We start from the raw sequence: 572,500 nt of genomic DNA, 5'->3' as shown, positions 1-572,500 counted from the left end.
GGTGCTTTTAAATCGCTAATATAATAGTGAAAGAAAAATAATGATAATGTTGCACACACAAATCACACACATGTGGGAAAGAATGATGCTTTTAAACAACACTAAACCGCCATTAGGTGTCGCCAGGCATCCATCTTAATAAGCGAGTCATTGATTCATTCGTTCAAACGATTCGTTCGAATGAGTCGATCATGATTAAGACAGATGTTTATGGATTGATCATTCAATCTTTGAGTTAACCGATTCGTTAAAAATGCTGAATCGTTCAGTTATGAGAAAACACGTGATGCGTGATGGTTCTGCCGTGATCTTTGTTTAACTATTTTCGCTGCTGAAACAGAACAAAAACAGTCAACATTGCATCTAAAATGTAAGTGACTTAATTGTAACTGTTTATTAACCTGTTGTATGAAATCTAGGGGTGGGAGAAAAAATTTATTCTTAGATGCATCGCGATGCGGACGTGGACGATTCTGAATCGATTCACAAATGTCAAAAAATCGATTCTCTAAAAAAATATTTTTCTAATAACGTAATATTGACGGAAGGCAAAAGGCGGAACTCTAAGCGGACGTGCGTGCAGTCTGTGGCGCGCACATAACAGAGAAGTTTCTTCTGCTCACCAAGGCTGCATTTATTTGATTAAAAATACAAACAAAAACAGTAATATTGTAAAATAGTATTCCAATTTAAAACAGCTGCTTTCTATTTTAATATATTTTAAACTGTTATTTATTCCTGTGATCAAAGCTGAGTTTTCAGCATCATTACTCCAGTCGTCACTGTCACATGATCCTTCAGAAATTATTCTAATATGATGATTGATACTCAAGAAACATTCATTATTATTTTAAACGTCGAAAACAGTTGTGTACAGTCTTTGATGAATAGAAAGTTCAAAAGAACAGCATTTATCTGAAATCTAAAGCTTTGGTAACGTTAAACACTACCGCTCAAAAGTTTGTGGTTAGTAATAATTAAAATTTTATTTTTGGGGGAAAGAAATAAAATAAATCAGTACTTTTATTTATGAAGGATGAGTTAAACTGATCAACAGTTACAGTAAAGACATTTATAATGTTAAAAATATATATATTTGAAATATATGCTGTTCTTTTGAACATTACATTCATCAAAGCATTTTGAAAAAAAAAAAAATCTGTACACAACTGTTTTCAACATTGAAAATAATAATGAATATTTATTGAGCATCAATCATCATATTAGTATGATTTCTGAAGGATCATGTGACACTGAAGACTGGAGTAATGATGCTGAAAACTCAACTTTGATCACAGAAATGAATTACTATGTAAAATATTTTAAAATTGAAAACAGCTGTTTTAAATTGGAATAATATTTCACAATATTACTGTTTTTGTTTGTATTTTTAATCAATAAATGCAGCCTTGGTGAGCAGAAGAGACTTATCCTAAAAACATTAAAAATCTTACTGACCCCAAACTTTTGAACAATAATATATATATATATATAAGGGATGTCCCGATCCGATCACGTGATCGGAAATCGGGCCCGATCACGTGTTTTCAGACTCGATCGGAATCGGACGTTACCTCCCGATCAAGACTCGGATATATATGTATATATATATTCTCATTATTTTTTAACACATCTATAGTTATGCGGTGGCACAGAGTTACGCCGGTTTCACACTGCACGTGCGTAAGCAGCGCAAGAGCAGTGCGTATGGTGAGCAGGAGCAGGACACGCGCGTTTTGCTTTCACACTGGCAGTGTTTGTCACGCGCCGCTGAACCGCGGGTTGTTTACAGACAGAGTACTCTATAATGGATAAGTTGGCATTGCTTTTTTTCGTTTTCAAATACATTTAAGAGAAAAGACTTGTTAAGAAGCTTATTTTATTAATAATTTCATTCATATAACTTTTGGTTCATCTTTGTTTTTATTGTTATGGCAACAAGTTTGTTTTTGGACATTTTTTTATTTTTTTTTACATTGCTGTTGGTCATTTGATTGACTGTTTAAAACACAATAGATATCATAAATGCACTTTTTGGATAAAACTGCGGTGTATTTTGGCCATGATCAATGTATTGTCACTTTATTTCAGCAAAAGCGGCGCAGCAAAATTAGACTCGGTGCCGAAACGATCGCAACACTCCTGCTCTGCTCAGCTATACGCACTGCCGCGCCACCTCTGCGCGCGGTGTGAATGCTGTAAAGACTAGTTTAATCTGTTAACATGGGCGGCGAAAAAAATACGCGCTGCACGCTCTGCTAACAGTGCAGTGTGAAACCGGCCTAAGAGTTAGGAGTGCAGTTCCTAAAAGCACATTACTGGCTTTGCAAACACTGAGGCACTTTTATTTTTTATTTGTTTACATGCCTACCAGGTATTTTAAGTTGAGGTGCTATTTGTTTTTATATTAGACTTTTTTATATTTACTGTTGCACTTAAGTCCAAAAGTGAAGAATTTATTTATTACTTGATTGTTCAAGCTACCTCACAGAAGTGCTCTGTTTGTTAACAGAGTTGTTGAATGTTAAAATAAGGTGAATTAAATAAAAAATAAGAAACATCCTGGATCTGTTTTTCGCTCTTCTTTATTCTTTTTTTATGTATTATAGAAGTATCGGATCGGGACTCGGTATCGGCAGATACTCAAAATCAAATGACTCGGACTCGGACTCGAGGGCAAAAAAACCTGATCGGGACATCCCTAAAATATATATATATATATATATATATATATATATATATATATATATATATATATATATATATATATATACACATATATACATATATATGTATGTGTGTGTATGTATGTATGTATGTATGTATATATATATATATATATATATAAATATAGCTGCGAGCAGCGATGGAGGGCCAAAGCCGGCGGTACCGCCACCCCGGTTGCGGTACCACCGGCTTGGGCCCCTAATCGCTGCTCGCAGCTATATTTATTATTATTATTATTATTATTATTATTTTGTCAACCTTTCGGCCACTTTTGGGGCCCTTAACATGCTCGAAAACTCTTGAAATTTTGCACACAGGTCAGAACCCGCGGCCATCAGGGCCGGACTGAAGCTGGTACCCGGGCGTGGCAGGGGGGCTCGACAGCGCCCCCTGGAACGGGATCCGAACACTTGTCCATAAATCAGACACGCTTGCATGTAATAATATGAAACTTGGTACACATATAGAACTCATCGGGCCGAACAACTTTCGTGCTCTAAGTTTTACGCCAGCCCAACAGGAAGTCGGCTATTTAGGGTTGTTTGGAAACGCATGCTGTGGAATTTAATGTACTCCTCCTAGGGAATTCATCGATTCGCCTCCAAACTCGGTGTGCATGAAGTCAAGACATTGAGGATGCTAAATTGCGGACGGATTTTTGATATCTCGAATGGTTTGGCCGTGGCGAGGAAACGAATTTATGGCGAAAAAATGAAACAGGAAGTGTGTTATAACTTCTGCATACATTAACTGATCTTGATGAAACTTCAGCAGTGTGTTCGTTGTAAGAGGCCGATCGCACAGATGTGACTATTGTGAGTCAAAGTTATAGCGCCACCAACAGGCAGCAGGAAGTACATCACTATTAAAATGCTTTGAAATCACTGTCTTATTTTTACCAGATTTGCTTCAAACTTTATGTGTACAATGTAGACACACGGCAGATTTAAACCTGTGAAAGGATTATTGATATCTTAGATACTGTTGCCGTGGCAACGCATCAAAATTTAATATTTTTTTTTATGCTTTTGAGACTCTTAACATACTTGAAATTGCATGAAACTCGACAGACACATCACATTTATTATCCAGTAGACATGTGCAAAGTTTCAGAAACGGGCGTGGTGAGGGGCTCAGTAGCGCCACCTTTAGTCATAAGTGGGGGGGTTAGTTTTATCAACAGCAACAAAACTTGGTATGTGTATTGTTCTCATCAAGACGGACAACTTTCTAATTTACATGAACCATCTCTGACCAACAGGAAGAGAGATATTTTGGTTTGAATGTGGATTTTCTGAAGAATTTTCTCTCCCTCTCTCTGTGTCTGTGTGTGTGTGAGGGGAGGGGGGGATTTGACTATTGCTTTTATATTGTTAATCAAGGTTTCAGGGGCTTTTGGGGTCCTTAACGTGCTCAAAAACTCTTGAAACTTTGCACACAGGTCAGAACCCACGGCCATCAGGGCCGGGCTGAAGCTGGTACCCGGGCGTGGCTGGGGGGCTCAACAGCGCCCCCTTGAACGGGGTTCTAAAACTTGATCCATATATCAAACAAGCTCGCATGAATTAATATGAAACTCGGTACACATATAGATCTCATCGGGCCGAACAACTTTACCCCGGTCAAGATTTACGCCAGCCCAACAGGAAGTCGGCTATTATGGGTTGTTTGGAAAACGCTTGCTGTGGAATGTGAAATACTCCTCTTAGAAAATTCACCGTGTCCCCTTCAAACTCGGTGTGCATGTAGTCAAGACATTGAGGATGCTAAATTGCGGACGGATTTTTGATATCTCGAACGGTTTGGCTGTGGCGAGGAATCGAATTTATGGCGAGAAAAGAGAAACACGGAAGTGGAATAACTTCTGCATACATTAACTGATCTTGATGAAACTTCAGCAGTGTGTTCGTGGTAAGAGGCCGATCAGATGGATGTAGCTATTGTGAGTCAAAGTTATAGCGCCACCAACTGGCAGTAGGAAGTGTGTCACTTTCAACATGCTTTTGACAAAAGTGGGGGGGTTAGTTTTAACTACAGTAAAGAAAAAATAGTTTGTATATTGTTCTCATCAAGCCGGACAACTTTCTAATTTACATTCAATAGCTCTGGCCATCAGGAAGTCAGATATTTTGGTCTGAATGTGGATTTTTTTGCAAAATCAGCCTCTGAATTTTTAGCCACTCCTCTTAAACTATTTATTTTATTCGTACCAAACTTTTTCAACATGATGAAACTACATTTAATATGCTAAATTGTGAATGGATAATAAATATCTCAAACGGTTTTGCTATGGCGAGGGATTAAATAATGTCCAAAAAGGAAACACTAAAAATCTTCTAAAAATGTAATTATATACCATTTATTTCTATATAAAAGTATACAAATATCACAATTAAACCCATTTTATTCTGTTTTTGCAATTCAAGAAGAATGAAAAAGTTAAAACAGGCTATTTAGTGCTATTTGGTTCAACAAAAAAGCAAACACAGGGCTATACTGCCCTCTTGTGTCCAAAAGGACATCAAAATAGTATATAAAACTTTTTACCAGGTAGGCCAATATTGTATTTAAATATACATGTATTAGGTATGTGTCTGAGGATATTTTCCCACCGGTTAATCGACGTGTGACACGAGTGGGTGCTTTTAAATCGCTAATATAATAGTGTAAGAAAAATAATGATAATGTTGCACACACAAATCACACACATGTGGGAAAGAATGATGCTTTTAAACAACACTAAACCGCCATTAGGTGTCGCCAGGCATCCATCTTAATAAGCGAGTCATTGATTCATTCGTTCAAACGATTTGTTCGAATGAGTCGATCATGATTAAGACAGATGTTTATGGATTGATCATTCAATCTTTGAGTCAACCGATTCGTTAAAAATGCTGAATCGTTCAGTTATGAGAAAACACGTGATGCGTGATGGTTCTGCCGTGATCTTTGTTTAACTATTTTCGCTGCTGAAACAGAACAAAAACAGTCAACATTGCATCTAAAATGTAAGTGACTTAATTGTAACTGTTTATTAACCTGTTGTATGAAATCTAGGGGTGGGAGAAAAAATTTATTCTAAGATGCATCGCGATGCGGACGTGGACGATTCTGAATCGATTCACAAATGTCAAAAAATCGATTCTCTAAAAAAATATTTTTCTGATAACGTAATATTGACGGAAGGCAAAAGGCGGAACTCTAAGCGGACGTGCGTGCAGTCTGTGGCGCGCACATAACAGAGAAGTTTCTTCTGCTCACCAAGGCTGCATTTATTTGATTAAAAATACAAACAAAAACAGTAATATTGTAAAATATTATTCCAATTTAAAACAGCTGCTTTCTATTTTAATATATTTTAAACTGTTATTTATTCCTGTGATCAAAGCTGAGTTTTCAGCATCATTACTCCAGTCGTCACTGTCACATGATCCTTCAGAAATTATTCTAATATGATGATTGATACTCAAGAAACATTCATTATTATTTTAAATGTCGAAAACAGTTGTGTACAGTCTTTGATGAATAGAAAGTTCAAAAGAACAGCATTTATCTGAAATCTAAAGCTTTTGTAACGTTAAACACTACCGCTCAAAAGTTTTGGGTTAGTAATAATTAAAATTTTATTTTTTGGGGAAATAAATAAAATAAATCAGTACTTTTATTTATGAAGGATGAGTTAAACTGATCAACAGTTACAGTAAAGACATTTATAATGTTAAAAATATATATATTTGAAATATATGCTGTTCTTTTGAACTTTACATTCATCAAAGCATTTTGAAAAAAAAAAAATCTGTACACAACTGTTTTCAACATTGAAAATAATAATGAATATTTATTGAGCATCAATCATCATATTAGTATGATTTCTGAAGGATCATGTGACACTGAAGACTGGAGTAATGATGCTGAAAACTCAACTTTGATCACAGAAATGAATTAATATGTAAAATATTTAAAAATTGAAAACAGCTGTTTTAAATTGGAATAATATTTCACAATATTACTGTTTTTGTTTGTATTTTTAATCAATAAATGCAGCCTTGGTGAGCAGAAGAGACTTCTCCTAAAAACATTAAAAATCTTACTGACCCCAAACTTTTGAACAATAATATATATATATATAAATATAGCTGCAAGCAGCGATGGAGGGCCAAAGCCAGCGGTACCGCCACCCCGGTGCCTTTAGGTAACTAAAGGCACCGGGGTTGCGGTGCCACCGGCTTGGGCCCGTAATCGCTGCTCGCAGCTATATTTTATTATTATTATTAGGGCCCAAGCCCTGAAAGGGCGAAGGCCCTATTGTTTTCGGTAGGATTATTATTATTAGGGCCCAAGCCCTGAAAGGGCGCAGAGCCCTATTGTTTTCGGTAGGATTATTATTATTATTATTATTATTATTATTATTTTGTCAAACTTTCGGGCACTTTTGGGGCCCTTAACATGCTCGAAAACTCTTGAAACTTTGCACACAGGTCAGAACCCGCGGCCATCAGGGCCGGGCTGAGGCTGGTACCCGGGCGTGGCAGGGGGGCTCGACAGCGCCCCCTGGAACGGGATCCAAACACTTGTCCATAAATCAAACACGCTTGCATGTAATAATATGAAACTCGGTACACATATAGATCTCATCGGGCCGAACAACTTTCGTGCTCTAAGTTTTACGCCAGCCCAACAGGAAGTCGGCTATTTAGGGTTGTTTGGAAACGCATGCTGTGGAATTTAATGTACTCCTCCTAGGGAATTCATCGATTCGCCTCCAAACTCGGTGTGCATGAAGTCAAGACATTGAGGATGCTAAATTGCGGACGGATTTTTGATATCTCGAACGGTTTGGCCGTGGCGAGGAAACGAATTTATGGCGAAAAAATGAAACAGGAAGTGTGTTATAACTTCTGCATACATTAACTGATCTTGATGAAACTTCAGCAGTGTGTTCGTTGTAAGAGGTCGATCGCACAGATGTGACTATTGTGAGTCAAAGTTATAGCGCCACCAACAGGCAGCAGGAAGTACATCACTATTAAAATGCTTTGAAATCACTGTCTTATTTTTACCAGATTTGCTTCAAACTTTATGTGTACAATGTAGACACACGGCAGATGTAAACCTGTGAAAGGATTATTGATATCTTAGATACTGTTGCCGTGGCAACGCATCAAACTTTAATATTCTTTTTTTATGCTTTTGAGACTCTTAACATACTTGAAATTGCATGAAACTCGACAGACACATCACATTTATTAGCCCGTAGACATGTGCAAAGTTTCAGAAATGGGCGTGGTGAGGGGCTCAGTAGCGCCACCTTTAGTCATAAGTGGGGGGGTTAGTTTTATCAACAGCAACAAAACTTGGTATGTGTATTGTTCTCATCAAGACGGACAACTTTCTAATTTACATGATCTATCTCCGACCAACAGGAAGAGAGATATTTTGGTTTGAATGTGGATTTTCTGAAGAATTTTCTCTCCCTCTCTCTGTGTCTCTGTGTGTGTGAGGGGAGGGGGGATTTGACTATTGCTTTTATATTGTTAATCAAGGTTTCAGGGGCTTTTGGGGTCCTTAACATGCTCAAAAACTCTTGAAACTTTGCACACAAGTCAGAACCCCCTGCCATCAGGGACGGGCTGAAGCTGGTACCCGGGCGTGGCAGGGGGGCTCAACAGCGCCCCCTTGAAAGGGGTCCCAAAACTTGGTCCATAGATCAAACACGCTTGCATGAATTAATATGAAACTCGGTACACATATAGATCTCATCGGGCCGAACAACTTTCCCCCGGTCAAGTTTTACGCCAGCCCAACAGGAAGTCGGCTATTATGGGTTGTTTGGAAAACGCTTGCTGTGTAATGCGAAGTACTCCTCCTAGAGAATTCATCCAATCCCCACCAAACTCGGTTTGCATGAAGTCAAGACATTGAGGATTCTAAATTGCGGACGGATTTTTGATATCTCGAACGGTTTGGCCGTGGCGAGGAAACGAAATTATGGCGAGAAAAGAGAAACACGAAGTGGTATAACTTCTGCATACATTAACTGATCTTCATGAAACTTCACCGGTGTGTTCATGGTAAGAGGCCGATCAGATGGATGTAACTATTGTGAGCCAAAGTTATAGCGCAACCAACTGGCAGCAGGAAGTGTGTCACTTTCAACATGCTTTTGACAAAAGTGGGGGGGTTAGTTTTACCAACAGTTCCAAAAATCAGTATATATATTGGGCTCATCGAGTCAGACAACTTTCTAATGTACAGTTATTAGCTCAGAGCAAAAGGAAGTCAGATATTTTGGTTTGAATGTGGATTTTTTGGATATTTCAGACACTGAGTTTTTAGCTACTCTTCCTAACTGGTTTATTTTATTCACACCAAACTTTTTCAAAATGATAAAGATACATTAAAGATGCTAAATTGTGAACGGATATTAAACATCTCAAACGGTTTTGCTAGAGTGAGGGACCAAAGTAAAGTAACCCTTAAAGCCTCATCTTCTAAAAATGTAATTAAACACCATTTATTTCTATATAAAAGTATAAAAATATCACAACTAAACCCATTTTATTCTTTTTTTTTTTCAATTTAATAAATATTTATAAGTTTAAAAATAGTAATTGTACTATTTAGTCCCATAAAAGTCAAGTCATACATAAGGCTATACTGCCCTCTTGTGTTCAAAATCAGGTAGGCCTATTGTATCTACATAAAAATATACTAGGTATGTGACGGTGAGAATATTTTACCACCGGTTAATCGACGTGTGACACCGCTGGGGGCTTTTGAATCGCCAACTTAAAAACGAAAGTAAAATATGTTCGTCCGCACTGACATTGATAGTGGTTGAGCGAGCGTTTCAAATTAATTCCTATGGAAGTAGGAATTAACTGAAAAACGTTCACTCTGTTCTGCTCGTTCCTCGCCGTGGATGCGCACCGTTATGAATGCCCGTGCAGCCATGAGCATTTTAGTTTAATTTTACAATTAGCGCCTTTCGGGGGGTGGATTGCTTGAAATTATTTTACAAAAGCACAATGTCGTGTTTTATTGCGACTGTACACACATATAAGTTAACACTTTGCAGTTTGAATGTCGTCCTGTATAATGACGGAGTATGTTTTTATGTGTCCACTCTTCAATCGCGCCCACGCCACACACACACACACACACACACACGGTTTACTATCTTTGTGGGGACTCTCCATAGACTTAATGGTTTTTATACTGTACAAACTGTATATTCTATCTCCTCACACTAACCCTACCCCTAAACCTACCTATCCCAGAAAACTTTCTGCATTTTCACATTTCCAAAAAAACTCATTCTGTATGATTTATAAGCTTGTTTACCCATGGGGACCTCTATTTAGGTCCCCACTGTGACACGAGTCCCCATGAGTCGGTGTGCATTCAGGTTGAAGTCCCCACGGGGATAGAAAAACATGAACACACATATACACACACACACACACACACACACACACACACACACACACACACACACACACACACACACACACACACACACACACAAACACACATTCCAGCATTGCAATCTTGACATCGCAGCCTGTTCATTATAGCCTTAATAAAATATAATAATAAAATAGTTAACCTAACATATAAAAATTACACTGCTCTAAATAGTCAGTAGTACAATTCGTACATTCACAGTAAGCACCGCTCCACTGTGATGTTTCAAGCACATTTTTGCGCGTGTGAAGAGGATGATTTTTTCCGTCGATATTGGAACACGAGTGAAGAACAAAGCCTATAATAAAGAATAGTTTAGCATCCAAATACATCGCAAATGCTGAAACATTTTGATTCTAATGAGAGGGTTACGTGAGCCCAACAGTGCTTACTTTCGTTTTTATTTTTACATTAAATTTAAAAGATTTGTTGTGGAATATTTTGAGTGTATCATAAAATCAGAATAAGGTAATAAGGTTTCTGTCTTTTATATATATATATATATATATATATATAAATATAGCTGCGAGCAGCGATGAAGGGCCAAAGCCGGTGGCACCGCCACCCCCGGTGCCTTTAGGTAACTAAAGGCACCAGGGTTGCGGTGCCACCGGCTTGGGCCCGTAATCGCTGCTCGCAGCTATATTTATATATATTTATTATTATTATTATTATTATTATTATTATTTTGTCAACCTTTCGGCCACTTTTGGGGCCCTTAACATGCTCGAAAACTCTTGAAATTTTGCACACAGGTCAGAACCCTGTGTTTTACGGCCATCAGGGCCGGACTGAAGCTGGTACCCGGGCGTGGCAGGGGGGCTCAACAGCGCCCCCTTGAACGGGGTTCTAAAACTTGATCCATATATCAAACACGCTCGCATGAATTAATATGAAACTCGGTACACATATAGATCTCATCGGGCCGAACAACTTTACCCCGGTCAAGTTTTACGCCAGCCCAACAGGAAGTCGGCTATTATGGGTTGTTTGGAAAACGCTTGCTGTGGAATGTGAAATACTCCTCCTAGAAAATTCACCGTGTCCCCTTCAAACTCGGTGTGCATGTAGTCAAGACTTTGAGGATGCTAAATTGCGGACGGATTTTTGATATCTCGAACGGTTTGGCTGTGGCGAGGAATCGAATTTATGGCGAGAAAAGAGAAACAGGAAGTGTGTTATAACTTCTGCATACATTAACTGATCTTGATGAAACTTCAGCAGTGTGTTCGTTGTAAGAGGCCGATCGCACAGATGTGACTATTGTGAGTCAAAGTTATAGCGCCACCAACAGGCAGCAGGAAGTACATCACTTTCAAAATGCTTTGAAATCACTGTCTTATTTTTACCAGATTTGCTTCAAACATTGTGTACAATGTAGACACACGGCAGATGTAGACCTGTGAAAGGATTATTGATATCTTAGATACTGTTGCCGTGGCAACGCATCAAACTTTAATATTCTTTTTTTATGCTTTTGAGACTCTTAACATACTTGAAATTGCATGAAACTCGACAGACACATCACATTTATTATCCAGTAGACATGTGCAAAGTTTCAGAAACGGGCGTGGTGAGGGGCTCAGTAGCGCCACCTTTAGTCATAAGTGGGGGGGTTAGTTTTATCAACAGCAACAAAACTTGGTATGTGTATTGTTCTCATCAAGACGGACAACTTTCTAATTTACATGAACCATCTCCGACCAACAGGAAGAGAGATATTTTGGTTTGAATGTGGATTTTCTGAAGAATTTTCTCTCCCTCTCTCTGTGTCTGTGTGTGTGTGAGGGGAGGGGGGGATTTGACTATTGCTTTTATATTGTTAATCAAGGTTTCAGGGGCTTTTGGGGTCCTTAACGTGCTCAAAAACTCTTGAAACTTTGCACACAGGTCAGAACCCACGGCCATCAGGGCCGGGCTGAAGCTGGTACCCGGGGCGTGGCTGGGGGGCTCAACAGCGCCCCCTTGAACGGGGTTCTAAAACTTGATCCATATATCAAACAGGCTCGCATGAATTAATATGAAACTCGGTACACATATAGATCTCATCGGGCCGAACAACTTTACCCCGGTCAAGTTTTACGCCAGCCCAACAGGAAGTCGGCTATTATGGGTTGTTTGGAAAACGCTTGCTGTGGAATGTGAAATACTCCTCCTAGAAAATTCACCGTGTCCCCTTCAAACTCGGTGTGCATGTAGTCAAGACTTTGAGGATGCTAAATTGCGGACGGATTTTTGATATCTCGAACGGTTTGGCTGTGGCGAGGAATCGAATTTATGGCGAGAAAAGAGAAACAGGAAGTGTGTTATAACTTCTGCATACATTAACTGATCTTGATGAAACTTCAGCAGTGTGTTCGTTGTAAGAGGCCGATCGCACAGATGTGACTATTGTGAGTCAAAGTTATAGCGCCACCAACAGGCAGCAGGAAGTACATCACTTTCAAAATGCTTTGAAATCACTGTCTTATTTTTACCAGATTTGCTTCAAACTTTGTGTACAATGTAGACACACGGCAGATGTAGACCTGTGAAAGGATTATTGATATCTTAGATAATGTTGCCGTGGCAACGCATCAAACTTTAATATTCTTTTTTTATGCTTTTGAGACTCTTAACATACTTGAAATTGCATGAAACTCGACAGACACATCACATTTATTATCCAGTAGACATGTGCAAAGTTTCAGAAACGGGCGTGGTGAGGGGCTCAGTAGCGCCACCTTTAGTCATAAGTGGGGGGGTTAGTTTTATCAACAGCAACAAAACTTGGTATGTGTATTGTTCTCATCAAGACGGACAACTTTCTAATTTACATGAACCATCTCCGACCAACAGGAAGAGAGATATTTTGGTTTGAATGTGGATTTTCTGAAGAATTTTCTCTCCCTCTCTCTGTGTCTGTGTGTGTGTGAGGGGAGGGGGGGATTTGACTATTGCTTTTATATTGTTAATCAAGGTTTCAGGGGCTTTTGGGGTCCTTAACGTGCTCAAAAACTCTTGAAACTTTGCACACAGGTCAGAACCCACGGCCATCAGGGCCGGGCTGAAGCTGGTACCCGGGCGTGGCTGGGGGGCTCAACAGCGCCCCCTTGAACGGGGTTCTAAAACTTGATCCATATATCAAACACGCTCGCATGAATTAATATGAAACTCGGTACACATATAGATCTCATCGGGCCGAACAACTTTACCCCGGTCAAGTTTTACGCCAGCCCAACAGGAAGTCGGCTATTATGGGTTGTTTGGAAAACGCTTGCTGTGGAATGTGAAATACTCCTCCTAGAAAATTCACCGTGTCCCCTTCAAACTCGGTGTGCATGTAGTCAAGACTTTGAGGATGCTAAATTGCGGACGGATTTTTGATATCTCGAACGGTTTGGCTGTGGCGAGGAATCGAATTTATGGCGAGAAAAGAGAAACACGGAAGTGGAATAACTTCTGCATACATTAACTGATCTTGATGAAACTTCAGCAGTGTGTTCGTGGTAAGAGGCCGATCAGATGGATGTAGCTATTGTGAGTCAAAGTTATAGCGCCACCAACTGGCAGCAGGAAGTGTGTCACTTTCAACATGCTTTTGACAAAAGTGGGGGGGTTAGTTTTAACTACAGTAAAGAAAAAATAGTTTGTATATTGTTCTCATCAAGCCGGACAACTTTCTAATTTACATTCAATAGCTCTGGCCATCAGGAAGTCAGATATTTTGGTCTGAATGTGATTTTTTTTGCAAAATCAGCCTCTGAATTTTTAGCCACTCCTCTTAAACTATTTATTTTATTCGTACCAAACTTTTTCAACATGATGAAACTACATTAAATATGCTAAATTGTGAATGGATAATAAATATCTCAAACGGTTTTGCTATGGCGAGGGATTAAATAATGTCCAAAAAGGAAACACTAAAAATCTTCTAAAAATGTAATTATATACCATTTATTTCTATATAAAAGTATACAAATATCACAACTAAACCCATTTTATTCTGTTTTTGCAATTCAAGAAGAATGAAAAAGTTAAAACAGGCTATTTAGTGCTATTTGGTTCAACAAAAAAAGCAAACATAGGGCTATACTGCCCTCTTGTGTCCAAAAGGACATCAAAATAGTATATAAAACTTTTTACCAGGTAGGCCAATATTGTATTTAAATATACATGTATTAGGTATGTGTCTGAGGATATTTTCCCACCGGTTAATCGACGTGTGACACGAGTGGGTGCTTTTAAATCGCTAATATAATAGTGTAAGAAAAATAATGATAATGTTGCACACACAAATCACACACATGTGGGAAAGAATGATGCTTTTAAACAACACTAAACCGCCATTAGGTGTCGCCAGGCATCCATCTTAATAAGCGAGTCATTGATTCATTCGTTCAAACGATTTGTTCGAATGAGTCGATCATGATTAAGACAGATGTTTATGGATTGATCATTCAATCTTTGAGTCAACCGATTCGTTAAAAATGCTGAATCGTTCAGTTATGAGAAAACACGTGATGGTTCTGCCGTGATCTTTGTTTAACTATTTTCGCTGCTGAAACAGAACAAAAACAGTCAACATTGCATCTAAAATGTAAGTGACTTAATTGTAACTGTTTATTAACCTGTTGTATGAAATCTAGGGGTGGGAGAAAAAATGTATTCTTAGATGCATCGCGATGCGGACGTGGACGATTCTGAATCGATTCACAAATGTCAAAAAATCGATTCTCTAAAAAAATATTTTTCTAATAACGTAATATTGACGGAAGGCAAAAGGCGGAACTCTAAGCGGACGTGCGTGCAGTCTGTGGCGCGCACATAACAGAGAAGTTTCTTCTGCTCACCAAGGCTGCATTTATTTGATTAAAAATACAAACAAAAACAGTAATATTGTAAAATATTATTCCAATTTAAAACAGCTGCTTTCTATTTTAATATATTTTAAACTGTTATTTATTCCTGTGATCAAAGCTGAGTTTTCAGCATCATTACTCCAGTCGTCACTGTCACATGATCCTTCAGAAATTATTCTAATATGACGATTGATACTCAAGAAACATTCATTATTATTTTAAATGTCGAAAACAGTTGTGTACAGTCTTTGATGAATAGAAAGTTCAAAAGAACAGCATTTATCTGAAATCTAAAGCTTTTGTAACGTTAAACACTACCGCTCAAAAGTTTTGGGTTAGTAATAATTAAAATTTTATTTTTTGGGGAAATAAATAAAATAAATCAGTACTTTTATTTATGAAGGATGAGTTAAACTGATCAACAGTTACAGTAAAGACATTTATAATGTTAAAAATATATATATTTGAAATATATGCTGTTCTTTTGAATTTTACATTCATCAAAGCATTTTGAAAAAAAAAAATCTGTACACAACTGTTTTCAACATTGAAAATAATAATGAATATTTATTGAGCATCAATCATCATATTAGTATGATTTCTGAAGGATCATGTGACACTGAAGACTGGAGTAATGATACTGAAAACTCAACTTTGATCACAGAAATGAATTACTATGTAAAATATTTAACAATTGAAAACAGCTGTTTTAAATTGGAATAATATTTCACAATATTACTGTTTTTGTTTGTATTTTTAATCAATAAATGCAGCCTTGGTGAGCAGAAGAGACTTCTCCTAAAAACATAAAAAATCTTACTGACCCCAAACTTTTGAACAATAATATATATATATATATATATATATATATATATATATATATATATATATATATATATATATATATATATATATATATATACATATATATGTATGTGTGTGTATGTATGTATATATATATATATATATATATATATATATATATATATATATATATATATATATATATATATATATATATATATATATATATATATATAGCTGCGAGCAGCGATGGAGGGCCAAAGCCGGCGGTACCGCCACCCCGGTGCCTTTAGGTAACTAAAGGCACCGGGGTTGCGGTGCCACCGGTTTGGGCCCGTAATCGCTGCTCGCAGCTATATTTATTAGGGCCCGAGCACCGATGGTGTGAGGACCCTCTTGGAATTGCTCTGTTTATTAGGGCCCGAGCACCGATGGTGTGAGGACCCTCTTGGAATTGCTCTGTTTATTATTATTATTATTATTAGGGCCCAAGCCCTGAAAGGGCGAAGGCCCTATTGTTTTCGGTAGGATTATTTATTATTATTATTTTTTTGTCAACCTTTCGGGCACTTTTGGGGCCCTTAACATGCTCGAAAACTCTTGAAACTTTGCACACGGGTCAGAACCCGCGGCCATCAGGGCCGGGCTGAAGCTGGTACCCGGGCGTGGCAGGGGGGCTCAACAGCGCCCCCTTGAACGAAGTCCGAAAACTTGGTCCATGAATCAGACACGCTTGCATGTAATAATATGAAACTCAGTACACATATAGATCTCATCGGGCGGAACAACTTTCGTACTTTTACTTTTTACGCCAGCCCAACAGGAAGTCGGCTATTATGGGTTGTTTGGAAACGCATGCTGTGGATTTTGATGTACTCCTTCTAGGAAATTCATCCATTCGCCTCCAATCTCGGTCAGCATGAAGTCAAGACATTGAGGATGCTAAATTGCGAACGGATTTTTGATATCTCGAACGGTTTGGCCGTGGCGAGGAAACGAATTTATGGCGAATAATGGAAACAGGAAGTGTGTTATAACTTCTGCATACATTAACTGATCTTGATGAAACTTCAGCAGTGTGTTCGTTGTAAGAGGCCGATCACATGGATGTGACTATTGTGAGTCAAAGTTATAGCGCCACCAACTGGCAGCAGGAAGTTTGTCACTTTCAAAATGCTTTGAAATCACTCTCTTATTTTTACCCGATTTGCTTCAAACTTTATGTGTATAATGTAGACACACGGCAGATGTAGACCTGTGAAAGGATTATTGATATCTTAGATACTGTTGCCGTGGCAATGCTTCAAACTTTAATATTCTTTTTTTAAGCTTTTGAGACTCTTAACATACTTGAAATTGCATGAAACTCGACAGACACATCACATTTATTATCCAGTAGACATGTGCAAAGTTTCAGAAATGGGCGTGGTGGAATGGCTCAGTAGCGCCACCTTTAGCCAAAAATGAGGGCTTAGTTTTTCCTAGAATCGCAAAACTTGGTACGTATATTGTTCTCATCAGGCCGGACAACTTTCTAATTTATTGTCATTAGCTCAGACCAACAGGAAGTCAGATATTTTGGTTTGAATGTGGATTTTCTGGAGAATTTTCTCTCTCTCTCTCTCTGTGTGTGTGTGTGTGTGTGGAGAGGGTGGGGGGGATTTGTCTATTCCATTTAATCTTTGTTTTTCAAGGTTTCAGGGGCTTTTGGGGCCCTTAACGTGCTCAAAAACTCTTGAAACTTTTCACACAGGTCAGAACCTGCGGCCATCAGGGCCGGACTGAAGCTGGTACCTGGGCGTGGCAGGGGGGCTCGACAGCGCCCCCTTGAACGGGGTCCGAAAACTTGGTCCATATTTCAAACACGCTTGCATGAATTAATATGAAACTCGGTACACATATAGATCTCATCAGGCCGAACAACTTCCGCACTCTAAGTTATTAGCTCCGCCCAACAGGAAGTCGGCTATTATGGGTTGTTTGAAAAACGCATGCTGTGGAATTTGATGTACTCCTCCTAGAGAATTCATCCAATCACCTCCAAACTCGGTCAGCATGAAGTCAAGACATTGAGGATGCTAAATTGCGGACGGATTTTTGATATCTCGAACGGTTTGGCCGTGGCGAGGACACGAATTTATGGCGAGAAAAGAGAAACACGAAGTGGTATAACTTCTGCACACATTAACTGATCTTGATGAAACTTCAGCAGTGTGTTCGTGGTAAGAGGCTGATCAGATGGATGTAACTATTGTGAGTCAAAGTTATAGCGCCACCAACTGGCAGCAGGAAGTGTGTCACTTTCAAAATGTTTTTGACAAAAGTGGGGGGGTTACTTTTACCCACAGTTACAAAAATCAGTACCTATATTGTTCTCATCAAGCCGGACAACTTTCTAATTTACAGTCATTAGCTCCGAGCAACAGGAAGTCAGATATTTTGGTCTGAATGTGGATTTTTTGGATATTTCAGACTCTGAGTTTTTAGCTACTCCTCCTAAGTGGTTTATTTTATTCACACCAAACTTTTTCAACATGATAAAAATACTTTAAAGATATATATAAATATATATATATATAAATATATATATCGCTGCTCGCAGCTATATTTATATATATATATATTTATATATATATATATATATATATATAATATATATATATATATATAATATATATATATATATATATATATAAATATATATATATATAAATATAGCTGCGAGCAGCGATGAAGGGCCTAAGCCGGGGGCACCGCTACCCCGGTGCCTTTAGGTAACTAAAGGCACCGGGGTTGCGGTGCCACCGGCTTGGGCCCGTAATCGCTGCTCGCAGCTATATTTAGGGCCCGAGCACCGATGGTGTGAGGACCCTCTTGGAATTGCTCTGTTTATTATTATTATTATTATTAGGGCCCGAGCACCGATGGTGTGAGGACCCTCTTGGAATTGCTCTGTTTATTATTATTATTATTATTATTATTATTAGGGCCCGAGCACCGATGGTGTGAGGACCCTCTTGGAATTGCTCTGTTTATTAGGGCCCGAGCACCGATGGTGTGAGGACCCTCTTGGAATTGCTTTGTTTATTATTATTATTATTATTATTCTTCTCCGCATTGAATTGCATTTTTGAGGGCCTAAACATGCTTGAAAACTCACGAAACTTTGCACACGCGTCAGAACTGGCGAAAATTTACATCTGATATAGGTTTCAGAATTGGACGGGGCAAAACGGCTCGATAGCGCCACCTATAAAAGTTCAACGGAGTGCGCCTCCCGCAACGTTCCACGTACGTGCACGAAATTCGGTACATACATGTAATGAACTAATACCTACAAAAAAGTCTCTTGGAGCATAGCCCTAAACACAACAGGAAGTCAGCCATTTTGAACTTCCTCTCAGATTTTTGTGCGGTTTTTGACATTTTCAGGCCTCGTACTTTAACGAACTCCTCCTACAGTTTTAATCTGATCATCTTCAAATTTGGTGAGTGTAATCTTAAGGCCTTTGCGACGTTAAATTGCGAAGATCTTGAGTTTTCGTCAAAGGGCGGGTCCTCGGCGGCCTGACAAATTTCGATGTTTCGCCATGAAACAGGAAGTTGCTGTAACTCAGGCATGGAATGTCCAATCTGCCCCAAACTTCACACTTTTGATAAGCGTTCTGTCCTGAACACATGACCATGCTCATATTCAGTTACAGTCATAGCGCCACCTGCTGGCAACAGGAAGTGACATGTTTAACACTGTTATGGACTCCTAATAACATATAAAAAAGTGCCAGCAAGTGCTAAACATGCTAACAACATACTAGAAGCATGCTAAAACATGCTAGCAAACTCTTAGCTAAGTGCTAAAGCATGCTAATATTGCAATTAAATAGGAATTTGCTGTAACTCAGGCATGGAATGTCCAATCTGCCCCAAACTTCACACTTTTGATAAGCGTTCTGTCCTGAACATATCTACATGAGAATATTCAGTTATAGTAATAGCGCCACCTACTGGTAACAGGAAGTGTCATGTTTAACACGTTGATGCCATTCTAGCAACATGTTAAAAATGCCATTGACTTCTAAACATGCTAGAAACATTTTTAAACATGCTAGCAATACTTAGCTAAGTGCTAAAGCATGCTAATTCAATGAAACAGGATGTTGTTGTTACTCAAGAAGGCAATGTCCAATCTGCGCCAAACTTCACACTTTTAATAAACGTTCTGTCCTGAACACATGACCATGCTCATATTCAGTTACAGTCATAGTGCCACCTGCTGGCAACAGGAAGTGACATGTTAAACACTGTTGTGGACATAAAAACATAAAAAAAGTGCCAGCAAGTGCTAAACATGCTAACAACATACTAGAAAAATGCTAAAACATGCTAGCAAACACTTAGCTAAGTGCTAAAGCATGCTATTGCTGCAATTAAATAGGAATTTGCTGTAACACAGGCAAGGAATGTCCAATCTGCCTCAAACTTCACACGTTTGATAAGAGTCATGGCCTGAACACATCTACATGAGAATATTCAGTTATAGTAATAGCGCCACCTGCTGTCAACAGGAAGTGACATGTTTAACACTGTTGTGGTCTCCTAATAACATATAAAAAAGAGCCAGCAAGTGCTAAACAGGTTAGTAACATACTAGAAACATGCTAGCAAACACTTAGCTAAGTGCTAAAGCATGCTATCACTGCAATTAAATAGGAATTTGCTGTAACCCAGGCATGGAATGTCCAATCTGCCCCAAACATCACACGTTTGATAAGAATCATGGCCTGAACACATGTCTATGCTCAAATTCAGTTATAGTAATAGCGCCACCTACTGGCAACAGGAAGTGACATGTTTAACACGTTGATGCCGTTCTAGCAACATGTTAAAAATGCCATTGAGTTCTAAACATGCTAGAAACATATTAAAACATGCTAGCAATACTTAGCTAAGTGCTAAAGCATGATAATTCAATGAAACAGGACTTTGTTGTTACTCAAGAAGGCAATGTACAATCTACCCCAAACTTCACACGTTTGATACGAGTTATCTCTTGAACACATGTCCATGCTCATATTTAGTTATAGTCATAGCGCCACCTGCTGGCAACAGGAAGTGACGTTTAACACTGTTCTTGACTCCTAATAACATATAAAAAAAATGCCAGTAGGTGCTAAACATCCTACCAACATACTAGAGACATGCTAAAACATACTAGCAAACACTTAGCTAAGTGCTAAAGAATGATATTACTGCAATTAAATATGAATTTGCTGTAACTCAGGCATGGAATGTCCAATCTGCCCCAAACTTCACACTTTTGATAAGCGTTCTGTCTTGAACACATGACCATGCTTATATTCAGTTACAGTCATAGCGCCACCTGCTGGCAACAGGAAGTGACATGTTTAACACTGTTATGGACTCCTAATAACATATAAAAAAGTGCCAGCAAGTGTTAAACATGCTAACAACATACTAGAAACATGCTAAAACATGCTAGCAAACTCTTAGCTAAGTGCTAAAGCATGCTATTATTGCAATTAAATAGGAATTTGCTGTAACTCAGGCATGGAATGTCCAATCTGCCCCAAACTTCACACTTTTGATAAGAGTCATGGCCTGAATACATCTACATGAGAATGTTCATTTTTAGTAATAGCGCCACCTACTGGCAACAGGAAGTGACATGTTTAACACGTTGATGCCGTTCTAGCAACATGTTAAAAATGCCATTGAGTTCTAAACATGCTAGAAACATGTTAAAACATGCTAACAATGCTTAGCTAAGTGCTAAAGAATGCTAATTCAATGAAACATGACTTTTTTGTTACTCAAGAAGGCAATTTCCAATTTGCACCAAACTTCACATGTTTGATAAGAGTTCTGTCCTGAACACACATCCATGCTCATATTCAGCTATAGTCATAACGCCACCTACTGGCAACAGAAACTGACATGGTTAACACAGTAATGCAGTACTAACCACATAATTATTGTGTACTAAGCATGCTAGAAAACGACTAAACATGCTAGCAACACTTAGCTGAGTCATGAAGCATGCTATTATCACCATTATACAAAACATTTTGTTACTAACTTTGACATACTCTTACTATATATACCTCCTTAAATGTACATTTCCCAACCATGCTCTGTCTTCCTAAAGCCACCGAGTGTTGATGGCACGGGTGCGAGGGCCCTTTCATCGCTGCTTGCAGCTTTAATTATTATTCTTCTTCTTCTTCTTCTCCGCATTGAATTGCATTTTTGAGGGCCTAAACATGCGCGAAAACTCACGAAACTTTGCACACGCGTCAGAACTGGCGACAATTTACATCTGATATAGGTTTCAGAATTGGACGGGGCAAAACGGCTCGATAGCGCCACCTATAAAAGTTCAACGGAGTGCGCCTCCCGCAACGTTCCACGTACGTGCACGAAATTCGGTACATACATGTAATGACCTAATACCTACAAAAAAGTCTCTTGGAGCATAGCCCTAAACCCAACAGGAAGTCAGCCATTTTGAACTTCCTCCCAGATTTTTGTGCAGTTTTTGACATTTTCAGGCCTCATACTTTAACGAACTCCTCCTACAGTTTTAATCTGATCATCTTCAAATTTGGTGAGTGTAATCTTAAGGCCTTTGCGACGTTAAATTGCGAAGATCTTGAGTTTTCGTCGAAGGGCGGGTCCTCGGCGGCCTGACAAATTTTGATGTTTCGCCATGAAACAGGAAGTTGCTGTAACTCAGGCATGGAATGTCCAATCTGCCCCAAACTTCATACGTTTGATAAGAGTTCTGTCCTGAACACATGACCATGCTCATATTCAGTTATAGTCATAGCGCCACCTGCTGGCAACAGGAAGTGACATGTTTAACACTGTTATGGACTCCTAATAACATATAAAAAAGTGCCAGCAAGTGCTAAACATGCTAACAACATACTAGAAGCATGCTAAAACATGCTAGCAAACTCTTAGCTAAGTGCTAAAGCATGCTATTATTGCAATTAAATAGGAATTTGCTGTAACTCAGGCATGGAATGTCCAATCTGCCCCAAACTTCACACTTTTGATAAGCGTTCTGTCCTGAACATATCTACATGAGAATATTCAGTTATAGTAATAGCGCCACCTACTGGTAACAGGAAGTGTCATGTTTAACACGTTGATGCCATTCTAGCAACATGTTAAAAATGCCATTGACTTCTAAACATGCTAGAAACATGTTAAAACATACTAGCAATACTTAGCTAAGTGCTAAAGCATGCTAATTCAATGAAACAGGATGTTGTTGTTACTCAAGAAGGCAATGTCCAATCTGCCCCAAACTTCACACGTTTGATAAGAGTTCTGTCCTGAACACATGACCATGCTCATATTCAGTTGTAGTCATAGCGCCACCTGCTGGCAACAGGAAGTGACATGTTTAACACTGTTATGGACTCCTAATAACATATAAAAAAGTGCCAGCAAGTGCTAAACATGCTAACAACATACTAGAAGCATGCTAAAACATGCTAGCAAACTCTTAGCTAAGTGCTAAAGCATGCTATTATTGCAATTAAATAGGAATTTGCTGTAACTCAGGCATGGAATGTCCAATCTTCCCCAAACTTCACACTTTTGATAAGCGTTCTGTCCTGAACACATCTACATGAGAATATTCAGTTATAGTAATAGCGCCACCTACTGGTAACAGGAAGTGTCATGTTTAACACGTTGATGCCATTCTAGCAACATGTTAAAAATGCCATTGACTTCTAAACATGCTAGAAACATGTTAAAACATGCTAGCAATACTTAGCTAAGTGCTAAAGCATGCTAATTCAATGAAACAGGATGTTGTTGTTACGCAAGAAGGCAATGTCCATTCTGCACCAAACTTCACACTTTTAATAAACGTTCTGTCCTGAACACATGACCATGCTCATATTCAGTTACAGTCATAGTGCCACCTGCTGGCAACAGGAAGTGACATGTTAAACACTGTTGTGGACATATAAAAACATATAAAAAAAGTGCCATCAAGTGCTAAACATGCTAACAACATACTAGAAACATGCTAAAACATGCTAGCAAACACTTAGCTAAGTGCTAAAGCATGCTATTGCTGCAATTAAATAGGAATTTGCTGTAACACAGGCATGGAATGTCCAATCTGCCCCAAACGTCACACGTTTGATAAGAGTCATGGCCTGAACACATCTACATGAGAATATTCAGTTATAGTAATAGCGCCACCTACTGGTAACAGGAAGTATCATGTTTAACACGTTGATGCCATTCTAGCAAGATGTTAAAAATGCCATTGACTTCTAAACATGCTAGAAACATGTTAAAACATACTAGCAAAACTTAGCTGAGTGCTAAAGCATGCTAATTCAATGAAACAGGATGTTGTTGTTACTCAAGAAGGCAATGTCCAATCTGCCCCAAACTTCACACTTTTGATAAGCGTTCTGTCCTGAACACATGACCATGCTCATATTCAGTTACAGTCATAGCGCCACCTGCTGGCAACAGGAAGTGAAATGTTAAACACTGTTGTGGACTCCTAATAACATATAAAAAAGTGCCAGCATGTGCTAAACATGCTAACAACATACTAGAAACATGCTAAAACATGCTATCAATCACTTAGATAAGTGCTAAATCATGATATTACTGCAATTAAATGGGAATTTGTTGTAACACAGGCATGGGATGTTCAATCTACCCCAAACTTAATATGTAACATGCAAGAAACATGCTAGCAACACTTAGCTAAGTTCTAAAGCATGCTATAAAAGCTCAAGGAAGTTGTTGTAACTTAAGCATAAAATGTCCAATCTACCCCAAACTTCACACGTTTGATAAGAGTTATCTTTTGAACACATGTCCATGCTCATATTCAGTTATAGTCATAGCGCCGCCTGCTGGCAAAAGGAAGTGACGTTTAACACTGTTCTGGACTCCTAATAACATATAAAAAATGCCAGTAGGTGCTAAATATCCTACCAACATACTAGAGACATGCTAAAACATACTAGCAAACACTTAGCTAAGTGCTAAAGCATGATATTACTGCAATTAAATATGAATTTGCTGTAACTCAGGAATGCAATGTCCAATCTACCCCAAAATTAATATGTAAAATGCTAGAAACATCATAAAACATGCTAGAAATGCTAAAGGAAGTTGTTGTAACTCAAGCATACAATGTCCAATCTGCCCCAAACTTCACATGTTTGATAAAAGTCCTGCACTGAACACATCTACATAGCAATATTCAGATATAGACATAGCCCCAACTACTGGCAACAGAAACTGACATGGTTAACACAGTTATGCAGTACTAACAACATAATTATTGTGTACTAAGCATGCTAGAAACATACTAAACATGCTAGCAACACTTAGCTGAGTCATGAAGCATGCTATTATCACCATTATACAAAACATTTTGTAACTGACTTTGACATACTCTTACTATATATACCTCCTTAAATGTACATTGCCCAACCATGCTCTGTCTTCCTAAAGCCACCGAGTGTTGATGGCACGGGTGCGAGGGCCCTTTCATCGCTGCTTGCAGCTTTAATTATTATTATTATTATTCTTCTCCGCATTGAATTGCATTTTTGAGGGCCTAAACATGCGCGAAAACTCACGAAACTTTGCACACGCGTCAGAACTGGCGAAAATTTACATCTGATATAGGTTTCAGAATTGGACGGGGCAAAACGGCTCGATAGCGCCACCTATAAAAGTTCAACGGAGTGCGCCTCCCGCAACGTTCCACGTACGTGCACGAAATTCGGTACATACATGTAATGACCTAATACCTACAAAAAAGTCTCTTGGAGCATAGCCCTAAACCCAACAGGAAGTCAGCCATTTTGAACTTCCTCCCAGATTTTTGTGCAGTTTTTGACATTTTCAGGCCTCATACTTTAACGAACTCCTCCTACAGTTTTAATCTGATCATCTTCAAATTTGGTGAGTGTAATCTTAAGGCCTTTGCGACGTTAAATTGCGAAGATCTTGAGTTTTCGTCGAAGGGCGGGTCCTCGGCGGCCTGACAAATTTTGATGTTTCGCCATGAAACAGGAAGTTGCTGTAACTCAGGCATGGAATGTCCAATCTGCCCCAAACTTCATACGTTTGATAAGAGTTCTGTCCTGAACACATGACCATGCTCATATTCAGTTATAGTCATAGCGCCACCTGCTGGCAACAGGAAGTGACATGTTTAACACTGTTATGGACTCCTAATAACATATAAAAAAGTGCCAGCAAGTGCTAAACATGCTAACAACATACTAGAAGCATGCTAAAACATGCTAGCAAACTCTTAGCTAAGTGCTAAAGCATGCTATTATTGCAATTAAATAGGAATTTGCTGTAACTCAGGCATGGAATGTCCAATCTGCCCCAAACTTCACACTTTTGATAAGCGTTCTGTCCTGAACATATCTACATGAGAATATTCAGTTATAGTAATAGCGCCACCTACTGCTAACAGGAAGTGTCATGTTTAACACGTTGATGCCATTCTAGCAACATGTTAAAAATGCCATTGACTTCTAAACATGCTAGAAACATGTTAAAACATACTAGCAATACTTAGCTAAGTGCTAAAGCATGCTAATTCAATGAAACAGGATGTTGTTGTTACTCAAGAAGGCAATGTCCAATCTGCGCCAAACTTCACACTTTTAATAAACGTTCTGTCCTGAACACATGACCATGCTCATATTCAGTTATAGTCATAGCGCCACCTGCTGGCAACAGGAAGTGACATGTTTAACACTGTTATGGACTCCTAATAACATATAAAAAAGTGCCAGCAAGTGCTAAACATGCTAACAACATACTAGAAGCATGCTAAAACATGCTAGCAAACTCTTAGCTAAGTGCTAAAGCATGCTATTATTGCAATTAAATAGGAATTTGCTGTAACTCAGGCATGGAATGTCCAATCTGCCCCAAACTTCACACTTTTGATAAGCGTTCTGTCCTGAACATATCTACATGAGAATATTCAGTTATAGTAATAGCGCCACCTACTGGTAACAGGAAGTGTCATGTTTAACACGTTGATGCCATTCTAGCAACATGTTAAAAATGCCATTGACTTCTAAACATGCTAGAAACATGTTAAAACATACTAGCAATACTTAGCTAAGTGCTAAAGCATGCTAATTCAATGAAACAGGACTTTGTTGTTACTCAAGAAGGCAATGTACAATCTACCCCAAACGTCACACGTTTGATAAGAGTTATCTCTTGAACACATGTCCATGCTCATATTTAGTTATAGTCATAGCGCCACCTGCTGGCAACAGGAAGTGACATGTTTAACACTGTTATGGACTCCTAATAACATATAAAAAAGTGCCAGCAAGTGCTAAACATGCTAACAACATACTAGAAGCATGCTAAAACATGCTAGCAAACTCTTAGCTAAGTGCTAAAGCATGCTATTATTGCAATTAAATAGGAATTTGCTGTAACTCAGGCATGGAATGTCCAATCTGCCCCAAACTTCACACTTTTGATAAGCGTTCTGTCCTGAACATATCTACATGAGAATATTCAGTTATAGTAATAGCGCCACCTACTGGTAACAGGAAGTGTCATGTTTAACACGTTGATGCCATTCTAGCAACATGTTAAAAATGCCATTGACTTCTAAACATGCTAGAAACATGTTAAAACATACTAGCAATACTTAGCTAAGTGCTAAAGCATGCTAATTCAATGAAACAGGACTTTGTTGTTACTCAAGAAGGCAATGTACAATCTACCCCAAACGTCACACGTTTGATAAGAGTTATCTCTTGAACACATGTCCATGCTCATATTTAGTTATAGTCATAGCGCCACCTGCTGGCAACAGGAAGTGACATGTTTAACACTGTTCTTGACTCCTAATAACATATAAAAAAATGCCAGTAGGTGCTAAACATCCTACCAACATACTATAGACATGCTAAAACATACTAGCAAACACTTAGCTAAGTGCTAAAGAATGATATTACTGCAATTAAATATGAATTTGCTGTAACTCAGACATGGAATGTCCAATCTGCCCCAAACTTCACACTTTTGATAAGCGTTCTGTCCTGAACACATGACCATGCTTATATTCAGTTACAGTCATAGCGCCACCTGCTGGCAACAGGAAGTGACATGTTTAACACTGTTATGGACTCCTAATAACATATAAAAAAGTGCCAGCAAGTGTTAAACATGCTAACAACATACTAGAAACATGCTAAAACATGCTAGCAAACTCTTAGCCAAGTGCTAAAGCATGCTATTATTGCAATTAAATAGGAATTTGCTGTAACTCAGGCATGGAATGTCCAATCTGCCCCAAACTTCACACTTTTGATAAGAGTCATGGCCTGAACACATCTACATGAGAATGTTCAATTATAGTAATAGCGCCACCAACTGGCAACAGGAAGTGACATGTTTAACACGTTGATGCCGTTCTAGCAACATGTTAAAAATGCCATTGAGTTCTAAACATGCTAGAAACATGTTAAAACATGATAACAATGCTTAGCTAAGTGCTAAAGCATGCTAATTCAATGAAACATGACTTTGTTGTTACTCAAGAAGGCAATGTCCAATTTGCACCAAACTTCACACGTTTGATAAGAGTTCTGTCCTGAACACACATCCAAGCTCATATTCAGTTATAGTCATAACGCCACCTACTGGCAACAGAAACTGACATGGTTAACACAGTAATGCAGTACTAACCACATAATTATTGTGTACTAAGCATGCTAGAAACACACTAAACATGCTAGCAACACTTAGCTGAGTCATGAAGCATGCTATTATCACCATTATACAAAACATTTTGTAACTGACTTTGACATACTCTTACTATATATACCTCCTTAAATGTACATTTCCCAACCATGCTCTGTCTTCCTAAAGCCACCGAGTGTTGATGGCACGGGTGCGAGGGCCCTTTCATCGCTGCTTGCAGCTTTAAATATTATTATTATTATTCTTCTCCGAATTTAATCGCATTTTTGAGGGCCTAAACATGCTCGAAAACTCACGAAACTTTGCACACGCATCAGAACTGGCGAAAATTTACATCTGATATAGGTTTCAGAATTGGGCGGGGCAAAATGGCTCGATAGCGCCACCTATAAAAGTTCAACGGACTGCGCCTCCCGCTATGTTCCACGTACGTGTACGAAATTCGGTACATACATGTAAGGACCTAATACCTACAAAAAAGTCTCTTGGAGCGTAGCCCTAAACACAACAGGAAGTCAGCCATTTTCAACTTCCTCTCAGATTTTTGTGCAGTTTTTGCCATTTTCATGCCTCGTACTTTAACGAACTCCTCCTACAGTTTTAATCTGATCATCTTCAAATTTGGTGAGTGTAATCTTAAGGCCTTTGCGACGTTAAATTGCGAAGATCTTGAGTTTTCGTCGAAGGGCGGGTCCTCGGCGGCCTGACAAATTTTGATGTTTCGCCATGAAACAGGAAGTTGCTGTAACTCAGGCATGGAATGTCCAATCTGCCCCAAACTTCACACTTTTGATAAGCGTTCTGTCCTGAACACATGACCATGCTCATATTCAGTTACAGTCATAGCGCCACCTGCTGGCAACAGGAAGTGACATGTTTAACACTGTTGTGAACTCCTGATAACATATAAAAAAGTGCCAGCAAGTGCTAAACATGCTAACAACATACTAGAAAAATGCTAAAACATGCTAGCAAACACTTAGCTTAGTGCTAAAGCATGCTATTACTGCAATTAAATAGTAATTTGCTGTAACTCAGGCACGGAATGTCCAATCTGCCCCAAACTTCACACGTTTGATAAGAGTCATGGCCTGAACACATCTACATGAGAATATTCAGTTATAGTAATAGCGCCACCTACTGGTAACAGGAAGTGTCATGTTTAACACGTTGATGCCGTTCTAGCAACATGTTAAAAATGCCATTGACTTCTAAACATGCTAGAAACATGTTAAAACATGCTAGCAAAACTTAGCTGAGTGCTAAAGCATGCTAATTCAATGAAACAGGATGTTGTTGTTACTCAAGAAGGCAATGTCCAATCTGCCCCAAACTTCACACTTTTGATAAGCGTTCTGTCCTGAACACATGACCATGCTCATATTCAGTTACAGTCATAGTGCCACCTGCTGGCAACAGGAAGTGACATGTTTAACACTGTTGTGAACTCCTGATAACATATAAAAAAGTGCCAGCAAGTGCTAAACATGCTAACAACATACTAGACACATGCTAAAACATGCTAGCAAACACTTAGCTTAGTGCTAAAGCATGCTATTACTGCAATTAAATAGGAATTTGCTGTAACTCAGGCACGGAATGTCCAATCTGCCCCAAACTTCACACGTTTGATAAGAGTCATGGCCTGAACACATCTACATGAGAATATTCAGTTATAGTAATAGCGCCACCTACTGCTAACAGGAAGTGTCATGTTTAACACGTTGATGCCGTTCTAGCAACATGTTAAAAATGCCATTGACTTCTAAACATGCTAGAAACATGTTAAAACATGCTAGCAAAACTTAGCTGAGTGCTAAAGCATGCTAATTCAATGAAACAGGATGTTGTTGTTACTAAAGAAGGCAATGTCCAATCTGCCCCAAACTTCACACTTTTGATAAGCGTTCTGTCCTGAACACATGACCATGCTCATATTCAGTTACAGTCATAGCGCCACCTGCTGGCAACAGGAAGTGACATGTTAAACACTGTTGTGAACTCCTAATAACATATAAAAAAGTGCCAGCATGTGCTAAACATGCTAACAACATACTAGAAACATGCTAAAACATGCTATCAATCACTTAGATAAGTGCTAAATCATGATATTGCTGCAATTAAATGGGAATTTGTTGTAACACAGGCATGGGATGTTCAATCTACCCCAAACTTAATATGTAACATGCAAGAAACATGCTAGCAACACTTAGCTAAGTTCTAAAGCATGCTATAAAAGCTCAAGGAAGTTGTTGTAACTTAAGCATAAAATGTCCAATCTACCCCAAACTTCACACGTTTGATAAGAGTTATCTTTTGAACACATGTCCATGCTCATATTCAGTTATAGTCATAGCGCCGCCTGCTGGCAAAAGGAAGTGACGTTTAACACTGTTCTGGACTCCTAATAACATATAAAAAAATGCCAGTAGGTGCTAAATATCCTACCAACATACTAGAGACATGCTAAAACATACTAGCAAACACTTAGCTAAGTGCTAAAGCATGATATTACTGCAATTAAATATGAATTTGCTGTAACTCAGGAATGCAATGTCCAATCTACCCCAAAATTAATATGTAAAATGCTAGAAACATCATAAAACATGCTAGAAATGCTAAAGGAAGTTGTTGTAACTCAAGCATACAATGTCCAATCTGCCCCAAACTTCACATGTTTGATAAAAGTCCTGCACTGAACACATCTACATAGCAATATTCAGATATAGACATAGCCCCAACTACTGGCAACAGAAACTGACATGGTTAACACAGTAATGCAGTACTAACAACATAATTATTGTGTACTAAGCATGCTAGAAACATACTAAACATGCTAGCAACACTTAGCTGAGTCATGAAGCATGCTATTATAACCATTATACAAAACATTTTGTAACTGACTTTGACATACTCTTACTATATATACCTCCTTAAATGTACATTGCCCAACCATGCTCTGTCTTCCTAAAGCCACCGAGTGTTGATGGCACGGGTGCGAGGGCCCTTTCATCGCTGCTTGCAGCTTTAATTATTATTATTATTCTTCTTCTCCGCATTGAATTGCATTTTTGAGGGCCTAAACATGCGCGAAAACTCACGAAACTTTGCACACGCGTCAGAACTGGCGAAAATTTACATCTGATATAGGTTTCAGAATTGGACGGGGCAAAACGGCTCGATAGCGCCACCTATAAAAGTTCAACGGAGTGCGCCTCCCGCAACGTTCCACGTACGTGCACGAAATTCGGTACATACATGTAATGACCTAATACCTACAAAAAAGTCTCTTGGAGCATAGCCCTAAACCCAACAGGAAGTCAGCCATTTTGAACTTCCTCCCAGATTTTTGTGCAGTTTTTGACATTTTCAGGCCTCATACTTTAACGAACTCCTCCTACAGTTTTAATCTGATCATCTTCAAATTTGGTGAGTGTAATCTTAAGGCCTTTGCGACGTTAAATTGCGAAGATCTTGAGTTTTCGTCGAAGGGCGGGTCCTCGGCGGCCTGACAAATTTTGATGTTTCGCCATGAAACAGGAAGTTGCTGTAACTCAGGCATGGAATGTCCAATCTGCCCCAAACTTCATACGTTTGATAAGAGTTCTGTCCTGAACACATGACCATGCTCATATTCAGTTATAGTCATAGCGCCACCTGCTGGCAACAGGAAGTGACATGTTTAACACTGTTATGGACTCCTAATAACATATAAAAAAGTGCCAGCAAGTGCTAAACATGCTAACAACATACTAGAAGCATGCTAAAACATGCTAGCAAACTCTTAGCTAAGTGCTAAAGCATGCTATTATTGCAATTAAATAGGAATTTGCTGTAACTCAGGCATGGAATGTCCAATCTGCCCCAAACTTCACACTTTTGATAAGCGTTCTGTCCTGAACATATCTACATGAGAATATTCAGTTATAGTAATAGCGCCACCTACTGGTAACAGGAAGTGTCATGTTTAACACCTTGATGCCATTCTAGCAACATGTTAAAAATGCCATTGACTTCTAAACATGCTAGAAACATGTTAAAACATACTAGCAATACTTAGCTAAGTGCTAAAGCATGCTAATTCAATGAAACAGGATGTTGTTGTTACTCAAGAAGGCAATGTCCAATCTGCGCCAAACTTCACACTTTTAATAAACGTTCTGTCCTGAACACATGACCATGCTCATATTCAGTTATAGTCATAGCGCCACCTGCTGGCAACAGGAAGTGACATGTTTAACACTGTTATGGACTCCTAATAACATATAAAAAAGTGCCAGCAAGTGCTAAACATGCTAACAACATACTAGAAGCATGCTAAAACATGCTAGCAAACTCTTAGCTAAGTGCTAAAGCATGCTATTATTGCAATTAAATAGGAATTTGCTGTAACTCAGGCATGGAATGTCCAATCTGCCCCAAACTTCACACTTTTGATAAGCGTTCTGTCCTGAACACATCTACATGAGAATATTCAGTTATAGTAATAGCGCCACCTACTGGCAACAGGAAGTGTCATGTTTAACACGTTGATGCCATTCTAGCAACATGTTAAAAATGCCATTGAGGTCTAAACATGCTAGAAACATGTTAAAACATGCTAGCTAATGTTAAAACATGCTAGCAATACTTAGCTAAGTGGTAAAGCATGCTAATTCAATGAAACAGGATGTTGTTGTTACGCAAGAAGGCAATGTCCAATATGCGCCAAACTTCACACTTTTAATAAACGTTCTGTCCTGAACACATGACCATGCTCATATTCAGTTACAGTCATAGTGCCACCTGCTGGCAACAGGAAGTGACATGTTAAACACTGTTGTGGACATATAAAAACATATAAAAAAGTGCCAGCAAGTGCTAAACATGCTAACAACATAGTAGAAACATGCTAAAACATGCTAGCAAACACTTAGCTAAGTGCTAAAGCATGCTATTGCTGCAATTAAATAGGAATTTGCTGTAACACAGGCATGGAATGTCCAATCTGCCCCAAACTTCACACGTTTGATAAGAGTCATGGCCTGAACACATCTACATGAGAATATTCAGTTATAGTAATAGCGCCACCTGCTGTCAACAGGAAGTGACATGTTTAACACTGTTGTGGTCTCCTAATAACATATATAAAAGAGCCAGCAAGTGCTAAACAGGTTAGCAACATACTAGAAACATGCTAGCAAACACTTAGCTAAGTGATAAAGCATGCTATTACTGCAATTAAATAGGAATTTGCTGTAACTCAGGCATGGAACGTCCAATCTGCCCCAAACTTCACATGTTTGATAAGAATCATGGCCTGAACGCATGCCTATGCTCAAATTCAGTTATAGTAATAGCGCCACCTACTGGCAACAGGAAGTGACATGTTTAACACGTTGATGCCGTTCTAGCAACATGTTAAAAATGCCATTGAGGTCTAAACATGCTAGAAACATATTAAAACATGCTAGCAATACTTAGCTAAGTGCTAAAGCATGCTAATTCAATGAAACAGGACTTTGTTGTTACTCAAGAAGGCAATGTACAATCTACCCCAAACGTCACACGTTTGATAAGAGTTATCTCTTGAACACATGTCCATGCTCATATTTAGTTATAGTCATAGCGCCACCTGCTGGCAACAGGAAGTGACGTTTAACACTGTTCTTGACTCCTAATAACATATAAAAAAATGCCAGTAGGTGCTAAACATCCTACCAACATACTAGAGACATGCTAAAACATAATAGCAAACACTTAGCTAAGTGCTAAAGAATGATATTACTGCAATTAAATATGAATTTGCTGTAACTCAGGCATGGAATGTCCAATCTGCCCCAAACTTCACACTTTTGATAAGCGTTCTGTCCTGAACACATGACCATGCTTATATTCAGTTATAGTCATAGCGCCACCTGCTGGCAACAGGAAGTGACATGTTTAACACTGTTGTGGACTCCTAATAACATATAAAAAAGTGCCAGCAAGTGTTAAACATGCTAACAACATACTAGAAACATGCTAAAACATGCTAGCAAACTCTTAGCCAAGTGCTAAAGCATGCTATTATTGCAATTAAATAGGAATTTGCTGTAACTCAGGCATGGAATGTCCAATCTGCCCCAAATTTCACACTTTTGATAAGAGTCATGGCCTGAACACATCTACATGAGAATGTTCAGTTATAGTAATAGCGCCACCAACTGGCAACAGGAAGTGACATGTTTAACACGTTGATGCCGTTCTAGCAACATGTTAAAACATGCTAACAATGCTTAGCTAAGTTCTAAAGAATGCTAATTCAATGAAACATGACTTTGTTGTTACTCAAGAAGGCAATGTCCAATTTGCACCAAACTTCACATGTTTGATAAGAGTTCTGTCCTGAACACACATCCATGCTCGTATTCAGTTATAGTCATAACGCCACCTACTGGCAACAGAAACTGACATGGTTAACACCGTGCAGTACTAACCACATAATTATTGTGTACTAAGCATGCTAGAAACAGACTCAACATGCTAGCAACACTTAGCTGAGTCATGAAGCATGCTATTATCACCATTATACAAAACATTTTGTAACTGACTTTGACATACTCTTACTATATATACCTCCTTAAATGTACATTTCCCAACCATGCTCTGCCTTCCTAAAGCCACCGAGTGTTGATGGCACGGGTGCGAGGGCCCTTTCATCGCTGCTTGCAGCTTTAATTATTATTATTATTCTTCTCCGCATTTAATTGCATTTTTGAGGGCCTAGTCATGCGCGAAAACTCACGAAACTTTGCACACGCGTCAGAACTGGCGAAAATTTACATCTGATATAGGTTTCAGAATTGGACGGGGCAAAATGGCTCGATAGCGCCACCTATAAAAGTTCAACGGAGTGCGCCTCCCGCAACGTTCCACGTACGTGCACAAAATTCGGTACATACATGTAATGACCTAATACCTACAAAAAAGTCTCTTGGAGCATAGCCCTAAACACAACAGGAAGTCAGCCATTTTCAACTTCCTCTCAGATTTTTGTGCAGTTTTTGCCATTTTCAGGCCTCGTACTTTAACGAACTCCTCCTACAGTTTTAATCTGATCATCTTCAAATTTGGTGAGTGTAATCTTAAGGCCTTTGCGACGTTAAATTGCGAAGATCTTGAGTTTTCGTCGAAGGGCGGGTCCTCGGCGGCCTGACAAATTTCGATGTTTCGCCATGAAACAGGAAGTTGCTGTAGCTCAGGCATGGAATGTCCAATCTGCCCCAAACTTCACACGTTTGATAAGAATCATGGCCTGAACACGTCTATGCTCAAATTCAGTTATAGTAATAGCGCCACCTACTGGCAACAGGAAGTGACATGTTTAACACGTTGATGCCGTTCTAGCAACATGTTAAAAATGCCATTGAGTTCTAAACATGCTAGAAACATATTAAAACATGCTAGCAATACTTAGCTAAGTGCTAAAGCATGCTAATTCAATGAAACAGGACTTTGTTGTTGCTCAAGAAGGCAATGTACAATCTACCCCAAACTTCACACGTTTGATAAGAGTTATCTCTTGAACACATGTCCATGCTCATATTTAGTTATAGTCATAGCGCCACCTGCTGGCAACAGGAATTGACGTTTAACACTGTTCTTGACTCCTAATAACATATAAAAAAATGCCAGTAGGTGCTAAACATCCTACCAACATACTAGAGACATGCTAAAACATACTAGCAAACACTTAGCTAAGTGCTAAAGAATGATATTACTGCAATTAAATATGAATTTGCTGTAACTCAGGCATGGAATGTCCAATCTGCCCCAAACTTCACACTTTTGATAAGCGTTCTGTCCTGAACACATGACCATGCTTATATTCAGTTACAGTCATAGCGCCACCTGCTGGCAACAGGAAGTGACATGTTTAACACTGTTATGGACTCCTAATAACATATAAAAAAGTGCCAGCAAGTGCTAAACATGCTAACAACATACTACAAACATGCTAAAACATGCTAGCAAACTCTTAGCTAAGTGCTAAAGCATGCTATTATTGCAATTAAATAGGAATTTGCTGTAACTCAGGCATGGAATGTCCAATCTGCCCCAAACTTCACACATTTGATAAGAATCATGGCCTGAACACGTCTATGCTCAAATTCAGTTATAGTAATAGCGCCACCTACTGGCAACAGGAAGTGACATGTTTAACACTTTGATGCCGTTCTAGCAACATGTTAAAAATGCCATTGAGTTCTAAACATGCTAGAAACATGTTAAAACATGCTAACAATGCTTAGCTAAGTGCTAAAGAATGCTAATTCAATGAAACATGACTTTGTTGTTACTCAAGAAGGCAATGTCCAATTTGCACCAAACTTCACACGTTTGATAAGAGTTCTGTCCTGAACACACATCCATGGTCATATTCAGTTATAGTCATAACGCCACCTACTGGCAACAGAAACTGACATGGTTAACACAGTAATGCAGTACTAACCACATAATTATTGTGTACTAAGCATGCTAGGAACAGACTAAACATGCTAGCAACACTTAGCTGAGTCATGAAGCATGCTATTATCACCATTATACAAAACATTTTGTAACTGACTTTGACATACTCTTACTAAATATACCTCCTTAAATGTACATTTCCCAACCATGCTCTGTCTTCCTAAAGCCACCGAGTGTTGATGGCACGGGTGCGAGGGCCCTTTCATCACTGCTTGCAGCTTTAATTAGGGCCCGAGCACCGATGGTGTGAGGACCCTCTTGGAATTGCTCTGTTTATTATTATTATTATTATTAGGGCCCGAGCACCGATGGTGTGAGGACCCTCTTGGAATTGCTCTGTTTATTATTATTATTATTATTCTTCTCCGCATTTAATTGCATTTTTGAGGGCCTAAACATGCTCGAAAACTCACGAAACTTTGCACACGCGTCAGAACTGGCGAAAATTTACATCTGATATAGGTTTCAGAATTGGGCGGGGCAAAATGGCTCGATAGCGCCACCTATAAAAGTTCAACGGAGTGCGCCTCCCGCTGTGTTCCACGTACGTGTACGAAATTCGGTACATATGTGTAAGGACCTAATACCTACAAAAAAGTCTCTTGGAGCGTAGCTCTAAACACAACAGGAAGTCAGCCATTTTCAACTTCCTCTCTGATTTTTGTGCACTTTTTGCCATTTTCAGGCCTCGTACTTTAACGAACTCCTCCTACAGTTTTAATCTGATCATCTTCAAATTTGGTGAGTGTAATCTTAAGGCCTTTGCGACGTTAAATTGCGAAGATCTTGAGTTTTCGTCGAAGGGCGGGCCCTCGGCGGCCTGACAAATTTTGATGTTTCGCCATGAAACAGGAAGTTGCTGTAACTTAGGCATGGAATGTCCAATCTGCCCCAAACTTCACACTTTTGATAAGCGTTCTGTCCTGAACACATGACCATGCTCATATTCAGTTACAGTCATAGCGCCATCTGCTGGCAACAGGAAGTGACATGTTTAACACTCTTGTGGACTCCTGATAACATATAAAAAAGTGCCAGCAAGTGCTAAACATGCTAACAACTTACTAGAAACATGCTAAAACATGCTAGCAAACACTTAGCTAAGTGCTAAAGCATGCTATTACTGCAATTAAATAGGAATTTGCTGTAACTCAGGCACGGAATGTCCAATCTGCCCCAAACTTCACACGTTTGATAAGAGTCATGGCCTGAACACATCTACATGAGAATATTCAGTTATAGTAATAGCGCCACCTACTGGTAACAGGAAGTGTCATGTTTAACACGTTGATGCCGTTCTAGCAACATGTTAAAAATGCCATTGACTTCTAAAAATGCTAGAAACATGTTAAAACATGCTAGCAATACTTAGCTAAGTGCTAAAGCATGCTAATTCAATGAAACAGGATGTTGTTGTCACTCAAGAAGGCAATGTCCAATCTGCGCCAAACTTCACACTTTTGATAAGCGTTCTGTCCTGAACACATGACCATGCTCATATTCAGTTACAATCATAGCGCCACCTGCTGGCAACAGGAAGTGACATGTTAAACACTGTTGTGGACTCCTGATAACATATAAAAAAGTGCCAGCAAGTGCTAAACATGCTAACAACATACTAGAAACATGTTAGCAAACACTTAGCTAAGTGCTAAAGCATGCTATTGCTGCAAATAAATAGGAAGTTGCTGTAACTAAGGCATGGAATGTCCAATCTGCCCCAAACTTCACACTTTTGATAAGCGTTCTGTCCTGAACACATGACCATGCTCATATTCAGTTATAGTCATAGCGCCACCTGCTGGCAACAGGAAGTGACATGTTTAACACTCTTGTGGACTCCTGATAACATATAAAAAAGTGCCAGCAAGTGCTAAACATGCTAACAACATACTAGAAACATGCTAAAACATGCTAGCAAACACTTAGCTAAGTGCTAAAGCATGCTATTACTGCAATTAAATAGAAATTTGTTGTAACTCAGGCACAGAATGTCCAATCTGCCCCAGACTTCACACGTTTGATAAGAGTCATGGCCTGAACACATCTACATGAGAATATTCAGTTATAGTAATAGCGCCACCTACTGGTAACAGGAAGTGTAATGTTTAACACGTTGATGCCGTTCTAGCAACATGTTAAAAATGCCATTGACTTCTAAAAATGCTAGAAACATGTTAAAACATGCTAGCAATACTTAGCTAATTCAATGAAACAGGATGTTGTTGTTACTCAAGAAGGCAATGTCCAATCTGCGCCAAACTTCACACTTTTGATAAGCGTTCTGTCCTGAACACATGACCATGCTCATTCAGTTACAGTCATAGCACCGCCTGCTGGCAACAGGAAGTGACATGTTTAACACTCTTGTGGACTCCTGATAACATATAAAAAAGTGCCAGCAAGTGTTAAACATGCTAACAACATACTAGAAACATATTAGCAAACACTTAGCTAAGTGCTAAAGCATGCTATTGCTGCAATTAAATATGAATTTGCTGTAACACAGGCATGGAATGTCCAATCTGCCCCAAACTTAATATGTAACATGCAAGAAACATGCTAGCAACACATAGCTAAGTTCTAAAGCATGCTAGAAATGCTAAAGGAAGTTGTTGTAACTTAGGCATACAATGTCCAATCTACCCCAAACTTCACACGTTTGATAATAGTTATCTCCTGAACACAAGTCCATGCTCATATTCAGATATAGTCATAGCGCCGCCTGCTGGCAACAGGAAGTGACGTTTAACACTATTCTGGACTCCTAATAACATATAAAAAAGTGTCACCAACTGCTAAACATGTTAGCAACATACTAGAAACATGCAATCAAATACTTAGCTAAGTGTTAAAGCATCCTATTACTGCAATTAAATATGAATTTGCTGTAACTCAGGCATTCAATGTCCAATCTACCCCAAAATTAATATGTAATATGCTAGAAACATCATAAAACATGCTAGAAATGCTAAAGGAAGTTGTTGTAACTCAAGCATACAATGTCCAATCTGCCCCAAACTCCACATGTTTGATAAAAGTCCTGCACTGAACACATCTACATAGCGATATTCAGATATAGACATAGCCCCACCTACTGGCAACAGAAACTGACATGGTTAACACAGTAATGCAGTACTAACCACATAACTATTGTGTACTAAGCATGCTAAAAACATACTAAACATGCTAGCAACTACTATATATACCTCCTTAAATGCACATTGTCCAACCATGCTCTGTCTTCCTAAAGCCACCGGGTGGCGGCGGCACGGGTGCGAGGGCCCTTTCATCGCTGCTTGCAGCTTTAATTATTATTATTAGGGCCCGAGCACCGATGGTGTGAGGACCCTCTTGGAATTGCTCTGTTTATTATTAGGGCCCGAGCACCGATGGTGTGAGGACCCTCTTGGAATTGCTCTGTTTATTATTATTATTATTATTATTCTTCTTCTTCTTCTTCTCCGCATTTAATTGCATTTTTGAGGGCCTAAACATGCTCGAAAACTCACGAAACTTTGCACACGCGTCAGAACTGGCGAAAATTTACATCTGATATAGGTTTCAGAATTGGACGGGGCAAAATGGCTCGATAGCGCCACCTATAAAAGTTCAACGGAGTGCGCCTCCCGCAACGTTCCACGTACGTGCACGAAATTCGGTACATACGTGTAATGACCTAATACCTACAAAAAAGTCTCTTGGAGCATAGCCCTAAACACAACAGGAAGTCAGCCATTTTGAACTTCCTCTCAGATTTTTGTGCAGTTTTTGCCATTTTCAGGCCTCGTACTTTAACGAACTCCTCCTACAGTTTTAATCTGATCATCTTCAAATTTGGTGAGTGTAATCTTAAGGCCTTTGCGACGTTAAATTGCGAAGATCTTGAGTTTTCGTCAAAGGGCGGGTCCTCGGCGGCCTGACAAATTTCGATGTTTCGCCATGAAACAGGAAGTTGCTGTAACTCAGGCATGGAATGTCCAATCTGCCCCAAACTTCACACTTTTGATAAGCGTTCTGTCCTGAACACATGACCATGCTCATATTCAGTTACAGTCATAGCGCCACCTGCTGGCAACAGGAAGTGACATGTTTAACACTGTTATGGACTCCTAATAACATATAAAAAAGTGCCAGCAAGTGCGAAACATGCTAACAACATAATAGAAGCATGCTAAAACATGCTAGCAAACTCTTAGCTAAGTGCTAAAGCATGCTATCATTGCAATTAAATAGGAATTTGCTGTAACTCAGGCATGGAATGTCCAATCTGCCCCAAACTTCACACTTTTGATAAGCGTTCTGTCCTGAACACATCTACATGAGAAAATTCAGTTATAGTAATAGCGCCACCTACTGGTAACAGGAAGTGTCATGTTTAACACGTTGATGCCATTCTAGCAACATGTTAAAAATGCCATTGACTTCTAAACATGCTAGAAACATGTTAAAACATGCTATCAATACTTAGCTAAGTGCTAAAGCATGCTAATTCAATGAAACAGGATGTTGTTGTTACTCAAGAAGGCAATGTCCAATCTGCGCCAAACTTCACACGTTTGATAAGAGTTATCTCTTGAACACATGTCCATGCTCATATTTAGTTATAGTCATAGCGCCACCTGCTGGCAACAGGAAGTGACGTTTAACACTGTTATGGACTCCTAATAACATATAAAAAAGTGCCAGCAAGTGTTAAACATGCTAACAACATACTAGAAACATGCTAAAACATGCTAGCAAACACTTAGCTAAGTGCTAAAGCATGCTATTGCTGCAATTAAATAGGAATTAGCTGTAACACAGGCATGGAATGTCCAATCTGCCTCAAACTTCACACGTTTGATAAGAGTCATGGCCTGAACACATCTACATGAGAATATTCAGTTATAGTAATAGCGCCACCTGCTGTCAACAGGAAGTGACATGTTTAACACTGTTGTGGTCTCCTAATAACATATAAAAAAGAGCCAGCAAGTGCTAAACAGGTTAGCAACATACTAGAAACATGCTAGCAAACACTTAGCTAAGTGCTAAAGCATGCTATCACTGCAATTAAATAGGAATTTGCTGTAACCCAGGCATGGAATGTCCAATCTGCCCCAAACTTCACACGTTTGATAAGAATCATGGCCTGAACACATGTCTATGCTCAAATTCAGTTATAGTAATAGCACCACCTACTGGCAACAGGAAGTGACGTTTAACACGTTGATGCCGTTCTAGCAACATGTTAAAAATGCCATTGACTTCTAAACATGCTAGAAACATGTTAAAACATGCTAGCAATACTTAGCTAAGTGCTAAAGCATGCTAATTCAATGAAACAGGACTTTGTTGTTACTCAAGAAGGCAATGTACAATCTACCCCAAACTTCACACGTTTGATAAGAGTTATCTCTTGAACACATGTCCATGCTCATATTTAGTTATAGTCATAGCGCCACCTGCTGGCAACAGGAAGTGACGTTTAACACTGTTCTTGACTCCTAATAACATATAAAAAAAAAATGCCAGTAGGTGCTAAACATCCTACCAACATACTAGAGACATGCTAAAACATACTAGCAAACACTTAGCTAAGTGCTAAAGAATGATATTACTGCAATTAAATATGAATTTGCTGTAACTCAGGCATGGAATGTCCAATCTGCCCCAAACTTCACACTTTTGATAAGCGTTCTGTCCTGAACACATGACCATGTTCATATTCAGTTACAGTCATAGCGCCACCTGCTGGCAACAGGAAGTGACATGTTTAACACTGTTATGGACTCCTAATAACATATAAAAAAGTGCCAGCAAGTGCTAAACATTGCTAACAACATACTAGAAACATTCTAAAACATGCTAGCAAACTCTTAGCTAGTGCTAAAGCATGCTATTATTGCAATTAAAAAGGAATTTGCTGTAACTCAGGCATGGAATGTCCAATCTGCCCCAAACTTCACACTTTTGATAAGAGTCATGGCCTGAACACATCTACATGAGAATGTTCAGTTATAGTAATAGCGCCACCTACTGGCAACAGGAAGTGACATGTTTAACACGTTGATGCCGTTCTAGCAACATGTTAAAAATGCCATTCAGTTCTAAACATGCTAGAAACATGTTAAAACATGCTAACAATGCTTAGCTAAGTGCTAAAGGATGCTAATTCAGTGAAACATGACTTTGTTGTTACTCAAGAAGGCAATGTCCAATTTGCACCAAACTTCACACGTTTGATAAGAGTTCTGTCATGAACACACATCCATGCTCATATTCAGTTATAGTCATAACGCCACCTACTGGCAACAGAAACTGACATGGTTAACACAGTAATGCAGTACTAACCACATAATTATTGTGTACTAAGCATGCTAGAAACAGACTAAACATGCTAGCAATACTTAGCTGAGTCATGAAGCATGCTATTATCACCATTATACAAAACATTTTGTAACTGACTTTGACATACTCTTACTATACATACCTCCTTAAATGTACATTTCCCAACCATGCTCTGTCTTCCTAAAGCCACCGAGTGTTGATGGCACGGGTGCGAGGGCCCTTTCATCGCTGCTTGCAGCTTTAATTATTATTATTATTATTATTATTATTCTTCTTCTCCGCATTGAATTGCATTTTTGAGGGCCTAAACATGCGCGAAAACTCACGAAACTTTGCACACGCGTCAGAACTGGCGAAAATTTACATCTGATATAGGTTTCAGAATTGGACGGGGCAAAACGGCTCGATAGCGCCACCTATAAAAGTTCAACGGAGTGCGCCTCCCGCAACGTTCCACGTACGTGCACGAAATTCGGTACATACATGTAATGACCTAATACCTACAAAAAAGTCTCTTGGAGCATAGCCCTAAACACAACAGGAAGTCAGCCATTTTCAACTTCCTCTCAGATTTTTGTGCAGTTTTTGCCATTTTCAGGCCTCGTACTTTAACGAACTCCTCCTACAGTTTTAATCTGATCATCTTCAAATTTGGTGAGTGTAATCTTAAGGCCTTTGCGACGTTAAATTGCGAAGATCTTGAGTTTTCGTCGAAGGGCGGGTCCTCGGCGGCCTGACAAATTTCGATGTTTCGCCATGAAACAGGAAGTTGCTGTAACTCAGGCATGGAATGTCCAATCTGCCCCAAACTTCACACGTTTGATAAGAGTTCTGTCCTGAACACATGACCATGCTCATATTCAGTTATAGTCATAGCGCCACCTGCTGGCAACAGGAAGCGACATGTTTAACACTGTTATGGACTCCTAATAACATATAAAAAAGTGCCAGCAAGTGCTAAACATGCTAACAACATACTAGAAGCATGCTAAAACATGCTAGCAAACTCTTAGCTAAGTGCTAAAGCATGCTATTATTGCAATTAAATAGGAATTTGCTGTAACTCAGGCATGGAATGTCCAATCTGCCCCAAACTTCACACTTTTGATAAGCGTTCTGTCCTGAACACATCTACATGAGAATATTCAGTTATAGTAATAGCGCCACCTACTTATAACAGGAAGTGTCATGTTTAACACGTTGATGCCATTCTAGCAACATGTTAAAAATGCCATTGACTTCTAAACATGCTAGAAACATGTTAAAACATGCTAGCAATACTTAGCTAAGTGCTAAAGCATGCTAATTCAATGAAACAGGATGTTGTTGTTACTCAAGAAGGCAATGTCCAATCTGCGCCAAACTTCACACTTTTAATAAACGTTCTGTCCTGAACACATGACCATGCTCATATTCAGTTACAGTCATAGTGCCACCTGCTGGCAACAGGAAGTGACATGTTAAACACTGTTGTGGACATATAAAAACATATAAAAAAGTGCCAGCAAGTGCTAAACATGCTAACAACATACTAGAAACATGCTAAAACATGCTAGCAAACACTTAGCTAAGTGCTAAAGCATGCTATTGCTGCAATTAAATAGGAATTTGCTGTAACACAGGCATGGAATGTCCAATCTGCCCCAAACTTCACACGTTTGATAAGAGTCATGGCCTGAACACATCTACATGAGAATATTCAGTTATAGTAATAGCGCCACCTGCTGTCAACAGGAAGTGACATGTTTAACACTGTTGTGGTCTCCTAATAACATATAAAAAAGAGCCAGCAAGTGCTAAACAGGTTAGCAACATACTAGAAACATGCTAGCAAACACTTAGCTAAGTGCTAAAGCATGCTATTACTGCAATTAAATAGGAATTTGCTGTAACTCAGGCATGGAATGTCCAATCTGCCCCAAACTTCACACGTTTGATAAGAATCATGGCCTAAACACGTCTATGCTCAAATTCAGTTATAGTAATAGCGCCACCTACTGGCAACAGGAAGTGACATGTTTAACACGTTGATGCCGTTCTAGCAACATGTTAAAAATGCCATTGAGTTCTAAACATGCTAGAAACATATTAAAACATGCTAGCAATACTTAGCTAAGTGCTAAAGCATGCTAATTCAATGAAACAGGACTTTATTGTTGCTCAAGAAGGCAATGTACAATCTACCCCAAACTTCACACGTTTGATGAGTTATCTCTTGAACACATGCCCATGCTCATATTTAGTTATAGTCATAGCGCCACCTGCTGGCAACAGGAAGTCACGTTTAACACTGTTCTTGACTCCTAATAACATATGAAAAAATGCCAGTAGGTGCTAAACATCCTACCAACATACTAGAGACATGCTAAAACATACTAGCATACACTTAGCTAAGTGCTAAAGAATGATATTACTGCCAATTAAATATGAATTTACTGTAACTCAGGCATGGAATGTCCAATCTGCCCCAAACTTCACACTTTTGATAAGCGTTCTGTCCTGAACACATGACCATGCTTATATTCAGTTACAGTCATAGCGCCACCTGCTGGCAACAGGAAGTGACATGTTTAACACTGTTATGGACTCCTAATAACATATAAAAAAGTGCCAGCAAGTGTTAAACATGCTAACAACATACTAGAAACATGCTAAAACATGCTAGCAAACTCTTAGCTAAGTGCTAAAGCATGCTATTATTGCAATTAAATAGGAATTTGTTGTAACTCAGGCATGGAATGTCCAATCTGCCCCAAACTTCACACTTTTGATAAGAGTCATGGCCTGAACACATCTACATGAGAATGTTCAGTTATAGTAATAGCGCCACCTACTGGCAACAGGAAGTGACATGTTTAACACGTTGATGCCGTTCTAGCAACATGTTAAAAATGCCATTGAGTTCTAAACATGCTAGAAACATGTTAAAACATGTTAACAATGCTTAGCTAAGTGCTAAAGAATGCTAATTCAATGAAACATGACTTTGTTGTTACTCAAGAAGGCAATGTCCAATTTGCACCAAACTTCACACGTTTGATAAGAGTTCTGTCCTGAACACACATCCATGCTCATATTCAGTTATAGTCATAACGCCACCTACTGGCAACAGAAACTGACATGGTTAACACAGTAATGCAGTACTAACCACATAATTATTGTGTACTAAGCATGCTAGGAACAGACTAAACATGCTAGCAACACTTAGCTGAGTCATGAAGCATGCTATTATCACCATTATACAAAACATTTTGTAAGTGACTTTGACATACTCTTACTATATATACCTCCTTAAATGTACATTTCCCAACCATGCTCTGTCTTCCTAAAGCCACCGAGTGTTGATGGCAGGGGTGCGAGGGCCCTTTCATCGCTGCTTGCAGCTTTAATTATTATTATTATTATTATTATTATTATTCTTCTCCGCATTGAATTGCATTTTTGAGGGCCTAAACATGCGCGAAAACTCACGAAACTTTGCACACGCGTCAGAACTGGCGAAAATTTACATCTGATATAGGTTTCAGAATTGGACGGGGCAAAATGGCTCGATAGCGCCACCTATAATAGTTCAACAGAGTGCGCCTCCCGCAAACTTCCACGTACGTGCACGAAATTCGGTACATACGTGTAATGACCTAATACCTACAAAAAAGTCTCTTGGAGCATAGCCCTAAACACAACAGGAAGTCAGCCATTTTGAACTTCCTCTCAGATTTTTGTGCAGTTTTTGCCATTTTCAGGCCTCGTACTTTAACGAACTCCTCCTACAGTTTTAATCTGATCATCTTCAAATTTGGTGAGTGTAATCTTAAGGCCTTTGCGACGTTAAATTGCGAAGATCTTGAGTTTTCGTCGAAGCGCGGGTCCTCGGCGGCCTTACAAATTTCGATGTTTCGCCATGAAACAGGAAGTTGCTGTAACTCAGGCATGGAATGTCCAATCTGCCCCAAACTTCACACGTTTGATAAGAGTTCTGTCCTGAACACATGGCCATGCTCATATTCAGTTATAGTCATAGCGCCACCTGCTGGCAACAGGAAGTGACATGTTTAACACTGTTATGGACTCCTAATAACATATAAAAAAGTGCCAGCAAGTGCTAAACATGCTAACAACATACTAGAAGCATGCTAAAACATGCTAGCAAACTCTTAGCTAAGTGCTAAAGCATGCTATTATTGCAATTAAATAGGAATTTGCTGTAACTCAGGCATGGAATGTCCAATCTGCCCCAAACTTCACACGTTTGATAAGAGTCATGGCCTGAACACATCTACATGAGAATATTCAGTTATAGTAATAGCGCCACCTGCTGTCAACAGGAAATGACATGTTTAACACTGTTGTGGTCTCCTAATAACATATAAAAAAGAGCCAGCAAGTGCTTAACAGGTTAGCTACATACTAGAAACATTCTAGCAAACACTTAGCTAAGTGCTAAAGCATGCTATTACTGCAATTAAATAGGAATTTGCTGTAACTCAGGCATGGAATGTCCAATCTGCCCCAAACTTCACATGTTTGATAAGCGTTCTGTCCTGAACACATGACCATGCTTATATTCAGTTACAGTCATAGCGCCACCTGCTGGCAACAGGAAGTGACATGTTTAACACTGTTATGGACTCCTAATAACATATAAAAAAGTGCCAGCAAGTGTTAAACATGCTAACAACATACTAGAAGCATGCTAAAACATGCTAGCAAACTCTTAGCTAAGTGCTAAAGCATGCTATTATTGCAATTAACCCTCTGAGGTCGACAAACGCGCCGGCGCGTTTTGCTGGATTTTCTCCACATTGTAGCACTTTAAACTTAAATTTCTCCGTCATTTATGGTCATACAGAAAAAATAAATATAAAAAAAGAATCTGTGGTATTTCTACTTTTGTATGTGTCCACTTCCAATCAAATCAAAACATTGTGCTTTTGTAAAATAAAGAAAATAAACAGTGTGTGCGTTCTGCCTCTCCGTCGCGGTGAACTTTTTTTTCTTGAGCACGTCTATAAACTGAAACAAAACTCAGCGAATACTTGTTACACATTTATGAGCCATACACCTTTATAAACATTTAAGTGTGTACTTTTAAATGATCGGATTCAAAACGAAAACAAATATTCTCTGTTTAAGTAATTTGTATAAAACCAACAAGATTTCCAGCTTCTCAAACGCTTCCTAATTATTTTTAATTCGGCCACGCCCACTCGCGCAAAAGATATTCACATGCAAATCTCCACATGGAACGCGATCGCCCTCATTACCTCAACAACAAAACAATTCACTTCACTTTTCGTCGAGTTTGAAAGACGTGCCTGAGCTTACATTGGATTTACATCAGAAGAAGAAGAACGATATTTGAAGACAAGAAAGATAAGGTAAGAAATTCTTACATATTAGTTTGCTATTGTTGCATAAATTTCACATTGCAGTTGAACTGTTGCTAGATATATGGTGAATATTATAATATTTAGACCCGTGTTTAATGTTACTGTGTTTGTGGATATCTGCTCAAACGTAGATAGGCTATGTATATGGTAGGCCTAACCATAATGTTTTATATTTGATCGCAATCGCGTTTTAATGTATCATATTTTTGATCGCGATCGCGTTTTAATGTATCATATTTTTGATCGCGATCGCGTTTGAATGTATCATATTTTGGAAAAGCAAAACGCTCCAAACGGCTTCATGTTTTTACTATTATCTCATTTCATATCATCATAACGAATGGAAACATTTGAAGTAACATGATAATCAATATATTTTTCTCTAGCTTAGTTGTTACTGAAATCTTTTTGAAAATATATATGTGACCCTGGATCACAAAACCAGTCTTATGTTGCACGGGTATATTTGTGGCAATAGCCAACAAAACATTGTATGGGTCAAAATTATAGATTTTTCTTTTATGTCAAAAATCATTAGGATATTAAGTAAAGATCATGTTCCATGAAGATATTTTGTAAATTTCCCACCTTAAATATATAAAACATTTATTTTTGTGAATGGATGCAGCACTATCGCCAATAGAAATGGACAACTTTAAAGGCGATTTTCTCAATATTCCGATTTTTTTGCACCCTCAGATTCCAGATTTTCAAATAGTTGTTTCTCGGACAAATATTGTCCTAACATAATAAACCATACATCAATGGAAAGATCGTGTATTCAGCTTTCAGATGATGTATAAATCTCAATTTTAGAAAAAATACACATAAGACTGGTTTTGTGGTCCAGGGTCACATATAGGCTGCTATATTGTTATTATTTTATGCAGCACTGCGCATAGCCTATACCTACAAGGCACAACAAACCTGGTGTTCATTATATATTGTTGGAAACATTTGTGTGAGTGTGTGTGTGTATTCTGTGAATTTTAAAAAGCAATTTTAACAAGAAAAATCTAAAATGTATTCCCAAAATCGTGCAGGCCTTTCTCTTGATATCAGTATGTTCACTTTTTTTTTCAGGGCCCAGATGCCACTGAGTCCTGCTGACTTCAACATTCACAGTGCATGTCTCTGTACATGAACATGGTAAAGTGAAAATCAAACACCTTAGAAAATGAAAGGTATGTACAATGTTTTTAGGAATGGCACAAAGGTCTCTTTCTTCAATAAGTGCTTTTTTGTTGTGTATCTTTAGATTATGTTGTGTTGTAAATAAATCCAAACAATTTTAAAAGCCATTCTTTTTTAAATCTCCTCATTCTTTGTGCAAGGTTGGTCAGAATGATGGGCCCTGATAAGCTCCTAATAGGGCCATTAGGGAGGTTCTTTGTCTTTCTCAGGTGTGGAAAGCTTTCATATTAATGAGGTGATCCGCCCCTGCGCATATTGCTTTCTAACACAAAACACGTCGTAAAAATTTTAAATCAATATATTGTCTTCTCTGAATGAGCAGTCAGGGTGATTCTCACATAGTTTTAGAGCAAATATTCTAGGCTACGTGATACAACTTTCAAAAGTCTTGTGAAGAAATAATCAGTATGGGTTTCATGACCTTATTTCAGTGAGAATTTATTTTTGTATTTTCACAAACCACGCATAAATGTCATTATCTCAAAACTACAAACTTTTACATACATGCTGCTGATATATTATTGTAGCAGAGTTTGTGCTGAATACAGTGTAATTAGACTTTAGCCATGAAAATGTCACAAGTAACAGAAATAACCACAAATGTCAGAGCATGTCAGAACACCTCCAGGGCCCAGAAAACAGCTCAGACCTCAGAGGGTTAAATAGGAATTTGCTGTAACTCAGGCATGGAATGTCCAATCTGCCCCAAACTTCACACTTTTGATAAGCGTTCTGTCCTGAACACATCTACATGAGAACATTCAGTTATAGTAATAGCGCCACCTACTGGTAACAGGAAGTGTCATGTTTAACACGTTGATGCCATTCTAGCAACATGTCAAAAATGCCATTGACTTCTAAACATGCTAGAAACATGTTAAAACATGCTAGCAATACTTAGCTAAGTGGTAAAGCATGCTAATTCAATGAAACAGGATGTCGTTGTTACTCAAGAAGGCAAAGTCCAATCTGCGCCAAACTTCACACTTTTAATAAACGTTCTGTCCTGAACACATGACCATGCTCATATTCAGTTACAGTCATAGTGCCACCTGCTGGCAACAGGAAGTGACATGTTAAACACTGTTGTGGACATATAAAAACATATAAAAAAAGTGCCAGCAAGTGCTAAACATGCTAACAACATACTAGAAACATGCTAAAACATGCTAGCAAACTCTTAGCTAAGTGCTAAAGCATGCTATTGCTGCAATTAAATAGGAATTTGCTGTAACACAGGCATGGAATGTCCAATCTGCCCCAAACTTCACACGTTTGATAAGAGTCATGGCCTGAACACATCTACATGAGAATATTCAGTTATAGTAATAGCGCCACCTGCTGTCAACAGGAAATGACATGTTTAACACTGTTGTGGTCTCCTAATAACATATAAAAAAGAGCCAGCAAGTGCTAAACAGGTTAGCAACATACTAGGAAACATGCTAGCAAACACTTAGCTAAGTGCTAAAGCATGCTATTACGGCAATTAAATAGGAATTTGCTGTAACTCAGGCATGGAATGTCCAATCTGCCCCAAACTTCACACGTTTGATAAGAATCATGGCGTGAACACATGTCTATGCTCAAATTCAGTTATAGTTATAGCGCCACCTACTGGCAACAGGAAGTGACATGTTTAACACGTTGATGCCGTTCTAGCAACATGTTAAAAATGCCATTGAGTTCTAAACATGCTAGAAACATGTTAAAACATGCTAGCAATACTTAGCTAAGTGCTAAAGCATGCTAATTCAATGAAACAGGACTTTGTTGTTACTCAAGAAGGCAATGTACAATCTACCCCAAACTTCACACGTTTGATAAGAGTTATCTCTTGAACACATGTCCATGCTCATATTTAGTTATAGTCATAGCGCCACCTGCTGGCAACAGGAAGTGACGTTTAACATTGTTCTTGACTCCTAATAACATATAAAAAAATGCCAGTAGGTGCTAAACATCCTACCAACATACTAGAGACATGCTAAAACATACTAGCAAACACTTAGCTAAGTGCTAAAGAATGATATTACTGTAATTAAATATGAATTTGCTGTAACTCAGGCATGGAATGTCCAATCTGCCCCAAACTTCACACTTTTGATAAGAGTTCTGTCCTGAACACATGACCATGCTCATATTCAGTTATAGTCATAGCGCCACCTGCTGGCAACAGGAAGTGACATGTTTAACACTGTTATGGACTCCTAATAACATATAAAAAAGTGCCAGCAAGTGCTAAACATGCTAACAACATACTAGAAGCATGCTAAAACATGCTAGCAAACTCTTAGCTAAGTGCTAAAGCATGCTATTATTGCAATTAAATAGGAATTTGCTGTAACTCAGGCATGGAATGTCCAATCTGCCCCAAACTTCCACTTTTGATAAGCGTTCTGTCCTGAACACATCTACATGAGAATATTCAGTTATAGTAATAGCGCCACCTACTGGTAACAGGAAGTGTCATGTTTAACACGTTGATGCCATTCTAGCAACATGTTAAAAATGCCATTGACTTCTAAACATGCTAGAAACATGTTAAAACATGCTAGCAATACTTAGCTAAGTGCTAAAGCATGCTAATTCAATGAAACAGGATGTTGTTGTTACTCAAAAAGGCAATGTCCAATCTGCCCCAAACTTCACACTTTTAATAAACTTTCTGTCCTAAACACATGACCATGCTCATATTCAGTTACAGTCATAGCGCCACCTGCTGGCAACAGGAAGTGACATGTTAAACACTGTTGTGGACATATAAAAACATATAAAAAAAGTGACAGCAAGTGCTAAACATGCTAACAACATACTAGAAACATGTTAAAACATGCTAGTAAACACTTAGCTAAGTGCTAAAGCATGCTATTGCTGCAATTAAATAGGAATTTGCTGTAACACAGGCATGGAATGTCCAATCGCCCCAAACTTCACACGTTTGATAAGAGTCATGGCCTGAACACATCTACATGAGAATATTCAGTTATAGTAATAGCGCCACCTGCTTTCAACAGGAAGTGACATGTTTAACACTCTTGTGGTCTCCTAATAACATATAAAAAAGAGCCAGCAAGTGCTAAACAGGTTAGCAACATACTAGAAACATGCTAGCAAACACTTAGCTAAGTGCTAAAGCATGCTATTACTGCAATTAAATAGGAATTTGCTGTAACTCAGGCATGGAATGTCCAATCTGCCCCAAACTTCACACATTTGATAAGAATCATGGCCTGAATACATGTCTATGCTCAAATTCAGTTATAGTAATAGCGCCACCTACTGGCAACAGGAAGTGACATGTTTAACACTTTGATGCCGTTCTAGCAACATGTTAAAAATGCCATTGAGTTCTATACATGCTAGAAACATGTTAAAACATGCTAGCAATACTTAGCTAAGTGCTAAAGCATGCTAATTCAATGAAACAGGACTTTGTTGTTACTCAAGAAGGCAATGTACAATCTACCCCAAACTTCACACGTTTGATAAGAGTTATCTCTTGAACACATGTCCATGCTCATATTTAGTTATAGTCATAGCGCCACCTGCTGGCAACAGGAATTGACGTTTAACACTGTTCTTGACTCCTAATTAGGGTTGGGTATCGGTTGGGTTTTATCCGATACCAGTACCTACTCGGTATTTTTCAAACGGTTCCGGTGCTTAAACGGTTCTTGAAACGGTACTTAACAAAACTAAACCGCACACACTTTATCAAAAAAATAATACCTCTGTGTGTGTGTGTGTGTGTGTGTGTGTGTGTGTTTGATTTTCTGAAAAAGATTTTCTGATTTCTGATTAAATGAAAAATTGTGCCGTTTAAAAGGCTACTGATGTAGCCGAAAACACTTGAGTTAACATCAAAATTTTGTCTTCTCATATTATGACTTTTACAAAACAGAGAAATATCTGACACTGAGCAGAAATATTTAACACACACAGTATAGACTCATATAAATATACTTGATATTGATATACTTCATACTTGATATGCAAGATTTGCAGTTGGCATTAAAATATTAGACTTATCCGAAGAGGAACACTGGCAGCTGAACTTGAACTTTAGTCAGGCGTGTCAGAGGTTTTGGGTTCTAATCCGCATTCGTAGTTTTTTTTTTTTTTTTTTACGATTATGCTCATCAGTGGTTGTATATCAAGCAGGGACACTTTGTGTCCATTATATTTTGTGATTTCACCAGAATGAATAGATAGGCGTCGTCTAGGGCTTAAAGGGATACTCCACTTTAAAATGAAAATTCTGTCATCATATACTCACCCTCATGTTGTTTCAAACCTGTATGAATTTCTTTCTTCTGCTGAACAGAAAGGAAGATATTTAGAATAATATCAGTAACCACAGTTTCTGGTCTCATTGACTTCCATAGGCTAGTAGGAAAAAAAAATACTATGGAAGTAAATGAGACCAGAACCTGTCTGGTTACTGATATTATTCTAAATATCTTCCTTTCTGTTCAGCAGAAGAAAGAAATTCATACAGAATTGAAACAACATGAGGGTGAGTATATGATGACAGAATTTTCATTTTAAAGTGGAGTATCCCTTTAAATCAAACTTCATTCACGCACATATGAAACCCTTGCATACAAATAGGCCTACTAAGTAGTCATACATGTATACTGCTGAATGCTCAAACTAATATGAAATGCTCAACATCACATCTAAAGTCGCTCACGCACAAACACGCAAACTCTACACACACGAGACGCGCGGAACTCTCTGCGCATACTCATCTGAGACGCGAGCACACACACACACACACACACACACACACACACACACACACACAAACTCTCCGCGCACATAATCATATAGACGGCGCCTCATAAATAGATCGATCTCCGCAACGAAGCGCGCGTCCGAGTGACAGTGCGGTGTGTCCCACAAGAGAAAACACTGTATCCGCGCCACTGATCGCAGAGGCAACGAGCACTTTGATCACTTGATTTAAAAAACGCATTTCAGCGCTAGATCGCCTCTTATTTAACAAACGAACTAAATTAATGCTCGCTCTGCTGGTTTACTGGAGATGTTTTATTATTGGATCATTCGTGCCGCGAGATGTTTTATAGGGGGCGGTAAAAAACGTCAGGCACCGAAATCAGGCACCGAAAGTTTCGTTCTTATTCGGTCTGGTTACTACCGTTTACGTCGGAACCGGTTCCCTATTGGAACCGGGTCTCGGTACCCAACCCTACTCCTAATAACATATAAAAAAATGCCAGTAGGTGCTAAACATCCTACCAACATACTAGAGACATGCTAAAACATACTAGCAAACACTTAGCTAAGTGCTAAAGAATGATATTACTGCAATTAAATATGAATTTGCTGTAACTCAGGCATGGAATGTCCAATCTGCCCCAAACTTCACACTTTTGATAAGCGTTCTGTCCTGAACACATGACCATGCTTATATTCAGTTACAGTCATAGCGCCACCTGCTGGCAACAGGAAGTGACATGTTTAACACTGTTATGGACTCCTAATAACATATAAAAAAGTGCCAGCAAGTGCTAAACATGCTAACAACATACTACAAACATGCTAAAACATGCTAGCAAACTCTTAGCTAAGTGCTAAAGCATGCTATTATTGCAATTAAATAGGAATTTGCTGTAACTCAGGCATGGAATGTCCAATCTGCCCCAAACTTCACACATTTGATAAGAATCATGGCCTGAACACATGTCTATGCTCAAATTCAGTTATAGTAATAGCGCCACCTACTGGCAACAGGAAGTGACATGTTTAACACTTTGATGCCGTTCTAGCAACATGTTAAAAATGCCATTGAGTTCTAAACATGCTAGAAACATGTTAAAACATGCTAACAATGCTTAGGTACGTGCTAAAGAATGCTAATTCAATGAAACATGACTTTGTTGTTACTCAAGAAGGCAATGTCCAATTTGCACCAAACTTCACACGTTTGATAAGAGTTCTGTCCTGAACACACATCCATGGTCATATTCAGTTATAGTCATAACGCCACCTACTGGCAACAGAAACTGACATGGTTAACACAGTAATGCAGTACTAACCACATAATTATTGTGTACTAAGCATGCTAGAAACAGACTAAACATGCTAGCAACACTTAGCTGAGTCATGAAGCATGCTATTATCACCATTATACAAAACATTTTGTAACTGACTTTGACATACTCTTACTATATATACCTCCTTAAATGTACATTTCCCAACCATGCTCTGTCTTCCTAAAGCCACCGAGTGTTGATGGCATGGGTGCGAGGGCCCTTTCATCGCTGCTTGCAGCTTTAATTATTATTATTAGGGCCCAAGCCCTGAAAGGGCGAAGGCCCTATTGTTTCCGGTAGGATTATTATTATTATTATTATTATTATTATTATTTTGTCAACCTTTCGGGCACTTTTGGGGCCCTTAACATGCTCGAAAACTCTTGAAATTTTGCACACACGTCAGAACCCGCGGCCATCAGGGCCGGACTGAAGCTGGTACCCGGGCGTGGCAGGGGGGCTCGACAGCGCCCCCTGGAACGGGATCCAAACACGTGTCCATAAATCAAACACGCTTGCATGTAATAATATGAAACTCGGTACACATATAGATCTCATCGGGCCGAACAACTTTCGTGCTCTAAGTTTTACGCCAGCCCAACAGGAAGTTGGCTATTTAGCGTTGTTTGGAAACGCATGCTGTAGAATTTAATGTACTCCTCCTAGGGAATTCATCGATTCGCCTCCAAACTCGGTGTGCATGAAGTCAAGACATTGAGGATGCTAAATTGCGGACGGATTTTTGATATCTCGAACGGTTTGGCCGTGGCGAGGAAACAAATTTATGGCGAAAAAAAGAAACAGGAAGTGTGTTATAACTTCTGCATACATTAACTGATCTTGATGAAACTTCAGCAGTGTGTTCGTTGTAAGAGGCCGATCACATGGATGTGACTATTGTGAGTCAAAGTTATAGCACCACCAACAGGCAGCAGGAAGTACATCACTTTCAAAATGCTTTGAAATCAGTGTCTTATTTTTACCCGATTTGCTTCAAACTTTATGTGTACAATGTAGACACACGGCAGATGTAAACCTGTGAAAGGATTATTGATATCTTAGATACTGTTGCCGTGGCAACGCATCAAACTTTAATATTATTTTTTGATGCTTTTGAGACTCTTAACATACTTGAAATTGCATGAAACTCAACAGACACATCACATTTATTAGCCCGTAGACATGTGCAAAGTTTCAGAAACGGGTGTGGTGGAATGGCTCAGTAGCGCCACCTTTAGTCAAAAATGGGGGCTTAGTTTTTCCTAGAATCACAAAACTTGGTATGTGTATTGTTCTCATCAAGACGGACAACTTTCTAATTTACATGAACCATCTCCGACCAACAGGAAGAGAGATATTTTGGTTTGAATGTGGATTTTCTGAAGAATTTTCTCTCCCTCTCTCTGTGTCTGTGTGTGTGTGAGGGGAGGGGGGGATTTGACTATTGCTTTTATATTGTTAATCAAGGTTTCAGGGGCTTTTGGGGTCCTTAACGTGCTCAAAAACTCTTGAAACTTTGCACACAGGTCAGAACCCACGGCCATCAGGGCCGGGCTGAAGCTGGTACCCGGGCGTGGCTGGGGGGCTCAACAGCGCCCCCTTGAACGGGGTTCTAAAACTTGATCCATATATCAAACACGCTCGCATGAATTAATATGAAACTCGGTACACATATAGATCTCATCGGGCCGAACAACTTTACCCCGGTCAAGTTTTACGCCAGCCCAACAGGAAGTCGGCTATTATGGGTTGTTTGGAAAACGCTTGCTGTGGAATGTGAAATACTCCTCCTAGAAAATTCACCGTGTCCCCTTCAAACTCGGTGTGCATGTAGTCAAGACTTTGAGGATGCTAAATTGCGGACGGATTTTTGATATCTCGAACGGTTTGGCTGTGGCGAGGAATCGAATTTATGGCGAGAAAAGAGAAACACGGAAGTGGAATAACTTCTGCATACATTAACTGATCTTGATGAAACTTCAGCAGTGTGTTCGTGGTAAGAGGCCGATCAGATGGATGTAGCTATTGTGAGTCAAAGTTATAGCGCCACCAACTGGCAGCAGGAAGTGTGTCACTTTCAACATGCTTTTGACAAAAGTGGGGGGGTTAGTTTTAACTACAGTAAAGAAAAAACAGTTTGTATATTGTTCTCATCAAGTCGGACAACTTTCTAATTTACATTCAATAGCTCTGGCCATCAGGAAGTCAGATATTTTGGTCTGAATGTGAATTTTTTTGCAAAATCAGCCTCTGAATTTTTAGCCACTCCTCTTAAACTATTTATTTTATTCGTACCAAACTTTTTCAACATGATGAAACTACATTATATATGCTAAATTGTGAATGGATAATAAATATCTCAAACGGTTTTGCAATGGCGAGGGATTAAAGTAATGTCCAAAAAGGAAACACTAAAAATCTTCTAAAAATGTAATTATATACCATTTATTTCTATATAAAAGAATACAAATATCACAACTAAACCCATTTTATTCTGTTTTTGCAATTCAAGAAGAATGAAAAAGTTAAAACAGGCTATTTAGTGCTATTTGGTTCAACAAAAAAGCAAACATAGGGCTATACTGCCCTCTTGTGTCCAAAAGGACATCAAAATAGTATATAAAACTTTTTACCAGGTAGGCCAATATTGTATTTAAATATACATGTATTAGGTATGTGTCTGAGGATATTTTCCCACCGGTTAATCGACGTGTGACACGAGTGGGTGCTTTTAAATCGCTAATATAATAGTGAAAGAAAAATAATGAAAATGTTGCACACACAAATCACACACATGTGGGAAAGAATGATGCTTTTAAACAACACTAAACCGCCATTAGGTGTCGCCAGGCATCCATCTTAATAAGCGAGTCATTGATTCATTCGTTCAAACGATTCGTTCGAATGAGTCGATCATGATTAAGACAGATGTTTATGGATTGATCATTCAATCTTTGAGTCAACCGATTCGTTAAAAATGCTGAATCGTTCAGTTATGAGAAAACACGTGATGCGTGATGGTTCTGAATCTGCCGTGATCTTTGTTTAACTATTTTCGCTGCTGAAACAGAACAAAAACAGTCAACATTGCATCTAAAATGTAAGTGACTTAATTGTAACTGTTTATTAACCTGTTGTATGAAATCTAGGGGTGGGAGAAAAAATGTATTCTTAGATGCATCGCGATGCGGACGTGGACGATTCTGAATCGATTCACAAATGTCAAAAAATCGATTCTCTAAAAAAATATTTTTCTAATAACGTAATATTGACGGAAGGCAAAAGGCGGAACTCTAAGCGGACGTGCGTGCAGTCTGTGGCGCGCACATAACAGAGAAGTTTCTTCTGCTCACCAAGGCTGCATTTATTTGATTAAAAATACAAACAAAAACAGTAATATTGTAAAATATTATTCCAATTTAAAACAGTTTAAAATATATTAAAATAGAAAGCAGCTGTTATTTATTCCTGTGATCAAAGCTGAGTTTTCAGCATCATTACTCCAGTCGTCACTGTCACATGATCCTTCAGAAATTATTCTAATATGATGATTGATACTCAAGAAACATTCATTATTATTTTAAATGTCGAAAACAGTTGTGTACAGTCTTTGATGAATAGAAAGTTCAAAAGAACAGCATTTATCTGAAATCTAAAGCTTTTGTAACGTTAAACAGTACCGCTCAAAAGTTTTGGGTTAGTAATAATTAAAATTTTATTTTTGGGGGAAATAAATAAAATAAATCAGTACTTTTATTTATGAAGGATGAGTTAAACTGATCAACAGTTACAGTAAAGACATTTATAATGTTAAAAATATATATATTTGAAATATATGCTGTTCTTTTGAACTTTACATTCATCAAAGCATTTTGAAAAAAAAAATCTGTACACAACTGTTTTCAACATTGAAAATAATAATGAATATTTATTGAGCATCAATCATCATATTAGTATGATTTCTGAAGGATCATGTGACACTGAAGACTGGAGTAATGATGCTGAAAACTCAACTTTGATCACAGAAATGAATTACTATGTAAAATATTTAAAAATTGAAAACAGCTGTTTTAAATTGGAATAATATTTCACAATATTACTGTTTTTGTTTGTACTTTTAATCAATAAATGCAGCCTTGGTGAGCAGAAGAGACTTCTCCTAAAAACATTAAAAATCTTACTGACCCCAAACTTTTGAACAATATATATATATATATATATATATATATATATATATATATATATATATATATATATATATATATATATATATATATATATATACATATATATGTATGTGTGTGTATGTATGTATGTATGTATGTATATATATATATATATATATATATATATATATATATATATATATATATATATATATAAATATAGCTGCGAGCAGCGATGGAGGGCCCAAGCCGGCGGTACCGCCACCGGCTTGGGCCCGTAATCGCTGCTCGCAGCTATATTTAGGGCCCGAGCACCGATGGTGTGAGGACCCTCTTGGAATTGCTCTGTTTATTAGGGCCCGAGCACCGATGGTGTGAGGACCCTCTTGGAATTGCTCTGTTTATTATTATTATTATTATTATTATTATTATTATTCTTCTTCTCCGCATTTAATTGCATTTTTGAGGGCCTAAACATGCTCGAAAACTCACGAAACTTTGCACACGCGTCAGAACTGGCGAAAATTTACATCTGATATAGGTTTCAGAATTGGACGGGGCAAAACGGCTCGATAGCGCCACCTATAAAAGTTCAACGGAGTGCGCCTCCCGCAACGTTCCACGTACGTGCACGAAATTCGGTACATACATGTAATGACCTAATACCTACAAAAAAGTCTCTTGGAGCATAGCCCTAAACACAACAGGAAGTCAGCCATTTTGAACTTCCTCTCAGATTTTTGTGCAGTTTTTGCCATTTTCAGGCCTCGTACTTTAACGAACTCCTCCTACAGTTTTAATCTGATCATCTTCAAATTTGGTGAGTGTAATCTTAAGGCCTTTGCGACGTTAAATTGCGAAGATCTTGAGTTTTCGTCAAAGGGCGGGTCCTTGGCGGCCTGACAAATTTCGATGTTTCGCCATGAAACAGGAAGTTGCTGTAACTCAGGCATGGAATGTCCAATCTGCCCCAAACTTCACACTTTTGATAAGCGTTCTGTCCTGAACACATGACCATGCTCATATTCAGTTACAGTCATAGCGCCACCTGCTGGCAACAGGAAGTGACATGTTTAACACTGTTATGGACTCCTAATAACATATAAAAAAGTGCCAGCAAGTGCTAAACATGCCAACAACATACTAGAAGCATGCTAAAACATGCTAGCAAACTCTTAGCTAAGTGCTAAAGCATGCTATTATTGCAATTAAATAGGAATTTGCTGTAACTCAGGCATGGAATGTCCAATCTGCCCCAAACTTCACACTTTTGATAAGCGTTCTGTCCTGAACACATCTACATGAGAACATTCAGTTATAGTAATAGCGCCACCTACTGGTAACAGGAAGTGACATGTTTAACACTCTTGTGGTCTCCTAATAACATATAAAAAAGAGCCAGCAAGTGCTAAACAGGTTAGCAACATACTAGAAACATGCTAGCAAACACTTAGCTAAGTGCTAAAGCATGCTATTACTGCAATTAAATAGGAATTTGCTGTAACTCAGGCATGTAATGTCCAATCTGCCCCAAACTTCACACATTTGATAAGAATCATGGCCTGAACACATGTCTATGCTCAAATTCAGTTATAGCAATAGCGCCACCTACTGGCAACAGGAAGTGACATGTTTAACACTTTGATGCCGTTCTAGCAACATGTTAAAAATGCCATTGAGTTCTATACATGCTAGAAACATGTTAAAACATGCTAGCAGTACGTAGCTAAGTGCTAAACCATGCTAATTCAATGAAACAGGACTTTGTTGCTACTCAAGAAGGCAATGTACAATCTACCCCAAACTTCACACGTTTGATAAGAGTTATCTCTTGAACACATATCCATGCTCATATTTAGTTATAGTCATAGCGCCACCTGCTGGCAAAAGGAAGTGACGTTTAACACTGTTCTTGACTCCTAATAACTTATAAAAAAATGCCAGTAGGTGCTAAACATCCTACCAACATACTAGAGACTTGCTAAAACATACTAGCAAACACTTAGCTAAGTGCTAAAGAATGATATTACTGCAATTAAATATGAATTTGCTGTAACTCAGGCAAGGAATGTCCAATCTGCCCCAAACTTCACACTTTTGATAAGCGTTCTGTCCTGAACACATGATCATGCTTACAGTCATAGCGCCACCTGCTGGCAGCAGGAAGTGACATGTTTAACACTGTTATGGACTCCTAATAACATATAAAAAAGTGCCAGCAAGTGCTAAACATGCTAACAACATACTAGAAACATGCTAAAACATGCTAGCAAACTCTTAGCTAAGTGCTAAAGCATGCTATTATTGCAATTAAATAGGAATTTGCTGTAATTCAGGCATGGAATGTCCAATCTGCCCCAAACTTCACACATTTGATAAGAATCATGGCCTGAACACATGTCTATGCTCAAATTCAGTTATAGTAATAGCGCCACCTACTGGCAACAGGAAGTGACATGTTTAACACTTTGATGCCGTTCTAGCAACATGTTAAAAATGCCATTGAGTTCTAAACATGCTAGAAACATGTTAAGACATGCTAACAATGCTTAGCTAAGTGCTAAATAATGTTAATTCAATGAAACATGACTTTGTTGTTACTCAAGAAGGCAATGTCCAATTTGCACCAAACTTCACACGTTTGATAAGAGTTCTGTCCTGAACACACATCCATGCTCATATTCAGTTATAGCCATAACGCCACCTACTGGCAACAGAAACTGACATGGTTAACACCGTAATGCAGTACTAACCACATAATTATTGTGTACTAAGCATGCTAGAAACAGACTAAACATGCTAGCAACACTTAGCTGAGTCATGAAGCATGCTATTATCACCATTATACAAAACATTTTGTAACTGACTTTGACATACTCTTACTATATATACCTCCTTAAATGTACATTTCCCAACCATGCTCTGTCTTCCTAAAGCCACCGAGTGTTGATGGCACGGGTGCGAGGGCCCTTTCATCGCTGCTTGCAGCTTTAATTATTATTATTATTATTATTCTTCTCCGCATTGAATTGCATTTTTGAGGGCCTAAACATGCTTGAAAACTCACGAAACTTTGCACACGCGTCAGAACTGGCGAAAATTTACATCTGATATAGGTTTCAGAATTGGACGGGGCAAAACGGCTCGATAGCGCCACCTATAAAAGTTCAACGGAGTGCGCCTCCCGCAACGTTCCACGTACGTGCACGAAATTCGGTACATACATGTAATGAACTAATACCTACAAAAAAGTCTCTTGGAGCATAGCCCTAAACACAACAGGAAGTCAGCCATTTTGAACTTCCTCTCAGATTTTTGTGCAGTTTTTGCCATTTTCAGGCCTCGTACTTTAACGAACTCCTCCTACAGTTTTAATCTGATCATCTTCAAATTTGGTGAGTGTAATCTTAAGGCCTTTGCGACGTTAAATTGCGAAGATCTTGAGTTTTCGTCAAAGGGCGGGTCCTCGGCGGCCTGACAAATTTCGATGTTTCGCCATGAAACAGGAAGTTGCTGTAACTCAGGCATGGAATGTCCAATCTGCCCCAAACTTCACACTTTTGATAAGCGTTCTGTCCTGAACACGTGACCATGCTCATATTCAGTTACAGTCATAGCGCCACCTGCTGGCAACAGGAAGTGACATGTTTAACACTGTTATGGACTCCTAATAACATATAAAAAAGTGCCAGCAAGTGCTAAACATGCTAACAACATACTAGAAGCATGCTAAAACATGCTAGCAAACTCTTAGCTAAGTGCTAAAGCATGCTATTATTGCAATTAAATAGGAATTTGCTGTAACTCAGGCATGGAATGTCCAATCTGCCCCAAACTTCACACTTTTGATAAGCGTTCTGTCCTGAACACATCTACATGAGAATATTCAGTTATAGTAATAGCGCCACCTACTGGTAACAGGAAGTGTCATGTTTAACACGTTGATGCCATTCTAGCAACATGTTAAAAATGCCATTGACTTCTAAACATGCTAGAAACATTTTAAAACATGCTAGCAATACTTAGCTAAGTGCTAAAGCATGCTAATTCAATGAAACAGGATGTTGTTGTTACTCAAGAAGGCAATGTCCAATCTGCGCCAAACTTCACACTTTTAATAAACGTTCTGTCCTGAACACATGACCATGCTCATATTCAGTTACAGTCATAGTGCCACCTGCTGGCAACAGGAAGTGACATGTTAAACACTGTTGTGGACATAAAAACATATAAAAAAAGTGCCAGCAAGTGCTAAACATGCTAACAACATACTAGAAAAATGCTAAAACATGCTAGCAAACACTTAGCTGAGTGCTAAAGCATGCTATTGCTGCAATTAAATAGGAATTTGCTGTAACACAGGCAAGGAATGTCCAATCTGCCTCAAACTTCACACGTTTGATAAGAGTCATGGCCTGAACACATCTACATGAGAATATTCAGTTATAGTAATAGCGCCACCTCCTGTCAACAGGAAGTGACATGTTTAACACTGTTGTGGTCTCCTAATAACATATAAAAAAGAGCCAGCAAGTGCTAAACAGGTTAGTAACATACTAGAAACATGCTAGCAAACACTTAGCTAAGTGCTAAAGCATGCTATCACTGCAATTAAATAGGAAATTGCTGTAACCCAGGCATGGAATGTCCAATCTGCCCCAAACATCACACGTTTGATAAGAATCATGGCCTGAACACATGTCTATGCTCAAATTCAGTTATAGTAATAGCGCCACCTAATGGCAACAGGAAGTGACATGTTTAACACGTTGATGCCGTTCTAGCAACATGTTAAAAATGCCATTGAGTTCTAAACATGCTAGAAACATATTAAAACATGCTAGCAATACTTAGCTAAGTGCTAAAGCATGATAATTCAATGAAACAGGACTTTGTTGTTACTCAAGAAGGCAATGTACAATCTACCCCAAACTTCACACGTTTGATAAGAGTTATCTCTTGAACACATGTCCATGCTCATATTTAGTTATAGTCATAGCGCCACCTGCTGGCAACAGGAAGTGACGTTTAACACTGTTCTTGACTCCTAATAACATATAAAAAAAATGCCAGTAGGTGCTAAACATCCTACCAACATACTAGAGACATGCTAAAACATACTAGCAAACACTTAGCTAAGTGCTAAAGAATGATATTACTGCAATTAAATATGAATTTGCTGTAACTCAGGCATGGAATGTCCAATCTGCCCCAAACTTCACACTTTTGATAAGCGTTCTGTCCTGAACACATGACCATGCTCATATTCAGTTACAGTCATAGCGCCACCTGCTGGCAACAGGAAGTGACATGTTTAACACTGTTATGGACTCCTAATAACATATAAAAAAGTGCCAGCAAGTGTTAAAAATGCTAACAACATACTAGAAACATGCTAAAACATGCTAGCAAACTCTTAGCTAAGTGTTAAAGCATGCTATTATTGCAATTAAATAGGAATTTGCTGTAACTCAGGCATGGAATGTCCAATCTGCCCCAAACTTCACACTTTTGATAAGCGTTCTGTCCTGAACACATCTACATGAGAACATTCAGTTATAGTAATAGCGCCACCTACTGGTAACAGGAAGTGTCATGTTTAACACGTTGATGCCATTCTAGCAACATGTTAAAAATGCCATTGACTTCTAAACATGCTAGAAACATGTTAAAACATGCTAGCAATACTTAGCTAAGTGCGAAAGCATGCTATCACTGCAATTAAATAGGAATTTGCTGTAACCCAGGCATGGAATGTCCAATCTGCCCCAAACTTCACACGTTTGATAAGAATCATGGCCTGAACACGTCTATGCTCAAATTCAGTTATAGTAATAGCGCCACCTACTGGCAACAGGAAGTGACATGTTTAACACGTTGATGCCGTTCTAGCAACATGTTAAAAATGCCATTGAGTTCTAAATATGCTAGAAACATATTAAAACATGCTAGCAAAATACTTAGCTAAGTGCTAAAGCATGCTAATTCAATGAAACAGAACTTTGTTGTTACTCAAGAAGGCAATGTACAATCTACCCCAAACTTCACACGTTTGATAAGAGTTATCTCTTGAACACATGTCCATGCTCATATTTAGTTATAGTCATAGCGCCACCTGCTGGCAAAAGGAAGTGACGTTTAACACTGTTCTTGACTCCTAATAACATATAAAAAAATGCCAGTAGGTGCTAAACATCCTACCAACATACTAGAGACATGCTAAAACATACTAGCAAACACTTAGCTAAGTGCTAAAGAATGATATTACTTCAATTAAATATGAATTTGCTGTAACTCAGGCATGGAATGTCCAATCTGCCCCAAACTTCACACTTTTGATAAGCGTTCTGTCCTGAACACATGACCATGCTTATATTCAGTTACAGTCATAGCGCCACCTGCTGGCAACAGGAAGTGACATGTTTAACACTGTTATGGACTCCTAATAACATATAAAAAGTGCCAGCAAGTGTTAAGCATGCTAACAACATACTAGAAAAACGTTTGATAAGAGTTCTGTCCTGAACACACATCCATGCTCATATTCAGTTATAGTCATAACGCCACCTACTGGCAACAGAAACTGACATGGTTAACACAGTAATGCAGTACTAACCACATAATTATTGTGTACTAAGCATGCTAGAAACAGACTAAACATGCTAGCAACACTTAGCTGAGTCATGAAGCATGCTATTATCACCATTATACAAAACATTTTGTAACTGACTTTGACATACTCTTACTATATATACCTCCTTAAATGTACATTTCCCAACCATGCTCTGTCTTCCTAAAGCCACCGAGTGTTGATGGCACGGGTGCGAGGGCCCTTTCATCGCTGCTTGCAGCTTTAATTATTATTATTATTATTATTCTCCGCATTGAATTGCATTTTTGAGGGCCTAAACATGCTCGAAAACTCACGAAACTTTGCACACGCGTCAGAACTGGCGAAAATTTACATCTGATATAGGTTTCAGAATTGGACGGGGCAAAATGGCTCGATAGCGCCACCTATAAAAGTTCAACGGAGTGCGCCTCCCGCAACGTTCCACGTACGTGCACGAAATTCGGTACATACATGTAATGACCTAATACCTACAAAAAAGTCTCTTGGAGCATAGCCCTAAACACAACAGGAAGTCAGCCATTTTGAACTTCCTCTCAGATTTTTGTGCAGTTTTTGCCATTTTCAGGCCTCGTACTTTAACGAACTCCTCCTACAGTTTTAATCTGATCATCTTCAAATTTGGTGAGTGTAATCTTAAGGCCTTTGCGACGTTAAATTGCGAAGATCTTGAGTTTTTGTCAAAGGGCGGGTCCTCGGCGGCCTTACAAATTTCGATGTTTCGCCATGAAACAGGAAGTTGCTGTAACTCAGGCATGGAATGTCCAATCTGCCCCAAACTTCACACGTTTGATAAGAGTTCTGCCCTGAACACATGGCCATGCTCATATTCAGTTATAGTCATAGCGCCACCTGCTGGCAACAGGAAGTGACATGTTTAACACTGTTATGGACTCCTAATAACATTTAAAAAAGTGCCAGCAAGTGCTAAACATGCTAACAACATACTAGAAGCATGCTAAAACATGCTAGCAAACTCTTAGCTAAGTGCTAAAGCATGCATATTATTGCAATTAAATAGGAATTTGCTGTAACTCAGGCATGGAATATCCAATCTGCCCCAAACTTCACACTTTTGATAAGCGTTCTGTCCTGAACACATCTACACTGTAAAAATAAAAGGTGCCTGGAGGAACCTTTTGGGGTTCTTCACTTTGCCACACCGGCGGAACCGTCTGTAGATCCTCTAGGCACCCTTTAAAAAGGGCCGGTTCTCTGAGGAACCACACAGGTTTCCTGAGGAACTCTTATATTGGGCACTGTGTGGAACCACTTTGGGTGCCTCCAGGAACCAAATTTCATTTTTTTTAAATATTTAATTTCATGTTGTTACTATGGTTACCTTTGACTTCTATTATAATAAACAAATTGAACCAAATACAAAATAAGAATTGTTTATAACATATTTGATATTCATTTTTATACATACACTTCCATGCACATGGGGAAAAAAGCTAACTACAAATTAATATCAATGACTACACAAAAAAATAGTGTAATACATAAGCAACATGAATAATCAACCATGTATATACAATCGATAAACAAGAAAAGACATCTCAACAAAATGCATGGAAACACATATGTTCCACTAAATAAATTAATGTAAAAAAATTACATTTGAACTAATTAAAAATATCCATCATACTTAACTTTAAAACATTTGTGTTTCAGTCCGATGGTTAGTCTGACATCACTGTTTCCAAGTCCAAAAGCTCTATCAGATGCCAAAAACAAACAACAGTGCTAATATACACTAATTGTGCTGTAACCTTTATCTCTATACTGAAATCTCTGATGGTTAGTTATTCAGCTATTTTGAATCATAAAATGTTTAAGTCTGGGATGCCGTTAGACTGGAGACTGTAATGTTCACTATGGCTTTTGAAAAGCTTAAATGTGTGACTTGAATCAACAGTGTTCATAAATGGTTGTTGAGTATTCTCATGAAACAAGATAGAGGAAGTAGAGGCTTCGACCTGGAAACAGAGTTAAGGTGCAGTAAAATGATCTGTTGTTCTGTGAATGTTCACTGGTGAATTCAGTCATTTCAATATGAATTCACACGATCAGCAATTTCGTTTGTGGTCAAAAATGTCACTATGGGACCAAGTTGGTGTGAGGTACTTGAAGAGTTAGAAAAGTGAAAAGGTACAGCAGATTTGTTTTCCGTTTGTTTTTCCTCTTTTCTGGTGGATGGTCCAGGCACTTCGATGATTTTCAGGTCTACAGGAGGATTTTTATTCTTGGTCAAACTTGTATTTCAGCTTACCGAGATCCCTGCAAAGTACAAAATTTACTGTTAGTAATGTTATTAAAGTGATAGTTGTGAAATTTAAATAATTTCCTCAGCCTTGTGACGTTCCAAATCTTTTTGACTTTCTGTCTGTGGAACCCAAAAGCAGATCTCAGGCATAATGCAACCCCAGTCACCGATCGCTGACACTGCATGAAACACAAGCAGAAAACAATTGTGCAAATCATTCATGAAACCATTCTTATGCACACTTGTCTAGTTCAATTCAATGCACCAATTTATGTAAAAATGGTTAAGCTCCAAAAATGTCCCAGAAAAGATCCTAAAAATAATCAATGAGTTCACAACTCATGTGTTATGGGTTGTGTTGCAAGTCTTCTGAAGCCTAATTGCTTTTTCCTATTTATTTATTTTTTTGTCGAAAAAGACTAAACTTGATGTTATAATTCAGAGTTAAAATGTCTATAGCATTTTTTGAGAATCAAACCTGTGATATTATTTTTCTGAGTAACATGAATGAGATTTGAGATCATGAGAAAAGATTTTCAGAGAGTAACTGATTAAAAAACACAAGTACACAGTCAAACAATACAATTGCACACAGAGAAAGTTCATAGTAATAAAGTACAGCATGTGGTGCAGGTAACTTACTGTAATTCAATGTTGCCACTGAAATGTTCAGATTATTTTAGAAATGTAATGGTTGTTCTGGGGAAACAAAAGAACAAAGCTGATTATTCACAACATAATATTTATTGACCAGTAAATGGCTTTAAAATGGTATTTGAGAGAATGAGGGCACCTGTAGTAAAGTTAGGCTAAACAAAAACAGAGCAAACTATAACCTGTTTTTGTTATTCATAACAAACGCCAAGAATCTGAGAATTTTCTAAATTAGTTAGGCTATATCAGCAATTTGAAGACACAGTTGTACAAAATATGTTGAATTGAATGACTAAATCAATCTAAGACAATAAGTCAATCATTTCCATTTGTTCATTAACAGTTAGATCAACGTAGTTAGCATCGCGGCTAAAACCTTCATACCAGATACTGTGCAATAAACGAGTGGTAAACACTGTAAAAACGTAGTAATGTATAATAAATTTAGTTTATATATATGTGTGTTTAAATATATAGTGAGTAGACTCTGTATTTATATTTATTTGGCGAGTTTACAAACCTTGTAATGGAGAGCCGAATAAACGGCGGAAGCTTTGATGAGGAGAGCCGTTACTTTCCTGATGACGATCAGCTGAGCTTTGTTGCGCGCGAGCAGCGCGAGGATCACTGAAGCGACGACAGCAGCAGTTTCGTGACAGAATAATACTTTTCTCCTCCTGCTTCTTCTTCTTCATATAATATTATTATTATTTAGTGTTGTTGTTTAAGGTTTAAATGACTTAATAAAATAGGCCTATACTAAATATATGTAAGCTACCCAAGTGAAAAAGACTATAGTTACTTTTAAATGTATTAAAAATGCATTAAAGTATATTTGTATTGTAGGTCTACTAAAAACACACTCAAGTACATTTTTAATACATTTAATAGTACGTCTTTTTCACCTGGGTATGTATACTGAATCAAACTTAAGTAGCCTATAATAATAATAATAATAGGATAATAATAATAATAATAATATAATAATAATCTAATTCGGGCCTCACTGAACCATTGGGTTCCTCCAGATGCTGGCTTTAACATAAGAGATCTTCCAGGAACCACTTAAATGTTAAAAGATCTTCCAATAACCCTTTTATCGCATTTAAGTTCCTCTATTTTCCCCCAAAGCACTTCGAGGTCTCATGGTAATGAAAAGGTGACTCCAGAACCTCTGAAGTAAATACAAAGTGCTTAAAGGATCCCATAAGTTCCAGCAAGAACCTCAAAGATTGTCAATGCTCCTCCAGTAACCCTACTATAGGAAAAAGAGCTTTGAGGCACCAAAATTACATTTTGAAGTTCCTTGAGTATCCGACAGGATACTTGAGGCTCCTTTAGTTTTTACAGTGTACATGAGAATATTCAGTTATAGTAAAAGCGCCACCTACTGGCAACAGGAAGTGTCATGTTGATGCCATTCTAGCAACATGTTAAAAATGCCATTGAGGTCTAAACATGCTAGAAACATGTTAAAACATGCTAGCTAATGTTAAAACATGCTAGCAATACTTAGCTAAGTGGTAAAGCATGCTAATTCAATGAAACAGGATGTTGTTGTTACTCAAGAAGGCAATGTCCAATCTGCGCCAAACTTCACACTTTTAATAAACGTTCTGTCCTGAACACATGACCATGCTCATATTCAGTTACAGTCATAGTGCCACCTGCTGGCAACAGGAAGTGACATGTTAAACACTGTTGTGGACATATAAAAACATAAAAAAAGTGCCAGCAAGTGCTAAACATGCTAACAACATACTAGAAACATGCTAAAACATGCTAGCAAACTCTTAGCTGAGTGCTAAAGCAGGCTATTGCTGCAATTAAATAGGAATTTGCTGTAACACAGGCATGGAATGTCCAATCTGCCCCAAACTTCACACGTTTGATAAGAGTCATGGCCTGAACACATCTACATGAGAATATTCAGTTATAGTAATAGCGCCACCTGCTGTCAACAGGAAATGACATGTTTAACACTGTTGTGGTCTCCTAATAACATATAAAAAAGAGCCAGCAAGTGCTAAACAGGTTAGCAACATACTAGAAACATGCTAGCAAACACTTAGCTAAGTGCTAAAGCATGCTATTACTGCAATTAAATAGGAATTTGCTGTTACTCAGGCATGGAATGTCCAATCTGCCCCAAACTTCACACGTTTGATAAGAATCATGGCGTGAACACATGTCTATGCTCAAATTCAGTTATAGTTATAGCGCCACCTACTGGCAACAGGAAGTGACATGTTTAACACGTTGATGCCGTTCTAGCAACATGTTTAAAATGCCATTGAGTTCTAAACATGCTAGAAACATGTTAAAACATGCTAGCAATACTTAGCTAAGTGCTAAAGCATGCTAATTCAATGAAACAGGACTTTGTTGTTACTCAAGAAGGCAATGTACAATCTACCCCAAACTTCACACGTTTGATAAGAGTTATCTCTTGAACACATGTCCATGTTCATATTTAGTTATAGTCATAGCGCCACCTGCTGGAAACAGGAAGTGAGGTTTAACATTGTTCTTGACTCCTAATAACATATAAAAAAATGCCAGTAGGTGCTAAACATCCTACCAATATACTAGAGACATGCTAAAACATACTAGCAAACACTTAGCTAAGTGCTAAAGAATGATATTACTGTAATTAAATATGAATTTGCTGTAACTCAGGCATGGAATGTCCAATCTGCCCCAAACTTCACACTTTTGATAAGAGTTCTGTCCTGAACACATGACCATGCTTATATTCAGTTACAGTCATAGCGCCACCTGCTGGCAACAGGAAGTGACATGTTTAACACTGTTATGGACTCCTAATAACATATAAAAAAGTGCCAGCAAGTGCTAAACATGCTAACAACATACTAGAAACATGCTAAAACATGCTAGCAAACTCTTAGCTAAGTGCTAAAGCATGCTATTATTGCAATTAAATAGGAATTTGCTGTAACTCAGGCATGGAATGTCCAATCTGCCCCAAACTTCACACTTTTGATAAGAGTCATGGCCTGAACACATCTACATGAGAATGTTCAGTTATTGTAATAGCGCCACCTACTGGCAACAGGAAGTGACATGTTTAACACGTTGATGCCGTTCTAGCAACATGTTAAAAATGCCATTGAGTTCTAAACATGCTAGAAACATGTTAAAACATACTAACAATGCTTAGCTAAGTGCTAAAGAATGCTAATTCAATGAAACATGACTTTGTTGTTACTCAAGAAGGCAATGTCCAATTTGCACCAAACTTCACACGTTTGATAAGAGTTCTGTCCTGAACACACATCCATGCTCATATTCAGTTATAGTGATAACGCCACCTACTGGCAACAGAAACTGACATGGTTAACACAGTAATGCAGTACTAACCACATAATTATTGTGTACTAAGCATGCTAGAAACAGACTAAACATGCTAGCAACACTTAGCTGAGTCATGAAGCATGCTATTATCACCATTATACAAAACATTTTGTAACTGACTTTGACATACTCTTACTATATATACCTCCTTAAATGTACATTTCCCAACCATGCTCTGTCTTCCTAAAGCCACCGAGTGTTGATGGCACGGGTGCGAGGGCCCTTTCATCGCTGCTTGCAGCTTTAATTCTTTTATTATTATTATTATTCAATTTAAGAATTATGTTTGAGTTTAAAAAAAGCCAGAATGTTTTAGTCCAAAAAATAAATAAATCATGCAATGGATTGCTTGAAATTAATTTTTTTTTATTATATTTATTTTTTCGTTTTGGCTTTGTTTATAGTTTATTTTTAATTTTTTATTCTTGTTCCGTTCTGAATATCATTACATTTAAAGGATTTGTTGTGGAATATTTTGAGTGTATCATAAAATCAGAATAATTCTCTCGATTTAGTGATCCCCTACTCATTATTTTATTTTATTTTTTTTCTTTGTTCTAATTAGGTCAGGCAAGTAAAATTATCTGTGTCTTGTCCCTTAAATTTATATATATATATATATATATATATATATATATATATATATATATATATATATATATATATATATGTATGTGTGTGTGTGTGTGTATATATATATATGTATATGTATGTGTGTGTGTGTATATATATATATATATATATATATATATACATATATATATATATAAATATAAATATAGCTGCGAGCAGCGATGGAGGGCCAAAGCCGCCGGCACCGCCACCCTGGCACCAGGATTGCGGTGCCACCGGCTTGGCCCGTAATCGCTGCTCGCAGCTATATTTATTATTATTATTATTATTTTGTCAACCTTTTGGGCACTTTTGGGGCCCTTAACATGCTCAAAAACTCTTGAAATTTTGCACACACATCAGAACCTGCGGCCATCAGGGCCGGACTGAAGCTGGTACCCGGGCGTGGCACGGGGGCTCGAGAGCGCCCCCTGGAATGGTGTCCGAAAACTTGGTCTATAAATCAAACACGCTTGCATATAATAATATGAAACTCAGAACACCTATAGATCTCATCGGGCCAAACAACTTTCGTGCTCTAAGTTTTACACCAGCCCAACAGGAAGTCAACTATTATGGGTTGTTTGAAAAACGCATCCTCTGGAATTTGAAATACTCCTCCTAGAATATTCGTCCAATCACAACCAAACTCGGTGTGCATGAAGTCAAGACATTGAGGATGCTAAATTGCGGACGGATTTTTGATATCTCGAACGGTTTGGCTGTGGCGAGGAAATATTTATGGCGAATAATGGGACACAGGAAGTGTGTTATAACTTCTGCATACATTAACTGATCTTGATGAAACTTTCGCAGTGTGTTTGTTGTAAGAGGCCGATCACAAGGATGTGACTATTGTGAGTCAAAGTTATAGCGCCACCAACTGGCAGCAGGAAGTGTGTCACTTTCAAAATGCTTTGAAGTCACCCTCTTAATTTTACCCGATTTGCTTCAAACTTTATGTGTATAATGTAAACACACGGCAGATGTAGACCTGTGAAAGGATTATTTATGTCTTAGATACTGTTGCCGTGGCAACGCATCAAATTTTAATATTCTTTTTGGATGCGTTTGAGACTCTTAACATGCTTGAAATTGGATGAAACTCGACAGACACATAACACTTATTAGCCAGTAGACATGTGAAAAGTTTCAGAAACGGGCGAGGCAGGGGGGCTCAACAGCGCCCTCTTGAACAGGGTCTGAAAACTTGGTCCATATATCAAACACGCTTGCATGAATTAATATGAAACTCGGTACACATATAGATTTCATGGGGCCGAACAACTTTCCCTCTGTCAAGTTTCACGCCAGCCCAACAGGAAGTCGGCTATTATGGGTTGTTTGGAAAACGCTTGCTGTGGAATGTGATGTACTCCTCCTAGAGAATTCATTCAATCACCTCCAAACTCAGTCAGCAGGAAGTAAAGACATTGAGGATGCTAAATTGAGGACGGATTTTTGATATCTTGAACGGTTTGGCCGTGGCGAGGAATCGAATTTATGCCGAGTAAAGAGAAACACGAAGTGAAATAACTTCTGCATACATTACCTGATCTTGATGAAACTTCAGCAGTTTATTCATGGTAAGAGGCCGATCAGATGGAGGTAACTATTGTGAGTCAAAGTTATAGCGCCACCAACTGGCAGCAGGAAGTGTGTCACTTTCAACATGCTTTTGACAAAAGTGGGGGGGTTAGTTTTAAATACAGTAAAAAAAAAAGGTTTTTATATTGTTCTCATCAAGCCGAACAACTTTCTAATTTACATTCATTAGCTCAGAGCAAAAGGAAGTCAGATATTTTGGTCTGAATGTGGATTTTTTTTGCAAAATCAGCCTCTGAATTTTTAGCCACTCCTCTTAAACTATTTATTTTATTCCCACCAAACTTTTTCAACATGATGAAAATACATTAAATATGCTAAATTGAGAACGGATAATAAATATCTCAAACGGTTTTGCTATGGCGAGGGATTAAAGTAATGTCCAAAAAAGAAAAACTAAAAGCCTCAAATTTTCTAAAAATGTAATTATATACCATTTATTTCTATATAAAAGTATACAAATATCACAACTAAACCCATTTTATTCTGTTTTTTTTTTTCAATTTAATAATTATAAGTTTAAAAATAGTAATTGTACTATTTAGTCCCATAAAAGTCAAGTCATACATAGGGATAATACTGCCCTCTTGTGTTCAAAATCAGGTAGGCCTATTGTATCTACATAAAATTTTACTAGGTATGTGACGGTGAGAATATTTTACCACCGGTTAATTGACGTGTGACACCGCTGGGGGCTTTTGAATCGCAAACTTAAAAACGAAAGTAAAATATGTTCGTCCGCACTGACATTGATAGTGGTTGAGCGAGCGTTTCAAATGAATTCCTATGGAAGTAGGAATTAACTGAAAAACATTCACTCTGTTCTGCTCGTTCCTCGCCGTGGACGCCGTGCACCGTTATGAATGACCGTGGCAGCCATGAGCATTTTAGTTTAATTTTAAAATTAGTGCCTTTCGGGGGGTGGATTGCTTGAAATTATTTTACAAAAGCACAATGTTGTGTTTTATTGCGACTGTACACAAATATAAGTTTACACTTTGCAGTTTGAATGTCGTCCTGTATAATGACGGAGTATGTTTTTTGTGTCCACTGTTCAAACGCGCCCACGCCACACACACACACACACACACACACACACACACACACACACACACACACACACGGTTTACTATCTTTGTGGGGACTCTCCATAGCCTTAATTTTTTTTATACTGCATAAACTGTATATGCTATCTCCTCACACTAACCCTACCCATAAACCTACCTATCGCAGAAAACTTTCTGCATTTTTACATTTCCAAAAAAACTCATTCTGTATGATTTATAAGCTTGTTTACCCATGGGGACCTCTATTTAGGTCCCCACTGTGACACGAGTCCCCATGAGTCTGTATGCATTCAGGTTGAAGTCCCCACCGGGATAGAAAAACATGAACACACACACACACACATTCCAGCATTGTAATCTTGACATCGCAGCCTGTTCATTATGGCCTTCATAAAATATAATAATAAAATAGTCAACCTAACATATAACAATCACACTGCTCTAAATAGTCAGTAGTACAATTCATACATTCACAGTAATCACCGCTCCACTGTGGTGTTTCCAAGCACATTTTTGCGTCGATATTGGAACACGAGTGAAGAACAAAGCCTATAATAAAGAATAGTTTAGCATCCAAATACATCGCAAATGTTGAAACATTTTGATTCTAATGAGAGGGTTACGTGAGCCCAACACTGCTTTCTTTCATTTTTATTTTTACATAAAATTTAAAGGATTTGTTGTGGAATATTTTGAGTGTATCATAAAATCAGAATAAGGTAAGTCAAGCAATATTTTTGGTCTTTTATATATATATATATATATATATATATATATAAATATAGCTGCGAGCAGCGATGAAGGGCCAAAGCAAGCGGTACTGCCACCCCCGGTGCCTTTAGGTGACTAAAGGCACCGGGGTTGCGGTGCCACCGGCTTGGGCCCGTAATCGCTGCTCGCAGCTATATTTATTATTATTATTATTATTGTTCTTCAAGGGTTCGGGGGCTTTTGGGGCCTTTAACGTGCTCAAAAACTCATGAAACTTTGCACGCAGGTCAGAACCCGCGGCCATTAGGGCCGGGCTGAAGATGGTACCCGGGCGTGGCAGGGGGGCTCAACAGCGCCCCCTGGAACGGAATCCGAACACTTGTCCATAAATCAAACACACTTGCATGTAATAATATGAAACTCGGAACACATATAGATCTCATCGGGCCGAACAACTTTCGTGCTCTAAGTTTTACGCCAGCCCAACAGGAAGTCGGCTATTATAGGTTGTTTGGAAACGCATGCTGTGGAATTTAATGTACTCCTCCTAGGGAATTCATCCAATCGCCTCCAAACTCGGTCAGCATGAAGTCAAGACATTGAGGATGCTAAACTGCGGACGGATTTTTGATATCTCGAACGGTTTGGCCGTGGCGAGGAAACGAATTTATGGGGAATATTATAACTTATATAATTATAACTTCTGCATACATTAACTGATCTTGATTAAACTTCAGCAGTGTGTTCGTTGTAAGAGGCCGGTCACATGGATGTGACTATTGTGAGTCAAAGTTATAGCGCCACCAACTGGCAGCAAAAAGTGTGTCCCTTTCAAAATGCTTTAAAATCACCCTCTTATTTTTACCCGATTTGCTTCAAACTTTATGTGTATAATGTAAACACACGGCAGATGTAGACCTGTGAAAGGATTTTTGATATCTTTAATAATGTTGCCATGGCGACGCTTCAAACTTTAATATTCTTTTTTGATGCTTTTGAGACTCTTAACATACTTGAAATTGCATGAAACTCGACAGACACATCACATTTATTAGCCCGTAGACATGTGCAAAGTTTCAGAAACGGGTGTGGTGGAATGGCTCAGTAGCGCCACCTTTAGTCAAAAATGGGGGCTTAGTTTTTCCTAGAATCACAAAACTTGGTATGTGTATTGTTCTCATCAAGACCGACAACTTTCTAATTTACATGAACCATCTCCGACCAACAGGAAGAGAGATATTTTGGTTTGAATATGGATTTTCTGAAGAATTTTCTCTCCCTCTCTTTGTGTCTGTGTGTGTGTGAGGGGAGGGGGGGATTTGACTATTGCTTTTATATTGTTAATCAAGGTTTTAGGGGCTTTTGGGGTCCCTAACGTGCTCAAAAACTCTTGAAACTTTGCACACAGGTCAGAACCCACGGCCATCAGGGCCGGGCTGAAGCTGGTACCCGGGCGTGGCTGGGGGGCTCAACAGCGCCCCCTTGAACGGGGTTCTAAAACTTGATCCATATATCAAACACGCTCGCATGAATTAATATGAAACTCGGTACACATATAGATCTCATCGGGCCGAAAAACTTTCCCCCGGTCAAGTTTTACGCCAGCCCAACAGGAAGTCGGCTATTATGGGTTGTTTGGAAAACGCTTGCTGTGGAATGCGAAGTACTCCTCCTAGAGAATTCGTCCAATCCCCACCAAACTCGGTGTGCATGAAGTCAAGACATTGAGGATTCTAAATTGCGGACGGATTTATGATATCTCGAACGGTTTGGCCGTGGCGAGGAAACGAATTTATGGTGAGAAAAGAGAAACACGAAGTGGTATAACTTCTGCACACATTAACTGATCTTGATGAAACTTCAGCAGTGTGTTCGTGGTAAGAGGCCGATCAGATGGATGTAACTATTGTGAGTCAAAGTTTTTGCGCCACCAACTGGCAGCAGGAAGTGTGTCACTTTCAACATGCTTTTGACAAAAGTGGGGGGGGGTTAGTTTTAACTACAGTAAAAAAAAATTTGTTTCTATATTGTTCTCATCAAGCCGGACAACTTTCTAATTTACATTCATCAGCTCCGGCCATCAGGAAGTCAGATATTTTGGTCTGAATGTGGATTTTTTTGCAAAATCAGCCTCTGAATTTTTAGCCACTCCTCTTAAACTATTTATTTTATTCCCACCAAACTTTTTCAACATGATGAAAATACATTAAATATGCTAAATTGTGAATGGATAATAAATATCTCAAACGGTTTTGCTATGGCAAGGGATTAAAGTAATGTCCAAAAAGGAAACACTAAAAATCTTCTAAAAATGTAATTATATACCACTTATTTCTATATAAAAGTATACAAATATCACAACTAAACCCATTTTATTCTGTTTTTGCAATTCAAGAAGAATGAAAAAACAGGCTATTTAGTGCTATTTGGTTAAACAAAAAAGCAAACATAGGGCTATACTGCCCTCTTGTGTCCAAAAGGACATCAGAATAGCATATAAAACTTTTTACCAGGTAGGCCAATATTGTATTTAAATATACATTTATTAGGTATGTGTCTGAGGATATTTTCCCACCGGTTAATCGACGTGTAACACCGCTGGGGGCTTTTGAATTGCCAACTTAAAAACGAAAGTAAAATATGTTTGTCCGCACTGACATTGATAGTGGTTGAGCGAGCGTTTCAAATGAATTCCTATGGAAGTAGGAATTAACTGAAAAACGTTCACTCTGTTCTGCTCGTTCCTCACCGTGGATGCGCACCGTTTTAAATCGCTAATATGAGCATTTTAGTTTAATTTTAAAATTAGCACCTTTTGGGGGGAGGATTGCTTGAAATAATTTTACAAAAGCACAATGTTCTGTTTTATTGCTACTGTACACAAATATAAGTTAACACTTTGCAGTTTGAACGTCGTCCTGTATAATGACGGAGTATGTTTTTATGTGTCCACTGTTCTATCGCACCCACACCACACACACACACACACACACACACACACGGTTTACTATCTTTGTTGGGACTCTCCATAGACTTAATGGTTTTATACTGTACAACCTGTATATTCTATCTCCTCACACTAACCCTAGCCCTAAACCTACCTATCACTGAAAACTTTCTGCATTTTTACTTTTCCAAAAAAACTCATTCTGTATGATTTATAAGCTTGTTTACCCATGGGAACCTCTATTTAGGTCCCCACTGTGACACGAGTCCCCATGAGTCTCTGTGCATTCAGGTTGAAGTCCCCACCGGGATAGAAAAACATGAACACACACACACACACACACACACACACACACACACACACAAACACACACACACACATTCCAGCATTGTAATCTTGACATCGCAGCCTGTTCATTATAGCCTTCGTAAAATATAATAATAAAATAGTCAACCTAACATATAAAAATTACACTGCTCTAAATAGTCAGTAGTACAATTCATACATTCACAGTAAGCACCGCTCCACTGTGATGTTTCCAAGCACATTTTTGCGCTTGTGAAGAGGATGATTTTTTCCGTCGATATTGGAACATGAGTGAAGAACAAAGCCTATAATAAAGAATAGTTTAGCATCCAAATACATCGCAAATGTTGAAACATTTTGATTCTAATGAGAGGGTTACGTGAGCCCAACACTGCTTTCTTTCATTTTTATTTTTACATTAAATTTAAAGGATTTGTTGTGGAATATTTTGAGTGTATCATAAAATCAGAATAAGGTAAGTCAAGTAATATTTTTGGTCTTTTATATATATATATATATATATATATAAATATAGCTGCGAGCAGCGATGAAGGGCCAAAGCCGGCGGTACCGCCACCCCGGTGCCTTTTAGGTAACTAAAGGCACCGGGGTTGCGGTGCCACCGGCTTGGGCCCGTAATCGCTGCTCGCAGCTATATTTAGGGCCCAAGCCCTGAAAGGACGAAGGCCCTATTGTTTTCGGTAGGATTATTTATTATTATTATTATTATTATTAGGGCCCAAGCCCTGAAAGGGCGAAGGCCCTATTGTTTCCGGTAGGATTATTAGGGCCCAAGCCCTGAAGGGGCGAAGGCCCTATTGTTTTCGGTAGGATTATTATTATTATTATTATTATTATTATTATTATTTTGTCAACCTTTCGGCCACTTTTGGGGCCCTTAACATGCTCGAAAACTCTTGAAATTTTGCACACAGGTCAGAACCCGCGGCCATCAGGGCCGGACTGAAGCTGGTACCCGGGCGTGGCAGGGGGGCTCGACAGCGCCCCCTGGAACGGGATCCGAACACTTGTCCATAAATCAGACACGCTTGCATGTAATAATATGAAACTCAATACACATATAGATCTCATCGGGCCGAACAACTTTCGTGCTCTAAGTTTTACGCCAGCCCAACAGGAAGTCGGCTATTTAGGGTTGTTTGGAAACGCATGCTGTGGAATTTAATGTACTCCTCCTATGGAATTCATCGATTCGCCTCCAAACTCGGTGTGCATGAAGTCAAGACATTGAGGATGCTAAATTGCGGACGGATTTTTGATATCTCGAACGGTTTGGCCGTGGCGAGGAAACGAATTTATGGCGAAAAAATGAAACAGGAAGTGTGTTATAACTTCTGCATACATTAACTGATCTTGATGAAACTTCAGCAGTGTGTTCGTTGTAAGAGGCCGATCGCACAGATGTGACTATTGTGAGTCAAAGTTATAGCGCCACCAACAGGCAGCAGGAAGTACATCACTATTAAAATGCTTTGAAATCACTGTCTTATTTTTACCAGATTTGCTTCAAACTTTATGTGTACAATGTAGACACACGGCAGATGTAAACCTGTGAAAGGATTATTGATATCTTAGATACTGTTGCCGTGGCAACGCATCAAACTTTAATATTCTTTTTTTATGCTTTTGAGACTCTTAACATACTTGAAATTGCATGAAACTCGACAGACACATCACATTTATTATCCAGTAGACATGTGCAAAGTTTCAGAAACGGGCGTGGTGAGGGGCTCAGTAGCGCCACCTTTAGTCATAAGTGGGGGGGTTAGTTTTATCAACAGCAACAAAACTTGGTATGTGTATTGTTCTCATCAAGACGGACAACTTTCTAATTTACATGAACCATCTCCGACCAACAGGAAGAGAGATATTTTGGTTTGAATGTGGATTTTCTGAAGAATTTTCTCTCCCTCTCTCTGTGTCTGTGTGTGTGTGAGGGGAGGGGGGGATTTGACTATTGCTTTATATTGTTAATCAAGGTTTCAGGGGCTTTTGGGGTCCTTAACGTGCTCAAAAACTCTTGAAACTTTGCACACAGGTCAGAACCCACGGCCATCAGGGCCGGGCTGAAGCTGGTACCCGGGCATGGCTGGGGGGCTCAACAGCGCCCCCTTGAACGGGGTTCTAAAACTTGATCCATATATCAAACACGCTCGCATGAATTAATATGAAACTCGGTACACATATAGATCTCATCGGGCCGAACAACTTTACCCCGGTCAAGTTTTACGCCAGCCCAACAGGAAGTCGGCTATTATGGGTTGTTTGGAAAACGCTTGCTGTGGAATGTGAAATACTCCTCCTAGAAAATTCACCGTGTCGCCTTCAAACTCGGTGTGCATGTAGTCAAGACTTTGAGGATGCTAAATTGTGGACGGATTTTTGATATCTCGAACGGTTTGGCTGTGGCGAGGAATCGAATTTATGGCGAGAAAAGAGAAACACGGAAGTGGAATAACTTCTGCATACATTAACTGATCTTGATGAAACTTCAGCAGTGTGTTCGTGGTAAGAGGCCGATCAGATGGATGTAGCTATTGTGAGTCAAAGTTATAGCGCCACCAACTGGCAGCAGGAAGTGTGTCACTTTCAACATGCTTTTGACAAAAGTGGGGGGGTTAGTTTTAACTACAGTAAAGAAAAAACAGTTTGTATATTGTTCTCATCAAGCCGGACAACTTTCTAATTTACATTCAATAGCTCTGGCCATCAGGAAGTCAGATATTTTGGTCTGAATGTGAATTTTTTTGCAAAATCAGCCTCTGAATTTTTAGCCACTCCTCTTAAACTATTTATTTTATTCGTACCAAACTTTTTCAACATGATGAAACTACATTAAATATGCTAAATTGTGAATGGATAATAAATATCTCAAATGGTTTTGCTATGGCGATGGATTAAAGTAATGTCCAAAAAGGAAACACTAAAAATCTTCTAAAAATGTAATTATATACCATTTATTTCTATATAAAAGAATACAAATATCACAACTAAACCCATTTTATTCTGTTTTTGCAATTCAAGAAGAATGAAAAAGTTAAAACAGGCTATTTAGTGCTATTTGGTTCAACAAAAAAGCAAACATAGGGCTATACTGCCCTCTTGTGTCCAAAAGGACATCAAAATAGTATATAAAACTTTTTACCAGGTAGGCCAATATTGTATTTAAATATACATTTATTAGGTATGTGTCTGAGGATATTTTCCCACCGGTTAATCGACGTGTGACACGAGTGGGTGCTTTTAAATCGCTAATATAATAGTGAAAGAAAAATAATGATAATGTTGCACACACAAATCACACACATGTGGGAAAGAATGATGCTTTTAAACAACACTAAACCGCCATTAGGTGTCGCCAGGCATCCATCTTAATAAGCGAGTCATTGATTCATTCGTTCAAACGATTCGTTCGAATGAGTCGATCATGATTAAGACAGATGTTTATGGATTGATCATTCAATCTTTGAGTCAACCGATTCGTTAAAAATGCTGAATCGTTTAGTTATGAGAAAACACGTGATGTGTGATGGTTCTGCCGTGATCTTTGTTTAACTATTTTCGCTGCTGAAACAGAACAAAAACAGTCAACATTGCATCTAAAATGTAAGTGACTTAATTGTAACTGTTTATTAACCTGTTGTATGAAATCTAGGGGTGGGAGAAAAAATTTATTCTTAGATGCATCGCGATGCGGACGTGGACGATTCTGAATCGATTCACAAATGTCAAAAAATCGATTCTCTAAAAAAATATTTTTCTAATAACGTAATATTGACGGAAGGCAAAAGGCGGAACTCTAAGCGGACGTTGCGTGCAGTCTGTGGCGCGCACATAACAGAGAAGTTTCTTCTGCTCACCAAGGCTGCATTTATTTGATTAAAAATACAAACAAAAACAGTAATATTGTAAAATATTATTCCAATTTAAAACAGTTTAAAATATATTAAAATAGAAAGCAGCTGTTATTTATTCCTGTGATCAAAGCTGAGTTTTCAGCATCATTACTCCAGTCGTCACTGTCACATGATCCTTCAGAAATTATTCTAATATGATGATTGATACTCAAGAAACATTCATTATTATTTTAAATGCCGAAAACAGTTGTGTACAGTCTTTGATGAATAGAAAGTTCAAAAGAACAGCATTTATCTGAAATCTAAAGCTTTTGTAACGTTAAACACTACCGCTCAAAAGTTTTGGGTTAGTAATAATTAAAATTTTATTTTTGGGGGAAATAAATAAAATAAATCAGTACTTTTATTTATGAAGGATGAGTTAAACTGATCAACAGTTACAGTAAAGACATTTATAATGTTAAAAATATATATATTTGAAATATATGCTGTTCTTTTGAACTTTACATTCATCAAAGCATTTTGAAAAAAAAAATCTGTACACAACTGTTTTCAACATTGAAAATAATAATGAATATTTATTGAGCATCAATCATCATATTAGTATGATTTCTGAAGGATCATGTGACACTGAAGACTGGAGTAATGATGCTGAAAACTCAACTTTGATCACAGAAATGAATTACTATGTAAAATATTTAAAAATTGAAAACAGCTGTTTTCACAATATTACTGTTTTTGTTTGTATTTTTAATCAATAAATGCAGCCTTGGTGAGCAGAAGAGACTTCTCCTAAAAACATTAAAAATCTTACTGACCCCAAACTTTTGAACAATAATATATATATATATATATATATATATATACATATATATATATATATATATACATATATATGTATGTGTGTGTATGTATGTATGTATGTATGTATGTATGTATGTATGTATATATATATATATATATATATATATATATATATATATATATATATATATATATATATATATATATATATATATATATATATATATAAATATAGCTGCGAGCAGCGATTACGGGCCCAAGCCGGCGGTACCGCCACCCCGGTGCCTTTAGGTAACTAAAGGCACCGGGGTTGCGGTACCACCGGCTTGGGCCCGTAATCGCTGCTCGCAGCTATATTTATATATATTTTTATTTGAATGTGGATTTTCTCCCTCTCTCTCTCTCTGACCCTGCGTCTCTGTGTGTGTGTGGGGTGGGGGTGGGGGGTGGGGGGGGTGTCTTTTGAGTTTAAATCTTTTTTTTCAAGGTTTCAGGGCCTTTTGGGGCCCTTAACGTGCTCGAAAACTCTTGAAACTTTGCACACAGGTCAGAACCCACGGCCATGAGGGCCGGGCTGAAGCTGGTACCCGGGCGTGGCCGGGGGGCTCAACAGCGCCCCCTTGAACGGGGTTCTAAAACTTGGTCCATATATCAAACACGCTTGCATGAAATTAATATGAAACTCGGTACACATATAGATCTCATCGTGCCGAACAACTTTCCCCGGTCAAGTTTTACGCCAGCCCAACAGGAAGTCGGCTATTATGGGTTGTTTGGAAAACGCTTGCTGTGGAATGTGAAATACTCCTCCTAGAAAATTCACCGTGTCCCCTCCAAACTCGGTGTGCATGTAGTCAAGACTTTGAGGATGCTAAATTGCAGACGGATTTTTGATATCTCGAACGGTTTGGCCATGGCAGGGAATCGAATTTATGGCAAGAAAAGAGAAACACGAAGTGGAATAACTTATGCATACATTAACTGATCTTGATGAAACTTCAGCAGTGTGTTCGTGGTAAGAGGCCGATCAGATGGATGTAACTATTGTTAGTCAAAGTTATAGTGCCACCAACTGGCAGCAGGAAGTGTGTCACTTTCAACATGCTTTTGACAAAAGTGGGGGGGGTTTAAATACAGTAAAAAAAAAAATTAGTTTGTATATTTTTCTCATCAAGCCGGACAACTTTCTAATTTACATTCATTAGCTCCAGCCATCAGGAAGTCAGATATTTTGGTCTGAATGTGGATTTTTTTGCAAAATCAGCCTCTGAATTTTTAGCCACTCCTCTTAAACTATTTATTTTATTCCCACCAAACTTTTTCAACATTATGAAAATACATTAAATATGCTAAATTGTGAACGGATAATAAATATCTCAAACGGTTTTGCTATGGCGAGGGATTAAAGTAATGTCCAAAAAGGAAACACTAAAAGCGCTAACGACGTAGAAATGCGCTAAGCCCCACCGACGTGATTTGATTGACATCTGGTTTTGGCATAGACCCCGTCCTCGGTGATCTGTGTACACCATCCTCCATTGTTTCAACGACAGCCGGTAATGTCTCCTAAGAAGTGTAGGTGTTCTGTTGTGGGATGTAAGAATGGACATACTAGTCTTCACTGACATCAGAGCCACTGAAAACGCAGCGGATGGATTTTATTTATGAAGAAAAGGCGCCACTTAAACTTCCTAAATACGAGATTAATTTTCTGACTGACTGTTTAGTGAACGAGGGTCAAAGTTAATCCTCAAGTGTGGAACTGAAACTTCACAAATGCATTCTGGGGACACCCAAGACCAATATTACATCTTCTAAAAAGGGGCATAATGGGTGCCCTTTAAAGTAATGTCAAAAAAGGACACACTAAAAGCCTCATATCTTCTAAAAATGTAATTATACACCATTTATTTCTATATAAAATTATACAAATATCAGAACTATACCCATTTTATTCTTTTTTTTTGTTTGTTTGTTTGTTTGTTTGTTTTCAATTTAAGAATTATGTTTGAGTTTAAAAACAACCACAATGTTTCAGTCCAAAAACTAGATAAATCATGTCATGTCATGGATTGCTTAAATGTATTTTTATTTTTTTATTTCGTTTTGGCTTGTTTGTAGTTATTTTTTTATTCTTGTTCCGTTCTGAATATCGTTACATTTAAAGGATTTGTTGTGGAATATTATGAGTGTATCATAAAATCAGAATAATTCTCTAGATTTAGCGATTCCCTAGTTATCTTTTTATTAGATTTTATTTTGTTGTTCTAATCAGCTCAGGCAAGTAAAATTCTCTGTGTCTTGTCCCTAAAATGTATATATATATACACACACACACACACAGTATATCAGAGGTGGGACAAAGTAAGTCACAAGTAAGTCTCAAGTCTTTGCCCTCGAGTCCCAAGTCAAGTCGAGTCAAAGATGAGGCAAGTCCCGAGTCGAGTCAAAAGTCAAAGCCAACAAGTCTCAAGTCGAGTCCAAAGTCCTACCATTTTAGTTTCGAGTCATTTCAAGTCGTCTTACCACAGAAATAAAATGCATACAAATCATGTATGTCTGTAAGATTTGTATTTATTTAAACCTCTTTTTATACAATGAAATTAATCAAATACAGTAAAAAACAGAAAATTTAATTTTCACAAAAAAATTCACATGAATTTATTTCTTCTGCTGAACAGGAAGGAAGGGGGGGCGGGAGATGGGTGCAACTAGGGGTGTGCCGGTTTCAGATTTGGTGATGACGGTTATGAAGTGAGTTAAATGTGACGGTTCGTAACATAACTGTCAGGGGGGGGGGGGGTTTGAATAAAAGTAATATTTGTGTAGTGTTCAATGTTGTTATCAATAGAGATACGCGGATGGTGTATTTCATCCGCAACCGCATCACAAAACTCATCATCCGCACCAACTTTTTTTGACCAGATTTCAAAGCCGCAAGAATGCCCTTGTCTGTTCTAGAAAGGATGCAGCAAATATATTTAATGCTAATGTATGAGGCCTCCGCTGAGTTTCATTCATTTACGATGAGATGCGCTCTAGTTCAGCTTCACAATGCAATGCAAGTGAACGCGGCGCATCGGAGCCTCAATGTCACGGTTATTTATTGTCTCCTATAGGTTTTAATTATTAAATACATGCAATAGGCTCTATGCACGAACGCTGCTAACGTATTTCCAGTAGGATCTCAGCCGGCGTCTTTACTTCCGCATAGCGCGTTCTATAGAGAGTAGAGCTGAAACAACTAATCGATTTAATCGATTAAAATCGATTATTAAAATAGTTGTCAACTAATTTAGTCATCGATTAGTTGCTAAATAACTTTTATTTGCCGTAAGCGGCTCATTTCGTGCATATTTTAAATCTGCGGTGACCAAAGTGTGGCAGTAATGATCCACCGGAGTTTTTACTCAGCCAGTACAGCAGGAGAAGTAGCGAATAGCCAATAGCTGGCCTTGTTTTATGTCACGTGCTTCCCGCACAGCGTCTCTGCAGCATTCAGCGAGATGGCAGCTCGAGAAAGAAAAAGAAAAAAGCGGAAGATGAAACTAATCGAACGAAGCAGCATTCGGCAGTTTAGGATATCGCACAAGAATTGTCAACAAAGAAAACATTTCATCACTGGAGAGGGTTTTTTTTTTTCCGACACCATCGTATCAATTGATTTTGATTAATATGCGCGAGGGAGAGAGAGAGAGCAAGACAGCGCTCGGGTGAGTGCGCGCGCGCGCGGCCGGGGCTCTCTGTTAAACTGACAGGACTTGTCACAAGCAAATGATACACTTTAACTCTATGATGGTTAAACTCTGCAATTCATTATTTTTACTCAGAACTAATGTTTTGGTAGGAACGAAAGTTTACCATAAATTTACCAAAAAAAGCTACTTTCAACTTTCTGATTGATTTCACAGCATAAGCTATAAAGCTGTTTCCCAGGTATAAGCTGTGTGTTTACAGGAAAAAATAAAATAAAATGCAATTTACTGCAACTGTATTCTTTATTCTTATTCTTCGTGAAAATATGTTCTGCAAGATTCCTTAATAAGCTTTGTTCGGGATGTTAAACTACTTTACTTTAGGAGCCCTAAGGACTGCCATGGTGAAAACATTTGAAATCTCCTTTGTGAAATTTGCTAGAGTACCTATGGGTCAGTGTTTTGATTGCAGAAGAGTTCGACAAAGGATTACTAACACATAATAAAACACAACTCCAAGTATGTTTTTGATGAGGATATGACAATGCAAAATGGTTAAAATCTCTAAAAAGTCTATGTTGAATGATAAAGACCCTTTGTTAATAATTTACTTGGGGAAAAAATGGCTAAAACTAAAATATAAGTACATAAACCGATTAATCGATTAATCGTAAAAATAATCGTCCGATTAATCGATTATCAAAATAATCGTTAGTTGCAGCCCTAATAGAGAGCCTAAGTCCCTCCCCTTCCGGTCGACCACCATGGGACCTTATTTCGGAAAAATATTGTATGGTAGTCAATGGCGAGAGACAACAAATATTTTGATCTCGTTTGAATTGTGCCCTGATTTACACATATGATGTTTGTCAATTTAAAAGATACATTTTAAAGTCAAGAAAGTCGCAGCTTGATGTAAAACTGATGAGGTATAAAGGCCTCATTATACTTCTGCGTCGGACCTACGCCGGAGCCTATACGCCGTAGGCAACGTGTTGGTTTTAATTTATACTTCTGTGTCGTTGTCCGCGTTGACGCGCACCTAGGGAGCATGTGAAACCCCGAGGGAGGGGTTCTGGCAGACCAATCACCGCGCTTGTGTCCGCGTAGAATTGACGCGTTGTTACATTTTTGGAGAGGTGCACGTCAGGGTACGCCGTAGGGTACGCGCGCTACACACAGCCTACGACGTAGCTACGGCGGCAGTTCGACGCAGAAGTATAAAACAGGCTTAAGACTGTGAAAATACGTAATTACAAAGACTACAAACCCAGAAGGCGCACATGTGACGTCATACCTTTTCTCTCAATGAATGAAGCTAACTTTACTGAAGCTAACGTCTGTCATTTTTTCTATAGTCTTACATTATAATTGTAACGTTACGCCGTCATGCCTGAGTGTTTTGAGCCAGAATACACACATACGAGCAACGGATTTTGTGACGTACATAGTGCGAGACGAGAGATGTAGTTCATTGAGCGATTTTCACATAAAACTAAACGTTACTCTTCTGTTTTATGACAAACTGCGACTTTCTTGACTTTCATAATTACCTTTTAAATTGACAAACATCATATGTGTAGTTCAGGGCACAGTTCAGACGGAATAAAAAGATAAGTTATCTCTCGCCATTGACTTCCATACATATTTTTTCCGAAGTAAGGTCCCATGAGCCGGAAGCGGAGGGGCGGGACTTAGGCTCTCTATAGGACAATTCACTTTAATAAAATTCATTTTCTCAGAAACGGAGACAACGATTTTAGAAACTGATTCGCTAGTCGAATTTTTTTGCGATATGAGAGAATACTCACCCTCAAAGTTGTTGATGTAGCTTGAAATTTATAATTTAAAGAACTTCTCTATCTTACTCATATGTGTGACAGTTAACTGCCTCACAATATTGTTAACATCATTCACGTTAACCGCAGGAAGTTTTTGTAAACAGCGAGTGTAATTTGCCATTATCTCCACCTAATGCAAAAACGGCTTCTGACGCAGCACCGGATGTAACTGGGCGGGCTGAGACAAAACGCGGAAGCGATCGTACATAGAGCCTATTGGTTGATGAAACATTTATTAAAATTAAGATACAATTTGTACAAAACAAACTTCGCTTTAAAGAAAGGATTTCTACAAAGCAAAACTTAATGAAGTGGTAAAAATCATGTCTGACGATTTACAAAACAAAACTTCATTAAGTGGTAAAAACCATGTCTCCCGATTGCAAATGTTCATTGCTAATGTTTATAATTGCAAATGTTTTTCATTTGTTTAATAAATCTCATAATGATGGCATATCATTATATCATAGCTTTTATTTCTAACTAAAATAATTGGGTCGGTCTGGGGGTACTTGGCAAAGAATCAAATACAGTTGGAAACGACGTAGACCATTAATAACACAGACTGTTAACAATTGTTTTTAATTAGTATTTAAACATTCTCTATGATGATAATTTTTTTTGTAAAAAATATTTTAATAACACGGTTTTGGCGGTTATATAGATCTAATGATGGTGTTCAACTATAACCGTCGGTCTCACGGTTATATACTAACCGTCACACCACTAGGTGCAACTGTGATGCAATTATTAATAATTGTAATTTTTGCATCACAATAAGTGTATTGTCAAAACATTTTAGTAACTAAACTGAATTTTATCAGGTTTAGTGACAACATGTTACAATGTTTACATGGTTCAATTTCTGGTAAGCTACGCTTTTTTATTATTTCAGTTCAATTCACTTATTATGATTTGATTTAATATTGACTCATTTGGATAAATATTAGGTAGGCTACACAAGATAGGCATTCATTTTTCTCAAGAAAAAAACAACTCACCTAATGCTGTAAACATACAGAGAGCCCTATCAGCTGGCAGTATTATTTAAGGTTAAAAATAACACGAATTAAATATAATGCATTTTTTTATTATAATAACAACTTTATTTAATGATATAAGTAAAAATATAATAAACATGCAATAGTACACATATTTAGCAAAATACTCTCTATAGCTCTTTTTTCTAGCCAACTAACGTGCCTATATTATGGTCATTAAATGCTTTCCTGAGGTAAATGTTATGTGACATAATTGTTCTCCAACTGTTTTATTGACCCCTTTGATTGATGGCTCGATATTATGTATGAGGAATATACATTTCGGTAAGCTGTACTGTATCTTTCAACAGTGTTCATTCGTGTTTAACGTTATTTACTATCAGCTAGAGATGATCGGTTCACGTGCAGCTAGGGATCTGTCGTGTCACATTTACAAGCGCCAAAACGGTATTTATTGTCTGAATTTCGTAATAAAAGTGACAGAATCTGAGAGCAGAGATTTTTTAATATCAACTAACCTGCTCTGTCAAGTCTGTCGGTCTCCGTGTCCTCTTTGCTTCGCGATTTTTCTGTGCGTGAGAAAAAAAATGGATGTGTGGCTACATCCAATAAGGTGCTTATCATTCGTTCAAATTCGTAGCATGCGTTGTGCTTGTTGCGCTTCATTGGTTGTCTTGCAATGTGCCTGCTTATGCTGTCGAATCAAAACAACGTGGGACTACAGTGATTGGATGTCGTGCAGGCAGCGCGCGCGCTCTCTGCATGCATACAGGTGGTGCACATTTTTTCACAGATGCAGATAAACAGAGCGGCGTGTGAACGTTTTTTCCCCAGTTTTCATGGGAAGTAGCAAGTCTTCTCGAGTCAAAAGGCGCAAGTCCAAGTGAAGTCACGAGTCATTGATGTTAAAGTCCAAGTCGAGTTGCAAGTCTTTGTACATTTTGTCGAGTCGAGTCTGAAGTCATCAAATTCATGACTCGAGTCTGACTCGAGTCCAAGTCACATGACTCGAGTCCACACCTCTGCAGTATATAATGTATATATATATATATATATATATATATATATATATATATATATATATATACACACATCATATACTATATATATATATATATATATATATATACACATCATATACTGTGTTTATATATATATATATATATATATATATATATATATATATATATATATATATATTAGGGCTGTCAATCGATTAAAATTTTTAATCGCGATTAATCGCATGGTTGTCATGAGTTAACTCGCGATTAATCGCATTTAATCGCACATTTTTTATTTGTTCTAAATATACCTTAAATTAATACTTTTCAAGTTTGTAATACTCTAATCAACGTGGGCATTGATAAATATAGATGCTTTATGCAAATGTATGTTTATTATTGAAACCATAGTCAATATAGCATGAAGACGAGACATGTTTCAAAGGTCATAGATGTTTTTCAAAGAACTTGTTCATGTCTATTAGACACATGTAGAAAGAAAAAAGAAATACCAGGTTCCCATTACTTCTCTTTCTTTGCACTGAGCAATTTACTAACACAAACATGTTTAGATTTTTGCATGACAGGGCAGCTCTTCTGAAAATGCTAAATGTACATTTAGCATTTATTATTACATTGTAGTTTGTCTCTCTCTGTGCCCATTTTGATGAAGCTAAATTCTCAATACATTCTCAATAAAACGTATATTTTACTGTTTCTGTTGTCAAACAACGGAATGAATTTGAAATGGTGACTGAAACGCGACCAAATAAACATAACCAGCTCTCCCTTCCAAGACGTTAATCTGCACAAAAATTCTGATAATCGAGCCGTCGTCTGGTGAAATCAAATACACATAAGCTAAAGACAATATCCGTGCTCTGATTTCGGCTATATTTGTAAAATTAGAGAAGCAACATAATATCTGTGTTTAACTGAATTAAAGCGCTGCTCCTCCGCGTGAGACGCAGAGAGAGAGAGAGAGAGAGAGAGAGAGAGAGCGAGAGAGAGAGAGGCGCGCGCGCGTGCTGGGAGAGCAGTACCGGCGGTACCGGTATATTCTCAGAAACTAAATAAGGTTTGGGCGCTTTGTTGAAGGGAAAAAAATCGCTAAAGGGGTCTGCAATGTGGCTAAGTTGCCAACACTGTGTATCTGCATTTCTCCAACTAGGTTTTGGGCCACGGGTCAAACAGAAAATACGCGCTGCGTTAATCGTCCGTTAAAAAAATTAGTGCCGTTAATATGATTTTGCGTTAACGCGTTATTAACGTGCTAAATTTGACAGCCCTAATATATATATATATATATATATATATATGTATATGTATAAGCCGGCGGGACCGCCACCCCGGTGCCTTTAGGTAACCGGCTTGGGCCCGTAATCGCTGCTCGCAGCTATATTTTATTATTAGGGCCCAAGCCCTGAAAGGGCGAAGGCCCTATTGTTTTCTTTAGGATTATTATTAGGGCCCAAGCTATATTTATTATTATTATTAGGGCCAAGCCCTGAAAGGGAGAAGGCCCTATTGTTTTCGTTAGGATTATTAGGGCCCAAGCCCTGAAAGGGCGAAGGCCCTATTGTTTTCGGTAGGATTATTATTATTATTATTATTAGGGCCCAAGCCCTGAAAGGGCGCAGAGCCCTATTGCTTTCGTTAGGATTATTAGGGCCCAAGCCCTGAAAGGGCGAAGGCCCTATTGTTTCCGGTAGGATTATTTATTATTATTATTATTAGGGCCCAAGCCCTGAAAGGGCGAAGAGCCCTATTGTTTTCGGTAGGATTATTAGGGCCCAAGCCCTGAAAGGGCGAAGGCCCTATTGTTTTCGGTAGGATTATTTATTAGGGCCCAAGCCCTGAAAGGGCGAAGGCCCTATTGTTTCCGGTAGGATTATTATTATTATTATTATTATTATTATTATTATTATTTTGTCAACCTTTCGGGCACTTTTGGGGCCCTTAACATGCTCGAAAACTCTTGAAATTTTGCACACACGTCAGAACCCGCGGCCATCAGGGCCGGACTGAAGCTGGTACCCGGGCGTGGCAGGGGGGCTCGACAGCGCCCCCTGGAACGGGATCCAAACACGTGTCCATAAATCAAACACGCTTGCATGTAATAATATGAAACTCAGTACACATATAGATCTCATCGGGCCGAACAACTTTCGTGCTCTAAGTTTTACGCCAGCCCAACAGGAAGTTGGCTATTTAGCGTTGTTTGGAAACGCATGCTGTGGAATTTAATGTACTCCTCCTAGGGAATTCATCGATTCGCCTCCAATCTCGGTGTGCATGAAGTCAAGACATTGAGGATGCTAAATTGCGGACGGATTTTTGATATCTCGAACGGTTTGGCCGTGGCGAGGAAACAAATGTATGGCGAAAAAAAGAAACAGGAAGTGTGTTATAACTTCTGCATACATTAACTGATCTTGATGAAACTTCAGCAGTGTGTTCGTTGTAAGAGGCCGATCACATGGATGTGACTATTGTGAGTCAAAGTTATAGCACCACGAACAGGCAGCAGGAAGTACATCACTTTCAAAATGCTTTGAAATCAGTGTCTTATTTTTACCCGATTTGCTTCAAACTTTATGTGTACAATGTAGACACACGGCAGATGTAAACCTGTGAAAGGATTATTGATATCTTAGATACTGTTGCCGTGGCAACGCATCAAACTTTAATATTATTTTTTGATGCTTTTGAGACTCTTAACATACTTGAAATTGCATGAAACTCAACAGACACATCACATTTATTAGCCCGTAGACATGTGCAAAGTTTCAGAAACGGGCGTGGTGGAATGGCTCAGTAGCGCCACCTTTAGTCAAAAATGGGGGCTTAGTTTTTCCTAGAATCACAAAACTTGGTATGTGTATTGTTCTCATCAAGACGGACAACTTTCTAATTTACATGAACCATCTCCGACCAACAGGAAGAGAGATATTTTGGTTTGAATGTGGATTTTCTGAAGAATTTTCTCTCCCTCTCTCTGTGTCTGTGTGTGTGTGAGGGGAGGGGGGGATTTGACTATTGCTTTTATATTGTTAATCAAGGTTTCAGGGGCTTTTGGGGTCCTTAACATGCTCAAAAACTCTTGAAACTTTGCACACAGGTCAGAACCCACGGCCATCAGGGCCGGGCTGAAGCTGGTACCCGGGCGTGGCTGGGGGGCTCAACAGCGCCCCCTTGAACGGGGTTCTAAAACTTGATCCATATATCAAACACGCTCGCATGAATTAATATGAAACTCGGTACACATATAGATCTCATCGGGCCGAACAACTTTACCCCGGTCAAGTTTTACGCCAGCCCAACAGGAAGTCGGCTATTATGGGTTGTTTGGAAAACGCTTGCTGTGGAATGTGAAATACTCCTCCTAGAAAATTCACCGTGTCCCCTTCAAACTCGGTGTGCATGTAGTCAAGACTTTGAGGATGCTAAATTGCGGACGGATTTTTGATATCTCGAACGGTTTGGCTGTGGCGAGGAATCGAATTTATGGCGAGAAAAGAGAAACACGGAAGTGGAATAACTTCTGCATACATTAACTGATCTTGATGAAACTTCAGCAGTGTGTTCGTGGTAAGAGGCCGATCAGATGGATGTAGCTATTGTGAGTCAAAGTTATAGCGCCACCAACTGGCAGCAGGAAGTGTGTCACTTTCAACATGCTTTTGACAAAAGTGGGGGGGTTAGTTTTAACTACAGTAAAGAAAAAACAGTTTGTATATTGTTCTCATCAAGTCGGACAACTTTCTAATTTACATTCAATAGCTCTGGCCATCAGGAAGTCAGATATTTTGGTCTGAATGTGAATTTTTTTGCAAAATCAGCCTCTGAATTTTTAGCCACTCCTCTTAAACTATTTATTTTATTCGTACCAAACTTTTTCAACATGATGAAACTACATTATATATGCTAAATTGTGAATGGATAATAAATATCTCAAACGGTTTTGCTATGGCGAGGGATTAAAGTAATGTCCAAAAAGGAAACACTAAAAATCTTCTAAAAATGTAATTATATACCATTTATTTCTATATAAAAGAATGCAAATATCACAACTAAACCCATTTTATTCTGTTTTTGCAATTCAAGAAGAATGAAAAAGTTAAAACAGGCTATTTAGTGCTATTTGGTTCAACAAAAAAGCAAACATAGGGCTATACTGCCCTCTTGTGTCCAAAAGGACATCAAAATAGTATATAAAACTTTTTACCAGGTAGGCCAATATTGTATTTAAATATACATTTATTAGGTATGTGTCTGAGGATATTTTCCCACCGGTTAATCGACGTGTGACACGAGTGGGTGCTTTTAAATCGCTAATATAATAGTGAAAGAAAAATAATGATAATGTTGCACACACAAATCACACACATGTGGGAAAGAATGATGCTTTTAAACAACACTAAACCGCCATTAGGTGTCGCCAGGCATCCATCTTAATAAGCGAGTCATTGATTCATTCGTTCAAACGATTCGTTCGAATGAGTCGATCATGATTAAGACAGATGTTTATGGATTGATCATTCAATCTTTGAGTCAACCGATTCGTTAAAAATGCTGAATCGTTCAGTTATGAGAAAACACGTGATGCGTGATGGTTTTGCCGTGATCTTTGTTTAACTATTTTCGCTGCTGAAACAGAACAAAAACAGTCAACATTGCATCTAAAATGTAAGTGACTTAATTGTAACTGTTTATTAACCTGTTGTATGAAATCTAGGGGTGGGAGAAAAAAATTATTCTTAGATGCATCGCGATGCGGACGTGGACGATTCTGAATCGATTCACAAATGTCAAAAAATTGATTCTCTAAAAAAATATTTTTCTAATAACGTAATATTGACGGAAGGCAAAAGGCGGAACTCTAAGCGGACGTGCGTGCAGTCTGTGGCGCGCACATAACAGAGAAGTTTCTTCTGCTCACCAAGGCTGCATTTATTTGATTAAAAATACAAACAAAAACAGTAATCGTTCGACTCAAAGATTGAATGATTTATTATTGATTTATTTAATGATTGATTTATTAATGATTTATTTAGTTTCAGCTTGTTTATAGTTCTTTTTTTATTCTTGTTCCGTTCTCAACATCGTTGAATTTAAAGAATTTGTTGTAGAATATTTTGACTCTATCATAAAATCAGATTAATTCACTCGTTTTAGTGATTCCCAAGTTATTTTTTCATTTAAGTTTTTTCATTGTTTTAATCAGGTCAGGCAAGTAAAATTATCTGTGTCTTGTCCCTTACATTTTTATATAATATATATACACTACTGTTCAAAAGTTTGGGGTCAGTAAGATTTTTAATGTTTTTAAGCAAAGTTTCTTCTGCTCACCAAGGCTGCATTTATTTGATTAAAAATACAAACAAAAACAGTAATATTGTAAAATAGTATTCCAATTTAAAACATCTGCTTTCTATTTTAATATATTTTAAACTGTTATTTATTCCTGTGATCAAAGCTGAGTTTTCAGCATCATTACTCCAGTCGTCACACATGATCCTTCAGAAATTATTCTAATATGATGATTGATGCTCAAGAAACATTCATGATTATTTTAAATGTCGAAAACAGTTGTGTACAGTCTTTGATGAATAGAAAGTTCAAAAGAACAGCATTTATCTGAAATCTAAAGCTTTTGTAACATTAAACACTACCGTTCAAAAGTTTGGGGTCAGTAATAATTTTAATTTTATTTTTTGGTGAAAGAAATAAAATAAATCAATACTTTTATTCATCGAGAAGGAGTTAAACTGATCAAAAGTTACAGTACAGACATTTATAATGTTAAAACAAATTATATTTTAAATAAATGCTGTTCTTTTGAACTTTACATTCATCAACGCATTTTGAAAAAAAATCTGTACACAACTGTTTTCAACATTGAAAATAATATTTATTGACCATCAATCATCATATTAGAATGATTTCTGAAGGATCATGTGACACTGAAGACGGGAGTAATGATGCTGAAAACTCAACTTTGATCACATAAATTAATTACAGTGTAAAATATTTTAAAATAGAAAACAGCTGTTTTAAATTGGAATAATATTTCACAATATTACTGTTTTTGTTTGTATTTTTAATCAAATAAATGCAGCCTTGGTGAGCAGAAGAGACTTCTCCTAAAAACACACACACACATATGTTCCGGCGGTACCGCCACCACCGGTGCCTGGGGTTGCGGTGCCACCGGCTTGGGCCCGTAATCGCTGCTCGCAGCTATATTTATTATTATTGTTCAAGGGTTCAGGGGCTTTTGGGGCCCTTAAGAGACTCAAAAACTCATGAAACTTTGCACACGGGTTTTATATATGTATATAAAAGACCAAAAATATTATTTGACTTACCTTATTCTGATTTTATGATACACTCAAAATATTCCACAACAAATCCTTTAAATTTAATGTAAAAATAAAAAAGAAAGAAAGCAGTGTTGGGCTCACGTAACCCTCTCATTAGAATCAAAATGTTTCAACATTTGCGATGTATTTGGATGCTAAACTATTCTTTATTATAGGCTTTGTTCTTCACCTGTGTTCCAATATCGATGGAAAAAAATCATCCTCTTCACAAGCGCAAAAATGTGCTTGGAAACATCACAGTGGAGCGGTGCTTACTGTGAATGTATGAATTGTACTACTGACTATTTAGAGCAGTGTAATTTTTATATGTTAGGTTGACTATTTTATTATTATATTTTATGAAGGCTATAATGAACAGGCTGCGATGTCAAGATTACAATGCTGGAATGTGTGTGTGTGTGTTCATGTTTTTTTTATCCCGGTGGGGACTTCAACCTGAATGCACACAGACTCATGGGGACTCGTGTCACAGTGGGGACCTAAATAGAGGTCCTCATGGGTAAACAAGCTTATAAATCATACAGAATGAGTTTTTTTGGAAATGTAAAAATGCAGAAAGTTTTCTGGGATAGGTAGGTTTAGGGCTAGGGTTAGTGTGAGGTAGGGCTTGCATAGACTAGTCGAGTAGTCGATAGATCGACTACTTCAACCACTATTCGACGCCGTCGGAAACAATCGACTACTCGAGCGTCCATTAACCATAAATGAATTAAAAATGGCGAACGTCACCAACAGACAACACACGTCAGATGTGTGGAAGTATTTCATCAAGCATGACAAAAATATAGTAATTGGCCAACTCTGCAAGAGGCCGTTCACATATTGCGTCTAAAAACGTGTGGAAAGCGCGGCCCTGCCGCTGTCTCCTACAAGCGCTTGCGCTCCCGCTCCCATGGCGTCTGCCGTTGCTATGCAACCAACCATGAACTGCGCTCTCCATGATGACGACGAAGAAGTATCAGCAAAGGATTAATTGATTTTTAGCCCTTGCATTAGCTTTACTACTATATATATTTCTGGAGATGAGAAGGAAAAACCCGCCTGGAAAAACTAGCGCACCACGTTGCTTCCATTATGAACGCGCTCGCCGCGCGCCTACATTTGAAATGTCGACCTTGAGCGCGAAAAAGATGCGATATGTGAACGGCCCCGTCTGAAATGAAAGGTAAGAACGGCTATTTATTTGGCTTTAGACTGTTACATGAAAATTTTAAAATGAAATGTCATAATTATAATGTTTTGAGAGTTTACTTATGTAATTGTTGCATTAGGCTATGAATTAATAATGTTTATTGATAAGATCTAGCCTAGCTATTTCATGTCTTTTCATTTACAGTAGCATGAACCACGAGTAGTCGAGTAACTCGAGTATTGTTTTGATAAGAAATCGACTAGCAGAAATCAGTAGTCGTGCAACCCCTAGTGTGAGGAGATAGAATATACAGTTTGTACAGTATAAAACCATTAAGTCTATGGAGAGTCCCAACAAAGATAGTAATCCGTGTGTGTGTGTGTGTGTGTGTGTGTGTGGCGTGGGTGCGATTGAACAGTGGACACATAAAAACATACTCCGTCATTATACAGGACGACATTCAAACTGCAAAGTGTTAACTTATATTTGTGTACAGTCGCAATAAAACACAACATTGTGCTTTTGTAAAATAATTTCAAGCAATCCTCCCCCCAAAAGGTGCTAATTTTAAAATTAAACTAAAATGCTCATATTAGCGATTTAAAACGGTGCGCATCCACGGTGAGGAACGAGCAGAACAGAGTGAACGTTTTTCAGTTAATTCTTACTTCCAAAGGAATTCATTTGAAACGCTCGCTCAACCACTATCAATGTCAGTACGGACGAACATATTTTACTTTTGTTTTTAAGTTGGCAATTCAAAAGCCCCCAGCGGTGTTACACGTCGATTAACCGGTGGGAAATTATCCTCAGACACATACCTAATAAATGTATATTTAAATACAATTTTGGCCTACCTGGTAAAAAGTTTTATAAACTATTTTGATGTCCTTTTGGACACAAGAGGGCAGTATAGCCCTATGTTTGCTTTTTATTTTTAACCAAATAGCACTAAATAGCCTGTTTTTAACTTTTTCATTCCTCTTCTCTTGAATTGCAAAAACAGAATAAAATGGGTTTAGTTGTGATATTTGTATACTTTTATATAGAAATAAATGGTATAAAATTACATTTTTAGAAGATTTTTAGTGTTTCCTTTTTGGACATTACTTTAATCCCTCGCCATAGCAAAACCATTTGAGATATTTATTATCCATTCACAATTTAGCATATTTAATGTTTTTTCATCATGTTGAAAAAGTTTGGTGGGAATAAAATAAATAGTTTAAGAGGAGTGGCTAAAAATTCAGAGGCTGATTTTGCAAAAAAATCCACATTCAGACCAAAATATCTGACTTCCTGATGGCCGGAGCTAATGAATATAAATTAGAAAGTTGTCCGGCTTGATGAGAACAATATACAAACAATTTTTTTTTTACTGTAGTTAAAACTAACCCCCCCACTTTTGTCAAAAGCATGTTGAAAGTGACACACTTCCTGCTGCCAGTTGGTGGCGCTATAACGTTGACTCACATTAGTTACATCCATCTGATCGGCCTCTTACCACGAACACACTGCTGAAGTTTCATCAAGATCAGTTAATGTATGCATAAGTTATTCCACTTCGTGTTTCTCTTTTCTCGCCATAAATTTGTTTCCTCGCCACGGCCAAACCGTTCGAGATATCAAAAATCCGTCCGCAATTTAGAATCCTCAATGTCTTGACTTCATGCACACTGAGTTTGGTGGGGATTGGATGAATTCTCTAGGAGGAGTACTTCGTATTCCACAGCAAGCGTTTTCCAAACAACCCATAATAGCCGACTTCCTGTTCGGCTGGTGTCAAACTTGACCGGGGCAAAGTTGTTTGGCCCGATGAGATCTATATGTGTACCGAGTTTCATATTAACTCATGCAAGCGTGTTTGATCTATGGACCAAGTTTTGGGACACCATTCAAGGGGGCGCTGTTGAGCCCCTGTGCCACGCCCGGGTACCAGCTTCAGCCCGTCCCTGATGGCAGGGGATTCTGACTTGTGTGGCCCTATTGTTTTCGGTAGGATTATTTATTAGGGCCCAAGCCCTGAAAGGGCGAAGGCCCTATTGTTTCCGGTAGGATTATTATTATTATTATTATTATTATTATTATTATTTTTCTGTCAACCTTTCGGGCACTTTTGGGGCCTTTAACATGCTCGAAAACTCTTGAAATTTTGCACACAGGTCAGAACCTGCGGCCATCAGGGCCGGGCTGAAGCTGGTACCCGGGCGTGGCAGGGGGGCTCAACAGCGCCCCCTTGAACGGGGTCCGAAAACTTGGTCCATAAATCAGACACGCTTGCATGTAATAATATGAAACTCAATACACATATAGATCTCATCGGGCCAAACAACATTCGTACTTTTACTTTTTACGCCAGCCCAACAGGAAGTCGGCTATTATGGGTTGTTTAGAAACACATGCTGTGGAATTTAAAGTACTCCTCCTAGGGAATTCATCCATTCGCCTCCAAACTCAGTCAGCATGAAGTCAAGACACTGAGGATGCTAAATTGCGGACGGATTTTTGATATCTCGAACGGTTTGGCCGTGGCGAGGACACGAATTTATGGCGAATAATGGAAACAGGAAGTGTGTTATAACTTCTGCATACATAAACTGATCTTGATTAAACTTCAGCAGTGTGTTCGTTGTAAGAGGCCGATCACATGGATGTGACTATTGTGAGTCAAAGTTATAGCGCCACCAACTGGCAGCAGGAAGTGTGTCCCTTTCAAAATGCTTTGAAATCACCCTCTTATTTTTACCCGATTTGCTTCAAACTTTATGTGTATAATGTAAACACACAGCAGATGTAGACCTGTGAAAGGATTTTTGATATCTTTAATACTGTTGCCATGGCAACGCTTCAAACTTTAATATTCTTTTTTGATGCTTTTGAGACTCTTAACATACTTGAAATTGGATGAAACTCGACAGACACATCACACTTATAAGCCCGTAGACTTGTGCAAAGTTTCAGAAACGGGCGTGGTGAGGGGCTCAGTAGCGCCACCTTTAGTCATAAGTGGGGGGGTTAGTTTTATCAACAGCAACAAAACTTGGTATGTGTATTGTTCTCATCAAGACGGACAACTTTCTAATTTACATTAATGATCTCCGACCAAAAGGAAGAGAGATATTTTGGTTTGAATGTGGATTTTCTGAAGAATTTTCTCTCCCTCTCTCTGTGTCTCAGTGTGTGTGAGGGGAGGGGGGGATTTGACTATTGCTTTTATATTGTTAATCAAGGTTTCAGGGGCTTTTGGGGTCCTTAACGTGCTCAAAAACTCTTGAAACTTTGTACACAAGTCAGAACCCCCTGCCATCAGGGACGGGCTGAAGCTGGTACCCGGGCGTGGCAGGGGGGCTCAACAGCGCCCCCTTGAATGGTGTCCCAAAACTTGGTCCATAGATCAAACATGCTTGCATGAATTAATATGAAACTCGGTACACATATAGATCTCATCGGGCCGAACAACTTTCCCCTGGTCAAGTTTTACACCAGCCCAACAGGAAGTCGGCTATTATGGGTTGTTTGGAAAACGCTTGCTGTGGAATGCAAAGTACTCCTCCTAGAGAATTCATCCAATCCCCACCAAACTCGGTGTGCATGAAGTCAAGACATTGAGGATTCTAAATTGCGGACGGATTTTTGATATCTCGAACGGTTTGGCCGTGGCGAGGAAAAGAATTTATGGCGAGAAAAGAGAAACACGAAGTGGAATAACTTATGCATACATTAACTGATCTTGATGAAACTTCAGCAGTGTGTTCGTGGTAAGAGGCCGATCAGATGGATGTAACTATTGTGAGTCAAAGTTATAGCGCCACCAACTGGCAGCAGGAAGTGTGTCACTTTCAACATGCATTAGTTTTAACTACAGTAAAAAAAAAATAGTTTGTATATTGTACTCATCAAGCCGGACAACTTTCTAATTTACATTCATTAGCCACGGCCATCTGGAAGTCAGATATTTTGGTCTGAATGTGGATTTTTTGGATATTTCAGACTCTGAGTTTTTAGTTACTCCTCCTTATACATAGGGCTATACTGCCCTCTTGTGTTCAAAATCAGGTAGGCCTATTGTATCTATATAAAAATATACTAGGTAATATGTGACTTTGAGAATATTTTACCACCGGTTAATCGACGTGTGACACCGCTGGGGGCTTTTGAATCGCCAACTTAAAAACGAAAGTAAAATATGTTCGTCCGCACTGACATTGATAGTGGTTGAGCAAGCATTTCAAATGAATTCCTATGGAAGTAGGAATTAACTGAAAAACATTCCTCGCTCGTTCCTCGCCGTGGACGCGCACCGTTATGAATGCCCGTGCAGCCGTGAGCATTTTAGTTTAATTTTAAAATTAGCGCCTTTCGGGGGGTGGATTGCTTGAAATTATTTTACAAAAGCACAATGTTGTGTTTTATTGCGACTGTACACAAATATAAGTTAACACTTTGCAGTTTGAATGTCGTCCTGTATAATGACGGAGTATGTTTTTATGTGTCCACTGTTCAAACGCGCCCACGCCACACACACACACACACGGTTTACTATCTTTGTGGGGACTCTCCATAGCCTTATTTTTTTTATACTGCATAAACTGTATATGCTATCTCCTCACACTAACCCTACCCCTAAACCTACCTATCACAGAAAACTTTCTGCATTTTTACATTTCCAAAAAAACTCATTCTGTATGATTTATAAGCTTGTTTACCCATGGGGACCTCTGGTTAGGTCCCCACTGTGACACGAGTCCCCATGAGTCTGTATGCATTCAGGTTGAAGTCCCCACTGGGATAGAAAAACATGAACACACTTACACACATTCCAGCATTGTAATCTTGACATCGCAGCCTGTTCATTATGGCCTTCATAAAATATAATAATAAAATAGTCAACCTAACATATAACAATTAAACTGCTCTAAATAGTCAGTAGTACAATTCATACATTCACAGTAAGCACCGCTCCACTGTGGTGTTTCCAAGCACATTTTTGCGCTTGTGAAGAGGATGATTTTTTCCATCGATATTGGAACACGAGTGAAGAACAAAGCCTATAATAAAGAATAGTTTAGCATCCAAATACATCGCAAATGTTGAAACATTTTGATTTGTGTATCATAAAATCAGAATAAGGTAAGTCAAGCAATATTTTTGGTCTTTTATAAATACATATACATATATATATATATATTAGGGCTGAACGATACATCGAATTTTCATCGTCTTCGCGATATGAACTCGCACGATGAACACATCGCAACAGACAGCCTGACACGATGAATAATGCCTGGTTCAGATTGCAAGATTTTTGTGTCTGTTATGATAGTCACGGTGTCCGATTACACGATTTTGACTCTTAAAATCTTGTCATGTTGTGGACAAGAAACATGTCAGACTACACTTTCCGACCAGTCATCGCGTGCCGCCACACGCACACATTCACTCGCAAACATTCACTCGCACACGCGCGCACACACACACACACACACACTCACTCGCTCACTCGCGCGCACACACACTCACTGTGCCTCGCTCACTCACTCACTCGCACTTACTCGCACACACACACACACACTCGCACACACACACACACACACACACACTCACACACTCACACACACACACACACAAAAACTCGCTCACTGGCGCACAAACTGTTGCTCGCACTCTCACTCACTCGCGCACACTCACTATTGCTCACATACTCAACCCATATTGGAGGACCGACCGTTAAAAATTAAACATAGTCTTTCTGTAGTAATGTTGTGAAGCATCGCAGACACGACGTAGGTTGTCGAGATGAAACAATCGAATCTTGCGTCCCGACGCCCGTTGTCGTTTACGAATCCCCACGACACCCACATCAAAGGGATCGTGCAAAAATCGTGTAATCTGAACCAGGCAGGTAAACGTTTGACCTATCACGCAAAGAACCTATTAAAGCACTAACATGGGAACAGTATAGCTAACATTTACATTTGAATATTTATCGCAAGTCATATCGTCATCGCAATAATAAACATATGTTATCGCACATCGCAGCTTTTCCTCATATCGTGCAGCCCTAATATATATATATATATATATATATATATATATAAATGTAGCTGCGAGCAGCGATGAAGGGCCAAAGCTGGGGGCACCGCCACCCCCGGTGCCTTTAGGTAACTAAAGGCACCGGGGTTGCGGTGCCACCGGCTTGGGCCCGTAATCGCTGCTCGCAGCTATATTTATTATTATTATTATTTTTCTGTCAACCTTTCGGGCACTTTTGAGACCCTTAACGTGCTCGAAAACTCTTGAAACTTTGCACACGGGTCAGAACCCGTGGCCATCAGGGCCGGGCTGAAGCTGGTACCCGGGCGTGGCAGGGTGGCTCGACAGCGCCCCCTTGAACGGGGTCAGAAAACTTGGTCCATAAATCAGACACGCTTGCATGTAATAATATGAAACTCGGTACACATATAGATCTCATCGGGCCGAACAACTTTCGTACTTTTACTTTTTACGCCAGCCCAACAGGAAGTCGGCTATTATGGGTTGTTTTGAAACGCATGCTGTGGAATTTAATGTACTCCTCCTAGAGAATTCATCCAATCGCCTCCAAACTCGGTCAGCATGAAGTCAAGACATTGAGGATGCTAAATTGCGGACAGATTTTTGATATCTCGAACGGTTTGGCCGTGGCAAGGAAACGAATTTATGGCGAATAAGGGACACAGGAAGTGTGTTATAACTTCAGCATACATTATCTGATATTGATGAAACTTCAGCAGTGTGTTCGTTGTAAGAGGCCGAACACAAGAATGTGATTATTGTGAGTCAAAGTTATAGCGCCACCAACTGGCAGCAGGAAGTGTGTCACTTTCAAAATGCTTTGAAATCACTCTCTTATTTTTACCTGATTTGCTTCAAACTTTATGTGTATGATGTAGACACACGGCAGATGTAGACCTGTGAAAGGATTATTGATATCTTAGATACTGTTGCCATGGCAACGCATCAAACTTTAATATTCTTTTTTGATGCTTTTGAGACTCTTAACATACTTGAAATTGCATGAAACTCGACAGACACATCACACTTATTATCCAGTAGACATGAGCAAAGTTTCTGAAACGGGCGTGGTGAGGGGCTCAGTAGCGCCACCTTTAGTCAAAAATGGGGGCTTAGTTTTACCTAGAATCACAAAACTTGGTATGTATATTGTTCTTATCGAGCCGGACAACTTTCTAATTTACACTTATTAGCTCAAAGCAACAGAAAGTCAGATATTTTGGTTTGAATGTGATTTTTTGGAGAAATTTCTCTCTCTCTCGGTCTCTGAGTGTGTGAGGGGTGGGGGTGATTTGTCAGTTGAGTGAGATTTACTTTTTCATTTGTTTTCAAGGTTTCTGGGGCTTTTGGGTCCCTAAACGTGCTCGAAAACTCTTGAAACTTTGCACACAGGTCAGAACCCGCGGCCATCAGGGCGGGGCTGAATCTGGTAGCCGGGCGTGGCAGGGGGGCTCAACAGCGCCCCCTTGAACGGGGTTCTAAAACTTGGTCCATATATCAAACACGCTTGCATGAATTAATTTGAAACTCGGTACACATATAGATCTCATCGGGCCGAACAACTTTCGTTTTCGGGCCGAACAACAAGTTTTACGCCAGCCCAACAGGAAGTCGGCTATTTAGGGTTGTTTGGAAACGCTTGCTGTGGAATTTAATGTACTCCTCCTAGGAAATACATCGATTCGCCTCCAAACTCGGTCAGCGTGAAGTCAAGACATTGAGGATGCTAAATTGCGGACGGATTTTTGATATCTCGAACGGTTTGGCTGTGGCGAGGAAACGAATTAATGGCGAGAAAAGAGAAAAACGAAGTGTTATAACTAATGCATACATTAACTGATCTTGATGAAACTTCAGCAGTTTGTTCATGGTAAGAGGCCGATCAGATGGATGTAACTATTGTGTGTCAAAGTTATAGCGCCACCAACTGGCAGCAGGAAATGTGTCACTTTCAAAATGCTTTTGACAAAAGTTGGGGGGGTTGTTTTACCTACAGTAGCACAACTCAGTACGTATGTTGATCTCATCGACCCGGACAACTTTCTAATTTAAAGTCATTAACTCCGACCATCAGGAAGTCAGATATTTTGGTTTGAATGTGGATTCTTTGCAAAATCAGCCTCCAAAAGGCACTAAAAGCCTCAAATCTTCTAAAAATGTAATTTTATACCATTTATTTCTATATAAAAGTATACAAATATCACAACTAAACCCATTTTATTCTGTTTTTAAAAAGAATTTTATTCTAATTTTATTCTAAATTTTAAAACAGTAAAGTAAAAAATAAAATTCAAGTCATACATAGGGCTATACTGCCCTCTTGTGTCCAAAAGGACATCAAAATAATATATAAAACTTTTTACCAGCTAGGCCAATAATGTATTTAAATATATGTAACGCACAGCAGATGGTCAGATCACCAGCTCTATCTCTCTATATGTTAATTTACCGAAATTAGCCTGTCTTCAAACCCCCTTTTGCTCTGAGACCTAATTAAATCACTGGTGTCCTAATCCACAAACACCTCTATTGTCTTAAGATCCTTCCTTCCTGGACCCCAGACCCAACGGCGCCTACAAATGACCTAAATCATTAACTGTCTATCTGAAAACAGAGATTCCTTTACTGCTGACCTCGGATTTATGGCTTGGCAAACGTCCGCTGACCAATGAGAGCAATCTCGGAGAACCCCAAGGATCCTCTCTCTGACATTTATTTACATTTAGACACTCATTTAACACGTTCCGAAAACAAAGAGCTCTGTCTGGCCAGATGCGCTGGCTGATAATCTCATCAAGACAACCCAGCACACACACATAAATCATTCCTCCGTGGCTCCAAGAGCAAAAGGTCAGCAGCAGGATGAACCTTCAGTGACTCTTCCAACACACACACACAGAAACACACACAGATCCTACATGTGTGAATCAAAATCATCTTGTGAAATGTTAAAATGTATTCTCGTGATGTATGCATGATCCCTCATCCCAAATATTATGCCCATTCATTGTAAAACACACATACATACATACATACTGGTCTCCCCCTCAGGAAAGAAAGGGGGACGCAGTTCACGCATCAGACACGAAGTTGTGAACATTTGGCATCCCCTCCACACACACAGAGGAGCTCAAATGCCCGGACATTGTGATCAAAAATCACCCTTTTCCAAATGTATTCTTGAAATGTATTTGTGTTATATGTCACGGTCCCTATAAATCAGACCGATATAATCTAGTTTTATGATATACTCAAAGAATGAAATGCTTGTTATAGTGAAAAATCTTATATCTTCATGACTTTAGACCATAGCATGGTCATTCGCGGTATTGTTCTCTTCCAAAAATCTCAACGGTGTTGAATCTTTGACCCAAAATCTCCGAAGACGCATTATTTTATTAATTCCAGTGTTATTAACGTTAGGAACAAATTTAGCTTCTCCATAACTATTAGGAAGGGGCGTGAGCCTCCGCAAAACGTCAGGAGGTAGTCACAATCGCCCTTCCAGGCGATTGGGTCATGCACCTAAAGAGGCTGGGCTTAACCCCTTCAAAATGCCGCGCTTCTCTGATCTCAGTGCACTTTTCGCCAGAGAGAGAGAAACGACACGCCTTCTTCCATCCTTGGAAGCCTCGTTCGCGTTTATTTTCATTTTTCTTCCAACTTTTATTTTCTTAAAACTACTTTTACTTCAGTTGATAGTCTCCTTCAACCAACCAACGAAATCAACTTAAAGCTAAAGTCATCTTGCTAAGTTTTCGCTCGTTTCCAGTCACCATAGCAACCAGACGCTGTGACCTCCGTTTCGGTGACCACGTGACCAGACGCTTTGTCTACTCCGACTCGACGCACGGACACACAAAGGCCGAGCTTCACCCCGAGTAACGTAGACTTTAAATTTACAATCTGACGTGCTGTTTAAAGTGTCTAACATTACTGTGTCTATTGGGGTTTCGTGTGAATGACTGAACTGTTCTACCTATCTCTAATTTCTCTTCACTCACACTTACACACTCTTTGACGCACACATCTGCACATACACACATACACGCCCACCTATTCACGTGTTCCTAGACAGAAACACACGGCCACGTGCTGCTAAAGGCGTGCTCCTACACACACACACACACACCTCTCCTTACCACGCTCTCAGCGTACACACACAAAACCCATTCTTAAAATTCTCTCTCTCTCTCTCTCTCTCTCTCTCTTATATTCTCCCTTTTCCTTCCCCTACTCTAACCTTTGATCTTACGTTTATTTTGTTATATTCCTTATTTGCGATCGTATATTGTTTTTGTTTATGCATATTTACTCCTGTGTGATTTAAAATTAGTAACCAGTAGCTCGTTTGAATAAACTTTGTTAAATCATTTGAATTAAGTTTGCCTGTTTGTTTCAATACTGAGTCCCTGAGTAGTGCAGATCTTTACCTCTTAACGCTCTACGATAAATTTTACTATTGAAAGAAATCTCAAATGGTCTAAAACACTAAGATAGTTATTTTCTGGTGGCCACAGAAAAGGAATTGTCTATCAGTGTTAAAAACGTGAGATTTCCGTTCAGATATTGTACATTTTGTGTGCTGGACATACAGTTCGTACAATAAATGAACATTCTTCAACTTATACCTAAAATTTCCCCAAATTGAACATATTCTACCCGTATATATCAGTGAGTACTACAAGTAATTGTGTAAGCTCTGATATAAGCCGAGGTTTTGACCAATTCCCTATTTGGGAATTCTTTAATTCATGTAAGCAACATATGCCTATTCACATTAAGGCTAATTTGAGCTAATTAATTCCCTAACATAAGTCATTGTTGTTACATATTTATTGGTGGAGAATGCGGGCACTCTCATACTCAGTTTGATACAGATTGTGCAAGTTTGTATTCATGTGTGATTTTTCAAAAGTTTAATGATTGTGTGCGCGTTTGAATCTTATAACGTTATTGAAAAGTACTAAGTCGACTCGAAAACTGATCAAAGGGTGAAAAGCCATAACCCGCCAGTAAGCCTGGTTATTGGGGAAACTGCAGTATTTACAGTGTTGTTGCGAGTCCAGAATTAGAGAAAAAAAAAATTCTCTTTTTATTGTGACCTTACATGTAATTCTGTTTTGAGACCTGTATGGGAACAGAGGAGTCCCTCAGGCATTATTACCGGTATTTCTGTAAATCCCGAGAGCAAGTAATTAGCTACTCCGGTCAGAAAGAATATATATTCTATTGTATGTCGTTGAGTAACGATAAAATACGGGTTAAAGCACTGGTCTAGCTAACCAGAAGGAAAAACCCAGTTTCAAGCGTCTATAAAGACCAGAAACAGTTCCGCCGCGAACTTTTGATTTGCAGTGTTGTTTTGTGTTTGCAAAGACCGGCCGTGGTCTTTAAAGAATTTATTTGAAGCGTTGTTTGGTGCGTGCGAAGGCCTGCACGTTTGCAAAGTGTAATTTCTGATACGTCTCAAATTACCGCCCCGGTGACGCGTTCCGCGTTAGCGTAACACTGCCACCGCGTGGTCAACCACAGGTAAAGACCTGTTGGTCGTTATTCCTTCCGCCCTGACTCGTGGTGATTCAAAATTCACGATCGTAAGTATCTAAGAAGTTGTTTAAATACCTATTTGTATTTACAGCACGCTAAGTTCGTTAAAACAACCCTGTTATTTTGGACTGAGACATTTTATTGTGAATATTAAATTCCCAGAAAGGGAACCGGAAATTATAGAGTGTCTCGATCCAAAAGCACTGATAGCTCACCCGGAAGCGAACAGCGCCCCTCGTGGCCACGCCCCTCCGGGTCAACTATCCCTCCTCCTCTCCTGGTCACTCTACTCTGCTGTTTCCATTTCTAAATCTGCCTCGATGATTCTGTTAGGGTTTATTTCCATCTAATAATCATTTAATAGCAAGTTCAATGTTATATTGATTATTTCCAGCTTTGGAAATCTTCCTATTTCAAAAAAAAAAACTTGTTTTATTACTTTCTTCCCTTTTCGCTCAGTGATTCTGGTTGGTTTTATTCCCATTCAATAATCATTTTAATAACAAATTCAATGTTATAGTAATTATTTTATTTGTTTTTTCTTTAGAAATCTTCCTATTTCTCTAAGACAACCAAGCTTTTCTCTCCAATGAAATTTAGATTTGAGGTGAAATTTAAACTTAATTTAATTTGGTTATTTCCAGTTTCACATTCCAGTCATCTTAAGCCCTGAGAAGGACACCGCCCTCTGGTGGCCGAGCCTTTCTCAAGCCAGCTATCTGCCTGCTACAAATTTATAGAGTTACTAAATTTAATAACTTCAGTTATTGTGATTATTATACGAAATCAATTCTAATTCACTTGTGACTCTTCCTCAGGCTTAGTTGGATGTGATCTTGAACCAATGTTGAATTGAGATTTTAAATTGTGTCAAACAATTAGGGTGCACCACAGAGAGACGCCCCCTTGAGGCCTAAGTAACCCACTGCAGCAGTCCACCACACCCTCTTCCAGGTTACTTTGATTTTCTTTCTCTCTTCAAAGTTTTCTTTATCATTTGTATTATTATTGTTTTCATTTACCCCTCGCAGGCCCATCTGACTTTTGTCCTATTTTCCACATAACTCAATTTGGTGTAAGCCAGAAATCTTAAATTCACTTTAAGCTACTCTGTTCACTCCATCTTGTGTGTCCTATAGGCAAAACTCTCAGCGCCTGCAGTGGACTGGGGGAGCCCCGAGCAGACCTCTGTGGGCAAGTTGGCCGACTGACGTTACCGACTCTGATCGTGCGGTGACTCTTGAGTTTCTCCTGTCTCTGCCACTGGCCGCGGCACGCAGTAGTGACATCAGCAATCCGGTGCCTCGGAGTGCCAGCCTCTACGCCAACGCAAAAGTTAATTGTTGGGACCACTGCACAAACCATCGACAGTCCCTGTCACTCTAGGCCTACGGCCTAGTGGGTTCTGGGTAGTACCCACCTTTACATTGCGTTTGGTTGGTTGGTACCTCCGGGACTACCAGGGTTGTGTTTACGGTCACTCTGTTTGAGTGGGCGTGGTCGTGAGCAGAGTAACGGAGAATCCAAAGTCACGGCGGCCAAGTGTTTGGAGCGCCAGGAAGGTTGAACGAGCTCAGCGGGGGCCGGCTGGGTTGACCTCCGTCCATTTCAGGTAAACTGAACTTTGATAATCAAACAAACAAAAAACAAAACAAACCCTTGTCTTTCTTATAAACCACATAATCGTAAATATTTTCCTCTGGGCACATCCCTCGTGCTATTAGTGTCCAAATTACAGTCCAGATCAAGTCACGGACCTTTTTGTTTAATTTTGTTTCTTCCTTCCTTTTCAATCCTCACCTACGCGTGCCTTGCATGTTCTGTTATAACCTGTTTTTCAGTGTATCAACGAGATCCCAACAGGCTAAGTAACACAGGGACAACTGAACAGTCTCTATTCCGGGTCCCAAACTGACCCGCCTAACTGTCTAAAGTCAGTTAGCCCAAAATTTATATAGACGGCACACCGTCCTATAGTTTATTAGTTTCACGACCCGGTTGCATTGGCCCTTCTTGTGTGTCTTGTGTGTTGTGTTTCTCTCGCCTACAGTGAGTCAAAATGTCACGTACATCCAGTCCTGCGGAACACTGGAACAGCCTGGAGGCGTGGTTATCCGCCATGACTTCGGGTTGTCTAGCCAAAGACTTCGGTGATCCAAAACTCCTGACCCAATATGAACTGGACAACAAAGTGGACCAGATCATGTCCCAGGACCCCACACAGGCCTACAGTTCAAAAGACTGGAGCCGCATCATCGGGAGTCTCTCTCACTATCTTGTGTCACAGGCACGACTACTGGAGGAGGACAAAGCCAAGCTGGAAAAGAACACCGCTGGACTAAAGACTCAGCTGGAGGAGGCCTGCAAACAAAAGGAACAAACACAGCAGAGTCTGGAGGAGCTACTTCTGGAGGATGAGGAGGACACACGTCCGGAACTACAACAGGAAGTGGAGAGACTACAACAGGCCCTGGAGGACCTGCGGCTGGACACAGACAGGACAGTGGAGGCGGAGAGACAGACCACTGCAGCTCTCAGTGACGATCTAACACGTGGAGAGGCTCAGCTAGAAAGAGCACTCACAGAATTAAAAGACAAAGACGCAAGAGTCAAGGCTTGTGAGACATTTTTGCAGAAAGCCCAAGCTGAAATTAACGAGCTCATCCAACAGAGACAGGATCTTAAGGACGAACTGGACATTGTCCACCGCGAACTCAAACATGCGTACGGACTGCAAGGTGGACTGGGGGGGGGGAACACACGCCACTTCGTCTCCCCTCACCAGCGAACCTGCACTTCACAGCCGAACCCTTACGACTAAAGGAGATGAGGCAAGCCCACGTCGTGACCCTATCGTAACTGCTGCCCCCGTCTCGGAGGAGCGAACCACCAGCCATCGCACAGCATCTAAAGAACTGGACAAGCTGGCAAGAAACATCCCCACATTCAACCCAAAGCCATCAGGGGGCAACGATGTGCACTCCTATTTAACCGATATTGAATTCCACTTACAAACTGTGGACAACGTCACTACTTGGGTTATAAGTTATATCTTCTTCGGACCACTTCTGGGCGTATTGTAAGAAGTTTCCTGGACAGACAGCCAGAATCAGTCAAAGCGAATTATTCACAATTACGACAAGCCCTGATCCGCGAATTCTCTGATCCAGAGTCGTACCAAGGCATCATTGCGGCCATGGACCTCAAACAAGCTCGCTTGGAAACACCACAAGCCTACTACGAACGGCTGCGACTCGCCTACTTCGGACCGCGGAATGAGGCACATATGGAAGAGGACGCTAATTTCAAAACCCTCTTCCTGCGGAATCTCCATCCAAGCCAAAGTTCGTATTTGGGCGTTCTCGTCTGTCCAAGGACCATGTCAATCCAGCAATTACGTGACCTGGCTCACAAAGCGTACGTAAAACAAAAGACAATGTCTGAAAAACCTGGGAAATACCCCACTGTTTGCCCTGTCACTGCACCCTTTCCAGAACTGAACTTAGAAGGTGCACAGCCTACCAACTACGGACCCGGCAACAGACAGCCACGACCGTTCCAAGCTGGCAGAGGACAGCGTGGGCGGGGGGGAGCCCGCCCAAAACCACAAAATGACCGTTTCAGGGGATCCTGGGACCGGCAGCACTTCTCCCACAACCAAAAGGGGGGAGGCAGCTGGGATGCCGACCGACACCCCAGGAGAGGCCGACCCCGATCTCCCCGAAACACAAGCCCAGAGAACCGGCAACGGGACCCCTCCCGACAAGACACCGGTAAGCTCAAGATAGAGCCCAAATCCAGCAGGAACAGTGCAGCCACGCCTGACACAACAGAACTTGTAAACATCCTGAAAGGGCTTCTCCAAAGGAAACCCCACAAGGAAGACAAAGATAAACCAGACACTGCATGACTAACCCACAGGCCTGGACCCAATGTTTCCCACACTACCAACTCCACTAACTCCATCCAGTTGACAGCACCACAAAACCCTGCTGTCAAACCACAGACTTTTGAACTTGCTGTTTCATTACCCAATGACAGCTCCACTCACTCCATTCAGCTGACAGCCCCACAAAACCCTGCTGTCAAACCACAGACTTTTGAACCTGCTGTTACAGCACCAAATGACCGCGACACTCACCACAGCCAGCTGACAACGCCACTCCCTGAACGGGACTGCAGCAGCTCTCACGATAAGGTCCCAGACAGTGCGGTCTTGTTGATCTGCACCCACAACGAGCCACCCAAGACTCACCCTCACTGCTTGTCAATCAATACACAAGATCCTACACCACAACTACTGGGTAACCTAATTGAGAGAGGAGTGGCACGAAAACTGTACTTAACAATTACCGTGGAAAAGGAAATGCGGATCGAAGCCCTGGTGGACACCGGCTCCGATCTAACGCTTATTTCTGCTCAACTGTTTGAAAAAATGAAGTTTGAAGCTCAAAGACAAAACAGAACTCTTAAATTCCACACGTGTGAGCTGAACGTACAGTCATACAGCCAGAATGACATCCAGCTAAAGAACGTAGCTCCCATTCACCTGACAATCGGTCCAATGAGCATTGTCCACCCTGTATATATTTCTCCAATGAATACTTATCAATTTCTCGTAGGCAAGGACCTGCTGGACCACTTTGAACCATTATTAGACCTCAAGCACCTCCAAGTTTGGGCGCAGGTGCGCGAACCGCACCCCCTTCAGCCACACGACTCCATCAAACCAGACTGTCAAGCCACAAGGTTCACGGAAGTTCCATCAGCCAGACACGAGGACAAAATCCTCACAGCTGATCAGGGTTCAAGTTCGCTACTCTGCACATTCAGAACAACGCCAGACTCTGATAATTACCACCCCCAAGTAAAAACTCCCCTGCAGTTGCAGGATGTGACCACAACAGACATTACCCTGGCACTATGGGCAGATAACTCAGCCATAAGTCTCTCCCTATTCAATGCAATCATTGAAAAGACTCCAGACCTGCCCTACACCTGCAAACGCACACGTTTCCCTTTGAACCCAGATCCATCCTCAATGACATCTGCCAAAGGGATCTGTGCTTTAAACTTGAACTGGAACCACCGGCAGTTGACCCATTACTTCCTGATCCTGGAGGACCCAGCCCACGACGTCTACATCGGAGCAGACATCTTGCTTCGCCTCAAGGCTCATGTGGACATAATAAATGAAGTTGTATGGGCTCCATTGACTTTACAGCCACCTGCTCCCATCAGTCATGACAATCTACTGTCAGGGCAGACCATCCCAGAAGTCTGCACTCTCATCAACGAACAGGGAACGGTGGTACCTGCTTACACAAAAGGGATCGCCGTGCGACTCAACCTGCGACAGGGCCAAACCCTAAACCACACACTGGCTTTCTTCCAACCGTCACCCGAGTGTGTGGAACTCAGACTCACCCTTGAAGCCACACCCCTCACTGAAGTCTCATCTCGGGTAGTCTACATTTTATTCAACAATTGCACAGCAACTGACATCAGCATCCCCAAAGCCTACCGGCTGGGATGGCTAATCAGTCACGCCTTCCATGACTTTGATCTGACATTACCCGTCATAGGGCCAATTCCACCTGCACTGATACCTGAAGGGCATACGGACAACACACTGCTCACAGCACCCTTCCAATTCATTGCCATCACATCTGTCATGTCAGCGGCCAAAGACCTTGTGTGCAGAACGGAGCTGACAGAGGACCAACAACTCGCAGTGTACACAGTCTCCCAACAGCCTGTCACTGAGACTGATACACCTGTCATGCCTGTCACAATCAACTCGACCGATGACAAGCCAACGGACGAACCCTATCCAGGTTTTGAATCTCAAGTGCAACAAATCCTACAAGATGCTGACGCACTTCAAGACGACGCAGACCGCCAAAAGCTGCGACAAGTCCTGTATAAATTCAAAGAAGACTTTGCTAAAGATTCGTTAGACTGTGGTCTCACCAACCTCCACACAGTGCGTATCCCCACGCACCCCGAGGCTCCTCCCACTTTTGTCAAGCAATACAAGATTCCAATCGCCTCACACGAGCCAGTGCAGGAAATCATCGAATCTATGCTTGAGAAAGGTGTGATACGAACTTGTAACAGTACCTACTCCGCCCCCATTTGGCCTGTGCTCAAGCCGAATGGAAAGTGGAGACCCACGATCGACTATCGCAAACTAAATCAGCAGGTGCCGTTGTCACGATGGCCCATGACACAACTGGAGCAAGAAATTCCCAGAATCAGGGGAGCCACCATCTTCTCTACACTCGATGTGGCCTCGGGATTCTGGACGATTCCAGTGCACCCAGACGACCAACACAAGTTGGCATTCACCTTCGGCAACCGCCAATACACCTTCAACAGGTGCCCGTTTAGGTACGCCAATTCACCAGCTGAGTTCAACATCTTCCTGAACAAAGCCTGCCCAGACGCCAGGGTGAGAGGTAACCTGATTTACGTCGACGATGTGCTCATGAAAAGCACGACGGTGGCCGACCACCTAAAAGAAATTGACTATGTCTTGAGCCAGTTATCTGATGCCGGCACCAAAATAGCCCTACACAAGGGGCAGTGGTGTCGCAAAAAGGTAAATTACGTGGGCCTGCTCATTGGACGCCATGGCATTGAACCACAATCAAACCGCATTCATGCCATCCAAAACATCAAGCCTCCCACCAACGTCTCTGAACTTCGTAGCTTTCTGGGAGTATGCAATTACTCCCGGCAATTCATCAAACACTATTCAGACATCGCCAGACCGCTCACAGCTTTGTTGAAGAAGGACTGCCCTTTCGTCTGGTCAGACGCTCAAGAACACGCCATGAAAGAACTTAAAAGACATTTGTGCTCAGCCCCTTGCCTTGCGTACCCTGATCCACAAAAAGAATTCCACCTCGACGCTGGGTTTTCAGACCAATGTCTCAGTGCTGGCCTATACCAACGGCATGACCAAGACAAAAAGGTGATCGCATATGCCAGCAAGACACTTCTCCCTCCAGAATGCAAATTCTCTGACTGTGAAAAAGCTTTGCTCTGTACGGTATGGGCCATTCAGCGCTTCTCCAACTACATTGGAGCACAGAAGGTCATCATTGAGACGTGCCACCAGCCCGTCATGTTCCTTAACAGCCAACGGATAAGAGACGGTGTGGTTACCAACTCACGCATAGCTACATGGCTAATGGCTCTCCAAGGACGAAACGTCGAAGCCAGATATGCACAAAACCACAAATCCGCTCTAGGTAACGGCTTGGCGGCATGTCAAGATTGCTCGGACAACGCACCTGCTGCAACGCTAAATACACCTGAGCCCCAGCAGCCACAACTGACCTGCCACAGGTACTTTGACAAGAATGCGTGCGAAGGTATGCCCACAGCTTATGTCGACGGATGTTCCTACAACAGCGAGGGCATCCTAAAAGCTGGCGCAGGGGTACTGTGGGTAAACGACCAACCATGCCCTCCCCAACACTTCAAGCTGGGCCCCCAGTCATCACAATACGCAGAAATAGCAGCAATTCTCATTACTCTGCAAATCGCAGCAGCCCATAACCTCAAAGAACTGCTCATCTGCACAGACTCGAACTATGCCAGACTCAGTTTTGTGTGCCATCTTCCAACCTGGAAACGAAATGGTTTCACAACTGCTAACAACAAGCCTGTCAAGCATCAACACCTTTTCCAAGAATGTGTCAACATCACAACAACACACGACATTACCGTGTACTGGAAGAAGGTGAAAGGACATTCTAAACTCCCAGGCCAAGACAAAGACCTCAACGACCACACTGACGCCCTCGCAAAAGCGGGCGCCCTACACGGGGAACCGTGGGTTTCCCCAAAAGCCCCACCCACCCCAGAAGTAGCAGTGCTAACCCGCAGCAAGCAAACCACACCTGCAACAGCACCTGCGTCAGAACTTCTGTCACTTACACCACAAATTTCCAACAACGACCTTGCAGACATGCAAGCATCAGACACTGCCATACAGGCAATTAAAACGCACCTCCTCGACCCCTCCACCTCCCCTCTCACACCTTCAAATCTCACTGATGACTCCGATCTCAGACATCTATACAACTCCAGACACATGTTACGTGTGCGGGACGACATTCTTTGGTTTGTCAACGATGACACCACTTCGCTCAAACTCGTGGTACCCCGCTGTCAAAGGGGGGAAATGATGAATCACGCCCACAACGCACCATATGCTGGGCACCACGGTACCAGAGCCACGTATGAGACACTTAGACAGGTGGCATACTGGCCATGTATGCAACAGGATGTGGCAGAATATGTGAGAAAATGCCTGGTCTGCTGTCAGTTTCACCCAACAAACCTGACTCACAGAGCCCCTTTGCAACGCAGAGGAATCACGTTCCCCTGGTCAGACCTTCAAATCGACTGGGTAGGACCCCTCCCCCGGTCATCAAGAGGCAATAAGTACTTTCTCACGGTAGTGTGCCAGATAACCAAATGGGTAGAGTGTCTGCCAGCACCCAACGACACTGCCCAAACAACGGCATATCTCCTGATGAACCACATCTTCTCCCGATTCGGCCTACCGCTCAGAGTCAACTCAGATCGAGGAACTCATGCAAAAGATCTGGAGAATCCTAGGGGTACAAGCCAAACTTCACATCAGCCACCATCCGATCTCATCCGGACAGGTAGAAAGGTCTAACCGAACGGTGGTCGCCATGTTGAGAAAATATGTGGCTTAACCAGAAAGACTGGGATGTGAAACTTCCCCTGGTGCTGATGGCCCTCAGAGCCACCCCGCAGGAATCAACACGAGTATCCCCATTTGAACTCATGACCGGGAGGCAGATGACCCTGCCATTACACCTGTTGTACCAATCAGGAGACCACAACCTCGTCACCGCCTATACCACGTCTCAGTACCTGGACGAGCTCCATAAACACTTGAGAACAACTTTCGCTTTCGCCCAGCAACACCTGAAAACCAGCGCTGACGGCCAGAAAGCATATTACGACCGAAAGGCATCACACCAAGAACTCAGCGTGGGCGACAAAGTCCTGTACTACAGTTTCGCCTTGCCACCCAAGCAACTGTCAAAAAAGTTTCTGCCTCACTGGACTGGCCCTCATGAAATTGTGAACAAACTCTCCTCCGTAGCGTACCAAATCCAGCTAAAACGGGGACCAAGAGAACCCGTCCTCAAATGGGTCCACCGCAATCAGATTAAAAGATATGTGGCTACTAGCAGGAACAGACAGGAAGGGCCCAATGCAAGCTAACCTCAACCGCCGTCGTTACAGGGAAAGAAGACTGGACCCAGAACTTGAAAAGCTAATTGCAGAAGGGGGGTCACAAATCGTCGACATAGCTCCCTTGGACTCAGCCCTTCAAGCCTTGTCTCGATTGCCCATCCTGAATACTTCACCTGTCATTCAAGCTTGGACCGCAGCTGATACTGCACTATGTGTTTCCACCATCATCGGACACACCCTCACCTTGGGCTTGGCCTACGTCCTGTACCGAAGAGTCAACGCAATCCGAACCTCTACAACCAAGCTCACAGAGGCAGTCTCCGTAGGCTTCAGGAGAAACCCTCGAAAGGACGACACCTCACCAGAAAATGCGGAAGACCTCATCGAACTAAGCCCCAGTTTTAACAACCCCTTGATAGCCGCCTCATCTCCCTGATCTGCCATCTGACCATTGTTACCGTGATGAGCCGACTAAGCCCTACACGCCCGTCAACTCATCAAGGGGGGAATGTAACGCACAGCAGATGGTCAGATCACCAGCTCTATCTCTCTATAAGTTAATTTACCGAAATTAGCCTGTCTTCAAACCCCCTTTTGCTCTGAGACCTAATTAAATCACTGGTGTCCTAATCCACAAACACCTCTATTGTCTTAAGATCCTTCCTTCCTGGACCCCAGACCCAACGGCGCCTACAAATGACCTAAATCATTAACTGTCTATCTGAAAACAGATATTCCTTTACTGCTGACCTCGGATTTATGGCTTGGCAAACGTCCGCTGACCAATGAGAGCAATCTCGGAGAACCCCAAGGATCCTCTCTCTGACATTTATTTACATTTAGACACTCATTTAACACGTTCCGAAAACAAAGAGCTCTGTCTGGCCAGATGCGCTGGCTGATAATCTCATCAAGACAACCCAGCACACACACATAAACCATTCCTCCGTGGCTCCAAGAGCAAAAGGTCAGCAGCAGGATGAACCTTCAGTGACTCTTCCAACACACACACACAGAAACACACACAGATCCTACATGTGTGAATCAAAATCATCTTGTGAAATGTTAAAATGTATTCTCGTGATGTATGCATGATCCCTCATCCCAAATATTATGCCCATTGATTGTAAAACACACATACATACATACATACTGGTCTCCCCCTCAGGAAAGAAAGGGGGACGCAGTTCACGCATCGGACACGAAGTTGTGAACATTTGGCATCCCCTCCACACACACAGAGGAGCTCAAATGCCCGGACATTGTGATCAAAAATCACCCTTTTCCAAATGTATTCTTGAAATGTATTTGTGTTATATGTCACGGTCCCTATAAATCAGACCGATATAATCTAGTTTTATGATATACTCAAAGAATGAAATGCTTGTTATAGTGAAAAATCTTATATCTTCATGACTTTAGACCATAGCATGGTCATTCGCGGTATTGTTCTCTTCCAAAAATCTCAACGGTGTTGAATCTTTGACCCAAAATCTCCGAAGACGCATTCTTTTATTAATTCCAGTGTTATTAACGTTAGGAACAAATTTAGCTTCTCCATAACTATTAGGAAGGGGCGTGAGCCTCCGCAAAACGTCAGGAGGTAGTCACAATCGCCCTTCCAGGCGATTGGGTCATGCACCTAAAGAGGCTGGGCTTAACCCCTTCAAAATGCCGCGCTTCTCTGATCTCAGTGCACCTTTCGCCAGAGAGAGAGAAACGACACGCCTTCTTCCATCCTTGGAAGCCTCGTTCGCGTTTATTTTCATTTTTCTTCCAAGTTTTATTTTCTTAAAACTACTTTTACTTCAGTTGATAGTCTCCTTCAACCAACCAACGAAATCAACTTAAAGCTAAAGTCATCTTGCTAAGTTTTCGCTCGTTTCCAGTCACCATAGCAACCAGACGCTGTGACCTCCGTTTCGGTGACCACGTGACCAGACGCTTTGTCTACTCCGACTCGACGCACGGACACACAAAGGCCGAGCTTCACCCCGAGTAACGTAGACTTTAAATTTACAATCTGACGTGCTGTTTAAAGTATCTAACATTACTGTGTCTATTGGGGTTTCGTGTGAATGACTGAACTGTTCTACCTATCTCTAATTTCTCTTCACTCACACTTACACACTCTTTGACGCACACATCTGCACATACACACATACACGCCCACCTATTCACGTGTTCCTAGACAGAAACACACGGCCACGTGCTGCTAAAGGCGTGCTCCTACACACACACACACACACACCTCTCCTCAGGGGCGTCGGACTGGGGGGATAAAGGGTACCGAGTACCCAGGGCCCGAGGCAGGGGGGGGGGCCCTTAGAAGTCAGTTTTCTATACATACATATACATGCACTAACATTTGTATAGCATTTATGTACAAATAAAACATTTCCTGTGCAAAACTAAACTTGTAGTTAGGCACTGGTTTGGTATAAAAAAGTCATTTTCATGCTGTGCAGGGCCCCACCACCCCTCTCGAATCAATGTAAATGATACGACCCGCAGGTCAGGTGCTTCTGCTACGGACCGCGGTTAATCAGTTGATGAGAGACAGGAGGAGCTGGAGTGATCCGTGATAGGAACTAGGAAGACAGGGGAAGAGACATGTCTTTCCTTAAGAAATGAAAATAAGGGGCTCAAAAACGAAAAGAAAAGAAGATTAAAGAGAGAAAGGCAAATGAGGGCAAGCAGTTGCTCACTCAGTTTTTTGAAAAGAAAGGTGAGCTCCAAATGCATCATCGAGCATTGACATTGTTTTAACATAAATATCTACTCCAGGTAGAATAGCATACATTTATGTTCATACTCTGTTTGAATAATATACCAATACTTTATAGTATCACACCCTACATACAGGGATGCAAACAGCGCGCTTTTCGGCGCCTCGCGCTTTTTTTCACGTCAGTTTGGGTGACAAAGTCATCTGAAGCCATTCCATAGCTTAATGTGAGGGACAGACGTCTATTTACATCATTAAAGTTTACGGAAACTCGTTTTCCCTCCTCTGCGGCTGTCAATCTCCATTCAGTAACAGCTAACTAACGTTATTCAAACAGCGCGCGCGCCTCTGCCGGTTACAGCAGGATGCACGGTAACTCTCTCCAATATGATATATTAACATTATAATGCTTGATCTGTAGAGAAAAGGCTGTGGATTTGCATAAAATGACTTATGCAAATGCAAATGTTTTTTTGCATAAAAACTCCAACTTTGTTGGAGTTTGTTGCTGTTTTTAAACGACTCGCTACCGTGTGCCTGTTAGATCACAAACAGCACAAGGACTATGAATCGGCATCAAACGCACAATAACTGGAATTTAAAACTGAAGAAACAAATGATCAATAAACTGTTGGACAGATAAACATTTGTATTTGTGCGCTCGACATGTCTTCGCTTTGTGCCGTGAACTTTTAAATGCACACTTGCTGTGACTCCATGTCGCTTTGAGCACATCATTCTGCGCCCGCGATGCGCATACGCTCTGTTTTGAAGCGTTTCATATTATCATGGTTTTGCGCACTGAAAGATTATTGAAAGCCTATATTTTTTGTACCTAGCCTGCTCAATGCATTTAAAATAAGCATAATTTAATTGTGTATTATTTCTGTGTAGTGTAGCGTAGGCTATATAAATACACTTCTAAATTCTTTACATTAATATATAAATATAAAATTGAGAAATGTATGATTGCCTAATTTAATTTTAGAAGAGTACTAATAGCAATTTGTAATAAAAATACATAATAGTACATTTATGTAATATTTAAAGGTCTAAATATAAAGCTCAATATCTAACACCCGCAAAAACACAGATCGCCTATTTTACCGCATTGCTATGCAAATTAGCTCGCGCACGCTCTTACATTAAGTACAGAATTGTTCTCAGTTGAATGCACATCTTAATGATTGAAAATGACTTATTTTAAAAACGTAATTCAAAGACTGAATGTCTAGTTTGGCGGTTAGTGTACCATGTGATTCTATAGTCTGCATTTATTTTAAACAGACAAATAATCATCAATTAACTTGTACTTTTGACAATAAAACAAAAATATATACACCTAAAATGTAAACAAAATAAGCCACACTCTGATTAATAATATTAATCAGAGTGTGGCTTATTTTGTTTACATTTTAGGTGTTTTTATGATAAAAATGCAATACCCCACCCATTGGTATCACTATGGTATTTGGTACGGGGGCCCAGCAAAATGGTTTGTACCCAGGGCCCAAAATTTGGTGCTACGCCCCTGCCTCTCCTTACCACGCTCTCAGCGTACACACACAAAACCCATTCTTAAAATTCTCTCTCTCTCTCTCTCTCTCTCTCTCTCTTATATTCTCCCTTTTCCTTCCCCTACTCTAACCTTTGATCTTACGTTTATTTTGTTATATTCCTTATTTGCGATCGTATATTGTTTTTGTTTATGCATATTTACTCCTGTGTGATTTAAAATTAGTAACCAGTAGCTCGTTTGAATAAACTTTGTTAAATCATTTGAATTAAGTTTGCCTGTTTGTTTCAATACTGAGTCCCTGAGTAGTGCAGATCTTTACCTCTTAACGCTCTACGATAAATTTTACTATTGAAAGAAATCTCAAATGGTCTTAAACACTAAGATAGTTATTTTCTGGTGGCCACAGAAAAGGAATTGTCTATCAGTGTTAAAGACGTGAGATTTCCGTTCAGATATTGTACATTTTGTGTGCTGGACATACAGTTCGTACAATAAATGAACATTCTTCAACTTATACCTAAAATTTCCCCAAATTGAACATATTCTACCCGTCTATATCAGTGAGTACTACAAGTAATTGTGTAAGCTCTGATATAAGCCGAGGTTTTATCCATAAACATAAACAGAAGTTTATGGATTGATCATTCAATCTTTGAGTCAACCAATTCGTTCTAAATGCTGAATCATTCAGTTATGAGAAAACACGTTCCTGTGAGATGCGTTCTTCTGTGATCTTTGTTTAACTATTTCCGCTGCTGAAACAGTCAATATTGCATCTAAAATGTAAATGACTTCATTTTAACTGTTAATAACCTGTTGTATGAAATCAATATCACAGTTTCAATAGTGATTGTAATCAGGAAAAGTTAGGTACGGAGAGCGAGCGATTTCAACGAAATCAGAACTAAACCCATTTTATTCTTTTATTATTATTATTATTCAATTTAATAATTATGTTTGAGTTTAAAAAAAGCCAGAATGTTTTAGTCCAAAAAATAAATAAATCATGCCATGGATTGCTTGAAATTAAATTTTTTTATTATATTTATTTTTTCGTTTTGGCTTTGTTTATAGTTTATTTTTAAGTCTGAATATCATTACATTTAAAGGATTTGTTGTGGAATATTTTGAGTGTATCATAAAATCAGAATAATTCTCTCGATTTAGTGATCCCCTACTTATTATTTTATTTTTTTCTTTGTTCTAATTAGGTCAGGCAAGTAAAATTATCTGTGTCTTGTCCCTTAAATTTATTTATTATATATATATATATATATATATATATATATATATATATATATATATATATATATATATATATGTGTGTGTGTGTGTGTGTGTGTGTATATATATATATATATATATATATATAAATAAATATAGCTGCGAGCAGCGATGGAGGGCCAAAGCCGCCGGCACCGCCACCCTGGCACCAGGATTGCGGTGCCACCGGCTTGGGCCCGTAATCGCTGCTCGCAGCTATATTTTATTATTATTATTATTATTATTATTATTATTTTGTCAACCTTTCGGGCACTTTTGGGGCCCTTAACATGCTCAAAAACTCTTGAAATTTTGCACACTCGTCAGAACCTGCGGCCATCAGGGCCGGACTGAAGCTGGTACCCGGGCGTGGCACGGGGGCTCGACAGCGCCCCCTGGAATGGTGTCTGAAAACTTGGTCCATAAATCAAACACGCCTGCATGTAATAATATGAAACTCAGTACACATATAGATCTCATCGGGCCGAACAACTTTCGTGCTCTAAGTTTTACACCGGCCCAACAGGAAGTCGGTTATTATACGTTGTTTGGAAAATGCATGCTGTGGAATTTGATGTACTCCTCCTAGGAAATTCATCCATTCGCCTCCAAACTCGGTGTGCATGAAGTCAAGACATTGAGGATAATAAATTGCGGACGGATTTTTGATATCTCGAACGGTTTGGTCGTGGCGAGGACACGAATTTATGGCGAGAAAAGAGAAACAAGAAGTGTGTTATAACTTCTGCATACATTAACTGATCTTGATGAAACTTCAGCAGTGTGTTCGTGGTAAGAGGCTGATCAGATGGATGTAACTATTGTGAGTCAAAGTTATAGCGCCACCAACTGGCAGCAGGAAGTGTGTCACTTTCAAAATGTTTTTGACAAAAGTGGGGGGGTTACTTTTACCAACAGTTACAAAAATCAGTACCTATATTGTTCTCATCAAGCCGGACAACTTTTGGATTTTGGATTTTTTGGATATTTCAGACTCTGAGTTTTTACCTACTCCTCCTAAGGAACACGAGTAAAGTACAAATTCTATAATAAAGAATAGTTTAGCATCCAAATACATCGCAAATGTTGAAACATTTTGATTTTAATGAGAGGATTACATGAGCGCAACACTGCTGACCTTCGTTTTTATTTTTACATTAAATTTAAAGGATTTGTTGTGGAATATTTTGAGTGTATCATAAAATCAGAATAAGGTAAGTAAAGTAATATTTTCTGTCTTTTATATATACTGTGTATATATATATATATATATATATATATATATATATATATATATATAAATATAGCTGCGAGCAGCGATGAAGGGCCAAAGCCGGCGGCACCGCTTGGGCCCGTGCTCGCAGCTATATTTATTATTATTTTTCTTACGACTATTCAGGCACTTTTGGGGCCCTGAACCCCCTGAGGTCGGCTGTCGCGCCGGCGCGACAGGCTCGTTTTTTTCCGTATTAGTGCAAAAAAAAAAAAAAAAAAAAAATTATTTTTTATCTTATATGCTTGTGTTATACATCAATCGATCCTGTTTAGTGTGTATTTTTTTTGTGTATGCTCATAATAAAAACAAAGTGTTGTGCTTTTCGCCAAATAAAGAAAAATAAACATGATGCAAGTTCTGCCTACTCTCCGTCAGTGAAGTCAATTCTGAAACGCGTCCGAAAATGAACTGTAACTCAGCGAATACTCAGTCAAACAGTCACACAGGCATGAAGCTTGAATTCTCTTCTTTAAAATGAAGTAATGTTTATAAAAAACAAATATTCACAGTTTATGTAATATGCATGCAAAGAGAGAGATGTCAGTCGTTCTCATCTCAGCTAATTAAGTTTTAATGTGCTCCGCCCACGGAGAGCGCGCGCTATTCAAACGCAAATGTGAGGCGATCCAAACAAACCTGTGAAACGCCCACATCAGCTGGATAACACACACCACGAGTTCACTTTCAGACTTATGTACTTTACGATGCTGTGAGGAATAATACTATCTTGATAATAATCCTGCAAAAATTTACCTCAGAAGTTCTGGAAGTATCATTTCGAGGAGCAAACGGATCCCGCTGAGGAATTAGGTCAGTTCTGTTTGCTTTGTTCTAATCTGAATGAATGAACGCAAAGATGCGTGCTGTTGTGGAGCTACTACAGCTGGCAAAAATACTGTTTAAATATTGATTGCGTTTCTGTGTATGAATGAATGAACGAACGAACGCACAGATGCGTGCTGTTGTGGAGCTACTACAGCTGGCAAAAATACTGTTTAAATATGAATCGCGTTTCTATGAATGAATGAAACAGCTCACAGATGCGCTTTGTTGTGGAGCTACTACAGCTGGACAAAATACTGTTTAAATATGAATCGCGAATACAAAGAAAGATTACACTGGAAATATTGTTACAATTTTAAATGTTGTTGTAATTGTATAACCTTAAAAAAAAAAACATATATATATATATTTATATAAGGATAGATGTAAACAAAATCTTAAAAGGTCATTATAAGCCTTCTCTTTAAATAATTTTATTATGCTTTATTAGTGACACATTTGGGAAGAGAATATATTCCAAATCTGAAAATACAGTATGAGAACAATTAACTGCACAATTTCTAGAAATGTTTACCTTGGATATTGTACAATTTGCAAGCAAAATTTGTGGAAAAAAACAACAAACCAGTTATATATCGTCCTTGCATTCTTGTGGCTGAGTCACACACCTGAATGAAAGGCTCATTACGTATGCAGCCTCATTATGCGGGCCCCATTGTCTCCGCAGGTGTGAATCACGCCCACCCGCATATGGCCTTTCCAAACAATAAGTGTTTTACAAGATTTAAATCAATGTATTGTGTTATGTGAATGATTAGGCAGGATGATTTTCACATAATTTTGAAGAAAAAATTCTAGGCAACGTCATCCATTAGTCAGAAGTCTTATTTACATATATTTAGAATATGTTTTATGGCCTTATTTCAGAAACTTTAGTTTTTTGTTTTTGAAAAAAACATGCATAAACATTATTCTATCAAAAATACAAACATGTACATGCAAGTTGTTCACATATTATGGTAGCCCTGTTTGTGCTAAATAGAGTGAATTTACACCTTTGCCATTAATATGTTTATAAGCAACTGAAAAAAGCACAAATGTCAGGGCATGTCAGAACATCTCAAGGACCCCAAAAACCCCTCAGACCCCAGAGGGTTAACATGCTCAAAAACTCAGAACCCGCGGCCATCAGGGCCGGGCTGAAGCTGGGACACAGGCATGGCAGGGGGGCTCGACAGCGCCCCCTGGAACGGGGTCCGAAAACTTGGTCAATAAATCAAACACGCTTGCATGTAATAATATGAAACTCGGTACACATAAAGATCTCATCGGGCCGAACAACTTTCAGGCTCTAAGTTTTACGCCAGCCCAAAAGGAAGTCGACTATTTAGGGTTGTTTGGAAACGCATGCTCAGGAATTTGAAACATTTCTCCTAGGGAATTCACCCGGTCGGCACGGTGCATGAAGTCAAGACATTGAGGATGAAAAATTGCCAGGGGATTTTTGATATCTCGAACGGTTTGGCCGTGGCGAGGAAACGAATTTATGGCGAATAATGGGACACAGGTCGTGAGCTTAGAATTATAAGGTTCTATCTCCGTTTAGGGTAGTTCCGAGATATTGAGCATCAAAGTTTTTACATCCCAGCTGGCACAACTGAGATGGAACCTTTTTATTTTATTAATAACTACTAACAAAATATTTTTTTACAAAAATAACACCACACAGGCATTAATAAACACCTAATGGATCAGATTATGTCAAAAACTCAATTTCGACCAAAAGTGGAGATAGAACCTTGTAATTCTAAGCTCACGAGGTAGTGTATTATAACTTCTGCATACATTAACTGATCTTGATGAAACTTTTGATGAAACTTCAGCAGTGTGTTCATTGTAAGAGGCCGATCACATGGATGTAACTATTGTGAGTCAAAGTTATAGCGCCACCAACTGGCAGCAGGAAGTGTGTCACCCTCTTATTTTTACCCGATTTGCTTCAAACTTTATGTGTATAATGTAAACACACGGCAGATGTAGAACTGTGAAAGGATTATTGATATCCTAGATACTGTTGCCGTGGCAACGCATCAAACTTTAATGTTCTTTTTTTATTCTTTTGAGACTCTTAGCATGCTTGAAATTGCATGAATCTCGACAGACACATCACATTTATTAGCCAGTAGACATGTGCAAAGTTTTAGAAACGGGCGTGGTGAAATGGCTCAGTAGCGCCACCTTTAGTCAAAAATGGGGGCTTAGTTTTTCCTAGAATCACAAAAATCGGTATGTATATTGTTCTCATCGAGCCGGACAACTTTCTAATTTAGAGTTATTAGCTCCGACCAACAGGAAGTCAAATATTTTGGTTTGAATGTGATTTTTTTGAGAATTCTCTCTCTCTCTCTCTCTCTCTCTGTATCTGTGTCTCTCTGTGTGTGTGTGGGGTGTGGGGGATTTGTCTGTTAGGAGAAAGTTGCTTTTATAATTGTTTTTCAAGGTTTCAGGGTCTTTTGGGGCCCTTGATCATGTGATCATCCAAGATGGCTGCTGTGAGTGATGTTTGTGAAGTATGAGAGGAGAAAAATAGATCTAACTTCAAATCCAGCAGGTTTTGTATTGTGACTGGAATTAAAAACTGACTGTCACGGGTTGTGGCACTTCAGCGGAATGGGCCCAAAAAAGAACACGCAGACAGAGGAAGTCGATGACATTAAAAAGTCTCTCGACTTCTTCACTGAGGAGATGATTACAGTGAAGACGCAGCAGAGCCGTCTTCTGGAAGTATTAGAGGAGGTTAAACAGCTGCGCCTTCAAAACATTGAAAAGGACAAACGGATCGTGGAGCTTGAACGGAGGGTGGACGATCTGGAGCAGTACTCCCGGCTGAACGACTTGCTCATCACTGGTATTCCTATCAAACCACGCTCGTACGCGCGCGCGGTAGCCGCGGACAGCGGAGATGAGCAGAGGGAGAGGGAAGTGCGCTCAGTGGAGCAACAAGTGGCAACCTTTCTCCAGAGCAAAGGAGTAGAGCTGGACCTGGATTGCATTGAAGCATGCCACCCTCTACCGAGAAGGATCAACAACGATAGACCAGCAGTCATTTTGAGATTTGTCAACAGGAAAAACAAGATGGCCCTGTTAAAACAAGGCCGCAAACTCAAAGGGACAAATGTATATATAAATGAACACTTAACAAAAAAGAATGCAGACATAGCCAGAAAAGCAAGACACCTCAAGAAACAAGAAAAAATTCAACACACATGGGTAACAAACGGTAAAATCTTCATCAAGTTAAATGGGTCTCCAGAGGAGGCCAAAATTCTCATAGTAAGAAACATGGAGGAGTTGGACAAGTATCAGTGATCATAATGCACATCAGCCATCTAATTAAGGTAACATCTGACTTACACTATCACAATGAGTACTGAGCCACACACGGGTGGTCAAAATGACAATTATATAGAGACAGACTTTTTGCAGAGAATTGAACAACTACGTCAATTGGATCTGGGTGCAACTGAATATACTGAGTATAATATGCATGATGTAGAGACTGATATTGATCCTGACAACAATTTCCTTTCTATTATTAACAACAACTGTAACTACTATACAAATGAACAATACAGCAATAATTGCATTACTGAGGATAAATTGACTATTATTCATTTTAACAGCAGAAGTTTGTATACAAATTTTAATGCAATAAGTGAATATCTACAAAATTTTGTTTATCCCTTCAGTGTGATAGCGATTTCTGAAACCTGGTTCAATCAAGAGAAAGGAATTGACTTTGAAATGGATGATTATGATCTGCATTACGTGAATAGACAGAATAAAACTGGAGGTGGGGTTGCGCTATATGTGCACAAAACTATAAAATATTCACTTCTAAGTAATATGTAATTTGTAGTTGATAATTTAATGGAATGTATAACAATAGAAATCAATAATGGAAAGAAAAAAAACATTATTATAAGTTGTGTTTATAGATCTCCTGGGTCAAGTATTGATACTTTCAATGAAGAGATGGAGAATCTGTTTTCAACAGTTAATAATAAGTCCTTATTTATTTGTGGGGACTTTAACATTGACCTCTTAAATCCAAACAAACATAAACTGACTGATGAATTCATTGAAAGAATGTACTCCATGTCCTTATTCCCAACAATAACAAAACCCAGTAGAATTACATCACACAGTGCAACCTTAATCGATAATATCTTTACAAATAACTTGACAAATAACATATTTAATGGTTTGCTCATTTGTGATATTACGGACCATTTACCTGTTTTTGTTGTATATGACTGTAATGTTTCAAAAACAAAAGAAATTTGTAATGTAAGCTGCAAAAGATTACTAACTCAAGAAGCAATTAATGCATTTAATGATGACCTGAGAGTACAAGACTGGAGTTCTGTTCATGGAGAGACCGACACAGACAGAGCCTATAATATTTTTTTTAGAAATGTTCACATATTCATATGATAAGTATTGCCCCATTTCAGTTTACAGTAAACACAATAAATATTTAAAATGTCCCTGGATGACTAAAGGTTTACAAAATGCATGCAAAAAGAAAAATAATCTCTATAAATTATTCATTAAACTGAAAACAAAAGAAGCGGAGAATAGATATAAGTTGTATAAAAATAAGTTAACTGATGTAATAAGAATAGCCAAGAAATTTTATTATAAGAAATTATTGATTGATAATAAATCTAATATAAAAGGAACTTGGGATGTATTAAATAACATTCTCAAAAAAGGCTTCAAAAAATGACTTACCCAGAATATTTTGTTGATGCACATGGTGAATATTGTACTAAGAATAGCGTAGTTAATAGTTTTAATAATTTTTTTGTAAACATCGGCTGTGACTTGACATCAAGAATCCCTGATGAACAAATAGAGCACAATATTGATAAAATTTAGAATAATTCAAACACCATCTTCCTTTCAGCAGTCAGTGAGCAAGAAGTAATGGATATTGTCCAAAAGTCCAAAAATAACTACTCTATGGACTGTTATTCCATCAATATGGCAATACTAAAAAAAAAAAAGTTATAAATAACATCAAATCACCTCTAACGCACATCTGTAATCAGTCACTTCTAAATGGTTGTGTTCCCAAGAAAATGAAAATTGCTAAAGTTATTCCACTATTCAAAAATGGAAATAAACATAATTTTACCAATTATAGACCAATCTCATTGCTTCCTCAGTTTTCAAAAATTCTAGAAAAAATATTCAATACTCTATTAGAAAAATTTGTTGAAAAATATAAACTGATAAATGAAAGTCAATATGGATTTAGAAGCAAAAGATCTACATCTATGGCTATAATTGATGCTACAGAAGAATTATCAAATGCATTGGACAATAAAAAATTTACTATTGGAATATTTATTGATTTGAAAAAAGCCTTCGACACTATCAATCATGTAATATTACTTAAGAAACTAGAAAGGTATGGGATACGAGGGGTGGCTGGAAACTGGGTAAAAAGCTATTTGAGTGACAGAATGCAATATGTGCAGATGGGTGAGTCCTCATCTGATTGTCGTGTAACTTCTTGTGGTGTCCCTCAAGGGTCAGTATTGGGCCCTAAACTATTCAACCTGTACATCAATGATATATTTCATGTTTCTAAATTACTCAAGTGTGTTTTGTTTGCAGATGATACCAACATTTTCTATTGTGATGACAACTATGATAAGGTTATTAATGTTGTAAATACGGAACTAAAGAATATAAAAAAATGGATGGATAGTAATAAATTATCCTTAAATTTAGATAAAACTAAAGCTATATTATTTGGTAATTATAAGAAAAAAACGGATAAGATGATTGAGATAGATGGGATACAAATTGAAAATGTCTCTGAAATAAAAAATTTAGGAATTACAATAGACAATAAACTAACTTGGAAAACTCACATCAGACACATAAAAACCAAAGTCTCCAAAAGCCTTGCGATAATAAATAAAGCCAAACAGGTACTTGATGAGAATTCACTCCGTATTTTGTATTGTTCCCTGATTCTACCGTACTTAACTTAATGTGTGTCAGGATATACACGAGGACAATAAGGTAAGTTGGATTCAGAAGGCTTTAATAGAAGAATTGCAGGTGATCGTCAGATGAACAGACAGATGCATGAATTGTTATTGTGATGATATCTTGCAGAGATATGCTTGAAAGTAGAAAGGATGTGCAAACCGGGATACACAGGGAAGGATCACAGGAGAATCGGGGAGTATTCAGGAGGAAACGCAGGGTCTTGGGTAGAGACACAGTAGGTAAGTCCTTGTGCTGGAATTCCGTAGAGTCACACTGGAACAGAAGAGTATACGAATCCAGGAATCACAGAGAGAATGCAAGCAGGTCGGTTCCTAGTTCAAGGTTCGACAGAGACTGGATGAGAAGTGTGCTCTTTTGTAGTGCTCAGTGGTGTGATTAGACGACAGGTGCAAGTGGTTAATACTCAGGTGATTGTGATCTTTGTGCAGTGGGTGTGAATGAACCTGATTGATCCCTGACACTACCCCCTCCTCCAGGGTCCGCGCCAGCGGAACGAGGACCCCGACGTCGTGGTGGTCTACCTCGAGGTCGTGGAGCCGGTCGCTGTGGATGCTGCTGGTGGAACTCAGTGAGAAGTGTTGGGTCAAGGATATCATCTCGTGGAATCCAAGATCTTTCCTCTGGTCCATATCCTTCCCAGTCGACCAGGTATTCTAGACGACCACCCCGACGTCGGGAGTCCAGGATGTCACGAACACTGTAGATGGGATCTTCCTCAATGGGGGGCATGTCAGGATCAGGTTCTGTGGAAGGAGGGAGAACAGCAGGATAGTGAGGTTTTAACAGTGATACATGGAACACAGGGTGAATCTTGAAGTGAGGAGGGAGTTGAAGCTTGTATGTGACCGGATTGACTTGGTGGAGAATTTTGAAAGGTCCGATGTATCGTGGGCTTAACTTTCGACATGGTTGGCGTAGACGAATGTCCCGTGTGGAAAGCCAGACAAGTTGACCAGGCTCATATGTAGGCGTTTCACTTCTTCGGGCGTCTGCGAACATCTTATGTCTGTTGACCGCTCGTTGAAGATGACAATGTGCTTCGTTCCAAACCCTTTCACTTTCTCGGAACCAGTAATTAACTGAGAGAACCTCGGATGGTTCACCAGACCATGGAAACAAAGGTGGCTGGAAACCCAGGAAACATTGAAAAGGTGTTAGTCCAGTAGTGCCTTGACGTAAAGAATTCTGGGCATATTCGGCCCATGCGAGGAACTGGCTCCATGTCTCGTGGTGGTTCTGGCAAAAGGTGCGGAGGAAACGGTTTATTTCTTGCACTTTTCTTTCAGTTTGCCCATTCGCCTGAGGATGGTAACCAGATGTTAGACTGATCGTGACCCCAAGGAGAGAGAAGAAAGCCTTCCAGACCCGAGATATAAACTGGGGACCACGATCGGATACAATATCCTCTGGGATGCCAAAATGACGGAACACCTGATTGAAAAGATTCTCTGCGGTTTCGAAAGCCGTGGGGAGTCCTGGTAATGGAATCAATTTACAAGCCTTAGAGAATCTGTCCACGATGATAATGATGCACGTGTTACCTCCAGATGATGGTAGATCGGTTATGAAATCTACCCCCAGATGTGACCAGGGTCTCTGAGGGACAGGGAGTGGTAAGAGTTTCCCGGATGGTAAGTGGCGTGGAACCTTGGATTTAGCACAGATTTGACATCCTTGGATGAAGCGTTTTACATCTCCCCTCATTTCTTGCCACCAGTACCGTGGTTGAAGGATATTAAACGTTTGCGTGGCTCCGGGATGTCCTGTACCCACGGAGGAATGTGCAGACTCAATAAGAGGTAGACGAAACTCATTTGGGACATAGGTAAGGTTGGCTGGGCACTCAGGTGGAGGTGGTTCCCGTCGTGTACCTCTGTGGATCTGGTCGTCAATATCCCAAAGGATCGGGCTGATGAATACCGATGTTGGTAAGATCGATTCAGGTTCTTCAATGAGATCTGGAGGAGCATGGAGTCTGGAAAGAGCGTCGGCGCGGATGTTCTTGGATCCTGGGCGGTAAGTTATGTGGAAATGGAAACGGGTGAAGAAAAGGGCCCAACGGGCTTGTCTCGGGTTCAGCCTCTTGGCTTCTTTTAGGTACTGCAGATTTTTATGGTCAGTAAGGACTGTGAATGGATGTAGAGCACCCTCGAGCCAATGTCTCCACTCCTCCAGAGCCAGCTTGATGGCGAGAAGCTCACGGTTTCCCACATCATAGTTTTGTTCTGCTGGAGATAACTTCTTGGAGAAAAATGCACAAGGGAGAGGTTTGATGGTATCTTCCTGCTGTTGAGATAGGATGGCACCGACTCCGGTCGTGGAGGCATCGACTTCTACAATGAAGGCGAGGTTTGGATCAGGATGGCGCAGAAGGGGTGCAGAGGTGAATTCCTGTTTCAAGACGTTGAATGCTGTGTCTGCCTCTGGAGTCCAGGTTAAGGACGTGGGTTTTCCCTTTAAGAGAGAGGTAAGTGAAGAGGTTATGGTACTATAGTTATTGATGAAACGTCGATAAAAATTTGCGAAGCCCAGGAATCGTTGGAGTTCTTTTATGGATTGAGGTGTTGGCCATGAGGTGACTGCTGTGACTTTCCCGTCATCCATCTTCACTCCATGTTTGCTGACAACATAACCGAGGAACGGAACAGCCTCTTGGTGGAATGTACACTTTTCTGCCTTGAGAAAAAGGGAATGATCTCGTAAACGTTGGAGAACTTTAAAGACATGGTGTCGATGGACAGTTTCGTTGGGAGAAAAGATGAGTATGTCGTCAATGTAGACAATCACAAATTTGTTCAGGAAGTCACGGAGTACCTCATTCATGAAATCTTGAAATACGGAAGGAGCATTGACCAATCCATATGGCATAACGAGGTACTCATAGTGGCCAGATGGGGTAATGAACGCAGTTTTCCATTCGTCCCCTTCGCGAATTCGAATAAGGTTATACGCACTTCTGAGATCTAACTTGGTAAAGATGTGTGCGCCTCTCAGTTGTTCAAGAGAGGTGGGAACCAGAGGAAGGGGATATTGGAACTTGACGGTTATTTTGTTCAGTGCGCGGTAATCGATACAGGGTCTCAATCCTCCGTCTTTCTTGGCGACAAAGAAGAAACTGGAGGCTGCTGGAGAGGTGGATGGGCGAATGTATCCCTGTTTCAAGGCTTCCTGTATGTACTCTTCCATGGCTCGCTGTTCAGGGATGGAAAGGGAGTAAATGTGACCTCGGGGTACCGATTCACCTGGCTCTAAGTCAATCGCACAATCCCAGGGTCGATGTGGTGGAAGATGGGAGGCTTTTTCGGGACTGAAGACATCGGCGAACGTGGAGTAACAGAAAGGAATGTCTGTAGATTGTTTTTCCCGAGGGCTTTCAATGGATGTCACAGCGATGGGAATATTCGTTGGAGGGGGAGAAACCGGCTTGGGAAGTTCAGGAAAACAAGCAGGGAAACATGTTGACCCCCATTGCAGAATTTCCCCCTTCCTCCAACAAACTACGGGATTGTGGTGTATGAGCCAGGGTCTGCCCAGAATTATTGCTGCCGTGGAGTTTTCAAGTATCAGGGGAGTAAATGATTCTTCGTGTAAACACCCGACTCGTAATGTGATGGGTTTGATTTGATATTTCACATACCCGGGATTCAGGGCTTTTCCAGTCACTGATTTTGCGGTGAACGGGGTTGGAGAGTGGGTCTTCGGGAGTTGAAGTTGCCTGCAGAGGTCGCTCGAGATGAAATTACCCGCTGACCCGGAGTCAATGAGGGCTGTAACTGAAATACTAGCGTCAGCAGTAATCAATGACACTGTAGTAGATAATGGAGCAACATTAAAGGTACTGGTGGACAACAAACTCACCAGGAGACGCGGTGGTCGGACAGGACAGACGCTGATATAATGGGTGTTGTCTCCACAATACAGGCAGAGATGATTCGACATCCGTCAGGCTCTTTCGGAAACAGTCAAACGGGTATTGTCAATCTGCATGGGTTCTGTATCGTTTGCCACAGGACTTTCCAATGATTAAACAGAAACAGGATGTACTGGTTGTCGATTCTCAGGATAACAGTTCTGAACACGTCGGGCCACTCGGATGGATAACTGGATGAATTTCTCTAAACCAACAATATCATCATATACTGCAAGTTGCAATCGAAGAGCGGGATTTAAACCTTGCCGGTAGGTAGTGATGAGTGCTTTCTCATTCCATCCGCTTGCCGCAGCCAAGGTTCTAAATTTCAAGGAATATTCAGTGATTGAACTTGTACCTTGTCGCAGATGATAGAGTTGTTCACAGGTGGATGAATCGTCTAGAGGACAGCCAAACACCTCTTTGAAATGGGATATGAAAGCCTGGAGGGTATCGGTGGCTGGACCGGCCTGATTCCAGATGGTTTCGGCCCATTGCAGTGCTCTGCCAGTGAGTAATGAAATAACAAAGGAGATTTTTGAGCGTTCAGTAGGGAAATTATATGGCTGTACCTCTAGCGCTAGGGAACATTGAAGGAGAAATCCGTTGCAATCCTCCTCCTTGCCTGAGAAGGGCGCCGGTTTTACCATGGGGCTTGCCACACACCACGGAAATGAAGCTGTAGATGCGGAAGCGGGACTGGCTGCCGCTCCGAGCTCGTCAAACACGGGCAGAGGAATTTCGGCTGGGTTTATCTGTGGAGCGGGATTTTCTGAATCCATGGCGGTTTTGCGGTCGAACCTTCTGTCAGGATATACACGAGGACAATAAGGTAAGTTGGATTCAGAAGGCTTTAATAGAAGAATTGCAGGTGATCGTCAGATGAACAGACAGATGCATGAATTGTTATTGTGATGATATCTTGCAGAGATATGCTTGAAAGTAGAAAGGATGTGCAAACCGGGATACACAGGGAAGGATCACAGGAGAATCGGGGAGTATTCAGGAGGAAACGCAGGGTCTTGGGTAGAGACACAGTAGGTAAGTCCTTGTGCTGGAATTCCGTAGAGTCACACTGGAACAGAAGAGTATACGAATCCAGGAATCACAGAGAGAATGCAAGCAGGTCGGTTCCTAGTTCAAGGTTCGACAGAGACTGGATGAGAAGTGTGCTCTTTTGTAGTGCTCAGTGGTGTGATTAGACGACAGGTGCAAGTGGTTAATACTCAGGTGATTGTGATCTTTGTGCAGTGGGTGTGAATGAACCTGATTGATCCCTGACACTGTGTTGAAGTATGGGGAAATAATTATAATATATAATCACTATTTATTTTACAAAAAAGGGCTTTACGTCTAGTGTAATATTCTCTAATTCAGGTGATATTTATTTTATTCATACTACTCAAAATACTGTGAATATGTTCATAATCTGTAAATGTTTATTCAGACTAAACCCAACTGTGACCCTACTTTTTTACTTTTATACTATTTTTATTTATTTTTTATATATTTTCATTCTTAGAATTTGTATTACTATGTTCTTGCTGTATTTGTATTTGTATATGTGCACTGGAAGCTTCAGTACCAAGAAAAATTCCTTGTGGGTGCAAGCACACTTGGCAATAAAGCTCTTTCTGATTCTGATTCTGATTCTGATTCTGTACCATACACAAGGCTGAATATCTTGAACACACAAATCCATTATTTCTTAAATCGAAATTATTAAAAATACAGGACCTAGTAGAATTTAATACAGCACAATTTTTATTTAAAACATTTCATAATCTATTACCTGCAAACATACAAAAAGTATTCACACAGAGAGAGCAGTTGTACAGTTTGAGGAGTTATGGGAACTTTTTAATACCAACGATCAGAACTACTAGGAGGAGTTTCTGTGTGTCTGTATGTGGGGTTAAACTATGGAATAGTCTGGGGCTGGAACTCAAACAAAGTCAAAGCATTCATCAATTTAAAGTACTCTATAAAAAGAAGGTCTTGTCACATTACAAGGAGGGCATGGTTTAATTATGTGGTGTTGTATTCATGTATTCATAATCTGTCTTATTTTACCTTGTAGGTATTCTGATTACCATTGTTGGTATTACTATAATAGTATTGATGTATGTATTCATAGTCTGTCTTATTTTACCTTGTAGGTATTTGATTACCATTGTTGGTATTATTATAACTGTTACTTGCGGAAATATATGGTGTGTATTTAAGATATGTTTGTGTTTGTTTTTGTACAATATACATTTAACTGAGTGTCATGATAATGTTAATAATTAAGGAAGCAATTGCCTTGTTTTTGTTTTTCCTGTTAATTGTAACCGGGGTGGGTTTAAATAAGTTTGACTTCTACCCACTCCGTTTCGAGCAATAGATGGAATTATGTTGTTAAAGTATGATGAATTTAACTTGTTGTATAGATGAATCAAAATGCTTCTTTATTGCCTTTGTTAGGTGTCATTATATATTGCTCAAAATAAATAAATAAATTCAATTCAATTCAATACAGGTCAGAACCTGCGGCCATCAGGGCCGGGCTGAAGCTGGTACCTGGGCGTGGCAGGGGGGCTCGACAGCGCCCCCTTGAACGGGGTCTGAAAACTTGGTTTATATATCAAACACGCTTGCATGAATTAATATGAAACTCGGTACACATATAGATCTCATCAGGCCGAACAACTTCCGCACTCTAAGTTATTAGCTCCGCCCAACAGGAAGTCGGCTATTATGGGTTGTTTGAAAAACGCATGCTGTGGAATTTGATGTACTCCTCCTAGAGAATTCATCCAATCACCTCCAAACTCGGTCAGCATGAAGTCAAGACATTGAGGATGCTAAATTGCGGACGGATTTTTGATATCTCGAACGGTTTGGCCGTGGTGAGGACACAAATTTATGGCGAGAAAAGAGAAACATGAAGTGGTATAACTTCTGCACACATTAACTATCTTATCTTGATGAAACTTCAGCAGTGTGTTCGTGGTAAGAGGCTGATCAGATGGATGTAACTATTGTGAGTCAAAGTTATAGCGCCACCAACTGGCAGCAGGAAGTGTGTCACTTTCAAAATGTTTTTGACTAAAGTGGGGGGGGTTACTTTTACCCACAGTTACAAAAATCAGTACCTATATTGTTCTCATCAAGCCGGACAACTTTCTAATTTACAGTCATTAGCTCCGACCAACAGGAAGTCAGATATTAAGGTCTAAATGTGGATTTTTTGGATATTTCAGACTCTGAGTTTTTACCTACTCCTCCTAAGGAACACGAGTAAAGTACAAATCCTATAATAAAGAATAGTTTAGCATCCAAATACATCGCAAATGTTGAAACATTTTGATTCTAATGAGAGGATTACATGAGCCCAACACTGCTAACCTTCGTTTTTATTTTTACATTAAATTTAAAGGATTTGTTGTGGAATATTTTGAGTGTATCATAAAATCAGAATAAGGTAAGTAAAGTAATATTATCTGTCTTTTATATATACTGTGCATATATATATATGTATATATATATATATATATATATATATATATATATATATATCGTCGCTGTCCGATGAAAACCGCGTATGTCCATTTTGCCGATTTTGAGATTTTTCGACGGATAGAATGTCCAGGTTAATTTCCGTATATGGGCCATTCTACAGAATTGGTGCAAACTGCTGTCCCTCATCCAAAAAACACATTTGAAAAGCATTTAATTATTAAAATCTTAGATGTTTACTAAGATCCTTCAATTATCTATTGAAACCCACAATAATATTTAAGATATCAGTAAGCTTTATATATATAAAATCATAATTTATGGGCTACTTTCAATTAGGAGGTGGCTGTCCCAAACCCTAACCCCTAAATTTCAACTTGTGAAAATGATATTGAATTATTTTTTACAAATTTTTCCATTCTTGTTTTAAAAAAAATATATATTTTTTTTAAATGAAGTTAAAAAAAATATTTATTTTATATTTTATTTTTAAATCATGAAACTTTATCTAAAAAAACATGTCCCGCATTTTCATGTCACTACCAAAACAGTGAATGTTGTAGTCCATTGGCTGAGACTGATTTTAACCACACTCCTACATTTTTGATCAGGAAATATTCCTGTGTCCCTCTCTCTCATGTGCTATATGGTGAGTAGATTGATCCCATCATTTTGAGGTAAATGTGTTCTAAAGTCTAAAAATCTGTGTGTAGCTTTAAGGAATGTCACTACCAAACTCATTTTTTCTGCTATTGAGAATTTTTTTTGGGATGTTATTCCATAAAATTTAGTTGTTATATGTGTTCAACTGTTTTGACCAGTGATGGCTAACCATGTGCTGATTAGCATCTTCGAGCTAGGCTCAAAAGTTATCTAAAATTGTCACTACCAAAACAGTCACAACCGAAACATTTTCTTGAAGTTTCGGTTGTGAAATTGTTTTGGTAGTGACAAAAGGGAACACATAATCCTTTATTTGGAGGAATAAACTACATTTTAGTACAGTTATGCAAATAATTACTACTGTAGTATGTTTTAGTAGTGTTTTAGTATGCAATATTCTGTTAAAATTCTGTAATGTGATGAGGTTACAATTACTTAAGGTTGCAGTCCATGATACTAGCTTAGGTGTAAGGTTGTTGTCAGTAATGTTAATTTCTATGATTAACTTGGCAAGGAGAATGACATAAAACACCAACATGCCTAAAAAAAAATAGAAAAACTACAACAGAGAGACAGAGAGAATACAAACAAAGGTTGAGGGAAGACCCAGTGAAGTACGAGGAATACTTAAGGAAAGAAAATGAAAGAAATAAGAAACGAAGGGAAGAAGGAAAGTTGAAGAGTATCAGTGAATTATCTGACAGGGAGCAAAGACATGTCAGAAAAGCATGGAGGAAAAGACAGAAAAGACACAGGATGATGGTGAAAAGACAAAAAGAGATGGAGACATTTTGCAGGGCTTCCACACCACCTAGCACTTCCAGTGAGGGTGATCAGACACCAGTACACACACACACACACACACACACACACACACACACACACACACACACACACACACACACACACACACACACACACAGTTCAGTGGTTCTGGAGATTTATCTGAATGAGGAAAATTATTCTGAAATTAATGTATTATGTAAACACACACACACACACACACACACAGAGTTCAGTGGTTCTGGAGATTTATCTGAATGACTCATAAACAAAATGTTGAAAATGTGAAAATAAAACAAAGTGGTTCTGAGTCTTCATTGTAAGTTGTTGTTTTTTTAGGGAGAAAAATCTATGAGCATACCTCTTCTCACTTGCACCTCAAGACCCAAAATATAGAATAGCTCTAGGTGTTCTTATAAGATATTTACTGTCAGATGTGTGTCTGCTCTATGTACTGACTGCATATGTGCATCATAGTTATTTATTTATATTAACATAAAATTTGGACAGTCTGATTCAGCCATGGCAAACTAATTATTGTGGTCACTACCAAAACATTACTGTCACTACCAAAAATGTGCAGTCACTACCGTAACATGGGATGTTTTGTCAAAAATAAAGTATATTGAATTATCAACTAAGATGTTATGATAGTGTTTGGTTCAATGCATATTAATACTAATGAATCCTTAACTTTGAAATCAGTACGATAAACTTTATGCCTTCTACAAAGAAAGATTGGGTTCAAAATACAACAAATCTCATAAATCACACTTAAAATATTATTAAAATTATAATCTTTATTGATTTAACCAGTAAAAATATTTTTTAAAAATAGAAAAAATATATATTTATAAGGTAGATGTAAACAAAATCTTAATAGGTCATTATAAGCCTTCTTAATAAATTATTTAATATTGTGTTTCGGTAGTGACAAATTTGGGGAGAAGGAAAATATTCCAGCATTTTTTGAAAATACAATATGAGAATTAACTGCACAATTACTAGAAAAGCATACCTTGGATATTATACAATTTGCATACATGCAAAATTTGTGAAAAAAAAAAAAAAAAAATTCAAGATGTTTCCAACTCTGACTTTGCACCAATTCTGTAGAATGGCCCATACAGTATGCTCAGCATTGGATAGCCGAATAACTCTGTGAGGTAAAGTATCAGCAAACGTTTGTTTTTGACAACTGTTCAAGTTTATTATATATTCGCAATATATTCACAACTGGTATATACCAGTAAATGGTCTAGACGAAGTAATTGTCACTGTTTATTGTGGAGATGTTAACGCACGGGTCTGTTAACTTAAGCAATACTTTTAAGGTAGTCTAATATTTTTTCTGACTAATAAATTACTGACACAGTAAAGGGTAGATTTAAATAAAGAATAACGAATTTTAAATAAAGAAAACAAAATTTAAATAAAAAAACTAAATTTAAAAAAAGAAAAATTAAATTTAAATAAAGAAAAAAACTAAATTTAAATAAAGAAAAATGACATTTAAATAAAGAAAAAACGAAAATTAAATAAAGAAAAAAACGAAATTTAAATAAAGAACAACGAAATTTAAATAAAGAAAAAATAAATTAAGTTAAATTAAAAACGAGATTAATTTAGATTGATAACGGGTAAAAAGGCTAATAGCCTACATGTTGGGTCCGTGTACTTTTTGGTCCATTCATTATTCTATTTAGGAATGAAAGATGAAATGTAAAAAAAAGGTGCAGCTTTTTTTTTATTTTATTTTTTTTTTAAAGAAAAAAACAGAAATGGCTGTATTTTTTTTGTACATAGCATAGCCTACTTTGTTATGATTTTAGTATCATAATGATTAATAAATGCACGCACAATTATCCGTGAACTTGATTTGAAGCCTTTCAACTTGTGTGTGCAAAATTCAGAATTAAATGAATGCGCAGCAGTTTGTACAAATAGAGTCTGTAGGTCTACTATGCTGTTGAAAGTATGAAAAGTGAACAGCACGAGTATGCACAATTTGAGACGGGTCAGACATGATTTTGACCACTTCATTAAGTTTTGTTTTGTATAAAACCTTTCTTTAAAGTGAATTTCGTTTTGTATAAATTGTATCTTAATTTTAATCAATTTTTCATCAACCAATTGCCTGGGGTGGATTTAATAAATAAGCAAATACCAGTGTATAGCAGACAATATAATCATTGAGGCGCCAGCGCGTTCACTTGCATTGCACGTAAACTGGAGCGCATCTCATTAACGAAACTCAGTGTATGCCTCACACAGACATGAGAAAGACATCAAATACACAAAGCTTGAAAAGTCTTTAAACAAAATAATTCAAAACGAAAAGAAAAGGGCAACTCTCTGATTATGATCATATAGCCTAGCCTATTTTGTGAATTGTTCATTCCCGGTTGGCACACATTTTGCTGCCCTTACAAAAGTGCCGCTCTAGGCAATTGCCTAGTTTGCCTATATGGACGCGCCGGCCCTGGGGTCAGCATGAGTGTATTGATTCATTGTCCCTTCATAGTTTGCAAGAGACATTTAATAAACTGAGCGTATTTAATAAACTGAGACGTAGGCTATTTAATAAACTGAGCGTATTCATCTGTCAATATGAAACGCGACTTGGCCATTCTAATTAATAATCGGAAGAACGCGTATCGACCACCGTTACTGTAAAATATGCACGTATGTCCATTTAAACTCGATTTTGGTCAAATGTGGATTATATCATTAGACTGGCAAGAATATGGCTACATTTAAAGATGCCGTACCAAGTATGACAACGCTATGTTCATATGCTTTTAAATTGCGGTGTTTTTTTCACTTCCTGAAAAGTAACCGTTTTGGACATATGTGATTTTCATCGGGCAGCGACTATATATATATATAGCTGCGAGCAACGATGAAGGGCCAAAGCCGGCGGCACCGCCACCCCGGTGCCTTTAAGTAACTAAAGGCACTGGGGTTGCGGTGCCACCGGCTTGGGCCCGTAATCGCTGCTCGCAGCTATATTTCTTCTTCTTCTTCTTCTCTAAAGTGAATCGCTTTTTAGAGGGCCTAAACATGCTCGAAAACTCATGAAACTTTGCACACGCTTCAGAAGTGGTGAAAATTTACGTGTGATGTGGGTTTCAGAATTGGGCGGGGCAAATTCGGTAAATTATTGCCCCCACATTTTGCCCCGGCTCCTGGATTCACGTACAGGTATGAAATTTAGTAAATACATGTAATGACCCAATACCTACAAAAAAAGTCTCTTGGAGCATAGCCCTAAACACAACAGGAAGTGAGCTATTTTGAACTTCCTCTCAGATTTTGGGCATTTTTTGCCATTTCCTGATGTTGTACTTTAACAAACTCCTCCTACAGTTTTGATCTGATCCTTTTCAAATTTTGTGATTGTAATCTTAAGACCTTTGCGACGTTAAATTGCGAAGATCTTGAGTTTTCATCGAAGGGTGTGCCCTCTGCGGCCTGACAAACGTTCACCCAATTTCGGCCTTTTGGTGATATATGCATGATCAGATAAGTCCTCTGTCAATGTTGCTTGCAGTTCTGATGTTGCTAGGCAACCACAAACAGCCTGCAGTAACTCAGGTATACGATGTCCAATTTGCCCCAAACTTCACATGTTTGATAAGAGTCCTGTCCTGAACACATGACCATGCTCATATGTGGTTATAGCAATAGCGCCACCTGCTGGTAGTAGGAAGTGTGGCAAATACAAAACGTGCTCGAAAAATCATGAAACTTTGCACACGCTTCAGAAGTGGTGAAAATTTACGTGTGATATGGTTTTCAAAATTGGGTGGGGCAAAATGGCTTAATTATTGCCCCTACATTTTGCCCCGGCTCGACGTTTCACGTACAGGTATGAAATTTGGTGCATACATGTAATGACCCAATACCTACAAAAAAGTCTCTTGGAGCGTAGCCCTAAACACAACAGGAAGTCAGCTATTTTGAACTTCCTCAGATTTTGTGCAGTTTTTGCCATTTCCTGATGTTGTACTTTAACAAACTCCTCCTACAGTTTTGATCTGATACTCTTCAAAATTGGTGAGTGTAATCTTAAGGCCTTTCCTAAAGGCGCCGGGTGGCGGTGGCAGGGATGCGAGAGCCCTTTTCATCGCTGCTTGCAGCTTTAATTTATCTTTAAGTTTGCTGATATTTTGTTCCTTGATTTATAAACTTACTGGTCCGGCAACAGAAAATACTTACCTTTTATTTATTTATTTTTTTGCCTAGGTGGAGGATAGTGGTCCATGGAGGCATAGATGGCTTCAACAGGATGATTATCTACCTAAAAGCTGCTTTGAAAAACAGTGCTTCTGTTGTGCTGCACAGTTTCATAGAAGCTGTAAATCGCTTTGGATTACCCTCCAGAGTGCGATCTGATAAGGGCCAGGAGAATGTTGATGTGGCCTACTTCATGGTGTCCAATCGAGGGGAAAACCGACACTCCCACATCACAGGGCGCAGTGTCCATATAACCAGTTTTTTTTTCACCTTTTTATTATTACCCAGAAAATCATATGCCATTAAGTGATTAAATCTCAGCATCTAAAATTAAGACTCTGTGGGTTTTCTTTCCCACTGTAAAGAAATGCACATGTGGATTGAAAAGTTTCTATAAATTTCAGCATGTTTGTAAGAAAAGCAGTAGTGCCAAGTATCTACGTTATCACAATATATCGGGCCTCTTGTCTGAGGTAGCATTTGTTATAATTACAGGATCGAGAGACTGTGGAGGGACGTTTACCGGCAAGTTTTGGACCTGTTCTCCTGTCTCTTCCTTGATCTGGAGGCAGATGGCACAATAAATCCCGACAATGAGGTGCATCTTTTTGCTCTTCATTGGGCCTATCTGCCACAGCTGCAAAGGCATCTCGGATTTTTCCAGGAGGCATGGAACAATCACAAAATCAGAACAGCAGGCAACCAGTCTCCACTGCAACTCTGGACAAGGTTCCAAGACATTCAAGATCCATACCAGGTTAGTAAATAAAAATTAAGTTAGTTACCTGCTAATCAAAAATCACAAATGTAAGTGGTGGATGACAAACAAGAAACTGAACTACAAAAATATTAAAAGGAAAAGTTGCAGGTTTGTTTTACGGTGCTTACAAATGTGCCCTTACACAATAAGGCTTTAAAAAGGTCTTAAATTGGAGCATAAAGTCTTCATAACATGACATTAAAAGTTGCATGTACTGCAAACATTTCTTCCCCAATTTTATCTGGTTTTCCAATACCAATATCTGAACATCCTTGATTAAAAATAGGTGATCAGAAGGCTGAGTAAAAGTGATATCTATACTGTAGTTGAGCTAGAATTTGTCAAATAAATTGAAAATATACAATGAATTAAATCTATTGAAGCAAGATTATTGAAACTATAAAATTATTTCATTAGTTACATAGATAAATTATTGAAACTTTTAATTATTTAAACTTATTAAAACTTTGTATTACAATGATAATTACTGACAAAAACACTGACTGAAAGTTGTATTTTGATTTGTTATAATTCATTGTGAAGCCATTTACATTCATAGAACCTATTGGCAATGTGTTCTCATTAATATGTTCCATCCATTGATCTTATGTTTACATTCATAAAAATGCAGAAATCATGAACAAACATGAATAGTCTGTCATCAGGTGGATGATGACTATGGTGTAGACTGGGAAGGACCACACTCGTGTGAGGAAGAGGGTGTGAACATCCCAGAGGTTCAACTACCAAGAGAACTCACCAATGAGGAAATTGCAAACTTGCTTCATCCTTATGTTCCATTTTTAAGTACTGTTCAAATTTACTATGAGACAGTCAGTGTGGTAAACCAGTGAATGTCATTGTAAGAGCCAATTTTATATTTCAATAGTTTGTATAGTATTGGTTGCTTGAAGTGTTGATTTTGCAAGCACTAACTAGGCATCATATTTGTATCTTTATTTGAGAGGACATTTCTGATATTTCCTGTGTTTATTTTTTTATGTATGTATTTCATTAATATTTTGTATGTATATACCTCTTACAATAACTTCATGTTCAACTCTGTACATCAATAAACAAATTGAATTCAAAAGTTCTCTCATATTGGCTGATAATTACATTGATTAAACTTACACATACAAATATTAAAGTACTAGAACATTGACCTTTTTTAGCATGAAAATACATCTTTAAGTTACAATGTACACAGTTGCTACAAGTAAACTGACATTGTCACGGGATAGATGATCATGAGACGAGGATACAGATGCAGAGGAAATTTATTAGTAACATGCAGACAAGATACAAAAACTCAAACTCAGGACTCCAGGAACGGGGAAACTCGGAAAACGAACCAGCACAAGACTACAAGCACAAGGAGGCTAAATAGGGGAACAAACAAAGGAGGGTAACGAGTCAGACAGGTGGGACAAATTAACCAATAATCAGATAACAAGATGGGAGGGGCTAGACAATAGACATGAGCACATGGCCCAAAATAACAAAACACCCATGTGCAGCACAAGACAGGACAGGCATGTGACATTACCCCCTCCCTATGGAGCGGCTACCAGACGCTCCCGGAACGGGAGGGACAGACCAGGGCGGGAAAAGGGGAACGGACAGTTCAGAAGGCCAGGGAGGCACACAAAGTTCGGGCGTCCAGGGCGGAGACGACAGTCCATCGGGCGGCCAGGGCGGAGACGACAGTCCATCGGGCGGCCAGGGCGGAGACGACAGTCCATCGGGCGGCCAGGGCGGAGACGACAGTCCATCGGGCGGCCAGGGCGGAGACGACAGTCCATCGGGCGGCCAGGGCGGAGACGACAGTCCATCGGGCGGCCAGGGCGGAGACGACAGTCCATCGGGCACCACCGGCTCAGGAACAGGCACCACCGGCTCGGGCATTGGAACTGGCACCACCGGCTCGGGCACTGGAACTGGCACCACCGGCTCAGGCACTGGAACTGGCACCACCGGCTCAGGCACTGGAACTGGCACCACCGGCTCAGGCACTGGAACTGGCACTGGAACTAGCACCACCGGCTCGGGCACTGGAACTGGCACTGGAACTGGCCCCAACGGCTCAGGCACTGGAACTGGCACCACCGGCTCGGCAGACGTGACGTGAACAGGCTCGGCAGCAACCATCTTGTCCGAAGACACTGGATCCGGCTCGGCAGCAGCCATCTTGTCCGAAGACACAGGCTCGGCAGACTTGACATGAACAGTTCTGGGAAACTCTAGGAGCTTGTATACTCTTTCAAAGTAATTCAACAAAGTCTCAGTTGCTCTGTCTACCTCAGACTGCACGGGGATCTCCGAGACTGGGACCACCGGAACTGGGACCACCGGACTCGGGATCACCGGAACTGGGACCACCGGACTCGGGATCACCGGAACTGGGACCACCGGACTCGGGATCACCGGAACTGGGACCACCGGAACAGGCATGGAGGAAATCTTCCTTCTCCGTTTCGCGGTCACCGGAACTGGGACCACCGGAACTGGGACCACCAAAGCCGGGTCCACCGGAACTGTCACGGAGGGGTTCTTCCCTCTCCTCCGTTTCGGAACCAGCGGTGAAGGCTTTCCTTTCCGCTGACTGCCATCTGCCGTGGTCCTCTCCTCCTCCATAGTCCTATGAGCGCACCTGGTGAAATACTCCAGCAAAGAAATAGAGGATTCTTTCTCCTCTCCTTGAGGAAAAATCTCACTCCACTGTATCCACATTTAGGGTGGTCCGTTCTGTCACGGGATAGATGATCATGAGACGAGGATGCAGAGGAAATTTATTAGTAACATGCAGACAAGATACAAAAACTCAGACAACGAACCAGCACAAGACTACAAACACAAGGAGGCTAAATAGGGGAACAAACAAAGGAGGGTAACGAGACAGACAGGTGGGACAAATTAACCAATAATCAGATAACAAGATGGGAGGGGCTAGACAATAGACACGAGCACATGGCCCAAAATAACAAAACACCTATGTGCAGCACAAGACAGGACAGGCATGTGACAGACATGAAATTATCAAATCATTTAATTTCATTTGAATTTATTTTTTTTCCTCAACTTTTTTTGTACTGGCTGGTAATTACATTTTGATTAAACTTACAAATACAAATATTAAAGTACTAGTATCAATTAAATTGTCAATTAAACTATCAATTAAAAGTCTGATGGCAGGGAAGCATACCGGCTAACAGTTGGGGACTGGCCTCTTCATTTAAAAAGCCCAGGAACTCACCATATGATTAAATTAATCCAAATCCACCTTCAATTGTGGACACTGCTGCTTTTATGTCTGCCTGGAAGTCCATATAATTAGTGTAGTGAGAAGGCAGATTTATTTTCTCTGTGTATGTGAATGCAGTGGGCATTTTAATGGAGTTAGACACCTCCACATAGAGATGTTGTGGGAGGATTGCCCAACCCACCCAAAATGTAACAAGCTGCTCAATATCCAATGCTGTTGCTGTAAAAAAGAAAAGAAAAAGTGGGTTCACAATTTACAAAGTTGTGCAATGAGCCAACTGACGTCTGAAACGAATGTGTGGTAACAAGACCCTTACCATTTTCAATGTACATCCTGAGGTACGATGCCATCTGGCATTTCAACTCCAGAGGAACCTCTTGATCATCCTCATCTTCATCCTCCTCGTCGTCCCCATTCTGCGTCATTGGCCATATAACTCTTTCTAAAACCATCTATGGACAAAAGAAATGGCATAAATGCTTTGGAAAAATGAAAAGTTTGGTTAACCCTCGTGTTATGTTGGAATTCTGTGCACTCCCCTTATGCTTATGGTCCGGGTCAAATTGACCCGCATTGGATTCAATACAATTCCTCAAAAATCACACTATGAAAAACAACAAAGATTCAGGTTCAAACTGTAAACTTTTAATATCAGCATTTGTCAAATATTCCAAAAAATATATATCTGAAGATATGATTTAATGAAAATGTTTTTTAACCATTTTTTAAAACTATTTAAAATTTGAATATACACTATATTTATATATATTTGCATATACAGTTTTTCAACTTTTTTTTTTTTTTTGCTTAGAACATCATAACTGAACAATTAATCAATTGATCTGAGCTAATTTTTCCTGCTGTCTATGTCGAAGTCTCAAGATATTTCAGATATCTTGAATATATAAATGAGAGCTTATTTTACTATTTGTGTCTGTCAAAGATTTTCATTTGTAATTTGCAATTAATTCTGAACACCATGATTTAGCTTTTTCAAGTGTGTTTGGTTTGGGTTAGAGCACTTTTAGATACACTTACACTTTAGAACTGGAGTTAATGCCCTGACATACATAAAATAAATGTTTTTATTTTGTGTCTGTACAGTTGCTTTTGAATAGCTGCCTATGATGGACATCACAGACGTAATAGTAATTTTGTTTGTATTTGTCAAAAAAAAAACACCAGTATGTTGAAACTTTGCATGCATGTTCATGATGATAAATGAGAAAAAGTCACAAAATATCAAGAAAAAAAAATGTTTAATATTATTTCAGGTAGCTTGAAAAAATAAATGATAGGTAATTTTTACCATCTGTGGCTGACAAAATATTTTTCTGCATTGAAATAAGTGTGGAAAACCTATTTTTTTAGCTTCATAATGTAGTAAAAAAAAATAAATAACAAAATATAACCAAGAAATGTTATTATTTTGGGTCCGTACAGTTGCCTTAGAGCGTTAAAATATGCGGGTCAAATTGACCCGCGAACATCACGAAAGGAACATTTATTTTGTTTGTATATGTCAAAAAACACCAGCATGTTGAAACTTTGCATGCATGTTCATGATGATAAATGAGAAAAAGTCACAAAATATCAAGAAAAAAATAAAAGGTTTAATGTTATTTCAGGTAGCTTGAAAAAATAAATGATAGGTAATTTTTACCATCTGTGGCTGACAAAATATTTTTCTGCATTGAAATAAGTGTGGAAAACTAAATTTTTTAGCTTCATAAGGTAGTAAAAAAATAAAATAACAAAATATAACAAAGAAATGTTATTATTTTGGGTCTGTACAGTTGCCTTAGAGCGTTAAAATATGCGGGTCAAATTGACCCGCGAACATCACGAAAGGAACAGTAATTTTGTTTGTATATGTCAAAAAACACCAGCATGTTGAAACTTTGCATGCATGTTCATGATGATAAATGAGAAAAAGTCACAAAATATCAAGAAAAAAAACATAGGTTAACCAGTATTTCCAACAACTAGAAAATCTAAACGGGTCAAATTGACCCGCAACATAACACAAGGGTTAAAGATTGCATGTTTTCAAAACCATAAATAATCCATTACTTCAGGAAGGATGATTTTGTCAACAGCTCTTGGGAACAGCACTGTGATGAGAGAAGGGCGTTCCTTTATCATGAGAAGGACCCCAGTGTCCTTCAGACCCCGTTTGATCTGTTTCATCTGCTTCTCTCTACGACCAATAACCCAAAGAATCAAGACACAATTTTGTAAGAATGGACATATTTGTGGATGATGTAATGTTAGCATTTTAATCAACAGCACATTTTTTGTTAACCTTTTATCATATGTCTTGGGAGTATCGCAATAATATCGTTTTGTGAGTTCAGTATCGTGATATGTATCAAATCGTGAAATTAGGGGATTGTTACACCCCTAGAATCATGTGACTGCAAACAAGCTATTCCTTCTTATTCAACATTCCGTTTCACACAGAAATACATCACAATACTGAATACCGCATGTTGAAGAATGGTTTCTGCAAGCCACTTCCGATTTTTTGTAGTTAATGGTGGCAAGTCCCAGCTAAAAGCAAGATCATTCACTTTGTATCGTTCCACATCTGTAAGATTCCGTGACTCTTCAAGCTATGAAAAAACAAGCAAATAGTTTACATTAAATATTGTTGTCATTTAAATTGCAAAATAAAAAGTATTGTGATGACTTAAAGGGATAGTTCACTTTGAAATTAAATTTTGGTATGTTTTAGCTTACCTCAAGGGCATCCAAGATGTACAGTGAGGAAAATAAGTATTTGAACACCCTGCTATTTTGCAAGTTCTCCCACTTGGAAATCATGGAGGGGTCTGAAATTGTCATCGTAGGTGCATGTCCACTGTGAGAGACATAATCTAAAAAAAAAAAAAAAATCCAGAAATCACAATATATGATTTTTTTAACTATTTATTTGTATGATACAGCTGCAAATAAGTATTTGAACACCTGTCTATCAGCTAGAATTCTGACCCTCAAAGACCTGTTAGTCTGCCTTTAAAATGTCCACCTCCACTCCATTTAATATCCTAAATTAGATGCACCTGTTTGAGGTCGTTAGCTGCATAAAGACACCTGTCCACCCCATAAAATCAGTAAGAATCCAACTACTAACATGGCCAAGACCAAAGAGCTGTCCAAAGACACTAGAGACAAAATTGTACACAAGGCTGGAAAGGGCTACGGGGAAATTGCCAAGCAGCTTGGTGAAAAAAGGTCCACTGTTGGAGCAATCATTAGAAAATGGAAGAAGCTAAACATGACTGTCAATCTCCCTCGGACTGGGGCTCCATACAAGATCTCACCTCGTGGGGTCTCAATGATCCTAAGAAAGGTGAGAAATCAGCCCAGAACTACACGGGAGGAGCTGGTCAATGACCTGAAAAGAGCTGGGACCACCGTTTCCAAGGTTACTGTTGGTAATACACTAAGACGTCATGGTTTGAAATCATGCATGGCACGGAAAGTTCTTCTGCTTAAACCAGCACATGTCAAGGCCCGTCTTAAGTTTGCCAATGGCCGTTTGGATGATCCAGAGGAGTCATGGGAGAAAGTCATGTGGTCAGATGAGACCAAAATAGAACTTTTTGGTCATAATTTCACTAAACGTGTTTGGAGGAAGAAGAATGATAAGTACCATCCCAAGAACACCATCCCTACTGTGAAGCATGGGGGTGGTAGCATCATGCTTTGGGGGTGTTTTTCTGCACATGGGACAGGGCGACTGCACTGTATTAAGGAGAGGATGACCGGGGCCATGTATTGCGAGATTTTGGGGAACAACCTCCTTCCCTCAGTTAGAGCATTGAAGATGGGTCGAGGCTGGGTCTTCCAACATGACAATGACCCGAAGCACACAGCCAGGTTAACCAAGGAGTGGCTCTGTAAGAAGCATATCAAGGTTCTGGTGTGGCCTAGCCAGTCTCCAGACCTAAACCCAATAGAGAATCTTTGGAGGGAGCTCAAACTCCGTGTTTCTTAGCGACAGCCCAGAAACCTGACTGATCTAGAGAAGATCTGTGTGGAGGAGTGGGCCAAAATCCCTCCTGCAGTGTGTGCAAACCTGGTGAAAAACTACAGGAAACGTTTGACCTCTGTAATTGCAAACAAAGGCTAGTGTACCAAATATTAACATTGATTTTCTCAGGTGTTCAAATACTTATTTGCAGCTGTATCATACAAATAAATAGTTAAAAAATCACACATTGTGATTTCTGGATTTTTTTTTTTTAGATTATGTCTCTCACAGTGGACATGCACCAACGATTTGCAATGTTTTGAAGTTTTTTTAAGCGTAAATGAAAACTCTGGAAGCGCATTTGTAAGTTCAGATCAGCAATTGAAATATGAGAAATAGTTAGCAAAACATGCAGTGTATTAAAAACGAAGTAAAAAAAATGGCCTGCAATTTATTCTTTTCAGTTTCAAAGATATTTTATTTAGTTTCAATTTATATTTTCATTAGTTTCTTGAAAAGCTACGTTCATTATTATTGGCACAAAAAAAAATTCCATAAACAATAGACTTGTGAAGAGCTTTTATTGTTTTTCACTCAAAACATTGAGAAGATCAGAAAAGCAATGAATGGAGGTAGCTGCACACTGGAAATTCTCCTTATCTTTTTTTAAATGTTTTACCTACAGAGTTCTAGCCTAACAGCTATAATTAACGGCTCCTTGATGAGTGGAGTAGTACCAAACAGTTTTATGAACATGCAGTTCTTCATCACTTGTTGAAAAAACCTCATTTGGATCATATAATAACTATAGACCTATTTCTAAACTGCCTTTTATCTCCAAGATTTTAGAGTAAGTGGTCTACTCACAGCTTTACTCACATTGGAATATTTTTTTCTTCATATTTTAGACACATTCCAGTCTGGCTTTAGGACCTGTTACTGCACCAAATCTGCATTGCTTAAGGTTACTAATGATACATCATTATCTCTGGACTCCGGCTCACATGTTGTTCTAGTTTTATTAGATCTAAGCGCTGCCTTTGATACGATTGACCATGAGATTCTTCTCAACCATCTGGAGTGTTGGGTTGGTGTACAACCCTTCAGTGGTTTGCCTTGTATTTAAAGGACGGGACAGGTGCTGTGAATCTAGAAGACTTTTCCTCACAGGCGTAACTATCGGTAAGCAGGGTAAGCGGTTGCTTACGGGCCCGGACCAATCAGGGGCCCGCCCGGGTTACTGGAAGATATTGATTGACAGCTGGGTACCCCTATCGCATTTTACTACATTTAGTCTGATCGCATTTTGAGTTCGGATCATTTTACTGACTCTCTCGTTCGATCTCGTTCATCAAAATGAACGAATCTTTATTTGAGTCATTCGTTCATTTAAGTGGCATTAAATGTTATACTTTTACAGCCAAATTCCCCGAAATCATCCACCTACGCAATCTCAATCATATTTTGAATGAAGAAATCATTATAATGCAGCCAACGATAATTTACAGGGAACATAAATATTTAATTTACCTTCCCAGATAGCACACGTACGTCGGGCCGACGTTGGCCCAACATCGAGCGTCGGCCTCCCTCCCTATAACATCGCAAAGGCGTCGGCCAGGCGTAGGCAGATCTCTTGTCAGTCAGTGCTCTATTTCCCAGCTCCGTTACGTCGGCTTTAGGTCGGCCCACTATACGGGAGGCCGATGTCGCGTTGTGCTTGTGAACTTTCAAGGCCCTGTCCCAAATGGCACACTCCGGACTTGTGGACTTCCTCAGAGTCCACACTTTGGTGACGTCATGTAGTGCAGACCTATAGGGCCCTTGGCGCGAGTCCACGAGGGTGCATTGAGAGGTATTTTTGGGACAGACTTGATCAGCACGCCGGAAATAACGGGCTGTTTTTTTTTTTTGTTGTTTTTTTTTTTTTTTGCATTACAATGAAAATACAAAACAATGAACATGTGGGGATACAGAGAAAATGAAAGTAAATAATAACAGTAAATAAAATATTTTTACAATTTATATAAAACTTGTTCTATAATACAGGATATTTTCAAAGCTCTTTTATTGGAGGGGATTTTTTGAAGTGAAGAATAACTGTAAATCATAAGCAAAAAATTTGCAACTAGGTTTGAATTTAAGGTATCTTGCTTTGTGAATATGATATTTACCCATCGTACAGAAAAAGTTTAATATATCATCTAGCTTTTTATTTTCAGAGAAATCAGAGTGAAAAATAACCTTACTGACAGAAATACAGGCCTGGTTGTTGTTGGACAGGAGAAATCACATTTTTTGCGCTCCAACGTCTTATCTCCATGTCAACTACACAGCCTAATTTTACAGTTCTATATTTTGATATTGTGCATATCACCTGGGCATTAGACAATAGATACACCATGCTTATTTAAATGATGTATACAGTTGTACATAATAATACATAATGTTCCATTTGAACTAAGATTGCAATTTTAAAACATAATGAAAATGTGCATGAGTTTCAGATGAATTTACAGGTTTCAATATTCATACTATGTTTACATATGACTCAGTAAAGCCCTGCCATTATTTATTTAATGAATCATAATGCGATCGTATTATTAAACGCGCTATTATTATGTTTGAGACATCAACCACTGGTCGATTACCATAATGTTTGTATAAACTGTAGGTAACCACTGATAAAATGTACATTTAGGTCATAAAAACCGTAATATTTCCTTCTCAGCCATAATGAAAATGTGCATGAGTTTCAGATGAATTTACAGGTTTCAATATTCATACTATGTTTACATATGACTCAGTAAAGCCCTGCCATTATTTATTTAATGAATCATAATGCGATCGTATTATTAAACGCGCTATTATTATGTTTGAGACATCAACCACTGGTCGATTACCATAATGTTTGTATAAACTGTAGGTAACCACTGATAAAATGTACATTTAGGTCATAAAAACCGTAATATTTTCTTCTCAGCCATGTCAACAATTATCCGCTAGTGAAATCTCCTCCCATCTGTTGTCTGATTGGCCTTTCGCAAGGATTCCTGGGTAGTTAAAGTGCGTGAAGCCTGCTTCTATGCGGGCTTCGCGGAAGACCGCTTCAAGGGCACAAAGGGGGCGCTGCTGAGCACACTTCAGAGCGGTAAAATGCTGAATGGGACAGCCTACGGACTCGTAGACTCAGCGAGCACGCGCAATTCAAGTCCACGAGACCGAAAGTCCGCATGAAGTGCGCCATTTGGGACAGGGCCCAAGTCGCTTTCAAACACTGGAGAGGCCGCGGCGCAGAGTTGCCATGGAAACGCCGCGGGACCACTGCGACTGGTAAGCAGGAAAACTCCCTCTCTCGCTGTTGTTTTCAAATTCACTGCTTTCAGGTGATATTAGTCTCTAAAATCACACGGATAATACACACAACTGTTCTTGACACTTCTCTTACTTGTAATTGATACGCTTATGGTGAATATTTACTTTTATATGGCTTTGTGTCTTCGGAAAAAGTCCGTTAGCATCTCAACTGTTTTCAGAAGAGGTAAGTTAAGCTAAGCTAAGTTAACGTTAACTCGGTTGAGCTTTTGTTTATGTAAGTTTGGGCTTTTAATCACCTCTTATGTGTATATGAGAGGTTTTATAAAGGTTTTACTTGGAAGTGAGCTAATTTATTTTACACAAACGTAAACATAAACGTATGTAATCGGTGACGTCACTTACATGGAGAACTTACACTTACGTTACATGGTTGAAACTAGCTCAATGGTAAACAAATATTGATTAAAAAAATGTTCTGTGATTTCAGCAGCAACAAAATAACCCATAACAGAGGGAAAGCTCCACGATTTCAACATTTCTGAAGAAAGCTACTGCCGGAGAAGTAGGAAATACAGGCAGGTAGGTAACGTTAACGTTAGGAAATCCAAAACTAAAGAATTAATGACTGATTTTAGGAAACAGAGTCCCCCTCTTCCCCTCACTATCATAACCTATTGAGATAATACAAGAATACAACCTTGGCACAATAATTGATAGTATATGTTTTGAATCACACACTGATGCTGTTTGTGCCAAAGCCCAGCAGCGAATGTATTTTTACCGTAGACAGGAATTTTAACATTGACCCCACTTTGATGAGAATGTTTTATTCTTGTTTTATTCAGTCTGTTTAACCTTCTGTTTTATCTGCTGGTTTGGTTCCTTGTCTACAAAAAAAGATTAGAGAGTATTGTTAGGACGTGTAGCAAGATTGCAGGCTTTAACTTTCCCCCTCTCTCACACATTTAGCAGCTACTCCAACAGAGTGGCAAAGAAGGCACTATCTATTGCAGCTGACCCTAGTCATCCTTTGTCCTGCCAGTTCAAGCTACTTCCCTCAGGCCGTAGGTACTCCATGCCCATATGCAGGTCAAATAGATTCAGAAACTCATCTCAGAAAAGCATTTCACCTCTGCTGTAGCTTATATATAATATAGCTTAGCTATAGCTTCTTACTTGTAATAAACCTGGCATTATATAATAATATTGTTGGCTCTGTGACAAATGGTTTGTTGTGTTCCTAGATCCTTCAATGTTGATGCCCTGGCCCTCCACCGTAGCAGAGTTGGGCGGATCATCATCTCTAAGGCGCTATGAACCATATGATTAGTAAGTAAAACTTCAAACATACACTAATGTCTAACATGCACTAATTGTGTTGGTAAAAAAATAATGTTTTGAAAGAAGTCTCTTATGTTCACCAAGACAGCATTAAAAACAATAATATCGTGAAATAATATAACAAATTTTAAATAACTGTTTTCTATGTGAATATATTGTAAAATGTAATTAATTCCTGTGATCAAAACTGAATTTTCAGCATCACAGCTTCATATGATCTTTCAGAAATCATTCTAATTTGATGATTTGACGCTCAAGAAAAATGTATGATTATTACCAGCTTTCATTTTCTCAAAGGCGTAGCAGGATACCCAGGGCTTGGTTTACACCTATCACAATTTCTAGCCACTGGGGGACCATAGGCAGGCTAGGGGAACTCATATTAATGTTAAAAAACCTCATAAAGTGACATTTTCATACCATGCAACCTTTAAGTGTTTTATACCAGTTTTCTATGTGAGGAAAACGCTTAACTGTACATAGTAGTCTATTTTTAATTAGTATGGTGTTTACAGAGTTATCATTTATTTATTTTAATATCACTGTCTATGCGTTAAGTCACGTTCTGCAAGTGCAAATCTCTAAATTCAACTTTGAACTTTGGTATTTTACAGGGGACAAGTTCTCAAATTCACATTTTTATGCTCTTGAGTTTTGCTACTCTTTTACTTTCATAAATAACCTTCCTGATAATGTTCGGGGCTCAGACACACTCTCCCAATTTAAATCTAGACTAAAGACACAACTCTTTAGCCAAGCATTCAATTAACACATCTCATAATCTTGTTTTACAGTTAATATGTGATGAAATAGTAAAAAGTGCACATGATCATCTTTTGCCTGAAATAATATGAACTGCAGCTATGCTAATCTTTCTCCTGTTGCTTCCCTGTTTCTATCTCAGGATGCTCAGCAAGTTCACTAGAGATTATAGCAGCTCCAGTTTGGACCCAGCCTCACTTGTGAAGACTTCAGATGATGGCAACTATAGATGGACATAAAAAAACTGCCAGATATTAAGGTGGGGTAAGCGATATTTCAAAAACGCTGTTGGACATAGTTGATATTTGGAATGAACCCAAACAAACACACCCCTCTCTTCAATGCTCCACCTCCAAAACTCACCAGATTGGCCAGCAGCCGCATCACCTTATTGGTGTAAATAACTAATTTATGTTATTGCATGACCTGCTCAATAAAAGCGCAACACTAAGAACGTTTCAGGAAACGCGTTTTAAATTATGATAAGGGCTGGATTTCCCGAAACCCTCTTAATGCTACGTCATTCCTAAGTTATACCTTAAGCTGTACCTTATCGTTAATACGTGTTTCCCGAAACGTTCTTAGTTAATTGTACCTTCTGTAAGTCATACGTTCGGATATTTCCCCACCAGTTAATCAAGTGTGACAACACCGGTAATACCATAATAGAAGTGATGCGCATGTGATGCAGCGTGCTCGTTTTTCCAGGCACGCATATGCCACAGCGAGATGAAAACATCTCAACTTTTCAGAATGCCACAAGCGCACCGCAGGTCATGTGACAAAAACTAACCGATCAGCTTTGGCCTTTCCGTAACAACATGGAAAACTCGGCCGAACAGCCGATCATAGCTGTACAGGGAGAGTTTTTATTTCTCATCTCCATAAATATATCTAGTAGTAAAGCTAATGCAAGGGCTAGAAATCAATTATTCCTTTGCTGATACTTCCTTGTCATCATGGAGAGCGCAGTTCATGGTTGCATAGCAACGACAGACGCCACGGGAGCGCAAGTGCTTGTAGAAAGGAGAGAGCGCTTTCCACACGTTTTTAGACGCGATATGTGAACGGCCCCTAATTCAGGATAAACTGAGAATCTATTTGGTTTAAAATCATTTTTGTTTTGTTTAAAATGGAGATCACGATAACATACATCAGAATAACATGTTTCAGTCTAATTAAAAAAAAGATACTCAATTGAATCATTAATTCAAACACTTTTAAAACCAATTAATTCAGTGTCTCATTCATAAACACCTGGGCTGAAGTCCCCGATAGCGTTGTCTCTTAGCGTGCTACGAAGACTCTTAAGGTATAACTTAACTAAAGGTATTCCATTTATAGGCGTGTTCCCCGAACCATAACTTAGAAAGCTGCTAAAGATATTCCTTCTTCCGTGTGACGTTACCCAGTGCTGCCCGTGGCGATGCTGATGAATCTGCTGATATTGATGGCTCGAGAATCAATTATTCACTCGTGCAGGGGCTGCTTCACTGCGTTAACTGAGAAAGCGGTGTTCTTTATAAAAGCAATTAAGAAATGTACGCGGGTTGGGTGAAAATAAACACTGACATTATGGATTCGGATGGCAATAAAATCACAGACTTACCCCTGTAAATGTTTAAAATACCATACGAACCCATGAGAAACAGTTAGCATCTACTTACAACTTAACTGACAGTATGCTTTCACTGGCCTTTGAAAGCGGTCTGTGGACGGCGCCGTCTTTTAGAACAACTATTCGCTGTATCGCTGCCATAGTTTGAGCAAACTCTCCACCACAATCATTCCCTTTAAATAGACTATTAAACCTATTAAACTATTAAATGGTTTGCCAGCTGATGTACCTTTGATTGTTGTTAGATTTTTAATTATATTATCCAGTGTAATGACAATTTTATTCTTAGCTTTAGTCCTAACTGCTTTTTCTCAATGTTTTTCACTCTGTTACAGGTTGCCAGGAAGAATCCTTCTCTACATTGTTGCTGTTCCTTTTTGATCCCTTTTCTCCTGGAGTTCTTTCTGGTGTCATTAAAATGTCTTAACTTGAATTGTGTCTGTTCATTATACTAGAGACAGTTACACACAAAATTAAGAAGATATTTTTCAATGTCAGTATAGCCTACTTTTTTCATATTGGATAATCAAGTAACTCCAGGGCTGTATATATGTACATAGATATTGAGGGGGACAAGTCCTACACTGCAAAACATGCTTTTCTTACTTAGTATTTTTGTGTTGTTTCCAGTCCAAATATCTAAAAATTCTTAAATCAAGAAGCATTTACTAGAGAAGTAAAATAACATAAGAAATTCTATTTTGTTTTCAAATAAACAGAGTAATTTAAGTAATTTTTGCTTAAAACAAGCTAAATTATCTGCCAGTGGGGTAAGAAAAAATAATCTTGATTCAATTGGAAAACAAGATTATTTTTTTTACCCCACTGGCAGATAATTTATCTTGTTTTAAGCAAAAATTACTTAAATTACTCTGTTTATCTGAAAACAAAATAGAATTTCTTATGTTATTCTACTTCTCTAGTAAATGCTTCTTGATTTAAGAATGTTTAGATATTTGGAATGGAAACAACACAAAAATACTAAGTAAGAAAAGCATTTTTTGCAGTGTATAATTATATGTCAATAATAACAATAGTATGTCAATAGTTAGAAATGGCCAAACTGGAAATTCAATATTGGAAATTCTTGCTCCACTCTGTTTTTAGGATGGCAAAAAGGTTTAAAAGTTACATTTTAGGCTGGTCTACCTTACAGAGACCATCCAAATAGATAGCCAATCAAATCATAGAAGGCGGGGTTTACTGTTCACAGAAGCAGAGCATGTGTTTCATCAGTTTAACGTTGAAAGAGTGCGAGGTAAGATGGAAGTGTAAAACTAGTTTTTTTTCTTGAATATGGCCATTTTGAGGGATGAAAGTTGCATGTGTTCAGTATCAAAGCTATTTTATCAATTTAAGTCTCGGGGCAATGTTGACTACAGTTTATGTGCTGCTGAGTGAGTGTTGCAGCGCGATCTCCGCTCTGTGTGTGTGTGTGTGTGTTCGTAAGTGCGTGCGTCAATGAAAGCAGCGCATGGTGTCTAATGTAAAGAGTAGCCCGAAAGGTCCGACCTATAAATAAAGGTCCTATAAAACCCATGCTGAGCAGCCAAAAGATTTACAGCTTTGCATCGTTCAAACATCGGCCGGATATCATTTGCGATCAAAGGCCGACGTCGAGGAGACATATTGCCGATGAGCAAACGATCTCTGAGCGACATCGTGACGATGGAACTTTGTACATCGGGCCAACGTCGGCCCGACGTACGTGTGCTATCTGGGTTGAGTCTTTGGTTCATTTGTCATGTGACGCACGCAATGAACGGATCGTTCGCGAACGACACATCACTGAATTTGAATACATAATGACAACAACGTTTGACTGATCATAAATGTTTGAAACGAACAATGATGAATTTGGTGTAATTTGTTTCTAATTGGGACTGGGGAATCCCCGGGTTAACATGCGCATTGCGTGCAAAACACTAAAAAACGTTGAACTTGAGACAGATATAATGGAGTCGTCAAATTTTAAACACAAAACGAAAAACGTTTTTTGATTTTGATAAATTTGATAAATGAATTAATAAATTACCAAAAATAGGAAGCTTCTTTAAAAAGATGACACATGGGGTCGGGAGATCGAGATTGAGATGGAGCAAGAGAGTGAAGCGAAAGCACCTGATGCGATTGAGAATGCCCGTGCGCAGAGGAAAGCCCGGAAAATGCATGTAAGTGAGCATCTTTTTTTGGACCTATGTGTATATAGCAGTGACAGTAACAGTAACAATGTGTTATTATGGTGCGCCGTCACCAGCAATTTTTTTTTTTTTTTTTTTTTTTTTTTTTTGGTGCGCGTAGCGTCATCACGTGTTGTAGTAGTAGTAGGGGGGCCCGCCTTGATAATCCTGCTTACGGGCCAGGTGTTGGCTCGTTACGCCACTGCTTTTCCTCCATACTTCTTTAGTATACACAAGTATAGTATTGTGTACCATTGTTATGCCGATGATCATCAGTTTTATTTTCCTGAGAGTTTAGATAAAACATGTTCTCTGTACAAAGTACATGAATGTTACAGTGACATTAAGCTTTGGCTTTCTTACAACTTTCTCCAATTAAATGAGAGGAAAACTGAGGTCCCCCACTGTAATTTTAAATCGAAAGGGACTGTGCTTTTTCCGTGGTAGGTCCCAAACTCTGGAAAAGTCTCCCATTCCATGTGAGGTCAGCTCCATCAATTGCCACCTTCAAGTCTTATTTAAAAACGTAATTATTTTCTTTAGCTTTTGAATAAGTCGTGTTTGCTATGTTGTATGCAATATTGTTGGTTTTAATGTCATCATTGTTGTAAAGCACTTTGGGGCAACGTCTGAAAATGTGCTATATAAATAAAGTTGCTTGCTTGCTTGCAATTATCGAGGTGATCTATGGCATACCAAGCTCAATGGCCGTTGGAGCCCTTTAATGTAGATGGGTTTGAACTGCCGGTTTGAAGCGCAGTAATTTTACTCCGTGGGCTTGCGGTGAGGGTGAGGGGTTAGACTTTTAATAGTAATAGTAACCCAAATAAAAACTGCAGACTTTGACAACACTGCAGCCCAGAAAGCTGTGTGAACACAAATACTAGCGACACAGCTTGATTTCACACGTTGTAAAATGTATCTGAATTTTCCATGTTTCCAAAAGGTATGGCTGTTACCATACTGTCATACAGTCTCATAATGTCAAAGTACTACATTTGAAGAAGAAGCACATTTGAAGAAGTTTGCAAACCAATAAAAAAGTGTTCTAATTCAGGGGTCTCCGACCCTGCTCCTGAAAAGTTACATCTAACCCCAATCAAACACCTCAAGGTGTTCAGGGTTACTGGAAAATGACAAAAAGTTGTTAGAGCAGGGTTGAAACTGAAGTCTGCAGGAAGATATACCAAATATAATAGTATATGCCAAATTAAAATAAAAATGGCTTGCGTGAAGACCAGTGAATATAACTGTGATCTACTGACATGTTGGTGCGCAGGTAGGATGTGCACTGTGTGTGTGTGTGTGTGTGTGTGTGTGTGTGTGCAGGTTTAGCTTTTTTTTTTAAATATATATATATCACCATTTATACAGACAAGCTGACCAATGTGCTTTACAAAGCAATAAAATACCACACAACAGACAGAGCAAGAAAAATTCAAATTCAAATTGTGTGTGTGTGTGTGTGTGTGTGCACAGGGGAGGAGGGCACCAATCCTTCCAAACTCCTATGCAAGCGCCTCCAACACCTAATCATTAAAACACACACACGCTCCACATCTCTACGGAAACTAAACTTACACTCAACACCGCGTCCATCACAACCTTGAAGCATCGGGCTTGAACATCAACATACACCGCGCGTGAGTATCTTTGAGCAGATGTGATGGATATATTGAGCAGATGTGATGGATATATCGGACCGCTAATGTCAATTGTTGCCCCTTTTGTTTAGGGACTCAAGCAGGGGGCCGTGTTGTGAGTCTATCAGATAGAAGGCACGGGAGTTTATTCATGAATTGTCATGAAATTGCTTAGCTGTTGGGTTCATAACCGTGACGAATACGTTTAGAGAGCCATTATTGTTTGTTACTGTTGTTTATTGGATTCATTGGTAGTAAAATTAACTTTTAGAGGTGAGAGGCCTGTGTGTTGTTTTATCAACAAAGCGGCTCGCGCACTAGCAGAGAAACAAGCACATTGAAGTCAGGCTTGTCATGTTATTTTATCGTGCAGTTGAATTCGCTATTCCCTTTCATAGCCTTTTTTATCAATTCAAAGACGCTATTTAAATATACATGTTTAAATAGAAATACATTAGACTTAAAACAAGCCCTCTCGTGCTGACTGTTAGCGACGTGCTAGCTGGCGAAGTCATGGGCCCTGTGATGCTAACAAACAACAGACAACCTCGATCAAATAAAAACATTGCTGAGACTAAATGTTTCAGTCTCAGAATCTCACAGCAAAATCCTTAAAAAGTAAAAGCAACCGCACCAGTGTTTAATTTTACATCTAACACAATGGCAAAATTTACCGCAGTCCATTATTAACGTGTTAGCCGTTAGCATCCTGCTATTCCCGTTCACTCTAAACATTCACATAGAAACGCGTGATTTCAGGTCTTTATTTAAACGCATTTAATGTAATATATATTTTAAAAGCTGCTTTTTAAAAAACTGAGGAAACAAGGTTTAGTTAGTGGCCACATTTATTAAGACTTAAGGGCAATATGGTGCGTCTTTGTTCTCCTGACAGTTTTTTTGTTTTATTTGTTTGTATTTGATTGTATAGCTTTGTTATTATGTGTGTGTTTACACAGTTTACACTCAGTGGTGGAAGTGGCCAAGATTCACTGGGGCACCCTAATTGGGGACAGATTTTATATTTTTAAACCATAGATTTAGAAAATCACACTATATTTAATTTATATGTAATTTATGATATTTGGATAGTATTTTTAGGTTTTTACGTGGATAAAAGATGGAAGTCTTCTACATTTTGAACTCCGCACCCCCTTCATGGACTCAGTCCCCTCAAAATAAAATCTTTTTTATTAGTTTTGTTTCACCGTGTTTCTGTATTCTGTACCGTGTTCCAAATAGTTCAAAATAATACATTTATCATTAATCTGGGCTAATCTAATTCCATGGAGGTAAAATCACTTTTAAATGGCATTAAACTTCCCTGCCCCTTTTTCTGAAGGTTTTTCCGTGGAATGAGCATTCCATGCAGCATCTTAGGTATGAATGACGTGGCCTGGCAGGAGACGCGAGGTGGGATGCTGCACACAAATGGTGCACCAGAGACCGGAGTGGTCCGAGTCCATGCGGTGGGTTCTCTGGCCACAGTAGGAGGTGCTGGGCAGGGACCTGGAGGAGCTCACCCTCTGCCAGGTATGGACCGGGTGGCCAACCCCAACTCCGGCACCCCTCAGCCTCCTCTAAGCGGTCGTTCCCAAGATGATGCCACTGTGGGCTATTTCTTTCAAAGGCAGCCTGGGGAGCAGTTGGGTGGCTGTACTGCAGGCAAACACCGCTGGCCCACTGGTGATGGAAACCATGTTGACCAGGTATGAATGAATCATACATTTGCAGAGTGACAATCTCTTGTTCGATACTTTCTAAGTTAAGGATGGCTAGAGCTCAGCTACCCAAACGTGAGGGAATGTGAACATGGACACAAAGACATAAGACACAAAGACATTTCTAATTAAACACCAACATACAAAAAAATAATCAACTGGTCTCTGGTGGCTGTTTGATGGATTTTGTTGTCACCTGCAAACTTATAAATGGGTCAATGACGTATAAGGATTTTCAACAGGCCAATTTTAAAATACGAAAATTAACAATATATATTGCAATTGTTCAATCATTAAGAATTTTGTGTACATATAAATTCAAATAAAAAATTTAAATTAAGTGATTTTAGTGTTTTTTCATCTAGATGAATTGTCCATAGGCTTAAAAAATGTCATGTGGGGCGACCGTGATTTATCTTAAAATTAATTAATTTCCTTAACATAAATGTAATATATATTTTTTTATATACATAAATAAACACAAAAAAATAAACATAATTTTTTTTACATGTTCTCTGTAATTAAAGTGTTTAAAAACAGAGTATTTGAATTTCTTTTGAGTTTTTGTATATAATGATCTCATATTTTCGTTCTGCAATTTCAGTTGCCTTCTAAAATGCAGTTAACAGACTTATTTTTCCTGTAAATCGCATAAAACTGATAGAAATGTTTTAAAAATATAATTTACTAAAGCATACTGTATCAGTGATTCATATTTCAGCCACAGAAATAAGATATTTTATTTTAAATTTAATACAGTGGTAGCTTTTATTGGTCGCACCACATAAGTGGTCGCTCCAAATGACACGAAAACCTTATATAGTTAAAAATCTATTTAAAGAGATCAATGAACAATACATTTTATACAATTTTTTTTATTTAAACCAGATTTTATACAAATTTCACAGAATTTTCCTGAACATCAAAATTTTATAAACTCACTTTTATAAAAAAAATCACTTCACAAACACAAGTGCACCATTTAATTTAACTCGACTTAGAATTTCTTTCTAACAAATAATAATGTTATAGATATAAATTATTTCATAAAAGTATTGTATACAGGTAACATTTGGGGTCAATAGTTTTTTAAAGTAATTAATACTTTATTAATCAAGGACACATTCAGTGTCACATTCAGGCGCAGGCTATAATGTTCCGAAAGATTGTATTTCAAATAAATGCTGTTCTTTTGAACTTTATATTCATCAAATAATCCTGACATATAAAATGTATCACAGTTTCCAAAAAAAATATGAACATTGATAATAATCAGAAATGTTTCTTGAGCAGCAAATCATTAGTGACCCTGGATCACAAAACCAGTCACAAGTCGCACAGGGTGTTTGTGGCAATAGCCAACAATTCATTGTATGGGTCAAAATTATCGATTTTTCTTTTATTCCAAAAAAATCATTAGGATATTAAATAAAGATCATGTTTTATATTTTGTAAATGTCCTACCATAAATTTATAAACATTTATTTTTGTGAGTGAATATAGCAATATTGCAAACATAAATGGACAACTTTAAAGGCGATTTTCTCAATGTTTCGATTTTGTAGCACCCTCAGATTCCAGATTTTCAGTTGTATCGGCCAAATATTGTTCTATCTTAACAAATCATACATCAATGGAAAGCTTATTTATTCAGCTCAATTTAAAAAAATGTACCCATGTGACATTGACCCATTGAGTGGTTTTGTGGTCTAGGGCAGGGCTATTCAATTAGTTTCATTTGAGGGCCGCATTATCAAATCGAAAAGTTGAGGTGGGCCGGTGGGTTGGTTTGGGGGTTTATCTTATTTATTGAAACATAACAGTTTCAATAAATAAGCTAAAGTAACCCTAAAGAAGTGTGGTACTTGGAAATGTGGTGCCCAACAGTATGCAAATATATAAAACCATAATAAATAAAAACTTGATAATTTACAGCTGTGTACAACTATTTTCCTTTGAACAAATAAATTATTTATACAAACTTATAGCTGTTGGTGAGAAATAATTATTTTATTTATAATTGTTATGCTTAAATGAAAATATTCTGACAGTGAGACCACAGGCTCCCACTGTATAAAAAATGCCTAAACACAAGTTAAAAACTATACGCACCTTTACAAAGAAACTGACATAATTTCATAACAAGCATTAAATATATATTCCTCTACCCACCTAATAAATCTAATGCAATATAAATCACTATATTTACTATTATTCTATATAATATTATAGTATATATTTACTATATTTATTTATTACTACATAGTATTCAACATAAATATTGCACATTTCTGCCCAACCATGGTAAATTACTACAGTAAATGTGGTAAATGTTTGTAAGGGTGATTAGGGCATTTAAAGTCTTCTAATTTCGTTCATGCCACAATGTTTCTCCTGCTTTCCTCATCAGTCTTGTTGGGAATGTTGAGGCTGTTTCATCCGATTTAATAGGCTACTAATTAAATCATCGAGTGATTTGTGGTTTGTAACAGAAATGTTTCTGTCGAACTGAAACGCTTCCACTGGTTGTCGCAACGCTGTTTAATATTAGTGTGTCCGGGACCGGGAGTAAACGCAACTCCGTGCTGGGCCGTGTTGAAACAACTAGTGAAACAACTGAAAACATCGCTATTTGTTGTAACTGTACTGAACGAGAAACCGCTTCAGATGATTCAGTGACGGAGCAGTCCGAATGAATCCGAATAGTTTTAGACCGTTATGCAAGCGCGTTTAGGAAGAATCGAACCAAAAGAATGATTCATTCACGAATGATTGGTAGCCTATTGCTGGTTCAGTCGACATAAATTCGGGACACATATAATAACTGCTGAAATATTCACACTTAAAACGTTTCTCAGGTCAATCGGAGCGAAAAGAGGAGGAGGGAGGTTGGTGCCGTCGGGCCGCATGGAGATGATTGGCGGGCCGCATGTGGCCGCCAATTGAATAGCCCTGGTCTAGGGTTACATATTAGAATTATTTCTGAAGGATCATGTGACACTGAAAACTGGAGTAACGATGCTGAAAATTCAGCTTTGATCATAGGAATAAATTACAGTTTACTATATATTCACATAGAAAACAGATATTTTAAACTGTAATAATATTTCACTCTTCTCCTATCAAGGTACTCTGCTCTTGCTGCAGGGTTAGAATTTTTTCGCTTGGCAGTGGCATCTGGTAAAATAGATTAAAATAGTTTTAAATAAATAAATAGGCAATAATAAATACACTACTAATAAATGCATTATTACTAAACTGAAATTACATACTCTATTTTTTTTGTTGCATTTTTCTCATATTGTACAAAGAGTAAACACAAACTGTCTGAAATCTATAAAAAAGATCCTAAATTGCATAAAAATCTATTCCAAATGATACTAAAGTACTTTTTTATATAAACCGTCAATTGAATATAAAAGCATAAAACTGCCAATCTAGGACATATATCTATCATGGAAAACAGTCTGCAGTGGTCGCACCACATGATATTTGGTCGCACCACATGATATTTTCAAATTCAGTCATAATTTACAGGCACAGAATTGGCCACCTAAACAAAACAAGCTAGCTTGCCAAAAAAGGTCACTATGAAATTTATAATAAAAATATATATTTGTAGAAATAACTTTAATATTAATTTTTTTTGAGGTCATACCACATGACATCCAAATGTGGCAACTACATACCAACCATTACAAAGGTTATTTTTTTTTTCCAATTTGAGAGAATTACAAACATGCTTGCTACTTCCATGGGTCCTTGGTAAATTGGTTTATGATGTAACTTTCTGTGTTTGAATAGTTTTCAACATATAAGTCCCAAAATGGTAGTTCCTTGATGGTCGCACCACATGATATTTCATAAAATGGACATCATCGGACAAAGTTTGTTTGTATATTATGATGGAAATATAAATACAAATGCTTTGAATTTTGTTAAAGGATTACAAAACATTTGGGAAATAATGCCAAATAGTGCAGAAAATAAATTTGAATAAATTCAGAGTAATTTCAAAGACGTTTTCAAAACAGAAGTTATGGCCGGACGGTCGCACCACATGATGTTTTGACACTTTAAATAACAAAAAAATAACAAATAAGTAGGCCTAAAGGTTTTTTAAAAGTTAAAGTGAGTACATACATGGGAGAGGTACTATAAATATACAGTATCTTTTTATGCATCTAAACTCATTTTTGCCTAAAAAAATGCAATCGGACAGAAAATGTAGGCGTCACGTCATTGACCCAAATATAACATTAAAAAAAAGAAAATCAGTGCAGATGCGATTGGTCAATCAACCAATTTCTGTGGTCAGATATTTTCGTAAAATAACCACTAAACGGCTGATTTTCTAATTAAATTTGGTAGTTTTGTTTTTCACATGACTTTGTTCTCTCTTTTAAATTTTTTTTTAGTAAGTAGCTAAACCATTTAATACATAACCTCACTTTCGTCAGGGTTTGTTTTGTGATGGTAAAGCTGTATTTTGTATTTATTTTAAACCTTCTAGTAATACTCCTTTTGATTTAAGGCTATGTTCAGACTGCCAGCGGAAATCAGATTTTCTTTTCTTTTGCATATCCAGATGGGTTTTTGAAATTCTGGACAGTAAAAAAACTTCACTTTTTTTTCATTTTTTTTTTTTCATCTGATTCAGACCACATTTGGAAGTGGTTTAAAATGTGATTCCAATTAGATTTTTACAAATGTGTCTTAGTCTGGATGCTCTGGCTGCTCAAAGCTGATTTCAAATAGTCTTTTGCGTGCCTCTTAACATGACATACAATGATAACGTCAAAACGTAATGCCAAAAGTATTCATACAGTATTCGAACGGTATGTCCAAACATTACAATATATACCTGTCTCTGCCGTTGCTGAGTTTTTCTTGTGCAACAGAGGAGGTCTTCTCCATGATTCGACAGGGCACTTATTTGGAGAACGAGATGATGTACCTGAGCAATTCCATGCAAATGTAAACATTACCAAACATTTTTTTTTGTTTTTACCACAAACCTATTTTGGTCTGTATGTTACTGCTGCTATAGAAATTTGAAGAAACTCACCATGTTTATCCACCACATGAGGTATGCACTAGTAAAATTACATTTGTTTCATTTTTTCAAAAGAGCGATCAAAGGCCACTTATTTTTTTAAATTTGTCTACAGTAAGCATTTTGTAGAAAGATGGAGACCTGTCTGAAAAAAATATATTCTGTTTTAACAGCGATGATTTTTGGATTTATAAGGACAAGATCTATGGAGTCATCATGCTTCAGTGCTGCATCATGTCCGTAACGTTTTAAATTGAAGTTATATCATATAATATTAATAATTAATACAATTAACCAGTATCTTTCTGCACAAAGCCAAGTTATGTCCATTTTTATTACTCATCTCCCTTCTTTGCTCTGAACAACCATAATAATGTGTTACGGATGTGACCGTTACAGACATTTTGTATTAAATCCTATGCCTAGCCTTAGCTATGACCGGCACATATGTATACCTATTGCAGATGACTGATACTGTGGCCTACTGTGATCTTTTTCAGTCTTATCATATCATAACATTTTAGAAATTTGATTATAATAACAAAATTTTAGAAATTACATTCTAGTATTAACGAGAACATCGTGGAGATTTAGCCTACAAATGTTCTTGCAGTATTTGAATAGCCTAAATGAGAACGGGAGATAAATTGCGAGAGCTTACCTGCATGTTTTTGGATTGTGTATGATAAACATTTTAATATATAGCTGCAGAAGATGTATCTCAGCGTAGTTTATATTAACGGGTGGAAAAATATTTAGATTGTCATTTGCTTTTCAACAGGCACAGGCCTGCAGGACAAATAGCCAAAACTTTTTTTAAAATGTCAGATAATGCTCATTTCAAGGACGCACTAATAGGTATTTTTTTTAGTTGAGACCGATTTTAACAAACCATTTTTGGCTGATTCCAATACCAATATTTGTCTCTTAATCTCTTATTTGAGCTTTTGTGATTAAAATAGATTAGCGTTTTGATTGTTTTAAATGAACAAAGTTCACAAACACATGCATTAAGGTATAGGCTACTAGCTAATTTATTGCTGCATCATCAAATAATTTCTAATGAACATTGGTTGGATTTAACAGGTCAGCATAAATACAACAGAACAAAGATCCATATGAAATAAAGTGCTTTTCAGGTAGGTCTAACACTAGTTTTCAGATACAGAAATAATCAAATGCAAAATATTTTCTTCATTGTATAAATAAAATATATAATATAGCTGCGAGCAGCGATGATGTGCCCAAGCCGGTGGCACCGCCACCCCGGTGCCTTTAGTTACCCTATATATATATATATATATATATATATATATATATATATATATATATATATATATATATATATATATAGTATTTTTTTATAATATTCTTTGTATATTTAATATTTAATATTTCTTGCTTTATTTATTTTTTACTAGGGAATCACTAAAACAAGAGAATTACTCTGATTTTATGATACACTCAAAATATTCCACAACTAATCCTTTAAATTTAATGACATTCAGAACAGAATAAGAATAAAAAATTAACTATAAACAAGCCAAAACTAAATAATGTAAAGTGAAAGTAAGCGGCGTTGGCTTCACATAGGCTAACTCTGTCATTAGAATCAAAATGTTTCAACATTGGCGATGTATTTGGATGCTAAACTATTCTTTATTATAGGCTTTGTACTTCACTCATGCTCCAATACTGACGTAGAAAAATCATTCTCTTTACATGCACAAAAATGTGCTTCGAAATAGTGCTGGGCGGTTTACCGGTTCATACCGAATACTGGTGTTTATTTTTGTTACGATATGAATTTTTAATATACCGCAATACCGGTGTATGTTGCTTTAATCGGAACGCGGCGCTGCACGACACAGTCTCACCCCTCATTTACAACACACGTCTGCGGCGCATTACAGCTGCCACAAGGTGTTATTCTGTCCTCCACGCGGTGCGCCAAAATAGACTAGGCGCCTATATTGAGCGAAGCGGCGCGGCGCGGCCTTCTGGGAAGCTTCGATCTGAAACACAAGCATTGACTAGAATGGGCACGAGACGTGTGGGGGTGAGAGTGTCTTTTTTCTCGCGGCGCGCGTTTTTATACTGTATTAACGTATCTGAAGTGAACTAACGGTCTTTAGAAAAGTTTCTTTGTTATTACGATTGAATCTTTCTTTATCTTTCCTGATAAAGCAGTGTTTATGAGCATTTCTGCTTTGTGTACAGCCGTTACCGGGGAAACCACTGTTTCTGCCGCTCCTAAAGCGCGTCCTGCTGGCACCTCTTTGTAAACAGCCTTGCAAACCTGTATTATTAATATTAGTGTGGATTTTTTCTATAATATTCACTCATGACAATAAAATACGGCATTATAAGTAAATCTACTGCAGTATTTCCTCTCGCACTCAGTAGAAAATGTGGTTAACACCCATCATGCTTAAAAAAAAACGGTAAAAACCGTGAAACCGGTATAATTTAGAAAAAAACCGTGATGTTGATTTTTGGTCAAACCGCCCAGCACTACTTGGAAACATCACAGTGGAGAGGTGCTAATGCTGAATAGTACGAATTGTCCTACTGACTATTCAAACAGAGCAGTGTAATTTTTATATGTTTGGTTGACTATTTTATTATTATATTTTATTAAGGCTATAATGAACAGGCTGCGATGTCAAGATTGCAATGCTGGAATGTGTGTGTGTGTGGGGCGCGGGCGTGATTAAACAGTGGACACATAAAAACATAGGCTACTCCGTCATTTTGTTCATACAGGACGACATTCAAACTGCAAATTGTTAAATTATATTTGTGTACAGTCGCAATAAAACACAACATTGTGCTTTTGTAAAATAATTTCAAGCAATCCGCCCCCCGAAAGGCGCTAATTTTAAAATTAAACTAAAATGCTCACTGCTGCACGGGCATTCATAACAGCGTCCACGGCGAGGAACGAGCAGAACAGAGTGAACGTTTTTTAGTTCATTCCTACTTCCATAGGAATTCATTTGAAACGCTCGCTCTGCTCTGCACTATTATCAATGTCCGTGCGGACGAACATGGTAAATGGACTGCATTTATATAGCGCTTTCACAGCCCTATGGCCACCAAAGCGCTGTACATATAGCCTCACATTCACCCATTCACTCACTCATTCATACACCGACGGTGGTAAACATATTTTACTTTAGTTTTTAAGTAAATTTTATTAAGTAAAATATTCTCACCGTCACATACCTAGTATATTTTTATATAGATACAATAGGCCTACCTGATTTTGAACACAAGAGGGCGGTATAGCTCTATGAATGACATGATTTATTTATTTTTTGGACTAAAAAAACATTCTGGCTGTTTTTAAATTTAAACAATTATTAAATTGAAAAAATTATATCTGTTTAGTTCTGATATTTGTATAATTTTATATAGAAATAAATGGTGTATAATTACATTTTTAGAAGATATGAGGTTTTTAGTGTTTCCTTTTTTGACATTACTTTAATCCCTCGCCATGGCAAAACCGTTTGAGATTTATTATCCGTTCACAAATTACCATCTTTAATGTATTTTCATCATGTTGAAAAAGTTTGGTGGGAATAAAATAAACCACTTAAGAGGAGTGGGTAAAAATTCAGAGGCTGATTTTGCAAATAAATCCACATTGAAACCAAAATATCTGACTTTGCTCGGCGCTAATGACTGTAAATTAGAAAGTTGTCCGGCTCGATGAGACCAAAATACATTCTGATTTTTGTAACTGTTGGTAAAACTAACCCCCCCCACTTTTGTCAAAAGCATTTTGAATAGGGCTGTAGTCAACCAAAGAAATGCTTAGTCGACCAAAGTCCTGTCCTGCACAACAATTAGTCGATGCGATGTTTTGCATTTTGATTGAACATTTATTAAAGGTGCTGTAAGTGATGCGACGTGTTTTTTAGGCCAAAACATTTTTTGTCACATATAGCAAACATCTCCTCACTATCCGCTAGCTGCCTGTCCCCTGCACACACTGTAAAAAAACGCGGTCTCTCTAGACACCACAGGCTCCACAAACGGCAACAAAAACAAACTGGGCTCACCCGCACCACGAAACATAATAAACAGAGTTCCAGCCAATAACCGACAAGAAGTATTGGAGGGTGGGGTTTGGGGAGTTAGTGCGCGTGCACATGAAGTGGGTGTGGAGCGTGTGGAGGAGAGAGAAGCATAAAGAGGGAAGTTTGAATTATGGCCGAAACACGACCAAAGAGACGACGTTCCGATGAATAAATTGCAAAGAAGAGGGACAAGGATAAGGAACGCACAAAGTCCCGAATTTACATCGGAAAAACCTTTAAAAGGTAGCGAGAACTCCGCCGGCAGAAGGGCTTCCAATCTGACATAGTTTTCTTTCTAAACTGACGTTCATGTTCGCTAAACCAACACAAGGATGTAATTAGTCAAGTCAAGTCAACTTTATTTATATAGCGCTTTTCACAATACAGATTGTATCAAAGCAGCTTCACAGTATTGAATAACATAGTACATCAGTGTTTGTTTCTGGTGTAAAACATCCACGTTTGGTAATGTAGATCAATAGCACTGTTGAATCGATTAATCAATTTAAGTATCCCCAACTGAGCAAGCCAAAGGCAACAGTGGCAAGGAACCGAAAAACTCCATCAGGTGACCTAATGGAGAAAAAAAAAAAACCTTGGGAGAACCCAGGCTCAGTCGGGGGCCAGTTCTCCTCTGGCGTTTATGAAGTAGAGACCGGATTTAACTGTAAGATTAAAATATTATATGAATGCCTGGCTGAAGAGATGCGTCTTTAATCTAGTTTTAAACTCGGAGAGCGAATCTGAGCAACGAACAGTATCAGGAAGGCTATTCCAGAGTTTTGGAGCTAAATGTGAAAATGCTCTTCCTCCTTTGGTGGATCTGGATATCCTAGGTATGACCAAAAGCCTCGAATTTAGTGATCTTAAAGAGCGCGATGGATTATAGGGCGATAGAAGATCCGTTAAATAAACTGGAGCTAAGCCGTTTAGGGCTTTATAAGTCAGTAGCAATACCTTGTAATTAATGCGGAACTTTATAGGTAACCAATGTAGTGATGATAAAATTGGTGTTATATGGTCAAACTTTCTTGATCTAGTAAGAACTCTAGCGGCGGCATTTTGGACTAACTGTAGCTTGTTTATTGAGGATGCAGGACAACCAGCTAATAAAGCATTACAGTAATCTAGTCTCGAGGTCATGAATGCATGAACTAACTTTTCTGCATCAGAAACTGATAGCATGTTACGTAACAGCAATATTTCTAAAGTGAAAAAAGGCTGTTTTTGTAACATATGAAATATGATTTTCAAAAGACAAGTTACAATCTAATATAACACCCAGGTCTTTTACTGTAGAGGATAAAGTAACAGGACACCCTACTATGTTAAAGTTGTATTGTAAGAGGTTTTGTGGGCGGTTTTTTGAACCGATAAGTATTACCTCTGTCTTATCTGGATTTAATAAAAGAAAATTGTGCGTCATCCAATCTTTTATATGTTTAACACACTCTGTCAATTTGGATAATTTAGCGTTTTCATCCGGCCGTGATGAAATATATAGTTGAGTTTCATCAGCATAACAATGGAAACTAATTTTAAGTTTCTAAGTTTCCTTATAATATTTCCAAGTGGCAGCATATATTGAGAATAATAGAGGGCCTTACACAGATCCTTGCGGCACTCCATAGTTTACTGGAGTTATGATTGATTTTTCTCCGTTTAAATAGACAAAATGGTAGCGGTCAGATAGGTATGATCTGAACCAGCTTAATGCTTGTCCTTGAACACCGGTATAGTTTTGTAGCCGATCTAAGAGTATTGTGTGATCTATAGTATCGAACGCAGCACTAAGATCAAGTAAAACTAGTATTGAGATACAGCCTTGGTCAGAAGCTAAGAGTAAATCATTTGTGATTTTAACAAGCGCAGTTTCAGTGCTATGATGCGGCCTGAACCCAGACTGAAACTTTTCATAGGTGTCATTTTCTTGCAAGAAAGAGCCCAGTTGGGCAGACACAACTTTTTCTAATATTTTGGACATAAAAGGAAGATTTAAAATGGGTATATAATTTGCTAGGTTATTTGGGTCTAATTGTGGTTTCTTAATGAGAGGTTTTATAACTGCCAGTTTAAATGTTCTTGGAACATAACCTAATGATAAAGAAGAGTTAATAATATTGAGGAGAGGCTCTTCCACTATAGGTAACACTTCTTTCAATAGTTTAGTTGGTATGGGATCTAATAAACATGTTGTTGTTTTAGAGGAAATGATAAGTTTATTTAACTCTTTTTGTTCTATAGTTGTAAAGCACTGTAATTGTTCTTGCGGGGTGATAATCGAGGCTGAATTATAAGGCACGATTGAAGATTGAACGTTTACAATTGTGGATCTGATGTTTTCTATTTTCTCAGTGAAAAAATTCATGAAATCATTACTACTAAACTTTAACGGAATATTTTGTTCAGGTGACGCTTGTTTATTTGTTAGTCTAGCCACGGTGTTAAATAAGAACCTAGGATTGTTTTGGTTATTTTCTATTAGTTTGCGGAGGTGCTCAGCCCTGGCCGCTTTTAGGGCCTTTTTATAGCGTGACGTACTGTCTTTCCAAGCGATTCTAAAAACCTCTAAATTAGTTTGTTTCCATTTACGCTCTAAATTACGGGTTTCTCTCTTTAGAACACGAGTAGTATTGTTGTACCATGGTGCTTTAATTTTCTCTCTGACCTTTTTTAGTCTCATAGGTGCAACAATATCCAATTTTCCAGAGAGAATGGTGCTCATAGTGCTGGTTAGTTCGTCTAGTTCATCTGTTTGTTTAGGTTCAGGCAGCAGCTGAGACAGATCCGATAAGCAATTTGAAAAATTATCTATGGTGGATGGAAGGATTGTTCTGCCTAATCGATAACGCGGCGCAGCATGATATATTACCGGGGTACGTAATATGCAAGTTACCATGTAATGGTCAGTTACATCATCACTTTGCGGAATGATATCTATTACCCCTTTTCCACCAAGGCAGAGCTGGTGCTGGTTCGGAGCCAGAGCCTAGTTTCAAATCGGTTCTTTGTTTTTCCACCGCCAAAGCACCAGCTCCGAACCAGTAAAACTGGTTCTTAAGTAGCACCAAATCATTGCAGGGTCTAGAACGGAGCCAAGAAAGAACCGCTTGCGTCAGGGGCTGGGGGCGGGGTTACCGTGACCAACAATACTGAAGAGAAACTTGTGACCGCCATTTTTAAATAGCAGCTAGTCGAGCTAATAGCAGCTCGATTATAATATCCGTCTATGTAAGTTACGGCGAGCTGCACGAACGCGTTGGATTCGCCGTGTTTGGATGCCGATTTATTTTCGCAAACCCATGAGCATCCATAGTAACGCAACGTCTATTATTGTTGATGCCTTGTTCGAGATGCATCGGAGCAGCGTGGACGAATCAGAGATTCGGGAGTGTTTGGAGATCATACGACTCCTTGTGCTTTTTGATCGCTTTCGCAGTGCTTTGATTTCATGTGCTGATCGTTCTGCGAGAAGCCGATGCATCTCGAACAAGTCTGGTGTGTTTGTGTTTGGCGCTGCCGCACTAGCGTTGCTGGGCAACATGATACGTATGCAGTGACGTAAGATATAGCTCTGTTGTGGCTCTCTGGCCGGTGGAAACGCAAACGGGTTCGTCAGTCGAACCAACTCCGAACTGGCAATAGCTCTAGCTCTGAACCAGCACCCGGTTCTTGTTGGTGGAAAAGGGGTATCTATCGGTTGGATCGGTTCCATGTGATATAATTAAATCAAGTGCATGATTAAAACGATGAGTTGGTCCGGTAACGTTTTGCTTAACCCCAAAGGAGTTTAATAAGTCTATAAACGCAGCCCCTAACATATCCTTTTGATTATCTACGTGTATGTTAAAATCTCCAACAATTAATATTTTATCGACATTGACCAATAGATCTGAGAGAAAATTTGCAAATTCTTTTAGGAAATCAGCGTAAGGCCCTGGTGGTCTATATACGGTAGCCAAGGCTAAAGATAATAGGGATGTTTTTCTATCATCTAAGAGCGTAACATTTAGTACAAGTACTTCAAATGAAATAAACTTATGACCCGTTTTCTGAGTAACATTGAGAATATCTCTATAGATAGTTGCAATACCGCCGCCACGACCAATCAGACGGGGCTCGTGCTTATAGGAGTATCCTGATGGAGTAGACTCATTTAGACCGAAATAATCATTTGGTTTAAGCCAGGTTTCAGTAAGGCAAAGTACATCGATGCTATTATCTGTGACTATTTAATTTACAATAACTGCCTTAGGTGTGAGTGATCTAATGTTTAAAAGACCTAGCTTTAGAAATTGTTTTTGTTTACTAATAGCAACATTTTCTGTTTTAATAACAATTAGATTTTTCCTAGATCCTGCAGTAGATTTATTATTTGATCGCACTAAACGAGGAATAGACACAGTTTCTATGCAGTGTTCTACACTAGTATTTATATCAGTTAATTTGGTGCAGCAGAGACTATGATTTGGACTTTTGGTTACTAGTCAAAAGGTATTTAACATTTTGGAGATGTTATCTGACAGAAGATTCGATCCGAATCTGTTTGGGTGTAAGCCATCAGCATGGTAAAGCCTAGGACGCTCCCAAAACAGATTCCAATTATTTACAAAGAGCAGTTTCTGCTCATTGCACCATGACGTTAACCATTCATTTAGCGCGAATAATCTACTAAACTTGTCATGTCCTAGACGGTACGTGGGAAGCGGTCCTGACACAATGATCGTTATATCAGGCGATGTGCTGCGTACCGTATCGATCAGATTCCTGAAGTCTTTCTTCAGAAATTCCGTCTGGCGCAGCCTGATGTCGTTCACTCCCGCGTGCAATACCAAAGTTCCGACGCGCTCGTTATCGTTCAGAATCTCGGGAACGCGAGCAGCGATTTCAGAAACACGAGCACCAGGAAAGCAGTGACTGTGCACCTTATTTTTACCTGATGTAGCATGGACGTGCCGAACAATGGAATCACCGATGATCACAGCATCGTGTTCTGTTTCGCAAAGAGCGGAGAAGCGGTTTTGTGTGGATAACTCGAAAACCGGGAGGGTCGGAGAGGGTCTTGGTCTAGACCTGACTCGCGTCTTCCGCTGCGGAAATATCCAGGCTTCGTGGTGGCGTGTTGGAGCCGGAGTGAACGAGACCATGGCTGATCGCGACCTTGGCGCTCGGGACCGATGCCGAGTAACGCACGGAGTAGACGAGGTCGGAATCAGCGGGTTAGTAACATTAATCTCTGATTTGTGAGCATCAGCGCGTGATGTTTCAAGAGCCAAACGCCGGTCTCTCAGCTCGGCCTGTCTCACTAAAAGGTCGTGGATCTGTTTCTCAACAGCTTCCAGCTCAGACTGTACCGCGTGCAGCTCAAATGTGTCCTCACCTGCACCAAAAGGTAGACTACTTACATCTGATATATTCGCCATTTTAACAGATGGACAGTAAGTTAGCACCGACACTACCAGTGATGCTATCAATTAATACTAATTTCTGACAAGCGTCTTAGATATAATCCGTCTTTTAAGTGGTACGGGTGTAGAGTAGACGCACGATAGGTGAAAAATGTTTGTAAGTGAGTGTTGAGAAGACGCGTTCAGCCGTGATCCCCGGGAGTAACCTATAAGAGTATCCAGCGTTGGATCACTAACAGGCTTAAGACACGTCTGCTCAACAGTCCGCGTTGTAACTATGAGGTTTGAGCAGTAGTGCTTCTCAGTGAGGAAAAGTAGAAAATGTTTGTTGTAAGTAAGTTTAAAGAGTAAAATCAAGAATTATAAATCAAATCGATAGAGCTCCAAAGACAACAACAGGAAGTCGAGCAAGAGAGAAGCAGCCGAGCCCTAATTAGCTAGATCTATGCAGTCAGCGTTAACTTTGGTGAATACAATATGTATGTTTCTAGCAGCGATCAATCTCTATTGTAAATCATCAAGCAAATTCACAGTAGGGCGACAATTTGTGTGAATGATTGTTTTCATCCACTGTTTGTTATGAATTTGAATGTTCATTTATAGGCTATTGACAACTTTGACTAAATTTGTTTACGCCACCGCCGTTGTTTATGCTCACTGGGAAACGCGAACGTTATCATGCTAATATTGCGTCCTTGTTTTGGAGCTATTTATAACCTCAGGTGGCGAGATGATTTTAAGATAATGTTTCTTTTTCTGCATTCTGTTCTGCAATATATAAAAGCATTTATCTAACTTGGCGACATTACTCATTGAATGAAGTATCAGTAAAACTTAACTTTGTTTGTAGTGACTATTGGACTTTCCTTTATGTCGGAAGGGAGGGGAGGAGGGAGGAGACGGGATGAGGAGGAGGGAGGGTCTAGCTAGCCTCCGTTTTGTTTGACAACAATTCGAATGTCAACAAGAAGTAACGTCTCCCGGGATCGCTTACAGCACCTTTAAACAATTGTCATTGAGCATTTATAAAACAACAACGAAAAAACGTTTTATTTTTTATTTTATTTTTATTGACACCTGGGATCCCCCGTGAAATGGTTCTCATTCGCGCTTGAATAAGGCCGGCGACACATTGGCTGCTGGCGTGAGAGTCTCAGCTGCGTTGGGTGTCTGTTTTTATTTCGGCTGCCATGTTTAACAGGTTGGAGTTTGCACACTGCCTGTGAGACACGCGTCTCAGGCGCGGCTCAAGCCTCGCGGAAAACGCGTGCATGCTAAAAAATAGAACCGACGCCTGAGTGTTCCAGCAACGGGAGTGTTCTCTGGCTAGAGCGCAGAACAGCGGAGTTTGTATGGACCGAAGTGCATGCCTGAGCTTGTATTGCTGCTGTTGCTTTGACATTGTGGAAAATAGAATAATAGAAACAAAAAGTATTAGACTTTTTACCCGTTAATATTATCAAATAGGCTACCTTAATTTCGTTTTTCCTTATTTAAATTTAGTTTTTTAGGGCCCGAGCACCGATGGTGTGAGGACCCTCTTGGAATTGCTCTGTTTATTAGGGCCCGAGCACCGATGGTGTGAGGACCCTCTTGGAATTGCTCTGTTTATTATTAGGGCCCAAGCCCTGAAAGGGCGGAGGCCCTATTGTTTTCGTAAGGATTATTTTTTTTTTTTTTCTTCATTATTTTTTTTTTTGCCTTTTTGCCACTTTTGGGGCCCTTAACATGCTCAAAAACTCTTGAAATTTTGCACACACGTCAGAACCCGCGGCCATCAGGGCCGGGCTGAAGCTGGTACCGGGGCGTGGCAGGGGGGCTCGACAGCGCCCCCTGGAATGGGGTCCGAAAACTTGGTCCATAAATCAAACACGCTTGCATGTAATAATATGAAACTCAGTACACATATAGATCTCATCGGGCCGAACAACTTTCGTGCTCTAAGTTTTACAAAAGCCCAACAGGAAGTCGGTTATTATACGTTGTTTGGAAAACGCATACAATGGAATGTGAAATACTCCTCCTAGGGATTTCATCCGATCGCCACCAAACTCGGTGAGAATAAAGTCAAGACATTGAGGATGAATTCTTGCGAACGGATTTTTGATATCTCAAACGGTTTGGCCGTGGCGAGGAAACAAATTTATGGCGAATAATGGGACACAGGAAGTGTGTTATAACTTCTGCATACATTAACTGATCTTGATGAAACTTCAGCAGTGTGTTTGTTGTAAGAGGCCGATCACATGGATGTGACTATTGTGAGTCAAAGTTATAGCGCCACCAACTGGCAGCAGGAAGTGTGTCACTTTCAAAATTCTTTGAATTCACCCTCTTAATTTTACCCGATTTGCTTCAAACTTTATGTGTATAATGTAGACACACGGCAGATGTAGACCTGTGAAAGAATTATTGATATCTTAGATACTGTTGCCGTGGCAACGCATCAAACTTTAATATTCTTTTCGGATGCGTTTGAGACTCTTAGCATGCTTGAAATTGGATGAAACTCGACAGATACATCACATTTATTAGCCAGTAGACATGTGAAAAGTTTCAGAAACGGGCGTGGCAGGGGGGCTCAACAGCGCCCCCTTGAACGGGGTCTGAAAACTTGGTCCATATATCAAACACGCTTGCATGAATTAATATGAAACTCGGTACACATATAGATCTCATCGGGCCGAACAACTTTCCCTCTGTCAAGTTTCACGCCAGCCCAACAGGAAGTCGGCTATTATGGGTTGTTTGGAAAACGCTTGCTGTGGAATGTGAACTACTCCTCCTAGAAAATTCATCCCATCCCCACCAAACTCGGTGTGCATGAAGTCAAGACATTGAGGATGCTAAATTGCGGACGGATTTTTGATATCTCAAACGGTTTGGCCGTGGCAAGGAAACGAATTTATGGCGAATAAGGGACACAGGAAGTGTGTTATAACTTCAGCATACATTATCTGATCTTGATGAAACTTCAGCAGTGTGTTCGTTGTAAGAGGCCGAACACAAGGATGTGACTATTGTGAGTCAAAGTTATAGCGCCACCAACTGGCAGCAGGAAGTGTGTCACTTTCAAAATGCTTTGAAATCACCCTCTTATTTTTACCCGATTTGCTTCAAACTTTATGTGTATAATGTAAACACACGGCAGATGTAGACCTGTGAAAGGATTTTTGATATCTTTAATACTGTTGTCGTGGCAACGCATCAAACTTTAATATTGTTTTTTGATGCTTTTGAGACTCTTAACATACTTGAAATTGAATGAAACTCGACAGACACATCACACTTATTAGCCCGTAGACTTGTGCAAAGTTTCAGAAACGGGCGTGGTGAGGGGCTCAGTAGCGCCACCTTTAGTCATAAATGGGGGGGGTTAGTTTTATCAACAGCAACAAAACTTGGTATGTGTATTGTTCTCATCAAGACGGACAACTTTCTAATTTACATTAACGATCTCTGACCAACAGGAAAAGAGATATTTTGGTTTGAATGTGGATTTTCTGAAGAATTTTCTCTCCCTCTCTCTGTGTCTCTGTGTGTGTGAGGGGAGGGGGGGATTTGACTATTGCTTTTATATTGTTAATCAAGGTTTCAGGGGCTTTTGGGGTCCTTAACGTGCTCAAAAACTCTTGAAACTTTACACACAGGTCAGAACCCACGGCCATCAGTGCCGGGCTGAAGCTGGTACCCGGGCGTGGCAGGGGGCTCAACAGCGCCCCCTTGAACACGGTCTGAAAACTTGGTCCATATGTCAAACACACTTGCATGAATTAATATGAAACTCGGTACACATATAGATCTCATCGGGCCGAACAACTTCCGCAGTCTAAGTTATTAGCTCCGCCCAACAGGAAGTCAGCTATTATGGGTTGTTTGGAAAACGCTTGCTGTGGAATGTGAACTACTCCTCCTAGAGAATTCATCCAATCGCCACCAAACTCGGTGTGCATGAAGTCAAGACATTGAGGATGCTAAATTGCGGACGGATTTTTGATATCTCGAACGGTTTGGCCGTGGCGAGGAAACAAATTTATGGCGAGAAAAGAGAAACACGAAGTGTTATAACTTCTGCATACATTAACTGATCTTGATGAAACTTCAGCAGTGTGTTCATGGTAAGAGGCCGGTCAGATGGATGTAACTATTGTGAGTCAAAGTTATAGCGCCACCAACTGGTAGCAGGAAGTGTGTCACTTTCAAAATGCTTTTATCAAAAGTGGGGGGGTTACTTTTACCCACAGTTACAAAAATCAGTACGCATATTGGTCTCATCGAGCCGGACAACTTTCTAATTTACAGTCATTAGCTCCGAGCAACAGGAAGTCAGATATTTTGGTTTGAATGTGGATTTTTTGGATATGTCAGACTCTGAGTTTTTAGTTACTCCTCCTAAGTGGTTTATTTTATTCACACCAAACTTTTTCAACATGATAAAAAATACATTCAAGATTATATATATATATATATATATATATATATAAATATAGCTGCGAGCAGCGATGAAGGGCCAAAGCCGGCGGCACCGCCACCCCGGTGCCTTTAGGTAACTAAAGGCATCGGGGTTGCGGTGCCACCGGCTTGGGCCCGTAATCGCTGCTCGCAGCTATATTTAGGGCCCGAGCACCGATGGTGTGAGGACCCTCTTGGAATTGCTCTGTTTATTATTATTATTATTATTATTATTATTATTCTTCTTCTCCGCATTGAATTGCATTTTTGAGGGCCTAAACATGCGCGAAAACTCACGAAACTTTGCACACGCGTCAGAACTGGCGAAAATTTACATCTGATATAGGTTTCAGAATTGGACGGGGCAAAACGGCTCGATAGCGCCACCTATAAAAGTTCAACGGAGTGCGCCTCCCGCAACGTTTCACGTACGTGCACGAAATTCGGTACATACATGTAATGACCTAATACCTACAAAAAAGTCTCTTGGAGCATAGCCCTAAACACAACAGGAAGTCAGCCATTTTCAACTTCCTCTCATATTTTTGTGCAGTTTTTGCCATTTTCAGGCCTCGTACTTTAACGAACTCCTCCTACAGTTTTAATCTGATCATCTTCAAATTTGGTGAGTGTAATCTTAAGGCCTTTGCGACGTTAAATTGCGAAGATCTTGAGTTTTCGTCGAAGGGCGGGTCCTCGGCGGCCTGACAAATTTCGATGTTTCGCCATGAAACAGGAAGTTGCTGTAACTCAGGCATGGAATGTCCAATCTGCCCCAAACTTCACACGTTTGATAAGAGTTCTGTCCTGAACACATGACCATGCTCATATTCAGTTATAGTCATAGCGCCACCTGCTGGCAACAGGAAGCGACATGTTTAACACTGTTATGGACTCCTAATAACATATAAAAAAGTGCCAGCAAGTGCTAAACATGCTAACAACATACTAGAAGCATGCTAAAACATGCTAGCAAACTCTTAGCTAAGTGCTAAAGCATGCTATTATTGCAATTAAATAGGAATTTGCTGTAACTCAGGCATGGAATGTCCAATCTGCCCCAAACTTCACACTTTTGATAAGCGTTCTGTCCTGAACACATCTACATGAGAATATTCAGTTATAGTAATAGCGCCACCTACTTATAACAGGAAGTGTCATGTTTAACACGTTGATGCCATTCTAGCAACATGTTAAAAATGCCATTGACTTCTAAACATGCTAGAAACATGTTAAAACATGCTAGCAATACTTAGCTAAGTGCTAAAGCATGCTAATTCAATGAAACAGGATGTTGTTGTTACTCAAGAAGGCAATGTCCAATCTGCGCCAAACTTCACACTTTTAATAAACGTTCTGTCCTGAACACATGACCATGCTCATATTCAGTTACAGTCATAGTGCCACCTGCTGGCAACAGGAAGTGACATGTTAAACACTGTTGTGGACATATAAAAACATATAAAAAAGTGCCAGCAAGTGCTAAACATGCTAACAACATACTAGAAACATGCTAAAACATGCTAGCAAACACTTAGCTAAGTGCTAAAGCATGCTATTGCTGCAATTAAATAGGAATTTGCTGTAACACAGGCATGGAATGTCCAATCTGCCCCAAACTTCACACGTTTGATAAGAGTCATGGCCTGAACACATCTACATGAGAATATTCAGTTATAGTAATAGCGCCACCTGCTGTCAACAGGAAGTGACATGTTTAACACTGTTGTGGTCTCCTAATAACATATAAAAAAGAGCCAGCAAGTGCTAAACAGGTTAGCAACATACTAGAAACATGCTAGCAAACACTTAGCTAAAGCATGCTATTACTGCAATTAAATAGGAATTTGCTGTAACTCAGGCATGGAATGTCCAATCTGCCCCAAACTTCACACGTTTGATAAGAATCATGGCCTGAACACGTCTATGCTCAAATTCAGTTATAGTAATAGCGCCACCTACTGGCAACAGGAAGTGACATGTTTAACACGTTGATGCCGTTCTAGCAACATGTTAAAAATGCCATTGAGTTCTAAACATGCTAGAAACATATTAAAACATGCTAGCAATACTTAGCTAAGTGCTAAAGCATGCTAATTCAATGAAACAGGACTTTGTTGTTGCTCAAGAAGGCAATGTACAATCTACCCCAAACTTCACACGTTTGATAAGAGTTATCTCTTGAACACATGCCCATGCTCATATTTAGTTATAGTCATAGCGCCACCTGCTGGCAACAGGAAGTGACGTTTAACACTGTTCTTGACTCCTAATAACATATAAAAAAATGCCAGTAGGTGCTAAACATCCTACCAACATACTAGAGACATGCTAAAACATACTAGCATACACTTAGCTAAGTGCTAAAGAATGATATTACTGCCAATTAAATATGAATTTGCTGTAACTCAGGCATGGAATGTCCAATCTGCCCCAAACTTCACACTTTTGATAAGCGTTCTGTCCTGAACACATGACCATGCTTATATTCAGTTACAGTCATAGCGCCACCTGCTGGCAACAGGAAGTGACATGTTTAACACTGTTATGGACTCCTAATAACATATAAAAAAGTGCCAGCAAGTGTTAAACATGCTAACAACATACTAGAAACATGCTAAAACATGCTAGCAAACTCTTAGCTAAGTGCTAAAGCATGCTATTATTGCAATTAAATAGGAATTTGTTGTAACTCAGGCATGGAATGTCCAATCTGCCCCAAACTTCACACTTTTGATAAGAGTCATGGCCTGAACACATCTACATGAGAATGTTCAGTTATAGTAATAGCGCCACCTACTGGCAACAGGAAGTGACATGTTTAACACGTTGATGCCGTTCTAGCAACATGTTAAAAATGCCATTGAGTTCTAAACATGCTAGAAACATGTTAAAACATGCTAACAATGCTTAGCTAAGTGCTAAAGAATGCTAATTCAATGAAACATGACTTTGTTGTTACTCAAGAAGGCAATGTCCAATTTGCACCAAACTTCACACGTTTGATAAGAGTTCTGTCCTGAACACACATCCATGCTCATATTCAGTTATAGTCATAACGCCACCTACTGGCAACAGAAACTGACATGGTTAACACAGTAATGCAGTACTAACCACATAATTATTGTGTACTAAGCATGCTAGGAACAGACTAAACATGCTAGCAACACTTAGCTGAGTCATGAAGCATGCTATTATCACCATTATACAAAACATTTTGTAAGTGACTTTGACATACTCTTACTATATATACCTCCTTAAATGTACATTTCCCAACCATGCTCTGTCTTCCTAAAGCCACCGAGTGTTGATGGCAGGGGTGCGAGGGCCCTTTCATCGCTGCTTGCAGCTTTAATTATTATTATTATTATTATTATTCTCCGCATTGAATTGCATTTTTGAGGGCCTAAACATGCGCGAAAACTCACGAAACTTTGCACACGCGTCAGAACTGGCAAAAATTTACATCTGATATAGGTTTCAGAATTGGACGTGGCAAAACGGCTCGATAGCGCCACCTATAAAAGTTCAACGGAGTGCGCCTCCCGCAACGTTCCACGTACGTGCACGAAATTCGGTACATACATGTAATGACCTAATACCTACAAAAAAGTCTCTTGGAGCATAGCCCTAAACCCAACAGGAAGTCAGCCATTTTGAACTTCCTCCCAGATTTTTGTGCAGTTTTTGACATTTTCAGGCCTCATACTTTAACGAACTCCTCCTACAGTTTTAATCTGATCATCTTCAAATTTGGTGAGTGTAATCTTAAGGCCTTTGCGACGTTAAATTGCGAAGATCTTGAGTTTTCGTCGAAGGGCGGGTCCTCGGCGGCCTGACAAATTTTGATGTTTCGCCATGAAACAGGAAGTTGCTGTAACTCAGGCATGGAATGTCCAATCTGCCCCAAACTTCATACGTTTGATAAGAGTTCTGTCCTGAACACATGACCATGCTCATATTCAGTTATAGTCATAGCGCCACCTGCTGGCAACAGGAAGTGACATGTTTAACACTGTTATGGACTCCTAATAACATATAAAAAAGTGCCAGCAAGTGCTAAACATGCTAACAACATACTAGAAGCATGCTAAAACATGCTAGCAAACTCTTAGCTAAGTGCTAAAGCATGCTATTATTGCAATTAAATAGGAATTTGCTGTAACTCAGGCATGGAATGTCCAATCTGCCCCAAACTTCACACTTTTGATAAGCGTTCTGTCCTGAACATATCTACATGAGAATATTCAGTTATAGTAATAGCGCCACCTACTGGTAACAGGAAGTGTCATGTTTAACACGTTGATGCCATTCTAGCAACATGTTAAAAATGCCATTGACTTCTAAACATGCTAGAAACATGTTAAAACATACTAGCAATACTTAGCTAAGTGCTAAAGCATGCTAATTCAATGAAACAGGATGTTGTTGTTACTCAAGAAGGCAATGTCCAATCTGCGCCAAACTTCACACTTTTAATAAACGTTCTGTCCTGAACACATGACCATGCTCATATTCAGTTATAGTCATAGCGCCACCTGCTGGCAACAGGAAGTGACATGTTTAACACTGTTATGGACTCCTAATAACATATAAAAAAGTGCCAGCAAGTGCTAAACATGCTAACAACATACTAGAAGCATGCTAAAACATGCTAGCAAACTCTTAGCTAAGTGCTAAAGCATGCTATTATTGCAATTAAATAGGAATTTGCTGTAACTCAGGCATGGAATGTCCAATCTGCCCCAAACTTCACACTTTTGATAAGCGTTCTGTCCTGAACATATCTACATGAGAATATTCAGTTATAGTAATAGCGCCACCTACTGGTAACAGGAAGTGTCATGTTTAACACGTTGATGCCATTCTAGCAACATGTTAAAAATGCCATTGACTTCTAAACATGCTAGAAACATGTTAAAACATACTAGCAATACTTAGCTAAGTGCTAAAGCATGCTAATTCAATGAAACAGGACTTTGTTGTTACTCAAGAAGGCAATGTACAATCTACCCCAAACGTCACACGTTTGATAAGAGTTATCTCTTGAACACATGTCCATGCTCATATTTAGTTATAGTCATAGCGCCACCTGCTGGCAACAGGAAGTGACGTTTAACACTGTTCTTGACTCCTAATAACATATAAAAAAATGCCAGTAGCTGCTAAACATCCTACCAACATACTATAGACATGCTAAAACATACTAGCAAACACTTAGCTAAGTGCTAAAGAATGATATTACTGCAATTAAATATGAATTTGCTGTAACTCAGGCATGGAATGTCCAATCTGCCCCAAACTTCACACTTTTGATAAGCGTTCTGTCCTGAACACATGACCATGCTTATATTCAGTTACAGTCATAGCGCCACCTGCTGGCAACAGGAAGTGACATGTTTAACACTGTTATGGACTCCTAATAACATATAAAAAAGTGCCAGCAAGTGTTAAACATGCTAACAACATACTAGAAACATGCTAAAACATGCTAGCAAACTCTTAGCCAAGTGCTAAAGCATGCTATTATTGCAATTAAATAGGAATTTGCTGTAACTCAGGCATGGAATGTCCAATCTGCCCCAAACTTCACACTTTTGATAAGAGTCATGGCCTGAACACATCTACATGAGAATGTTCAATTATAGTAATAGCGCCACCACCTGGCAACAGGAAGTGACATGTTTAACACGTTGATGCCGTTCTAGCAACATGTTAAAAATGCCATTGAGTTCTAAACATGCTAGAAACATGTTAAAACATGCTAACAATGCTTAGCTAAGTGCTAAAGCATGCTAATTCAATGAAACATGACTTTGTTGTTACTCAAGAAGGCAATGTCCAATTTGCACCAAACTTCACACGTTTGATAAGAGTTCTGTCCTGAACACACATCCAAGCTCATATTCAGTTATAGTCATAACGCCACCTACTGGCAACAGAAACTGACATGGTTAACACAGTAATGCAGTACTAACCACATAATTATTGTGTACTAAGCATGCTAGAAACACACTAAACATGCTAGCAACACTTAGCTGAGTCATGAAGCATGCTATTATCACCATTATACAAAACATTTTGTAACTGACTTTGACATACTCTTACTATATATACCTCCTTAAATGTACATTTCCCAACCATGCTCTGTCTTCCTAAAGCCACCGAGTGTTGATGGCACGGGTGCGAGGGCCCTTTCATCGCTGCTTGCAGCTTTAATTATTATTATTATTATTCTTCTCCGCATTGAATTGCATTTTTGAGGGCCTAAACATGCGCGAAAACTCACGAAACTTTGCACACGCGTCAGAACTGGCGAAAATTTACATCTGATATAGGTTTCAGAATTGGACGGGGCAAAACGGCTCGATAGCGCCACCTATAAAAGTTCAACGGAGTGCGCCTCCCGCAACGTTCCACGTACGTGCACGAAATTCGGTACATACATGTAATGACCTAATACCTACAAAAAAGTCTCTTGGAGCGTAGCCCTAAACCCAACAGGAAGTCAGCCATTTTGAACTTCCTCCCAGATTTTTGTGCAGTTTTTGACATTTTCAGGCCTCATACTTTAACGAACTCCTCCTACAGTTTTAATCTGATCATCTTCAAATTTGGTGAGTGTAATCTTAAGGCCTTTGCGACGTTAAATTGCGAAGATCTTGAGTTTTCGTCGAAGGGCGGGTCCTCGGCGGCCTGACAAATTTTGATGTTTCGCCATGAAACAGGAAGTTGCTGTAACTCAGGCATGGAATGTCCAATCTGCCCCAAACTTCATACGTTTGATAAGAGTTCTGTCCTGAACACATGACCATGCTCATATTCAGTTATAGTCATAGCGCCACCTGCTGGCAACAGGAAGTGACATGTTTAACACTGTTATGGACTCCTAATAACATATAAAAAAGTGCCAGCAAGTGCTAAACATGCTAACAACATACTAGAAGCATGCTAAAACATGCTAGCAAACTCTTAGCTAAGTGCTAAAGCATGCTATTATTGCAATTAAATAGGAATTTGCTGTAACTCAGGCATGGAATGTCCAATCTGCCCCAAACTTCACACTTTTGATAAGCGTTCTGTCCTGAACATATCTACATGAGAATATTCAGTTATAGTAATAGCGCCACCTACTGGTAACAGGAAGTGTCATGTTTAACACGTTGATGCCATTCTAGCAACATGTTAAAAATGCCATTGACTTCTAAACATGCTAGAAACATGTTAAAACATACTAGCAATACTTAGCTAAGTGCTAAAGCATGCTAATTCAATGAAACAAGATGTTGTTGTTACTCAAGAAGGCAATGTCCAATCTGCGCCAAACTTCACACTTTTAATAAACGTTCTGTCCTGAACACATGACCATGCTCATATTCAGTTACAGTCATAGCGCCACCTGCTGGCAACAGGAAGTGACATGTTTAACACTGTTATGGACTCCTAATAACATATAAAAAAGTGCCAGCAAGTGCTAAACATGCTAACAACATACTAGAAGCATGCTAAAACATGCTAGCAAACTCTTAGCTAAGTGCTAAAGCATGCTATTATTGCAATTAAATAGGAATTTGCTGTAACTCAGGCATGGAATGTCCAATCTGCCCCAAACTTCACACTTTTGATAAGCGTTCTGTCCTGAACATATCTACATGAGAATATTCAGTTATAGTAATAGCGCCACCTACTGGTAACAGGAAGTGTCATGTTTAACACGTTGATGCCATTCTAGCAACATGTTAAAAATGCCATTGACTTCTAAACATGCTAGAAACATGTTAAAACATACTAGCAATACTTAGCTAAGTGCTAAAGCATGCTAATTCAATGAAACAGGACTTTGTTGTTACTCAAGAAGGCAATGTACAATCTACCCCAAACGTCACACGTTTGATAAGAGTTATCTCTTGAACACATGTCCATGCTCATATTTAGTTATAGTCATAGCGCCACCTGCTGGCAACAGGAAGTGACGTTTAACACTGTTCTTGACTCCTAATAACATATAAAAAAATGCCAGTAGGTGCTAAACATCCTACCAACATACTATAGACATGCTAAAACATACTAGCAAACACTTAGCTAAGTGCTAAAGAATGATATTACTGCAATTAAATATGAATTTGCTGTAACTCAGGCATGGAATGTCCAATCTGCCCCAAACTTCACACTTTTGATAAGCGTTCTGTCCGGAACACATGACCATGCTTATATTCAGTTACAGTCATAGCGCCACCTGCTGGCAACAGGAAGTGACATGTTTAACACTGTTATGGACTCCTAATAACATATAAAAAAGTGCCAGCAAGTGTTAAACATGCTAACAACATACTAGAAACATGCTAAAACATGCTAGCAAACTCTTAGCCAAGTGCTAAAGCATGCTATTATTGCAATTAAATAGGAATTTGCTGTAACTCAGGCATGGAATGTCCAATCTGCCCCAAACTTCACACTTTTGATAAGAGTCATGGCCTGAACACATCTACATGAGAATGTTCAATTATAGTAATAGCGCCACCAACTGGCAACAGGAAGTGACATGTTTAACACGTTGATGCCGTTCTAGCAACATGTTAAAAATGCCATTGAGTTCTAAACATGCTAGAAACATGTTAAAACATGCTAACAATGCTTAGCTAAGTGCTAAAGCATGCTAATTCAATGAAACATGACTTTGTTGTTACTCAAGAAGGCAATGTCCAATTTGCACCAAACTTCACACGTTTGATAAGAGTTCTGTCCTGAACACACATCCAAGCTCATATTCAGTTATAGTCATAACGCCACCTACTGGCAACAGAAACTGACATGGTTAACACAGTAATGCAGTACTAACCACATAATTATTGTGTACTAAGCATGCTAGAAACACACTAAACATGCTAGCAACACTTAGCTGAGTCATGAAGCATGCTATTATCACCATTATACAAAACATTTTGTAACTGACTTTGACATACTCTTACTATATATACCTCCTTAAATGTACATTTCCCAACCATGCTCTGTCTTCCTAAAGCCACCGAGTGTTGATGGCACGGGTGCGAGGGCCCTTTCATCGCTGCTTGCAGCTTTAATTATTATTATTATTCTTCTCCGAATTTAATCGCATTTTTGAGGGACTAAACATGCTCGAAAACTCACGAAACTTTGCACACGCATCAGAACTGGCGAAAATTTACATCTGATATAGGTTTCAGAATTGGGCGGGGCAAAATGGCTCGATAGCGCCACCTATAAAAGTTCAACGGAGTGCGCCTCCCGCTATGTTCCACGTACGTGTACGAAATTCGGTACATACATGTAAGGACCTAATACCTACAAAAAAGTCTCTTGGAGCGTAGCCCTAAACACAACAGGAAGTCAGCCATTTTCAACTTCCTCTCAGATTTTTGTGCAGTTTTTGCCATTTTCATGCCTCGTACTTTAACGAACTCCTCCTACAGTTTTAATCTGATCATCTTCAAATTTGGTGAGTGTAATCTTAAGGCCTTTGCGATGTTAAATTGCGAAGATCTTGAGTTTTCGTCGAAGGGCGGGTCCTCGGCGGCCTGACAAATTTTGATGTTTCGCCATGAAACAGAAAGTTGCTGTAACTCAGGCATGGAATGTCCAATCTGCCCCAAACTTCACACTTTTGATAAGCGTTCTGTCCTGAACACATGACCATGCTCATATTCAGTTATAGTCATAGCGCCACCTGCTGGCAACAGGAAGTGACATGTTTAACACTGTTGTGAACTCCTGATAACATATAAAAAAGTGCCAGCAACTGCTAAACATGCTAACAACATACTAGACACATGCTAAAACATGTTAGCAAACACTTAGCTAAGTGCTAAAGCATGCTATTACTGCAATTAAATAGGAATTTGCTGTAACTCAGGCACGGAATGTCCAATCTGCCCCAAACTTCACACGTTTGATAAGAGTCATGGCCTGAACACATCTACATGAGAATATTCAGTTATAGTAATAGCGCCACCTACTGGTAACAGGAAGTGTCATGTTTAACACGTTGATGCCGTTCTAGCAACATGTTAAAAATGCCATTGACTTCTAAACATGCTAGAAACATGTTAAAACATGCTAGCAAAACTTAGCTGAGTGCTAAAGCATGCTAATTCAATGAAACAGGATGTTGTTGTTACTCAAGAAGGCAATGTCCAATCTGCCCCAAACTTCACACTTTTGATAAGCGTTCTGTCCTGAACACATGACCATGCTCATATTCAGTTACAGTCATAGCGCCACCTGCTGGCAACAGGAAGTGACATGTTAAACACTGTTGTGAACTCCTGATAACATATAAAAAAGTGCCAGCAAGTGCTAAACATGCTAACAACATACTAGAAACATGTTAGCAAACACTTAGCTAAGTGCTAAAGCATGCTATTGCTGCAAATAAATAGGAAGTTGCTGTAACTAAGGCATGGAATGTCCAATCTGCCCCAAACTTCACACTTTTGATAAGCGTTCTGTCCTGAACACATGACTATGCTCATATTCAGTTATAGTCATAGCGCCACCTGCTGACAACAGGAAGTGACATGTTTAACACTCTTGTGGACTCCTGATAACATATAAAAAAGTGCCAGCAAGTGCTAAACATGCTAACAACATACTAGAAACATGCTAAAACATGCTAGCAAACACTTAGCTAAGTGCTAAAGCATACTATTACTGCAATTAAATAGAAATTTGTTGTAACTCAGGCACAGAATGTCCAATCTGCCCCAGACTTCACACGTTTGATAAGAGTCATGGCCTGAACACATCTACATGAGAATATTCAGTTATAGTAATAGCGCCACCTACTGGTAACAGGAAGTGTCATGTTTAACACGTTGATGCCGTTCTAGCAACATGTTAAAAATGCCATTGACTTCTAAAAATGCTAGAAACATGTTAAAACATGCTAGCAATACTTAGCTAATTCAATGAAACAGGATGTTGTTGTTACTCAAGAAGGCAATGTCCAATCTGCGCCAAACTTCACACTTTTGATAAGCGTTCTGTCCTGAACACATGACCATGCTCATTCAGTTACAGTCATAGCACCGCCTGCTGGCAACAGGAAGTGATATGTTAAACACTGTTGTGGACTCCTGATAACATATAAAAAAGTGCCAGCAAGTGCTAAACATGCTAACAACATGCTAGAAACATATTAGCAAACACTTAGCTAAGTGCTAAAGCATGCTATTGCTGCAATTAAATATGAATTTGCTGTAACACAGGCATGGAATGTCCAATCTGCCCCAAACTTAATATGTAACATGCAAGAAACATGCTAGCAACACATAGCTAAGTTCTAAAGCATGCTAGAAATGCTAAAGGAAGTTGTTGTAACTTAGGCATACAATGTCCAATCTACCCCAAACTTCACACGTTTGATAATAGTTATCTCCTGAACACAAGTCCATGCTCATATTCAGATATAGTCATAGCGCCGCCTGCTGGCAACAGGAAGTGACGTTTAACACTATTCTGGACTCCTAATAACATATAAAAAAGTGTCACCAACTGTTAAACATGTTAGCAACATACTAGAAACATGCAATCAAATACTTAGCTAAGTGTTAAAGCATCCTATTACTGCAATTAAATATGAATTTGCTGTAACTCAGGCATTCAATGTCCAATCTACCCCAAAATTAATATGTAATATGCTAGAAACATCATAAAACATGCTAGAAATGCTAAAGGAAGTTGTTGTAACTCAAGCATACAATGTCCAATCTGCCCCAAACTCCACATGTTTGATAAAAGTCCTGCACTGAACACATCTACATAGCGATATTCAGATATAGACATAGCCCCACCTACTGGCAACAGAAACTGACATGGTTAACACAGTAATGCAGTACTAACCACATAACTATTGTGTACTAAGCATGCTAAAAACATACTAAACATGCTAGCAACTACTATATATACCTCCTTAAATGCACATTGTCCAACCATGCTCTGTCTTCCTAAAGCCACCGGGTGGCGGCGGCACGGGTGCGAGGGCCCTTTCATCGCTGCTTGCAGCTTTAATTCTTTATTTAAATTTCGTTTTTCTTTAGGCCTATTTAAATTTTGTTTTTCTTTATTTAAATTTCGTTTTTCTTTATTTAAATTTCGTTTTTCTTTATTTAAATTTAAATTTTTTCTTTATTTAAATTTTGTTTTTCTTTAGGCCTATTTAAATTTTGTTTTTCTTTATTTAAATTTCGTTTTTCTTTATTTAAATTAAATTTTTTCTGTATTTAAATTTCGTTTTTTTCTTTATTTAAATTTAGTTTTTCTTTATTTAAATTTAATTTTTTCTTTATTTAATTTTCGTTTTTCTTTATTTAAATTTTGTTTTTCTTTATTTAAATCTACCCTTTCAGGGCTCCAGACTGCGACCAAATGGTCGCATTTTGCGACCAAAATTTGAGAGTGTGCGACTAAATTTTACATCCAGTCGCACATGTGCGACCATTAAATTTCATCTCGTTCATAGTGGGCGACAACCGACATGGCGTCTGCGATGCTTTGTTTACGACATCACGACAAGAAGACTAGCATGTTTAATTTTTTAACGGTCCTCCATGAAGGGTTCCGAGTGAATGAGTGTGTGTGTGTGCGCGCGAGTGAATGAGTGTGTGTGTGTGTGTGTGTGCGCCCGCGCGCAAGTGAGTGAGTGAGTGTGTGCGTGCGTGCGTTAGTCTATGTGCGTGTATGTGATGTGAGTGAGTGCGTGTGTACATGTGCGAGTGAATATGTATGTGAGACGGCTCGAGATGACTGGTCGTAAAGCAATGTGTAGTCTGACAATGTTTCTTGTCCAGGACATGACAAGATTTTTAGGAGTCGAAATCGTGTAATCTGATACATTGACTATAGTAACAGACAAAAAAAATTGCATATTCTGAACCAGGCATAACTATAACTATGGTATACTGTGGTTATGAAAGTAGCCTACACATCTTTTTACAGCACTTCAAAACTATATCCTATTAAAATGTTTTTTTTTTAATGTGTCGACCAAAACATTTTTGTTCATCCTTTAAAGATTGTCTCTATTTATAAAACAAAGTTTCAAGAAGTAGGAAAACTCACACTTATTTTTTTTAAAAAAGAAGACTAAATTACCATTGTAAACAGCTGCTGAGGGTGCTTATTGGCTATTTTCACTCCCTAATATCTATTTTGTCACTCATTTTGCTTTTGAAATAATATTAAGACATTATGAAGGATAATAATTAAATTTAACTTTATCTATACACCTCAAATTTAGCTCAGTGCTTTGTCATCCCACAGTGCTACCAAATACTTTCTGTAGAACTTAGAGCCGCAGCCTTCAGATGTTAGTCTGGAGCCCTGTGATCTTAAAATAAAACTGCACCATAATTTCTGTACGCTTAATCTATTTATTATCAAAGCATTTGTCTGTAATAGTTATTTAGGGGGAAAATGTGAAGGTGTGCCCCTAAATTTTCTGCTTGCGCTCCTAAAATTTTAAGTCAGGGGCTACAGCGCTCCTAATAAAAAAAGTTAGTCTGGAGCCCTGCCTTTACTGTGTCAGTAATTTGTTAGTCAGAAAAATATTAGACTACCTTAAAAGTATTGCTTTAGTTAACAGACTGTGTGCGTTTTATATCACTAGTGCAGTGTCCGTTCTCGGAGAATATAGCCTAAGCCCTGCTCGCGTGAGGTGCACCGCTTCCCGCTCGCGCTGTTCTGTAGTTTACTATTAATTCTGAACGTGTCGCGTCTCGCGTGTCTGTCTATATTGCACCAAATGTGACACTGCACTCCCTTGTGAAGTCGATTGGATGAACGGTTCTCGAAATAATCAAAATGCAAACGGACAGACTGACACATAGAGATTACTACCTATATTACTGAGCGCGAAGCAGCAGTGCAGCCAGCCACAGGTAAGGTTCCCGAGTGTTCTACGTGGTGCGCTAAACTGTGGCGCTGTTACAAAATAGCCTAAATTAAAGCATTTAAAGTTGGGGATAAAACATAGACTAATTATATTTAGAATACAGTAATATATAACTGCTTATAAAGGAATAAATATCAAGGAGTAAATCAATGAAAATTTCTTTATTGGTGAAAAAAATAATTATGCGACTGTTCGACCAATGAGAATGTCAGTCGACCAAGACAGCATTGACCGATTAGTCGACTAAAGGACTAAAGTTGACAGCCCTAATTTTGAAAGTGACACATACCTGCTGCCAGTTGGTGGCACTATAACTTTGACTCACAATAGTTACATCCATCTGATCGGCCTCTTACCACAAACACACTGCTGAAGTTTCATCAAGATCAGTTAACCCTCTGAGGTCGGCAAACGCGCCGGAGCATTTTGCTGGATTTTCTTCACATTGTAGCACTATAAACTAGCACTATAAACTTAAATTACTCCGTCATTTATGGTCATACAGAAAAAAGAAATATAAAAAAAGAATCTGTGATATTTTTACTTTTGTATGTGTCCACTTATAATCAAATCAAAACATTGTGCTTTTGTAAAATAAAGAAAATAAACAGGGTGTGCGTTCTGCCTCTCCGTCGCGGTGAACTTTTTTTTCTTGAGCACGTCTATAAACTGAAACAAAACTCAGCGAATACTTGTCACACATTTATGAGCCATATACCTTTATAAACATTTATGTGTGTACTTTTAAATGATCGGATTCAAACTGAAAACAAATATTCTCTGTTTAAGTATTTTGTATAAAACCAACAAGATGTCCAGCTTCTCAAACTCTTCCTAATTATTTTTAATTTGAACACGCCCACTCGCGCAAAAGACATTCACATGCAAATCTCCACATGGAACGCGAACGCGCTCGTTACCTCAAAAACAAAGCACCAAAACACTTCACAAGTCTCTGCTTTTCGTCAAGTTTGAAAGACACGCCGTGAGCTTACATTGGATTTAGGCTACCTCAGAAGAAGAATGCGATTTGAAGACAAGAAAGATGTAAGGTAAGAAATTCTTACATATTAGTTTGTTATTGTTGCTTAAATTTCACATTGCAGTTGAACTGTTGCTAGATATATGGTGAATATTCTAATATTTAGACCCGTGTTTACTGTTACTGTGTTTGTGGATATCTGCTCAAATGTAGATATGTATATGGTAACCAGTTTTATATTTGAGCGCGATCACGTTTGAATGTATCATATTTTGGATCGCGATCGCGTTTGAAAAGCACCAAACGGCTTCATGTTTTTATTATCTCATTTCATATCATAACGAATGGAAACATTTGAAGTAACATGATAATCAATATATTTTTCTCTAGCTTAGTTGTTACTGAAATATTTTGGAAGATTTATAAGCTGCTATAGGTTATTGGTATTATTATTTTACTTTATGCAGCACTGCGCATAGCCTATGCCTACAAGGCACAACAAACCTGGTGTTCATTATATTCTATATTGTTGGAAACATTTATGTGTGTGTGTGTGTGCATTCTGTGAATTTTAAAAAGCAATTTTAACCAGAAAAATCTTAAATTTATTCCCAAAATCGTGCAGGCCTTTCTCTTGATATCAGTATGTTCACTTTTTTTTTTCTTTCAGGGCCCATATGCCACTCCTGCTGACTTCAACATTCACATGAGTCTCTGTACATGAACATGGTAAAGTGACAATCAAACACCTTGGAAATGAAAGGTATGTACAATGTTTTTAGGAATGGCACAAAGGTCTCTGTCTTTGGATAATTGTTTTCAATGAGTGCTTTTTTGTCATTTGTTGTGTATCTTTGGATTATGTTGTGTTGTAAATAAATCCAAAAAATCTAAAAGCCATTCTTTTTTAAATCTCCTCATTCTTTGTGCAAGGTTGCTCCGAATGATAGGGCCTGATAGCTCCTAATAGGGCTGTTAGGGGAGGGTCTTTGTCTTTCTCAGGTGTGAAAAGCTTACATATTAATGAGCTACATAAAGCCTTTTCACACAAAACACGTCGTAATTTTTTTAAATCAATATATTGTCTTATCTGAATGAGCAGTCAGGGTGATTTTCACATAGTTTTAGAACAAATATTCTAGGCTACGTCATAGGGCTGTGCAATTAATTGAATTTCGATTTCGATTTTGGCTCCCAACGATTACCAAAATAGTACAATCGAGTAAAAACGATTATTTTGCCATATTCTGTTTTGAAAGAACGCTCTAATTTTGTCTTGTGTTCTGAATGACGCGCACACGCGCACATCCGCCCCTCCTGAAGCCGTAAACTCTCTCAGCTCAAATGTTTAAACTGATAAGACTTAAAAGAAGTGAAAATGATAAACTTTATTTATGATGCAATGCTGGCCTGATTGTGCAACTGACAATTCCGTCATGTCCTGACTCCTGAACGCGAGAGTGTAGTTTCGACGCTTGCCTTGTCCAACACTCAGAGAGAGGGAGATAGAAGACGCAGCGCTGCTGAACACTCGCGCGGTTTGTGAAATTGCGTCTTGGAGAAAGTTTTAAAATGATTGATTTGATTTTATAATCTGTGTGGATTCATTTAGGATTAGGATTTAGGATTCATTCTACTCATACAAACTACAGGCTAAAGTGAGTCAATGTTTGCGGTGGAATTTCCCGCATCATAAGTGGTAGTTGAAGTATTATCTGTTATATTATTTATTTTAATAGTTCAAAAAGTACAATAAATGTTCAAATTTCGATTTTTTTAAGAATTGTTGAAAGGTGTCTTTGGTAACACTTTACAATAAGGTTCATTAATTAGCATTAGTTAACTACCTTAGTTAACATTAACTAATAATGAACAATACTTCTACAGCATTTATTAATCTTAGTTAATATTCATTTCACCATTTACTAATATGTTATTAAAATGAAAGGTTGTATTTGTTAACATTAATTAAAGGGTTAGTTCACCCAAAAATGAAAATTCTGTCAGTAATTACTCACCCTCATGTTGTTCCAACCGCGTAAGACCTTCGTTCATCTTCGGAACACAAATTAAGATATTTTTGATGAAATCAGAGCTATGTCTCACTCCTCCATAGGCTGCTATGTGACCGAAACTTGCTGGCCCAGAAAAGTCATTAAAGAGATCGTTAATATAGTCCAAGTGACTCCAGTGGCTCAATCTTAAGTATATCAAGCGACGAGAATACTTTTTGTGCGCAATAACAAATAAAAATAACGACTTTATTCCACTTTTCATTTCCTTCTCTCTGGGCCTCTAGTTGGTTCGCGTAGTCTTTTTGCGCACAATGCGTAGCGCGTCTGTGTTACACGTCACCACGTAGGCTCACTATTGGCCGACGCCGGTCATGTGTGTGATGCTTGATGACGTGCAACACAGACGCACAGCGCAAAAACACTACGAGGCCCAGAGAGAAGGAAATGAAAAGTGGAATAAAGTCGTTATTTTTGTTTTTTGTACCGAGTTTCATACTAATACGTTCTTGTATGTGTCCAAGATTTAAGATTTCATTTTTTATGTATTTTCATCATGTTGAAAAAGTTTGGTGGGAATAAAATAAACTAGTGATCGACCGATATATCAGTCGGCCGATAAATCGGGCCGATATTTGCGGGTTTGACATATATCGGCATCGGCCGATACGCGGCTGCTGCGTTTGCCGATAGTTTTTTCCCGGCATTATTTACAGACAGGCGTCCGCAGACAGCTCTGTGTTGCTGGAGACGCTGCAGTTCACGTGCAGCCCATGCACTGCCCCTCCCACACTAGCAGAGTGCTGGAAGCCTCTTCAAGACAACGGCAAGTTTTAAACTTTCAAAGCATATTTTAACTGTTTGACTTAGCTGAAATATTGCCATACACTTTAAAAGTGGAAACACGTTGCTCTATATGTGTGTGCAACTAAGCAAGTTTGTGGGTCCAAATGGAAAACGCGAATGCCTCATCTATAAAACTGCTTGTCATTGTATTTAGGGAGCTGCAAATAGCTAAGTTTGAGGCTATCCATATGCATACGGCAGCTGTTACGAACACTGGTCATAAGATTAAATAATGCCGACGTTGTTCCGTGATATTTGTGGGAGTTTTATTCAGCGACCACCTGGCTGAGGTTTGGACGTGTGCTCATAAAAGAAGCGGCGCGGTTGCGACACGCATGCGATGCAGCGCGCTCGTTTGTCCAGGCGCTCCTATGCCGTGGTGAGATGAAAACAAATAAAAATTTAGGGCCTGTTCACATATCGCGTCTTTTGCGCGCTCAAGTTCGTTATTTCAAATGTAGGCGCGCGGTATGCGTGCTCATAATGGAAGCAACGCGCTTGTTTTTTCCAAGCGCGTCCGCGCTGCATCGAGATAAAAACATCTCAACTTTTCAGAATGCCGCAAGCGTAGTGGAATAATACGACAGCATCGAAAACTCGGCCGAACAGCTGATCATAGCTGGACAGGGAGGGTTTTTATTTCTCATCTCCATAAATATATGTAGTCGTAAAGGGCAGGAAATAAATTAATCCTTCCTCCATGTCATCATGGAGAGCACAGTTCATGTTGCATAGCAAAGACAGACGTTTATTATGCTGCTTGCTTGTTGCTACTGTGTGCAATAGTGTAATTATTTTATTCATGCTTAAATATTTATTTTCAGAATTTACTTAAAGAATTTGAATTATGCTTAAATATTTATTTTCAGAATTTACTTAAAGAATTTGAATTATGCTTAAATATTTATTTTCAGTAATTTTAGCACTGAACTTTTTTTTACTTGTTCTACCTCACGTTTTTAATATTTGTCAAATATTGTTTGTTTTTTTAAGTTCAATAAATGTTCCTTTTTTAAATTGAGACTTATAACATTTGTTATCATCATTGTGTCGTTTTTATGATTTAAATTGAGTGAGCAAAAGCAGTATCGGCTCCAAATATCGGCCCTAGAAAATCGGCAGCCCGTATCGTTCATCGGCTAAGGCTGATGAAAAAAAATCGGTATCGGCATCGGCACTAAAAAATCCATATCGGTCGATCCCTAAAATAAACCACTTAAGAGGAGTGGGTAAAAATTCCGAGGCTGATTTTGCAAAGAAATCCACATTCAAACCAAAATATCTGACTTCCTGTTGGTCGGAGCTAATGACTGTAAATTAGAAAGTTGTCCGGCTCGATGTGACCAATATACGTACGGATTTTTGTAACTGTTGGTAAAACTAACCCCCCCCACTTTTGACTTTTTCTCTGCCGCGCGAGAAATTCAGGGTCGTCTTATAGTCGGGTATATACGGTATAATGCATTAAGAGCTCGCTCAAGTACTGCGGAGCTAAACCATTTAGTGCTTTGTAAGTGATCAGTAATATTTTAAAATCTATGCGATGTTTAATAGGGAGCCAATGCAGTTTTGACAGAACCGGGCTAATATGGTCATACTTCCTGGTTCTGGTAAGCACTCGAGCTGCTGCGTTTTGAACTAGCTGTAGTTTGTTTATTAAGCGTGCAGGGCAACCACCCAGTAGGGCATTACAATAATCTAGCCTTTAGGTCATGAACGCATGAACTAATTGTTCCGCATTTGTCAATGAGAGCATATGGCGTAATTTAGATATATTTTTAAGATGGAAAAATGCAGTTTTACAGATACTAGACACGTGACTTTCAAATGAAAGATTGGTATCAAAGAGCACACCCAGGTTCCTAACCGACGACGAAGACTTAACAGAGCAGCCATCAAGTGTTAGACAGTATTCTAGGTTTTTACGTGAGGAAGTTTTTTGTCCAATAATTAGAAACTGTTTTTTCAGAATTTAGAAGTAGGAAATTATGAGTCATCCAATTTTTTATATCCGCTATGCATTCCGTTAATTTTGTGAATTGATAAGTTTCGTTAGGTTTTGAAGAAATATAGAGCTGAGTATCATCGGCATAACAGTGAAAGCTAATGCCATGTTTCCTAATGATATCTCCTAATGATAGCATGTACAGAGTGAACAGCAGCGGTCCTAGCACTGAGCCTTGTGGTACGCCATACTGAACTTGTGATCGATGAGACATCTCATCATTTACTGCTACAAACTGATAACGGTCAGATAAGTATGATTTAAACCATGCTAGTGCATTTCCCGTAATGCCAACATAATGTTCTAATCTATTTAAAAGAACGTTGTGGTCAATGGTGTCAAATGCAGCACTAAGATCGAGTAACACTAATAGCGAGATACAACCACGATCGGATGATAAGAGCAGATCATTTGTGACTCTAACGAGAGCTGTCTCGGTACTATGGTACGGTCTAAATCCGGACTGGAAATCCTCGCAGATATCATTTCTTTCAAGAAAGGAACACAGTTGTGAAGATACTGCTTTTTCTAATATCTTTGACAGAAAAGGTAGATTCGAGATCGGCCTGTAATTGACTAATTCTGTAGGATCAAGTTGCGTTTTTTTTTCTTTGTTCACAACACAAACGTCCGTATCCTCGTCTGATTCAGACATGTCGTCCAGGAGAAATTGTCATTGTTGAAATTCTTTGTCGCAGACGGACTCTATCTCTGTGTTCGTAGTTGCTTCTTACAGTCTATGAGTTGCATAGTGAGATCACCGGCACCACCAGTCCGCCCTAACTCGAGCCAGTCCGGGCTCCTCGTCCGCGGCAGGCAGGTCTTCTGCCTCGGCTGCTCTTCGCTATAATGCGGCTTGTAAAGGTAGCCACAAACACCTGATTCAAGCATCAGACTTCCAAAATCATCATCTTCTATATCATATTGAGTACTCTCCTCCGCTATTGTCATAACTGTATATCTGTCTCCACAGCGTCTGTTAGCTTAGCTTCAAACAAGATGGAGGATATTGCTTTCAGTTTCATAGAGTAAAGTCCCACCCACTGATCTGAAATAGGTCTGTAGCGTGAGCGGGTCCCGCCCCCTGGGAAAGATGAGGAACTAGTGCTTGTAGTCTCAACAGAAATCCCCCTCTCTTACACTTCCTCCGACAATGATGCAAAATGACGATTTTTGCGTCATTGTGGGAGGAAGTGTAAGAGGTAAATAACGGATTTCTCCCGTCTCAGGGGAAAATGAGAGAGTGTTGCACGACCATTCAATAGTATGACTGGGTTTCTAACAATGCAAAGCTTAGTGCAAATGGGTGGAGTGTCCCTTTAATTGGTTTACTTAGAGAAAAAACATTGGATTATGCAACAGACACTAACTCAGTGCCTTCACACAGTTAATTAATAAACCATTGGTTTGCTATATTGCCCTTTTTCATACTATAGCCGATATGCCTATGGTTTTAAATAATAAAAAATCAGCCGATAAATATCGATGGCCGATGCCAGAGATAGGCACTTAAATGATTTGGACTCAAGTCACACTTGAGTCGCATTTTAATAGACTTCAGACTCGACCAAAAATTACTTCAGACTTGACTTGACAAAAAGGACTTGTGAACATAAACAATAAATTCTATTTTGAGGCTGTTTAATGTGGTGGTAATACTTGTTACTTGTTATCTGTTAGTATCTTTATTATTTAATGTATGTTTGAATAAATGTGTCATTAAAACAAGTTTTTATGACAGCCACCCATTTTAAATGATTTTGATTGGAGCGGCATCGGTCCGTTAGATCATTTAAATTTTTAGGTTACAACCGCATCTGTCTCTGATGTAGACTGGAGTAGATTTATATTAATGCGAGTCCCACACTGGTTACACTTGACAGCATGAAAGTTGGCATGAAAATGCTATAAATATTCCATTTCCATTTGCAGTACAATTTCAGTTTTAATTTGATTAACTGAGAGGTCAAAGTTTTTTTTTTTTAAATACTCACTAGATTTAAATACTTTTTAAATACTTTTAAAGGTTTTAAAGCATTATACGCCTTTCCATATTCGGTTGAATTCCACTTTCAGAACGGTCACGTACGTAACGGAGAGATGTCACATCTGTTACTGTTTTTTTTTTTCTCTGAGAAAATTGAAATAGATATGTTATGAGGAGAGCCAACCCTTCTCCATTCGATGTGTATTGTTGCTTCTGGTTTGTGCATTGTAATTCAAAAAATATAATAATTATCGCGATATAATTTTTCTCGATAAAACGATCAAGAGTTCGATAAATGTTCGATAATGTTTATGCGCCAAAAGCGGAACGAAACTCATTTGAACCGCGCGCCACACCGACCATTTATCCGCTCGGCTCAAAGTCCAAACGGCAGCGCAGGGCGAGCTCACTAGAGCCGATGCGTTTACTCTGATTGGTCTCGGTCACGAGATCCAGTGAGAAGTGCTTGAATTCAGCGAAGAACACAAATGTCTCAGTGATTTAAACTAGTTTAAAGGCAGATGAAACAGCGCTGACAAACAGGAGAAACACTGTGCGCAACGATACTGTCAGAAGGCTTTTCCGTCTACAAATCCCCATCATTTACCATGGATTTACTGTAGTGTTAGCCTAGTAATATTAACTGCACCATGAAATGTGGGATATACATATTGAATTGTATTATATTATTAATGTAGACCATTGTTTCCCAAACTTTTTTTCTGGGGACCCACATTTTAAAGTCGATAAATCCTTGTGACCCAATAAACATTAGGCCCATATAGTTCATATATCACGAAGAGAATTTATGCATTAACAAAATATGTATGACCATTTTTTAGGTCAGTTAAGCTTCCACTTAACTTTTTAAAAGAGATACAGATATTTGACAAAGCACAATTTTTTTTTTATTTACCTGTTGTTGACAATAAGTAAAATGCAGAGGTGAAATGAGAAAGGAAGAGTTGACAGGGCATCTCATTGTTTTCATATTCTCATCATTACAGTGTACACAATTTATACTTAATGAGACAAAGTCCCAAGGCGTCATATACTGACGCTTTTGACATTTCGTCCACATGCAACGCACATGGCACCCTTTAGCGTCAATATGAGATGCAGATAGATATGGGCCAGAAGGCGCCTCCTAGCGGTCTAACCCTACCCATAACCTGTGCGTCTCATATAGACGCTAAAAGGTGCCATGTGCGTTGCATGTGGACGAAATGTCAAAAGCGTCAGTATATGACGCCCTAGGATGAGAACGCGTTTATAGCACACTGAAAAATAGTAGGGCTGCAACTAACGATTATTTTGATAATCGATTAATCGGTCGATTATTTTTACGATTAATCGGTTAATCGGTTTGTGTACTTATATTTGAGTTTTGCCCATTTTTTCCAAAGTAAATTATTAACAAAGGGTCTTTATCATTCAACATAGACTTTTTAGAGATTTTAACAATTTTGCATTGTCATATCCTCATCAAAAACATACCTGGAGTTGTGTTTTATTATGTGTTAGTAATCCTTTGTTGGATTAAAACAATACAGTTGCAGTAAATTGCCATTTATTATTTTGTTTCCTGTAAACACACAGCTTATACCTGGGAAACAGCTTTATAGCTTATGCTGTGAAATCAATCATAAAGTTGAAAGTAGCTCAACTTTATGGTAATGAACTATGACGCGGTTCAGCGGCAAACGCCAGCAACCAATGGAAATATAGATGTCCTTCGCGCTGGCTGATTCCGGACAAATATACGATGTAAACTCTCGCTCCTACCAAAACATTAGTTCCGAGAAAAAATAATTAATTGCAGAGTTTAACCATCATAGAGTGAAAGCGTATCATTTGCATGTGTTTTTAAGTCCTGTCAGTTTAACAGGGCGCGCTTGACAGGAAGAACGAGCAGAGAGAGAGAGAGAGCCCCGGCTGCGCGCGCGCACTTACCCTCTGTCTTGTCTTGCTCTCTCTCTCCCTCGCGCATATTAATCAAAATCAATTGATTCGATGGTGTCGGAAAAAAAAGACATCTTTGGATGACTTCGTTCGATTAGTTTTATCTTCCGCTTTTTTCTTTTTCTTTCTCGAGCTTACTCCACTGTACCGCCTGCCTCCGCCATCTCGCTGAATGCTGCAGAGACGCTGTGCGGGAAGCATGTGACATAAAACGAGGCCAGCTATTGGCTATTCGCTGCTTCTCCTGCTGTACTGGCTGAGTAAAACCTCCGGTGGCTCATTACTGAGCCGCTTACGGCAAATAAAAGTTATTTAGCAACTAATCGATGACTAAATTAGTTGACAACTATTTTAATAATCGATTTTAATCGATTAAATCGATTAGTTGTTTCAGCTGTAAAAAATAGTGCTCGACTTGGCGACCCATACAAAATCTCCCACGACCCACTTGTGGACCCCACCTTTGGGAATAACTGATGTAGACGATGTATTAAAGGACTGATGGAATATAATTACAGTATTTAATAATGTATTTAGGCTACTGTTTTTCATACAAATACCATAAAAACCATAAAGTTACATTTTGCCATGAGTGAGGTTATCATGATCTAAATGCATGATACTGGATGACCAATGGTTAAGTTTAATAAAACTCAAACAGTCAGAATATTCAACTTTACCAAATAAAAATTAGCACATGCAGAAACTAAGAAATACATTTTTTAATAAAGATATTTATTTTGTTAAGGAAAAATGACAAATGTTGAATGTTCTACCTCAGATTTGTGAAATGTTCTCCTGTTTGGCAAGTGTTTGTCATGTTATGTTCTGACAATAAAGAGTAGTTTTTAAAACCACAATTAACGCTCTGGTTTCTTAAACTTTCACTTAGGAGCAAAAAACTGCCTTTAAACTTGCAAGAAATAAAGATTTGACTTTTATCGTGATAATTATCGATATCGACTGATAAAAAATATTGTGATATTTTTTTTGGCCATATCGCCCAGCCCTATTTCCTTGGCATGCCCACGACTAAAGATTTTTCTAGTCAACTTGTAATCATTCATTCAAGCCATTAGTCATCTAATCGCATGTTTATATTAATTTAATTACTTAAATATATGCTGGGGGGAATACTAAACCATAATGAGCCTGTAATATACATAAGCTTAACATATAGCCTATTCTACGCTCAAACGCAAGCATAAAGCTTGCCACAAAGCACCGGCAAAAGTAATGATTATGAATGTGTCGGGGAAAAAATAGCAAGGAGACAGTTTAATTGTTTATCAATAAACTAGTGTTTTCTGAGTCAGTGTCTGCTGCAAAGGTGAAGCTGACGATGCTGACTCGCCATCTCCATAGTATAGTGGGCACGCTATTAGAGAGAAATGCACCTTTCATATGGATTATGTAATCCTAGAGTTTTTCTATTCTAATTGTTTTTTCGTTTTTCAATTGGATTTGTTCACTGAGACCGAGACGACAAAGCGCATCCTGTTTGTTTTGCTTATTTTACAAAATAAAGTTTACACAAATAAAAGTAGGCCCTTTACAGTTTTGAATGATGCATTACTCTAATCTGTAAAATGGAGTAGTTTAAGTTGTTTCTGCTGTTATCAGAAAAAAATGCAAGTTATTGCACCAGCACCTCCATGTCATGCAGTAAACGCAAATACTTAAGCCTCCACACTGTGCACATACACTTGGATTTGCGCCTAATAATAGCACACACTTATCTACATTAACGTTAGAGTGATTGGCCAAGTAAAGTTGCTAAGACATGTTTCAAATAAGCCATATTTAAGGTCGATGGATGAATGTTTTGATTTCCTGCCCGTCATACTGTAATTACCACAAGGACCCGCCGTTAATGATCTGTCCCTCACGGACTGCGTGACTTCGCCACTTTCTGTTGAGTTATTTTTTTCTGCGACTAACCGACCAATACAATTTTGGTTGACTAAGCCTCTTCTTGTTGACTAACTTTTAGTCTACTATTAGGGGGCAGCCCTAGTATTTCACTCACGTGAAATGTGTTTATAGACCTGATATTTTTCTGATGTCTGAACTATTTTTGTCAAGGTAGAATTTAGAAAAAATATAAACAGATAGTTCAATATATTTGTAACAAATACTTTCTGAGAATTTATTTTTCAAGTTTTGACTGCAAATGTCACGCCCATAACGCTGGAATTGCTCAATTTTTTCTACATTCATTTTGAAAGCCTCGTCACACATGTGGCCCGTGGATACGCCTACGTTGTTTCCAAAGCAACCCATGCAGATAGGTTGGTTATGTCTGGGGCACACAAATCTTATTTGATCACTTGTGATTAATAATGTGGGCAGTCTGCCGGAAAAGATCTGTATTAAAGCAGCACTATGCAGCTTTGCCGATTTCTTCGCTGTTTTCTCGCTTTTTGCCCGCGGGTTTCTCTATAGAGCTCCCCCTACAGCTTCGGAATAGATATTTGACAACACTGTCGTCAAAACTCGTTGGCGACTCTCCCCCCTCCAATCTTCTCCCACTGCATTTGTTTTCAAAGAACCCGGTGAACGCACAGAGCCATGTCCACTGAGGTATGTATGATACACAGAAGGCTAGCAAATAAATGTTTAGATAGTGTATGTGTGCAGTGCTGTAAAGCAATTTATTACATCGTGAGACCTGATATCACGCAATACTTCCTGACGCTGAGGCCCGCCGGCCCAAAGTTGCAAGTGTGGTTTTTCGGCTCACAGGCGCTCGGGGGGTGCGAGACGACCACCATTCGACCCGAAAAATGTCATATAACCATTCCAATGACTCCGAAGCTGTTCAAATTAAGCTAAAAAAACTGCATAGTGCTGCTTTAAGAGAAAGTCTGGACATAGCCTAATTCTTAGACATGCATTTTCAGTCAATATAGGTGTTTACAAAGCAACTCTTAACAAAATTCTCTTAACTCTGAATAACTATTTTGTTGGTAAGAGTTTTGTTAAAAGGAAGCAGGACAATCAAATCCTGCAACATTTTATCTTGCCCTCAGCTCAAATTTCTCCACCTTTGTGTACATAAAAATGAAAGTCAAGTGAACTGCTGGCCACCCTCATAATGTATTAGCATATTGACCACATATCTTTCCATTTATACACTTTGAGTCAACAAAATGGCACTTTGCATGTTATTCTTGTTAGAAGCTTTTTTTTTTTCTTACCTGTGTTTTTCACTTCTTCTCCTACAATTTTTCACATCTTAAAGGAGTTTTGTGGCTTTTCAAGTCTGTCTTTAGTTTTGAGAATCATTTAATATATATTTCATCCCGGTAATACTTAATACCTACTTTTGACTTGCAATTGCAAGTAGCAAATCATGGTTCACTCTTAGTTGCACTCTTATGGGAGTATAGTTTTTGTATTAGATTAGACATTCTGGCTCTATCCTGGTGAAAATAAAATGTGCTTTATCTAGGTGCGTGCTGTGGATGAGATGAATTATGACTTTCAAGCCTTGGCTCTGGAGTCTCGTGGAATGGGTGAGGTATGTGATCAGAGTTTTTAAAAAGCCAGTTGTAATTCTGAGTCAAATAGTCATTTTGAATCTTTTTTTGACCAGTATCAAAAGTGTTGATTTCCTTGTAATCCTTTAACATATTTCAACTCCACTTGTTAGATTTTTTCCTGTTGTTGAATACTTTGCAAAAAGTGATTGCCACATTGACCCTTTTTGCAGCTACTTCCTGCAAAAAAATTGTGGGAATCGGATGAATTGGCAAAAGATGGACGTAAAGGGATGTTGCTGGGTGAAGAATGGAGAGAAAATGCCTGGGGTTCTTCCCGTAAGTTCTTCTGAAATGCTACATGCTACATAATTGTTTGATCATGAGATCATATTTGAGTTAAACATTCATACCAAAATGAAATTGGAGAAAATTGTTTAAAGCAAGGCTTACTATAGTTAATGCCAATGGTGTACTAAATATTTGTAACTTATAAATTGTAAAATATTTCTGTTATTTGCCTATAATTTAGATTCCCCAAATAGTTATTGATTGAAAAAAAAAATTATTTGAAAATGTGTACCTAGCCATTCTGGGTAGGGCTGCAACAAACGATTATTTTGATAATCGATTAATCTAACGATTATTAGAACGATTAACCGACTAATCATCGATTATTTCGCCGACTAATCAGTAAGTTTTGAACGATTATTCAGCTTTTTCAATTAGTTAAAACACTGAGTTATAAATATTCTAACTATAATAAAAAAAAGAAAGAAAATCACTTCAGCTTTTGAAATGTTTTTTTTAATGATCTTTGAGTCAACTAAACAGGTCATTCTCTTTAAGTTTTCAGATTTCTGTCCAACTCAAATCACACACAAATGCTCTAAGCATTAAAGCGTTAAATATTCTGTTCTCTTTCAATAGAAAAAAAATAATCAGCTGCATTACAGACAAACTTAAACTGCAAACAATTATTATAATAATAATAAAAAAAAAATGACATGACAATTGAGCTGACAGAGACATTCTCATTCAGCTTTTAATTTACAGTATAAAAAATTAACTGACATGATGTTCTTCATAACATCTCCTTTTGTAAGTCTTCATGAATATGGAACAAAATACAGGCAAGTGATAAGACCGTAATACCTAATAATAAAAACAGCCCAGACTCCTAAGCTCGATCAAGCTTTATTCTATGCAAAAATAAATCATCACATTACTGCAATTATATTATTATTGTTAATATTATTGCTATTATTAGTAGTATTGCATTCTCTAAAAAGAGATTTACTGCTAGTTATTTACGTTAGCTCCAGCAGGAGAACATCCACCTCTCACCGGCTCGTCTCGTACCGGGGTGTTTCCTCTTTAAGTGCTTTAACATTCATGTTGTGCTCCCGTGAAAAACAAGTTCCGCCTTGCATGTATTGCACACGAGTCGACAGTATTCTTGGTTTGAAGTTTTGTGAAACTTTCACACACCTTGCTAGTTCGGATTCGTTTGCACTCCGTCATAATTCGCACTGTTTTCGGGTTTTCTTCTACTGCAATACCATTATAACGGCTGCATTACACTCTAGCGCTACAGCGCCGTAGCGGTCAAATCGCGATATTGCAGGCCATTACATTAGGTCACGTGAGATCAAACGACTACTCGACAACAAAGATATTTGTCGACAATTTTTTATTGTCGACGTTGTCGACAACGTCGACTAATCGTTTCAGCCCTAATTCTGGGGAGGAGATAGATAACTATATTTATTTATAACACACCTCATGACAAGACCATTTTTATCTTATTTCCACTTTAAATAAAATGCACTTTTTTTTTTGGAAAGAAAACTCATTGGAAGCCTAATGTTATAGCAATGAATGCAACTTTAATTGCATGGAAGGGGCAATTAAATGCCACACAGAATGAATTTTCATTCCAGTGCGTTACTTTTCCATTGTTTTTAATGTAAACATCACCCTAGACCCTAGGGTTTGACTGTTGCACTCGCATCTCGCTTCCATACTTTTGGAAGTATCGTCTATGACGCTGATTTCTAAAATGTAGTACTCAAGTTAAAATAACTTTTAAAAATGCATCTTCTAGTCAGAATGTGAGTTGATACTGCTCCATTGGGCTGTGATTAAGGGGAAATGCCTCTGCACTCAATTGGATAGACCAATAACCAATCAGAGCAACGGAATAAGTGACGTATGCTCTTCATTCATCTTTCCGATCTACAAATGCCTTGATCGCGGTTCTCTGTTCCTCTTTTAAAATTAATGCACCGTCGATATTTTCTATAACAGATGGTGGAATCTACACATCTCAATTCTCCAGAGGCAGTCATCTTTGTTGTAAATGAATTCAACCCAAGCGCTCTTTGGTGACATGGATAATTACGTTACCGTTGATCATCTGTCCATCATCGTATAAAGTCCGCCCTGACAATTTGATTGGTCCGAACAGCTCTGGTTCGAGCATAGTTGCTCCACAACGGATCAAGTCCAGACCGAACTTCCCTACCTCAAATGTTGTGGGCGGGGCTAAGTTCGGCTGGCATCCAGGCTCGCGTTCTGTGTGAATGGCCCCTAACTGATTGAAAAATGAACAGCGCATTCTTATTTCAGCCCTCTTATCCAAGCAGTTTGCATCGTATATTCAGTTTAACAGCATTAACAACAATTAAACACTTACATTATATTCTTGCTTCATCCAATGCAATAAATGCACATTCAACACATTAAATGAGCGAGGTTTTCTAGCTAATTTCAACTTGATATGTATCGTAAATATAAAATGTACATCTGATTTTATTTTTAAGTAAATTAGATGCATATTCAAAAAGATACAACTCCTTGTAATTTACACCTTGATAGCACGCAAACATTTCTTCCCATTTTCGTGTGTTTGTCAGCCTCTGGTTTTCTGCTACAGACTGAAGCTCGAGAGTAGCCTCTTTCAGCTACTTTCAGCTAATAAATGAAATATTAATGCAATTTTTGTGGTTGTTTTGAGCATTCTACAGCCCTTCATCAAACCTTTAAACACAGAACCCCCCTCAGATTGATTTTAATCAATGCACAAATTGTGATAACAGATCAACACTATCCGTTCCTAAATTCTGATTGGGTGGGCTCAGCTCATGCCCATGCCTAGACAGCAAAAAAGACTTATTTAAATATGAAGTTTGCGTGTCTGTGAATGAATGGTGCGGTTTCGTCAACTACACACTGAAGTGCGCGCAATGCTTGGGTTTTCAGCGTTTGCCATCTCACTATATGAGGACATGAGCACATGAACTTTGTCTCTAGAGCTGCTCTGAGAGATCACTTCACAAGCATTTCACTATTTAGTTAGAGAAAAAGCTGTTACATATGTTATATATAAGCTGTTATATATACACACAGAAACTCAGAAGTACTAAATTTTTGTGACAGCCTGTCAGGAATAAAAGTTTGGTTTATCTTTATAAAGTTGTGATAGAACTATAATACTATTGTACAGTAGAATGTGCCTCTCAAAGTAATAATGATAATTATAAAATTGTTAACTTTTATCTCTTAACAAGCTGAAAATTATATAAACAAACTGAAATGGCTGCAGCTCTTGAACCCTTTGGGCTACAGGCATAATCCTGGTCTCGTTGAAAGCAGACACTTGATATTTACTTGTCAAATTATTGCTCATAGTAGCACAGGAACAGTTTAAGAGAAGCTCAAATAGAGTTAAAAGTGACTACCTTTTTTTAAAGATACACTTTCAAGAGAAATACTAGGATTTCGTTTTTTGTTTTAAAGTTTAGTTCATTTGTTTAACGGGGACCATCGTCTCTTCATGATTTCAAAAAAATCAAGTATATCCGGCACTCCTGCTTCAGTTCCCTTTTGTGCTGTCTTTTGGTGTGACACATTTTACACAAAAAGGCCCAAATGAAATAACTTTTCAGTCAATATTACCTTTAAAACTATATTGTCATATTGTAGTTAGCATGTTAGCATAAAAGCACACTGCTTAATGTCATGCTAAGTACATGAAACCTCATATGGTGTGACAGGGTTTTCTTGCCACACCATATGATTATTTTGTCACACTATATGATATGAACTGCATTTAAATACTTAAATAATGCTCTTAGATACATTTTATAGCTAATATTTAAGTTTATTAGGGCCTTAGCACCGATGGTGTGAGGACCCTCTTGGAATTGCTCTGTTTATTATTATTAGGGCCCGAGCACCGATGGTGTGAGGACCCTCTTGGAATTGCTCTGTTTATTATTATTATTAGGGCCCGAGCACCGATGGTGTGAGGACCCTCTTGGAATTGCTCTGTTTATTATTATTATTATTAGGGCCCGAGCACCGATGGTGTGAGGACCCTCTTGGAATTGCTCTGTTTATTATTATTATTAGGGCCCGAGCACCGATGGTGTGAGGACCCTCTTGGAATTGCTCTGTTTATTATTATTATTATTAGGGCCCGAGCACCGATGGTGTGAGGACCCTCTTGGAATTGCTCTGTTTATTATTATTATTATTATTATTATTATTCTTCTTCTCCGCATTGAATTGCATTTTTGAGGGCCTAAACATGCTCGAAAACTCACGAAACTTTGCACACGCGTCAGAACTGGCGAAAATTTACATCTGACAGGTTTCAGAATTGGACGGGGCAAAATGGCTCGATAGCGCCACCTATAAAAGTTCAACGGAGTGCGCCTCCCGCAACATTCCACGTACGTGCACGAAATTCGGTACATACATGTAATGACCTAATACCTACAAAAAAGTCTCTTGGAGCATAGCCCTAAACACAACAGGAAGTCAGCCATTTTGAACTTCCTCTCAGATTTTTGTGCAGTTTTTGCCATTTTCAGGCCTCGTACTTTAACGAACTCCTCCTACAGTTTTAATCTGATCATCTTCAAATTTGGTGAGTGTAATCTTAAGGCCTTTGCGACGTTAAATTGCGAAGATCTTGAGTTTTCGTCAAAGGGCGGGTCCTCGGCGGCCTTACAAATTTCGATGTTTCGCCATGAAACAGGAAGTTGCTGTAACTCAGGCATGGAATGTCCAATCTGCCCCAAACTTCACACGTTTGATAAGAGTTCTGCCCTGAACACATGGCCATGCTCATATTCAGTTATAGTCATAGCGCCACCTGCTGGCAACAGGAAGTGACATGTTTAACACTGTTATGGACTCCTAATAACATATAAAAAAGTGCCAGCAAGTGCTAAACATGCTAACAACATACTAGAAGCATGCTAAAACATGCTAGCAAACTCTTAGCTAAGTGCTAAAGCATGCATATTATTGCAATTAAATAGGAATTTGCTGTAACTCAGGAATGGAATATCCAATCTGCCCCAAACTTCACACTTTTGATAAGCGTTCTGTCCTGAACACATCTACATGAGAATATTCAGTTATAGTAATAGCGCCACCTACTGGCAACAGGAAGTGTCATGTTTAACACGTTGATGCCATTCTAGCAACATGTTAAAAATGCCATTGAGGTCTAAACATGCTAGAAACATGTTAAAACATGCTAGCTTATGTTAAAACATGCTAGCAATACTTAGCTAAGTGGTAAAGCATGCTAATTCAATGAAACAGGATGTTGTTGTTACTCAAGAAGGCAATGTCCAATCTGCGCCAAACTTCACACTTTTAATAAACGTTCTGTCCTGAACACATGACCATGCTCATATTCAGTTACAGTCATAGTGCCACCTGCTGGCAACAGGAAGTGACATGTTAAACACTGTTGTGGACATATAAAAACATATAAAAAAAGTGCCAGCAAGTGCTAAACATGCTAACAACATACTAGAAACATGCTAAAACATGCTAGCAAACTCTTAGCTAAGTGCTAAAGCAGGCTATTGCTGCAATTAAATAGGAATTTGCTGTTACACAGGCATGGAATGTCCAATCTGCCCCAAACTTCACACGTTTGATAAGAGTCATGGCCTGAACACATCTACATGAGAATATTCAGTTATAGTAATAGCGCCACCTGCTGTCAACAGGAAATGACATGTTTAACACTGTTGTGGTCTCCTAATAACATATAAAAAAGAGCCAGCAAGTGCTAAACAGGTTAGCAACATACTAGAAACATGCTAGCAAACACTTAGCTAAGTGCTAAAGCATGCTATTACTGCAATTAAATAGGAATTTGCTGTAACTCAGGCATGGAATGTCCAATCTGCCCCAAACTTCACACGTTTGATAAGAATCATGGCCTGAACACATGTCTATGCTCAAATTCAGTTATAGTTATAGCGCCACCTACTGGCAACAGGAAGTGACATGTTTAACACGTTGATGCCGTTCTAGCAACATGTTAAAAATGCCATTGAGTTCTAAACATGCTAGAAACATGTTAAAACATGCTAGCAATACTTAGCTAAGTGCTAAAGCATGCTAATTCAATGAAACAGGACTTTGTTGTTACTCAAGAAGGCAATGTACAATCTACCCCAAACTTCACACGTTTGATAAGAGTTATCTCTTGAACACATGTCCATGCTCATATTTAGTTATAGTCATAGCGCCACCTGCTGGCAACAGGAAGTGACGTTTAACATTGTTCTTGACTCCTAATAACATATAAAAAAATACCAGTAGGTGCTAAACATCCTACCAACATACTAGAGACATGCTAAAACATACTAGCAAACACTTAGCTAAGTGCTAAAGAATGATATTACTGTAATTAGGGCCCGAGCACCGATGGTGTGAGGACCCTCTTGGAATTGCTCTGTTTATTATTAGGGCCCGAGCACCGATGGTGTGAGGACCCTCTTGGAATTGCTCTGTTTATTAGGGCCCGAGCACCGATGGTGTGAGGACCCTCTTGGAATTGCTCTGTTTATTATTATTATTATTATTATTATTATTATTCTTCTTCTCCGCATTGAATTGCATTTTTGAGGGCCTAAACATGCGCGAAAACTCACGAAACTTTGCACACGCGTCAGAACTGGCGAAAATTTACATCTGATATAGGTTTCAGAATTGGACGGGGTAAAACGGCTCGATAGCGCCACCTATAAAAGTTCAACGGAGTGCGCCTCCCGCAACGTTCCACGTACGTGCACGAAATTCGGTACATACATGTAATGACCTAATACCTACAAAAAAGTCTCTTGGAGCATAGCCCTAAACCCAACAGGAAGTCAGCCATTTTGAACTTCCTCCCAGATTTTTGTGCAGTTTTTGACATTTTCAGGCCTCATACTTTAACGAACTCCTCCTACAGTTTTAATCTGATCATCTTCAAATTTGGTGAGTGTAATCTTAAGGCCTTTGCGACGTTAAATTGCGAAGATCTTGAGTTTTCGTCGAAGGGCGGGTCCTCGGCGGCCTGACAAATTTTGATGTTTCGCCATGAAACAGGAAGTTGCTGTAACTCAGGCATGGAATGTCCAATCTGCCCCAAACTTCATACGTTTGATAAGCGTTCTGTCCTGAACACATGACCATGCTCATATTCAGTTATAGTCATAGCGCCACCTGCTGGCAACAGGAAGTGACATGTTTAACACTGTTATGGACTCCTAATAACATATAAAAAAGTGCCAGCAAGTGCTAAACATGCTAACAACATACTAGAAGCATGCTAAAACATGCTAGCAAACTCTTAGCTAAGTGCTAAAGCATGCTATTATTGCAATTAAATAGGAATTTGCTGTAACTCAGGCATGGAATGTCCAATCTGCCCCAAACTTCACACTTTTGATAAGCGTTCTGTCCTGAACATATCTACATGAGAATATTCAGTTATAGTAATAGCGCCACCTACTGGTAACAGGAAGTGTCATGTTTAACACGTTGATGCCATTCTAGCAACATGTTAAAAATGCCATTGACTTCTAAACGTGCTAGAAACATGTTAAAACATACTAGCAATACTTAGCTAAGTGCTAAAGCATGCTAATTCAATGAAACAGGATGTTGTTGTTACTCAAGAAGGCAATGTCCAATCTGCGCCAAACTTCACACTTTTAATAAACGTTCTGTCCTGAACACATGACCATGCTCATATTCAGTTATAGTCATAGCGCCACCTGCTGGCAACAGGAAGTGACATGTTTAACACTGTTATGGACTCCTAATAACATATAAAAAAGTGCCAGCAAGTGCTAAACATGCTAACAACATACTAGAAGCATGCTAAAACATGCTAGCAAACTCTTAGCTAAGTGCTAAAGCATGCTATTATTGCAATTAAATAGGAATTTGCTGTAACTCAGGCATGGAATGTCCAATCTGCCCCAAACTTCACACTTTTGATAAGCGTTCTGTCCTGAACATATCTACATGAGAATATTCAGTTATAGTAATAGCGCCACCTACTGGTAACAGGAAGTGTCATGTTTAACACGTTGATGCCATTCTAGCAACATGTTAAAAATGCCATTGACTTCTAAACATGCTAGAAACATGTTAAAACATACTAGCAATACTTAGCTAAGTGCTAAAGCATGCTAATTCAATGAAACAGGACTTTGTTGTTACTCAAGAAGGCAATGTACAATCTACCCCAAACGTCACACGTTTGATAAGAGTTATCTCTTGAACACATGTCCATGCTCATATTTAGTTATAGTCATAGCGCCACCTGCTGGCAACAGGAAGTGACGTTTAACACTGTTCTTGACTCCTAATAACATATAAAAAAATGCCAGTAGGTGCTAAACATCCTACCAACATACTATAGACATGCTAAAACATACTAGCAAACACTTAGCTAAGTGCTAAAGAATGATATTACTGCAATTAAATATGAATTTGCTGTAACTCAGGCATGGAATGTCCAATCTGCCCCAAACTTCACACTTTTGATAAGCGTTCTGTCCTGAACACATGACCATGCTTATATTCAGTTACAGTCATAGCGCCACCTGCTGGCAACAGGAAGTGACATGTTTAACACTGTTATGGACTCCTAATAACATATAAAAAAGTGCCAGCAAGTGTTAAACATGCTAACAACATACTAGAAACATGCTAAAACATGCTAGCAAACTCTTAGCCAAGTGCTAAAGCATGCTATTATTGCAATTAAATAGGAATTTGCTGTAACTCAGGCATGGAATGTCCAATCTGCCCCAAACTTCACACGTTTGATAAGAGTCATGGCCTGAACACATCTACATGAGAATGTTCAGTTATAGTAATAGCGCCACCTACTGGCAACAGGAAGTGACATGTTTAACACGTTGATGCCGTTCTAGCAACATGTTAAAAATGCCATTGAGTTCTAAACATGCTAGAAACATGTTAAAACATGCTAACAATGCTTAGCTAAGTGCTAAAGCATGCTAATTCAATGAAACATGACTTTGTTGTTACTCAAGAAGGCAATGTCCAATTTGCACCAAACTTCACACGTTTGATAAGAGTTCTGTCCTGAACACACATCCAAGCTCATATTCAGTTATAGTCATAACGCCACCTACTGGCAACAGAAACTGACATGGTTAACACAGTAATGCAGTACTAACCACATAATTATTGTGTACTAAGCATGCTAGAAACACACTAAACATGCTAGCAACACTTAGCTGAGTCATGAAGCATGCTATTATCACCATTATACAAAACATTTTGTAACTGACTTTGACATACTCTTACTATATATACCTCCTTAAATGTACATTTCCCAACCATGCTCTGTCTTCCTAAAGCCACCGAGTGTTGATGGCACGGGTGCGAGGGCCCTTTCATCGCTGCTTGCAGCTTTAATTATTATTATTTTTATTCTTCTCCGCATTGAATTGCATTTTTGAGGGCCTAAACATGCGCGAAAACTCACGAAACTTTGCACACGCGTCAGAACTGGCGAAAATTTACATCTGATATAGGTTTCAGAATTGGACGGGGCAAAATGGCTCGATAGCGCCACCTATAAAAGTTCAACAGAGTGCGCCTCCCGCATCGTTCCATGTACGTGCACGAAATTCGGTACATACGTGTAATGACCTAATACCTACAAAAAAGTCTCTTGGAGCATAGCCCTAAACACAACAGGAAGTCAGCCATTTTGAACTTCCTCTCAGATTTTTGTGCAGTTTTTGCCATTTTCAGGCCTCGTACTTTAACGAACTCCTCCTACAGTTTTAATCTGATCATCTTCAAATTTGGTGAGTGTAATCTTAAGGCCTTTGCGACGTTAAATTGCGAAGATCTTGAGTTTTCGTCGAAGGGCGGGTCCTCGGCGGCCTTACAAATTTCGATGTTTCGCCATGAAACAGGAAGTTGCTGTAACTCAGGCATGGAATGTCCAATCTGCCCCAAACTTCACACGTTTGATAAGAGTTCTGTCCTGAACACATGGCCATGCTCATATTCAGTTACAGTCATAGCGCCACCTGCTGGCAACAGGAAGTGACATGTTTAACACTGTTATGGACTCCTAATAACATATAAAAAAGTGCCAGCAAGTGCTAAACATGCTAACAACATACTAGAAGCATGCTAAAACATGCTAGCAAACTCTTAGCTAAGTGCTAAAGCATGCTATTATTGCAATTAAATAGGAATTTGCTGTAACTCAGGCATGGAATGTCCAATCTGCCCCAAACTTCACACTTTTGATAAGCGTTCTGTCCTGAACACATCTACATGAGAATATTCAGTTATAGTAATAGCGCCACCTACTGGTAACAGGAAGTGTCATGTTTAACACGTTGATGCCATTCTAGCAACATGTTAAAAATGCCATTGACTTCTAAACATGCTAGAAACATGTTAAAACATACTAGCAATACTTAGCTAAGTGCTAAAGCATGCTAATTCAATGAAACAGGATGTTGTTGTTACTCAAGAAGGCAATGTCCAATCTGCACCAAACTTCACACTTTTGATAAGTGTTCTGTCCTGAACACATGACCATGCTTATATTCAGTTACAGTCATAGCGCCACCTGCTTGCAACAGGAAGTGACATGTTTAACACTGTTATGGACTCCTAATAACATATAAAAAAGTGCCAGCAAGTGTTAAACATGCTAACAACATACTACAAACATGCTAAAACATGCTAGCAAACTCTTAGCTAAGTGCTAAAGCATGCTATTATTGCAATTAAATAGGAATTTGCTGTAACTCAGGCATGGAATGTCCAATCTGCCCCAAACTTCACACGTTTGATAAGAATCATGGCCTGAACACATGTCTATGCTCAAATTTAGTTATAGTAATAGCGCCACCTACTGGCACCAGGAAGTGACATGTTTAACACGTTGATGCCGTTCTAGCAACATGTTAAAAATGCCATTGAGTTCTAAACATGCTAGAAACATGTTAAAACATGCTAGCAATACTTAGCTAAATGCTAAAGCATGCTAATTCAATGAAACAGGACTTTGTTGTTACTCAAGAAGGCAATGTACAATCTACCCCAAACTTCACACGTTTGATAAGAGTTATCTCTTGAACACATGTCCATGCTCATATTTAGTTATAGTCATAGCGCCACCTGCTGGCAACAGGAAGTGACGTTTAACACTGTTCTTGACTCCTAATAACATATACAAAAATGCCAGTAGATGCTAAACATCCTACCAACATACTAGAGACATGCTGAAACATACTAGCAAACACTTAGCTAAGTGCTAAAGAATGATATTACTGCAATTAAATATGAATTTGCTGTAACTCAGGCATGGAATGTCCAATCTGCCCCAAACTTCACACTTTTGATAAGCGTTCTGTCCTGAACACATGACCATGCTTATATTCAGTTACAGTCATAGCGCCACCTGCTGGCAACAGGAAGTGACATGTTTAACACTGTTATGGACTCCTAATAACATATAAAAAAGTGCCAGCAAGTGTTAAACATGCTAACAACATACTAGAAACATGCTAAAACATGCTAGCAAACTCTTAGCTAAGTGCTAACGCATGCTATTATTGCAATTAAATAGGAATTTGCTGTAACTCAGGCATGGAATGTCCAATCTGCCCCAAACTTCACACTTTTGATAAGAGTCATGGCCTGAACACATCTACATGAGAATGTTCAGTTATAGTAATAGCACCACCTACTGGCAACAGGAAGTGACATGTTTAACACGTTGATGCCGTTCTAGCAACATGTTAAAAATGCCATTGAGTTCTAAACATGCTAGAAACATGTTAAAACATGCTAACAATGCTTAGGTACGTGCTAAAGAATGCTAATTCAATGAAACATGACTTTGTTGTTACTCAAGAAGGCAATGTCCAATTTGCACCAAACTTCACACGTTTGATAAGAGTTCTGTCCTGAACACACATCCATGCTCATATTCAGTTATAGTCATAACGCAACCTACTGGCAACAGAAACTGACATGGTTAACACAGTAATGCAGTACTAACCACATAATAATTGTGTACTAAGCATGCTAGAAACAGACTAAACATGCTAGCAACACTTAGCTGAGTCATGAAGCATGCTATTATCACCATTATACAAAACATTTTGTAACTGACTTTGACATACTCTTACTATATATACCTCCTTAAATGTACATTTCCCAACCATGCTCTGTCTTCCTAAAGCCACCGAGTGTTAATGGCATGGGTGCGAGGGCCCTTTCATCGCTGCTTGCAGCTTTAATTATTATTATTATTATTATTATTATTCTTCTTCTCCGCATTGAATTGCATTTTTGAGGGCCTAAACATGCGCGAAAACTCACGAAACTTTGCACACGCGTCAGAACTGGCGAAAATTTACATCTGATATAGGTTTCAGAATTGGACGGGGCAAAACGGCTCGATAGCGCCACCTATAAAAGTTCAACGGAGTGCGCCTCCCGCAACGTTCCACGTACGTGCACGAAATTCGGTACATACATGTAATGACCTAATACCTACAAAAAAGTCTCTTGGAGCATAGCCCTAAACCCAACAGGAAGTCAGCCATTTTGAACTTCCTCCCAGATTTTTGTGCAGTTTTTGACATTTTCAGGCCTCATACTTTAACGAACTCCTCCTACAGTTTTAATCTGATCATCTTCAAATTTGGTGAGTGTAATCTTAAGGCCTTTGCGACGTTAAATTGCGAAGATCTTGAGTTTTCGTCGAAGGGCGGGTCCTCGGCGGCCTGACAAATTTTGATGTTTCGCCATGAAACAGGAAGTTGCTGTAACTCAGGCATGGAATGTCCAATCTGCCCCAAACTTCATACGTTTGATAAGAGTTCTGTCCTGAACACATGACCATGCTCATATTCAGTTATAGTCATAGCGCCACCTGCTGGCAACAGAAAGTGACATGTTTAACACTGTTATGGACTCCTAATAACATATAAAAAAGTGCCAGCAAGTGCTAAACATGCTAACAACATACTAGAAGCATGCTAAAACATGCTAGCAAACTCTTAGCTAAGTGCTAAAGCATGCTATTATTGCAATTAAATAGGAATTTGCTGTAACTCAGGCATGGAATGTCCAATCTGCCCCAAACTTCACACTTTTGATAAGCGTTCTGTCCTGAACATATCTACATGAGAATATTCAGTTATAGTAATAGCGCCACCTACTGGTAACAGGAAGTGTCATGTTTAACACGTTGATGCCATTCTAGCAACATGTTAAAAATGCCATTGACTTCTAAACATGCTAGAAACATGTTAAAACATACTAGCAATACTTAGCTAAGTGCTAAAGCATGCTAATTCAATGAAACAGGATGTTGTTGTTACTCAAGAAGGCAATGTCCAATCTGCGCCAAACTTCACACTTTTAATAAACGTTCTGTCCTGAACACATGACCATGCTCATATTCAGTTATAGTCATAGCGCCACCTGCTGGCAACAGGAAGTGACATGTTTAACACTGTTATGGACTCCTAATAACATATAAAAAAGTGCCAGCAAGTGCTAAACATGCTAACAACATACTAGAAGCATGCTAAAACATGCTAGCAAACTCTTAGCTAAGTGCTAAAGCATGCTATTATTGCAATTAAATAGGAATTTGCTGTAACTCAGGCATGGAATGTCCAATCTGCCCCAAACTTCACACTTTTGATAAGCGTTCTGTCCTGAACATATCTACATGAGAATATTCAGTTATAGTAATAGCGCCACCTACTGGTAACAGGAAGTGTCATGTTTAACACGTTGATGCCATTCTAGCAACATGTTAAAAATGCCATTGACTTCTAAACATGCTAGAAACATGTTAAAACATACTAGCAATACTTAGCTAAGTGCTAAAGCATGCTAATTCAATGAAACAGGATGTTGTTGTTACTCAAGAAGGCAATGTCCAATCTGCGCCAAACTTCACACTTTTAATAAACGTTCTGTCCTGAACACATGACCATGCTCATATTCAGTTATAGTCATAGCGCCACCTGCTGGCAACAGGAAGTGACATGTTTAACACTGTTATGGACTCCTAATAACATATAAAAAAGTGCCAGCAAGTGCTAAACATGCTAACAACATACTAGAAGCATGCTAAAACATGTTAGCAAACTCTTAGCTAAGTGCTAAAGCATGCTATTATTGCAATTAAATAGGAATTTGCTGTAACTCAGGCATGGAATGTCCAATCTGCCCCAAACTTCACACTTTTGATAAGCGTTCTGTCCTGAACATATCTACATGAGAATATTCAGTTATAGTAATAGCGCCACCTGCTGGCAACAGGAAGTGACGTTTAACACTGTTCTTGACTCCTAATAACATATAAAAAAATGCCAGTAGGTGCTAAACATCCTACCAACATACTATAGACATGCTAAAACATACTAGCAAACACTTAGCTAAGTGCTAAAGAATGATATTACTGCAATTAAATATGAATTTGCTGTAACTCAGGCATGGAATGTCCAATCTGCCCCAAACTTCACACTTTTGATAAGCGTTCTGTCCTGAACACATGACCATGCTTATATTCAGTTACAGTCATAGCGCCACCTGCTGGCAACAGGAAGTGACATGTTTAACACTGTTATGGACTCCTAATAACATATAAAAGAGTGCCAGCAAGTGTTAAACATGCTAACAACATACTAGAAACATGCTAAAACATGCTAGCAAACTCTTAGCCAAGTGCTAAAGCATGCTATTATTGCAATTAAATAGGAATTTGCTGTAACTCAGGCATGGAATGTCCAATCTGCCCCAAACTTCACACTTTTGATAAGAGTCATGGCCTGAACACATCTACATGAGAATGTTCAATTATAGTAATAGCGCCACCAACTGGCAACAGGAAGTGACATGTTTAACACGTTGATGCCGTTCTAGCAACATGTTAAAAATGCCATTGAGTTCTAAACATGCTAGAAACATGTTAAAACATGCTAACAATGCTTAGCTAAGTGCTAAAGCATGCTAATTCAATGAAACATGACTTTGTTGTTACTCAAGAAGGCAATGTCCAATTTGCACCAAACTTCACACGTTTGATAAGAGTTCTGTCCTGAACACACATCCAAGCTCATATTCAGTTATAGTCATAACGCCACCTACTGGCAACAGAAACTGACATGGTTAACACAGTAATGCAGTACTAACCACATAATTATTGTGTACTAAGCATGCTAGAAACACACTAAACATGCTAGCAACACTTAGCTGAGTCATGAAGCATGCTATTATCACCATTATACAAAACATTTTGTAACTGACTTTGACATACTCTTACTATATATACCTCCTTAAATGTACATTTCCCAACCATGCTCTGTCTTCCTAAAGCCACCGAGTGTTGATGGCACGGGTGCGAGGGCCCTTTCATCGCTGCTTGCAGCTTTAATTATTATTATTATTCTTCTTCTCCGCATTGAATTGCATTTTTGAGGGCCTAAACATGCGCGAAAACTCACGAAACTTTGCACACGCGTCAGAACTGGCGAAAATTTACATCTGATATAGGTTTCAGAATTGGACAGGGCAAAACGGCTCGATAGCGCCACCTATAAAAGTTCAACGGAGTGCGCCTCCCGCAACGTTCCACGTACGTGCACGAAATTCGGTACATACATGTAATGACCTAATACCTACAAAAAAGTCTCTTGGAGCATAGCCCTAAACCCAACAGGAAGTCAGCCATTTTGAACTTCCTCCCAGATTTTTGTGCAGTTTTTGACATTTTCAGGCCTCATACTTTAACGAACTCCTCCTACAGTTTTAATCTGATCATCTTCAAATTTGGTGAGTGTAATCTTAAGGCCTTTGCGACGTTAAATTGCGAAGATCTTGAGTTTTCGTCGAAGGGCGGGTCCTCGGCGGCCTGACAAATTTTGATGTTTCGCCATGAAACAGGAAGTTGCTGTAACTCAGGCATGGAATGTCCAATCTGCCCCAAACTTCATACGTTTGATAAGAGTTCTGTCCTGAACACATGACCATGCTCATATTCAGTTATAGTCATAGCGCCACCTGCTGGCAACAGGAAGTGACATGTTTAACACTGTTATGGACTCCTAATAACATATAAAAAAGTGCCAGCAAGTGCTAAACATGCTAACAACATACTAGAAGCATGCTAAAACATGCTAGCAAACTCTTAGCTAAGTGCTAAAGCATGCTATTATTGCAATTAAATAGGAATTTGCTGTAACTCAGGCATGGAATGTCCAATCTGCCCCAAACTTCACACTTTTGATAAGCGTTCTGTCCTGAACATATCTACATGAGAATATTCAGTTATAGTAATAGCGCCACCTACTGGTAACAGGAAGTGTCATGTTTAACACGTTGATGCCATTCTAGCAACATGTTAAAAATGCCATTGACTTCTAAACATGCTAGAAACATGTTAAAACATACTAGCAATACTTAGCTAAGTGCTAAAGCATGCTAATTCAATGAAACAGGATGTTGTTGTTACTCAAGAAGGCAATGTCCAATCTGCGCCAAACTTCACACTTTTAATAAACGTTCTGTCCTGAACACATGACCATGCTCATATTCAGTTATAGTCATAGCGCCACCTGCTGGCAACAGGAAGTGACATGTTTAACACTGTTATGGACTCCTAATAACATATAAAAAAGTGCCAGCAAGTGCTAAACATGCTAACAACATACTAGAAGCATGCTAAAACATGCTAGCAAACTCTTAGCTAAGTGCTAAAGCATGCTATTATTGCAATTAAATAGGAATTTGCTGTAACTCAGGCATGGAATGTCCAATCTGCCCCAAACTTCACACTTTTGATAAGCGTTCTGTCCTGAACATATCTACATGAGAATATTCAGTTATAGTAATAGCGCCACCTACTGGTAACAGGAAGTGTCATGTTTAACACGTTGATGCCATTCTAGCAACATGTTAAAAATGCCATTGACTTCTAAACATGCTAGAAACATGTTAAAACATACTAGCAATACTTAGCTAAGTGCTAAAGCATGCTAATTCAATGAAACAGGACTTTGTTGTTACTCAAGAAGGCAATGTACAATCTACCCCAAACGTCACACGTTTGATAAGAGTTATCTCTTGAACACATGTCCATGCTCATATTTAGTTATAGTCATAGCGCCACCTGCTGGCAACAGGAAGTGACGTTTAACACTGTTCTTGACTCCTAATAACATATAAAAAAAATGCCAGTAGGTGCTAAACATCCTACCAACATACTATAGACATGCTAAAACATACTAGCAAACACTTAGCTAAGTGCTAAAGAATGATATTACTGCAATTAAATATGAATTTGCTGTAACTCAGGCATGGAATGTCCAATCTGCCCCAAACTTCACACTTTTGATAAGCGTTCTGTCCTGAACACATGACCATGCTTATATTCAGTTACAGTCATAGCGCCACCTGCTGGCAACAGGAAGTGACATGTTTAACACTGTTATGGACTCCTAATAACATATAAAAAAAGTGCCAGCAAGTGTTAAACATGCTAACAACATACTAGAAACATGCTAAAACATGCTAGCAAACTCTTAGCCAAGTGCTAAAGCATGCTATTATTGCAATTAAATAGGAATTTGCTGTAACTCAGGCATGGAATGTCCAATCTGCCCCAAACTTCACACTTTTGATAAGCGTTCTGTCCTGAACACATCTACATGAGAATATTCAGTTATAGTAATAGCGCCACCTACTGGCAACAGGAAGTGTCATGTTTAACACGTTGATGCCATTCTAGCAACATGTTAAAAATGCCATTGAGGTCTAAACATGCTAGAAACATGTTAAAACATGCTAGCTAATGTTAAAACATGCTAGCAATACTTAGCTAAGTGGTAAAGCATGCTAATTCAATGAAACAGGATGTTGTTGTTACGCAAGAAGGCAATGTCCAATATGCGCCAAACTTCACACTTTTAATAAACGTTCTGTCCTGAACACATGACCATGCTCATATTCAGTTACAGTCATAGTGCCACCTGCTGGCAACAGGAAGTGACATGTTAAACACTGTTGTGGACATATAAAAACATATAAAAAAGTGCCAGCAAGTGCTAAACATGCTAACAACATAGTAGAAACATGCTAAAACATGCTAGCAAACACTTAGCTAAGTGCTAAAGCATGCTATTGCTGCAATTAAATAGGAATTTGCTGTAACACAGGCATGGAATGTCCAATCTGCCCCAAACTTCACACGTTTGATAAGAGTCATGGCCTGAACACATCTACATGAGAATATTCAGTTATAGTAATAGCGCCACCTGCTGTCAACAGGAAGTGACATGTTTAACACTGTTGTGGTCTCCTAATAACATATATAAAAGAGCCAGCAAGTGCTAAACAGGTTAGCAACATACTAGAAACATGCTAGCAAACACTTAGCTAAGTGATAAAGCATGCTATTACTGCAATTAAATAGGAATTTGCTGTAACTCAGGCATGGAACGTCCAATCTGCCCCAAACTTCACATGTTTGATAAGAATCATGGCCTGAACGCATGCCTATGCTCAAATTCAGTTATAGTAATAGCGCCACCTACTGGCAACAGGAAGTGACATGTTTAACACGTTGATGCCGTTCTAGCAACATGTTAAAAATGCCATTGAGTTCTAAACATGCTAGAAACATATTAAAACATGCTAGCAATACTTAGCTAAGTGCTAAAGCATGCTAATTCAATGAAACAGGACTTTGTTGTTACTCAAGAAGGCAATGTACAATCTACCCCAAACGTTACACGTTTGATAAGAGTTATCTCTTGAACACATGTCCATGCTCATATTTAGTTATAGTCATAGCGCCACCTGCTGGCAACAGGAAGTGACGTTTAACACTGTTCTTGACTCCTAATAACATATAAAAAAATGCCAGTAGGTGCTAAACATCCTACCAACATACTAGAGACATGCTAAAACATAATAGCAAACACTTAGCTAAGTGCTAAAGAATGATATTACTGCAATTAAATATGAATTTGCTGTAACTCAGGCATGGAATGTCCAATCTGCCCCAAACTTCACACTTTTGATAAGCGTTCTGTCCTGAACACATGACCATGCTTATATTCAGTTATAGTCATAGCGCCACCTGCTGGCAACAGGAAGTGACATGTTTAACACTGTTGTGGACTCCTAATAACATATAAAAAAGTGCCAGCAAGTGTTAAACATGCTAACAACATACTAGAAACATGCTAAAACATGCTAGCAAACTCTTAGCCAAGTGCTAAAGCATGCTATTATTGCAATTAAATAGGAATTTGCTGTAACTCAGGCATGGAATGTCCAATCTGCCCCAAATTTCACACTTTTGATAAGAGTCATGGCCTGAACACATCTACATGAGAATGTTCAGTTATAGTAATAGCGCCACCAACTGGCAACAGGAAGTGACATGTTTAACACGTTGATGCCGTTCTAGCAACATGTTAAAACATGCTAACAATGCTTAGCTAAGTTCTAAAGAATGCTAATTCAATGAAACATGACTTTGTTGTTACTCAAGAAGGCAATGTCCAATTTGCACCAAACTTCACATGTTTGATAAGAGTTCTGTCCTGAACACACATCCATGCTCATATTCAGTTATAGTCATAACGCCACCTACTGGCAACAGAAACTGACATGGTTAACACCGTGCAGTACTAACCACATAATTATTGTGTACTAAGCATGCTAGAAACAGACTGAACATGCTAGCAACACTTAGCTGAGTCATGAAGCATGCTATTATCACCATTATACAAAACATTTTGTAACTGACTTTGACATACTCTTACTATATATACCTCCTTAAATGTACATTTCCCAACCATGCTCTGCCTTCCTAAAGCCACCGAGTGTTGATGGCACGGGTGCGAGGGCCCTTTCATCGCTGCTTGCAGCTTTAATTATTATTATTATTATTCTTCTTCTCCGCATTGAATTGCATTTTTGAGGGCCTAAACATGCGCGAAAACTCACGAAACTTTGCACACGCGTCAGAACTGGCGAAAATTTACATCTGATATAGGTTTCAGAATTGGACGGGGTAAAACGGCTCGATAGCGCCACCTATAAAAGTTCAACGGAGTGCGCCTCCCGCAACGTTCCACGTACGTGCACGAAATTCGGTACATACATGTAATGACCTAATACCTACAAAAAAGTCTCTTGGAGCATAGCCCTAAACCCAACAGGAAGTCAGCCATTTTGAACTTCCTCCCAGATTTTTGTGCAGTTTTTGACATTTTCAGGCCTCATACTTTAACGAACTCCTCCTACAGTTTTAATCTGATCATCTTCAAATTTGGTGAGTGTAATCTTAAGGCCTTTGCGACGTTAAATTGCGAAGATCTTGAGTTTTCGTCGAAGGGCGGGTCCTCGGCGGCCTGACAAATTTTGATGTTTCGCCATGAAACAGGAAGTTGCTGTAACTCAGGCATGGAATGTCCAATCTGCCCCAAACTTCATACGTTTGATAAGCGTTCTGTCCTGAACACATGACCATGCTCATATTCAGTTATAGTCATAGCGCCACCTGCTGGCAACAGGAAGTGACATGTTTAACACTGTTATGGACTCCTAATAACATATAAAAAAGTGCCAGCAAGTGCTAAACATGCTAACAACATACTAGAAGCATGCTAAAACATGCTAGCAAACTCTTAGCTAAGTGCTAAAGCATGCTATTATTGCAATTAAATAGGAATTTGCTGTAACTCAGGCATGGAATGTCCAATCTGCCCCAAACTTCACACTTTTGATAAGCGTTCTGTCCTGAACATATCTACATGAGAATATTCAGTTATAGTAATAGCGCCACCTACTGGTAACAGGAAGTGTCATGTTTAACACGTTGATGCCATTCTAGCAACATGTTAAAAATGCCATTGACTTCTAAACATGCTAGAAACATGTTAAAACATACTAGCAATACTTAGCTAAGTGCTAAAGCATGCTAATTCAATGAAACAGGATGTTGTTGTTACTCAAGAAGGCAATGTCCAATCTGCGCCAAACTTCACACTTTTAATAAACGTTCTGTCCTGAACACATGACCATGCTCATATTCAGTTATAGTCATAGCGCCACCTGCTGGCAACAGGAAGTGACATGTTTAACACTGTTATGGACTCCTAATAACATATAAAAAAGTGCCAGCAAGTGCTAAACATGCTAACAACATACTAGAAGCATGCTAAAACATGCTAGCAAACTCTTAGCTAAGTGCTAAAGCATGCTATTATTGCAATTAAATAGGAATTTGCTGTAACTCAGGCATGGAATGTCCAATCTGCCCCAAACTTCACACTTTTGATAAGCGTTCTGTCCTGAACATATCTACATGAGAATATTCAGTTATAGTAATAGCGCCACCTACTGGTAACAGGAAGTGTCATGTTTAACACGTTGATGCCATTCTAGCAACATGTTAAAAATGCCATTGACTTCTAAACATGCTAGAAACATGTTAAAACATACTAGCAATACTTAGCTAAGTGCTAAAGCATGCTAATTCAATGAAACAGGACTTTGTTGTTACTCAAGAAGGCAATGTACAATCTACCCCAAACGTCACACGTTTGATAAGAGTTATCTCTTGAACACATGTCCATGCTCATATTTAGTTATAGTCATAGCGCCACCTGCTGGCAACAGGAAGTGACGTTTAACACTGTTCTTGACTCCTAATAACATATAAAAAAATGCCAGTAGGTGCTAAACATCCTACCAACATACTATAGACATGCTAAAACATACTAGCAAACACTTAGCTAAGTGCTAAAGAATGATATTACTGCAATTAAATATGAATTTGCTGTAACTCAGGCATGGAATGTCCAATCTGCCCCAAACTTCACACTTTTGATAAGCGTTCTGTCCTGAACACATGACCATGCTTATATTCAGTTACAGTCATAGCGCCACCTGCTGGCAACAGGAAGTGACATGTTTAACACTGTTATGGACTCCTAATAACATATAAAAAAGTGCCAGCAAGTGTTAAACATGCTAACAACATACTAGAAACATGCTAAAACATGCTAGCAAACTCTTAGCCAAGTGCTAAAGCATGCTATTATTGCAATTAAATAGGAATTTGCTGTAACTCAGGCATGGAATGTCCAATCTGCCCCAAACTTCACACTTTTGATAAGAGTCATGGCCTGAACACATCTACATGAGAATGTTCAATTATAGTAATAGCGCCACCAACTGGCAACAGGAAGTGACATGTTTAACACGTTGATGCCGTTCTAGCAACATGTTAAAAATGCCATTGAGTTCTAAACATGCTAGAAACATGTTAAAACATGCTAACAATGCTTAGCTAAGTGCTAAAGCATGCTAATTCAATGAAACATGACTTTGTTGTTACTCAAGAAGGCAATGTCCAATTTGCACCAAACTTCACACGTTTGATAAGAGTTCTGTCCTGAACACACATCCAAGCTCATATTCAGTTATAGTCATAACGCCACCTACTGGCAACAGAAACTGACATGGTTAACACAGTAATGCAGTACTAACCACATAATTATTGTGTACTAAGCATGCTAGAAACACACTAAACATGCTAGCAACACTTAGCTGAGTCATGAAGCATGCTATTATCACCATTATACAAAACATTTTGTAACTGACTTTGACATACTCTTACTATATATACCTCCTTAAATGTACATTTCCCAACCATGCTCTGTCTTCCTAAAGCCACCGAGTGTTGATGGCACGGGTGCGAGGGCCCTTTCATCGCTGCTTGCAGCTTTAATTAGGGCCCGAGCACCGATGGTGTGAGGACCCTCTTGGAATTGCTCTGTTTATTATTATTATTATTATTATTATTATTCTTCTTCTCCGCATTGAATTGCATTTTTGAGGGCCTAAACATGCTCGAAAACTCACGAAACTTTGCACACGCGTCAGAACTGGCGAAAATTTACATCTGATATAGGTTTCAGAATTGGACGGGGCAAAATGGCTCGATAGCGCCACCTATAAAAGTTCAACGGAGTGCGCCTCCCGCATCGTTCCACGTACGTGCACGAAATTCGGTACATACATGTAATTACCTAATACCTACAAAAAAGTCTCTTGGAGCGTAGCCCTAAACACAACAGGAAGTCAGCCATTTTGAACTTCCTCTCAGATTTTTGTGCAGTTTTTGCCATTTTCAGGCCTCGTACTTTAACGAACTCCTCCTACAGTTTTAATCTGATCATCTTCAAATTTGGTGAGTGTAATCTTCAGGCCTTTGCGACGTTAAATTGCGAAGATCTTGAGTTTTCGTCGAAGTGCGGGTCCTCGGCGGCCTGACAAATTTCGATGTTTCGCCATGAAACAGGAAGTTGCTGTAACTCAGGCATGGAATGTCCAATCTGCCCCAAACTTCACACTTTTGATAAGAGTTCTGTCCTGAACACATGACCATGCTCATATTCAGTTATAGTCATAGCGCCACCTGCTGGCAACAGGAAGTGACATGTTTAACACTGTTATGGACTCCTAATAACATATAAAAAAGTGCCAGCAAGTGCTAAACATGCTAACAACATACTAGAAGCATGCTAAAACATGCTAGCAAACTCTTAGCTAAGTGCTAAAGCATGCTATTATTGCAATTAAATAGGAATTTGCTGTAACTCAGGCATGGAATGTCCAATCTGCCCCAAACTTCACACTTTTGATAAGCGTTCTGTCCTGAACACATCTACATGAGAATATTCAGTTATAGTAATAGCGCCACCTACTGGTAACAGGAAGTGTCATGTTTAACACGTTGATGCCATTCTAGCAACATGTTAAAAATGCCATTGACTTCTAAACATGCTAGAAACATGTTAAAACATGCTAGCAATACTTAGCTAAGTGCTAAAGCATGCTAATTCAATGAAACAGGATGTTGTTGTTACTCAAGAAGGCAATGTCCAATCTGCACCAAACTTCACACTTTTGATAAGCGTTCTGTCCTGAACACATGACCATGCTTATATTCAGTTACAGTCATAGCGCCACCTGCTGGCAACAGGAAGTGACATGTTTAACACTGTTATGGACTCCTAATAACATATAAAAAAGTGCCAGCAAGTGTTAAACATGCTAACAACATACTACAAACATGCTAAAACATGCTAGCAAACTCTTAGCTAAGTGCTAAAGCATGCTATTATTGCAATTAAATAGGAATTTGCTGTAACTCAGGCATGGAATGTCCAATCTGCCCCAAACTTCACACGTTTGATAAGAATCATGGCCTGAACACATGTCTATGCTCAAATTTAGTTATAGTAATAGCGCCACCTACTGGCACCAGGAAGTGACATGTTTAACACGTTGATGCCGTTCTAGCAACATGTTAAAAATGCCATTGAGTTCTAAACATGCTAGAAACATGTTAAAACATGCTAGCAATACTTAGCTAAATGCTAAAGCATGCTAATTCAATGAAACAGGACTTTGTTGTTACTCAAGAAGGCAATGTACAATCTACCCCAAACTTCACACGTTTGATAAGAGTTATCTCTTGAACACATGTCCATGCTCATATTTAGTTATAGTCATAGCGCCACCTGCTGGCAACAGGAAGTGACGTTTAACACTGTTCTTGACTCCTAATAACATATAAAAAAATGCCAGTAGGTGCTAAACATCCTACCAACATACTAGAGACATGCTGAAACATACTAGCAAACACTTAGCTAAGTGCTAAAGAATGATATTACTGCAATTAAATATGAATTTGCTGTAACTCAGGCATGGAATGTCCAATCTGCCCCAAACTTCACACTTTTGATAAGCGTTCTGTCCTGAACACATGACCATGCTTATATTCAGTTACAGTCATAGCGCCACCTGCTGGCAACAGGAAGTGACATGTTTAACACTGTTATGGACTCCTAATAACATATAAAAAAGTGCCAGCAAGTGTTAAACATGCTAACAACATACTAGAAACATGCTAAAACATGCTAGCAAACTCTTAGCTAAGTGCTAACGCATGCTATTATTGCAATTAAATAGGAATTTGCTGTAACTCAGGCATGGAATGTCCAATCTGCCCCAAACTTCACACTTTTGATAAGAGTCATGGCCTGAACACATCTACATGAGAATGTTCAGTTATAGTAATAGCGCCACCTACTGGCAACAGGAAGTGACATGTTTAACACGTTGATGCCGTTCTAGCAACATGTTAAAAATGCCATTGAGTTCTAAACATGCTAGAAACATGTTAAAACATGCTAACAATGCTTAGGTACGTGCTAAAGAATGCTAATTCAATGAAACATGACTTTGTTGTTACTCAAGAAGGCAATGTCCAATTTGCACCAAACTTCACACGTTTGATAAGAGTTCTGTCCTGAACACACATCCATGCTCATATTCAGTTATAGTCATAACGCAACCTACTGGCAACAGAAACTGACATGGTTAACACAGTAATGCAGTACTAACCACATAATAATTGTGTACTAAGCATGCTAGAAACAGACTAAACATGCTAGCAACACTTAGCTGAGTCATGAAGCATGCTATTATCACCATTATACAAAACATTTTGTAACTGACTTTGACATACTCTTACTATATATACCTCCTTAAATGTACATTTCCCAACCATGCTCTGTCTTCCTAAAGCCACCGAGTGTTGATGGCATGGGTGCGAGGGCCCTTTCATCGCTGCTTGCAGCTTTAATTATTATTGTTATTCTTCTTCTCCGCATTGAATTGCATTTTTGAGGGCCTAAACATGCTCGAAAACTCACGAAACTTTGCACACGCGTCAGAACTGGCGAAAATTTACATCTGATATAGGTTTCAGAATTGGACGGGGCAAAATGGCTCGATAGCGCCACCTATAAAAGTTCAACGGAGTGCGCCTCCCGCATCGTTCCACGTACGTGCACGAAATTCGGTACATACATGTAATTACCTAATACCTACAAAAAAGTCTCTTGGAGCGTAGCCCTAAACACAACAGGAAGTCAGCCATTTTGAACTTCCTCTCAGATTTTTGTGCAGTTTTTGCCATTTTCAGGCCTCGTACTTTAACGAACTCCTCCTACAGTTTTAATCTGATCATCTTCAAATTTGGTGAGTGTAATCTTCAGGCCTTTGCGACGTTAAATTGCGAAGATCTTGAGTTTTCGTCGAAGTGCGGATCCTCGGCGGCCTGACAAATTTCGATGTTTCGCCATGAAACAGGAAGTTGCTGTAACTCAGGCATGGAATGTCCAATCTGCCCCAAACTTCACACTTTTGATAAGAGTTCTGTCCTGAACACATGACCATGCTCATATTCAGTTATAGTCATAGCGCCACCTGCTGGCAACAGGAAGTGACATGTTTAACACTGTTATGGACTCCTAATAACATATAAAAAAGTGCCAGCAAGTGCTAAACATGCTAACAACATACTAGAAGCATGCTAAAACATGCTAGCAAACTCTTAGCTAAGTGCTAAAGCATGCTATTATTGCAATTAAATAGGAATTTGCTGTAACTCAGGCATGGAATGTCCAATCTGCCCCAAACTTCACACTTTTGATAAGCGTTCTGTCCTGAACACATCTACATGAGAATATTCAGTTATAGTAATAGCGCCACCTACTGGTAACAGGAAGTGTCATGTTTAACACGTTGATGCCATTCTAGCAACATGTTAAAAATGCCATTGACTTCTAAACATGCTAGAAACATGTTAAAACATGCTAGCAATACTTAGCTAAGTGCTAAAGCATGCTAATTCAATGAAACAGGATGTTGTTGTTACTCAAGAAGGCAATGTCCAATCTGCACCAAACTTCACACTTTTGATAAGCGTTCTGTCCTGAACACATGACCATGCTTATATTCAGTTACAGTCATAGCGCCACCTGCTGGCAACAGGAAGTGACATGTTTAACACTGTTATGGACTCCTGATAACATATAAAAAAGTGCCAGCAAGTGCTAAACATGCTAACAACATGCTAGAAACATATTAGCAAACACTTAGCTAAGTGCTAAAGCATGCTATTGCTGCAATTAAATATGAATTTGCTGTAACACAGGCATGGAATGTCCAATCTGCCCCAAACTTAATATGTAACATGCAAGAAACATGCTAGCAACACATAGCTAAGTTCTAAAGCATGCTAGAAATGCTAAAGGAAGTTGTTGTAACTTAGGCATACAATGTCCAATCTACCCCAAACTTCACACGTTTGATAATAGTTATCTCCTGAACACAAGTCCATGCTCATATTCAGATATAGTCATAGCGCCGCCTGCTGGCAACAGGAAGTGACGTTTAACACTATTCTGGACTCCTAATAACATATAAAAAAATGCCAGTAGGTGCTAAACATCCTACCAACATACTAGAGACATGCTGAAACATACTAGCAAACACTTAGCTAAGTGCTAAAGAATGATATTACTGCAATTAAATATGAATTTGCTGTAACTCAGGCATGGAATGTCCAATCTGCCCCAAACTTCACACTTTTGATAAGCGTTCTGTCCTGAACACATGACCATGCTTATATTCAGTTACAGTCATAGCGCCACCTGCTGGCAACAGGAAGTGACATGTTTAACACTGTTATGGACTCCTAATAACATATAAAAAAGTGCCAGCAAGTGTTAAACATGCTAACAACATACTAGAAACATGCTAAAACATGCTAGCAAACTCTTAGCTAAGTGCTAACGCATGCTATTATTGCAATTAAATAGGAATTTGCTGTAACTCAGGCATGGAATGTCCAATCTGCCCCAAACTTCACACTTTTGATAAGAGTCATGGCCTGAACACATCTACATGAGAATGTTCAGTTATAGTAATAGCGCCACCTACTGGCAACAGGAAGTGACATGTTTAACACGTTGATGCCGTTCTAGCAACATGTTAAAAATGCCATTGAGTTCTAAACATGCTAGAAACATGTTAAAACATGCTAACAATGCTTAGGTACGTGCTAAAGAATGCTAATTCAATGAAACATGACTTTGTTGTTACTCAAGAAGGCAATGTCCAATTTGCACCAAACTTCACACGTTTGATAAGAGTTCTGTCCTGAACACACATCCATGCTCATATTCAGTTATAGTCATAACGCAACCTACTGGCAACAGAAACTGACATGGTTAACACAGTAATGCAGTACTAACCACATAATAATTGTGTACTAAGCATGCTAGAAACAGACTAAACATGCTAGCAACACTTAGCTGAGTCATGAAGCATGCTATTATCACCATTATACAAAACATTTTGTAACTGACTTTGACATACTCTTACTATATATACCTCCTTAAATGTACATTTCCCAACCATGCTCTGTCTTCCTAAAGCCACCGAGTGTTGATGGCATGGGTGCGAGGGCCCTTTCATCGCTGCTTGCAGCTTTAATTAGGGCCCGAGCACCGATGGTGTGAGGACCCTCTTGGAATTGCTCTGTTTATTAGGGCCCGAGCACCGATGGTGTGAGGACCCTCTTGGAATTGCTCTGTTTATTATTATTATTATTATTATTATTATTATTATTATTCTTCTCCGCATTGAATTGCATTTTTGAGGGCCTAAACATGCGCGAAAACTCACGAAACTTTGCACACGCGTCAGAACTGGCGAAAATTTACATCTGATATAGGTTTCAGAATTGGACGGGGCAAAACGGCTCGATAGCGCCACCTATAAAAGTTCAACGGAGTGCGCCTCCCGCAACGTTCCACGTACGTGCACGAAATTCGGTACATACATGTAATGACCTAATACCTACAAAAAAGTCTCTTGGAGCATAGCCCTAAACCCAACAGGAAGTCAGCCATTTTGAACTTCCTCCCAGATTTTTGTGCAGTTTTTGACATTTTCAGGCCTCATACTTTAACGAACTCCTCCTACAGTTTTAATCTGATCATCTTCAAATTTGGTGAGTGTAATCTTAAGGCCTTTGCGACGTTAAATTGCGAAGATCTTGAGTTTTCGTCGAAGGGCGGGTCCTCGGCGGCCTGACAAATTTTGATGTTTCGCCATGAAACAGGAAGTTGCTGTAACTCAGGCATGGAATGTCCAATCTGCCCCAAACTTCATACGTTTGATAAGAGTTCTGTCCTGAACACATGACCATGCTCATATTCAGTTATAGTCATAGCGCCACCTGCTGGCAACAGGAAGTGACATGTTTAACACTGTTATGGACTCCTAATAACATATAAAAAAGTGCCAGCAAGTGCTAAACATGCTAACAACATACTAGAAGCATGCTAAAACATGCTAGCAAACTCTTAGCTAAGTGCTAAAGCATGCTATTATTGCAATTAAATAGGAATTTGCTGTAACTCAGGCATGGAATGTCCAATCTGCCCCAAACTTCACACTTTTGATAAGCGTTCTGTCCTGAACATATCTACATGAGAATATTCAGTTATAGTAATAGCGCCACCTACTGGTAACAGGAAGTGTCATGTTTAACACGTTGATGCCATTCTAGCAACATGTTAAAAATGCCATTGACTTCTAAACATGCTAGAAACATGTTAAAACATACTAGCAATACTTAGCTAAGTGCTAAAGCATGCTAATTCAATGAAACAGGATGTTGTTGTTACTCAAGAAGGCAATGTCCAATCTGCGCCAAACTTCACACTTTTAATAAACGTTCTGTCCTGAACACATGACCATGCTCATATTCAGTTATAGTCATAGCGCCACCTGCTGGCAACAGGAAGTGACATGTTTAACACTGTTATGGACTCCTAATAACATATAAAAAAGTGCCAGCAAGTGCTAAACATGCTAACAACATACTAGAAGCATGCTAAAACATGCTAGCAAACTCTTAGCTAAGTGCTAAAGCATGCTATTATTGCAATTAAATAGGAATTTGCTGTAACTCAGGCATGGAATGTCCAATCTGCCCCAAACTTCACACTTTTGATAAGCGTTCTGTCCTGAACATATCTACATGAGAATATTCAGTTATAGTAATAGCGCCACCTACTGGTAACAGGAAGTGTCATGTTTAACACGTTGATGCCATTCTAGCAACATGTTAAAAATGCCATTGACTTCTAAACATGCTAGAAACATGTTAAAACATACTAGCAATACTTAGCTAAGTGCTAAAGCATGCTAATTCAATGAAACAGGACTTTGTTGTTACTCAAGAAGGCAATGTACAATCTACCCCAAACGTCACACGTTTGATAAGAGTTATCTCTTGAACACATGTCCATGCTCATATTTAGTTATAGTCATAGCGCCACCTGCTGGCAACAGGAAGTGACGTTTAACACTGTTCTTGACTCCTAATAACATATAAAAAAATGCCAGTAGGTGCTAAACATCCTACCAACATACTATAGACATGCTAAAACATACTAGCAAACACTTAGCTAAGTGCTAAAGAATGATATTACTGCAATTAAATATGAATTTGCTGTAACTCAGGCATGGAATGTCCAATCTGCCCCAAACTTCACACTTTTGATAAGCGTTCTGTCCTGAACACATGACCATGCTTATATTCAGTTACAGTCATAGCGCCACCTGCTGGCAACAGGAAGTGACATGTTTAACACTGTTATGGACTCCTAATAACATATAAAAAAGTGCCAGCAAGTGTTAAACATGCTAACAACATACTAGAAACATGCTAAAACATGCTAGCAAACTCTTAGCCAAGTGCTAAAGCATGCTATTATTGCAATTAAATAGGAATTTGCTGTAACTCAGGCATGGAATGTCCAATCTGCCCCAAACTTCACACTTTTGATAAGAGTCATGGCCTGAACACATCTACATGAGAATGTTCAATTATAGTAATAGCGCCACCAACTGGCAACAGGAAGTGACATGTTTAACACGTTGATGCCGTTCTAGCAACATGTTAAAAATGCCATTGAGTTCTAAACATGCTAGAAACATGTTAAAACATGCTAACAATGCTTAGCTAAGTGCTAAAGAATGCTAATTCACTGAAACAGGATGTTGTTGTTACTCAAGAAGGCAATGTCCAATCTGCGCCAAACTTCACACTTTTGATAAGCGTTCTGTCCTGAACACATGACCATGCTCATATTCAGTTACAGTCATAGTGCCACCTGCTGGCAACAGGAAGTGACATGTTAAAAACTGTTGTGGACATATAAAAACATATAAAAAAAGTGCCAGCAAGTGCTAAACATGCTAACAACATACTAGAAACATGTTAAAACATGCTAGCAAACACTTAGCTAAGTGCTAAAGCATGCTATTGCTGCAATTAAATTGGAATTTGCTGTAACTCAGGCATGGAATGTCCAATCTGCCCCAAACTTCACACGTTTGATAAGCGTTCTGTCCTGAACACATGACCATGCTCATATTCAGTTATAGTCATAGCGCCACCTGCTGGCAACAGGAAGTGACATGTTTAACACTGTTATGGACTCCTAATAACATATAAAAAAGTGCCAGCAAGTGCTAAACATGCTAACAACATACTAGAAGCATGCTAAAACATGCTAGCAAACTCTTAGCTAAGTGCTAAAGCATGCTATTATTGCAATTAAATAGGAACTTGCTGTAACTCAGGCATGGAATGTCCAATCTGCCCCAAACTTCACACGTTTGATAAGAGTCATGGCCTGAACACATCTACATGAGAATATTCAGTTATAGTAATAGCGCCACCTGCTGTCAACAGGAAGTGACATGTTTAACACTGTTGTGGTCTCCTAATAACATATAAAAAAAGAGCCAGCAAGTGTTAAACAGGTTAGCAACATACTAGAAACATGCTAGCAAACACTTAGCTAAGTGCTAAAGCATGCTATTACTGCAATTAAATAGGAATTTGCTGTAACTCAGGCATGGAATGTCCAATCTACCCCAAACTTCACACGTTTGATAAGAATCATGGCCTGAACACATGTCTATGCTCAAATTCAGTTATAGTAATAGCGCCACCTACTGGCAACAGGAAGTGACATGTTTAACACGTTGATGCCGTTCTAGCAACATGTTAAAAATGCCATTGAGTTCTAAACATGCTAGAAACATATTAAAACATGCTAGCAATACTTACCTAAGTGCTAAAGCATGCTAATTCAATGAAACAGGACTTTGTTGTTACTCAAGAAGGCAATGTACAATCTACCCCAAACTTCACACGTTTGATAAGAGTTATCTCTTGAACACATGTCCATGCTCATATTTAGTTATAGTCATAGCGCCACCTGCTGGCAACAGGAAGTGACGTTTAACACTGTTCATGACTCCTAATAACATATAAAAAAATGCCAGTAGGTGCTAAACATCCTACCAACATACTAGAGAAATGCTAAAACATACTAGCAAACACTTAACTAAGTGCTAAAGAATGATATTACTGCAATTAAATATGAATTTGCTGTAACTCAGGCATGGAATGTCCAATCTGCCCCAAACTTCACACTTTTGATAAGCGTTCTGTCCTGAACACATGACCATGCTTATATTCAGTTACAGTCATAGCGTCACCTGCTGGCAACAGGAAGTGACATGTTTAACACTGTTATGGACTCCCAATAACATATAAAAAAGTGCCAGCAAGTGTTAAACATGTTAACAACATACTAGAAACATGCTAAAACATGCTAGCAAACTCTTAGCTAAGTGCTAAAGCATGCTATTATTGCAATTAAATAGGAATTTGCTGTAACTCAGGCATGGAATGTCCAATCTGCCCCAAACTTCACACTTTTAATAAGAGTCATGGCCTGAACACATCTACATGAGAATGTTCAGTTATAGTAATAGCGCCACCTACTGGCAACAGGAAGTGACATGTTTAACACATTGATGCCGTTCTAGCAACATGTTAAAAATGCCATTGAGTTCTAAACATGCTAGAAACATGTTAAAACATGCTAACAATGCTTAGCTAAGTGCTAAAGAATGCTAATTCAATGAAACATGACTTTGTTGTTACTCAAGAAGGCAATGTCCAATTTGCACCAAACTTCACACGTTTGATAAGAGTTCTGTCCTGAACACACATCCATGCTCATATTCAGTTATAGTCATAACGCCACCTACTGGCAACAGAAACTGACATGGTTAACACAGTAATGCAGTACTAACCACATAATTATTGTGTACTAAGCATGCTAGAAACAGACTAAACATGCTAGCAACACTTAGCTGAGTCATGAAGCATGCTATTATCACCATTATACAAAACATTTTGTAACTTACTTTGACATACTCTTACTATATATACCTCCTTAAATGTACATTTCCCAACCATGCTCTGTCTTCCTAAAGCCATTGAGTGTTGATGGCACGGGTGCGAGGGCCCTTTCATCGCTGCTTGCAGCTTTAATTAGGGCCCGAGCACCGATGGTGTGAGGACCCTCTTGGAATTGCTCTGTTTATTATTATTATTATTATTATTATTATTCTTCTTCTCCGCATTGAATTGCATTTTTGAGGGCCTAAACATGCGCGAAAACTCACAAAACTTTGCACACGCGTCAGAACTGGCGAAAATTTACATCTGATATAGGTTTCAGAATTGGACGGGGCAAAACGGCTCGATAGCGCCACCTATAAAAGTTCAACGGAGTGCGCCTCCCGCAACGTTCCACGTACGTGCACGAAATTCGGTACATACATGTAATGACCTAATACCTACAAAAAAGTCTCTTGGAGCATAGCCCTAAACCCAACAGGAAGTCAGCCATTTTGAACTTCCTCCCAGATTTTTGTGCAGTTTTTGACATTTTCAGGCCTCATACTTTAACGAACTCCTCCTACAGTTTTAATCTGATCATCTTCAAATTTGGTGAGTGTAATCTTAAGGCCTTTGCGACGTTAAATTGCGAAGATCTTGAGTTTTCGTCGAAGGGCGGGTCCTCGGCGGCCTGACAAATTTTGATGTTTCGCCATGAAACAGGAAGTTGCTGTAACTCAGGCATGGAATGTCCAATCTGCCCCAAACTTCATACGTTTGATAAGCGTTCTGTCCTGAACACATGACCATGCTCATATTCAGTTATAGTCATAGCGCCACCTGCTGGCAACAGGAAGTGACATGTTTAACACTGTTATGGACTCCTAATAACATATAAAAAAGTGCCAGCAAGTGCTAAACATGCTAACAACTAGTGTTGCACGGTGTATCGATACTTCAAAAGTATCACGATACTCGGAAATTAAAAACATCACGATACCTACATTTTTCAGTATCGATACTTAAAAAAAAAAAAACCTCCCTATGGACCTCTGTGTTTTTTTCTTGACGCACGCAGCAAAGAACCTGCCGCTGTCAGTGCCATGTGACAAAACACTACAGCGAGATGACTGCATGTGCGAGCACAAGTGGTCCACGACTCGTAGACAAATATGACACAAGGAGTGACATATGGAAGTACGTTGCCTACCTTGCTCTGTTGCACGGTGCACCGATACCTCAAAACTAAACCGGAAATTAAAAACGTCACGATTCCTTAATTTATTAGTATCGATACTTCTAAGAATGACCGCGTTCCAGATTTGTAAGGCCGGTGACACACTGGCTGCGTGTCGTGTCCGTTTTTGTTTCTGCTCCCATGTTAACTGCCTGCGTGACACGCATCTGGGCGCAGCTCGAGACGCGCGGAAAACGCGCGCATGCTAGAAACAGAACTGACGCCTATTTTTCACGCGACACGCACGCGTGTTGGAAGCGTTTCCTGGCAAAACAGAATAGGAAAAGATGTTCATGTTTCTATGTAATTTTGACACGAATACTAATGAATGACATTTTGATATTTGAAAGTTTTGACATAAATACAATAAATGTAATAAAAAAAATGATCGATTTTCAAATATTGCACCTCTCAATACAGAACGAATTATTCTGTAGCCTATTTTGCCGTCAACACTGCCGACGTTGTCTTTGCTGCTATATATTTATGTTTAACATGAAGTATAGGCCTTCCACAACTCTCTCCCCACGTCAAATATATCACCAATGAGGCTTATCATATGTTACCAATATTAAACATTGTTTAATATAATCGCTGTTCATATTTTTATTCAAAGTTCAGAATCAAGATAAAGCTCAATGTTTCTTATGATAAATAAGATAATGCTGCTAAATTGATAAAATATTTCATATTTTGTTCAAATGTTTAATATATCTGCTGTTCATATGTTCATTTATTAGTGTGTTATATGATTAGATTGTTGTCCCGGTTTTAAAATAAAGCACAGCAATGATATTTGAGAGTGTTTCTCCCTTTTCAGGAAAAGTATCGAAAAAGTATCGAAATCGCAATACTTGACTTGGTATCGGTATCGAAACAATAATTTTGGTATCGTGACAACACTACTAACAACATACTAGAAGCATGCTAAAACATGCTAGCAAACTCTTAGCTAAGTGCTAAAGCATGCATATTATTGCAATTAAATAGGAATTTGCTGTAACTCAGGCATGGAATATCCAATCTGCCCCAAACTTCACACTTTTGATAAGCGTTCTGTCCTGAACACATCTACATGAGAATATTCAGTTATAGTAATAGCGCCACCTACTGGCAACAGGAAGTGTCATGTTTAACACGTTGATGCCATTCTAGCAACATGTTAAAAATGCCATTGAGGTCTAAACATGCTAGAAACATGTTAAAACATGCTAGCTAATGTTAAAACATGCTAGCAATACTTAGCTAAGTGGTAAAGCATGCTAATTCAATGAAACAGGATGTTGTTGTTACTCAAGAAGGCAATGTCCAATCTGCGCCAAACTTCACACTTTTAATAAACGTTCTGTCCTGAACACATGACCATGCTCATATTCAGTTACAGTCATAGTGCCACCTGCTGGCAACAGGAAGTGACATGTTAAACACTGTTGTGGACATATAAAAACATATAAAAAAAGTGCCAGCAAGTGCTAAACATGCTAACAACATACTAGAAACATGCTAAAACATGCTAGCAAACTCTTAGCTAAGTGCTAAAGCAGGCTATTGCTGCAATTAAATAGGAATTTGCTGTAACACAGGCATGGAATGTCCAATCTGCCCCAAACTTCACACGTTTGATAAGAGTCATGGCCTGAACACATCTACATGAGAATATTCAGTTATAGTAATAGCGCCACCTGCTGTCAACAGGAAATGACATGTTTAACACTGTTGTGGTCTCCTAATAACATATAAAAAAGAGCCAGCAAGTGCTAAACAGGTTAGCAACATAGTAGAAACATGCTAGCAAACACTTAGCTAAGTGCTAAAGCATGCTATTACTGCAATTAAATAGGAATTTGCTGTAACTCAGGCATGGAATGTCCAATCTGCCCCAAACTTCACACGTTTGATAAGAATCATGGCGTGAACACATGTCTATGCTCAAATTCAGTTATAGTTATAGCGCCACCTACTGGCAACAGGAAGTGACATGTTTAACACGTTGATGCCGTTCTAGCAACATGTTAAAAATGCCATTGAGTTCTAAACATGCTAGAAACATGTTAAAACATGCTAGCAATACTTAGCTAAGTGCTAAAGCATGCTAATTCAATGAAACAGGACTTTGTTGTTACTCAAGAAGGCAATGTACAATCTACCCCAAACTTCACACGTTTGATAAGAGTTATCTCTTGAACACATGTCCATGCTCATATTTAGTTATAGTCATAGCGCCACCTGCTGGCAACAGGAAGTGACGTTTAACATTGTTCTTGACTCCTAATAACATATAAAAAAATGCCAGTAGGTGCTAAACATCCTACCAACATACTAGAGACATGCTAAAACATACTAGCAAACACTTAGCTAAGTGCTAAAGAATGCTAATTCAATGAAACATGACTTTGTTGTTACTCAAGAAGGCAATGTCCAATTTGCACCAAACTTCACACGTTTGATAAGAGTTCTGTCCTGAACACACATCCATGCTCATATTCAGTTATAGTGATAACGCCACCAACTGGCAACAGAAACTGACATGGTTAACACAGTAATGCAGTACTAACCACATAATTATTGTGTACTAAGCATGCTAGAAACAGACTAAACATGCTAGCAACACTTAGCTGAGTCATGAAGCATGCTATTATCACCATTATACAAAACATTTTGTAACTGACTTTGACATACTCTTACTATATATACCTCCTTAAATGTACATTTCCCAACCATGCTCTGTCATCCTAAAGCCACCGAGTGTTGATGGCACGGGTGCGAGGGCCCTTTCATCGCTGCTTGCAGCTTTAATTGAATATTTCATCCTTTTAACACATTTTGATACTATATTATTTACACATTAAATTTATATACACCAACTCAATTTGGTGAATCCCCACTTCCCTACTATCCCATTTTCAAGCTGAATCCATGTTAAACTACAGCATTTTGTCACTCAAATGTTTCCCTTTATTTATTTATTTATACATTTTTTCAGTTTGAGGTAGATTTCAGTAGATGGCGAGTTATGGCGAATACAGAAAGAACAAGGAAATGATACATCATCAGCTTGCTGTTCGGTCATTGTTTTACTCATCCTCATTTTGAAATTAATTTATGCATTAAATAAAAAAAAAATTCAATGATTTACTAAAGATTATTAGAATTCATGTAGTTAATATTCAGCAGAATAAAATAAAAAGTGCAACATCAAATGAATACAGTAAGTGGATTAATGAATGTGTTATAAACATGATTCTTTGCTACTTTGAGTAGAACTCAGTGTTTTAAACATTTTTGTGATTTTTGCTGTAACTGAAACAATGATTCACTTGTCAAACAAAGTTTGGTTGTTTGTTAAATGCAGCTGTATACAGATTTTTGCATACAGATTGTTGTGTGGTGTGACATCATATGGCTTGACACCATGTCATTTGGTAGGACATTCAGAATTTCGAAAGAAATTAAGGCTTTTTGGTTATTAATCATAAAATCATCAATGTGACAGATGGGGAATAGTGCCAGGAAAGGTTACAAGCATTTTGGTACTTTTATAACAAGGTATTCCCAAATTAATTTGAAGTATATTGAAAGATTACGAGTAAACGTCTTTCTATGAGTGTTGATAAAGTAAAATAATGCAAAATGTAACATTTGCACATAAGAAATGCTATACTTTTTATATAGTAATGATAACAAATCAGAATAAATTGACTTACATTATCACATTATACCCCTTTTTAATTTAATGCACAATAACATTCATGTCACACCATTGACCATATGACAATTTTAGTCACTAAGACAGTAAACTATTTAATAAATGTAAATTTCAGAACAAAATCTACAAGACCACATATATGTTTGGAAATATAAGAGTTGGTAGAATATAACCCAATGAGTTCCATGACTTACATTTGAGATTAAAAAAAAAAAAAAACTTTTTTTAGCCAAATATGTCAACCACCCATCTGCGCTTTTGCGAGGCTTGAAACATATTTGAAACAAATATAAATATTCTGGTTCAAGTTTGAGTATGATTCTGACACAACTATTTTCTTCAAGCTTTTTTCATAAATTTAAATGTCTTTCCAAAAGGGCTCCCAAAATACAAACGATATAAAGTCAATTTAATTCATAACTATTGTGCACATCAAAGTGAACATTGACAACATTCCAGAACATGGTTTTCATTTTTAAAAAGATACTTTTAATTTTCATAATTCATAATGTATGAAAAGATGAAAGTCATATGGTTTTGGAATGACATGAGGGAGATTTAAATGATAGGATTTAAATTTTTGGGTGAACAACAATAATATTTGTAAAAAGCATCTAATTTATGTAGGAAACTGATATTTTTCTTTAATCGGGATTCTACTGAATTAACATTTTACTTCAAATAAAATGAGCTAACTAAACATTTAAGAGAAGAAAGCTTCATCCTTAATTCATGAGATCCATGTTTTACAGTTTTTCACAATTGCTAAGGCACATTTCTTGAAACCGACACCCATTATTTTTTTTGCAAAATCAAGTAGTCACCTTTATTTATATAGTGCTTTATACAATACAGATTGTTTTGTTAAGCTGTAAAGCAGCTCTAAAAAGAAAATGGGGGCTTTATCTGTAGTCAGTTCAGTGTTGATTCAGCTATGTTTATAATAACTGTGTAAAGTCCATCAAAGAATAAATGAATTCAATTCAGCTATAAAGCAGCTCTGCAGAAAACAGTGATGTCATCATCCAGCTCAGCATTCATTACACTACATCAAAAAATGGAGAACACTCCAGAGCATATAGTTACAGAATAAAATGTATACTGTATACAGTAAACATATTTTGAAATTACATGAAGTATTGTAATCGCAGCTTGGCAAGGTTAATAAATTGCATACTGTATGTACTGCAGGTATAGCAATGTATTGGATATTGTATTGTATTGTATTGTATTTTTGTATATTCAGCCCTTGCATTCTATAAAAATATAGTAGTCCTTCTACAAAAGCCCAAAAGTTTAATGAAAACTAAATGAATAGTATGTTACAGTGCAAAAAAGAAAAAAAAAAATAGCGAAACAAATTGTTTCTTGCTGGGTCTGGACTGAGGACTTTGTCCACATCACAGAAAATTATGTCTCTTGCCACGCAAAGGGAAAACCCTATGGTGTGCCAGATCCAGCCTTGACAACACTGTCCACACCTTTCTCTTTTTCGTTCTCATCCTCCTCGTTCACCACCTTTTACACATGCTCGTTCTCCTCTTCCTCTGTTTGTTTCCATTCATTGTTTGTATCAACATTCAGTGCATCTGTGCACTCTGAACTGGCTTATATTTTGTACAGTTGGTTTAATCATTAGAAATCAGTTGTGACTCTGAACAATTACAGCTGTGTTGTAGTTTACCGCTTTTGTTTACCTTTTTTAACACCAGCATCACAGTGCGAAGTGTTAGTGAGTGAGTGTTTTTTGCAAAACAAGTGCATGGGAATTGCAAATGGTTTTTAACTACCTGAACTTGTTTTAGATTTTGCCAAAAGAGTGAATTGACAAAAATGTTTAGGCCACTAATTTATTTTTTAACACTAGACCATGGGGGAAAGCTAAATCATGCACAGACTATACGTGATGAATAAGATGAATCTTATTTACAAAAACAATTCATCACATCTTTCTGAGTTTTATAGAGTTGGGGTACTCGGACTCGAGTCCGGTCTCGAGTCCAATTTTTAATGAACTCGGACTTGTCACGCACTCGGACGAATTTGTACTCGGACTTGACACGGACTCGGACATTTTAGACTCGGAAAATTTGCCGAGTACAGTCGAGTCCGGGCACTGGAGGACACAATATTATTCAAAAACGAAACGAAACGAAACTGCTTACATTGTGTTGTGTCAGTGTTGAGCATTGTAGCCAATCACATATGTATATTAAGCGCATGAACACAGTGGCCAATCAGAGGCGTTTTGAGTCACCATGCGGAGAAGTCGCTCAAAACGTATGTTCAGAATCAGCGCGAGTTTTATCCTTTCGCAAATCTCCTCATAAACAACAAAGTCTTGACGCGATATAAATAAGAGATTCGCTGTGCAGTGCGGACAACTTCAGTGTTTATGACGAGAGTTTCAGTGAGAGTGAAGAACGCGGTAAGTAAGTGATGGCTTAAAGTGAGCGCTATTGACAATCTAAATAATATATTTTTTTCATGCTTGTAGAGGACCAGTGGTTACGTTCACACTGTAAATTAAAAAGAGTGACAACTGCATTTAAATGTGGGAGAGAATCCGCAGAATTTTAGTCCTGTGAGTCATGAAATTGCGATGATTGACACAGTAACCATAGCAACATGAGAACGTGATAACAATAGCAACATTTTGGCGTCGAATAATGTTGATTTTTGTTACATTGATTTAGCCTACACTTTAGTCATAAGTTTACATACACCTTGCATAATCTCCAAAATGTAATATTTATTTATTTTTTAATGAGGATGATCATTAAAACATTGTTTCTATTTATTACTGCCCTGAAAAATCTTTTTCACGTAATGGATGTTTAATAGCCTAGTCCACAAGAAAAAATACAAACACAAAATACAAGACAAATTACATAGGCTTGATTTTAATATTGTGTTTCATTACCTGAATGATCCACAAGTTTTTTTTTTTTTTTACATGGTTGTTCATGAGGAAAAATCCTCCAGCTCCTGCACATTCTTTGCTTTTCCAGCATCTTCTGCATATTTGACTCCTTACTAGCAGTGACTATGATTGTGAGATCCATCTTGTCACACTGAAGACAACTGATGGACTCATACACAACTATTACAAACCCTGCAAACATTTAGTGATGCTCAAGAAGGAAGCATTAGGAGCCAGGGGGTGTACATTTTTTAACTGGATCATTGGTGTAAATTGCTCTTATTTTATTTATAAACTCATTAATTAATTTAGTCCTGCCATTTAGAGGCTAAATAAGATATTAGCATGTAAAACAAAATAAGATAATCAAAATAAATAAAAATGTAAAAATCGTCATCTTGCTCAAAAGTTTACTCCTGGCTCTTAATAATAATAATAATAATAATAATTCATTACATTTATATAGCGCTTTTCTCGACACTCAAAGCGCTTTACATAGAAGGGGGAAATCTCCTCAACCACCACTAATGTGCAGCATCCACCTGGATGATGCGACGGCAGCCATATTGCGCCAGAACGCCCACCACACACCAGCTTACTGGTGGAGAGGAGACAGTGATGAAGCCAATCAGTATGGGGAGGATTAGGAGGCCATGATGGACAGAGGCCACTGGGCAAATTTGGCCAGGATGCCGGGGTTACACCCCTACTCTTTCGAAAGACATCCTGGGATTTTTAATGACCACAGAGAGTCAGGACCTCGGTTTAACGTCTAATCCGAAGGACGGTGCTCTTTTGGCAGTATAGTTTCCCCGTCACTATACTGGGGCATTAGGACCCACACAGACCACAGGGTGAGCACCCCCTGCTGGCCTCACTAACACCTCTTCCAGCAGCAACCTGGTTTTCTCAGGAGGTCTCCCATCCAGGTACTAACCAGGCTCAGCCCTGCTTAGCTTTAGTGGGCAACCAGTCTTGGGCTACAGGGTGATATGGCTGCTGGTCGTGTTAATGCATCGTGTTATATTCTTGAGCATTACCTTGCAGAATCTGAAAGATGTACGATAGGTAAACATATGACTGTAACTATACATTGGAATCATTTTGTAAGGTTTAACATATTAATTTAAGAGCTCAGTGTTGAGACCTTTCACTGGAATTTGATTGACATGCGATCTGACCAATCATAATGCAGATACCTGCCATTTTTGTCCGACAAACAAACCAAACCAGATAGTAGATTAAAGTCATTGGACTTGAACTTGAAAAATGGTGTGTATTGAATTCTTTTTGCAGTTTTGATGTTCATTCATGTTTAATTCGTGCTATAACTAGAAGATATTATCAGTTCATATCAGGGATGGAAATTAGCACCCGCCACCAGCCAAATGCGGGTGATTTTGTGTTGTGGCGGGTAAACTCGCTTCACCTACCGGCCACCGTGGCGGGTAAATAAAAATAGCATACTGTTTTCACACGGACGGCGGACACTTTTAGAGGAGGCACACTTTCAAAAAAACATGTGGCGTTACATCGCAGGCGTTCTGCAGAGAAAACATCTCAGGAGGAGATATGGAATTAGACCATATCGCATATATCGATATAGTTCAAATTTGCGCTGTGATCCTTGCTCCAAGCAAGCTGCGTGCTGACCCGGAGCTCTCTGCACTGTCTGCTGGCCGCGCCCCCGCCACCGCCCCTCCTTTTCCACTCAGCGTGCGTGTTTAGAGTATGTTATGAGAGGCGAATCATGACTACTTCAGAAAACCCAACACAATAGGAACTACCAGGCAGTGACATAAGTGTACGCTGAAATAAAGCTTTTCTCCTCAGAAAAACGGACTTTCTTGTCCTGTCAGCCGTTATCCTGTACACTCAATTGCACGTGCAATTGCGGCGGCGCGCGCTAGTGTATCACCTCACTGTATATAAAGTGCAAAAGAAGCTACGAGCATGCAACGCCGTTACGTTCTAAACTACACAAAATAAAAGTAATGCAGGTATGATTTTCATTCTATTCACCAGGAGCAGTTTCCATGGTTCATTAACAGTTCTTGTTAGTATTGTGTATTCACCTTGGTAACTGTCGTTCCCATATTAACCCCAAAATGCCACTTTATTTTTCTTTGTGTTACTTTTTATATTTTTAAATGACTGTAGTGGCTCATACCAACATTGTATTAACAAAAACTAGTACTGCTATTTAATAGCTTTAGCATAGGCCTAATGTTTATTTATTAGTACTAGTCTTTACTATTAGTCATATTCTTACAATTTATGTTAAGTAAAGGGGGACAGTACTTGTGTGTGTGGAAATAGCCGGTTTCAATAAAACTACTTGTGATATGTCATATTTGGCTTTGACTTTGAACATTTTGCTCTCACTTTGCGGAAAAAATATCGGGATATATATCATATATCGATATTCAGCCTAAATATATTGGGATATGACTTTTGGTCGATATCGCCCAGCCCTAGTTTCATTGTTGGGACTAAAAACCTAAAACTGGAAGCCATAAAAGACCATGAATCATCCAAATGTCACATCTTGGTAAAAAAGAGAAATATATAAGAGAGAAAGAGAAAATGTCAGTATTTCATTGAGACTTGAGATTAAATAAACTGCTTAAGTATTGTAGATCTTGTAGTATTAATTTTCACATGCAGTTACACATTGTCGGTTAAAAACAAGAAAGTGGCTGGTAAAAACATTGAGTGGCTGGTAGATTTTGAAATCCACCAGCCACAGTGGCAGGTGGACAAAAAAGTTAATTTCCATCCCTGGTTCATATGCTGCTTGAGTTGAGGCCTATATTAAAGCACCACAAAATGGTGTGTATTGTTTTAATTTCATAAAAATTACAAAATTTGAAAGCTGAGACTTTATTTCATACCAGAAGTAGCCTTGTCTTGTCTGTTGGTGCATTGTCAGTGTCCTCTTTGCTCCGCAATATATATTTCACTGTGAGAGAACATGTGGAGTGAGAGCGGAATGGCTTGTCGGACGTAGTGACAGGAAGAGGGCCGGGTCTTTGTGAAAGGTCAATTTAAAACCATTTAAATCTTTGTGGACTCGGCCGGACTCGACTCGGACTCGGATGTTAACACTAGAAGTGCCAGAATTCCATAACTACTAGAACTGCCGCAAGCAGTCATTTTGACCGCTATATTCCAAACTCTATATCTTTAATGATAAATACCCAATTGAGAGATTAATGCATTTATTGTGTTAATATGTCTTAAAAAAACAAAACAACACCAAACTGTACATTTAAACAAGTTTAATTATACATTTATAAATAAATAATATCCGTAGATGTCCTGAACAAAATGACGGAGTAGCCCATATTTGTTTACACAGTTCGATCGCGTCCGCGTCCGCACCCGCCGACACACACACACACACACCAACCATATTCCAGTAGCCTATTGCATCTTGACATTGCAGCCTGTTCATTATAGCCACAATAAAATATAATAATGAAATAGTCAACCTAACATATAAAAATTCCACTGCTCTGTTTGTAGCCTATAGTAGGCTATACCTACAATTCGTACCATTTTGCGCATGTGAAGAGGATGATTTTTTCCGTCGATATTGGATCGTGAGTGAAGTACAAAGCCTATAATAAAGAAATAGTTTAAAATCCAAATACATCGCAAATGTTGAAACATTTTGATTCTAGTAATTAGAGAGTTACGTGAGCCTATAACGCCGCTTACTTTCACTTTCGCTTATAACGCATTTCATTTTGGCTTGTTTATAGTTATTTTTTTCATTCTTGTTCTGTTCTGAATATCATTACATTTAAATGATTTGTTGTTGAATATGTTTAGTGTATTTTTAACCACATTTTATTGTTGTGTATATTGGTTTAGCCTATAATAATACCGCGAAATTCCGTGCGGTCAATATGACCGTCTATGGCCGAAATAGGTAAATATGTTCATTTATTTTTTTTGCCTTATGTGTAATTTATATGAAAAACATTTTAAATGAAAATACAGACACTTTTAGGAAAAGTCAGGTACCAGCAGCATTGTATTTATTTTTTCAACAAAGTTATTGCAGATATAAAATTCAAAATGGTCAAAATGACCGCCATGGCCGTTCTAGTGTTAAGGACTCGGACTCAAGTGCGACTCGGCCCTCTTTGGACTCGGACTTGGACTCGGACTCGATTTTTAAGGACTTGGACTCGACTCGGACTCGACAATGGTGGACTCGTACCCAACACTAGAGTTTTATCTCAGTAGCATCATACAGTACTACATTCTCTTGAATGAATGATTCAATAAAATATAAAAAATTCTAAGTCACTTGTCGCCACCTAGTGGCGAAACAATGTAATTATTATGCATTATTTTAAGCACCAAGTTTCTATCAAAAGCTGTTTTACTCTATTTTGATTGCTACCGTAGACATCAGTGTGTATATTTGAACTTTAAACTTTCATCCCAGTACTTCAATGAAAATTTGAACTATTTTATCACAGAAATAATGTTGAAAATACTGTTTATGAAGCTGTTTCATGACAACTCTCTCTGGGTCAGCGGCAACACAGATTTGAATGTTGCAATATGATTTTGTCAAAGTTTAATAGACAGACGAATTGAAAGATCACGTGGGTGTTTGAATTGAGATCACAGTCTTTTAAAGATGAATCGTGCAGTTCTATTGTCTTATCTCTCTCTCAGCATATGAGTAGCACGAAGGCTTTTCAGTGCTTTCAGTCTCACGTCGCTTTCACGTGTCCACTTAGGATATTACGTCACTAAACTCTCATAGATAACGACACATTTCATCCTCTGTTGGAACAAAAGTGGCTAACTTCTGTCAACCTCGTCTATAAGCAAGGAAAAAAATAAAGCAATTTAATTTGTATTAATATCGATTCTGGATAAAAAAAATCAGTTTTAAAATCGTAAACAAAAAAATTGCGAGTCAAGTCATCTTCATTTATATAGCACTTTTAACAATGTGGGTTGTTCCAAAGCGGCTTTACATTGATAATAGGAAATTAAAGTAACAGATTGTTTTGGCTTTATAGCAGCTCTAGAATAAAGTTATTGTCCAGCTAAAGTTAGAACATTAGTTATTAACTTAGGGGCCACTAACACGACATCGCTTTAACAGAAAACTCTTAAGTTCTTTCTGCGCAAACTTCAAAAACGCGAACCGGTGAGAATGCAGATGGCGTACACATGCACATCACGAGTTCAGTCTATAGGTATGCGCGTAGTTGACATTTCAGGACTGTGCTGTCGTCGCGTCCAGGCGCAGGTCCTTCATCAGATCTGGATACAGCCTGGATCCGGCGGACTGCAGTAAACCTCGGGATAAACCGAGAGACTAATGTTAGCGTAGACGCCATTCTTCTTATGTAACGAGAACATCAGGATTTATGGGATGTGTTCCCGGTTCTGGCTGACCTAGTCTATGCAGCCTAAAATTGAATTATAAAAGTCTATAATGTGTTATGTGTATGCTAGGTCAAAGAGATGTAATTTTAGTCTAGCTTTGAACTGACAGAGTGTGTCTGCTTCTCGGACAATGTTAGGAAGACTGTTCCAAAGTTTTGGTGCTAAATAGAAAAAGGATCTACCACCAGCAGTCGATTTTGATATTCTAGGTATTATCAACTGGCCGGAATTTTGACATTGCAATAGACGTGAAGGACTATAATGCGTTAAGAGCTCGCTCAAGTACTGCGGAGCTAAACCATTTAGTGCTTTGTAATTAAGTATTATAAGAATTTGTAAGTATTATAAGGAAACACCAGTACTTTGTTTAGGCTTGGTTTGTAGGGAATTCCAAACCTGCGCACATATATTCAAACGCACATAACTATAGAACCAATTCTTAATGCGCATGTGACCGCCATCAGCGTTTCTCACAGGTTCGTGTTTAAAGTCTGTGTAGAGAGAATGGTGTCGTCTTAGCGGCCCCTAATTTAATAACAAATGATTGTTGCGATGGAAGCGAATAAATCAAAACTAACTTTAGCTGGAAAATAACTTTATTAAAGAACCGCTATGAAGCCAAAACAATCTCTGTTACCTTAAATTATACGTTTATCTCTGTAAAGCTGCTTTGAAACAATCTACATTGTTAAAAGCGCTACATAAATGAAGATGACTTGACTTGACTTGACTTAATCAGCAATATTTTACAATTTATACGATGTTTAATAGGGAGCCAATGCAGTGTTGACAGAACTGGGCTAATATGGTCATACTTCCTGGTTCTGGTAAGAACTCGAGCGGCTGCATTTTGGACCCGCTGTAGTTTGTTTATTAAGCGTGCAGGGCAACCACCCAAAATAGCATCTAGCCTTGATGTCAAGAACCCATGGACTAATTGTTCCGCATTTGTCAATGAGAGCATATGACATAATTTAGATATGTATTTTTGGATGGAAAAATGCGGTTTTACAGATACTAGACACGTGACTTTCAAATGAAAGATTGGTATGAAAGAGCACACCCAGTTTCCTAACCGACGACGAAGACTTGACAGAGCAGTCATCAAGTGTTAAACAGTATTCTAGATTATTACATGAGGACGTTTTTTGTCCAATAATTAGAATCTGTTTTTTCAGAATTTAGTAGGAAATTACTAGTCATCCAATTTTTTATATCACCAATGCATTCCGTTTATTTTGTGAATTGGTAAGTTTCGTCAGGGCGTGAATAAATATAGAGCTGAGTATCATCAGCATAACAGTGAAAACAAATTCCATGCTTCCTAATGATATCTCCCAAGGGTAGCATACAGAGTGAAAAGCAACGGTCCTAGTACTGAGCCTTGTGGTACGCCATACTGAACTTGTGGTTGATGAGACATCTCTTCATTTACTGCTACAAACTGATTACGGTCAGATAAGTATGATTTAAACCATGCTAATGCAATTCCACTAACACCAACATCATTTTCTATATATTTAAAAGAATGTTGTGGTATCAAATGCGGCACTAAGATCGAGTAACACTAAATAGAGAGATATAACCACGATCGGATGATAAGAGCAAATCATTCTCTAACTCTAATGAGAGCAGTCTCAGTACTATGGTACGGTCTAAATCCTGACTGAAAATCCTCGCAGATACCATGTCTTTCTAAAAAGGAACATAGTTGTGAAGATACTGCCTTTTCTAGTATCTTTGACAGAAAAGGTAGATCCGAGATCGGCCTGTAATTGACAAATTCTGTACGATCAAGTTGGGTTTTTTTAACAAGCGGTTTAATCATAGCCAGCTTAAATGTTTTTGGTATGTATCCTAATGACAAAGATGAATTAATGATATTAAAGGGTAACTAAACTCCTGGTCAGAGCTTGACTCCACCCACTGGCAATATTTGAAAAATGCTAGAAAAGTGGGCAGACCCCAGCGGAGATAGAGGGGACGAAATGTGAGCGGGGGGTGCGTGCACCTGAGAGACCTGCAGTCAGACTCTCTAAAATGGAGAGTGACTCGCAGGGTCGCAAGATGACGTAAAGTACATGCATCTGATGAGTTTTATCGAGTTGATGTCAATAGCGCGCACTCTATAGGCATATTCATATTTTGCCGCTATGTGAAAAAATCCAGCAAAATGCGCCGGCGCGTTTGTTGACCTCAGAGGATTAACTTTCGTCTAAACATAAATTGTGATTAAAATATATATGATCACTCACATCAAGACGCCGCTGCGGTGGTGGAGTCCATGCAGGAGGAGCAGCGTTTGGCACTGCGTCGCTTTTCAGCGCAAGCTGTGTGGAGAAGCCCATTTCCACCTCTATTGCGTTGGAAAAGCAAACCCGCGTAAAATGCTGGTTTTACTCTCACGGTCTTCCAGGCCAAGTGCATGCAACCACTGGCGCCTAATTTCCAAGTCTGCTGGAAAGCTATGCAGTTCCAGCAGCTACGTACCCTCCTGACAACTGTACTAAATACAGATAAATCTACGCTAGCTCATACCAAGGGCGTGGTGAGCTGGAACCTGCTTACGTCACGTAGTACTGTTTGCGTCACGTAGTACCGCAAACATCCAATAGGAAAATTCAACTGCAGTAGCAACCGTTCAACCTGAAGAGGGCAGCACTCAGACGTTTTTACACCATATATTTGTAGAATTAAAACACTTTATACCCAAATGTCAAAAAAGTTACTCGAATCAATGACCGGCACTAATAAAGCCCCATTCTTACAGATCATTAACTAAAAAAAGTTGGTTTAGGGTTTAGTTACCCTTTAAGAAGAGGATCTATGACCTCTGGAAGCATCTCTTTCAGTAGCTTAGTCGGTATAGGGTCTAACATACATTTTGTCGATTTAGATGATTTAACGAGTTTAACGAATTCTTCCTCTTCTATAGCAATGAATGAATCAAATTTTTCCCTAGGGAGACTACAATGCACTGCCTGATGCGATACTGTAGTAGACGGTTGCATAGTAATTATTTTCTCCCTGATGTTATCAATCTTATAAGTGAAGTTCATGAAGTTCATGAAGACATTACTGCTGTACTGCTTGGAAACTTCTGGGCTTGAAGCTTTATTTTTTGTTAGTTTAGCTACTGTTTCAAATAAATACCTAGGTTTTTTTTTTTTCTTATTTTCTATATAGCAATAGTAGGGTTGAAAAATAAGCAGATCTAGCAGCTTTTCTCTTTTAAGAGCTCTCTTTCCATGAAATGCGAAATACCTCTAGTTCTGTTTTCTTCTAGTTGCGCTCCATTTTTCTGGCTGCTCTCTTAAGGGCCCGAGTGTGCTCGTTGTACCACGGCGTTGGACTATTTTCTTTAGTCTTCAAGCGCAACGGAGCAACTTTGTCTAAAATGCTGGAAAAGAGAGTTCAAAGTTTCTGTAGCAATATCGAGTTCTTCTAAGCCATCTGGGACGCTGGGATGATGAAACTGATCAGGAAGTTTATTAACCCCTTAAACCCTAAGCGTCCCGCCGGCGGGACGGCACCCCATGAAAAAAATTCATAATCAAATTACTAAGCAACCACTGAATGATATGATACAAAATAGGTATCATTTTAAAGCTTAGAATCTCAGCTTTTCAATGCACCTATACATTTTATCCAACTATTAAAAGCTGCTGAGTTATTCCTTTAGAACGGATTATACCGCCGGAGGGTGCCCCCTAGCTATGGAAAAAATTAATTGTCATATTTTTCAAAACTACTGCATTGATCAACACAAAATAGGCATCATTTGAAAGCTTAGAGTCTAAACTTTACAATGAATGTAGCCATTATGATTATCTCCAAAGTAGTGCTGAGTTATTTGCTGATAAAATGATTTTTTTTTAATACATAATTTATGAGGAAGAGGAAATTATTATGTACTGCAATGTGTCAAAAACATCATACTGCTCAGATAGTCTTTTGTCATATGTCATTTGAAAGGTCTCAATGAGTAGAATACAACAAGCATAATTGTTTCAGGCTTTTACTAAACTTGAGCAAGGTTTTTGTAAAATAAGCCCCTCAAGAGACCCATGGGTAAACCATATATGGATGCTGAATTTTAGACACATTTCCGCTTGTAACTTCATGAAACATGCTCCGATTGTGGAAAATGACACATCATTATTTACAGCAGATGCTTACAATTAAAATGAGTCCAAACTCAACGTAATCCATCACTCAGAACTAAAGATATTCCTCATGGAGTTCTAATTCACAAAAAATACACAAACGCACGTAGCCAAGCGAGGTAGCTTAGACTTGGCCTTTTTACTCGTATCTTCATGAAACATACATCGATCATGAAAAATGACACATCGTTATTTACAGCAGGAGCTCATGATTAAGACGAGCCCAAACTCATCAGTCAGATCTAAAGATATTCTTCATGGCGTTCTAACACAGAAAATACCAAAGACGTACCTAGCCAAATATATACTCATGAAGCACTCGCGTTTGGTCTTTACTTATAACTTCACGAAGCATGCACATATCGTAGAAAAATGCACATCATTATTTTCAGCAGACTCTCACGATTAAAAAGAGCCCAAACTCAGCATAATCCATCACTCATATCTAAAGTTATGCCTCGTGGAGTTGTAACACAAATGCGCACATAGATCTTTATTATAGATGTAGCACTTATGTCGCGTTCTAACTCATAACTCAATGACGCATGCATCAATTGTGGAAAATGGCACATCATTATTTACAGCAGAATGTTACGATTAAAAAGAGCCCAAACACACCATAATCCATCACTCAGGTCTAAAGATATTCCTTATAGCGTTCTGACACAAAAAAATACCAGAGGCGCACCTATGAAGTAGCAATAGCAGTGATGCTATGTTGTTTTGATGTGACGTTTCAGCTCATAACTCAATGAAACATGCATAGATTGTGAAAATTCGAACATCTTTATTGACAACAGATTCTCACGATTACAAAGAGCCCACACACAACAGAATCCATTGCTTTGATCACGAGATATTCCTCACGAAGTAATGCATACTTGGCTAAAAAACAAGTCTCTCATCCTTCTGGGGAGCAAAGTGTTTTCCAATTTTCCCGGAACCGTCCGCGCTCGTTTTCAAACGTGGAATAACACAAAATATGTATCATTTTAAAGCTTAGAATCTCAGCTTTTTAAAGAATCTAACCACTTCGATCAACTCTGAACGAGTGCTGACTAGTCTCTCTAAACCGGAGTGTACCGCCCGTGTGCGCCACCCATGGCGCCCCCTAGCTGCGAAAATATTCATTATCATATTTTTCAAAAATATTGCCTTGATTCAAACAAAATTGGTGTCATTTGAAACCTTAGAGTCTGAACTTTACAGTGAATGTAGCCTATTTGAAAAACTCCAAAGTATTGCTGAGTTATTTGCTGATAAAGATATAAAAAAAAATTCATAATCTATAAAATACTTTTTTGTACTATGTACTGCAATGTGTCAAAAACATCATACATCTCACGAAACATTCAAAAATCGTTGAAAATGGCACTTCATTTTTTACAGCATATTCATACAATTAAAATGAGCCCAAAATTAACTTTATCTATTGCTTTTATGACAAGATATTCTTCATGGTGAAACACTATAAAAAATGCCCATGAGGGGGCGTCAAGGTCTCAACAAAAATGCTATCTTGGTTCCAAAGGCTGTAACGTTTGATTACTTTATCCAATCACCACAAAATTTGATCCAGATGCAGCTCATATGTAGAGGGACTTCCCCAAAAAAGAATTTTCCTCCTACCTTATTTCCTTCCTGAGTTATTCCATGTCAAATAAGAAAGATATGCATTATCATTATAAAAATTATATTTATTTTTTGTCTTTTATCAGCAGTTTCTCGGCAGAAGAATGTCCAAATGTAATTTAATTTATATTTTCAAAAAATGTGAAAAGTGTTCTTTCAAACGATACCTACCTTTTGACTCTCCTTGCTATAGTTTTGAAGTTATGAGTCTTTAGTTTTGTGTATGTCACTCAGAAAACTCTTTTTTTTTATTGCTTTCCTAATGTGTGAGGACTAAACAAAAAGGCTACCTTTGTTCCAAATGCTGTAACTTTTGAGTACTTTATGCGATCACCACAAAATTTGATTCAGATGCAGCTCACATTTAGGGGTACTTCCCCAAAAAAGAAAATTTGTGCTACCATATTTCCTCCCCGAGTTATTGCATGTCAAACAAGAGAGATATGCAAAATCATAAAAAAAATTATGTTTTTTTTTTGTATTTATCAGCAGTTTCTCGGCAGGAGAATATCCAAATGTAATGTAATTTATATTTTCAAAAAATTTGAAAAGAGTTCTATCAAACGATACCTACCTTTTGACTCTCCTTGTTATAGTTTTGAAGTTATGAGTCTTTACTTTTTTGTGTGTCACTCAGACAAAAAAACTCCAAAAATGGCTCAGGGTTTAAGGGGTTAATAAAGCAATCTTTAGTGGCAGAAGTGATAGGTCTAACATATTCGTAACACGGAGTTGGCTTTGCAGCCTTTGCTAAATGGTGAATCGATAGTCAGGTGAATCAATTTTTTTTCTTTTTTTTATATCGAAATTTAATTATTTGCTGGTGGCCATATTATAGCTTGTTTCCACTGAGCGGTACGGCACAGTACAGTACAGTATGGTATGGTATGGTTCAGTTCGGTAAACCATGAATCGGCTAGCATTCCCACTGCCAAGAGTACCCTTACTTGATAGGTGTGATGAAGCCTATGCCAGAAAGAAGATATCAACGTCATTTTCGCGCGAAGAAGAAAGCAACATAAACAACATTGGATGACATACAGAAGATCTTGTTCTTGCTTCTCGGCGTGTTTGTCACAAGAAGCCAAGCGCCGGCATTAGCCGTTTCTCAATAGCAAGTACGCAAAGTTCGGACTTGCCAAGTCCGACTCAGGAGAATGACTCCCGAGGACGCGAGTCCGATAATTCTGCTTCACTCAGCTCGCTCTGCTACTCCGGTTATCTCAGTCTGTATGTATATTTTAGGCAACAATAAAACAAAATGTTATAAAACAGTACACTGCCTCTTTTCGTTTTCATTTAAAGAAATCTTAAACATTATATCCACACAAATGTGGCTCAGGCAACGCGTATTGATTAGCCTATATTCACTGCATGTAACGTTAGCCTATTTATAACAAAACAAAATATAAAACACAACCCTACCTGTTTTCGTTTAAATATAATATAAAAATATTAAAGGGCACCTATTATGACTCTTTTCACAAGATGTAAAATAAGTCTCTGATGTCCCCAGAGTATGTATGTGAAGTTTTAGCTCAAAATACCCAACAGATCATTTTTTACGGCATGTTTAAATTGTAATTTTTTGGGGCTCAGAAAAACGCACTGTTTTAGTGTGTGCCCTTTAAATGCAACTGCTGCTGCACGGCACAGGGGGCGGAGCCTTACGAGCTCGCGCTTCAGTCAGGACAATCTCATCTGATAATATCAGAACAGAAACTCTGTTGCGGTGTTCATTTCGACTTGGAGTCTGACAATAATGCCCACAGAGCCAGAGAATATATGGTGTATGGACATAGAACAGGTATAGTTTAGTTTAATTATGGTTATAACTTATTTGTCATCTGCTTTTATCCATTAATACAAGCCTGCTGTAGCAAAACCCGTCCGAATGATGACCAAAATATACTGACGAGTTCAGTGAAGTTTATTGTACATCACACAAAAGATGAGCGTTAGTTTTACTCCAGAGAATCTCTGTAAGAGCTGAATAAACATAGTATAAGAAGTGCGCATTAAAGTCTTATCCATAAACTCTCTCTCTCTCTCTCTCTCTCTCCCTTTCATTATCAACAACATACACAGCGAAGTACACAAAACACTCGTTACAACTAACAGTAAACAAATATACACACCTTTTCAGTGGGTGCTAAATAAACTGGTAAACCTTATATCCGTAAAATGACTCGAAGAGCTGTCATAAAGAGCGCGCTCGCACTGTCATTTCTTCCGTGTCCAGTCACGTTAGGCCTGTTGCTACGGAGAGTGTAAGCTTGATCACAAACAGTACAGATCCATCCTTGAGTAACAACGGGAGTAAATGAAGAGTGCTATGTTCATTCTTACATCCATCAACAACACACCTCAATCGCTTAGGAGACATTCTTGTGTACAGCTGCTCAAGCGTCGAACAATGGCAGACTCTGTGTCCAGCTCACTCAGGGTGGGTCTGGGCTCAAACTGAAGTGTCACTCAACAGTCGTGGGAGGTGTTGAAAACTTTTTCTTCGTCGAAGCAAGAGACCAGGAGACGTTGGGGATCACGTTCAAACAAAGTTATTCTTTATTGAGGACTTCGCTGTACGTGGCTGCAGTTCTTCCCAAATCATTCTAACTAACATACTTCACATGGTTTCTTTATAGGCCTTTCAGTGGGCTGTCTTTAAAGGTGCTAAACATACACACAGCCTTAGAGGTAACCACTAAATCTAATCATCTAAAGACAATAGAGGTAATTGCCCCCAACTGACTTCCCCAAATGTTATAAACACAAATGGTCCCGAGAACTAAGACTATGTAACAGTCACACACAGTTCAGCTCTTAGTTGGAAGATCAAAGATGGTATAAACAACAAATGGTCACGAGACCTTAGACTAGGTAACATTCACACACAGTCCAACTCTTAGTTGGAAGATCAAAGACTATTACAATGTTTAGACAGCTGACTTAAAGCTGACTTCTGATCAGTAAATTGATGCCATCATGTTCACCTTGAATGCCCAATACAGTGTAATTCACCTTAGTTTTTCATGTGATGTTATGTAAGGAAGTAAGATCAGCAGATCTTAAACATATTCTTAAATTTGGATTCTTCAGTCCCCCGTTTGAGAGTTCTTAAAAACTCTCACAAAATACAAATTTAAACACATAAAGTTAATTCTTGTAACTGGTGTAAGTTACAGGCACATCACATATGTTCATTCTTGTAACTTGTGTAAGTTACAGGCACATATAACTTGCTCTGTGTTGTGTCCTTGATTTACATGAGTGTCATAGTTCTTCTCAAAACCATAACTGTTGACACCTGCGACGCAGGGTGTAAAATGTCACATGATTACACAGAAAACCATGTAGCATAAGAGTGGAAGTCTTGAAAGTCCATGGCGCCTGAATAGCTGTGAAGTCTGTTTCCTGTAGAGTCCATTTGTCATGTAGAGTCGCTCTGATGACTCATGGCATACATCATGGCATACACACATACCTGCAACACAATAAAACAAAGAAACGGCAGACCAGCAGTATTCATGCATGGACTTCATTCTTCCATAAGTCGCACATGTTCTGTGTTGATTTTCTGTAATTGCATGTTGACACAGAAACGAACATGCGATTAGGGTCCGTGGTGTCTCTGCGCTGTGTATTTTTCATTTTCTTTTATGGTTGGAACTAATTTTCTCGTGAACAAGTTTCTGAACCATGAAGAATTATCTTCAGTCATCTGGGGTGTCATTTTGTTGAAAGATCAAAATTGCTTGTTGGTTAACTTGACATTAACCCGGTGCAGCACTCAGATAATGGTGCAGGCTTGTAGTCTTGATCATATCGATGGATGACTGAAGGTTCTTTATCTCTGCGTTGTGTATTTTTTTCTTTTTCTTTTGTGATTGGCTCGTTCAGCAATGGGTGTAGTTGTCTTCTTGAGGTTGTGGCTTCATATGCAGGTGAGACGTCATTGCATATGGATTTTTGGAACAGCCATCAAGTGTTTATCTGCACAGAGGAAGAAAGAAAACAAAACAGAGCAGTATTTCTTCAAAACACTACGGTTGTAGCAGTTTAACCACTATGGTTCTATCGTTTTCAGAGTCTACTGTTGTCGTTTCATTCTTTCCCTATTTCTTAATTTATTTGACACCTATGGACCAGTGAGGTAAGGATGGACTAAATGGGGAAAGGCCTATGAGGTTGTCTTCACCCTGGATTGGCCCCTGACGCCTGTTGCGTCAGTTCTTTCCAGGGCCCTCACTGAACCGTGTCCTATTCTGTCCCTGTTGTGTGCACACTGTACAGTGTGTGAGAAAATTGACACATCTCCATTCTCCAGTGAAACATCAGTCCTAATAAACATCATTAACAGAGGATGGTTGTCTAACTGCAATATTCTGTGGTATAACATTTTAAGGCTGTGAGTTTTCTGAATGTCCCCCAAACAAAGACTGTGACAGTCACTTTCCTTTTGTTCTATTAAACAAAAATAAGTCTTTCATCTTTGTTGTAAGTTACTGGGGAGATTAAGCAATCACAGCCCAAATTGTTAACACCTCAAAAAGCTTACCCACGAGTCCAGTGACGAGGGGAGGGGTTGCTTCAAAGTTGCAAACAAATGTAGTAAGAGCTGCATAACATTGTTAACTTGTCTTAAGTTATTTTTATTTTTTCGACATTCTTTTCCAAAATGTCCGTGCTTGCCACAGTAAGAACAACTGGCTTCTCTAGGACTTTTGCGTTTCTTTGGCTTCTCTGAGTTAACCTTAAAGGATGCTGCTGCAATTTTTACTCTTGCCTTGACATCAAAGTCTCTTTCCCAAATAGCTAAACTGTCCAAGTTGTCTTGCAGGGTTCTATTTGACCATGTAAGATCTAAGAAAGGCAGTGCATTTCTATGTTCTGACAAAAGACCATCGGACCATGTGCGAACTAGAGGACCATTATGACCTAACACTTTCTCTGGAGTGTCGGCAATTCCGCTGTAAACGGCAGCGATCTGACAGAATCGTTCTGTGTACTCACAAACAGTTTCATCCTTCTTCTGTACACAATTAGTGAGCTTTGACCAGTCCACTTTCGGTCCAACAATGTTCTTTAACACTTTAACAACTTCCTCTCTTAATTCATCTTTACTGGCCTGTTGCAGTTCAGAATTATTTACAGCACTTTCAAAATCATTGAATTCTGACTCAGTCAAGATCTGTGATATTAGCTGGGTGACTTCAGCTAGAGTCATATCATAGAGCCGCATTTTGCTGATCAATGCTCTTCTAAACTTAGAAAAATTTCTTTGCACTGATGGCAAACTTTCAGCAATTCTCTCAATCTCTTTAGGACCTAAAGATGTTTTGATTGCTTGTGGCTGCAATATGGGGGTTGCACATGGAACTGTATCAACACCTTTTCCCTGAGGCTTTTGTCTGGCTACGCACACTTCAACTGCATTTACATCTGCATTGACATTGTCCTCTATACTATCAAAAGACTGTAAATCAGGATAGCTTTCATCTGACTGTTGGTCTTCTAAATCACATTTGGTTGAGGCTTTGTTATGGCCCACCTTTGTCTTGAGACAGGACATGTGAGTCTGCAATTGTTTGTTCTGATCGTTTAACGTAGCAATACAACGAGCTTGTTCTTGTGCAATGGATAAGCTAAATTCTCGGTAACAACAGATAATAGCTTTCATATCGTTCTTGCGAATACTTGCTCCTAGTACCTTCTTACAATCTTCAATTGACCAAACTTTGACTGCATCAATGCCAAATTTCTTTGTTAAATTCAATCTGACTTCCTCAGTCACGATTGAGTCCATGCATTCTCCTAACAAGGACTTAAACTCATTGTCTGTCCATAACGGGCTAGCTAATCCACCTTTCTCTGTCGTGGGTATCAGCCTAGCATTCCTTCTAACCATTTTGTGACTTCCTTTGTTACTTAATCACAAAACACTAAAAAAACTTCTCTCTACTGTCTTGCAAACAGAGGGTACAATCTTATTAGCACATGAGGCTAATCTAATTCTAAAGCTAATTCTCTAGCTTACAGATAGGTCTTCTCTAGCAAGAGCATACACACAATATTAACATGTAACTGTTAATCTTCCCTGTCAACAACAGAGGATCAATTTCATCTCTAAAAGAAAACTTTTTAGAGGCTTATCTTTAGTTAACCAAACTCTACAGCTGTTTGTTAACTACTTCTCTGAACGGCGCAGAGGAAAACATTTGTACTGGTCTGCATTGGTTCTTTTAATGGAGTGAAACTCACCGAGTCTTTCATTTGTAGAGAAAGATTCCGTCTGGAAAAATTCAGTCTTTGAGATTTTTTTGGAGCTTGAAGTTTCAAGATGCAGTCTGGGACTCAGTCACCTTTGTTAAGATCTTTGAGCTTGAAGTTTTCAAGGTTCCGTCTGGAAAGTTCATTCTTTGTTGAGTTTCAGTTTCTCCATCCGGGTCGCGGCAGCAAATTGTTGAAAACTTTTTCTTCGTCGAAGCAAGAGACCAGGAGACGTTGGGGATCACGTTCAAACAAAGTTATTCTTTATTGAGGACTTCGCTGTACGCGGCTGCAGTTCTTCCCAAATCATTCTAACTAACATACTTCACATGGTTTCTTTATAGGCCTTTCAGTGGGCTGTCTTTAAAGGTGCTAAACATACACACAGCCTTAGAGGTAACCACTAAATCTAATCATCTAAAGACAATAGAGGTAATTGCCCCCAACTGACTTCCCCAAATGTTATAAACACAAATGGTCCCGAGAACTAAGACTATGTAACAGTCACACACAGTTCAGCTCTTAGTTGGAAGATCAAAGATGGTATAAACAACAAATGGTCACGAGACCTTAGACTAGGTAACATTCACACACAGTCCAACTCTTAGTTGGAAGATCAAAGACTATTACAATGTTTAGACAGCTGACTTAAAGCTGACTTCTGATCAGTAAATTGATGCCATCATGTTCACCTTGAATGCCCAATACAGTGTAATTCACCTTAGTTTTTCATGTGATGTTATGTAAGGAAGTAAGATCAGCAGATCTTAAACATATTCTTAAATTTGGATTCTTCAGAGGGGCCTGCTCAATTCTACTTCACATTGCGCCGAATCTGAGAACAGCTCATTCTGAGACAGTGCTTATGATTTATTGAGATTGTAAAAAAAACCACTGGGTGGATTTTTATCATTCTAGGGTGGTTTTGCTCACACACTGCCAACACACATTTATGTTCAAACACCATGTAAAAGTGAATTTTGCATAATAGGTGCCCTTTAAACATTTTAATATGGTCCAGGCAATATGTGCATTTGTTCTAAACAACAGATGTTGCAGTAAACAACATTACAGTGATCATCTTCACTGTAATAAAATTTAAAATGACAAAACTCAACCGTCTCTTTTTGATACATTTTAGTTTTATCAATATTAGCCATTATAAAAGTATAAGTAAAAGGTACACGAGGCTATACAATAAGAAATAAAGCAAACAATTCATTCAGTTCAATGCAAACATACAAAGTCAGCGTTCTAGTCTAACCTTACAACGGTAAAGTTAAATAGCTTAAATATATAAAGTTAAGAAACTTCTCTTAGCCCTCAGCCAAAACATTGGCCAGGGAACAAATTATAGATTCACGAGACCAAATATCGCCCGTTAGATATACACAAGACGAATTATATCTCATGTTTAACCACTACAGAGACGTCAGAGTCAGCGGTAAACGTCAGAATGACTAGCCGAGGAAAGGCTGTTCCAGGCGGGGTACATGAGCGCCAAGCGCCCGGTTGATCGTCTGGATCTCACAACCTGGATCAAATTTTCATAAATCTCTGTCAACCAATAAACGTTCTGCAGTGAGTCTAGCTCCACCCTTTAGTACCGTACCACTGTGCTAGGTACCCCAACGGAAGGGTACCTAAAAAGTGGTACGGTACGGTTCGGCATTTTGGTACCATTCACAACTTTTGACAGTGGAAACGGAAATAATTGCGTACCGTACCGTACCGTACCGTACCGCTTAGTGGAAACGAGCCATTAGAGGATATGTACAGATGTGGCCTTTAAAAATGCGCGTCTCAGAGAGAAGAATGCTGCGAGCACTTTCGAAATTCTGCGGGATTCTGCAGAAGGGGGATTAGGTGTTGGACGCAGGAAATACTAAAACCTGTAGATGTCTAAAAAAAAAAATTCTTGTCGACTAGTAGGCTAGTTGTTCATTTAAGTCATCCGTGGACAAATCACCCCTTTATATTAATTTAATTACTTATATAGCCTAAAGGATAATGAGCGTTTACTATATAGCCGCACTCAAGCGCACGACCGCATGCATAAAGCTTGTCACAAAGAATCGGTAAAAGTAATGATTATGAATGCGTCTAAGTGTGTCTAAATACGCTGTGAATGTGAATGTGCATTATACGCTGAGTTTCGGTTCATTTATGAGACGAACTCCAGTTCACTCCCCGGCTCCTCCAATGTCGTGATTGTCTGCTATATTTCTTATTTATTAAATGCAGGCAATTGGTTCATGAAACACTGATTAAAATTAAGATATAATTAATACAAAACGAAATTCAATTTAAAGAAAGGCAGCTGTTCTGTTTGAGGTCTCTGTGAAAGTTTTAAAGCAGTCTTTTAGTGACGCTTTCAGAGCGCTCACGTCCGTAACCGAGAACTGACACGTTGTTTTTTCCCTCATAAATGCAAACACGAAAAATAAAATAAAATGAATATTATAATGTATTTTTGTTGGGTCAGACAATGATTACAAAATTTCTCTCTCATATTGCTCCTCATAACCACTGAAAACGGTAAAAAAAATCGAACCTAAAGTCAAATTAATATGGACTGAAGTTAAAAGTGGTGGGTACAAAATGACTCATGACGAAATCTGGTGGGTACGCGTACCCACTGTCCCCACCGAAATCGACGCCTATGTGTTTCATACCATGTAAAGGGAAACATGATAATATATAAAGTACTGTACAGTAATGCAGAAAAGCGCATTACAACCATGTTAAAGCTATTTAAAACGTTCAGATGCAAAAAGGAACTAAATGTAAAATTAGATAAACTAGTTAATGATATTGCGCAAATGCTCTAAATCGATGCTTATGCTTAGTACAATATCTTTGCTTCTGACAAGTGTCTGTAATAAATCCGTAAGTTAACAATATCTGAACTGTGCTCTTTTGCATACTTCTAATTTTCTCATGCACATTGTCTTGTATTTCTGCAATAGATTAATTGATCTGACCATATATGTGACCAGACTAACGTAATTTCTCTGTCATTTCTCTCTTTTTATCTTTTTAAAATATTGCCTACTTTTAGAAAAAAAATGACATAATTATGAATCAAATTATTATGAACAAACAATGAAACTCTGTCAAAATTCGACAACACAAAGAATTATCAAAAGGCGATATAACACAAATCTCAGGTTAAATTAATTATTTAAAAAACAGGGAACATTTTGTAAAAGCAAAACTGAACTAAATGCGTAATTAAAATAATTGTATAATGTTTTACCAAATAAATTAATACCACTTCCCCATAATGTTGTTATTAATTTTTAAAACAACATCTGTCAAACTGTCAATCAGATACCTCTTATCTGGTCATTTTTATTTTATTTTAGAAGTCATAACTGTTGATCACCCTTTATATGGATTTTGTGAATGTGAATATTTAAAAGATTTACAAACTGTCGGCAAGACCCCAAGCCAACCCCGGACATTCTGAGACTAACGTGGAAAAATCTTTATGCTTAGGCTAATGCATTAAGACAGTTCAATTAAAATATTTATTAATAATGTAATGGCAATCAGATGCACCCAAAATATAAATGCAACACGTTGTGCTGCAACATTACCTCACAAGAAATATCTGCACAAGAACAATCACACAAGAAATATCTGCACAACTTAAGAATCTGGGTAAGTCGCATTATTTAAGCCTTTCATTATGTTAGGATGATTTTGTGTAAAAAAAAAAAATAAAAAAATACTGCTGGGTTTTTACAGGCAGAGTCACGTGTATTATGCTCACACTAAATTCTCTGTTTCACTTAGTATAAATGCGCATTGCACGCACAATCATCTTAATAGTTGTACAAAAAAGTTATGCGCTGGCAAGAACGTCACTTTGCTGTTTTAATAAAAGCAATGTTAAATATTCTGCATGCACTCATCTCCTGGAAACCACAGCAATGACAAAGCATATATAAAAATTCGTAAACGTTGTCCAATACCCCTTCTTGTCTTAAGACAACTTTGAACCTTTTGGATTTACAAATATTTTCAAATGTCTGTATAATACAGTACAGTAAATATTTGTCTATTACTATTTATAATTTATATTTTATTGTGGATGTTTTCTCACAATCATGACGTAATGTGAAGTAAAATAAAAAATCTAATGTAAAGTTGTTTTTTATGCGCCATCCGGTGGATATTCTGAAGCGAAACACATTGAGGGAATTTGTAAGTAGGCTCCCCGAAAGCACTTGCAGAATTCTGCGAGACGAATTGCCGAATGCCGCGGGAGAAAACGCGCGTTTTTAAAGGCCACATCTGTATATACACTGCAGAAATAGTAGGGCTGGTAGCTACTGTTTCTGCCGTGTGTATATATACTAGAGTTGGGCATAGATTAATTTTTTTAATCTAGATTAATCTAGATTAATTTTGAAATTAATCTAGATTAATCTAGATTAAAATGGCTCATTTGAATTCTGCCGAAGGCATTCAGAATATGTGTGCTACCCAAATAATGACTATAAAAGTAGCCTAAGTCTTTGAGAACGGGTTTCTCAAGCCAGGTGGCGCATTAGACCAGGGGCTCATCTCCTGTTTCCAAAATGCATCACAAACTGCTTGATAAAGCTGTTCTACTCATAGACTGTAAAAGGTTACTTCTGGACTGTTACTGTCCATAGGCAACATAGGCCTATGTTATTATCAACTACTATAGGCTATCAATTAGGGATGGGCAATATGGCCTATAATCTATATTTTGATATACATTGCAGCCTCTTGCGATAACGATATACAGTATATTATAATAAAACCATTTCAGAACAGGTTACACAGACCCTGCTAAACAACTGCTAATTTTTTTTTAAAGGGTATATGTAGTTTTGAGAACATATATTGTGCAAAACTGTAAGTATACAACATAATTTTGCAGATAAATAAAATTTAAGTACACTAGCTGCAGAGATCTTAAGTAGGTCTAATGTTTATTATAGCTTTGAGCTTATGAAACCCCAAATTTAAAGTTATAATATTGTCTAACTGATGTCTTTTCAGTTAAAAAGAAACACAACAACGATTCTTAAAATCGGGCGTAGACAGAGATTATGTGTTAACGTTACACCACTAAAATATATTGGATTGAGAATAATAGTCATCATAGCAATAACTGTCATCATAGCTTGTGTAGTAGAGCCATCTCCCAACCCAACTTGGGGAATAGATTAACGGCGATATTTTTTTTATCGCGCGATAAGAGTCTCTGCGTTAACGCCGATAACTGCCCACCACTAATATATACATATTCTCTAATATGGCCACCAGCAGCTAATCAAATTTCGGGAGCTAATAACATCATATCTGGATGGCCTGCCGTTACAAAAATGTATATATTCATACATCATCTGTAAAAAAGGAATCCGTACCGTATTTTTGTGAAAATCGGCCACAAAGAGGTGCTACAATAATAAGCAACTTTGTTCTAGCTAATAACTCTACAATCATGTGACAGAATCAAAGTTCTTGTTTAATCTCAATCCTTGCTTTAATCCCATTCAAGAATGTCTGTTTTGATAATCTATATACTTTATTCACGTATTTATTTTTTATTATTTAGATAAAACTTGCCATGCATCATCCCCAGACCCTCATTAAGAAAAGTTATCAATTTTTGATTTGTCAAAGCATGGCAATCTTGCTTGTCATTGTTTTACAGATGTTTTCATTTGCCACACTTCTGATTTGGCTTGAAAAAAAAAAATCAATTTGAAAAAACAGTGCTTCCGGAAAGTATTCCAAGCACTTCGCTTTTTCCACATTTTATGTTACAGCCTTATTCCAAAATGGATTAAATTCATTATTTTCCTCAAAATTCTACAAATAATACCCCATGATGAAAACGTGAATGAAGTTTGTTCGAAATCTTTACAAAATTATTAAAAATAAAAATGAAATAATTAAAGCCCGACCGATATTATCGGCCGATATTAGGCATTTTCAAAACTATCGGTATCGGCATTTATAACGGCCGATAAATTTATATTTCAAAAACAAAATAAAAACGGTTGAAACCCTTCAACCATGTTATGAGGGTTGCCGTTGTATAGTTTGTCCACCAGAGGGCACTCTACACCGTCCCTGTTGGCAACACTCGTGTATAACGCGCCACACATTCAGCAACCTGTTGATCCAGCCAGAGTCGGGCAGAGAGAACCGCGAGTGAGATCATCGGTGAATTGTGTTCATGGTGAGTTGGTAACGACTCACAAGACATACATTGCTTGAATAACAATTAAAAGAACATCCCTGTCAGTTCTCTTAACTCAAATAAGGATGACAAAATTCGTGACTCATGTCCAGTTTTGCTGCGGTTAAATAAGCCGAGAGTGAAGCGGAACAACGCGACGTAGGCTATATTCATATAAAATGTTAACACTGCAGTTCACAAAAGTTCATAATGTGCATGTGCTTTAATGCTTTGTCGGTTAAAGGGGGGGTGAATTACTGTTTCATGCATACTGAGTTTTTTACACTGTTAAAGAGTTGGATTCCCATGCTAAACATGGTCAAAGTTTCAAAAGTTAAGTTGTACGTTTGAAGGAGTATTTTTGTTCCAAAAACTGTCCTTCCGGTTTGTCACAAGTTTCGGAAAGTTTTTTTTTCGAGTATGGCTCTGTCTGACGTAAGAGAGGGCGGAATTTCCTTATATGGGTCCTAAGGGCACTTCTCCGGTAAGATCGTGAGCGCGCGCGCACTCGTAAAACAGAGCAAGAGAGTGAAAGCAGTTCGCCATCAAAGCGCCCTGCCCGGCTTTTGGGAAGTCAATGTCACCAAAGAAGTGTGTTTTTAGTTGCCAGGGCAAGACAACCCTGCACAGATTCCCAAAGAACCCGGCGTTAAGGCACCCGTGGATGGAGTTTGTTTTCCTGAGCATAAACGTTGTGTAAGACTGTTGTTCCCTGCATTTCGACGATGATTGTTTTATAAACAAAGCCCAGATCGTCTAATGCTTAAGGATCGAGCAGGATCGAGCAGTCACAATGATAAAGGTTCGCGGTTGTGCATTGGAACGGTGAGTAAAACTGTTGAACAAATGTCTCTGTGTGTTGTTAGCTCGGCGCGTTAGCACAGCTTTAGCTTCGCCCACACGGCCCGCCCCCAGCCGCTCGTTTTTTTCCGGAAAGACTCGGTACAGCCAATCTTTCAATTAAAAATATAATAAAACAAAAGACTTTTTGGAGATATGAAGGATGCAATATTACTCTATAGGTACTCAAGATTAACAGGAGATTGAGTGAAAATGAGCATTTCACCCCCCCCTTTAAACATTTAATTTTAAATGCTGATGCGCTGTTCTAACGTGTGCGTTTCTCAGCGCGTACATTGTGAAGCTCACATGCACTAAAAGCCTTTCTAGTACCAGCGCCTGGATACTGGACTAAGTTATCTTTCGAGTATTATTGTGCTAATACTGTTAAATACACACAAGATTTACATAAACAATGTCGGTTGTCCGCTTGTCAAATGCGTGTACATTAGACGTGTCATGCTCAGCTCTTAAACAGACAGTAGCAATTGTAAACACATTGCCACTTGTCCTTAAAGGGATAGTTCACCCAATAATAAAAATGATCTCATTATTTACAGGCACTCTAATGTTGTTCCACCTGTATTAATTTCCTTCTAATATTTTTCTAATATTAATAGTTTGAAGAATGTGGGTAACCAAACAGTAGCTGGTCCCCATTGACTTCCAAAGGAGAAAAATATACTATGGAAGTCACTGGGGTACATCAACTGTTTGGTTACCCACATTCATCCAAATAACTTATTTTCAACAGAGGAAAAAAACAACTTGAGAGAGTAAATTATGACAATTTGAATTTGTTGTCAATTTGAATGTGAAATTGTTGTTTTTGTTCAAAGGACTAAACGTTTAGTCTTAAAAAAATCTTAAGTTTGTATTTTTATACATTTTATTTATCAGAACTTTAATATATTTTGATGTTCCTCTGTTCTGTTGTGACAATACAAGAAACAAGTTTCTTTTTAAAATGCATTATCATATTATTTTAGTTAAAACTCATAAATAACTACAAATAACTAATGTTAGGGAAATTTGTTAATGTTTTGTAGCAACTAAAAAAAAAAAAAAAAAAAATCGTCCGATATATCGGAATATCGGATTTTAAAACCAACAAATATTTGTACCGGTATCAGCCTTCAAAATCCTTTATCAGTCGGGCTCTAGTACCCATTAAAAGTTTGTACACACCAATTGTAAAGTGTGTCCAAACTTACTGTACTATAATACACATAAATAATATTGCTACTGTATTATAATATACACATAAATAATATCGGCCGATTGAGCTCACTCAAAATTGAGCTCAGGTGCATTCTCTTTCCAATGATCATCCTTGATGTTTCTAAAACTTGATCGGAGTCCACCTGTGGTAAGTTCAGTTGATTGGACATGATTTGGAAAAGCACACATCTGTCTATATAAGGTCCCACAGTTAACAGTGCATGTCAGAGCACAAACCAAGCCATGAAGTCCAAGGAATTTTCTGTAGACCTCCAAGACAGGATTATATCAAGGCACAGATCTGGGGAAGGTTACAGAAAAATTTCTGCTGCATTGAAGGTCCCAATGAGCACAGTAGCCTCCATCATCTGTGAAAGGAAGAAGTTTGGAACTACCAGGACTTTTCCTAGAGCTGGCCATCCGGTCAATCAGAGCAATCGGGGGAGAAGGCCTTAGTCAGGGAGGTGACCATAAACCTGATGGTCACTCTGACAGAGCTCCATCGTTTCTCTATGGAGAGAGGAGAACCTTCCAGAAGACCAACCATCTTTGCAGCACTCCACCAATCTGGTCTGTATGGTAGAGAGGCCAGTCGGAAGCCACTCCCCAGTAAAAGGCACATGACAGCCCACCTGGAGTTTGCTAAAAGGCACCTGAAGGACTCTCAGACCATGAAAAACAAAATTCTCTGGTCTGAAGAAACAAAGATTGAACCCTTTGGCCTTAATATATAGTGTCATGTCTGGAGGAAACTAGGCACCGCTCATCACCTGGCCAATGCCATCCCTACAGTGAAGCATGATGGTGGCAGGATCATGCTGGGGGGCATATTTTTCAGCGGCAGGAACTGGGATACTAGACAGGATTGAGGGAAAGATGAATGCAGCAATGTACAGAGACATCCTTTATGAAAACCTGCTCCAGAACACTCTGGGCCTCAGTCTAGGGCGACGGTTTATCTTCCAAAGGGACAATGACCCAAAGCACACAGCCAATATAACAAAGGAGTGGCTACGGGACAAGTCTGTGAATATCCTTGAGTGGCCCAGCCAGACCCCTGACTTGAACCCGATTAAACACCTCTGGAGAGATCTGAAAATGGCTGTGCACCGACGCTCCTCATCCAACCTGATGGAGCTTGAGAGGTTCTGCAAAGAAGAATGGGAGAAACTGCCCCAAAATAGGTGTGCCTATCTTGTAGCATCATACTCAAAAGGACTTGAGGCTGTAATTGGTGCCAAATGTGCTTCAACAAAGTATTGAGTAAAGGCTGTGAATACTGTGTACAATAATATGTACATGTGAAATTTATTTATTTATTTTTTAAATAAATTTGCAAAGATTTCAAACAAACTTTTCACATTGTTATTATGGGGTATTGTTTGTAGAATTTTGAGGAAATAATAAATTTAATCCATTTTGGAATAAGGCTGTAACATAACAAAATGTGGAAAAAGTGAAGCGCTGTGAATACTTTCCGGATGCACTGTACAAGGTCCAAGATCCCCAGGAAATGGAACACTCATCACCATAATGGTGACTTCAAAACAATTACAGTGATGAACAATAATTTTTGTTTACAGTTAGTGATGACTTTATGTGAATTCACAGTAAAACATGCAGTTCATTACTGTGATGGCTTAATTTTGCTGTTTGTTCACAGTAATTTTTAAAAAAATGTCCAGGCCTGCATTGATTTCACAGTAAATTTCTGATTACAGTAATTTAATTCGGTAAATTCTTACATGGTCGTGGCTAGCTTCACCACAGAACCTTTAATGATCCCATATTGTACGAGTGTATAACAGAATTTTGTGTCAAATTTGAGTGGATCAAGACACTTGCACTGTTTATCACTTGATAGCGGCGGAAGCATAGAGCAAGTTCATCAATATTGTGCTGGTGAGACAATCATGTTCTGCTGTTGCACTTGGCTAGCGGATGCACAGTGGAAAAAAAATACTTTAATTTCTGCTCTGATAGCTGCAAGGCCACACTGAATGCTGTGAGTGTGTTAGAAATCAGGAATGGTAAGAGAACACTGAGCTTGGTACGTTTTTCATCTTTCGTCTTGGTATGTTTTTCAAACCAAATTTGGGTCTTCAGCCAAGAGAGATCCCGTTTAAATCCCATCTGGCTAGAGTGCTTCCCATAATGTTTACGCATTAGGTCAGTAAGCAGAAAGTAGGCGGTCTTTTGTTGCATTTCAAATATATTCAATCACATTAGCATCTACACTACTAAAGCAATCCGGTCAAGTGCGTTTTTGACTGCCTCTGGAAGTGGTCAAAAGTGGACAAGCTCAGAACATTTTAGACTCTGTTTACACGTGTGTTTAGTGTCTTCGCTAACGCATCTTAATGCCAGGTGTAAACAGGGTCAGACTGTCTGAAATGGTTTGATCAAGGATTCAGTCTCTCTAAACCCCTTCTTTCTGAGAGCCTGCTCTGCTCTGATTGGTCAGATGGCCCAGTCTGTTGTGATTTGGTCTACCATTTACAGTGCGTGTCGGAAACGAAATTCGAAACACTGAATTTCATCTCCGGAGGCTTCCTCTGCACTTATACATGATGGCATCAGTTTTATCATATCAATTTGAGCTTGAGACCTCAACCTTTGGAAGTGCATGCAAAGTAGATTTGCTTTCGCAGCATGTGCAGCTACAACTGCAGTATTTGAGGGCAGGTCAAAGTAGTTGTGTTTGCATGCAGCCAATTACTAATGTTACTATCCTATATATGTACATGCAGGAAGTAAGACTGGAATTACTGACGGCTTGTTTCAGACAATTGGTTCTTTTTGGGAGACAATAACTCCGTTTGATGTGCACTTTGAAACCCAGAAAAAATTTAGTTGATCAGATCGGCTTTATGCATTAAAGCATATTTTTAATGAATTAGCTAATTAGGTAGTGGCTCCAGTTGAATAAAATGAAAGGGAAAAAAATCTCTGTATTGCCTACAAGAGGTTGTTAATTATTGCTTGAAATTTCATATTGCATGTTATTATGGGTAGTATTACCATGGTTTTCTTAATGCATGCTTAAATGTTTTATTTGTGCTCTAGTTGTCATTTTCATCATTATGTCATATTCATCATTGGTATTTTTTTTCCTCTGCTGTGTCTAGATCATTCTGTGTCTCAGCCCATTATGGTGCAAAGACGACCAGGCCAGGGCTACAATGGGAACGGAGATGCAAGCTCAGTGCTGTCCCCACGCTCAGAGGGGGGTGGTCTGGGTGTGAGTATGGTGGAGTATGTCCTCAGCTCTTCTCCTGGTGAAAAGATGGATGGTCGCTACAGAAACGGAGGCTATGTGAGTCAATGATTATTTTTATTTTATTATACTCTTTGGGTATCTTAATACATAACTCTAGACTTTTATTTCAGCATATGTGATCTAAAATCAGAACAGATTTTTTTAAAGGGAAATCTAAAAGAAACACCAGTAAATACATGCAGTTTTTAATTTTTGTTTTATTAAAAATAAAAAAGATTGGAAATGTCCTTTTTCCCAACAGAAATGAATAAGTAACTGTTGGGGTGAACAGTTACTTATTCATTTCTGTTGGGAAAAAGGACATTTCCAATCTTTTTTATTTTTCTCCCCCCCACCATGAGTGGGCGGGACGTCCTTGTTGACTTGACAGCTGTTTACTAGTGCTGGGCGGTGTGACCAAAAATCTGTATCGCTGTATTTAGGATTCTGGTGGTTTCACGGTATATCAAATTATTATAATTTTTTTTTTTTCACTGGACCTTTATTGTGGCTTATTTTACTGTCAGGAGTACAGAGAATATAAAAACATTGTAAGGACAAATACAAATTTACTTTAAAAACTTTATTATTTTTAGGGGTTCAAGCACGAAGTGCTAAAACCCTATTGTAATTGTACTGATTTTTATTATTATTATTAGGGGTTCAAGCACGAAGTGCTGAAACCCTATTGTAATTGTTCTGATTTTTATTATTATTATTATTAGGGGTTCAAGCACGAAGTGATTTTTAGGGGTTCAAGCACGAAGTGCTGAACACCTATTGTAATTGTCCTGATTTTTAGGGGTTCAAGCATGAAATGTTGAAACCCTATTGTAATTGTACTGATTTTTATTAGGGGTTCAAGCACGAAGTGCTGAAACCCTATTGTAATTGTACTGATTTTTATTATTATTAGGGGTTCAAGCACGAAGTGCTGAAACCCTATTGTAATTGTGCTGATTTTTATTAGGGGTTCAAGCACGAAGTGCTGAAACCCTATTGTAATTGTGCTGATTTTTAGGGGTTCAAGCACGAAGTGCTGAAACCCTATTGTAATTGTGCTGATTTTTAGGGGTTCAAGCACAAAGTGCTGAAACCCTATTGTAATTGTGCTGATTTTTATTATTAGGGGTTCAAGCACTTCAGTGCTGAACACCTATTGTAATTGTTAATTTTCCCATGATGCAACATTCAGACATAAAACTGATCGGGCAGACCAAACCGTAAGTCGTGGAGACTTGAAACTTTGGGGGCTGATAGTACTCACACCGCCTACAGCGTCACCAAGGCCCGCCCCGATCGGCCTGACGGGGGCGCTACAGCGGGCAAAAGTATGAAACGGCTCATAACTCATCAACCGTGAGGCGTAGGCTCAAGTGTCTTATATCGCTGGAATCCTTGGCTCGAGGCGGACCAGATGCATGCCTCGGATTTGCTCGCCCTTCGGCGCCAATTTTGAGTAAATTGAGGTTTTTTGAAAAACCTACTTTTGCGAACTACTCCTAGATTTTTCGCCCGATTGAAACCAAACCAATGCAGAAATATTCTCTGGACAGAGACTATCAATAATCATCCAAAAAATTCTTAATTTAAATTCACGGTCACTAAGGGAAATCAAAATGTTTGATGGCACCAGGGCCACTTTTACTAAAACAATTATAACTCGTGAACGGAAAGAGATATTTTCGCTAATCTTGGGAAACTTGTTTATGAGCTCAATCTGAGATTACTTGAAAAAAATCGCGACGATTGGCCACTTGGTGGCGCTACAACATGGAAAAAAAATTATGAAAATGGCTATAAACGCACCCAACCGTTAGTCGTTTGAAATCCTCAATCCTTCCCGAGTCCAACAATACCAAATATGCCAGGTTTCTCCTTATAGTTTGTGTATCATTGTCATTAAGCACTTAAAAAACTTTTTAACAATTATCTTCGAAACCGATCGAATTCTTGAAATTTGAAAACATAGATCAATAGCTAAACAATAACGCCCAAATGTCACAATTAAGATAGGAACTGACAAAAATAAATAAACAAATAAAATTTTTAAATCATTGTCACCCATGGATCATTTTTATTCTCTCATAAACAGAAGTGTCTAAACTTCAAAACAAAATGAGATATTTACAACAAATTTGACAGACATGCATGGGCACACTTTGAGGACACTTAACAAAAGTGGTGGAGATCAGGCAAGATGTGGTGCTATAACTGTCAAAAAAACTTTCCTCAGTAAATTGCCTGTATTGGCTGTAAATGGTATTTTCCATCAATGATTTATTTGGATCCCCATTAGCCTCTTTCTAGGCAGTGGCTACTCTTCCTGGGGTCCCAAAAAGTAAATCATACAAAACTACATTTAATCAACAACAATAAAAAGTCAAGTCAATGAAACGCACTAACCCATCATCCATTCCAAATATCAAAATCAACAATTTAACATATTTTGCCATTAAATATTCCTTTAAATATTTTTAGAACCTATCAAAGTATGACCCCGATTGGCCCATAGGTGGCGCTATAGCAACCAAAAGCGAGAAACTACTCATAACTCCTAGACGTTATGTCGTAGACTCAAGTGTCTTATATCATTGGAAAGATGGACACCTGAAGGTCAAAACGTATATCTCCGATTTCATTTACGCTATGCAAATTTTCCGCCATTTTGAATTATGTCAAAAACCTAATTTTGCAAACTAGTCCCTGGTTTTTTGTCCGATCGGAACCAAACCAGTGCAGAACTGTTCTCTGGAGTCTGATTATCAATAATTATCGAAAAAAAGTTGAAATTTCGATTCCTGGTCGCTAGGGGGTGATAAATTAATGTTGTGGGAGGAGCCTATTTTACTAAAATGGCTATAACTCGAGAAGTAAATAAGATCTCTTCCCCAAACTTGGTGCACATGTGTATGAGTTCAATCTGGGGTCACAGTAAAAAAATCGCGCCGATTGAACACTAGGTGGCGCTATAACATGAAAAAACATAAAAAGGGCTCTGACCACGTGACCGTTAGTCCGATTTACTTAAAAATTGGTATGCAGTGTCTTGGTCCAAGGTGCCATGTATGTCTATGAGGACATTGGCGTATCTCGAAAAACATGGCCGCCATCGACCAATGAATTTTGAGCACCTATTAGACAAGGTTAACAGAGGCCGATCAGAACGAAACTCGATGGGCATGTTCGAGTCATGGCCCTAGAGGTCTGTAAGAGTTTTGAAAGAAATCTGGCCACTAGTTGGCGCTAACGAGTTTTATGGCTCTGTAATCACGTGGTGTTACACTTATCATACCAAAATGCATATCATTTGATAGATCTGCTCATGCTGAACAACTTTGCCTCAAGAAGCATTGCTGTCAATCAAACCGTTTATTAAATATTCGTAATTATAATAAAAACCTACTTTTGCGAACTAGTCCCTGGTTTTTCGCCCGATCGGAACCAAACGAGTCTAGGACAATTCTCTGGACTCTCTAGATCAATAATTATCAAAAAAAGTTGCACTTTTGCATTTTTCTCATGGGTATAATTGGGTCATAAAGAAAATAGGCGTGGCAAAATGCAATCAAAAGCCTATAAATCCTAAACAAAAACTCAGAACATCACGAAAAATGGTGAGCATATGTGCCATAACATTCTAAACAAGCATGCAAAATTTTATGTAGATCGGATAATAGGTGGCACTATAACTGTTAAAAAGCAATGGTGAATTGCCTGTATTGGCTGTAAATGGACTTTTCAATCTATTATTTCAGTGGTTAAAAGCTTTCTAAATAAATCTTAATGTCTTAAATGCTTAAATGCTTGAACCCCGATAAATGCTGCTTGCAGCTTTAATTAGGGGTTCAAGCACGAAGTGCTGAAACCCTATTGTAATTGTGCTGATTTTTATTAGGGGTTCAAGCATGAAATGCTGAAACCCTATTGTAATTGTGCTGATTTTTATTAGGGGTTCAAGCATGAAATGCTGAAACCCTATTGTAATTGTAAGGATTCGTAAAACGCATCGCGCAGGACAAACCTTAAGGCCTAGAGACTTGAAACCTGGCCAGATGGTAGGCCTCAGTTTGGGGACAACCTATCAGAGTGTGACCCCGATTGGCCCATAGGTGGCGCTACAGCAACCAAAAGTTCAAAATCGCACATAACTCTTAGACCGTTTGTCCCAGGATCAAGTGTCTTATATCGTTGGAATCCTTGGCTCAAGGCGGACAAAATGGCTATCTCAGATTTGGATGTAGGCAGGGGAAATTTTCTGCTATGTTGAATTTTGTCCAAAACCTACTTTTGCGAACTAGTCCCTGGTTTTTCGCCCGATCGGAACCAAACCAGTCTAGGACAATTCTCTGGACTCTCTAGATCAATGATTATCAAAAAAAAGTTAAACTTTGGCATTTGCGTGGCTGTAACAGGGTCATTTAGAAAAGGGGCGTGGCAAAATACACTCAAAAGCCTATAAATCCCAAAGGAAAACTCAGAACTTCACCAAAATTGATGAGCATATGTGTCAGAACATGGCGAGGAAGCATGCAGAGTTTCATGGAGATCGGACGATAGGTGGCGCTGTAACTGGCAAAAAGCCTTCATTCTTATTAGGGGTTCAAGCATGAAATGCTGAAACCCTATTGTAATTGTAAGGATTCGTAAAATGCATCGCGCAGGACAAACCGTAAGGCCTAGAGACTTGAAACCTGGCCAGATGGTAGGCCTCAGTTTGGGGACAACCTATCAGAGTGTGACCCCGATTGGCCCATAGGTGGCGCTACAGCAACCAAAAGTTCAAAATCGCACATAACTCTTAGACCGTTTGTCCCAGGATCAAGTGTCTTATATCGTTGGAATCCTTGGCTCAAGGCGGACAAAATGGCTATCTCTGATTTGGATGTAGGCAGGGGAAATTTTCTGCTATGTTGAATTTTGTCCAAAACCTACTTTTGCGAACTAGTCCCTGGTTTTTCGCCCGATTGGAACCAAACCAGTCTAGGACAATTCTCTGGACTCTCTAGATCAATAATTATCAAAAAAAAGTTGAACTTTGGCATTTGCGTGGCTGCAACAGGGTCATTTAGAAAAGGGGCATGGCAAAATACACTCAAAAGCCTATAAATCCCAAAGGAAAACTCAGGACTTCACCAAAATTGATGAGCATATGTGTCAGAACATGGTGAGGAAGCATGCAGAGTTTCATGGAGATCGGACCATAGGTGGCGCTATAACTGGCAAAAAGCCTTCATTCTTATTAGGGGGTTCAAGCATGAAATGCTGAAACCCTATTGTAATTGTAAGGATTCGTAAAACGCATCGTGCAGGCCAAACCGTAAGGCCTAGAGACGTGAAACCTGGCCAGATGGTAGGCCTCAATTTGGGGACAACCTATCAGAGTATGACCCCGAATGGCCCATAGGTGGCGCTACAGCGACCAAAAGTACAAAATCGCCCATAACTCTTAGACCGTTTGTCCCAGGATCAAGTGTCTTATATCGTTGGAATCCTTGGCTCAAGGCGGACAAAATGGCTATCTCCGATTTGCTCGCCCTTTAGGCGCCAATTTCGAGTAAATTGCATTTTTTTGAAAAACCTATTTTTGCGAACTTCTCCTTGGTTTTTCGCCCAATTGGAACCAAACCACTGCAAGAATATTCTCTGGAGTCTGACAATCAATAATCATCCAAAAAATTCAAAATTTCAATTAACGGTCGATAAGGGGGACCAAAATCTTTGATGGCACAAGGGCCACTTTTACTAAAACGGTTATAAATTGTTAACAGAAAGAGACATTTTCGCAAAACTTGGGACACATGTTCATGAGCTCATTCTGAGGTCACGTGAAAAAAAATCATGACAATTGGCCACTTGGTGGCGCTATAAAATGGTTATAACTTGTGAACGGAATGAGATATTTTCACTAAACTTGGGATACATGTTCATAAGCTCAATCTGAGTTGACATGAAAAAAATCATGACAATTGGCCACTTGGTGGCACTATAACAGTGAAAAAAATCATGAAAATAGCTATAAGCGCACCCAACCGTTAGTCTACTGAAAATTGGCACGCAGTGTCTTTGTCCAGGGTGCCATGATAGTCTATGAGAACATTGGTGTATCTCAAAAAACTCAGTATACGTCATTGGCACAAAGCCTTGAAGGAGCCTTAAAAGTTTCAAGGAAGCCCGTGTTTTATTCACAGGAGTGACCTCCTAAGAATCCTTGCCGAGTCCAACAATACCAAACATGCCAGGTTTCGCCTTATGGTTTTTGTAAGTGTCATTTAGAGCTTTAAAAAATTGTGGTTATCTTCAAAGCCGTTAGTCTGATCTAGACAACAACAAAAAAACAAAGGAAATTTGAAAACATAGGTAAATAGCTAAACAATAACGCCAAAATGTTAAAATTATGATAGGAACTGACATAAATAAATTAAATCCAATCAATTTCACCCATGGATCATTTTGATGCTCTCACATGTTTGAAACGAACAATGATGGATTGTGATGAAATTTGTTTTGAATTGGGACTGGTGAATCCCCGTCCATACTGTCAATGACCGGTCGCAAAGACCCGCCCACTTTAGTTACTGTTGCTATGTCTGACAAGCGACGCCACTCTCACACCACACCAAGTTCTCACGCAGTGAAAAATACATTGCAGATCAGAAAAAAGACTGCGCGGTGACAGACAAGTACTTTTGATATGAAACAAAGTCTCACCTTTCAAATGTAGTCATTTTTTAGAGACATTTAAACAATAAATACCGTTTTGTGACTCTTTAATGTGTCTGACACATCGCTGTAGACTCGAGGCTCAGTTAAAGCTGCTTGTGAACCGATCATCTCTTCTTTCTAGTTAATTTAAAGCATTAAAATAAACATGAATGAACATAAAAGGAATGTTGTTTTAAAGTGCCAAGACGTCAGTACACTTTGTTTTTCAAATTTAAATCCTCCTATGTTAATCTACTAACTCTCCTGACTGCTTTGTTGGACAAAATGGCGGATTATGATTAGTCAGATCGCCTGTCAATCAAACTCCCTGCGAAGGGTCAATTGAGAATGCCTGTGCGCACAATCCTGATCTAATCGACAACTTTGCAGTTGCACATAGGAAAGCCCGGAAAATCCCGCTATAATATAAAAGAGCATCTTTTTCATGTATTTGGACTTAGGCCTAACAATGTTTTATAGTGCGCTGTCCCTATTGTTTTTTTTATGTTTTTTTGTTTTGTTTTTGGTGAGCGTAGGCTACTCCTGATTTTGTTAGTCATCTCATCTCTTATATGCTGTGTATGATCATATCCTGCCCTATTCATGGTAGCCTGCTCGCAAACATTGCGTCATCAATGTCATCAAATGCGTCATCAAGGGGCCCGCCTTGATAATCCTACTAAAGGGCCCGGTGGTGGCTCGTTACGCCACTGAATATAATTGTCTAAACTCCTTATCAAAATTAAATATTTACAACAAATCTGACACATATATATGGGCAAACTTTGAGTACTACTAATAAAAGTGGTGGAGATCAAGCAAGACTATAAGAAGACTAGGCAAAAGGTGCTATAACTGTAAAAACGCTTTAAAACCATATATTTCCTATGGTAAACTGCCTGTACTGGCTATAAATTGACTTTTTCATCTATGATGGCAGTTGTTAAATGCTTGCTAAATAAAACTTAATGTCTTTTGATGCTTGTGTGCTTAAAGGCCTTAAAGGCCTTAACTGCTTGAACCCCGATAAATGCTGCTTGCAGCTTTAATTATTAGGGGTTCAAGCACGAAGTGCTGAAACCCTATTGTAATTGTACTGATTTTTAGGGGTTCAAGCACGAAGTGCTGAAACCCTATTGTAATTGTGCTGATTTTTATTAGGGGTTCAAGCACGAAGTGCTGAAACCCTATTGTAATTGTGCTGATTTTTATTAGGGGTTCAAGCACGAAGTGCTGAAACCCTATTGTAATTGTACTGATTTTTATTATTAGGGGCCAAGCACCGAAGGTGCGGAAGCACCTATTGTTTTTGTTCCGGTTCTTATTAGGGGCCAAGCACCGAAGGTGCGGAGGCACCTATTGTTTTTGTTCCGGTTCTTATTATTAGGGGCCAAGCACCGAAGGTGCGGAGGCACCTATTGTTTTTGTTCCGGTTCTTATTATTATTATTAGGGGCCAAGCACCGAAGGTGCGGAGGCACCTATTGTATCCGTTCGCGTTCTTATTATTATTCTTCTTCTTCTTCTTCTTCCGCTCTGGGAGTCTATGGCAGCCCATAGAACCGATTGCGGGAAAGTTGTTTTGGTTTGACATTCTGATAGAGGACAGTCCCAACATTAAGTACACCAATTTTGGTGTGTCTAAGTCATTCCCTCTAGCGCCACCACCTGTCCAAAGTTTCACTTTTACTTTGCTAATAACTTTTGAACCGTAAGGCCAATCAGCGAAATCCTTTTTTCCTCTGATTCCTGAGCTCATGACGATTCGATTGCACCCTATATCGTCATTTTCCGTCATAAAAACATGGCCGCCATTTTGAATTTTCCTAAAAAGGTACTTTTTCAAACTCGTCCTAGACGGTTTGTCCGATTTGCACGAAAATTGAATCGGATCATCTTCAGGCAGTGGTGACAAAAAGTTATTAAAATCTTGTTGATTCGTCAAACCGTTTTCGATAAACGCTCGAACAAATTTTACGTAGCGCTTGCAAAAACAGTCGTAAGGCTGTATCTCCGCAACGCTTTATCGTATTCAGACCAAACTTGGTACATGTACTCACAAGCATGACCTGAGGCTACATGCTGCGTTTCGGCACAGCGCCACCTACAGGTCCGGAGATATGAAAAATGGCAATTTTTGCTTATAACTTCTGAACAGTTTGTCCAAAAATCATAAAATTGGTCTTGATAGATTCAGGGCGTCATGCCGAGTCGACTGATATCCAATTTTGCCATATCGGCCAATTTGACTGTCGGCCATTTTGAATTTTGTGCTAAAATGCTGTATTTTAACAACGCATGAACGGATTGTTACGAAACTTGGTATGGGTCATCAGCACGATGTCCTGAAGGAGTGTGAGAAGTTTCGAAACAGCGCCACCTAGTGGTGAATTTTTTTTTTCAAATGCTTATAACTTTGGGTGTGATCGACTTATTTTCACGAAACTCATCTCATTGGACTCCTGAATCGTTGCCGAGTCCAACGATACCAAACATGTTAGGTTTCGCCTAACGGTTTGTGTAGCATTGTGATTTAGCGCTTAAAAAACATTAGGCTATATCTTCGAAACCGTTTGTCCGATTGAGACGAAACCACCGTCAGAAGTTTGCAATCATAGCTTGTTAACTATACGCTAATACCCAAATGTGAAAATATTGATGTTTAGGGGTAGTAATATTCAATCAAAGTCATGTGTCAGCCATTTTTTACGTGTTTTTTCATATAAATGTCTATAACTCCGAAGCAAATTGAGATTTTTGCACCAAAATCGACACATATATGTATGGGCTCACTCTGATGACACATAAAAAAAATGGTGGGACTGAGCCTCTTGGTGGCGCTATAATAGAACAAAACATGAAATTCCCATTGATTTCAATAGAGTTTTGTGAAATAAAATGCTATACTAAACAAATGCATTGGTGTAATATTACGAAACTCAGAATGTGCCTTCAGCACCATCCCCTGAAGGTACTCAAAATATTTCGAAACAGCGCCACCTAGTGGTCAAAAGTTATAATAAAATTTCCAAAAAGGCTAATAACTTTTGAATAAATCTGTCTATTGAAATGCCACTGGTCTTAATAGATTCCTTGGGTCAAGCCGAGAACATAGATACCAAGTTTTCCTTATTTGGCCGAACTTCCTGTCCGCCATCTTGATGTTCAGTCAAAACCTACTTTTTCGAACTCCTCCTAGACCGTTTGTCCGATTTTCACCAAAATCGAATCGTATCATCTCCAGACCGTGCCGACTAAAAGTTATGGATTTCGTGTCGATAGACGAAACCGTTTTCGTATAGCGCAGCAGCAAAGTTGAGGCATGATGCTAATAGCACTATTCAGGCTTTATCTCTGCAATGCCTTGACATATTGACACCAAACTTTGTATGTGTCATTGTCACTTCACTCTGACCACATCACATCAGTTTTGTAACTGCGCCACCTATTGGTCGAAAGTGATAATCCATAAAATCATATTTTTAATTATTGTTTCTATGATTTTTCAGGCATTTTGCATAAAATCCTCTTTAAAGTCTATAATTGCTCATTGTTGCAGTTGGTCTGACACTTTCAGACATGTTGGCATGTCTTGTCGTCTTATTCTGCTTGGCCCCGGTAATTGCTGCTTGCAGCTATATTTATTATTATTCTTCTTCTTCTTCTTCCGCTCTGGGAGTCTATGGCAGCCCATAGAACCGCTTGCGGGAAAGTTATGAAATTTGGCACAATGATAGAGGACAGTCCAAAAAGTCACCATACCAAATTTGGTGTCTTAAAACCAATCCCTCTAGCGCCACCACCTGTCCAAAATTTCACTTTTATTTTGCTAATAACTTTTGAACCGTTTGGTCAATCAACAAAATTCCTTTTTCCTCTGATTCCTGAGCTCATGACGATTCGATTGCACCCTATCCCGTCATTTTCCGTCATTAAAATATGGCCGCCATTTTGAATTTTTCTAAAAACCTACTTTTTCGAACTCGTCCTAGACGGTTTGTCCGATTTGTACCAAAATTGAACCAGATCATCTTCAGGCAGTGCTGACCAAAAGTTATGGAATTGAAATTGATTCGTCAAACCGTTTTCGATAAACGCTCGAACAAATTTTACGTAGCGCCTGCAAAAACAGTCGTAGGGCGGTATCTCCGCAACGGTTTATCGTATTCGGACCAAACTTGGTACATGTCATCACAAGCATGACCTGAGGCTACATGCTGCGTTTCGGCGCAGCGCCACCTACTGGTCCGGAGATATGAAAAATGGCTATTTTTGCTTATAACTTCTGAACAGTTTGTCCAAAAATCATAAAATTGGTCTCGTTAGATTCAAGGCGACATGCCTTGTCGACTGATATCCAATTTTACCATATTGGCCATTTTGACTGTCGGCCATTTTGAATTATGTGCTAAAATGCTGTATTTTATGAACGCATGAACGGATTGTTACGAAACTTGGTGTGGGTCATCAGCACGATGCCCTGAAGGAGCCTGAGAAGTTTCGAAACAGCGCCACCTAGTGGTGAATTTTTTTTTTCAAATGCTTATAACTTTGGGTGTGGTTGACTTATTTTCAGGAGACTCATCTCTTTAGACTCCTGAATCCTTGCCGAGTCCAACAATACCAAACATGCTAGGTTTCGCCTTACGGTTTGTGTAGCGTTGTGATTTAGCACTTAGAAAACATTAGGCGATATCTTCGAAACCGTTTGTCCGATCGAGACGAAACCACCGTCAGAAGTTTGGAATCATAGCTTGTTAACTAAACGGCAAAGCCCAAATGCGAAAATATTGATGTCTAGAGGTAGTAAATTCCAATTAAAGTCATGTGTCAGTCATTTTTTCCGTGTTTTTTCATATAAATGTCTATAACTCCGAAGATAATTGAGATATTTTCACCAAAATCGACACACATATGTATGGGCTCACTCTGAGGACACATAAAAAAAATGGTTGGACTGAGCCTCTTGGTGGCGCTATAATAGAACAAAACATGAAATTCCCATTGACTTCAATACAGTTTTGTGAAATAAAATGCTATACTAAACAAATGCATTGGTGTAATATTACAAAACTCAGAATGTGCCATCTGCACCATCCCCTTAAGGTACCCAACATATTTAGAAACAGCGCCACCATTTTGAATTATGTGCTAAAATGCTGTATTTTAGGAACGCATGAACGGATTGTTACAAAACTTGGCATGGGTCATCAGCACGATGTCCTGAAGGAGCGTGAGAAGTTTCGAAACAGCGCCACCTAGTGGTGAAATTTTTTTTCAAACGCTTATAACTTTGGGTTTGGTCGACTTATTTTCACGAGACTCATCTAATTAGACTCCTGAAACCTTGCCGAGTCCTACGATACCAAACATGCTAGGTTTCGCCTTACGGTTTGTGTAGCGTTGTGATTTAGCACTTAAAAAACATTAGGCTATATCTTCGAAACCGTTTGTCCGATCGAGACGAAACCACCGTCAGAAGTTTGGAAACATAGGTCGATAGCTATACGCCAATGCCCAAATGTGAAAATATTGATGTTTAGGGGTACTAATTTCCAATCAAAGTCATGTGTCAGTCATTTTTTTCGTGTTTTTTCATATAAATGTCTATATTTCCGAAGCAAATTGAGATTTTTGCACCAAAATCGACACATATATGTATGGGCTCACTCTGAGGACACGTAAAAAAAAAATGGTGTGACTGAACCTCTTGGTGGCGCTATAATAGAACAAAACATGAAATTCCCATTGACTTCAATACAGTTTTGTGAAATAAAATGCTATTTTCATTCAAAACCTACTTTTTCGAACTCCTCCCACACCGTTTGTCCGATTTTCACCAAAATCAAATCATATCATCTCCAGACCGTGCCGACTAAAAGTTATGGATTTCGTGTCGATTGACGAAACCGTTTTCGTATAGCGCAGCAGCAAATTTGAGGCATGATGATAAAAGCACTATTCAGGCTTTATCTCTGCAATGCCTTGACATATTGACACCAAACTTTGTATGTGTCATTGTCTCCTCACTCTGACCACATCACATCAGTTTTGTAACTGTGCCACCTATTTGTCAAAGGTGATAATCAATTAAATCATATTTTTAATTGCTGTTTCTATGATTTTTCAGCCATTTCGTCTAAAATCCTCTTTAAATGTCTTTAATTGCTCATTGTTGCAGTTGGTCTGACACTTTCAGACATGTTGGCATGTCTTGTCGTCTTATTCTGCTTGGCCCCGGTAATTGCTGCTTGCAGCTATATTTCTTCTTCTTCTTCTTCTTCTTCTTCCGCTCTGGGAGTCTATGGCAGCCCATAGAACCGCTTGCGGGAAAGTTATGAAATTTGGCACAATGATAGAGGACAGTCCAAAAAGTCACCATACCAAATTTGGTGTCCTAAAACCAATCCCTCTAGCGCCACCAACTGTCCAAAATTTCACTTTTATTTTGCTAATAACTTTTGAACCGCAAGGCCAATCAACAAAATTCTTTTTTCCTCTGATTCCTGAGCTCATGACGATTCGATTGCACCCTATGACGTCATTTTCCCTCATAAAAATATGGCCGCCATTTTGAATTTTTCGATAAACCTACTTTTTCGAACTCGTCCTAGACGGTTTGTCCGATTTGCACGAAAATTGAACCAGATCATCTTCAGGCAGTGCTGACCAAAAGTTATGGAATTCAAATTGATTCGTCAAACCGTTTTCGATAAACGCACGAATACATTTTACGTAGCGCTAGCAAAAACAGTCGTAAGGCTGTATCTCCGCAACGGTTTATCGTATTCAGACCAAACCTGGTACATGTACTCACAAGCATGACCTGAGGCTACATGCTGCGTTTCGGCGCAGCGCCACCTACTGGTCCGGAGATATGAAAAATGGCTATTTTTGCTTATAACTTCTGAACAGTTTGTCCAAAAATCATAAAATTGGTCTCGTTAGATTCAGGGCAACATGCCGAGTCGACTGATATCCAATTTTACCATATCGGCCATTTTGACTGTCGGCCATTTTGAATTATGTGCTAAAATGCTGTATTTTATGAACGCATGAACGGATTGTTACGAAACTTGGTGTGGGTCATCAGCACGATGCCCTGAAGGAGCCTGAGAAGTTTCGAAACAGCGCCACCTAGTGGTGAATTTTTTTTTTCAAATGCTTATAACTTTGGGTGTGGTTGACTTATTTTCAGGAGACTCATCTCTTTAGACTCCTGAATCCTTGCCGAGTCCAACAATACCAAACATGCTAGGTTTCGCCTTACGGTTTGTGTAGCGTTGTGATTTAGCACTTAGAAAACATTAGGCGATATCTTCGAAACCGTTTGTCCGATCGAGACGAAACCACCGTCAGAAGTTTGGAATCATAGCTTGTTAACTAAACGTCAAAGCCCAAATGCGAAAATATTGATGTCTAGAGGTAGTAAATTCCAATTAAAGTCATGTGTCAGTCATTTTTTACGTGTTTTTTCATATAAATGTCTATAACTCCGAAGATAATTGAGATATTTTCACCAAAATCGACACACATATGTATGGAATCACTCTGAGGACACATACAAAAAATGGTTGGACTGAGCCTCTTGGTGGCGCTATAATAGAACAAAACATGAAATTCCCATTGACTTCAATACAGTTTTGTGAAATAAAATGCTATACTAAACAAATGCATTGGTGTAATATTACAAAACTCAGAATGTGCCATCTGCAACATCCCCTTAAGGTACCCAACATATTTAGAAACAGCGCCACCTAGTGGTCAAAAGTTATAACAAAATTTCCAAAATTGCTAATAACTTTTGAATAAATTGGCCTATTGTAATGCAACTCATCTTAGTAGATTCCTTGGGTCAAGCTGAGAACATAGATACCAAGTTTACCTTATTTGGCCTAACTTCCTGTCCGCCATCTTGATTTTCATTCAAAACCTACTTTTTCGAACTCCTCCTAGACCGTTTGTCCGATTTTCACCAAAATCGAATCGTATCATCTTCAGACCGTGCCGACTAAAAGTTATGGATTTCGTGTCGATTGACAAAACCGTTTTCGTATAGCGCAGCAGCAAAGTTGAGGCATGATGCTAATAGCACTATTCAGGCTTTATCTCTGCAATTCCTTGACATATTGACACCAAACTTTGTGTGTGTCATTGTCACTTCACTCTGACCACATCACATCAGTTTTGTAACTGCGCCACCTATTGGTCAAAAGTGATAATCCATTAAATCATATTTTTATTTACTGTTTCTCTGATTTTTCAGGCATTTTGCCTATAATCCTTTTTAAATGTCTTTAATTGCTCATTGTCGCAGTTGGTCTGACACTTTCAGCAATGTTGGCATGTCTTGTCATCTGATTGTGCTTGGCCCCGGTAATGGCTGCTTGCAGCTATATTTATTAGGGGTTCAAGCACAAAGTGCTGAAACCCTATTGTAATTGTGCTGATTTTTATTATTATTATTATTCTTCTCCGCTAAAACGCATCGTGCAGCCCAAACCGTAAGTGCTAGAGACTTGAAACTTGGCCAAAAGGTAGTACAAAAATCGAGGAGAGGTTCAGAGAATATGAGCTAGATTGGCCAATAGGTGGCGCTACAGTGCAAAAAACAAAAAAATTGCATATTTTTGCTTAAATCTCATTAACCGTTTGTCACAGACTCAAGTGTCTTATATCGTTGGAATCCTTGGATCAAGCCGAACAAAAAAACGAATCCTTGGCCTCAAGGATTTCATTTCCGGTATGCAAATTTTTCCGCCATTTTGGATTATGTCCAAAACCTACTTTTGCGAACTAGTCCCTGGTTTTTCGCCCGATCGGAACCAAACCAGTGCAGAAATGTTCTCTGGTGTCTGAATATCAATAATTATCGAAAAAAAGTTGAAATTTCGATCCACGGTTGCTAAGGGGCATCAAAACGTTTGCAGGAGGCGGAGATAATTTTACTAAAATGGTTATAACTCGTGAACAAAATGAGATATTTTCACCTAACCTCGGTACACATATGTACGGGCTCAATATGAGGTCACAGTAAAAAAATCGCGCCGATTGGCCACATGGTGGCGCTATAACATGAAAAAAACATAAAACAGGCTAGAACCACCTGACCGTTAGTCCGATTCACTTGAAAATTGGTATGCAGTGTCTTGGTCCAAGGTGCCATGTATGTCTATGAGGACATTGGCGTATCTCAAAAAACATAGCCGCCATTGGCCAATGAAATTTGAGCACCTATTAGACAAGGTTAACGGAGGCCGATCGGAACAAAACTCAATGGGCATGTTCGACTCATGGTCCTAGAGGTCTGTAAGAATTTTGAAAGAAATCGGCCACTAGTTGGCGCTAACGAGTTTTATGGCTCTGTAATCACGTGGTGTTACACTCATCCACACAAAATGCATATCAATTGATAGATCTGCTCATACCAAACAACTTTGCCTCAAGAACTACTAATGTCAATCAAACCGTTCATTAAATATTCATGAACATGTGAAAAACCTACTTTTGCGAACTAGTCCTAGGTTTTTCAACCGATCGGAACCAAACCAGTCTAGGACAATTCTCTGGACTCTCTAGATCAATAATTATCGAAAAAAAGTTGAACTTTTGCATTTGGGTGGCTGTAATAGGGTCATTTATAAAATGGGTGTGGCAAAATACATTAAAAAGCCTATAAATCCTAAATAAAAACTCAGAACTTCACAAAAATTGGTGAACTTATGTAAAATAACATCATTAACAAGCATGCCAAATTTTATGGAGATCGGACAATAGGTGGCGCTATAACTGTTAAAAGGCTTTAAAAGCATATATTTCCTATGGTAAATTGCATGTATTGGCTGTAAATTGACTTTTCAATCTATTATTTCAGTGGTTAAAAGCTTTCTAAATAAATCTTAATGTCTTAAATGCTTAAATGCCTTAAAGGCCTTAACTGCTTGAACCCCGATAAATGCTGCTTGCAGCTTTAATTAGGGGTTCAAGCACGAAGTGCTGAAACCCTATTGTAATTGTGCTGATTTTTAGGGGTTCAAGCACGAAGTGCTGAAACCCTATTGTAATTGTACTGATTTTTATTATTATTATTATTATTATTATTCTGCCGTAAAACGCATCGTGCAGCCCAAACCGTAAGGGCTAGAGCATTGAAACTTTGCCAGATGGTAGTACAAAAATCGAGGAGAGGTTCAGAGATTATGACCCCGATTGGCCCATAGGTGGCGCTATAGCAACCAAAAGCGCGAAACTGCTCATAACTCCTAGACCGTATGTCGCAGACTCAAGTGTCTTATATCATTGGAAAGCTGGACGCCTGACGAACAAAACGTATATCTCCGATTTCATTTCCGTCATGATAGATTTTCCGCCATTTTGAATTTTGTCGAAAATCTACTTTTGCGAACTAGTCCCTGGTTTTTTGCCCGATCGGAGCCAAACCAGTGCAGAAATGTTCTCTGGAGTCTGAAGATCAATAATTATCGAAAAAATGTTGAAATTTCGATTCATGGACGCTAGGGGGCGCAAAATAATCGTTGTGGGAGGAGCCTATTTTACTAAAATGGCTATAACTTAAAAAGTAAATAAGATAGCTTCACCAAACTCGGTACACATGTGTATGGGTTCATTCTGGGGTCACAGTAAAAAAATCGCGACGATTGAACACTAGGTGGCGCTATAACATGAAAAAACATGAAAAGGGCTATAACCACCTGACCGTTAGTCCGATTGACTTGAAAATTGGTATGCAGTGTCTTGGTCCAAGGTGCCATGTATGTCTATGAGGACATTGGCGTATCTCAAAAAACATGGCCGCCATTGGCCAATGAAGTTGAGCACCTATTAGACAAGGTTAACGGAGGCCGATCGGAACGAAACTCGATGGGCATGTTCGACTCATGGCCCTAAAGGTCTGTAAGAATTTTGAAAGAAATCGGCCACTAGTTGGCGCTAACGAGTTTTTTGGCTCTGTAATCACGTGGTGTTACACTTATCGTCACAAAAAGCATATCATTTGATATATCTGCTCATGCTGAACAACTTTGCCTCAAGAACCATTTCTGTCAATCAAACCGTTCATTAAATATTCATGAATATGTCTAAAACCTACTTTTGCGAACTAGTCCTAGGTTTTTTGCCCGATCGGAACCAGACCAGTCTAGGACAATTCTCTGGACTCTCTAGATCAATAATTATCAAAAAAAAGTTGAACTTTTGCATTTGGATGGCTGTAATAGGATCATTTATAAAATGGGCATGGAAAAATACATTAAAAAGCCTATAAATCCTAAATAAAAACCCAGAACTTCACAAAAATTGGTGAACTTATGTGACATAACATCATTAACAAGCATGCAAAATTTCATGGAGATCGGACGATAGGTGGCGCTATAACTGTTAAAAATCTTTAAAACCATATATTTCCTATGGTAAACTGCCTGTATTGACTGTAAATGGTCTTTTCCATCTCTGAATATATAATTTTCATATCATAATGTTAAAAACTAGTGCAATACAATTCTCTGGACTCACTAGAACAATAATTGTCAGAAAAAGTTGAACTACTTCATTTGGATAGCTATAATAGGTTCACTTCAAAATGTGGCCTTTACCAAGTGTCCCCGAAAGCCTATATCTCTTTAATGAATGTTCAAACCTTCTTAAAAACAAGTCAGAACATGTGAAATATCACTCTGAACATGCATGAAAATTTTCAGACAGATCTGACAAAATTTGCCTCTATAACAGTTAAAAAGGTGAAAATGATATGAATATAATGACATATTAAGCCAAGAAGTGGTATTTTACTGCCCCCTGCTGTTTAAAATAGTCATGTTGTCATATTGTTCTATAATTTATATTTAGACTTTATAAAATCACTATTTTAACATTTACAATTACATTTAGTCAAAAATCCATCTGTTAAATTATTAGTATTGACAGTTTGATCACATCATATATTTCAAATGTCTGTATCTACAATATAATGTGTGTGTGTAGTCTAAGGTTTCTGAATAAATTCTGAATGATCTGATTAATAGCTTACAAAGACTTTGTGAAATGTTTATAGACCATTCAAATATATTTTCATAATGACATATCCCAATAGCATTGAAAAAACAACATTTGTCTTGTGTGTGTGTGTGTGTGTGTGTGTGTTAACATGCATTATGGATTTAAAATGGAAAAACTGGTTTGCTTTAGTGCAGAAAAATGGTGAAAATCAAGAAGTTTAAAGTGAAAGTGAGCCAATATGTGGTCTTCTACTGCCCTCTGCTGGCCATTCTACTTATTAATGTCTACCCACATATGCTTTTGCATTCATTAGACACTAAAAATCACTTATATAACAATAAAACACTAAAAAATCACTTATATAACAATTACTATTGTAGCACAATCATATTTTGTCAGAGTTTATCACTTCATTTTTACTGATACTTCACATAATTGCTAGCAATGTGGTAAATCATGGTTAAATCACACTAAAAACATGGTAAATCAATAAATGATACTAGAATGTGGTGTATCAAGGTAAATCATACTACAATCCTGGTACATCATTCTAGAACATAGTATATCATGGTACATCATGCTAGAACATGGTAAATCATGGTAAACTATGCTAGAACAGGGTAAATCATGGTAAGCCATGATAAATCATAATAAACTATGGTAAATCATGTTAGAATGTGGTATATCATGGTAAATCATGCTAGAACATGGTAAATCATGGTAAACTATGCTAGAACAGGGTAAATCATGGTAAACTATGATAAATCATGATAAACTATGGTAATCCATGCTAGAATCACAGTAAACAATGGTAAATCATACTAGAATGTAGTATATCATGGTAAATTATGCTAGAATATGGCAAATCATGCTAGAATCATAGTAAATAATACTAGAATGTGCTAAATTGTTGTGGGAGGAGCCTATTTTACTAAAATGGCTATAACTCAAGAAGTAAATGAGATATCTTCACCAAACTCAGTACACATGTGTATGGGTTCAATTTGAGGTCACAGTAAACAATTCTATGGAGATCGGACCATAGGTGGCGCTATAACTGTTAAAAAGCTTTAAAACCATATATATCCCATGGTAAACTGCCTGTATTGGCTGTAAATGGTCTTTTCCATCTATTATGTCCGTGGTTACATGCTTGCTAAATAAATCTTAACTTTTGATGCTTTTGTGCTTAAATGCTTAAAAGGCTTTAACTGCTTGAACCCCGATAAATGCTGCTTGCAGCTTTAATTAGGGGTTCAAGCACGAAGTGCTGAAACCCTATTGTAATTGTACTGATTTTTATTATTATTATTATTTTTCTTCTCCGCTAAAACGCATCGTGCAGCCCAAACCGTAAGAGCTGGAGCTTTGAAACTTTGCCAGATGGTAGTACAAAAATCGAGGAGAGGTTATCAAATTATGAGCCCGATTGGCCCATAGGTGGCGCTATAGCGACCAAAAGCGCGAAACTGCTCATAACTCCTAGACCGTAAGTCATAGACTCAAGTGTCTTATATCATTGGAAAGCTGGACGCCTGACGAACAAAACGTATATCTCCGATTTTATTTCCGCCATGATAGATTTTCCGCCATTTTGAATTTTGTTGAAAACCTACTTTTACGAACTAGTCCCTGGTTTTTCGCCCGATCGGAACCAAACCAGTGCAGAATTGTTCTCTGGTGTCTGAAGATCAATAATTATCGAAAAAATGTTGAAATTTCGATTCACGGTCGCTAGGGGGTGCAAAATTAACGTTGTGGGAGGAGCCTATTTTACTAAAATGGCTATAACTCAAGAAGTAATTCAGTAAACTTCACCAAACTTGGTACACATGTGTAGGAGGTCAATTTGAGGTCACAGTAAAAAAATTGCGTCGATTGGCCACATGGTGGGGCTATAAAACAAAAAAAACATATAGACGCCTGACCGTTAGTCCGATTGACTTGAAATTTGGTACGCAGTGTCTTGGCCCAAGGGGCCATGTATGTCTAAAAGGATATTGGCGTATCTCAAAAAACATGGCCGCCATTGGCCAATGAAATTTGAGCAACTATTAGACAAGGTTAACGGAGGCCGATCGGAACGAAACTCGATGGGCATGTTCGACTCATGGCCCAATAGGTCTGTAAGAATTTTGAAAGAAATCGGCCACTAGTTGGCGCTAACGAGTTTTATGGCTCTGTAATCACGTGGTGTTACACTTATTGTCACAAAATGCATATCATTTGATAGATCTGCTCATGCTGAACAACTTTGCCTCAAGAACCATTGCTGTCAATCAAACCGTTCATTAAATATTCACGAATATGTCTAAAACCTACTTTTGCGAACTAGTCCTAGGTTTTTTGCCCGATTGGAACCAGACCAGTCTAGGACAATTCTCTGGACTCTCTAGATCAATAATTATCAAAAAAAAGTTTAACTTTTGCATTTGGATGGCTGTAATAGGGTCATTTATAAAATGGGCGTGGCAAAATACACTCAAAAGCCTATAAATCCTAAATGAAAACTCAGAACTTCACAAAAATTGGTCAGAATATGTGACATAACATCCTTAACAAGCATGCAAAATGTCATGGAGATCGGTCCATAGGTGGCGCTATAACTGTTAAAAAGCTTTAAAACCATAGATTTCCTATGGTACATTGTATGTATTGGCTGTAAATGGTCTTTTCCATCTATTATTTCAGTGGTTACATGCTTGCTAAATAAAACTTAATAACTTTTGATGCTTTTGTGCTTAAAGGCCTTAACTGCTTGAACCCCGATAAATGCTGCTTGCAGCTTTAATTATTATTATTATTATTATTATTATTCTGCCGTAAAACGCATCGTGCAGCCCAAACCGTAAGGGCTAGAGCTTTGAAACTTTGCCATATGGTAGTACAAAAATCGAGGAGAGGTTATCAAATTATGACCCCGATTGGCCCATAGGTGGCGCTATAGCAACCAAAAGCGCGAAACTGCTCATAACTCCTAGACCGTAAGTCATAGACTCAAGTGTCTTATATCATTGGAAAGCTGGACGCCTGACGAACAAAACGTATATCTCCGATTTTATTTCCGCCATGATAGATTTTCCGCCATTTTGAATTTTGTCGAAAATCTACTTTTGCGAACTAGTCCCTGGTTTTTTGCCCGATCGGAACCAAACCAGTGCAGAATTGTTCTCTGGAGTCTGAATATCAATAATTATCAAAAAAAAGTTGAAATTTCGATTCACGGTCGCTAGGGGGTGCAAAATTAACGTTGTGGGAGGAGCCTATTTTACTAAAATGGCTATAACTCCAGAAGTAAAAGAGGTATTTTAACCAAACCTGGTACACATGTGTAAGACGTCAATATGAGGTCACGGTAAAAAAATCGCGGCGATTGGTCACATGGTGGCGCTATAACATGAAAAAAACATAAAACAGGCTATAACCACCTGACCGTTAGTCCGATTGACTTGAAAATTGGTATGCAGTGTCTTGGTCCAAGGTGCCATGTATGTCTATGAGGACATTGGTGTATCTCAAAAAACATGGCCGCCATCGGCCAATGAAGTTTGAGCACCTATTAGACAAGGTTAACGGAGGCCTATCGGAACGAAACTCGGTGGGCATGTTCGACTCATGGCCCTAGAGGTCTGTAAGAATTTTAAAAGAAATCGGCCACTAGTTGGCGCTAACGAGTTTTATGGCTCTGTAATCACGTGGTGTTACACTTATTGTCACAAAATGCATACCATTTGATAGATCTCCTCTTGTTGAACAACTTTGCCTCAAGAACCATTGCTGTCAATCAAACCGTTCATTAAATATTCGTAATTATGTTAAAAACCTACTTTTGCGAACTAGTCCTAGGTTTTTCGCCCGATCAGAACCAAACGAGTCTAGGACAATTCTATGGACTCTCAAGATCAATAATTATCAAAAAAAAGTTGAACTTTTGCATTTTTCGCATGGGTATATTGGGTCATAAAGAAAATGGGCGTGGCAAAATGCACTCAAAAGCCTATAAATCCTAAACGAAAACTCAGAACTTCACGAAAATTGGTGAGCTTATGTGCCATAACATCATTAACAAGCATGCAAAATTTCATGGAGATCGGACTATAGATGGTGCTATAACTGTTAAAAAGCTTTAAAAAACACATATTTCCTATGGTAAATTGCCTGTATTGGCTGTAAATGGACTTTTCCATCTATTATTTCAGTGGTTAAAAGCTTTCTAAATAAATCTTAATGTCTTAAATGCTTATGTGCCTAAAGGCCTTAAATGCTTGAACCCCGATAAATGCTGCTTGCAGCTTTAATTATTATTATTATTCTGCCGTAAAACGCATCGTGCAGCCCAAACCGTAAGGGCTAGAGCATTGAAACTTTGCCAGATGGTAGTACAAAAATCGAGGAGAGGTTCAGAGATTATGACCCCGATTGGCCCATAGGTGGCGCTATAGCAACCAAAAGCGCGAAACTGCTCATAACTCCTAGACCGTATGTTGTAGACTCAAGTGTCTTATATCATTGGAAAGCTGGACGCCTGACGAACAAAACGTATATCTCCGATTTCATTTCCGTCATGATAGATTTTCCGCCATTTTGAATTTTGTCGAAAATCTACTTTTGCGAACTAGTCCCTGGATTTTTGCCCGATCGGAACCAAACCAGTGCAGAAATGTTCTCTGGAGTCTGAAGATCAATAATTATCAAAACAACGTTGATATTTCGATTCAAAGTCGCTAGGGGGCTCAAAATGAACGTTGTGGGAGGAGCCTATTTTACTAAAATGACTATAACTCAAAAAGTAAATGAGATAGCTTCACCAAACTTGGTACACATATGTAAGAGGTCACTCTGAGGTCACAGTAAAAATTTGTGGCGATTGAACACTACGTGGCGCTATAACATGAAAAAAACATAAAACAGGCTATAACCACCTGACCGTTTGTCCGATTGACTTGAAAATTGGTATGCAGTGTCTTGGCTCAAGGTGTCATGTATGTCTATGAGGACATTGGTGTATCTCAAAAAACATGGCTGCCATCGTCCAATGAAGTTTGAGCACCTATTAGACAAGGTTAACGGAGGCCTATAGTAACGAACCTCGATGGGCATGTTCGAGTCATGGCCCTAGAGGTCTGTAAGAATTAAGAAAGAAATCGGCCACTAGTTGGCGCTAACGAGTGTTATGGCTCTGTTATCACGTGGTGTTACACTTATCGTCACAAAATGCATATCATTTGATAGATCTGCACATGATGAACAATTTTGCCTCAAGAACTATTGCTGTCAATCAAACCGTTCATTAATTATTCGCGAATATGTTAAAAACCTACTTTTGCGAATTAGTCCTAGGTTTTTCGCCCGATCAGAACCAGACCAGTCTAGGACAATTCTATGGACTCTCTAGATCAATAATTATCAAAAAAAAGTTGAACTTTTGCATTTTGCGCATGGCTATAATAGGGTCATAAAGAAAATGGGGGTGGCAAAATGCACTAAAAAGCCTATAAATCATAAATGAAAACTCAGAACTTCACAAAAATTGGTGGGAATATGTGACATAACATCATTAACAAGCATGCAAAATTTTATGGAGATCGGACGATAGGTGGCGCTATAATTGTTAAAAAGCTTTAAAACCATATATTTCCTTTGGTACATTGCCTGTATTGACTGTAAATGGTCTTTTCCATCTATGATCATATAATTTTCATATAATAATGTTCAAAACTAGTGCAGTACAATTCTCTGGACTCTCTAGAGCAGTAATTATCAGAAAAAGTTGAACTACTTCATTTGATGGCTTCAAATGTGGCCTTGACCAAGTGTCCCCGAAAGCTTATATATTTTAAGATGCTCGGACCTTCTTAAAAACAAGTCAGAACATGTGAAATATCACTCTGAACATGCATGGACATTTTCAGACAGATCGGACTAAATTTGCCTCTATAACAGTTAAAAAGGTGAAAATGATAAGAATATAATGGCATATTAAGCCAATAAGTGGTATTTTACTGCCCCCTGCTTTTTAAAATAGTCATTTTGTCATATTGTTCTATAATTTATATTTAGACTTCACTATTTTAACATTTTCAATTACATTTAGTCAAAATCCATCTGTTAAAGTATTAGTATTGACAGTTTGATCACATCATATAGTTCAAATGTCTGTATCTACAACATAATGTGTGTGTGTAGTCTTAGGTTTCGGAATAAATTCTGAATCATCTGATTAATATCTTACGAAGACTTTGTGAAATGTTTATAGACCATTCACATATATTTTCATAATGACATCCCAATAGCATTGAAACATCAACAACAACAACAACATTTGTCTTTGTGTGTGTGTGTGTGTGTGTGTGTGTGTGTGTGTGTGTGTGTGTGTGTGTGTGTGTGTTTGTGTGTAAGCATGCATTATTAAGTTAACATGGAAAAACTGGTTTGCTTTAGTGCAGAAAACTGGTGAAAATAATGAAATTTAAAGTGAAACTGAGCCAATAAGTGGTCTTCTACTGCCCTCTGCTGGCCATTCTACTGATTAATGAAGTCTTTTCACATGTGCTCACATTCATACTTGGACACTAAAAAATCACTTATATAACAATAACTATTATAACAAAATCATATTTTGTCAGTGTTTTTTCACTTCATTTGCACTGACACTTCACATAATAGCTAGTAATGTGGTAAATCATGGTTAATCACGCTAGAAACATGGCAAATTATAGTAAATAATACTTAAATGTGGTGTATCAAGGTAAATCATTCTAGAACGTGGTATATCATAGTAAATCATGCTAGAACAGGGTAAATCATGGTAAACCATGGTAAATCATGATAAACTATGGTAAATCATGCTAGAATGTGGTATATCATGGTAAATCATGCTAGAACATGGTACATCAAGGTAAACTAAGATATATTCATGGTAAACCATGCTAGAACAAGGTAAATCATGGTAAAACATGGTAAATCATGATAAACTATGGTAAATCATGCTAGAATGTGGTATATCATGGTAAATCATGCTAGAACATGGTAAATCAAGGTAAACTAAGATATATTCATGGCAATCTATGCTAGAACAGGGTAAATCATGGTAAAACATGGTAAATCATGATAAACTATGGTAAATCATGCTAGAATGTGGTATATCATGGTAAATCATTCTAGAACATGGTAAATCAAGGTAAACTAAGATAAATTCATGGTCAACTATGCTAGAACAGGGTAAACCATGGTAAATCATGCTAAAATGTGGTATATCATGATAAATCATGCTAAAACATGGTATTTTCCATCTATGATGTCAGTGGTTACATGCTTGCTAAATAAAACGTAATGTCTTTTGATGTTTTTGTGCTTAAAGGCCTTTAAGGCCTTAACAGCTTGAACCCCGATAAATGCTGCTTGCAGCTTTAATTATTATTATTATTATTATTATTATTATTATTATTATTATTATTATTATTGTTGTTATTATCAGGGCTCCAGACTAACTTTTTTGTACTAGGAGCACTGTAGCCCCTTACTGAAAATATTTAGGAGCCCACGCAGAAAATTTAGGGACACACCTTAAATCAACCTGCAACGCCGTTATTCACATTTTCACTCTATTGCTGATAAATACCTTAGTAATAAATAGATTTAACATACAGAAATTACATTTTGCAGTTTTTATTTTAAGTTCACAGGGCTCCAGACTAATATTTGAGGGTAGCCGCACGGGAGACATTAAGTTTTACAGAAAGTATTTGGTAGCATTGCGGGGCTGACCATGAGTTGAGGTGTTAATAAAATTAAACTTCAATTATTATCATTCATAATGTCTTAATATGAATTCAAAAGCAAAACGAGTGAAAAAAAAATAGATATTAGGGAGTGGAAATAGCTAATAATCCAATAAGCGCTTGCATGTCAAACTATGTCAAATGTCAGAAATGTTTTTTGTCTCTTAGCAGTTTCTCGGCATGAGTAATGTCCTAATGTAATTTATATTTTCTAAAAATTTGAGAAGTGTTCTATCAAACTATACCTACCTTTTGACTCTCCTTGCTATAGTTTTGGAGTTATGAGTCTTTAGTTTTGTCTGTGTCACTCAGAAAAAAAAACAACTCTAAAAATGCCCTCAGGGCTTAAGGGGTTAATTTTTAACCCCCTGAGGTCGACGGTATCGCCGGCGATACCAGCTCGCTTTTTTTTTATCAGTGTAAAAGAAACTCATGAATACTCTGTTGACTTTGATTTTCCATAGGAGTTCCATACATCAATCGATTCTGTTAAATGTGTATTATTTTTGTGTATACTCACAATAAAAACATAGTGTTGTGCTTTTCGACAAATAAAGAAAAATTAACACGAAGCGAGTTCTGCCTTCTCTCTGTCCGTGTAGTCCATTCTGAAACGCGTCCGAAAATGAACCATAACTCAGTGAATACTTCTCACACATACAAGTGATATATGTCTTTATGAAGCTTGAAATCTCTTCTTTTAAATGAAGTAATTTATATAAAAAACAAATATTCTCATCTTGTGAAATCTGTATTAAAAGAGAGCGATTCCAGTCGACCTAATTAGAGCTAATTCAAATGTAATGTGACTCCGCCCACGGAGAGCGTGCGCTATTCAAACGCAAATGGCTGAGGTAATCCGCGCAATCCTGTGAACGCCCCCATCAGCTCGAGAAAACCAAAACACAAGTTTATTCAGAACATTACTTGCTTACACCGTCTTGCAGCGCTGTGAGGAATAATGAGGAATACGAGGAATACGAGCTGAGGAATACTAGTAAGTTTTTCCTTCTCGGGTTTCTGTTTATTGACGAATGAACGGCATGCGCTCTGTTTTTTCTCCATTATGGACGCGAGCTCTAAAAAAAAAAACACTAAAAGACTTTCAAACTTTCACAGAGACCTCAAAACAGAAAGTACAAATCCTTTCTTTAAAACGAATTTCGTTTTGTATCAATTGTATCTTAATTTTAATAATTTTTTCATTAACAACTTTCCTGGATTTAAAGTAAATAAGCCTATCGTCAACGAATGATGATGTTTTAGCAAACTGTATTGCTATACTGAGATGAGTAAAAATCGACTGAAATATGTTGAAATAAAATGTTGGCTATTTGTATAAGCAACGTAAACTGCAAATTAACATTTATATGCCCTAATATTTCATGAAAACAACTTTACAGTCAGGCGAAATATGAAAGACAACATTTTGTTTAGTAGATTTGGGTACAGTTTTTACTGTAGAATATACTGCCTCGTCAAATAAGCTTTTGTTTAGCAATTTCTATATATAAAATAGCCTAATATTTTTGTCAAAAATAAAGTCATCAACTAAGATGTTAGCTGTTCCAATGTTGGCTATATTCAAAGTAATGAATACATAGATAAAATGTAGGCCTATAATCTTTCTCTTTTTTTACAAAGAAAGAGTACACTTGAAATATTGTTGAAATTGTAATTATTGTTGTAATTGTAACCTTTTTAATAAAATAGCACAACATATGTACAAGATAGATGTAAGCAAAATCTTAAATGGTCAATATAAGTCTTCTTCTAAATATCTTTTGTCCAAGCATTGTGGCTCAGCCAGTTTCACACCTGTGTGAATGGCTCATCATTATGCAGAGTGGGTGGTAATTCAGGTGAAAACCACTCCTCGTTCACGCCCCCTCGCATATTGGCTTTCCAAGCAAAACCTGTTTTACATCAATTTAAATCAATGTATGGTTTTATTTGAACGATAAAGCAAGACTATTTTCACATAATTTTGAAGAAAAAACTATAGGCGACGACATCCATTGGTCAAAAGTCTTATTGACACATATTTACTATGTGTTTTGTGGCCTTAATTCAGAAATTTTAGTTTTTAGTTTTTTCAATATCCACGCATAAACATTATTCTCTCAAAAATTAAAACATGTACATACACGTGGCTCACATATTATGGTAGCCCTGTTTGTGCTTTATAGAGTGAATTTACACCTTTGCCATTAATATGTTTATAAGCAACTGAAAAAAGCACAAATGTAAGAGCATGTCAGAACATCTCAAGGGCCCAGAAAACCGCTCAGACTCCAGAGGGTTAAATAAGTGTCAGTTTTCCTACATCTTATCTTTTAGTTTTATAAATGGGGACAATCTTTGAAGGATGAACATATAATGTTTTGGTCATCACATTAAAAATAACATTTGAATATATGATAATATTAGAGTTTAAAGTACTGGAAAAAGATGTATAGTGTTTGTTAGTGTTTGACTATTTCAGCCTACAATTGATACTTTGCAGTCACGTGATATCTGGCGGGCAACAAACGCGGTTAGAGCATCCGATCGCACAACAACTATCTGACATGTTGTGTACACCTCAAAACACCAACTTTTGTATATTAAAACTGGCAACATCCTGGCAAGATCCTTGTTTAGTTTACTGGTTTTCGTTGCTAGACAATGACGTTCTTGCCCGCCAGCCAGTACAACTGATGTCACATGCAAAGTATCAATACCATTGTAACAGTTAGTTTTACTACATTCAATCAAATGTTGCTAATTTGTGCACTTAGAGTCTTCTATAACTTGTTAATTCATGGCAAAATGTTTCTCCTGGTTTCCACGTCAGCGCTGTTTGATCTGATATCCATGGTTTATAACAGAGAACTCGGCGCCGAATCTGAATGCCTCTCACTAGCCCTTGCAGCGATGTTATTAATTCTGTGGCAAATTCAATGGATTTCTTCACTGGATCTCCCAGCACTGTGTAGTAAAGGTGCACTACGCTGTCTATTATTCTGACTGATAAACAGTCTGTGAAGCACAATTGAGTAGCGCAGTTTTGTTATGCTTTCATTTTGTTTGCCATTTGATGTTGAGCAACATTGTTCGCTTTCTGCATATCAGAAATCATATGGCTCTCTGTGGTATTTGCAATATTAAAGAGAGTTCGTTTTGTGGGTTATTTATTGTTGTGTTTTAAAATTATACGTTATAATCATTAATAAGAAGGGTATGCAGTTAATAGAAGTCCCCTCTCAATTCACTCTACATAGCGTTCATTGTGGCCATTGAATAGATACAGCAATTGTTTGTAACGCACTGATGTGGCGGTATTTGAAAAACACATATCGTTTGCGAAATTGAAACCAGTATACCGGATGAACCGGTTTACCTCCCAGTACTACTGTTTATAATCAAATGCCCTTCAGAATAAAAGGAGAATTTGTAGATTATGATTATTATTATTATGCATGTAATGTCAGGATTTGAGACATTAGGCCTATGTACCAGTCTTGCCTGCACTGATACGTACTGGCTCGTTGTAAAGACATAAGCCAACATGACATTTAAAAGTAGATTATGACATTTTGATTAGACTAAAAATTGTGTATTCATTGATACATTGTTGACAATAAGACCAATAACATGCATTAAACGGTTAGTTCCCCCAAAAATTTAGTTTTGTAATTTTCTCTCTCATGTGGTTCTAAACCTGTATGCATTTCTTTAGTGTGTTGAATACAAAAGATATGTTTAGGTGGCCATTGAAAAACCTCAAAATATTATCTTTTATGTTCTACAGAAGAAAGTAATGCCGGTTTGGAATGATAGTTTGGAACTGTCCCTTTCAGGAAATAGGTTTTGATTTAATGAAAGCTTTAAGCCGTAAAGATGCATATCGCATGCGTTTTTTTTTTTGTATGTCAAATTTCTTCTCAGACTTTAGAAATGTTGCTGAGTCATCACCAAAAACTTCTTTTCTGATGAACCTGTAAGCGTTGACAATTTCATTTTACTAGATTAAGATGACTTAATGATTCAAACACAACCTAAAGTAAATTGGCCTCATTCTCTCAGGAATCCCTGTGTTTAACTTTGATTGATGGTGATTCCAGGGTGGAGCAGATGCAGATCCAGATGGCAGGGAAAAGAGCGATTCAAAAGAAAAGGCTTCTCCATTTGAGGAAGACAAAAGTCCTGAGATGAAAGTTGGAGATGAAGGGGATGCCTCAATAGCAAATGCCAGAGGATTGCTGAATGGGATGGACCGTGACTGTAAAGACTTCAAGTATGATAGTTCTTTTCCAAGCAGAGTTATACTTGGCAACTGTTAACATGAAAAAAAAAAAGTTTTTGTTTTTTTGTTTTTTTCCATACCTGCTTAGCCCTTAAAGACATGTAAAGTGACCAGTCTGTTTTTTTACTTGCTGTTGAGGCTGACACTAGCCCATTGTGGATCCAGTTAAAGGGTTTGTAACGAGGTTCAGATGTTACGGGAAGAAGGAGGCGGGAACCGGCGGACATTCAAACATATTTAATAAATAAATACACAAATACAAAAATGAAAGTAAAAGCCAGCAGCCCCTCACGGACGACTGCTGGCAACACAAACCAAAAACAAAACATCAACTAAAACACAGGCCTGTCCTCTCTCGCTCTTCACTGTCGTCGCTCCTCCTTTATGCTTCCGCTCCTCCGTGAGAGATGCGAGACCGGTGCGTCGCGCAGGTGTCGCTCATTTGCAATCACGCCACCGGCCTCGTGCCGTCCTCCCACGGCCCTCAACCTCGTCCTGCTCGCCACAGGGTTGTTCATCCAAAAATCTGCCATCAGATCTGTCATAATTTACTCACCATTTGTTGTTCCAAACCTGTATGAGTTTGTTTCTTCTGTTGAACACAAAAGAAGATATTTTGAAGAATGATGGTAGGTCATGATGGTGGGTGAGTAAATGATGACAGGATTTTCTTTTTTGGGTGAACTAACCCTTTAATGTTGCTGAATCATAAATGCCCCAGAGATGTCAGAGTTGTGGTAGCTATAACTTTGTGCTAAATAAAGCACAAAAAGAGTGGCACATTTATAGCACATTCTTTGCCAAGTAGTAATAAACTGACTGGTTTTGTACGTGTGGCTGATAATGCAAAATCTCCCTTAAAGCTTCAAATGTTGAGTATAATTCAATTTCTGATCGGCATCATAGCCAATGATGGAACAATTTGTGATAAAATGCTTAACAGGCTGAAATTTAAATGTGTAATTTTTTTTGTTTTAAAAATACTCTAATCTCTGCTTAATATGCCATTCATAGTTTAATCATCCTAAAATGTTAACACTGGATGTATGGAAGCATGAGCACTCTGAAACAGCAAGATTGTCTTAACTAATGATGTGAGGTTGGGGATGGGATTATCTGTCTGACCAATGTTAGTGGCATTAAAATTGATGCTTCTCCTTGAAATCCAGAACAAAACTATGTACGCCTTATTATAAAGCAATAAGCCCCTTGAAGCCGTGATTTACAGTGAATTTAGAAAAACCCCTTAGCTGTTCTAAATTCACTGTAAATAGGGCAGTGATTAGTGACCCTGCAACAATTTCTTTGCTTCATTATTTATATATGAAGTAAGTATACTTTGATTTAAAACTGATTTCCTTCAGCCCCACCCCAGGCAGTCGCCAGGCATCCCCCACAGAGGCAGTTGAACGACTGGGTCCCAGTCAGGCCGGTCTGGAAATGATGGTGCAGCATCACCCGCACGCTCTGCAGCCACCCAACGTCACAAACAAACCCCCCACCGAGGACTTCCAGAGCCAGGAAGCCCAGAGCATGGGCGGCATGGAGCAACAGGTGGGCATGGAGTCACTCCAATTTGACTATGCTGGAAATCAGATCCAGGTGGACTCATCTGGTGCTCCAGTCAACTTGTTTGACTACAACTCCCAACAGCAGGTACAGATACTCATTTAGGGCTTGGCGATATGATAAAATTCATATTTTAGGTATGAGCAGTTTTTATTTTTACGAGAACAATTTATTTCACGTGATAGTTATTTTTGTAATTAAATTTTTTGAGTAAAAGATAAAGCAAATTACAAACAATTGAACACATGACTGAAGGTGTATTTAACATGTAGTAAGGAAAATGAAATTGAATTAAATGTTAAAAATAAAACGCTTTACTGTATGAATTAAATTAAAATTTCTTATTAAAAATTAAAAAATTGTCAAGAGCAGGGAGTTTTTTTTTTAAAGGGGGGGTGAAATGCTCATTTTCACTCAATCTCCTGTTAATCTTGAGTACCTATAGAGTAGTATTGCATCCTTCATATCTCCAAAAAGTTAACCGAGCTAACCACACATAGAGACATGTAAATCAGTTACTCACCGCCTGCAACCGCGAACCTTTATCATTGTGACTGCTCGATCCTTAAGCATTAGACGATCTGCAAATCCGTCGATCTGGGCTTTGTTTATAAAACAAGCATCGTCGAAATGCAGGGAACAAACAGTCTTGCACAAAAACAAACAGTCTCTGAAAAAAACAAACTCCATCCACTGGTCCCTTAGCGCTGGGTTCTTTAGGAATCTGTGCAGGGTTGTCTTGCCCTGGCAACCAAAAACACACTTCTTTGGTGATATTGACTTCCAAAAGCTGAGCAGAGCGCTTTGATGAGGTAACGTACTGCTTTCGCTCTCTTCTCTCTCTGTCTGGTCTACGAGTGCGCATGCGCCCGCGGAGAAGTGCCCTTAGGACCCATATAAGGAAATTCCGCTCCAGCTGACGTCACGAAGACCCATACTCGTAAAAAACTTTCCAAAACTTGTGACAAACCGGAAGGACAATTTTTGGCACAGAAATACTCCTTCAAACGTACAATTTAATTTTTGAAACTTTGTCCATGTTTAGCATGGGAATCCAACTCTTTAACAGTGTAAAAAACTCAGTATGCATGAAATAGCATTTCACCCTCCCTTTAAATGTCATTTGTTGTTTGATTTAACATTGATAACAAACGGCAGCAAGTATATTAGGCTGCTGTCACTTAATGCACAGATCTAATATACTGACATCTGGTTTTTGCTCAACTGATCCCAAACATGAACAGTATTGTGAATTTTGAGTATTTCTGGTTGCTGCTTTATGCAGAAGAAAAAATGTGTTCATAAAAAGATGTAATAACTTGTTCTTGTTTTTGTTTTTTTAGTTGTTCCAGAGATCTGGTCATCTCACAGTTCAGCAGCTGACTGCAGCACAGCAGCAACAGTACGCCCTTGCTGCAGCCCAACAGCAACACCTCGGTAACACAACCTCTTACTGACATTTACTTTCATACAGACTCCCTTATCCCTTTTCCGCCACATGGTGCTGATCATACATGTTTTTGGGACATAGAATTCATAAACATGGTATTTTTAGCTAAATAATTTTATTTCAATTGGCTTGGGGAAATAAAGTGGCTGGAGTAGCTTTTCTTTTTTTGTTTTGTTTTGTTTTCTTTTCTTTTCTTTTCTTTTCTTTTCTTTTCTTTTCTTTTCTTTTCTTTTCTTTTCTTTTCTTTTCTTTGTAACAAATTCCCTTACACTATCAAAGCAAGGAAAAAGTACTGCACGCAAAACATAAGGTAACGGGCGGATCTGATACCTACTGATATAAATAAAGCCAGTAACAGCTTACTTTCGTTAAATAAACACTAAAGGAAAAATATATAGAATACAATTGACATGTATGTAGACTTGAATTAATTATATATTAACGAAAAAACAATGAAACACAAGTTCAACCAAGTGTATTGAGAGATATATTACATTATAATACCCAGACGGGCAGCAATATGCGCTTATTTCACAGCTGGAGGCACGGCCGCACTTCAACACAGCAAACAAACATTCTCAAATTACCCACACACATTTAACCCTCAACACCCCAATGTCCCAAGGTCCTGGCCAGCAGACCGAAAGTTCAAGCAACATAAATTGTCCGTACGGAACGACAATGTACTCCGCAAAAAGAAAAAGACACCAAACAAAAATGTAAGGCGAAGCGTGGCGAGAAGCCGCAGTCAATATATCCCCGTGGACTTACGCAATCTCGCCACAGTCTGTTTAGCCGATGGGAAGATGTAGTAGTCCAGAAAACAATTGTCACGTAATCCACAAAAATAGGGTATTAGTCCCTTTGATGAATTCTTCATGCAACTATTACACAGAGCCCGCTAAACACAGACCGCTTTCCCCGTTTGAACTCCGGAGTCCTCTCCCGACGTCACTTCCACTTCTCCTTAAAACCATATTGCGTGACATAACAATGAGGCGAGGACAAAACAAAAACAAATAAAAGTCCATATAATAGTCCGTGATTACACCACAGGCATCTGATACAACAGTTAGCTTTTTCCATGTGAAGAAAAAAAAACAATACAACAAAGCATGTTTATCATCACCTCAAAAAGCTGTACATAAAGGCAGAAATAGGTGACTATTACATCTTTTCTTTTCTTTTCTTTTCTTTTCTTTTCTTTTCTTTCCCCCGGTAGGCCTTGCACCTGCGTTTGTGCCAAACCCTTACATCATCAATGCTGGCCCTCCTGGAACAGACCCTTACACCGCTGCAGGATTGGCAGCAGCTGCAACACTTGCAGGTATACGCATGTACACACTTTATAAATATCAATCATAGCATAGACAATCCTGGGATCTTAAATATGGAGAGTCCTTAGAATGCAGATCATCATTTATTCCTGCAGGTCCAGCTGTAGTCCCTCCTCAGTACTATGGAGTCCCGTGGGGCGTGTATCCAGCCAACCTCTTCCAACAACAGACTGCAGCTGCTGCCAGTCATTCTGCCAACCAGCAGGCATCCAATCAGGGACCAGGACAACAGGTTAATGAAATATCAACATTTAAGCCTTTCATCAAGCTAATTTGTACTGAACCAAGGCTAACAACACCTGTGGCATAATGTTGTTTAACACAGTAAAAAAAAAGGGGGGAATTGCAGTGGGACATGCAGTGGGAGCACACAGGGTTATTTTAAAATGCAAACTGTTGTATAACATTTCACAGCTCTTCAAAGGTAAAAACCATAGTGGATCTGTACTTCACTTAGGGCCTGTTTACAACTGGTCACTTCATGTGTTTTTACTGATCAGATAGCTATCTGCTTTATCAAAATGATTCAATTTACACCTGGTCACATAAATGTGTTTTTTGCAAAACGGATATAAATCCGATTCCTGCGCTATATGCAGATTTAAATGAGTTCACGTCACCGAAAGCAACAGATATGAGCTGCATTTTATTGATCATCAGCTAATTTCAAAATCAGAGACCTCAATAAAAGAGAGCGACAACAGCACTGGTAAGATCATTTAGTTTCTTTACTTTTAATGAAGATTTTTGTGTAAGCGTCTGCAACATACTTTCACTTTGATTCGCGATAGTTTGCACAATAGCTTGATGAAGAGATACTCAGCTGCTCATCTGCGGCAGTAGCAGCAGTACAGCAGAAGCGCCGTCATATGGCATATGTGATGCGATCTGGGAAAACCCGTCGGATGTCGCGCTGGGCCGTTTTCAGTAAATTCCAAAATAGTTTGAATGTCAGTTTTTTTGTCATTTTTTTTTTCCATTAAATTATTATTCTATAACATCTTTTCTCTTCTCTGAAAATATCTTGGCAAAATTCCCTTGTTTAGTGCAGAAAAACAGCGATTTATAGTGTCAAGCTGAAAATACTCTTTTTCTCTAATGCATTCTATGCGACCATTAACGCCCGGCAGAGGTGAAAAAAAACAAAACAATCGCCGTATATCCCATACACCTGTCCGTCTCGTAATACTACAAAGATAGTTTACCTTTAAAATAAACCACATGCATGTACAGTGAATGTGTATAGTGCGCATTTCGCGCCAATCTATATAAACATAACTTCTGCTACCAACAAGCTATGATAAAAATAAAAACAGATTTGGAAAGGGCTTGATACCAGCATCCATATGATATCAAAACCTGTAATGGGTAAAATTTCACCATGTGGTGGGTTTTCCCAGATCGCATCACATATAGCATATAACACTCTCTCTCACGTTTTTTTTTTGGCATTGTTGGGAGGAGTAAATTTTACAGATGTGGTTTCAACAACCAGATGCATTTGATTTAAATCCGTCTCAAATGCGTTTCGGAGGGCATTTACACCTGGCCTTTTCACAATCGGACAGCTATCCGATCGCCGAAAACGGCCAGGTGTAAACAGCCTCTTAGATCTTCACTCAACCCGGTTTAAAATGGTTAATAATAGAATAAGACCAAATTTATGTAGTCTATTTGCTGTCATCGTCCTCCTGCCAAATACAGTCTTTGGTTGTGGTCGTGTGTGTGTGTGTATATGTATTAGTGCTGGATGGAAAACCGGTTCACCCGATATACCGGTTTCAATTTTGCGTACGATATGTATTTTTCTCTGTGTGAATGAGCGCCGCAGTTTCTTCTACACATTGAAGCTCGCGTGGTGTTCGTTTTGATTTAGTGTCTGCCATCTCACTTACTTTATCAGGGTATGGACACAAACTTCATCTACAGAGCTACTATCAGAGTCACTTCATGAGCATTTCACAATTTAATTTGATAAAACTATCATATCTATATACAAATAAACTCTAAGGTCTTCACTACAACCCGTCAAAATAAAAGTTTGCTACAACTGGAAGAAATTATAACAAATATATTACTATTGCATAGTAAAGGATACTTCAAGTAATAATACAGATTATTAAAACAGAAACTCAAATGTCTTCATTACAGACCGCCAAAATAAAAGTTTTGTCTAACTTGAAGTATGTATGTATGTGTGTATGGTATGCATGTATGTGGGTGTTTGTGGATAAACGGATGCACTCTGACCAGTGAGAGGACAGTTTTACTCTCATGTGACATGCATAGCCATTTTGGTTACATTTGAAATGTGAAAAGTGGTTCCTTGTGAAAGTGAACTGAAACAAGAAAGTGCAACATTGTTAAAAAAATCCTTGTTTCAGAAAACAAAACAAAGGTCTAAAAATCCCCTTAGACAGGTTTACAGTTCAAATAATAAATGGGTTCATACTGAAAAGTGAAAAACAAGTTTTTTTATTTTGCCTCAACCTCCCAAAGCGTAATCCTGATACCGTTTTGTTACTATAACTATGATTGTTTCTTTAAAAAAACATGAAGAATAAGTCAGTTATTTTCTTTAGTAATCAGCATTATGCCACTATGCTGTTGACAAAGATGAACTAGTATTGAACCAGCAACATTTATTTAACAAGCTTTCAAGACCAAAGAGCTCCTTAAATATTGAATGCTGTGACCTTAGCATTGTTTACATTAGGGCTGTTTTCGACTAAGGATTTTCATAGTCGAATCTGATTCGTTAGATTTTGCCGTAGTCGACTGATAGTCGAACCTTTTTTTTTTTTAGATGGCAGCTAGATTTTTTTCCATTTCAAACAAAAGAGCTAAAAAAAAAACAAAGAAAAACATGGTGTGTAACAAATACCTTTTATTCATTTAAAGCCAGATGAACAAAACATATCACACATATATCATAACATTTCATAAACATGAGGCGCAATATGAGAGAGAAATTTGGTGATCGTTGTTTAGGTACATTAAACCACGTAAAGATTTTTCACGCCCATGAGAACCGTGTTGAGTCAACCCACAACCGCTCCGCTGCCCTGCTGAAAATGTGAAGCAGAAACGCTTAATATTAGATAACGTCCACAATAATTGGACTCTGGGTTCGATTTTTTGACCAATTTCAGTGGTTATGAAGAGCAATATGAGAGGGAAATTTGGTAATCATTGTTTAGGTACATTAAACCACGTAAAGCTTTTTTCACGTTAGGACTTATAAAGCCCATGAGAACCGTGTGGAGTCAACCCACAGCCGCTCCGCAGCCCTGCTGAAAATGTGAAGCAGATTTTTGAATACATTTTTATTTATTTACATTAGTAAGCTACAGGACATCGTCTTTCAAAACATGATCTGCGTGAAAGCGAATTTTTTTTTTTCTTGTACCCAGCCCTGCTGAAAATGCGAACGCGTCTCTGTCCCCATCACATTTCAAACCAAACTGACGCCCATGTATTCGACTATGAGGTTCATAGTCGAATCAGACCTCTCCGAATCGAATCGTCGAATCCTCGACTATTAGAAGTCAGCCCTAGTTTACATGTTATAGTTTCTTGCTATAATGTATCTTTGCTTAACTCATTCCTCAATTAATAGTTTAAAGAGCTTGTGTCTTTAGCTTGAGCTTTCTGATCCCCTGCACAGTAGAATGCATTTCAATAAAGACTAATGTTATTGACCATGAATAGTCAATGATTAAAGAACCAATTTGCTTTAGAGGCTAGTGGTTTACTTTAGGCTATTTTGCAACTCTCCCCCCATCCAGGTGATGCGTGCGGGGAACAATCAGCGACCTTTGACCCCTGGCCAGAGCCAACAGAGTCAGCAGGAGTCCCTTGCCGCAAACCCAGCCCTGGCCTTTGCAGGCATGCCAGGTGAGTCATGCTCTGACCTCCTCTTCCTTTTACTCATGCAGGTATCTTGGATTGGGTAAACTTTATATCTTTGCTATGCTTCATTGATGTTAATTTACATAGTCTAGGAATCTAAGGTATCCTGTGTATGTAGCTGTTAACAGTTCCAGCAACTCATTTCCCGGTAGTGTTAATTTTGTCAGATATTTTTAAATGTAGTCTTAGTCCTGTCTCAAATGTACTTTTTAGTTTTTGTCATATTTAGTCTACCTTGTCCTGTTTTTGTTTAGTCAAGTTTTAGTTGACCAACCCCTGGTTTCACAGATGAGGCTTAAGCCTAGTCCCAGACTAAAATGCATGTTTTAACTGTTTTAACTAAAATCAACCTGCACTGACATATATCTTAAAATATGTCAGTGCAATTGTTTTGTCTCAAGATGCACACCAGTAATGTTTTTTTCTAAAGCCCTATTCAGACTCAATTAGTTAAACATGGAGAGGTGGGGTAAAGTAATTATTACCTGAGCTTCTCAGTGATTTTTGTCCTGTCCGAATGTGCCATCTCATTAATCCTTACGGACAATGTCAGTAAAGATTAAGGCGACTTTTACCTTCTGTAAAATGATCTGGAAAAATGTCCTTGGGTAATACTAATCCAGTGTGAATAGACCTGCTATAAATATGTACCTAAATATTCCGTAATCTCAGTTTAAAAAGTAGTTTTCCGTGGTTTTCAAGTATGGGGACACTTGAAGAAGCATGCAGTCGGGTTCCCTTACGAGAACGTTCTCTCGTACTGCGTTGAAAACGCTGTGGGAAAACTCCTCTTCTCGAGAATATTGAAGCCTTTATTTTAAAACGCATTGCTGCAGCACATGCGAGAGCTAGAAGCTCGCGTGAGCGTGCTGATTGGCTTGTGCAAAGCAACTGCACGAACCAATGGCGGAACAGCAGAGGAGCGCGAGCCAATCGGGGCGCTTGGCACTCTGCCAGAGTCAAGCGCGCGAAACTGCACGTGACAGAAGAGTATAAATACACAGAGAATCCGCCATTTGACAGATTTTATCTCCTTCAGCTTTCGACTCACCTCGTCGCTGATTCTCTCCGAGTGAAGCCGCTCGTCGTCGAACAGCCTTCCAGCGGAACTGCTTCGCATCTCGGCGTCTGCCAAGCTGAGCGTTTCCCTGTGGCATCCGACGAGTATCCTTTTTCTAACTCAAAAAAGAGCATTCTAAGAGAGCAAATCGCTGTTTTCACAGCGCGCGGCGTTGTTTCAAATGCCGCTCACCGTGTGTGACTCATGCGGGGTCTCCCTGCACGCCTCTGACACACACTCTCTGTGTGTTGCCTGCCTCGGCCCTGAGCACGCCGAGGCAGCGCTCACTAAAGGCGGCTGCCTCCACTGTGACGGAATGCCTGTTGCCACGCTCCGTGCCAGATCTTCCGCCGCCTCGCTGAGTGTTCCCGCCCACCTTCCATCTTCGGCGCCCCGTGAGCCCCGTAGGAAGAAGCGGCGCGACCAGAGGCCTCCTGAACGTGCTCATCTGGATGAATGCACGCCGGGTCTCTCCCCGCACGCTTCGCCGGCGCCTTCATCTCCAGTCCTGTTCTCCCAGAGCGACCAACGCCCCTCTTCTGAAGCGGCAGGTCTCGTCTCTTTCGGTTTGTCCGAAGAACTGGACGACGCTGTTTTCTATGGCGGCATCTGAAAGTGAGGAATGGTCGGGCTCCGCGGACCCCGCCCCCCTCTCTCAGCTGGATCCCATTGACACTCGAGCGAGCATCGACGCCGAACTCTTCCGTGTCATGTCTCGCGCTGTCGAAGAACTGGGACTCGACTGGCTTTCCCCAGCTGAGCCTACCAAAAGCCGCCTCGACGAATGGTACCTGCCGGGGCGCCAACAGGCCCCTCGTCAACGTGCCGCCCCCTTCATGCCCGAGGTTCATGATGAGCTCACTAAAAGCTGGCGCGCGCCCTTTTCAGCGCGAACGCGCTCTTCAGCTTCTTCAACGCTCTCCTCTGTCGACGGCGCTGAAGAGAAAGGGTATGTTTCTCTCCCTCCATTAGAGGAAGCGGTCGCTGCACACTTATGCCCTCCCACTGCTGGGAGTTGGAGGGCTAAAACCGTGCACCCCTCTAAGCCATGCAGGACCACTTCGGCTCTCGCCAGCCGCGCTTATGCTGCCGCCGGCCAAGCCGCCTCTGCACTCCACGCTATGGCGACCCTGCAGGTGTTTCAAGCTAAGCTCCTCCGCACTATGGACGAGTCTGGCCCGGACCCAGACACCTTCAAAGACCTCAGGAGTGCTACAGATTTGGCGCTGAGGGCCACAAAGACCACCGCGCAAGCACTGGGCCGCAACATGTCTAGCCTGGTTGTCTTAGAGCGCCACTTGTGGCTTACTTTAACAGAGATCAGGGACGCTGACAAAACCGCCTTCCTCGACTCTCCAGTCTCTCCATCCGGTCTCTTCAGCCCTTCTGTAAATGGCTTCGCTGATCGCTTCACGGAGGCTCAGAAAGCTTCAAGTGCTATGAGGCACTTCCTGCCCAAGCGCTCTAGCTCGGTCCAACGGCGCCCCAAGAGCATGCCGCGACCGGAAAAGCCCACATCTCAGGTTCTCCAGCCCCTCCCCGCGGCTGACACCACTCGACGCCTGAAGCCTGCTAAACGATTCCCGTTTCCCAGGCGCCAGGGCCCTCGACCGAAGCTGACGCTCGACCATGAGCCCAAGAAGCCGTCCTAACCGGCAGGAAAAGGGGTCTATGTCCCGCCGCGGCCGGACCAGCCCCGAAGATCGCTCGAGTGCTTCTCACAGCTCCCTCTTCAGTTCAGGCGGCTGGAGCAGTTGTGTATGCAGACAATGGGCCCGTCACGTGTTACGCACCCCTGCACCCAAACGCTGTTTTAACAGCGACCCACACAGAGCACAAAACGAGCAAAATTTCTCCCCTGACTTCATATCAGTTCGAGCCCCCGTCTCTGGGCGTTCCAGATATGATGATGCCTCTGGCTCTTCGGGCTCTAGCCTGGCAGGCTATCCCAGGAGTTTCAGAATGGGTGATAAACATCATAAAGCACGGCTACTCGCTTCAGTTTGCACGCAGACCCCCGCGCTTTCGCGCTGTGGTTCAAACCTCGGTCAGCAGCACATTACGTCATGTCCTCCGCACCGAAGTATTAAGTCTGCTAGCAAAAGGGGCTATCGAGAGGGTTCCCCCTTCTCTAAGCGAGTCAGGCTTTTACAGCCGTTACTTTCTCGTTCCGAAGAAAGATGGCGGCCTGAGGCCCATTTTAGATCTCAGACATCTGAACAAGGCTCTCATGTCACGGCCGTTCAGGATGCTCACGACAAGACATATACTGGCGCAAATTCGCCCAGGCGACTGGTTTTTCTCAGTAGATCTGAAAGACGCTTACTTTCACATTCAAGTGAATCCCCACCACAGGCCATTCTTAAGATTCGCCTTCGAGGGACAGACATACCAGTACACGGTTCTACCGTTTGGACTGGCTCTGGCACCTCGTACATTCACGAAGTGCATGGATGCAGCTCTCTCCCCCCTGAGACAGCGGGGAATGCGCATTCTAAACTACCTCGACGACTGGCTCATTCTGACTCAGTCAGAGGCGGAGTCACATACTCACTAAGCCTGGCTCCTCAGCCATCTAGAATGTCTAGGGCTCAGGGTGAATTTTTCAAAGAGTATTCTGTCACCCAGCCAACGTATCATGTTCCTGGGGACAGTATTCGACTCCGTTCTTATGAGAGCATGGCCCTCCCCGGCCCGTGCTCTAACGATTCAGCGGCTCGCCGCATCGTTCACGGAGGGCTCTCATGCACCCCTCAGAACGTTTCAGAGGATCCTTGGCCTTATGGCCTCAGCATCATCAGTACTCCAACTAGGCCTACTGCGCATGCGTCCTCTTCAGCTATGGCTAGCACCTCGGGTGCCACCCCGCGCCTGGCACTCAGGTCGATTGACTATCAAGGTGGATCAGCGCTGTGTTCAAGCCCTGGCCCCTTGGACGAACGCCAGCTGGTTTCAGCAGGGCGTGAGTATGGGGGTGGTCTCCAAGAGGAGGATGATTTCAACAGACGCTTCCAACTTAGGTTGGGGAGCCCTGTACGAGGGCAGGCCTGCCTCCGGCCTCTGGTCGAGCTCGGAGAAACGCCTACACATCAACTGCCTCGAAATGAGGGCAGTTTTTCTGGCCCTGAAAACCTTCCTCCCATACCTGGCTGGACACCACGTATTGGTCCGGACGGACAACATGTCAGTGGTATCTTACATAAATCGCCAGGGCTGCCTCAGGTCCCGCAACCTGCTTGCCATAGCCACCCAGCTACTGTTATGGGCTCACACCAATCTGCGCTCGCTCAGGGCAGCTCACGTGCCGGGCACGTTGAACACGGGAGCAGACATGCTCTCTCGGGGCAGGGTTCCCCCAGAGGAATGGTCTCTCCACCCTCAGACAATTCTCCTACTTTGGGAGGTCTTCGGGAAGGCAGAAGTAGATCTCTTCGTCTCAGAAGACAATCGTCACTGCCCAATCTTCTTTTCAAAGAGCAGGGATGCGTTGGCCCACGACTGGCCCAGCCTTCCCCTCTATGCTTTTCCTCCGGTCTCGATGCTCCCTCAGGTCATCGAACGGATCAGAGACACGAAATGCGCAGTGCTCCTGATAGCTCCTCTATGGCGAACCCAGTCTTGGTTTCCGGAGCTGATACGGCTGTCTGTGAAAGACCCTTGGCCAATCCCAGTGAGGCGCGACCTTCTGGCTCAGGCCAGCAGGACTATATGGCATCCCCGTCCCAATTTGTGGGCCCTACACGCTTGGCCACTCAACGGGTACCCCAGGACCTCCCAGAGGGCGTCCTGAACACGATCAGGGAAGCTAGAGCTCCGTCTACCAGACGCCTCTACCACCATAAATGGTCAGTGTTTTCCAGCTGGTGTTTAGCTCGAAACCTCGACCCACACACTTGTGAAATTTCAAGAGTGCTATCTTTTCTCCAGGAGATGCTGGATGCGGGTCGATCCCCCTCCACTCTCAAGGTATACGTAGCAGCCATTGCTGCACAGCATGTTTTGGAAGCCGGAGCCTCCTTAGGAAAATGCGACCTTATAGTTCGCTTCCTTAAGGGCGCCAGAAGGCTTAACCCGCCTCGGCCGCCATCTGTCCCAGCATAGGACCTTTCTTTGGTTCTGCGGGCTCTTAAGGGACCTCCCTTTGAACCACTTCGGTCAGCCGACCTAAAACCTCTCTCCCTGAAAACCGCCCTGCTGTTGGCACTGGCGTCAGTCAAGAGAGTGAGTGACTTACAGGCGCTCTCTACTAGCGCTTCCTGTCTGGAATTTGGCCCCAATGACTCTAAGGTCATCCTTAGGCCAAGACATGGATATATTCCTAAGGTGCTCTCAACTCCGTTCAGAGCCCAGGTTATTTCTCTGTCAGCTCTTCCCACCTCAGAAGAGTTCAGTGATGTTCTCACACTCTGCCCTGTCAGAGCTTTGAGGATTTATTTAGAGCGTTCAGCCTCTTTCAGACAGTCTGAACAGCTTTTTGTTTGCTTCGGGGGCCGAACCAAAGGTCTTCCTGTCACGAAGCTCACGCTGTCCAGGTGGATAGTGGATGCCATTGCTCTGGCCTTCACCTCACTGGGCCTTACATGTCCCATAGGTGTTAGAGCTCACTCCACGAGAGGCGTCGCCTCTTCGTGGGCCTGGTCAAGTGGTGTTCCTATCGAAGACATTTGTGCGGCGGCCGGATGGTCCGTCCCGTCCACATTTGTGAGATTTTACAACCTGGAAGTTCCTGCTCTGCAGGCACGAGTTCTCTCTATCTAAGCTCTGGCTCTGCGGACCCAGGCTGGTTTTGACATTCTTTCTGTCACACTTGTGCGACGACCGGCTAGTCTGTTTCGTCCACATTTGTGAAACGTTACAACCCAAAAGTCCCTGCTCCGCAGGTACGAATTCTCTCTAGCTAGGCCCTGGCTCTATGGATCCAGACTAGTTATGAAAATGTCTATGCAGGACGTTATGCGCTATATAACGTATGCGGCGGCCGGCTGGTCCGTTCCGTCCACATCTTAGACCTCTATGGTACCTGCCTTATAGGCATGAGTAGTATCTATCTAACGCTGGCTCTGTGGACCCAGACTAGTTTTTGACTCAGACACTGGTTGTCATCTCGTGTTGTGGGATTCTTAAGACTGGCCCTTGGCCCAGCTTTATCTGTTTGGATATCTAAGGGCCCGAAGATTCGGTCTCTTTATCCTAGGCTATTCTGTACTTCCTGGAGCTCTCGGTGAGTCAGATTGGCCAAAGACGACAAGCACGGCATTTTAAATAGTGTTCCCACAGCGTTTTCAACGCAGTACGAGAGAACGTTCTCGTAAGGGAACGTACTTGGTTACTTACGTAACCTCGGTTCCCTTAGAGATAAGGGAACGAGTACTGCGTTGCCTTGCCGTGCTATTGTCTCTTATGGCAGGTGTCTTTTCGCTTCAGTCGATTTAAACCTGTCAAATGGCGGATTCTCTGTGTATTTATACTCTTCTGTCACGTGCAGTTTCGCGCGCTTGACTCTGGCAGAGTGCCAAGCGCCCCGATTGGCTCGCGCTCCTCTGCTGTTCCGCCATTGGTTCGTGCAGTTGCTTTGCACAAGCCAATCAGCACGCTCACGCGAGCTTCTAGCTCTCGCATGTGCTGCAGCAATGCGTTTTAAAATAAAGGCTTCAATATTCTCGAGAAAAGGAGTTTTCCCACAGCGTTTTCAACGCAGTACTCGTTCCCTTATCTCTAAGGGAACCGAGGTTACGTAAGTAACCAAGTACGTTCTCATCTTTTTAACGAACAAGAATTGTAGTTTGCGGCTAAAGCTGCAAATTCCTCCTCGAAAGTCAGCTGCCTCCGTAATAATCTTCTGATGCGTGCAGCACAATCAAGTGAAAATCGGTGCGCGGCATAAATGATAAATCTATTAGGCAGTTAGAGCGAAAGCACTTTTCTTCCTGTTTTCAAAAGAAAAAAATGCATCGTAAATGACACAAGCGTGCTCTGGCCCTTTTTCTTATTATTTACTTTTTCTGATTATTAGGGCCCAAGCCCTGAAAGGGCGAAGGCCCTATTGTTTCCGTAAGGATGCATTTTTTTTTCACCTTTTTGCCACTTTTGGGGCCCTTAACATACTCAAAAACTCTTGAAATTTTGCACACACGTCAGAACCTGCGGCCATCAGGGCCGGACTGAAGCTGGTACCCAGCCGTGGCAGGGGGGCTCAACAGCGCCCCCTGGAATGGTGTCCGAAAACTTAGTCCATAAATTAAACACGCTTGCATGTAATAATATGAAACTCAGTACACATATTATATGTTGTTTGGAAAACGCATACAATGGAATGTGATATACTCCTCCTAGGGAATTCATCCGATCGCCACCAAACTTGGTGTGAATGAAGTTGAGGATGAATTCTTGCGAACGGATTTTTGATATCTCGAACGGTTTGGCCGTGGTGAGGAAACGAATTTATGGCAAATAATGGGGCACAGGAAGTGTGTTATAACTTCAGCATACATTAACTGATCTTGATGAAACTTCTGCAGTGTGTTCGTTGTAAGAGGCCGATCACATGGATGTGACTATTATGAGTCAAAGTTATAGCGCCACCAACTGGCAGCAGGAAGTTTGTCACTTTCAAAATGCTTTGAAATCACTCTTTTTTACCCGATTTGCTTCAGACTTTGTGTATAATGTAGACACACAGCAGATGTAGACCTGTGAAAGGATTATTGATATCTTAGATAGTGTTGCCATGGCAACTCATCGAACTTTATTTTTCTTTTTTGATGCTTTTGAGACTCTTAGCATGCTTGAAATTCGATGAAACTCGACAGACACATCACATTTATTAGCCAGTAGACGTGCAAAGTTTCAGAAATGGGCGTGGCAGAGGGGCTCAACAGCGCCCCCTTGAACGGGGTCTGAAAACTTGGTCCATAGATCAAACACGCTTGCATGAATTAATATGAAACTCGGTACACATATTGATCTCATCGGGCCGAACAACTTTCCTTCGGTCAAGTTTTACGCCAGCTCAACAGGAAGTCGGCTATTATGGGTTGTTTGGAAAACGCTTGCTGTGGAATTTGATGTCCTCCTCCTAGAGAATTCAGCCGATCCCCACCAAACTCGTTGTGCATGAAGCCAAGACATTGAGGATGCTAAATTATGAATTTTGATGGATTTTTTAATATCTCGAACGGTTTGGCCATGGCGAGGAAACGAATTTATGGCGAGAAAAGAGAAACAGGAAGTTGTATAACTTCTGCATACATTAACTGATCTTGATGAAACTTCAGCAGTGTGTTTGTGGTAAGAGGCCGATCAGATGGATGTAACTATTATGAGTCCAAGTTATAGCGCCACCAACTGGCAGCAGGAAGTGTATCACTTTCAAAATGCTTTTGAGAAAAGTGGGGGGTTACTTTTACCTATAGTTTAAAAAAATCAAGACGTATATTGGTCTCATCGAGCCGGACAACTTTCTAATTTACAGTCATTATCTCCGAGCAACAGGAAGTCAGATATTTTGGGTTGAATGTTGATTTCTTTGCAAAATCAGCCTCTGAATTTTTACCCACCCCTCTTAAATGGTTTATTTTATTCACACCAAACTTTTTCAACACGATGAAAATACATTAAAGATGCTAAATTATGAACGGATAATAAATATCTCAAACGCTTTTGCTATGGTGAGGGATTAAATAATGTCAAAAAAGGAAAAACTAAAAGCCTCATATCTTCTAAAAATGTAATTATACATTTTTTATTTCTATATAAAATTATACAAATATCAGAACTATACTCATTTTATTCTTTTTTTTTTCAAGTTAATAATTGTTTAAGTTTAAAAACAGCCAGAATGTTTTTTATTCCAAAAAATAAATAAATCATGTCATTGATAGTGCTATACTGTTCGTGGTAAGAGGCCGATCAGATGGATGTAACTATTGTGAGTCAAGGTTATAGCGCCACCAACTGGCAGCAGGAAATGTCACTTTCAAAATGCTTTGAAATCACTCTCTTATTTTTACCCGATTTGCTTCAAACTTTGTGTATAATGTAGACACACGGCAGATGTAGACCTGTGAAAGGATTATTGATATCTTAGATACTTTTGCCATGGCAACGCATCTAACTTTAATATTCTTTTTTGATGCTTTTGAGACTCTTAGCATGCTTGAAATTGGATGAATCTCGACAGACACATCACATTTATTATCCAGTAGACATGTGCAAAGTTTCAGAAACGGGCGTGGTGGAATGGCTCAGTAGCGCCACCTTTAGTCAAAAATGGGGGCTTAGTTTTTCCTAGAATCATAAAAATCGGTATGTATATTGTTCTCATCGAGCCGGACAACTTTCTAATTTAGAGTTATTAGCTCCGACCAACAGGAAGTCAGATATTTTGGTTTGAATGTGATTTTTTGGAGAATTCTCTCTCTCTCTCTCTCTGTATCTGTGTCTCTGTGTGTGTGTGTGGGGTGTGGGGGATTTGTCTGTTAGGAGAAAGTTGCTTTTATAATTGTTTTTCAAGGTTTCAGGGTCTTTTGGGGCCCTTAACGTGCTCGAAAACTCTTGAAACTTTGCACACAGGTCAGAACCTGCGGCCATCAGGGCCGGGCTGAAGCTGGTACCTGGGCGTGGCAGGGGGGCTCGACAGCGCCCCCTAGAACTGGGTCTGAAAACTTAGTCCATATATCAAACACGCTTGCATGAATTAATATGAAACTCGGTACACATATAGATCTTATCAGGCCGAACAACTTCCGCACTCTAAGTTATTAGCTCCGCCCAACAGGAAGTCGGCTATTATGGGTTGTTTGAAAAACGCATGCTGTGGAATTTGATGTACTCCTCCTAGAGAATTCATCCAATCACCTCCAAACTCAGTCAGCATGAAGTCAAGACATTGAGGATGCTAAATTGCGGAAGGATTTTTGATATCTCGAACGGTTTGGCCGTGGCGAGGACACGAATTTATGGCGAGAAAAGAGAAACACGAAGTGGTATAACTTCTGCACACATGAACTGATCTTGATGAAACTTCAGCAGTGTGTTCGTGATAAGAGGCTGATCAGATGGATGTAACTATAGAGAGCCTAAGTCCCGCCCCTCCGCTTCCGGCTCATGGGACCTTACTTCGGAAAAAATATGTATGGAAGTCAATGGCGAGAGATAACTTATCTTTTTATTCCATCTGAACTGTGCCCTGAACTACACATATGATGTTTGTCAATTTAACCCTCTGAGGTCTGAGCTGTTTTCTGGGCCCTGGAGGTGTTCTGACATGCTCTGACATTTGTGGTTATTTCTGTTACTTGTGACATTTTCATGGCTAAAGTCTAATTACACTGTATTCAGCACAAACTCTGCTACAATAATATATCAGCAGCATGTATGTAAAAGTTTGTAGTTTTGAGATAATGACATTTATGCGTGGTTTGTGAAAATACAAAAATAAATTCTCACTGAAATAAGGTCATGAAACCCATATTGATTATTTCTTCACAAGACTTTTGAAAATTGTATCACGTAGCCTAGAATATTTGCTCTAAAACTATGTGAGAATCACCCTGACTGCTCATTCAGAGAAGACAATATATTGATTTAAAAATTTTACGACGTGTTTTGTGTTAGAAAGCAATATGCGAAGGGGCGGATCACCTCATTAATATGAAAGCTTTCCACACCTGAGAAAGACAAAGAACCTCCCTAATGGCCCTATTAGGAGCTTATCAGGGCCCATCATTCTGACCAACCTTGCACAAAGAATGAGGAGATTTAAAAAAGAATGGCTTTTAAAATTGTTTGGATTTATTTACAACACAACATAATCCAAAGATACACAACAAAAAAGCACTTATTGAAGAAAGAGACCTTTGTGCCATTCCTAAAAACATTGTACATACCTTTCATTTTCTAAGGTGTTTGATTTTCACTTTACCATGTTCATGTACAGAGACATGTACTGTGAATGTTGAAGTCAGCAGGACTCAGTGGCATCTGGGCCCTGAAAAAAAAAAAAAGTGAACATACTGATATCAAGAGAAAGGCCTGCACGATTTTGGGAATACATTTTAGATTTTTCTTGTTAAAATTGCTTTTTAAAATTCACAGAATACACACACACACTCACACAAATGTTTCCAACAATATATAATGAACACCAGGTTTGTTGTGCCTTGTAGGTATAGGCTATGCGCAGTGCTGCATAAAATAATAACAATATAGCAGCCTATATATATTTTCAAAAAGATTTCAGTAACAACTAAGCTAGAGAAAAATATATTGATTATCATGTTACTTCAAATGTTTCCATTCGTTATGATGATATGAAATGAGATAATAGTAAAAACATGAAGCCGTTTGGAGCGTTTTGCTTTTCCAAAATATGATACATTCAAACGCGATCGCGATCAAAAATATGATACATTAAAACGCGATCGCGATCAAAAATATGATACATTAAAACGCGATTGCGATCAAATATAAAACATTATGGTTAGGCCTACCATATACATAGCCTATCTACGTTTGAGCAGATATCCACAAACACAGTAACAGTAAACACGGGTCTAAATATTATAATATTCACCATATATCTAGCAACAGTTCAACTGCAATGTGAAATTTATGCAACAATAGCAAACTAATATGTAAGAATTTCTTACCTTATCTTTCTTGTCTTCAAATATCGTTCTTCTTCTTCTGATGTAAATCCAATGTAAGCTCAGGCACGTCTTTCAAACTCGACGAAAAGTGAAGTGAAGTGTTTTGTTGTTGAGGTAATGAGGGCGATCGCGTTCCATGTGGAGATTTGCATGTGAATATCTTTTGCGCGAGTGGGCGTGGCCGAATTAAAAATAATTAGGAAGCGTTTGAGAAGCTGGAAATCTTGTTGGTTTTATACAAATTACTTAAACAGAGAATATTTGTTTTCGTTTTGAATCCGATCATTTAAAAGTACACACTTAAATGTTTATAAAGGTGTATGGCTCATAAATGTGTAACAAGTATTCGCTGAGTTTTGTTTCAGTTTATAGACGTGCTCAAGAAAAAAAAGTTCACCGCGACGGAGAGGCAGAACGCACACACTGTTTATTTTCTTTATTTTACAAAAGCACAATGTTTTGATTTGATTGGAAGTGGACACATACAAAAGTAGAAATACCACAGATTCTTTTTTTATATTTATTTTTTCTGTATGACCATAAATGACGGAGAAATTTAAGTTTAAAGTGCTACAATGTGGAGAAAATCCAGCAAAACGCGCCGGCGCGTTTGTCGACCTCAGAGGGTTAAAAGTTAATTATGAAAGTCAAGAAAGTCGCAGTTTGTCATAAAACAAGAGTAACGTTTAGTTTTATGTGAAAATCGCTCAATGAACTACATCTCTCGTCTCGCACTATGCACGTCACAAGATCCGTTGCTCGTATGTGTGTATTCTGGCTCAAAACACTCAGGCATGACGGCGTAACGTTACGATTATAACGTAAGACTATAGAAAAAATGACAGACGTTAGCTTCAGTAAAGTTAGCTTCATTCATTGAGAGAAAAGGCATGACGTCGCATGTGCTCCTTCTGGGTTTTCTAGTCTTTCTAATTACGTATTTTCACAGTCTTATACCTCAGCAGTTTTACATCAAGCTGCGACTTTCTTGACTTTAAAATGTATCTTTTAAATTGACAAACATCATATGTGTAAATCAGGGCACAATTCAAACGAGATCAAAATATTTGTTGTCTCTCGCCATTGACTACCATACAATATTTTTCCAAAATAAGGTCCCATGGTGGTCGACCGGAAGGGGAGGGACTTAGGCTCTCTATTGTGAGTCAAAGTTATAGCGCCACCAACTGGCAGCAGGAAGTGTCACTTTCAAAATGTTTTTGACAAAAGTGGGGGGGTTACTTTTACCCAGTTACAAAAATCAGTACCTATATTGTTCTCATCAAGCCGGACAACTTTCTAATTTACAGTCATTAGCTCCGACCAACAGGAAGTCAGATATTTAGGTCTGAATGTGGATTTTTTGGATATTTCAGACTCTGAGTTTTTACCTACTCCTCCTAAGGAACACGAGTAAAGTACAAATCCTGTAATAAAGAATAGTTTAGCATCCAAATACATCGCAAATGTTGAAACATTTTGATTCTAATGAGAGGATTACATGAGCCCAACACTGCTAACCTTCGTATTTAGTTTTACATTAAATTTAAAGGATTTGTTGTGGAATATTTTGAGTGTATCATAAAATCAGAATAAGGTAAGTAAAGTAATATTTTCTGTCTTTTATATATACTGTGTATATATATATATATATATATATATATATATATATATATAGCTGCGAGCAGCGATTACGGGCCAAAGCCGGCGGCACCGCCACCCCGGTGCCTTTAAGTAACTAAAGGCACTGGGGTTGCGGTGCCACCGGCTTGGGCCCGTAATCGCTGCTCGCAGCTATATTTATTAGGGCCCAAGCCCTGAAAGGGCGAAGGCCCTATTGTTTTCGGTAGGATTATTTATTAGGGCCCAAGCCCTGAAAGGGCGAAGGCCCTATTGTTTCCGGTAGGATTATTTATTAGGGCCCAAGCCCTGAAAGGGCGAAGGCCCTATTGTTTTCGGTAGGATTATTTATTATTAGGGGTTCAAGCACGAAGTGCTGAAACCCTATTGTAATTGTGCTGATTTTTATTATTATTCTTCTGCCGTAAAACGCATCGTGCAGCCCAAACCGTAAGAGCTGGAGCTTTGAAACTTTGGCATATGGTAGTACAAAAATCGAGGAGAGGTTATCAAATTATGACGCCGATTGGCCCATAGGTGGCGCTATAGCGACCAAAAGCGCAAAAGTGGTCATAACTCCTAGACCGTATGTCGTAGACACATTTGTTTTATATCATTGGAAAGCTGGACGTCTGACGAACAAAACGTATATCTCCGATTTCATTTCCGCCATGATAGATTTTCCGCCATTTTGAATTTTGTCGAAAACCTACTTTTGCGAACTAGTCCCTGGTTTTTTGACCGATCGGAACCAAACCAGTGCAGAATTGTTCACTGGAGTCTGAAGATTAATAATTATCGAAAAAAAGTTGAAATTTCGATTCATGGTTTCTAGGGGGTGCAAAATTAATGTTGTGGGAGGAGCCTATTTTACTAAAACGGCTATAACTCAAGAAGTAATTAAGTAAACTTCACCAAACTTGGTAGACATGTGTAGGAGGTCAATCTGAGGTCACGTTAAAAAAATGGCCTCGATTGGCCACATGGTGGCGCTATAAAACAAAAAAAACGTATAGACACCTGACCGTTTTTCCGAATGACTTGAAATTTGGTATGCAGTGTCTTGGCCCAAAGGGCCATGTGTGTCTAAAAGGATATTGGCGTATGTCAAAAAACATGGCCGCCATTGGCCAATGAGGTTTGAGCACCTATTAAACAAGGTTAACGAAGTCCGATCGGAACGAAACTCGGTGGGCATGTTCGGCTCAAGCCCCTGGAGGTCTGTAAGAATTTTGAAAGAAATCAGCCACTAGTTGGCGCTAACGAGTTTTATGGCTCTGTAATCACGTGGTGTTACACATATTGTCACAAAATGCATATCATTTGATAGATCTGCTCATGCTGAACAACTTTGCCTCTAGAACCATTGCTGTAAATCAAACAGTTCATTAAATATTCATGAATATGTTAAAAACCTACTTTTGCGAACTAGTCCCTGGTTTTTTGCCCGATCAGAACCAGACCAGTCTAGGACAATTCTCTGGACTCTCTAGATTAATAATTATCAAAAAAAAGTTGAACTTTTGCATTTGTATGGCTGTAATAGGGTCATTTATAAAATGCGCGTGGCAAAATACACTAAAAACCCTATAAATCCTAAATGAAAACTCAGAACTTCACAAAAATTGGTGAGCATATGTGACATAACATCATTAACAAGCACGCAAAAATTTATGGAGATTGGACCAAAGGTGGCGCTATAACTGTTAAAAGGCTTTAAAACCATATATTTCCTATGGTAAACTGCCTGTATTGGCTGTAAATGGTCATTTCCATCTCTGATCATAAAATTTTCATATCATAATGTTCAAAACTAGTGCAATACAATTCTCTGGACTCACTAGAACAATAATTGTCAGAAAAAGTTGAACTACTTCATTTGGATAGCTATAATAGGTTCAGTTCAAAATGTGGCCTTTACCAAGTGTCCCCGAAAGCCTATATCTCTTTAATGAATGTTCAGACCTTCTTAAAAACAAGTCAGAACGTGTGAAATATCACCCTGAACAAGCATGAAAATTTTCAGACAGATCGGACAAAATTTGCCTCTATAACAGTTAAAAAGGTGAAAATGATATGAATTAATGGCATGTTAAGCCAATAAGTGGTATTTTATTGCCCCCTGCTGTTTAAAATAGTCATTTTCTCATATTGGTATTGGTATCAGCCATGGTAAATCATGATAAATGATGGTGTGTGTGTGTGTGTGTGTGTGTGTGTGTGTGTGTGTGTGTGTGTGTGTGTGTGTGTGGTACAAATATAACAAAGGTTTTATTTTCCAACATGAAAACAAACATAACAGAGTGCTAGTGCACAAACAATAACCGACAATGATAATGGATGAGAGGGGAACTTAAATACACAGATCAAGACAAGGACAACAGGTGACTGTTATGATGATGAGGAGCAGGTGATGATGAGGAGGGTGATGAGGAGCAGGTGCAGGTGATGACAACAGATGGTGAATGTGATGAAGACAGAAGGTGAATGTGATGAAGGTGAATGTGACACCAATATCACTGAAACATTTGTGTGTGTGTGTGTGTGTGTGTGTGTGTGTGTGTGTAGCATTATTGTGTGTAGCATATGTAGCAAGTATGCATTATTGAGTTAACATGGAAACACTGGTTTGCTTTAGTGCAGAAACTGGTCAAAATCATGAGGTTTAAAGTGAAAGTGAGCCAATAAGTGGTCTTCTACTGCCCTCTGCTGGCCATTCTACTTATTAATTAAATTTTTCCACATGTGCTTGCATTTATACTTGAATACACACTAAAAATCACTTATATAGCAATAACTATTATAACACAATCATATTTTGTCAGTGTTAATCACTTTATTTGCACTGACACTTCAAATAATTGCTAGTAATGTGGTAAATCATGGTTAACTATGCTGTGTGTGTGTGTGTGTGTGTGTGTGTGTGTGTAAGCACGCATTGAGTTAACATGGATAAACTGGTTTGCTCTAGTGCAGAAAAACTGGTTTAAAGTGAAAGTGAGCCAATAAGTGGTCTTCTACTGCCCTCTGCTGGCCATTCTACTTATTAATGAAATATTTCAACATGTGCTTGCATTCATACTTGAATACACACTAAAAAATCACTTATATAGCAATAACTATTATAACACAATCATATTTTGTCAGTGTTAATCACTTTATTTGCACTGACACTTCAAATAATTGCTAGTAATGTGATAAATCAGGCTAGAAACATGGTAAATCAAAGTAAATAATACTAGATTGTCGTTTATCTCCTGGTAAATAATACTAGAACGTGGTATATCATGGTAAATCATGGTTAACTATGCTGTGTGTGTGTGTGTGTGTGTGTGTGTGTGTGTGTGTGTGTGTGTGTAAGCATGCATTGAGTTAACATGGAAAAACTGGTTTGCTTTAGTGCAGAAAACTGGTTTAAAATGAAAGTGAGCCAATAAGTGGTCTTCTAGTGCCCTCTGCTGGCCATTCTACTTAATAATGAAATATTTTACATGTGCTTTTGCATTCATACTTGGACACACACTAAAAATCACGTATATAACTAACTATTATAACACAATAATATTTTGTCAGTGTTCATCACCTCATTTGCACTGACACTTCACATAATTGCTAGTAATGTGATTAATCATGCTAGAAACATTGTAAATCATAGTAAATAATACTGAAATGAGGTGTATCAAGGTAAATCATGCTAGAATCCTAATAAATCATTCTGGAACATGGTATATGATAGTAAATCATGCTAGAATCATATTAAATAATTCTAGAATGTGGTAAATTGTTGTGGGAGGAGCCTATTTTACTAAAATGGCTATAACTCAAGAAGTAAATGAGATATCTTCACCAAACTCAGTACACATGTGTATGGGTTCAATTTGAGGTCACAATAAACAATTTTATGGAGATCGGACCATAGGTGGCGCTATAACTGTCAAAAAGCTTTAAAACCATATATATCCCATGGCAAATTGCCTGTATTGGCTGTAAATGTTTTTTTCCATCAATTATGTCAGTGGTTACATGCTTAAATAAATCTTAATAACTTTTGATGCTTTCGTACTTAAAGGCCTTAAAGGCCTTAAATGCTTGAACCCCGATAAATGCTGCTTGCAGCTTTAATTATTATTATTATTATTATTATTATTATTATTATTATTATTATTATTATTATTATTATTATTTTTCTGTCAACCTTTCGGGCACTTATGAGACCCTTAACATGCTCGAAAACTCTTGAAACTTTGCACACGGGTCAGAACCCGTGGCCATCAGGGCTGGGCTGAAGCTGGTACCCGGGCGTGGCCGGGTGGCTCGACAGCGCCCCCTTGAACGGGGTCCGAAAACTTGGTCCATAAATCAGACACGCTTGCATGTAATAATATGAAACTCGGTACACATATAGATCTCATCGGGCCGAACAACTTTCGTACTTTTACTTTTTACGCCAGCCCAACAGGAAGTCGCCTATTATGGGTTGTTTTGAAACGCATGCTGTGGAATTTAATGTACTCCTCCTAGAGAATTCATCCAATCGCCTCCAAACTCGGTCAGCATGAAGTCAAGACATTGAGGATGCTAAATTGCGGACGGATTTTTGATATCTTGAACGGTTTGGCCGTGGCGAGGAAACGAATTTATGGCGAAAAAATGAAACAGGAAGTGTGTTATAACTTCTGTATACATTAACTGATCTTGATGAAACTTCAGCAGTGTGTTCGTTGTAAGAGGCCGATCGCACAGATGTGACTATTGTGAGTCAAAGTTATAGCGCCACCAACAGGCAGCAGGAAGTACATCACTATTAAAATGCTTTGAAATCACTCTCTTATTTTTACCCGATATGCTTCAAACTTTATGTGTACAATGTAGACACACGGCAGATGTAAACCTGTGAAAGGATTATTGATATCTTAGATACTGTTGCCGTGGCAACGCATCAAACTTTAATATTATTTTTTGATGCTTTTGAGACTCTTAACATACTTGAAATTGCATGAAACTCAACAGACACATCACATTTATTAGCCCGTAGACATGTGCAAAGTTTCAGAAACGGGCATGGTGGAATGGCTCAGTAGCGCCACCTTTAGTCAAAAATGGGGGCTTAGTTTTTCCTAGAATCACAAAACTTGGTATGTGTATTGTTCTCATCAAGACGGACAACTTTCTAATTTACATGAACCATCTCCGACCAACAGGAAGAGAGATATTTTGGTTTGAATGTGGATTTTCTGAAGAATTTTCTCTCCCTCTCTCTGTGTCTGTGTGTGTGTGAGGGGAGGGGGGGATTTGACTATTGCTTTTATATTGTTAATCAAGGTTTCAGGGGCTTTTGGGGTCCTTAACGTGCTCAAAAACTCTTGAAACTTTGCACACAGGTCAGAACCCACGGCCATCAGGGCCGGGCTGAAGCTGGTACCCGGGCATGGCAGGGGGGCTCAACAGCGCCCCCTTGAACGGGGTTCTAAAACTTGATCCATATATCAAACACGCTCGCATGAATTAATATGAAACTCGGTACACATATAGATCTCATCGGGCCGAACAACTTTACCCCGGTCAAGTTTTACGCCAGCCCAACAGGAAGTCGGCTATTATGGGTTATTTGGAAAACGCTTGCTGTGGAATGTGAAATACTCCTCCTAGAAAATTCACCGTGTCCCCTTCAAACTCGGTGTGCATGTAGTCAAGACTTTGAGGATGCTAAATTGCGGACGGATTTTTGATATCTCGAACGGTTTGGCTGTGGCGAGGAATCGAATTTATGGCGAGAAAAGAGAAACACGGAAGTGGAATAACTTCTGCATACATTAACTGATCTTGATGAAACTTCAGCAGTGTGTTCGTGGTAAGAGGCCGATCAGATGGATGTAGCTATTGTGAGTCAAAGTTATAGCGCCACCAACTGGCAGCAGGAAGTGTGTCACTTTCAACATGCTTTTGACAAAAGTGGGGGGGTTAGTTTTAACTACAGTAAAGAAAAAATAGTTTGTATATTGTTCTCATCAAGCCGGACAACTTTCTAATTTACATTCAATTGCTCTGGCCATCAGGAAGTCAGATATTTTGGTCTGAATGTGAATTTTTTTGCAAAATCAGCCTCTGAATTTTTAGCCACTCCTCTTAAACTATTTATTTTATTCGTACCAAACTTTTTCAACATGATGAAACTATATTAAATATGCTAAATTGTGAATGGATAATAAATATCTCAAACGGTTTTGCTATGGCGAGGGATTAAAGTAATGTCCAAAAAGGAAACACTAAAAATCTTCTAAAAATGTAATTATATACCATTTATTTCTATATAAAAGAATACAAATATCACAACTAAACCCCATTTTATTCTGTTTTTGCAATTCAAGAAGAATGAAAAAGTTAAAACAGGCTATTTAGTGCTATTTGGTTCAACAAAAAAGCAAACATAGGGCTATACAGCCCTCTTGTGTCCAAAAGGACATCAAAATAGTATATAAAACTTTTTACCAGGTAGGCCAATATTGTATTTAAATATACATTTATTAGGTATGTGTCTGAGGATATTTTCCCACCGGTTAATCGACGTGTGACACGAGTGGGTGCTTTTAAATCGCTAATATAATAGTGAAAGAAAAATAATGATAATGTTGCACACACAAATCACACACATGTGGGAAAGAATGATGCTTTTAAACAACACTAAACCGCCATTAGATGTCGCCAGGCATCCATCTTAATAAGCGAGTCATTGATTCATTCGTTCAAACGATTCGTTCGAATGAGTCGATCATGATTAAGACAGATGTTTATGGATTGATCATTCAATCTTTGAGTCAACCGATTCGTTAAAAATGCTGAATCGTTCAGTTATGAGAAAACACGTGATGGTTCTGCCGTGATCGTTGTTTAACTATTTTCGCTGCTGAAACAGAACAAAAACAGTCAACATTGAATCTAAAATGTAGTGACTTAATTGTAACTGTTTATTAACCTGTTGTATGAAATCTAGGGGTGGGAGAAAAAATTTATTCTTAGATGCATCGCGATGCGGACGTGGACGATTCTGAATCGATTCACAAATGTCAAAAAATCGATTCTCTAAAAAAATATTTTTCTAATAACGTAATATTGACGGAAGGCAAAAGGCGGAACTCTAACTGTACGTTCACACCGCCGCCGGCGAGAGCGGCAAAATTCGCTCTCGCCGCCCTGTCACCGACGCCGTAGAAAGATTCGGGGACGCTCTGACGCTCTGACGTAGATTAGAATGCGTGATTTTATAAAAAACTTTATTTAAAGGGGCCGCAAAAACCGTTGCTGCAATTGGTCAAAATCATTATTATTTTGAGCAAATGAATTGCATTCCTGCTTAAAAAACAAGCGTTTTTAGTTCAAAGAAGTTCTAGCGCGAAAATGTTGCCTATAAATAGTGTTGCGCAGCTTTTTCTAATCAAACTGACAACACCATGGATGACAAGTCGTACAATAACGGGAAACCCGCAACAGAAATTATACATTTTTCCTCCATTTTGCTTAGGAACTAATGTGGTGGGAACCAAAGTTTACAGAATTGTGTTCTCTCGTATTCCCTCAGGCGGAGGACTTCTACATTCCGACTGGTTGCCGCCGTTGCCGCCGAACCGCGTCATAGCTTATTACCATAAAGTTGACTTGATTTCAACTCTTCTCGCCGCTCTCGCCGTCCAAGACGCGCCGCGCCGCCCTCGCCGGAGCTCGCCGCCGGCTCTCATTGAAAATGAATGGCTTCCGGCCACTTTGACGCTCTCGCCGCCGGCGGTGTGAACGCACAGTAAGCGGACGTGCGTGCAGTCTGTGGCGCGCACATAACAGAAGTTTCTTCTGCTCACCAAGGCTGCATTTATTTGATTAAAAATACAAACAAAAACAGTAATATTGTAAAATATTATTCCAATTTAAAACAGCTACTTTCTATTTTAATATATTTTAAACTGTTATTTATTCCTGTGATCAAAGCTGAGTTTTCAGCATCATTACTCCAGTCGTCACTGTCACATGATCCTTCAGAAATTATTCTAATATGATGATTAAAACTCAAGAAACATTCATTATTATTTTAAATGTCGAAAACAGTTGTGTACAGTCTTTGATGAATAGAAAGTTCAAAAGAACAGCATTTATCTGAAATCTAAAGCTTTTGTAACGTTAAACACTACCGCTCAAAAGTTTTGGGTTAGTAGGCTAATAATTAAAATTTTATTTTTGGGGGAAATAAATAAAATAAATCAGTACTTTTATTTATGAAGGATGAGTTAAACTGATCAACAGTTACAGTAAAGACATTTATAATGTTAAAAATATATATATTTGAAATATATGCTGTTCTTTTGAACTTTACATTCATCAAAGCATTTTGAAAAAAAAAATCTGCACACAACTGTTTTCAACATTGAAAATAATAATGAATATTTATTGAGCATCAATCATCATATTAGTATGATTTCTGAAGGATCATGTGACACTGAAGACTGGAGTAATGATGCTGAAAACTCAACTTTGATCACAGAAATGAATTACTATGTAAAATATTTAAAAATTGAAAACAGCTGTTTTAAATTGGAATAATATTTCACAATATTACTGTTTTTGTTTGTATTTTTAATCAATAAATGCAGCCTTGGTGAGCAGAAGAGACTTCTCCTAAAAACATTAAAAATCTTACTGACCCCAAACTTTTAAACAATAATATATATATATATATATATATATATATATATATGTATATATGTATATATGTATGTGTGTGTATGTATGTGTGTATATATATATATATATATATATATATATATATACATACATACATACATACACACACACACACACACACACACACACACACACATATATATATATATATATATATATATATTATATATATATATATATATATATATATATATATATATATATATATATAGCTGCGAGCAGCGATGGAGGGCCCAAGCCGGTGGTACTGCCACCCCGGTGCCTTTAGGTAACTAAAGGCACCGGGGTTGCGGTGCCACCGGCTTGGGCCCGTAATCGCTGCTCGCAGCTATATTTATTATTATTATTATTATTTTGTCAACCTTTCGGGCACTTTTGGGGCCCTTAACATGCTCAAAAACTCTTGAAATTTTGCACACACGTCAGAACCTGCGGCCATCAGGGCCGGACTGAAGCTGGTACCCGGGCGTGGCACGGGGGCTCGACAGCGCCCCCTGGAATGGTGTCTGAAAACTTGGTCCATAAATCAAACACGCTTGCATGTAATAATATGAAACTCAGTACACATATAGATCTCATCGGGCCGAACAACTTTCGTGCTCTAAGTTTTACACCAGCCCAACAGGAAGTCGGTTATTATACGTTGTTTGGAAAACGCATACAATGGAATGTGAAATACTCCTCCTAGGGATTTCATCCGATCGCCACCAAACTCGGTGTGAATGAAGTCAAGACATTGAGGATGCTAAATTGCGAACGGATTTTTTATATCTCGAACGGTTTGGCCGTGGCGAGGAAACGAATTTATGGCGAATAATGGGACACAGGAAGTGTGTTATAACTTCTGCATACATTAACTGATCTTGATGAAACTTCAGCAATGTGTTCGTGGTAAAAGGCCGATCAGATGGATGTAATTATTGTGAGTCAAAGTTATAGCGCCACCAACTGGCAGCAGGAAGTTTGTCACTTTCAAAATGCTTTGAAATCACCCTCTTAGTTTTACCCGATTTGCTTCAAACTTTGTGTATAATGTAGACACACGGCAGATGTAGACCTGTGAAAGGATTATTGATATCTTAGATACTGTTGCCGTGGCAACGCATCAAACTTTAATATTCTTTTCGGATGCGTTTGAGACTCTTAGCATGCTTGAAATTGGATGAAACTCGACAGACACATAACACTTATTAGCCAGTAGACATGTGAAAAGTTTCAGAAACGGGCGTGGCAGGGGGGCTCAACAGCGCCCCCTTGAACGGGGTCTGAAAACTTGGTCCATATATCAAACACGCTTGCATGAATTAATATGAAACTCGGTACACATATAGATTTCATCGGGCCGAACAACTTTCCCTCTGTCAAGTTTCACGCCAGCCCAACAGGAAGTCGGCTATTATGGGTTGTTTGGAAAACGCTTGCTGTGGAATGTGATGTACTCCTCCTAGAGAATTCATTCAATCACCTCCAAACTCAGTCAGCATGTAGTCAAGACTTTGAGGATGCTAAATTGCGGACGGATTTTTGATATCTCGAACGGTTTGGCCGTGGCGAGGAATCGAATTTATGGCGAGAAAAGAGAAACACGAAGTGGAATAACTTCTGCATACATTAACTGATCTTGATGAAACTTCAGCAGTGTGTTCGTGGTAAGAGGCCGATCAGATGGATGTAGCTATTGTGAGTCAAAGTTATAGCGCCACCAACTGGCAGCAGGAAGTGTGTCACTTTCAACATGCTTTTGACAAAAGTGGGGGGTTAGTTTTAACTACAGTAAAAAAAAAATTGTTTGTATATTGTTCTCATCAAGCCGGACAACTTTCTAATTTACATTCATTAGCTCCAGCCATCAGGAAGTCAGATATTTTGGTCTGAATGTGGATTTTTTTTGCTAAATCAGCCTCTGAATTTTTAGCCACTCCTCTTAAACTATTTATTTTATTCCCACCAAACTTTTTCAACATGATGAAAATACATTACATATGCTAAATTGTGAATGGATAATAAATATCTTAAACGGTTTTGCTATGGCGAGGGATTAAAGTAATGTCCAAAAAGGAAACACTAAAAATCTTCTAAAAATGTAATTATATACCATTTATTTCTATATAAAAGTAAACAAATATCACAACTAAACCCATTTTATTCTGTTTTTGCAATTCAAGAAGAATGAAAAAGTTAAAAACAGGCTATTTGGTTAAACAAAAAAGCAAACATAGGGCTATACTGCCCTCTTGTGTCCAAAAGGACATCAAAATAATATATAAAACTTTTTACCAGCTAGGCCAATAATGTATTTAAATATACATTTATTAGGTATGTGTCTGAGGATATTTTCCCACCGATTAATCGACGTGTGACACAGCTGGGGGCTTTTGAATTGCCAACTTAAAAACGAAAGTAAAATATGTTAGTCCGCACTGACATTGATAGTGGTTGAGCGAGCGTTTCAAATGCATTCCTATAGAAGTAGGAATTAACTGAAAAACGTTCACTCTGTTCTGCTCGTTCCTCACCGTGGATGCGCACCGTTTTAAATGGCTAATATGAGCATTTTAGTTTAATTTTAAAATTAGCACCTTTTGGGGGGAGGATTGCTTGAAATTATTTTACAAAAGCACAATGTTGTGTTTTATTGCAACTGTACACAAATATAAGTTAACACTTTGCAGTTTGAATGTCGTCCTGTATAATGACGGAGTATGTTTTTTTTTTCAATCGCACCCACGCCACACACACACACACACACACACACACGGTTTACTATCTTTGTTGGGACTCTCCATAGACTTAATGGTTTTATACTGTACAAATTGTATATTCTATCTCCTCACACTAACCCTAGCCCTAAACCTACCTATCCCAAAAAAACTTTCTGCATTTTTACATTTCCAAAAAAACTCATTCTGTATGATTTATAAGCTTGTTTACCCATGGGGACCTCTATTTAGGTCCCCACTGTGACACGAGTCCCCATGAGTCGGTGTGCATTCAGGTTGAAGTCCCCACCGGGATAGAAAAACATGAACACACACACACACACACACACACACACACACACACACACACACACACACACACACACACACTACAGCATTGTAATCTTGACATCGCAGCCTGTTCATTATAGCCTTCATAAAATATAATAATAAAATAGTCAACCTAACATATAAAAATTACACTGCTCTAAATAGTCAGTAGTACAATTCATACATTCACAGTAAGCACCGCTCCACTGGGATGTTTCCAAGCACATTTTTGCGCTTGTGAAGAGGATGATTTTTTCCATCGATATTGGAACATGAGTGAAGAACAAAGCCTATAATAAAGAATAGTTTAGCATCCAAATACATTGCAAATGTTGAAACAAGAGGGTTACGTGAGCCCAACACTGCTTTCTTTCATTTTTATTTTTACATTAAATTTAAAGGATTTGTTGTGGAATATTTTGAGTGTATCATAAAATCAGAATAAGGTAAGTCAAGTAATATTTTTGGTCTTTTATATATATATATATATAAATATAGCTGCGAGCAGTGATGAAGGGCCAAAGCCGGCGGTACCGCCACCCCGGTGCCTTTAGGTAACTAAAGGCACCGGGGTTGCGGTGCCACCGGCTTGGGCCCGTAATCGCTGCTCGCAGCTATATTTAGGGCCCGAGCACCGATGGTGTGAGGACCCTCTTGGAATTGCTCTGTTTATTATTATTATTATTATTATTATTCTCCGCATTGAATTGCATTTTTGAGGGCCTAAACATGCTCGAAAACTCACGAAACTTTGCACACGCGTCAGAACTGGCGAAAATTTACATCTGATATAGGTTTCAGAATTGGACGGGGCAAAATGGCTCGATAGCGCCACCTATAAAAGTTCAACGGAGTGCGCCTCCCGCAACGTTCCACGTACGTGCACGAAATTCGGTACATACATGTAATGTCCTAATACCTACAAAAAAGTGTCTTGGAGCATAGCCCTAAACACAACAGGAAGTCAGCCATTTTGAACTTCCTCCCAGATTTTTGTGCAGTTTTTGACATTTTCAGGCCTCGTACTTTAACGAACTCCTCCTACAGTTTTAATCTGATCATCTTCAAATTTGGTGAGTGTAATCTTAAGGCCTTTGCGACGTAAAAATTGCGAAGATCTTGAGTTTTCGTTAAAGGGCGGGTCCTCGGCGGCCTGACAAATTTTGATGTTTCGCCATGAAACAGGAAGTTGCTGTAACTCAGGCATGGAATGTCCAATCTGCCCCAAACTTCACACTTTTGATAAGCGTTCTGTCCTGAACATATCTACATGAGAATATTCAGTTATAGTAATAGCGCCACCTGCTGGCAACAGGAAGTGACATGTTTAACACTGTTATGGACTCCTAATAACATATAAAAAAGTGCCAGCAAGTGCTAAACATGCTAACAACATACTAGAAGCATGCTAAAACATGCTAGCGAACTCTTAGCTAAGTGCTAAAGCATGCTATTATTGCAATTAAATAGGAATTTGCTGTAACTCAGGCATGGAATGTCCAATCTGCCCCAAACTTCACACTTTTGATAAGCGTTCTGTCCTGAACATATCTACATGAGAATATTCAGTTATAGTAATAGCGCCACCTGCTGTCAACAGGAAGTGACATGTTTAACACTGTTGTGGTCTCCTAATAACATATATAAAAGAGCCAGCAAGTGCTAAACAGGTTAGCAACATACTAGAAACATGCTAGCAAACACTTAGCTAAGTGCTAAAGCATGCTATTACTGCGATTAAATAGGAATTTGCTGTAACTCAGGCATGGAATGTCCAATCTGCCCCAAACTTCACACGTTTGATAAGAATCATGGCCTGAACACATGTCTATGCTCAAATTCAGTTATAGTTATAGCGCCACCTACTGGCAACAGGAAGTGACATGTTTAACACTGTTGTGGTCTCCTAATAACATATATAAAAGAGCCAGCAAGTGCTAAACAGGTTAGCAACATACTAGAAACATGCTAGCAAACACTTAGCTAAGTGCTAAAGCATGCTATTACTGCGATTAAATAGGAATTTGCTGTAACTCAGGCATGGAATGTCCAATCTGCCCCAAACTTCACACTTTTGATAAGAGTCATGGCCTGAACACATCTACATGAGAATGTTCAGTTATAGTAATAGCGCCACCTACTGGCAACAGGAAGTGACATGTTTAACACGCTGATGCCGTTCTAGCAACATGTTAAAAATGCCATTGAGTTCTAAACATGCTAGAAACATGTTAAAACATACTAACAATGCTTAGCTAAGTGCTAAAGAATGCTAATTCAATGAAACATGACTTTGTTGTTACTCAAGAAGGCAATGTCCAATTTGCACCAAACTTCACACGTTTGATAAGAGTTCTGTCCTGAACACACATCCATGCTCATATTCAGTTATAGTGATAACGCCACCTACTGGCAACAGAAACTGACATTGTTAACACAGTAATGCAGTACTAACCACATAATTATTGTGTACTAAGCATGCTAGAAACAGACTAAACATGCTAGCAACACTTAGCTGAGTCATGAAGCATGCTATTATCACCATTATACAAAACATTTTGTAACTGACTTTGACATACTCTTACTATATATACCTCCTTAAATGTACATTTCCCAACCATGCTCTGTCTTCCTAAAGCCACCGAGTGTTGATGGCACGGGTGCGAGGGCCCTTTCATCGCTGCTTGCAGCTTTAATTAGGGCCCAAGCCCTGAAAGGGCGAAGGCCCTATTGTTTTCGGTAGGATTATTTATTATTATTATTTTTTTGTCAACCTTTCGGGCACTTTTGGGGCCCTTAACATGCTCGAAAACTCTTGAAACTTTGCACACGGGTCAGAACCCGCGGCCATCAGGGCTGAGCTGAAGCTGGTACCCGGGCGTGGCAGGGGGGCTCAACAGCGCCCCCTTGAACGAGGTCCGAAAACTTGGTCCATAAATCAGACACGCTTGCATGTAATAATAGGAAACTCAGTACACATATAGATCTCATCGGGCCGAACAACTTTCGTACTTTTACTTTTTACGCCAGCCCAACAGGAAGTCGGCTATTATGGGTTGTTTGGAAACGCATGCTGTGGAATTTGATGTACTCCTCCTAGGGAATTCATCCATTCACCTCCAAACTCGGTCAGCATGAAGTCAAGACATTGAGGATGCTAAATTGCGAACGGATTTTTGATATCTCGAACGGTTTGGCCGTGGCGAGGAAACGAATTTATGACGAATAATGGAAACAGGAAGTGTGTTATAACTTCTGCATACATTAACTGATCTTGATGAAACTTCAGCAGTGTGTTCGTTGTAAGAGGCCGATGACATGGATGTGACTATTGTGAGTCAAAGTTATAGCGCCACCAATTGGCAGCAGGAAGTTTGTCACTTTCAAAATGCTTTGAAATCACTCTCTTATTTTTACCCGATTTGCTTCAAACTTTATGTGTATAATGTAGACACACGGCAGATGTAGACCTGTGAAAGGATTATTGATATCTTAGATACTGTTGCCGTGGCAATGCTTCAAACTTTAATATTCTTTTTTTAAGCTTTTAAGACTCTTAACATACTTGAAATTGCATGAAACTCGACAGACACATCACATTTATTATCCAGTAGACATGTGCAAAGTTTCAGAAACGGGCGTGGTGGAATGGCTCAGTAGCGCCACCTTTAGCCAAAAATGGGGGCTTAGTTTTTCCTAGAATCACAAAACTTGGTATGTATATTGTTCTCATCAGGCCGGACAACTTTCTAATTTATTGTCATTAGCTCAGACCAACAGGAAGTCAGATATTTTGGTTTGAATGTGGATTTTCTGGAGAATTTTCTCTCTCTCTCTGTGTGTGTGTGTGTGTGTGTGTGTGTGAGTGGAGGGGGTGGGGGGATTTGTCTGTTCCATTTAATCTTTGTTTTTCAAGGTTTCAGGGGCTTTTGGGGCCCTTAACGTGCTCAAAAACTCTTGAAACTTTTCACACAGGTCAGAACCCACGGTCATCAGGGCCAGGCTGAAGCTGGTACCCGGGCGTGGCAGGGGGGCTCAACAGCGCCCCCTTGAACACGGTCTGAAAACTTGGTCCATATATCAAACACGCTTGCATGAATTAATATGAAACTCGGTACACATATAGATCTCATCGGGCCGAACAATTTCCGCACTCTAAGTTATTAGCTCCGCCCAACAGGAAGTCGGCTATTATGGGTTGTTTGAAAAACGCATGCTGTGGAATTTGATGTACTCATCCTAGAGAATTCATCCAATCGCCTCCAAACTCGGTCAGCGTGAAGTCAAGACATTGAGGATGCTAAATTGCGGACGGATTTTTGATATCTCGAACGGTTTGGCTGTGGCGAGGACACGAATTTATGGCGAGAAAAGAGAAACACGAAGTGTTATAACTTCTGCACACATTAACTGATCTTGATGGAACTTCACCAATGTGTTCGTGGTAAGAGGCCGATCAGATGAATGTAACTATTGTGAGTCAAAGTTATAGCGCCACCAACTGGTAGCAGGAAGTGTGTCACTTTCAAAATGCTTTTGACAAAAGTGGGGGGGGGTAGTTGTATATACAGTAACAAAAATCAGTACGTACATTGGTCTCATCGAGCCGGACAACTTTCTAATTTAAAGTAATTAGCTCCGACCAACAGAAAGTCAGATATTTAGGTCTGAATGTGGATTTTTGGGATATTTCAGACTCTGAGTTTTTAGCTACTCCTAACTGGTTTATTTTTTTCACACCAAACTTTTTCAACACGATGAAAATACATTAAAGATGCTAAATTGTGAACGGATATTAAATATTTCAAACGGTTTTGATATAGTGAGGGATTAAAGTAATGTACAAAAAGGAACCGCTAAAAGCCTCATCCTCTAATAATGTAATTATACACCATTTATTTCTATATAAAAGTATACAAATATCACAACTAAACCCATTTTATTCTTTTTTCTTTTTCAATTTAAGAATTACTTATACGTTTAAAAATAGCAATTGTACTCTTTAGTCCCATAAATGTCAAGTCATACATAGGGCTATACTGCCCTCTTGTGTTCAAAATCAGGTAGGCCTATTGTATCTAAATAAAAATATATACTAGGTATGTGACGGTGAGAATATTTTACCACCGGTTAATCGACGTGTGACACCGCTGGGGGCTTTCGAATCGCTAACTTAAAAAGGAAAGTAATATATGTTTGTCCGCACTGACATTGATAGTGGTTGAGCGAGCGTTTCAAATGAATTCCTATGGAAGTAGGAATTATCTGAAAAACGTTCACTCTGTTCTGCTCGTTCCTCGCCGTGGACGCGCACTTTTATGAATGCCTGTGCAGCCGTGAACATTTTAGTTTAATTTTAAAATTAGCGCCTTTCGGGGGGTGGATTGCTTGAAATTATTTTACAAAAGCTCAATGTTGTGTTTTATTGCGACTGTACACAAATATAAGTTAAAACTTTGCAGTTTGAATGTCGTCCTGTATAATGACGGAGTATGTTTTTATGTGTCCACTGTTCAATCGCGCCCACGCCACACACGGTTTACTATCTTTGTGGGGACTCTCCATAGACTTAATGGTTTTTATACTGTACAAACTGTATATTCTATCTCCTAACACCAACCCTACCCCTAAACCTACCCATCAAAGAAAACTTTCTGCATTTTTACATATCCAAAAAAACTCATTCTGTATGGTTTATAAGCTTGTTTACCCATGGGGACCTCTATTTAGGTCCCCACTGTGACACGAGTCCCCAGGAGTCTGTGTGCATTCAGGTTGAAGTCCCCACCGGGATAGAAAAACATGAACACACACACACACACACACACACACACACACACACACACACACTCCAGCATTGCAGTCTTGACATCGCAGTCTGTTCATAATAGCCTTAATAAAATATAATAATAAAATAGTCAACCTAACATATAAAAATTACACTGCTCTGTTTAAATAGTCAGTAGTACAATTCATACTATTCACAGTAATCACCGCTCCATTGTGATGTTTCCAAGCACATTTTTGCGCATGTGAAGAGGATAATTTTTCCCTTCAATAGTGGAACGTGAGTGAAGTACAAAGCCTTTAATACACAAATGTTTAGCATCCAAAAAATGTAATTATATATATATATATATAAATAAATATATATATATATATATATATATATATATATTTTTTTTTTTTTTAAAGTGTGTGTGTGTGTATATATATATATATATATATATATATATATATATATATATATATAAATATATATATAAATATAGCTTTTTGTACACCTTTATTTATTTTTTGAAGTGTGTGTGTATGTATATATATATATATATATATATATATATATATATATATATACATATACCGTATATATAAATATATATATATATATATATATATATAAATATAGCTGCGAGCAGCGATGGAGGGCCCAAGCCGGTGACACCGCCACCCCGGTGCCTTTAGTGTAACTAAAGGCACCAGGGTGGTGGTGCCACCGGCTTGGGCCCGCAATCGCTGCTCGCAGCTATATTTATTATTATTCTTATTTTTCTGTCAACCTTTCGGGCACTTTTGAGACCCTTAACGTGCTCGAAAACTCTTGAAACTTTGCACACGGGTCAGAACCCGCGGCCATCAGGGCCGGGCTGAAGCTGGTACCCGGGCTTGGCAGGGGGGCTCGACAGCGCCCCCTTGAACAGGGTCCGAAAACTTGGTCCATAAATCAGACACGCTTGCATGTAATAATATGAAACTCGGTACACATATAGATCTCATCGGGCCGAACAACTTTCGTACTTTTACTTTTTACGCCAGCCCAACAGGAAGTCGGCTATTATGGGTTGTTTTGAAACGCATGCTGTGGAATTTAATGTACTCCTCCTAGAGAATTCATCCAATCGCCTCCAAACTCGGTCAGCATGAAGTCAAGACATTGAGGATGCTAAATTGCGGGCAGATTTTTGATATCTCGAACGGTTTGGCCGTGGCGAGGAAACGAATTTATGGCGAATAAGGGACACAGGAAGTGTGTTATAACTTCAGCATACATTATCTGATCTTGATGAAACTTCAGCAGTGTGTTCGTTGTGAGAGGCCGAACACAAGGATGTGACTATTGTGAGTCAAAGTTATAGCGCCACCAACTGGCAGCAGGAAGTGTGTCACTTTCAAAATGCTTTGAAATCACTCTCTTATTTTTACCCGATTTGCTTCAAACTTTATGTGTATAATGTAGACACACGGCAGATGTAGACCTGTGAAAGGATTATTGATATCTTAGATACTGTTGCCATGGCAACGCATCAAACTTTAATATTCTTTTTTGATGCTTTTGAGACTCTTAACATACTTGAAATTGCATGAAACTCGACAGACACATCACACTTATTATCCAGTAGACATGGGCAAAGTTTCAGAAACGGGCGTGGTGAGGGGCTCAGTAGCGCCACCTTTAGTCAAAAATGGGGGCTTAGTTTTACCTAGAATCACAAAACTTGGTATGTATATTGTTCTTATCGAGCCGGACAACTTTCTAATTTACACTTATTAGCTCAAAGCAACAGAAAGTCAGATATTTTGGTTTGAATGTGATTTTTTGGAGAATTTTCTCTCTCTCTCTGTCTCTGTGTGTGAGGGGTGGGGGTGATTTGTCAGTTGAGTGAGATTTACTTTTTCATTTGTTTTTCAAGGTTTCTGGGGCTTTTGGGTCCCTAAACGTGCTCGAAAACTCTTGAAACTTTGCACACAGGTCAGAACCCGCGGCCATCAGGGCGGGGCTGAATCTGGTAGCCGGGCGTGGCAGGGGGGCTCAACAGCGCCCCCTTGAACGGGGTTCTAAAACTTGGTCCATATATCAAACACGCTTGCATGAATTCATTTGAAACTCGGTACACATATAGATCTCATCGGGCCGAACTACTTTCGTGCTCTAAGTTTTACGCCAGCCCAACAGGAAGTCGGCTATTTAGGGTTGTTTGGAAACGCTTGCTGTGGAATTTAATGTTGTACTCCTAGGAAATACATCGATTCGCCTCCAAACTCAGTCAGCGTGAAGTCAAGACATTGAGGATGCTAAATTGCGGACGGATTTTTGATATCTCGAACGGTTTGGCCGTGGCGAGGAAACGAATTAATGGCGAGAAAAGAGAAACACGAAGTGTTATAACTAATGCATACATTAACTGATCTTTATGAAACTTCAGCAGTTTGTTCATGGTAAGAGGCCGATCAGATGGATGTAACTATTGTGTGTCAAAGTTAAAGCGCCACCAACTGGCAGCAGGAAATGTGTCACTTTCAAAATGCTTTTGACAAAAGTGGGGGGGGGGTCGTTTTACCTACAGTAGCACAACTCAGTACGTATGTTGATCTCATCGACCCGGACAACTTTCTAATTTAACCCTCTGAGGTCTGAGCTGTTTTCTGGGCCCTGGAGGTGTTCTGACATGCTCTGACATTTGTGGTTATTTCTGTTACTTGTGACATTTTCATGGCTAAAGTCTAATTACACTGTATTCAGCACAAACTCTGCTACAATAATATATCAGCAGCATGTATGTAAAAGTTTGTAGTTTTGAGATAATGACATTTATGCGTGGTTTGTGAAAATACAAAAATAAATTCTCACTGAAATAAGGTCATGAAACCCATACTGATTATTTCTTCACAAGACTTTTGAAAATTGTATCACGTAGCCTAGAATATTTGCTCCAAAACGATGTGAGAATCACCCTGACTGCTCATTCAGAGAAGACAATATATTGATTTAAAAATTTTACGACGTGTTTTGTGTTAGAAAGCAATATGCGAAGGGGCGGATCACCTCATTAATATGAAAGCTTTCCACACCTGAGAAAGACAAAGAACCTCCCTAATGGCCCTATTAGGAGCTTATCAGGGCCCATCATTCTGACCAACCTTGCACAAAGAATGAGGAGATTTAAAAAAGAATGGCTTTTAAAATTGTTTGGATTTATTTACAACACAACATAATCTAAAGATACACAACAAAAAAGCACTTATTGAAGAAAGAGACCTTTGTGCCATTCCTAAAAACATTGTACATACCTTTCATTTTCTAAGGTGTTTGATTTTCACTTTACCATGTTCATGTACAGAGACATGTACTGTGAATGTTGAAGTCAGCAGGACTCAGTGGCATCTGGGCCCTGAAAAAAAAAAAGTGAACATACTGATATCAAGAGAAAGGCCTGCACGATTTTGGGAATACATTTTAGATTTTTCTTGTTAAAATTGCTTTTTAAAATTCACAGAATACACACACACACTCACACAAATGTTTCCAACAATATATAATGAACACCAGGTTTGTTGTGCCTTGTAGGTATAGGCTATGCGCAGTGCTGCATAAAATAATAACAATATAGCAGCCTATATATATTTTCAAAAAGATTTCAGTAACAACTAAGCTAGAGAAAAATATATTGATTATCATGTTACTTCAAATGTTTCCATTCGTTATGATGATATGAAATGAGATAATAGTAAAAACATGAAGCCGTTTGGAGCGTTTTGCTTTTCCAAAATATGATACATTCAAACGCGATCGCGATCAAAAATATGATACATTAAAACGCGATCGCGATCAAAAATATGATACATTAAAACGCGATTGCGATCAAATATAAAACATTATGGTTAGGCCTACCATATACATAGCCTATCTACGTTTGAGCAGATATCCACAAACACAGTAACAGTAAACACGGGTCTAAATATTATAATATTCACCATATATCTAGCAACAGTTCAACTGCAATGTGAAATTTATGCAACAATAGCAAACTAATATGTAAGAATTTCTTACCTTATCTTTCTTGTCTTCAAATATCGTTCTTCTTCTTCTGATGTAAATCCAATGTAAGCTCAGGCACGTCTTTCAAACTCGACGAAAAGTGAAGTGAAGTGTTTTGTTGTTGAGGTAATGAGGGCGATCGCGTTCCATGTGGAGATTTGCATGTGAATATCTTTTGCGCGAGTGGGCGTGGCCGAATTAAAAATAATTAGGAAGCGTTTGAGAAGCTGGAAATCTTGTTGGTTTTATACAAATTACTTAAACAGAGAATATTTGTTTTCGTTTTGAATCCGATCATTTAAAAGTACACACTTAAATGTTTATAAAGGTGTATGGCTCATAAATGTGTAACAAGTATTCGCTGAGTTTTGTTTCAGTTTATAGACGTGCTCAAGAAAAAAAAGTTCACCGCGACGGAGAGGCAGAACGCACACACTGTTTTTTTTCCTTATTTTACAAAAGCACAATGTTTTGATTGGAAGTGGACACATACAAAAGTAAAAATACCACAGATTCTTTTTTTATATTTATTTTTTCTGTATGACCATAAATGACGGAGAAATTTAAGTTTAAAGTGCTACAATGTGGAGAAAATCCAGCAAAACGCGCCGGCGCGTTTGTCGACCTCAGAGGGTTAAAGTCATTAGCTCCGACCATCAGGAAGTCAGATATTTTGGTTTGAATGTGGATTTTTTGCAAAATCAGCCTCCAAAAGGCACTAAAAGCCTCAAATCTTCTAAAAATGTAATTTTATACCATTTATTTCTATATAAAAGTATACAAATATCACAACTAAACCCATTTTATTCTGTTTTTAAAAAGAATTTTATTCTAATTTTATTCTAAATTTTAAAACAGTAAAGTAAAAAAAAAATTCAAGTCATACATAGGGCTATACTGCCCTCTTGTGTCCAAAAGGACATCAAAATAATATATAAAACTTTTTACCAGCTAGGCCAATAATGTATTTAAATATACATTTATTAGGTATGTGTCTGAGGATATTTTCCCACCGGTTAATCGACGTGTGTGACACGAGCGGGTGCTTTTAAAACGCTAATATAAAAGTGAAAGAAAAATACGGACGTCCGCACGGACATTTATAATGGTGCACACACAAATCACACACACGTTGGAAAGAATTATGCTTTTAAACAACACTAAACCGCCATTAGATGTCGCCAAGTGACCGTCTTAATGAGCGAGTCATTGATTAATTCGTTCAAACGATTCGAAATCCATAAACATATACAGATCCATAAACATGGATCCATAAACATCCAATCCATAAACATAAACAGATGTTTATGGATTGATCATTCAATCTTTGAGTCAACCAATTCGTTCAAAATGCTGAATCATTCAGTTATGAGAAAACACGTTCCTGTGAGATGCGTTCTTCTGTGATCTTTGTTTAACTATTTTCGCTGCTGAAACAGAACAAAAACAGTCAATATTGTATCTAAAATGTAAATGACTTCATTTTAACTGTTAATATCCTGTTGTATGAAATCAATGTCACAGTTTCAATTGTGATTGTATTCAGGAAAAGTTAGGTACGGAGAGCGAGCGATTTCAACGAAATCAGAACTAAACCCATTTTATTCTTTTATTATTATTATTATTCAATTTAAGAATTATGTTTGAGTTTAAAAAAAGCCAGAATGTTTTAGTCCAAAAAATAAATAAATCATGCCATGGATTGCTTGAAATTAATTTTTTTATTATATTTATTTTTTTCGTTTTGGCTTTGTTTATAGTTTATTTTTTATTCTTGTTCCGTTCGGAATATCATTACATTTAAAGGATTTGTTGTGGAATATTTTGAGTGTATCATAAAATCAGAATATTCTCTCGATTTAGTGATCCCCTACTTATTATTTTATTTTATTTTATTTTTTTCTTTGTTCTAATCAGGTCAGGCAAGTAAAATTATCTGTGTCTTGTCCCTTAAATTTATCTATATATATGTGTGTGTGTGTGTGTGTGTATATATATATATATATATTAGGGGTGGGCGATATGGCAAAAATATCATATCACGATTTTTTTCAGGAAAATCACAATTAACGATTTTATCACGATTCTTTTTATGTTGGTTTTACTATTTTGTGACTGAGAATTACAGCCAAACTAATATCCATATTTTAAAAACAAAGCTTTAGGTAACAAAATAAAAAATGGCAGACAGGGGCAAAGATAAAAATATTTGTCATTATTTTCTTTGTTATTAAATATTAAGATTAAAGATACACATTACATATACACAACTTAATATACAAATTAAAGGTTGTCTAAGCGATCCCGGGAGACGTTTCTTCTTGTTGACATTCGAATTATTGTCAAACAAATCGGAGGCTAGCTAGACCCTCCCTCCTCCTCATCCGCGCACTAACCCCCGAACCCCACCCCCACATCATTCTTGTCGGTTATTGGCTGGAACAGTTTGTTGTGTTTCGTGCTACGGGTCGCTCTGTTTGTTGCTCAGTTTGTTTTTGTTGCAGTTTGTGGAGCCTGTGGTGTCTACAGAGACCGCGTTTTTTTACAGTGTGTTCAGGGGACAGGCAGCTAGCAGATAGTGAGGAGATGTTTGCGGTATGTGACAAAAAATGTTTTGGCCTAAAAAACGCGTGACATGACTTAGAGCACCTTTAAATAGCAGGGATTAAAGTTCTCCGTCGCTACGACGGATTTCCGTTAATTGCAGCAAGTCTATGACGGATTTCCGTCATTGCGGATTCCAGTCTGTCCTTAAAGTCTTAAATTCACTTTTCATAATTTTTAAGGCCGTAAATAGGCTTTCATTTCTCAAATAGTGTAATAAATATCTTAATTTTAGTTTGAATAGGTCTTAAATTAAGGAAAGACGAGGTGTATTCACCCTGCTGAGGGGGATGTGATCAAAGCCTGGAGTGGAGCAAAAGCACGTTCCTCTTTCCACTCTAAGCACTCTGTAATCACTTCGCTCATGATCCACTCCGGGTTTTCAATTACCGCTCACGGAAAGTGCATGTCAGGCTACAGCTGAGCGCTGAGGTAGATCTATATATCGATATATTTTTTAAATGCGATATGGAATTAGACCATATCACATCGATATAGTTCAAATTTGCGCTGTGATCCTTGCTCCCCGCGCCTCCGCTCCTCCTTTTCCACACTGCGTGCGTGTTTAGAGCATGTTATGTTATGAGAGGCGAATCATGACTACTTCAGAAAACCCAGCACAATAGGAACTACCAGGCAGGCAGTGACATAAGTGTACGCTGAAATAAAGTTTTTCACCTCAGAAAAACGGACTTTCTTGTCCTGTCAGTCGTTATCCTGTTCTCGTAGCGCACACTCAATTGCACGCGCAAATTCAGCGGCGCGCGCTGTATTGCTTCACTGATCAAGTGCAAAAGAAACTACGAGCATGCAACGCCGTTACGTTGTAAATTACACGAAATAAAAGTAATGCAGGTATGATTCTCATTCTATTCACCAGTTTCCATGTTTCATTAACAGTTATTGTTAATATTGTGTATTCACCATGGTAACTGCCGTTTCCATATAACCCCAAAATGCCACTATTTTGCTTTGTTATTTTTTATATTTTTAAATGACTGTAGTGGCTCATACCAACATTGTATTAACAAAAACTAGTTTGGGACTGCTATTTAATAGCTTTAGCCTAGGTCTAATGTTTACAGTGCTATGCATAAGTTTAGACACCCATACTAAAGTTGACTAAAAAGAGGAATAAAAAATCATCTTTTGGAAACTGAACTTAATGCCTTAATTTGAAAAATTAGGAAAAATCCAACCTTAAAGGACACCAATTTTCTTTGTGAATAAATAATGTATCGTAAATAAATAAATGTTCTTCCTTAAAATACAGGGTGCATAAGTGATTACACCCCTATGTTAAATTCCCATAGAGGCAGGCAGATTTTTATTTTTAAAGGCCAGTTACTTCATGGATCCAGGATACTATGCATCCTGATAAAGTTCCCTTGGCCTTTGGAATTAAAATAGCCCCACATCATCACATAGCCTTCACCATACCTAGAGATTGGCATGGTTGTATTTCAGTAAGCCTAATAGCTAGTTTGATTTGCATTGAGAGATGATCTTATGGAAAGTATCTCTAGGTATGGTGAAGGTTATGTGATGATGTGGGGCTATTTTAATTCCAAAGGCCAAGGGAACTTTATCAGGATTCATAGTATCCTAAAAAATAAATAAAAAAAATACTTAAAAATAAAAATCTGCCTGCCTCTATGGGAATTTAACATAGGGGTGTCCAAACTTATGCACCCTGTATTTTAAGGAAGAACATTTATTTATTTACGATACATTATTCATTCACAAAGAAAATTGGTGTCCTTAAAGGTTGGATTTTTCCAAATTTTTTAAATTAAGGCATTAAAGGTATAGCGGAGGATCTTTTTACTTCCGGGTGGATACCCTATACTATTGGTCCTCCTAATTGTCAATCATTCTGGTGAATCAATCAAACTTTTCAAAAAGTGGAGAGGGCGGGACTTATCTAAAATTCGGAAAGATCCTCCGCTATACCTTTAAGTTCAATTTCCAAAAGATGATTTTTTATTCCTCTTTTTAGTCAACTTTAGCATGGGTGTCTAAACTTATGCATAGCACTGTATTTATTAGTACTAGTCTTTACTATTAGTCATATTCTTGTAATTTATGTTAAGTAAAGGGGAAAAGTAACTTACTTGTGTGTTAACAAATTTTGTGTAAACGTGTTATAATTTGCATATATATATATATATATATATAATATATGCAAATTATTAATTATATTAGTATGTTCCATGCCTGGTTTTCATAGATTAAAATATAGCTTTTAAAATACGCCTACTGGCAATATTAAAGCGGTTTAAAACGTCTCCCCTTAAAACGCTATTGGTCTCGACTATTTAAAAAGTTAAAGGAATATGACTTGGCCTAAAAAAAAATTCAGTCAGAAGAATTTTTTTCACTTTAATCCCTGTAAATAGGCTAAACAGTGCTTTATGTTTTCAGCTACAGTAGGTGTATTTAACAGTAGCATTGAAGTAATTAAATGAACAAATATGAAAATAAAACACAACAGACTTCACTGTATAAATTATACATTGATACTTATTAAAGCTACTATTAAAGTTATCAGTCAAGTGATTTGAGTGATTTTCTCTTTGCATTTTGTTGTTTTATTAACATTAAAGGGATAGTTCTCCTAAAAATTCAAATTATCATAATTTACTCTCTCAAGTTGTTTTAAACTTGAATAAGTTTCTTTCTTTTGTTGAAAATAAAAGTTATTTGGAAGAATGACCAACAGTTGATGTACCTCGGTGACTACCATAGTATATTTTTCTCTTATGGAAGTCAATGGGGACCAGCTACTGTTTGGATAGCCACATTCTTCAAAATATTAATATTAGAAAAATATTAGAAAATATTAGAAGGAAATTAATACAGGTTTGAAACAACATTAGAGTGCGTAAATGATGAGATATTTATTTTTATTTTTGGGTGAACTATCCCTTTAAGGACAAGCGGCAGCGTGTTTACTATTTGCTACTGTCTCTTTAAGAGCTGCGCGCGACGCGTCTAATATACATACACGCATTTGACAAGCAGATTTTCTCTCAATTTTCTCAAGTTTGCTTTCACTTTAGACATAACCGACTTTGTTTATGTAAACTTTGTGTGTATTTAACAGTATAAGCACAATAAGACTCGAAAGATAACTTAACGTAGTCCAGTATCAGGCACTGGTAGGCAGGCTTTTAGTGCATGTGAGCTTCACATGTAACTTAGGCTACGCGCTGAGAAACGCATACGTTAGAACAGCGCATCAGCACGCGAATTAAATGTTTAACCGACAAGGCATTAACGCACATGCAAATTATGAACTTTTGTGAACTGCAGTCTCCTGTTGCGCTGCGTTAACATTTTATGTGAATATACGTCGCGTTGTTCAGTATGTTGGGACAGAGGCGCCAGAACAGATAATGCACGATTCTACGATATTTCTTCAAAAGCAGATCGTGGAGACATTTTAATCGTCCACGATCAAAAATCGTCATATCGCACACCCCTAATATATATATATATGTATGTGTGTGTGTGTGTGTGTGTGTGTGTGTATATATATATAAATATAAATATAGCTGCGAGCAGCGATGGAGGGCCAAAGCCGGCGGTACCGCCACCCTGGCACCAGGATTGCGGTGCCACCGGCTTGGGCCCGTAATCGCTGCTCGCAGCTATATTTATTATTATTATTATTTTTTAATAAAATGAAATTATTTTTTTTCAGCTGAAGCTGGTCCCCGGGCGTGGCAGGGGGGCTCAACAGCGCCCCCTGGAACGGGGTCCGAAAACTTGGTCCATATATCAAACACGCTTATATGAAATAATATGAAACTCGGTACACATATAGATCTCATCGGGCCGAACAACTTCCACACTCTATGTTATTAGCTCCGCCCAACAAGAAGTCAGCTATTATGGGTTGTTTGAAAAATGCATCCTCTGGAATTTGAAATACTCCTCCTAGAGAATTCACCCGATAACCACCAAACTCGGTGTGCATGAAGTCAAGACATTGAGGATGAAAAATTGCCAGGGGATTTTTGATATCTCGAACGGTTTGGCCGTGGCGAGGAAACAAATTTACGGCGAGAAAAGAGAAACAGCAAGTGTGTTATAACTTCTGCATACATTGACTGATCTTGATGAAACTTCCGCAGTGTGTTCGATGTAAGATGCCGATCACATGGATGTGACTATTGTGAGTGAAAGTTATAGCGCCACCAACTGGCAGCAGGAAGTGTGTCACTTTCAAAATGCTTTGAAATCACCCTCTTATTTTTACCCGATTTGCTTCAAACTTTATGTGTATAATGTAGACACACGGCAGATGTAGACCTGTGAAAGGTTTATTGATATCTTAAATACTGTTGCCATGGCAACGCATCAAACTTTAATATTCTTTTCAGATGCTTTTGAGACTCTTAACATACTTGAAATTGGATGAAACTCGACAGACACATCACATTTATTAGCCAGTAGACATGTGCAAAGTTTCAGAAACGGGCGTGGTGAGGGGCTCAGTAGCGCCACCTTTAGTCAAAAATGGGGGCTCAGTTTTAAGTAGAGTCACAAAAATCGTTATGTATATTGTTCTCATCAAGCCGGACAACTTTCTAATTTATAGTCATAAGCTGTGAACAACAGGAAGTGAGATATTTTGGTTTGAATGTGATTTTTTGAAGAATTCTCTCCCTCTCTCTCTCTGCCTCTGCGTCTCTGTGTGTGTGAGGGGTGGGGGGATTTGTCTTTTGAGTGAGATTTGTTTAAAATTCCTGTTTTTCAAGGTTTCAGGGGCTTTTGGGGCCTTTAACGTGCTCGAAAACTCTTGAAACTTTGCACACAGGTCAGAAACCGCGGCCATCAGGGCCGGGCTGAAGCTGGTACCCGGGCGTGGCAGGGGGGCTCAACAGCGCCCCCTGGAACGGGATCCGAACACTTGTCCATAAATCAAACACACTTGCATGTAATGATATGAAACTCGGTACACATATAGATCTCATCGGGCCGAACAACTTTCGTGCTCTAAGTTTTACGCTAGCCCAAGAGGAAGTCGGCAATTATGGGTTGTTTGGAGAACGCTTGCTGTGGAATTTGAAACACTTCTCCTAGAGAATTAATTAAATCGCCACCAAACTCGGTGTGCATGAAGTCAAGACATTGAGGATGCTAAATTGCGGACGGATTTTTGATATCTCAAACGGTTTGGCCGTGGCGAGGACACGAATTTATGGCGAGAAAAGAGAAACACAAAGTGGAATAACTTCTGCATACATTAACTGATCTTGATGAAACTTCAGCAGTGTGTTCGTGGTAAGTGGCCGATTAGATGGATGTAACTATTGTGAGTCAAAGTTTATAGCGCCACCAACTGGCAGCAGGAAGTCTGTCACTTTCAACATGCTTTTGACAAAAGTGGGGGAGATAGTTTTAACTAAATTAAAAAAACTCAGTTCATATATTGATCTCATCGACCCGGACAACTTTCTAATTTAACCCTCAGAGGTCGGAGATCACGCCGGCGTGATCTGCTCGATTTTTTTCCTTATGAGTTGATTGAGACCCGAAATTCTCTTTTGACTTTGATTTTACAAAACAAGTTTCATACATCAATCGATTCTGTTAAATGTGTATTATTTTTGTGTATACTCACAATAAAAACAAAGTGTTGTGCTTTTTGCCAAATGAAGAAAAATAAACACGAAGCGAGTTCTGCCTTCTCTGTGTCCGTGTAGTCCATTCTAAAACGCGTCCGAAAATGAGCTGTAGCTCAGTGAATACTCAGTCAAACAGGCATTCAGACACACAGGCATGAACCTTGAATTCTCTTCTTTTTACTGAAGTAATTTATATAAAAAACAAATATTCTCATCTTGTGAAATCTGTATTAAAAGAGAGCGATTCCAGTCGACCTCATTAGAGCTAATTCAAATGTAATGTGACTCCGCCCACGGAGAGCGCGTGCTATTCAAACGCAAATGGCTGAGGTAATCCGCGCAATCCTGTGAACGCCCCCTGTATCAGCTCGAGACAACCAAAACACAAGTTTATTCAGAACATTACTTGTTTACAACACAGCGCTGTGAGGAATAATGAGGAATACGAGGAATACGAGCTGAGGAATACTAGTAAGTTTTTCCTTCTCGGGTTTCTGTTTATGAATGAATGAACGGCATAGATGCGCGCTGTTTACCACAGCTGGCAAAAAACAATATTACCTGACAGTTCTCCATTATGGACGCGAGCGCTCTAAAACTTTCACAGAGACCTCAAAACAGAAAGTACAAATCCTTTCTTTAAAACGAATTTCGTTTTGTATCAATTGTATCTTAATTTTAATAATTTTTTCATTAACAAATTTCCTGGATTTAAAGTAAATAGGCCTATAGGCAATCACAACATAAGGTGCTTGAACTGGAGATCATCATGAATCATGAGCCTACTCGCCTCACATGTCTAAAAAAATGTGAAATATATTTACAGAAAGCTGTTTCTAAACAAAACCATCCAAAACAAAAAAACTATAGCCTAATAAATGTGCATTTATCCGGTGCGTTCACTAGCCTACTGCAAAGATCGCGAGTCAAAAGCCTATCGTCAACGAATGATGATTTTTTTAGCAAACCGTATTGCTATACGGAGATGGGTAAAAATCGACTGAAATATGTTGAAATAAAATGTAGGCTATTTGTATAAGCAACGTAAACTGCAAATTAACATTTATATGCCCTAATATTTCATGAAAACAACGTTACATTCAGGCGAAATACGAAAGACAACATTTTGTTTAGTAGATTTGGGTACAGTTTTTACTGTAGAATATACTGCCTCGTCAAATAAGCTTTTGTTTAGCAATTTCTATATATAAAATAGCCTACTATTTTTGTCAAAAATAAAGTCATCAACTAAGATGTTAGCTGTAATGAATACATAGATAAAATGTAGGCCTATAATCTTTTTTTTTTTTTTTTTTTTACAAAGAAAGAGTACACTTGAAATATTGTTGAAATTGTATTGACCTGACCTGTATGTGCCCTCTTATCACGGCTTTAAACGACTCCCACAAAGTAGAATCAGAGACAGCGCCGTTGTCATTAGTGAGCATAAAATCAACAATTTTGGTTGATATATAGGCCCTGAACGTGTCATCCAGATATAGAGAAGGGTTGAATTTCCAGCTATATTGAGGGGCATAAAGTTTAAAGTCAATCACCAATGAAAGGGGCGCATGGTCGGAAATTAAGATACTGTGGTAAGTTGAGCTTATTACATTTGAAATAAGTCTGGAGTCAACCAGCATATAATCAATTCTAGTGAAACTGCCATGCACGGGGGAGAAAAAAGAAAATTTCTTTTCTAGGGTGTGCTGGTGTCTCCATATGTCAACCAAATCTAAAGAATTGGCAAGGTTATTGAGAACAGAGACCGATTTCAATAATGGGGCCACGGATGAGGAGGACCTATCCAATAGCGGATCAAAATAGCAATTAAAGTCGCCGCCGATAATTATGTTGAAATCATTGTATTCTGTGACAAGGTTGAATATTTTACAGAAAAAATCGGGGTTATCGAAATTTGGGGCATAAATGTTTAAGAGGACTAAAGGGACTAAGTTAACCGTACCCGTAACAAGTATGAACCTCCCACCTGGATCGGTAGTCTGGGATTTGAATACAAATGGGATGGTTCTGCGAACAAGAATGGCAACCCCCCTCGCCTTGGAGGAAAAGGTGGACTGGTACACCTGTGACACCCACGCAGATCTTAAGCGCCTCTGCTCTGAAGGCTGAATATGGGTCTCCTGTAAAAATACAATATCAGACGACAGGGACTTCAAATGTGAAAATACTTTACCTCGTTTAAGAGCCCTGCCCATACCCCTACAATTCCAAGTGGTAAAAGTGATGTGACTCATCCCTGATCTAAGTGAATAAATGACATATATCTATGTGGAGGGACATAGGATGAAGTTGGACACGTGACATTCAAAGGGCTGGCAAAACAAAACATAATAAAAAAAGACAGATAAAGAAAAACAAATAAAAACCCCAAAAGACCCAAACCCGCTAAAAGAACTAAGCGCTACATCCCACTAGCTAACAAGGAGGCAGCCGGGTAACAGAGCCCGCCAAATTACACACCAAAAAAAGCCCACTTACCACGGGGCCCCGTGCGCATCTCCAACACATTAACAAATGGTTAAATTGCACCCACAAACAGTACTCAGTAAGCGATATTCAGAACACACGCTTGGTGAGATGAAAATAACAAGAGGAAGGGTATAAACGGTGCAGCATAGAACATCAAACTTAAGAAAATAAGAAGAAAATACCACTGAGAAGTGTGTATATATGAAAAGATAAGCGCATAAATTAATAAACATAGATGGGAGTGTCAATCAGTAAAATCGAAGGTAAAAAAATAAAAATAAAATTATAGTAACAATATTAAAAAATATATATATCATAATAAAAAATAAAAAAAAGAATGAAATTGTCCCAGACTCCCAGATATAGATTTGTGTACCCGAAAAAGACACTGTGTGAAACGCTATTTAAATACATGACGTTACTACCGTATGCTGCATCAACGACCAACTGAAAGTAAAAGTTAAACCTGAACCTTTATCAAAACGTGGAATAAGAAAATATCCAGAGCGAGAAAAAATATATATGTGCATATAATCTATGTATAACAGGCTTGTGCAAAATTCTGAATTTCAGAATTGGCCTCCATTCAATTCATGAATTAGAATTTGAATTGAATTTACTCCGCCCCACAGAACATTGAATTGAATTTGAATTGGAATGACAGGAAGTGGAATTAAATTCATGGCAATTCAAAGAAATTCTACACAGTCACACAACAGAAAGAATGTGTTGAGTCTCGCATGCATGTTAGGAAGGTTACTTTGTAAATGTTATTGCTTACTGTTATTAGTTACCCATAAATGTGGTTTGGATTACTTTATTTGGATAACTTTATCAAAGCAAAGCAATTTCGTTTTAAGTTGATTAGTAACTAGTTGAATTAAACATTTTACCTCAGTAATACAACTAAATACAATTACTTTAATTTTGTAATTTAATAACAGAAATTTCATTTCACGTAACTATTTACTCCTCAACCCTGCATACATTTTGTTCTAAAATATATATTGATAAAATTCTTGAAATAAATTACCCCCTCAGTGTTGTTTAATTAGTTTTGCTCCAATGTAATTTTCATTTCAAAGTAATCACATAAACACAAAGTTGTTGTAAATGAAGTTATCATTTATTCCAATGCAAAAAAAAATAAAAATACTGAGCAACACTGTTGCATCTAATTCTCAATAGCTCCTCAACTCCTTTTCATTGAGTCTGCACAGTTCTGGTCTGAATATCTTTCCTGCAACACTAAAGATTCTCTCAACAGGTGCAGAGTGAAGTTGTAAGGGACTTCTGAAACTTAAAAAGTCCAGTGTTGCCCATCAAATTGTGCTTTCAAACAAATCTCCACCTCAAATTGTTTAGCAACCATTTTAAATACTTGGTTAAAGTAAAGCATTCTGGGAAATGGAGTCATGTTCCATCATGTTCCACAAAATTACAATTACAATAAATCAAACTTAATTATTTGTTCTGTGACTAAATGGTAAATGGACTGCATTTATATAGCACTTTCACAGACCTATGGCCACCAAAGCCTCACATTCACCCATTCATACACTAACGGCGTCAGCCATGCAAGGCGCCAACCAGCTTGTCGGGAGCAGCTGGGGTTAGGTGTCTTGCTCATGGAAAACCTCAACACTTGGTCAAGTAAAACCGGGGATTGAACCACCAACCTTTCGGTTTGTAGACAACCTACATGAACCACTGAGCCACCCCACATATTATAATGCAATCATATCTGACATATACTGTAAAGCTTCATTGTTAAACACTTAACTTAAAATATGTATATGAATTTCTTTGAATTTTTATTGAATTGCAATTCTGCTTCCTTTAATTCAAATTTGAATTGTAATTCTAGATCCTGTTTTTGACATCAATTCAAATTCAATTCAAATTCAAGAATTTAATTGGAATTAAGGAGTCATTCTCAATTCAATTCGGAATTGTGCACAAGCCTGATGTATAACGATAGATATACATATATACTATACACCAGGGCTATTCAATTAGTTTCATTCGAGGGCCGCATTATCAAATCGAAAAGTTGAGGTGGGCCGGTGGGTTGGTTTGGGGGTTTATCTTATTTATTGAAACATAACAGTTTCAATAAATAAGCTAAAGTAACCCTAAAGAAGTGTGGTATTTGGAAATGTGGTACCCAACAGTATGCAAATATATAAAACCATAATTAATAAAAACTTGATAATTTACAGCTGTGTACAACTATTTTCCTTGGAACAAATAAATCATTTATACAAACTTATAGCTGTTGGTGAGAAATAATTATTATTTTATTTATAATTGTTATGCTTAAATGAAAATATTCTGACAGTAAGACTTGTTAACCACAGGCTCCCACTGTATAAAAAATGCCTAAACACAAGTTAAAAACTATACGCACCTTTACAAAGAAACTGACATAATTTCATAACAAGCATTAAATATATATTCCTCTACCCACCTAATAAAACTAATGCAATATAAATCACTATATTTACTATTATACTATATAATATTGTAGTATATATTTACTATATTTATTTATTACTACATAGTATTCAATATAAATATTGCACATTTCTGCCCAACCATGGTAAATTACTACAGTACATTCATGGTAAATGTTTGTAAGGGTGATTAGGGGATTTAAAGTCTTCTAATTTCGTTCATGCCACAATGTTTCTCCTGCTTTCCTCATCAGTCTTGTTGGGAATGTTGAGGCTGTTTCATCCGATTTAATACTAATTAAATCATCGAGTGATTTGTGGTTTGTAACAGAAATGTTTCTGTCGAACTGAAACGCTTCCACTGGTTGTCGCAACGCTGTTTAATATTAGTGTGTCCGGGACCGGGAGTAAACGCAACTCCGCGCTGGGCCGTGTTGAAACAACTAGTGAAACAACTGAAAACATCGCTATTTGTTGTAACTGTACTGAACGAGCTATACACAATAATAATAGCCTATGATATATAGGATTTAAGAGTCATTCGCTGGGCCTAACGAGTTGGCAAACCGTTCAGCATCAGCAGGTGACACAAACATCTTCGTTGTGTTATTGTAGTCGACGTGGAGCTTGGCTGGAAAACGCAGGGAACATTTAGCACCAGCTTCGGTTAGCCGCTTCCTCACGCTTGTATAGGCTTGCCGCTGTGCCGAGACCTCCGCCGTGTAGTCAGGGAAAATAGAGACTCTCTCACCGTGATAGTACAGGGGTGCTTGTTGACGGCTGAGTCGCAGTATGTCGAGCACATCCCGATCGTTATGGACCTTGGCGATGATGATCCGTGGCCGCTCATTAGGTTGAGGCTTCGGTCTCAGGCTACGGTGGGCGCGGTCTATTTTTACAGGTCTGCCAAAGTTATCGTGACCGAGTAACTCTGGAATCAACTTAGAAACAAAGTCAGTAGGGCTGCCTTTCTCTTCCCCTTCTTTAATGCCCACAATCCTGACATTGAGTCTGCGGGAGCGGCCCTCCAATTCGTTCACTTTCGCCCTGAGGAGACCGTTAGCCACCTGTAGCTCGCTGCACGTAGCTTCCAGAGCTGTTATGCGGCTGTCACTGGCTGACAAGGCTTCGTCGAAATCATCAAAGCGGCGCTCGGTTTCCTGGGTTTTTTTCTGAAGCTATGATAGCGTTACTTCAATTGCGTCGAGACGGCCCTCCAGAGATTTCTTTAGGGCATCCATGAGAGAGGTGATTTTCGCGAGCTCAGCCCCATGGCTAGCAATACCAGCTAGTATCGCATCGTTGCTAGCGGCCGACGAGCTCGTCTTGGATGTATCCCTCTGACTATCGTCTTTCTTAGGCATGTCGGCATAAAACCACTCCCGACAGGTTACAGCAAAGTTTTAAGGGCAAATCAGCGTAAAATAGAGTTAAAGTGCAATAATATGAAAGTAAAATTAAGGAGATGTCACGGAGCACTCCGAAAACACGTCTACTCCATTACTGTGCACGAGCGCCCCCCCGTTGTGTTTCTTTTTAACTGAAAAGACATCAGTTAGACAATATTCTAATTTTAAATTTGGGGTTTCATAAGCTCCAAGCCATAATAAACAAGACCTACTTAAGTCTCTGCAGCTAGTGTACTTAAATCTTATTTATCTGCAAAATTATGTTGTATACTTACAGTTTTGCACAATATATGTTCTCAAAACTACATACACCCTTTCAAAAAAAAAAAATAATACATTTAGCAGTTGTTTAGCAGGGTCTGTGTAACCTGTTCTGAAATAGTTTTATTATAATATCGTTATCGCAAGAGGCTGCAATGTATATCACAATATGGATTTTAGGCCATATCGCCCATCCCTAATTGATAGCTTATAGTAGTTGATAATAACATAGGCCTACCTAATGTTACCTACGGACGGTAACAGTACAGTAGTAACCTTTTACAGTCTATGAGTAGAACAGCTTTCTCAAGCAGTTTGTGATGCATTTTGGAAACAGGAGATGAGCCCCTGGTCTAATGCGCCACCTGGCTTGAAGACTTACTTTTATAGTCATTATTTGGGTAGCACGCATATTCTGAATGCCTTCGGCAGAATTCAAATGAACCATTTTAATCTAGATTAATTTCAAAATTAATCTAGATTAATCTAGATTAAAAAAAATAATCTATGCCCACCTCTAATATATATATATATATATATATATATATATATATATATGTGTGTGTGTGTGAAGAGTTCAGATGCAAAAGCCTCTAAGTGCCATTTGAAATTTTCTTCTAGAATGATCATTTTTATCAAGCTTGTATATTTAAGTTAAGTAATTTCACTTAAATGACAATTAATAGGTAATTTGCATTGCCATTTAAGTGAAATTATTGAACATAAATATACAAGCTTGATGAAAATGATCATTCTGTAAGCAAATTTCAGATGGCACTTAGAGGCACACACGTCAGAACCCGCGGCCCTCAGGGCCGGACTGAAGCTGGTACCCGGGCGTGGCAGGGGGGCTCGACAGCGCCCCCTGGAATGGTGTCCGAAAACTTGGTCCATAAATCAAACACACTTGCATATAATAATATGAAACTTAGTACACATATAGATCTCATCGGGCCGAACAACTTTCGTGCCCTAAGTTTTACACCAGCCCAACAGGAAGTCGGTTATTATACGTTATTTGGAAAACGCATACAATGGAATACTCCTCCTAGGGAATTCATCCGATCGCCACCAAACTTGTGAATGAAGTCAAGACACTGAGGATGCTAAATTGCGAACGGATTTTTGATATCTCGAACGGTTTGGCCGTGGCGAGGAAACGAATTTATGGCGAATAATGGGACACAGGAAGTGTGTTATAACTTCTGCATACATTAACTGATCTTGATTAAACTTCAGAAGTGTGTTCGTTGTAAGAGGCCGATCACATTGATGTGACTATTGTGAGTCAAAGTTATAGCGCCACCAACTGGCAGCAGGAAGTTTGTCATTTTCAAAATGCTTTGAAATCACCCTCTTATTTTTACCCGATTTGCTTCAAACTTTATGTGTATAATGCAAATACATGGCAGATGTAGACCTGTGAAAGGATTATTGATATCTTAGATACTGTTGCCGCGGCAACACATCAAACTTTAATATTCTTTTCGGATGCTTTTGAGACTCTTTGCATGCTTGAAATTGGATGAAACTCGACAGACACATAACACTTATTAGCGAGTAGACATGTGAAAAGTTTCAGAAATGGGCGTGGCAGGTGGGCTCAACAGCGCCACCTTGAACAGGGTCTGAAAACTTGGTCCATATATCAAACACGCTTGCATGAATTAATATGAAACTCGGTACACATATAGATCTCATCGGGCCGAACAACTTTCCCTCAGTCAAGTTTCACGCCAGCCCAACAGGAAGTCGGCTAATATGGGTTGTTTGGAAAACGCTTGCTGTGGAATGTGAAATACTCCTCCTAGAAAATTCATCCCATCCCCACCAAACTCGGTGTGCATGAAGTCAAGACATTGAGGATGCTAAATTGCGGACGGATCTTTGATATCTCGAACGGTTTGGTCATGGCGAGGAAACGAATTTATGGCGAGAAAAGAGAAACACGTAGTGTTATAACTTCTGCATACATTAACTGATCTTGATGCAACTTCAGCAGTGTGTTCGTGGTAAGAGGCCGATCAGATGGATGTAACTATTGTGAGTCAAAGTTATAGCGCCACCAACTGGCAGCAGGAAGTGTCACTTTTTTAAAATGCTTTTGACAAAAGTGGAGGGGTTAGTTTTACCAACAGTTACAAAAATCAGTACGTATATTGGTCTCATCGAGCCGGACAAATTTCTAATTTACAGTCATAAGCTTTGACCAACAGGAAGTAAGATATTTTGGTTTGAATGTGGATTTCTTTGCAAAATCAGCCTCTGAATTTTTACCCACTCCTCTTAAGTGGTTTATTTTATCCCCACCAATTTTTTTCAACATGATGAAAATACATTAAAGATGCTAAATTGTGAACGGATAATACATATTTCAAACGGTTTTGCTATGGCGAAGGATTAAAGTAATGTCAAAAATGGAAACACTAAAAGCCTCATATCATCTTAAAATGTAATTATACACCATTTATTTCTATATAAAATTATACAAATATCAGAACTAAGGCCATTTTTTTTTTTTTTTTTTTTTTTTATAATTGTTTAATTTTTTGTCCAAAAAATAAATAAATCATGTCATTCATAGTGCTATACTGCCCTCTTGTCTTCAAAATCAGGTAGGCCTATTGTATCTATATAAAAATATACTAGGTATGTGACGGTGAGAATATTTTACCACCAGTTATGTGTGTGTATGTATACAGTATATATATATATATATATATATATATATAGCGATGAAGGGCCAAAGCCGGCGGCACCGCCACCCCGGTGACTTTAGGTAACTAAAGGCATCGGGGTTGTGGTGCCACCGGCTTGGGCCCGTAATCGCTGCTTGCAGCTATATTTAAAAGATATTTTCACAATGACGTATCCCAATAACATTGAAACAAATATTTGTGTGTGTGCAAGCATGCTTAATGGAGTAAACATGGAAAAATTGCCATGCTTTAGTGGCGATTACAATTACTGTTGGAAACTAACTAGTGGTCCTCTGCTGTCATCTGCTGGTTATAATTTTAATTGTCATTATTCTTACTAAAGTATTTTCACAGCTTTTGCTTTCATTCTACTTACTAATAAAGTCTTTCACATGTTTTGCTTTTGCATTCATATTTAGACATTATAAAATCGCTATTACAACACTCTATCATAACACAATTAAAATCACATTTTGTCAGTTTATCACTTCATTTGTACTGATCTCTCTGTTTTAACTATTGTGCCACACAATGATTAATGTGAAACCTGAAAATGGTGTTAATATAGAGGAGATTTGCAGTGAGCATTTTGTTAGCTATCATTTATTTTAAATATCTATATCTACAACGAAATGTGTAAGTGTTTATTAAGTCTTGTTGCACCAACAAGGATTAATCTTAAACCTAGATTAAATCAAGGTTTATCTAATAATTCTGTTGCACCATAACTTTAAACTTACATTTAAATCTCAATTAGGGATTAACTTTAAACTTGCAGGTGATGAGGTTTAAAATAATGTGCACCTACAAACCCTAGATTAGCTCTAAACTGTGCTTAATTTAATCCTTGTTGGTGCAACCCACCCTTATAGTTTTAAGCCTTTCATTCTTTCGTGTATGTGTTCTTCATCATGGATATTTTATGGTTTCGTCCCTACATTTCGGGTTGGCATAGAGCCTAACAGCATAGATGAAGACAAAACTGTCTGTGTTTGATTTGTAAATAATCTTCTCACTGAAGAAGTGCATGGAAACCTTCTACCATCTGTTACAAATTAGTCTGCGCAATGCCCTTGTGGTTCACTTTGGTTTACTGACAAATATCGGCATTGCAATCAGGGTTTGAAATTAATTTTTTCACTCACCAGTTACGATAAATCGATAAATCGAAATTAGGCTGCGATTATTTTATGTGCAGCTTGTCAGTGCAGCACAGCTCTGTGATCAGTAGTAAATGCTGCTCCATCTGAGAGCCAGAAGGCACAGAAACTCCAAATATGCCCTGCTGCAAAAGTTCAAATTCGGCCCGCCAGAGATTTCCATCCGGCCCCCAGAAAAATACTGAATTCAGGAATAGCCTAGTAAGAGGAAAAAGTATGTTTCTATATTTATTTATTTTTAAATCAAATGAAAAAAAAATCGCCTTCTGAAAAGTAGCTTTTGCCATAGCCTGCCTTCAATCAAAAATGACGATAAACACGTTGCTCTCATTGAGCATCTTTTTTTGTTTCACATGCTCATTTTTTCACAAATGTCAAAATTTTCCTCGTCTGGGATTTATAATAACAATCATCAACATCAGAAGAAAATGGTAATTGCAAGCCTCGCACCTCAGCAAATAGTTCTAATGACAAATAAAAGCGATAGGCCTCAGTTATTAGAAATGTTACTATTTACATAAAATTAAAGTAGCCTGTGATCCAACAAATAAAGTAAAACCAAAAAAATCTCAAGACTAAAATGCTCACGTTTGCGTAATGGGAGAAGTTTCATTTCCCCTTCGACACTATCTTTTTGACATTGGGCTTGACAGCTTGTCAGGCTTATGCGCAAGCAGTCCTCCAAAGACTGGTTTGACTGTCGGTTCCTCTCATGCGTTTTTATAGAGTTCATTTTTGAGAACACAGCTTCACAGGTGTATGTTGATCTGAACATGGTGAGCACATGTTCAGGCCAATGTCTTCAGTGTGTCATACTCTTGGGGACAAGCCACCCAAAAGGTGCTCAAGCTTTCAGCACCACGGAGAGCAGCCTTCATGTCACCAGCGGCTTGGATGTCAATCAGTTCACTTTGAATAGCCGCCTCGTCCAGCGGCATCACCTTCCTCGTGTTAGCGGAGAGGATACCTGGGCTGATAGTGAACGGGTCACGCACAATGACATCCCTGGAAATGGCAAAGTCATCAAATCTGGCAGAGTAATTTTCCCTCAGCTGTGTGATAAATGTCTTCATGTTCTCTGTGACTTTGCTGTGACCCACTGTCTTAAGTGTGCTAAAGTGTAGCAGCCTTCCCGACAACAAATCTTTGTGGAAAAGATCAAGTTTGTTTCCAAAGGCATCAAGTTTTTCCACCATATTCACCACGGGTTTTTCTTTCCCCTGTAGTTGTAGATCTAGTGCGTTCAAATGGGAAAATATGTCTGTTAAAAATGCAACGTTGCACATGTTTTCTGTGTCTTGCATGATGCGATCCCTGAGTTCAACGAAACGCTCCAGTGCTTTGCCCTTACTGAGCCAGCGCACGTCGTTGTGGAGTAAGAGGTTATCATGAGAGGCTTCAGATTCCTGCACAAATCCTGCACCTCCGTAAACTAATAGAAAATAACCAAAACAATCCTAGGTTCTTATTTAACACCGTGGATAGACTAACAAATAAACAAGCGTCACCTGAACAAAATATTCCGTTACAGTTTAGTAGTAATGATTTCATGAATTTTTTCACTGAGAAAATAGAAAACATCAGATCCACAATTGTAAACGTTCAATCTTCAATCGCGCCTTATAATTCAGCCTCGATTATCACCCCGCAAGAACAATTACAGTGCTTTACAACTATAGAACAAAAAGAGTTAAATAAACTTATCATTTCCTCTAAAACAACAACATGTTTATTAGATCCCATACCAACTAAACTATTGAAAGAAGTGTTACCTATAGTGGAAGAGCCTCTCCTCAATATTATTAACTCGTCTTTATCATTAGGTTATGTTCCAAGAACATTTAAACTGGCAGTTATAAAACCTCTCATTAAGAAACCACAATTAGACCCAAATAACCTAGCAAATTATAGACCCATTTCAAATCTTCCTTTTATGTCCAAAATATTAGAAAAAGTTGTGTCTGCCCAACTGGGCTCTTTCTTGCAAGAAAATGACAAGGATCCGCAAGGATCTGTGTTAGGCCCTCTATTATTCTCAATATATATGCTGCCACTTGGAAATATTATAAGGAAACATGGAATTAGTTTCCATTGTTATGCTGATGACACTCAACTATATATTTCATCACGGCCGGATGAAAACGCTAAATTATCCAAATTGACAGAGTGTGTTAAAGATATAAAAGATTGGATGACGCACAATTTTCTTTTATTAAATCCAGATAAGACAGAGGTAATACTTATCGGTTCAAAAAACCGCCCACAAAACCTCTTACAATACAACTTTAACATAGTAGGGTGTCCTGTTACTTTATCCTCTACAGTAAAAGACCTGGGTGTTGTATTAGATTGTAACTTGTCTTTTGAAAATCATATTTCATATGTTACAAAAACAGCCTTTTTTCACCTTAGAAATATTGCTAAGTTACGTAACATGCTATCAGTTTCTGATGCAGAAAAGTTAGTTCATGCATTCATGACCTCGAGACTAGATTACTGTAATGCTTTATTAGCTGGTTGTCCTGCATCCTCAATAAACAAGCTACAGTTAGTCCAAAATGCCGCCGCTAGAGTTCTTACTAGATCAAGAAAGTTTGACCATATAACACCAATTTTATCATCACTACATTGGTTACCTATAAAGTTCCGTATTAATTACAAGGTATTGCTACTGACTTATAAAGCCCTAAACGGCTTAGCTCCAGTTTATTTAACGGATCTTCTATCGTCCTATAATCCATCGCGCTCTTTAAGATCACTAAATTCGAGGCTTTTGGTTATACCTAGGATATCCAGATCCACCAAAGGAGGGAGAGCATTTTCACATTTAGCTCCAAAACTCTGGAATAGCCTTCCTGATACTGTTCGTTGCTCAGATTCGCTCTCCCAGTTTAAAACTAGATTAAAGACGCATCTCTTCAGCCAGGCATTCATATAATATTTTAATCTTACAGTTAAATCCGGTCTCTACTTCATAAACGCCAGAGGAGAACTGGCCCCCGACTGAGCCTGGGTTCTCCCAAGTTTTTTTTTTTTTTCTCCATTAGGTCACCTGATGGAGTTTTTCGGTTCCTTGCCACTGTTGCCTTTGGCTTGCTCAGTTGGGGATACTTAAATTGATTAATCGATTCAACAGTGCTATTGATCTGCATTACCAAACGTGGATGTTTTACACCAGAAACAAACACTGATGTACTATTTTATTCAATACTGTGAAGCTGCTTTGATACAATCTGTATTGTGAAAAGCGCTATATAAATAAAGTTGACTTGACTTGACTTGACAAATTTTCGCAATAAACGGTGCTGACGATCGCCACTTAATTTTGCGCACAGCACACTTTGGTGAATGAGACAGTGAAGTGCATTAATGCTGGGAGCGACAGCCTTAATTCTGCTCACTAGTCCCCTGTTTCTGCCAATCATGGCAGGAGCACCATCTGTGACAACCAGGTTGACTTTTTCAAATGACAGTCCATGCTTTTGAAATAGTTCCTCCAGCTTACCAAAGATAATAGCGCCAGTGGTCAGGCCCTCCAGTGGAATCAAGGCCAGCAGCTCCTTTTTGAAATCTTTGCCATCAAAATATCTGATGAAAACGCACATTTGGGAAATGTCTGTATTGTCGGTGGACTCATCAATAGCCAGCGATAGGTATCTGGCTTCTTTGATCTCATCAATTACAAGTCGCTGGACATCCTCTGCCAAAACATGGACACGGCGAACAGCAGTTTTAGCAGACACAGGTATATGCTTAACAGACGCAATTATCCTGTCCGTAGATTTGTCAGTGGCAAGTTCCTCCAGAACAGCCCCAATGCATTCCTTAAAAACCTCAGCATCGGTAAATGGCTTGTTATGCCTGGAGAGTACCCAGGCAGCCTGCAGAGACGCACTTGTTGCCCTCTCTTGCTCAGTTGAAGTTCAGTTAATAATTCTGCTGGCATGGGAGTACTGAGATTTCAAAGCAGCAACTTTTCTCTGACGGGCCTCTGACTGTTCAGGATAAGACTCCTTGAAGCTTGCATGCTTTGTGCTGTGGTGACGCCTCAGATTGTACTCTTTAGCGACAGTGACAGTTTTGTTGCAAAATGCAAGTGAGGCACACAGGTACAGCATTTCTAAAAGTAGGCACTATGAATACATACTTATCAGTCTATTCTTCATTAAAACTACGGTTCTCTGAATCAACTTTCCGCTTAAGGCTCTTTGAGAGTGCCTTTTTTCATTCAAATATATTCAGAAGGCCTTTCTTCTTCTAGTGTTCTCCACAAACTATGACCTGCATGTGACAGTGATGGACAGCTTGACAGCCTCACAAATATGATGCCTAAAATATCGCTATCGCCCCTGGTGGCTTGCTGCAGTACAGGTAATATGTACGGTGGCCGACAAGGGCAAACGGCAAAACGCTGCAAAAACGGGAATGTGCAAAACCAAAAACTTACAAACCCACAAAAAAAATGCCAAAGAAAAATGTTGCAAATACAAAAAACACACAAAACAACTCCAAAAGAGAAATGCTGCAAATGCTGCAAAACGGAAGTGCGCCAGGCCACTAGGGGGACCCGACCTGAGGGATGGACCAGTCCTGTGGGACCAGACCCGAAAGACATGAAGAAAAAGAAGAAAGTTGGCTAAGTTTTGGAGAGGAGAGTACAAATATACCATTTCCTTTTATGTCTTTTTTTAAACACTTGGCCTTAATATTTTATAATATTATAGAAGATAATAATAGTAAATAATATTATAATATTATAAAATGTAATATTATACACTGACAGAAGCTAAAAAATAACAGAAATTTGGAATGAGAATTAGTATATCACATAATAACACATTACTTAGGATACAATACTAATTTTATTTTATATTACGAGCATCTGGCCCTTACAGTGTCTGCAGAGAAAAATTCTGGCCCTTGGACAAATATAGTTGATGACCCCTGCCCTATAGGTATCATACTATCTGTAGCCGAATAAACAGAAGATTGAAATCTTTGATAAAACATGACTAATAAACATATGACTGCCTTATTCTGTGTAAGAAGCCATATCATCTTACAGAAGGATGCTCAATTGTCATTATGAAGTGAGTTTGGAGTAAAAGCATGTTATTGAATGTTTTCTTTAGGTGGACAAGAAGTTCATAAATTCTTCTCTTTGGAAAGATGTTTGACGTATGTTGCTTTTTCGAATGCATCTTATAAACGACTCAAACTCGCAGTGCTTTCAGATGGAGCAGCATTTACTACTGAACACAGAGCCGTACGTCACTGACAAGCTGTGCATAAAAAAAAAAAAATGCAGCCTTTGCGATTTCATAAACGCAAAAAGCCAAATCGGTTTATGCCCGATTTCATGTTGATTGCGATTAATCGTGCAGCCCTACCAGCCGTTACTGGCCAGAACGTCTGCTAATCATAATAAAAATATCAGAAATAAACCAGATTATCACAGTTTTAAATATATGTATTAAATCTGATTCTGAATCATTGAATGACTTTCAAAGATACTGTTTAACACTGTTTTTGGATACTATAAAAATGAAATAAAATGGAAATTCAAAACAAAATTCTCCATGACTTCTCTTATAAAATAGCATTTATTTTGTTGTAATTTCCAAGTATAGCTCGCTCTAAAATAGTTTAATTGTAAGCACAACAATTCATAAAGTGATCAGCTTTTTCCTCCCAAAACTTGAGCGAAAAAAAGTGAAGCTTTACCTTCATTAACATCCATTCACAAAAGCCAACCCATTCTCACTTCAAGGCATTTGATTATAATAAAATATCATGTCATGATGACAAAATTATATTTCTGCGCATTTCATGAACGATAATTGATTCAGACCCGATTTCAGTCTGTTATGTTTTAACAGCAGGTTACCAAGTTCTAGCACCGGCTGCTTACTATGATCAGACTGGAGCTCTGGTAATGGGTCCTGGAGCACGCACTGGCCTGGGTGGACCTGTCCGACTGGTCCAAACCCCTCTCCTTATCAACCCAGCAGCTGCACAAGCTGGTGAATATGCCTTTTTTACCTACTCTTTAAACAGACTATTTAAAATAATTCCTAAAAAGATTTTCAGTGTCTTTTTTTTCTACTGACCAGACTGATATTCTTTTTTATTGTATTACTTTCTTTTAATCTTCTTGTTGTTCTTTCTGTCCTCTGTCTAGCTGCCAATGCGTCAGGCTCTGGTAACAGCATGTCTGGTCCTGCTAACGGTCTGTACCGGTCCATGGGCTGCCAACAACCCCAGCAGCCTCAGCCTCAGCAGCAGCCGCCTCCCCCCTCCAGCGGTCTGCAGTCCAGCTCCTTCTATGGGTCTGGCTCAGTGGCGCCCAGCTCCCAGAGCAGCTCGCTGTTCTCCCATACAAGCGCGGCACCTCTACCTAGCACATCTCTGGGTTTCGGCAGCACTGGGGGATCTCTGGGTGTTGGGCTAGGCTCTGCCCTTGGTGCCTTTGGCTCCTCAGGTCTGTTTCACTATTTCGTTGTGTGCAGTAGTGATTAAGTTGCTGCCTGTGGAAAAAAAAGTCTCAAATCGACCCTTTATTAGGTTCTATTTTGATTTGGAATGCTGTTCAAATAGACATCCGCCTCTGTAGGCATTAGACCACGTGTCAAACTCAAGGCCCACCATCCAAAATCTCATTTCATGTGGCCTGTGAGATAGTTTCATTATACTGATTCCTTCATATTTCCACCTTATTTCATGTTGCCGGCAAGTTAATTTTTCAAATCAATCAGTTAGTAGTGCTTTGCTTGTGCACATTAACCCTTCACACGTATCACATCGGTGCAGTAAGATCATTCAGTTTGTAATGGTTAAATTCAAATCTTTTTTCGTGATCTGGCTGGCGACAGACTTTTTTCAGCACTTGTCATGTATCAGTATTTTCAATTTAATGTTTATTTTAGGTTTCAGATATTTAAATACATTCAAGTACTAGTAAAACATTTGTAGTTTGTTAAAATACACACTGATGTCTTTTGAAGTGACAATATAAAAAAAAAAACTAATTATATGCATTAAAATGCGTTTTTACTCATGTCAAACACACCTCATGTAGGTAACTATGTTTACTCTATTTTCCTAGTTGATTGGCCACTCACAGAAGTAAATGAATTTACGTTTTGTAAATCAAACAGGCTCTGACTGCATTGCTTTTACACAAACATGTTTGCTCACATAGCCTACTATATCTTATCAACTAGCATGATCATTAAAAAAGTTCATTCAAATCAATAAATCACAAAATACATTTACTTGCACATATGTGACCCTGGATCACAAAACCAGTCTTATATATATATATAAGGTATATTTGTGGCAATAGCCAACAAAACATTGTATGGGTCAAAATGATAGATTTTTCTTTTATGCCAAAAATCATTAAGATATTAAGTAAAGATCATGTTCCATGAAGATATTTTGTAAATTTCCCACCTTAAATATATAAAACATTTATTTTTGTGAATGGATGCAGCACTATCGCCAATAGGAATTGACAACTTTAAAGGTGATTTTCTCAATATTTAGATTTTTCTGTACCCTCAGATTCCAGATTTTCAAATAGTTGTATCTCGGCCAAATATTGTCCTATCCTAACAAACCATACACCAATGGAAAGATTATGTATTCAGCTTTCAGATGATGTATAAATCTCAATTTAAAAAAAATTACACATAAGACTGGTTTTGTGGTCCAGGGTCACATATATAAAAATTGCATTATCAAATTACACAATCTAGTTGGTTAAAAATATGAAATTTAAACTATTTTAAGAAAAAAAAAGTACATTTGCAATTTTAGCAAGGCCTGCAGTAAATAACTAATAAAATGATCTGCAGCACAAAATTAATGTTTGTTAAATAAATACATCCTCCCAAAATAACCAGAATTAAATGCTTTGGTGCTGTTGCAAAAAAATGTGTGTGTGTATATATATATATATATATATATATATATATATATAGAGAGAGAGAGAGAGAGAGAGAGAGAGAGAGAGAGAGAGAGAGAGAGAGAGAGAGAGAGAGAGAGAGAGAGAGAGAGAGAGAGAGAGATAGAGAGAGAGAGTGTGTATATATAGAGAGAGATAGAGATAGAGTGAAATTCTTTGGATGCATGTGGCCCAGTAAACTCTAGAAGATGTTAAGATGTTAAGGTCTATTTGAGGGTACACATAAGCTGATGTGGCCCGAGCTGAAAATAAGTTTGACACCCCTGCTTTTGATGAAGTTCCACTTCACTTCCGCGTTCTGTTCCGTACATACTAAGAAAATGTTTTGTGATGTTTTGTTTTCTAGAAAGATGTGCAATAATAGGTGGGTATAATTTATATCAGATTCGGGATAAAAGGGATGTGGATGGGCAAGCAATGTAATGCCAGATTAATGTAATGCTTACATTTGACAACAGTGTACTTGTCATCATTTCTCCCGACAAAGTCAGAGTAATATCAGTGTTTACATCTGCTGAATGTAAGCTCTTCCATATTCCAAGCTAGCTTGCTGCAATGGTGATGTCACATGCTTGTCTTGTTCTCTTCTTTGTCCTTCCCACTCTTGTACTCCTGCAGTGGCAAGTTCCACTAGCAGCAGCGCAACCCGTCGGGACTCCCTTTTGGCCAGCTCTGACCTGTATAAGCGTGGTGGTGGTAGCAGCCTGACTCCCATTGGCCAGTCTTTCTACAACAGCCTAGGATACTCCTCCTCCCCCAGCCCCATTGGACTAACACCTGGCCACTCACCTCTGACACCTCCACCCTCTCTGCCCTCCTCCCACGGGTCCTCATCCAGCCTCCATCTGGGTATGATCTCTTGGTTCTAACCGATTGATCCAAATTAGGGTTTGTTTCCAGGTTTGATTGGATTGCAAAACACTTTTCACACCAAGCAACCCAACCAAACTCAAATGGCCTCTGGTCCATTTCAAAAGCTTTGAAAAAATGCTCCCAGCCCTCTGACAGGTCTCTGAGCTTAGTATGGTTTGTTTTGCCCTTTATTACACCCCATTCTTTTAGTTTGGTGTATGAACAAACAAATATGTAATTTGATGTTCATGTCTTAATTTTTTTAATTGTGAATTTTTCGTCTTGAGTGAGCAACACAATCACTCCACAAGTGAAGAAAAAACTCAATCCTGTTTTCCTCTCTCTCCTGCTTTTCACAGGTGGTCTGCCCAATGGTAGTGGCCGTTATATTTCTGCTGCTCCGGGAGCAGAAGCCAAATACAGGAGCTCGGGCAGTACCTCCAGTCTTTTCAGCTCTAGCAGTCAGCTCTTTCCCCCGCCACGAGCCCGCTACAGCCGCTCAGATGTCATGCCTTCAGGACGCAGCCGCTTACTCGAGGACTTCAGGAATAACCGCTTTCCCAACCTGCAACTACGAGACCTGCCTGGACACATGGTGGAGTTCTCACAAGACCAGCATGGATCCAGGTTCCCACTCCTCCTCTTTTAAAAAAAAAAAATAGTTTTTCAGTAATGTTTTAGTAAATGCATTAGTGCTAGTAAATGCTATTACTAACTAGTGCATGTGTATGTTGGTCTTGCACAAATCACCATGTCTGACATCTGTTTCTATATCTACGTGTTAAATGTATTGTCAGCATTTCTCATAATACCAGATAAAAATGATTTTTTTTACACTGACACAGCTTTTGACACTATATTTTTTGATCATACATGTCTTTAAACAATGCAAAAAAAAAAAAAAACATTTGCATGCTACTATAATACATCCTTTTTTAACGTTGTTTTTTTGTCACGCGTCTCTGTGCTTAATGTAAAATATTTTTCTCAATGTCCAGGTTTATTCAGCAGAAGTTGGAGCGTGCAACTCCTGCAGAGAGGCAAATGGTGTTTGGGGAGATCTTACAGGCTGCTTACCAACTCATGACTGATGTCTTTGGGAACTACGTTATACAGAAATTCTTTGAGGTAATTAAATGAAAAATGTTTTGCTCAGAAATTGACCAAAATAGTTATATTTATATTTAAGGGCTGTCTATAAATAAAAAATGTAATCGTGATTAATTGCATACTTATCTTGAAATTAAGCATACATCATTTATCTTTTTTAACACGTTTATTTCGTCATCATTTGCTATGTCTATTTCTATATAAAAAAAGTAAAATATCAGATTAACCCTCTGAGGTCGGCAAACGCGCCCGCGCGTTTTGCTGGATTTTCTTCACATTGTAGCACAATAAACTTGCATTTCTCCGTCATTTATGGTCATACAGAAAAAAGAAATATAAAAAAAGAATCTGTGATATTTCTACTTTTGTATGTGTCCACTTACAATCAAATCAAAATATTGTGCTTTTGTAAAATAAAGAAAATAAACAGGGTGTGCGTTCTGCCTCTCCGTCGCGGTGAACTTTTTTTTCTTGAGCACGTCTATAAACTGAAACAAAACTCAGCGAATACTTGTCACACATTTATGAGCCATATACCTTTATAAACATTTAATTGTGTACTTTTAAATGATCGGATTCAAACTGAAAACAAATATTCTCTGTTCAAGTAATTTGTATAAAACCAACAAGATGTCCAGCTTCTCAAACGCTTCCTAATTACTTTTAATTTGAACACGCCCACTCGCGCAAAAGATATTCACATGCAAATCTCCACATGGGCGAACGCGCTCGTTACCTCAAAAACAAAACACCAAAACACTTCACAAGTCTCTGCTTTTCGTCGAGGTTGAAAGGCGCACCATGAGCTTACATTGGATTTAGGATTGGATTTACCTCAGAAGAAGAAGAATGCGATTTGAAGACAAGAAAGATACAGGTAAGAAATTCTTACATATTAGTTTGTTATTGTTGCATAAATTTCACATTGCAGTTGAACTGTTGCTAGATATATGGTGAATATTATAATATTTAGACCCGTGTTTACTGTTACTGTGTTTGTGGATATCTGCTCAAACGTAGATATGTATATGGTAACCATAATGTTTTATATTTGAGCGCGATCGCGTTTGAATGTATCATATTTGATACATTCGAAAAGCAAAACGCACCAAACGGCTTCATGTTTTTACTATTATCTCATTTCATATCATCATAACGAATGGAAACATTTGAAGTAACATGATAATCAATATATTTTTCTCTAGCTTAGTTGTTACTGAAATATTTTAGAAGATTTATAGGCTGCTATGGTTATTGTTATTATTATTTTATGCAGCACTGCGCATAGCCTATGCCTACAAGGCACAACAAACCTGGTGTTCATTATATTATTGTTGGAAACATTTGTGTGTGTGTGTGTGTGTGTGTGTGTGTGTGTGTGTGTGTATTCTGTGAATTTTAAAAAGCAATTTTAACCAGAAAAATCTAAAATGTATTCCCAAAATCGTGCAGGCCTTTCTCTTGATATCAGTATGTCACTTTTTTTTTTTTTTCAGGGCCCAGATGCCACTGAGTCTTGCTGATTTCAACATTCACACAAGTCTCTGTACATGAACCTGGTAAAGTGAAAATCAAACACCTTGGAAATGAAAGGTATGTACAATGTTTTTAGGAATGGCACAAAGGTCTCTGTCTTTGGATCATTGGTTATCTTTGAATTGTGTTGTGTTGTAAATAAATCAGACAATCTAAAAGAAATTCTTTTTTAAATCTCCTCATTCTTTGTGAACGGTTGCTCAGAATGATAGGGGCCTGATAGCTCCTAATAGGGCAGTTAGAGGAGGGTCTTTGTCTTACTCAGGTGAGAAAAGTCATATTAAAAGTCTTACTCATATTAATGAGCTCCCGCATAAAGCTTTGTGGCACAAAACACGTCGTAAATTTTTAAATCAATATATTGTCTTATCTGAATGAGCAGTCAGGGTGATTTTCACATCGTTTTAGAGCAAATATTCTAGGCTACGTCATACAATTTTAAAAAGTCTTGTGAAGAAATAATCAGTATGGGTTTCATGACCTTATTTCAGTGAGAATTTTTTTTTGTATTTTCACAAACCACGCATAAATGTCATTATCTCAAAACTACAAACTTTTACACACATGCTGCTGATATATTATTGTAGCAGAGTTTGTGCTGAATACAGTGTAATTAGACTTTAGCCATGAAAATGTCACAAGTAACAGAAATAAGCACAAATGTCAGAGCATGTCAAACACCTCCAGGGCCCAGAAAACAGCTCAGACCTCAGAGGGTTAAAGGATGGTTCTCACAAAACTGTGTTTTATGCAAGTCTTTCCAAAAAAGGACACTTGGAAACTCCAAAAGGACACCAAATAACCAACTGAAATAAAATATCCCTATAATCCATTTATGCACACCAAAGCACACATGAAAAAAATTACATTATTTTTAAAATTACATAACAAAATTTTTCAGAATTTAGTTAATAGTATGTGTACAGTGCAACAGCAAAGAGTTTGTTTGCAGGCCCACACTGGCCATCGGGAGCACCGGGAGATTTCCCGGTGGCCTGCCGACTAATTTGGCCTGCTGCCAGCCAGCGTTTTTATTTTTTTTTTTTTATATTATTAAAAATGTTTTATACTACTACCTTTACCAGTGTCCAGTGATCATTTTCGAATTCGTCATTCAATAAAATTATTATTATAAAATGAAATCATGAATCTGTTAGTCTTGCTACGATTCGACTTTAAGCCTCAGCCAAACGGTTAAACAGAAAATGCGAGCATCACCCGATGATGGAGAGAAAACGGCCAGGTGGAGCAGAGAGGGAAAGGAAACCGAAAAAGAAAGCACTCCAAGAACAAGCAGCAAAATGTTGCAAAATGAATGACCTGTTCAGGGCTTCAAGTGCAGGTCAGTTTCATCTGTAAATACTGTACTTTTTTCTTCGTTAACTTAGTATTGAAATGCTAGCAAATGTAAGCGGTAGCGCCCCTATTACTATCGTCACTCAAAATACTGAATGCTAAAGGAGATTAATATTATTTAATGTAAAGTTACATTAATAATTTAGCAGACAAATATTAACATGTATGTGCTACTGGGAGCAGGGAGACAGGAGTGATAGTGCAGACATCAATAAAAAATAATGTAATAACATTTTATTAGACAATTTAGAAAATTATGTCTGCCCATTTGTGAGGTTTAAAAGTTTTTCCTTTTTTTTTTTTTTTTTTTTTTTTATCAAATGAAGGTGGAGACAGTCAACCTAGCACTAGCTGTGGTGCAATGATCACACATTCAGCCAGGGAGTGAGATGACATGTAGAAGCAAAATAATATTATTATTTTTTTTAACATGTTGTATGAAATATAGTGTTGCTAAATGTTGGATATTTAAGTAATTTTAAGATGAAAACAACTTTTTGTCGTAAATATAATACTTTGATTTTTTTGCTAAAATAAATGTAGATTCTGGGCAAACAAATTATAATAAGGTGGTTGTTTTGCACAAAGGTGGAGACAGTTCTGTTTGTAACATGAGGCCAGAACAAGTGACAGGTGAAGAAGTGACAGGTGAAGAAGAGACATGTACAAGAAAAATACGCACACTTTATACATGCATACATATATACATATACATACAACACTAGTACTACACTTTAATTAGTGTATGAGGCTGATGATACTGTTGGAAGGGAGAGACAGAGATATTAGGGTAAATAAAGAGAAGGAAACGGGAAGTGAGGATACTGTTCAAGAGAAAGCCTTTAATTATTTTACACGGCCCCAGCATAAGAATTTAGACCAATAAATGTAATTTAGGAAAAAATAGGGTTGTCCGTGTTTCTAAATTTTATTTGGGTCCATGGGATGGCCTGGATGGGTGTGGGATTTCCCGGCCTGAAATTGTGTCCCAGTCCGGCCCTGTTTGTTTGGAAGAGTTTTTTTTTAGAGCTTGTTTACATTAGACATCAAGTTCCGATACTGAACATATGATTCCTTGACCTGACTGTATTATCTGCCTACACAGATCCATTCAGAATTACTAAACACAGCAACATACACATGACAGATAAAAACATTATCCTGAATGTGTGTGGAAACATGAATGTACTGAAATGTGTTATGTTGCGGGTCAATTTGACCCGTTTAGATTTTCTAGTTGTTGGAAATACTGGTTAACCTATGTTTTTTTTTCTTGATATTTTGTGACTTTTTCTCATTTATCATCATGAACATGCATGCAAAGTTTCAACATGCTGGTGTTTTTTGACATATACAAACAAAAGTACTGTTCCTTTCGTGATGTTCGCGGGTCAATTTGACCCGCATATTTTAACGCTCTAAGGCAACTGTACGGAACCAAAATAATAACATTTCTTGGTTATATTTTGTTATTTTATTTTTGATCATGAACATGCATGCAAATTTTCAACATACTGGTGTGTTTTTTTTTTTGACAAATACAAACAAAATTACTATTACGTTTGTGATGTCCATCATAGGCAGCTATTCAAAAGCAACTGTACAGACACAAAATAAAAACATTTATTTTATGTATGTCAGGGCATCAACTCCAGTTCTAAAGTGTAAGTGTATCTAAAAGTGCTCTAACCCAAACCAAACACACTTGAAAAAGCTAAATCATGGTGTTCAGAATTAATTGCAAATTACAAATGAAAATTTTTGACAGACACAGATAGTAAAATAAGCTCTCATTTATATATTCAAGCTATCTGAAATATCTTGAGACTTCGACATAGACAGCAGGAAAAATTAGCTCAGATTAATTAATTAATTGTTCAGTTATGATGTTCTAAGCAAAAAAAAAAAAAAAAAAAAGTAAAAAAAATGTATATGCAAATATATATAAATATAACGTATATTCAAATTTTAAATAGTTTTAAAAAATGGTTAAAAAACATTTTCATTAAATCATATCTTCAGATATATATTTTTTGGAATATTTGACAAATGCTGATATTAAAAGTTTACAGTTTGAAACTGAATCTTTGTTGTTTTTCATAGTGTGATTTTTGAGGAATTGTATTGAATCCAATGCGGGTCAATTTGACCCGGACCATAAGGGGAGTGCACAGAATTCCAACATAACACGAGGGTTAAATACAATGTGCGTCGAGAGCGCACATTGTGTTCAAAATAATAGCAGTGTGTTTAAAAAAATCCTAATAATAACTTTGATTTCAATACACAGAAAAATGTATCAAATTTATTACTTTATAGAAAGTGAAGAAAAGGGAATATTAGGCTGTTCAAAAAAATAGCAGTGTCTGCATTTTTCTTTACAAAGTCAAACATTTACTGTATAAACTGAAAAATGCTTGAAGATGTAGCTTTCTTGTGAATCACTGAACTATTATTTAGTTGTATAACCATGGTTTCTGAGAACTGCTTCACATCTGTGTTGCATGGAGTCGACCAACTTCTGGCACCTGTGAACAGGTATTCCAGCCCAGGACGATCGCACTACAGACCACAGTTCCTCTGCATTTCTTGGTTTTGCCTCAAAAACAGCATTTTTGATGTCACCCCACAGGTTTTCTATTGGATTAAGGTCCGGGGATTGGGCTGGCCACTCCATAACGTTAATCTTGTTGGTCTGGAACCAAGTTGCTGCCCGCTTACTGGTGTGTTTCGGGTCGTTGTCTTGTTGAAACACCCATTTCAAGGGCATTTCCTCTTCGGCATAAGGCACCATGACCTCTTTAAGTATTTTGATGTACTCAAACTGATCCATGATCCGTGGTATACGATAAATAGGCCCAACACCATGGTATGAGAAACATCCCCATATCATGATGCTTGTGCCACCATGCTTCAATCTTCACAGTGTACTGTGGCTTGAATTCAGTGTTTGGGGGTCGTCTGACAAAACTGTCTGCGGACAATCTTACTTTCATCAGTCCACAAAATATTGCGCCATTTCTCTTTAGGCCAGTCAATGTGTTCTTTGGCAAATTGTATCCTCTTTAGCATATGTCTTTTTTTCAACAATGGGACGCTGCGGGGGCTTCTTGCCGATAGCTTGGCTTCACATAGGCGTGGTTTGGTTGCCATTTTAAAGCATTTGATATCATTTTAGCTGAGCAGCCTATAATTTTCTGCACTTCTTTATAAGTTTTCCCCTCTCCAATCAACTTTTTAATCAAAGTATTCTGTTCTTCTGAACAATGTTTGGAACGCCCCATTTTATTCAGATCTTCAGAGAGAAATGCACTATAACCACCATGTACAATCCAGTACTGCCTTCGTCCTTAAATAAGGGCCACTTATTGGCACTAGTTTTTTCACAGAATGATTAACCTCCACCTGGAGTTCAAATTGAACTCCACACTGCTATTATTTTGAACACACCACTTTCAATGAATGATTCAGTTATACAGAATTAGCAGCATACATGTCATGACTGTTGGGTCTGTTGTTTTTCTATTACTCTACTACACCTACTAGTAAATTATTTGCCATGTAGAAATATAATTTCTACCAAAAATAGTGATTGATCTGGTTAGTGATGTTGGACTGCTATTATTTTGAACACAACTGTACATGGTTTGTTTGCACATCTATAATAACCGGCTCGTGTGCTCACTGCTTACTGTACGACTCCTATCCGTCATTGCGATCGTCTTTTCCTTTATTACAATTCGCATTCATCAAAACTTTACTTGCAAGAAGCTGGTTTGCTTTATCCAGCCGAGAAACGTAGTTTGCTTAAAATCTGGCCAGCTGTGGATGTTTTGATGTTCCGTTCAGTCTGTATTTAATGACAGAATTCGGGATGCTTTCATTGCAATGTATTCTTAGCTACAATCATACTATATTGAACCGTACCTTTGGATTGAGAGACTTCAGTGAGTCTGACTAACTAAGAATTGCTATCACTGGTTCAAAAAAAAAGCAGAGCAGAAAGAGAAGAGTGAGTGGCATTTTGCTCTCAAAATGGTAGCCAGGAAGGGGTTTCTGCTTGAACGATACTATGCTTAAGGCCAGAATCTGCGGATGGTGTCTTAAGGCTATTGCCAAAGGTTCTATGACAATGGCAAACAGCAGGGGTGAAAGTGGACATCCTTATTGCATGCTCCTATGCCAGGGTTCCTGCGGATCCTTAAAAAGTCTTAAAGTCTTAAATTAGATTTTTAATATTTAAGGCCATACAAAGTCTCATTTTTAGGTCTTAAATTTTAGATTACACTTTGACTTAGTTTTCATTTGGAAAGCATTTAGATCCGTCTATCAAATTAGCGTGTATTATTTTTTTATTATTCTATCTTTGTGGATTTGCTTGTTCACGTGACAATTTGCGCTGCAGCATATTACGCCTGTCTCCTGCATGCGAAAATGAGTAAATGTCAGGTTAATTGTAAGTTCATTCTTTATTTGCTTAGGAGTGTGCAATATTGTCTATGAACTATAATGATATCAGGCTTGTGCAAAATTCAGAATTTCAGAATTGGCCTCCATTCAATTCATGAATTGGAATTTGAATTGAATTTACTCCGCCCCACAGGACGTTGAATTGAATTTGAATTGGAATGACAGGAAGTGAAATTAAATTCATGGCAATTCAAAGAAATTCCACACAGTCACACAACAGAAATAATGTGTTGAGTCTCGCATGCATTCAGTGTTAGGAAGGTTACTTTGGAAATTGTATTGCTTACTGTTATTAGTTACCCATTATAAATGTGGTTTGGATTACTTTATTTGGATAACTTTATCAATGCAAAGCAATTTCGTTTTAAGTTGATTAGTAACTAATTGAATTAAACATTTTACCTCAGTAATACAACTAAATACAATTACATTAATTTTGTAATTTAATAACAGAAATTTCATTTCATGTAACTATTTACTCCTCAACCCTGCATACATTTTGTTCTAAAATAGATATTGATCAAATTCTTGAAATAAATTACCCCCTCAATGTTGTTTAATTAGTTTTGTTTTTAACATTGCTTTTAACATTCATTGCTGGGGGAAAACATATCCTTTTAATGTAATCTGTACAAGTAGTTCAAACTAATATTATTTATAATGCAATCATATCTGACATATACTGTAAAGTATTGTAAGTATTGTATTTATTTATTTGTAATATAAGTATTGTATATTATAAAGTATATTCATTGTTAAACACTTCACTTAAAATATGTATATGAATTTCTTTGAATTTTTATTGAATTGCAATTCTGCTTCCTTTAATTCAAATTTGAATTGTAATTCTAAATCCTGTTTTTGACATCAATTCAAATTCAAGAATTGAATTGGAATTAAGGAGTCATTCTCAATTAAATTCTGAATTGTGCACAAGCCTGAATGTGAATGATATTGTAAACATTGTTTCAATTATGTATGAGGCACTGCTGACATCGCATTTGTCTCTCGTGCTTTCACTGCGTGATGTGTCAGTGCAGTTATAGGTAGGCCTATGTCCCCATGAGTTTTTGTCTTATATTTATCATATTATGTTGTTATATTAGAATATCACATGAGCAAGAGTGCCGTTTTCCTGTGCACAATTGCAAATGTGCTATTTATTTTATACAACAGTTAAGTTAACAATAAAGTTAACATTGTGAATTACACAATATTGTCAATTGACAAGTACCCTTTAATTAAAACGTTAAAATTATAAATCATTTCATATTTAAATATTGAATAGCTTTATTTATGCAATTGTAAATGCCAGTTCTGATGCCGCTTCTGTCAACTCTGCACTGCAAGGATGGATTTTAATTTAATTATTCAATTTGACACTGGTACTGTGTTATTCTAATAGAATTTAATTTGAATGTTAGAATTTGACATAAAAGGTGATGCATACCTCTACGTTTAGAAAAAAAATTCCATATATAGGTGAAAATGCACCTGGAAATCAATTCAAGGAGGCAAAAAGAACCCCTTAATAAAAATGTTCATTTCTGTCACTGCTGTGAACTGACCACTGCATATAATATGAAAAATATGAATATCTTCGTGAGTCTGCTGTCAACAACAGGCCTAAACCAGCCATGGTACCAGTACAAAAACACAATCAGTAAAATCTTATCTAATTATTATCAACAAAACTTTGAAAATATCGTAAAATATAATTCCATTCAACTTTTTCAAAGCCATTTCTGTACCTAAAGTGATAATTGCTAATTCAGAGTATGATTTTTTGCAGTTGCGATTTAGAAAATGTCTTTTTTTTTTTTTTTTTTTACGGCATTAAAAAATCTTTTGGGGACAATGTCGACTTGGTTGGGGTCAAAAATAGTTAACACATTTGTTTTATCTAGCTGCCAAAATTTTAGTAAACACTTAAATCTGTGTTAAGAGCAATTGGATGAAAAGAACACTGTGTTGTGTTGGTTTCATTTTTCTGCTTAGAAGATAACTAAGCCTTTAAACCTTCTTTGTAAAAGCTTTACGAGGCATAGGGTGTTTCCATATATAGTTCATTTTAAAAGAACCAAACCCAGGTCACTTAAAGTAAATCAGAAAGGGAAGCAGCCTCAGTCCTTTTGGTGTTCTCAATATAGTGGACTCAAAAGAGAACCTGTTTTTTTGTTGTTGTTTTGTTTCTTTGGTCCTCTTCAGCATTGAAGTGATTTCAGACCCTTTCTTGTTCACATTACAACCTCAAAGTACTCCGATCCCAGCTTTTTGTGCATTTTGCATGTCCACACTTCCACATTAAACAACATCTGCAAGACAAGTGCTTGCACCCAAAATTTGATTCAGGTTGTCGTAGAAGGGACCGGAATCCCTAATTCCTGCGGACTCCCCACTTCCACGCATTTTGTCACGGGTGCTCATGTACTTCTGTCAAAAAAATGACAGATTTTTTCATTTTTATTTTTTTTACTTTTACGTGGCTTTGTAAAACTGTTCTGTTATAGCCGCATTTAGGGTTATAGGATTAAACGATTTTTAACGATTTTTTTTTTTTTCAGGAAAATCACTATTCATGATTTTATCATGTTTTTTCTATTTTGCAAGTGACTGTGCAGTGCAGCCAAAATAATTTCCATATTTTAAAAACGTAGCATTACAAGTGAACAAAATATAATATAAAAAATAAAAACAGACCATGTAGGCCATAGTGGGTAAATATAAAAATATTTTTTCAATTATTTTATCTTTGTCTTATTAAAAATAAGAAAAAAACGCCAACCCCAATTACTGTTGACAGCCCTAATATATAATCTCAATCTAAAAAAAACAAAACAATCGTTATTATGCTTCTGAAACTGTAAATTAAGTACTGTGAATGAAATCTAAATTTAACGCGTGTTATTATTCTGTCTTTGAAAGTAACGGCTTTCTTGTTTTTTTTTCTGCTGCAGTTCGGAAGTGCAGATCAGAAACTGGCTCTGGCGACTCGTATCCGTGGCCATGTGTTGCCGCTGGCTCTGCAGATGTATGGTTGTCGTGTGATCCAGAAAGCTCTGGAATCCATCTCCTCCGACCAGCAGGTAATTGTAAGTTGCCTTTTGTTTACTTTACACTTTACACATTGTTCATTCAAAAAAGTCGACAATTGTTTATTAATAAGAGTTTCAAAAACCTTTGACAGAATGCAAAGTTTAGAAATCTGCCATTTTTGTGAGATCTCCTCCTTTTAACAATGGCCCAGATCTTTGGAATTTCGTTTAAACAAAGTAAAAGAATAAAAATATGTCAAAGGAGCAGCTATAAAATCTGCAGCTAATTTTAAGAATAAACATTCTAATTGATCAGGGCCAGCTGACTTACTGTATTGTTTCGAATATAAGACAATGTTTTGTTTTGGAAATACGTCTGAAAAAATGGGTTCGTCTTATTTTCGGGGTCTAGACTTTTACATGTCAATAATGCACCCACAACAATACGGAGTGCCAAATACGTGTAAAGCGAGTGTTCCCCCCCAGGACTGATAAACGCAGCCGAGTCAAACAACTCTCATTAGAGCCCAAAAAGACAGTCTTAAAAATGCTAACAGTCAAAGAAAAGCTTACCATGGTCCTAAAAGCAGCCACTTCAAAGAAATTGACAGGCAAGTGTGTCAGTACATAGCCGAAAAAAGAAAGGAGGGGCTGCCGCTGCTCATAACCAGAGCCGTCGGAGCTGAAGGCACTGGAAATCGCCAAACAGCTGAACTTACCCACCATCAAGGCCCATCATTTCTAATTTCGGCCACGTACTGACGCACTTAACTGTCAATATCCTTTAAGCGATGGCTTTGATACGGCGTAATGGATTAGCACTTGCCCTCTGACTTCTTATATTCAGGGCTGTCTTATATTCGGAACAATACGGTATTTACATCCAATAATTTAAGAGCCTTTTTGAACCTGATAAATAGTAATATAAATGTTTAAAACTAAAATTAAGATAAAATAAATAAATAAATATTTATTTCAATTATTTTATCACTGTGTATATATATATATATATATATATAGTGAGGAAAATAAGTATTTGAACACCCTGCTATTTTGCAAGTTCTTCCACTTAGAAATCATGGAGGGGTCTGAAATTGTCATCGTAGGTGCATGTCCACTGTGAGAGACATAATCTAAAAAAAAAAATCCAGAAATCACAATGTATGATTTTTTTTTAACTATTTATTTGTATGATACAGCTGCAAATAAGTATTTGAACACCTGAGAAAATCAATGTTAACCCTCTGGGGTCTACGGTGTTTTTGGGGTCCTTGAGATGTTCTGACATGCCCTGACATTTGTGCTTTTTTCAGTTGCTTATAAACATATTAATGGCAAAAAAAATTACACACTATTTAGCACAAACAGGGCTACCATAATATGTGAGCAACAAGAATGTACATGTCTGCATTTTTGAGAGAATAATGTTTATGCGTGGTTATTGAAAAAACTAAAAACTAAAGTTTCTGAAATAAGGCCATAAAACACATTCTAAATTTGTGCCAATAAGACTTTTGTCTAATGGATGTCATCACCTAGTGTTTTTTCTTCAAAATGATGTGAAAATCACCCTGCCTTATCATTCACATAACACAATACATTGATTTGAATTTTGCAAAGCACTTTCTGTTTGGAAAGGCAATATGCGGAGTGGGCGTCAACGATCATGCATATTTAGTGGTTCACATCTGAAGAGACAATGGGGCCCGCATACTTAATTAGCCATTCATTCAGGTGAGTCACTGAGCCACAAGAATGCAAGAGCAACAGTTGGAAGCATCTCAATTCTTTTTTATTTTTCCACATATTGTGCTTGCAATTTGGCCTATAATATCCAAGGAAAACATGTCTAGTAATTGTGCAGTTAATTCTCATACTGTATTTTCAGTTTTGGAATATTTATCCTCTCCCCAAATTTGTCACTAATAAAACACAATAAAAATTATTTAAAGAAAATGCTTATATTTACCTTTTAATAGTTTTTTTACATCTACCTTGTAAATATATATATTTTATTAAAAAAGGTTACAATTACAACAACAATTCAAGTGTAACCTTTCTTTGTAAAAACTAAAGTATACATTTTATCATACATATTTCAAAGTTAAGGATTTGATTGATTATTTGATTACTTTATTTTTGACAAAACATACTATATTTAACATGAGCAAATATTGGCAAACAAAAGCTTATTTGAGGTGACAGATATTTTACAGTAAAAATGTATAATCTATCCAAAACTAATCAACAAAATGTTGTCTTTCATATGTCTGTAACATAGGTCTTTCATTTTTATTATAAGAAATATAAATGTTAATTTGCAGTTTAATACGTTGCTTATACAAATACATTTTATTTCAACATATTTCAGTCGATTTTTACTCAGTATAGCAATACAGTTTGCTAAAACCGAAACATTCATTCACAAACAGAAACGCCTGACTGTAACGTTGTTTTTATGAAATATTAGGGCATATTGTTAATTTTCAGTTTAATACGTTGCTTATACAAATAGCCTACATTTTATTTCAACATATTTCTGTCGATTTTTACTCATCTCAGTATAGCAATACAGTTTGCTAAAACATCATCATTCATTCACACACGCGATTTAAATTTAAACTGTCTTTGCCAGCTGTGGTAAACAGCGCGCATCTCTGCCGTTCATTCATTCATAAACAGAAACCCACGTGAAGAAATTCGTGAAGGAAAAAAACTTACTAGTATTCCTCAGCTAGCTCCTCGATATACCCGCACTTCTGAGGGATATTTTCCATTATTATTATTCCTCACAGCGCTGCAAGACGGTGTAAACAAGTAATGATCTGAATAAACTTGTGTGTTTTCTCGAGCTGATGTTTTGTTCACAGAATTGCGTGGATTGCCTCAGCCATTTGCGTTTGAATAGCGCACGCTCTCCGTGGGCGGAGTCACATTACATCTGAATCAGCTGTAATTAGGTTGACTGGAATCGCTCTCTTTTAATACAGATTTCACAAGATGAGAATATTTGTTTTTTATATAAATTACTTCATTTAAAAGAAGAGAATTCAAGCTTCATGCCTGTGTGTCTGTTTGACTGAGTATTCGCTGAGCTACAGTTCATTTTCGGACGCGTTTCAGAATGGACTTTACTGGCAGAGAGAAGGCAGAACTCGCTTCGTGTTTATTTTTCTTTATTTGGCAAAAAGTACAACACTTTGTTTTTATTGTGAGTATACACAACAATAATACACATTTAACAGAATCGATTGATGTATGAAACTCCTATGGAAAATCAAAGTCAACAGAGTATTTATGAGTTTCTTTTACACTGATAAAAAAAAAGCGAGCTGGTATCGCCGGCGATACCGTCGACCTCAGGGGGTTAATATTTGGTACAGTAGCCTTTGTTTGCAATTACAGAGGTCAAACGTTTCCTGTAGTTTTTCACCAGGTTTGCACACACTGCAGGAGGGATTTTGGCCCACTCCTCCACACAGATCTTCTCTAGATCAGTCAGGTTTCTGGGCTGTCGCTGAGAAACACGGAGTTTGAGCTCCCTCCAAAGATTCTCTATTGGGTTTAGGTCTGGAGACTGGCTAGGCCACGCCAGAACCTTGATATGCTTCTTACAGAGCCACTCCTTGGTTACCCTGGCTGTGTGCTTCGGGTCATTGTCATGTTGGAAGACCCAGCCTCGACCCATCTTCAGTGCTCTAACTGAGGGAAGGAGGTTGTTCCCCAAAATCTCGCAATACATGGCCCCGGTCATCCTCTCCTTAATACAGTGCAGTCGCCCTGTCCCATGTGTAGAAAAACACCCCCAAAGCATGATGCTACCACCCCCATGCTTCACAGTAGGGATGGTGTTCTTGGGATGGTACTCATCATTCTTCTTCCTCCAAACACGTTTAGTGGAATTATGACCAAAAAGTTCTATTTTGGTCTCATCTAACCACATGACTTTCTCCCATGACTCCTCTGGATCATCCAAATGGTCATTGGCAAACTTAAGACGGGCCTTGACATGTGCTGGTTTAAGCAGGGGAACCTTCCGTGCCATGCATGATTTCAAACCATGACGTCTTAGTGTATTACCAACAGTAACCTTGAAAACGGTGGTCCCAGCTCTTTTCAGGTCATTGACCAGCTCCTCCCGTGTAGTTCTGGGCTGATTTCTCACCTTTCTTAGGATCATTGAGACCCCACGAGGTGAGATCTTGCATGGAGCCCCAGTCCGAGGGAGATTGACAGTCATGTTTAGCTTCTTCCATTTTCTAATGATTGCTCCAACAGTGGACCTTTTTTCACCAAGCTGCAATTTCCCCGTAGCCCTTTCCAGCCTTGTGGAGGTGTACAATTTTGCCTCTAGTGTCTTTGGACAGCTCTTTGATCTTGGCCATGTTAGTAGTTGGATTCTTACTGATTGTATGGGGTGGACAGGTGTCTTTATGCAGCTAACGACCTCAAACAGGTGCATCTAATTTAGGACAATAAATGGAGTGCAGGTGGACATTTTAAAGGCAGACTAACAGGTCTTTGAGGGTCAGAATTCTAGCTGATAGACAGGTGTTCAAATACTTATTTGCAGCTGTATCATACAAATAAATAGTTAAAAAAATCATATATTGTGATTTCTGGATTTTTTTTTTTTTTTTTAGATTATGTCTCTCACAGTGGACATGCACCTACGATGACAATTTCAGACCCCTCCACGATTTCCAAGTGGGAGAACTTGCAAAATAGCAGGGTGTTATATATATATATATATATATATATATATATATATATATATATATATATATATATATATATATATATATATATATATATATATATATATATATATATATATATATAAAGCGTAATTTGCATCAAGTTTTTCAAACTCACTCTGCACTTCTATTGATAGAAATAAATGATGTGATGTTATTTCAATCAAGAGCTGCATCAATTTTTGGTCAAGATCTTATATTGACAATGATCTTGATGATTAGAAATGGTGGTAGTTCTCAGATTTTTTTTTCTTTTTCATGTGTCAGAGTGACATCGTACGGGAGTTGGATGGCCACGTCCTGAAGTGTGTGAAAGATCAGAACGGAAACCATGTGGTGCAGAAATGTATTGAGTGTGTCCAACCCCAAGCTCTTCAGTTCATCATTGATGCCTTCCAAGGCCAGGTATCTCCACAGACACTCATGCTTGTTATAAAGCCCAGAAACGGGATTTTCACACATGGTTGTGGTAGACAAAATATAGCTGAATATTACTGCATGTCTGTTAAGTTCCTTTAAGAACCTTTCTAGTCTCTAGTGTAGTCTCTTAAGAATGTGCTAATTAAATTAAAAGAAGGAAAATAGGTGAGATTTTGCTGTAACATTTAAACCTTTGTAAATACATTTTCTTGCTTTATAATATATCAATAGGTAGGACTGCTCTGTTATTTACACCTGAAGCCTGTTGCTTAAACTACTACTTCTAGTATTAATACTAGTACTACTAGTTTTAAAGGTTAGTCATCTAATTTTTAAGACATAACTAAGTTTTAAGCATAACTGACTTAAAAATAGATTACTCTAATTTGAGAATGTAAGAATAAGACTGATTATCCCTTATCTAACTGCTGCTAGTTGGTCAGATGAGTTTTTAAGGCACAGACTAATGCAAAAATGCAGAGTATCCTAAATAAGTAAAGATGAGTATTAACTTAGGATGAATTTAGCTCTACATAAGGTTCTAGCTAGTTAGTTGATTACATTTGTTATGTATTTTTAGTTTGATGTAAAATCCCCCCAAAAAAATGAAATAAAAAGGAAATTCTCATATTATGCCAAAAGATTTTTCACCGACCCTAGATGTTGGTAGTTAATAAAATCACAAATTTTGTTGCAGATGTGATCAATGTTGTAATCTTTTTTTATTGACCTAGGGATGCACCAGGATGTGTGTCAGTGTTTTATGTCCTTTTTTGGTGTGTAGGTGTTTGTTTTGTCCACTCATCCGTATGGCTGTCGGGTGATCCAGCGTATCCTGGAGCACTGTACCCAGGAGCAGACCCTACCCATCCTGGAAGAACTCCACCAGCACTCTGAGCAGCTGGGACAGGTATGACTTCCCCAACCTGTCATCCAAAAAGGAAACTCTGATGTGTACCACTCTTACTGCAGTTAGGTTCTTATTGTATGGCATCTTTTCATGTTTCAAAAAATAATTCTAGTAGGAAATGGCAAAATTTAAGTCATTAACCTATATTGGCAACGGTCTTCCAAAGGGCTGTTTACACAGAACTTGTTTTTGTTACATTGTGCTTCTTTTCCATAGCTTTTCTTTATAAACAGACGCTAGACAGACTTGCGCTTGCATATAGCACCTTTGGCTGCATCTAGTGCAAGACCCAACATTCTAAAAACATGGCTCTCATGTTAAATCTGTAAATGTAAAAATCTGTCTTTAGACCTTGTTTACTTCATTCCAGGCCCTGTGTCTTGCATTTTAAACACAAAAGCATTCTGTGTGAATGGCCCCTAAGGCTGCATCCTAACCTGTGACTGATTAGAAATGGACAACAGTGCTTACTCCAATATATGAGACTCAACTAATGCTCAGTTGATTCCAGTGCAGTCTGATGTCAGCATGTTGTTAATAACACAACTCTGCTTTTAGAGTTCCCGCAAAATTACAGTTCTATTTTCCTATTGAGAAATCGATGAGGGACATCAACTCAAAGACCTTTTTTAATGTCCAGTAGCTTTTAGTTTAATTAAATATTATTTACTACTAAAGTTGGTGGCAAGTGGTATGCCTTATTAAATGCATGCAATACTTCCATGTAGTCAAAATCAGGTAACTAAAAAGCCAGCATAACTTTTCACCCTAGACTTTGGAACAGTATGTCCCTATGATGCCTAAAAATGTTGTCTCATAGCAAACCAAGTGTAATACCTAATAAGTTGTGGGATTTTTGGCCTTTTGAAGATGACCCCATTGCAAAAATTATGTTTTGAGATTGTTCTCTTTATAGACAAATACACTGTTGTTCATCATACCTTGTGTGTGAATTGAAAGGAGGCCATGCAATGAGAACACTCAGGGTTGTAGTACTTTTTGGGGTAAGGTGGACGCGATTGCATGACATTTTTCTGCATGACCTGTTTGTTCATTTTATACCTTTTGCCTACTTTGATGTAGCATTCAGTTGCTATGAAGGATGTTCTTATATCCAGTTAGATGTGCTGATGGATTTTGATGATGCAAAACATTACCCACCCCTTGCTCCCCTCACTTATTTTATCTAGAAGTATCAAGGCGTTTCATTGGAGATGACCCCCAAAACATTTTATACAGTGTCCAGCGATGCACTGTTCAAGGTCAGAGTCACGCGCCTTCCTCCCACTCACAAGAACCTCCTGGCATATCCTCGTCTACTTCCTAACCAGCCTGTGTCTAACACCTAGATGCTTTTTCTCCAGTTGCTATTTGCTCTGCAGGGTTCCATTCACTCACACTTTTCCTTACACAACTTTCTTCCTTCCTGGCTGCCACCTGCCCTGTCTGCCTAAAATCCAATCCTGATGCTATTTAGGCCTTATTCATTACAAATACCTGTTTGTTAGACTATAACAAAGCTGTGAGATATAGAAGTATATAGTGGTGTCATGAGACCAACATTTTAATAGTTTGTACCAGTACTAGTAAAATTTATGAAACTTTGTTACCAATAACAATTTCGATACCATAAGGTATCATAAAAAAAAATCATTAAAAAAATTTGCACATGTTTTTTTTTTTTTTTTACTATTTAATTATTTTATTAAACTAATAGAGGCTTATTAAAGCTACTAAACATAAGCTTTTCTCTTCTAAATTACAAGTGTGAAACTCTCCTTTACCTGGGGTTAAAAACGCTGTTTAGAATGATGATAACTCAGGGTTAAACGCAGTATGAAAAGCCCTATACTCAGCCAACACTGATTTTTGTCAATGTTGCTGTGGCCAGGTCTATTATCAGTCTTTGTTTACACTGCAAGACATAATGCACACATCTGATTCTTTTTTCAGCGTATATGGTTATTACTATGTCAGTCATCACACTTTGGGGACTGTTTAATGTAACGATAATTTAGCGGATTCACTACTTTGCTCTGTGTACATGACTATTGGTCCTTATATTGAGCAAAAATGGCTCCCTTTTTAATCATTGAAGCTGTAACTCACTTCGATTACAAGTTCAGCAGAAGCTCACTGAGCTCACTTTGCAGAAATAACAGCTATAAAAATAAGCGCTATATAAAAGCTCTTATTTATATCATGTCTGCCCTTTGTTAGTTCTAATGAGACGATTCAGAGAGTTTGATGAACAGACATGCCTGTGATTGGCTACAGTTTATCACTGTAATTGACAGAGAGCAGCCTGACACAGTCCCACCCAAAACTCATGCCATTGCTTGAGCAATTGATGCTGTTTGTCCTGGCTAATGGCAGATAAAATATCTCACTAGTTATCATGAATGAATATGTCAACATGCTGTTCAGTCAACTAAAACCAAATTCTTAGGTTTTAAGGCACATGAATGTAAGAAAGAGACAACATAGCAGTAGCTTAGTAGGGGCAGTGGCAGTCCTATCAGTTGGCCCAGGGCCATCCAGCCATGCTTGAGTCCTAACATTTTCTTTGTACCCTCACAGCCTTGTTTGTTTTTGTCAAACTAAATTGTGATATTTCTCTTAAGGGGGGCGTACACGATGCGAGTTCGGACTCTCGGGAGGACGTGAGATATTGCACACGTTACGAGTCAGTTAACCTGATAATTGCGTCAAAGCAGCTGGTACACGGCACGACTGTCCTGCACAAATTTTATCCGGAGCCGTCGGCAATCACGTGAGCTTTCGCGCTAAATACAGAGACCGGAGCTGTCAATGTTGCAGGCAACTATAGCTTCAGATAGAAAAATGACAGAAATGTGTGTGCAAATGATTTGTTGAAAAGCAGAGAACAGTAGCCATTCCTTTCAACATAAATAGAGAGAGAGAGAGAGAGAGAGAGACAGACAGTGTATATAGCGCACACTGTCTGGTTGCTGCCACTGAGGTATAGCCCCATCGATCTAGCCTGTGACGTGGTTGTGTATGATTTGGCAATAGGGGACCAGCCTATACGCTGGTGAAAATCGGGCCAAATCCCCGAATTTTTTAAACATATTTAAAAATTATAGGGAGGTCAGAAGGTGCTCGTAACGTGCTCGGCTCGTAATTCCTCTCGCAAGCTGCGAGCTGTGACCATGCGAGCATCACCGATTTCCACGCGGTTTCTCCCGAGTGAAAAAAATAATCTGCAAGCTTGTAAAACAGCAAAAATCGCACCATGTACGCCCTTAGTATGCCATGTATGCCTTTAGTAAGGTCTATTTTTCTCTCTACATATGAATGAAACTTTTTTTGTTTTGTTAATCTCAGAAATTCTGTGTTTCTGGCACTTTCAATGGTTTTCTCTTTCTGCTCCACTCAGAGTACCTCAGACCAACAACTTTGATTTCTAGTGTGCATCCTTAATAGTTTAACTAATCTTGTGCAAATAAACCAACCCAAAACAAAGTAGTGACCACTCCTTCCAATTTGAGGGATTACTCTAGAGTTAGGAAAGACAGCGGGTTTAAACCAAATGCTACATCGTGATTGAGCTATTGACATTGACTTGCACTTTTATGCCACCTTCCAGTTAAATGTTGGTGTGTGTATTTGAGTGGGTGCTGTGTGGTTTCTTAAAGGGTTATTTGCCAAATGGCAATTATTAGGGTAAATCATTGCTTGGATAAAGTGGGAGTATTATTTCATCAATGGCCTATTATTGAAATGAGTTCAGTTGTTTTATTGTGAGGATGTGTTTAAAGCCTTGCTCAACCTTGTTGAACTAGTCTTTCATTTCTTGTTCTGTCTTAGGTTTATTTATTTATGAAGTGTTATGGTAATATTATACATGTTCTTTATTTCTCCTATCCACTCTCCTGTGCCTGTCTTCACCTACAGGATCAGTACGGTAACTATGTGATCCAGCATGTTTTGGAGCATGGGCGTCCAGAGGACAAGAGCAAGATAGTGGCAGAGGTCAGAGGGAAGGTTCTGGCTCTGAGTCAGCATAAATTTGCAAGGTCAGTCTCAAAAGGAAATTTGCAAGGTCAAAGTTTTTCTTTCTATAAAAATTATTTTAAAATATAACTAATACAATTTAAATAATTTATTTTTTAATTTATATTTCCTTAAAATGGGTTTTACAGCACTTCTTCCAATTTTCCAAAGTAATTGTTTTATGGTATTACAGTAAAAAAACAGTTTTTTTTTTAAACAATATCAAGAACAATTGATAGTAAAAAAAAAAAAATAATCCCATATTTAGATCTTTCAAAGACACTGTTTCCATCCAAAGCTGCAAGTTTAACTTGTGCACTAAATTGGAATATCGCATAAAACATTTGCTATTTACGAGATATTTTTCCTCCCATCTATTTTTTTTTTTTTTTTTCACATCACCATGTCTCTTTAGGGGCTCCATATTGTTTCTAGCACAGAAAGATGTTAATAACACACCTTGTAAACAATGTCATGTAATGTTTCTTTAAAAGAAGCAATTCAATGTAATTAAACTTGATTTAGCTAGAAAAAGGAACTATAGAGGAGCATTTTGCTAAATACTATTTTTTTATATATATATATATATATATATACACACACACACACACACATATACACATATACATATATATATATACATATATATATACATATATATATATATATATATATATATATATATATATATATAATGTATATATATATGTATATGTGTATATGTGTGTGTGTGTGTGTGTGTATATATATATATATATATATATATTATATATATATATATATATTAGGGCTGTCAAAGTTAGCGCGTTAATAACGCGTTAACGCAAAATCATATTAACGGCACTAATTTTTTTAACGCGCGATTAACGCAGCGCGTATTTTCTGTTTGACCCGTGGCCCAACCCCTAGTTGGAGAAATGGAGATACACAGTGTTGCCAACTTGGTGACATTGCAGACCCCTTTAGCGATTTTTTTTTCCCTTCAACAAAGCGCCCAAACCTTATTTAGTTTCTGAGAATCTACCGGTAATGCCGGTACTGCTCTCTTAGCACGCGCGCGCGCCTCTCTCTCTCTCTCTCTCGCTCTCTCTCTCTCTCTGCGTCTCGCGCGGAGGAGCAGCTCTTTAATTCACAGATATTATGTTGCTTCTCTAATTTTACAAGTATAGCCGAAATCAGAGCACAGATATTGTCTTTATCTTATGTGTATTTGATTTCACCAGACGACGGCTCGATTATCAGAATTTTTGTGCAGATTAACTTAACATCTTAGAAGGAAGAGCTGGTTATGTCTTAATGGGTCGCGTTTCAGTCACCATTTCAAATTCATTCCGTTGACAACAGAAACAGTAAAATATACCAATGAAAACATTTTTATTGAGAATTTAGCTTCATCAAAATGGGCACAGAGAGAGACAAACTACAATGTAATAATAAATAATTAATGTAGCCTACATTTAGCATTTTTAGAAGAGCTGGCACTGTCATGCAAAAATCTAATCATGTTTGTGTTAGTAAATTGCTCAGTGCAAAGAAAGAGAAGTAATGGTAACCTGGCATTTTTTTGTTCTTTCTACATGTCTAATAGACATGAACAAGTTCTTTGAAAAACATCTATGACCTTTGAAACATGTCTCCTCCTTATGCTCTATATTGACTATGGTTTCAATAATAAACATACATTTGCATAAAGCATCTATTTATCCATGCCCACGTTGATTAGAGTATTAGTATTAATTTAAGGTACATTTAGAACAAATAAAAAAACGTGCGATTAAATGCGATTAATCGCGAGTTAACTCATGACAATCATGCGATTAATCGCGATTAAAAATTTTAATCGATTGACAGCCCTAATATATATATATATATCCTCCCATCTATTTATTTTTTTTTCACATCACCATGTCTCTTTAGGGCAGGGGTGGGTAAACTACGGCCCGCGGGCCACATGCGGCCCGTTAGGCTGTTTAATCCGGCCCGCCGAGTATTTAAAAAAATTGTCTTAAGATCGCATTAATTTTGCCTTTTTTCTTGCAATACTTTGCGTTATATATATATATATATATATATATATATATATATATATATATATATATATATATATATATTGCGTTGCATATATTTGACAATCGGAATATCAGATATTGCATGCCATAGCTAACAAATGTAAAAAAGGAAAAATGACATAAAAGCAGATCATCATTCATTCAGCGCTGTTGTGGCTGCGGTGTGTCACGTAACAAGCAATGACGCGTCACCATGGAAACCAAACAGACAGCGACTTAAGTGCATAGACTTGTTGCACGTTAATGTTTTTTCCTTTTTTGGAAACTCAATGAGAAAAAAAATGTTTGGTAACCGCTTGCACACCTTAGTTTTTCCTTTGATTTGTCTGCTATTTAGTTTCTTTGCTCCTCTGGATTTGTGGATGTATCCTGCCCGATTCCGTTTACCGACCTTTATCGTCCGGCTTTCGACTACGCTCCCCTGTCTGCCATGTACAGAACCCGTTTTTTTTTCATTAAATGTTCTGATCTCCCTTTGCCTTTTATGTTTTATTTAATTATTCTTAAAATAAATTTGTATATTCGTTTATTTCCACAAATGTATGACTTTTGGAAGTGCAAATTGCCATTCAGTTTTAATAAAGTTGAATTAACGTAACCTGTAATTTTTACTCTTCTAAGTGTACACTTGCAGATGTTTTGTTTCTAATTTACTGTTAGGCCATTAAATAATAATAAGGATAAACAATATTTAAAAAGTATAGGCTATAATTATCTAACATCTTTAAAAATTAACATCAAAACATAACATGCTAAATGGGGGATATCTAGCATAAAAAAATTATTGTCAGAATGTCGTCTCTCAGTTGTTGAATTTCGCACAGACATTGCCACAACATTGTCTGTTTGCTCAGCCCGATCTTATGAAAGTGCGAATACCACGAATTGTATTTGTAGTGCATAATATGTTTTCGCGTGCATATGATATGCACTTTATGGCGTGTAATAGGCACGCACTCCACACCCCTAATCCTAACCAAGGGGTTTACAGTGTGTAGCATGCACGCAAAAAAAAAAAAAAAAAAAAAAAAAAAAAAAAACCTTTTTTGGCATATAAATGGCACGAGAAATAAAATGTGTGGTATAGATACGCACTTTCATGAGATCGTGCTTCATAATCTGCTACTGGGCCGGCCCTCTGTCAAATTTTTAAAACCCAGTGTGGCCCTTGAGCCAAAAAGTTTGCCCACCCCTGCTTTAGGGGCTCCATATTGTTTCTAGCACAGAAAGATGTTAATAACACACCTTGTAAACAATGTCATGTAATGTTTCCTTAAAAGAAGCAACTCAATGTAATTAAACTTGATTTAGCTAGAAAAAGGAACTATAGAGGAGCATTTTGCTAAATACTATTTTATATATATATATATATATATATATATATATATATATATATATATATATATATATTATATATATGTTTATATATATATATATATATATATATATATATATATCCTCCCATCTATTTTTTTTTTTTCACATCACCATGTCTCTTTAGGGGCTCCATATTGTTTCTAGCACAGAAAGATGTTAATAACACACCTTGTAAACAATGTCATGTAATGTTTCCTTAAAAGAAGCAATTCAATGTAATTAAACTTGATTTAGCTAGAAAAAGGAACTATAGAGGAGCATTTTGCTAAATACTATTTTATATATATATATATATATATATATATATATATTATGTTTATATATATATATATATATATTATGTTTATATATATATATATATATATATATATATATACACACACACACACATATACACATATACATGTATATATATATATATATATATATATATATATATATATATATATATATATATAAAAAATAGTATTTAGCAAAATGCTCCTCTATAGTTCCTTTTTCTAGCTAAATCAAGTTTAATATATATATATATATATATATATATATATATATATATATATATATATATATATATATATATATATATATATATATATATATATATATATATAATTATGTATTGCCTACAATGTAATACTATAATCAAGTTTTAGGAAAAAAAAGGATTAGGAAAATATAGCATCTTGAATCACCAGCTTGTCAAAAATAAGTTGTGTGTCAAATGATGGAAGGCTGTTGGAGTTTCCATTGCTGTCAGAAAGGTAAAATACACAAATAACATGTTACTTGAAGTTAACATTATAAAATACGTAGACCTACACCACAAAACTAGTTGAGGATAAATTCTTTCAAATTGGGCAATTCCAGCGTTATGGACGTGACAAAACTTGAAATATAAATTCTCAGAAAATGCATTTAATACCAATATATTGAAACGTCTGTTTATATCCATACTCCCTTAAAAAGAATCGAGGTTTATATCAAATCGTGGGTCAAAAATCGTGATACGAACCGAATCGTGGGTTTGGTGTATCGTTACAGCCCTATTTTATCTACAAGTGTCATGTTTGTGATTTTTGTAAGTACCATTTATTAATATCTCATATAATTTTATCTCAAACAAATGAGGAAAATAAAGCGTGTTAAATCCAAAAAGCCAATCCAAAAAGATTTGTCACAACTGCATCCGTCTCTGACAAAAACTATCAGCAGCTATTTTATGTATTTGATCGATTTTAATGTTATGAAGCAAATAATTTTTTTTGCTTTGAATGATCTGAGAATATGCGTTCTCGGCCACGTCAAACTACGACTGGCTTGCATGTTCCAGGGTAGCTTATGTTAAAGGTTGTTGCTATATGCAAAGACTGAACATTTTACTGTACCAATCTTTTTATGGACTCTAAAATTTTAAAAGGCCAATTGGAAGGAAACAGGCTGAAGACTTTTTTTGCAGTGAGCCCCACCCTTCTTTCCCCCATGTGGAATACATTTGCATAGTTAATGGATTTGGATGGTTTCTTGTGACACATCGTTGTTTCAGCCGACGCTGCTGCTGCATCCAAAAGGTCCTAATGAATTTTTATGGCGGTCTGGCATGAAACTGGGCCCTGGAATGGGCTTTCACTTTTTTAGGGTTGAAGGCCTCACCTTTCTTTGGCCAAACAAAAGCTACATCTATGTGGCTAAACAGTTTTGTTTTACCAGATCACATGACAGACTTCCAAAACTCATCCCCATCTTTTAAATATTAATGGGCAAACTCCAGTCTTGCTTTGTATTGCTGTGCGAGTAATGGAGTTTTTTTGTGCGTTGTATTTGAAGTTCTCTACGATGAAGATCCCACACAACAGTCTACCTTGTCATTTTAAGTCCAGAAGAGGGCAGTTTAGCAACTATATTTCCTGTCCAAAATTTAGGGCACTAAATCTTGCACTTGCAACCACACACAGGTTTATTTTTAACAACGTCTCTCTCTCTACTTTGCTATGATGGAAGGTAAAGCTGTTCTAGACACTGTGGGAACGCTTCAAATTTGCTGTATAGCTTATCCCCTTTAAGATGAACATCTGCCATCTTCTTTCTGAGGTTCAGATTTATTTCTTTGCTATTTGGCATGATGTAATTCTTTGTTACATAGAATGTAAGAGTGAAGCCTCAATCTTAACTTCAAATGCCACTAGCTCTGTTCATTGAAGTCTTTATAGAATTCAGTGCTGATGTTGTTTTAGACGTCTCCCGAATCAATTAATTGACCTCCCTGTTTTTTTTTGTATACATGTCCGTCTCTTACAGTAATGTTGTAGAGAAGTGTGTGATTCATTCGTCCCGTGCAGAGAGGGCCCTGCTCATCGATGAAGTCTGCTGTCAGAAGGACGGCCCTCACAGTGCCCTCTACACCATGATGAAGGACCAGTATGCAAATTATGTGGTGCAACGGATGATTGACATGGCTGAGCCCGCCCAGCGCAAGATCATAATGCACAAGGTATAAGCAGAGAATGCTTTCAGGGTTTTTCCTGGGTCAAAATTGGTCTTCGATGGTGGCTGACCGACATGGTCATCCACACACAGCAAAGAGTGCCCCAGTACCCACATGATCCGCAAGCCCAATATTGACAATAATGTTAAATTTAAAATAAATACAAAGAAACAGTTTGTGATTTTTTTCTTATCCTATTTATTCATGAAAAATCACTGTCAGGCTAGATAGTAAAAGAAAGCGATTACAACTTATTTTATATGTAAACATCATCGATACCAAAGTATATTTGAAATGTGATCTATTTGATTTGAAATTTATCTATGTACAAATATTTTCTTTTTTTTGGGGCCATCATTTTTTACCATATAAAATTAGCAGCTAGCTAGCAACAGCTTGATTTGTGCTTTGATCTAGTTTCATCTCACTCCAGTCTAACTTTAAACTAAATGATTTTATAGGTAATTTACTACACATTGTCATAGGCCTATACATACTGTGGATTATTAAGGCTAAATTTTACTTAACACTCTTGCTAAATGAGGTAAGCACACTTACTTTCTCATTTCAGATGTGTATGTTCTTCTAAGTAATGATTTGTTATACACCGATTCAGATACTGACGGGCAGACCAATTGCTTTAACCATTCATTATAATGAATCGGCTCAAAGGAGTCATTAGGTCGCGAATCTGACTTTAGCGGACGTGTTGTGTGGGAATCCTGGCTGTTAGGACATCACGAAAGATTTGTCAACACACAAAAAAAACACTTCAAACTGGATAATTATTTATTTTTATTTTTTTTTGCGTTTACTTAGTTATGTCATCAACTTTGTGACAAGTTGATGCTTGTCACAAGTTGTAAGAGAAGATAAGGCAACTTTTTTTTTACTGCAATTCACACCCAGCGCTAATTCAGCAAAAATATTCTCCGAATGCACCACGTGAAACATGGATTCGGTCTTCCGACCTTTAGGATCAGTTGATTTTGATGCGAGGGAGAGAGCAAAGACAGAACTGAAGACGGAGAGTGCCCGCGTGGGGGTGGGGCGCTGTGATCGTTCTCTCCGTCACTCCGTCAGTAGCCTGCTTCACTCACAAAACCCAATTACAGATCAAATAAGGCTTTGGCGGGACAAAAAATCGTTTTGGCGGCCGCCAAAAAATTTTCAATGTAGGAAAAACCCTTGCTTTGTCAAATCAGTATAAAAATTAAAAGAATGATTAATGCCTTTTAAACAATTCATGTTGTCAATTCCAGATCCGGCCCCATATTGCCACTCTCCGTAAATACACATATGGAAAACACATCCTGGCTAAGCTGGAGAAGTACTACATGAAGAGCGGATCAGACCTAGGCCCCATTGGGGGACCCACCAATGGCCTTATGTAGGGGCCTGACACCCAACCCTCGCCCCTTTTCCTCAAAACCACATATGTTATGGCATCTCCTCCACCGTGGAGTTCTCTGTCGTAGCCTTTAGGGGTTTTACCAAAAAATGAAAGGAAAATAACGCATCTGACCAGTCCCTGATGCAGTCTCCATTTTTACCCCCATTTTTAAGCTGTTTCCTGGGTAAAGCACAACACCCTCGTTTATGATGTAATTGATGTAACTGACTGTTTCTTTTTGTTTTCTAGTAAATATCTTGTACATTTTTTTTACCTTGTACATTCTCTGTAGAAAAAGAAAAGTTTGCTGAAAATTTACAGTTCTTACAATTTACACCAGCAAGTGACTTTATAAGGCCAAACTGAGTGATCCTTTTTAATGATTTTCCTATTCTATTTTTGTTTTTATATCCAGACCTCTTAATGGCACAGTTAAGAAGTGTGGTACGTTTAAGCCCTGTTTTAGCACTATGGTACACAAGCCAAAGCTGCTGATGAAAAATAATGAACCAGTCAGCTTGATCTTCACGTAACTTGCTTGTAGACGTCAAGTCTGCCATGCCATTGAGTTAGTTGGGTTAAGAAATCCACAACCAATCATAGAGCCTTGCTGCCTACAGTTTGCTGCCTTTAAATGGGAGTGGTATCATCCGGACGTGCTTTGACGTGGCTGCACATGCCATCTCTTTTCTTTCCCTCCCTCATTTTACTAACTGCTCCATCTTTGGTGTGAGTGTTTCTTTTCTTTTTTTAAAGAGCATGCGTGTGGCTGCAATATACTCTACATCCCACTGATCAAGTCTGTTCCACACATAGCTATTGTCTCGGTTTTTGTGTTTCGAATGACGTCTGAGGACACCAGAGCTCCTGCCATTTTATACAGCTATGAGACCAATACAATGTAGACAGATGAAACCTGGAAAAAAAATTATATTTTGGTGCATGGGAGATATTGTAAGACATGAAGGCGTGGGGAAATTTGGCATGCTGTGTCTGGATTTAATGTTTTAACGGAATGATTTTTCTTTGTCATGTTTGTTGAACATATTCGATCGAGTAGTTTTTTTGAACACTGCCCTAGAAACAGTATGGTTGTGTACTGATTATCATCTATTTACATTGTAATAGCTTAGGCAAAATGTATAGCTTCTTTATGTAAAAGTAAATATGAAATTGTTGCTGTTTTTCGGGTGTGGGGGGAGAGGGCATTAAGTTTTTAGATGAGCAAAATCTAGAGGTAGGTGGGCGACGTCCGTCTTTGGTGTCATCCCAGGATGTTTTGCTTCAGAACATGTAGAACAGAAATGATTTCATGAACGTGAGATGTTGTGGGGTCGGGTCAAATGTTCGGCGTTCAAATGTGTAAATTGAGCGCAGGAGAGTACTTTTTCAGAGAATGGACATGGGGCTGCCGTCTTCTGCACAATTTTTCTGTATGGCTAATATATTAATGGCTTTCGTTCTTTTGCTTCATATGAATAAATGTAGAATACATGTAGTATATGTGGAGTTAAATGTAAGTTTATTAGTTGAATAGAAGAAAAAAAAATCTAGTTGTTGGACAGGCTAAATTGCATAGTGATTTGCTTTTATTTTGTCTGTACAGTTGTACATTTGTAAACGTTAATGCTGTAAATGGAATGTCTTTTACACTTTTTGGGGAAGAAAAAATTAGCAAAATGTGCATTTTGATGTGTGAATATTCATCACTCCTTTCCCTTTGAATATAATGTATACAGTTTTCTTTGAACAAGCATTATTTAAAAAAAAAAATCTTTTTATGCATCACAATATCAAGAGGGTTTTGTTTTTAATCAGTTTTTGGTCAGCCTCTTTATGTACCTGGAGCAGTGACACCTTCTGTTGACATTGTCATTTTGACTTGTGGCAGTTGAATAAAATAATTAAAAATGAATGATTTAAAAAAAAAAACATGGGGCTGTCTTTGGTCCTACCTGCTACCATGGAAATTTCACACGACAAGAATTATTTTTGTATAAAGGAGTGCTGTATTTTGGAGCAGCCACTAACTTGTAAGCAAAATAATTGTAAGATATTGTCAATTATATAAATATGAACATATGAGTTTTGTCACACTGTCAAAGTCATGTACATTTTCAGGTGGCCTTATGTACATTTCCAGATGTTAGGTGAGGAAAACAGATTTTCTTTCTTTTTTCCGAAGCAGAATTGTGACTATGTATGATTAAACTGTTCTTCTAACATTTGATTTTGTTGTCTGAAGCTTTTATTGTTCACTCTGATTACACTATATTCACTGCACACTCATTGACCGCTGAAAAGAATTATTAAATAAATATTCATTAAATGTTTCGATTATCACACAAAGTATGTTAATGTTTTGATTATCACACAAAGTATATTAATGTTTGAATTCAGATTTCTAAATTTTTGCAACCCCTTTAGCCTCAAGTACCTTATTGCTTTTATAAACTGTTACCACACAATCACTGTAAAAAAAAAGAGTTGCTGCCTTGAACATTCAAGTTGATTGTACTTAAGTCATTTCAACTTAAATTACATTAAACTGACTTTAAATACGTTGTCTTGTATAACTTGAAACTTGTATAAGTTGAAAATTGCTTAACTTATTTTGATTAGTTAAATCAATGTTACAACATGTCAATCTACTAATCATATATGTTTTTACATTGTATACAAGACAAAAACACATGCATTTATGTTGCATTTGAAATGAAATCATCATGTTTCTAACATGCCACATCTGACTCATACCATGGAGTTTGAATGAAGACTAACCTTTTGCGCCCCCTTTTGTTTTTATGTGTTACTGCAATTGGGGAAACTTTCTTTGCCCCTGCATGGAGTTTTAAATTTTAAAACTATTTGTTCTTTCCTTCAAAAAGATGCTGTCACCATTTCAAACTGTACTGTTTGTTGGAATAGACTGGTGGAAGGTTTATTTTGGATGGCCATCTGGACTTTACCAAACAAACATTTATTAGTAAATAAAGTTAAGGAAATAACTTTCAAAATTTTACACAGATAAATCAATTTCTTGTTAAATTATATATATATATATATATATATATATATATATATATATATATATATATATATATATATTGTTTTGAACCTTTTACTTTTACATATTACTTTTTGTATTATGTTGGCTGAACTTTAGTTTATTTTGGCTATTTGCTCATGTAAGGAAATTTTGGAAAGATTTGACTAGATTTATAATTGATAACATCTGACCCCACTTTTTCTTTGTATTTAGAAAACGTTATATTTGGTTTTACTAATATTCCCTCAAATAAAAAGGAAATAATACTAGCCTATATTATACATTTTATTTTATTTTTGCTCAAATTCATATATAGGCTAAATCTAAGTACAGTAAAACCCAACCTGTTTTTTTTTTTGTTTTTTTGTTGAAAAAGAAATTCTAAAATATATCAAGACTATTTTTCATTCAGAAAGCAATTAAAACTTATGTGAGTCCTTTAATATAATTACATAATGTTTAGCTTGGCTGTAAGTTATTCTATGGAATTGCTTTTGTCGTTTTTATTCAATCAAACATAGGCCTGTGTTTGAGAGCAAAAATAATTATATTGTAATTAAAAAATGAAAGATTGCAAATAAAATGTCTTCTTAAAGTTGTTTTAATTATACAAAAAGTAATTGATAAAACTTTGCAGTGCGAGTATGTATGTTTTTGGGGGGGGTACAGTTTTCGTTACGCACTGCAGGCACAAATTAGTCATTCAGCGAGGAGGATCGAATGTAATTTGGGCCTGATGGGTGGAGCTAGAATATCCAACCACACCGACTACTATCTCTCCCTCCACCCCATGAGACGTCCAGAGAGGAGGAGCTGGACACCATTTGACTCATGAGTACCACTTGGTGGAGGGTCGCATCTTTTCACCCCTGATGAAAATTTGCTTCCCTCCAAACAAGCTAGTTATTGGCCTTTTGGCTTCATCTTCTAATAATGCAGTCAAAGCATTTCTTGCAGCGTGTAGTCAAACATGATATCAGAAACAATTGGATGTGTGAGTAAATTAGCTCATCCAGATATAATTTGATATAATTATATTATGTTCAAACCTGTTTTCACTGTTCAAACCGGGGCATCAAACATGATCTGTGTGTGTGTGTGTGTGTGTGTGTGTGTGTTTTTATTTGTTTTCCATTGTGGATGGAGGTGTTTTTTGTTTGTTTGTTTTTTAGACAAATTATGTAAGATGAGCAACTTGTGTAGTCTCACCTATTCTCTCTCTGTGTGTGTGTGTGTGTGTGTGTGTGTGTGTGTGTGTGTGTGTGTGTGTGTGTGTGTGTGTGTGTGTGTGTGTATGTATGTCTGTGTTTGTGGCCGGGAGTTCTTAAAATTCAAAATGGTGAAAAAAATGGAATAGATAGCTTTTTTTTTCTTTTTTTTTTTTTTTTTTTTACTGGTAATTATCCCAGAATGACTATCAATATTTTTTACTGTAGTGTTTATCCCACAGTGCTCTGTGTTTGGGTGACTCCTCTAATGAAATAGTTAAAAAACTTTCCCGACAACACTTGACTCATGTGGAAAGAGAGTGAAGTCAGAGGCATTCCCTCACACTGATTGGACTGCTATATTAGGAACTCAAAGAGTGCTTATAAAGTCTGACACTTCATGTTTAATGTTCAGAAACACTGCCGCCTATACAGTTTTACTAGTTATTCCGCTACTTTCAGTTCGTGTAACTCTTTATGGCGAACATTCGTAAAAAGCTGGTGGTGGTTGGGGACGGGGCATGTGGAAAGACTTGTCTTTTAATCGTTTTCAGCAAAGATGAATTTCCAGAGGTTTACGTGCCCACCGTTTTTGAAAACTACGTCGCGGACATTGAAGTGGACAATAAACGAGTCCAGCTGGCTTTATGGGACACGGCGGGACAGGAGGACTACGACCGCCTCAGACCCCTGTCCTATCCGGACACTGATGTCATTCTCATGTGCTTCTCAGTGGACAGCCCGGACTCTCTGGAAAACATCCCAGAAAAGTGGGTGCCAGAGGTGAAACATTTCTGTCCTAATGTGCCCATCATTTTGGTGGCGAATAAGAAAGACTTGCGAAGCGATCACAGTGTAAGGAGCGAGCTGTCGAGAATGAAACAGGAGCCCGTGAGAACAGAGGACGGGCACACAATGGCTGCACGCATCGGGGCCTGTGACTACATGGAGTGCTCTGCCAAAACCAAGGAGGGGGTTCGGGAGGTGTTTGAGACCGCTACTCGAGCCTCCTTACAGAGGAGAACAAGACCACCCACTGGCTGTTTGAACTGTTGCAGACTGATGTGAAAGACTTTATATCCGTTAAGTCACAGAACACGCTATGTATTGTGTCTAATTTTTCAAAGCAAGTAAAGTACAGTATGATCCACTGAAAATAAGAGATCAAGAGGCTACTGACCGTCTTTGAAATGTTGCTGATTGATGGAATGAGGAGTTTGAACCCACATTAAGTTTGTAGACTTTGCACAGGTTTGTTTTTGTAAGCATGCTCACTAAATAAATGGATTTGCTTTCAGAATATGCCTCACAAAACTGTTTATTATTGTTTTCTAAAGATACCCTGTCAAAGCTAAAGGATGTATCATAATTTGGATCATCTCTTAAACGATGTTGCCTTAGCTTTTGGCTTGCTTAGTTGGGGACATTTAATATTCAACAATATTATTGATCTGCCTTACTTAAGGTGGACGATGATGCAGTTTTCTTCTAGAAACAAACTTTGTTGTATTATTTTCATGTTATCACTGTGAAGCTGCTTTGATACAATCTGCATTGTAAAAAGCGCTATATAAATAAAGGTGACTTGACTTGACTTAAAAGGATCATATAATAATTTAAAAAAAATAATAACATCATAGGAAAATCCCTGTTAATAGACCTACCTGGTTTTTTTTTTTTTTTTTTTTTTTTTTTTTTTTTACCTTTGCCGTTCATCAGTGTCTGATTTGGTTTTTATTTGAGTAGAGGATTCTTATGTGGTTCTTTTACACAGCCTCTTAAACCATGGACCACATCATACTGGATGTGGTCTACACAGGCCCCTAGGCTCAGGGATTTCTTGAGGCCCCTAGGCCTCCCCCAAGACAACACACACGCACAATACAAACACAAAAAGTATGTTTCAAATGTTGCATCACAAATTATCATCATAAATATTAGAGATAAAATAAATATCACTAATAATGTTTTTTTGAGTGAGGTGATTCAGTCTCTGCTGGATTTTTTAAATGGGGTGGGACAGAGAGAACCAAGAACCAGTCAGGGGGACCAGGGAAAACAGACATAAATACTGGCTCCATAAGAGGATTTTATGGTATTTAATATTTAGCAGTAAATTATGCAATTTATCATCTGTATTACCATTGTGTAACCACTTTGGCTGTATAGCCAGCCTGATCTCACGGCAATTCATACGAATTCTACGAGGTGGCTAATTTGTACGATTTTTGCTAAATTGTACATATTTTACAAATTGCCCAATTCGTATGAATTCATACGAATGACCTACCCCTGACCCCGCCCCTAAACCTACCCATCACGTGGGTTTAGACAAATCGTACGAGTGAGGTCATACGAATTCGCCACTTTTTTATCACTCGTACGAATTGGTCGTGAGATAGCGTTGGTATAGCCCTATACATAAATATAAATATGGCTGTGTATTCCCTTGCTGGGAACATTGGATTCAGACATAGTGCATTTGGTTTTGTTTTGCATTTGGATATGTATATTTAGACATTATTAAGGACTACTTCTTTTGTCAAAGTTGAGATTGTTTTGTTGTTGTTGTTAATTTGTTAAGTTAGTTTGAAGTGTCAGTTTTTTAATTATTGTTACAGTCAAATTTGGACACAGAGAAAGCATTCCGTTACTGTCACGTAACTCCTCCGAGACTCGAAGGTGAGATCCAATTGCAGCTTTATTAAGGGGAAATCCAGACACGTAATCCAATAAACAGGCAATGGGTCAAAACACAGGTAGACAGTCCAAACAAAACAAAAACAAGACAGGCAGGGGTCAGAGGCAAGAGAGTAATCCAAGGAACAAGCAAGAAATCCGAAAACCAAGAAACAAGAAAACCAGGAAAACGCTCAGAGTTGCAGTGTGACACTAAACAAAACTTTGCAGTGATTGAAGGGGTGAACCAGGCTTATATGGGGTGAACTAAACAAGATAATGAGATACAGGTGAATGTGATAATGAGTGCTGATGAGTCCAGGCAGAGAATGATGGGAGATGTAGTCTGTGAGTGAACGTGAGAGTCTGGTGTGGAGTGCCCTCTGGTGGCTCTCAAGGGCACTCCAGCTGGTGACCGTTACAGTTACACATACAGTAGCCTATTAACTACATATAATCAGAATATGCGCGTGAGCAAGTATATAAAGTCATGTATAATATATTTGATAATTCCATTGTGCTGAACCTTAAGTTTTTTCCATTCCACGGCACAACTTTTCTATATTTTTTTCTAAGTAAACATGCTCTTGAGGAACGTGTTTGGCTGTTGAGCTCTGCTGTGTTTTTGCTCATGCTCATAAAGCTGCTTCGCCAAGTGCGCTCTTGCAGTGTTGCCATGTCCATTTATTAGGTATCTTTGGGATTGTTATTTTTCCATATTAAGAGGGGAAGTGACAACTAGTTCAGCTGGAGTGTGTACATGGCTATGGCTTTTGTGCCAGTGTCATAGTTCTTTGAATGGAGAAAAGTCATCTGTTAATGTGGTAAAAATGCTGGCTCAACAGGGCTGGCACTGGTCACACGTATAGCTACGTCCCTAATTTTTTGCTTTTATTCCTGTGAATTTGTTGCTTTCATGTATTTATGGGAAATTAGAATGCATAGGTAAAGCAATGTGAATACATGGCTTTGCTAGTAAATGACACTTATAAATACAGATGTATTTTAAAATAATGAGAGTGCCTGATAGAGACTTTTCCTATATGGTTCTTAGTTGTTCTTGCTTCAGTGTGACCAAAGTGGTGACCCAATTTAACATTTTAGTTCCTTGTATTTCCTTTTCCTTTTACATAATCAAAAGATGTGGAAAGCATTTTCACTTCCCTTAAAAGCTGATACAATTGCTTTGCATGGGACTGTTGAATGTTGAAATCATGTATATTTTTTTGTATTTTTCAGCAAGAAGAGAAAAGCGAGAATGGAAAGTGTTTCTTCTTTAGTTATGTTTGTATTTAGAACTGTTTCAATGATACTGAGTTGTTCAACAATACCATTGTGATGAAGAGTAGAGCTTTTGCTTGCTGAGAATGGGAACATGAAGAGTGTGGCTGAATTCAGAACCACATATTACTCTTACTTTTTGTACCATATCTTTCTATGACAGTAAAAGTAGTATTATGCAGTTTTGAATTAAGCAATGTCTTTGCTACCTTCCTTTTAAGGAGCAGACTTAGCATTTAGCATGCTAATAAGTGCTGTTCATTAGCTAACTATTATTCAGTGATGTGACAAATGACAAAATATATATATTCAAATATTATATAAATCACTTTGTTTTTAAGTGACCAAATTAAGTAGTCTCAATCTAATTCAATGATAATAAAGTTACATGAACAGATTACATTTGTGTGTTTGTGTTACTTCATTAATTGTGGAATTGATGTACTGTACATGATTTAATCATGCAAATCCAGTTTATGGTCTTTATAATAAATAATCTTGAATGTATTTTTTTTATCTTTGGGAACTTTTCTTATTAATATTAAATCAAAATGTAAGGATTGAGTCAAAACATTATTAGAGAAAAAAAATGTATTTTTTTTTTATTTAGTAACACTTTCTAAGAAGACCATGTTAATAATGAATTATAGCTAGCTCCATTTATACTTATTTATAAGGAAGTATTACTATTTTATAAATACATTTATAAAGACTCAATACCTATTCTGCATTATAAGAACAGTTATAGTCACATTTATATTATTTTTATAATTACTTATAAGTTATGCATTTGCTTTTTCAATGCGCATGCTCATAATCCATTATATACTGATTTATATAAGTATTAACTACTCAGTCGTATGGTTCCATGAATGTCTTTATGAAAATGCAACCTGCATTGCTATGATGTTATTATATTATAGTTGCAATGACTTTTTAGTAACTCAGATTTATTTCCTTCAAATAAGTGAATATATTGTGATTAATAGCCGTGTTGTGTTCTTATAAATACTTAAATGCAGTTTTCCTAAAGCAAAGAAATCATGAAGATGTGCTCATTATACATTTTAAGATATTTGTAAATGTAACTAATGAACAATAATTCCTGTATTAAAATAAAAAAATAAAAAAAAAACAGAAATCAATACTACAAACAGTTTTTTTATGTTACATACTAGCAAAACACTGCAACAATATTTTTTAAAGTATAATTCCAAACTGCTATAAGCAATACTATGCATATGGCTGAGGAAATATAGATAAAAAAAAAAATCAAAATTAGCATTCATCACCTCTAATGCAAACATTAGCCATTCATAATATATCATAATAATCATAATAATAATTATCATTATTATATATCATATCATAATTGATAACTAATTGGTAATTTTATCTGGAAGTCTTCTATATTTGATTATTTATAAATCAGTGATTAATGGATTATGAGCATGTGCATTGAAAAAGTAAATGCACGACCTATAAGTAATTATAAAAAATAATATAAATGTAACTATAATTATTCTTATGATGCAGTATAGGTCTTAATGCGTCTTTATAAATATACTTATAAATGGGGCTATAATTCATTATAAGCATGGTCTTCACAGAAACTGTTACCTTTTATTTTTCTGATATATATTTTTTTTCAGTCCATTTTTGGGTCAGAATCATGTTTAGAACCACTGACTTAGTCTTCAACTACATGTCAGAGACATTTGTGGATTTGGAACATTTAATTGGGACACCAATTACCACCCCCAGCAAATTACAAACTCATTTGTAGTGCTATTTTTAATGGGAAAGTGTGTCATTTGAATTAAACAAGTTGTGCCGCTTCCTCCTGGTACATTTGGAATACTTACAATGTTGTTAAATGTTTCACACAAGTTCCTAAATGAATTTGGATGGATTTTCAGTCTTTTATCAAACTTACATATTAGGGTTTATAATTTTGCTCTCAGCTGAAAAAACATTTAAACATTGTGTTAAACATCCCAGTCTGTATAAACATTATGGTCCACTATTAAAATTATAGTTTCGACACTGTAAAATCACTTTGAATGTATTGTCACTGCAAATTCTAAATTAAAAGTTTTCTGAATTACTAAAACACTAAATCCCACTCTCTGAACCAAATTCTCCATAGCCTAAACCAATTTGTCGAATAAATCACACAGAATTTCTGTAAAACATTAAACAGGTTCAGGTAGTTACTAAGACACCATTTGCAAATCTCATGCACTCTTTTTTCAAACCTCTAAACACATTCTCACTCACTAAAACACATTTTGCACTGTGATGCACTTATGTTTTAAAATGCTAAACACAGGCAGACAAAAGTTAAACACAACTACAACACAGTTGTCATCGTTTACACACAACGACTCAAAATTGTTCACACTTATTTCTAATGATGTGATCAAACCAACTGTACATAATACAAGTCAGAGTTCCAAAATTTACTCAAAATGTTGCACTGAATGTTGATACCAAAAATAGATGGAAACAATATACAGTAAGGGAGAGGAGGAAGAGTATGTGTACAAGGAGGAAGAGGACGAGGAAGGTGTGGAGAATGTTGTCAAGGCTGGATCCGCTTTAGGGTTTTTCCCTTTGCCTGCAGAGATTCACATTATCTGTGATGTGGAGAAATTCCTCCGGCCGGACCAACATGAAGACCTGATGATGAAACATGATGCTAAAACACTAAATCCCATTCTCTGAACCAAATTCTCAATAGCCTAAACCAATCTGTCGAATAAATCACTCTAACTGCCTGAACTTGTTTAAGCTTTTGCAGAAAGACACTGTTTGCAAATCTCATGCATGTTTTTTGCAAAACTCTAAACTCATAGTCACTCACTAAAACACAATTTGCAGTGCGATGAACTTGTTTTGCAAAACACTAAAACAGGAAAGCAAAAGTTAAGCACAACTGAAGCACAGCTGTCATCGTTTACACACAACAATTCAAAATTGTTCACACTTTTTTCTAATTATGTGATCAGAAGGAACAAAACATAAGCCAGTTCAAGGTGCACAGATGGCAACGGTGTATCCATCAACAATGGATAACAATATAAGAGGTGGTGGACAAAGAGGACGAGGAAGAGCAAGGCCAAGAATAGTAATTTCAGTTGAAATTAGAGCTACTGTGATTGTCATCGTCATTCCATGGACAAGAACATGGACTAAGAGTTCAACCTAATTTGAGCAGATTGTCTGTGGCCACCATAATCAGAACATTCAGAGAAGTGAACAGGTAATATTTTTTACACTATATTTTCATAATTTAATTTCATAGAGTTTTTCTTGATTGCTTAAACACTATAACCAGGCTTTTGAACTAAAATTTCAAAACCATAACGAAACCATTTATCAAAAAGCACACCCATTTCCCTAAACTATAAACACTATTCCCCTGTTTTAACACATAAGTCAGATTTGTTGAACTGTCACTGCAAAACTCTACACACAAATCCTTTCATTTCTCATTGCCTACACCATGCTGTCATTTAGAAAGCACTAGCATTCATTATTGTTCACTTAAGTCAGCACAGCTTCAGCTCAGATAGCACACAATTACCCAAGTTAGTGCAGCAGATTAGTAAAAAAATCGTTCACTTTGGTATAGAAGCATGAAATTTGGCACAGATACTCTCTAAGGGCCACTATTTTGGAAAAAGGCGTTGGCCACTCAAAAATTCAATATGGCGGCCATTTTTCAAAATGGCCGCCATTGCTATTCAATGCTTATTATATCAATTATTCAAACAGTGATCCAAGCATAACATTTGATACAAATATACTCTCTAAAGGACATGTTAATAGAAAAAGATGTTTTTCCCTCAAAAATTCAAGATAGCCGCCATTTTTAAAGATGGCCACTGTTCCTGTCGAATATTAAGGTGAGACATGGCAGGCAAAAACATTGTTTTTTTTTTTACTGGTCAATTTTGAGATTTTTGGATATTTGTCTTCAATAACGTCTTCTTTCAGACTGTGGTGAAAAAAAGTCCAAAAAACACATTTAGATCTTTATTTTACTACACTTTGTCTGTTTGCGTCTGTAGATTTCGCGTAAATTCAACAAAAGTTGTCGTTGTAAATCCTCCCGCCGATCCGCGATCTTCACAGGCACCGCTGGAAAGCTCTGTCTTCACTGTACAATGCTGTCGGATCCAAATATGGTCATTTCCTTTTTATCAGCAACCAATCGCGAAAGTAAAAGGGCTGAATGCGCGATCTCATTGGCTGATGATAAATCTTTAAAGCCCGTTTTCTCAAAATGACCTTTCTCTCATACTCCAAGTCTGAAATCTCCACTTCAGTAGCAGCTATATACACCAATCTTTCCAGTCTTGTACCTAGTTATATTATGAAGACATTTATAGAGGGATCTGTAAATATATTATTCCTAGCCTGATTTATATAACATTTTATTCCAAAAAACATGGCGAAAATCATTTTTTAAGGCTATTGACAGTATATTATGATTTACAGGATAACAAAAGTAGATATCCATAAATGCCTCTGTATTTTTTCCCCATCTAATATGTGAACACAATGAAAAAAATATTTTTAATCTGGCTTTATCCAATACTCAGATTTCGTTTTTTTTTAAATATATACAAATTAGCGCATATTTAATTAGATATTGCCTAATTTGCTAATTTAAACATTAAATTACAGAAAACTTTTAATACATTTTTTTCTCATCTTAATGTAGGTAATCAACTGGGAAAGTTTCATGGTGATATCTGCTAGTTTTTTTTATTTTTACCCTATTTACCCGTAGTGTCTCGCCTTAATTATTTAAATTGTTAAAATGGTGATGCAAGCATACAATTAGGCAGAAATACTCTTCAAGGAACACTCTTTTGGAAAAAGGTATGTGCCACTCAAAAATTCAGGATGGCCACCATTTTCAAGATGGCCACCATTTCTGTCAAATAGTTATAATGTCTGCTTTGTCTGCCTCCTCTTCTTTGACCTGTCCAGCTTAGTTAAACTTGCCAGGGATATAAAATCCCCGCCGGCATAGCTCTCAGGTTCAATGGAGTTCATACACAAGCCTCTCCACCACGGCAAGGTATAGTCCACAGAGAGGAAGGGCCACTGTTAGAAAAAAGGATACGCTACTGGTACAGGTTGCACATACAGTGGGGAGAACAAGTATTGGATACACTGCTGATTTTGAAGGTTTTCCTACTTACAAAGCATGTAGAGGTCTGTAATTTTTATCATAGGTACACTTCAACTGTGAGAGACGGAAATCCAGAAAATCACATTGTATGATTTTTAAATAATTAATTTATAATTAATAATTATTTTATTGCATGACATAAGTATTTGATCACCTACCAACCAGTAAGAATTCCGACTCTCACAGACCTATTAGTTTTTCTTTAAGAAGCCCTCCGGTTCTCCACTCATTACCTGTATTAACGGCACCTGTTTGAACTCGTTACCTGTATACCTGTACACACACTCAATCAAACAGACTCTAACCTCTCCACAATGGCCAAGACTAGAGAGCTTTGTAAGGACATCAGGGATAAAATTGTAGACCTGCTCAAGGCTGGGATGGGCTACAGGACAATAGGCAAGCAGCTTGGTGAGAAGGCAACAACTGTTGGCGCAATTATTAGAAAATGGAAGAAGTTCAAGATGACGGTCAGTCTCCCTCCATCTGGGGCACCATGCAAAATCTCACCTCGTGGGGCATCAATGATCATGAGGAAGGTGAGGGATCAGCCCAGAACTACACGGCAGAACCTGGTCAATGACCTGAAGAGAGCTGGGACCACAGTCTCAAAGAAAACCATTAGTAGTAACACACTACGCCGTCATGGATTAAAATCCTGCAGTGCACGCAAGGTCCCCCTGCTCAAGCCGAAGCATGTCCAGGCCCGTCTGAAGTTTGCCAATGACCATCTGGATGATCCAGAGGAGGAATGGGAGAAGGTCATGTGGTCTGATGAGACAAAAATAGAGCTTTTTGGTCTAAACTCCACTCGCCGTGTTTGGAGGAAGAAGAAGGATGAGTACAACCCCAAGAACACCATCCCAACCGTGAAGCATGGAGGTGGAAACATCATTCTTTGGGGATGCTTTTCTGCAAAGGGGACAGGCCGACTGCACCGTATTGAGGGAAGGATGGATGGGGCCATGTATTGCGAGATCTTGGCCAACAACCTCCTTCCCTTAGTAAGAGCATTGAAGATGGGTCGTGGCTGGGTCTTCCAGCAGGACAACGACCCGAAACACACAGCCAGGGCAACTAAGGAGTGGCTCCGTAAGAAGCATCTCAAGGTCCTGGAGTGGCCTAGCCAGTCTCCAGACTTGAACCCAATAGAAGATCTTTGGAGGAGCTGAAAGTCCGTATTGCCCAGCGACAGCCCCGACACCTGCAGGATCTGGAGAAGGTCTGTATGGAGGAGTGGGCCAGAACCCCTGCTGCAGTGTGTGCAAACCTGGTCAAGAACTACAGGAAACGTATGATCTCTGTAATTGCAAACAAAGGTTTCTGTACCAAATATTAAGTTCTGCTTTTCTGATGTTTTAAATACTTATGTCTTGCAATAAAATGCAAATTAATTACTTAAAAATCATACAATGTGATTTTCTGGATTTTTGTTTTAGATTCCGTCACTCACAGTTGAAGAGTACCTATGATAAAAATTACAGACTTCTACATGCTTTGTAAGTGGGAAAACCTGCAAAATCAGCAGTGTATCAAATACTTGTTCTCCCCACTGTATCTGCGAGAGGGAAGGCGGAAGGACCATCAGAATTAAGACTGGTTTCAACAATATAGGTGACCAGTTCAGAAAGAGCCATAAGAAAGATGGCTGGTTGAATCGTTTCACTCTGTGACTCTTTCTCAAGCCTTCTGAGGTGGAGTTTCTCTCTGTTGTAAAGATGAATGAGACACAAATGATGGTATTTCAGCTCCTGTGCAATGGCATCAGCACCACTTAGTTGAGACAATAATTTAGCATCATTCAGTGTTTGTGCACATTCATGTAGTCTGTCATTCAGTTGCAGTGTCATTACCTGACGTAGGTCAGATTCAGGAGATATGTTATCACAAAAAAAGCAAACCTGATCATCTAGACTTTTCTGCATCATGGTTCTGCGATGCTTTGTTTGGCCTTCATCTGTCTCACTACATTGAGCATCGGATTGTTGCTCCTGGGCACGAAGTAACTTTGTGTTGTTGAACCGAAGTCGACAATTGTAGTGATACTTCGCTTGGTTCCTTCTCAAAGTAGCTTCTATACCACCACCTTCATCCAGTCGTTCCAGGTCCAGGGTCATTGGCATTTTGTTCATCTTGTGAAAGAGTGGAATGTTGGTGGCAATCATTTTATAGCCATCATGTTGAGTAACATGATGGGTAGGTGGTGATTGGAGGGGTTCCTTTGTGTCTGTCTGACAAAGACAACATTTCATCCAGTCAGTTGGCCTCTTGGCTGACATGGGATTTTCATTTGCCATTTTGGAGGTTTGTTGTCTGATTAAGGCCGAGGGGTTATCCTTTTACCACCTCAATCATAGACATAGTACACATTCAGGTATGGGATACAACTGGGTACGGGTCACCTACACCTAGCCCGATCATTCATCCAGTGCCATTTAAGTCCCGTGTGATCTGTACACCTTCCAGGTAAGCATACATGAACAAGTCATGTATTGCCCCGCTTACCCTTGGCTCGGCTCTCCCACGCTGGCACAACCTGTCAATTCGGGTGCGGTTTAGGGACACGAAACTTAGCTATACTATTACTACTAGTCAAGAACTACAGTGAAAGTAAAACTAGATTAGCTGACACTGAATCCCATGCTGAGTTCCACAGCAGTGAAGTCACCAGTGTGCCCTGGTTGTGTAATGACGTTCACTCTATTAAACAAAACCTTCCTTAACACATTAAATTGAGGTCTGACAGAAATGGTGGCCATCTTGAAAAATGGTTGCCATCTTGAATTTTTGAGGGACAAGCACCGTTTTCCAAAAAAAACATTCTGAAGAGAGTATTTTCACAAAATGTTATGCCTACATCACTGTTTGAACGATTGACATAATGAGCATTTGACAGAAATAGCGGCCATCTTGAAAAAATGGCCGCCATGTTGAATTTTTGGATGGCCAGCGCCTTTTTCCCAAAGAGTGACCTTTAGAGAGTATCTGTGCCAAATTTCATGCTTCTATACCAATTTGAACGATTCTCTTGAAATATGCCATTAATCTGCTGCACTAAGTGGAAACACTAAGAGTCAAAATTGATCACACACCGATCAGATCCTTCAATAGATAGATAAACGGGCCAGAGTCAGTTCATTGGGGTTTGGAACAATGAATCCAGAAAGACATGAAGGAAGAGGTTGAGGACACTGGAGTGGTGGAGGAGGAGGTGGAGGAAGGTGAAGGGGAAGGGCAAGGCCAAAGAGACAAGCAGTGCCACTCTAGTTGCCCATGTCTTTGTCCATGCCTATGAGGGAGGCTGGGCAACGAGTACAGCCAAACTTGAGTCGCTTCACTGTCGCTTCGATCATAAGAACCTTCAGGTGGAAAAACAGGTAGATGTACTTCAGACTGCTCTCTACTGTAACTTCTGAGTGCAGTACACTGTGCTGTGACAACACATACATGTACTGTAGCTGTTTCCCTATACTATTATAATAAAAAGAAATGCATCAAATTGCCTCACATACAGAGAGGTTTCTGAATGCTTCCATTTTGTAAAAAGGATGTGTTACAGTTACAGTAATCAGTACTTCTATTTTTTCTAGGACACAGAGATGATGAAATGGAAGAAGCCTGCCAAATATTTCGAGATTTTACCCCTCTGCCTTGGCTAGGGCCAATAGCCTGTGATGCTGACGAGATTCTCTGGCCTGACCCAGACCAAAGACGGGATGCTGAGGAGGATTTTTTTATTTTTTTGGTGTATTGTACTGTACAGTACATTAAGGAATGAAAAAATGTGCCAATGTGTCCATTGGTTGTGTCTTTTGTGTTCATCACGTGAAAAGGTTTGTGAGGGGGGAATCACAATCAACATAACTTGGAAATGTTGTTTTGAATTTATTGCACCAGTGTGTAAGACTATGTTGTAGTGTGTGTGTTTGTGAGGGCTTGTGTGTGACGTCTGAGGGCAAAGTTTGTTTTTTTCAGCAAGAGGAATGGTTTTGAGTGTAGAGCTTCATTTTGACCTAAAAAATAGGATGTTTGGGGAATTGGGTGAGACGTTATGGATTTGTGTTTACTGTTTACTGTTTTCTCTGCATGGCAGTGGAAAGTCTATGACCTAAACCCATATACAAATGAGAATCTCTTACAGGCAATGGAACTGGCCTGCGGTGACACAGACGAGCAGTCTTGTCAAGGCTGGATCCACCAAACCAGGTTTTTCTTTGCCCGTTGCCTGGCAAGGGACAACATTGCCTGCGTCCTCTGTCTGGACCCAGCTCTAAGGTTTTTTTTTTTTTTTTTTTTTTGGATTTTTTTGGTTTTCTGTTGAACCATCATACCTAGGTGTGATTTCTTTAGTTTTGTGTCTGTTTTTTTTTTTTTTTTTTTTTTTGGGCAAAATGCTAACTACAATAAAAAAAATTGTAACTACATGCTTTGGACACTGTGTTATCCATTTTTCTCTGTAGTGTTTAATGAATGACCTGTAGTGCGTATATTATTGACTGTGTCTGATCTGAAAGCATTATTTGATTTTGAGTACAGATGAAAATGGTTTTGAAGCAATTGTTTGATTTTGCCAGAAGAGTTTAAGGTTTTGAGAAAATTAGTGATGATTTCAAGAAATTTGTTTTAGCAATTCAGAAAAACTGTATTATTGTAATGTTATGTGCTTTGAGACATGAGGTAAATTTAATGCCGCCTCTCTTCTCGTGACACTTTGCAGTGTGCGCTCATGTGTTTTGAAGGAGGCGTGGCTTTGAATACGCTCTGAAGGGTGGGTGGTATCTAATGCTTTCAAAGCTTGCTATTGGCCTCTCTGAAAATTGCCTACCCTACCTTTAAAGGAAAAATAATGTCCTTGTTTCAGGCCCTTTTAAAATAAAATTATTTGGTACTGAATCACTAATAAAGACAGTCTTTTCCGCCATCTTAAGGCATAATAATGTAACTTTCACTGAAGTCGAAAATCACAATCACTAACGGACGCAAATATTATTTATTGAACAATGTCGTGCCTAACAATGCCCTTCAGCCGTGACTTATTGACCATACAGCACAGCCTCTCGCACCTTATTGCTTAATAAATAAATGATTCACATGTGTCCACTTTACATTAAGGTTCACATTCACAGGTTACTTTCGTTTAGAATTCATGAATAAATAGTTCACAGGTGTCCACTTTGCATTAAGTTGCACTTTCACAGGTTATTAATGTTTATAAAACGGTTCACCCTACATTAAGGTTCATAGTGTAACGTCACTGGGTGGTTGAAGAAGAAGGTCAAGCGAAGATACAAAATACTCAATATTTATTTAAACTGAAGAATATACGAAACAGTGTGCGTGCACAGACAGAGTGCTAACTACACAAACAATAACTGGCAAAGACATGGGTGAGAAGGGGAACTTAAATACACAGACAGATGAACACAAGACAGGTGATGCAGATTATGATAAAAACTGGAACACAGGTGAAGTGTTCCATGATGATAATGATGAACAGCAGGTGCAGGTGATGATGAAGGAGGATTCTGGGAACTGTAGTGCAGAGACAGACGGTGAAGAATGTAACATTACTCCCCCTTCCCACTTGGCGCGAACCGCGCCGTAGAATGCAGAACACGGGAGGGGGGGTGGGCATCCTGGAGTCTGTGACCGGAGGGTGGATAGGGAGATGACAGACAGGAGACTCCAGGATGGTATCACCGACCATGGCGGTGCAGGCTGAGGAGGTGGCCACGGCGGAGAGGAACCCTTCATGTGACCTTGGCGGAGAGGACCCTTCGGGTGACCATGGCGGTGAGGACCCTTTGGGTGGCCATGGCGGTGAAGACCCTTTGGGCGGCCATGGCGGTGAGGACCCTTCGGGTGGCCACGGCTCTGGTACAGGAACTGGTACCGGGACATGAACAGTCTCTGGCTGGGCTGACGGGATGTGAACAGTCTCCGGCTGGGCAGACGGGACGAGTGGAGAGGGCTCTGTACTGGACGGTACCAGCGGTGAGGGCTCTGTGCTGGACGGGACCAGTGGTGAAGGCTCTGGGCTGGACGGGACCAGCGGTGAAGGCTCAGGGCTGGACGGGACCAGCGGTTAAGAGGGCTCTGAGCTGGACAGGACCAGCGATGAAGAAGGCTTTGAGCTGGACAGGACCAGCTGTGAAGAGGGCTTTGAGCTGGACTGAACCAGTGGCGAAGGGAGCTTCAAGCTCGGCGGGATAAAAGAAAACATTAGCTCTGCGGGCATGACACTGTCAGTCTCTAGCTCGGCGGGCATGACGCTAACTGTCACAGGCGCGGCGGGCATGACGCTCACAGTCTCAGGGGCAGCATGACGCATACTGCCTTAGGCTCGGCAGATCTGGCGTGAAGTGCGGGCTCGGCTGGACTGCCGTTAAGTGCAGGCTCGGCTGGACTGGCGAGAAGTGCAGGCTCGGCTGGACTAGCGTGATGAGCTGGGTTGGGCTGCATTCCTGACCGGGGTGCAACGCTCTCCAGACACCGGATTACCATCTCTTTAGGTTGAGGGTACGATGGAAAGTGGCCCCAATCAGGAATAGCGTGCTGAGGGTTTCATCCTCCAAAGAGCTTGTGAGGGCGAGCTGAAACAACTTTCTGGAGAAGATAATCAGGTCGTGGTTCTCCTGAGCCATGGAGATGAACCTGATCCGTTCTTCCATTTTTGGGCCGGTTATTCTGTAACGTCACTGGGTGGTTGAAGAAGAAGGTCAAGCGAAGATACAAAATACTCAATATTTATTTAAACTGAAGAATATACGAAACAGTGTGCGTGCACAGACAGAGTGCTAACTACACAAACAATAACCGGCAAAGACATGGGTGAGAAGGGGAACTTAAATACACAGACAGATGAACACAAGACAGGTGATGCAGATGATGATAAAAACTGGAAAACAGGTGAAGGAGATGATGATAATGATGAACAGCAGGTGCAGGTGATGATGAAGGAGGATTCTGGGAACTGTAATGCAGAGACAGACGGTGAAGAATGTGACACATAGGTAATTCATATTGGAAATATTTTTTTCATTTTTAACATCTCATCAAGTTATGGTTTTGCTTTTATGTTTTTGTTCTTCAAAATAAAGTAAAATCAGTTTTTATACATGGCTGTGAATAGGCGTCGTGAACTTTTTGCAGAGTATCATGGGTAAGACAGAGAGTAGCTTCTGGTAAGCAACATTGTAAGAAAAGTGAAATGAGTCATGAGAAAACCACAAACACAACACCCTTCAGTCTCACTATAATAGTCAGTTTTTGCAGCATCATAGAATAATTTAGGAATCTGGTTTTGAGTGAAATATATATGAATAAATATATTTATTAAGCATTTATAACATTTTAGTTAGAAATGGCTCATTATTTGGCAGATACGTCATAATAAAGTCACCCTTTTTATTCATGCAGTTCTAACTTCTTATCAACAAATTATAATGCATCTGTAAATGAGTTATTAGTCATTAATTAACACTAAATAATAAAACCTTTACAAAAGGAACCTTAATGTAAAGGGTTACCGGAGTGATAAAAGACCATTCGCCAACAGTGAACACTGAACCAGACTATTTGAGCAAGCAAGATTTCAGATTGAACAGTTTACTCACATTTTGATTTGTAATATTTCTATTATTATGACCGCGGCTAGCGTAGCTAGCGAAAGCGGTCATATAGGGATTGTCAAAGGTTTTTTTTTTTTTTTTTTTGTCATCTACTGAATTTTTCGTCAACGATACCAGGGACACCGAAACACCGGGGAACATGAAATTTGGTGGGCATGTAGCCCCACTAGACTTTTACGAAAAAATTTTGTTTGGTCCCCGGGGGCCACTCCCCCCCCGCGCTGGGCCCCCCCAAACCCCAAAAAATCAGTTTTTCCTAAATAACTACCTGAACCGTGGCACCGAGGATGAAGAAATTTTTATGGTATGTTGGTCTTAAGGGCCCACATCAACCTAGCCCATAATCGATTGTCAAAGGTTTTTTTTTTTTTTTTTTGTCATCTACTGAATTTTTTCGTCAACGATACCAGGGACACCGAAACACCGGGGAACATGAAATTTGGTGGGCATGTAGCCCCACTAGACTTTTACGGAAAAATTTCGTTTGGTCCCCGGGGGCCACTCCCCCCCCCGCGCTGGGCCCCCCCAAACCCAAAAAATGCAATATTATTCTGCTTTAATCGCCCCTATCTTCAGTTGAGATGTTCAGAACTGCACCATATTTCATGTGTATGATTAACTTGACATCCTCTGGGGTTATGCTAAGTTTCGTAGAATTTCATCCATGGGGGGGTATAAAAAAAATTCATTTATGTGCACATTTAGTGACTGTACACTCATCGGCCTGTAGATGGTGGTGTTGAGCGAAGGGTTGCTGGTTTAGGATGATACTGTCACTAAGGTTGCCAACTGTCCCGAATTAGGCGGGACGTCCCGTATTTTGGGCCTAATTTATTTGTCCCGTGCGTGACCTCCCGTGTCCCGTTTTTTGACAAGCTGATAAACCACTGACTGATACAACAGCAACAGCAGCAGTGCTGACCACGACACTTGAGAATGATCACCGACACCTGTCATCATCCAATCACAGCTTTTTTTAATCACTGTTTTGAGACAAATCATTGTTTGATTTGCGAACATCCTCTGCCGTCTGGTCGCTTCCGCTTCAAGCCGGACTTGTCTCGCGCTAACGGTAATTTCCTTTCACTGTCCACGTTTTAATTTCGGCTAATCAATTTTGGCGAATGCAAACAACGTGATTATTCTTCATGAGTCTAACATCCAGCCACACAAGAAAACGTAATCTACCTGAGGGAATAATATGCTCAAAAAACATTTCTGATTATTATTAATGTTTTAAAGCTTTTAGAGAGTACATAGAAAGCTTTTGTAACATTATCTTAACTGTCACTTTTGATTAATGTAATGCATCCTTGCTGAATAAAAGTAGGCAATTACTTTCTTTATTTTTTTTCCCAAAAAATAATCTTACTAACCCCAAACTTTTGAACTGTAAGCCTAGTGTATAATGTTAAAAAAGCTTTCTATTTTAGATAAATGCTGTTATTTTGAACTATGGTTTGTTTGTAATGTGACTTTTTTCATGTATGAATTAAAATTATTTTTAGAATTAAATACATAAATAGGTTAAGCAATACAAATGTGTTTATGTCTGATAACCTTTTAAACACAAACTTAACTGCAGACACTGAAATGACGTACACTGTGTGATACAGTACAAATATTTTGAGTGTCCCTCATTTTCCTATAAATAACCACGATTGTCCCGCATTTTCCTTTTCTGAAGTTGGCAACCCTAACTGTTACACACACACATGCAGGAATACAAACAAACGCAAGCATGCACACACACTGACATCCACACGCACAGACACACACCCATACACACACACATACAAATCCACATGCACAGACACACACACAAACACACACGCGCACACACATGTACGCACGCATAGATACACGCACAGACACACACACACAGACACACACACACATACACAAACACACAAACATACACACACACACGGACAGACATGCACATACTACTACTTTTTTTAGGTATATACATAAACACGCAATACAGCCAAATTGCTCCACGTCATTTATTTTTGTGGAAAGCCAGTGCAGGCCTGAGCGACGGTCATATTTTGTATCGCCATGCGGTACATCTAGTTTCTTTCTTTGTTATTAGGGCCCAAGCCCTGAAAGGGCGAAGGCCCTATTGTTTCCGGTAGGATTATTAGGGCCCAAGCCCTGAAAGGGCGAAGGCCCTATTGTTTCCGGTAGGATTATTAGGGCCCAAGCCCTGAAAGGGCGAAGGCCCTATTGTTTTCGGTAGGATTATTTATTAGGGCCCAAGCCCTGAAAGGGCGAAGGCCCTATTGTTTCCGGTAGGATTATTAGGGCCCAAGCCCTGAAAGGGCAAAGGCCCTATTGTTTTCGGTAGGATTATTAGGGCCCAAGCCCTGAAAGGGCGAAGGCCCTATTGTTTTCGGTAGGATTATTTATTATTAGGGCCCAAGCCCTGAAAGGGCGAAGACCCTATTGTTTCCGGTAGGATTATTTATTATTAGGGCCCAAGCCCTGAAAGGGCGAAGGCCCTATTGTTTTCGGTAGGATTATTATTATTATTATTATTATTAGGGCCCAAGCCCTGAAAGGGCGAAGGCCCTATTGTTTCCGGTAGGATTATTTATTATTAGGGCCCAAGCCCTGAAAGGGCGAAGGCCCTATTGTTTCCGGTAGGATTATTTATTATTAGGGCCCAAGCCCTGAAAGGGCGAAGGCCCTATTGTTTTCGGTAGGATTATTGTTTATTAGGGCCCAAGCCCTGAAAGGGCGAAGGCCCTATTGTTTTCGGTAGGATTATTGTTTATTATTAGGGCCCAAGCCCTGAAAGGGCGAAGGCCCTATTGTTTTCGGTAGGATTATTTGTTATTATTATTAGGGCCCAAGCCCTGAAAGGGCGGAGGCCCTATTGTTTTCGTAAGGATTATTTTTTTTTTTTTTCTTCATTATTTTTTTTTTTGCCTTTTTGCCACTTTTGGGGCCCTTAACATGCTCAAAAACTCTTGAAATTTTGCACACACGTCAGAACCCGCGGCCATCAGGGCCGGGCTGAAGCTGGTACTGGGGCGTGGCAGGGGGGCTCGACAGCGCCCCCTGGAATGGGGTCCGAAAACTTGGTCCATAAATCAAACACGCTTGCATGTAATAATATGAAACTCAGTACACATATAGATCTCATCGGGCCGAACAACTTTCGTGCTCTAAGTTTTACAAAAGCCCAACAGGAAGTCGGTTATTATACGTTGTTTGGAAAACGCATACAATGGAATGTGAAATACTCCTCCTAGGGATTTCATCCGATCGCCACCAAACTCGGTGAGAATAAAGTCAAGACATTGAGGATGAATTCTTGCGAACGGATTTTTGATATCTCAAACGGTTTGGCCGTGGCGAGGAAACAAATTTATGGCGAATAATGGGACACAGGAAGTGTGTTATAACTTCTGCATACATTAACTGATCTTGATGAAACTTCAGCAGTGTGTTTGTTGTAAGAGGCCGATCACATGGATGTGACTATTGTGAGTCAAAGTTATAGCGCCACCAACTGGCAGCAGGAAGTGTGTCACTTTCAAAATTCTTTGAATTCACCCTCTTAATTTTACCCGATTTGCTTCAAACTTTATGTGTATAATGTAGACACACGGCAGATGTAGACCTGTGAAAGAATTATTGATATCTTAGATACTGTTGCCGTGGCAACGCATCAAACTTTAATATTCTTTTCGGATGCGTTTGAGACTCTTAGCATGCTTGAAATTGGATGAAACTCGACAGATACATCACATTTATTAGCCAGTAGACATGTGAAAAGTTTCAGAAACGGGCGTGGCAGGGGGGCTCAACAGCGCCCCCTTGAACGGGGTCTGAAAACTTGGTCCATATATCAAACACGCTTGCATGAATTAATATGAAACTCGGTACACATATAGATCTCATCGGGCCGAACAACTTTCCCTCTGTCAAGTTTCACGCCAGCCCAACAGGAAGTCGGCTATTATGGGTTGTTTGGAAAACGCTTGCTGTGGAATGTGAACTACTCCTCCTAGAAAATTCATCCCATCCCCACCAAACTCGGTGTGCATGAAGTCAAGACATTGAGGATGCTAAATTGCGGACGGATTTTTGATATCTCAAACGGTTTGGCCGTGGCAAGGAAACGAATTTATGGCGAATAAGGGACACAGGAAGTGTGTTATAACTTCAGCATACATTATCTGATCTTGATGAAACTTCAGCAGTGTGTTCGTTGTAAGAGGCCGAACACAAGGATGTGACTATTGTGAGTCAAAGTTATAGCGCCACCAACTGGCAGCAGGAAGTGTGTCACTTTCAAAATGCTTTGAAATCACCCTCTTATTTTTACCCGATTTGCTTCAAACTTTATGTGTATAATGTAAACACACGGCAGATGTAGACCTGTGAAAGGATTTTTGATATCTTTAATACTGTTGTCGTGGCAACGCATCAAACTTTAATATTGTTTTTTGATGCTTTTGAGACTCTTAACATACTTGAAATTGAATGAAACTCGACAGACACATCACACTTATTAGCCCGTAGACTTGTGCAAAGTTTCAGAAACGGGCGTGGTGAGGGGCTCAGTAGCGCCACCTTTAGTCATAAATGGGGGGGGTTAGTTTTATCAACAGCAACAAAACTTGGTATGTGTATTGTTCTCATCAAGACGGACAACTTTCTAATTTACATTAACGATCTCTGACCAACAGGAAAAGAGATATTTTGGTTTGAATGTGGATTTTCTGAAGAATTTTCTCTCCCTCTCTCTGTGTCTCTGTGTGTGTGAGGGGAGGGGGGGATTTGACTATTGCTTTTATATTGTTAATCAAGGTTTCAGGGGCTTTTGGGGTCCTTAACGTGCTCAAAAACTCTTGAAACTTTACACACAGGTCAGAACCCACGGCCATCAGTGCCGGGCTGAAGCTGGTACCCGGGCGTGGCAGGGGGCTCAACAGCGCCCCCTTGAACACGGTCTGAAAACTTGGTCCATATGTCAAACACACTTGCATGAATTAATATGAAACTCGGTACACATATAGATCTAATCGGGCCGAACAACTTCCGCAGTCTAAGTTATTAGCTCCGCCCAACAGGAAGTCAGCTATTATGGGTTGTTTGGAAAACGCTTGCTGTGGAATGTGAACTACTCCTCCTAGAGAATTCATCCAATCGCCACCAAACTCGGTGTGCATGAAGTCAAGACATTGAGGATGCTAAATTGCGGACGGATTTTTGATATCTCGAACGGTTTGGCCGTGGCGAGGAAACAAATTTATGGCGAGAAAAGAGAAACACGAAGTGTTATAACTTCTGCATACATTAACTGATCTTGATGAAACTTCAGCAGTGTGTTCATGGTAAGAGGCCGGTCAGATGGATGTAACTATTGTGAGTCAAAGTTATAGCGCCACCAACTGGTAGCAGGAAGTGTGTCACTTTCAAAATGCTTTTATCAAAAGTGGGGGGGTTACTTTTACCCACAGTTACAAAAATCAGTACGCATATTGGTCTCATCGAGCCGGACAACTTTCTAATTTACAGTCATTAGCTCCGAGCAACAGGAAGTCAGATATTTTGGTTTGAATGTGGATTTTTTGGATATGTCAGACTCTGAGTTTTTAGTTACTCCTCCTAAGTGGTTTATTTTATTCACACCAAACTTTTTCAACATGATAAAAAATACATTCAAGATTATATATATATATATATATATATATAAATATAGCTGCGAGCAGCGATGAAGGGCCAAAGCCGGCGGCACCGCCACCCCGGTGCCTTTAGGTAACTAAAGGCATCGGGGTTGCGGTGCCACCGGCTTGGGCCCGTAATCGCTGCTCGCAGCTATATTTAGGGCCCAAGCCCTGAAAGGGCGGAGGCCCTATTGTTTTCGTAAGGATTATTTTTTTTTTTTTTCTTCATTATTTTTTTTTTTGCCTTTTTGCCACTTTTGGGGCCCTTAACATGCTCAAAAACTCTTGAAATTTTGCACACACGTCAGAACCTGCGGCCATCAGGGCCGGGCTGAAGCTGGTACTGGGGCGTGGCAGGGGGGCTCGACAGCGCCCCCTGGAATGGGGTCCGAAAACTTGGTCCATAAATCAAACACGCTTGCATGTAATAATATGAAACTCAGTACACATATAGATCTCATCGGGCCGAACAACTTTCGTGCTCTAAGTTTTACAAAAGCCCAACAGGAAGTCGGTTATTATACGTTGTTTGGAAAACGCATACAATGGAATGTGAAATACTCCTCCTAGGGATTTCATCCGATCGCCACCAAACTCGGTGAGAATAAAGTCAAGACATTGAGGATGAATTCTTGCGAACGGATTTTTGATATCTCAAACGGTTTGGCCGTGGCGAGGAAACAAATTTATGGCGAATAATGGGACACAGGAAGTGTGTTATAACTTCTGCATACATTAACTGATCTTGATGAAACTTCAGCAGTGTGTTTGTTGTAAGAGGCCGATCACATGGATGTGACTATTGTGAGTCAAAGTTATAGCGCCACCAACTTGCAGCAGGAAGTGTGTCACTTTCAAAATTCTTTGAATTCACCCTCTTAATTTTACCCGATTTGCTTCAAACTTTATGTGTATAATGTAGACACACGGCAGATGTAGACCTGTGAAAGAATTATTGATATCTTAGATACTGTTGCCGTGGCAACGCATCAAACTTTAATATTCTTTTCGGATGCGTTTGAGACTCTTAGCATGCTTGAAATTGGATGAAACTCGACAGATACATCACATTTATTAGCCAGTAGACATGTGAAAAGTTTCAGAAACGGGCGTGGCAGGGGGGCTCAACAGCGCCCCCTTGAACGGGGTCTGAAAACTTGGTCCATATATCAAACACGCTTGCATGAATTAATATGAAACTCGGTACACATATAGATCTCATCGGGCCGAACAACTTTCCCTCTGTCAAGTTTCACGCCAGCCCAACAGGAAGTCGGCTATTATGGGTTGTTTGGAAAACGCTTGCTGTGGAATGTGAACTACTCCTCCTAGAAAATTCATCCCATCCCCACCAAACTCGGTGTGCATGAAGTCAAGACATTGAGGATGCTAAATTGCGGACGGATTTTTGATATCTCAAACGGTTTGGCCGTGGCAAGGAAACGAATTTATGGCGAATAAGGGACACAGGAAGTGTGTTATAACTTCAGCATACATTATCTGATCTTGATGAAACTTCAGCAGTGTGTTCGTTGTAAGAGGCCGAACACAAGGATGTGACTATTGTGAGTCAAAGTTATAGCGCCACCAACTGGCAGCAGGAAGTGTGTCACTTTCAAAATGCTTTGAAATCACCCTCTTATTTTTACCCGATTTGCTTCAAACTTTATGTGTATAATGTAAACACACGGCAGATGTAGACCTGTGAAAGGATTTTTGATATCTTTAATACTGTTGTCGTGGCAACGCATCAAACTTTAATATTGTTTTTTGATGCTTTTGAGACTCTTAACATACTTGAAATTGAATGAAACTCGACAGACACATCACACTTATTAGCCCGTAGACTTGTGCAAAGTTTCAGAAACGGGCGTGGTGAGGGGCTCAGTAGCGCCACCTTTAGTCATAAATGGGGGGGGGTTAGTTTTATCAACAGCAACAAAACTTGGTATGTGTATTGTTCTCATCAAGACGGACAACTTTCTAATTTACATTAACGATCTCTGACCAACAGGAAAAGAGATATTTTGGTTTGAATGTGGATTTTCTGAAGAATTTTCTCTCCCTCTCTCTGTGTCTCTGTGTGTGTGAGGGGAGGGGGGGATTTGACTATTGCTTTTATATTGTTAATCAAGGTTTCAGGGGCTTTTGGGGTCCTTAACGTGCTCAAAAACTCTTGAAACTTTACACACAGGTCAGAACCCACGGCCATCAGTGCCGGGCTGAAGCTGGTACCCGGGCGTGGCAGGGGGCTCAACAGCGCCCCCTTGAACACGGTCTGAAAACTTGGTCCATATGTCAAACACACTTGCATGAATTAATATGAAACTCGGTACACATATAGATCTCATCGGGCCGAACAACTTCCGCAGTCTAAGTTATTAGCTCCGCCCAACAGGAAGTCAGCTATTATGGGTTGTTTGGAAAACGCTTGCTGTGGAATGTGAACTACTCCTCCTAGAGAATTCATCCAATCGCCACCAAACTCGGTGTGCATGAAGTCAAGACATTGAGGATGCTAAATTGCGGACGGATTTTTGATATCTCGAACGGTTTGGCCGTGGCGAGGAAACAAATTTATGGCGAGAAAAGAGAAACACGAAGTGTTATAACTTCTGCATACATTAACTGATCTTGATGAAACTTCAGCAGTGTGTTCATGGTAAGAGGCCGGTCAGATGGATGTAACTATTGTGAGTCAAAGTTATAGCGCCACCAACTGGTAGCAGGAAGTGTGTCACTTTCAAAATGCTTTTATCAAAAGTGGGGGGGTTACTTTTACCCACAGTTACAAAAATCAGTACGCATATTGGTCTCATCGAGCCGGACAACTTTCTAATTTACAGTCATTAGCTCCGAGCAACAGGAAGTCAGATATTTTGGTTTGAATGTGGATTTTTTGGATATGTCAGACTCTGAGTTTTTAGTTACTCCTCCTAAGTGGTTTATTTTATTCACACCAAACTTTTTCAACATGATAAAAAATACATTCAAGATTATATATATATATATATATATATATATAAATATAGCTGCGAGCAGCGATGAAGGGCCAAAGCCGGCGGCACCGCCACCCCGGTGCCTTTAGGTAACTAAAGGCATCGGGGTTGCGGTGCCACCAGCTTGGGCCCGTAATCGCTGCTCGCAGCTATATTTATTATTATTTTTTTCTACTTCTCGGGCACTTTTGGGGCCCTTAACATGCTCGAAAACTCTTGGAACTTTGCACACGGGTCAGAACCCGCGGCCATCAGGGCCGGACTGAAGCTGGTACCCGGGCGTGGCACGGGGGCTCGACAGCGCCCCCTGGAATTATGTCGGAAAAATTGGTCCATAAATCAAACACGCTTGCATGTAATAATATGAAACTCAGTACACATATAGATCTCATCGGGCCGAACAACTTTCGTGCTCTAAGTTTTACACCAGCCCAACAGGAAGTCGGTTATTATACGTTGTTTGGAAAATGCATACAATGGAATGTGAAATACTCCTCCTAGGAAATTCATCCATTCGCCTCCAAACTCGGTGTGCATGAAGTCAAGACATTGAGGATGATAAATTGCGGACGGATTTTTGATATCTCGAACGGTTTGGCCGTGGCGAGGAAACGAATTTATGGCGAATAATGGGACACAGGAAGTGTGTTATAACTTCTGCATACATTAACTGATCTTGATGAAACTTCAGCAGTGTGTTCGTTGTAAGAGGCCGAACACAAGGATGTGACTATTGTGAGTCAAAGTTATAGCGCCACCAACTGGCAGCAGGAAGTGTGTCACTTTCAAAATGCTTTGAAATCACTCTCTTATTTTTACCCGATTTGCTTCAAACTTTATGTGTATAATGTAGACACACGGCAGATGTAGACCTGTGAAAGGATTATTGATATCTTAGATACTGTTGCCATGGCAACGCATCAAACTTTATTATTCTTTTTTGATGCTTTTGAGACTCTTAACATACTTGAAATTGCATGAAACTCAACAGACACATCACACTTATTAGCCTGTAGACATGTGCAAAGTTTCAAAAACGGGCGTGGTGGAATGGCTCAGTAGCGCCACCTTTAGTCAAAAATGGGGCCTTAGTTTTGCCTAGAATCACCAAAATCGGTATATATATTGTTCTCATCGAGCCGGACAACTTTCTAATTTACACTTAATAGCTCAAAGCAACAGAAAGTCAGATATTTTGGTTTGAATGTGATTTTTTTGGAGCATTTTCTCTCTCTCTCTGTCTCTGAGTGTGTGAGGGGTGGGGGTGATTTGTCAGTTGAGTGAGATTTTACTTTTTCATTTGTTTTTCAAGGTTTCTGGGGCTTTTGGGTCCCTAAACGTGCTTGAAAACTCTTGAAACTTTGCACACAGGTCAGAACCCGCGGCCATCAGGGCGGGGCTGAATCTGGTAGCCGGGCGTGGCAGGGGGGCTCGACAGCGCCCCCTTGAACGGGGTTCTAAAACTTGGTCCATATATCAAACACACTTGCATGAATTAATTTGAAACTCGGTACACATATAGATCTCATTGGGCCGAACAACTTTCGTGCTCTAAGTTTTACGCCAGCCCAACAGGAAGTCGGCTATTTAGGGTTGTTTGGAAACGCTTGCTGTGGAATTTAATGTACTCCTCCTAGGAAATACATCGATTCGCCTCCAAACTCGGTCAGCGTGAAGTCAAGGCATTGAGGATGCTAAATTGCGGACGGATTTTTGATATCTTGAACGGTTTGGCCGTGGCGAGGAAATGAATTTATGGCGAGAAAAGAGAGACACGAAGTGTTATAACTTCTGCATACATTAACTGATCTTGATGAAACTTCAGCAGTGTGTTTGTGATAAGAGGCCGATCAGATGGATGTAACTATTGTGAGTCAAAGTTATAGCGCCACCAACTGGCAGCAGGAAGTGTGTCACTTTCAACATGCTTTTGACAAAAGTGGGGGGGTTAGTTTTACCAACAGTTACAAACATGAGTATATATATTGGTCTCACCGAGCCGGACAACTTTCTAATTAACAGTCATTAGCTCAGAGCAAAAGAAAGTCAGATATTTTTGGTTTGAATGTGGATTTTTGGGATATTTCAGACTCTGAGTTTTTAGCTACTCTTCCAAACTGGCTTATTTTTTTCACACCAAACTTTTTCAAAATGATGAAAATACATTAAAGATGCTAAATTGTGAACGGATATTAAACATCTCAAATGGTTTTGCTATAGTGAGGGACTGAAGTAATGTACAAAAATTAAACACTAAAAGCCTCATCTTCTAAAAATGTAATTATACACCATTTATTTCTATAAAAGTATACAAATATCACAACCAAACTCATTTTATTCTTTTTTTTTATTTAATAATTATTTATAAGTTTAAAAATAGTAATTGTACCATTTAGTCTCATAAAAGTCAAGTCATTCATAGGGCTATACTGCCCTCTTGTGTTCAAAATCAGGTAGGCCTATTGTATTTACATAAAAATATACTAGGTATGTGACGGTGAGAATATTTTACCACCGGTTAATCGACGTGTGACACCGCTGGGGGCTTTTGAATCGCAAACTTAAAAACGAAAGTACAATATTTTCGTCCGCACTGACATTGATAGTGGTTGATAATAATAATAATAATTTGTACATTTATATAGCCCTTTTTCTGAGACCTCAAAGCGCTTTACATAGATGGGGGGAATCTCCTCAACCACCACCAATGTGCAGCATCCACTTGGATGATGCGACGGCAGCCATATTGCGCCAGAACGCCCACCACACACCAGCTTACTGGTGGAGAGGAGACAGTGATGAAGCCAATCAGTATATCAGTACATGGGGATGATTAGGAGGCCATGATGGATAGAGGCCAAGGGGCAAATTTGGCCAGGATGCCGGGGTTACACCCCAACTCTTTTTCGAAGGACATCCTGGAATTTTTAATGACCACAGAGAGTCAGGACCTCGGTTTAACGTCTAATCCGAAGGACGGTGCTCTTTTGGCAGTATAGTGTCCCTGTCACTACACTGGGGCATTAGGACTCACACAGACCACAGGGTGAGCGGCGTTTCAAATGAATTCCTATGGAAGTAGGAATAAACTGAAAAACGTCCACTTTGTTCTGCTCGTTCCTTGTCGTGGATGCGCACCATGAATGCCCGTGCAGCCATGAGCATTTTAGTTTAATTTTAAAATTAGCGCCTTTCGGGGGGTGGATTGCTTGAAATTATTTTACAAAAGCACAATGTTGTGTCTTATTGCGACAGTACACAAATATAAGTTAACACTTTGCAGTTTGAATGTGCTCCTGTATAATGACGTATGTTTTTATGTGTCCACTGTTCCATCGCGCCCACGCCACACACACACACACACGGTTTACTATCTTTGTGGGGACTCTCCATAGACTTAATGGTTTTTTTTATACTTTACAAACTGTATATTCTATCTCCTCACACTAACCCTACCCCTAAACCTACCCATTACAGAAAACTTTCTGCATTTTTACATTTCCAAAAAGACTCATTGTGTATGATTTCTAAGCTTGTTTACCCATGGGGACCTCTATTTAGGTCCCCACTGTGACATGAGTCCCCATGAGTCTGTGTGCATTCAGGTTGAAGTCCCCACCGGGATAGAAAAACACACACACACACACACACACACACACACACACACACACACACACACACACACACACACACACACACACACACACACATTCCAGCATTGCAATCTTGACATCGCAGCCTGTTCATTATAGCCATGTGTATGTATATATATATATATATAAATATATATATATATATATATATATATATATATATATATATATATATATATATATATATATATATATATATATAAATATAGCTGCGAGCAGCGATGAAGGGCCAAAGCCGGCGGTACCGCCACCCCGGTGCCTTTAGGTAAAGGCACCGGGGTTGCGGTGCCATCGGCTTGGGCCCGTAATCGCTGCTCGCAGCTATATTTATATATATATATATTTATTATTATTATTATTTTTTTTTTCTACTTCTCGGGCACTTTTGGGGCCCTTAACATGCTCAAAAACTCTTGAAATTTTGCACACACGTCAGAACCTGCGGCCATCAGGGCCGGACTGAAGCTGGTACCCGGGCGTGGCACGGGGGCTCGACAGCGCCCCCTGGAATTATGTCAGAAAAATTGGTCCATAAATCAAACACGCTTGTATGTAATAATATGAAACTCAGTACACATATAGATCTCATCGGGCCGAACAACTTTCGTGCTCTAAGTTTTACACCAGCCCAACAGGAAGTCGGTTATTATACGTTGTTTGGAAAATGCATACAATGGAATGTGAAATACTCCTCCTAGGGAATTCATCCGATCGCCACCAAACTAGGTGTGAATGAAGTCAAGACATTGAGGATGCTAAATTGCGAACGGATTTTTGATATCTCGAACGGTTTGGCCGTGGCGAGGAAACGAATTTATGGCGAATAATGGGACACAGGAAGTGTGTTATAACTTCTGCATACATTAACTGATCTTGATGAAACTTCAGCAGTGTGTTCGTTGTAAGAGGCCGATCACAAGGATGTGACTATTGTGAGTCAAAGTTATAGCGCCACCAACTGGCAGCAGGAAGTGTGTCACTTTCAAAATGCTTTGAAATCACTCTCTTATTTTTACCCGATTTGCTTCAAACTTTATGTGTATAATGTAGACACACGGCAGATGTAGACCTGTGAAAGGATTATTGATATCTTAGATACTGTTGCCATGGCAACGCATCAAACTTTATTATTCTTTTTTGATGCTTTTGAGACTCTTAACATACTTGAAATTGGATGAAACTCGATAGAAACATAACACTTATTAGCCAGTAGACATGTGAAAAGTTTCAGAAAGGGGTGTGGCAGGGGGGATCAACAGCGCCCCCTTGAACGGGGTTTGAAAACTTGGTCCATATATCAAACACGCTTGCATGAAATAATATGAAACTCGGTACACATATAGATCTCATCGGGCCGAACAACTTTCCCTCTGTCAAGTTTCACGCCAGCCCAACAGGAAGTCGGCTATTATGGGTTGTTTGGAAAACGCTTGCTGTGGAATGTGAAGTACTCCTCCTAGAAAATTCACCGTGTCCCCTCCAAACTCGGTGTGCATGTAGTCAAGACTTTGAGGATGCTAAATTGCGGACGGATTTTTGATATCTCGAACGGTAAGGCCGTGGCGAGGAATCGAATTTATGGCGAGAAAAGAGAAACACGGAAGTGGAATAACTTCTGCATACATTAACTGATCTTGATGAAACTTCAGCAGTGTGTTCGTGGTAAGAGGCCGATCAGATGGATGTAGCTATTGTGAGTCAAAGTTATAGCGCCACCAACTGGCAGCAGGAAGTGTGTCACTTTCAACATGCTTTTGAAAAAAGTGGGGGGGTTAGTTTTAACTACAGTAAAGAAAAAATAGTTTGTATATTGTTCTCATCAAGCCGGACAACTTTCTAATTTATATTCAATAGCTCTGGCCATCAGGCAGTCAGATATTTTGGTCTGAATGTGAATTTTTTTTGCAAAATCAGCCTCTGAATTTTTAGCCACTCCTCTTAAACTATTTATTTTATTCGTACCAAACTTTTTCAACATGATGAAACTACATTAAATATGCTAAATTGTGAATGGATAATAAATATCTCAAACGGTTTTGCAATGGCGAGGGATTAAATAATGTCCAAAAAGGAAACACTAAAAATCTTCTAAAAATGTAATTACCATTTATTTCTATATAAAAGTATACAAATATCACAACTAAACCCATTTTATTCTGTTTTTGCAATTCAAGAAGAATGAAAAAGTTAAAACAGGCTATTTAGTGCTATTTGGTTCAACAAAAAAGCAAACATAGGGCTATACTGCCCTCTTGTGTCCAAAAGGACATCAGAATAGTATATAAAACTTTTTACCAGGTAGGCCAATATTGTATTTAAATATACATTTATTAGGTATGTGTCTGAGGATATTTTCCCACCGGTTAATCGACGTGTGACACGAGTGGGTGCTTTTAAATCGCTAATATAATAGTGTATGAAAAATAATGATAATGTTGCACACACAAATCACACACATGTGGGAAAGAATGATGCTCTTAAACAACACTAAACCGCCATTAGGTGTCGCCAGGCATCCATCTTAATAAGCGAGTCATTGATTCATTCGTTCAAACGATTTGTTCGAATGAGTCGATCATGATTAAGACAGATGTTTATGGATTGATCATTCAATCTTTGAGTCAACCGATTCGTTAAAAATGCTGAATCGTTCAGTTATGAGAAAACACGTGATGCGTGATGGTTCTGCCGTGATCTTTGTTTAACTATTTTCGCTGCTGAAACAGAACAAAAACAGTCAACATTGCATCTAAAATGTAAGTGACTTAATTGTAACTGTTTATTAACCTGTTGTATGAAATCTAGGGGTGGGAGAAAAAATTTATTCTTAGATGCATCGCGATGCGGACGTGGACGATTCTGAATCGATTCACAAATGTCAAAAAATCGATTCTCTAAAAAATATTTTTCTAATAACGTAATTTTGATGGAAGGCAAAAGGCGGAACTCTAAGCGGACGTGCGTGCAGTCTGTGGCGCGCACATAACAGAGAAGTTTCTTCTGCTCACCAAGGCTGCATTTATTTGATTAAAAATACAAACAAAAACAGTAATATTGTAAAATATTATTCCAATTTAAAACAGCTGCTTTCTATTTGAATATATTTTAAACTGTTATTTATTCCTGTGATCAAAGCTGAGTTTTTAGCATCATTACTCCAGTCGTCACTGTCACATGATCCTTCAGAAATTATTCTATTATGATGATTGATACTCAAGAAACGTTCATTATTATTTTAAATGTCGAAAACAGTTGTGTACAGTCTTTGATGAATAGAAAGTTCAAAAGAACAGCATTTATCTGAAATCTAAAGCTTTTGTAACGTTAAACACTACCGCTCAAAAGTTTTGGGTTAGTAATAATTAAAATTTTATTTTTTGGGGAAATAAATAAAATAAATCAGTACTTTTATTTATGAAGGATGAGTTAAACTGATCAACAGTTACAGTAAAGACATTTATAATGTTAAAAATATATATATTTGAAATATATGCTGTTCTTTTGAACTTTACATTCATCAAAGCATTTTGAAAAAAAAAAATCTGTACACAACTGTTTTCAACATTGAAAATAATAATGAATATTTATTGAGCATCAATCATCATATTAGTATGATTTCTGAAGGATCATGTGACACTGAAGACTGGAGTAATGATGCTGAAAACTCAACTTTGATCACAGAAATGAATTACTATGTAAAATATTTAAAAATTGAAAACAGCTGTTTTAAATTGGAATTATATTTCACAATATTACTGTTTTTGTTTGTATTTTTAATCAATAAATGCAGCCTTGGTGAGCAGAAGAGACTTCTCCTAAAAACATTAAAAATCTTACTGACCCCAAACCTTTGAACAATAATATATATATATATACACACATATATATGTATGTGTGTGTATGTATGTATGTATATATATATATATATATATATATATATATATATATATATATATATATATATATATATATATATATATATATATATATAAATATATATAAATATAGCTGCGAGCAGCGATGGAGGGCCAAAGCCGGCGGTACCGCCACCCCGGTGCCTTTAGGTAACTAAAGGCACCGGGGTTGCGGTGCCACCGGCTTGGGCCCGTAATCGCTGCTCGCAGCTATATTTATATATTTATTATTATTATTATTATTATTAGGGCCCAAGCCCTGAAAGGGCGAAGGCCCTATTGTTTCCGGTAGGATTATTAGGGCCCAAGCCCTGAAAGGGCGAAGAGCCCTATTGTTTCCGGTAGGATTATTAGGGCCCAAGCCCTGAAAGGGCGAAGGCCCTATTGTTTTCGGTAGGATTATTAGGGCCCAAGCCCTGAAAGGGCGAAGGCCCTATTGTTTTCGTTAGGATTATTTTTATTTTTTTTTTCTATTATTTTTCTTTCGCCTTTTTGCCACTTTTGGGGCCCTTAACATGCTCAAAAACTCTTGAATTTTTCACAATATGAAACTCAGTACACATATAGATCTCATCGGGCCGAACATCTTTCGTGCTCTAAGTTTTACAAAAGCCCAACAGGAAGTCAACTATTATGGGTTGTTTGAAAAACGCATCCTCTGGAATTTGAAATACTCCTCCTAGAAAATTCGTCCAATCGCCTCCAAACTCGGTCAGCATGAAGTCAAGACATTGAGGATGAAAAATTGCCAGGGGATTTTTGATATCTTGAACGGTTTGGCCGTGGCGAGGAAACGAATTTATGGCGAATAAGGGACACAGGAAGTGTGTTATAACTTCTGCATACATTAACTGATCTTGATTAAACTTCAGCAGTGTGTTCGTTGTAAGAGGCCGATCACATTGATGTGACTATTGTGAGTCAAAGTTATAGCGCCACCAACTGGCAGCAGGAAGTGTGAAACTTTCAAAATGCTTTGAAATCACTCTCTTATTTTTACCCGATTTGCTTCTAAATTTATGTGTATAATGTAGACACACGGCAGATGTAGACCTGTGAAAGGATTATTGATATCTTAGATACTGTTGCCATGGCAACACATCAAACTTTAATATTCTTTTTTGATGTTTTTGAGACTCTTAGCATGCTTGAAATTGGATGAAACTCGACAGACACATCACATTTATTAGCCAGTAGACATGTGCAAAGTTTCAGAAACGGGTGTGGTGGAATGGCTCAGTAGCGCCACCTTTAGTCAAAAATGGGGGCTTAGTTTTTCCTAGAATCACAAAACTTGGTACGTATATTGTTCTCATCAAGCCGGACAACTTTCTAATTTATACTGCTTAGCTCCGACCAACAGAAAGTCAGATATTTTGGTTTGAAAGAGGATTTTCTCCCTCTCTCTCTGCCTCTAGCCTACGTCTCTGTGTGTGTGTGTGTAGGGGGGTGGGGGTGGGGGATTTGTCTATTCCATTTAATCTTAGTTTTTCAAGGTTTCAGGGGATTTTGGGGTCCTTAACATACTCAAAAACTCTTGAAACTTTGCACACAGTTCAGAACCCACGGCCATCAGTGCCGGGCTGAAGCTGGTAACCGGGCGTGGCAGGGGGGCTCAACAGCGCCCCCTTGAACACGGTCTGAAAACTTGGTCCATATATCAAACACACTTGCATGAATTAATATGAAACTCGGTACACATATAGATCTCATCGTGCCGAACAACTTTCCCCTGGTCAAGTTTTACGCCAGCTCAACAGGAAGTCGGCTATTATGGGTTGTTTGGAAAACACTTGCTGTGGAATGTGAAATACTCCTCCTAGAAAATTCACCGTGTCCCCTCCAAACTCGGTGTGCATGTAGTCAAGACTTTGAGGATGCTAAATTGCGGACGGATTTTTGATATCTCGAACGGTTTGGCCGTGGCGTGGAAACGCATTTATGGCGAGAAAAGAGAAACACGAAGTGGTATAAATTCTGCATACATTAACTGATCTTGATGAAACTTCAGCAGTGTGTTGGTGGTAAGAGGCCGATCAGATGGATGTAACTATTGTGAGTCAAAGTTATAGCGCCACCAACTGGTAGCAGGAAGTGTGTCACTTTCAAAATGCTTTGAAATCACTTTCTTATTTTTACCCGATTTGCTTAAAACTTTATGTGTATAATGTAGACACACGGCAGATGTAGACCTGTGAAAGGATTTTTGATATCTTTAATACTGTTGCCATGGCAACGCTTCAAACTTTAATATTCTTTTTTGATGCTTTTGAGACTCTTAACATACTTGAAATTGCATGAAACTCGACAGACACATCACATTTGTAAGCCCGTAGACATGTGCAAAGTTTCAGAAACGGGCGTGGTGAGGGGCTCAGTAGCGCCACCTTTAGTCATAAGTGGGGGGGTTAGTTTTATCAACAGCAACAAAACTTGGTATGTGTATTGTTCTCATCAAGACGGACAACTTTCTAATTTACATTAACCATCTCGGACCAACAGGAAGAGAGATATTTTGGTTTGAATGTGGATTTTCTGAAGAATTTTCTCTCCTTCTCTCTGTGTCTATGTGTGTGTGAGGGGAGGGGGGGAGGGATTTGACTATTGCTTTTATATTGTTAATCAAGGTTTCAGGGGCTTTTGGGGTCCTTAACGTGCTCAAAAACTCTTGAAACTTTACACACATGTCAGAACCCACGGCCATCAGGGCCGGGCTGAAGCTGGTACCCGGGCGTGGCTGGGGGGCTCAACAGCGCCCCCTTGAACGGGGTTCTAAAACTTGGTCCATATATCAAACATGCTTGCATGAATTAATATGAAACTCGGTACACATATAGATCTCATCGTGCCGAACAACTTTCCCCTGGTCAAGTTTTACGCCAGCCCAACAGGAAGTTGGCTATTATGGGTTGTTTGGAAAACACTTGCTGTGGAATGTGAAATACTCCTCCTAGAAAATTCACCGTGTCCCCTCTAAACTCGGTGTGCATGTAGTCAAGACTTTGAGGATGCTAAATTGCGGACGGATTTTTGATATCTCGAACGGTTTGGCCGTGGCGAGGAATCGAATTTATGGCGAGAAAAGAGAAACACGAAGTGGAATAACTTCTGCATACATTAACTGATCTTGATGAAACTTCAGCAGTGTGTTCGTGGTAAGAGGCCGATCAGATGTATGTAGCTATTGTGATTCAAAGTTATAGCGCCACTAACTGGCAGCAGGAAGTGTGTCACTTTCAACATGCTTTTGACAAAAGTGGGGGGGGTTAGTTTTAACTACAGTAAAAAAAACTCAGTTCATATATTGATCTCATCGACCTGGACAACTTTCTAATTTAAAGTCATTAGCTCTGACCATCAGGAAGTCAGATATTTTGGTCTGAATGGGGATTTTTTTTGCAAAATCAGCCTCTGAATTTTTAGCCACCTTTATCTAAGTGGTTTATTTTATTCCCACCAAACTTTTTCAACATGATAAAAATATATTAATGATGCTAAATTGTGAACGGATAATAAATATCTCAAACGGTTTTGCAATGGCGAGGGATTAAAGTATTGTCTAAAAAGGAAACACTTAAAGGTTCATATATTCTAAAAATTTAATTATAAACCATTTATTACTATATAAAAGTATACAAATATCAGAACTTAACTAATTTTATTCTTTTTTTTTTCAATTTAAGAATGAAGTTTAAGTTTAAAAACTGCCAGAATGGTTGTTTAGTCTAAAAACAATAAATAAATAAAGTCAAACATAGTGCTATACTGCCCTCTTGTGTTCAAAATCAGGTAGGCCTATTATATCTATATAAAAATATACTAGGTATGTGACGGTAAGAATATTTTACCACCGGTTAACTGACGTGTGACACCGCTGGGGGCTTTTTAATCGCTAACTTAAAAACGAAAGTAAAATATGTTCGTCCGCACGGACATTGATAATGGTGCGGAGCAGAGCGAGCATTTTCAATAAATTCCTATGGAAGGAGGAATGACCTAAAAAACGTTGACTCTGATCTGCTCGTTCCTCGCTGAGGACGCGCACCATTATGAATGCCTGTGCAGTCATGAGCATTTTAGTTTAATTTTCGGGGAGGATTGCTTGAATGTATATAAAAAAAGCACAATGTTGTGTTTTATTGCTACTGTACAAAAATATAAGTTAACACTTTGAAGTTTGAATGATGTTCTGAACAAAATGACAGAGTATGTTTTTATGTGTCCACTGTTTAATCGCGCCCTCGTTTTAGAGATTCCCAAGTTATTTTTTCATTTAAGTTTTTTCATTGTTCTAATCAGGTCAGGCAAGTAAAACTATCTGTGTCTTATCCATTACATTTTTATATAATATATATACACTACTGTTCAAAAATTTGGGGTCAGTAAGATTTTTAAGCGGTTTCTTCTGCTCACCAAGGCTGCATTTATTTGATTAAAAATACAAACAAAAACAGTAATATTGTAAAATAGTATTCCAATTTAAAACAGCTGCTTTCTATTTTAATATATTTTAAACTGTTATTTATTCCTGTGATCAAAGCTGAGTTTTCAGCATCATTACTCCAGTCGTCACTGTCACATGATCCTTCAGAAATTATTCTAATATGATGATTGATGCTCAAGAAACATTCATTATTAATTTAAATGTCGAAAACAGTTGTGTACAGTCTTTGATGAATAGAAAGTTCAAAAGAACAGCATTTATCTGAAATCTAAAGCTTTTGTAACATTAAACACTACCGTTCAGAAGTTTGGGGTCAGTAATAATTTTAATTTTATTTTTGGGGGAAAGAAATAAAATAAATCAATACTTTTATAAATCGAGAATGAGTTAAACTGATCAAAAGTTACAGTACAGACATTTAAAATGTTAAAAAAAATTATATTTGAAATAAATGCTTTTCTTTTGAACATTACATTCATCAACGCATTTTGAAAAAAAATCTGTACACAACTGTTTTCAACATTGAAAATAATAATTAATATTTATTGACCATCAATCATCATATTAGAATGATTTCTGAAGGATCATGTGACACTGAAGATGGGAGTAATGATGCTGAAAACTCAGCTTTGATCACATAAATTAATTACAGTGTAAAATATTTTAAAATAGAAAACAGCTGTTTTAAATTGGAATAATATTTCACAATATTACTGTTTTTGTTTGTATTTTTAATCAAATAAATGCAGCCTTGGTGAGCAGAAGAGACTTCTCCTAAAAACATTAAAAATCTTCCTGACCCCAAACTTTTGAACGGTATATATATATATATATATATATATATATATATATATATATATATATATATATATATATATATACACATATATAAATACATATACATATATATATATATATATATATATATATTTATATATATATATATATATATGTTTGTATAATATATATATATATATATATATATATATGTTTGTATAATATATATATATATATATATATATATATATATATATATATATATATATATATATATATATATATATATATATATATATATATAAATATAGCTGCGAGCAGCGATGGAGGGCCTAAGCCGGCGGTACCGCCACCCCGGTGCCTTTAGGTAACTAAAGGCACCGGGGTTGCGGTGCCACCGGCTTGGGCCCGTAATCGCTGCTCGCAGCTATATTTATATATATATATATATATATATATATATATTATACAAACATATAATATTGTTTCCGTATTGTTGTATTGTTTCCGTATTGTTGCCCTATTGTTTCCGTAAGGATTTTTTTTTTTTTTTCTTCATTATTTTTTTTTTTTGCCTTTTTGCCACTTTTGGGGCCCTTAACATGCTCAAAAACTCTTGAAATTTTGCACACACGTCAGAACCTGCGGCCATCAGGGCCGGGCTGAAGCTGGTACTGGGGCGTGGCAGGGGGGCTCGACAGCGCCCCCTGGAATGGGGTCCGAAAACTTGGTCCATAAATCAAACACGCTTGCATGTAATAATATGAAACTCAGTACACATATAGATCTCATCGGGCCGAACAACTTTCGTGCTCTAAGTTTTACAAAAGCCCAACAGGAAGTCGGTTATTATACGTTGTTTGAAAAACGCATACAATGGAATGTGAAATACTCCTCCTAGGGATTTCATCCGATCGCCACCAAACTCGGTGAGAATAAAGTCAAGACATTGAGGATGAATTCTTGCGAACGGATTTTTGATATCTCGAACGGTTTGGCCGTGGCGAGGAAACGAATTTATGGCGAATAATGGGACACAGGAAGTGTGTTATAACTTCTGCATACATTAACTGATCTTGATGAAACTTCAGCAGTGTGTTCGTTGTAAGAGGCCGATCACATGGATGTGACTATTGTGAGTCAAAGTTATAGCGCCACCAACTGGCAGCAGGAAGTGTGTCACTTTCAAAATGCTTTGAAGTCACCCTCTTAATTTTACCCGATTTGCTTCAAACTTTATGTGTATAATGTAAACACAGGGCAGATGTAGACCTGTGAAAGGATTATTGATATCTTAGATACTGTTGCCGTGGCAACACATCAAGTTTTAATATTCTTTTCGGATGCGTTTGAGACTCTTAACATGCTTGAAATTGGATGAAACTCGACAGACACATAACACTTATTAGCCAGTAGACATGTGAAAAGTTTCAGAAACGGGCGTGGCAGGGGGGCTCAACAGCGCCCTCTTGAACAGGGTCTGAAAACTTGGTCCATATATCAAACACGCTTGCATGAAATAATATGAAACTCGGTACACATATAGATTTCGTCGGGCCGAACAACTTTCCCTCTGACAAGTTTCACGCCAGCCCAACAGGAAGTCAGCTATTATGGGTTGTTTGGAAAACGCTTGCTGTGGAATGTGATGTACTCCTCCTAGAGAATTCATTCAATCACCTCCAAACTCAGTCAGCATGAAGTAAAGACATTGAGGATGCTAAATTGCGGACGGATTTTTGATATCTTGAACGGTTTGGCCGTGATGAGGAAACGAATTTATAGCGAGAAAAGAGAGACACAAAGTGTTATAACTTCTGCATACATCAACTGATCTTGATGAAACTTCAGCAGTGTGTTCGTGGTAAGAGGCCGATCAGATGGATGTGACTATTGTGAGTCAAAGTTATAGCGCCACCAACTGGCAGCAGGAAGTGTGTCACTTTCAACATGCTTTTGACAAAAGTGGGGGGGTTAGTTTTAAATACAGTAAAAAAAAAATGTTTTTATATTGTTCTCATCAAGCCGGACAACTTTCTAATTTACATTCATTAGCTCAGAGCAAAAGGAAGTCAGATATTTTGGTCTGAATGTGGATTTTTTTGCAAAATCAGCCTATGAATTTTTAGCCACTCCTCTTAAACTATTTATTTTATTCCCACCAAACTTTTTCAACATGATGAAAATACATTAAATATGCTAAATTGTGAACGGATAATAAATATCTCAAACGGTTTTGCTATGGCGAGGGATTAAAGTAATGTCCAAAAAGGAAAAACTAAAAGCCTCAAATTTTCTAAAAATGTAATTATATACCATTTATTTCTATATAAAAGTATACAAACATCACAACTAAACATTTTATTCTTTTTTTTCAATTTAAGAATGAATTTTAAGTTTAAAAACTGCCAGAATGGTTGTTTAGTCTAAACAATACATAAATAAAGTCAAACATAGTGATATATAGCCCTCTTGTGTTCAAAATCAGGTAGGCCTATTATATCTATATATAAATATACTAGGTATGTGACGGTGAGAATATTTTACCACCGGTTAACTGACGTGTGACACCGCTGGGGGCTTTTTAATCGCTAACTTAAAAACTAAAGTAAATTAAAGCTGCAAGCAGCGATGAAAGGGCCCTCGCACCCGTGCCGCCGCCACCCGGTGGCTTTAGGAAGACAGAGCATGGTTGGAAAATGTGCATTTAAGGAGGTATATATAGTAGTTGCTAGCATGTTTAGTATGTTTTTAGCATGCTTAGTACACAATAGTTATGTGGTTAGTACTGCATTACTGTGTTAATCATGTCAGTTTCTGTTGCCAGTAGGTGGGGCTATGTCTATATCTGAATATCGCTATGTAGATGTGTTCAGTGCAGGACTTTTATCAAACATGTGGAGTTTGGGGCAGATTGGACATTGTATGCTTGAGTTACAACAACTTCCTTTAGCATTTCTAGCATGTTTTATGATGTTTCTAGCATATTACATATTAATTTTGGGGTAGATTGGACATTGAATGCCTGAGTTACAGCAAATTCATATTTAATTGCAGTAATAGGATGCTTTAACACTTAGCTAAGTATTTGATTGCATGTTTCTAGTATGTTGCTAACATGTTTAGCAGTTGGTGACACTTTTTTATATGTTATTAGGAGTCCAGAATAGTGTTAAACGTCACTTCCTGTTGCCAGCAGGCGGCGCTATGACTATATCTGAATATGAGCATGGACTTGTGTTCAGGAGATAACTATTATCAAACGTTTGAAGTTTGGGGTAGATTGGACATTGTATGCCTAAGTTACAACAACTTCCTTTAGCATTTCTAGCATGCTTTAGAACTTAGCTAGGTGTTGCTAGCATGTTTCTTGCATGTTACATATTAAGTTTGGGGCAGATTGGACATTCCATGCCTGTGTTACAGCAAATTCATATTTAATTGCAGCAATAGCATGCTTTAGCACTTAGCTAAGTGTTTGCTAATATGTTTCTAGTATGTTGTTAGCGTGTTTAGCACTTGCTGGCACTTTTTTATATGTTATCAGGAGTCCACAACAGTGTTTAACATGACACTTCCTGTTGCCAGCAGGCGGTGCTATGACTGTAACTGAATGAGCATGGTCATGTGTTCAGGACAGAACGCTTATCAAAAGTGTGAAGTTTGGCGCAGATTGGACATTGCCTTCTTGAGTAACAACAACATCCTGTTTCATTGAATTAGCTAAGTATTGCTAGCATGTTTTAACATGTTTCTAGCATTTTTAGAAGTCAATGGCATTTTTAACATGTTGCTAGAACGGCATCAACGTGTTAAACATGACACTTCCTGTTACCAGTAGGTGGCGCTATTACTATAACTGAATATTCTCATGTAGATGTGTTCAGGCCATGACTCTTATCAAACGTGTGAAGTCTGGGGCAGATTGGACATTCTGTGCCTGAGTTACAACAAATTTCTATTTAATTGCAGTAATAGCATGCTTTAGCACTTAGCTAAGTGTTTGCTAGCATGTTTTAGCATGTTTCTAGTATGTTGTTAGCATGTTTAGCACTTGCTGGCACTTTTTTATATGTTATCAGGAGTCCACAAGAGTGTTAAACATGTCACTTCCTGTTGCCAGCAGGTGGCGCTATGACTATAACTGAATATGAGCATGGTCATGTGTTCAGGACAGAACGCTTATCAAAAGTGTGAAGTTTGGGGCAGATTGGACATTCCATGCCTTAGTTACAGCAACTTCCTATTTATTTGCAGCAATAGCATGCTTTAGCACTTAGCTAAGTGTTTGCTAACATGTTTCTAGTATGTTGTTAGCATGTTTAGCACTTGCTGGCACTTTTTTATATGTTATCAGGAGTCCACAACAGTGTTTAACATGTCACTTCCTGTTGCCAGCAGGTGGCGCTATGACTGTAACTGAATATGAGCATGGTCATGTGTTCAGGACAGAACGCTTATCAAACGTGTGAAGTTTGGGGCAGATCGGATATTCCGTGCCTGAGTTACAGCAAATTCCTATTTAATTGCAGTAATAGCATGCTTTAGCACTTAGCTAAGTGTTTGCTAGCATGTTTTAGCATGTTTCTAGTAAGTTGTTAGCATGTTTAGCACTTGCTGGCACTTTTTTATATGTTATCAGGAGTCCACAAGAGTGTTAAACATGTCACTTCCTGTTGCCAGCAGGTGGCGCTATGACTGTAACTGAATATAAGCATGGTCATGTGTTCAGGACAGAACGCTTATCAAAAGTGTGAAGTTTGGGGAAGATTGGACATTCCATGCCTGAGTTACAGCAACTTCCTGTTTCATGGCGAAACATCAAAATTTGTCCGGCCGCCGAGGGCCCGCCCTTCGACGAAAACTCAAGATCTTCGCAATTTAACGTCGCAAAGGCCTTAAGATTACACTCACCAAATTTGAAGATGATCAGATTAAAACTGTAGGAGGAGTTCGTTAAAGTACGAGGCCTGAAAATGGCAAAAAGTGCACAAAAATCAGAGAGGAAGTTGAAAATGGCTGACTTCCTGTTGTGTTTAGAGCTATGCTCCAAGAGACTTTTTTGTAGGTATTAGGTCCTTTCACATATGTACCGAATTTCGTACACGTACGTGGAACACAGCGGGAGGCGCACTCCGTTGAACTTTTATAGGTGGCGCTATCGAGCCATTTTGCCCCGCCCAATTCTGAAACCTATATCAGATGTAAATTTTCGCCAGTTCTGACGCGTGTGCAAAGTTTCGTGAGTTTTCGAGCATGTTTAGGCCCTCAAAAATGCAATTAAATGCGGAGAAGAATAATAATAATTAAAGCTGCAAGCAGCGATGAAAGGACCCTCGCACCCGTGCCATCAACACTCGGTGGTTTTAGGAAGACAGAGCATGGTTGGGAAATGTACATTTAAGGAGGTATATATAGTAAGAGTATGTCAAAGTCAGTTACAAAATGTTTTGTATAATGGTGATAATAGCATGCTTCATGACTCAGCTAAGTGTTGCTAGCATGTTTAGTCTGTTTCTAGCATGCTTAGTACACAATAATTATGTGGTTAGTACTGCATTACTGTGTTAACCATGTCAGTTTCTGTTGCCAGTAGGTGGCGTTATGACTATAACTGAATATGAGCATGGATGTGTGTTCAGGACAGAACTCTTATCAAACGTGTGAAGTTTGGTGCAAATTGGACATTGCCTTCTTGAGTAACAACAAAGTCATGTTTCATTGAATTAGCATTCTTTAGCACTTAGCTAAGCATTGTTAGCATGTTTTAACATGTTTCTAGCATGTTTAGAACTCAATGGCATTTTTAACATGTTGCTAGAACGGCATCAACGTGTTAAACATGTCACTTCCTGTTGCCAGTAGGTGGCGCTATTACTAGAACTGAACATTCTCATGCAGATGTGTTCAGGCCATGACTCTTATCAAAAGTGTGAAGTTTGGGGCAGATTGGACATTCCATGCCTGAGTTACAGCAAATTCCTATTTAATTGCAATAATAGCATGCTTTAGCACTTAGCTAAGAGTTTGCTAGCATGTTTTAGCATGTTTCTAGTATGTTGTTAGCATGTTTAACACTTGCTGGCACTTTTTTATATGTTATTAGGAGTCCATAACAGTGTTAACATGTCACTTCCTGTTGCCAGCAGGTGGCGCTATGACTGTAACTGAATATAAGCATGGTCATGTGTTCAGGACAGAACGCTTATCAAAAGTGTGAAGTTTGACGCAGATTGGACATTCCATGCCTGAGTTACAGCAAATTCATATTTAATTGCAGTAATATCATTCTTTAGCACTTAGCTAAGTGTTTGCTAGTATGTTTTAACATGTCTCTAGTATGTTGGTAGGATGTTTAGCACCTACTGGCATTTTTTTATATGTTATTAGGAGTCAAGAACAGTGTTAAACGTCACTTCCTGTTGCCAGCAGGTGGCGCTATGACTATAACTAAATATGAGCATGGACATGTGTTCAAGAGATAACTCTTATCAAACGTGTGAAGTTTGGGGTAGATTGTACATTGCCTTCTTGAGTAACAACAAAGTCCTGTTTCATTGAATTAGCATGCTTTAACACTTAGCTAAGTATTGCTAGCATGTTTTAATATGTTTCTAGCATGTTTAGAACTCAATGGCATTTTTAACATGTTGCTAGAACGGCATCAACGTGTTAAACATGTCACTTCCTGTTGCCAGTAGGTGGCGCTATTACTATAACTGAATTTGAGCATAGACGTGTGTTCAGGCCATGATTCTTATCAAACGTGTGAAGTTTGGGGCAGATTGGACATTCCATGCCTGAGTTACAGCAAATTCATATTTAATTGCAGTAATAGCATGCTTTAGCACTTAGCTGAGTGTTTGCTAGCATGTTTCTAGTATGTTGCTAACCTGTTTAGCACTTGCTGGCTCTTTTTTATATGTTATTAGGAGACCACAACAGTGTTAAACATGTCACTTCCTGTTGACAGCAGGTGGCGCTATTACTATAACTGAATATTCTCATGTAGATGTGTTCAGGCCATGACTCTTATCAAACGTGTGAAGTTTGGGGCAGATTGGACATTCCATGCCTGTGTTACAGCAAATTCCTATTTAATTGCAGCAATAGCATGCTTTAGCACTTAGCTAAGTGTTTGCTAGCATGTTTTAGCATGGTTCTAGTATGTTGTTAGCATGTTTAACACTTGATGGCACTTTTTTTATATGTTTTTATATGTCCACAACAGTGTTTAACATGTCACTTCCTGTTGCCAGCAGGTGGCACTATGACTGTAACTGAATATGAGCATGGTCATGTGTTCAGGACAGAACGTTTATTAAAAGTGTGAAGTTTGGTGCAGAATGGACATTGCCTTCTTGCGTAACAACAACATCCTGTTTCATTGAATTAGCATGCTTTAGCACTTAGCTAAGTATTGCTAGCATGTTTTAACATGTTTCTAGCATGTTTAGAAGTCAATGGCATTTTTAACATGTTGCTAGAATGGCATCAACGTGTTAAACATGACACTTCCTGTTACCAGTAGGTGGCGCTATTTCTATAACTGAATATTCTCATGTAGATGTGTTCAGGACAGAACGCTTATCAAAAGTGTGAAGTTTGGGGCAGATTGGACATTCCATGCCTGAGTTACAGCAAATTCCTATTTAATTGCAATAATAGCATGCTTTAGCATTTAGCTAAGAGTTTGCTAGCATGTTTTAGCATGCTTCTAGTATGTTGTTAGCATGTTTAGCACTTGCTGGCACTTTTTTATATGTTATTAGGAGTCCATAACAGTGTTAAACATGTCACTTCCTGTTGCCAGCAGGTGGCGCTATGACTATAACTGAATATGAGCATGGTCATGTGTTCAGGACAGAACTCTTATCAAACGTGTGAAGTTTGGGGCAGATTGGACATTCCATGCCTGAGTTACAGCAACTTCCTGTTTCATGGCGAAACATCGAAATTTGTCAGGCCGCCGAGGACCCGCCCTTCGACGAAAACTCAAGATCTTCACAATTTAACGTCGCAAAGGCCTTAAGATTACACTCACCAAATTTGAAGATGATCAGATTAAAACTGTAGGAGGAGTTCGTTAAAGTACGAGGCCTGAAAATGGCAAAAACTGCACAAAAATCTGAGAGGAAGTTCAAAATGGCTGACTTCCTGTTGTGTTTAGGGCTATGCTCCAAGAGACTTTTTTGTAGGTATTAGGTCATTACATGTATGTACCGAATTTCGTGCACGTACGTGGAACGTTGCGGGAGGCGCACTCCGTTGAACTTTTATAGTATAATAATAAATATAGCTGCAAGCAGCAATTATCGGGGCCAAGCGCAAGCAGACGACAGGATATGCCAACATGGCTGAAGGTGTCAGACCAACTGCAACAATGAGCAATTAAATACATTTAAAGAGGATTTTAGGCGAAATGGCTGAAAAATCATATAAAAAGTCATTCGAAATATGATTTAATGGATTATCACTTTCGACCAATCTGTGGCGCAGTTACAAAACTGATGTGATGTGGTCAGAGTGAAGTGACAATGACACATACAAAGTTTGGTGTCAATATGTCAAGGCATTGCAGAGATAAAGCCTGAATAGTGCTTTTAGCATCATGCCTCAACTTTGCTGCTACGCTATACGAAAACGGTTTCGTCTATAGACACGAAATCCATAACTTTTAGTCAGCACAGTCTGGAGATGATACGATTCGATTTTGGTGAAAATCGGACAAACGGTCTAGGAGGAGTTCGAAAAAGTAGGTTTTGACTGAAAATCAAGATGGCGGACAGGAAGCTAGGCCAAATAAGGAAACCTTGGTATCTATGTTCTCGTCTTGACCCAAGGAATCTATTAAGACCAGTTGCATTACAATAGGCCAACTTATTCAAAAGTTATTAGCAGTTTTGTAAATTTTGTTATAACTTTTGACCACTAGGTGGCACTGTCTCGAAATATTTTGGGTACCTTCAGGGGATGGTGCTGATGGCACATTTTGAGTTTCGTAATATTACACCAATGCATTTGTTTAGTATAGCATTTTATTTCACAAAACTGCATTGAAGTCAATGGGAATTTCATGTTTTGTTCTATTATAGCGCCACCAAGAGGCTGAGTCCCACCATCTTTTTTACATGTCCTCAGAGTGAGCTCATACATATGTGTGTCGATTTTGGTGAAAATATCTCAATTCGCTTCGGAGTTATAGACATTTATATGAAAAAACATGTAAAAAATGACTGACACATGACTTTGTTTGGAATTTACTACCCCTAAACATCAATATTTTCGCATTTGGGCATTGGCGTATAGCTATCGACCTATGTTTCCAAACTTCTGACGGTGGTTTCATCTCGATCGGACTAGCGGTTTCAAAGATATAGCCAAATGTTTTTTAAGCGCTAAATCACAACGCTACACAAACCGTAAGGCGAAACCTAGCATGTTTGGTATCATAGGACTCGGCAACGATTCAGGAGTCTAAAAAGATGAGTTTCGTGAAAATAAGTCGACCACACCCAAAGTTATAAGCATTTGAAAAAAAAAATTCACCACTAGGTGGCGCTGTTTCGAAACTTCTCAGGCTCATTCAGGGCATTGTGCTGATGACCCATACCACGTTTCGTAACAATCTGTTCATGCGTTCTTAAAATACAGCATTTTAGCACAAAATTCAAAATGGCCGACAGTCAAAATGGCCGATATGGTAATATTGGATATCAGTCGACTCGGCATGTTACCCTGAATCTAACGAGACCAATTTTATGATTTTTGGACAAACTGTTCAGAAGTTATAAGCAAAAATAGCCATTTTTCATATCTCCGGACCAGTAGGTGGCGCTGCGCCGAAACACAGCATGTAGCCTCAGGTCATGCTTGTGATGACATGTACCAAGTTTGGTCTGAATCCGATAAAGCGTTGCGGAGATACGGCCTTACATCTGTTTTCGCAAGCGCTACGTAAAATGTATTCGTGGGTTTATCGAAAACTGTTAAGCGAATCAACTTGAATTCCATAACTTTTTGTCAGCATGGTCTGTAGATGATCTGGTTCAATTTTCGTGCAAATCGGACAAACCGTCTAGGACGAGTTCGAAAAAGTAGCTTTTTAGATAAATTCAAAATGGCGGCCATATTGTTATGACAGAAATGATGTCATAGGGTGCAATCGAATTGGCATGAGCTCAGGAATCAGAGAGAAAAATAATTTTGTTGATTGGCCTTACGGTTCAAAAGTTATTAGCAAAATAAAAGTGAAACTTTGGACAGGTGGTGGCGCTAGAGGGAATGACTTAGACACACCAAAATTGGTGTATTTAATGTTGGGACTGTCCTCTATCAGAATGTCAAACCAAAACAACTTTCCCGCATTCGGTTCTATGGGCTGCCATAGACTCCCAGTTGGAAGAAGGAAGAATACTAATAAATATAGCTGCAAGCAGCCATTACCGGGGCCAAGCTGAATAAGACGACAAGACATGCCGACATGTCTGAAAGTGTCAGACCAACTGCAACAATGAGCAATTAAAGACATTTAAAGAGGATTTTAGGCAAAATGCCTGAAAAATCATAGAAACAATAAATAAAAATATGATTTGATGGATTATCACTTTCGACCAATAGGTGGCGCAGTTACAAAACTGATGTGATGTGGTCAGAGTGAAGTGACAATGACACATGCAAAGTTTGGTGTCAATATGTCAAGGCATTGCAGACATAAAGCCTGAATAATGCTTTTAGCATCATGCCTCAAATTTGCTGCTGCGCTATACGAAAACGGTTTTGTCAATCGACACGAAATCCATAACTTTCAGTCGGCACGGTCTGGAGATGATATGATTCGATTTTGGTGAAAATCGGACAAACGGTGTAGGAGGAGTTCGAAAAAGTAGGTTTTTAATGAAAATAGCATTTTATTTCACAAAACTGTATTGAAGTCAATGGGAATTTTATGTTTTGTTCTATTATAGCGCCACCAAGAGGCTCAGTCTCACAATTTTTTTTACGTGTCCTCAGAGTGAGCCCATACATATGTGTGTCAGTTTTGGTGAAAAAATCTCAATTTGCTTCAGAGTTATAGGCATTTATATGAAAAAACACGTAAAAAATGACTGACACATGACTTTGTTTGGAATTTACTACCCCTAAACATCAATATTTTCGCATTTGGGCATTGGTGTATAGCTATCGACCTATGTTTCCAAACTTCTGACGGTGGTTTCGTCTCGATCGGACTAGCGGTTTCGAAGATATAGCCAAATGTTTTTTAAGCGCTAAATCACAACGCTACACAAACCGTAAGGCAAAACCTAGCATGTTTGGTATCGTAGGACTCGGCAACGTTTCAGGAGTCTAATTAGATGAGTCTCGTGAAAATAAGTTGACCACACCCAAAGTTATAAGCATTTGAAAAAAAAAATTCACCACTAGGTGGCGCTGTTTCGAAACTTCTCACGCTCCTTCAGGACAACGTGCTGATGACCCATACCAAGTTTCGTAACAATTCGTTCATGCGTTCTTAAAATACAGTATTTTAGCACAAAATTCAAAATGGCCGACAGTCAAAAGGGCCGATATGGTAAAACTGGATATCAGTCGAATCGGCATATTGCCCTGAATCTAACGATACCAATTTTATGATTTTTGGACAAACTGTTCAGAAGTTATAAGCAAAAATAGCCATTTTTCATATCTCCGGACCAGTAGGTGGCGCTGCGCCGAAACGCAGCATGTAGCCTCAGGTCATGCTTGTGAGTACATGTACCAAGTTTGGTCTGAATACGATAAACCTTTGCGGAGATACAGCCTTACGACTGTTTTTGCTAGCGCTACGTAAAATGTATTCGTGCGTTTATCGAAAACGGTTTGACGAATCAATTTGAATTCCATAACTTTTGGTCAACACTGCCTGAAGATAATCTGGTTCAATTTTCGTGCAAATCGGACAAACCGTCTAGGACGAGTTCGAAAAAGTAGCTTTTTCAGAAAATGAAAAATGGCGGCCATATTTATATGACGGAAAATGACGTCATAGGGTGCAATCGAATCGGCATGAGCTCAGAAATAAGAGGAAAAAAGAATTTTGTTGATTGGCCTTACGGTTCAAAAGTTATTAGCAAAATAAAAGTGAAACTTTGGACAGGTGGTGGCGCTAGAGGGAATGACTTAGAAACACAAAAATTGGTGTATTTAATGTTGGGACTGTCCTCTATCAGAATGTCAAACCAAAACAACTTTCCCGCAATCGGTTCTATGGGCTGCCATAGACTCCAAGAGCGGAAGAAGAAGAAGAAGAAGAAGAAGAAGAATAAATATAGCTGCAAGCAGCAATTATCGGGGCCAAGCACAATCAGACGACAAGACATGCCAACATGTCTGAAAGTGTCAGACCAACTGCAACAATGAGCAATTAAAGACATTTAAAGAGGATTTTAGACGAAATGGCTGAAAAATCATAGAAACAGTCAATAAAAATATGATTTAATGCATTATCACTTTCGACCAATAGGTGGCGCAGTTACAAAACTGATGTGATGTGGTCAGAGTGAAGTGACAATGACACATACAAAGTTTGGTGTCAATATGTCAAGGCATTGCAGAGATAAAGCCTGAATAGTGCTATTAGCATCATGCCTCAACTTTGCTGCTGCGCTATACGAAAACGGTTTGGTCTATCCACACGAAATCCATAACTTTTAGTCGGCACGGTCTGGAGATGATACGATTCGATTTTGGTGAAAATCGGACAAACGGTCTAGGAGGAGTTCGAAAAAGTAGGTTTTGAATGAAAATCAAGATGGCGGACAGGAAGTTTGGCCAAATAAGGTAAACTTGGTATCTATGTTCTCGGCTTGACCCAAGGAATCTATTAAGACTAGTGGCATTTCAGTAGCCAGATGTATTCAAAAGTTATTAGCCTTTTTGGAAATGTATTATAAGTTTTGACCACTAGGTGGCGCTGTTTCGAAATATTTTGAATACCTTTAGGGGATGGTGCTGATGGCACATTCTGAGTTTTGTAATATTACACCAATGCATTTGTTTAGTATAGCATTTTATTTCACAAAACTGTATTGAAGTCAATGGGAATTTCATGTTTTATTCTATTATAGCGCCACCAAGAGGCTAAGTCCCACAATTTTTTTTATGTGTCCTCAGAGTGAGCCCATACATATGTATGTCAGTTTTGGTGAAAATATCTCAATTCGCTTCAGAGTTATAGGCATTTATATGAAAAAACACGTAAAAAATGACTGACACATGACTTTGTTTGGAATTTACTACCCCTAAACATCAATATTTTTGCATTTGGGCATTGGCGTATAGCTATCGACCTATGTTTCCAAACTTCTGACGGTGGTTTCGTCTCGATCGGACTAGCGGTTTCGAAGATATAGCCAAATGTTTTTTAAGCGCTAAATCACAACGCTACACAAACCGTAAGGCAAAACCTAGCATGTTTGGTATCATAGGACTCGGCAACGATTCAGGAGTCTAAAAAGATGAGTTTCGTGAAAATAAGTCGACCACACCCAAAGTTATAAGCATTTGAAAAAAAAAATTCACCACAAGGTGGCGCTGTTTCGAAACTTCTCAGGCTCATTCAGGGCATTGTGCTGATGACCCATACCACGTTTCGTAACAATCTGTTCATGCGTTCTTAAAATACAGCATTTTAGCACAAAATTCAAAATGGCCGACAGTCAAAATGGCCGATATGGTAATATTGGATATCAGTCGACTCGGCATGTTACCCTGAATCTAACGAGACCAATTTTATGATTTTTGGACAAACTGTTCAGAAGTTATAAGCAAAAATAGCCATTTTTCATATCTCCGGACCAGTAGGTGGCGCTGCGCCGAAACACAGCATGTAGCCTCAGGTCATGCTTGTGATGACATGTACCAAGTTTGGTCTGAATCCGATAAAGCGTTGCGGAGATACGGCCTTACATCTGTTTTCGCAAGCGCTACGTAAAATGTATTCGTGGGTTTATCGAAAACTGTTAAGCGAATCAACTTGAATTCCATAACTTTTTGTCAGCATGGTCTGTAGATGATCTGGTTCAATTTTCGTGCAAATCGGACAAACCGTCTAGGACGAGTTCGAAAAAGTAGCTTTTTAGATAAATTCAAAATGGCGGCCATATTGTTATGACAGAAATGATGTCATAGGGTGCAATCGAATTGGCATGAGCTCAGGAATCAGAGAGAAAAAGAATTTTGTTGATTGGCCTTACGGTTCAAAAGTTATTAGCAAAATAAAAGTGAAACTTTGGACAGGTGGTGGCGCTAGAGGGAATTACTTAGACACACCAAAATTGGTGTATTTAATGTTGGGACTGTCCTCTATCAGAATGTCAAACCAAAACAACTTTCCCGCATTCGGTTCTATGGGCTGCCATAGACTCCCAGTTGGAAGAAGGAAGAATAATAATAAATATAGCTGCAAGCAGCAATTATCGGGGCCAAGCGCAAGCAGACGACAGGATATGCCAACATGGCTGAAGGTGTCAGACCAACTGCAACAATGAGCAATTAAATACATTTAAAGAGGATTTTAGGCGAAATGGCTGAAAAATCATATAAAAAGTCATTCGAAATATGATTTAATGGATTATCACTTTCGACCAATCTGTGGCGCAGTTACAAAACTGATGTGATGTGGTCAGAGTGAAGTGACAATGACACATACAAAGTTTGGTGTCAATATGTCAAGGCATTGCAGAGATAAAGCCTGAATAGTGCTTTTAGCATCATGCCTCAACTTTGCTGCTACGCTATACGAAAACGGTTTCGTCTATAGACACGAAATCCATAACTTTTAGTCAGCACAGTCTGGAGATGATACGATTCGATTTTGGTGAAAATCGGACAAACGGTCTAGGAGGAGTTCGAAAAAGTAGGTTTTGACTGAAAATCAAGATGGCGGACAGGAAGCTAGGCCAAATAAGGAAACCTTGGTATCTATGTTCTCGTCTTGACCCAAGGAATCTATTAAGACCAGTTGCATTACAATAGGCCAACTTATTCAAAAGTTATTAGCAGTTTTGTAAATTTTGTTATAACTTTTGACCACTAGGTGGCACTGTCTCGAAATATTTTGGGTACCTTCAGGGGATGGTGCTGATGGCACATTTTGAGTTTCGTAATATTACACCAATGCATTTGTTTAGTATAGCATTTTATTTCACAAAACTGCATTGAAGTCAATGGGAATTTCATGTTTTGTTCTATTATAGCGCCACCAAGAGGCTGAGTCCCACCATCTTTTTTACATGTCCTCAGAGTGAGCTCATACATATGTGTGTCGATTTTGGTGAAAATATCTCAATTCGCTTCGGAGTTATAGACATTTATATGAAAAAACATGTAAAAAATGACTGACACATGACTTTGTTTGGAATTTACTACCCCTAAACATCAATATTTTCGCATTTGGGCATTGGCGTATAGCTATCGACCTATGTTTCCAAACTTCTGACGGTGGTTTCATCTCGATCGGACTAGCGGTTTCAAAGATATAGCCAAATGTTTTTTAAGCGCTAAATCACAACGCTACACAAACCGTAAGGCGAAACCTAGCATGTTTGGTATCATAGGACTCGGCAACGATTCAGGAGTCTAAAAAGATGAGTTTCGTGAAAATAAGTCGACCACACCCAAAGTTATAAGCATTTGAAAAAAAAAATTCACCACTAGGTGGCGCTGTTTCGAAACTTCTCAGGCTCATTCAGGGCATTGTGCTGATGACCCATACCACGTTTCGTAACAATCTGTTCATGCGTTCTTAAAATACAGCATTTTAGCACAAAATTCAAAATGGCCGACAGTCAAAATGGCCGATATGGTAATATTGGATATCAGTCGACTCGGCATGTTACCCTGAATCTAACGAGACCAATTTTATGATTTTTGGACAAACTGTTCAGAAGTTATAAGCAAAAATAGCCATTTTTCATATCTCCGGACCAGTAGGTGGCGCTGCGCCGAAACACAGCATGTAGCCTCAGGTCATGCTTGTGATGACATGTACCAAGTTTGGTCTGAATCCGATAAAGCGTTGCGGAGATACGGCCTTACATCTGTTTTCGCAAGCGCTACGTAAAATGTATTCGTGGGTTTATCGAAAACTGTTAAGCGAATCAACTTGAATTCCATAACTTTTTGTCAGCATGGTCTGTAGATGATCTGGTTCAATTTTCGTGCAAATCGGACAAACCGTCTAGGACGAGTTCGAAAAAATAGCTTTTTAGATAAATTCAAAATGGCAGCCATATTGTTATGACAGAAATGATGTCATAGGGTGCAATCGAATTGGCATGAGCTCAGGAATCAGAGAGAAAAATAATTTTGTTGATTGGCCTTACGGTTCAAAAGTTATTAGCAAAATAAAAGTGAAACTTTGGACAGGTGGTGGCGCTAGAGGGAATGACTTAGACACACCAAAATTGGTGTATTTAATGTTGGGACTGTCCTCTATCAGAATGTCAAACCAAAACAACTTTCCCGCATTCGGTTCTATGGGCTGCCATAGACTCCCAGTTGGAAGAAGGAAGAATAATAATAAATATAGCTGCAAGCAGCAATTATCGGGGCCAAGCGCAAGCAGACGACAGGATATGCCAACATGGCTGAAGGTGTCAGACCAACTGCAACAATGAGCAATTAAATACATTTAAAGAGGATTTTAGGCGAAATGGCTGAAAAATCATATAAAAAGTCATTCGAAATATGATTTAATGGATTATCACTTTCGACCAATCTGTGGCGCAGTTACAAAACTGATGTGATGTGGTCAGAGTGAAGTGACAATGACACATACAAAGTTTGGTGTCAATATGTCAAGGCATTGCAGAGATAAAGCCTGAATAGTGCTTTTAGCATCATGCCTCAACTTTGCTGCTACGCTATACGAAAACGGTTTCGTCTATAGACACGAAATCCATAACTTTTAGTCAGCACAGTCTGGAGATGATACGATTCGATTTTGGTGAAAATCGGACAAACGGTCTAGGAGGAGTTCGAAAAAGTAGGTTTTGACTGAAAATCAAGATGGCGGACAGGAAGCTAGGCCAAATAAGGAAACCTTGGTATCTATGTTCTCGTCTTGACCCAAGGAATCTATTAAGACCAGTTGCATTACAATAGGCCAACTTATTCAAAAGTTATTAGCAGTTTTGTAAATTTTGTTATAACTTTTGACCACTAGGTGGCACTGTCTCGAAATATTTTGGGTACCTTCAGGGGATGGTGCTGATGGCACATTTTGAGTTTCGTAATATTACACCAATGCATTTGTTTAGTATAGCATTTTATTTCACAAAACTGCATTGAAGTCAATGGGAATTTCATGTTTTGTTCTATTATAGCGCCACCAAGAGGCTGAGTCCCACCATCTTTTTTACATGTCCTCAGAGTGAGCTCATACATATGTGTGTCGATTTTGGTGAAAATATCTCAATTCGCTTCGGAGTTATAGACATTTATATGAAAAAACATGTAAAAAATGACTGACACATGACTTTGTTTGGAATTTACTACCCCTAAACATCAATATTTTCGCATTTGGGCATTGGCGTATAGCTATCGACCTATGTTTCCAAACTTCTGACGGTGGTTTCATCTCGATCGGACTAGCGGTTTCAAAGATATAGCCAAATGTTTTTTAAGCGCTAAATCACAACGCTACACAAACCGTAAGGCGAAACCTAGCATGTTTGGTATCATAGGACTCGGCAACGATTCAGGAGTCTAAAAAGATGAGTTTCGTGAAAATAAGTCGACCACACCCAAAGTTATAAGCATTTGAAAAAAAAAATTCACCACTAGGTGGCGCTGTTTCGAAACTTCTCAGGCTCATTCAGGGCATTGTGCTGATGACCCATACCACGTTTCGTAACAATCTGTTCATGCGTTCTTAAAATACAGCATTTTAGCACAAAATTCAAAATGGCCGACAGTCAAAATGGCCGATATGGTAATATTGGATATCAGTCGACTCGGCATGTTACCCTGAATCTAACGAGACCAATTTTATGATTTTTGGACAAACTGTTCAGAAGTTATAAGCAAAAATAGCCATTTTTCATATCTCCGGACCAGTAGGTGGCGCTGCGCCGAAACACAGCATGTAGCCTCAGGTCATGCTTGTGATGACATGTACCAAGTTTGGTCTGAATCCGATAAAGCGTTGCGGAGATACGGCCTTACATCTGTTTTCGCAAGCGCTACGTAAAATGTATTCGTGGGTTTATCGAAAACTGTTAAGCGAATCAACTTGAATTCCATAACTTTTTGTCAGCATGGTCTGTAGATGATCTGGTTCAATTTTCGTGCAAATCGGACAAACCGTCTAGGACGAGTTCGAAAAAATAGCTTTTTAGATAAATTCAAAATGGCAGCCATATTGTTATGACAGAAATGATGTCATAGGGTGCAATCGAATTGGCATGAGCTCAGGAATCAGAGAGAAAAATAATTTTGTTGATTGGCCTTACGGTTCAAAAGTTATTAGCAAAATAAAAGTGAAACTTTGGACAGGTGGTGGCGCTAGAGGGAATGACTTAGACACACCAAAATTGGTGTATTTAATGTTGGGACTGTCCTCTATCAGAATGTCAAACCAAAACAACTTTCCCGCATTCGGTTCTATGGGCTGCCATAGACTCCCAGTTGGAAGAAGGAAGAATAATAATAAATATAGCTGCAAGCAGCAATTATCGGGGCCAAGCGCAAGCAGACGACAGGATATGCCAACATGGCTGAAGGTGTCAGACCAACTGCAACAATGAGCAATTAAATACATTTAAAGAGGATTTTAGGCGAAATGGCTGAAAAATCATATAAAAAGTCATTCGAAATATGATTTAATGGATTATCACTTTCGACCAATCTGTGGCGCAGTTACAAAACTGATGTGATGTGGTCAGAGTGAAGTGACAATGACACATACAAAGTTTGGTGTCAATATGTCAAGGCATTGCAGAGATAAAGCCTGAATAGTGCTTTTAGCATCATGCCTCAACTTTGCTGCTACGCTATACGAAAACGGTTTCGTCTATAGACACGAAATCCATAACTTTTAGTCAGCACAGTCTGGAGATGATACGATTCGATTTTGGTGAAAATCGGACAAACGGTCTAGGAGGAGTTCGAAAAAGTAGGTTTTGACTGAAAATCAAGATGGCGGACAGGAAGCTAGGCCAAATAAGGAAACCTTGGTATCTATGTTCTCGTCTTGACCCAAGGAATCTATTAAGACCAGTTGCATTACAATAGGCCAACTTATTCAAAAGTTATTAGCAGTTTTGTAAATTTTGTTATAACTTTTGACCACTAGGTGGCACTGTCTCGAAATATTTTGGGTACCTTCAGGGGATGGTGCTGATGGCACATTTTGAGTTTTGTAATATTACACCAATGCATTTGTTTAGTATAGCATTTTATTTCACAAAACTGCATTGAAGTCAATGGGAATTTCATGTTTTGTTCTATTATAGCGCCACCAAGAGGCTGAGTCCCACCATCTTTTTTACATGTCCTCAGAGTGAGCTCATACATATGTGTGTCGATTTTGGTGAAAATATCTCAATTCGCTTCGGAGTTATAGACATTTATATGAAAAAACATGTAAAAAATGACTGACACATGACTTTGTTTGGAATTTACTACCCCTAAACATCAATATTTTCGCATTTGGGCATTGGCGTATAGCTATCGACCTATGTTTCCAAACTTCTGACGGTGGTTTCATCTCGATCGGACTAGCGGTTTCAAAGATATAGCCAAATGTTTTTTAAGCGCTAAATCACAACGCTACACAAACCGTAAGGCGAAACCTAGCATGTTTGGTATCATAGGACTCGGCAACGATTCAGGAGTCTAAAAAGATGAGTTTCGTGAAAATAAGTCGACCACACCCAAAGTTATAAGCATTTGAAAAAAAAAATTCACCACTAGGTGGCGCTGTTTCGAAACTTCTCAGGCTCATTCAGGGCATTGTGCTGATGACCCATACCACGTTTCGTAACAATCTGTTCATGCGTTCTTAAAATACAGCATTTTAGCACAAAATTCAAAATGGCCGACAGTCAAAATGGCCGATATGGTAATATTGGATATCAGTCGACTCGGCATGTTACCCTGAATCTAACGAGACCAATTTTATGATTTTTGGACAAACTGTTCAGAAGTTATAAGCAAAAATAGCCATTTTTCATATCTCCGGACCAGTAGGTGGCGCTGCGCCGAAACACAGCATGTAGCCTCAGGTCATGCTTGTGATGACATGTACCAAGTTTGGTCTGAATCCGATAAAGCGTTGCGGAGATACGGCCTTACATCTGTTTTCGCAAGCGCTACGTAAAATGTATTCGTGGGTTTATCGAAAACTGTTAAGCGAATCAACTTGAATTCCATAACTTTTTGTCAGCATGGTCTGTAGATGATCTGGTTCAATTTTCGTGCAAATCGGACAAACCGTCTAGGACGAGTTCGAAAAAGTAGCTTTTTAGATAAATTCAAAATGGCGGCCATATTGTTATGACAGAAATGATGTCATAGGGTGCAATCGAATTGGCATGAGCTCAGGAATCAGAGAGAAAAATAATTTTGTTGATTGGCCTTACGGTTCAAAAGTTATTAGCAAAATAAAAGTGAAACTTTGGACAGGTGGTGGCGCTAGAGGGAATGACTTAGACACACCAAAATTGGTGTATTTAATGTTGGGACTGTCCTCTATCAGAATGTCAAACCAAAACAACTTTCCCGCATTCGGTTCTATGGGCTGCCATAGACTCCCAGTTGGAAGAAGGAAGAATAATAATAAATATAGCTGCAAGCAGCAATTACCGGGGCCAAGCAGAATAAGACGACAAGACATGCCAACATGTCTGAAAGTGTCAGACCAACTGCAACAATGAGCAATTAAAGACATTTAAAGAGGATTTTAGGCAAAATGCCTGAAAAATCATAGAAACAATAAATAAAAATATGATTTGATGGATTATCACTTTCGACCAATAGGTGGCGCAGTTACAAAACTGATGTGATGTGGTCAGAGTGAAGTTACAATGACACATACAAAGTTTGGTGTCAATATGTCAAGGCATTGCAGAGATAAAGCCTTAATTAATGCTATTAGCATCATGCCTCAACTTTGCTGCTGCGCTATACGAAAACGGTTTCGTCTATCGACACGAAATCCATAACTTTTAGTCGGCACGGTCTGGAGATGATACGATTCGATTTTGGTGAAAATCGGACAAACGGTCTAGGAGGAGTTCGAAAAAGTAGGTTTTGAATGAAAATCAAGATGGCGGACAAGAAGTTTGACCAAATAAGGAAAATTTGGTATCTATGTTCTCGGCTTGACCCAAGGAATCTATTAAGACCAGTGGCATTTACATAGGCCGATGTATTCAAAAGTTATTAGCAGTTTTGGAAATGTTGTTATAACTTTTGACCACTAGGTGGTGCTGTCTCTAAATATTTTGGGTACCTTCAGGGGATGGTGCTGATGGCACATTCTGAGTTTCGTAATATTACACCAATGCATTTGTTTAGTATAGCATTTTATTTCACAAAACTGCATTGAAGTCAATGGGAATTTCATGTTTTGTTCTATTATAGCGCCACCAAGAGGCTCAGTCCCACCATTTTTTTTATGTGTCCTCAGAGTGAGCCCATACATATATGTGTCGATTTTGGTGCAAAAATCTCAATTTGCTTCGGAGTTATAGACATTTATATGAAAAAACACGAAAAAAATGACTGACACATGACTTTGATTGGAAATTAGTACCCCTAAACATCAATATTTTCGCATTTGGGCATTGGCGTAGAGCTATCGACCTATGTTTCCAAACTTCTGACGGTGGTTTCGTCTCGATCGGACTAGCGGTTTCAAAGATATAGCCAAATGTTTTTTAAGCGCTAAATCACAACGCTACACAAACCGTAAGGCAAAACCTAGCATGTTTGGTATCGTAGGACTCGGCAATGATTCAGGAGTCTAAAAAGATGAGTTTCGTGAAAATAAGTTGACCACACCCAAAGTTATAAGCATTTGAAAAAAAAAATTCACCACTAGGTGGCGCTGTTTCGAAACTTCTCACGCTCCTTCAGGACAACGTGCTGATGACCCATACCACGTTTCGTAACAATCCGTTCATGTGTTCATAAAATACAGAATTTTAGCACAAAATTCAAAATGGCCGACAGCCAAAATGACCGATATGGTCAAATTGGATATCAGTCGACTCGGCATGTTGCCTTGAATCTAACGAGACCAATTGTATGATTTTTGGACAAACTGTTCAGAAGTTATAAGCAAAAATAGCCATTTTTCATATCTCCGGACCAGTAGGTGGCGCTGCGCCGAAACACAGCATGTAGCCTCAGGTCATGCTTGTGAGTACAAGTACCAAGTTTGGTCTGAATACGATAAACCGTTGCGGAGATACGGCCTTACGACTGTTTTTGCTAGCGCTACGTAAAATGTATTCGTGCGTTTATCGAAAACGGTTTGACGAATCCATTTGAATTCCATAACTTTTTGTCAGCACTACCTGAAGATGATCTGGTTCAATTTTCGTGCAAATCGGACAAACCGTCTAGGACGAGTTCGAAAAAGTAGCTTTTTTTGAAAATTCAAGATGGCGGCCATATTTTTATGACGGCAAATGACGTCATAGGGTGCAATCGAATCGCCATGAGCTCAGGAATCAGAGGAAAAAAGGATTTTGCTGATTGGCCTTACGGTTCAAAAGTTATTAGCAAAATAAAAGTGAAACTTTGGACAGGTGGTGGCGCTAGAGGGAATGACTTAGAAACACCAAAATTGGTGTTTTTAATGTTGAGACGGTCCTCTATCAGAATGTCAAACCAAAACAACTTTCCCGCAATCGGTTCTATGGGCTGCCATAGACTCCCAGTCGGAAGAAGGAAGAATAATAATAAATATAGCTGCAAGCAGCCATTACCGGGGCCAAGCTGAATAAGACGACAAGACATGCCGACATGTCTGAAAGTGTCAGACCAACTGCAACAATGAGCAATTAAAGACATTTAAAGAGGATTTTAGGCAAAATGCCTGAAAAATCATAGAAACAATAAATAAAAATATGATTTGATGGATTATCACTTTCGACCAATAGGTGGCGCAGTTACAAAACTGATGTGATGTGGTCAGAGTGAAGTGACAATGACACATGCAAAGTTTGGTGTCAATATGTCAAGGCATTGCAGACATAAAGCCTGAATAATGCTTTTAGCATCATGCCTCAAATTTGCTGCTGCGCTATACGAAAACGGTTTTGTCAATCGACACGAAATCCATAACTTTCAGTCGGCACGGTCTGGAGATGATATGATTCGATTTTGGTGAAAATCGGACAAACGGTGTAGGAGGAGTTCGAAAAAGTAGGTTTTTAATGAAAATAGCATTTTATTTCACAAAACTGTATTGAAGTCAATGGGAATTTTATGTTTTGTTCTATTATAGCGCCACCAAGAGGCTCAGTCTCACAATTTTTTTTACGTGTCCTCAGAGTGAGCCCATACATATGTGTGTCAGTTTTGGTGAAAAAATCTCAATTTGCTTCAGAGTTATAGGCATTTATATGAAAAAACACGTAAAAAATGACTGACACATGACTTTGTTTGGAATTTACTACCCCTAAACATCAATATTTTCGCATTTGGGCATTGGTGTATAGCTATCGACCTATGTTTCCAAACTTCTGACGGTGGTTTCGTCTCGATCGGACTAGCGGTTTCGAAGATATAGCCAAATGTTTTTTAAGCGCTAAATCACAACGCTACACAAACCGTAAGGCAAAACCTAGCATGTTTGGTATCGTAGGACTCGGCAAGGTTTCAGGAGTCTAATTAGATGAGTCTCGTGAAAATAAGTTGACCACACCCAAAGTTATAAGCATTTGAAAAAAAAAATTCACCACTAGGTGGCGCTGTTTCGAAACTTCTCACGCTCCTTCAGGACAACGTGCTGATGACCCATACCAAGTTTCGTAACAATTCGTTCATGCGTTCTTAAAATACAGTATTTTAGCACAAAATTCAAAATGGCCGACAGTCAAAAGGGCCGATATGGTAAAACTGGATATCAGTCGAATCGGCATATTGCCCTGAATCTAACGATACCAATTTTATGATTTTTGGACAAACTGTTCAGAAGTTATAAGCAAAAATAGCCATTTTTCATATCTCCGGACCAGTAGGTGGCGCTGCGCCGAAACGCAGCATGTAGCCTCAGGTCATGCTTGTGAGTACATGTACCAAGTTTGGTCTGAATACGATAAACCTTTGCGGAGATACAGCCTTACGACTGTTTTTGCTAGCGCTACGTAAAATGTATTCGTGCGTTTATCGAAAACGGTTTGACGAATCAATTTGAATTCCATAACTTTTGGTCAACACTGCCTGAAGATGATCTGGTTCAATTTTCGTGCAAATCGGACAAACCGTCTAGGACGAGTTCGAAAAAGTAGCTTTTTCAGAAAATTAAAAATGGCGGCCATATTTATATGACGGAAAATGACGTCATAGGGTGCAATCGAATCGGCATGAGCTCAGAAATAAGAGGAAAAAAGAATTTTGTTGATTGGCCTTACGGTTCAAAAGTTATTAGCAAAATAAAAGTGAAACTTTGGACAGGTGGTGGCGCTAGAGGGAATGACTTAGAAACACAAAAATTGGTGTATTTAATGTTGGGACTGTCCTCTATCAGAATGTCAAACCAAAACAACTTTCCAGCAATCGGTTCTATGGGCTGCCATAGACTCCAAGAGCGGAAGAAGAAGAAGAAGAAGAAGAATAATAATAAATATAGCTGCAAGCAGCCATTACCGGGGCCAAGCTGAATAAGACGACAAGACATGCCGACATGTCTGAAAGTGTCAGACCAACTGCAACAATGAGCAATTAAAGACATTTAAAGAGGATTTTAGGCAAAATGCCTGAAAAATCATAGAAACAATACATAAAAATATGATTTGATGGATTATCACTTTCGACCAATAGGTGGCGCAGTTACAAAACTGATGTGATGTGGTCAGAGTGAAGTGACAATGACACATGCAAAGTTTGGTGTCAATATGTCAAGGCATTGCAGACATAAAGCCTGAATAATGCTTTTAGCATCATGCCTCAAATTTGCTGCTGCGCTATACAAAAACGGTTTTGTCAATCGACACGAAATCCATAACTTTCAGTCGGCACGGTCTGGAGATGATATGATTCGATTTTGGTGAAAATCGGACAAACGGTGTAGGAGGAGTTCGAAAAAGTAGGTTTTTAATGAAAATAGCATTTTATTTCACAAAACTGTATTGAAGTCAATGGGAATTTTATGTTTTGTTCTATTATAGCGCCACCAAGAGGCTCAGTCTCACAATTTTTTTTATGTGTCCTCAGAGTGAGCCCATACATATGTGTGTCAGTTTTGGTGAAAAAATCTCAATTTGCTTCAGAGTTATAGGCATTTATATGAAAAAACACGTAAAAAATGACTGACACATGACTTTGTTTGGAATTTACTACCCCTAAACATCAATATTTTCGCATTTGGGCATTAATATATAGTTAACAAGCTATGATTCCAAACTTCTGACGGTGGTTTCGTCTCGATTGGACAAACGGTTTCGAAGATATAGCCTAATGTTTTTTAAGCGCTAAATCACAACGCTACACAAACCGTTAGGCAAAACCTAACATGTTTGGTATCGTTGGACTCGGCAACGATTCAGGAGTCCAATGAGATGAGATTCGTGAAAATAAGTCGATCACACCCAAAGTTATAAGCATTTGAAAAAAAAAATTCACCACTAGGTGGCGCTGTTTCGAAACTTCTCACACTCCTTCAGGACATCGAGTTGATGACCCATACCAAGTTTCGTAACAATCCGTTCGTGCGTTGTTAAAATACAGCATTTTAGCACAAAATTCAAAATGGCCGACAGGCAAAATGGCCGATATGGCAAAATTGGATATCAGTCGACTCGGAATGACGCCCTGAATCTATCAAGACCAATTTTATGATTTTTGGACAAACTGTTCAGAAGTTATAAGCAAAAATAGCCATTTTTCATATCTCCGGACCAGTAGGTGGCGCTGTGCCGAAACGCAGCATGTAGCCTCAGGTCATGCTTGTGAGGACATGTACCAAGTTTGGTCTGAATACGATAAACCGTTGCGGAGATACAGCCTTACGACTGTTTTTGCTAGCGCTACTTAAAATGTATTCGTGCGTTTATCGAAAACGGTTTGACGAATCAATTTGAATTCCATAACTTTTGGTCAGCACTGCCTGAAGATGATCTGGTTCAATTTTCGTGCAAATCGGACAAACCGTCTAGGACGAGTTTGAAAAAGTAGCTTTTTCAGAAAATTCAAAATGGCGGCCATATTTATATGACGGAAAATGACGTCATAGGGTGCAATCGAATCTGCGTGAGCTCAGGAATCAGAGGAAAAAAGAATTTTGTTGATTGGCCTTACGGTTCAAAAGTTATTAGCAAAATAAAAGTGAAACTTTGGACAGGTGGTGGCGCTAGAGGGAATGACTTAGAAACACAAAAATTGGTGTATTTAATGTTGGGACTGTCCTCTATCAGAATGTCAAACCAAAACAACTTTCCCGCAATCGGTTCTATGGGCTGCCATAGACTCCCATGGCGGAAGAAGAAGAAGAATAATAATAATAAATATAGCTGCAAGCAGCAATTACCGGGGCCAAGCAGAATAAGACGACAAGACATGCGAAAATGTCTGAAAGTGTCAGACCAACTGCAACAATGAGCAATTAAAGACATTTAAAGAGGATTTTAGGCGAAATGGCTGAAAAATCATGTAAAAAGTGATTCAAAATATGATTTAATGGATTGTCACTTTTGACCAAAAGGTGGCGCTGTTACGAAATTGATGTGGTGTGGTCAGAGTAAGGAGACAGTGACACATACAAAGTTTTGTGTCAATATGTCGAGGCATTGCAGATATAAAGCCTGAATAGTCATTTTGGCATCATGCCTCAACTTTGCTGCTGTGCTATACGAAAACGGTTTCATCAATCGACACGAAATCCATAACTTTTTGTCGGCACAGTCTGGAGATGATACGATTCGATTTTGGTGAAAATCGGACAAACGGTCTAGGAGGAGTTCGAAAAAGTAGGTTTTGAATGAAAATCAAGATGGCGGACAGGAAGTTTGGCCAAATAAGGAAAACTTGGTATCTATGTTCTCGGCTTGACCCAAGGAATCTATTAAGACCCGTGGCATTTCAATAGCCAGATTTATTCAAAAGTTATTAGCCTTTTTGGAAATTTTGTTATAACTTTTGACCACTAGGTGGCGCTGTCTTGAAATATTTTGGTTGCCTTCAGGGGATGGTGCTGATGACACAATCTGAGTTTCGTAATATTACACCAATGCATTTGTTTAGTATAGCATTTTATTTCACAAAACTGTATTGAAGTCAATGGGAATTTCATATTTTGTTCAATTATAGCGCCACCAAGAGGCTCAGTCCCACAATTTTTTTTACGTGTCCTCAGAGTGAGCCCATACATATGTGTGTCAATTTTGGTGAAAATATCTCAATTCGCTTGAGAGTTATAGACATTTATATGAAAAAACACGAAAAAAATGACTGACACATGACTTTGATTGGAAATTAGTACCCCTAAACATCAATATTTTCGCATTTGGGCATTGGCGTATAGCTATCGACCTATGTTTTCAAACTTCTGACGGTGGTTTCGTCTCGATCGGACTAGCGGTTTCAAAGATATAGCCAAATGTTTTTTAAGCGCTAAATCACAACGCTACACAAACCGTAAGGCAAAACCTAGCATGTTTGGTATCGTAGGACTCGGCAACGATTCAGGAGTCTAAAAAGATGAGTTTCGTGAAAATAAGTTGACCACACCCAAAGTTATAAGCATTTGAAAAAAAAAATTCACCACTAGGTGGCGCTGTTTCGAAACTTCTCAGGCTCATTCAGGGCATTGTGCTGATGACCCATACCACGTTTCGTAACAATCCGTTCATGCGTTCATAAAATACAGAATTTTAGCACAAAATTCAAAATGGCCGACAGCCAAAATGACCGATATGGTCAAATTGGATATCAGTCGACTCGGCATGTTGCCCTGAATCTAACGAGACCAATTGTATGATTTTTGGAAAAACTGTTCAGAAGTTATAAGCAAAAATAGCCATTTTTCATATCTCCGGACCAGTAGGTGGCGCTGCGCCGAAACACAGCATGAAGCCTCAGGTCATGCTTGTGAGTACAAGTACCAAGTTTGGTCTGAATACGATAAACCGTTGCGGAGATACAGCCTTACGACTGTTTTTGCTAGCGCTACGTAAAATGTATTTGTGCGTTTATTGAAAACGGTTTGACGAATCCATTTGAATTCCATAACTTTTTGTCAGCACTACCTGAAGATGATCTGGTTCAATTTTCGTGCAAATCGGACAAACCGTCTAGGACGAGTTCGAAAAAGTAGCTTTTTTTGAAAATTCAAGATGGCGGCCATATTTTTATGACGTCAAATGACGTCATAGGGTGAAATCGAATCGCCATGAGCTCAGGAATCAGAGGAAAAAAGAATTTCGCTGATTGGCCTTACGGTTCAAAAGTTATTAGCAAAATAAAAGTGAAACTTTGGACAGGTGGTGGCGCTAGAGGGAATGACTTAGAAACACCAAAATTGGTGTATTTAATGTTGAGACGGTCCTCTATCAGAATGTCAAACCAAAACAACTTTCCCGCAATCGGTTCTATGGGCTGCCATAGACTCCCATGGCGGAAGAATAATAATAATAATAATAATAATAATAAATATAGCTGCAAGCAGCCATTACCGGGGCCAAGCTGAATAAGACGACAAGACATGCCGACATGTCTGAAAGTGTCAGACCAACTGCAACAATGAGCAATTAAAGACATTTAAAGAGGATTTTAGGCAAAATGCCTGAAAAATCATAGAAACAATAAATAAAAATATGATTTGATGGATTATCACTTTCGACCAATAGGTGGCGCAGTTACAAAACTGATGTGATGTGGTCAGAGTGAAGTTACAATGACACATACAAAGTTTGGTGTCAATATGTCAAGGCATTGCAGAGATAAAGCCTTAATTAATGCTATTAGCATCATGCCTCAACTTTGCTGCTGCGCTATACGAAAACGGTTTCGTCTATCGACACGAAATCCATAACTTTTAGTCGGCACGGTCTGGAGATGATACGATTCGATTTTGGTGAAAATCGGACAAACGGTCTAGGAGGAGTTCGAAAAAGTAGGTTTTGAATGAAAATCAAGATGGCGGACAAGAAGTTTGACCAAATAAGGAAAATTTGGTATCTATGTTCTCGGCTTGACCCAAGGAATCTATTAAGACCAGTGGCATTTACATAGGCCGATGTATTCAAAAGTTATTAGCAGTTTTGGAAATGTTGTTATAACTTTTGACCACTAGGTGGCGCTGTCTCTAAATATTTTGGGTACCTTCAGGGGATGGTGCTGATGGCACATTCTGAGTTTCGTAATATTACACCAATGCATTTGTTTAGTATAGCATTTTATTTCACAAAACTGCATTGAAGTCAATGGGAATTTCATGTTTTGTTCTATTATAGCGCCACCAAGAGGCTCAGTCCCACCATTTTTTTTATGTGTCCTCAGAGTGAGCCCATACATATATGTGTCGATTTTGGTGCAAAAATCTCAATTTGCTTCGGAGTTATAGACATTTATATGAAAAAACACGAAAAAAATGACTGACACATGACTTTGATTGGAAATTAGTACCCCTAAACATCAATATTTTCGCATTTGGGCATTGGCGTATAGCTATCGACCTATGTTTCCAAACTTCTGACGGTGGTTTCGTCTCGATCGGACTAGCGGTTTCAAAGATATAGCCAAATGTTTTTTAAGCGCTAAATCACAACGCTACACAAACCGTAAGGCAAAACCTAGCATGTTTGGTATCGTAGGACTCGGCAATGATTCAGGAGTCTAAAAAGATGAGTTTCGTGAAAATAAGTCGACCACACCCAAAGTTATAAGCATTTGAAAAAAAAAATTCACCACTAGGTGGCGCTGTTTCGAAACTTCTCAGGCTCATTCAGGGCATTGTGCTGATGACCCATACCACGTTTCGTAACAATCCGTTCATGCGTTCATAAAATACAGAATTTTAGCACAAAATTCAAAATGGCCGACAGCCAAAATGACCGATATGGTCAAATTGGATATCAGTCGACTCGGCATGTTGCCCTGAATCTAACGAGACCAATTGTATGATTTTTGGACAAACTGTTCAGAAGTTATAAGCAAAAATAGCCATTTTTCATATCTCCGGACCAGTAGGTGGCGCTGCGCCGAAACACAGCATGTAGCCTCAGGTCATGCTTGTGAGTACAAGTACCAAGTTTGGTCTGAATACGATAAACCGTTGCGGAGATACGGCCTTATGACTGTTTTTGCTAGCGCTACGTAAAATGTATTCGTGCGTTTATCGAAAACGGTTTGACGAATCCATTTGAATTCCATAACTTTTTGTCAGCACTACCTGAAGATGATCTGGTTCAATTTTCGTGCAAATCGGACAAACCGTCTAGGACGAGTTCGAAAAAGTAGCTTTTTTTGAAAATTCAAGATGGCGGCCATATTTTTATGACGGCAAATGACGTCATAGGGTGCAATCGAATCGCCATGAGCTCAGGAATCAGTGGAAAAAAGAATTTCGCTGATTGGCCTTACGGTTCAAAAGTTATTAGCAAAATAAAAGTGAAATTTTGGACAGGTGGTGGCGCTAGAGGGAATGACTTAGAAACACCAAAATTGGTGTATTTAATGTTGAGACGGTCCTCTATCAGAATGTCAAACCAAAACAACTTTCCCGCAATCGGTTCTATGGGCTGCCATAGACTCCCAGTCGGAAGAAGGAAGAATAATAATAATAATAATAAATATAGCTGCAAGCAGCAATTACCGGGGCCAAGCAGAATAAGACGACAAGACATGCCAACATGTCTGAAAGTGTCAGACCAACTGCAACAATGAGCAATTAAAGACATTTAAAGAGGATTTTAGGCGAAATGGCTGAAAAATCATGTAAAAAGTGATTCAAAATATGATTTAATGGATTGTCACTTTTGACCAAAAGGTGGCGCTGTTACGAAATTGATGTGGTGTGGTCAGAGTAAGTAGACAGTGACACATACAAAGTTTTGTGTCAATATGTCGAGGCATTGCAGATATAAAGCCTGAATAGTCATTTTGGCATCATGCCTCAACTTTGCTGCTGTGCTATACGAAAACGGTTTCATCAATCGACACGAAATCCATAACTTTTTGTCGGCACAGTCTGGAGATGATACGATTCGATTTTGGTGAAAATCGGACAAACGGTCTAGGAGGAGTTCGAAAAAGTAGGTTTTGAATGAAAATCAAGATGGCGGACAGGAAGTTTGGCCAAATAAGGAAAACTTGGTATCTATGTTCTCGGCTTGACCCAAGGAATCTATTAAGAACCGTGGAATTTCAATAGCCAGATTTATTCAAAAGTTATTAGCCTTTTTGGAAATTTTGTTATAACTTTTGACCACTAGGTGGCGCTGTCTTGAAATATTTTGGTTGCCTTCAGGGGATGGTGCTGATGACACAATCTGAGTTTCGTAATATTACACCAATGCATTTGTTTAGTATAGCATTTTATTTCACAAAACTGTATTGAAGTCAATGGGAATTTCATATTTTGTTCAATTATAGCGCCACCAAGAGGCTCAGTCCCACAATTTTTTTTACGTGTCCTCAGAGTGAGCCCATACATATGTGTGTCAATTTTGGTGAAAATATCTCAATTCGCTTCGGAGTTATAGACATTTATATGAAAAAACACGAAAAAAATGACTGACACATGACTTTGATTGGAAATTAGTACCCCTAAACATCAATATTTTCGCATTTGGGCATTGGCGTATAGCTATCGACCTATGTTTCCAAACTTCTGACGGTGGTTTCGTCTCGATCGGACTAGCGGTTTCAAAGATATAGCCAAATGTTTTTTAAGCGCTAAATCACAACGCTACACAAACCGTAAGGCGAAACCTAGCATGTTTGGTATCGTAGGACTCGGCAACGATTCAGGAGTCTAAAAAGATGAGTTTCGTGAAAATAAGTCGACCACACCCAAAGTTATAAGCATTTGAAAAAAAAAATCCACCACTAGGTGGCGCTGTTTCGAAACTTCTCAGGCTCATTCAGGGCATTGTGCTGATGACCCATACCACGTTTCGTAACAATCCGTTCATGCGTTCATAAAATACAGAATTTTAGCACAAAATTCAAAATGGCCGACAGCCAAAATGACCGATATGGTCAAATTGGATATCAGTCGACTCGGCATGTTGCCCTGAATCTAACGAGACCAATTTTATGATTTTTGGACAAACTGTTCAGAAGTTATAAGCAAAAATAGCCATTTTTCATATCTCCGGACCAGTAGGTGGCGCTGCGCCGAAACACAGCATGTAGCCTCAGGTCATGCTTGTGAGTACAAGTACCAAGTTTGGTCTGAATACGATAAACCGTTGCGGAGATACGGCCTTACGACTGTTTTTGCTAGCGCTACGTAAAATGTATTTGTGCGTTTATCGAAAACGGTTTGACGAATCCATTTGAATTCCATAACTTTTTGTCAGCACTACCTGAAGATGATCTGGTTCAATTTTCGTGCAAATCGGACAAACCGTCTAGGACGAGTTCGAAAAAGTAGCTTTTTTTGAAAATTCAAGATGGCGGCCATATTTTTATGACGGAAAATGACGTCATAGGGTGCAATCGAATCGCCATGAGCTCAGGAATCAGAGGAAAAAAGAATTTCGCTGATTGGCCTTACGGTTCAAAAGTTATTAGCAAAATAAAAGTGAAACTTTGGACAGGTGGTGGCGCTAGAGGGAATGACTTAGAAACACCAAAATTGGTGTATTTAATGTTGAGACGGTCCTCTATCAGAATGTCAAACCAAAACAACTTTCCCGCAATCGGTTCTATGGGCTGCCATAGACTCCCATGGCGGAAGAATAATAATAATAATAATAATAATAATAATAATAAGAAACGGAACAGATACAATAGGTGCCTCCGCACCTTCGGTGCTTGGCCCCTAATAATAAGAAACGGAACAGATACAATAGGTGCCTCCGCACCTTCGGTGCTTGGCCCCTAAATATAGCTGCAAGCAGCAATTACCGGGGCCAAGCAGAATAAGACGACAAGACATTTCGACATGTTTGAAAGTGTCAGACCAACTGCAACAATGAGCAATTAAAGACATTTAAAGAGGATTTTAGGCAAAATGGCTGAAAAATCATAGAAACAATAATTAAAAATATGATGTAATGGATTATCACTTTCGACCAATAGGTGGTGCAGTTACAAAACTGATGTGATGTGGTCAGAGTGAAGTGACAATGACACATGCAAAGTTTGGTGTCAATATGTCAAGGCATTGCAGACATAAAGCCTGAATAATGCTTTTAGCATCATGCCTCAAATTTGCTGCTGCGCTATACGAAAACGGTTTCGTCAATCGACACGAAATCCATAACTTTCAGTCGGCACGGTCTGGAGATGATATGATTCGATTTTGGTGAAAATCGGACAAACGGTGTAGGAGGAGTTCGAAAAAGTAGGTTTTTAATGAAAATAGCATTTTATTTCACAAAACTGTATTGAAGTCAATGGGAATTTTATGTTTTGTTCTATTATAGCGCCACCAAGAGGCTCAGTCTCACAATTTTTTTTACGTGTCCTCAGAGTGAGCCCATACATATGTGTGTCAGTTTTGGTGAAAAAATCTCAATTTGCTTCAGAGTTATAGGCATTTATATGAAAAAACACGTAAAAAATGACTGACACATGACTTTGTTTGGAATTTACTACCCCTAAACATCAATATTTTCGCATTTGGGCATTGGCGTATAGCTATCGACCTATGTTTCCAAACTTCTGATGGTGGTTTCGTCTCGATCGGACAAGCGGTTTCGAAGATATAGCCTAATGTTTTTTAAGCGCTAAATCACAACGCTACACAAACCGTAAGGCGAAACCTAGCATGTTTGGTATCGTAGGACTCGGCAAGGTTTCAGGAGTCTAATTAGATGAGTCTCGTGAAAATAAGTCGACCGCACCCAAAGTTATAAGCATTTGAAAAAAAAAATTCCCCACTAGGTGGCGCTGTTTCGAAACTTCTCACACTCCTTCAGGACATCGTGCTGATGACCCATGCCAAGTTTCGTAACAATCCGTTCATGCGTTCATAAAATACAGCATTTTAGCACATAATTCAAAATGGCCGACAGTCAAAATGGCCGATATGGTAAAATTGGATATCAGTCGACTCGGCATGTCGCCCTGAATCTAACGAGACCAATTTTATGATTTTTGGACAAACTGTTCAGAAGTTATAAGCAAAAATAGCCATTTTTCATATCTCCGGACCAGTAGGTGGCGCTGCGCCGAAACGCAGCATGTAGCCTCAGGTCATGCTTGTGATGACATGTACCAAGTTTGGTCTGAATACGATAAACCGTTGCAGAGATACAGCCTTACGACTGTTTTTGCAGGCGCTACGTAAAATTTGTTCGTGCGTTTATTGAAAATGGTTTGACGAATCAATTTGAATTCCATAACTTTTGGTCAGCACTGCCTGAAGATGATCTGGTTCAATTTTCGTGCAAATCGGACAAACCGTCTAGGACGAGTTCGAAAAAGTAGGTTTTTCGAATGAATCAAAATGGCGGCCATATTTTTATTACAGAAAATGAAGTCATAGGATGCAATCGAATCGGCATGAGCTCAGGAATCAGAGGAAAAAATAATTTTGTTGATTGGCCTTACAGTTCAAAAGTTATTAGCAAAATAAAAGTGAAACTTTGGACAGGTGGTGGCGCTAGAGGGAATGACTTAGAAACACCAAAATTGGTGTATTTAATGTTGGGACTGTGCTCTATCAGAATGTCAAACCAAAACAACTTTCCCGCAATCGGTTCTATGGGCTGCCATAGACTCCAAGAGCGGAAGAAGAAGAAGAAGAAGAAGAATAATAATAATAAGAACGCGAACGGATACAATAGGTGCCTCCGCACCTTCGGTGCTTGGCCCCTAAATATAGCTGCAAGCAGCAATTACCGGGGCCAAGCAGAATAAGACGACAAGACATGCCGACATGTCTGAAAGTGTCAGACCAACTGCAACAATGAGCAATTAAAGACATTTAAAGAGGATTTTAGACGAAATGGCTGAAAAATCATAGAAACAGTAATTAAAAATATGATTTAATGGATTATCACTTTCGACAAATAGGTGGCACAGTTACAAAACTGATGTGATGTGGTCAGAGTGAGGAGACAATGACACATACAAAGTTTGGTGTCAATATGTCAAGGCATTGCAGAGATAAAGCCTGAATAGTGCTATTAGCATCATGCCTCAAATTTGCTGCTGCGCTATACGAAAACGGTTTCGTCAATTGACACGAAATCCATAACTTTTAGTCGGCACAGTCTGGGGATGATACGATTCGATTTTGGTGAAAATCGGACAAACGGTGTGGGAGGAGTTCGAAAAAGTATGTTTTGAATGAAAATAGCATTTTATCTCACAAAACTGTATTGAAGTCAATGGGAATTTCATGTTTTGTTCTATTATAGCGCCACCAAGAGGCTCAGTCCCACAATTTTTTTTTACGTGTCCTCAGAGTGAGCCCATACATATGTGTGTCAGTTTTGGTGAAAATATCTCAATTTGCTTTAGAGTTATAAACATTTATATGAAAAAACACGTAAAAAATGACTGACACATGACTTTGTTTGAATTTTACTACCCCTAAACATCAATATTTTCGCATTTGGGCATTGGTGTATAGCTATCGACCTATGTTTCCAAACTTCTGACGGTGGTTTCGTCTCGATCGGACAAGCGGTTTCGAAGATATAGCCTAATGTTTTTTAAGCGCTAAATCACAACGCTACACAAACCGTAAGGCGAAACCTAGCATGTTTGGTATCGTAGGACTCGGCAAGGTTTCAGGAGTCTAATTAGATGAGTCTCGTGAAAATAAGTCGACCGCACCCAAAGTTATAAGCATTTGAAAAAAAAAATTCCCCACTAGGTGGCGCTGTTTCGAAACTTCTCACACTCCTTCAGGACATCGTGCTGATGACCCATGCCAAGTTTCGTAACAATCCGTTCATGCGTTCATAAAATACAGCATTTTAGCACATAATTCAAAATGGCCGACAGTCAAAATGGCCGATATGGTAAAATTGGATATCAGTCGACTCGGCATGTCGCCCTGAATCTAACGAGACCAATTTTATGATTTTTGGACAAACTGTTCAGAAGTTATAAGCAAAAATAGCCATTTTTCATATCTCCGGACCAGTAGGTGGCGCTGCGCCGAAACGCAGCATGTAGCCTCAGGTCATGCTTGTGATGACATGTACCAAGTTTGGTCTGAATACGATAAACCGTTGCAGAGATACAGCCTTACGACTGTTTTTGCAGGCGCTACGTAAAATTTGTTCGTGCGTTTATTGAAAACGGTTTGACGAATCAATTTGAATTCCATAACTTTTGGTCAGCACTGCCTGAAGATGATCTGGTTCAATTTTCGTGCAAATCGGACAAACCGTCTAGGACGAGTTCGAAAAAGTAGGTTTTTCGAATGAATCAAAATGGCGGCCATATTTTTATTACAGAAAATGAAGTCATAGGATGCAATCGAATCGGCATGAGCTCAGGAATCAGAGGAAAAAATAATTTTGTTGATTGGCCTTACAGTTCAAAAGTTATTAGCAAAATAAAAGTGAAACTTTGGACAGGTGGTGGCGCCAGAGGGAATGACTTAGAAACACCAAAATTGGTGTATTTAATGTTGGGACTGTGCTCTATCAGAATGTCAAACCAAAACAACTTTCCCGCAATCGGTTCTATGGGCTGCCATAGACTCCAAGAGCGGAAGAAGAAGAAGAAGAATAATAATAATAAGAACGCGAACGGATACAATAGGTGCCTCCGCACCTTCGGTGCTTGGCCCCTAAATATAGCTGCAAGCAGCAATTACCGGGGCCAAGCAGAATAAGACGACAAGACATGCCAACATGTCTGAAAGTGTCAGACCAACTGCAACAATGAGCAATTAAAGACATTTAAAGAGGATTTTTGGCAAAATGCCTGAAAAATCATAGAAACAATAATTAAAAATATGATTTGATGGATTATCACTTTCGACCAATAGGTGGCGCAGTTACAAAACTGATGTGATGTGGTCAGAGTGAAGTTACAATGACACATACAAAGTTTGGTGTCAATATGTCAAGGCATTGCAGAGATAAAGCCTTAATTAGTGCTATTAGCATCATGCCTCAACTTTGTTGCTGCGCTATACGAAAACGGTTTCGTCTATCGACACGAAATCCATAACTTTTAGTCGGCACGGTCTGGAGATGATACGATTCAATTTTGGTGAAAATTGGACAAACGGTCTAGGAGGAGTTCGAAAAAGTAGGTTTTGAATGAAAATCAAGATGGCGGACAAGAAGTTTGACCAAATAAGGAAAATTTGGTATCTATGTTCTCGGCTTGACCCAAGGAATCTATTAAGACCAGTGGCATTTACATAGGCCGATGTATTCAAAAGTTATTAGCAGTTTTGGAAATGTTGTTATAACTTTTGACCACTAGGTGGCGCTGTCTCTAAATATTTTGGGTACCTTCAGGGGATGGTGCTGATGGCACATTCTGAGTTTCGTAATATTACACAAATGCATTTGTTAAGTATAGCATTTTATTTCACAAAACTGCATTGAAGTCAATGGGAATTTCATATTTTGTTCAATTATAGCGCCACCAAGAGGCTCAGTCCCACAATTTTTTTTACGTGTCCTCAGAGTGAGCCCATACATATGTGTGTCAATTTTGGTGAAAATATCTCAATTCGCTTCGGAGTTATAGACATTTATATGAAAAAACACGAAAAAAATGACTGACACATGACTTTGATTGGAAATTAGTACCCCTAATCATCAATATTTTCGCATTTGGGCATTGGTGTTTAGCTATCGACCTATGTTTCCAAACTTCTGACGGTGGTTTCGTCTCGATCGGACTAGCGGTTTCAAAGATATAGCCAAATGTTTTTTAAGCGCTAAATCACAACGCTACACAAACCGTAAGGCGAAACCTAGCATGTTTGGTATCGTAGGACTCGGCAACGATTCAGGAGTCTAAAAAGATGAGTTTCGTGAAAATAAGTCGACCAAACCCATAGTTATAAGCATTTGGAAAAAAAAATTCACCACTAGGTGGCGCTGTTTCGAAACTTCTCAGGCTCATTCAGGGCATCGTGCTGATGACCCATGCCAAGTTTCGTAACAATCCGTTCATGCATTCCTAAAATACAGCATTTTAGCACATAATTCAAAATGGCCGACAGTCAAAATGGCCGATATGGCAAAATTGGATATCAGTCGACCCGGCATGTCGCCCTGAATCTATCAAGACCAATTTTATGATTTTTGGACAAACTGTTCAGAAGTTATAAGCAAAAATAGCCATTTTTCATATCTCCGGACCAGTAGGTGGCGCTGCGCCGAAACGCAGCATGTAGCCTCAGGTCATGCTTGTGAGTACATGTACCAAGTTTGGTCTGAATACGATAAACCGTTGCGGAGATACAGCCTTACGACTGTTTTTGCTAGAGCTACGTAAAATGTATTCGTGCGTTTATCGAAAACGGTTTGACGAATCAATTTGAATTCCATAACTTTTGGTCAGCACTGCCTGAAGATGATCTGGTTCAATTTTCGTGCAAATCGGACAAACCGTCTAGGACGAGTTTGAAAAAGTAGCTTTTTCAGAAAATTCAAAATGGCGGCCATATTTATATGACGGAAAATGACGTCATAGGGTGCAATCGAATCGGCGTGAGCTCAGGAATCAGAGGAAAAAAGAATTTTGTTGATTGGCCTTACGGTTCAAAAGTTATTAGCAAAATAAAAGTGAAACTTTGGACAGGTGGTGGCGCTAGAGGGAATGACTTAGAAACACAAAAATTGGTGTATTTAATGTTGGGACTGTCCTCTATCAGAATGTCAAACCAAAACAACTTTCCCGCAATCGGTTCTATGGGCTGCCATAGACTCCCAGTCGGAAAAATGAAGAATAATAATAAGAACGGGAACAGATACAATAGGTGCCTCCGCACCTTCGGTGCTTGGCCCCTAATAATAAGAACGCGAACAGAAACAATAGGTGCCTCCGCACCTTCGGTGCTTGGCCCCTAAATATAGCTGCAAGCAGCAATTACCGGGGCCAAGCAGAATAAGACGACAAGACATGCCAACATGTCTGAAAGTGTCAGACCAACTGCAACAATGAGCAATTAAAGACATTTAAAGAGGATTTTAGACGAAATGGCTGAAAAATCATAGAAACAGCAAATAAAAATATGATTTAATTGATTATCACTTTTGACAAATAGGTGGCACAGTTACAAAACTGATGTGATGTGGTCAGAGTGAGGAGACAATGACATATACAAAGTTTGGTGTCAATATGTCAAGGCATTGCAGAGATAAAGCCTGAATAGTGCTTTTATCATCATGCCTCAAATTTGCTGCTGCGCTATACGAAAACGGTTTCGTCAATCGACACGAAATCCATAACTTTTAGTCGGCACAGTCTGGAGATGATATGATTCGATTTTGGTGAAAATCGGACAAACGGTGTGGGAGGAGTTCGAAAAAGTAGGTTTTGAATGAAAATAGCATTTTATTTCACAAAACTGTATTGAAGTCAATGGGAATTTCATGTTTTGTTCTATTATAGCGCCACCAAGAGGCTCAGTCACACCATTTTTTTTATGTGTCCTCAGAGTGAGCCCATACATATATGTGTCGATTTTGGTGCAAAAATCTGAATTTGCTTCGGAGTTATAGACATTTATATGAAAAAACACGAAAAAAATTACTGGCACATGACTTTGATTGGAAATTAGTACCCCTAAACATCAATATTTTCGCATTTGGGCATTGGCGTGCAGCTATCGACCTATGTTTCCAAACTTCTGACGGTGGTTTCGTCTCGATCGGACAAACGGTTTCGAAGATATAGCCTAATGTTTTTTAAGCGCTAAATCACAACGCTACACAAACCGTAAGGCGAAACCTAGCATGTTTGGTATCGTAGGACTCGGCAAGGTTTCAGGAGTCTAATTAGATGAGTCTCGTGAAAATAAGTCGACCAAACCCAAAGTTATAAGCGTTTGAAAAAAAAATTTCACCACTAGGTGGCGCTGTTTCGAAACTTCTCACGCTCCTTCAGGACATCGTGCTGATGACCCATGCCAAGTTTTGTAACAATCCGTTCATGCGTTCCTAAAATACAGCATTTTAGCACATAATTCAAAATGGCCGACAGTCAAAATGGCCGATATGGTAAAATTGGATATCAGTCGACTCGGCATGTCGCCCTGAATCTAATGAGACCAATTTTATGATTTTTAGACAAACAGTTCAGAAGTTATAAGCAAAAATAGCCATTTTTCATATCTCCGGACCAGTAGGTGGCGCTGCGCCGAAACGCAGCATGTAGCCTCAGGTCATGCTTGTGATGACATGTACCAAGTTTGGTCTGAATACGATAAACCGTTGCGGAGATACAGCCTTACGACTGTTTTTGCAGGCGCTACGTAAAATTTGTTCGAGCGTTTATCGAAAACGGTTTGACGAATCAATTTGAATTCCATAACTTTTTGTCAGCACTCCCTGAAGATGATCTGGTTCAATTTTCGTGCAAATCGGACAAACCGTCTAGGACGAGTTCGAAAAAGTAGGTTTTTCGAATGATTCAAAATGGCGGCCATATTTTTATTACGGAAAATGAAGTAATAGGATGCAATCGAATCGGCATGAGCTCAGGAATCAGATGAAAAAAGAATTTTGTTGATTGGCCTTACGGTTCAAAAGTTATTAGCAAAATAAAAGTGAAACTTTGGACAGGTGGTGGCGCTAGAGGGAATGACTTAGAAACACCAAAATTGGTGTATTTAATGTTGGGACTGTGCTCTATCAGAATGTCAAACCAAAACAACTTTCCCGCAATCGGTTCTATGGGCTGCCATAGACTCCAAGAGCGGAAGAAGAAGAATAATAATAATAAATATAGCTGCAAGCAGCAATTACCGGGGCCAAGCAGAATAAGACGACAAGACATGCCAACATTGCTGAAAGTGTCAGATCAACTGCAACAATTAGCAATTAAAGACATTTAAAGAAGATTTTAGGCGAAATGCCTGAAAAATCATATAAACAGTAATTAAAAATATGATTTAATGGATTATCACTTTCGACCAATAGGTGGCGCAGTTACAAAACTGATGTGATGTGGTCAGAGTGAAGTGACAATGACACATACAAAGTTTGGTGTCAATATGTCAAGGCATTGCAGAGATAAAGCCTGAATAATGCTTTTAGCATCATGCCTCAACTTTGCTGCTGCGCTATACGAAAACGGTTTCGTCAATCGACACGAAATCCATAACTTTCAGTCGGCACAGTCTGGAGATGATATGATTCGATTTTGGTGAAAATCGGACAATCGGTGTAGGAGGAGTTCGAAAAAGTAGGTTTTGAATGAAAATCAAGATGGCGGACAAGAAGTTTGACCAAATAAGGAAAATTTGGTATCTATGTTCTCGGCTTGACCCAAGGAATCTATTAAGACCAGTGGCATTTACATAGGCCGATGTATTCAAAAGTTATTAGCAGTTTTGGAAATGTTGTTATAACTTTTGACCACTAGGTGGCGCTGTCTCTAAATATTTTGGGTACCTTCAGGGGATGGTGCTGATGGCACATTCTGAGTTTCGTAATATTACACCAATGCATTTGTTTAGTATAGCATTTTATTTCACAAAACTGCATTGAAGTCAATGGGAATTTCATGTTTTGTTCTATTATAGCGCCACCAAGAGGCTCAGTCCCACCATTTTTTTTATGTGTCCTCAGAGTGAGCCCATACATATATGTGTCGATTTTGGTGCAAAAATCTCAATTTGCTTTGGAGTTATAGACATTTATATGAAAAAACACGAAAAAAATGACTGACACATGACTTTGATTGGAAATTAGTACCCCTAAACATCAATATTTTCGCATTTGGGCATTGGCGTATAGCTATCGACCTATGTTTCCAAACTTCTGACGGTGGTTTCGTCTCGATCGGACTAGCGGTTTCAAAGATATAGCCAAATGTTTTTTAAGCGCTAAATCACAACGCTACACAAACCGTAAGGCAAAACCTAGCATGTTTGGTATCGTAGGACTCGGCAATGATTCAGGAGTCTAAAAAGATGAGTTTCGTGAAAATAAGTCGACCACACCCAAAGTTATAAGCATTTGAAAAAAAAAATTCACCACTAGGTGGCGCTGTTTCGAAACTTCTCAGGCTCATTCAGGGCATTGTGCTGATGACCCATACCACGTTTCGTAACAATCCGTTCATGCGTTCATAAAATACAGAATTTTAGCACAAAATTCAAAATGGCCGACAGCCAAAATGACCGATATGGTCAAATTGGATATCAGTCGACTCGGCATGTTGCCCTGAATCTAACGAGACCAATTGTATGATTTTTGGACAAACTGTTCAGAAGTTATAAGCAAAAATAGCCATTTTTCATATCTCCGGACCAGTAGGTGGCGCTGCGCCGAAACACAGCATGTAGCCTCAGGTCATGCTTGTGAGTACATGTACCAAGTTTGGTCTGAATACGATAAACCGTTGCGGAGATACGGCCTTACGACTGTTTTTGCTAGCGCTACGTAAAATGTATTTGTGCGTTTATCGAAAACGGTTTGACGAATCCATTTGAATTCCATAACTTTTTGTCAGCACTACCTGAAGATGATCTGGTTCAATTTTCGTGCAAATCGGACAAACCGTCTAGGACGAGTTCGAAAAAGTAGCTTTTTTTGAAAATTCAAGATGGCGGCCATATTTTTATGACGGAAAATGACGTCATAGGGTGCAATCGAATCGCCATGAGCTCAGGAATCAGAGAAAAAAAGAATTTCGCTGATTGGCCTTACGGTTCAAAAGTTATTAGCAAAGTAAAAGTGAAACTTTGGACAGGTGGTGGCGCTAGAGGGAATGACTTAGAAACACCAAAATTGGTGTATTTAATGTTGAGACGGTCCTCTATCAGAATGTCAAACCAAAACAACTTTCCCGCAATCGGTTCTATGGGCTGCCATAGACTCCCATGGCGGAAGAATAATAATAATAATAATAATAATAAATATAGCTGCAAGCAGCAATTACCGGGGCCAAGCAGAATAAGACGACAAGACATGCCAACATGTCTGAAAGTGTCAGACCAACTGCAACAATGAGCAATTAAAGACATTTAAAGAGGATTTTAGGCGAAATGGCTGAAAAATCATGTAAAAAGTGATTCAAAATATGATTTAATGGATTGTCACTTTTGACCAAAAGGTGGCGCTGTTACGAAATTGATGTGGTGTGGTCAGAGTAAGGAGACAGTGACACATACAAAGTTTTGTGTCAATATGTCGAGGCATTGCAGATATAAAGCCTGAATAGTCATTTTGGCATCATGCCTCAACTTTGCTGCTGTGCTATACGAAAACGGTTTCATCAATCAACACGAAATCCATAACTTTTTGTCGGCACAATCTGGAGATGATACGATTCGATTTTGGTGAAAATCGGACAAACGGTCTAGGAGGAGTTCGAAAAAGTAGGTTTTGAATGAAAATCAAGATGGCGGACAGGAAGTTTGGCCAAATAAGGAAAACTTGGTATCTATGTTCTCGGCTTGACCCAAGGAATCTATTAAGACCCGTGGCATTTCAATAGCCAGATTTATTCAAAAGTTATTAGCCTTTTTGGAAATTTTGTTATAACTTTTGACCACTAGGTGGCGCTGTCTTGAAATATTTTGGTTGCCTTCAGGGGATGGTGCTGATGACACAATCTGAGTTTCGTAATATTACACCAATGCATTTGTTTAGTATAGCATTTTATTTCACAAAACTGTATTGAAGTCAATGGGAATTTCATATTTTGTTCAATTATAGCGCCACCAAGAGGCTCAGTCCCACCATTTTTTTTACGTGTCCTCAGAGTGAGCCCATACATATGTGTGTCAATTTTGGTGAAAATATCTCAATTCGCTTCGGAGTTATAGACATTTATATGAAAAAACACGAAAAAAATGACTGACACATGACTTTGATTGGAAATTAGTACCCCTAAACATCAATATTTTCGCATTTGGGCATTGGCGTATAGCTATCGACCTATGTTTCCAAACTTCTGACGGTGGTTTCGTCTCGATCGGACTAGCGGTTTCGAAGATATAGCCAAATGTTTTTTAAGCGCTAAATCACAACGCTACACAAACCGTAAGGCAAAACCTAGCATGTTTGGTATCGTAGGACTCGGCAACGATTCAGGAGTCTAAAAAGATGAGTTTCGTGAAAATAAGTCGACCACACCCAAAGTTATAAGCATTTGAAAAAAAAAATTCACCACTAGGTGGCGCTGTTTCGAAACTTCTCAGGCTCATTCAGGGCATTGTGCTGATGACCCATACCACGTTTCGTAACAATCCGTTCATGCGTTCATAAAATACAGAATTTTAGCACAAAATTCAAAATGGCCGACAGCCAAAATGACCGATATGGTCAAATTGGATATCAGTCGACTCGGCATGTTGCCCTGAATCTAACGAGACCAATTGTATGATTTTTGGACAAACTGTTCAGAAGTAATAAGCAAAAATAGCCATTTTTCATATCTCCGGACCAGTAGGTGGCGCTGCGCCGAAACACAGCATGTAGCCTCAGGTCATGCTTGTGAGTACATGTACCAAGTTTGGTCTGAATACGATAAACCGTTGCGGAGATACGGCCTTACGACTGTTTTTGCTAGCGCTACGTAAAATATATTTGTGCGTTTATTGAAAACGGTTTGACGAATCCATTTGAATTCCATAACTTTTTGTCAGCACTACCTGAAGATGATCTGGTTCAATTTTCGTGCAAATCGGACAAACCGTCTAGGACGAGTTCGAAAAAGTAGCTTTTTTTGAAAATTCAAGATGGCGGCCATATTTTTATGACGGCAAATGACGTCATAGGGTGCTATCGAATCGCCATGAGCTCAGGAATCAGAGGAGAAAAGAATTTCGCTGATTGGCCTTACGGTTCAAAAGTTATTAGCAAAATAAAAGTGAAACTTTGGACAGGTGGTGGCGCTAGAGGGAATGACTTAGAAACACCAAAATTGGTGTATTTAATGTTGAGACGGTCCTCTATCAGAATGTCAAACCAAAACAACTTTCCCGCAATCGGTTCTATGGGCTGCCATAGACTCCCATGGCGGAAGAATAATAATAATAATAATAATAATAATAATAATAATAATAATAAGAAACGGAACAGATACAATAGGTGCCTCCGCACCTTCGGTGCTTGGCCCCTAATAAATATAGCTGCAAGCAGCAATTACCGGGGCCAAGCAGAATAAGACGACAAGACATGCCAACATGTCTGAAAGTGTCAGACCAACTGCAACAATGAGCAATTAAAGACATTTAAAGAGGATTTTAGGCGAAATGGCTGAAAAATCATGTAAAAAGTGATTCAAAATATGATTTAATGGATTGTCACTTTTGACCAAAAGGTGGCGCTGTTACGAAATTGATGTGGTGTGGTCAGAGTAAGTAGACAGTGACACATACAAAGTTTTGTGTCAATATGTCGAGGCATTGCAGATATAAAGCCTGAATAGTCATTTTGGCATCATGCCTCAACTTTGCTGCTGTGCTATACGAAAACGGTTTCATCAATCGACACGAAATCCATAACTTTTTGTCGGCACAGTCTGGAGATGATACGATTCGATTTTAGTGAAAATCGGACAAACGGTCTAGGAGGAGTTCGAAAAAGTAGGTTTTGAATGAAAATCAAGATGGCGGACAGGAAGTTTGGCCAAATAAGGAAAACTTGGTATCTATGTTCTCGGCTTGACCCAAGGAATCTATTAAGACCCGTGGCATTTCAATAGCCAGATTTATTCAAAAGTTATTAGCCTTTTTGGAAATTTTGTTATAACTTTTGACCACTAGGTGGCGCTGTCTTGAAATATTTTGGTTGCCTTCAGGGGATGGTGCTGATGACACAATCTGAGTTTCGTAATATTACACCAATGCATTTGTTTAGTATAGCATTTTATTTCACAAAACTGTATTGAAGTCAATGGGAATTTCATATTTTGTTCAATTATAGCGCCACCAAGAGGCTCAGTCCCACAATTTTTTTTACGTGTCCTCAGAGTGAGCCCATACATATGTGTGTCAATTTTGGTGAAAATATCTCAATTCGCTTCGGAGTTATAGACATTTATATGAAAAAACACGAAAAAAATGACTGACACATGACTTTGATTGGAAATTAGTACCCCTAAACATCAATATTTTCGCATTTGGGCATTGGCGTATAGCTATCGACCTATGTTTCCAAACTTCTGACGGTGGTTTCGTCTCGATCGGACTAGCGGTTTCAAAGATATAGCCAAATGTTTTTTAAGCGCTAAATCACAACGCTACACAAACCGTAAGGCGAAACCTAGCATGTTTGGTATCGTAGGACTCGGCAACGATTCAGGAGTCTAAAAAGATGAGTTTCGTGAAAATAAGTCGACCACACCCAAAGTTATAAGCATTTGAAAAAAAAAATTCACCACTAGGTGGCGCTGTTTCGAAACTTCTCAGGCTCATTCAGGGCATTGTGCTGATGACCCATACCACGTTTCGTAACAATCCGTTCATGCGTTCATAAAATACAGAATTTTAGCACAAAATTCAAAATGGCCGACAGCCAAAATGACCGATATGGTCAAATTGGATATCAGTCGACTCGGCATGTTGCCCTGAATCTAACAAGACCAATTGTATGATTTTTGGACAAACTGTTCAGAAGTTATAAGCAAAAATAGCCATTTTTCATATCTCCGGACCAGTAGGTGGCGCTGCGCCGAAACACAGCATGTAGCCTCAGGTCATGCTTGTGAGTACAAGTACCAAGTTTGGTCTGAATACGATAAACCGTTGCGGAGATACGGCCTTACGACTGTTTTTGCTAGCGCTACGTAAAATGTATTTGTGCGTTTATTGAAAACGGTTTGACGAATCCATTTGAATTCCATAACTTTTTGTCAGCACTACCTGAAGATGATCTGGTTCAATTTTCGTGCAAATCGGACAAACCGTCTAGGACGAGTTCGAAAAAGTAGCTTTTTTTGAAAATTCAAGATGGCGGCCATATTTTTATGACGGCAAATGACGTCATAGGGTGCAATCGAATCGCCATGAGCTCAGGAATCAGAGGAAAAAAGAATTTCGCTGATTGGCCTTACGGTTCAAAAGTTATTAGCAAAATAAAAGTGAAACTTTGGACAGGTGGTGGCGCTAGAGGGAATGACTTAGAAACACCAAAATTGGTGTATTTAATGTTGAGACGGTCCTCTATCAGAATGTCAAACCAAAACAACTTTCCCGCAATCGGTTCTATGGGCTGCCATAGACTCCCATGGCGGAAGAATAATAATAATAAATATAGCTGCAAGCAGCAATTACCGGGGCCAAGCAGAATAAGACGACAAGACATGCCAACATGTCTGAAAGTGTCAGACCAACTGCAACAATGAGCAATTAAAGACATTTAAAGAGGATTTTAGGCGAAATGGCTGAAAAATCATGTAAAAAGTGATTCAAAATATGATTTAATGGATTGTCACTTTTGACCAAAAGGTGGCGCTGTTACGAAATTGATGTGGTGTGGTCAGAGTAAGGAGACAGTGACACATACAAAGTTTTGTGTCAATATGTCGAGGCATTGCAGATATAAAGCCTGAATAGTCATTTTGGCATCATGCCTCAACTTTGCTGCTGTGCTATACGAAAACGGTTTCATCAATCGACACGAAATCCATAACTTTTTGTCGGCACAGTCTGGAGATGATACGATTCGATTTTGGTGAAAATCGGACAAACGGTCTAGGAGGAGTTCGAAAAAGTAGGTTTTGAATGAAAATCAAGGTGGCGGACAGGAAGTTTGGCCAAATAAGGAAAACTTGGTATCTATGTTCTCGGCTTGACCCAAGGAATCTATTAAGACCTGTGGCATTTCAATAGCCAGATTTATTCAAAAGTTATTAGCCTTTTTGGAAATTTTGTTATAACTTTTGACCACTAGGTGGCGCTGTCTTGAAATATTTTGGTTGCCTTCAGGGGATGGTGCTGATGACACAATCTGAGTTTCGTAATATTACACCAATGCATTTGTTTAGTATAGCATTTTATTTCACAAAACTGTATTGAAGTCAATGGGAATTTCATATTTTGTTCAATTATAGCGCCACCAAGAGGCTCAGTCCCACAATTTTTTTTACGTGTCCTCAGAGTGAGCCCATACATATGTGTGTCAATTTTGGTGAAAATATCTCAATTCGCTTCGGAGTTATAGACATTTATATGAAAAAACACGAAAAAAATGACTGACACATGACTTTGATTGGAAATTAGTACCCCTAAACATCAATATTTTCGCATTTGGGCATTGGCGTATAGCTATCGACCTATGTTTCCAAACTTCTGACGGTGGTTTCGTCTCGATTGGACTAGCGGTTTCAAAGATATAGCCAAATGTTTTTTAAGCGCTAAATCACAACGCTACACAAACCGTAAGGCGAAACCTAGCATGTTTGGTATCGTAGGACTCGGCAACGATTCAGGAGTCTAAAAAGATGAGTTTCGTGAAAATAAGTCGACCACACCCAAAGTTATAAGCATTTGAAAAAAAAAATTCACCACTAGGTGGCGCTGTTTCGAAACTTCTCAGGCTCATTCAGGGCATTGTGCTGATGACCCATACCACGTTTCGTAACAATCCGTTCATGCGTTCATAAAATACAGAATTTTAGCACAAAATTCAAAATGGCCGACAGCCAAAATGACCGATATGGTCAAATTGGATATCAGTCGACTCGGCATGTTGCCCTGAATCTAACGAGACCAATTGTATGATTTTTGGACAAACTGTTCAGAAGTTATAAGCAAAAATAGCCATTTTTCATATCTCCGGACCAGTAGGTGGCGCTGCGCCGAAACACAGCATGTAGCCTCAGGTCATGCTTGTGAGTACAAGTACCAAGTTTGGTCTGAATACGATAAACCGTTGCGGAGATACGGCCTTACGACTGTTTTTGCTAGCGCTACGTAAAATGTATTTGTGCGTTTATTGAAAACGGTTTGACGAATCCATTTGAATTCCATAACTTTTTGTCAGCACTACCTGAAGATGATCTGGTTCAATTTTCGTGCAAATCGGACAAACCGTCTAGGACGAGTTCGAAAAAGTAGCTTTTTTTGAAAATTCAAGATGGCGGCCATATTTTTATGACGGCAAATGACGTCATAGGGTGCAATCGAATCGCCATGAGCTCAGGAATCAGAGGAAAAAAGAATTTCGCTGATTGGCCTTACGGTTCAAAAGTTATTAGCAAAATAAAAGTGAAACTTTGGACAGGTGGTGGCGCTAGAGGGAATGACTTAGAAACACCAAAATTGGTGTATTTAATGTTGAGACGGTCCTCTATCCGAATGTCAAACCAAAACAACTTTCCCGCAATCGGTTCTATGGGCTGCCATAGACTCCCATGGCGGAAGAATAATAATAATAATAATAATAAATATAGCTGCAAGCAGCCATTACCGGGGCCAAGCAGAATAAGACGACAAGACATGCCAACATGTCTGAAAGTGTCAGACCAACTGCAACAACGAGCAATTAAAGACATTTAAAGAGGATTTTAGGCGAAATGGCTGAAAAATCATGTAAAAAGTGATTCAAAATATGATTTAATGGATTGTCACTTTTGACCAAAAGGTGGCGCTGTTACGAAATTGATGTGGTGTGGTCAGAGTAAGGAGACAGTGACACATACAAAGTTTTGTGTCAATATGTCGAGGCATTGCAGATATAAAGCCTGAATAGTCATTTTGGCATCATGCCTCAACTTTGCTGCTGTGCTATACGAAAACGGTTTCATCAATCGACACGAAATCCATAACTTTTTGTCGGCACAGTCTGGAGATGATACGATTCGATTTTGGTGAAAATCGGACAAACGGTCTAGGAGGAGTTCGAAAAAGTAGGTTTTGAATGAAAATCAAGATGGCGGACAGGAAGTTTGGCCAAATAAGGAAAACTTGGTATCTATGTTCTCGGCTTGACCCAAGGAATCTATTAAGACCCGTGGCATTTCAATAGCCAGATTTATTCAAAAGTTATTAGCCTTTTTGGAAATTTTGTTATAACTTTTGACCACTAGGTGGCGCTGTCTTGAAATATTTTGGTTGCCTTCAGGGGATGGTGCTGATGACACAATCTGAGTTTCGTAATATTACACCAATGCATTTGTTTAGTATAGCATTTTATTTCACAAAACTGTATTGAAGTCAATGGGAATTTCATATTTTGTTCAATTATAGCGCCACCAAGAGGCTCAGTCCCACAATTTTTTTTACGTGTCCTCAGAGTGAGCCCATACATATGTGTGTCAATTTTGGTGAAAATATCTCAATTCGCTTCGGAGTTATAGACATTTATATGAAAAAACACGAAAAAAATGACTGACACATGACTTTGATTGGAAATTAGTACCCCTAAACATCAATATTTTCGCATTTGGGCATTGGCGTATAGCTATCGACCTATGTTTCCAAACTTCTGACGGTGGTTTCGTCTCGATCGGACTAGCGGTTTCAAAGATATAGCCAAATGTTTTTTAAGCGCTAAATCACAACGCTACACAAACCGTAAGGCGAAACCTAGCATGTTTGGTATCGTAGGACTCGGCAACGATTCAGGAGTCTAAAAAGATGAGTTTCGTGAAAATAAGTCGACCACACCCAAAGTTATAAGCATTTGAAAAAAAAAATTCACCACTAGGTGGCGCTGTTTCGAAACTTCTCAGGCTCATTCAGGGCATTGTGCTGATGACCCATACCACATTTCGTAACAATCCGTTCATGCGTTCATAAAATACAGAATTTTAGCACAAAATTCAAAATGGCCGACAGCCAAAATGACCGATATGGTCAAATTGGATATCAGTCGACTCGGCATGTTGCCCTGAATCTAACGAGACCAATTGTATGATTTTTGGACAAACTGTTCAGAAGTTATAAGCAAAAATAGCCATTTTTCATATCTCCGGACCAGTAGGTGGCGCTGCGCCGAAACACAGCATGTAGCCTCAGGTCATGCTTGTGAGTACAAGTACCAAGTTTGGTCTGAATACGATAAACCGTTGCGGAGATACGGCCTTACGACTGTTTTTGCTAGCGCTACGTAAAATGTATTTGTGCGTTTATTGAAAACGGTTTGACGAATCCATTTGAATTCCATAACTTTTTGTCAGCACTACCTGAAGATGATCTGGTTCAATTTTCGTGCAAATCGGACAAACCGTCTAGGACGAGTTCGAAAAAGTAGCTTTTTTTGAAAATTCAAGATGGCGGCCATATTTTTATGACGGCAAATGACGTCATAGGGTGCAATCGAATCGCCATGAGCTCAGGAATCAGAGGAAAAAAGAATTTCGCTGATTGGCCTTACGGTTCAAAAGTTATTAGCAAAATAAAAGTGAAACTTTGGACAGGTGGTGGCGCTAGAGGGAATGACTTAGAAACACCAAAATTGGTGTATTTAATGTTGAGACGGTCCTCTATCAGAATGTCAAACCAAAACAACTTTCCCGCAATCGGTTCTATGGGCTGCCATAGACTCCCATGGCGGAAGAATAATAATAATAATAATAATAATAATAATAATAAGAAACGGAACAGATACAATAGGTGCCTCCGCACCTTCGGTGCTTGGCCCCTAATAATAATAATAATAATAATAATAATAATAAGAAACGGAACAGATACAATAGGTGCCTCCGCACCTTCGGTGCTTGGCCCCTAATAATAAGAAACGGAACAGATACAATAGGTGCCTCCGCACCTTCGGTGCTTGGCCCCTAAATATAGCTGCAAGCAGCAATTACCGGGGCCAAGCAGAATAAGACGACAAGACATGCCAACATTGCTGAAAGTGTCAGATCAACTGCAACAATTAGCAATTAAAGACATTTAAAGAAGATTTTAGGCGAAATGCCTGAAAAATCATATAAACAGTAATTAAAAATATGATTTAATGGATTATCACTTTCGACCAATAGGTGGCGCAGTTACAAAACTGATGTGATGTGGTCAGAGTGAAGTGACAATGACACATACAAAGTTTGGTGTCAATATGTCAAGGCATTGCAGAGATAAAGCCTGAATAATGCTTTTAGCATCATGCCTCAACTTTGCTGCTGCGCTATACGAAAACGGTTTCGTCAATCGACACGAAATCCATAACTTTCAGTCGGCACAGTCTGGAGATGATATGATTCGATTTTGGTGAAAATCGGACAATCGGTGTAGGAGGAGTTCGAAAAAGTAGGTTTTGAATGAAAATAGCATTTTATTTCACAAAACTGCATTGAAGTCAATGGGAATTTCATGTTTTGTTCTATTATAGCGCCACCAAGAGGCTCAGTCCCACAATTTTTTTTTACGTGTCCTCAGAGTGAGCCCATACATATGTGTGTCAGTTTTGGTGAAAATATCTCAATTCGCTTCAGAGTTATAGGCATTTATATGAAAAAACACGTAAAAAATGACTGACACATGACTTTGTTTGGAATTTACTACCCCTAAACATCAATATTTTCGCATTTGGGCATTGGCATATAGCTATCGACCTATGTTTCCAAACTTCTGACGGTGGTTTCGTCTCGATCGGACTAGCGGTTTCGAAGATATAGCCAAATGTTTTTTAAGCGCTAAATCACAACGCTACACAAACCGTAAGGCGAAACCTAGCATGTTTGGTATCATAGGACTCGGCAATGATTCAGGAGTCTAAAAAGATGAGTTTCGTGAAAATAAGTTGACCACACCCAAAGTTATAAGCATTTGAAAAAAAAAATTCACCACTAGGTGGCGCTGTTTCGAAACTTCTCACGCTCCTTCAGGACATCGGGCTGATGACCCATACCAAGTTCCGTAACAATCCGTTCATGTGTTCTTAAAATACAGCATTTTAGCACAAAATTCAAAATGGCCGACAGCCAAAATGGCCGATATGGTAATATTGGATATCAGTGGACTCGGCATGTTACCCTGAATCTAACGAGACCAATTTTATGATTTTTGGACAAACTGTTCAGAAGTTATAAGCAAAAATAGCCATTTTTCATATCTCCGGACCAGTAGGTGGCGCTGCGCCGAAACACAGCATGTAGCCTCAGGTCATGCTTGTGATGACATGTACCAACTTTGGTCTGAATCTGATAAAGCGTTGCGGAGATACGGCTTTACATCTGTTTTCGCAAGCGCTACGTAAAATTTATTCGTGGGTTTATCGAAAACTGTTAAGCGAATCAACTTGAATTCCATAACTTTTTGTCAGCATGGTCTGTAGATGATCTGGTTTAATTTTCGTGCAAATCGGACAAACCGTCTAGGACGAGTTCGAAAAGTAGCTTTTTAGATAAATTCAAAATGGCGGCCATATTGTTATGACGGAAATGACGTCATAGGGTGCAATCGAATTGGCATGAGCTCAGGAATCAGAGAGAAAAATAATTTTGTTGATTGGCCTTACGGTTCAAAAGTTATTAGCAAAATAAAAGTGAAACTTTGGACAGGTGGTGGCGCTAGAGGGAATGACTTAGACACACCAAAATTGGTGTATTTAATGTTGGGACTGTCCTCTATCAGAATGTCAAACCAAAACAACTTTCCCGCATTCGGTTCTATGGGCTGCCATAGACTCCCAGTTGGAAGAAGGAAGAATAATAATAAATATAGCTGCAAGCAGCCATTACCGGGGCCAAGCAGAATAAGACGACAAGACATGCCAACATGGCTGAAGGTGTCAGACCATCTGCAACAATGAGCAATTAAATACATTTAAAGAGGATTTTAGGCGAAATGGCTGAAAAATCATATAAAAAGTCATTCAAAATATGATTTAATGGATTATCACTTTCGACCAATAGGTGGCGCAGTTACAAATGTGATGTGATGTGGTCAGAGTGAAGTGACAATGACACATACAAAGTTTGGTGTCAATATGTCAAGGCATTGCAGAGATAAAGCCTGAATAGTGCTTTTAGCATCATGCCTCAAGTTTGCTGCTATGCTATACGAAAACGGTTTCGTCTATAGACACGAAATCCATAACTTTTAGTCAGCACAGTCTGGAGATGATACGATTCGATTTTGGTGAAAATCGGACAAACGGTCTAGGAGGAGTTCGAAAAAGTAGGTTTTGAATGAAAATCAAGATGGCGGACAGGAAGTTTGGCCAGATAAGGAAAACTTGGTATCTATGTTCTCGGCTTGACCCAAGGAATCTATTAAGACCAGTGGCATTTCAGTAGCCAGATTTATTCAAAAGTTATTAGCCTTTTTGGAAATGTTGTTATAACTTTTGACCACTAGGTGGCACTGTCTTGAAATATTTTGGGTACCTTCAGGGAATGGTGCTGATGGCACATTTTGAGTTTCGTAATATTACACCAATGCATTTGTTTAGTATAGCATTTTATTTCACAAAACTGTATTGAAGTCAATGGGAATTTCATGTTTTGTTCTATTATAGCGCTACCAAGAGGCTGAGTCCCACCATTTTTTTTACATGTCCTCAGAGTGAGCTCGTACATATGTGTGTCGATTTTGGTGAAAATATCTCAATTCGCTTCGGAGTTATAGACATTTATATGAAAAAACACGTAAAAAATGACTGACACATGACTTTGATTGGAATTTACTACCCCTAAACATCAATATTTTCGCATTTGGGCATTGGCGTATAGCTATCGACCTATGTTTCCAAACTTCTGAAGGTGGTTTCGTCTCGATCGGACTAGCGGTTTCGAAGATATAGCCAAATGTTTTTTAAGCGCTAAATCACAACGCTACACAAACCGTAAGGCAAAACCTAGCATGTTTGGTATCGTGGGACTCGGCAACGATTCAGGACTCTAATGAGATGAGTCTCGTGAAAATAAGTCGACCACACCCAAAGTTATAAGCATTTGGAAGCATTTGGGAAAAAAAATTCACCACTAGGTGGCACTGTTTCGAAACTTCTCAGGCTCCTTCAGGGCATCGTGCTGATGATCCATTCCGAGTTTTGTAACGATACGTTCACGCGTTCATAAAATACAGCATTTTAGCACATAATTCAAAATGGCCGACAGCCAAAATGGCTGATCGGGGAAAATTGGATATCAGTCGACTCAGCATGATGCCCTGAATCTAACGAGACCACTTTTATGATTTTTGGACAACCCATTCAGAAGTTATAAGCAAAAATAGCCATTTTTCATATCTCCGGACCAGTAGGTGGCACTGTGCCGAAACGCAGCATGTTGCCTCAGGTCATGCTTGTGAAGAGATGTACCAAGTTTGGTCTGAATATGATAAAGTGTTGAGGAGATACTGGCTTGTGTCTGTTTTCGCAAGCGCTACGTAAAATTTGTTTGCGCGGTATTCGAGAACGGTTTGATGAATCAACACGAATTCCATAACTTTTTGTCGGCATGGTCTGAAGATGATCTGATTCAATTTTCGTGGAAATTGGAGCAACGGCCTAGGAGGAGTTTGAAAAAGTAGGTTTTTCGGAAAATTCAAAATGGCGGAACAATTATTATGACGAAAAATGACGTCATATGGTGCAATCGAATCGCCCTGAGCTCAGAAATCAGAGGAAAAAAGAATTTTGTTTCTAGCCCGTGTGGTTCAAAAGTTATTAGCATAAACATGAGTGAAATTTTGGACAGTTGGTGGCGCTAGAGGGAATGACTTAGACACACCAAAATTGGTGTATTTAATGTTGGGACTGTCCTCTATCAGAATGTCAAACCATTACAACTTTCCCGCGATCGGTTCTATGGGCTGCCATAGACTCCCAGTCGGAAGAAGGAAGAATAATAATAATAAATATAGCTGCAAGCAGCAATTACCGGGGCCAAGCAGAATAAGACGACAAGACATGCCAACATGTCTGAAAGTGTCAGACCAACTGCAACAATGAGCAATTAAAGACATTTAAAGAGGATTTTAGGCGAAATGGCTGAAAAATCATGTAAAAAGTGATTCAAAATATGATTTAATGGATTGTCACTTTTGACCAAAAGGTGGCGCTGTTACGAAATTGATGTGGTGTGGTCAGAGTAAGGAGACAGTGACACATACAAAGTTTTGTGTCAATATGTCGAGGCATTGCAGATATAAAGCCTGAATAGTCATTTTGGCATCATGCCTCAACTTTGCTGCTGTGCTATACGAAAACGGTTTCATCAATCGACACGAAATCCATAACTTTTTGTCGGCACAGTCTGGAGATGATACGATTCGATTTTGGTGAAAATCGGACAAACGGTCTAGGAGGAGTTCGAAAAAGTAGGTTTTGAATGAAAATCAAGATGACGGACAGGAAGTTTGGCCAAATAAGGAAAACTTGGTATCTATGTTCTCGGCTTGACCCAAGGAATCTATTAAGACCCGTGGCATTTCAATAGCCAGATTTATTCAAAAGTTATTAGCCTTTTTGGAAATTTTGTTATAACTTTTGACCACTAGGTGGCGCTGTCTTGAAATATTTTGGTTGCCTTCAGGGGATGGTGCTGATGACACAATCTGAGTTTCGTAATATTACACCAATGCATTTGTTTAGTATAGCATTTTATTTCACAAAACTGTATTGAAGTCAATGGGAATTTCATATTTTGTTCAATTATAGCGCCACCAAGAGGCTCAGTCCCACAATTTTTTTTACGTGTCCTCAGAGTGAGCCCATACATATGTGTGTCAATTTTGGTGAAAATATCTCAATTCGCTTCGGAGTTATAGACATTTATATGAAAAAACACGAAAAAAATGACTGACACATGACTTTGATTGGAAATTAGTACCCCTAAACATCAATATTTTCGCATTTGGGCATTGGCGTATAGCTATCGACCTATGTTTCCAAACTTCTGACGGTGGTTTCATCTCGATCGGACTAGCGGTTTCAAAGATATAGCCAAATGTTTTTTAAGCGCTAAATCACAACGTTACACAAACCGTAAGGCAAAACCTAGCATGTTTGGTATCGTAGGACTCGGCAACGATTCAGGAGTCTAAAAAGATGAGTTTCGTGAAAATAAGTCGACCACACCCAAAGTTATAAGCATTTGAAAAAAAAAATTCACCACTAGGTGGCGCTGTTTCGAAACTTCTCAGGCTCATTCAGGGCATTGTGCTGATGACCCATACCACGTTTCGTAACAATCCGTTCATGCGTTCATAAAATACAGAATTTTAGCACAAAATTCAAAATGGCCGACAGCCAAAATGACCGATATGGTCAAATTGGATATCAGTCGACTCGGCATGTTGCCCTGAATCTAACAAGACCAATTGTATGATTTTTGGACAAACTGTTCAGAAGTTATAAGCAAAAATAGCCATTTTTCATATCTCCGGACCAGTAGGTGGCGCTGCGCCGAAACACAGCATGTAGCCTCAGGTCATGCTTGTGAGTACAAGTACCAAGTTTGGTCTGAATACGATAAACTGTTGCGGAGATACGGCCTTACGACTGTTTTTGCTAGCGCTACGTAAAATGTATTTGTGCGTTTATCGAAAACGGTTTGACGAATCCATTTGAATTCCATAACTTTTTGTCAGCACTACCTGAAGATGATCTGGTTCAATTTTCGTGCAAATCGGACAAACCGTCTAGGACGAGTTCGAAAAAGTAGCTTTTTTTGAAAATTCAAGATGGCGGCCATATTTTTATGACGGAAAATGACGTCATAGGGTGCAATCGAATCGCCATAAGCTCAGGAATCAGAGAAAAAAAGAATTTCGCTGATTGGCCTTACGGTTCAAAAGTTATTAGCAAAGTAAAAGTGAAACTTTGGACAGGTGGTGGCGCTAGAGGGAATGACTTAGAAACACCAAAATTGGTGTATTTAATGTTGAGACGGTCCTCTATCAGAATGTCAAATCAAAACAACTTTCCCGCAATCGGTTCTATGGGCTGCCATAGACTCCCATGGCGGAAGAATAATAATAATAATAATAATAATAATAATAATAAGAAACGGAACAGATACAATAGGTGCCTCCGCACCTTCGGTGCTTGGCCCCTAAATATAGCTGCAAGCAGCAATTATCGGGGCCAAGCGCAAGCAGACGACAGGATATGCCAACATGGCTGAAAGTGTCAGACCAACTGGAACAATGAGCAGTTAAATACATTTTAAGAGGATTTTAGATGAAATGGCTGAAAAATCATATAAAAAGTCATTTAAAATATGATTTAATGGATTATCACTTTCGACCAATAGGTGGCGCAGTTACAAAAGTGATGTGATGTGGTCAGAGTGAAGTGACAATGACGCATACAAAGTTTGGTGTCAATATGTCAAGGCATTGCAGAGATAAAGCCTGAATAGTGCTTTTAGCATCATGCCTCAACTTTGCTGCTACGCTATACGAAAACGGTTTCGTCTATTGACACGAAATCCATAACTTTTATTCAGCATAGTCTGGAGATGATACGATTCGATTTTGGTGAAAATTGGACAAACGGTCTAGGAGGAGTTCGAAAAAGTAGGTTTTGACTGAAAATCAAGATGGCGGACAGGAAGTTTGGCCAAATAAGGAAAACTTGGTATCTATGTTCTCGGCTTGACCGAAGGAATCTATTAAGACCAGTGGCATTTCAAAAGCCAGATTTATTCAAAATTTATTAGCCTTTTTGGAAATTTTGTCATAACATTTGATCACTAGGTGGCGCTCTCTCGAAATATTTTGGGTACCTTCAGGGGATGGTGCTGATGGCACATTCTGAGTTTCGTAATATTACACCAATGCATTTGTTTAGTATAGCATTTTAATTCACAAAACTGTATTGAAGTCAATGGGAATTTCATGTTTTGTTCTTTTATATCGCCACCAAGAGGCTCAGTGCCACCATTTTTTTAATGTGTCCTCAGAGTGAGCCCATGCATATTTGTGTCAATTTTGGTGAAAATATCTCAATTCGCTTTGGAGTTATAGACATTTATATGAAAAAACACGTAAAAAATGACTGACACATGACTTTGATTGGATTTTACTACCCCTTACTATCAATATTTTCGTATTTGGGCATTGGCATTTAGCTATCGACCTATGTTTCCAAACTTCTGAAGGTGGTTTCGTCTCGATCGGACAAGCGGTTTCAAAGATATAGCCAAATGTTTTTTAAGCGCTAAATCACAACGCTACACAAACCATAAGGCAAAACCTAACATGTTTGGTATCGTTGGACTCGGCAACGATTCAGGAGTCTAAAGAGATGAGTCCTGTGAAAATAAGTTGACCACACCCAAAGTTAGAAGCATTTGGAAGTATTTGGGGAAAAAAATTCACCACTAGATGGCACTGTTTCGAAACTTCTCAGGCTCCTTCAGGACATCATGCTGATGACCCATACCGAGTTTCGTAACGATACGTTCATGCATTCCTAAAATACAGCATTTTAGCACATAATTCAAAATGGCCGACAGCCAAAATGGCTGATCGGGGAAAATTGGATATCAGTCGACTCAGCATGACGCCCTGAATCTAACGAGACCACTTTTATGATTTTTGGACAAACTGTTCAGAAGTTATAAGCAAAAATAGCCATTTTTCATATCTCCGGACCAGTAGGTGGCGCTGCGCCGAAACGCAGCATGTAGCCTCAGGTCATGCTTGTGATGACATGTACCAAGTTTGGTCTGAATATGATAAAGTGTTGAGGAGATACTGGCTTGTGTCTATTTCCGCAAGCGCTACATAAAATTTGTTTGCGCGGTATTCGAGAACGGTTCGACGAATCAACACGAATTCCATAACTTTTTGTCGGCATGGTCTGAAGATGATCTGATTCAATTTTCGTGGAAATTGGAGCGACGGCCTAGGAGGAGTTCGAAAAAGTAGCTTTTTCGGAAAATTCAAAATGGCGGAAAAATTATAATGACGGAAAATGATGCCATAGGGTGCAATCGAATCGCCATGAGCTCACGAATCAGAGGAAAAAAGAATTTTGTTTCTAGCCATTGTGGTTCAAAAGTTATTAGCAGAAACATGAGTGAAACTTTGGACAGTTGGTGGCGCTAGAGGGAATGACTTAGACACACCAAAATTGGTATATTTAATGTTGGGACTGTCCTCTATCAGAATGTCAAACCATTACAACTTTCCCACAATCGGTTCTATGGGCTGCCATAGACTCCCAGTCGGAACAATGAAGAATAATAATAATAATAATAATAATAATAAGAACGCGAACGAAAACAATAGGTGCCTCCGCACCTTCGGTGCTTGGCCCCTAATAATAATAATAAGAACGGGAACGAAAACAATAGGTGCCTCCGCACCTTCGGTGCTTGGCCCCTAATAATAAGAACGCGAACAGAAACAATAGGTGCCTCCGCACCTTCGGTGCTTGGCCCCTAATAAGAACGCGAACGGATACAATAGGTGCCTCCGCACCTTCGGTGCTTGGCCCCTAAATATAGCTGCAAGCAGCAATTACCGGGGCCAAGCAGAATAAGACGACAAGACATTTCGACATGTCTGAAAGTGTCAGACCAACTGCAACAATGAGCAATTAAAGACATTTAAAGAGGATTTTAGACAAAATGGCTGAAAAATCATAGAAACAGTAATTAAAAATATGATTTAATGGATTATCACTTTCGACAAATAGGTGGCACAGTTACAAAGCTGATGTGATGTGGTCAGAGTGAGGAGACAATGACACATACAAAGTTTGGTGTCAATATGTCAAGGCATTGCAGAGATAAAGCCTGAATAGTGCTATTAGCATCATGCCTCAAATTTGCTGCTGCGCTATACGAAAACGGTTTCGTCAATTGACACGAAATCCATAACTTTTAGTCGGCACAGTCTGGGGATGATACGATTCGATTTTGGTGAAAATCGGACAAACGGTGTGGGAGGAGTTCGAAAAAGTAGATTTTGAATGAAAATAGCATTTTATCTCACAAAACTGTATTGAAGTCAATGGGAATTTCATGTTTTGTTCTATTATAGCGCCACCAAGAGGCTCAGTCCCACAATTTTTTTTACGTGTCCTCAGAGTGAGCCCATACATATGTGTGTCAGTTTTGGTGAAAATATCTCAATTTGCTTTAGAGTTATAAACATTTATATGAAAAAACACGTAAAAAATGACTGACACATGACTTTGTTTGAATTTTACTACCCCTAAACATCAATATTTTCGCATTTGGGCATTGGCATATTACTATCGACCTATGTTTCCAAACTTCTGACGGTGTTTTCGTCTCGATCGGACAAGCGGTTTCGAAGATATAGCCTAATGTTTTTTAAGCGCTAAATCACAACGCTACACAAACCGTAAGGCGAAACCTAGCATGTTTGGTATCGTAGGACTCGGCAAGGTTTCAGGAGTCTAATTAGATGAGTCCTGTGAAAATAAGTCGACCAAACCCAAAGTTATAAGCGTTTGAAAAAAAAATTTCACCACTAGGTGGCGCTGTTTCGAAACTTCTCACGCTCCTTCAGGACATCGTGCTGATGACCCATGCCAAGTTTTGTAACAATCCGTTAATGCGTTCCTAAAATACAGCATTTTAGCACATAATTCAAAATGGCCGACAGTCAAAATGGCCGATATGGTAAAATTGGATATCAGTCGACTCAGCATGTTGCCCTGAATCTAACGAGACCAATTTTATGATTTTTGGACAAACAGTTCAGAAGTTATAAGCAAAAATAGCCATTTTTCATATCTCCGGACCAGTAGGTGGCGCTGCGCCGAAACGCAGCATGTAGCCTCAGGTCATGCTTGTGATGACATGTACCAAGTTTGGTCTGAATACGATAAACCGTTGCGGAGATACAGCCTTACGACTGTTTTTGCAGGCGCTACGTAAAATTTGTTCGAGCGTTTATCGAAAACGGTTTGACGAATCAATTTGAATTCCATAACTTTTTGTCAGCACTCCCTGAAGATGATCTGGTTCAATTTTCGTGCAAATCGGACAAACCGTCTAGGACGAGTTCGAAAAAGTAGGTTTTTCGAATGATTCAAAATGGCGGCCATATTTTTATTACGGAAAATTAAGTAATAGGATGCAATCGAATCGGCATGAGCTCAGGAATCAGATGAAAAAAGAATTTTGTTGATTGGCCTTACGGTTCAAAAGTTATTAGCAAGATAAAAGTGAAACTTTGGACAGGTGGTGGCGCTAGAGGGAATGACTTAGAAACACAAAAATTGGTGTATTTAATGTTGGGACTGTCCTCTATCAGCATGTCAAACCAAAACAACTTTCCCGCAATCGGTTCTATGGGCTGCCATAGACTCCAAGAGCGGAAGAAGAAGAAGAAGAAGAAGAAGAATAATAATAAATAGCTGCAAGCAGCAATTACCGGGGCCAAGCAGAATAAGACGACAAGACATGCCAACATGTCTGAAAGTGTCAGACCAACTGCAACAATGAGCAATTAAAGACATTTAAAGAGGATTTTAGGCGAAATGGCTGAAAAATCATGTAAAAAGTGATTCAAAATATGATTTAATGGATTGTCACTTTTGACCAAAAGGTGGCGCTGTTACGAAATTGATGTGGTGTGGTCAGAGTAAGGAGACAGTGACACATACAAAGTTTTGTGTCAATATGTCGAGGCATTGCAGATATAAAGCCTGAATAGTCATTTTGGCATCATGCCTCAACTTTGCTGCTGTGCTATACAAAAACGGTTTCATCAATCGACACGAAATCCATAACTTTTTGTCGGCACAGTCTGGAGATGATACGATTCGATTTTGGTGAAAATCGGACAAACGGTCTAGGAGGAGTTAGAAAAAGTAGGTTTTGAATGAAAATCAAGATGGCGGACAGGAAGTTTGGCCAAATAAGGAAAACTTGGTATCTATGTTCTCAGCTTGACCCAAGGAATCTATTAAGACCCGTGGCATTTCAATAGCCAGATTTATTCAAAAGTTATTAGCCTTTTTGGAAATTTTGTTATAACTTTTGACCACTAGGTGGCGCTGTCTTGAAATATTTTGGTTGCCTTCAGGGGATGGTGCTGATGACACAATCTGAGTTTCGTAATATTACACCAATGCATTTGTTTAGTATAGCATTTTATTTCACAAAACTGTATTGAAGTCAATGGGAATTTCATGTTTTGTTCAATTATAGCGCCACCAAGAGGCTCAGTCCCACAATTTTTTTTACGTGTCCTCAGAGTGAGCCCATACATATGTGTGTCAATTTTGGTGAAAATATCTCAATTCACTTCGGAGTTATAGACATTTATATGAAAAAACACGAAAAAAATGACTGACACATGACTTTGATTGGAAATTAGTACCCCTAAACATCAATATTTTCGCATTTGGGCATTGGCGTATAGCTATCGACCTATGTTTCCAAACTTCTGACGGTGGTTTCGTCTCGATCGGACTAGCGGTTTCAAAGATATAGCCAAATGTTTTTTAAGCGCTAAATCACAACGCTACACAAACCGTAAGGCAAAACCTAGCATGTTTGGTATCGTAGGACTCGGCAACGATTCAGGAGTCTAAAAAGATGAGTTTCGTGAAAATAAGTCGACCACACCCAAAGTTATAAGCATTTGAAAAAAAAAATTCACCACTAGGTGGCGCTGTTTCGAAACTTCTCAGGCTCATTCAGGGCATTGTGCTGATGACCCATACCACGTTTCGTAACAATCCGTTCATGCGTTCATAAAATACAGAATTTTAGCACAAAATTCAAAATGGCCGACAGCCAAAATGACCGATATGGTCAAATTGGATATCAGTCGACTCGGCATGTTGCCCTGAATCTAACGAGACCAATTGTATGATTTTTGGACAAACTGTTCAGAAGTTATAAGCAAAAATAGCCATTTTTCATATCTCCGGACCAGTAGGTGGCGCTGCGCCGAAACACAGCATGTAGCCTCAGGTCATGCTTGTGAGTACAAGTACCAAGTTTGGTCTGAATACGATAAACCGTTGCGGAGATACGGCCTTACGACTGTTTTTGCTAGCGCAACGTAAAATGTATTTGTGCGTTTATTGAAAACGGTTTGACGAATCCATTTGAATTCCATAACTTTTTGTCAGCACTACCTGAAGATGATCTGGTTCAATTTTCGTGCAAATCGGACCAACCGTCTAGGACGAGTTCGAAAAAGTAGCTTTTTTTGAAAATTCAAGATGGCGGCCATATTTTTATGACGGCAAATGACGTCATAGGGTGCAATCGAATCGCCATGAGCTCAGGAATCAGAGGAAAAAAGAATTTCGCTGATTGGCCTTACGGTTCAAAAGTTATTAGCAAAATAAAAGTGAAACTTTGGACAGGTGGTGGCGCTAGAGGGAATGACTTAGAAACACCAAAATTGGTGTATTTAATGTTGAGACGGTCCTCTATCAGAATGTCAAACCAAAACAACTTTCCCGCAATCGGTTCTATGGGCTGCCATAGACTCCCATGGCGGAATAATAATAATAATAATAATAATAATAAATATAGCTGCAAGCAGCAATTACCGGGGCCAAGCAGAATAAGACGACAAGACATGCCAACATGTCTGAAAGTGTCAGACCAACTGCAACAATGAGCAATTAAAGACATTTAAAGAGGATTTTAGGCGAAATGGCTGAAAAATCATGTAAAAAGTGATTCAAAATATGATTTAATGGATTGTCACTTTTGACCAAAAGGTGGCGCTGTTACGAAATTGATGTGGTGTGGTCAGAGTAAGGAGACAGTGACACATACAAAGTTTTGTGTCAATATGTCAAGGCATTGCAGATATAAAGCCTGAATAGTCATTTTGGCATCATGCCTCAACTTTGCTGCTGTGCTATACGAAAACGGCTTCATCAATCGACACGAAATCCATAACTTTTTGTCGGCACAGTCTGGAGATGATACGATTCGATTTTGGTGAAAATCGGACAAACGGTCTAGGAGGAGTTCGAAAAAGTAGGTTTTGAATGAAAATCAAGATGGCGGACAGGAAGTTTGGCCAAATAAGGAAAACTTGGTATCTATGTTCTCGGCTTGACCCAAGGAATCTATTAAGACCAGTGGCATTTCAATAGCCAGATGTATTCAAAAGTTATTAGCCTTTTTGGAAATTTTGTTATAACTTTTGACCACTAGGTGGCGCTGTCTTGAAATATTTTGGTTGCCTTCAGGGGATGGTGCTGATGACACAATCTGAGTTTCGTAATATTACACCAATGCATTTGTTTAGTATAGCATTTTATTTCACAAAACTGTATTGAAGTCAATGGGAATTTCATATTTTGTTCAATTATAGCGCCACCAAGAGGCTCAGTCCCACAATTTTTTTTACGTGTCCTCAGAGTGAGCCCATACATATGTGTGTCAATTTTGGTGAAAATATCTCAATTCGCTTCGGAGTTATAGACATTTATATGAAAAAACACGAAAAAAATGACTGACACATGACTTTGATTGGAAATTAGTACCCCTAAACATCAATATTTTCGCATTTGGGCATTGGCGTATAGCTATCGACCTATGTTTCCAAACTTCTGACGGTGGTTTCGTCTCGATCGGACTAGCGGTTTCAAAGATATAGCCAAATGTTTTTTAAGCGCTAAATCACAACGCTACACAAACCGTAAGGCGAAACCTAGTATGTTTGGTATCGTAGGACTCGGCAACGATTCAGGAGTCTAAAAAGATGAGTTTCGTGAAAATAAGTCGACCACACCCAAAGTTATAAGCATTTGAAAAAAAAAATTCACCACTAGGTGGCGCTGTTTCGAAACTTCTCAGGCTCATTCAGGGCATTGTGCTGATGACCCATACCACGTTTCGTAACAATCCGTTCATGCGTTCATAAAATACAGAATTTTAGCACAAAATTCAAAATGGCCGACAGCCAAAATGACCGATATGGTCAAATTGGATATCAGTCGACTCGGCATGTTGCCCTGAATCTAACGAGACCAATTGTATGATTTTTGGACAAACTGTTCAGAAGTTATAAGCAAAAATAGCCATTTTTCATATCTCCGGACCAGTAGGTGGCGCTGCGCCGAAACACAGCATGTAGCCTCAGGTCATGCTTGTGAGTACAAGTACCAAGTTTGGTCTGAATACGATAAACCGTTGCGGAGATACGGCCTTACGACTGTTTTTGCTAGCGCTACGTAAAATGTATTTGTGCGTTTATTGAAAACGGTTTGACGAATCCATTTGAATTCCATAACTTTTTGTCAGCACTACCTGAAGATGATCTGGTTCAATTTTCGTGCAAATCGGACAAACCGTCTAGGACGAGTTCGAAAAAGTAGCTTTTTTTGAAAATTCAAGATGGCGGCCATATTTTTATGACGGCAAATGACGTCATAGGGTGCAATCGAATCGCCATGAGCTCAGGAATCAGAGGAAAAAAGAATTTCGCTGATTGGCCTTACGGTTCAAAAGTTATTAGCAAAATAAAAGTGAAACTTTGGACAGGTGGTGGCGCTAGAGGGAATGACTTAGAAACACCAAAATTGGTGTATTTAATGTTGAGACGGTCCTCTATCAGAATGTCAAACCAAAACAACTTTCCCGCAATCGGTTCTATGGGCTGCCATAGACTCCCATGGCGGAAGAATAATAATAATAATAAATATAGCTGCAAGCAGCAATTATCGGGGCCAAGCGCAAGCAGATGACAGGATATGCCAACATGGCTGAAGGTGTCAGACCAACTGCAACAATGAGAAATTAAAGACATTTAGAGAGGATTTTAGGCGAAATGGCTGAAAAATCATATATAAAGTCATTCAAAATATGATTTAATGGATTATCACTTTCAACCAATAGGTGGCGCAGTTAGAAAGCTGATGTGATGTGGTCAGAGTGAAGTGACAATGACACATACAAAGTTTGGTGTCAATATGTCAAGGCATTGCAGAGATAAAGCCTGAATAGTGCTTTTAGCATCATGCCTCATCTTTGCTGCTACGCTATACGAAAACAGTTTTGTCTATAGACACGAAATCAATAACTTTTAGTCAGCACAGTCTGGAGATGATACGATTCGATTTTGGTGAAAATCGGACAAACGGTCTAGGAGGAGTTCGAAAAAGTAGGTTTTGACTGAAAATCAAGATGGCGGACAGGAATCTAGGCCAAATAAGGAAAACTTGGTATCTATGTTCTCGGCTTGACCCAATGAATCTATTAAGACCAGTTGCATTACAATAGGCCAACTTATTCAAAAGTTATTAGCAGTTTTGTAAATTTTGTTATAACTTTTGACCACTAGGTGGCACTGTCTCGAAATATTTTGGATACCTTCAGGGGATGGTGCTGATGGCACATTATGAGTTTCCTAATATTACACCAATGCATTTGTTTAGTATAGCATTTTATTTCACAAAACTGTATTGAAGTCAATGGGAATTTCATGTTTTGTTCTATTATAGCGCCACCAAGAGGCTGAGTCCCACCATTTTTTTTACATGTCCTCAGAGTGAGCTCATACATATGTGTGTCGATTTTGGTGAAAATATCTCAATTCGCTTCGGAGTTATAGACATTTAAATGAAAAAACACATAAAAAATGACTGACACATGACTTTGATTGGAATTTACTACCCCTAAACATCAATATTTTCGCATTTGGGCATTGGCGTATAGCTATCGACCTATGTTTCCAAACTTCTGGCGGTGGTTTCGTCTCGATCGGACTAGCGGTTTCGAAGATATAGCCAAATGTTTTTTAAGCACTAAATCACAACGCTACACAAACCGTAAGGCAAAACCTAGCATGTTTGGTATCGTGGGACTCGGCAACGATTCAGGACTCTAATGAGATGAGTCTCGTGAAAATAAGTCGACCACACCCAAAGTTATAAGCATTTGAAAGCATTTGGTGAAAAAAATTCACCACTAGGTGGCACTGTTTCGAAACTTCTCAGGCTCCTTCAGGGCATCGTGCTGATGATCCATTCCAAGTTTTGTAACGATACGTTCACGCGCTCATAAAATACAGCATTTTAGCACATAATTCAAAATGGCCGACAGTCAAAATGGCTGATCGGGGAAAATTGGATATCAGTCGACTCAGCATGACGCCCTGAATCTAACGAGACCACTTTTATGATTTTTGGACAAACCATTCAGAAGTTATAAGCAAAAATAGCCATTTTTCATATCTCCGGACCAGTAGGTGGCACTGCGCCGAAACGCAGCATGCTGCCTCAGGTCATGCTTGTGATGAGATGTACCAAGTTTGGTCTGAATACGATAAACCGTTGCGGAGATACAGCCCTACGACTGTTTTCACAAGCGCTACGTAAAATTTGTTTGCGCGGTATTCGAGAACGGTTTGATGAATCAACACGAATTCCATAACTTTTTTTCGGCATGGTCTGAAGATGATCTGATTCAATTTTCGTGGAAATTGGACCAACGGCCTAGGAGGAGTTCGAAAAAGTAGGTTTTTCGGAAAATTCAAAATGGCGGAAAATTATTATGACGAAAAATTACGTCATAGGATGCAATCGAATCGCCATGAGCTCACGAATCAGAGGGAAAAGGAATTTTGTTTCTAGCCCTTGTGGTTCAAAAGTTATTAGCAGAAACATGAGTGAAAGTTTGGACAGTTGGTGGCGCTAGAGGGAATGACTTAGACACACCAAAATTGGTGTATTTAATGTTGGGACTGTCCTCTATCAGAATGTCAAACCATTACAACTTTCCCGCAATCGGTTCTATGGGCTGCCATAGACTCCCAGTCGGAACAATGAAGAATAATAATAATAATAATAATAATAATAAGAACGCGAACGAAAACAATAGGTGCCTCCGCACCTTCGGTGCTTGGCCCCTAATAATAAATATAGCTGCAAGCAGCCATTACCGGGGCCAAGCACAATCAGATGACAAGACATGCCAACATTGCTGAAAGTGTCAGACCAACTGAAACAATGAGCAATTAAAGACATTAAAGAGTATTTTAGGCCAAATGCCTGAAAAATCATAGAAACAGTAAATAAAAATATGATTTAATGGATTATCACTTTCAACCAATAGGTGGCGCAGTTACAAACCTGATGTGATGCGGTCAGAGTGAAGTGACAATGACACATACAAAGTTTGGTGTCAATATGTCAAGGCATTGCAGAGATAAAGCCTGAATAGTGCCTTTGGCATCATGCCTCAACTTTGCTGCTGCGGTATACGACAACGGTTTCGTCAATCGACACGAAATCAATAACTTTTAGTCGGCACGGTCTGGAGATGATACGATTCGATTTTGGTGAAAATCGGACAAACGGTGTAGGAGGAGTTCGAAAAAGTAGGTTTTGAATAAAAATCAAGATGGCGCACAGGAAAATAGGCCAAATAAGGAAAACTTGGTATCTATGTTCTCGGCTTGATCCAAGGAATGTAAGAAGACCAATGGTATTTCAAAAGGCAGATGTTATCAAAAGTAATTAGCCTTTTTGTAAATTTTGTTATAACTTTTGACCACAAGGTGGCGCTGTCTCGAAATATTTTGGGTACCTTCAGGGTATGGTGCTGATGGCACATACTGAGTTTCATAATATTAAACCAATGCATTTGTTTAGTATAGCATTTTATTTCACAAAACTGTATTGAAGTCTATGGGAATTTCATGTTTTGTTCTATTATAGCGCCACCAAGAGGCTCAGTCAAACCATTTTTTTTACATGTCCTCAGAGTGAGCCCATACATATGTGTGTCAATTTTGGTAAAAATATCTCAATTCGCGTCGGAGTTATAGACATTTATATGAAAAAACACGAAAAAAATGACTGACACATGACTTTGATTGGAAATTACTACCCCTAAACATCAATATTTTCGCATTTGGGCATTGGCATATAGCTATCGACCTATGTTTCCAAACTTCTGACGGTGGTTTCGTCTCGATCGGACTAGCGGTTTCAAAGATATAGCCAAATGTTTTTTAAGCGCTAAATCACAACGCTACACAAACCATAAGGCGAAACCTAGCATGTTTGGTATCGTAGGACTCGGCAACGATTCAGGAGTCTAATGACAAGAGTTTCGTGAAAATAAGTCAACCACAACCAAAGTTATAAGCATTTGGAAAAAAAAATTCACCACTAGGTGGCGCTGTTTCGAAACTTCTCAGGCTCCTTCAGGGCATCGTGCTGATGACCCATGCCAATTTTCGTAACAATCCGTTCATGCGTTGTTAAAATACAGCATTTTAGCACAAAATTCAAAATGGCCGACAGCCACAATGGCCGATATGGTAAAATTGGATATCAGTCGACTCGGCATGTTGCCCTGAATCTAACGAGATCAATTTTATGATTTTTGGATAAACTGTTCAAAAGTTATAAGCAAAAATAGCCATTTTTCATATCTCCGGACCAGTAGGTGGCGCTGAGCCGAAACGCAGCATGTAGCCTCAGGTCATGCTTGTGATGACATGTACCAAGTTTGGTCTGAATACGATAAACCGTTGCGGAGATACAGCCTTATGACTGTTTTTGCAAGCGCTACCTAAAATTTGTTCGAGCGTTTATCAAAAATGGTTTGACGAATCAACTTTCTTTTAATAACTTTTTGTCAGCAATGCCTGAAGATGATCTGGTTAAATTTTTGTGCAAATCGGACAAACCGTCTAGGACAAGTTCGAAAAAGTAGCTTTTTTGGAAAATTCTAAATGGCGGCCATGTTTTATGACGGAAAATGACGTCATAGGGTGCAGTCAAATCGGCATGAGCTCAGGAATCAGAGGAAAAAAGAATTTTGTTGATTGGCCTTACGGTTCAAAAGTTATTAGCAAAACAAAAGTGAAACTTTGGACAGGTGGTGGCGCTAGAGGGAATGACTTAGACACACCAAAATTGGTGTATTTAATGTTGGGACTGTCCTCTATCAGAATGTCAAACCAAAACAACTTTCCCGCAATCGGTTCTATGGGCTGCCATAGACTCCCATGGCGGAAGAATAATAATAATAATAAGAAATGGAACAGATACAATAGGTGCCTCCGCACCTTCGGTGCTTGGCCCCTAATAATAAGAAACGGAACAGATACAATAGGTGCCTCCGCACCTTCGGTGCTTGGCCCCTAATAATAATAATAAGAACGGGAACGAAAACAATAGGTGCCTCCGCACCTTCGGTGCTTGGCCCCTAATAAGAACGGGAACAGATACAATAGGTGCCTCCGCACCTTCGGTGCTTGGCCCCTAATAAGAACGGGAACAGATACAATAGGTGCCTACGCACCTTCGGTGCTTGGCCCCTAAATATAGCTGCAAGCAGCAATTATCGGGGCCAAGCGCAAGCAGATGACAGGATATGCCAACATGGCTGAAGGTGTCAGACCAACTGGAACAATGAGCAATTAAATACATTTAAAGAGGATTTTAGATGAAATGGCTGAAAAATCATATAAAAAAATCATTTAAAATATGATTTAATGGATTATCACTTTCGACCAATAGGTGGCGCAGTTACAAAACTGATGTGATGTGGTCAGAGTGAAGTGACAATGACACATACAAAGTTTGGTGTCAATATGTCAAGGCGTTGCAGAGATAAAGCCTGAATAGTGCTTTTAGCATCATGCCTCAACTTTGCTGCTACGCTATACGAAAACGGTTTCGTCTATTGACACGAAATCCATAACTTTTAGTCAGCACACTCTGGAGATGATACGATTCGATTTTGGTGAAAATCGGACAAACACTCTAGGAGGAGTTCGAAAAAGTAGGTTTTGAATGAAAATAGCATTTTATTTCACAAAACTCTATTGAAGTCAATGGGAATTTCATGTTTTGTTCTATTATAGCGCCACCAAGAGGCTCAGTCCCACAATTTTTTTTACGTGTCCTCAGAGTGAGCCCATACATATGTGTGTCAGTTTTGGTGAAAATATCTCAATTCGCTTCAGAGTTATAGGCATTTATATGAAAAAACACGTAAAAAATGACTGACACATGACTTTGTTTGGAATTTACTACCCCTAAACATCAATATTTTCGCATTTGGGCATTGGCGTATAGCTATCGACCTATGTTTCCAAACTTCTGACGGTGGTTTCGTCTCGATCGGACTAGCGGTTTCGAAGATATAGCCAAATGTTTTTTAAGCGCTAAATCACAACGCTACACAAACCGTAAGGCAAAACCTAGCATGTTTGGTATCATAGGACTCGGCAATGATTCAGGAGTCTAAAAAGATGAGTTTCGTGAAAATAAGTTGACCACACCCAAAGTTATAAGCATTTGAAAAAAAAAATTCACCACTAGGTGGCGCTGTTTCGAAACTTCTCACGCTCCTTCAGGACATCGGGCTGATGACCCATACCAAGTTCCGTAACAATCCGTTCATGCGTTCTTAAAATACAGCATTTTAGCACAAAATTCAAAATGGCCGACAGCCAAAATGGCCGATATGGTAATATTGGATATCAGTGGACTCGGCATGTTACCCTGAATCTAACGAGACCAATTTTATGATTTTTGGACAAACTGTTCAGAAGTTATAAGCAAAAATAGCCATTTTTCATATCTCCGGACCAGTAGGTGGCGCTGCGCCGAAACACAGCATGTAGCCTCAGGTCATGCTTGTGATGACATGTACCAACTTTGGTCTGAATCTGATAAAGCGTTGCGGAGATACGGCTTTACATCTGTTTTCGCAAGCGCTACGTAAAATTTATTCGTGGGTTTATCGAAAACTGTTAAGCGAATCAACTTGAATTCCATAACTTTTTGTCAGCATGGTCTGTAGATGATCTGGTTCAATTTTCGTGCAAATCGGACAAAACGTCTAGGACGAGTTCGAAAAAGTAGCTTTTTAGATAAATTCATAATGGCGGCCATATTGTTATGACGGAAATGACGTCATAGGGTGCAATCGAATTGGCATGAGCTCAGGAATCAGAGAGAAAAAGAATTTTGTTGATTGGCCTTACGGTTCAAAAGTTATTAGCAAAATAAAAGTGAAACTTTGGACAGGTGGTGGCGCTAGAGGGAATGACTTAGACACACCAAAATTGGTGTATTTAATGTTGGGACTGTCCTCTATCAGAATGTCAAACCAAAACAACTTTCCCGCATTCGGTTCTATGGGCTGCCATAGACTCCCAGTTGGAAGAAGGAAGAATAATAATAATAAGAACGGGAACAGATACAATAGGTGCCTCCGCACCTTCGGTGCTTGGCCCCTAATAAGAACGGGAACAGATACAATAGGTGCCTACGCACCTTCGGTGCTTGGCCCCTAATAATACGAACGCGAACGGATACAATAGGTGCCTCCGCACCTTCGGTGCTTGGCCCCTAATAAGAACGGGAACAGATACAATAGGTGCCTACGCACCTTCGGTGCTTGGCCCCTAATAAACAGAGCAATTCCAAGAGGGTCCTCACACCATCGGTGCTCGGGCCCTAATTAAAGCTGCAAGCAGCGATGAAAGGGCCCTCGCACCCGTGCCATCAACACTCGGTGGCTTTAGGAAGACAGAGCATGGTTGGGAAATGTACATTTAAGGAGGTATATATAGTAAGAGTATGTCAAAGTCAGTTACAAAATGTTTTGTATAATGGTGATAATAGCATGCTTCATGACTCAGCTAAGCGTTGCTAGCATGTTTAGTCTGTTTCTAGCATGCTTAGTACACAATAATTATGTGGTTAGTACTTCATTACTGTGTTAACCATGTCAGTTTCTGTTGCCAGTAGGTGGCGTTATGACTATAACTGAATATGAGCATGGATGTGTGTTCAGGACAGAACTCTTATCAAACGTGTGAAGTTTGGTGCAAATTGGAAATTGCCTTCTTGAGTAACAACAAAGTCATGTTTCATTGAATTAGCATTCTTTAGCACTTAGCTAAGCATTGTTAGCATGTTTTAACATGTTTCTAGCATGTTTAGAACTCAATGGCATTTTTAACCATTGAACGTCTAGAACGGCATCAACGTGTTAAACATGTCACTTCCTGTTGCCAGCAGGTGGCGCTATTACTATAACTGAATATTCTCATGTAGATGTGTTCAGGCCATGACTCTTATCAAACGTGTGAAGTTTGGGGCAGATTGGACATTCCATGCCTGTGTTACAGCAAATTCCAATTTAATTGCAGCAATAGCATGCTTTAGCACTTAGCTAAGTGTTTGCTAGCATGTTTTAACATGTTTCTAGTATGTTGTTAGCATGTTTAGCACTTGCTGGCACTTTTTTTATATGTTTTTATATGTCCACAACAGTATTTAACATGTCACTTCCTGTTGCCAGCAGGTGGCACTATGACTGTAACTGAATATGAGCATGGTCATGTGTTCAGGACAGAACGCTTATCAAAAGTGTGAAGTTTGGCGCAGATTGGACATTGCCTTCTTGAGTAACAACAACATCCTGTTTCAGTGAATTAGCATTCTTTAGCACTTAGCTAAGCATTGTTAGCATGTTTTAACATGTTTCTAGCATGTTTAGAACTCAATGGCATTTTTAACATGTTGCTAAAACGGCATCAACGTGTTAAACATGTCACTTCCTGTTGCCAGTAGGTGGCGCTATTACTATAAATGAACATTCTCATGTAGATGTATTCAGGCCATGACTCTTATCAAAAGTGTGAAGTTTGGGGCAGATTGGACATTCCATGCCTGGGTTACAGCAAATTCCTATTTAATTGCAATAATAGCATGCTTTAGCACTTAGCTAAGAGTTTGCTAGCATGTTTTAGCATGTCTCTAGTATGTTGGTAGGATGTTTAGCACCTACTGGCATTTTTTTATATGTTATTAGGAGTCAAGAACAGTGTTAAACGTCACTTCCTGTTGCCAGCAGATGGCGCTATGACTGTAACTGAATATGAGCATGGTCATGTGTTCAGGACAGAACTCTTATCAAACGTGTGAAGTTTGGGGCAGATTGGACATTCCATGCCTGAGTTACAGCAACTTCCTGTTTCATGGCGAAACATCGAAATTTGTCAGGCCGCCGAGGACCCGCCCTTTGACGAAAACTCAAGATCTTCGCAATTTAACGTCACAAAGGCCTTAAGATTACACTCACCAAATTTGAAGATGATCAGATTAAAACTGTAGGAGGAGTTTGTTAAAGTACGAGGCCTGAAAATGGCAAAAAGTGCACAAAAATCAGAGAGGAAGTTGAAAATGGCTGACTTCCTGTTGTGTTTAGGGCTATGCTCCAAGAGACTTTTTTGTAGGTATTAGGTCATTACATGTATGTACCGAATTTCGTGCACGTACGTGGAACGTTGCGGGAGGCGCACTCCGTTGAACTTTTATAGGTGGCGCTATCGAGCCATTTTGCCCCGCCCAATTCTGAAACCTATATCAGATGTAAATTTTCGCCAGTTCTGACGCGTGTGCAAAGTTTCGTGAGTTTTCGAGCATGTTTAGGCCCTCAAAAATGCAATTCAATGCGGAGAAGAATAATAATAATAATAATTAAAGCTGCAAGCAGCGATGAAAGGGCCCTCGCACCCGTGCCATCAACACTCGGTGGCTTTAGGAAGACAGAGCATGGTTGGGAAATGTACATTTAAGGAGGTATATATAGTAAGTGTATGTCAAAGTTAGTAACAAAATGTTTTGTATAATGGTGATAATAGCATGCTTCATGACTCAGCTAAGTGTTGCTAGCATGTTTAGTCTGTTTCTAGCATGCTTAGTACACAATAATTATGTGGTTAGTACTGCATTACTGTGTTAACCATGTCAGTTTCTGTTGCCAGTAGGTGGCGTTATGACTATAGCTGAATATGAGCATGGATGTGTGTTCAGGACAGAACTCTTATCAAACATGTGAAGTTTGGTGCAAATTGGAAATTGCCTTCTTGAGTAACAAAAAAGTCATGTTTCATTGAATTAGCATTCTTTAGCACTTAGCTAAGCATTGTTAGCATGTTTTAACATGTTTCTAGCATGTTTAGAACTCAATGGCATTTTTAACATGTTGCTAGAACGGCATCAACGTGTTAAACATGTCACTTCCTGTTGCCAGTAGGTGGCGCTATTACTATAACTGAATTTGAGCATAGACATGTGTTCAGGCCATGATTCTTATCAAACGTGTGATGTTTGGGGCAGATTGGACATTCCATGCCTGGGTTACAGCAAATTCCTATTTAATTGCAGTGATAGCATGCTTTAGCACTTAGCTAAGTGTTTGCTAGCATGTTTCTAGTATGTTACTAACCTGTTTAACACTTGCTGGCTCTTTTTTATATGTTATTAGGAGACCACAACAGTGTTAAACATGTCACTTCCTGTTGACAGCAGGTGGCGCTATTACTATAACTGAATATTCTCATGTAGATGTGTTCAGGCCATGACTCTTATCAAACGTGTGAAGTTTGAGGCAGATTGGACATTCCTTGCCTGTGTTACAGCAAATTCCTATTTAATTGCAGCAATAGCATGCTTTAGCACTTAGCTAAGTGTTTGCTAGCATGTTTTAGCATTTTTCTAGTATGTTGTTAGCATGTTTAGCACTTGCTGGCACTTTTTTTATGTTTTTATGTCCACAACAGTGTTTAACATGTCACTTCCTGTTGCCAGCAGGTGGCACTATGACTGTAACTGAATATGAGCATGGTCATGTGTTCAGGACAGAACGTTTATTAAAAGTGTGAAGTTTGGCGCAGATTGGACATTGCCTTCTTGAGTAACAACAACATCCTGTTTCATTGAATTAGCATGCTTTAGCACTTAGCTAAGTATTGCTAGCATGTTTTAAAATGTTTCTAGCATGTTTAGAAGTCAATGGCATTTTTAACATGTTGCTAGAATGGCATCAACGTGTTAAACATGACACTTCCTGTTACCAGTAGGTGGCGCTATTACTATAACTGAATGTTCTCATGTAGATGTGTTCAGGACAGAACGCTTATCAAAAGTGTGAAGTTTGGGGCAGATTGGACATTCCATGCCTGAGTTACAGCAAATTCCTATTTAATTGCAATAATAGCATGCTTTAGCACTTAGCTAAGAGTTTGCTAGCATGTTTTAGCATGCTTCTAGTATGTTGTTAGCATGTTTAGCACTTGCTGGCACTTTTTTATATGTTATTAGGAGTCCATAACAGTGTTAAACATGTCACTTCCTGTTGCCAGCAGGTGGCGCTATGACTGTAACTGAATATGAGCATGGTCATGTGTTCAGGACAGAACGCTTATCAAAAGTGTGAAGTTTGGGGCAGATTGGACATTCCATGCCTGAGTTACAGCAACTTCCTGTTTCATGGCGAAACATCGAAATTTGTCAGGCCGCCGAGGACCCGCCCTTTGACGAAAACTCAAGATCTTCGCAATTTAACGTCGCAAAGGCCTTAAGATTACACTCACCAAATCTGAAGATGATCAGATTAAAACTGTAGGAGGAGTTCGTTAAAGTACGAGGCCTGAAAATGTCAAAAACTGCACAAAAATCTGAGAGGAAGTTCAAAATGGCTGACTTCCTGTTGTGTTTAGGGCTATGCTCCAAGAGACTTTTTTGTAGGTATTAGTTCATTACATGTATGTACCGAATTTCGTGCACGTACGTGGAACGTTGCGGGAGGCGCACTCCGTTGAACTTTTATAGGTGGCGCTATCGAGCCGTTTTGCCCCGTCCAATTCTGAAACCTATATCAGATGTAAATTTTCGCCAGTTCTGACGCGTGTGCAAAGTTTCGTGAGTTTTCGAGCATGTTTAGGCCCTCAAAAATGCAATTCAATGCGGAGAAGAATAATAATAATAATAATAATTAAAGCTGCAAGCAGCGATGAAAGGGCCCTCGCACCCGTGCCATCAACACTCGGTGGCTTTAGGAAGACAGAGCATGGTTGGGAAATGTACATTTAAGGAGGTATATATAGTAAGAGTATGTCAAAGTTAGTAACAAAATGTTTTGTATAATGGTGATAATAGCATGCTTCATGACTCAGCTAAGTGTTGCTAGCATGTTTAGTCTGTTTCTAGCATGCTTAGTACACAATAATTATGTGGTTAGTACTGCATTACTGTGTTAACCATGTCAGTTTCTGTTGCCAGTAGGTGGCGTTATGACTATAGCTGAATATGAGCATGGATGTGTGTTCAGGACAGAACTCTTATCAAACATGTGAAGTTTGGTGCAAATTGGAAATTGCCTTCTTGAGTAACAAAAAAGTCATGTTTCATTGAATTAGCATTCTTTAGCACTTAGCTAAGCATTGTTAGCATGTTTTAACATGTTTCTAGTATGTTTAGAACTCAATGGCATTTTTAACATGTTGCTAGAACGGCATCAACGTGTTAAACATGTCACTTCCTGTTGCCAGTAGGTGGCGCTATTACTAAAAATGAACATTCTCATGTAGATGTATTCAGGCCATGACTCTTATCAAAAGTGTGAAGTTTGGGGCAGATTGGACATTCCATGCCTGAGTTACAGCAAATTCCTATTTAATTGCAATAATAGCATGCTTTAGCACTTAGCTAAGAGTTTGCTAGCATGTTTTAGCATGTTTCTAGTATGTTGTTAGCATGTTTAACACTTGCTGGCACTTTTTATATGTTATTAGGAGTCCATAACAGTGTTAAACATGTCACTTCCTGTTGCCAGCAGGTGGCGCTATGACTGTAACTGAATATAAGCATGGTCATGTGTTCAAGACAGAACGCTTATCAAAAGTGTGAAGTTTGGGGCAGATTGGACATTCCATGCCTGAGTTACAGCAAATTCATATTTAATTGCAGTAATATCATTCTTTAGCACTTAGCTAAGTGTTTGCTAGTATGTTTTAGCATTTCTCTAGTATGTTGGTAGGATGTTTAGCACCTACTGGCATTTTTTTTATATGTTATTAGGAGTCAAGAACAGTGTTAAACGTCACTTCCTGTTGCCAGCAGGTGGCGCTATGACTATAACTAAATATGAGCATGGACATGTGTTCAAGAGATAACTCTTATCAAACGTGTGAAGTTTGGGGTAGATTGTACATTGCCTTCTTGAGTAACAACAAAGTCCTGTTTCATTGAATTATCATGCTTTAGCACTTAGCTAAGTATTGCTAGCATGTTTTAATATGTTTCTAGCATGTTTAGAACTCAATGGCATTTTTAACATGTTGCTAGAACGGCATCAACGTGTTAAACATGTCACTTCCTGTTGCCAGTAGGTGGCGCTATTACTATAACTGAATTTGAGCATAGACATGTGTTCAGGCCATGATTCTTATCAAACGTGTGATGTTTGGGGCAGATTGGACATTCCATGCCTGGGTTACAGCAAATTCCTATTTAATTGCAGTGATAGCATGCTTTAGCACTTAGCTAAGTGTTTGCTAGCATGTTTCTAGTATGTTACTAACCTGTTTAGCACTTGCTGGCTCTTTTTTATATGTTATTAGGAGACCACAACAGTGTTAAACATGTCACTTCCTGTTGACAGCAGGTGGCGCTATTACTATAACTGAATATTCTCATGTAGATGTGTTCAGGCCATGACTCTTATCAAACGTGTGAAGTTTGAGGCAGATTGGACATTCCTTGCCTGCGTTACAGCAAATTCCTATTTAATTGCAGCAATAGCATGCTTTAGCACTTAGCTAAGTGTTTGCTAGCATGTTTTAGCATTTTTCTAGTATGTTGTTAGCATGTTTAGCACTTGCTGGCACTTTTTTTATGTTTTTATGTCCACAACAGTGTTTAACATGTCACTTCCTGTTGCCAGCAGGTGGCACTATGACTGTAACTGAATATGAGCATGGTCATGTGTTCAGGACAGAACGTTTATTAAAAGTGTGAAGTTTGGCGCAGATTGGACATTGCCTTCTTGAGTAACAACAACATCCTGTTTCATTGAATTAGCATGCTTTAGCACTTAGCTAAGTATTGCTAGCATGTTTTAAAATGTTTCTAGCATGTTTAGAAGTCAATGGCATTTTTAACATGTTGCTAGAATGGCATCAACGTGTTAAACATGACACTTCCTGTTACCAGTAGGTGGCGCTATTACTATAACTGAATGTTCTCATGTAGATGTTTTCAGGCCATGACTCTTATCAAACGTGTGAAGTTTGGGGCAGATTGGACATTCCGTGCCTGAGTTACAGCAAATTCCTATTTAATTGCAGTAATAGCATGCTTTAGCACTTAGCTAAGAGTTTGCTAGCATGTTTTAGCATGTTTCTAGTAAGTTGTTAGCATGTTTAGCACTTGCTGGCACTTTTTTATATGTTATCAGGAGTCCACAAGAGTGTTAAACATGTCACTTCCTGTTGCCAGCAGATGGCGCTATGACTATAACTGAATATGAGCATGGTCATGTGTTCAGGACAGAACGCTTATCAAAAGTGTGAAGTTTGGGGCAGATTGGACATTCCATGCCTGAGTTACAGCAACTTCCTGTTTCATGGCGAAACATCAAAATTTGTCAGGCCGCCGAGGGCCCGCCCTTCGACGAAAACTCAAGATCTTCGCAATTTAACGTCGCAAAGGCCTTAAGATTACACTCACCAAATTTGAAGATGATCAGATTAAAACTGTAGGAGGAGTTCGTTAAAGTACGAGGCCTGAAAATGGCAAAAAGTGCACAAAAATCAGAGAGGAAGTTGAAAATGGCTGACTTCCTGTTGTGTTTAGAGCTACGCTCCAAGAGACTTTTTTGTAGGTATTAGGTCCTTACACATATGTACTGAATTTCGTACACGTACGTGGAACACAGCGGGAGGCGCACTCCGTTGAACTTTTATAGGTGGCGCTATCGAGCCATTTTGCCCCGCCCAATTCTGAAACCTATATCAGATGTAAATTTTCGCCAGTTCTGACGCGTGTGCAAAGTTTCGTGAGTTTTCGAGCATGTTTAGGCCCTCAAAAATGCAATTAAATGCGGAGAAGAATAATAATAATAATAAATATATATATAAATATAGCTGCGAGCAGCGATTACGGGCCCAAGCCGGTGGCACCGCAACCCCGGTGCCTTTAGTTACCTAAAGGCACCGGGGTGGCGGTACCGCCGGCTTTGGCCCTTCATCACTGCTCGCAGCTATATTTATATATATATATATAAAAGACCAAAAATATTACTTGACTTACCTTATTCTGATTTTATGATACACTCAAAATATTCCACAACAAATCCTTTAAATTTAATGTAAAAATAAAAATGAAAGAAAGCAGTGTTGGGCTCACGTAACCCTCTTGTTTCAACATTTGCGATGTATTTGGATGCTAAACTATTCTTTATTATAGGCTTTGTTCTTCACTCATGTTCCAATATCGATGGAAAAAATCATCCTCTTCACAAGCGCAAAAATGTGCTTGGAAACATCACAGTGGAGCGGTGCTTACTGTGAATGTATGAATTGTACTACTGACTATTTAGAGCAGTGTAATTTTTATATGTTAGGTTGACTATTTTATTATTATATTTTATGAAGGCTATAATGGACAGGCTGCGATGTCAAGATTACAATGCTGGAGTGTGTGTGTGTGTGTGTGTGTGTGTGTGTGTGTGTGTGTGTGTGTGTGTGTGTGTGTGTGTGTGTGTGTGTGTGTGTGTGTGTGTGTGTGTGTGTGTGTGTGTGTGTGTTCATGTTTTTCTATCCCGGTGGGGACTTCAACCTGAATGCACACCGACTCATGGGGACTCGTGTCACAGTGGGGACCTAAATAGAGGTCCCCATGGGTAAACAAGCTTATAAATCATACAGAATGAGTTTTTTTTGGAAATGTAAAAATGCAGAAAGTTTTCTGTGATAGGTAGGTTTAGGGCTAGGGTTAGTGTGAGGAGATAGAATATACAGTTTGTACAGTATAAAACCATTAAGTCTATGGAGAGTCCCAACAAAGATAGTAAACCGTGTGTGTGTGTGTGTGTGTGTGTGTGTGTGTGGCGTGGGTGCGATTGAAAAAAAAAAAAAACATACTCCGTCTTTATACAGGACGACATTCAAACTGCAAAGTGTTAACTTATATTTGTGTACAGTCGCAATAAAACACAACATTGTGCTTTTGTAAAATAATTTCAAGCAATCCTCCCCCCAAAAGGTGCTAATTTTAAAATTAAACTAAAATGCTCATATTAGCGATTTAAAACGGTGCGCATCCACGGTGAGGAACGAGCAGAACAGAGTGAACGTTTTTCAGTTAATTCCTACTTCTATAGGAATTCATTTGAAACGCTCGCTCAACCACTATCAATGTCAGTGCGGACTAACATATTTTACTTTCGTTTTTAAGTTGGCAATTCAAAAGCCCCCAGCGGTGTTACACGTCGATTAACCGGTGGGAAAATATCCTCAGACACATACCTAATAAATGTATATTTAAATACAATATTGGCCTACCTGGTAAAAAGTTTTATATACTATTTTGATGTCCTTTTGGACACAAGAGGGCAGTATAGCCCTATGTTTGCTTTTTTGTTTAACCAAATAGCACTAAATAGACTGTTTTTAACTTTTTCATTCTTCTTGAATTGCAAAAACAGAATAAAATGGGTTTAGTTGTGATATTTGTATACTTTTATATAGAAATAAATGGTATATAATTACATTTTTAGAAGATTTTTAGTGTTTCATTTTTGGACATTACTTTAATCCCTCGCCATAGCAAAACCGTTTAAGATATTTATTATCCATTCACAATTTAGCATATTTAATGTATTTTCATCATGTTGAAAAAGTTTGGTGGGAATAAAATAAATAGTGTAAGAGGAGTGGCTAAAAATTCAGAGGCTGATTTAGCAAAAAAAAATCCACATTCAGACCAAAATATCTGACTTCCTGATGGCTGGAGCTAATGAATGTAAATTAGAAAGTTGTCCGGCTTGATGAGAACAATATACAAACAATTTTATTTTCTACTGTAGTTAAAACTAACCCCCCCACTTTTGTCAAAAGCATGTTGAAAGTGACACACTTCCTGCTGCCAGTTGGTGGCGCTATAACTTTGACTCACAATAGCTACATCCATCTGATCGGCCTCTTACCACGAACACACTGCTGAAGTTTCATCAAGATCAGTTAATGTATGCAGAAGTTATTCCACTTCGTGTTTATCTTTTCTCGCCATAAATTCGATTCCTCGCCACGGCCAAACCGTTCGAGATATCAAAAATCCGTCCGCAATTTAGCATCCTCAAAGTCTTGACTACATGCTGACTGAGTTTGGAGGTGATTGAATGAATTCTCTAGGAGGAGTACATCACATTCCACAGCAAGCGTTTTCCAAACAACCCATAATAGCCGACTTCCTGTTGGGCTGGCGTGAAACTTGACAGAGGGAAAGTTGTTCGGCCCGATGACATCTATATGTGTACCGAGTTTCATATTAATTCATGCAAGCGTGTTTGATATATGGACCATGTTTTCAGACCCCGTTCAAGGGGGCGCTGTTGAGCCCCCCTGCCACGCCCGTTTCTGAAACTTTTCACATGTCTACTGGCTAATAAGTGTTATGTGTCTGTCGAGTTTCATCCAATTTCAAGCATGCTAAGAGTCTCAAACGCATCCGAAAAGAACATTAAAGTTTGATGCGTTGCCACGGCAACAGTATCTAAGATATCAATAATCCTTTCACAGGTCTACATCTGCCGTGTATCTACATTATACACATAAAGTTTGAAGCAAATCGGGTAAAACTAAGAGGGTGATTTCAAAGCATTTTGAAAGTGACAAACTTCCTGCTGCCAGTTGGTGGCGCTATAACTTTGACTCACAATAATTACATCCATCTGATCGGCCTTTTACCACGAACACATTGCTGAAGTTTCATCAAGATCAGTTAATGTATGCAGAAGTTATAACACACTTCCTGTGTCCCATTATTCGCCATAAATTCGTTTCCTCGCCACGGCCAAACCGTTCGAGATATAAAAAATCCGTTCGCAATTTAGCATCCTCAATGTCTTGACTTCATTCACACCGAGTTTGGTGGCGATCGGATGAATTCCCTAGGAGGAGTATTTCACATTCCATTGTATGCGTTTTCCAAACAACGTATAATAACCGACTTCCTGTTGGGCTGGCGTAAAACTTAGAGCACGAAAGTTGTTCGGCCCGATGAGATCTATATGTGTACCGAGTTTCATATTATTACATGCAAGCGTGTTTGATTTATGGACCAAGTTTTCCGACATAATTCCAGGGGGCGCTGTCGAGCCCCCGTGCCACGCCCGGGTACCAGCTTCAGTCCGGCCCTGATGGCCGCGGGTTCTGACGTGTGTGCAGAATTTCAAGAGTTTTTGAGCATGTTAAGGGCCCCAAAAGTGCCCGAGAAGTAGAAAAAAATAATAATAATAATAATAATAAATAAACAATAATCCTACCGAAAACAATAGGGCCTTCGCCCCTTTCAGGGCTTGGGCCCTAATAAACAGAGCAATTCCAAGAGGGTCCTCACACCATCGGTGCTCGGGCCCTAATAAACAGAGCAATTCCAAGAGGGTCCTCACACCATCGGTGCTCGGGCCCTAATTAAAGCTGCAAGCAGCGATGAAAAGGGCCCTCGCACCCCTGCCACCGCCACCCGGCACCTTTAGGAAAGGCCTTGAGATTACACTCACCAAATTTGAAGAGGATCAGATCAAAACTGTAGGAGGAGTTTGTTAAAGTACAACATCAGGAAATGGCAAAAACTGCCCAAAATCTGACAGGAAGTTCAAAATAACTGACTTCCTGTTGTGTTTAGGGCTATGCTCCAAGAGACTTTTTTGTAGGTATTGGGTCCTTACATGTGTGTACCAAATTTCATACCTGTACGTGAAACGTCGAGCCGGGGTAAAATGTAGGGGCAATAAGTAAGCCATTTTGCCCCATCCAATTTTTAAAACCACATCACACGTAAATTGTCACCACTTCTGAAGCGTTTCATGTTTCATTTCAAGTTTCATGATTTTTCGAGCACGTTTTGTATTTGCCACACTTCCTGCTACCAGCAGGTGGCGCTATTGCTATAATCATAATGAGCATTGGCATGTGTTCAGGACAGGACTCTTATCAAACATGTGAAGTTTGTGGCAGATTGAAAATTGTATGCCTGAGTTACTGCAGGCTGTCTGTGGTTGCCTAGCAACATCAGAACTGCAAGCAACATTAATATTGAACTTATCTGATCATGCATATATCACCAAAAGGCCGAAATTGGGTGAACTAGTGCAAAAAATGCCCGTGCAAAATCAGTTTTTGTGTGTGTTTTTAGTAATTGTTGGTTTGGTGTGTGCTCATTGTTACAATTACACAGCAAAAGTTCAGTGATATTTTTATTTGTGCATGGTAAAAAGCACACAGTGAACTCCGAGAAAACGCTATGCTTGAGCAAACAGTTTGTGAATAGGCAACTACAAATGATGCCCGTGAAAGAGACTGTGAACGCATTGAATAGGATATGTTTAGTTGGTGAATAGCATAGGCTACTATTACACAGTAGCGACAACGTTAAGCGCACCAGAATGAAATATAATATTCAGAAGTAAACACTAACAGCATAGCTGACTTACAGATTCAGTTTAAATCCACAAATGAATAAGCACCTCGATTCAGGGAGCAGTGCAAAGTGCCCGTGCAAAATCAGTTTTTGTGAGCTGATCACCGTCAAAAAAGTTCAGGAGATATTTCTTGCGATGGCAATATGATCAAAAATAACTTTATATTGATTCAATGGATTAATAGCATTTTGAAAAAAAAAAAGTCATGAATTTATTGCATTTTTGGGAAAAAATAATCCGTTTTTATAATAAATCTTAAAAAAATTCAAATCCAGATTTTGATTTTCAATGTTGTTATAACCTAAAGATGCTATGTGAAAGTTTGAAACAGAAAATAGTGGTTTTCACACATTTAGTGGTTATCTCACATTTGAGAGATATGCGAATAACACACAGACAGACAGACGGACGTTTCTGTAATTTATAGATAGATGGATTTATCACGTTCGGGAACCAAACTATAATATTCAGAAGTAAACAGTGTAGCTGACTGAGTGTTTATGTCAGAATGTTTATTTTTAAACCACAACCTTCTTGGGGCTTCTTTGACCGATACAACTCTCTAATGTCAGAATGTTTATTTTTAAACCACAACCTTCTAAAAATGATATATTTAATGATATCTTTTGCATTTCTCATCCAAACAATGTCAAACTTGGCACTGCACTTACTCGTGCCCGTGGCAAGACACCTGTCGAGTTTGAAATTAATCGGACTAACGGTTCGAGAGATATGCGAGGAACAGACACACACACACACAGACAGACAGACAGACAGACGTTCCTGTAATTTATAGATAGATGTTTGTCAGGCCGCCGAGGGCACACCCTTCGACGAAAACTCTAGATCTTCGCAATTTAACGTCACAAAGGCCTTAAGATTACACTCACCAAATTTGAAGAGGATCAGATCAAATCTGTAGGAGGAGTTCGTTAAAGTACAACATCAGGAAATTACGAAAAATGCCCAAAATCTAGGAGGAAGTTCAAAATAGCTCACTTCCTGTTGTGTTTAGGGCTATGCTCCAAGAGACTTTTCTGTAGGTATTGGGTCATTACATGTATGTACCAAATTTCATACCTGTACGTGAAACCAGGAGCCGGGGCAAAATGTGGGGGCAATAATTTACCGAATTTGCCCCCCCCAATTCTGAAAACCATATCACACGTAAATTTTCACCACTTCTGAAGCGTGTGCAAAGTTTCATGAGTTTTCGAGCATGTTTAGGCCCTCTAAAAAGCGATTCACTTTGGAGAAGAAGAAGAAGAAGAATAATAATTAAAGCTGCAAGCAGCGATGAAAGGGCCCTCGCACCCGTGCCATCAACACTCAATGGCTTTAGGAAGACAGAGCATGGTTGGGAAATGTACATTTAAGGAGGTATATATAGTAAGAGTATGTCAAAGTAAGTTACAAAATGTTTTGTATAATGGTGATAATAGCATGCTTCATGACTCAGCTAAGTGTTGCTAGCATGTTTAGTCTGTTTCTAGCATGCTTAGTACACAATAATTATGTGGTTAGTACTGCATTACTGTGTTAACCATGTCAGTTTCTGTTGCCAGTAGGTGGCGTTATGACTATAACTGAATATGAGCATGGATGTGTGTTCAGGACAGAACTCTTATCAAACGTGTGAAGTTTGGTGCAAATTGGACATTGCCTTCTTGAGTAACAACAAAGTCATGTTTCATTGAATTAGCATTCTTTAGCACTTAGCTAAGCATTGTTAGCATGTTTTAACATGTTTCTAGCATGTTTAGAACTCAATGGCATTTTTAACATGTTGCTAGAACGGCATCAATGTGTTAAACATGTCACTTCCTGTTGCCAGTAGGTGGCGCTATTACTATAACTGAACATTCTCATGTAGATGTGTTCAGGCCATGACTCTTATTAAAAGTGTGAAGTTTGGGGCAGATTGGACATTCCATGCCTGAGTTACAGCAAATTCCTATTTAATTGCAATAATAGCATGCTTTAGCACTTAGCTAAGAGTTTGCTAGCATGTTTTAGCATGTTTCTAGTATGTTGTTAGCATGTTTAACACTTGCTGGCACTTTTTTATATGTTATTGGGAGTCCATAACAGTGTTAAACATGTCACTTCCTGTTGCCAGCAGGTGACGCTATGACTGTAACTGAATATAAGCATGGTCATGTGTTCAGGACAGAACGCTTATCAAAAGTGTGAAGTTTGGGGCAGATTGGACATTCCATGCCTGAGTTACAGCAAATTCATATTTAATTGCAGTAATATCATTCTTTAGCACTTAGTTAAGTGTTTGCTAGTATGTTTTAGCATTTCTCTAGTATGTTGGTAGGATGTTTAGCACCTACTGGCATTTTTTTATATGTTATTAGGAGTCATGAACAGTGTTAAACGTCACTTCCTGTTGCCAGCAGGTGGCGCTATGACTATAACTAAATATGAGCATGGACATGTGTTCAAGAGATAACTCTTATCAAACGTGTGAAGTTTGGGGTAGATTGTACATTGCCTTCTTGAGTAACAACAAAGTCCTGTTTCATTGAATTAGCATGCTTTAGCACTTAGGTAAGTATTGCTAGCATGTTTTAATATGTTTCTAGCATGTTTAGAACTCAATGGCATTTTTAACATGTTGCTAGAACGGCATCAACGTGTTAAACATGTCACTTCCTGTTGCCAGTAGGTGGCGCTATTACTATAACTGAATTTGAGCATAGACATGTGTTCAGGCCATGATTCTTATCAAACGTGTGAAGTTTGGGGTAGATTGGACATTCCATGCCTGAGTTACAGCAAATTCCTATTTAATTGCAGTAATAGCATGCTTTAGCACTTAGCTAAGTGTTTGCTAGCATGTTTCTAGTATGTTGCTAACCTGTTTAACACTTGCTGGCTCTTTTTTTATATGTTATTAGGAGACCACAACAGTGTTAAACATGTCACTTCCTGTTGACAGCAGGTGGCGCTATTACTATAACTGAATATTCTCATGTAGATGTGTTCAGGCCATGACTCTTATCAAACGTGTGAAGTTTGGGGCAGATTGGACATTCCATGCCTGAGTTACAGCAAGTTCCTATTTAATTGCAATAATAGCATGCTTTAGCACTTAGCTAAGAGTTTGCTAGCATGTTTTAGCATGCTTCTAGTATGTTGTTAGCATGTTTAGCACTTGCTGGCACTTTTTTATATGTTATTAGGAGTCCATAACAGTGTTAAACATGTCACTTCCTGTTGCCAGCAGGTGGCGCTATGACTATAACTGAATATGAGCAATGTCATGTGTTCAGGACAGAACGCTTATCAAACGTGTGAAGTTTGGGGCAGATTGGACATTCCATGCCTGAGTTACAGCAACTTCCTGTTTCATGGCGAAACATCGAAATTTGTCAGGCCGCCGAGGACCCGCCCTTCGACGAAAACTCAAGATCTTCGCAATTTAACGTCACAAAGGCCTTAAGATTACACTCACCAAATTTGAAGATGATCAGATTAAAACTGTAGGAGGAGTTCGTTAAAGTACGAGGCCTGAAAATGGCAAAAACTGCACAAAAATCTGAGAGGAAGTTCAAAATGGCTGACTTCCTGTTGTGTTTAGGGCTATGCTCCAAGAGACTTTTTTGTAGGTATTAGGTCATTACATGTATGTACCGAATTTTGTGCACGTACGTGGAACGTTGCGGGAGGCGCACTCCGTTGAACTTTTATAGGTGGCGCTATCGAGCCATTTTGCCCCGTCCAATTCTGAAACCTATATCAGATGTAAATTTTCGCCAGTTCTGACGCGTGTGCAAAGTTTTGTGAGTTTTCGAGCATGTTTAGGCCCTCAAAAATGCAATTAAATGCGGAGAAGAATAATAATAATAATAAACAGAGCAATTCCAAGAGGGTCCTCACACCATCGGTGCTCGGGCCCTAATAATAATAAACAGAGCAATTCCAAGAGGGTCCTCACACCATCGGTGCTCGGGCCCTAAATATGTTCGTCCGCACTGACATTTATATTGGTTGAGCGAGCATTTCAAATGAATTCCTATGGAAGTAGGAATTAACTGAAAAACGTTCACTCTGTTCTGCTCGTTCCTCGCCGTGGACGTGCACCGTTATGAATGCCCGTGCAGCCATGAGCATTTTAGTTTCATTTTAAAATTAGCGCCTTTCGGGGGGTGGATTGCTTGAAATTATTTTACAAAAGCACAATTTTGTGTTTTATTGCAACTGTACACAAATATAAGTTAACACTTTGCAGTTTGAATGTCGTCCTGTATAATGATGGAGTATGTTTTTATGTGTCTACTGTTCAATCGCGCCCACGCCACACACACACACACACACACACACACACACACACGGTTTACTATCTTTGTGGGTACTCTCCATGGACTTAATGGTTTTTATACTGTACAAACTGTATATTCTATCTCCTCACACTAACCCTACCCCTAAACCTACCTATCCCATAAAACTTTCTGCATTTTTACATTTCCAAAAAAACTCATTCTGTATGATTTATAATCTTGTTTACCCATGGGGACCTCTATTTAGGTCCCCACTGTGACACGAGTCCCCATGAGTCTGTGTGCATTCAGGTTAAAGTCCCCACCGGGATAGAAAAACATGAACACACACACACACACACACACACACACACACACACTCCAGCATTACAATCTTGACATCGCAGCCTGTTCATTATAGCCTTAATAAAATATAATAATAAAATAGTCAACCTAACATATAAAAATTACACTGCTCTAAATAGTCAGTAGTACAATTCGTACATTCACAGTAAGCACCGCTCGCTCCACTGTGATGTTTCCAAGCAAATTTTTGCGCATGTGAAGAGGATGATTTTTTCCATCAATATTGGAACACGAGTGAAGAACAAAGCCTATAATAAAGAATAGTTTAGCATCCAAATACATCGCAAATGTTGAAATATTTTGATTCTGATGAGAGGGTTACGTGAGCCCAACACTGCTTACTTTCATTTTTACTTTTACATTAAATTTAAAGGATTTGTTGTGGAATATTTTGAGTGTATCATAAAATCTGAATAAAAAAATAATAATAATAATAAAAAAAAAAATGAATGAATGAATAAATAAATAAATATATATATGTATGTGTATATATATATATATATATATATATATATATATATATATATATATATATATATATATATATATATATATATAAGTGCGAGCAGCGATAAAGGGCCAAAGCCGGCGGCACCGCCACCCTAAAGGCACCGGGGTTGCGGTGCCACCGGCTTGGGCCCGTAATCGCTGCTCGCAGCTATATTTATTTATTTTTTTCTTCATTATTTTTTTTTTTGCCTTTTTGCCACTTTTGGGGCCCTTAACATGCTCAAAAACTCTTGAAATTTTGCACACACGTCAGAACCTGCGGCCATCAGGGCCGGGCTGAAGCTGGTACTGGGGCGTGGCAGGGGGGCTCGACAGCGCCCCCTGGAATGGGGTCCGAAAACTTGGTCCATAAATCAAACACGCTTGCATGTAATAATATGAAACTCAGTACACATATAGATCTCATCGGGCCGAACAACTTTCGTGCTCTAAGTTTTACAAAAGCCCAACAGGAAGTCGGTTATTATACGTTGTTTGGAAAACGCATACAATGGAATGTGAAATACTTCTCCTAGGGATTTCATCCGATCGCCATCAAACTCGGTGAGAATAAAGTCAAGACATTGAGGATGAATTCTTGCGAACGGATTTTTGATATCTCGAACGGTTTGGCCGTGGCGAGGAAACGAATTTATGGCGAATAATGGGACACAGGAAGTGTGTTATAACTTCTGCATACATTAACTGATCTTGATGAAACTTCAGCAGTGTGTTCGTTGTAAGAGGCCGATCACATGGATGTGACTATTGTGAGTCAAAGTTATAGCGCCACCAACTGGCAGCAGGAAGTGTGTCACTTTCAAAATGCTTTGAAGTCACCCTCTTATTTTTACCCGATTTGCTTCAAACTTTCTGTGTATAATGTAAACACAGGGCAGATGTAGACCTGTGAAAGGATTATTGATATCTTAGATACTGTTGCCGTGGCAACGCATCAAGTTTTAATATTCTTTTCGGATGCGTTTGAGACTCTTAACATGCTTGAAATTGGATGAAACTCGACAGACACATAACACTTATTAGCCAGTAGACATGTGAAAAGTTTCAGAAACGGGCGTGGCAGGGGGGCTCAACAGCGCCCTCTTGAACAGGGTCTGAAAACTTGGTCCATATATCAAATACGCTTGCATGAATTAATATGAAACTCGGTACACATATAGATCTCGTCGGGCCGAACAACTTTCCCTCTGTCAAGTTTCACGCCAGCCCAACAGGAAGTCAGCTATTATGGGTTGTTTGGAAAACGCTTGCTGTGGAATGTGATGTACTCCTCCTAGAGAATTCATTCAATCACCTCCAAACTCAGTCAGCATGAAGTAAAGACATTGAGGATGCTAAATTGCGGACGGATTTTTGATATCTTGAACGGTTTGGCCGTGGTGAGGAAACGAATTTATGGCGAGAAAAGAGAGACACGAAGTGTTATAACTTCTGCATACATCAACTGATCTTGATGAAACTTCAGCAGTGTGTTCGTGGTAAGAGGCCGATCAGATGGATGTGACTATTGTGAGTCAAAGTTATAGCGCCACCAACTGGCAGCAGGAAGTGTGTCACTTTCAACATACTTTTGACAAAAGTGGGGGGGTTAGTTTTAAATACAGTAAAAAAAAAATGTTTTTATATTGTTCTCATCAAGCCGGACAACTTTCTAATTTACATTCATTAGCTCAGAGCAAAAGGAAGTCAGATATTTTGGTCTGAATGTGGATTTTTTTGCAAAATCAGCCTATGAATTTTTAGCCACTCCTCTTAAACTATTTATTTTATTCCCACCAAACTTTTTCAACATGATGAAAATACATTAAATATGCTAAATTGTGAACGGATAATAAATATCTCAAACGGTTTTGCTATGGCGAGGGATTAAAGTAATGTCCAAAAAGGAAAAACTAAAAGCCTCAAATTTTCTAAAAATGTAATTATATACCATTTATTTCTATATAAAAGTATACAAACATCACAACTAAACATTTTATTATTTTTTTTTCAATTTAAGAATGAATTTTAAGTTTAAAAACTGCCAGAATGGTTGTTTAGTCTAAACAATACAAAAATAAAGTCAAACATAGTGCTATACTGCCCTCTTGTGTTCAAAATCAGGTGGGCCTATTATATCTATATAAAAATATACTAGGTATGTGACGGTGAGAATATTTTACCACCGGTTAACTGACGTGTGACACCGCTGGGGGCTTTTTAATCGCTAACTTAAAAACGAAAGTAAAATATGTTCGTCCGCACTGACATTTATATTGGTTGAGCGAGCGTTTCAAATGAATTCCTATGGAAGTAGGAATTAACTGAAAAACGTTCGCTCTGTTCTGCTAGTTCCTCGCCGTGGACGCGCACCATTATGAATGCCCGTGCAGCCATGAGCATTTTAGTTTCATTTTAAAATTAGCGCCTTTCGGGGGGTGGATTGCTTGAAATTATTTTACAAAAGCACAATTTTGTGTTTTATTGCAACTGTACACAAATATAAGTTAACACTTTGCAGTTTGAATGTCGTCCTGTATAATGACGGAGTATGTTTTTATGTGTCTACTGTTCAATCGCGCCCACGCCACACACACACACACACACACACACACACACACGGTTTACTATCTTTGTGGGTACTCTCCATGGGCTTAATGGGTTTTATACTGAACAAACTGTATATTCTATCTCCTCACACTAACCCTACCCCTAAACCTACCTATCCCATAAAACTTTCTGCATTTTTACATTTCCAAAAAAACTCATTCTGTATGATTTATAAGCTTGTTTACCCATGGGGACCTCTATTTAGGTCCCCACTGTGACACGAGTCCCCATGAGTCTGTGTGCATTCAGGTTAAAGTCCCCACCGGGATAGAAAAACATGAACACACACACACACACACACACTCCAGCATTACAATCTTGACATCGCAGCCTGTTCATTATAGCCTTAATAAAATATAATAATAAAATAGTCAACCTAACATATAAAAATTACACTGCTCTAAATAGTCAGTAGTACAATTCGTACATTCACAGTAAGCACCGCTCGCTCCACTGTGATGTTTCCAAGCAAATTTTTGCGCATGTGAAGAGGATGATTTTTTCCATCAATATTGGAACACGAGTGAAGAACAAAGCCTATAATAAAGAATAGTTTAGCATCCAAATACATCGCAAATGTTGAAACATTTTGATTCTGATGAGAGGGTTACGTGAGCCCAACACTTCTTACTTTCATTTTTACTTTTACATTAAATTTAAAGGATTTGTTGTGGAATATTTTGAGTGTATCATAAAATCTGAATAAAAAAAATAAAAAATAATAATAATAATAAAAAAAAAATGAATGAATGAATGAATAAATAAATATATATATGTATGTATATATATATATATATATATATATATATAGCTGCGAGCAGCGATGAAGGGCCAAAGCCGGCGGCACCGCCACCCTAAAGGCACCGGGGTTGCGGTGCCACCGGCTTGGGCCCGTAATCGCTGCTCGCAGCTATATTTATTATTATTATTCAATTTAAGAATTATGTTTGAGTTTAAAAAAAGCCAGAATGTTTTAGTCCAAAAAATAAATAAATCATGCCATGGATTGCTTGAAATTAATTTTTTTTATTATATTTATTTTTTCGTTTTGGCTTTGTTTATAGTTTATTTTTAAGTTTTTATTCTTGTTCCGTTCTGAATATCATTACATTTAAAGGATTTGTTGTGGAATATTTTGAGTGTATCATAAAATCAGAATAATTCTCTCGATTTAGTGATCCCCTACTTATTATTATTTTTTTTTTTTCTTTGTTCTAATTAGGTCAGGCAAGTAAAATTATCTGTGTCTTGTCCCTTAAATTTATTTATATATATATATATATATATATATACATATATATGTGTGTGTGTGTGTGTGTATATATATATATATATATATAAATATAAATATAGCTGCGAGCAGCGATGGAGGGCCAAAGCCGCCGGCACCGCCACCCTGGCACCAGGATTGCGGTGCCACCGGCTTGGGCCCGTAATCGCTGCTCGCAGCTATATTTATTATTATTATTATTTTGTCAAACTTTCGGGCACTTTTGGGGCCCTTAACATGCTCAAAAACTCTTGAAATTTTGCACACACGTCAGAAGCCGCGGCCATCAGGGCCGGACTGAAACTGGTACCCGGGCGTGGTACGGGGGCTCGACAGCGCCCCCTGGAACGGTGTCCGAAAACTTGGTCCATAAATCAAACACGCTTGCATATAATAATATGAAACTCGGTACACATATATATCTCATCGGGCCGAACAACTTTCGTGCTCTAAGTTTTACGCCAGCGAAACAGGAAGTCGGCTATTATGGGTTGTTTTGAAACGCATGCTGTGGAATTTAATGTACTCCTCCTAGAGAATTCATCCAATCGCCTCCAAACTCGGTCAGCATGAAGTCAAGACATTGAGGATGCTAAATTGCGGACAGATTTTTGATATCCCGAACGGTTTGGCCGTGGCAAGGAAACGAATTTATGGCGAATAAGGGACACAGGAAGTGTGTTATAACTTCAGCATACATTATCTGATCTTGATGAAACTTCAGCAGTGTGTTCGTTGTGAGAGGCCGAACACAAGGATGTGACTATTGTGAGTCAAAGTTATAGCGCCACCAACTGGCAGCAGGAAGTGTGTCACTTTCAAAATGCTTTGAAATCACTCTCTTATTTTTACCCGATTTGCTTCAAACTTTATGTGTATAATGTAGACACACGGCAGATGTAGACCTGTGAAAGGATTATTGATATCTTAGATACTGTTGCCATGGCAGCGCATCAAACTTTAATATTCTTTTTTGATGCTTTTGAGACTCTTAACATACTTGAAATTGCATGAAACTCGACAGACACATCACACTTATTATCCAGTAGACATGGGCAAAGTTTCAGAAACGGGCGTGGTGAGGGGCTCAGTAGCGCCACCTTTAGTCAAAAATGGGGGCTTAGTTTTACCTAGAATCACAAAACTTGGTATGTATATTGTTCTTATCGAGCCGGACAACTTTCTAATTTACACTTATTAGCTCAAAGCAACAGAAAGTCAGATATTTTGGTTTGAATGTGATTTTTTGGAGAATTTTCTCTCTCTCTCTGTCTCTGAGTGTGTGAGGGGTGGGGGTGATTTGTCAGTTGAGTGAGATTTACTTTTTCATTTGTTTTTCAAGGTTTCTGGGGCTTTTGGGTCCCTAAACGTGCTCGAAAACTCTTGAAACTTTGCACACAGGTCAGAACCCGCGGCCATCAGGGTGGGGCTGAATCTGGTAGCCGGGCGTGGCAGGGGGGCTCAACAGCGCCCCCTTGAACGGGGTTCTAAAACTTGGTCCATATATCAAACACGCTTGCATGAATTCATTTGAAACTCGGTACACATATAGATCTCATCGGGCCGAACTACTTTCGTGCTCTAAGTTTTACGCCAGCCCAACAGGAAGTCGGCTATTTAGGGTTGTTTGGAAACGCTTGCTGTGGAATTTAATGTACTCCTCCTAGGAAATACATCGATTCGCCTCCAAACTCGGTCAGCGTGAAGTCAAGACATTGATGATGCTAAATTGCGGACGGATTTTTGATATCTCGAACGGTTTGGCTGTGGCGAGGAAACGAATTAATGGCGAGAAAAGAGAAAAACGAAGTGTTATAACTAATGCATACATTAACTGATCTTGATGAAACTTCAGCAGTTTGTTCATGGTAAGAGGCCGATCAGATGGATGTAACTATTGTGTGTCAAAGTTATAGCGCCACCAACTGGCAGCAGGAAATGTGTCACTTTCAAAATGCTTTTGACAAAAGTTGGGGGGGTCGTTTTACCTACAGTAGCACAACTCAGTACGTATGTTGATCTCATCGACCCGGACAACTTTCTAATTTAAAGTCATTAGCTCCGACCATCAGGAAGTCAGATATTTTGGTTTGAATGTGGATTTTTTGCAAAATCAGCCTCCAAAAGGCACTAAAAGCCTCAAATCTTCTAAAAATGTAATTTTATACCATTTATTTCTATATAAAAGTATACAAATATCACAACTAAACCCATTTTATTCTGTTTTTAAAAAGAATTTTATTCTAATTTTATTCTAAATTTTAAAACAGTAAAGTAAAAAAAAAATTCAAGTCATACATAGGGCTATACTGCCCTCTTGTGTCCAAAAGGACATCAAAATAATATATAAAACTTTTTACCAGCTAGGCCAATAATGTATTTAAATATACATTTATTAGGTGTGTTCTGAGGATATTTTCCCACCGGTTAATCGACGTGTGTGACACGAGGGGGTGCTTTTGTATCGCTAATATAAAAGTGAAAGAAAAATACGGACGTCCGCACGGACATTTATAATGGTGCACACACAAATCACACACACGTTGGAAAGAATTATGCTTTTAAACAACACTAAACCGCCATTAGATGTCGCCAAGTGACCGTCTTAATGAGCGAGTCATTGATTCATTCGTTCAAATGATTCGTAATCCATAACATACAGATCCATAAACATGGATCCATAAACATCCAATCCATAAACATAAACAGATGTTTATGGATTGATCATTCAATCTTTGAGTCAACCAATTCGTTCAAAATGCTGAATCATTCAGTTATGAGAAAACACGTTCCTGTGAGATGCGTTCTTCTGTGATCTTTGTTTAACTATTTCCGCTGCTGAAACAGAACAAAAACAGTCAATATTGCATCTAAAATGTAAATGACTTCATTTTAACTGTTAATATCCTGTTGTATGAAATCAATGTCACAGTTTCAATTGTGATTGTATTCAGGAAAAGTTAGGTACGGAGAGCGAGCGATTTCAACGAAATCAGAACTAAACCCATTTTATTCTTTTATTATTATTATTATTCAATTTAAGAATTATGTTTGAGTTTAAATAAAGCCAGAATGTTTTAGTCCAAAAAATAAATAAATCATGCCATGGATTGCTTGAAATGAATTTTTTTTATTATATTTATTTTTTTCGTTTTGGCTTTGTTTATAGTTTATTTTTTATTTTTTATTCTTGTTCCGTTCTGAATATCATTACATTTAAAGGATTTGTTGTGGAATATTTTGAGTGTATCATAAAATCAGAATATTCTCTCGATTTAGTGATCCCCTACTTATTATTTTATTTTATTTTTTTCTTTGTTCTAATCAGGTCAGGCAAGTAAAATTATCTGTGTCTTGTCCCTTAAATTTATTTATATATATATATATATATATATATATATATATATATATATATATGTATGTGTGTGTGTGTGTGTATATATATATATATATATATATATATATATATGTGTGTGTGTGTGTGTGTGTGTGTGTGTGTGTATATATATATGTGTGTGTGTGTGTGTGTGTGTGTGTATAAATATATATAAATATAAATATAGCTGCGAGCAGCGATGGAGGGCCAAAGCCGGCGGTACCGCCACCCTGGCACCAGGATTGCGGTGCCACCGGCTCGGGCCCGTAATCGCTGCTCGCAGCTATATTTTATTATTATTATTATTATTTTGTCAACCTTTCGGGCACTTTTGGGGTCCTTAACATGCTCAAAAACTCTTTTGTGTGTGACGTGTGTGCATATTTTGCACACACGTCAGAACCTGCGGCCATCAGGGCCGGACTGAAGCTGGTACCCGGGCGTGGCACGGGGGCTCGACAGCGCCCCCTGGAATGGTGTCTGAAAACTTGGTCCATAAATCAAACACGCTTGCATGTAATAATATGAAACTCAGTACACATATAGATCTCATCAGGCCGAACAACTTTTGTGCTCTAAGTTTTACACCAGCCGAACAGGAAGTCGGTTATTATACGTTGTTTGGAAAATGCATGCTGTGGAATTTGATGTACTCCTCCTAGGAAATTCGCCTCCAAACTCGGTGTGCCTGAAGTCAAGACATTGAGGATAATAAATTGCGGACGGATTTTTGATATCTCGAACAGTTTGGCCGTGGCGAGGAAACGAATTTATGGCGAGAAAATAGAAACAGGAAGTGTGTTATAACTTCAGCATACATTAACTGATCTTGATGAAACTTCAGCAGTGTGTTCGTGGTAAAAGGCCGATCACATTGATGTGACTATTGTGAGTCAAAGTTATAGCGCCACCAACTGGCAGCAGGAAGTGTGTCACTTTCAAAATGCTTTGAAGTCACCCTCTTATTTTTACCCGATTTGCTTCAAACTTTATGTGTATAATGAAAATGCACGGCAGATGTAGACCTGTGAAAGGATTATTGATATCTTAGACACTGTTGCCGTGGCAACACATCAAACTTTAATATTCTTTTCGGATGCATTTGAGACTCTTAGCATGCTTGAAATTGGATGAAACTCGACAGACACATAACCCTTATTAGCCAGTAGACATGTGAAAAGTTTCAGAAACGGGCGTGGCAGGGGGGCTCAACAGCGACCCCTTGAACGGGGTCTCAAAACTTGGTCCATATATCAAACACGCTTGCATGAATTAATATGAAACTCGGAACACATATAGATCTCATCGGGCCGAACAACTTTCCCTCTGTCCAGTTTCACGCCAGCCCAACAGGAAGTCGGCTATTATGGGTTGTTTGGAAAACGCTTGCTGTGGAATGTGAAATACTCCTCCTAGAAAATTCACCGTGTCCCCTCCAAACTCGGTGTGCATGTAGTCAAGACTTTGAGGATGCTAAATTGCGGACGGATTTTTGATATCTCGAACGGTTTGGCTGTGGCGAGGAATCGAATTTATGGCGAGAAAAGAGAATCACGAAGTGGAATAACTTCTGCATACATTAACTGATCTTGTTGAAACTTCAGCAGTGTGTTCGTGGTAAGAGGCCGATCAGATGGATGTAACTATTGTGAGTCAAAGTTTATAGCGCCACCAACTGGCAGCAGGAAGTGTGTCACTTTCAACATGCTTTTGACAAAAGTGGGGGGGTTAGTTTTAACTACAGTAAAAAAAACTCAGTTCATATATTGATCTCATCGACACGGACAACTTTCTAATTTAAAGTCATTAGCTCTGACCATCAGGAAGTCAGATATTTTGGTCTGAATGTGGATTTTTTTGCAAAATCAGCCTCTTAATTTTTAGCCACCTTTATCTAAGTGGTTTATTTATTCCCACCAAACTTTTTCAACATGATAAAAATATATTAATGATGTTAAATTGTGAACGGACAATAAATATCTCAAACGGTTTTGCTATGGTGAGGGATTAAAGTAATGTCAAACAAGGAAATGCTAAAAGTCTCATTTATTCTAAAAATGTAATTATACACCATTTATTACTATATAAAAGTATACAAATATCAGAACTTAACTCATTTTATTCTTTTTTTTTCAATTTAAGAATGAAGTTTAAGTTTCAAAACTGCCAGAATTGTTGTTTAGTCTAAACAATAAATAAATAAAGTCAAACATAGTGCTATACTGCCCTCTTGTGTTCAAAATCAGGTAGCCTGTTCATTATAGCCTTAATAAAATATATTAATAAAATAGTCAACCTAACATGTAAAATTTACAATGCTCTGTTTAAATAGTCAGTACTACAATTCGTACCATTCAATTGGTAAGCACCGCTCCACTGTGATGTTTCCAAGCACATTTTTGCGCGTGTGAATAGGAGAGAAGGGTCTGGCTGCAGACCTGCACTTGCACTCTCAGACTTGCACTCTCAGACCTGCACGCTCAGACACCAGCGCTTCCTCTGCAAGTGACGTCACTTGCAATCGACGCATAGTGTGGTTTGAGTCGGATTGAGAACAGCTCCCAATGTCGTTCAAAAATCGTTTCTGTTAGTATATACCATAAAAAAAAATTATATATATATATATATATATATATATGGTCGCTGTCTGGCGGAAACCTCGTATGTTCAAAGTTTGTCAATTTCATATTTTTTCACAAATCGATGTTATTGGTCAGTCCCCACGTTCTGTTATTTTCACAAATTATTAACCAATCTAAAGTGTTGAAAATAGTTAGAGAGCAAATCTCTTAACTCCATTGGACACTTCGACTGTCTGAGAATCCTCGTAACTCCACCTCTTCTTCACTCCGCGGCATTTTGTCTCCTCAGGATTGAAAGTCGCAGCGATTAAGAAATCCTCATCGAGCAACACGTAAAGCAAGACTTAACTCTGATTTTATCTGTGTTAAACTATGATATCAGTTATTGATGTATTTTAAATGTCTACTTATTACACGTGTACATTGAAGCTTTAAAAGGTATATAATGAATTGAATTAAATGTTTTGGATACCAGCATTAAATTATTGTTTTTATTATTATTTACTGACTGGAAGTTGGCACTGTGCATGTAAAATACCCCAAGTAGCAAGGTTTTAATTTATGGGAGAAAAAAGGTCTGCCTAAGTTATTGGCGCTAAGTCATCCTATCTTTGGATAATTCTGTATGTTTTTTAGACAATAACGAGTGAAAATAGTTAGGTTAGATACATTTGAGTAGGCATGTTTTGTTAAAAATCGATAACTGTAATGCTTCGGTGCAGAAGGAAGCCCGTGAGCCACGAAGGCAAGTTTGCGTGCAGATTAGGCTAATTTCCGCCTAGACAGCCTAGTATTTTGGTATTGCATCACTCATATCTCTTAAACGTTTAAAATGGAGTTTAGACTTATTAGCTCAAAGCAACAGAAAGTCAGATATTTTGGTTTGAATGTGATTTTTTGGAGAATTTTCTCTCTCTCTCTGTCTCTGAGTGTGTGAGGGGTGGGGGTGATTTGTCAGTTGAGTGAGATTTACTTTTTCATTTGTTTTTCAAGGTTTCTGGGGCTTTTGGGTCCCTAAACGTGCTCGAAAACTCTTGAAACTTTGCACACAGGTCAGAACCCGCGGCCATCAGGGTGGGGCTGAATCTGGTAGCCGGGCGTGGCAGGGGGGCTCAACAGCGCCCCCTTGAACGGGGTTCTAAAACTTGGTCCATATATCAAACACGCTTGCATGAATTCATTTGAAACTCGGTACACATATAGATCTCATCGGGCCGAACTACTTTCGTGCTCTAAGTTTTACGCCAGCCCAACAGGAAGTCGGCTATTTAGGGTTGTTTGGAAACGCTTGCTGTGGAATTTAATGTACTCCTCCTAGGAAATACATCGATTCGCCTCCAAACTCGGTCAGCGTGAAGTCAAGACATTGATGATGCTAAATTGCGGACAGATTTTTGATATCTCGAACGGTTTGGCTGTGGCGAGGAAACGAATTAATGGCGAGAAAAGAGAAAAACGAAGTGTTATAACTAATGCATACATTAACTGATCTTGATGAAACTTCAGCAGTTTGTTCATGGTAAGAGGCCGATCAGATGGATGTAACTATTGTGTGTCAAAGTTATAGCGCCACCAACTGGCAGCAGGAAATGTGTCACTTTCAAAATGCTTTTGACAAAAGTTGGGGGGGTCGTTTTACCTACAGTAGCACAACTCAGTACGTATGTTGATCTCATCGACCCGGACAACTTTCTAATTTAAAGTCATTAGCTCCGACCATCAGGAAGTCAGATATTTTGGTTTGAATGTGGATTTTTTGCAAAATCAGCCTCCAAAAGGCACTAAAAGCCTCAAATCTTCTAAAAATGTAATTTTATACCATTTATTTCTATATAAAAGTATACAAATATCACAACTAAACCCATTTTATTCTGTTTTTAAAAAGAATTTTATTCTAATTTTATTCTAAATTTTAAAACAGTAAAGTAAAAAAAAAATTCAAGTCATACATAGGGCTATACTGCCCTCTTGTGTCCAAAAGGACATCAAAATAATATATAAAACTTTTTACCAGCTAGGCCAATAATGTATTTAAATATACATTTATTAGGTGTGTTCTGAGGATATTTTCCCACCGGTTAATCGACGTGTGTGACACGAGCGGGTGCTTTTGTATCGCTAATATAAAAGTGAAAGAAAAATACGGACGTCCGCACGGACATTTATAATGGTGCACACACAAATCACACACACGTTGGAAAGAATTATGCTTTTAAACAACACTAAACCGCCATTAGATGTCGCCAAGTGACCGTCTTAATGAGCGAGTCATTGATTCATTCGTTCAAATGATTCGTAATCCATAACATACAGATCCATAAACATGGATCCATAAACATCCAATCCATAAACATAAACAGATGTTTATGGATTGATCATTCAATCTTTGAGTCAACCAATTCGTTCAAAATGCTGAATCATTCAGTTATGAGAAAACACGTTCCTGTGAGATGCGTTCTTCTGTGATCTTTGTTTAACTATTTCCGCTGCTGAAACAGAACAAAAACAGTCAATATTGCATCTAAAATGTAAATGACTTCATTTTAACTGTTAATATCCTGTTGTATGAAATCAATGTCACAGTTTCAATTGTGATTGTATTCAGGAAAAGTTAGGTACGGAGAGCGAGCGATTTCAACGAAATCAGAACTAAACCCATTTTATTCTTTTATTATTATTATTATTCAATTTAAGAATTATGTTTGAGTTTAAAAAAAGCCAGAATGTTTTAGTCCAAAAAATAAATAAATCATGCCATGGATTGCTTGAAATTAATTTTTTTTATTATATTTATTTTTTTCGTTTTGGCTTTGTTTATAGTTTATTTTTTATTTTTTATTCTTGTTCCGTTCTGAATATCATTACATTTAAAGGATTTGTTGTGGAATATTTTGAGTGTATCATAAAATCAGAATATTCTCTCGATTTAGTGATCCCCTACTTATTATTTTATTTTATTTTTTTCTTTGTTCTAATCAGGTCAGGCAAGTAAAATTATCTGTGTCTTGTCCCTTAAATTTATTTATATATATATATATATATATATATATATGTATGTGTGTGTGTGTGTGTATATATATATATATGTGTGTGTGTGTGTGTGTGTGTGTGTGTGTATATATATATGTGTGTGTGTGTGTGTGTGTATAAATATATATAAATATAAATATAGCTGCGAGCAGCGATGGAGGGCCAAAGCCGGCGGTACCGCCACCCTGGCACCAGGATTGCGGTGCCACCGGCTTGGGCCCGTAATCGCTGCTCGCAGCTATATTTTATTATTATTATTATTATTTTGTCAACCTTTCGGGCACTTTTGGGGTCCTTAACATGCTCAAAAACTCTTTTGTGTGTGACGTGTGTGCATATTTTGCACACACGTCAGAACCTGCGGCCATCAGGGCCGGACTGAAGCTGGTACCCGGGCGTGGCACGGGGGCTCGACAGCGCCCCCTGGAATGGTGTCTGAAAACTTGGTCCATAAATCAAACACGCTTGCATGTAATAATATGAAACTCAGTACACATATAGATCTCATCAGGCCGAACAACTTTCGTGCTCTAAGTTTTACACCAGCCGAACAGGAAGTCGGTTATTATACGTTGTTTGGAAAATGCATGCTGTGGAATTTGATGTACTCCTCCTAGGAAATTCGCCTCCAAACTCGGTGTGCCTGAAGTCAAGACATTGAGGATAATAAATTGCGGACGGATTTTTGATATCTCGAACAGTTTGGCCGTGGCGAGGAAACGAATTTATGGCGAGAAAATAGAAACAGGAAGTGTGTTATAACTTCAGCATACATTAACTGATCTTGATGAAACTTCAGCAGTGTGTTCGTGGTAAAAGGCCGATCACATTGATGTGACTATTGTGAGTCAAAGTTATAGCGCCACCAACTGGCAGCAGGAAGTGTGTCACTTTCAAAATGCTTTGAAGTCACCCTCTTATTTTTACCCGATTTGCTTCAAACTTTATGTGTATAATGAAAATGCACGGCAGATGTAGACCTGTGAAAGGATTATTGATATCTTAGACACTGTTGCCGTGGCAACACATCAAACTTTAATATTCTTTTCGGATGCATTTGAGACTCTTAGCATGCTTGAAATTGGATGAAACTCGACAGACACATAACCCTTATTAGCCAGTAGACATGTGAAAAGTTTCAGAAACGGGCGTGGCAGGGGGGCTCAACAGCGACCCCTTGAACGGGGTCTCAAAACTTGGTCCATATATCAAACACGCTTGCATGAATTAATATGAAACTCGGAACACATATAGATCTCATCGGGCCGAACAACTTTCCCTCTGTCCAGTTTCACGCCAGCCCAACAGGAAGTCGGCTATTATGGGTTGTTTGGAAAACGCTTGCTGTGGAATGTGAAATACTCCTCCTAGAAAATTCACCGTGTCCCCTCCAAACTCGGTGTGCATGTAGTCAAGACTTTGAGGATGCTAAATTGCGGACGGATTTTTGATATCTCGAACGGTTTGGCTGTGGCGAGGAATCGAATTTATGGCGAGAAAAGAGAATCACGAAGTGGAATAACTTCTGCATACATTAACTGATCTTGTTGAAACTTCAGCAGTGTGTTCGTGGTAAGAGGCCGATCAGATGGATGTAACTATTGTGAGTCAAAGTTTATAGCGCCACCAACTGGCAGCAGGAAGTGTGTCACTTTCAACATGCTTTTGACAAAAGTGGGGGGGTTAGTTTTAACTACAGTAAAAAAAACTCAGTTCATATATTGATCTCATCGACACGGACAACTTTCTAATTTAAAGTCATTAGCTCTGACCATCAGGAAGTCAGATATTTTGGTCTGAATGTGGATTTTTTTGCAAAATCAGCCTCTTAATTTTTAGCCACCTTTATCTAAGTGGTTTATTTATTCCCACCAAACTTTTTCAACATGATAAAAATATATTAATGATGTTAAATTGTGAACGGACAATAAATATCTCAAACGGTTTTGCTATGGTGAGGGATTAAAGTAATGTCAAACAAGGAAATGCTAAAAGTCTCATTTATTCTAAAAATGTAATTATACACCATTTATTACTATATAAAAGTATACAAATATCAGAACTTAACTCATTTTATTCTTTTTTTTTTCAATTTAAGAATGAAGTTTAAGTTTCAAAACTGCCAGAATGGTTGTTTAGTCTAAACAATAAATAAATAAAGTCAAACATAGTGCTATACTGCCCTCTTGTGTTCAAAATCAGGTAGCCTGTTCATTATAGCCTTAATAAAATATATTAATAAAATAGTCAACCTAACATGTAAAATTTACAATGCTCTGTTTAAATAGTCAGTACTACAATTCGTACCATTCAATTGGTAAGCACCGCTCCACTGTGATGTTTCCAAGCACATTTTTGCGCGTGTGAATAGGAGAGAAGGGTCTGGCTGCAGACCTGCACTTGCACTCTCAGACTTGCACTCTCAGACCTGCACGCTCAGACACCAGCGCTTCCTCTGCAAGTGACGTCACTTGCAATCGACGCATAGTGTGGTTTGAGTCGGATTGAGAACAGCTCCCAATGTCGTTCAAAAATCGTTTCTGTTAGTATATACCATAAAAAAAAATTATATATATATATATATATATATATATGGTCGCTGTCTGGCGGAAACCTCGTATGTTCAAAGTTTGTCAATTTCATATTTTTTCACAAATCGATGTTATTGGTCAGTCCCCACGTTCTGTTATTTTCACAAATTATTAACCAATCTAAAGTGTTGAAAATAGTTAGAGAGCAAATCTCTTAACTCCATTGGACACTTCGACTGTCTGAGAATCCTCGTAACTCCACCTCTTCTTCACTCCGCGGCATTTTGTCTCCTCAGGATTGAAAGTCGCAGCGATTAAGAAATCCTCATCGAGCAACACGTAAAGCAAGACTTAACTCTGATTTTATCTGTGTTAAACTATGATATCAGTTATTGATGTATTTTAAATGTCTACTTATTACACGTGTACATTGAAGCTTTAAAAGGTATATAATGAATTGAATTAAATGTTTTGGATACCAGCATTAAATTATTGTTTTTATTATTATTTACTGACTGGAAGTTGGCACTGTGCATGTAAAATACCCCAAGTAGCAAGGTTTTAATTTATGGGAGAAAAAAGGTCTGCCTAAGTTATTGGCGCTAAGTCATCCTATTTTTGGATAATTCTGTATGTTTTTTAGACAATAACGAGTGAAAATAGTTAGGTTAGATACATTTGAGTAGGCATGTTTTGTTAAAAATCGATAACTGTAATGCTTCGGTGCAGAAGGAAGCCCGTGAGCCACGAAGGCAAGTTTGCGTGCAGATTAGGCTAATTTCCGCCTAGACAGCCTAGTATTTTGGTATTGCATCACTCATATCTCTTAAACGTTTAAAATGGAGTTTAGGAAGATGTATGTAACCACAATCATTAGATTTGAATAGCTCTTTAAGCCATCTCTTGTCAAAAGGCTCAACGCGCCCGCAGACTTTGATGAACACTGCCAGTCGTTCCGTCAGAACACCGGCAGCAGCGACTTCAGTGTCCGTACCACTCTTATCAATGACAGCGTAACCTCGTATCTCCCTGCTCCCAAGTCATAAATCTAGTATCTCCGATTAAACATGATTTTGGGGAAATGTTGTGTTAATGTTGGTACACAACAGTATATGATAGCAATAAGGTATAATACCAACTTTAACGAAGACGGGAGTAATGATGCTGAAAACGTCTCGGTTACGTATGGTAACCCTCGTTCCCTGAGTCCAGGGAACGGAGACGCCTCGTCGGGGGAGTTCCCCTGACGAATTGGGATCACGCCAGGGATCCAACCACCTTCGAGAGAGTTAACAACGAGCCAATGAAAGAGAAACTGAATTGGCATGCAATATTTGCATTCCGCGGCCCGCCTACCAGCGCGGGTATAAAAGGCGGAAGTAAACATTGCGCAATGCTTTTCGCTGAGGAGCCGAACAGTGTCCAGTCCTCCGCGAAGGTACAGCAACATGGCGACGGGACGAGGCGTCTCCGTTCCCTGGACTCAGGGAACGAGGGTTACCATACGTAACCGAGACGTTCCCTTTCGTCAGCAGGGAACTCCGACGCCTCGTTCCCCTGACGAATTGGGATCCCTACCAAAACGCCATAGTGCTGGCCCCTTCCAGCGCCCAGCTAAGCTACCCTGCAGCAGTTTCCAGAAAATTTTGCGGGAGCTAGCTAGGGAATCACACTGCTGTTCCGCAAGACCCAATCAGTGGATATTGGATAACACTGGGAAAGCGTGCCCGACCCCAAGGATATAATAGGGGGGAACGCTGCGGAAGCTGAGGTAGCCTAGAGGAAGGCCCTCAAATACACACATGTACTAACCACGTAGGGTAGTGAAACATATGGAAACCCTTGAAGGTAGTCCCAGTCCAGAGGAGTGAGGAGCGTACTCAACAGGGATGACAGAATGTGTCTGTCAAGGGGAAGACACGGCTGCAATGCACGTGGCAATAATGGGTCGCCGCAGGGACCACTGGAAAGAACACCCAGTCTACTAGCAACTCCTTACTGAAGGTAGCAGACCTGGTGCCGGGCGGTCCGCAACGCCTGGCACCGGAGGGGTGATGGAGGAACTCACGAGGTTAGCCGTTTGTTGGGTAACCAACGGAGCATAAAGACGCACGTATCCGCTCACGGAATGGCGTCGCAAGCCGACACACCTATTCCCTCTAATTACTGGCCGTAGCGAGTACTCGGGACGAAACCGGTTCCACACGTAGGCTATAAAACCTAGCGAACGTGTTCGGTGTCGCCCAGCCCGCAGCTCTACAAATGTCTGTTAGCGAGGCGCCTTGTGCCAGAGCCCAGGAAGCGGCAACACTCCTAGTGGAGTGAGCCCGCAACCTAGGTGGGCATGGCTCACCCTGGGACTCATAAGCCCTGGTGATAGCATCCACTAGCCAGTGGGCTAACCTCTGCTTGGAGACAGCCTTCCCCTTCTGCTGGCCTCCGTAACAAACAAAGAGCTGATCTGAGGTCCTAAAGCTTTGTGTTTTGTCTATATAAACCCGGAGGGCCCGGACGGGACAGAGAAAAGCTAGGGCTGGGTCTGCCTCCTCCTGGGGCAGCGCTTGCAGGTTCACTACCTGGTCCGCGAAGGGAGTGGTAGGAACCTTGGGCACATATCCGAGCCTGGGTCTCAATATGACCTGAGAAAGGCCAGGCCCGAACTCTAGGCACGATTCGTCGACCGAAAATGCCTGCAGATCCCCTACCCTCTTGAAGGAAGCCAATGCTAACAGGAGCGCTGTCTTAATGGACAGGATGTTAAGCTCGACTGACAGCAAAGGCTCAAAAGGAGGACTTTGAAGTGCTCTAAGCACTAAAGTTAAGTCCCAAGAGGGTACAGGGTGCAAGTTGCGAGGTGGATTTAGCCTCCTAGCACCCTTGAGGAATCTGATGACCAGGTCGTGCTTCCCCACGGACTTACCTTCAACTACATCGTGATGTGCGGCTATTGCGGCCACATACACTTTAAGGGTGGAGGGAGACAGCCTTCGCTCCAACCCTTGTTGTAGGAAGGAGAGCACGACTCTGATCGGGCAAGTTCGTGGGTTCTCCCCGTGGGAAGAACACCAGCCGACGAACAGGTTCCACTTCAGAGCATAGAGGCGCCTCATAGAGGGGGCTCTAGCTGAAGAGATGGTATCTACCACTGCCTGTGGCAGGCCATCTAGAACCTCCGCGTCCCGTCCAGGGACCAGACATGGAGTTTCCAGAGGTCTGGACGCGGGTGCCATAGAGTGCCCCGTCTCTGAGAGAGAAGGTCTTTCCTCAGAGGAACCGGCCAGGGAGGGGCTGTCGCAAGGAGCATGAGTTCTGGGAACCAAGTCCGGGTTGGCCAATACGGGGCCACCAAAAGGACCTGCTCCTCGTCCTCCCTGACCTTGCACAGTGTCTGTGCAAGAAGGCTCACTGGGGGGAACGCATATTTGCGTAAGTCCCGGGGCCAGCTGTGTGCCAGGGCATCCGTGCCGAGAGTTCCCTCGGTCAGGGAGTAATACCACTGGCAATGGGTCGTGTCCGGAGAGGCAAACAGGTCTACCTGTGCGGCTCCGAAGATTCGCCAAATCAGCTGGACTGCCTGGGGATGGAGTCGCCACTCTCCCGGAAGGGGAGGCTGACGTGAAAGCTCGTCGGCCACATAATTGAACTCCCCTGGGACATGAATGGCACGAAGCGACCTCAGATGCTTCTGACTCCATAGGAGGAGGTGGGAGGCGAGTCGCGACATACGACGGGAGCGCAGACCACCTTGTCGGTTGATGTACGCAACGGTCGCAGTGCTGTCCGTACGGACCAGTACATGCTTGTGTCTGAGAAACCCCTTGAGGCGACACAAGGCCAAGCGTACTGCTTGCAACTCTAGGCAATTGATGTGCCAATGCAGCTGGGGCCCCGTCCACAGACCCGAGACTGCATGCCCTTTGTACGTGGCCCCCCAACCCTTGGCAGAAGCATCTGTGAACACCACAGCATGCCTGGAAACCTGGACTAGGGGCACTCCGGCCCGTAGAAACGCAGGATCCGACCAAGGGGAGAAGGTTTGGCGACAGTGCGGGGTGACTTTGACCCGGAACGTGCCGCTCTGCCACGCCCACCTCGGGACTCGGTCGTGAAGCCAGTGCTGGAGCGGTCTCATATGCAACAAGAGCGACTGAGTCCAGTTCCATACCGAGATAAGAGATCCTCTGCACGGGGCAGAGTTTGCTCTTCTCCCAGTTGACCTGAAGCCCCAACTGACTGAGGTGATGGAGCACCATGTCCCTGTGATCGCACAACACATCTCGCGAGTGAGCCAGAATGAGCCAGTCGTCGAGATAGTTGAGAATGCGAACGCCTTGTTCTCTCATGGGAACAATGGCCGCCTCCGCGACTTTCGTGAAGACACGGGGCGACAGGGCCAGCCCGAAGGGTAGGACCTTGTACTGATATGCTCGACCCTCGAAAGCAAACCGAAGAAATGGTCTGTGTCGAGGAAGAATCGAGACATGAAAGTACACGTCCTTCAGGTCGATCGCTGCAAACCAATCCTGGGGACGGATGCACTCGAAAATGCGTTTCTGTGTGAGCATCTTGAACGGGAGCTTGTGCAGGGCCCGATTCAATACTCGCAGATCCAGGATTGGTCGTAACCCACCGCCTTTCTTGGGTACAATGAAGTAAGGGCTGTAAAACCCTGACCTCATATCGGCTGGAGGGACCGGCTCGATCGCGTCCTTCGCCAGCAGGACGTCGATCTCTTTCCGCAAGACCGGAGCATCCACTAGACGCACACGGGTGAAGCGGATGCCCCTGAACTTGGGAGGCCGGCGTGCAAACTGAATTGCATAGCCGAGCCGGATGGTGCGGATGAGCCAGCGCGACGGACTCGGGAGCTCTAACCAGGCTCCGAGAAACCGCCGCAACGAGCCCACCTGCACGACCGGCGTACCCGCGGAGGGGCAGCGAGGTGGAGGGCAGGGACACGGCTCTGGTGGCATCGTAGCGGCCGAGAGCGGGGTCTGGGTGTGTAATTGGACAACACCTACCTGCCTCCACCGGGGGACAGACGGCAGAGAAGACCCGAGAGTGTTCTGCTGCGGGCTGTCGCCTGGCGAGGGAAGGGGAGGAGACGAGGAGCGAGGCCCACGGGCGGCTGCTGGTCTCCGAGCCTTCCCGCCCAGCGGCAGAGAGGAGTGGCGTGACCGAGGTGGCGCCACTGCTATCTGAGAGCTGGGGAGAGGGGACTGAGAGTGACGAGACCCGAGGGTGGCGCACACTGTCGTCCCACTCTCTAACGGACGAGACCGCTTGTTCAGCAGCCTCATCCGTGAATGACCCAGAGGAGGAAGAAACTGCTCTTTTATTGAAATTGTGGGTACCACCGACCGGGTGGTCGGTGGCGGAACAGAAACAGACACAAACAAAAGATTTTCCACCCGGCCCTCCTCCGGGGGAAGGAGGGGAGCAGAGGCCCCCTCCCGTAGAGCAGTTCCTCGGTCCTCTGGGTCGCCCGTCTCAGGAACGCCTCTTTCCTTTCGCCTTCTTGGGGGGTGGAGGCGGCTGAGCGGGCGGGGGAGCCCCCCTACGACCGGCGCCCCGCCTCCTGGAGTTGGACTGCTGTCCAGAAGGAGGAGCAGAGGCGGCCGCAGGAGGGCGCCCTCGGCGACGAGCAGCCCGAGGTTCTTCGGCCACAGGAGACGGACCAGCAGCAGTCCGTTTCCTGGGCAGGACATGCCGAAGCGCCTCAGACTGCTTTTGGGCGGCGGAGAACTCTTGGGCGAAGTCCCCCACCGAGTCGCCGAAAAGGCCCCCTCGGGATATGGGAGCATTCAGAAATCTGGATTTCTCTGAATCCCACATATTCGCGAGGGTAAGCCAGAGGTGGCGCTCCTGGACCACCGAAGTGGACATCGCCCGTCCCAGAGAACGTGCGGTGACTTTCGAAGTCCGTCGCCACACGCAGCTCCTGCAGCACCCCTGGGTCGGGACCACCTTGCTGCATGTCATGAAGCGCCTTGGCCTGGTGGACCTGAAGCAACGCCATGGCATGCAGGGCGGAAGCGGCTTCTCCACACGCCGTGTAGGCCTTCTCGGTTAGACCAGAGGAGAACCTACAGGCGCGGGAGGGGAGTGAAGGGGCACCCCGCCAAGTGGAAGCGGCTTTCGGACACAGCTGCATCGCTACTGACCGCTCCACCGGGGGGATTCCCTCGTATCCCTTAACCGCTCCACCATCCAAAGTGGTGAGGGAGGAGGGGTGAGTTGATCTATGTCTGGCAGTCAGGGGTGCCATCCATGACCTCGTCACCTCTTCATGCACCTCCGGGAAGAAAGGGACCGGAGCGGGACGCTGAGAACCAGCGCGACCCGCCCCGATACACCAATCATCAAGCCGCGAAGGTTCGGGACACGGTGGGGGGTTCCACACGAGCCCGACATTTGCGGCCGCCCGGGCAAGCATAGCGGCCAGCTCAGGATCCGGCTCGGCCGCAGCCACCACACCCGAAGGGGGTAGACCCGCCGAGTCGTCACCTGAGGATGACCGCTCTCCCTCCGATGCAGCGATAGACATCGCATCTTCAGGTGGCGCCCCGAAGGAAACAACCGGAACCGCACGGGGCGGCACCAGCGGCTCCAACGGGGGCACCGATGGCAACGGCGCTACAGAGGAGTGGGAGCCTCGTGAGGATCTTTCACCTGGCGAGGTAGTCCGCACTGAAACCCTCATACGCTCACCAACAGCCACAGCCGAAGTAGTCGCCTGCTGAACTGAACCAGCCGACGAACTAGATCGGGTGTAGACTGAAGGGACACCCTCAGCAACTTTCTGCTGAAGGATTCGAAGTCTCGAGCGGAGCGTCGCCAGAGTCATGTTCCCACAATGAGAACATGACTCGTTCACAAACGCTGCCTCTGCGTGCGCTAAGCCCAAGCACGAGACGCAGTGTTTGTGACCATCACCCTGAGACAGAAGTCTACCGCATCCAGAAACACACGGGCGAGATGACATCTTTGTCACGTAGACAAAGAAGCAGGTCGCCCAAAACTCTTTTAGGAAAGAGAGAGAACCTCTCTTTCAGTGCCGAAGCACTCAGGGACCCACCGCGGCCACACACGGGGAAACTGCAAGCCCGTGTGGGCACTCAAATACCAGCCGTGAAAACGGCTTTTTTTTTTCACAGCTGGCAGAAGCGGCGATCACTGACGAGGCTGTCACACCGGCACCAGAGAGGACTCTTCCCGAAGAGACTCGTTGAAAACGCTTCACTTCTCAGGCGGAAAACAGCAGCACAAAGCAATCTGTTCGGCTCCGAGGCGATAAGCATTGCGCAATGTTTACTTCCGCCTTTTATACCCGCGCTGGTAGGCGGGCCGCGGAATGCAAATATTGCATGCCAATTCAGTTTCTCTTTCATTGGCTCGTTGTTAACTCTCTCGAAGGTGGTTGGATCCCTGGCGTGATCCCAATTCGTCAGGGGAACTCCCCCGACGAGGCGTCGGAGTTCCCTGCTGACGAAAGGGAACTCAACTTTGATCACATAAATTAATTACAGTGTAAAATATTTTAAAATAGAAAACAGCTGTTTTAAATTGGAATAATATTTCACAATATTACTGTTTTTGTTTGTATTTTTAATCAAATAAATGCAGCCTTGGTGAGCAGAGACTTCTCCTAAAAACACACACACACACACATTATATATATATATATATATATATATATATATATATATATATATATATATATATATATATATATATATATATATATACATATATAAATACATATAAATATATATATGTTCCGGCGGTACCGCCACCACTGGTGCCTGGGGTTGCGGTGCCACCGGCTTGGGCCCGTAATCGCTGCTCGCAGCTATATTTAGGGCCCAAGCCCTGAAAGGGCGAAGAGCCCTATTGTTTTCGGTAGGATTATTTGTTATTATTATTATTTTTTTCTACTTCTCGGGCACTTTTGGGCCCCTTAACATGCTCAAAAACTCTTGAAACTTTGCACACAGGTCAGAACCCGCGGCCATCAGGGCCGCGCTGAAGCTGGTACCCGGGCGTGGCAGGGGGGCTCGACAGCGCCCCCTGGAACAGAATCTGAAATCTTGGACACATACAAGAACGTATTAGTATGTAACTCGGTACACATATAGATCTCATCAGGCCGAACAACTT

At 39.0% G+C, this 572,500-nt stretch overlaps 2 protein-coding genes and 1 long non-coding RNA gene across 11 annotated transcripts; all 3 read left to right on the top strand.

The window, feature by feature from the left end:
* The first annotated feature begins 158,827 nt into the window (after window positions 1-158,827).
* Window positions 158,828-163,253, top strand: LOC308698301. Of its 2 annotated transcripts, none has more exons than XR_014031045.1 (6): window positions 158,828-159,114; window positions 159,587-159,678; window positions 160,069-160,163; window positions 160,344-160,428; window positions 161,345-161,461; window positions 163,156-163,253. It is a non-coding gene; the product is annotated as an uncharacterized lncRNA (long non-coding RNA). The 2 variants fall into 2 exon arrangements; XR_014031046.1 differs by having other exon boundaries at window positions 161,345-161,466.
* Window positions 163,254-166,475: 3,222 nt separating this feature from the next.
* Window positions 166,476-417,694, top strand: pum2 (pumilio RNA-binding family member 2). Of its 8 annotated transcripts, none has more exons than XM_081379042.1 (23): window positions 166,476-166,643; window positions 167,986-168,352; window positions 214,544-214,612; window positions 214,805-214,910; window positions 284,910-285,097; window positions 315,647-315,819; window positions 317,193-317,484; window positions 318,741-318,834; window positions 320,070-320,174; window positions 320,280-320,416; window positions 323,973-324,081; window positions 383,599-383,739; window positions 383,898-384,197; window positions 386,304-386,534; window positions 386,897-387,164; window positions 387,536-387,665; window positions 397,967-398,101; window positions 403,069-403,206; window positions 404,006-404,131; window positions 405,322-405,393; window positions 408,050-408,171; window positions 413,890-414,082; window positions 415,339-417,694. In XM_081379042.1, exons 2-23 carry the CDS (start codon window positions 167,999-168,001, stop codon window positions 415,468-415,470), a joined length of 3,615 nt encoding a protein of 1,204 aa, XP_081235168.1. In that variant the 5' UTR covers window positions 166,476-166,643; window positions 167,986-167,998; the 3' UTR covers window positions 415,471-417,694. The 8 variants fall into 8 exon arrangements, with proteins under 8 accessions (XP_081235168.1, XP_081235169.1, XP_081235167.1 ...); XM_081379043.1 differs by having other exon boundaries at window positions 383,596-383,739; window positions 397,967-398,095; XM_081379041.1 differs by having other exon boundaries at window positions 383,596-383,739.
* Window positions 417,695-420,083: 2,389 nt separating this feature from the next.
* LOC308698513 (rho-related GTP-binding protein RhoB) lies at window positions 420,084-421,317 on the top strand. The gene has a single exon (XM_081378625.1). It carries the CDS (start codon window positions 420,204-420,206, stop codon window positions 420,792-420,794), a length of 591 nt encoding a protein of 196 aa, XP_081234751.1. The 5' UTR covers window positions 420,084-420,203; the 3' UTR covers window positions 420,795-421,317.
* The last annotated feature ends 151,183 nt before the right edge of the window (window positions 421,318-572,500 follow it).

Source organism: Scardinius erythrophthalmus (assembly GCF_964197995.2).
Source record: "Scardinius erythrophthalmus genome assembly, chromosome: 11".
In the NCBI taxonomy this organism is placed as follows: Eukaryota; Metazoa; Chordata; class Actinopteri; order Cypriniformes; family Leuciscidae; genus Scardinius; species Scardinius erythrophthalmus.
The sequence above is the reverse complement of the archived record's forward strand: the minus strand, read 5'-3'. Positions and strand labels throughout refer to the sequence as shown.

What these genes read in the sequence shown, in the direction of transcription:
- LOC308698513 (XM_081378625.1), top strand. Translation starts at nt 420,204, where the DNA reads ATGGCGAACATTCGTAAAAAGCTGGTGGTGGTTGGGGACGGGGCATGT.
- pum2 (XM_081379041.1), top strand. Translation starts at nt 167,999, where the DNA reads ATGAGCATTCCATGCAGCATCTTAGGTATGAATGACGTGGCCTGGCAG. An exon ending in CCCAGCAGCTGCACAAGCTG is followed by an intron (nt 383,740 to 383,897) that starts GTGAATATGCCT and finishes TCCTCTGTCTAG; the next exon opens with CTGCCAATGCGTCAGGCTCT. An exon ending in CCAGCGATGCACTGTTCAAG is followed by an intron (nt 405,394 to 408,049) that starts GTCAGAGTCACG and finishes CTTCACCTACAG; the next exon opens with GATCAGTACGGTAACTATGT.